The sequence below is a fragment of the Cervus elaphus genome, chromosome 29, assembly GCF_910594005.1.
Source record: "Cervus elaphus chromosome 29, mCerEla1.1, whole genome shotgun sequence".
Lineage (NCBI taxonomy): Eukaryota > Metazoa > Chordata > Mammalia > Artiodactyla > Cervidae > Cervus > Cervus elaphus.
Genome location: NC_057843.1, coordinates 62,932,210 through 63,508,925, shown reverse-complemented (window position 1 = coordinate 63,508,925; position 576,716 = coordinate 62,932,210). Strand labels below are relative to the sequence as shown.

The window sequence follows — 576,716 nt, the reverse complement described above, 5'->3', positions numbered from 1 at the left end:
TGGCAAGATAAAGTTGACAGAATAAAGTCAGCAAAATAAGCAGACTTTATGTTTTTGTAAGCCAATATATTATAAAATATGTTTTAGAAGAAAAATTTCAGAATGCAGAAGTAGCTGAGATCACCCAGCGTCATCTACAGGGACTGTAGATGCTGGCCAGTGGTGGGGTCCTCACAGGAACAGACACATCTTCACCATGGTCCAGCATCTCCAATCACTGAGGAAGCAAGCACTCTTAGGTGTAAATCACTCCAGAGCCTGACAACTGGTATCCCAGAGACTGACTCCATTTCATGTTTTGTTTTGTTGTTGTTTATTACAATAAATTTTCTGCCTGCACTTAAAAATAAAGAAAATATCAACCAAAAAAAAAAGAAAATATTCATAAAAATTTAGATTGTTAACGTATAAAAAAAGATTTGCCAAGCTTGGTGACAGTGGGTTAAGAGTGAGGAGTAGCCACCTCTGTAAGATGAAGCATGATATTTTCTGCCATGCAACATCATAACCCCCATTCCCATTGTGCTCCCAGCATACACAATGTGTGAGTTTGAGCGTCTTTTGTTTGTTGTATTTATCATTTATGTTCTATCACTGATGAGGATATTCCATTTTCTAAAATTGAGATGTACTGAGAGATCACCAATTACACTGAAGTCTATGTTTTTTGGAACTCCTAAACTGAAACGAGTTCCTTAGAACTCCTATATTGAAGACTTGAGGTTCTTAGACTTTAATGACTCCTCTAGAAGTAAATAGCTTCTTTTATCCAAAAATGATTTATTATTAACCAAAGTATATGAATTAGATATCCTCTAAGGCTCAAAACAAGACCGCTTATGTTCCCAATTCCTAAAATCTAGTTAACATATATTTTAACAAGTTTACAAGAAAAAACATTCATATTCATGGGTCACTAGAGCATTATTGATCACATTATAATGTCTCATGGATAAAAGTGCGATGAATTTTGAATCTTGATTTAGGACCTTATGTATGTAAATCACGTCACTTTAACAGTCAGTGAGGGCTTCCCTGGTGGCACATTGGTAGTAAAGAATCTGCCCGCCAATGCAGGAGACATGTATTCAATCCCTGGCCCAGGAAGATCCCAAGTGCTGCAAAGCGACTAAGCCTGCGCGCCACAACTGAGCCTGCGCCCTGGAGCCCGGGAGCTGCAGCGCTGAGCCCACATGCCCTGGAGCCCACGTTCCACAGCAAGAAAAGCCACTGAGATGAGAAGCCAGAGCACCTGCTCACCACGGCTAGAGAAAAGCCCGCAGAGCAACGAAGACCTAGCACAGCGAGATGTACATGAATATGACTACAAAACACTGAGTGACAAAAGAAAGTGAGTGTTTACTATGGAAGAGGCAATACATTGTCAGAATAGCTCAATTCTACTTGTAAAACCCAATGCAATAGATTCAAAATGACTAGATTGATTATTTACATTATTCTTTATTCTTAACTTGGTTAAAAATATGTCTTCTTCATATTAAAATGTTCTTTAGCAATTCCATAATTTAGGACTTCACTGGTGGCCCAGTGGTTAAGACTTTGCCTTTTAATGCAGAGGGCACAGGTTTGATCCCTGGTCAGGGAACTAAGACCCCACATTTCATGTGGCATGGCCAAAAATTTATAAGAATATTAATAATAAAAGAAGTATTATTCCCCCTATGGAAAAAAAAAAAAACCTCCGTGACAGTGACTTGCGTCATCAGTGACAGAAAAGAATTAGAGCATCAGCATCAAGAAGGGACTTGAACTTTTAAATGTGATTCATGAATGTTCTGTAATACCATAAAGCAATCAGAAATAACACAGTAGCATGAATAAGATGAAAAACCATGATGTCAATGAAAAAGTATGAAATAATAAAATTAGTAGCAAAATGCAATATCTTGCACACTAAAGCATACATACAGCTTTAAGTACTAAAGAAGTATGTATGTGTGTGGAAGGTGAGTTGGAAGAATCTACATTTTAAAAGATAGTTAAAATTGAAGTGACTAACCTGGAAGTTGGGGATATTAAGGAAAAACAATAAAACAGAAGGAGAGGGATTTCCCTGGAGGTCCAGTGGTTAAGACTTTGCCTTCTAGTACAGGGGTGAGGTTTCGATTCCTATTCGGGAAGCTAAGATCTTACATGCCTTGCAGCCTAAAAACCAAAACATAAAACAGATGCAATACTGTAACAAATTAAACAAAAGACTTTAAAAATTATGCACATCAAAAGCAATCTTAAAAACAAATGAACTAACTAAAACAAAAGGGGATTCCTGCACAGTCCTATGGCAGTCCATAGGGGATAGACCTTATGTATCCAGTTGGGGATGGGAGAGGCAGTGTGGTCATCTCCACTCTATCACTTAAGCCACTTTGAAAACCTTGCAGTTTCATATTATGTAAATGGGATTTGGGGAGGGTCTGTTGGATTCTTGTACTGTTCCCTTCCTATCACGAATTCCCCAGAAATGCCTCAGTCTCAGATATTCTAAACATTTATTTCTGTAACTCGGAGAATTTGTCTCAGGATTTGGTTTCCCAGCCTCAGCTATGAGCCTTCTTGCTTGCTTGTGATTTGCTTTATTTCTTTCCCCTTGCTCCTTGCATTGCGGGCATGTGTGCATCCTCAGTCACTTCAGTCATGTCCAACTCTTTGCAACTCCACTGACTGAAGCCCACCAAGCTCCTCTGTCCATGGGATTCTCCAGGCAAGAATACTGGAGTGAGTTGATATGCCCTCCTCCAGGAGATCTTTCCAACCCATGTCTCCCGTGTTTCCATCACTGCAGGCAGATTCTTTACTGCTAAGCCACCTGGGAAGCCCTTCCATTGCCCCTTATTTCACCCTAACCTCTTTTATGGGATGTCTCAGGAGGACAGTCCGACTGAATTTTGATCTGCAGCACCTGCCTCTGACACTGCCTCTGTCGTCTTCCATCTCCATGACTCAGACAGCAGCTGGTGTAGCAACTCCACTTGGGCTGGGCTCCTGGAAATCACTAGGACATCTCAGCCCAACCTCTCCATCCTGACAGCAAGGGAACCTGGGCACCTGCTGGAACCTGCTCTTCAAATCTGATAAGGAGGCACTTGGTAAGAGTAGTCTGTTAAACGTGTACAAGGCACCATGCAGTGCTTGTCAGTGTGGTGTGTTACCAGACGCCTGTGCACTTGTGCCAGGCTTAAGGGCAGAAAACAGTTAACAGGTGTGTGTTCTGGTTTCATGTAGTGCAGCTCTTCTGAGAGTGGAGCTGGTGCCAGGCTGCTTGTCAATGGGCCAGGCAAATATGCCAGGTGGGAAAGCGGGTTGAGCCTGTGAGTTCTGAGAGAGCCAAGTAAACAAAAGAGGGTACAAGCCAAAGAGAATGTACTTTAGAGAGAGAAAAACAGCACCATTTAGAGAATGAGGCTACCATCAAGTTCTGGGATGTCCTCAGAAACCAAGGAAATGGACAAGATGCCAGGTCAGAGTAGGTGAACTGAAGTCATCTCGCTGGAATGAACAATTTTTGAGACAAAAGGCCCAATAAAGTAGGAAAGAAAGTAGACTTAGTGACTTATAAACTCTGAAGAAGAGCAGAAAGGGAGATGGTGCAGGCAGGAAGTGAAGACTGTATTTAGAAGATGAAGTATGTATAAGCATCAAGGGTCTATCTAAGTAATGTGAAGCTGGAGGTCAAGGTCAGAGGAACGGACTCTGGACAACTGCCAAGATGGCATGTAGGGAGCAGGGGGTCTCCTTCAGCCTGGTGCAACCCCACAAGGTCATAGGAAGGTCAAGTGGGTAAAGGGCAGTTGGGGGTGAGGATGGGGGGGGGGTAGCTGGATCAAGTGACTGATTGACATTTACAATCATTCTCAGATTTATGAATCAAGTACATAACCAAGAATCAAGACGTAACCAGGAACCAAGTCTGATTCTTTTAACCGGATGCTAGATTTCAGTTTGGGAAAATTAGAAAAGAAAATTAAAAAAAAAAAAAAAAGTTCTCTCTTCCTCCACATTCACATCTAATTGATTAGCAAGTTCTAGGGCTCTGAACCCTCAGTGTCTCCCAAATCAAAGTTATATTGGCCCAAAAGTTCATTTGGATTTTCCCATAAAATAGTGTAGAAAAACCAAATAAACATGTTGGCCAACTCCTTTCAAACCCACATAATCTCTTTTATTAAAATTATTTATCTTGGGCATTCATGAGTTTTACAATCTTTTTTAAAAATAATTACTAAATTTAGAGTCTAAAAATAATATAACACTGGCAACTTGTTTATTCAGAGGAAAAAATATTGCAAACGTCTAACACTTTTTCTGATGGACCCATCCAGAAATCATATTGGATAAAAGAGAGAACCTTTGGAAGCCATAAAACACAGAGCAATTTCACTTGTTCACTTACTTGTTTCTAAAGGTTGTTCATTGAAATAAGTCTGGAAGTGACATTTCAGTTCATCAGCTATCAACACATATTTTAGGAAGTGCTCTTTTTCAGAAATTGAGAAGGTTAAAGCTAAAGCATGCCATCAATCTGTTATGTGTCTGCCAGAAAGCCAAATGCAATAAAGTTCATGTGATCAAAGAAGAACAGCAGAGTGATAACTCTGGCCCTTGCAGGCCAGAGTTGCTTAAACATTGAATGAAAGTTTTTCAAATGGAACAAATATGTGCAATTTTTCAAGTCTAGTAAATTAAAGATAAAAAATAGGATTTTATATGTGAATGTGATATTCTTGTCTTATCATCACTGGTATATATATTTTATATTTTTTTTTTTTTTTTTTTTTAGGGGATGGAGTCTTGGTTTGTCTTGTGGCCTTTCCTTCAGAAACAATTCTCAGAGCTTAAGAAATGCCTCCTCATGTCACTGGGTCTTTGCGTGGGCTGTTTTCTTTCTGAAACGCCCCTTCCCTCCCCCTTTTCATTGTTCAGCTCTTCTCACCCTTGCAGAAGCAGTTCTACAGTTTTTTCATCCTCGCCCTGGCAAGTGCCCCTATTGGACATTTTCTGAGCTGTAGGCCTTCATTGTAATGTTCACAAAGTGTCATCAGAGATTTTATTTCTTGATAATCTGCTGTCTACCTCACTAGAACCTAAGCTCCATTAGGAAAATGAGCACTTTTTGCTTGTTAGTGTATTTGTCATATTTGCACATGTACTCCATTGCCTCAGTCATGTCTGATTCTTTGTGACCACATGGATGACCACAAGGATACTCTATCCATTGGATTCTCCAGGCAGGAATACTGGAATGGGTTACCATTCCCTTGTCCAGGGGATCTTCACGACCCAGGGATCAAACCTGCATCTCTTATGTCTCCTGCATTGGCAGATGAGTTCTTTACCACTAACACACCTGGGAAGACCCCATCATACCTGGTTCAGTAACAATTTGCTGAAAGAATGAATGTGTGTGACGTGTGTCGGCATGTGTGTGATCTGCATGTCTAAGTGTATCTGTGTAATATGCATGTCTAGGTGTATATAAGGTTATAAGGTATATGTTTGTACATGTGCAGTGTGCATGGCTGTGTGTGTGTGTGTGTGTGTGTATGTGTGCATGTTCTTTCCAGAGTGATCCCCAGGAGACTAGAATGCTATGGGAAGAATGAAAGGGCACATCCATTGTAATAAAGAACTTGAGGGGGGCCTGGCACAGAGTGTCAGAGCCCTCCTGGACTTCCCTGTTACACTTAGGATGTTCTGGGCAAGGACAGCTCTGTGATAGTTTTAGAGCACAAAGTTCAGACTGCAGAAGCACACAGCTAGAGAATTAATGTGTTCAGTAAACTATCATGGTAGGAGGAAAGAGGCATATTCCAGGTCAAGACCAACATCTGTATAAGGCATTTGAGATTTCCTAAAGATGAATGAAGAGGTGGACTGTGACAGTTTGACTTTTAGAGGCAGGAAGTCAGCAACTTTCAGCTGACGAGCAAAGCTGGCAATAGGGTACACCATGGAAAGCTCTTGATCATTCTTCCCTGTGTGAAATATTGAATTTTTCATGTTTATATCCAGTTTCAAGCTTGTTTGTTGCACCATAATTTCTCCTGTATACCCAGCCCCACGCCATCAATGACATACGTTACCATCATTCATCTTTATGTTGGTGGTGCTTCTGGAGAGGAATTGAAGAGTGGGGTTGAAAAGTGCTATAGCCACCCTGGTCTGAGGAAGCAACAATCCTGGATTTCCTGGTTGCAAAACAAAATGAAAAGATACCCAAGGGAGTGCTGAGAGTGAGCAATAAAAACACCCAAAATACAAGTAAATAGAGAGTCTGATGGGAAAGAAGCTTCCATTTACCCAAGACCACAGGAGAAATTTGATCTTGGAAGAGGAAGGTAGAAAGTAGACTCTTGGTAACAGGCAGAATATCAGGGAATTGAGGGATGAGGAAGACGCGAGGAGTTAAGACTAGACGTTATGAGACATCATTGATAAGTAAGGCCAGACCTTGGCCAGGAAGGGAATGAACTAGGGAGGTGTCTGAGCATCAGATCTGTGGTTCACGACGAAAGTTCTGGGATCCATGTGAAACATGAAAGGGAGTAGAATATGACGTGAGGATGAGACCAGCTGAAACATCAGAACATCAGTGTACAAAAATAAATGCTGATTTTTCAAAAGAAAATCTACTTTTTCTATACCTGTTTTAAAATTTAACCATATATCTTTTTGAGGGGAAATCGTGGGAAATGTTAACTTTATAGACATACCAGGAAGGGTGATTCATACTAAGAAATTATGTGACTGGGGTAGATGGGGCAGCCACACTGGCTGCACTGAACAGAACTTGATCATCAGGAAATGTGAAAATGATTTTTGTTGTGTGCTCAATGAATGTCTTTAGACTATTAGAAAAGGAAAAATAAAGAAAATATTATGCATTGTTCAGAATCTATTTTTTCTACCGTCCTTATCCTCATACTTGGTAGGCATAGAGTTTATAAACTTATAAAACCAGTTTTATGATCTGAGAGATCTTCCTAATAATAGCTCTGCCAGAATTAAATATTAGATCAGCAACCTTCAAGGTCACTTACTGGATTCAGTTGTATGACAGTTATATAAAATTTGTATTACATAAGATCCATATATTTAAGAAACAGGTTAATTTTGTCCTATAGATTAATTGCTTTAATATTTCCAAGCTTCACTACATTCTTGGGTATATAACATCATTGATTTCATCTCATCTTTTTACTGATTTAAATATAAAGAAGACCAAGTAATCACAAAATGTCAATTCCTTTGGTAGATTTTTAAATTTATGGTGTCAAATCTCTTCATACTTACAGATTTTTATTATTTTTGTTTGGTCTTTATTTTCTAGTTATATTCTAACCTGAAAATGTGATCTCTAATTGGCAAACTTAAGGAAAATACTATGCCATGTTGCTCTTAAGTCCCAAAACCATTTGTCCAGAGGAAATACAGAGAATCAGTATGAAGTGTCAGAAGGGCTTTCTAAGGAAGGACCTGTAACTATTCTCCTTATGGAGATTAAATACATGTAACATCTTTAAATGACTCACATAGAAATTGGCACAACCAGACTTGAATTCAAGTCCACCTAACCATAAAGCCCATGTTTTTAACCACTGTGCTGTATTGTCTTTTTACAAAAACAAAGCAATGAATATCCAGGCATTTTGTCCTTCCTTTATTTATTCATTTAGCACCTACAATATGAATTTTATTGAACACCAGAAATGCAAAGATAAAAAAACAAAAGTCTTTGTTCTAATGGATTTCATGTATATATATTATGATATTAAAATAAAGATGAAACTACACTTGAATATTTCTTTGAAGTGTCTTTTTTTGAGCATTTAGTTGACAGCCAATGGTACAACATAAAATATTTTTTTTTAAAGGGGGGTGGGGAATCAGTTTTAGAATGAGAAAAGGAAGCAGACACTTCTTCACACACATTAGTTACTGTTTCGAAGTCTACATATAAAATTTTGAAATGGCTGGTTACTCAAAATTCTTAAATTAATGGTTTCTAAACTAATAATCATTTTTTGCTATTAAGAACAATATTCTAAAAATCGGTTGATATTTCAGTTTAGCTGTCAAAAACTTATCAAATTCATAATGTACAAAAGTGGTTAAAAAATAGAGAGGGCAGATCTACAGTCAAGGGCCTCCTCAGATTTCAGGCATGAGCCTCCCCTGCTCCGTCTCCCGGCGCTCTCTTGTCTTCTGTCCTGAGTGTTGTTGGTTCTTCCTCCAGATGCCTCTCCTGGCAGTGAAGGGTCACAGCAGGTGCCCCCAGCCACACACTGGCCAAACAAGGAGAAAAGAGCATGGTTTCACTCAAACAGTAAGCCAACTCCAGTCCTTACTCTGATTACACCTGTTTAGGCTACACACCTACTCACGACTGAGTCACTGTGCAGTAGTGGTGACAAGCAGCTTAAACTTGAGATTCGGATCAATTTCACAAAACCTTCTCAGGTGCTGTGAACACAAGGAACAGTGCCTACCAGTACACCCTGACAGATAATAGAAAACAGGGTGATAGCTTTAGAGAGTCTCTAAACAAACTCTACAGATATTGATTTTGCATCATTTTTCTATTTAATTCAGTGATTGATTTGGAAGACTTTGAATGCAACTATAATGATCCTAAATGCTTACAATGAATTAGCATCTACTGCTACTACTAAGTCACTTCAGTCGTGTCCGGCTCTGCGACCCCATCCCTGGGATTCTCCAGGCAAAAACACTGGAGTGGGTTGCCATTTCCTTCTCCAATGCATAAAAATGAAAAGTGAAAGCGAAGTCGCTCAGTCATGTCCAACTCTTCGTGACCCCATGGACTGCAGCTTACCAGGCTCCTCTATCCATGGGATTTTCCAGGCAAGAGTACTGGAGTGGGGTGCCATTGCCTTCTCTGAGCATCTACTACTAAACAGTTTTCAAATGTTTAATTATTATAAAGTGCTTACATATTTTAATATTGTATCCTTGAAAATTGTCTCTTTGAAAGGATCTTCAATTTAAAAATCTAAGCAAAGGTGAATTGTAATATACTTCAATTCAACTTAATTTTGTGTGGAAAGCATATTTAAAATTTTTAAAAAGTGTAATCACTATAGTCTGAATGTGTGTATCTTCTCAGTTGATTATTTCTAGGTAACTGATAATAGTTCTCATTCATTCTGTGAATTCAAGCACAGCCCTACACGTCTTATCTTGGAGGAGATGCAAAGTCTTCAAAACTGAATACACAGTAAGAATAAAACGATGGCCCATTCTTCCACCAGAAAATTAACTAATTTCTATTAAAGCTAATTGCAAATGGATGGCAGGGGAAGAGAAGATCCAAATTTTCTGGATTACTTTATAAATCATCCTTTGAGAACATAAAATCCAAGAATTTCTGACTAAAATACTTGTTATCATCTTTTCTTAAAACTTTCACTAACTAATATACTTCATTAGAGCTTTGATGTCAAAGGAGGATCCACATCTAAGAAGTCAAGAGATTCAGTGAAGAGCAGGGGAGCTTTGCAGAGCCAAGTAAGGGAGGGACTGACAGCATTTCAAACTCAGAGAAGAATAGAGTTTAGAGATTTGCAGTCCATGCATATTCTGAGTGAGACCCCTGAATAAAAGAGGGAATTGTGACTTGCCCAAGGTGATGCATTTCAAGGTGAACAATGGTCCTCAATCCCAATTCTCTATTGTGGCATCAGATAAGGGCTAAATTTCAAGCCCCTACACATCTCTGTCTCTTACTGGAGTCCCTTCTTAAAATATAGTAAGCATTTTATTCACACTTCTATTCTCTGGCAGCTACATTAAATACAAAACATCTTTTTATGGTGATATTTGATGAGAAATGCAGGATATGACCTTACTCCTTAATAATAGGTATTCCACAAATACTTACTGAATCTATTAGACTTCAATGCATTTTATTCTGAAATTATATGACTGGAGCCATTCCAGTCATATATTTTTCCAGCACAAAGTATGTCTGAAAGAGAAAGATATTACATCAGGAAATTTTGCTGTCTTCTAATTCAACAGATTTAGTGAACAGTATTAGCGTAAGAAGTGTTTTTATAGAGAGATGAGAGCTTTCTCTTTTTTCTTTTTATTGTGCTTCTTTTCAGTAGCTGTACTTTCATATTGTTGAATATGTGGCAACAAACATAAGCATATTACATCTGAAGAAGTTTACTTTAAGAAAGCTATCTCAAGTCACAATCTAAATATTGAAGTCATGGGATTTCTTGGTGGTTAAGAATCTGCCTTCCAATGCAGGGGACGAAGATTCGATCCCTGATGGTGGGGAGGACTAAGATTCCACATGCAGTGATGAAGAGCCTGCACACTGCAGTGAAGATCCTATGCGCTGCAACTAACACCTGACTCTGCCCAAAAATAAACATTTAAGAAAGAGACATGTATGGGAGTCGTAATAGCATTTCCTGCAATGTGGTCCATGTATTTGGTTATTGTAATCATCTCACCACTTCACGTATTTGAAAGGACACTCAGGACTGCATTGAACATATTCACATCCATTTCTCATCTGAAGCAAAAGAATACACAGCAGTGAGAGAAAGATAGTGAAGGAAGCGCTGCGGGTGAAACGTGCCCGAGCACATGCTCCTCAGGTTTCCTATGTGCACGAGACATGTTTGTCTCCGGATTAAACCACCGCATCTGTGCAGTGAATCTTGGGCTTGAGAAAGTTCAAACGAAAATTCCAGTGCGGTTCTTTATGCCCAGCTTTCACATAGTCAAATGGGCTGTGTACACAGTTATGCCAGATGAAAACTATATTTACTTACCATAATGCAATTCACAGCATTAGAAACATTGAGAATTAAAGTGTTTCCTTTCTTTGTCCGTCTAGTCAAAGCTATGGTTTTTCTAGAAGTCATGTATGGATGTAAGAGTTGGACCATAAAGAAGGCTACGCACCAAAGAATTGATCCTTTTGAACTGTGGTGCTGGAGAAAACTCTTGAGAGTCCCTTAGATAGCAAGGAGTTCAAAACAGACAATCCTAAAGGAAATCAACCCTGAATATTCACTGGAAGGACTGGTTCTGAAGCTGAAGGTCCAAAACTTTGGCCACCTGATGCAAAGAGATGACTCACTGGAAAAGACCCTGATGCTAGGAAAGAGTGAAGGCAAGAGAAGAAGGTGTGTCAGAGGATGAGATGGTTGGATGGCATCACTGACTCAATGGACATGAGTTGGAGCAAATTCAGGGAGATAGTGAAGGACAGGGAAGCCTGGTATGCTGCAGTTCATGAGGCTGCAAAGAGTTGACACAACCTAGTGACTAAGCAACAACAACCACAAAAACTTAGCAAAAGCAAAAGGTGGGAATAGTTCCCACCTTCTTCCCAGTTCAGGATGACCATCCAGCTCCTAGCATTCAGCAACAGCTAGAGGAACTGGAAGTGATACTGATGAGAATACAGCATCTGGGTATGTTCCTCTATTGAAAAACACACATTGAAAAAAAAAAAAAAGAAGAAAAACACACATTGCAGCACCAACTACAATAGCCAAGACATAGAAGCAACCTAAGTGTCCATCAGCAGGTGAATGAATAAAGAAGATATGGTACATATAAACAATGGGATATTAATCAGCCATAAGAAAGAGTGAAACAATGCCACTTGCAGAAACACGGATGGACCTAGGGATGATAAGCAAAGTAAGTCAGAGAAAGAGAAATAGTATATGACTTATATGTGTAATCTAAAATAAAAATGGTATAAGTGACCTTATATAAAAAATAGAAAGAGGCCCATAGACACAGGAAATAAACTGACAGTCGCCAAAGGAGAAAGTGGATCACGCCTCTTTAGGGAGAGTCACTTTTGGGGATAACAACTTTCTTGGATGTTATACATTTACTACATATTTAATAAGCACATAATTAAATATCTTGCTCTGATCTGATTAACCATGTTAAAAATGTGCAGTCAGAGCTCCTATCAGAAAAGATAATTGAAAAAATGATTGTTACAGACATTACAACATTACTCCTCCTCTCCTCAAATTATAAATGAAAGAGATCATGAAATTCCTGTGTTCTGGTTCACAGGTCTAAGAGAGCACAGATTCACACGTTGTCATCTGCCCCTTTGCTTACTCTGAATGGACCAGTACTCGGTGAAAAAAGAAAAAAAAAAATTACAAATAGAATTTTCATTCCTCCCAAACAATATAATGAGAAGAGTTGCTGATTATAAAATTATTTTCACTCTCATTTAGTCACTCCCCCTATTAGACTGTGGCCTTTGCCCACACTGCCTTTCCCCATGTACCTCCTGAGCTGAACATGCCTGCGGCAGACTGAGAACCTGTAAGTATTTGTGTAATAAATGAATGAGTGAAGTGTACTCTACCAGGATGCGTTTTTGATCACCCAGACTGAAAGTCATCCTTCCCGATTTGCATTTCTAGAGTCAATGGTATGCACATGACCAGTGGTACTTGAAGAAGAAACAATGGTTGTTTCTCTCAATTTTGAGCTTGTCTAGGGGCTTCCCCAGTGGTTCAGAGGTAAAGAATCTGCTTGCAGTGCAGGAGATGCAGGTTCAGTCCCTGTGTTGGGAAGATCCCCTGGAGAAGGAAATGGCAACCAACTACAGTATTTTTGCCTGGGAAATGCCACGCACAGAGGAGCCTGGCGGGCTGCAGTCCAGGATCACAAAGGTCAGACCTGACTTAGCACTCAAACACAGGGAATAGTTCTATTTTCATGTCTCCTGCATCCATCACTGGCAAAGAGCCACTGGAGAAAATTTTGTTAAGAAGTTAATGCTACTCAAGTTAAGGATACATAACCCACCAGAAAAAACTCAGAAAATCACCCTGCTTATTGTTCAAATAGGAGTCATAGAAATTTAGGAATTCATAAAATAGAGAGAGTACTGCAGGCTGAGATAGTCATGATGTAGGTCTGAGATGGGCTGTAAAGAAAGCCCATGGTATCGACAGGTTGAAGAGGTAAGGAGGATGTTTCCTGGAAGCAGATATAAGACGAATGAAATCATGAATAACAAAAACACAGGAAACAGTGGGATGATCTTGGAGACTGTAGTGGAATAGTCTATTAAGGAGAACTACAAGATGATGAAAAGAAGAAATGCAGCCAAAGTTATAAATTGCAGGGGTCAAGGTGTTCATGTTTGTGTCACCATGTTTTTGTGAAAATATTTGAGAGAATTTCTTGGAAAGCTACACCAGCATTTCATTTCGAGCCCTTCTTGGAAGCATCACTGTATATTGTTAGTAGGTTTGCAGTTGAACTTGAGGAACATAACCTTACAAATGTGACCTGAACCCGGTTTGCCATCAGATTCTTGTCTAGATAGCTTTCTTTGTTAACTTTTTCTCATCACAGCCATTTTCATTTTATTGAAGTAAATCTCTCTAGTAGATGAATGCTAATACTATTTCTTTCTAAAGGAGAGTAAAATAGTTGTTGTCCCCTACATCAAAAGTAGTTTACTGAATGAATTATTTATATTGTTGTTGGTGTTCAGTCAGTCACAAAGTTGTGTCCAACTCTTTGCGACCCCATGGACTGCAGCACGCTAGGCCTCCCTGTCCATCACCTTCTCCAGGAGTTTGCCCAAGTTCATGTCCATTGAATCGGTGATGCTATCCAACTAAATTACTTATAAACTCTGCCTTTTCCTGGAGCAATAATGTTAAACAAAAGTGGTTAAGTTTAACATGAGTTAAGATATTTATTTTTACTGCTGAAAATATTAGTATTCTTGAATAGTGAAAAATACATTTATAAGCCTCATCAAAGCATGCATTTATTTCTAGGGTTGCTAAAACGAGTTACCACAAACTTGGATGAATTGAAAGAACAGAAATTTATTCTCGTATAGTTCTGGAGGCAGCACTCTAAAATCAAGGTGTTGGCAGGCATGCTTTCTCTGAAGTCTTTGCAGGGGGCGGGGCAGGGGGGCATACTTCTTGCTGTTTCCTCCTAGCTTTTCTGATTGCCAGCAATCTTGGGCATTCCTCAGCTTGTAGAGGCTTCACTCCAGCCATTGCCTCTGTTTTTGTGTGGTCATCTCTGTGTAACTCTGCCTGTGTGTCTTCTCTTCCTATTTTAAAGACATAAAGACTTCCCTGGAAATCCAGTGGTTAACATTCTTGGTTTCCACTGCAAGGGGCACGGGATCAAACTTTGGTTGAGGAAGTAAGATATTGCATGTCACTGAAAAAAAAAAGACACAAGTCATATAGGATTAAGGGTACATTGTATTCTGCTATGACCTCGTCTTAACTAATTGCATTTGCAATAACCCTATTTCTAAGTAAGGCCACATTCTGAGATTTCTGGGGTTAGGACTTCAATATATATTTTGGGAGGGACACAATTCAACCTATAATATCATATTTATATGTTTCTTATATATTTTTCCCTTTCCAAACACATATCACTGGATCTAAAAATATTGTTTTAGGACATAGAAGGTCATTGCCTTAAGTGAGCATTCTGTCTTGTAGTTGTATTATGTTTTCACTATAGACACCAAAATGAGATCCTTCTCCTTCATCACAGATTTAAATTGTAATGGAGCCACCTGCTTTTTTGCATTAATCTCCTTCCCCCAGGAGAATAGAGTTTCATTGCAGGAGACCTAGTTTTTTTTTTTTACTTTTATAATAAGAACACATTAAAAACTCATTCTCCATCTTTACATGTTTCCCCGATGCTCTCCTTATTCTATTTTTGTAAATAACTTTAGTATTTGTTTGTCTGGGTTCATCCACTATCCATGTTAATGGTGATTGTTATTAAAGGTCCACATCCATTAACTGTAATTCTGAATTACAAAACATTCTAAAACAAACAAGAACTGTCAAGACATCAAAATCTGGCTAAACCTGAACTCAACAAACAACAAAGCCTACATTGTTTGATGGTATTTATAAAGTTTTTATCCTGTTTAATGTAAATACTCATAAGTTTTTGCAGAAATCATAATCAGTACAGTATATGCATATACATGAGGTAACCTTTCTCACACATGAGAAACCCTGAATTATGAATCACATTTGGCACCAAGGACTTCAGATCAGGGGTTGTGGACCTAACCTACCAATCACTAAAAGTCAGTTGTCCATGTGGATTATATTTTAGCCTCCATTCCTTACTAATAAATGTTTTACATCAACTTCCATTAAAACAATTAATCTAAGGCATGTATGAAATCTCCACTTACCAATGCTATGTTCAAAAAAGAGACTCTTGTTAAACAAAAGTGTGCAACTCTTTCTTAATTACTCAAGAAGCATTTCAGACAATAGCATTACCTCTGACACATACTGTTACGAAGTCCATGGTAAATAACCTCCATTAAGCATCATTCATGCCATTGTTCAAACAGGATAGAACTACTGTTTCACTAAGGGAAATGGCAGATGTGTGGGAGGTGTGGGCAATTGTGATTCTGCTTGTTGTTTGTTCATCTAAAGAACTACTTGTTCAATAAGGCCAAATGTTCAGAAGCAGCAATAGGATAAAAGATTACTCAGAAATCCAGCCTAGCCATGCTGGATAAAACTCCTGAAGTCATAATCTAAGGAATTATGTGATGACAGCTTTACTGACCAAAGGAGGAGATTGATGATTCCTGACAAGTCACTTTCTTGGATGTCTCGTTTCCTCTTACTTCTGTGAGAATTAAGAATCAGCATCTCAAAAGAGATATATGACTCTTTGATTTATTGTGAAAATTTCTTGAGGCTGTCCTGTAAAAGCAGCAGGCTTATAGCAAAGCTCATTACTCCATTTCAAAAGAGACTGTTGTGAGCTAGACTTTGAGCTCCTCCAGCAAAGCCTTGGAACTGTCATCTGACAGTATATCTGCTCCTGATAAGGCAACTGTTAGCTGCCAGAACAAGTTGGCAGAAAGCTTCAGCTTTCAGCAGCTACAGGGGGTACCTATTGGAACAGGCTTCGAGAGTGTTCTAAAGTGGGCAGTCTCCAACTCCTCAGCACCTCCTTCTGTCCTCTTAGGGCTGTTGCTCTTTTTCTCATGGTGCTGCCCTGGTGCTTACTAGTTAGGGCCCACGTACTCTGAATTGCCTTCTTTCTCCCAAGAATCAGTGAGCTGATACTCCAAAGGCCAGTCTGCAGGAGGACTATGATTGATGGTGTCTACTGCCCTGAGGCTGCATCAGCAAGACCCATCTGGCCCAGGGAAACTTTAGTGCCCACTCTACCATGGGGACTGTTCTTGGCTATCTTTTCTTCCCTCTCTCTTTAAAAAAAAAAAAAGTTATCGAGGTATAGTTAATTTACAATATTGTGTTAATTTCTGCTGCACAGTAAAGTGACTCAGTTATTTTATATATATTCTTTTTCATATTCTTTTCCATTATGGTTTAAAACAGGATATTGAGCACAGTTCCCTGTGTTGTATAGTAGGGCCTTGTTCCTCTCTTTTAACTTATACTTGTTCTCTTCTTCAATGTTTTTTTTTTCTCTTTTTCTTACTTTCTGTTGGACATATATTGCTGCATAACAATAGTATGTGCCTACTCAGTTGTGTCTGACTCTTTGTAACTCCATGGAGTATGGCCCACCAGGTTCCTCTGTCCATTGGATTTTCCAGCAAGAATACTGGAGTGGGTAGCCGTTTCCTTCTCCAGGGAGTCTTTCCAACCCAGGGATCAAACCTGCATCTCCTGCCTCAATATTAGCCCACATTTAACAGCATAAATTAACACACATTTATATCTCATTGTTTCTGTGAGTCAGGAGTACAGACGAGGCTTAGTTGGATTCTGTGTGAGGCCACATTCAAGACATCAGTTCTCATATGGAGATTGAACTGGGGAAGGGTCCACTTCTAGGCTGGTTCATTCTGTTGGCTGAATTCATTTTCTTGCAGCTATAATGCTGAGGGCTTCAGCTTTTTACTGTTTGTCAGCCAGAGGCTGCCCTTAGCAACTAGAGGTTGTCTACAGTTCTTCACCATGTAAGCCTTTCCAAAATAATTGCATGCTTCATTGCAGTCTGCAAGAGAGAGTCTCCAGCAAGACAGGTCACCATTCATTCAACTTAATCCTGTGTGCATGATTACATATGTCTATCACAATTGCTGTATTCTATAGGTTAGGAGTGAGTCACATATCCTGTCCTCACTCAAGGGAAGGGAGCTGTTCAAGGACACCAGCTGCGATAGGACATGGGGACCACCCCCACAAGCCTGTCTGCCACAGTCTCCCCTATGGCTTCTGATGATTGACGCCCCTCCCAAGTGTAAAACACTTTCATCCCATCCTGAGGTCTCCAAGAGCCTCATCCCATGAGAGCATCAGCATCTGATTCTGAGTTAAGAATCTCATCATATAAATCAATTCCAGGTGTGGATGAGACTCTCTATGGGAAGCTCTTCTTCATCAGTTAATCTGTAAATCTACAGAGTCAGCAGCCAGTTTAAACTCAAGTTACCTGTCCCCTCCTCATGTACCCAGCATTCAGTGGTAGGACATGGGGACCACCCCCACAAGCCTGTCTGCCACAGTCTCCCCTATGGCTTCTGATGATTGACGCCCCTCCCAAGTGTAAAACACTTTCATCCCATCCTGAGGTCTCCAAGAGCCTCATCCCATGAGAGCATCAGCATCTGATTCTGAGTTAAGAATCTCATCATATAAATCAATTCCAGGTGTGGATGAGACTCTCTATGGGAAGCTCTTCTTCATCAGTTAATCTGTAAATCTACAGAGTCAGCAGCCAGTTTAAACTCAAGTTACCTGTCCCCTCCTCATGTACCCAGCATTCAGTGGTGAGATAGTCATTGATAATAGCTATAAACATTCTTGGGCTTCCCAGGTGGCTCAGGGGCATAGTATCTGCCTGCCAAGGCAGGAGATGTGGGTTTAATCCCCGGGTTTGAAGATCCTGTGGAGAAGGAAATGGCAACCCACTCCAGCATTTTTGCCTGGGAAATCCCATGGACAGAGGAGACTGGCAGACTATAGTCCATGGATTTGCAGAAGAGTTTGACATGACTTAGTGACTAAACGACAACAATGACAACGATAATAGATATTTTATGAAGGAGAAAAAGCAAAGTACAGAATAGTCACTGGTCTCTAACAATGAAACAGTCAGTAAAATGTTAGGAGTTTCCTGATTAGATTTCAAAGAATGGAAATAATTTTCCATGGCTATTGGCTCTACCCTCTGAATTCGTGGTTCAGCCATGCGAGTCATCTTGTCTTTTCCATGAGGGTTTTATGTATTTGCAGTTGAATGATTTTAGCAACTTGCTTCCTGCCAGTAGAATTTTATGATTTTGATAAACTCTTTTTAAATTAAAAAAAAATTTTAAACTGGCAAGATTTTTACTGATATAATTCTATCAATAATTTGTGGGTCTCATTTCTCCAAAGTAGACATACGGATGATCAGCAGTCACATGAAAAAATGCTTAATATTTCTAAATACTAGAGAAATGCAAGTCAAAACTATAAAGAGTGACCATCAGTAAAACATCTACAAATAACAAATCCTGGAGAGAGTGTGGACAAAGGGGAACACTTCTACACTAGGTAGGAATGTAAGTTGGTGCAGTCACGATGGAAAAGAGTATTGAGGTTCCTCAAAAAACTAAAAATAGAGTACTATTACCATATTATGGCAACCCCACTCCTAGGCATATATCCAGGCAAAACTGTAAATTTAAAAGATATATGCACATCTTTGTTCATACCAGCACTATTTATGATAACCAAGACATGGAAACAACCTGATATCCATCTACAGATGAATGGATAAAGAAGATGTGCTGTATCTATACAATCAACTATTACTCAGTCATTAAAAAGAATGTGTGTGGGTCACAACAAACTGTGGAAAATTCTTAAAAGAGGTGGGAATACCAGAACACCTTACCTGCCTCCTGAGAAATCTATGCAGGTAAAGAAGCAACAGTTACAACCTGACGTGAAACAACAGACTGGTTCCAAATTGGGAAAGGAGTATGTCACGGCTGTATATTGTCACCTGCTTATTTAACTTATATGCAGAGTACATCATGTGGGATGCCAGGTTGGATGAAACACAAGCTGGAATCAAGATTGCCATGAGAAATATCAATAACTTCAGATAGCAGATGATACCACCCTTGTGGCAGAAAGTAAAGAGGAACTGAGGAGCCTCTTGATGAAAGTGAAAGAGGAGAGTGAAAAAGCTGGCTTAAATCTCAACATTCAAAAAACAAATCATGGCATCCGGTCCCATCACTTCATGGCAAATAGATGGGGAAACAATGGAAACAGTGTCAGACTTTATTTTCTTGGGCTCCCAAATCACTGCAGATGGTGACTGCAACCATGAAATTAAAAAATGCTTGCTGCTTGGAGGAAAAGCTATGACAAACATAGACATCATATGAAAAAGCAGAGACATTGCTTTGCCAACAAAGGTCCATCTAGTCAAAGCTATGGTTTTTCCAGTGGTCATGTATGGATGTGAGAGTTGGACTATAAAGAAAGCTGAGTCCCAGATAAATGATACTTTCAAACAGTGGTGTTGGAGAAGACTCTTGAGAGTCCCTTGGACTGCAAGATCAAACAAGTCAATCCTAAAGGAAATAAGTCCTGACTATTCATTGGAAGGACTGATGCTGAAGCTGAAGCTCCAGTACTTTGGCTACCTGAGGCAAAGAACTGACTCATTTGAAAAGACCCTGATGCTGGAAAAGATTGAAGGCGGGAGGGCAGAGTGTGAGAAGGTTGGATGGAATCACCAACTTGATGGGTATGAATTTGAGCAGGCTCTGGGAGTTGGTGATGTACGGGGAAGCCTGGAGAGCTGCAGTCCATGGGGGTTGCAAAGAGTCAGACACTACTGAGTGACTGAACTGATTGAACTGAAAAAGAATGAAATGATGCCATTTGCAGCTACATGAATGGACCTAGAAATTATCACGCTAAGTGAAGTAAGACAGAGAAAGATAAATAGGGTATGATATCACTCATATGTGATCTAAAATGTGACACAAATTAACTTACCTGTGAAACAGAAGCAGACTCACAGCATAGGAAACAAACCCATGGTTGCCAAGGGTGGGGGGGGAGGGGCAGAGCGGGAGTCAGGGGTCAGCAGACCCAGAGCATTGTACGGAGAGTGGATTAACAATACGTTCCTACTGCATAGCGCAGGGGAATCTGTTCCATGTCCTGTGATAAATCATAATGGGAAAGAATGTTTAAAAAAAATGTGTATAACTGAATCACTTTGCTGTACACAGAAATTAACACAATGATAACTTAGTAAATATATACATTTACTACAGTAAATCAGCTATACTTCAATTAAAAAAACTAAAAAAATATTGATCAACAAGGAAAAAAAAAGAATCTGTGAGTCTCTCATGGATTTCCTTGAGGTTTACATCAGTAGACAAAAGCCCCCGTGTGCTTTTTAGATAAGCCCTTCTCTACCTGTGTTTCTGCCGTGAAGCTTGAGGGACAATGTTCTCTAGCATTTTAGGGACCTCTGGTGTGACTGAAATGATATCCTTGATCACCTGAAAGGCCTTTTGAATACTCTGACCGTTTGGTCACTCTGACCATTTGATCTTTCTGAGGTTTAACAAAATTCTTTTAGTCACACCCTTGTTTTTTTTTTTTTTTTCTGTGATGTCTGGAGAATTTTAAAGTCATCAAAAACTGGCTCCTTTTTGTTTAAAAGTTCTCCGAATTAATTTCTCTCTCTCCTCTCACACTGTATTGTAAGTAGCAAGAACAAACCAGAAGATACCTACATCTTTCCTCCTTAGCTATGGACCCAAGTTCATCATTTATAAGTTCCTTTTCTGAAATAACTGCAAGAGACAATTTCTGCAAGCTCTTGAAACTATATAAAAATGACCACACTTCTTTCAGTTCTAATAACATGCTCTTCACTTCCTTCTGAGCCCTCACCAATACCATCCTCAATTCTCAAATTTCTACTAACAGTCTATTCCAGGAAATTTAGTTGATCTCTCATGCTCCTTAAAATTCTTTTATCCTCCTTCTGCCTTCATCCACAGTCATGATCACATTTTCATGTAGTTGTTATAGCAAGATAACATGTTCAGGTACCAAATTTGTATTATCTATTGCTGCTTAATAATATATGTGTGCATGTATGCTAAGTCACTTCTGTCCTGTCTGACTCTTTGTGACCCATAGACTGTAGCCCGCCAGGCTCCATGGATTCTCTAGGCAAGAATGCTGGAGTGCGTTGCCATGCCTTCTTCCAGGGGATTTTCCTGACCCAGGGATCGAACCCATGTCTCTTACATCTCCTGCATTGGCAGGAGGGTTCTTTACCACTAGCACCACCTGGAAAGCCTCTTAATTATATATATATATATATATATATATATATATATATATATATATGTATATATATAAGCTTGTCTTTGTCCTATGCATGGTTTCAATGGACGTGTCAGGCAGATCTGGTTTCTCATCTGTGTGTGTGCTCAGCTGCTCAGTCATGTCTGATTCTTTGCAACCCCATGGATAGAGGAGCCTGGCAGGCTTTAACTGTCCATGGGATTCTCCAGGCAGGAGTACTGGAGTGGGTTGCCATTTCCTCCTCCAGGGGATCTTCCTGACCCAGGATCAAACCTGACTCTCTTGAGCCTCCTGAATTGGCAGATGGATTCTTTAACAGAAGCACCTCCTGGGAAGCCAAGGGTCTCATCTGGAAGACCAAATAGGGAAGGATCTGTTGCTAAATTCAATCAGGCTACTGGTAGAGTTTATTTCCTTGTGCTTGTGAGGTTGAGGGCCCCAGCTTCTTCGTGGCTGTTAGATGCAGGCTGCTCTCAACTCCTTGCCATGGGATCTCCCCAAAATGATCACATGTTTCATGAAAACAACTTGTAGTGGATGTCTTTTTTTTTTTATTCCATTCCTTTATTATATGTTTTGTCCTAATCTCTCTTTCTCTTTCATTTTTACTTTCATGCTGTTGCATTTATGATTCCCAAAATTAAACCAACTCGAGTTAGTATAGGAAAATGGGAAATCCTGTTGTGAATGGGAAGACCCAGCCGAGCTTCAGGAGCAGCAGGAACCAAGGAGACAAACCACACCACACAGTCTTTCAGTCCCTCCCGCATATTAGTCTCTGCCCTGCGGTGGGAGCCTTGCCTCTTGTGAGCTTTGAGTTTAACATCTTCCAGCTTCCACAACCAGAAAGACATCTTGCTCTACTCTGATTTAGAAATATCTTGGAAGAGCAGTCTGATATATTCAACCTTTGTGGAAAGCACACCTCTAGGCAAGGGGTAATTAGACTGATGCGCTCTGATATGACCCCACCTTGGTTTAGGCACATGTGGCTATTGGGAATCCATCTAGGAATGTGGTAGCCCTATGCATAGGGGCAGGGGTAGCAGTTTTAACCATAAAGGCTGATTAATGTCAGCCTTTAACCGTATGCTGAGGAGTAACATCATCACATGTTCTTTTCTTTCTCTCTCTTCTTGCCCTTTCTGCTCTGGACTTTTATGTTTTCTTTTTCAAATAGATTATTTTTCTTTTCTTCCCTGTTCCTTTTTCTTGTGCGATAAAGAAGATCTAAGACTACCAAGGACATCTACACTAATTCTGTTCCTATAATTTCCCATTTAGCAGCCTGGAATAATAATAATTGTTATGCCTACTCTAGGAAGTAGTTTCCTTCTGTCCACAGGTCAGCCCAGGCAGATGACTCTTGCTGTAGCTGACCTAAAGAAACTTCCTACTCCTATGATGGGGTGTTGGCAGCCTGAAGCCTGCTGTGTCCTCCTTGTGTGCCCTCCTGGTAGGTATCCGCCTGAAACACAGGGCATAAGAAATCAATAAACAACAGTCAGATGTTGAAAAGTTTATAAAACCATCATTTAGTCTTTTATCTGTACTTGCTACAGTAATTATGATTTTGTTGTTTTCATTAAAAACTCATCAGAACTCTAATTTAAAAGGTTATTATTGCAGTTATGAATTTGAGATGGGAGTTATTATTCTGAATACATTGACCCCTTAAAATTTAAGTGGAATCTCTTATCATGTACTTTCTATGTGTAGGAAAAAGGTTTCTTTTCTAAGAACAGGTTAGAAAAATACATTTGAGGAAAGTAATTACTTTAAATCTATGTGTTTTAATTTAAAAAGTGTTTCATTTGAAATTTTGTTTCATTATTTTTATTTAACCTTGAAGAAATATAAACTAATAAGTTTATGGAGCAAAATTAATAGTATTAGTAAATCATTTGCAACATTTCTGGTAAATGACTTAGAAACCAGAAATTAATAGAAACATCCTACTGTATAGCACAGGGAAGAATACATTAAATATCCTATAGTAAACGTGATGGAAAAGAATATATGTGTGTGTGTGTGTGTGTGTGTGTGTGTGTGTGTGTGTATTATATATATATGAGTCCTGGGTAATGCTACTGGTAAAGAAACTGCCTGCCAGTGCACGAGGCATAAGAGATGTGGGTTTGATTCCTGAGTCAGGAAGAGCCCCTGGAGAATGCCACAGCAACCGACTCCAGTATTCTTGTCTGGAGAATCCCATGGACAGAGGAGTCTGGCAGGCTACAGTCCATAAGGTCACAAAGAGTTAGACACTACTGAAGTGACTTAACACACATGCACACATATATGTACCCACAACACACACACACACACACAGATACATATATATGTGTCGGGGTCACTTTTCTATTCACCAGAAACCACAACATTGTAGATCAGTTCTATGTCAATTAAAAATGAAAATAATAGAAAGTGAAGATTATTACTAGAATGAATCTAGCTATTACATTGAAAGAGACACAGAAAGTTTCAGTGTCTGAGAAGGCTATAAAAGCGGTTATAAAGATTTGGATTACCACCTGATCCAAGAAAAACTAAAGACAGGTGATGGGAAGCAGTTTTTAGCTGTATCTGCAATGCTTTGTTTTTTTTTTTAAAGATACAAAATTTTAAAACATGCTAGCACTCTATTTGGGGGTGGGTTTAAAATCTCTCATAGTTTTGAAAAAAATTTTTTAGGTCATGCAGCACGTGGGATCTTAGTTCCCCAACCAGGGATCAAACCTACATCCCCTGCAGTGGAAGCTTGGAGTCTTAACCACTGGTGCATGCGTGCTAAGTCACATCTGACTTTTTGCAATCCTATGGTCTGTAGCCCACCAAGTAACTCTGTCCCTGGGATTCTCCAGGAAAGAATACTGGAGTGGGTTACCATGCCCTCCTCCAGGGGGTCTTCTCAACCCAGGGATTAATATTGCTTCTCTTATGTCTTCTGCATTGGCAGGCAGGTTCTTTACCACTAGTGCCACTTGGGAAGACCCTTAACCACTGGACCACCAGGGAAATCAATTTAAAATAATAAGAGATACATTGAATACAAATTTAAAGGAACTAAGTCATGTGAATAGGCAGCTCACATTTGATTCTGTGTATCATAACTGTGAAAAGCTCTTAAAGAGAATGGAATACCAGACCATCTTACCTATCGCCTGAGAAACCTGTATGCAGGTCAAAAAGCAACAGTTAGAATTATATATAAGACAACTGACTGGTTCAAGATTGGGAAAGGAGTACCACAGGACTTTCTGTGGTCACCCTGTTTGTTTAACTTATACGCTGAATACATAATGAGAAATGTTGGGCTGGATGAGTTATAAGCTAGAATCAAGATAGGTGGGAGAGACATCAGGAACCTCAGATATGCAGATGATACCACTCTATTGGCAGAAATTAAAGAGGAACTAAACAATCTTTTGATGAGGATAAAGGGGCGAGAGTGAAAAAGCTGGCTTAAAACTAAATATTAAAAAAACAAACAAACAAAGAAACTAAGATCATGGCATCTGGCCCCATTACTTCAGGGCAAATAGAAGGGGAAAAGGTGGAACCAGTGACAAATTTCCTCTTCTTGGGTTTACAGTCACTGCAAAGAGTCAGACACGGCTGAACTAATTCAGCATGTATGCACATTTCAAGTCAAGGATTTTAAATTACTCTAACAGAGTTCTTGTCCATTTCTGCCTACTGGAGTTTTTTAGTGACATTGCTTTTGTGGATAATGAGTTGATGACTCAGAAACAGAACAAAGAGCTTCACATCTCACGTCCTAGGAGGAAGTTCAGAAATGGGAGGTTCTCAGAAGCTCCCCAAACCAGTTTGTCTTCAAGGTCTGGCTTGGATGTCACAGCCGAAACCACCAGCTCCAGGCTCTATTTTTCAGACTTGGTGGTTGACCACTTTAAGGTGCCCTCACAGAGCACTGCTAAAGCATTATGAGGCCACAAAGACTTAGAGGTGTACTCACCACAAAGAGCTGATGGTTGCCTTCTTTGCAGGACTGCTGTACTTTGAGAACAAACACACATACACAATTGTGCTTAGAGTGAACTGCAGCCACTTTTCCATGTGCAGTCAGGAACTGACATCCCTAAACCTCAGGCTCATAATAGTTCTGCAATAAAGGCATGTTGAAATAAATGCAGAAAAAGTTATTACAGTCAAATGGCTCTCAACTCAAAACAGAAATGAAAGGATACAGGATGCTTAGCCAACAGAACATGTTGCATGTGTGTTGGAGCGTTAACTCCTGGTACAAGAGAGAAAAAAAAAACAGATGATGTAAAAGGGTGAGGTCATGGAAACATGACAGAGGAGAAGCCACAGTTAGCTACCAGCAGCAGGTCATAGGGCCATTGGCATAATTTCTGGCCATGACTTGATAGAAACCCCTAGGCAGCAGCTTGTGGGAGAATCACTTAACTGTTGGGGAAGAGAGACAGAAAGACAGCTGAAAGTAAAATCATCACAGATCTGTATCAGGTAGCTACTGTCCTCCTGCCCCTCCCTGCGTGATTTTTTTATATAATGTCCCTCCATCTCTGTTACAATTCTACCCAACTTTGACGGCCCCATTCTTCCAGATAACTGTCTTACACATTCTTCTTTCCTTTTTTTTTTTTTTTTTAAGTATTTTGTTTTTATTTATTTGACTGTGCCCAGTCTTAGTTGTGGCACGTGGGACCTTCGATTTTCACTGTGGCATACAGGATCTTTAGTTGCACCATGCAGGATCTAGTTCCATAACCAGGGATCAAACCCAGGCCCTCTGCATTGGGAGCATGAAATTGTAGTCATTGGACCACTAGGGAAGTCCCTGTCTTACACATTCTTTTCTTTTCCTACACTTTGGTATTTTGTTTTTACTTCTCACTTTTTTTTTCTCTTTTACCACACTTAGCTATCTCTTAAATGGATCATGTAAATTCTCTCATTTAAACTTTAAGCTCTGTTGAAGCAAGGAACATACTTATTTATTTCTCCAGTTCTAGTTCCTAATCACTTGCTTTGCAAGGTTAACAAAAGCCAAGTAAATTGAATTGTTACATATATTCATGGGGGTGGGATAAACAAAGCAGGAGGTAGATATTTAAATATGTAATAGAAGAAATATAGCAATCTCAAGTCATGTTATTAATTAACATTTTAAATTACTATAACAGAGTTCTTGTCCATTTCTGCCTGCTTGAGTTTTTTTAGTAACTTTAATTTTTTACCTAATGAGTTATCACTGAAGTGGTATAACTAGAGACCCTGAATGATCAAGATCTGCTTTATGAAAAAGATGTCTCTGGCAAAACTGGAACACAATATGGCAGGGTCCAGCAAGACACAGCTTTAAAAGACAGAAAGATAAATTAGGGAAACAATAACATTTACCATCATATCAAAAAGAATAAAATATCTAGGAATAAACCTAACTAAGGAGGCAAAAACCTGTACTCTGAAAACTGATGAAAAAATTGAAGATGCAAAGAGATGGAAAGATATACTGTGTTCCTGGATTAAAAGAATCAATACTGTTAAAATGACTCTACTACCCAAGGTGATCTACAGATTCAACCCAACCTCTATCAAATCACCAATGGCATTTTTCACAGAACTAGAACAAAAAGTTATGAAAAAAGAAAGATAGCATATTATTCACTTATGGAGGATAGTAGTTCAGTTCTTTTGATATAAGTAACAGAAACTAAGGTTGTCAATAATTCTTTTTTAAAGGACACTAAAATAGTTCATCATCCAGAGGATGCTATGAACACTGAGTTTAGGGAGTTGGGAAGCAAGGTGCTTGCCTCTCTGCACCTGGAGAAGTTTCATTGACATTCAATCCACTGAGCTGCTGCTTCTCTGCAGTCAGGAGTCAAATTCTGGGAAAGAGGGTGGGAGCTGACCAGCTTGGATTTGATATTCTCCTTTTCTGAGGCAGTAAAGAATCTACCTGCAATGTAGGAGGTGGTGGTTTAATTGCTAAGTCATGTCCAACTCTTGCAACCCCATGGACTGTAGCCTGCCAGACTCCTCTGTCCATGGGATTCTCCAGGCAAGAATACTGGAGTGGGTTGCTGTTTCCTTCTCCAGGGTATGTTCCCGGCCCAGGAATTGAACCCAGGTCTCCTGAACTGCAGGCAAATTCCTTACCAACTGAGCTACAAGGGAAGCCCACAATGTGGGAGACTTTGGTTCAATCCCTGGGTTGGAAAGATCCCCTGGAGAAGGAAACAGCTATCCACTCCAGGATTCTTGCCTGGAGAACTCCATGGACAGTGGAGCCTGGTGGGCTACAGACCATGGGGTTGCAAAGAGTTGGACACAACTAACTGACTTTCACTTCACTTCACTTTTCTCAGATAACAGCAGGATAAGAAGGTATCACTAAGGGAATTGTGAGCTGTGCTGCCTCCCCCGTCTACCACAAGTAACTCTGGACCTACTTTTCCAAGATAAGAGAAGAGGAATAAACTAGACGTTTTTCATGAGTTTCCTTAAAATTTCATCTACCCATTTCATTGAAACTCCTCTCTTCCCTACTTTTCTGAAGTAAATAGAAGTAGGGGGCAAGCAAGGATTAACCCACTTCCATCAAGGAAGCTCCTTATACATCACCCAGCCTTGCTGCCACCATACCCCTCACTGTGGTCCTGAGGGCAAAATGGACCTACTCCTTTTATTCTTGACAATTTTCTTTAGATTAGCCATGGAAATTCTTTTTACAAGGCTTAGACTCTTTGTAGTCAAAATCCTCCTTGACAGCTCTGAGAAAAAAAAAAAAAAAAAAAAAAAAGATATTTAGTAGCTTTAAGATGAGATGAATCAAATCTATATTTCTCTTATAAACTTAGAATATTGTCTTTTGAACTGTCACTATCCCTACCTTAAAAAGTGGTGACTCTGTTCCATCATGGTTTCCATAATGGAAAAGAATATATTTAAAAATGTAAAATTAACAGTGGTTACTTTGTAGAAATTTTTTATACTTTTTTCATCAATAATTCATTTTTAGATACACCTATGTGAAATAGTTTAAGGTAAGTTGATTAAATCTTGTTTTAAACATACATTATTTGACATTAGGAAGTCCCCTGAGCACTCCTTATCATTTACTGACAATAATAGATAAGTAAATGAAATCAGAGTTTAATTGCATTTAAACACTTCTGGCCATTATTTTGCATTTTAAAAAGCTAATTATATAACTGTGATGGTTAATTTTATGTGTCAACTTGACTGGGCCCCGATTAAATCTTATTCTGGGTAAGTTTGTGAGAGTGTTTTCAGATGACATTAGCATTTAAATCAGTGTGCTCAGCAAAGCAGACAGCCCTCCCCAGCATAAGTGGGCATCATCTAATCCACTGAGGTCTTGAACAGAACAGAAAGATAGAAGAAGGTTGAATTCTCTCTCTGCCTGCCTGCTGAATTGGGGCATTGATCTCCCATTTTCAGATTGAAACATACCATTGGTTCCCCAGGTTCACAGGCGTTTGGACTCAGAATAGAATTGCAGCACTAGCTCTCCTGGATCTCCAGCTTGCAGACTGCAGACTGTGGGAATTCTCAGAATCCGTAATCGCGTGAGCCAGTTCCTCCTATTAAATATCCATGTGTGTGCTGTGTGCCTAGACACTGGGTGTGACTCTGCCACCCTGTGGACAGTAGCCCACCACGCTCCTCTGTTCACGGCAGTTTTCAGACAATTCCTTTACCTTTTCCAGGGGATCTTCCTGACCCAGGGATCAAACCTGTGTCTCCTGATTGGCAGGCAGCTTCTTTACCACTGAGCCACCTGGGAAGCCCCATATACATGTATATCTGGATATTTATTGAGCTTCTGGATGGCTCAGCAGGTAAAGAATCCACCTGCAGTGCAGGAGATGAAAGTTTAATCCCTGGGTCAGGAAGATTCCCTGGAGGAGGAAATGGCAACCCACTCCAGTATTCCTGCCTGGGAAATCCCATGGACAGACGAGCCTGGCGAGCTACAGTCCATGTGGTCACAAGAGTTGGACACGACTGAGTGACTAAACAACAACATAAATGCATATATATGTGTGTATATATACGTGTGTGTGTGTGTGTGTGTGTATAAATATACTGTTTCTCTGGAGAACTCTGACTAGTACAATGTATAAAACTATGCATGACCTGGCTTCTTAGTCTAACTAGATGGTGAAAGGAATGGGCAATGTTGATTGAAGAGCAAAGAAGTTCTCCATCACGTTCAGTGTGTTACTGCCGATTGTTCCTGTTCTGAGCAACCGCATGGGCACTGTGGAGTTGCATGTGACCTCCTAGGCGAGTCTCACTTTAAACGGCAGTGATTCAGAGCCTTCCGGACCATATCAGTCACCTGGCAATGTCTCCCTCACCTCTCTCCCTGCCGCCTCTTAAAAAAATGTCCCTTTTCTCTCCAGTGGAGAGAAATCTTTTCAACAGTGACTATTTCTCCTGTAGATACCTGAGCCTTCCCATTTATCTTTCAGATTCATACCTGTCTGAGTTTTTATAGGGCCCAGGAGATGTACAGCCAGTTCTGGAGTCCATTAACAATGTCATTTTGACCTTTCACAAGGCCCCCGGCACAGACAGACTTCAGGAAGGACCTGGCCTTAGGAAGAAACCAGCTGCCAGAAGCCGGCCATGTGCACTGCCTTCAGGCAAAGAGCTCACAGATTTTGAATGTCAGCTTTTATCGAAAACATTTCATTAGTGAACATTCTATGTGAAAGGCAGTAGATGCCCAGGCTTCTCAGAGCAGGCTCCCGGATGCGTAGTTTTCTTTTTCAGATAGAAACACTATGTGTATATTGGTAGAAAATGCCCCCTTGGGCACACAACATGTAATTTGATTTGACTATGTTATTTTAAAATCGTTACTAGGTATTTTATTTAAGTTAATCTTTTAGAAGTTTGCTTTTATTGATGTATTTAAAAATTACTTTGGTTTGGGACCAATATTTATGACTTCTTAAGTATCACAAAAAACTAAAAGCAGTTTTCAAACTACATTAATGCCTGAGTTGGGATTTTAGAGTCATACAGAACAGGCTTTGAAAATAAAAACTGGTTATAAACCATGGATTTAAGTAATTCAACTTCTGAAAACTCTGATTTCCTTATCAGTAAAATGGACATAATTTTGTGGGGATTAAAAAAAGAAAACCAATTAAATAGCTGTGTTCAGTGTTTGGCATATAGCAAGTCTTCAATGCTGTTGTCATGCTTCTTTTTAGCATTATATTGTTATTATTATTAGTATTACGATACTATTGAAAAATGAGCAGCTTTTCTTTTTTAATATCTTTTTAAAAATGGAAGTGTAGTTAATTTACAATGTTATGCAGTTTCAAGTATATAGCAAAGTGATTCAGATATATATATATGTTATATTTTTCAGATTCTTTTCCATTATAGGTCATTACAAGTTGTTGAGTATAGTTCTCTATGCTATACGGTAGGTCTTTGCTGTTTAGGGCAGTGGTCCCAAACCTTTTTGGCATTGGGGACCAATTTTGTGGAAGACAAATTTTTTTCTACAGACTGAGGGTGGAAGGGATGGTTTCAGGATGATTCACAATTACATTTATTGAGCACTTTATTTCTAACCTGATGTTGCCAGTGATCTAACAGGAGGTATGGATCTGTCGTCCAAAAGTTGGAGACCCTGGGTCTAGGGCAGCTTTTCTTATCAAGCAGTTGGTTTAAATTACTTCTATCCAGTTTTTCTCATATTAATATATACAAAATCACTGCAGACAGTGACCACAGCCATGAAATTAAAAGATGCTTGCTCCTTGGAAGAAAAGCTATGACAAACCTATACAGCATATTAAAATGCAGAAACACCCCTTACTGACAAAGGTCCACATGGTCAAAGCTATGGTCTTTCCAGTAGTCATATATAAATGTGAGAGTTGTACCACAAAGAAGGCTAGGTGCCAAAGAATTGATGTTTTCAAACTGTGGTGTTGGAGAAGACTCTTAAGAATCCCTTGGACAGCAAGGAGATCAAACCAGTCAATTCTAAAGGATATCCATCCTGAATATTCACTGGAAGGACTGATGCTGAAGGTCCAATACTTTGGTCACCTGATGTAAAGAACTGATTCACTGGAAAAGACCCTGATGCTGGAAAAGATAGCAGGAGGAAAAGGGCACAACAGAGGATGAGATGGTTGGATGGCATCCCTGACTCAGTGGGCATGAGTTTGAGCAAACTCTGAGAGATAGTGAAGGACAGGGAAGCCTGGCTTGCTGCAGTTCATGGGATCTCAGAGAGTCAGACACGACTTGGTGACTGAAAAGCAACAATATATACAAAATGTCATAGCATAAATACGTATACCATGTGATGATACTAATTGTTAGGTAGTTAGAATAGGAAAAGGGAGTCCAAAATGGTGGTGGCTAAAAGACAAAGAAGGGAAAAGCCCACAAAAATAGAACAAAGGAAGGTCTGAGGACCAGAGTGAGGACCTCAGGTAAAACGAACGGCACTCCTGGCTAGCCCAATTTACATAGGGCAGGTCCAGGAGGAGGAGAAAAAACATATAAAAAGAGGAGCCAAAATTGGACCTGGAGGCCTCTCTTCAAGTCTTTTGGGTCGGCATGCCCTCATGCCTCGAGGATGTATTTTCCTTTACTTTCTAAATAAAACTGAGCTGTAACACGGAGCTGTAACACTGGTCCATCAGAGAGCTGTATCACTGCTCAGTTGCTTCAAATTTTTGTTGTGATGAGACAGAACCAGGGAATTGCAAACTCCCCCAATCCTAGTGTAATGAAAATGGTTGACCTTGCCTTATGTTCTTCAAATCTTTTAGTCTTGAGAAAGAAAATTAAAAAGAATTTGCAGACAAAAAAGTCAAAGCAAACATAAGATTGTGTTTGGTACAATCTGATCAATAAACACACATCAAAAGACTTGATGAAGTTCATTATTTGGAGATGACATAATGTCCTAAAACTTAAGTGTTATATAATATAGTAATATACTGCTCTGTGGGCACATGTCCACATTCCTCTTAAACATTTCTCTAACATCCCTGGTGTCCATCCTGGACCTATGGGAATGATGGGGCCCACAGGGAACTTACATGAGCCAACATAAAGCTTTGGCTACTGTTTCTTCAGGAGTAAGAAAGTTCTTTGTCTCTGACTAAAAGTCTCATGTCTTCTAACAGCATCTATAAATAGTAATAGGGTAGTTAGCTAATTTGTAAATAGGACAAAACTTTGGATCCTTCAGATACCCTGCACCGCTTCTGATCAGATGCAGGCCAGTTGGTAAACTCAACAGTAATGTACATGGACCACCCTTTGAGGTAAGGAGAGTATGGTCTTCAAGAGCAAGGGAGAGAGTAAGGGGTAGTGGGTGAGACATCAGTGAATTTCTGTTGAAGAAGAGAATTTCATGTGGTTTCAAACAGAGTGGGAAAATTTGGGAAGGGGGAAGAGGGTAGGGTAGCTTGCTAGAGCTGAATGGATGGGGCATGATCTAGTCATTCAATTTTTATCCTAAGTAGATAACAGGCATCTCCTGCAGGTTATAGGTTATTTTAAGTTTTTAATAGCTATTAGGGGTATAAGCCAAGTTTTATAAATATCAATAGGATATATCAAATAATATTTTCAGTATTCAGTATGGTGCTAATTTAAGAGTGAATAACTGTTTCTTCTACTTGTTCAATCATTCCTGATATTTGTCCTTATCTCTGACCATCTTGTGGTGTGGTGGACGAGCCACTGGCTAAACTGGACCTTGTTCCCAGGTTGATGTCCAGTAAGTCATGTGATCACAAGCAAGTTACTCCTTTTCTTTGATTACAAATGGAAGTGTGGAAATGGAATTCAAGGTTGTCTGTAGGCTGAACCACATGAAATCACTGATAGCCAACCAACTTGACTTGCACAATGACAATTTAAAATCATTCAACTTAGTAAATGATGCCCAATTCCCTAATGCATCTTAAATTTCATTATCAGTAAATGTCTATAAATTTTCATGTTTAAAAATATAGCACATTAAGACTGTTGCCTCATGCTAATATTCCATGAAAAGACAAAATAAGCAAAAAAAAAAAAAAAAAAAAAAAACCATCATGTTACTTACAATATCCTTTGACTGCGTGGATCACAATAAACTGTGGAAAATTCTGAAAGAGATGGGAATACCAGACTACCTGCCCTGCCTCTTGAGAAACCTGTATGCAGATCAGGGAGCAACAGTTAGAACTGGACATGGAACAACAAACTGGTTTCAAATAGGGAAAGGAGTACATCAAGGCTGTATATTGTCACCCTGCTTATTTAACTTACATGCAGGGTACATCATGAGAAATGCTGGGCTGGATGAAGCACAAGCTGGAATCAAGACTGCCAGGAGAAATATCAATAACCTCAGATATGCAGATGACACCACCCTTATGGCAGAAAGAGAAGAGGAACTAAAGAACCTCTTGATGAAAGTGAAAGAGGAGAGTGAAAAAGTTGGCTTAAAGCTCAACATTCAGAAAAATAAGATCATGGCATCTGGTCCCATCACTTCATGGCAAATAGATGGGGAAACAGTGTAAGCAGTGGCTGACTTTATTTTTCTGGGCTCCAAAATCACTGCAGATGGTGATTGCAGCCATGAAATTAAAAGATGCTTACTCCTTGGAAGGAAAGTTATGACCAACCTAGACAGCATATTAAAAAGCAGAGACATTACTTTGTCAACAAAGGTCCGTTTAGTCAGGGCTATGGTTTTTCCAGTGGTCATGTATGGATGTGAGAGTTGGACTGTGAAGAAAGCTGAGCGCCAAAGAATTGATGCTTTTGAACTGTGGTGTTGGAGAAGACTCTTGAGAGTCCCTTGGACTGCAAGGAGATCCAACCAGTCCATCCTAAAGGAGATCAGTCCTGGGTGTTCATTGGAAGGACTGATGTTGAAGCTGAAGCTCCAATACTTTGGCCACCTGATGCAAAGAGCTGACTCATTTGAAAAGACCCTGATGCTGGGAAAGATTGAGGGCAGGAGGAGAAGGGGATGATAGAGGATGAGATGGTTGGATGGCATCACTGACTCAATGGACTTGAGTTTGGGTAAACTCGGAAGTTGGTGATGGACAGGGAGGCCTGGCGTGCTGCAGTTCATGGGGCCGCAAAGATTCAGACACGACTGAGCGACTGAGCTGAACTTGAACTAAACTGAAGGAGGGAAACACAAAAGGAGCTGCAGAGTGGGTTAAGGCCTCTTTAATGAATCCTTGGAACATTAATACACAGATACAAGGTAAACTTTGGATACTATGGAAGAGATAAATTTGGACAAAAATTTAAGGGTCAGGGCAGTTGCCCAGAAGTAGCTGTTTTTTTGGCTTGAAAGGAGAAAAACTGACTGAAAATGCCAGAACAAAACCCCAGTGCTGAGTCTGTAAAATAGAAAGAGAAGTTTAGAGGAAACTCATTTGATCTGCATTGTGCAAATAAAATTTTTGTTTGTATTTTAACTTCTGTCTTCTATCTTCTGTTCTTTAATATCCTTATTAATCATCTGAACTGCACAGCTTATCTTCCTTTCAGTACTTCAAACTCAATATCATTTTTCTTTAAATAGTGAGAAAAATAAATTGCTTGAGCAGTGGGAAGGGAGCCTCAGGCTTTCATGATTGCTCTCCAGCAATAGTTGTGTTACTAAAATTCCTAGGAAGGGAATATTCACATACAAGAAAAGACTTATGCTTATTATAAGGAAGTACCCCCCAAATAGCCTCCAAACTCAAAGCAAAATTCCTATGGTGATCTTTTTTCTATTCTTACATCCCATAAAAATAACAAGCAAAATGGTCAGTGAATTACATTGTCAATATTCATTTGATCCTTAAATTTAAAAAAAATATACTTACTAATAGATAAGGAAGCTCATATCTTCTGTATATTACAGAAGATAATATAATATCTGTAATATACAGTCACCCTACTTATTTAACTTCTATGCAGAATACATCATATGAAATGACTGGCTGGATGAATCACAAGCTGGAGTCAAGATCGCCAGGTGAAATATCAACAACCTCAGATATTTAGATGATACCATTTTAATGGCAGAGAGTGAAGAGGAACTAAAGAGCCTCTTGATGAGTGTGAAAGAAGAAAGTGAAAAAGCTGGCTTGAAACTGAACATGAAAAAAAAACTGTAATAATGGCATCCAGTCCCATCATTTCATGGCAAATAGATGGGAAAAAAATGGACAGTGACAGATTTTATTTTCTCGGGACGCAAAATCACTGTGGATGGTGAAATTAAAAGATGTCTGCTCCTTGGAAGGAAAGCTATGACAAACCTAGACAGCATATTAAAAAGCAGAGGCATCATTTTGCCAACAAAGGTCCATATAGTCAAATCTATGGTTTTTCCAATAGCCATGTTTGGATGTGAGAGATGGACTATAACAAAGGCTGAGCACCAAAGCCTTGATGCTTTCAACTTGTGCTGGAGAAAACTCTTGAGAGTCCCTTGGACTGCAAGGAAGTCAAACCAGTCAATCTTAAAGGAAATCAACCATGAATATTCATTGAAATGACTCATGCTAAAGCTAAAGCTGCAATACCTTGGCCACCTGATGTAAAGAGCCAACTCATTGGAAAAGACCCTGATGCTGGGAAAGACTGAGGGCAAAAGGGAAAAGGAGTGGCAGAGGATGAGATGGTTGGATGGCATCACTGACTCAATAGACATGAGTTTGAGCAAAAATAGTGAAGGACAGGAAATCCTGGTGTGCTACAGTCCAAGGGATCACAAAGAGTTGGACATGACTTAGTGACTGAACAACAACAAAAACAAAAATTGTCAACCCCCTATCCCGGTGCCACCCTCACTGTCTGAGCTGGCCCACACTCTGTCTACAGAGTGTTTCTCTCCAAATAAATCCACTACTTACTCAGTGCTTTGTCTCTCACTGAATTCTTTCTGCAATGAGACAAGAATCTGAACTTCATTAAATCCTGAGACCAGGTGTGTGATGTCAATTAGAGGACCATGAGTTCAGCTCCAAAACTGGGTTTTGGCTGGGTTTGGATCATGACTTGTGGATTCAGGGCCCAATCTGAGTCGCATCGTTTCAAAATCAGGGCAAGGTATCATTTTAATAGGGCAGATCAGAATGTGGCCTCAGCGTCAGATTGAGTGAATTTGCACTTGGGGTCCACTGTTCACTTGCTGTAGTGTCCGGGAAGTCTGCGCCCGTGACCGGGGTGGGTGACATTCCCTATTACACGGGGTGGGTATGCAGGAAACACTCTGCTTCTCCCTGTATCACAAATCAGTGTGCACCTTAACAGCAACTTTCACATTAATGAAAATTTCCTTCATTTCAAAAAATCATTTTTAAAGTCAGTTTTGGAAAATAAACTCATTTCAAAATGTGCCAATGGGTGTCTTTTAGTACTCTGCAGTTGTCCTGTCTTTTGTATATTTTTAAAAATCAAAACACAAAAGTGTGAATAGATTTCAGTCACTGCTGGAAGAATAGGGTCTTTTCTCTACCAGCCTGTCATGTATGATGGATAAAAGAGCCTTTAGAATGCACACGGACACTCACTTTTTCCAGAGAACCAGCTGGTCCTGTGTAACTGGAGATGTTTCCACTCAAACACAGCTCTGCTCCCTCTGCTGAGGGTGGTGTCCATCTCTCCAGGTGCTGTTGGAGATGGAACGCTGCGTGCCTGGACATGCCACCAAAACAGAGGACACTGATGGTGCTCCCAGGCCAGTATTTATTTAGGAAATGACAGAAGTACTGTAAATATAAAAACATGCTGGTTTCTACAGCATGCTTCAGTCGGCACAAGAAGTATGAGGCCAGGAAGGGTTCAGATCCAGCACTGACCCCATGCTTCTTTTATGACCCCATCTAATGTCACCCCATTGACTCTTAAGGCCTCGTCAAATCCTGGGTCTGGTTGCCATTGACTCCGCAATTTCCCTAAACCCTTCCTTGCTCCAGTACCTGCTCCTTCCAGGTGACCTACACTTACCAATTTCTATCATATGCTTCCTAAGGGGCATCTGGATGTGATGCTAACAACCTGGGCTGAGTGATGCCACTTTGCAGATTCACTAAGTGAGACATTTCTGTGGGTCACGTCCCACCAGCCGAGCAGCCCTAAGAAACCCCAGCGTGGCGGCTCGGGGCAACACTGGCAGGGGCCCTCAGTGTCACCAGGAGCTGCCCGGGGAGCCTTTCAGGGGCCCACGCCCAGGGCGCTTTTCAGGAGAGGCTCCCGAGGAGGAGAAGCAGGGCCGAGGAAGGAGGGACAGCTCACCTCTCTGACCTCAGGCTGGAGAATGTGAAGGGCTCAGGACTGCGGAAGACTGTAGGGTGTTCTCTCCCTTCCCTGAGAGCCTTGGTGAGCTGCTTCCAGGCAAGGATGTAAGACTACTCACTGCCTCTCCCTTGGGAGTGGGGTCACTGAGCAAATGACCAGGAATCAGATCCTGTGGCAACTTTTTTTGTTTGTTTTGTTTTAAATTTATTTTTAATTGGAGGATAATTGCTTTACAATGTTGTGTTTTTTTCTGCCATACAAAGTGAATCAGCCATAAATATACATATGTCCCCTCCCTCTTGAGCCTCCAACCCACCCCCTACTCCATCCCTCCCTTCTATTATTAATGCATATATATGGAATCTAGAAAAACAGGTACTAATGACCCTATCTGCAGGGCAGGAATAGAAACGCAGATGTAGAGAACAGACTTGCAGACACGGGGAAGAAGAGGGTGGGGCGGATTGGGAGGGCAGTAGCATTGAAACACATACTTTACCGTCTGTGAAAGACACAGCCAGCGGGAGGATGCTGTGTATCACAGGGAGCCCAGCTCAGGGCTCTGCAGTGACTTTTGAGGACTGAGAGAAATTGCCTGGGAAGAAACACTAAGGAAACATCGTGTTTTCTTAAATTGGTTGTATTTGGAACCAAAATTCATCAATTTTCTGCCAATATCACTACATCCTTATTTCCCTTCTTCAGGGTGAGAAAAATAAGATTTCATTTTGATCATACCCAATATAATTTTGTAATACTGTACATAGCCTTTTAGTTATGGAAAGTTAAAGACAGAAAAATAGTGTGTTCTGTTCTTGGTATTAATGCTTACAGAACATTTTTTAAATGGGGCATTTTGCTGAGGTTTCCATGGTCCCATATAAAGGACCCATATGAGGATCCAATATGAGGTTTCCTATATGTCCACAGACATGTGGGAGGTTTGTCCACAAAGCATCCAGTGGCTTTCACCTTTCACACTCCCAGGTACATTTGTTGCTGTTCTTTAACTGCTAAGTCGTGTCTGACTCCGCAACCCCGTGGACTGATGCCTGCTAGGCTCCTCTGTCCATGGGATTTTCCAGGCAAGAATACTGGAATGGGTTGCCATTTTCTTCTCCAGGGGATATTACCAATCCAGGGATCGAATCCACATCTCCTACATTAACAGGAGGATTCTTCTACCACTGAGCCACCAGGAAAGTGCCCAGATGCATTTATCAGAGTGAAAACAATAGGTGCATTCTAAGTCACTTCAGTCATGTCTGACTCTGTGCAGCCACATGATCTGTAGCCCTTCAGGCTCCTCTGTCCATGGGATTCTCCAGACAAGAATGCTGGAATGGGTTGCCATTTTCTTCTCCAGGGGATATTACCAATCCAGGGATCGAATTCACATCTCCTACATTAGCAGGAGGATTCTTCTACCACTGAGCTACCAGGAAAGTGCCCAGATGCATTTATCAGACTGAAAACAATAGGTGCATTCTTGGTCGCTTCAGTCATGTCTGACTCTGTGCAGCCACATGATCTGTAGCCCTTCAGGCTCCTCTGTCCACGGGATTCTCCAGACAAGAATGCTGGAGTGTGTTGCCATGCCTTTCTCCAACAATAGTGCCCTTCTGCAAACAATAGTAGTGAAAGGTATTTTTTTTCCTTCCTTTCTTTCTTCTTTCTTTCCACCTTGCCTCATTCTAAATAGATTTGAGGAGGGAATCACTTGTGGTCTTATGATGTGGTGTTTACAGAATGAAAGTGAAAGTGAAAGCTGCTGAGTCGTGTTTGACTCTTTTCGATCCCATGGACTATACAGTCCATGGAATTCTCCAGACCAGAATACCGAGTGGGTAGCCTTTCCCTTCTCCAGGAGAATCTTCCCAACTCAGGGATTGAACCCAGGTCTCCCACACTGCAGGTAGACTCTTCACCAGCTGAGCCACAAGGGAAGCCCGTGTTTACAGCATACTTAGGTATAGTCTCTTAGATTAAGGATCTGGAACAATCCTCAGTTTTACATTATCAATGAAATAGAAGTTCAAAAAGATTAAGTGACTTAAACCTGGAGTTGGAAAGAGAGGACAGAAATTCTGATCTAGATCGTCTAATCATTTTCTTTTCATTAAAAACGTTATTTACTTTATTTGTTTGGCTGTGTTGGGTCTTAGTTGCAGCATGTGGGCTCTCTAGTTGTATCACTCGAGTTCCAGAGCACACAGGCTTCAAAGGTTGCAGTGTGGGCTTAGTTGACTGTGGCATGTGGGATCTTAGTTCCTGGCCAGGGATCATCAAACCTACATCTTCCTGCATTCAAAGACAGATTCTTAACCACTGGATCATCAGGGAGTCCTTACACTGTCTAATCTTAAACTCTACTAATTTTTATCCCCTGCTGAATCTAGTGCTACTTCCTGATTTTGAGTAGATCAAAATGAGGCAGAAGGGACCTAAAAACTCACCATCTCTGAAGATCCCGTCACTCCAGAATCAGCCCTGGCCAAGCCACACCTGAGTTAACAGAAAGAACCCAGAGAGCAGGCGTGGAAAGGGAGCACAGGGCAGTGAGCTGGATGGGAGGTAAAAGGGACTCAGAATCCTCATCACCCTTGACTTTCCATTTGACTCTGCAGGGAGTGATAAATCCCCTAAGGGAACACCCACAGCTGCCAGGGCTCCCCTAGTGGGGCCAACTTAGAGGCCAGCCAGGGCCTCCCTGGAGGCTCAGATGTAAAGAATCTGCCTGCAATGCAGGAGACAGGGGTTCAATGCCTGGGTCAGGAAGATCCCTTGGAGAAGGGAATGGCAACCCATTCCAGTATTCTTGCCTGGGAAATTCCATGCACAGAAGAGCCTGACAGGAATTGCAAGAGTCAGACACAAATGAGTGACTAACACTTTCACTTTCATTGCGAAAAACCAGTTCACTAGCATCCTGTAACCTAACACCACGCTAACACTGTGAGGCGGGGTTCTGCAGGAGACCAGACCCTGCACCTAAGCAGCTGAGGGTGTTGGCTACCATTCTGTGTTTAATGAAACATTTGAGGTACAGTGTGGAGCTGGAACCCCCCCAGTGTTCTTGCCTGGAGAATCCCAAGGACGGGGGAGCCTGGTGGCTGCCGTCTATGGGGTCGCACAGAGTCGGACACGACTGAAGCTACTTAGCAGCAGCAGCAGTAGAACTGGATATGTCCTCCTAGTTTTAGGACAATTCAGGTTGTGCATAAGAGACCTCTACTTAAATATAATTAAGACTTTTAAATGCAAAAATAAAAATCTGCAAAAGAAAAGGCTTCTTCAGTGGCAAGGGAAAAACAGAGGAATTATTTGTGCATATTTCTTAGAATATTTAATGTTAAAAAGTAGTGAAAGCTATTTCAGTGTTTTCATTGAAAAGTGCAGCTTACACAGTTATACAATTTTTTAAGAAAAATTTAAGTCTTATGTAGAAACACTGAGAAGAGAAATTATACACCTGTTTGAATCAATCTGACTCCCAACGGGCTCAACATGAAAAGTGTGAAATGGCTGAAACCTCAGGAGTGTAATTATAGATCTTACAGATCTATAGAATGATAAGATCTTATAGATCAGAATGCCCTTCTGATCACGTGGCTTGTTCAAGATTTGTCTCTGAAATGTACTGGAAGCAGACACTTTTACAATAAAATTGATAGAGTGAGCTGTAATACTCTCTTAGAAATGCTCACTCTATGAGCCATTTACTTTGGCAGTCTTTACACATATTTTATGTTCTACAGGGCCAATTGGAGACAAAATAGTGATGTGGGTAAAATTAGTCTTTTGCAATTTCTCTCTCACCTTCTTCCCCCTTTTCCCCACATTAAAAAAAAATGATTTATATCTATTATTTTCAATTAGGAGCAAATGAGGCTAAAATGTAGCCTTCCCAAGGACAGGAACTGTATCTTTTCTTCTTCATTTTCTACTTTCCAGGGCTTAACATAGTGCTGGAGAAGAATCACCATAAAAGGGGTTTTGCATTTTTAATAAGAAACTCCATGATCCTGAACAATGTTTGAACAAATCATAAGTACTTAGATATAGCACTTGGTCATCTACAGTGGGGAGAATGCAGGTTATATTGGCCTCTTTTTTCCTCCTTCAAGAAGGGTAGGTGTACCATGATTCCTCCCACCCATCTCCCTCCATTACACCACTTAGAATCCCAGTGAGTGGTTTCATGTGACAAGCAGAATATACTTGAGAAATTAATTTGAAAAACATCACTTGTAATTGAAGAGTCTTAATTAGCAGTTACAATTTAACACATCTTAATTTAATCAACGATCTCCCCAGCACCCACTACATAGGAGCTATTGTGCTGGGTTTGGTATCCAGTGGTCAACTTGGCAAACAGAACTGGGAAGAGATGGTCAGTAAACATGATGATAAATCTACTAATATGACCGTTCTTGAGAGTGAAAGACACAACTACCACAAGGGGAGTGATGATGCAACATGACTGTTGGAAACGGTGGGGGAGGTGGGGAGGGGAGAGTGTTAGGGGATCAGACATGCCATACAGAGGAGGTGCTGTTTGATTTAAAACCTGAATAGTTAAAGGAGCCAGGCAGGGTACCAAGAGGGAATAATTTTGAGAATTCATTCTAGAATGAAAAGTAAGTCTAAATGCCAGGAGTTAAGAACAAGCACAATGTTATTAAGGTGAAGAAGAAAGGTTATCTCAGGTGGAGATGAGTAAATGAGTGAGGTCATGGAAACAGAACTGGCAAGAGAGTGGTCCAGCCAGGTAAGTCTCATTGTCATGGTGATGGAGGGTGATGCCTGAGGACTGATGAGCTAGGCAGTTACCAGATGCAGGTGGAACAACCCTGATAGAATTGCCCAGGAACCCATACTGCTTCGTGGGAAGCCTCCTTGCTCTTCATGCATCTCAGAAATCAGACATTTTCTGTTCATCAAGGAAACTGAAGCTGTGGATTAGACCTAGACAGTCCATATGTATGCATAGTGAAATGTATCTTTTAAAAAATCAGAACCTTATCCTACATGAAAGTTCAAAATATGGTAGACCACAAGTTTTGAGGCTATTACTTGACTGATAAAAATTCTGATACTAGTGAAAACAATACTACTGCAAAGTAAAATATTCTAGAAGGAATAAGAATTTTGGAATTTGTTTAGAATTTATTAAGAGTTCCACAGAATTCACAGTTTAAAAGAAAGTATACTTAAGCCAAAATTAGCCTCCTTGAAATCCATGCTTGCAGTGAAAATGTAGAGATGTGAATAAAAAAGCAAGACCTTAGTTTTCTGGTATTCAATAAGTGTCTGGTCAGTGAAAGACAGTTAATATTACCTCTAAGCATAAATAAATTAATTCAAACCTCATAATATATATTACTTATTTTTTTAAATTATATGTTTACTTGGTTTTGGCTGCACTGGGTCTTTGTTGCTGCGCCTGGGCTTTCTCTAGTTGAGGCCAGCGGGGCTTGCTCTCCAGCTGCAGTGCGAGGGCTTCTCACGGTGGCTGCTGCTCTTGTTGCAGAGCACGGGCTCTAGGCACGGGGTTCAGTAGTCGTGGTGCTCGGGGCTTAGTTGTCCTGTGGCATGTGGAAGCTTCCCAGAACAGGGATCGAACCTGTGTCTCCTGCATTGGCAGGCAGATTCTTAACTACTGGACCACCAGGGAAGTCCCTAATAATTAAGTGTAGGTGAATAAGACATTATTTTAAAATTGTCTTCACTAAAACAAACTGGAAAATTCAGTTTTGTTTTTTTTTTTTTTTAATTAACAGTAGAACTGGGCTTTTCCTTATGGGAAAATTGGTTCTTTTCTATCCCCTAATTTTGTTGTTTCTGTCTTCCTTAAAAATAAAAACAAAAGAAAAATTCCCAAATACTCTTCACTCAACAAAGCATCTAATATTGTAGCTATGGGTCATAACTATGTTACTAAACTCAGGTCTGGTTGCTCGTTGCTTAAAAATCAATACCTGAAATAGAGGCCAATGTTGGTAGAAAGTAAAGTTGCTTTTTGAAAATCTGGGGTGATGGTGGACTCAGTGTCCCCCAAAATCCATCTCTGAAGATTCTGCTTGGCCATGAAAGTTTTTAATGGGAAAAAGGGAAATACTCTGAGTTGATCATTGAGACAGGAGGGTCAGAGTCATTGCCATTCCCCACCGTGTGCAGGCTTGTCGACTCCTTGTGATCTTCCTCCAGATGCTATATTGTTCATACAGTTTGATAACATGGTTTGTTCACTGAAGTTACTGAAGGGGAGGCTAGTGAAGAGATCTGGGCATCTGTTAATTACCTATCTTCATTTCTACCTATTTGATCAATGGAAAAACCCACAAGTTAGGCAAAGTATCATGATCAAAAGATATGAAACATGTGCTTGGGCTGGAGATAAGTAGAACTTGGGGTGCTGGGTTTAAGGTTGTTGTTTATTCGCTAAGTCAAGTCTGACTCTTTTGCAACCCCCTGGATTGTAACCTGACAGGCTTCTCGGTCCATGGGATTTCCCAGGCAAGAATACTGAAGTAGGTTGTCATTTCCTTCTCCAGGAGATCTTCCCAACCCAGGGATCAAACCCACATCTCTTAAGTCCCCTGCTTTGGCAGGCGAATTCTTAACCACTTAGTCACCAAGGAAGCCCTAAAGTGCCAAGGCAAAATGAATCTCCTGCAGAGAGCTCTTTCCTGCCCAAAACTGCTTACAACTGGATGAAGTTAAAAGTTCAGTTCTTCAGTCACATCAGGCACATTTCAGTTCCCCCCTGAACCACATATGGCTGGGGGCTGCTGTGTTGGACACAGGGGAGAGAGCACTTTTCTACCACCACAGAAAGTTCTATTGGACAGCACTTTTCTGGACATTTCTTACATGTGCATTTATTTCTGAGGTCCTCTCTTGTCTTATGTTGATGATTAGCAATTATGAACACATAACTTCAAAATAAACAGTTGCAGAAGCTTGAGTTCTTTGTGTGAGTCATCCAGATGTAGACAAAAAATTCTTTCCTAAACAAACTTGATTTTCTACTTGTAGAACTTATTTTCTCTACTAATTCACATCGATGCTTTATATTGTCTAATAGTTACATGACTGAAACCTTTTGTTTTTAAAGAGCAGTACTTCTTGTGCCCCAACCTCTATCACAGTGTGATATTATTCTCTTTCTGAAGACAGACCTGAATGAAGTCATTTATCTTTTGAAGTGTCAAGGCTGGGAATGGGTTTCAAGGTAAGACCAGTAAAAAGCAAAGCTTAGTTTATGAATGAATACCTTATGTTTTGGGGAAATAATTAAACACATAGGATTTTTTTTAACAATTGAATAGCAGAAAGAAACCTATGGTATGAGAATGAACTCAGTTATCTGTGATCAGATAAAAGGAGCTATGCACAAACAATGGAGGTGCAGAAAGACCTGCTGCTGCCTAGCTCTGGGATATGTCTCAGAGTCACTGTCAGCTTTGATTGCACTGCTTTGCATAAATATTAGAGGAAAGATCTCTACTAGTGAAGTTGGGGATATACACACAATATAGGCCCCTGTTTTGCTTTCAGGAAGTGAATGTAACTAAGCCTGAAAAGGAGGAGAAAGGGAAGGCCCTTAGGTAAGGAATGGAAGAAGTGACAGGTAGAACAAGGACACTTATGCCCCAGGTCCTGGTCAGGGTTATGCACATTTATTACATGTATGTGTGTGTGTCTGTTTAGTCAATCAGTCGTGCCTGACTCTTTGTGACCCCATGGACTGTAGCTCATCAGTATCCTCTGTCCACGGGATTCTCCAGGCAAGTGGAGTGGGTCACCATTTCCTTTTCCAGGGTAATCTTCCCAACCCAGGGATCAAAGCCATGTCTCTTGTGAGTCCTGCATTGGCAGGAGAGTTCTTTACCACTAGTACCACATGGGAAGACCCTTTATCACATATAATGCTCTAAGGCAGCAATCCCCAAGCCTTCTGGCACCAGGGGCCGGTTTCTTGGAAGACAATTTTTCCATGGACCCAAGGTGGAGGTATGATCTCAGGATGCTCCAAGCAGGTTATATTTATCATGCATTTTTCTACTATTATTACATTGTGACACATAAATGAAATAATTATGCAACTTACCGTAATGCAGAATCAAATCATCAGGCATTAGATTCTCATAAGGAGCATGCAACCTAGACCCATAATGTGCGTGGTTCACAGCAAATTTTGTGCTCTTATGAGAATCTAGGAAAAGCTCAGACCATAATGCCAGTGCTGGGGAGTGGCTGCAAACACAGATGAAGCTTTGCCTGCTCGCCTGCTGCTCGCCTCCTGCTGTGCGGAGGTATCTGTACCAATACTGACACCTGTCTGTGGCCAGGGGTTTGGGGATCCCTGCTCTAAGGGACCAATAAGATTATCCTGATCAGTAGATGTGGAAAACAGGGGCTCAGCCAAGTCCTCTCATATTATGCCTGGCTATTGAATGGAATGGAGAAGACGGAATTGCACCCAGAAGGTATCAGCCTATGCCTTGCTTGCTATCCTACAATCTGAGTTTTGCTCTGTGCATAATGCCCTATACTTTCTGGATTTCATGGAGCCATCACAGTTTTCACCCCTCAGCACCTCCCTGTCTCCCTCACTCTTCCTCAGGTGGAAGGCAGAAATGTGGTGATGGCTGGTTGTGCTCAGCAGGGCTGATGCGGATAGCAGTGGGCCTGTGAGGACGACCCATGTGACAGGTGAGGATTTGAGACACCCGACACTCATACTCTGTACGTGTTAGATGGGGGCCTGGTGTCTACTTAAGCTCTGTCCACACACATTCTAGTGAGAGTGGATGTGAGGTGAGAGGCTGAGGAAAATTTCTGTTTGCAAAGCAAAATAATATTTTAGTGTAAATTACAAGACCATTTCAGTCATAAGTCCCAAATATTATGTTAGCCGAAATCCTCCTTGCCCAAACTAATTTTATTTAATTTCTATATCATTGAGGAACAAATGAACATTTGTTTAGGCTGAGGTACATGGACATTCAAGTGTTTGAACATATTCAAAGCCAAATGGGATAAATGTTTTATTTCCTTCACAGATCTCAGAAGTTTCTACCTGTTGAGAAATGTTAACTTTTAATATTTATGGAAAAATTATCATGTCTAACTCAATTAATTATAGTTTGTGATAGATGTATTTAAAAAAAAAACATGATTTCCACCAAGAAGAACATTTATTTGTATAAACTTTATTTGTTTAGCAGAGAGTAATTTTCTCACATGAGCACAGTATTTTGATTTGTATTAAAATATTAATAGAAAAAGGAGAGATGTGTAAAGTGATAATTCACCCATTAACCCTCCTTCTTGACTTCCTGGCATAAACCCAGTCCACATCCGCTAGTCATCTCCGCATCAACTGCAGAACCGCAAACCTCCTTCAGTGATGGGGAAGCCATTAGAAAGGCTCCCAGAAGCTTCCGGGAAACTTGCTCAGGGTCAAGGGCAGCCCCACTCGGCTGTTCAGGGACCAGGAGGAGGCGTCTGGTCTACCCACGCAATGAGTAAGGAGAACTGCTACGCAGCTGCAATCCAATTGTAAATTTACTTGCTTGTACTGTATTACTTTGATTTTGTCTTTATTTGTTGTCAATTCACTCATAAAATATGATTTATTCACAATATTTTTTATCAATCTAAACTATAAATTGTACTTTTTACATAAGAAATCCATATTGGCTGCTTTGTTCATATAGCTTTTATAGTAAGAAAAAAGATTAGAAGTTAAAAAAAATAGAAATATGGAAGTAACAAGTCTAAAATGAATTTTTGTAGATATTTGCAAATTTAAAGATAGACCTGGGTATTAGGTTATTATGGTATTTTCTGAAAAAAAAAATTCAGTTAATGGAAAAGAGGTATGAGTCCTTTAGATGGCAGATAGATTGGGGAAAAAAAAATGACTTACATACCTGAATTGGTTTAACTTCTGGAATCACCTCTTACCTTATTTTATTACTCTTTTTTTTTTTTTTTAATTTTTTTATTAGTTGGAGGCTAATTACTTCACAACATTTCAGTGGGTTTTGTCACACATTGATATGAATCAGCCATAGATTTACACTTATTCCCCATCCCGATCCCCCCTCCCATCTCCCTCTCCACCCGATTCCTCTGGGTCTTCCCAGTGCACCAGGCCGGAGCACTTGTCTCATGCATCCCACCTGGGCTGGTGATCTGTTTCACCATAGATAGTATACATGCTGTTCTTTTGAAACATCCCACCCTCACCTTCTCCCACAGAGTTCAAAAGTCTGTTCTGTATTTCTGTGTCTCTTTTTCTGTTTTGCATATAGGGTTATCGTTACCATCTTTCTAAATTCCATATATATGTGTTAGTATGCTGTAATGTTCTTTATCTTTCTGGCTTACTTCACTCTGTATAAGGGGCTCCAGTTTCATCCATCTCATTAGGACTGGTTCAAATGAATTCTTTTTGACGGCTGAGTAAAATTCCATGGTGTATATGTACCACAGCTTCCTTATCCATTCATCTGCTGATGGGCATCTAGGTTGCTTCCATGTCCTGGCTATTATAAACAGTGCTGCGATGAACATTGGGGTGCATGTGTCTCTTTCAGATCTGGTTTCCTCAGTGTGTATGCCCAGAAGTGGGATTGCTGGGTCATATGGCAGTTCTATTTCCAGTTTTCTAAGGAATCTCCACACTGTTTTCCATAGTGGCTGTACTAGTTTGCATTCCCACCAACAGTGTAAGAGGGTTCCCTTTTCTCCACACCCTCTCCAGCATTTATTGCTTGTAGACTTTTGGATAGCAGCCATCCTGACTGGTGTGTAATGGTACCTCATTGTGGTTTTGATTTGCATTTCTCTAATAATGAGTGATGTTGAGCACCTTTTCATGTGTTTGTTAGCCATCTGTATGTCTTCTTTGGAGAAATGTCTGTTTAGTTCTCTGGCCCATTTTTTGATTGGGTCATTTATTTTTCTGGAATTGAGCTGCAGGAGTTGCTTGTATATTTTTGAGATTAATCCTTTGTCTGTTGCTTCATTTGCTATTATTTTCTCCCAATCTGACGGCTGTCTTTTCACCTTACTTATAGTTTCTTTTGTAGTGCAAAAGCTTTTAAGTTTCATTAGATCCCATTTGTTTAGTTTTGCTTTTATTTCCAATATTCTGGGAGGTGGGTCATAGAGGATCTTGCTGTGATTTATGTCGGAGAGTGTTTTGCCTATGTTCTCCTCTAGGAGTTTTATAGTTTCTGGTCTTACATTTAGATCTTTAATCCATTTTGAGTTTATTTTTGTGTATGGTGTTAGAAAGTGTTCTAGTTTCATTCTTTTGCAAGTGGTTGACCAGTTTTCCCAGCACCACTTGTTAAAGAGGTTGTCTTTTTTCCATTGTATATCCTTGCCTCCTTTGTCAAAGATAAGGTGTCCATAGGTTCGTGGATTTATCTCTGGGCTTTCTATTCTGTTCCATTGACCTGTATTTCTGTCTTTGTGCCAGTACCATACTGTCTTGATGACTGTGGCTTTGTAGTAGAGTCTGAAGTCAGGCAGGTTGATTCCTCCAGTTCCATTCTTCTTTTTCAAGATTACTTTGGCTATTCGAGGTTTTTTGTATTTCCATACAAATTGTGAAATTCTTTGGTCTAGTTCTGTGAAAAATACCGTTGGTAGCTTGATAGGGATTGCATTGAATCTATAGACTGCTTTGGGTAGAATAGCCATTTTGACAATATTGATTCTTCCAATCCATGAACACGGTATGTTTCTCCATCTGTTTGTGTCCTCTTTGATTTCTTTCATCAGTGTTTTATAGTTTTCTATGTATAGGTCTTTTGTTTCTTTAGGTAGATATACTCCTAAGTATTTTATTCTTTTTGTTGCAATGGTGAATGGTATTGTTTCCTTAATTTCTCTTTCTGTTTTTTCATTGTTAGTATATAGGAATGCAAGGGATTTCTGTGTGTTAATTTTATATCCTGCAACTTTACTATATTCATTGATTAGTTCTAGTAATTTTCTGGTAGAGTCTTTAGGGTTTTCTATGTAGAGGATCATGTCATCTGCAAACAGTGAGAGTTTCACTTCTTCTTTTCCTATCTGGATTCCTTTTACTTCTTTTTCTGCTCTGATTGCTGTGGCCAAAACTTCCAACACTATGTTGAATAGTAGTGGTGAGAGTGGGCACCCTTGTCTTGTTCCTGATTTCAGGGGAAATGCCTTCAATTTTTCACCATTGAGGGTGATGCTTGCTGTGGGTTTGTTATATATAGCTTTTATTATGTTGAGGTATGTTCCTTCTATTCCTGCTTTCTGGAGAGTTTTAATCATAAATGAGTGTTGAATTTTGTCAAAGGCTTTCTCTGCATCTATTGAGATAATCATATGGTTTTTATCTTTCAATTTGTTAATGTGGTGTATTACATTGATTGATTTGCGGATATTGAAGAATCCTTGCATTCCTGGGATAAAGCCCACTTGGTCGTGGTGTATGATTTTTTTAATATGTTGTTGGATTCTGTTTGCTAGAATTTTGTTAAGGATTTTTGCATCTATGTTCATCAGTGATATTGGCTTGTAGTTTTCTTTTTTTGTGGCATCTTTGTCAGGTTTTGGAATTAGGGTGATGGTGGCCTCATAGAATGAGTTTGGAAGTTTACCTTCTTCTGCAATTTTCTGGAAGAGTTTGAGTAAGGTAGGTGTTAGCTCTTCTCTAAATTTTTGGTAGAATTCAGCTGTGAAGCCATCTGGTCCTGGGCTTTTGTTTGCTGGAAGATTTTTGATGACAGTTTCGATTTCCTTGCCTGTGATGGGTCTGTTAAGATCTTCTATTTCTTCCTGGTTCAGTTTTGGAAAGTTATACTTTTGTAAGAATTTGTCCATTTCATCCAAGTTGTCCATTTTATTGGCATAGAGCTGCTGGTAGTAGTCTCTTATGATCCTTTGTATTTCAGTGTTGTCTGTTGTGATCTCTCCATTTTCATTTCTAATTTTGTTAATTTGGTTCTTCTCTCTTTGTTTCTTAATGAGTCTTGCTAATGGTTTGTCAATTTTGTTTATTTTTTCAAAAAAACCAGCTTTTAGCTTTGTTGATTTTTGCTATGGTCTCTTTAGTTTCTATTGCATTTATTTCTGCCTTAATTTTTAAGATTTCTTTCCTTCTGCTAACCTTGGGGTTCTTCATTTCTTCCTTCTCTAATTGCTTTAGGTGTAGAGTTAGGTTATTTATTTGGCTTTTTTCTTGTTTCTTGATGTAAGCCTGTAATGCTATGAACCTTCCCCTTAGCACTGCTTTTACAGTGTCCCATAGGTTTTGGGTTGTTGTGTTTTCATTTTCATTCATTTCTATACATATTTTGATTTCTTTTTTGATTTCTTCTATGATTTGTTGGTTATTCAGAAGCGTGTTATTTAGCCTCCAGGTGTTTGAATTTTTAACAATTTTTTTCCTGTAATTGAGATCTAATCTTACTGCACTGTGGTCAGAAAAGATGACTGGAATGATTTCAATTTTTTTGAATTTTCCAAGACTAGATTTATGGCCCAGGATGTGATCTATTCTGGAGAAGGTTCCGTGTGCACTTGAGAAAAAGGTGAAGTTGCTTGTTTTGGGGTTAAATGTCCTATAGATATCAATTAGGTCTAGCTGGTCCATTGTGTCATTTAAAGTTTGTGTTTCCTTGTTAATTTTCTGTTTAGTTGATCTATCCATAGTTGTGAGTGGGGTATTAAAGTCTCCCACTATTATTGTGTTACTATTAATTTCCTCTTTCATACTCGTTAGTGTTTGCCGTACATATTGCGGTGCTCCTATGTTGGGTGCATATATATTTATAATTGTTATATCTTCTTCTTGGATTGATCCTTTGATCATTATGTAGTGTCCTTCTTTGTCTCTTTTCACATCCTTTATTTGAAAGTCTATTTTATCTGATATGAGTATTGCGACTCCTGCTTTCTTTTGGTCTCCATTTGCATGAAATATTTTTTTCCAGCCCTTCACTTTTAGTCTGTATGTGTCTCTTGTTTTGAGGTGGGTCTCTTGTAGACAGCATATATAGGGGTCTTGTTTTTGTATCCATTCAGCCAATCTTTGTCTTTTGGTTGGGGCATTCAACCCATTTACATTTAAGGTAATTATTGATAGGTGTGGTCCCGTTGCCATTTACTTTGTTGTTTTGGGTTCACGTTTATACAACCTTTCTGCATTTCCTGTCTAGAGAAGATCCTTTAGCATTTGTTGAAGAGCTGGTTTGGTGGTGCTGAATTCTCTCAGCTTTTGCTTATCTGTAAAGCTTTTGAGTTCTCCTTCATATCTGAATGAGATCCTTGCTGGATACAGTAATCTAGGTTGTAGGTTATTCTCTTTCATTACTTTCAGGACGTCCTGCCATTCCCTTCTGGCCTGGAGGGTTTCTATTGATAGGTCAGCTGTTATCCTTATGGGAATCCCTTTGTGTGTTATTTGTTGTTTTTCCCTTGCTGCTTTTAATATTTGTTCTTTGTGTTTGATCTTTGTTAATTTGATTAATATGTGTCTTGGGGTGTTTCGCCTTGGGTTTATCCTGTTTGGGACTCTCTGGGTTTCTTGGATTTGGGTGGCTATTTCCTTCCCCATTTTAGGGAAGTTTTCAGCTATTATCTCCTCGAGTATTTTCTCATGGCCTTTCTTTTTGTCTTCTTCTTCTGGAACTCCTATGATTCGAATGTTGGGGCGTTTCACAGTGTCCCAGAGGTCCCTGAGGTTGTCCTCATTTCTTTTGATCCTTTTTTCTTTTTTCCTCTCTGCTTCATTTATTTCCACCATTTTATCTTCTACCTCACTTATCCTATCTTCTGCCTCCGTTATTCTACTCTTGGTTCCCTCCAAAGTGTTTTTGATCTCATTCATTGCATTGTTCATTTTTAATTGACTCTTTTTTATTTCTTCTAGGTCTTTATTAAACAATTCTTGTATCTTTTCAATCTTTGTCTCCAGGCTATTTATCTGTAACTCCATTTTGTTTTCAAGATTTTGGATCATTTTTATTATCATTATTCTAAATTCTTTTTCAGGTAGATTCCCTATCTCCTCCTCTTTTGTTTGACTTGGTGGGCATTTTTCATGTTCCTTTACCTGTTGGGTATTTCTTTGCCTTTTCATCTTGTTTAGATTGCTGTGTCTGGAGTGGACTTTCTGTATTCTGGAGGTCTGTGGTTCCTTTTTATTGTGGAGGATTTACCCAGTGGGTGGGGTTAGACGATTGGCTTGTCAAGGTTTCCCGGTTAGGGAAGCTTGCATCAGTGTACTGGTGCGTGGAACTTGATTTCTTCTTTTTGGAGAGCAATGGAGTGCCCAGTAATGAGTTTTGAGATGGGTCTATGTGTTAGGTGTCACCTTGGGCAGCCTGTATGTTGACATTCGGGGCTATGTTCCTGTGTTGCTGGAGAATTTGCGTGGTATGTCTTGCTCTAAAACTTACTGGCTCTTGGGTGGTGGTTGGTTTCAGTGTAGGTATGGAGGCTTTTGGACGGTCACTTATTGCTTAAAGTTCCATGTAGTCAGGCGTTTTCTGGTGTTCTCAGGTTTTGGGCTTAAGTTTCCTGCCTCTGGATTTCAGTTTTATTCTTCCTGTAGTCTCAGGACTTCTCCAACTATACAGCACTGATAATAAAACTTCTAGGTTAATGGCGAAAAGATTCTCCCCTGTTAGGGACACCCAGAGAGGTTCACAGAGTTACATGAACAGGAGAAAAGGGAGGAGGGAGATAGAGATGAACAGGAGGAGAAAAAGGGGGACTCAAGAGGAGAGAGACAGATCTACGCAGCTGTCTGTTCCCAGAGTGTTCTCCGTATCTCAGACACCTACAAGGATTCACAGAATTGGATTGGGAAGAGAAGGGGAAAGGAGGAAATAGAGGTGTTCTGAGGTAGAAAACAGAGAGTCAAGATTGGGAGAGAATAATCTTCGGTTTAAAGGTAGGGCTTCTCTTTTTTTTTTTTTTTTTGGTAAGGTTATAGTGTAGTGAAAATGAAAATGAAGAGTAGTAGAGGAGTACTAGAGGACTTTAAAAGAAATAAGAGAAAAAGAAAAATAGAAAATAAAAGAGAAAACGGAAAGGAAAAAAAAGAAGAAAAAAGAAAAAAAAGAAAGAAAAAAAGAAAAAAAAACAAAAAAAAAAAAAAAGAAAGAAAAAAAAAATTTTTTTTTCCCCTAATTAAAAAAATCGTAAAAATCTATGTAAATGAAAGTTAAGGAGTAATGGGGGAGTAATAGGGAATTTTAAAGGAAAATAAAAGAGAAAAAATAAAAAAGAAAAAATATAAAAAGAAAAAAAAATTTCTTTTTTTTTTTCCTTACTTAGAAAAAAAAAAAGTAAAAATATATCTAGGAGTTTCTCTGGAACTGTTGAGGTCAGTGTGGGTTCGGCTCAGTTTCAGATAGCTCCTCGTTCCAGCTTACACTTCTCGATATCTACAGGGCCCTTCCAGTGAAGTCGGTGTTTTCTACAGGGATTTTAATCTGTTGCACCAGTCCCTTCTGAAGCGGTTCCCTTTGTTTATTTGGCTTCTGTTTGCCGGTCTCTTCAGAGCCTCATTTCCGCCCTGACACAGGCGGGCGGAGGTGGGCTCTTATTCAGTTAGCTAGTTCCGTTGCGCTGCTGGGAGGGGCCGACGCTGCGGGGAGGGGCTGGCCCTGCGGGGGCGGGCTGGCGCTGCCGGGAGGGGCTGACGCTGCTTTCTCCGTCTGCGCTGCTCAGGCTCCCGGCTGTTCTATATGGAGCGCGCCCCGCGCTGCGCTAGGTTCCAGCCCTCGGGTGTTACTCAAAAGCGCAGAAGGAAAAGCTGCGCCTGCTCTCTGTGCCTTCCCCGTCAGAGCGGTCCAGGCAGCGAGGGGCTTGATGGGCGCACTATCCCCAGGTGTGGCACACTCACTCCCTTCCGCGGACCCAGTCTCAGTTTCCGCTGACGCCAGTCGGGTGCGCGCGCCTTCCGCCCTCTGCGTCCCCAGCCCCAGTCCCCGCCCGCGCCGGTCGGGTGCCTGCGCCCTGTGTCTCGCGGCGACCTTCCCCTCCCCCCTGCCTCCTGCCTCCGGCGGGGCTGGGTGGGTCCGCAGCCTGCGACCTCTTCTTGGGACTTTCTCCGTCCCTTTGTTCTGCGAACGGCCGGCAGTGTGTTCCGGCCGGTTAATTTTCTCTCTTTTGGTCTCCCACAGTTCAAGTTGGCACCTCACAGAAGCTCCCTCCGATTGTCCTCAGGGCACTCAGGCCCGGACCCTAGCCCAAGCAAGGCCGCCTAAGACTCCCTTCCCGGGACGGGTCTCCGTCCTTAGCTCTTTTGTCTCACTTTTTATCTTTTATATTTTGTCCTACCTCCTTTCGAAGACAATGGTCTGCTTTTCTGGGCGCCTGATGACCTCAGCTAGCGATCAGAAGTTGTTTTGTGAGGTTTGCTCTGCATTCAGTTATTCTTTTGATGAATTTGTAGGAGAGAAAGTGGTCTCCCCGTCCTACTCCTCCGCCATCTTGGCTCCTTCTCCTATTTTATTACTCTTGAGAGAGAATTTTTCTTTGCCTTTTATGCCATACCTACAGACATGACTTCCAATGTACCATTAAATGGAATTGCTTTAGGAAGGAAGAAAAAGAGAGGGAAACCGCTATTTCAGTTAATCCTCACTAAGCTCTGAGATACATCTTCCAAGAGCAGCATTTGGGGAACTTCCCTGGCAGTCCAGTAGTTAAGACTCTATGATTCCAATGCAGGGATGCAAGTTCGATGCCTGGTCAAGGAACCAAGATCCCACATGCCACAAAGTGTGGTCCAAAAATTAAAATGCAAAAAAAAAAAAAAATCAAGTATTTAAATAAAAATAAAACAACACATTTAAAAAATGAGAAGCATATGAAGCATTAGGGTAAAACTCTCATTGCTAAAAAAAAAAAGAAGAAGAAAGAAAGCTAAAAGCAGAATTTAGAAATTCACATCTTCTAAAAGCAGAGACACAACACAGTAAGATCCAGCAAATTACCCGGGATCTCCACACTAAGGGAGCTTCCCTGTGGCTCAGCTAGTAATGAATCCACCTGCAATGTGGGAGACCTGGTTTGATCCCTGGGTGGGGGAGATCCCTGGAGAAGGGAAAGGCTGCCCTCTCTAGTATTCTGGCCTGGAGAGTTCCATGGAAATGTATAGCCCATGGGGTTGCAAAGAGTCAGACACCACTGAGCAAATTTCACTTCACTTCACTTCACTTCTGCATTAAGGAGAGGCAGAAGTGTGTTAGTCGCTCAGTCATGTCTGACTCTTTGTGATCTCATGGACTTGTAGCCCCTCAGGCTCCTCTGTCCATGGACTTCTCCAGGCAAGAATCCTGGGGTGGATTGCCATTCCCTTCTCCAGGGCATCTTCCAGATCCAGGGATCAAACCTGGGTCTGCCATGTTGCAGGCAAATTCTTTACCATCAGAGCCATCAGGGAAGCCCAAGGAAAGGAAGAGGGAGGCCTCAGAGTCAGGCCCTGCTTCCAGAGCCCCTGTTCTAACCCCCGAGGTTGCTGCCCCCTCTGCAGGTCTCCTAGTAGCAAGGCGAACAGTGCTGATAAGGGAAACATCTATGATTGAAATGTGAGTGGTTTATATCTATCTATCTATCTATCTATCATCTATCTATCTATCATCTATCTATCTATCATCTATCTATCTATCTATCATCTATCTATCTATCTATCTATCATCTATCTATCATCTATCTATCATCTATCTATCTATCTATCTATCTATCTATCTATCATCTATCTATCTATCTATCTATCATCTATCTATCTATCTATCTATCTATCATCTATCTATCTGTCTATCTATCATCTATCTATCTATCTATCTATCATCTATCTATCTATCTATCATCTACCTATCTATCATCTATCTATCTATCTATCTATCATCTATCTATCTATCTATCATCTATCTATCTATCATCTATCTATCTTTCTATCTATCTATCTATATATATATATATAAATACTCTGTAGAGAAGTTATATATAAAATATGATATTTTTAATGGTTTAAATTATACTATAAATAGTTTTGTAAAGTGCACAGCAATTTTAGAAATAAGTTTGAAATTGTAACTATAACAAGAATCACAAATCTCAACCACACTAATTTATCTGAAAAATCTGCCACTTTTCCAGCAGCTACAATAGATGCTTTATCAGGAAACAGCTGTCTCCTTTGGGATGAAGTTTTGAAGAGGACAACAGAAAATCTACTGTGTTTCAGACTCTAGGTTTTAAATTTTAAATAACTGAAATTTATCTGAGGTTTACATGAGCTCTTGGACAAACAAGAACACCGTCTGGAGAATCCCTGAGCAAGAAGGGAATGCTTGGGCCATACTCACACATGGGCCATGCTGAGTGGCCACATTCCTCCCATTCACATCTCTCACTCCCTTTCCTGGTTCTGATCTCCAATGACCCTGAAAACATCTTGCACTATATTTAAGATTTTTTTAAAAAAATACTTGATAGTATATCTACATGATAATGATTAATCATAAACTCTCCATAAGTTCCTGAAAATACTCTCCCAAAACACTTTTAGGTTCACATATATAAGATATATAAGACATATAGGGTTTCTGCAAAAACAAATCAGATAGTTGATCCCAAAGATTTCTGCTAATAAGAGAAAAAACAAATATCTCAAGTTAATGAATTTAGTGTGTTTCTATGTAGAGAAAGATGTAAGAGTTTGGGCTCACTGAAATCATTTCTGAAGTTGAACAGTTTATGAAGACCTACAAGACCTTTTAGAACTAACACCCAAAAAAGATGTCCTTTTCATTATAGGGGACTGGAATGCAAAAGTAGGAAGCCAAGAAACACCTGGAGTAACAGGCAAATTTGGCCTTGGAGTACAGAATTAAGCAGGTCAAATGCTAACAGAGTTTTGCCAAGAGAACGCATTGGTCATAGCAAACACCCTCTTCCAACAACACAAGAGAAGACTACACATGGACATCACCAGATGGTCAACACTGAAATCAGATTGATTATATTCTTTGCAGCCAAAGATGGAGAAGCTCTATACAGTCAGCAAAAACAAGACTGGGAGCTGACTGTGGCTCAGATCATGAACTCCTTATTGCCAAATTCAGACTTAAATTGAAGAAAGTGGGGAAAACCACCATACCGTTCAGGTATGACCTAAATCAAATCCCTTATGATTATACAGTGGAAGTGAAAAATAGATTGAAGGGACTAGATCTGATAGACAGAGTGCCTGATGAACTATGGACAGAAGTTCATGACAGGAGACAGGCATCAAGACCATCCCCAAGGAAAAGAAATGCAAAAAGGCAAAATGGTTGTCTGAGGAGGCCTTACACACAGCTGTGAAAAGAAGAGAAGTAAAAGGCAAAGGGGAAAAGGAAAGATATTCCCATTTGAATGCAGAGTTCCAAAGAACAGCAAGGAGAGATAAGAAAGCCTTCCTCAGTGATCAATGAAAAGAAATAGACAAAAGCAATAGAATGGGAAAGACTAGAGATCTCTTCAAGAAAATTAGAGATACCAAGGGAACATTTCATGCAAATGGGCTCAATAAAGGACAGAAATGGTATACACTTAACAGAAGCAAAAGACATTAAGAAGAGGTGGCAAGAATACACAGAAGAACTGTGCAAAAAAGATCTTCATGACCTAGATAACCACGATGGTGTGATCACTCACCTAGAGCCAAACATCCTGGAATGTGAAGTCAAGTGGACCTTAGGAAGCATCACTGCAAAGCTAGTGGATGTGATGGAATTCCAATTGAGCTATTTCAAATCCTAAAAGATGATGTTGTGAAAGGGCTGCACTCAATATGCCAGCAAATATGGAAAACTCAGCAGTGGCCACAGGACTGGAAAAGGTCAGTTTTCATTCCAATCCCAAAGAAGTGAAGTGAAGTGAAGTGAAGTGAAGTCGCTCAGTCGTGTCCAACTCTTTGCGACCCCATGGACTGTAGCTTACCAGGATCCTCAGTCCATTGGATTTTCCAGGCAAGAATACTGGAGTGGGTTGCCATTTCCTTCTCCAAATCCCAAAGAAAGGCAGTGCCAAAGAATGCTCAAACTACTGCACAACTGCACTCATCTCACACGCTAGTAAAGTAATGCTCCAAATTTTCCAAGCCAGGCTTTAGCAATACGTGAACCATGAACTTCCAGATGTTCAAGCTGGATTTAGAAAAGGCAGAGGAACCAGAGATCAAATTGCCAACATCTGCTGGATCATTAAAAAAAGCAAGAAAGTTCCAGATAAACATCTGTTTCTGCTTTATTGACTATGCCAAAGTCTTTGACTGTGTGGATCACAATACACTGTGGAAACTTCTGAAAGAGATGGGAATACCAGACCACCTGACCTGCCTCTTGAGAAACCTATATGCAGGTCAGGAAGCAGCAGTTAGAACTGGACATGGGACAACAGACTGGTTCCAAATAGGAAAAGGAGTACATCAAGGCTGTATATTGTCACCCTGCTTATTTAACTTATATGCAGAGTACATCATGAGAAACGCTGGGCTGGAAGAAGCACAAGTGGAATCAAGATTGCCAGGAGAAATATCAATAACCTCACATATGCAGATGACACGACCCTTATGGCAGAAAGTGAAGAAGAACTCAAGAGCCTCTTGATGAAAGTGAAAGAGGAGAGTGAAAAAGTTGGCTTAAAGCTCAACATTCAGAAAACTAAGATCATGGCATCCAGTCCCATCACTTCATTTCAAATAGATGGGGAAACAATGGAAAGAGTGGCTGACTTTATTTTGGGGGGTTCCAAAATCACTGCATATGGGAATTTCAACCATGTAATAAAAGACGTTTACTCCTTGAAAAGAAAGTTATGACCAACCTAGATAGCATATTAAAAAGCAGAGACATTACTTGGCCAACAAAGGTCTGTCTAGTCAAGGCTATGATTTTTCCAGTGGTCATGTATGGATGTGAGAGTTGGAATGTGAAGAAAGCTGAGCGCCGAAGAATTGATGCTTTTGAACTGTGGTGTTGGAGAAGACTCTTGAGAGTCCCTTGGACTGCAAGGAGATCCAACCAGTCCATCCTAAAGGAGATCAGTCCTGGGTGTTCATTGGAAGGACTGATACTGAAGCTGAAACTCCAGTACTTTGGCCACCTCATGTGAAGAGTTGACTCATTGGAAAAGACCCTGATGCTGGGAGGGATTGGGGGCAGGAAGAGTAGGGATTGACAGAGGATGAGATGGTTGGATGGCATCACCGACTCAATGGACATGAGTTTGGGTAAACTTGGGAGTTGGTGATGGACAGGGAGGCCTGGCGTGCTGCAATTCATGGAGCCGCAAAGATTCAGACACGACTGAGCGACTGAACTGAACTGAACTGAGTCAAGGCTGTGGTTTTTCCAGTGGTCATGTATGGATGTGAGAATTGGAATGTGAAGAAAGCTGAGCACAAAAGAATTGATGCTTTTGAACTGTGGTGTTGGAGAAGACTCTTGAGAGTCCCTTGGTCTGCAAGGAGATCCAACCAGTCTATCCTAAAGGACATCAGTCCTGAGTGTTCATTGGAAGGACTGATGCTGAAGCTGAAACTCCAAAACTTTGGCCACCTGATGCGAAGAGCTAACTCATTTGAAAAGACCCTGATGCTGAGAAAGATTGCTGGCAGGAGGAGAAGGGGACAACAGGGGATGAGATGGTTGGATGGCATCACTGACTCAACAGACATCAGTTTGGGTGTTGATGATGGACAGGGGAGGCCTGGCAAGCTGCAGTTCATGGGGTCGCAAAGAATCGGACACGACTGAGCAACTGAACTGAACTGAATATGTACGTTAACCATCTAGGGCCAGTATCCTGTTTTTTACCATCCTCAATCCCCTTGGGGCACACAGTGGAGTGGCATATATATATGTATATATACATACATATATATAGATAAGAATTAATCATAAATACTCTATAATTTACTAAAAATACTCTCCCAAACCATTTTTAGGTTAATATATACAATTATATATACATCCCCCTTGTTATCATATAACCATGATACTCATATCTTTTAAAAATATGTGGGATCAAGAATGATATTAAAATTTTCAATTATGTAAAAAGAACTGTTGCTTTTGTCAAAAAAAAAAAAAAAAGACTAGCAGCTGGAACCTCCCTGTGGCCTTGCCTACAGCATCTGCCTGCTTGTTGTCTTAACACTTATACTGACTTATTTTTAAAATATTTATTTATTTCACCTTTAATCATTTGGATAAAAAGAATATTACACTGCTTATGTTTTAGACAGAATTTTAAGATGAGGTTAAAGATACGTAAGAAATTGGCCTTGGGGTCCCTCTACCCATAAGCCAGACCACGCACATCTTACCGCACCTCTTTCTTTCAGGTGTTCAAACAGTTGTAATGTTGGGTGCCTGCTACTTCCCTTCCTGTTGATTCAAATACGCGCAACACCTCTACTGCTGTCCTATCACTCAATCCCTTTGATTAAAATTTTCCTTAAATGCAGAAGCATCTCTTGAATTGTTTGCATGAGACCACAGCTCTTGACAAGGAGGCTGTGCTCTCTGAGTGTGGACCAAGCTCATATCACCTTTATGTATGGATGCAAGACTTTTAGCTGTGGTTCACTCAGAGCTTGATGACAGGAGGGTGTCAGGGTCTGGGCAGGCCAGGGAATGCTATGGACTCTCAACTCCCCTCAAGGGAGCCCTATGTGGGTAAGAACAGTTCTTAAGGCTTTCCATCAGCCTCCATCTCACCAGCTCCTTCCTAGGCACTGATCTCAGACCTCCTAGTTTCTCTCCTACACCTGCCCCACAGTCTCTTCTTTCCAGCCCTGGCTTCTCAGAGTGACCATTTGAGCCTTCTTTTCCTTCTACCTCCCCCACCACATTCCCCTCGGTGGGTGGAAATAAGGGTAAGACAGAGGCAGAGGTCCTGACCCCACTTGATGAGGTGAGGGCAGGGGTGTTAGTGCCAGACTTGAGGGCAGTCACCACTCTTCCGGGGTGGAGCACCCCCTGCCCCCACCGCTGTGCACACGCCCGTGTTCACAGCAGGCCCCTTCCCATGTCCTCCCAGTCGTCCTGGGAAGCAGGCCAGTGACCGTGGTCACTTCAAGTGTATGGAGGGACAGTAGAATCCTGGAGATAGCACTTTTCTTTTGTGGATGAAGAATGTTTCCTGCCATATTGGTAAAAAAAAAAAAAAAAAAAAAAGAATGTTGTGGCCGCCAGCCACTGCAGCCTCCCCGCCATGCACCCCATGGGGATTGAGGATGCAGAAAAGCAGGGTACTGGCTCTAGCTATTTAAGGTACATATTAAGGGAATGATCACTCTCAGTATTCTTTGTTCTACTTTTTCCGTTTAGAATTCAGCCCCCATGGAGTGGATGATACGAATAAGGGAGGAGATGCTTGTGTTTTTCTTCTTCATGAGTCCACGGCGGCAGCTTTCCCTTGAGTGAGGCCCCACTGCCATCTGCGTTCTCCAGGAAGCTCCTCACACACTATTAACGGCAAGGAGTTCTCAGTCTGGGGCTCAGTTTCAGGCTGCCCTGATGGCTCAGTAGTGAAGAATCCACCTGTAATGCAGGAGACAAAGGAAATGTGGGTTTGATCCCTGGGTTGGGAAGATACCATGGAGAAGGAAATGGCAACCCACTCCAGTTGCCTGGGAAACCCACGTCTTCCTGGAAAATCCTATGGACAGAGGAGCCGGGCGGGCTACAGTCCAGGGGCTGCAGAGTCAGACACGACTGAGCACACATGTAGGTTACCTTTGTGTCTTTTTCTTTACAGTTCACATCCACTTTTCTTTACTTCTTGAGCATGTTTTTACAAGAAAATAATTCAAATGTCTGGCCTTACATGATTCATTATTTTTCTCATATTTAAGAATAGTGATATGATAAATTTTGGTTTATTTCCAATTTTTAGTGGAGCTTTATACAGTATTACATGAAAGTCTTTGAAGGATAAATTGAGAAATAAAGAGAGTAAACGTGAGCAATAATCTTATGAAGTCCCTTCAGTTTTGTGGATAAGAGTCTAACTGTTTGCACAAGTTCACCTGTAATGAAATTAATACAGGCTGTGCTTTGGGAGCTAGAGAGGGAATGATGAAGATAAGTCGACTCTGCAGGATATGACTTGTGCAAAGAAGAGAATAACAGTATACATATTTAGAAAGTTTCATATATTCTTTTTTTTAAAAACAACAATATGGATTGAAAATGCAACTTTTATAATTATATGCTTATGAAATGGTTATATTTTACTGAATTTGTTAATCTATATTTTAGTCCCAAGATTAGGAAACTTTGAGGACAACTGCAATATCTCTCATAAAGTTGAATTTTCCTATTCACATTGCAGTTGCCACCTGTATTTCACATTTAATCTGGTTTTGGTCAGTTAGAATGGGTCAGACTGTTGTAAACATGAGGTGACTGCTCCTGATTATAAACAACTCTCCTGCTAGGACCAGCCCCATAATGCACAGGGCCCAGCACAAAACACAAACATAGCACCTTGTTCAAAAAGCAGGAAAAAGTAGTCATTAAAGGTCAAGCTCTTCCAGCAGGATCGCGGCAGAGTGTGACTCGGATGCTGAGTCAGGCACTGCGGCACCTCATGTCTGCCGCAGTGGGATGAAGCTCCTGTTGGCATCGCGCTGCCCACCTATGCGACCTCTATTTGGGGCATTTAAAGAGAAGGTAAAGGCTTTTGTTCCTTCTGTAGGTTCTCTCTTGCCTTCTCATGGTGTTTATTGTTTGCTATGCAATATTGTTCTAAACACTGTACATATTTAAAGTATGCAACTTTGATGAGTTTGAAAATAAGTATACAGCTGTGAAACCATCACTACATTCTATGCCATGAACATATCCACTCTGTCTACAAGCTTCGTCCTGCTCCCTTTATTTTTATTGCTATTTTGGTGACAAGAACACTTAACATGAGAGCTAACTATTCAGCAAGTTTTAAATATGCAGTAGGGTATTGTTAATCACAGGCGCTATGTTACAAACAGACCTCTGCTTACTCGTCTTGTATAAATGAAACTTTGCACCCTTTGACTAACACTCCCCCATTTCACTCTCTTCTCAGCTCCTGGCAACTACTATCCTAGTCTCTGCTTGTGAGAGTTAGACTATCTTAGTTACCATGTAAGTGGTAACTAACCTGTTGTGTGTATCCTGTGCCTGAATTGTTTCACTTAGCATCCTGTCTTCCACTTTCCTTCGTGTTGTCACAAATGGCAGAAGTTCCTTCCTAATACGGCTAAACAGTATTCCATCATATAAAATGGAATATTGCTTTATATCACACGTGAATATGTGCTGTGCTGTGCTTAGTCGCTCAGTCATGTCCGACCCTTTGCGACCCCGTGGACTATTGCCCGCCAGGCTCCTCTGTCCATGGAGATTCTCCAGGCAAGAATACAGGAGTGGGTTGCCATGCTCTCCTTCAGAAGGTCTTCCCAACCGAGGGATCAAACCCAGGTCTTGCACATTGCAGGCAGATTCTTTACCTACTGAGTCACCAGGGGAGTAACATTTTCTTTATCCATTCGTTTGTTAATAGATACTTAGATTGTTCCATATCTTGGTTCTTGTGAATAATGCTGCAAGTAATGTGAGAGTGCAAATATCTCTTTAAGATTCTGATCTTAATTCCTTTAAATACACACCCAAAAGTGGGAATGCTGGATAATATAGTAGTTCTATTTTTAATAGAAATTTCTCCAAATAAAATATGCAGATTGCCAATAGGTACTTGAAAAGATGCTCAGCATCACTAATTATCAGAAAAATGTAAATCAAAGCCACAATGAGATATTACCTCACATCTGTTAGAATGACTATTATTAAAAAAAAAAAAAAAAAAAAGATAAATAGTATTGGAGAGGATGTGGAGAAAAGGAACATTTGTGCCCTGTTGGTAGGAATATAAATTGATGCAGCCACTATGGAAAACAGTAAAGTGGTTCCTCTAAGATTCAAAATTTTAGTATTAATTTTATTGTCTATCTTAATGTTGTGTAACACCACTATTGAAAGCAAATATAAAAGCATTTAATATTTATGCTGAATCACCGAAGTCACACAGTTTGCATTTTGTGACTTACCTCAGAAGGTGCCTTGAGCTGGCCAGAATGAAAAGGTTGGAGGGCGGAAGAGCGGTGTGGGGCGGGGCTGAAGGGGGCCCCCTTAGACTCAGGCAGCCTAGCAGCAAGTGCAGGCCCCCCCGGCTCCTGTGTGCCAGGGCCTCACCGCGGCTCAGTGCCAGCACTTGGGTGTGATGGCCGCCTGGTGTCCTTCCTGCATTTCCAAACTCACCCAGGGTGGGAAAGCCGAACCGGGCATCTCCCCTTCCCGTCACCAGCTGCCTAAACCAAATCTAACAGGCAACTTCCAAGGCCATCGCATTTTTGCCCTGAGAGGGGCTGGGTAACAGGTCAGGGGGGTCATCTCAGGTGGAATGCACACGTGCCCCGCCCTAAACTGCTACCGCATGGGGTGCTCCCAATCCTGGCCCCCCCTGTGCCTGGGGCAGGGCCCCAGGGGTCATTGGGTGGGGATGGTGAGGGGGAGGCAGTCTAAGAGGCCGAGAGGCAAGTGGCAAAGAACCTGCATCCAGGAGACAGGGGAAGTGGGGTGTCCTGTGAGGGAGCTGAGGCCCCAGGCCTTTAAAGGCTTCATGTTCCCTTTTCCCATCAGCTGTCACATATACAACACAAATTCAAAGACAAAATTATCAAGCATTTCAAGACAGTGACCACAGAGAATTAACTTGGAAGTCCACAATCTTTTCAGCAACAGGGTTTCAGTTTCACAGAAGACAGTTTTGCCACAGACTTGGAGGAGGGGGGATGGTTTGGGGCTGATTCAAATGCATTACATTTACTGTGTGCTTTATTTTTATTATTATTACATTGTGATATATAGTTAAATAATTATACAATTCATCATAATGCAGAATCAGATCATCAGGCATTCGATTCTCAAGAGGAGTATATAACCTAGATTCCCTCACATGTGCAGTTCACAGGAGGGCTTGTGATTCTGTGAGAAACTAACGCTGCTGCTGGGCTGACAGGAGGTAAGGCTCAGGTGACGATGCCAGTGATGGGGGCACCTGTAAAAACAGATGAAGCTTTGGTTGCTCGCTGCTCACCCCCGCTGTGTGGCCTGGTTCCTCACGAGCCATGCACTGGCCCTGGTCTGTGGCCCGGGGGCTGGGGGTCCCTGTATTAACCCCCAACTGTAGGCCTTCTCAGCACAGGGGCCCTGCACAGCTGCATGGGTCACCAGCCTTTGAAAACAGCCCCTGCGCATCAGGTCCCTGCCCGCACTAGTCACAAGCAGCGCCCTGCTCTTCTGGTAAGTGTAACACACTGCAGTTCTTCCTATTAATATTCTGATTGCTTCCTTGTTCCAGTTTTAGCGAGTTTAGTTGAATATTTTAAGCCATGTGTGCATACTCAGACTCAGTCATGTCCAGCTCTGTGACCCCCATGGACTGTAACTCATAAGGCTTCCCTGTCCATGGAATTTTCCAGACAAGAATACTGGAGGGGGTTGCCATTTACTACTCCAGGGGATCTTCCTCACCCAGATTGAACCCTGTCTCTTATGTCTCCTGCAGTGGCAGGTGGATTCTTTACTACTGCCCACCTTGTATTTACACATCTGTATCTCGGTAACCATGTGAGAAAACGTTAAGTATAGCCGATTCTTGTTTTTCTGACGTATGTTCTATAAAACCTCTTCCAACGGTGAGTTCATAAAAAACTGAACCATTGCTCCTGGGGGATATATACACACATATCTTACATAGATTATCATTTCGAATTCTAAAAACTAGTTCATCCTAGTGGATTCTACTTTCTTTATTTTGCAACAGAGAAAGCTGGTTCAGAGACGTTAAGTGACGTCACTCTGAGGTCACTCCACTGGCAAGTGACGGAGCTGGCTACTGAGCCAAAGCTTCTGCTCTGACTGTACTGTCCACTTCTGTCTCCATCCTCTGGTTGTCTCTGAGTGAGAGCCGAGACCAGACAGAGCCTTGTCTTGTTCAATTGCAGCTGGAAATGGGTGCATCAGAGGACTCAATGTCTTCACTGCTCAAGCACATCTGCAAATGACCACAAAAATGATGCAAGCATTACAAATAAACTTTTGCATGTAGGGTGACTCACAAATACTAATATGAAATCTGTAAATAATGAGTATTGCAGTAGACTGTATTGTAGTAGACAGATAATCTTTATGTACTTTTAATCACCTTATTTCTTAAGAGGGTTGAAGTAGCTCACAGAGTCAAATGCATAGTGTCAAAGAAGATTCAACATGAAGCTAGCAGGCAAAGCCTCCCCAGGAGATTCTGATGCAGGCCACAAACATACCTCTTCAGCATCACCTATCACATAGCTTTTCTAAGGAGTAATTCTTATCTTTTAAAGTGCTTGATGTTTCCCTGGTGGCTCAGACAGTAAAGAATCTGCCATCAATGCAGGACATTGGCTTTGATTCCTGGGTCAGGAAGATCCCCTGGAGAAAGAAATGGCAACCCACTCCAGTATTCTTGCCTGGAGAATTCCGTGGACAGAGGAATCTGGTAGGCTATATAGTCCATGGGGTCTCAGAGTCAGACACGACTGAGCGACTAACACAATCCACTAACTATTAGGAGAACATGGCAGAACCTCTGAGACCTGCATGGTTTTTCTGATTGCTTTTTGTTTACATAATGGTCTACACTTTTTTCATGTTACCACAGATGCTTTTGAATGACCTCTCTCCATAGCTTTCTCCCAGGACCTTGGGTCCTTAGGGAAAATGTTCTTTAAAGTCAGCAGACCCATCGCCATCACCCCTCATGTGGTGCTACACTTAGTACTTTTCAGAAGTCATCCATGTGAATTGCTTTGTTAGATTTTCACAGAAGCGATGGAAAGAAGGCAGGGTGCAGATTGCTATAACCCTGCTTTACATGTGTGTTGGCTAGATCTCAGGGAGCCCGTGAAACCCACTGGCTGGGCAGAGGGAAAGAGTCAGGACCCCAAACCCACTCCACCAGAGTGATGGCGTGGAACCTGCCTAAACTCCTGAAATGCCAGTAGATTCTGTGCAGAAAGGTTTCTATTTCTATGGCTTTTTCAGGAACCTTGTAGCCTCTGAAACCAGAGTCCTGGTGACTTGCACCACTCAGAGGTGGTCTGGAGACAGCAGCTCTTCATCTTTTGTTTTCTTCATTAGCCCAGCTTAGTGTATTAAGCATCATCACTGATAAATTATTCATGCCAACACATGATCACTAGCTGTCATTAAAATAAAATGGTAACTCTGAAAAAAATGAGAAGATTAAAAAAAGTGATTTCAAAAAAAAAAAGTGATTTCAACTGTGGGCCACAAATAAAACAGATGTGTTGCTTTGCCAAGCAAGAGTAACTAATCATGAAGCAGAGAAGGCTGGCAGACCTAGGGACAATAGGCTGTTGTTTTAGACATTTATCCAAATGATATGTTTGTCCATTGTTATGTAAAAATGAAAACAATACATGAAAGCAAAACCTAATCTTCAATCCTTATTCCTACTCAATCCCAGGCCCCATCCTAAATGCAATGGCTATTACCAATACCCAGACATTTTCTATGTTTTGATGAGCTTGATATGTACGTATAGCCTGCCAAGCTCCTCTGTCCATGGGATTTCCCAGGCAAGAATACTGGAGTGGGGTGCCATTTCCTTCTTCAGAGGATCTTCACCACCCAGGCATCAAACCCACCTCCATTGGCAGGTGAATTCTTTACCACTGAGCCACGTAGGAAGCAGAAATATATACATGAATGGTGTTAAAACTCATTAGAGAACCAATCCACATTGTGCAGATGTCGTCCTATCAACTCAATAATAGCAACATACTCCATGTGGGCAATTTACTGTGAAACAACTCCCTGTCGACATTTGGCCATATTTACCAAGTAGTTCCTTTCTTTCATAATTTCCTTGTGCAAAGAAACATTCCTTTAAATTACCCAGTATGTGAAAGAAGGTTAAAAAAAAAAATCAAAAAACTTACTTACTAATCCCTGGTTTTGCTTTAAGTATTTGAAAAACTTAATGAATATTTTAAAAAATAAACTAATATAGATGACTAAGTCAGCATAAAAATAGAATTTGTGTAATATTATAAATACATTTCTCCCTTCCTCCCTACCAAGATGTGGGCTTTGATTCTCCTGAATATGCTCATCTCTCTGTGACTGGTATTCTAGCTTTACTTGAGTCTTGTTTGCGTGCATTCTAGAATAAAGTGAGATGGGTAGCTCTGGCCATTTGGGCTCTTTCATACAAATATGCATTTTCTTTTCTTTTTTTTTTGATGTATAATTCCATTAAATTGAACTCTCATTTGTAAAACACTTATCGAAAACAACTTTAAAACCAACTTAATTTTTTTAATGAGGGGGAGCTTCTGGGTTTCAAAATCATCTCTTTAAAAAAAACTTATTTGAAACATGATTTTCAGCAAGCAAAGGGTATAATTATTGCATAATTTAAAAATTGATTGCAACACTACTATTTGGATAGTAACAGAACATTTAGGGAGATTGAACTAATGTACTTCAGATTTTCAGTTACCATGAGGCATTGCTAGAGTCAGAGTTTTATATTTAATTACTGAGCTTAAATTCTGAACTCCAGACACCATGACTTTGAAAAAAATCTTAGTATTTCTATAGCATATCAGATTCAAACCTACAGGTTTCCCAGAGGTCTCTGGAGATTTACTCTACCCGTTAGAACCTTTGCAGTCTGTTTAAAGAAAGAAAGAAGGGCTACCTGGACAAGATAGAAGGACGGTCACTAAGCCGAGTGGTTACAGTGTGTTTGTTACATGACTTTCTTCACATTTAAACACGGAACTCTGTTTCCTTCTTCCTTATATTATGAACATATACCAAATTTGCATTTTGGATGAGCCATGTCATATTACTCTGGTAATAAAATAAATTTCTCAATAAAAATACTTTTTTCTCCTCTTATTCAGATCAAATCTAGTTTCATGCATATTAATGGAAAATTATGTTTCATATTTATCATAGAGTAGTGATTCAAAACCAAGAATCATTTGAGGTCCTCATTAAAAATATTAAAGGATTGATTCTGCTCCATTCTATTTATAATAAACTGTGTTCTTTCACAGATCTCTACGAGACTCTAAGAAACCCACAGGACAGAAGAGACCTCTTGGGCTTTCTTCTTCCAGGCAGATGGAAGTGGTCTCCTGGGGTCACTGCCTGTGCCTTGCAACATTACAGGCAGGATAACAAGCATTCACTCACATTCATTTACCTCTCTTTTATATGCAGCATCATAGTAAACCAGGTGGAAGAGTTAGCTATTTGCCCCTTTGTTTGATGTGCATTTTTGTAGCTATGTTTAATTCTTAAGCAGAAGTGTTATATGCTATCTTCAAAACACAGTCCAAAGGTAATAATCCAAAATCAAATCATTACTACTGTGCTCTTGTCATCTTTGTGGAGCATTTAATAAAATGCCCTTAATAATCTGAAACAATATATGGAATTGTGAGACAGCAAAAGAGACACAGATGTATAGAACAGTCTTTTGGACTCTGTGGGAGAAGATGAGGGTGGGATGATTTGAGAGAATAGCACTGAAACATGTATATTACCATATATGAAATAGATCGCCAGTCCAGGTTCGATGCATGAGACAGGGTGCTCAGGGCTGGTGCACTGGGATGACCCAGAGGGATGGGATGGGGAGGGAAGTGGGAGGCGGGTCCAGGATGGGGAACACATGTGCACCTATGACTGATTCATGTCAGTGCATGGCAAAAACCACTACCATGTTGTAAAGTAATTAGCCTCCAATTAAAATATTTTTTTTTAAAAAGGGTAAACAAGGAAAAAAATAATCTGAAACAAAAAAATCACTGCGTTTTCTTGATCAAATCCATAACTACAGAATCTTAGAATAATTATAGGCTCACCCAAAATAAACAGCAGTCCTTTAGAAGAACTGTCTCTGTGTTTTATGGGTGGTTTGGAACAATAATTTTCTTCAGCAGTGGCAGTGGTGAGATAGTGTACAGATATTTAATTTTTCTTTTATTTTGCTAAATCCTGAGGACAAGTTGAGAAGAAAATGTCCCCAGGAGGTGTTAGGGTAGTTGGAGTCATTATATCAGCTCTACTTTGGGTGCCCAAATAGAAAAGCAGTTTCCCCAAGGAAAGAAGCTTCCATGGGAAGATTTAAGGTCAAAGTTTGTGAATGGCTTAAAAATCATCAGGAAGAGTACTTACTTATAATCTTCTCCTTAGGCAATGGACAGTCTGAGCATTTCTGAGGTGGTCAAGAAATTTTATTAGAAGTGATCCAGTGAAAGTGACACAGCGAAATCCAAGATTTCAGGATATTGTCACTGTACATGGATACTCTTCCCTGGGATTTTGGCAAGCATGAAGTCACTAATATGGAGAAAAATTTTGCAGTGTGAATGACATAGATTTTCTTTTAGATTGCATATTAGAAAGTTAAAGATTGAAACAACAAGCTTTCTATAGGATCTTTCCATTGAAGAAAATCAACAATTAGAAAACTGTTTTTAAAAAAAAGCCATTAGAGAGTTGCCATATGATCCAGCAATCCCATTCCTGGGTACATACCCAGACAAAACTAAAATTCAAAAAGATATACACCCATATGTTCATAGCAGCACTATGTACAGTAGCCAAGACATGGAAACAATCTGAACGTCCATGGACAGATGAATGAATAAAGACATGTTATGTGTATATATATATGTGTTTGTGTGTGTATGTGTGTATGGAATGGAGTACACATGTATGGAATATTACTCAGCCTTAAAAAGAACAAAAATATTGCCATCTGCAGCAACATTATGGGCCTAGAGATTTTTGTTCTGTAGTCTCTAAGTTGTGTCTGATTCTTTGCAACTCCATGGACTGCAGCATGCCAGGCTTCTCTGTCCTTCACTATCTCCTGGAATTTTCTCAGACACTCATGTCCATTGACTTGGTGATGCCATCCAACCATCTCATCCTCTGTCACCCCCTTCTCCTCCTACCCTCAACCTTTCCCAGCATCAGGGTCTTTTCCAATGAGTGTGCTCTTTACCTCACATGGCCAAAGTATTGGAGCTTCAGCTTCAGCATCAGTCCTTCCAATGAATATTCAGGGTTGTTTTCTTTTAGGATTGACTGGTTTGTTCTCCTTGCTGTCCAAGGGACTCCCAAGAGTCTTCTCTAGCACCACAGTTTGCAAGCATTAATTCTTTGGTGCTCAGCCTTATTTTTGGTTCAACTCTCACATCTGTACATGACTACTAGAAGAATCTTACCTTTGACTACATGGACATTTGTCAGCAAAGTGATGTCTCTGCTTTTTAATACACTGTCTAATTTGTCATAGCTTTCCTTCCAAGGGGCAAGCATCTTTTAATTTTATGGCTGCAGTCACCATCCACAGTGATTTTGGGATACAAGAAAATAAAGTCTCAGTTTTTCTATTTTTCCCCATCTACTTGCCATGAAGTGATGGGACTGGATGCCATGATCTTTGTTTTTGAATGCTGAGTCTTAAGCCAGCTTTTCCACTCTCCTCTTTCACCTTCATCAAGAGGTTCTTTAGTTCCTCTTTGCTTTCTGCCATTAGGGTGGTATCATCTGCATAATCACACTAAGTGAAATAAATCACAGAAAGAAATACATCATATGATATCACTTATATGTAGAAGCCAAAATATGACACAGATGAATATATTTTTGAAACATAAACAGATTCATAGACATAGAGAACTGACTTGTGATTGCCAAGGAGTGTGGGGAGGCGAAGAGGGAGGGAGGATTGGGAGTTTGGGATTAGTAGATGCAAGCTATTATAGATATGATGAATAAGCAACAATCTAATAAAGGGAACTATATTCAATATCCTGCAATACACCATAATAGAAAAGAATGTGAAAAAGAATATATATATCTATATATCTGTGTGTGTGTGTGTGTGTGTGTAATAGAGTCAGTTTGCTATATAGCAGAAATTACCACATATTGTAACACATATACTACAATAAAATTAATAAAAGTCTTCCCTAATGGCTCAGGGCTTCCCAGGAGGCACGTGTGGTAAAGAACCCACCTGCCAGTGCAGGAGACATAAGAGACGCGGGCTTGATCCCTGGGTGGGGAAGACCCCCCTGGAGGAGGGCATGGCAGCCCACTCCAGTACTCTTGCCTGGAGAGTCCCATGGACAGTGGGGCCTGGTGGACTACAGTCCTTAGGGTCACAAAGAGTTGGAATATGACTGAAGCCACTTAGTGCAACCCCAATGGCTCAGAAGGTACAGAATCCTCCTGTCACTGCAGGAGATGTAAGAGACATGGGTTCAACCCCTGGGTCAGGAAGATACCCTGGAGAAAGAAATGGCAACTCACTCTAGTATTCTTTCCTGGGGAATCCCGTGGACAGGGGAGCCCGGTGGGATAAAGTCCATGGGGTCATAAAGAGCCTGGCGTGCCTGAGCACCTAAGCACACGTGCACCTGAGAGGCATCTGAAGGGACCGTCATCCCCCCTTCAGTAAAACACAAGCACCGCCACTACGACATTCACGGCTCGGCCTGATGAAACACAGGCAGAGCCCGTGCCTCTGAGACCTACAGCAGAGGCTGGCAAGGCTTTGGTAAAATGCTGAAAATGCTATCTTTAAAAAAAAGACTTCCCAGAGAAATTCTCAGATGGGGCATCAGGCCCCACCAGCTCTTGGTTATGTATGTTTGCTCCCTTAGTTTAGTTTTGTTCCCACTAGTATTTTTCATGTGAAATATGCGAGAGGAATTGGACATCTTGTACAACTTAGTTGCTGGGCCTCCAACAGCCTTACAACAAGATTTCTCAAGAATCTTTTGGGAATCTTCAGTCATTCATGTGACAAAGTTAACTACCTCTGTAAATTTGGGTAAGGTTCAGTTTTTAAACACTCAGTTTACTTATATGTATGCCAGAGGGCTCATGTAGATAAAACATAGATTCTAATTAATGTGCACATCTCTTTCAGGAGAGTAAATAGTGGAAGACAACCTGATATGGGGCTATAGTTCTCAGATCCACAGTTTTGTGCTTCCACAAATAGCTTCTGTGTTTTCTTCAGTCCTTCTTTATTCATCACTTGGCATGTGCTTCCTTGATACACTAGATAGCTAGACATAAAATATGACAAGATAAATGATCAATGTGTATCTTCTTTTCCATTTCATCATGACATGTATTTCCTATTACCATCAGAATCAATTTTCCAGATTTCTTAAAGGAGAATCTTTTGACAAAAATGTGAATTATTTATCAGCTGAGAGACAGGGGATTTTTGCCCTCACTTTGTTGGAGATAAATTTCTAAATCATGAATGACAGATCTTATAGTGGCATCAGTTTTCTTGACATGGTCTTTATTTTCATTTTCCTCTTGGGCCCATGGGAATGAGTGCAACAAATGTGCTTCTGATTTTTGTTTTGTTTTACAGTATGTGAAAAATCAAGGTTGGTTTACTTTTCCATTAAAACATCTTTTTCTCTTTTTTTGTCTTTCATATTAGAGATGGGTTGTAAAAGACTCTCTTATGGACTGAAGAAACAATTTCTTTAAATGTCAGAGAATGTTGCAAAATTGCAAGGGATATACAATTTCACAGAATGAAACAAAACTGGAAGGATTTTTAGAATATTAAGAGTAAATTTTATTAATATTATTTGCATTCTCTAAAGTCAACCAAATCATAGCTAAATTATCTTAGTTTACTAAATTTTACATTTATTTGACTGAGTTTTAGAGAGAAGATGGGGGTCAGCTATGGAGAAGAAAATGTCAACCCACTCCAGTGTTCTTGCCTGGAAAATCCCATGGATAGAGGAGCCTGGCAGGCTACAGTTCATGGGGTTGCAAGAGTCTGGCACAACTTAGCCACTAAACCACCATCAACCAAAGGTCAACTAATAGTTACCCTCTTAATGAGCTGATCAGATAGGTTCCAGTGAGTCAGAATAAATTAATTCTGAAGTGGTCTGACTCAACTGCATCATAGAAATCTTTTCCAAACTTAACCATTGTTGTAATTTATCTCCCTGCACGTAATTGATGATTTTAAACCACGTGAACATCAAATATGATCTTTTTTATTGTGCAGGTCACTTTAGGATAGAGCTCTTTACCAATACAATAATAATATATCTGTTTGTATTAATGATCTCTAAAGTGCATTCCAGGGTCTTGGCAATATTCTCACAGACTTTGAGAAGAGCCTGTTGTGAACTCTCAGGGAACTGCAGCATGGTTCTGTCCTTACTTGACTCTTTGCAATAATGATGTGATAAGAGACAATGATTTCAATGGAAGGAAAATGCCTCATAGTCAATTTTCTAGTCTACTTTTCAGAAAGGCAGTTTTATAGATATGGTTTCATTCAGCCGTTCCCTCCTTTCTCCTTGAGGGAGATTTCTGTTATTACTTTTTAACTATGGGTGACAGAAAATCTACCACAGTGACTGACCCCCCAGCCAAGAAGAAATATATGGTATATCAATTTTCTCCCACTGCTGTAACCCATGACCAAAATGACCAAAATGTGCCAGATTGATTAACTTCAAACCCCAATTTAGTATTCTTGAAAGTCTCCTTTTACTTAAATCATTTGATGGAAGAGACTCATAGTGAGAATATAGAGTAGATAATGTGTAAGAAATGATAGGGCCATTGTTAGCAATTTCCCATGAAAATTTTAAAGTACAAAATGCCTAAAAAGAATGTGATTAAAGAGGGGAAAAAATCTATGGAACTCAAATTATTCTAGCAATACTCACATAGTCCTTTAGTGAATTCAGTAAATTAAGACATACTGAAGACAAGACATTTTTTCCTTACCAAATTTTTAATTGTATTAATTACTTTGACTTATATTCAAAGACAGTGTGAGTCAAGTCAGAATTATTTCGGCAACTTTAATAACATTTGGGTCTTTCTTATGTTTTTTCTTCCTGGATCTCTGCTTTTGTTTTTGTTGTTATTTTTATTTGTTTTGTTTTGGTAAGTTGAAAGTGAAAGTGAAAGTCACTCTGCTGCTGCTGCTGCTGCTAAGTCGCTCAGTCGTGTCCGACTCTGTGCAACCCCGTAGACGGCAGCCCACCAGGCTCCCCCGTCCCTGGGATTCTCCAGGCAAGAACACTGGAGTGGGTTGCCATTTCCTTCTCCAGTGCATGAAAGTGAAAAGTGAACGTGAAGTCGCTCAGTCATGTCCAACTCTTTGTGGCCCCATGGACTGTACAATCCATCGAATTCTCCAGGCCAGAAACTGGAGTGGGTAGCCTTCCTTTCTCCAGCCTTTCCCTTCTCCTCTCCCTAACTCCAGGGGAATTAGGAGTATGTGAAAGTCAATAAGGCTGTTATATTTGCCTATGACCATTTGGGAGCCAAGCCATTCAAAACTACCCAGAATGTGAAGGAAGGAGAATAGATTTGTATTTATACATCGGTTTGTTTTTTAATGTTCAATTGACTCCTAATGAGTGTGAGGTTTTATCTCATCAGGAGTTTGATTTGCACTCCCCTGGTGGCTCAGACAGTAAAGAATCTGCCTGCAATGCAGGAGATCCGAGTTCAATCCCTGGGTCAGGAAGATCCCCTGGAGAAGGGAGTGGCTCCCCACTCCAGTATTCTTGCCTGGGAAATCCCATGGACAGAGGAGCCTGGCAGGCTACAGTCTGTGGGGTAACACAGAGTCAGACATGACTGAGCCACCGACACTTCCACTTTAAGTGATTAAATCATGTTGATCATCTTTTCATGTGATTATTGACAATTTGTATATCTCCTTTGGAGATATGTTTATTTCAAATTCTTTGCCCATTTTTGCCTGGTTGTTGCTTTTGAGTTTTAGGAGTTTTATATATTCTAGATACTAATTCTTTTTCAGGCATATGATTTGCAAATATTTTCTCCAATTTTGTGGGTTGTATTTTTACTCTACTGATAGTGCCTCTGTTTCACAAATTGTCTTAACGTTCACAAAATCTAATTTTTCTATTTTTATTTTGTTGCCTGTGTCTGTGGTGTCATATCCAAGAAATCTGTGCCAAATCCAATATCATGATTTTTGCCCTAGGTTTTCTTCCAAGAGTGTGTATAAATTTATGCCTTATATTTAGATAATGGATATATTTTGAATGAATTTTCATGTATGGTATTAAGGAAGGACTCAAGTTCATTTTTGCATGTGCATCTCGTTTGTCCAGAAGCGTTTATTGAAAAGACTATCTTTTCCCCATTAAACACTCATGGCATCTTTGTTTAAAATCATCTGATAAATTTATTTCTGAGCTTTCTATTCAGGTCCATTGGTCTAAATGTCTGTCTTTAGACCAGGCCCACACTAGTCCTGTCGCTAGTTTTGCAGTACACTTTGAAGTCAAGAAACATTAGTATAATTTCTTTAACTTTGTTCTTTTTTTCAAGATTATTTTAGCTATTCAGAGTTTCTTGAAATGTCTTATAAATTTTAGGATGGGCTTTTCTAATTTTCCAATATCAGGGCTTCCCTGATAGCTCCTCACTTGGTAAAGAATCCTCCTTCAATGCAGGAGACCATATTGTCCATATACTCTTTTATAATCTTTTTTTTTTTGTTTCTGTAGAATTAGTAGTAATGTTCCACTTTCATTTCTGATTTTAGTAATTTGAAGCTTCTCTCTTTTTTTCTTAGTCAATATAGCTAAAAGTTTGTTAATTTTTTTTAAAAGCAACTTCTGTTTTCATTGATTTTCTTTATTCATTTTCTATTCTCTACTTTTAAAAAATCCTTGCTGCAATCTTTATTACTTGTTTCTTCATGGTAGTTTTGGGTTAACTTTGTTCTTATTTTTCTAGTTCTTAAGTTGTAAAATTGAGTTGCTAATTTGAGAAGTTCCTTTTTTACTTAATGTAAGCATTTATAGCTATAGATTTCCACCATAGCATAGTTCTTGATGTTTCCCATGAGATTTGGTATGCTGTGTTTTCATTCTTATCCATTTTCACATATTTTTTAATAACAATATGGAATTCAATTCAAGATAAAAGTCATGAGCAACATCAAAAATATACTTAGAAGTCATAGTCTTAAATGCTTTCATTACCGCTCAAAAAAGACTAAAAAAAAGTTATTCCACAATTTTAGAGATAATAAAATAAATTTAATGAAAGTGAAGGCAAATAGAAAATAATATTTAAGCACAATTTAATGGGGGAGGAGAAAGCAGAATTTGTTGATATGAAAAATCAGACCAAAGTGTCAAACAAGCACTTGCGTACAGAACAAAGCCTTAAGCAGAAAGAACAAAACCTTAAAACAGACCCCAAATAAGGTCTGCTACTGCTGCTAACTAAATAGTAAGTCGTGTTTACTGACTAAACAGTCAGTAAGTCATGTCCAACTCTTTGCAACTCCACAGACTGTAGCCTGCCAGGCTCCTGGGATTTTTTGGCAAGAATACTGGAGTGGGTTGCCATTTCCTTCTATCTCCAAGTATTTTTAAATTTCCCTTGTGATTTCCTTTTTGATACACTGGTTGTTTAAGAGTGTGTTGTTTAATTTCCACAAATTCATGAACTTTTCAATTTTCTTTTTGCCATTGATTTCGGATTTCATCATGTTATACTCAAAAAAGATACTTTGTATGTTATCTGTCTTTTAAAATCTGCTGAGATGTGATTTGTGGCCTAACATATGAACTATTTCTGGAAAATGTCTCTGCATTTGATAAGAATGCATAGTCTGCTGCTGGATACAGTGTTCTATGTGCGTTTATTAGATGTAGTAGGTGCATTGTGTTAAGCGCTCTGTTTCTTTACTTACCTCTGTCTAGTGTTTCTATCTATTTTCAAGAGTTGGGTATTGAAGTCTCCAGCTATTATTGCAGAACTTTCTTTTTTAAATTCTGTCCATTTTTGTCTCATATGTTTTGGGGATTCATTATTTGATGTGCAAAGTTTATGATCATTATAACATTGCTGAATTGAATCTTTAATATATAACATACTTCTTTGTTTCTTGTCATCTTTAAAGTCTGCCTTGTCTGATTTTAATATAGCCTCCTCTGTTCCCTTTTGGTTACAGTTTGCATAGCATATCTTTTTTTTTTTTTTTTTCCGTCCTTCAGTTTCAACCTATATGTGTTTAGATCTAAAGTGAGTCTCTTGTAGACAGTATATAGTTGGATCATCTATATGTTTTTAATCCTTCTGCCAATCCTGACTTTTGATTGAGAAGTTTGATTAACTTACATTTAAAGTATTTACTAATTGGGAGGAATTTACTTCTGTCATTTTGCTGTTTATTTACCATATACCTTTTTTTTTTTTTTTTTTTTTTGCAGTTTTCCATATTATTGTTTTCTTCTGTGTTTAGTTGATTTTCTGCATTGAAATGTAAGTTATTTTCTCATTTACTTTGTATATATTCTTTAGATATTTTCTTCATGTTTTCCACAGGGATTATATTTAATCTGAAGTTTTAACACACTAATTTGAATTTATACCAGTTCAACTTCAACAACAAAAACTCTGTTCCTTTAATGGTTTTTGTCCCCGTTCCTTTTAATTGTTGATGTTAAGTTATATCTAGGTAGATTGTATGCCCAAAAGGTAGAAAAATATTTTTTAACTGCATTAGTCAAATTATGTAGAAAACAGAATTTGGAGTTACAAACCCGAGTTAGAATTACACTTTCTTTTAGACTAATAGTTTGTTTAAAATATACTAGTCTCTTAAATCATGTGGAAAACAGGAAGTGGAGTTTCACACCTTCGCCACAATGATGCTAGCTTCTATATTGCTCATTTATTTACCTTTACTGAGAAATTTGAAATGTATTTATTTATATACATTTTTGACTGTGCCTTTGTTGCTTTGTGGGCTTTTCTTGAGTTGTGGCTAGCTGGGGCTGCTCCTTGTTGCTGTGGGTGGGCTTCTCGTTGTGGCGGCTTCCCTTGCTTGGAGCACAGGCTCCAGGGCGCGGGGCGTCAGCAGCTGCTGCACGTGCGCTCCGCAGCGGGTGTCCGAGGCTCGGAGCACAGGCTTGGCCACTGTGACTCGTGGGCTTCAGTGATCCGCAGCCGGTGTCCGAGGCTCAGCCACTGTGACTCGTGGGCTTCACTGATCCGCAGCCGGTGTCCGAGGCTCAGCGCACAGGCTCGGCCACTGTGACTCGTGGGCTTCAGTGATCCCCAGCCGGTGTCCGAGGCTCGGCCACTGTGACTCGTGGGCTTCAGTGATCCCCAGCCGGTGTCCGAGGCTCGGCCACTGTGACTCGTGGGCTCAGCTGCTCCACAGCACGTGGGAACTTCCCAGACCAGGGATCGAACCTATGTCTCTGGCATTGGCAGGCTGATTCTTGACCACTGAGCCACCAGGGAAGCCCTGCCGAACTCTGTTTTTTCACACAGTTTTAAGTTGTTCTTTCATTTCAAACTACAGGACTCCCAGCAGTGTTTCTTGCAGGACAAATCTAGTGGTAATGAGCTCCCTACGATTTTGCTTATTTGGAAAAGTCTTAACTTCTTTCTTATTTTTGAAGAACAGTTTTGCCTATTCTTCAAAAATAAGAATATAAGTACAAAATATAAAGTATTCTTGGTTGACAGTTTTCTTTCTTTCTTTTTTTTTTTTTAAGCACTTTGATTACTTCGGCTCACTTCCTTCTGTCCTCTGAAGTTTCCAATGAGAAATTCGCTATATCTCATGAAGGGCTCCTTGTATGCCCTGAGTCCCTTCTCTCAATGCTTTCAAAATACTTAATTTTGTCTTTGCCTTTTGACAGTTTGAGCATGATGTGTTTCAGTGTGTATCTCTTTGAGTTCATTCTACATGGAATTAATTGTTTTTCAGATGTCTGCAATTACTTCTATCATCAAATTTTGGAAGTGTTCAGCTATTACTTCTTCAAATATCCTTTGCTCCTTCCTTTCTTCTTCGGGGACTCCCGTGAGGGGTATGTTGGTCTGTCTAATGACACTGCACAGGTTCCTTAGGCTCTCTTCACTTCTTCTTAATCTGTTCTTTTTATTTCGTTCTCTTCCTCAGACTAGATAATTCCCATGTTCTTGTCTTTCAGTTCACTGATTCTTTTATCTCAAATTTGCTTTTGAAGCCTTCTAGTGAATTTTATATTTCAGTTACATTTTTCAGTTCTATAATTTTATTTTTCTTTCTTTTTAGTTTTTTTCTCTCTTTATTTATATTTACATTGTAGTAGTACATTATTTCCTTGACTTTCTCTGTATCTTCTTTTAGTTCTTTAAGCATCTTTAAAATAGCTGTTTCCAAGACTTTGCCTAATAGACCCTGTCATTGTCTTTTTCAGGGACAACGTCTCTTGTTTATTTATTTATTTATTTTATTTTGAATGGGTCATACTTTTCTATTTGTTTGTATGCCTTGTGTTTTTCTTGTTGAAAAGAGGACATTTAAATCAAATGTGAGACTTGCATGGCGGTCCAGTGGTAAAGACCCTGCACTTCCAATGCAGGGGCTGCAGGTTCATTCCCTGGTTGGGGAACTAAGATTTCTCATGCTGCACAATGTGGCAAAAAAGAAAAAGAAAAAAAAGTGCAGTCTCTGGCTCTAGTTGAGCCTGATGATGACTACAACTCTGCTTCCAGGCCATTGGCCACCTGAGACCCTGAGCCAGAACCCAACTGAGCTGCTGTCTGGTTCTTGACCCTCAGAAGTTGTGCGAGGTAATAAATGTTTTAAAAAATCAAATAATGTGCTAACTCTGGAAATTAGATTCTCCCCCTTCCCCAGAGTTTGCTGGTATGTGTGTGTGTGTCTGTGTGTGTGTTTAGATCATTGCAGTCTATATCTGTGCTGAGGATCAGCTTGAGGTATAAATTTAGTCTCATCAAATCTTTTCTGACCATACCTTCTCCTGTGCTGTGTTCTTGAAGGCAGAATCAGCCAGACCAAGAACTATGACCTTAATTGGCTCAGGTGGCCATGCCTCAAATTGCTAAGAGGTCAGTCACACCCTAGGGCTTCCCAGGTGGCTCAGAGTTAAAGAACCTGCCTGCCAATGCAGGAAACACAAGAGATGCAGGTTGATCACTGGGTCAAGAAGATTCCCTGGAGGACAAAACGGCAATCCACTCCAGTATCCTTGCCTGGAACATTCCATGGATAGAGGAGTCTGACGGGCTACAATCTATGGTGTTGCAGAGTCAGACATGACTGAGCACATGCAGACACACACGCAATCACACCCTGACAAGCTTGAGTCTACTTGGTTCTGCCAAAGCTGTATTAATGTATGTCCCCCTTAGAATGAAGAGTAGAATGAAGAACGCTACTTTTACAATAAAATTTTAATCAACATGAATATTCTGGTAGTGTTAGTATTTTCTAAATTAAGAAGAGGAGATTTAAATGAACATCTGTGTCACTCACCTTAAATTTATGATCAGAGCTGTGGAAGCTTGTTTGTAAAACATGGTTTTTTTTAGCATATTTTTTGTTTAACCATAGATTTGACATTCATTCTTTATTAACATGATCTCTTGAATAAATTCTTTTTTTATGGTGTTGCTTGAGCACTCTCAACCTGCTACAAATTGAATTACTTAATTATATAAAATGTAACTATTAGCATAAGATGGGTAAAAGTCACATAGGATTTGTCTGTATTATCTTTGCAACTTCCTATGCATCCACAATTATTTCAAAATAAAAGGTACAAAAAATTACTTATACAAAGAAATAGGGACTAGTTATGCAAATATTACCATTGAGAGGATCTGGGTGATGGGCAGATGAGAAATTTGTAGTACTTTTTCAGGTGCATAGAAATCTATAATTATTTTAAAAGATAATGTTTAAATAAAAATTATAATTACTTAAGAGCTTAAAATGCGCATTGGTAGGCCTCCTGTCTGTAGATTCTGCTTTACTGGAATAACATAGAGCCAGGGTGAGAACTATAAGTAGAACTAGAGCTAATGGGATCAAAATGTCAGAACACTAACACTGGAAATTTCAAGTGGTCTGCAATATTTTGGTGATAGGTATTGATAGTTTTCATATCACATATACATAGTTTAAGTGTATCAGCATAAACATTTTTACAGGGAAGATATTCAAGTGTGTATTCTTTTAGTTTCATTATCAACAGCACTTGATCACTCTCTGATGGGCCTTAAATAATCCTTTTAACATAAGTTGTCTGCTTTCTTATTAACTTGAAATGTGAACATAGTCTTAGAGACATGTTGCATTTCATTCTGAAAATATGAGATGAATTCCAATCACAATATGTTTTTATTGTATTAAAGTTATGATTTAAGCACATTTTTTTCTTCTTTTTGCTTATACATTTGTATTAGAATGCATTTTACAACTGTCTTTCCTTTTACTTTTAATATAATAATCCCTTAAACAAATGTATCTTCTTAGGAGAAATATAAAATATAAAACTGCTGTAATTTAATACGAAAGGAAATCAGAAGCAAATTGCTTTATAATACCACTTGCTTTCAGAATCCCTGAGGTTTTGATGTTTCCAATTTATGATATAGTAGATGCTTGATTTATATGTCTATAGAAAATAATTTTTACCTGACTTATTAAGTGATGATGTCTTTGTAGTTTCTTACCGGGTCAAAATTTATCATTTATATTCTGACTTTGTAGCTTTCTTTTCTCTTAATTTACTAGGTGTGACAGAATTTGTATACCTGCTCTATATCAGTTCCATAGCCACAAGCATTTATCAGTACATAAATTTGTACCCCAAAATTTTCAAAAATCTAAAAAATGAAGATAGCACCAAGACCGATATTAAGAGTGAGCTTAACATTCAAAATAGAGTGAATAAAAGTCAGAAAAAACAGATGGCCAACGGACACATGAGAAAATGCTCAACAGTAATCATTATTAGAGAAATACAGATCAAAACTACAATGAGATGTCACCTCATACCAGTAGGCATGGCCATCATCTAAAAGTCTGCAAATGATAAATGCTGGGGAGGATGTGGAGAAAAGGGAACTTTCCTACACTGTTGATGGGAATGTAAATTGGTATAGCCACTACGGAAAACAGTAAGGAGGTTCCTCAAAAAGCTAAAAATGGAAGTATCACGTGATCCTGCAATTCCACTTCTGGGCATCTATCTGGAGAAAATAATAGTCTGAAGACACTTGCACCCTAATGTGCACTGCAGCACTGTTCCCAAAGCCAAGATGTGGAAGCGACTGAAATGTGCCTGTCAGATCAGCAGGTAAAGGTGCGGTGTATGTATACAACGGAATATCACTCAGCCATAAAAATAGGAAATAATGCTGTTTGCAGCAAGATGAATGGACCTAAAAATTATTATACTAAGTGAAGTAAGTCAGACAAAGACAAATATCATATGATATCACATGTGGAATCAAAAATTATATAAAGGAACTTACTTACAAAACAGAAATAGACTCAGAGATATAGGGGGGAAAAAAAACTTATGGTTACCAAAGTGGAAAGGAAGGGGAGGTATAAATTGTGAGTTTGATATTAGCAAATGTAAACTACCACAGATAGAATGGACAAACAACAAGGTCCTACTGTATAGCAAACTATACTCAATATTTTATAATAACCTATATGAGCAGAATCTGAAAAAGAATATATGTGTATCTGAATCACTGTGCTATACACCTGAAACTAGCACAACACTGTATATCAAGTATACTCACCCTAGGGCTACAAGGAGACCAAACCAGTCAACCCTAAAGGAAATCAACCCTGAATATCCATTGGAAGGACTGATGCTGAAGCTGAAGCTCCAGTACTTGGCCACCTGATGTGAAGAGCTGACTCATTGGAAAACACTCTGACGCAGGGAAAGACTGAGGGCAAAAGAAGGAGGTGGCAGAGGATGAGATGGTTAGATAGCATCACTGACTCAATGGGCATGAATCTGAGCAAACTCTGGGAGATAGTGGAGAACAGAGGAGACTGGTGTGCTACAGTCCATGGGGCCACAAATAATCGGACAGGACTCAGTGACTGAACAATAAAGACTTCAATTTAAAAAAAAAAGGGAAAAAAAGAACGAAAAAGTCAGGAAGAGTATTTCTTCTAATTGGCAGCCATGGTTTGCTGATTTTACTTTGACAACATGACTTTCTTGCTATGCAAGGGGCTCTAGGATGGAACCCTTGCCCTGTTCTCCTAATAAACGCAGTAAGTCTATTGAGCCACCAGCTTGCTTACACCCAGCCTCAGAGACAGGGCTGCTGCAGGCTCTGCTCAGTGCTATTGCAAGATCTGTTTGTTTAACATGATATAGGTGTGGTCATTAATCACTGTTTGGCAGTTACTGACTGTTCTGACCTGGTTTTCTAAAACTGCCGTTTAATTTGCATAATGACTGTGGGTTTTAAGTATAAACAAGGTTTTGAGCTGTGGACCTACTCTCTTAAAAATGAGACACCAGGTTTCTTTTAGAGGACCCTAGAGCTTTGCTTTTTGTGGCAACCAGTGTTGTGTTTTCTAAACTGACTGTTGGCATTTGCAAAATGAGATAAGGACGTATTTAAATGAGGGGCAGCTATGGAGAAAGGAGAGGTGTGGGAACAAGAAGGGACAATAGGGAAATAAAGTAAAATTGTTGTTCAAGTATATATATATATATATATATATACATATATTTTTTTTTCTCAAAAAGACAGTAATGACATCAGCCTGTCCTTGACCTGGATGTGATTTGGTCTTGAATTGATAGGAAAGCAAGTGATTTCAATGTTCATTTAGGACAATGGGATGGACTTGAAATGTGTTTAAAGAATGTAGCATTGGCCCAGTCCAAGTCACCCACTAGATGAAAAGTTGAGAAATGGATATCTTAATTAACTTACCCACTTTGACTGTATTTGGTTTTGGTTTGTGATTTGAACAGACCCACAGCTGAAAAGATGTTTATAGTATTTACCCACCATGTCCTTACTCATCAGTCACATTCTGTCTCCATGTTTCTAGTTACATTTCCCTCAAGGGAAAATTAAAGATCATACAGCAGTTAGCTTTCACTTCAAATTTAAAAGAAATGTATCTGAAATTTGTGCATGTACCTTTAGTTTACAGTGAGAGAAGCACTCAGTACAAGTTGAATGCATGATGAGATGGAATATTTGCTGGGTTGCTCTTATTCTCAGGAAATTAAACTTAGGGAATATTAATATAAATCTAAAAAAATTCACAATGCAAAATATAATATATAATTTTACTTTAAACAAAAAGCTAAATTGTAAGTTCCAAGGGCATTTTCCAATTTCAATATTATATATTTTTACTGATATTGCTTTTAATTTTTATCCAAGTAAATTATTCAACACCAGTCTACACTATGATTTTTAAATGGTGGTGATTTAATCACTAAGTTGTGTCCGATTCTTGCAACCCCATGGGCAGTAGCCCCCCAGGCTCCTCTGTCCATGGGATTCTCCAGGCAAGAATACTGGAGTGAGGTGCCATTTCCTTCTCCAGGGTATCTTCCCTACCCAAGAACTGAACCGGGGTCTCCTGCATTGCAGGCATATTCTTTACCAACTGAGCTATGAGGGAAAACTGATGTTACTATAGTTTAGAACTGAAGAGAGATATAATATAAATACACATGCATAGGATTTAAAATGTAGTTTAAAATGATGTAAGATGATAGTTACTATAAAAAGAAATGGTTGATTTTGACAGAGGTGCTAAGTGAGGAAGGGATGGCTTTTTCAATAAGTCATGCTGGGAAAATTGTATATCAACATGCAAAAATTAACTTTGACTCTTACTACACAAGTTACTTGAAAATTAACTCAAAATGGAAAATAGACCTAAATGTAAGAACTACAAATATATAACTTCTGTAAGAAAACATAGGAGAAAACCTTCTTGACCTTGGGTTGGGAAAGAAGTAAAAAGATATGTAAGGAAAAGCATAATTCATAAAATATTGAAAAATAGGAATTAATCAAATTTAAAATGTTTGTATTTTCACTGAAAAAGAGTTTCCATATGATCCAGCAATCCCAGTCCTGGGCATATATCCAGACAAAATTATGATTCAAAATGAAACATGCACCCCTATGTTCATCTTAACACCATTCACAATAGCCAAGACACAAAAACAGCCTAGATGTCCATCAGCAAGTGAAAAGATGAAGGAGATGTGCTATACATATGCATGTATATAAAATAGAATACTACTCAGACATAAAGAAGAATAACACCATCTGCAACAACATGGATGGACCTAGAGATTATCATATTAACTGAAGTAAATGAGAGAAAGACAAATACCATATGATAACACTTACATGTGAAATCTAAAATGCTATACAAATGAACTTATCTATAAAGCAGGAACAGAGTCATGGACATGAGAAAAGACTTCTGATTGCCAAGGGAGAGAGGGCATATGTGGGGGATGGATTGGGAGCTTGGGATGAGCAGATGCAAACTGGTATATATAGAATAAATAAACAACAAGGTCCTACTGCATAGCACAGGAAATTATAATCAATATCATGTGATAAACCATAATGGAAAAGAGTATGAAAAAGAATGTGTGTATATATATATATATATATGTATATATATACATATATATATGTATAACTGAATCATTTTGCTGCACAGCAGAAATTAGTACAAAGTAAACCATCTGTACTTCAATACAACTTTTAGAACAATTACATTACAAAAGACACAATCAAGAAAATTAAAGACAAACCACAGAATGAGAGAAAGAATCTGTAAATCATATAAAGGACTTGAACCCAGAATATATTGAAAATTTTTACAGTTCAATAATATGAAACTAAATAACTCAAAATGTAAACAAAAAATGGAAATTTCATTAAAGAAAATGGCTTCTTAGCACATGAAATGATGCTCGATTTCCTCAGTCACTAGGAAAATGCAAATTAAAATCACAGTGAGATATTATTTCACAGTCACTAAAGGTGTAAGAAAAGATAGACAAAAAACAAATGTTGTTGATGAAGTACAAAAACTGGAATCCTTATTATTCATGTTGAGAATGTAAAATGTTTCCACTTTGTAAGACAGTTTCTAAGTTGGGAAGATCCTCTGGAGAAGGTATAGGCTACTCACTCCAGTGTTCTTGGGCTTCCCTTGTGGCTCAGCTGGTAAAGAATCTGCCTGCAAAGCGGGAGACTTGGGTTCGATAGCTGGTTTGGGAAAATCCCCTGTAGAAGGGAAAAGCTACCCAGTCCAGTCTTCTGGCCTGGAGAATTCCATGGACTGTATAGTTGCAAAGAGTCAGAAGTGACTTTCACTTTCACTTTTTGTTTCTTAAAAAGTTAAATATAAACATGCCATATGACAAAGCAAAATTCATAGCAGCATTATTCATAATAATTCCAAACTGGAAGTAATCCAAATATCTGTCAACTGGTGAATGCATAAACAAAATGGCTTATATAAATGTAATGGGACACTATTTAGCAATAAAAAGAAAGAAAAAGCTACTGATAAGTGCAATAACACAAATGAACCTAAATAAATATTATACTAAATGAAAGAATCTGACCTAAATTATTGCCTGTGGTATGACTCCATTTATATGACATCTCCATTAAATTATAGGTACTGAAAGAGGTCTGTGGTTGTCAAGATCTGGCAGTGGGAGCAGGGATCAACTCAAACAGGCACGAGGATTTGGGGTTGGGTGGCTATAAAAATATTCTAAAATTAGGTTGTGATTCTATAAACTTTTAAAATAATTATTAAATTATACAGTTATAGTGGGTAAATTTAATGGTTTGCAAATTCTACCTTAGTAAAACTGTGAAATAAATAGGAATGAACAAATACACAAAAAGCAGGCCAAAAATTTGAACAGATACTTTACCAATAAAGAAATTTAAATAGCAAACAAGCACATGGAAAGTTGCCCAACACCTGTATTTGTTTGTATGGTGCAATAAACTATCACAAATTTAGCAGCTTGAAACAGCACAAATGTATTATAGTACCACAGATTCTCAGGACACCATGGATGCCATTGGGCTAAAGTCAAGATGTTAGCAGGGCTGTATTTCTCTCTGGTGGTCTGAATGAAGACTCTTTTCTCTTGTCTTTTCTAGTTTTCACCAGGAGTCCAAAGAGTCGGACAAGACTTAGAGACTAAACGACAAACAATAATCAAGAGTCCACGTGACTTGGTTTCTGGGACTTTCTGTGGTCAAAGTCAGCAGTGCAGGTTGAACCCTCCTCACATCAAATTACAGCTGACTCTGGAACAATGTGAGTCTGAATCACATGGGTCCACTAACGTGCATCTTTTTTTTTTTCTTCATTAGTAGATACTACAGCCATGTAGTATTTACAACCCCAGGGCTGGTTGAATCCTAGGATGGGACCTGTGGACACAGAGGAAACAGATTGTGTGTGTGGAGGGCCAACTATAGATTATATGTGGATTTTTTTATTTCGAGGACAGTCGGTGCCCCTAAGCCCAAGTTGTTCAAGGGTCAACTGTACTCTGACTGAAAACTTCTGCCTCCCTCTTTCACCTTTAAGGACCTTTCCTTTTGATAACATTGGACCCACCTGTACAATCAAGGATTCTTTTCCAACTTTGAGGTCAGCTAATTTGCAACCTTAATCCCCCTGTGTAGTGCAGGATAACATATTCACAGTTTCCAAAGATTAGGACATGGGCATCTTCAGGTACTTTTAACACAAAGTAAAACCATATGGCAATATTCCAGTAAGTACACACATATTATAATGACTAAAATTAAAAAGACTGTCAAGGATGTGGAGGGACTGGAATTCTCATATACTGCTGTCAGAAGAAAAAATTTGGTACTTTTTTTTTTCAACTTGGTACTTTCTTAAAAAACTTAGATGTACATCTAGCTATTCCACTTTCGGCTCCTTGCCCAAAATAAAATCATTATCATTGTTGTTCAGTTGCCCAATCATGTCTGACTTCCTGTGAACCCCATGCAGGACGCCAGGGCTCCCTGTCCCTCACTACCTCCCAAAGTTTGTTCAAGTTCATGTCCATTGCACCAGTGATTCCAGCCAGCCAGCCATACATCCATGCAAAAATCTGCATACAGATATTCATAGCAGCATTACTGATGATAGCCAAACACTGAAAAAAAAAAAAAAAAAAAAAACCTGATGGCCATCAACAGTTGAATGATAAACCAAATATAATATACCTATACAATAGAATACTGTTCTACCATACCAAGGAATGGAATACTTATATGAGGGTTTCTCAACCTCAGTTCAGTTCAGCTCAGTTCAGTTGCTCAGTCTAAACATAGGTCACTTTGTGACCCTATGAACTGCAGCACGCCAGGCCTCCCTGTCCATTACCAACTCCTGGAGCCCACCCAAATCCATGTCCATTGAGTCGGTGATGCCATCCAACCATCTCATCCTCTATCGTCCCCTTCTCCTCCTGCCCTGAATCTTTCCCAGCATCAGGGTCTTTTCAAATGAGTCAGCTCTTTGCATCAGGTGGCCAAAGTATTGGAGTTTCAGCTTCAGCATCAGTCCTTCCAATGAACACCCAGGACTGATTTCCTTTAGGATGGACTGGTTGGATCTCCTTGCAGCCCAAGGGACTCTCAAGAGTCTTCTCCAACACCACAGTTCAAAAGCATCAATTCTTCGGTGCTCAGCTTTCTTTATAGTCCAACTCTCACATCCATACATGACCACTGGAAAAACCATAGCCTTAACTAGATGGACCTTTGTTGATAAAGTGATATCTCTGCTTTTTTAATAGGCTGTCTAGGTTGGTCACAATTTTCCTTCCAAGGAGCAAGCATCTTCTAATTTCATGGCTGCAGTCACCATCTGCAGTGATTTTGGAGCCCAGAAAAATAAAGTCAGCCACTGCTTCCACTGTTTCCCCATCTATTTGAAATGAAGTGATGGGACTGGATGCCATGATCTTAGTTTTCTGAATGTTGAGCTTTAAGCCAACTTTTTCACTCTGCTCTTTCACTTTCATCAAGAGGCCCTTTAGTTCTTCTTCACTTTCTGCCATAAGGGTGGTGTCATCTGCATATCTGAGGTTATTTATATTTCTCCTGGCAATCTTGATTCCAGTTTGTGCTTTCTCCAGCCCAGCGTTTCTCATACTATTGGTATTTTGAGTCAAATAATGCTTTATCATGGGGAATGTTCTATACATCATAGGGTATTTGTTAGCATGCCTGGCCTTTATGCTCTAGATTCCAGCAACAACTTCCTGCTTCTGCCCCAAACCGTGGCAACCAAAAATGCTCCCACACATTGTCAAACGTATGCTGTGGGGCAAAATCACCCCTGTTTGTCAGTCATTGATATAAACTTTGTCCCAGTAGTCTTGCTCAAGTGTGTATTTGTCCTTAATTCAATTATTCTTTGTAGTATGCAGACAGTGCTCAGATATATAAATAAAACTAAGATCTTATTAATCAATTTATAATAAATTTATTATAAATTAATTTATTAATTTATTAATCTACTCTCTTGAGTAGATTATAAATACAAGCACATGTATTCAGAACTGATGAATACAACTTATAAGATATTTTTTTAAAAAGATTTTTGTTTTACTTTTAAGATTTTATTCAATTTTTGTTGAAGTCTAGTCAATAATTTTTTTTTAAATGTACCTTCTTTAATTAAGTTTTGGAATGTCCTTTATAGGTTTCCAAAAGATTCAATTTTATGACTTCAATTAAGGAAAGGTATTGTTTATCTATTTTTAGAAACAATGTATGTTTTTGCGCTAGGTCTGTGAGTATTTGCTTTGTAAGTGTGAAGCTACTTAATCTTTTTAGAATTTTGTCATAACTCTAAACCTATCCATACAGTGTTTTATGGCTGTGCATTCATTAGTTACACAGTGTTGCTTAGGCTTGCAATTCCTTGCGATGTTCTGTACCTGAAGTTATTACAAGCTGCCCACAGAAATCAATGTTATTGTTTCCTATGAAAGTGATTAAATCAGAACAAGACCTAGGGGCGGAATGTGATATAGGATTTCTCTATATATTCGATTTCAAAACTCTGTTGAAGAGACACGGCTCTTTTAATCGATTTTGCCCTTTGTGAAGGACACGCCATAAATATTTTCTAGAAGGCATTCCAAATAGGGTTCATAGACTGGCAAGGCCACTGTGAGGATCTTCTCGGCACTACAGTCTCTAGCTAGAGAGAAAAACACCTTTTTTAAATACGGAAAAGTAATGGAAACTTACAAGATAACAAACTATTCCAGAATTAGCCACAGCCACCTATAAAAGGAAAGCAAATAGCTTTGTTATTGAAATATTTATAAGGCCTTTTAAATTCTCATTTTCTGAAGACATCTTGATCTACAAGATTTATGTGTGTGTGTGTGTGTGTGTGTATATATATATATATATATATATATATATTCATATACATATATGAAGGAAATGGCAAGCCACTCCAGTATTCTTGCCTGGAGAATCCTGTGGACAGAGGAGTCTGGTGTTCTGCTGTCTATGGGGTCGCACAGAGTCGGACTCAACTGAAGCGACTTAACAGCATATATATATATATATATGTAAATAATTTACATGACAAATTATGACTTTCAGTCATAGTATTAGGACGAAAACACCAAAACACTACAGTGTTTGGAGACAGACCCTCTAGGAGCCAGACAGGAAGACAAGTTATGTGCAGAGTGCAGAGAAAATTAACATGTAAGGGAAAAATACCCTTTTTCTCACTGATATGTCAGCAAGAAATAAATAATCCATCCCCTTCAAGGCGAAGCCAAATAGTGTGGATGATCATCATCTCTCATCACCTGTTAGGAAATTAAAAAATATTACCAGAGGGCAATAAACCACAGTTAATATTTGAAAAATTGATTTAAAAATTCTTAAATCTACTCCTCAGTTTCATTTTATTCTTTAATCTTAGCTACATGTTTATGTAAACTGTGCATAAACAGACCTGCCCTTTAGGTTCTCAGAGCTATATTAAATAACAGTGTGACAACCTAAATTCTCCTTAGGGTTTGTGGGAGATGGAGATGTGAATTTTGGAAACCAATTTCTACCTTAGTTATAAAAGCCTGCCAAAATATTTTCTATATGTTCCGTGTATAACACTAAATTTTGGCTAAAAGTGTTCCTCTATTATCAATGTCACATTATTCCTTTGTGAAAAATAAAGATTTGAAATACAATAGAGGGCTCACCCTATTCAAGAAAAGTATGTCTTCAAAATCTGTCTACATAGAAAAGTATGTGAGTGGTATACAGGATAGAGAGACATGTTGGTAGGTCAAAGAAAAATACATATAACTTATTCTTTAAAGATGGGGAAATGATTATAAGAGTAACTTATGGGCAGAGGAATTCATGTGTCTGTTAACCAAAATTTCAGAAACAGAGACTTGACTGAAATAAGGAGTGCTTATTTGGGGTTTATTAGGACTGCAACCTGGGAGACACAGATTCAAGAAGCACTCAAATTGTGTTCCACTGATTACAAAACAGGGGAGGCTTATGAAGGTAAAAACTGCAAGGCCACAGTTAGTTACTCGAGTTTTATGCTAAGAATTATAATTGGAGCTGGAAAGAAATAAAGTGTTCATTAAGCAAGAATTGATTGGGGTCCAAAATGGTTGCATAGCTAAAAGGGGGGACAACCTTGAAATATAAGGCTGTGGCTAGCAAATGCAGTTTTAAAAACCAGAAACCAGCTGGTGTCCATATAGTTCACAGAAAGTTCAAGTTCTCAGCGGTGTGGGAATGTTTCTGAGACCAGATTCCCAGTAGGCACCCAATTCCATTTTGCATGCTTAAACTCTACTTACTCCATTGAAATTTCGATCTGTCATCATATATAATTTGCATTGATTGTTGGGAGCCCAAAAGTTAAATTTTGCTGTTCCCCTCATAGCTCAGTTAAAGAATTCACCTGCAATGCAGGAGACCCCAGTTCGATTCCCAGGTCAGGAAGATCCACTGGAGAAGAAATAGGCTACCCACTCCAGTATTCTTGGGCTTCCCTTGTGGTTCAGCTGGTAAATAATCTGCCTGCAATGTGGGAGACCTGGGTTTGATCCCTGGGTTGGGAAGATCCCCAGGTTGGGAAGATCCCCTGGAGAAGGGAAAGGCTACTTACTCCAGTATTCTGGCCTGGAGATTTCCATGGACTGTATAGTCCACGCAGTCACAGAGTTGGATACAACTGAGCAGCTTTCACTTTTAGTAGATCTGTGAAGGGTTTTATGCTGTGCAGTTCTGTGCTGGACATCTATCTCTGGCTTCACCTTCCTGTGACATCCAGCAGAGGAGCAGCATGTGGATGTGGTGCTGGTGTGTAAAGTAGCGGTCTGCTCTTTGATGGTTTCAGTTTTCTCAATGGTGTAAGCAGCAGGGTTATTGATAGGGATGGAGTTATTGGAGGCTGAAAAATGAGGAGAAGATGCTTGTTTGTGTAGGTTGTGCATGCATGATAAGTCTCTTCAGTCATGTCCAACTCTGGGACTCTATGGACTCTAGCCCACCAGGCTCCTCTGTCCATGGGATTCTCCAGACAAGAATACTGGAGTGGGTTGACAGGCCATTGGAGAAAAGGAGTACCAGGACCCGAAAGGCTGGGGGTTGGGAGAGCCTGTATGTATATTGAAATTGCCAAAATTAGGATGTGAGCAGCTGCTGGAGCCTGGAGAAGGAAATGGTAACCCACTCCGATACTCTTGCCTGGAAAATCCCATGGATGGAAAAGCCTGTAGGCTACACTCTATGGTAGGCCACAGTCTATGGGGTCGCAAAGAGTTGGACATGACTGAGCGACTTCACTTTCACTTTCAGTTGCTGGAGAGAGTTTCAGTGAGTGCAGAGCTCAAGTTCAGAATGCAGGGGCAGTGGCCAGAGGTGGGCGCTGCAGCAATGAGGATCAGCAGGTGGTTTAGTCTGATGATGTGAGATTCAAAGCTGGGGGCTTTAGGAAAGTGAGAGGGAGCATGGTTTCAAAACAGTGTCAAGAAACATGGGGGCATCATCCCCCTGCCAGGCTCAGGGGGCCAGGGTTCTGGCAAAAAATGTCTCTCATGAGAGTGTAAGTTGAATGCAGAGAAAAAGAGAGTGAGTCAGGAATTCAGGCAAAGAAAGATTTATTATAGGAAGAGAGAAAGTGACTGACTTTAGAGAGAAATCAGTGCTCTCTCTTTACAGCCAACCCTTCTTATACCCTATTGATGGGAAATTGTGCCCTGAAGGGAGGGGGGCTCAGTTTATCTTTAGCCCACAGGTGGGGTCTTGTGATCACCTAGTTGAAGGGGTCTCATGGTTGGGTGGTCATGTAGTCTTGGAAAACTGGCACCAGCAGGGAAAAACAGGCTATTGCCTTAAGGAAAAAACAGGATGTCCACCAGGGCAATGTGGCGACTGCGACTTCATCCCTCATTTGTCAGGTCACCACAATGGCCCATTTTTTAACTATATGCTATGAGCCCCTTGCGAACCCCAACAGAGAGCTCTTGGGGGAGTTATCACAACAAGAAGGTGACGGGAGAAGAGAATGAGGTTTTGCTGCAGATTAGAGAGGATATAGCTGGAGGGTTTAGGGTTTCTAGAGGGATGAGAAAAGGGAATAGATTCCCTGGGAAGAGAACAGAATGTGATGGGGATGACCTGGGGGGTCGGGAGCTTCTTGAGGTGACTGGCAGAGAAAGGCAGGAGAGGAGTTTTGCTGGTTTCAGCAGAGGGAGGTGGTCTGAGTGGGAGGAGAAAGAGAAAGAGGGGTGGAGGGGCCTGGAGGGTGGCGTGAGGGCCAGTGTGGGGCTGAGAAGGGCTCAGACACAGGCCCAGAGCAGGGACTCTGTAGAACGCCTGCTGCCTTGATTCCTCCTCTGTTGTTTTTTTCTAATTATTTCATCCTACTTCCTTAAAATGTTTCTTGGTAAAGTTCAAGCTATTGGGTTAGTGAAAAAGTTCATTCAGGTTTTTCCATAACATCTTACAGAAAAACCTGAATGAACTTTCTGGCCAACTCAGGATTTGAGAACCAAGTCATGGGTGTGAATAACTAGAATTAGTAGAATTAAATTAATCTAATTCCTTTTAACAAGGTACACTCTTGGGTACTGTGAGGACCCCACTGTTGTGACTGAACTTATTAGGCACAGGTCAAGGGTGTAGGTCACTACCTCTCAGCTGCCTTATAGCTTGGGCTAAAATAGATAGAGCTTTTATCTGAAGTTGTGAATTTCAAAGTCAAATTCAAGAAACCATAACATTTTAAAATCACTTTGATGTAATGCACTTTGTGTAAAATTTCTGAACATAATTGGCCCAAAGATCACCACATCATTTTAAATTAGACCATAGTCATTTGCTAGGATGCACTAGATAACTGCCTTCATAGCGGCCTCACTGAAGCGGAAGCTGGGCTGGGGCTCGATTAGAAAAGCAAGATTGCTGACAAGGCAAGGTCCAGAAATAGTGGCGCTGGCTGTGCCCCTTGGAGAGCAGTCACGTTTCTAGCTGGGCTTCAGCAAAGCTCTGCTCAGTGCAGATGCAGTCAGGGCTCAGGCTTTGTGAAAACAACCGGAGGAGCATTGTGAAAAAACAGAATAATGGCCGGCACTAGCTCAGTGCTTTCACAGAATCCCCAGATAGATTTCTGCACACTTGGGTAAGAATGAGAGTGTGCTCCAATAATGCCCACCAGGAACATACCTGTATGAATGAGCTGAGTTTATTATTTGGAGAGAGAGAGGGTCACCTTTAGGAATCGTGGGGCCTCTCAGTAAGAGGGTTAGAAAGAAACTATTACAGGATTTGGGTTTTTGGTTGGGTTGTTTGGTAAAGAGTTAAAGAAGTAGGTGTTCACTCTAGAAAAGATGCTCTCAGAAAGAGGAATGACTCTGTGACTGAATCTCTCAATAAATCTGGTCTGTAGAGAGAGCAGACTAGAGCCAGGATAAAGGGCTAACTGGTCAAGAAGAACATCCAGGGCCTTCCCTGCTGGGCCAGTGGCTGTGAGTGCGTGCTCCCAATGCGGGAGGTCTGGGTTTGAACCCTGGTCATGGAACTAGATCTCACATGTTGCAGCTAAGGAGACTGCATACCACAATTAAGACCCAGTGAAGCCACATAAATAAGTAAATAAACACTATTTTTTTTTTTTAAGAAGCACATCCATTAGCCAGGAGAGGGAATATCTGGTGTTTCATGGGTTGTCCAATGACTTTGTTTCTATGTCTGCTTAGACAAATTATGAAGTTACTTTGTTTTATTCCTATTTTATTGTCGTCTTAGCCACTGAATAAAGATGAAGTCTTAGCACTTGTGACAATGTGAATGGACCTTCAGGATATCATGCTAAGTGAAATAAGAGAACAATAAACACAGTATGAGCTCACTCTTATGTGGAATAAAAACAAGACACAAAATAAATGAACAAACAAAATTAAGCAAAAGCAAATCTGTGGATAAAGAGAGCAGAGCAGCGGTTACAGAAGGGAAGGGACAGTGGGGAGGGAGAAGTAGGTAAAGTGAATCAAATATATGGTGATGGAAGAAAACTGGAGTTTTGGTCATGAACTTGCTATAGTGTATACAGAAATAGAAATATCATGTACATTTGAAATTTACGTAATATTACAAACCAATGTTACCTTAATAGAAAGTAAATTAAAATTTAAAAAAATAAAATGTTGAGAAACCATAGGCCTGAAAAAATAGGAGGAAAAATAAGCATACATGTTCAAGATTCAAACAACTTAAGTCATATTTAATGATGTTATAATATATAATATCCTCTAAGAAAGAATATACATTCTTTATGTCCATAGATGATTTATAAAAATTCATCATTCATCTTGATACAAAGAAAATTCTCATTAAAGGCCAAAGCCAAAATTCAAATTAAGAAATTGGAAAATAAAATAAATAAATTGTAGTAAAATAGGAGTAAGATATAAATATATATAAATGCTGAAAATAGAACAAAATATATACAATCATCATTAAAATTTGGATCTTTGGAAATAGATAAAACTCTGATTTGCTTAGTGAAAAAAAGTGATAAAATTTTTTTTTAATGATTAAGAGTAAGAAACGAGACCAAGGTGAATTAAAGATATTTTATGGCAATACAATATGATCTTTGGAGAAATATATATATAATGCTTGGTAATATATGAAGATAAGTAATAAACATTCACAGAAGAGGAAATTTGAATGTGTCAATACTGTCACTACATGCTATAACGCTGGTTAGAGACCTGCTAGGCTTAATTTTCAGTTCAGAAGCGTAAGAATGGCTAGTAAGGCTCAACGGATGCTCGTGATTCTGAGTTCGCCAGATTCTTGACCCCTTCTAAATTTGATAGTCCTTCACTATCTTGGCCAGAAGTTGTTTGGTATTTTTCTTTCCTCCACTTTATGATTCTTATGAAACCCAGCAAAATAGTACCAAATGGAGGAATTAGAGGGATTTAGAATCTGTTTGTATGAGATGAGATAGAAGACGTTCCTCTTTATGCTCCTGATCTAAAGTTTTGGAAACATTGAATATCAAAAAGAAAAAAGTCACCAGTGCTGTCTGAGGGGCAAGTTCCAGATCATGCTGATATTACCCTTCTCAGTTTCCTAATCTCATCAGAAAACCATGGATGAGCTGGGCATCCCAGTAAATTATCCCAAAGGCTGGCAAAAATGATTCTGTATAGAGTTTAGAATGTTATATAACAGTATCAATTGAAATATTGGGAGAAGATATGTGTCGAATTTTCCCTACACTTACCTCTATCAGCAATGCCAGTTTCAGTAATCCTGATATATAAATTTTGGAGATGGATTTTTCTATTTACTTTGGCACATCTATCCATCTGGTTAAAGGCCCTGTAGGACACAATTCCTGTGCTACTTTTTGTGACTTAGGTTACTAGATATATATTTTTCTGCCAGGAAAAGTTAACTGTGACCTTGAGAACATGCTCTCCCAACCTCACTTATAAAAGGGAGATGAGAATACTTAGTTTGCAGCACAGAGATAAAGGAGGGTAAAGCATATTAACACACGGGGCGAATCAATAAGCGGCAGATACGTTTCACACCCACTGTGATCCTTAGAGTGAACCTTCAGAACTGAACTCTCGGATGCCAGCCTTCCTCTCAACCATTCTTAAGTTAACCTTTTTAATGTTATTTTAATGATATAGCATTTCATCATATTATTAGCATAAAACAAAATTCTATACTTTGATATTTTAATATCAGTTATCATTTCTCATAAAATGCTAAATAGATTAAAACATTGAAGTTAAATATGTTTCCTTTTAACAAGGAGCAAAAAGTGTTACCAAAATATGAGTCGTTTTTCCATATATTTTTATACCCTTCAAGTATTAAAAATTTTTACTTAATTTTTATCAACATACATGTATTTGGCACATTTGAGGTTTTGATTTCTTATTTAATCTTTATTGACATGCAACTGACAAATTGTAACATATTTAATACATACAACATGTGAATTTGATACACATATATATTAAGTATATCAAGTTAATTTATATAAGTTCATTAATACATCTATCAACTCACATATTTACCTTCTTTTTTTTTTAAGAACACAAGCTCTATTCCCTTAGCAAATTTCAGTTATATAATGAGATATTTTCAAGTATAGTCACCATGGTATAATTGTCTACAGACTTTATTCATCTTATAACTGAAAGTTTATATACTTTGACCAGTCTCTTCCTATTTCCCCCACCCTCCAGCTCCTATAAACCATTATTCTATTCTCTGTTTCTGAGTTTGCCTTAAAAAAAAAATTAAATAAACATGATACCATGCAGTATTTGTCTTTCTCTGTTTGACTTATTTCATAATTTAATACCTTCCAATTTCATTCATGTTGTAGCACATGGCAGAATTTTCTTCTTTCCTAAGGCTGAATGTATTCTGCTGTGTATATGTATAGTATAGCGCATTTTCTCTCTCCATTCATCATCTGCAGTCACTTAGATTGTTTCCATGTCTTGGCTATTGTGTATGCAATGAACATGGACATACAGATATCTCTCTGAGATATTAAATTCATTTCCTTTGAATATATTTCCAGAGTTGGATTACTGGATTATATGGCAATTGTATTTTTATTTTCTTGAGGAAACTTCATCCTATTTTGCAAAGTGGCCATACCAATTTACATTCACACCGACAATGTCAAGGGTTTCCTTTTTTCCACATCCTTGCTAACACATGTTTTCTCCTGTGTTTTTAATGATAGCCATTCTGACAGGGGTGAAGTGATATTTCATTGTGATTTAGATTTTGATTTCCCTGACAATTAGTGATGTTGAGCTTCTTTTCATGTGATGTTGGCCATTTGTATGTTCTGGAAAAAATATCTTTTTAGGTCTTTGGCCCATGTTTTAATCAAGTTGGTTGGTTTTCATTTGTTATTGAATTTTATGACTTCCTGGTTATTTTGAATAATGACCCCTTATTGAATACATGGCTTGCAAGTGTTTTCCTCCATTCCATATGTTTTTTTTTTTTTGTTTTTTTTTTTATTTTGTTGATGGTTTCCTTTACTGTGGAGAAGCTTTTTAGTTTGATGGCATCTCACCTGTTTATTTTTGCTTTTGTTGCCTTAGTTCTTGGTGTTAAATCCAAAAATATCATTGTCAAGAACAAGAAGCTTATCCCCTCTGTTTTCTTCTAGGAGTTTTGTGGTTTTAGTTCTTAAATCTAAGTCTTTAATGAATTTTAAGTTAAGTTTTGTGAGAGGATCCACTTTTGTTCTTTTGCAGTTAGGTATTCAATTTCCCCAACAGCATTTATTGAAGAGATTATCTTTTGGGATATTTCTCAGACTTTTTTTTTTTTTAAATACTTTTAGTGGCTTGATCTACTATCAAATATATTCATTCATTCAATGTCAAAGCTTACTATGAATATAACCTCAACAACCACAAAAAGAAGCTTTGGTCAAGAGAAAGACAAAGCACCACCCTCAAACCCTCCTTTAATGGCGGGCAGCTAACGCTACTTTACCCTGAGTAGGAGTGCCTACTCTGGGCCAGCCGTGGGCTTTGCAAGACGACTCACCCCAGGAGTAGGGCCAGTGCAGGGAGAACCTGGATTCCAGTAAGTTAAGTCTTCAGTTTTTCTGTGTTTGCAGTTGAATATCCATAGTGGTTATGACTAAATTAGCAAATCTTGACCAGCCATTTCTTCCTTCTCTAGCAAATTTTCTGTAGTGTATTACTTGGAATGATTAATCTTTTCTTTACTCTCCTCAATGAAAATGCTAACATGTTTATGTTTGCTTCTATAGAATTTCAGAACAAAAGCAGCCTTAACTCCTCTAAAATTTTCATCTTTTATTTTACCATCAAAATCTAATTCAATTTGAATTGAGAATCCCCGTAACACTTCAAAAACCTGAACCAAATTTCAATAAGTAAAGTGCCATAGTAAACAGTTGAAATTTGATATCCTATTTCTGATAAAGCTTGTGAGTCATGATCTAAATGTGCTATTAATTATTCATGGAAAGAACCCCTATAACAACTTCTGATATAATTTCTGATTATATATAGTTTCATTGCATGACAAAATAAAAATAATAGCAATTGGGAAAGTAAAGTAAAAAAATGCCAGAACTTTTATAATAATACATTTTTCTTTTTTATCAGTCTACTTGACTCTGCCCACACTTATTTTAGCTTACACCTATGGAGGCTTGTCATAGTGAAGTATTGAAATGCATTCACAAGAGTAGCTTTTAAAATTATTACATTGTAAACCAATCATAACTCTTTTAAACCACTTCTTATTGTAGCGCCTGGTTAAGAACAGCTCCACAAGTAAAACAGATAAACTGACAAATATCATATATTTTATCTCTCTCTCTATATATAGATAAAAAATATATAGTTGCTATGTCAAAAAATATTGGTACTTTTCTCCAGTGACTAGATCAACAATTTGTAATAGAAATCATTCAGTAAAAGGTTTCACTTCCACATATATTTTTAATGACCTTCATTTTTCAGTTAAAAAGGAAAGAAAAAGATGAACAGACTTGTTTAACTTTAATTTTTAATTATTAGGAACATTCTTAGACTTTATTTCCTTTGTTAAGTAAATACAACCAGTGAAGAAACAAAAATTGGCAGTTTTTTAAAAAGCATGCTGACTAGACAGTTTTTGTTTTTGCATTTTACATGAAATAGACATGTCCTGAAAATGTGACATGCCAAGACTATTTTATTCAGTTTTTCTGAATGGTCTCATCAAACAAAGTCAAATATTTTATTTTAGAAAACTCTGCTTGTTCTTTAAATGTCATTTTCTTATCTATTTTGTATTTCCTTTTATCAATATATCTGGGAAAACTTTTTAGGTTTGGTTATTCCATTCTATGATTCAGTTAAACTAGTATTATCACAGAGCTAAGCAAGGGTCACTCGCAGAATCAATAAAAATGGTTTTAAAATACCTGGGTTTGCTGGTCCTGATGGTGTGATGTGACCTGAGAGCAGATGTGGATAGCATTTTATGAAGATTAGTTAAACATTACAGCCCCCATCAGTATGATTAGCAGCAAGAATTATTGTGCCATAATTGCAGACTGAAAAAAAGGTGATGAAGCACTCTTGTCTGGTGGAGCTTTTATAATCAACTGACAAGATTATGTAATGTTCATGGATTGAGTATGACCTAAAGATAATTAAATTGTGTTTGCTTGGGTCATTATTTGAACTAGAAAATGAGATACAGGATTCAGAGTCCACCATTTACCTTGTGCATAAAAATTCCCTAAATCTCAGTTCTATACGTGTCATTTGTTTTGGAAGATGAAATTTCACACCTACCTGGATAGGCCTGGGCTGCTTGACTATTTAAAAAATATACATTACCTGGTGTAACAATGTACAAGTTAAGCTACCCATGAAATTGTATAAGGGTTGATCATAAGTAACTTTACACAAAGAAATGTTTAGGCAACATGACTATCAAGATACAATTGATGAAATTATATTTTTACCTTTTAGTGTTTGACTTTCCAACTTGTTCTAGATCAACTGTGGTCTTCTCCTCATATTGGATATATTTCCACAACCACTTAATATAAATGCTTTATCAAATAACCCACATTTTGCATAATGTATTTTAAAAACTTTTCTCTGAAAATGATTGCTACATTTTAAAAATGTATACATGTGGTTCTTTTGAAGACCTTTAGCAAGTTTATCATTTAAAGTTTTATTGTAGCTTAAAAATGTTTTAAATACCTTGAAAAAAGTAAATAGAGCATGAATACATAAGTAATTCAAAATCTATTTTAATTAGAGACCATTTTAAAATTTGAAAAAAGAAATGTGCGTTCTACTGATTTGTGAAAGGGAAAAAAAAAGAACTCTTTCCCAATGTCAAATTATAGACAATTCCATACCAACAAATGGCAATTAAATTGAACAGCTTCCAATGCAGTTTGAGTCACTAAAGGCAGTAATCACAGCATGCTCTTCAAAATGTAGTTCTATATGGTTCACTTAATGACAGCATAAATCATGATATAGATTAGTCACAGGTTTAGATGCCTTATGTTGGTAAAAAGTCATGGCTTAAATGACGTAGAAGCAGAGGGCATTGGCGCTTTTATTTTTAAGGTTACTTAATGAGAAAAGAGTTACCTCAGAAATACAATACAACTTTGTTTTTATAAATAAGTTTATAATCTAGCTACACATAGATATATACACACAGACATATATATATATGTGTCATAATTAATAAATTTAACTTTACATGTAGAATGGTAAATAATTGCTATACCAAAATATTATTAGTGACTAAGGAAAGCAGCCACCATAGATATTAGTATTTAATTTAAATTTCCACTCAGCAGCCAATGATTTACCAAATAATTTAGTAACCTGAGGCTAATGTATTGTTTTCTCATGCCAAATTTTAGCTTTAATTTTATTTCATCTATTATATTTAACAAACTAAAATGGGATTCCTTTTAAACTTTATTTTTCTATTGAAGTGTAGTTGATTTAAGATGTTTTACTATGTGTTAGTTTCTGATGTACAGCAAAGTGGTTCAGTTATACATACATGTATATAAAATATATTATTTTTCATATTTTTACATTATGATTTATTACATAACATTAAACATAGTTCTCCATGCTATACAATAGAACCTAGTTGTTTATCCATTCTATATATAATAGCTTTCATCTTCTAATTTCAAATTTCTAATCCATTCCTCCCCCCACATTCCCTTCCTCTTAGCAAGCACATATTTGTTCTCCATGTCCATGATTCTGTTTCTGTTTCATAGATAAGTTCACTTGTGTCCTGTTTTAGATTCAGCATTTAAGTGATATCATATGGTATCTGTCTTTGACTCACTTCACTTATGTGTAGGTACATCCATATTGCTGCAAATGGCATTAGTTCCTTCTTTCCTATGACTGAATATTATTCCACTTTATAGTATACATATACATACAGATGGACATGAGTTTGAGTAAACTCTGGGAGTTGGTGATGGACAGGGAGGCCTGGCGTGCTGCGATTCATGGGGTTGCAAAGAGTCGGACATGACTGAGCGACTGAACTGAACTGAACTGATATATATATACCACTTCTTTCTCCATTCATCTGCTGATGTACATTTAGGTTATTTTCATTTCTTGGCTACTGTAAACAATGCTGCTATGAACATATGGATGCATGTTTACCTTTTTGAATTATAATTTTGTCCAGAAATTGCCCAGGAGTGGGATTGCTGGCTCATGTGGCAACTATGTTTTTAGTTTTTTAAGGGACCTCTACACTATTCTCCATAGTGGCTACACCAGTTTACATGCCCACCAACAGTGTAGGCGGCTTGAGACCTTTTTTAGATGATTACTTTGTTTACCATAAGAAAGAAACCATGCTACCAATTAAGTTATAACTTGCCATGGATTTAAAAACAACTGATTTCATCGACGATAAAATGTTATAAAAATGTGCTTCTGTGAATCAATGAAATACTCTGTTACCCCTTTGGTTTTGGGGAAAGCATATGCTGCCTGAGATGGAGATTATTAAACAGTGTGCATTCATGGCACCAAAGGCAGAAGTGAAGGAAGCAGGATGGGAAAGTGGGAGATCAGAAAGGTGATGCATTCACAGCAAAGGCCTCCACTGGTTTACAAGGGAGCTTGGGAGCTGGAAGGTGGAAACAGGCTCTCAGAGCTTTCCTAAATTAGAAAAGCAGGTGGCACTAGCGGTAGGTAAAGAGCCCAATGCAGAAAACACAAGGAGCGTGGGTATCCCTGGATTGGGAAGATCCCCTGGAGGAGGGCACGGCAATCCACTCCAGTATTCTTGCCTGGCAAATCCCATAGACAGAGGAGCCTGGCAGGCTACAGTCCAGAGGGTCACAAAAAGTTGGACATGACTGAAGACTTAGCACATACACATACGACCTCGAGCGAGGCTGTTTGTTCTCTTCAGCCTCAGACTAATGGCAGTAGTGGAGGTGGACATTTGACAAAAGTCTGGAGGTATTTTCAGTTTTCACAACCTTTGGAGGTGGGGGTGGAGAATGTTAGGGAGGTGTTGGGGGGGTTGCTGCTACTGTATTTGATGGGTAAAATCTTGGGGTGCTACTAACCCCCCTACACTGCACAGGACAACCCCCAACACAAAGAATTATTCAGCCTGAAATAGCAATAGTGTCAAGGGTGAAAAGCCTTGCCTGGGAAGTTGCAGGGATGGAAGGAGTGGGGGCCAGCTTTCTGCATGACATTGTCCAATCTTCAAAGCCTTAGACTTCTACAAAATCAGATATAGGCAGTAAATTAGGAAAAAAAAAAAAAGATGGCTTTTAACTTTGAAAGCACTTCTAATATAGGAAGAGTGTAATGTATATTACAACAGAAGCCTGCTAGGGATAATGTAAAAAGAACACCTTTCTCTTTCGAATTACTTGCTGCTCCCTGAGAAATTGAAGGCAGGATCGCCAGTATGAATAGAAACCCACAGAGTGATTTTATTGCAGTTAGCCAACAAGCAGTGTGCAATATATTTTGCCATGAAACTGTTCATAATTTTTAATTAATAAAGAACTTAAGACTAGAATTCCATTACCCTGATCTAGATTTTACTTAGTGTAACAATTAGCAGCTTTTTCCTTCTGTGTTCAACTTTTGTCAAATTGCATTCCAAATATCCCTCATACTTCCTTGTATATGTGAGCTTCCGGTTGCTCTAGATCAGCTGGTGAACAATTGTAATTGAAAGTGGGGTCCAGCTGCTTGCTGCTCAAAAGCCAATAAAAAGGCCAGGTTGGTGGGAAGGAAAGTTTGCTTTACTTTGGTTGCTGGCAGCTGGTGGGGTAGAGAGGACACCTGTCCAAAGGCTCACCTTCTACACACACAAAACCAGTGGGCAAGAGCTTTTATAGGCTGAGGGAGGGGGTGACATGCAGAAACAGCACAGTCAGCTCTGGCAGACGTCTTGAAATTGGTCATGTGATGGTCTGAGCATCCTCATCTTGATTCTTTTAGGTACGGGAATCTTCAGGTCCAGGGTCTGTTTGTTCCTGTTTCCTTGAGGCTGGTTCTTGGAGTTGTGGCAGCTTACATCGTGACTGTAGCCCGTGGGGTCGCAAAAGAGTTGGACACGACTTAGAGACTAAACAACCATACTACAAAATGTAATGGCTACAGTAAAGTCGTCATATAGTTAAATTCTTTCACCTCATGAGGGCTTCAGTATCTACAAGACAGCTCACAGGATATGGCTCAGAGTATTATCTATAGCTCTTGAGAAGGAACTAAAGGTCCTTTGTTGTTCAGTCTGACTGTGACCCCATGGACTGCAGCAGGCCAGACCTCCCTGTCCCTCACAACTTCTTGGAGTTTGCCCAAGTTCATGTCCATTGAATCAGTGATGCCATCCAACCATCTCATCCTCTGTCGCCCTTAACTATGATTAATAACTGTACTATTATTACTTAGTTTTGTTGGACACTTTTCCTTTGTTTCTGAATTTCCTCACTTCTCTGATTAAACTTTTTCTTTGGCTAAAGTTTTTCCACAGACAAAAGGCAGGCAGAGGACATGGGGTTAAGTACCATAGGTTCCTGCTCCATTTTACAATGACTTGTCTTCCAAGCAAGGGATTAATTCAGTAGTGCCCAAATCCTTGAATTATCATTTCAAAAATTGCATACACTCCTGTCTAGTGAGAGATCATAGTGTTGTAGCCACACATTCTGGGAAACAAACTCACTCAGAAGGACAATGCAGATAGTGGAGTGCAGTTTATTACGCCAGCAGGCCCAAGGCAGACTCTCCTCTTAGCCAAGGACCCTGATCAGTTTTTCTGAAAACCTTATATATCCTAAGTGTACATGCCCAAACCCACCTCCCCAAATTCCCTGAAACTAGTCTGAACAAAGGAAAAGAAAGATACAAGTTAACCCATGATTCATAAGCCTTAAGCCTAGGTTGTTAACAGTGGACAGTTATCAATAGGCCTGTGGTCATACCCCAAAAAGCATAATAGAATGTATGATTCTATTCGGTTACACAGATAATTAGGGTATTCTTTTAGGCAACAGAGAGTCTAGGTACGAGTCCTGGGGCTTTTCCATCCGGGGGGCCTGGCTTTCCAGTTGGTATGTCGTTTCCATAGATACTGGGCATAGAGCTCAAAGTCCACAGTCCGGCCCAAGATGGAGTCCCGCTTTCAAGGTGGAGCCTGTTCTGTCTGTTTCCTCCTTCAATAGCTTATTATTACTTTACAAAAAGTATGTGAGATGTGCACATTGAAGGTGTCTATACTTTTAGGTAGAGGGAGAGGTTTCACAAACTTAATTAAGATAAAAAAAATCATTAGTTATGCTACAAAGGACAAATCCTTAGCCTCATTCTGAAACTAAACCTAAAGCCAGTAACCCATGGGCTTAATTATAAATAAAAGAAGAACAAAATAACAACAAACTTTAAAAATTTGAAAGAGAGGTGAAAGTGTTAGTCATTCAGTTGTGTCCTTTGCTACCCTAAGAACTGTAACCTGCCAGGCTGCTCTGTCCACGAGATTCTCCAGGCAAGAATACTGGAGTGGGTTGCCATTCACTTCTCTAGGGGATTTTTCAGACCCAAGAATTGAGCCCAGGTCTCCTGCACTGCAGGTAGATTCTTTACCATCTGAGCCACCAGGGAAGTTTGTTTGTTTGTTTAATCACAGTGAAGAAGGAATTCATAGGGCCTGGACTCCGTCTCAGGCCTGTCCATGCTGATCATGCTCGCCCACCTCGCCAGTGGACTCTGCACTCTGTGTTTAGTGTCTATGGAAACGACAACAGAAGGATAAGACCTCCTCCGGACAGGGGAATCTTGAAAATCGTATCCAGGTTACTCCTCACCTAAGAGAACACACACACTAATCACCCCTAACTCCAGACAGGCCATACATTTTTCTGTACCTATTGGAGTGGAACCTCAAGGTTATTGATTATTGGCTAATTGTTTAACCATTTGAGCACATGGCACATGAGTGATGGGGTTATTGGGATCGTATTTACCCTTCCGTAGTTTATGTAAGTCTCAAGGAATTTGGGGTGGTGGGTTCGGACACGTACACATGGGGCATAAAAGATTTTTACAAATGCTGGTCGGGGTGCTTGGCTAAGAGGAGACTCTGCCTTGGGCCCGCCAGTGTAATAAACTGCACTCGACTATCTGCAGTGTCCTTCTGAGTGAGTTTGTTTCCCAGAACGCTTGGCTACAACAACAGTACAAATGTATTTTTGAGGAAAATGTCTAAGCGTTCAGATTTATTTTGGAATTGTCAGGCAAGTGTATGCTCCTTGGTTTTTGTCTCGTCACAACAAAGATTTGGAGTGACGGACATTAAAGCCCCCCTCGGCATGTCACAGCTCTCGGGTCTTGGACAGACCATGTTATAGCTCTTAGATAAATCAGTGTTACAGCTCTATTTTATTTAGATAATAGCAGGATGGGATGGGGAGGGAGGTGGAAGTGGGGATCAGGATGGGGAACACTTGTAAATCCATGGCTGATTCATGTCAGTGTATGGCAAAAACCACTACAATATTGTAAAGTAATTAGCCTCCAACTAATAAAAATAAATGAAAAAATATATATATAATAGCAGGAAAATCCATCTTCGAGGCATGAGGGCATGTCGACCCAAAGACACGAAGAGAAGAGTGCCCCAGCGCGGGGGAGAGAGAGAGAGAGCCAGCTTTGGCTCCTCTTTTTATATGTTTTTCTCTCCCTGGGCCTGTCCTATGTAAATTGGGCCAGCCAGGAGTGCTGTTTGTTTTACCTGAGGTTCTCACTCCAGTCCTCTGCCCTTCCTTTGTTCTATTTTCACAGGCTTTTCCCTTTCAGGTCTTTCAGCCACCGCCATTCTGGACTACTTTTCCCTATTCTAGCTGCCTAACAGAATTCAATAATATTTTAATTTGCCAAGACTAAAAATCCCCTTAAAACATAAGCAACAAACCAAGCTGGCTGCCCGGGTAACCGTTCTGACTTGGAGCAGGGATTGTCCATGAAATGAATTTCTGCATATGCTGTACAGAGGGGCAGCAATGAGAGAGCACAGAGAACCCTCTGTAGGACGGGGGAGAGGAGCTGTGCTCCGGAGGCTGGGTCACTCTCAGGCCAAGCACCAGCCCCTACGGGCATCAAAGGCCAGTCCTGGGTTCCTTCAGGAAGGACCTCATCAGATGCCATCCAGGACAGACTCACACCTTCAGCAGTTTATGATGATTGATTGCCTTGAGCTTTGACTGGTTTTTAAGGAACGGGTTTCAGTATTTTGAAGGAGGCCAACCCCTCCCTCTGAAGGAGGAAACAGAACACGCTCTATCTTGCAAGCAGGACTCCATCTTGGGCCAGACTGTGGACTATGAGCTCTATGCCCAGTATCTATGGAAACGACGTACCAACTGGAAAACCACGCCCCTGGAAGGAAGAGTCCCAGGGCTCTCCATCATCTAAAAGAATACCCTAATTGTCTGTGTAACCGAATAGAATTATATATTCTATTATGCTTATTGGGGTATGACCACAAGCCTATTGATAATTGTCCACTGTTAACAACCTAGGCCTAAGGCTTATGAATCACGGGTTAACTTTAATTGTATCTTTCTTTTTCCTTTGTTCAGGCTAATTTCAGAGGATTTGGGGGAAATGGGTTGGACATGTACGCTTAGGTTTTCACAAAAACTGATCAGGGTCCTTGGCTAAGAGGAGACTCTGCCTTGGGCCCGCCGGCGGTGTAATAAACTGCACTCCACTATCTACACTGTCCTTCTGAGTGAGTTTGTTTCCCAGAACGCGTGGCTATAACACCTCCAGGCCGTATCCAATGGGCCAACTTCACACAGGCTTTCTTTTTACATATTCAAGTTTGATTATCAAAATAAAGGCTGCCCATGCAGAGACTATTACCACATGTGTTTTACAGTAGCTCAGTCGTGTCTGACTCTTTGCGACCTCATGGACTGTAGCCCGTCAGGCTCCCCTGTGCATGGAATTTTCCAGGCAAGAATACTAGAGTGGGTTGTCATTTCCTTCTCCAGTTGATCTTCCTGACCCAGGGATCAAACCCATGTCTCCTGTACTGGCAAACAGATTCTTTACCATTGCACCACCCGGGAAGTCACAGATACTATTAGAGAACTTGAAAATTGTTCCTCTTCAAAATAATGTAAATTCATTATTTACTTGAGAAACATCACAGTACCTAAGGAATTGCAGGGAATCACACATATGTTCATTACAGAAGGCATTTTATAGTGGCTGCCAGGGTTTATAACATATATAAATTATATATATTATAAATATATAAATATATAAAAAATTATATTTATTAAGTGCTTTTGTATCTTTGCAGTGTTGTGGTTTATTCCATTTCATAAATAATAGCTAGTTTTTTTAGCTCTTCTTCTAAATTGCAATACTTGTGCACACACTAAGCTCAGTAGGTGAATTTTTTGGGGAGAGTGGTTCAGGACCTTTCATCCCTTTGTCAATTTAAAAAATATTCACAACCTAAAAGTTGAGAGTTATGTTTTATTTGGTGGGAATTTTTAGGGCTTAAGCCTGGGAGACAGCATCTCAAGTGCCCTTGAGAGCACTGCTCTGAGGAGGTGAGGGGATAAGCCAGGTATTATAGGAGTTTTGCAGCAAAGGGCAAGTAGTCAGAACCTGGGAGAGGCTATAGTTGTCGGCTGCTAAATAGCAGGCATTCTTCTCCTTCCTGAGTTCCCTTAGGGCTTATAGGCTCACATTGGAAGGCTGATGACTGCTACATCCTTGTTTACTGATGTGGCAGGAAGCACTGTATTTCTCAACTACAGAGCAAGTAGGGAGATTTGATAACACAGGTCCACAACTGTCTCACCTCATTAGTGGGATTGTAAAACACAGGAGATGTTTCTGAACAGCAAGCCCCATTTTTATCATGTTTCAATCTGTTCCATGTTCTTTCTCACATATGTGACTTTTCCTGGGCAGACTCATCTTTTGAGCATAATAAAGCTATGTCCATAAGATTTTCCAAACTGGAAAAAGAAAGTACACAGAACTGTAGAGAAAAAAAGAAATTAATGAGGAACTGCGATCTGTACAGCACTGAGAATTTTAACCTGGAATTCAGTGTTTATTCCCTATTTATTGTAAGCCCATTTTACTTATTTCTATCCCTTTTAAGAAACCAAAAATAAGTCATTTATGTTATTTAATTCAATTGATAATTTTTTAAAAACACATGACGTAAAACTGTTTCTGTATCAGCAGAGTGAGCTGCAGTAGTATAATGTGTAGTGCATGAGTGCTCAGTCCTGTCGCAAACTCATGGACTTTAGCCACCAGGCTCCTCTGTGCATGGGATTCTCCAGACAAGAATAGCGGACTGGGTTGCCATGCCCTCCAAAGGGCATCTTCTCCACCCAGGGATCAGACCTATATCTCTTGTGTCTCCTGTGTCCCTCTTCCAAGGGATCTTCCAGACCCAGGGATGGAACCTGCCTCTCCTATGTCTCCTGCATTGGCAGGCGAGTCCTTTGCCAGCACGCCGGCTGGAAAGCCCGGCAGCATGCATATACCCTGGTTTTGATCCTGACACCCTGCTTTTGTCCCAGCTCTTCGGAAGTGGACTTGGGGCTTTCATGGTCTTTTAGTATCTTGTCTATATTTACCCCATACACACGCACACAGTTACGTTTAGTCCCTGTAGTATCTTTGTATTTTGTTGCTCAAAGAGACACTTGTCCAGGTCCAAGCACTGCAGCAAAGGGTCTCAGGTCCCAGGTTGCAGACTGTCTCATGCCCAGAAGATCAGGGCCACATGCCTTTATTAAGGTCCAAAGGTGGAGTACTTTGTTGAAGTTCCCAGGGCTAAGACTGAATTGATCAATTCAAACCAAAAAGATCAGGGTTGTGGTAAGCTTTGCAGTTGGAAGAGTCTTATCTAAGACACATGGGGACAGAGCTTGAAGGCAAGGGAAACTATTGATCACCTAGGGCTTTGGAGAAATCATATTAGGAACTTACACTTACTTGTGACCCTAAAGGTCATGTACTAGGCTTGAAGCAGGGCTGGTGTTCCAAACCCCTGCTGGGGGGTGGGGGTGGGCACACGAAATGGTGCTGAGACAGCAGCATTATGGAGTGCTGTGCTTAGTCACTCAGTCGTGTCTGACTCTTTGTGACCCCATGGACGGCAGCCCGCCAGGCTCCTCTGTCTATGAGCATTCCCCAGGCAAGAATACTGGAGTGGGTTGCCATGCCCTCCTCCAGGGGACCTTCCCAACCCAGGGATTGAACCCAGGTCTCCTTGCAGGCAGATTCCTTATCATCTGAGCCACCACGGAAAGTGCTAAATTTTCAACATTCACATTACACCCTTCGAAATGAGTCGTAAGACAACAGCCCTAAACCTTGGATTAACAGGCACATAGCTTCCTCTTGATCCTCACAGGAAGAAGAATATCAATCTTAAACAAAACAGTGCTAAGGTAAGTGTTAGGACCATTAATGCTCTACTTTCAGTGAAGAGCGAAAATAGTATGGAAGTTCTTTGAAAATTAAAAGTAGAGTTGCCATATGATTCTGCAATCTCACTTCTGGGCATATATCTGGAGAAAACCATAATCTGAAAAGATACAAGCACCCCAGCACTCTTTACATAGCTAAGGTTTTAGAAAAGGCAGAGGAACCAGAGATCAAACTGCCAACACCCGCTGGATCATTGAATAAGCAAGAAAGTTCCAGAAAAACATCTATTTCTGCTTTCTTGACTATGCCAAAGCCTTTGACTATGTGGATCACAATAAACTGTGGAAAATTCTGAAAGAAATGGGAATACCAGACCACCTGACCCACCTCTTGAGAAACCTGTATGCAGGTCAGGAAGCAACAGTTAGAACTGGACATGGAACAACAGACTGGTTCCAAATAGGAAAAGGAGTACATCAAGGCTGTATATTGTCACCCTGCTTATTTAACTTATATGCAGAGTACATGATGAGAAATGCTGGGCTGGAAGAAGCACAAGCTGGAATCAAGATTGCCGGGAGAAATATCAATAACCTCAGATATGCAGAGGACACCACCCTTATGGCAGAAAGTGAAGAGGACCTAAAAAGCCTCTTGATGAAAGTGAAAGAGGAGAGTGAAAAAGTTGGCTTAAAGCTCAACATTCAGAAAACTAAGATCATGGCATCCAGTCCCATCACTTCATGGCAAATAGATGGGGAAACAGTGGAAACAGTGTCACACTTTATTTTGGGGGCCTCCAAAATCGCTGCAGATGGTGACTGCAGCCATGAGATGAAAAGATGCTTACTCCTTGGAAGGAAAGTTATGACCAACCTAGATAGCATATTAAAAAGCAGAGACATTACTTTGCCAACAAAGGTCTGTCTGGTCAAGGCTATGGTTTTTCCGGTGGTCATGTATGGATGTGAGAGTTGGACTGTGAAGAAAGCTGAGCGCTGAAAAATTGATACTTTTGAACTGTGGTGTTGGAGAAGACTCTTGAGAGTCCCTTGGACTGCAAGAAGATCCAACCAGTCCATCCTAAAGGAGATCAGTCCTGGGTGTTCATTGGAAGGACTGATACTGAAGCTGAAACTCCAATACTTTGGCCACCTCATGCGAAGAGCTGAGTCATTGGAAAAGACCCTGATGCTGGGAGGGACTGGGGGCAGGAGGAGAAGGGGACGACAGAGGATGAGATGGCTGCATGGCATCACTGACTCGATGGATATGAGTTTGAGTAAACTCCGGGAGTTGGTGATGGACAGGGAGGCCTGGCGTACTGCAATTTATGGGATCTCAAAGAGTCGGACACAACTGAGTGACTGAACTGAACTGAACTGAAGGCATAGAAGCAACCTAACTGTCCGTTGACACATGAATCGATAAAGAAGATGTGGTACAAGGGAGTATTACTCAGCCACTAAAACAAATGAAATAATGCCATTTGCAGCAACATGGGTGGATGTATAGATTATTATATTAAATGAAGTAATTCAGAAAGAGACAAATATATGATACCACATATATGGGTATAAGTGATAAAACCTTAAAAATGATACATATTAACTTATTTACAAAACAGAAAGAGACTTACAGACTTAGAAAACATGTTTATGATTACCAAAGGGGAAAGAGAGGGAGGAAGGATAAATTAGGAGTTTGGGATTAAAATATATACACTACCATATATAAAGGGCTTCCCTGTTGGCTTCTACCTGCAATGAAGGAGACCTGAGTTAGATCCTTGGGTTAGGAAGATCCCCTGGAGAAAGAAATGGCAACCCACTCCAGTATTCTTGGCTGGAGAATTCTATGGACAGAGGAGCCTGGTGGGTTACAGTCCGTGGGATGGTAAAGGGTTCCATGACTATCACTCACACACGCACACACAATATACAAAATAGGTAAACAACAAGGTCCTACTGTGTAGCATAGGGAGCTATACTCAGTCTTTTGTAATGGCCTATAATGGAAGAGAGTATAAAAAAAAGAATGTATATATTTATATGTGTATATATGTATAACTGAATCACTGCTATACATTTGAAACTAATACATTGTAAATCAATGATAATAGTTACAAAAACATTTTCATATAGAAATGTAACTAGTGGCAGCTGCTAAATGAGATGAATCTGAATTATTTGTTGATTGACTCCTTTAGGTAAATGATGGGAATATTTTTGGAATTTTGTCTCACTCCACAGAAACTCTGGCTCATTTTAGAAATTGTTAAAAAGATAATGCAAAATTTATTGTGATTGACATAAAAAGGAAAATGATTGAAAACTTAAATATTTGTCAAAAGATGGAAAGTGATGATACAGCACTGAGGTATTATAATGTTGTTGAGAAATATTTGCAATTTGCATAATGTACAGAGTTCTCTACAAGTTGCCTGAGGAGTTTGACAATAAATAGCATTTCTGTGTAAATCATTGTTTTAAAAAGGCAGAAGGAGAGGAAAGAACTGGGCTATGTGGATATATGTAATAAACAGAATTGACAACCAAGTTTATTAGTCACAAAACTCATGGAAGTTGATGCAGTAAAAGAGGTCAGGACATTCAGTTCAGATTGGCTACACAAAGGGAATTGTTTGCAAGCATTATTTTAAAACTAGGAAAAATATAAATTGGTGAAGTTCTAGAAAAGTATTCCAGGAATGTGGGGAGAAATGCAGTTGGAGGAGCACACGTAAGAGCAGGCCATAGATCCTGACCATTGCAGAGGCCAGGTGGTGGTGAGAGATGGCTGATAGCTGAGCATGAGGTTTAAGTGGTCAGGATAGAATAATTATCATCTAACTAGAGGAAAGAATCAGAAAATAACTGTTGCAAATTACACCTGGGTTTTAGAAGCTTGTTTGTAATGTGACACAATAGCATTTTCCTACTCAAAAGCATTCTAAGAAATGCAACTTTTAGAATTTTCTTTTCACCAAAGCAGCAAACCCTTGCAACATTACCTAGGAAATGTCACCAGGGATCACTTAAGCATTTAGAGAGGCTACAGCCATTGGTTCTTTCCATGAAACTTTCTCTTTGGGAAATCTCATTCACTTTCCAATCCTCCCATAATTGCTTGATGGTCCATAAGCTCAGAATTAAATGTTTTGCTTTGATTTAAGAGGTCTTTGGGACACATGACAGAACTGAGAACGATAGCTTTTGCCATTGACATCACAACTAAGGGACAATAGTTCAGTAACTATTTTTAGAATAAATTGGAGAAGATACAAAAGTGGATAGGACTTTGGGGCACTACTAGCATTAATCACAAGGTTATTACTCGGAGGTACATGGACACCGAGATATGAGAAGGAGAAGGAGGTGGTAGAGCATACACTCTATTGGGAGAAATGCACCATTTTGTATTCTCTTCAGTGTCCCGGTAGATGAGATGTTATAATCCAGAGTCGTTAAAGAGCAATCTTCTCTGAGATAAAAAAGAAAAATAAGTTGGTAGTGAACTTGATGATGACCTTGATAGGAAAACCTTCTGTGATTAACCCATCATTTTCACTGTGTAAGGAGTAGCTACACTTGTTTAAAGGGCTTTTGAACTGTGGTGCTGGAGAAGACTCTTGAGAGTCCCTTGAACTGCAAGGAGAGCCAACCAGTTCATCCTAAAGGAAATCAATCCTAAATATTCAGTGGAAGGATTGATGCTGAAGTTGAAGCTCCAATACTTTGGCCACCTGATATGAAGTAAAGAAAAGAAGGAAAAAACCCTGATGCTGGGAAAGATTGAGGGCAGGAGTAGAAAGGAGCGACAGAGGATGAGATGGTTGGATGGCATCGCATTCTCGATGGACATGAGTTTAAGCATTCTCCAGGAGATGGCGAAGGGCAGGGAAGCCGCCGTGCTACAGTTCATGGAGTCGCAAAGAGCTAGACACACCTGAGTGACTGAACAGCAGCAACAACGAAAGGGACAGAAGTCCACTGGAAGCCAATACACAGGGTTTTGTCTGCACCCAAAGAGATTCTCTGTACATTGCTGCCCATAGCCCAGAAGATTGGAAGAAGCAGTAGCTGAGGTCTTCTGTGTATCCTCTCTTGCTGTGGATAATAGTAATCTAACCTTCGTTACTTTGCTCTGCTGAAATATTCTTATGGTTTACTAACGTTACAGTAATTGACAGATTGTTCATAAGATTGATAAAGAAAACAGAGAAAACAGATTGATAGAGAAAAAATTTCCTTTTCTTTGAGGAGGCTTATATTTTCTCCTCTAGAATACAGATTAACGTCTTTTTTTCTTTCTTTCTTTCTTTTGTTTTTACCCATTTGAGCAGAAACACACTTCAGAGATAATAAACAAGAGTGAGAGAAAGAACAAATCAGACCACTACTCTGGTTTTATTTGAACTGTTATTAGCATCATGCTGGGATTAGAGCAAGGTTCTTGTGAGTAATTCCCATGGCATCTGCTTGGCTAAAAGAAAAAAGAAAGAATGTTTGGGAAGTAGCCACTCTGTGTTAACAAACCATGAGAAGAGAAACATGTGTGACAATTTCTCTGTTTAATTAGATGTTTGGCACAAAGTCGATTGACGTATTTATGCCCTAATTTGTCCTTATTAGAGCCCCAGAAGAACTATTTTAGTGACATTATCTTTTAGGGTATTTCTGATATTTGGGGACCAGACTTGGAAACTGAGATAGCAAAGATTGAGTTAGGGAATTGGGAGTGGAAGAAGAAGGAAGGGGGACAAAGTGATTCTCCCCACAGTCTTGGCACAAGGCTGGATGTGAGCTCCTGGAGTGCAGGGATGGTGCCTTTTATACTGGCTCTTCACACCAGCCTCAAGCCCAGGCACAGATCAAGCACTTAATGAATGCTCAGTGAGAGAGCGAGCGTGTGAGTGTATGACTGTGTGAATAAAAGGTGCCCTGCGAGCAGAAATCACAGGGCACGTAGATTCAGTGAGAGTGGCGTTAGGAGGACTTGGTGGTACAGCCGGAAGAAAACAGGGTAATGAGAAGAATCTCTACATGTGTATATCAGTCTGGTTTTAAACTAAGACTACTCTCACTTCAGGCGGGCAACCAGCTTTACTGATGTGAATGTTAATCTCACTCAGAAACACCCTCACAGACATGCCCAGAGTAATGTTTAACTAAATATCTGGGCAGCTGTGGCTCAGTCAAGTTGAGACATAAAATTAGCAATCTCAAATTCTGGTTCTGGTATTATCAGAACCAAGGGACCTGACAAGGTCATGTGTACATTGCTTTATCTCCATTGAGAGACTGTATAAACAAATAACATTTTGGTTTAAATTTAGTGACTACATTCACTGATTTAAAAAAGAGAAAGAGGAGTTGGACTGGGAGATGAGTCTATTCACTGAAATTCAGTAAGTAGATTTCTATAGACAATTTGATTGCCATGTTTGAAATGTGTGTGTATGTTTATGTGTGCATATGTGTAAAATTTATGTGAATTAAAAAAGAAAAGTGTTGAACAGTTGGGTCTTTGGATGATTTCCTTAGGCAAGATTTAAAGCAGTGTCTTGATTCGAAAAGAAATCTTTTTTTCTTCTTGTTGGAAAAATAGCTTGAAACAAGTTCAATGCATTTCCCAAGGTCAATATTGACAATCAAGTGTTTTCTATCAGTGTGGGGGTGAATTGTCTTATTTTTTCCTTAATATTACAGATAACATCTTTTCCCACTTTGGTATTTCAGGAAACAATTACACTCATACTGTTGACATACACCTTCAACATTGTGTCTTATACCACTTTTGAGAATAATTTTGAGTTGGCTAACAAAGTTTTCTATCCTTAGGGTTTCATTCCAAGGATATGGCACTTTTTAAAGCTGTATATGACATTGTCAGTGAAAATTTAATCTTGGAGAAGATGTATGGATTCAGCTAACATTTAATAATTTTTTTCAACTGGTCCTGTGGGTATGTATACCCCAGTTTCTAGAACATACCCATTTTATCTGCTGCATTGCTTAAAAAAAAAAAAAGAAAAAGCTTTTTCTTATGAAGAACACACTGAGAGAAGCAAAAATAAGTAGCTCAGTTCCTCATCACGGAGTTTTCTCTGATAAAGACTCACATCTCAGGTCAGATGAGGGAATATGACCAGTTTTCTCCACCCCACTAGGAATAACCAGGCTTTTATTCTCACCAAGATATCCAGTACCCTGAGTCCTAACACAGTGGTTTTGCCACCTTTTGTACTTTAAACAAATAAAATCATTCATAATATACCTTTGAGTCTGTCCTCTTTTACTTGTATTATATTGAGAGGTCTTTCCATGTTGTTGTAGACAACTATGATTTTTCAAATTCACTGCTGCATAATATTCTATCTATAATATGAACATGTAACAGTATTCTATCCTTCAGCTGACACACACTTGCACTGTTCTCAGATTATTATGAATAAATTCTATTTTGAACATTTTGGGGCATGCTCCTTGGTGCACCCTTGCATCTATTTTTGTTTAGTCTGTGAATAGGAGAGAAATTGTTGGCTCCTGGGTACAAGCATTTCCAACTTTAATAGATAATATCAAACAGTTTTCAAAGTCACTTTATAATTTACATATCCTCCATATGTGTGTGAACATTATGTGATGCCACAGACTAATTGTTATTATTTTCCTGCCTTTTTTTGTTTTTTTATTTCTCTTTTGTTTGTTTCAGAAATTTAGCCCTTTCTGTGATGAGAAATGATATCTCCTTCTGGCTTCATTTGCATTTCCTGGTGCTTAATGAGTTTAATCATCATTTCATGAGTTTAATGATCATTCTGAAAGGTATCCGTGCAGCATGCTGGTTAGTAAAGGAGGGAAGAGGGAGAGACTGCATGGAGAAGTCCAGCTTTCCTTTATCTACATGGTCAGCCTGCAGCAATCTTAATAGGAAGGATCTATGGCAATAGATTACCCGATCTTTGTCACCTTCCTCCTATCCTTACCAGTGTTACACCCACTCCTAAACGCAAAACATTTTTTACTTCTTCAATCAGTCTCAAGGACTTAGGTGTCTGAAATGACCAACAGTAACTGTTTTGACATATAAAACAAAAATCTTAGTTCCTTATTTATGTGGGGAAACCTGCATTTTACAGAGCAGATCTTGTCAGTTCGTTGTCAGGAATATCCTTGTTGTGCTTCCAAGTGAACTACTAATCAGATAGGTATTTATTCTGCCAAAGAAAGAGTTGAGTCATTTCTGTGAGGTGATTTATCAGAGTCATGTTGGAATATTATGGATAGTCCATGACATACATTAAAATACATATTCTAGATAAATTCTTGAATATCTCTTTTTATCTCCACCCTCTAAAATATCTTGGACAAAAAAATGTTATAGTTTGGTTTTAGAGAATGTTCACCACCCTCTCTCTACTAATACATGTTTACTTCAAATATGTTGCAAGGTAGTTAATTAGGTTTCAGCTTTTTTGTTCAGGATTTTCTAGGATGATCCTTAGTTAAGTTGATTGGATTCAAACTTTGATGTGTATTATCTCAATAGTACGTATAGAGATCACAAATGTGGGGTGCCACTGTCCAGCTGTGTGCATCATGCAGACTTTATAAACCCACTTACATTTTTCAAATTTATAATTTTAAAAATGGGGATAAGAACATTAACCATTTGAGTGTCTCAAGAGTTTAAATTAATTCAAGTGTGACACATAACTATACTACCTGGCTTACAGCTGACATTCAATAAGTGGGAAGTATTATTCTTTAAACTGCTGCAACTAACATCATTAGTGATCTCATTCATCCACAGTGTACTCTTTCTCATCTGGCTCTCTGGGTAACTTGACTTACAAATGTCTAAGAAAATTGAACTCACATTGTCCATAGGAGATTTTTAGACAAAGCAGCAAGTGGTATCAGTGAAGGAGGATGGAGTTAAGAAAGGAACTGGACCAGCAAAAACAAGGCAGACAACAAGGGACAGGAAGAGAGGAATCAGAGGTGGGAGAGAGAGCTGATGAGAACATAGATTCTAAGGAACTGAAAATGGACAAAGAAAGGCATTTGACAATTACAATTCATTTATTTAGGCAATGTTGATCTTGGAAAAGAAGTGTCTAGGACTAAAATAAATTCAGAACTTGATGCTAATTGAATCTACTTGTTTGGCAAATGCCAGAGTTCAATGCTCATACATTGAGCGTAAGAGTTATATCATCATCACATAATTTATTTAATCTCTACAACAACAGTTAAAGTAGGAACAGAAGCTTTCCTTGAATTTGAAAAGAATCTGTCCTCTTCAATAACCCCCCCCCCCCCCGCTTTTTTTTTTTCTTTTGGTGCCAGTTACTGTGGTAAATCTTTATACACATTCACTTACTCAATCATCATAGCAGTCTTGCCCAGGAAGCAACTGAGGCTCAACAATGGTTATTTCTCTGCCCCAGCCATGTATGGCCGTGAGAGGCCATGGATCCCGTGCTCCCGTGCTCCTTCGGGAAAGACCACTGTTGTTCTGTCTGAGGGTCACAGGAACCAAGATCTGAGCATGGCTGTTCCATGGGAACGTCATCCTCCATGGGCGTTCCCCTCTTCACATGTGAAATGTGAAACTTAGGTCTAGTGGCTTTTCAAGTGCTAAGCTCACCAAACTCTGTGAGGTTGTTAGCATCTGTGTATGGTTTTTAGAAATATGAATGATGAGAGGAAGAAGAAGGGAGGAAGACATTAGGGAGAGGTTCTAATGAGACTTTAGGAATGCTTAACATCTGTCATAAATTTTACACTTGTTCAAAAAGAAAGAAAGAGACTTGTCCCATTATCACTCCTAAGAATATATCTCAACAAGAATGATATTGTTTATAATTATTTTAAAATGTGTGGTGGGGGGGCTTTTAATGTGTCAATAATAAATTCTGATTTTCGCTTGTGAAAAAGATGAAGAATGATGAGAGAAAACCAGGCAATAGAGGGATGCCTACTTGAGTTGAAGTTTGTTCTAATTTTGTTAGAATAAAGAAAACACAAGACACAGACAGTAGATTTTTAGAGAGTAGATTTTTAAATAATTAACAATAATTTATTGCTTACAATATTATTAACTGTATTCCATTAACAATAATAAATGAAATTTCCTATTGGTTTAGCAGAACTGAGCTTTTCAAGATGGAAAATAACATATTTTTCAAATGACTCTCTTGATCTTAATATTAGTCTTCACTACATATACACAATTGATAGCTTTTAATATTTTAAAATTGCCTATTAAGCATGTTTCAAAAACTCAAATGAACATAAATAACCCTACAAGTAAATTAATTGGTAATTTACAGTCTCTGTTTTTATTTCATCTAGACCTTTGGGCTTGATTGAGATTTTAAAACCATCATTTCTTTTAGATGTTAATATTATTATTTTAATCTTGCAGATTCAAAGCCAATTTATTTTCATGTAAAGTTAATTTAAACTTAATTAAAAGCAGACTGTGCTCTATTCTGTAACTATTACAGATTCCATTCACTGGTACATATCCTTTGGCATAGATTTTTTAATGTTTTTATGCTTTAAATTTATAATTTGTTCCTAAACTCTACAATATTCTTCCTATTTGCAAATAACTTGTGGAAAACTAAAATGGCAAGAAGTCGTTGTTTTTCTTGTATTCCAAGTACTTTATCACTACTAAAACAGGAATTCATATCTTTGATAGTATCATTAATTTTATGTTTCTTTCTCCTTAATGTGAATTTCATGGGCAGAAGAATTGTTTCGAGCACTAAGGAAATATTTGTCTAATGGTAAATTCACAATAATAGATTTTAAATGAGTTGGTATTTTTACCTAGAAGTCCAGGAATGTCTAAATTTTTTCCCTACCCCTCTGTTTCTTTTCTCCCCCCTCTTTCCTCCATATATTCATGAAGGAAGCGTTTTGCCCCCACTCTGTCCTGAGCCCTGCTGGAGGGAAGCTCTAACAAGGCAAAGAAAGATGTGTTCCACCTGATACTCTCTCAGTGCAGTGGGGAGACTTGAGGTCACCGTATTTCTAGACTTGGTGTAAGTGAGGTCTTTTCCTTCGCCACCCACTCCTCACTCCTGGGTTTGGAATTGGACTGAGTATTTATTAAATGCTTCTATAATCTGGAGTTTTGCTTCACAGATTTTGTCTCTAAATAAAGGACTTTTTCATTAAGTATATGGTTAATACCCCATTAACATAAAAATGATAAATTTACTCTGTCACATATAATTTTGTTAAACTTTTGGTACTTCTTTGTAATACAGCAATTGATTTGGCAAAATGTATGAAACAACAATGGACTTCCCTGGTAGCTCAGCGGCAAAGAATCTGCCTGCAATTCAGGAGCCTCAGGAGACAACAGGTTTGATCAATCCCTGGGTTGGGAAGATACCCTGGAGGAGGGCATGGCAATCCACCCCAATATTCTTGCCTGGAGAACATGCTGTCTAGGTTGGTCATAACTATTCTTCCAAGGAGCAAGTGTCTCTTAATTTCATGGCTGCAGTCACCATCTACAGTGACTTTGGAGCCCCCAAAAATAGTCTCTCACTGTTTCCATTGTTTCCCAATCTATTTGCCATGAAGTGATGGAGTCGGATGCCATGATCTCAGTTTTCTGAATGTTGAGTTTAAAGCCAACTTTTTCACTCTCCTCCTCACTTTCATCAAGAGACTCTTTAGTTCTTCTTCACTTTCTGCCATAAGGGCCGTGTCATTTGCCTATCTGAAGTTATTGGTATTTCTCCCGGCAATCTTGATTCCAGCTTGCGCTTCATCCAGCCCGGCATTTCGCATGATGTGCTCTGCTTGTAAGTTAAATAATCAGGGTGACAATATACAGCCTTGACATACTTCTTTCCTGATTTGAAACCAGTCTGTTATTCCAAAATCAGTTCCAATTGTTGCTTCTTGACCTGCATGCAGATAGGTGGGTTGGCGAAGCCTGTGAATTAACATTTCTATATTTATCCTAGAGTTGTTGTTTAATCGCTAAGTGGTGTCTGACTCTTTGAGACCTCACAGACTGCAGCACACCAGGCTTCTCTGTTCTTCACCATCTCCCAGAGTTTGCTCAAATTCACATCCACTAGTCAGTGTTGCTATCTAACCATCTCGTCCTCTGCTGTGCCCTTTTCCTTTTGCCCTCAATCTTTCCCAGCATCAGGGTCTTTTCCAATGAGTCAGCTCTTCACATCAGGTGGCCAGAGTATTGGAGCTTCAGTTTCAGCATCAGTCCTTCCAATGAATATTCAGGGTTGATTTCCTTTAGGATTGACTGGTTTCATCTCCTTTCAGTCCAAGGGACTCTTCAAGGGTTTTCTCCAGCACCACATCTTGAAAGCATTAATTCTGGTGTTCAGCCTTCTTTATGATCCAACTCTCACATCCTTACATAGCTACTGGAAAAACCATAGTTTGACCATACAGACCTTTGTCAGCAAAGGGATATATTTGCTTTTTAATACGCTGTCTAGGTTTGCCATAGCTTTCCTTCCAAGGAGCAAGCATCTTTTAATTTCATGGCTGCAGTCACTGTCAGCAATGATTTTGGAGCCCAAGAAAATAAAATCTGATACTGCTTCCATTTTTCCCCTTTCATTTGTCAAGAAGTGATGGGACTGGATGCCATGATCTTAGTTTTTTGAATGTTGAGTTTTAAACTAGCTTTTTCATACTCCTCTTTCACCCTCATCAAGAGGCTCTTCAGTTTCTCTTCACTTTCTACCATTACGGTGGTAACATCTGGATATCCGAGGTTGTCAGTATTTCTCCAGGCAATCTTGACTCCAGCTTGAGCTTCATCTAGCCCAGTATTTTGCATAATGGACTCTGCTTATAAATTAAACAAACACGGTGACAATATGCGGCTTTGTCATGTTCCTTTCCAAATTTTGAACCAGTCAGTTGTTCCATGTCCTCTTCTAACTGATGCTTCTTGACGTACTTACAGGTTTCTCAGGAGACAGGTAAGGTGGTCTGGTATTCCCATCTCTTCAAATTTTCTGCAGTTTTTTGTGATCCTACAGTTAAAGGCTTTAGCATAGTCAATGAAGCAGAAATAGATGTTTTTCTGGAATTCCCTTTCTTTCTCTATGATCCAGGGGATGTTGGCAATTTGATCTCTGGTTCCTCTGCCTTTTCTAAACCCAGCATATACCACTGGAAATTCTCAGTTCAGGTATTGCTGAAGCTTAGCTTGTAGGATTGTGAGCATAAGCTAACTAGCATGCAAAATGAGTACATGGTATGGTAGTTTGAACATTTTTTGGCACTGCCCTTCTTTGGGATTGGAATGAAAACTGACCTTTTCCAGTTCTGTAGCCACTGCTGAGTTTTACAAATTTGCTGATATATTGAGTGGACCACTTCAACAGCATCATCTTTTAGGGTTTGAAATAGCTCAGCAGAATTCCATCACCTCCACTAACTTTGTTTGTAGTAGTAATTCCTAAGGCCCACTTCACTTCACATTCCAAGATGTCTGGCTTTAGGTGAGTGACCACACCATCATGATTATTTGAGTCATGAAGACATTTTTGTATAGTTCTTCTGTATATTCTTGCCACCTCTTCTTAATATCTTGTGCTTCTGTTAGATCTTTGCCAATTCTGTTCTTTATTATGCCCATCCTTGCATGAAATGTTACCTTCAATCTTTCTTTGGTGTCTTACAGTTTTTCAAGTCCAGGTCTTTTACCTATTAATTGGATTTATCCCTAGGTATTTTATTCTTTTCAATGTGATGGTAAGTGGGATAGTTTTCTTAATTTCTCTTTCTGATAGTTTGCTATTAGTGTTTAGAAACACAGCATATTTTGTGTATTGATTTTTTACCCTGGAAACTTACTGAATTTGTTTAGTAGGTGGAAAAATTTTTTGTTGGCACTTTTAGGATTTCCTGCATATAATATCATGTCATCTGCAAAAGTGAGAGTTTTACTTCTTCCTTTCCAATTTGGATGTCTTTTATCTATTATTCTTGACTAATTGCTCTGGTTAGAACTTCCAATAATATGTTAAATAAAAGTGGCCAAAAAATAAATAAATAAATAAAAGTGGCCATAGTGGACATACCTGTTCTGTTCTTGATTTTAGAGAAAGAGCTTTCAGCTTTTCAACATTAAGTATGGTGTTAGCTCTGGTATTGTCATATATAGCTTTTATTATATTGAGATACATTTCTTTTATACTGGCTTTGTTGAGAAGTTGTGTCATACATAGGTACCAACTTTGTCAAATGATTTTTCTACATCCATTGAGATGATTACATACCTTTTATGCTTGATTTTTTAAAAAATGGTATGTCATATTGACTTTGCTTTGTGATGTTGAACTATTGTTGCATCCCAGAATAAAATTCCACTTGATTATGGTGTAAGATCATCTTAATGCATTACTGAATTTGACTTGCTTATATTTTGTTGAGGATTTTTGTATTATGTTCATTGGAGGTATTGGTCTGTAATTTTCTTTCTTCGTAGTGTCTTTGTCTGTTTTTGGCATTAGGATAATCTCAGCTTTGTAAAATGAATTTGGAAGACTTCCCTGCTCTTCATGTTTTTTAAAGAGTTTGAGAAGGATACGTGTTCTTTCAGTGTTTGGTAGAATTCACCAATGAAGCTGTCTGGTCCGAGAATTTGCTATGTTGAGAGGTTTTGATTACTGATTCTAATAGTGTCTGTTCATATTTTCTATTTCATCATGATTCAATCTTATTTGGCTGTATGTTTCTAGGAATTTATACATTTCTTCTAGGATGTCCAACTTGTTGGCATATAATTGTTAGTAGTACTATCTTATGATTTTCTGTATTTCTGTGGTATTAGTTATGATATCACTTTCATTTATGATTTATTTGACTTCATCATTTTTTTTTTTTTTTTGGTGAATCTAGCTAAAATTTTCCCAACTTAAAAAAATCCTTACAAAAATAATCTCTTACTTTTATTTAACTTTTCTATTATCATTTTAGCATCTATTTCATTAATTTCTTAGTTTCATTAGTTTCATTAATAGCTATTATTAGTTATTGCCTTCCTTCTACTAACTTTTTTTTTTTCTTCTTTTCCTAGTTCCTTTAGGTGTGAAGTTAGGTTGTTTATTAGAGACTCTTTTTATATTTTCAGGTAGGCATTTACTGCCATTAATTTCTTTCTAAGAATGGCTTTTGTTGCATGCTATAAATTTTTTTGGCTGTTCTAAGGTAAACAATATTGCATAGGAACTGGAATGTTAGGTCCATGAATCAAGGCAAATTGGAAGTGATCAAACAGGAGATGGCAAGAGTGAATGTTGACATTCCAGGAATCAGCGAACTAAAATGGACTGGAATGGGTGAATTTAACTCAGATGACCATCATATCTACTACTGTGGGCAGGAATCCCTTAGAAGAAGTGGAGTAGCCATCATAGTCAACAAAAGAGTCCGAAATGCAGTACTTGGATGTAATCTCAAAAACGACAGAATGATCTCTGTTCGTTTCCAAGGCCAACCATTCAATATCACCATAATCCAAGCCTATGCCCCAACCAGTAACACTGAAGAAGCCGAAGTTGAACGGTTCTATGAAGACCTACAAGACCTTTTAGAACTAACACCCAAAAAAGATATCCTTTTCATTATAGGGGACTGGAATGCAAAAGTAGGAAGTCAAGAAACACCTGGAGTAACAGGCAAATTTGGCCTTGGAGTACGGAATGAAGCAGGGCAAAGGCTAATAGAGTTTTGCCAAGAGAACACACTGGTCATAGCAAACACCCTCTTCCAAGAACACAAGAGAAGACGCTACACATGGACATCACCAGACGGTCGACACTGAAATCAGATTCACTATATTCTTTGCAGCCAAAGATGGAGAAGCTCTATACAGTCAGCTAAAACAAGACTGGGAGCTGACTATGGCTCAGATCATGAACTCCTTATTGCCAAATTCAGACTTAAACTGAAAGTAGGGATAACCACTAGACCATTCAGGTATGACCTAAATCAAATCCCTTATGATTATACAGTGGAAGTGAGAAATAGATTTAAGGGACTAGATCTGACAGACAGAGAGCCTGATGAACTATGGACAGAGGTTCATGACATTGTACAGGAGACAAGGATCAAGACCATCCCCATGGAAAAGAAATGCAAAAAGGCAAAATGGTTGTCTGAGGAGGCCTTACAAATAGCTGTGAAACGAAGAGAGGTGAAAAGCAAAGGAGAAAAGGAAAGATATTCCCATTTGAATGCAGAGTTCCAAAGAATAGCCAGTAGAGATAAGAAAGCTGTCCTCAGCAATCAATGCAAAGAAGTAGAGGAAAACAACAGAATGGGAGAGATTAGAGATCTCTTCAAGAAAATTAGAGATACCAAGGGAACATTTCATGCAAAGATGGGTTTGATAAAGGACAGAAATGATAAGGACCTAACAGAAGCGGAAGATATTAAGAAGAGGTGGCAAGAATACACAGAACTGTACAAAAAAGATCTTCATGACCCAGAGAATCATGATGGTGTGATCACTCACCTAGAGCCAGACATCCTGGAATGTGAAGTCAAGTGGGCCTTAGAAAGCATCAATACGAGCAAAGCTAGTGGAGGTGATGGAATTCCAGTTAATCTCTTTCAAATCCTGAAAGATGATGCTGTGAAAGTGCTGCACTCAATATGTCAGCAAATTTGGAAAACTCAGCAGTGACCGCAGGACTGGAAATGGTCAGTTTTCATTCTAATCCCTAAGAAAGTCAATCCCAAAGAATGCTCAAACTACTGCACAATTGCGCTCATCTCACACGCTAGTAAAGTAATGCTCAAAATTCTCCAGGCCAGGCTTCAGCAATATGAGAACTAAGAAATTCCAGATGTTCAAGCTGGTTTTAGAAAAGGCAGCGGAACCAGAGATCAAATTGCCAACATCTGCTGGATCATCGAAAAAGCAAGAGAGTTCCAGAAAAATATCTATTTCTGCTTTATTGACTACACCAAAGCCTTCAACTGTGTGGTTCACAATAAACTGTGGAAAATTCTGAAGGAGATGGGAATACCAGACCACCTGACCTGCTTCTTGAGAAACCTGTATGCAGGTCAGGAAGCAACAGTTAGAACTGGACATGGAACAACAGACTGGTTCCAAATAGGAAAAGGAGTACGTCAAGGCTATATATTGTCACCCTGCTTATTTAACTTCTATGCAGAGTACATCATGAGAAACGCTGGGCTGGAAGAAGCACAAGCTGAAATCAAGATTGCCAGGAGAAATATCAATAACCTCAGATATGCAGATGACACCACCCTTATGGCAGAAAGTGAAGAGGACCTAAAAAGCCTCTTGATGAAAGTTGAAAGAGGAGAGTGAAAAAGTTGGCTTAAAGCTCAACATTCAGAAAACTAAGATCATGGCATCTGGTCCCATCACCTCATGGGAAATAGATGGAGAGACAGTGGAAACAGTGTCAGACTTTATTTTTCTGGGCTCCAAAATCACTGCAGATGGTGACTGCAGCCATGAAATGAAAAGATGCTTACTCCTTGGAAGGAAAGTTATGACCAACCTAGATAGTATGCTAAAAAGCAGAGATGTTACTTTGCCAACAAAGGTCCGTCTAGTTAAGGCTATGGTTTTTCCAGTAGTCATGTATGGATGTGAGAGTTGGACTGTGAAGAAAACTGAGCACCGGACAACTGATGCTTTTGAACTGTGGTGTTGGAGAAGACTCTTGAGAGTCCCTTGGACTGCAAGGAGATCCAACCTGTCCACCCTAAAGGAGATCAGTCCTGGGTGTTCATTGGAAGGCCTGATGCTGAAGCTGAAACTCCAGTAGGTCAAATCTGGGTCTCCTGAATTGCAGGCACATACTTCACTGTCTGAGCCACCAGGGATGGTCTGAACAGATCTACATACATGTGTAAATTCTAACTGTCTTTCAAAACTTCAGAAAGCACTTCATTTGCTATATTAAATAGCTTTATCTCATTTCATAGATGTGTTATTCAGCTCAGATTGATACCTGAGTATGCGTCAAGGTTTTGCAATACTTTTAGAGATTAAAATTCTGAAAGAAAAAATATTTTTCAGTACCAACTATACACTACTTCATTTCACATTGTTCTGGGCTCTTAACCCTTCCAACAAGGAAATAAAATAAAATTTCAAAGACAATAAAGAAATAAAAGTTAGTAAAATTATCATTGAACTTCCCAGGTGGCTCAGTGGTAAAGAATCTGCCTGTAATGCAGGAGACATGGGTTTGGAAGATCCCTTAGAGAAGGGAATGGCAACCCACTCCAGTATTATTGCCTAGAAAATCCTGTGGACAGATGCATGGTGGGCTACAGTTCATGGGGTTGCCAAAAAGTAGGACATGACTTAGCAATTAAGCAGCAACAACAAAATTGTCACTATTCACAACTGATATGATAGAGTACATAGACAAAGCCTAAGAAATTCACAAAATTTTAGAGCCAAGTAATTAACAAAATGTCAAGTTGCAATGTCAATATACAGAGTCAAGTTGTATTTTTGAATACTAACAATAAATAACTGAAGTAGAAAAATGGAAAAGAATCCAATATCCTTACAAACCAAATAATAGCACACAAGAAACCCTAGGGAATAAAATGTAGATGGGCAAAACTCAGACAGTGAGAACTGGAATATATTGCAGAGAGGCATTAAAGAAGACATAAAAAAGCATATTATGATCATAGGTTGGATAACTTGAAATTGTTAGGAAGCAAATTCCCAAAAAGCGTATCTACTGAACCAGTGCAATCTCTATCTAAATCCCAGATGACTATTAATCCTTTGTACAAATTAAACAAGCTGATTATAAAATATATGGGAAAATTCAAAGCCCCAAAATAACTAAAAAAATTTTGGAAAATAGCAAATGAACTATCTGAGTTTGTGACATCCTGTAGGGCTATAATAATCAAAATAATGTAATACTGACATGAGGATAAAGAAATAGAAGAGATATGGACACATGTCGGTGTCCAGATAGACCCACATGTATATGGTCAATTGATTTTAAAGGCACTAAGGTCATTTTAATGGGAAAATACAGTCTTTTTAATAACTAAAGCTGATGTATCTGGTTAATCACTTAGAGAAAAAAATGAAGGTGACTTCTAACACACATACATTAAACTTGTTGAAAGATACATTATAGGCATAAAGGTGAAAGGCAAATTTGCTAGAGCAAATTATGAGATTTTTTTAAAATTTGGATGTAGGCAAGGATTTCTTGAGCTTCCCTGGGGGCTCTGTAGGCAAGGATTTCTTGAGCTTCCCTGGGGGCTCTGTGTTAAAGAAACTTCCTGCCAATGCAAGAGACATAAGTTTGACCCTGGGTGGGGAAGATCCCCTGGAGAAGGAAATGACAACCCACTCCATATTCTTGCCTAGGAAATCCTATCAAGAGAGGAGCCTGGTGGGCTACAGTCCATGGGGTCACAAAATCGTCAAACACAACTTAGTGACTAAACAACAGCAACAAGGATTTCTTAGACCCCAAGAGCACCAATACTTTTTTAAAATTTGTAAGTTCAACTTTGTAAAAGTTAAAAAACTTGCTGTTTCAAAGAGAATTTTTTTTAAAAAAAGCACAAACTTGTAGAAAATATTTGTAAGAAATGTATACAGTATACGCAAAGCACTCAATAATAAAAGCCCAATTTAAAAAGCCAAATAAAAAGAGGAAAAGATTTCACCAGACAGAGATATGATATTCAAATGACCAAAAATAAGATGAAAGAATGTTGAACATCATTTGTCATGAGGAAATTACAAATTAAAATCACAGTAACATATCATTCCACATCTAATACAGTGGCTAAAAAAAAAGACTGACAATACCAAAAGTTGATTAAGATTGGGAGTCAGTGGAATGCCTGTAAATTCCTGTCAAGAATGTAAAATGGTGCAGTAATTTTGAACAGGTTACCAGTGTTTTATAAAGTTAATCATAAACTTACCAGACAACACAGCAAGTTTATTCCCCGTTTTTAACCCAAAGAAAAATAAAAAATATCTGCTCAAAGAGTTGTACAAAAATATTTACAGTAGCTTTATAACAATTTTTTTAAATAGAAAGACTCAAATGCCTACTACTAGAAGAATGGGCAAACACACTGGGGTCTATTGACACACGACAGACCACTGAAGCGGCAACAAGCATGAGCGTCAAAAGCGTGGTTTTGAGGAAAGACTCCGGCCGCAGAAGAGCATGTGCTACGTCACTTCATTCACCTGAAACTTTAGGATAATCAGAACCAAGCTGATAGTGAAAGTCAGATCACTGGCTCCTGGCATTGAGGATGCAAGGACATAGACTGGAAAGAGGCTTGGGGAATTCTGAGGGTGGGGAGAATGTTTCACATCTTGATCAGGGTGATAGCTACGTGCGTATACATGTACATTTAGCAGAATGCATTAATCTTTATTTAGTAAAAATCTGTTGATTTTTATTCTATGTGAATTTTATACATCAATTAAGTTAATAAACATATATGCTATGTAGAAAATAGAAAAAGAGAGAATGCCCCACCATTGTGAGGTTATGGTAGATGATTAATTTTGACATTTTTCTGTATAAATCTATGTAATAAATATATATTACTTTTTTTTCTATTACTTACTGAACTTTGAAAAAAGTGTTCAAAATTATAAAATTTTTAATGGTTAACAGATGTATTTATGAATGTTCCCCAATTATACAACCAAGTTTTTCAACCACTGAGTACTGAGCATTTCATAGCTTTTTCCTCTCATCAGATATGTGGATAGTCATGAATAGTTTCATCCATTATTTGAGGGGAAAGTGAAATAAGTGGCCAGAAGCCAGGAATTATTATTTCCTCTGCTTGTGTTCTTCCTTATGTTTCTAAAGCCAATAAACAATAACAACACTCAAATCTTAAGATATTTTTATCAACCATTTTGCAAAAATATAAGAAATATGTTTATTTATTGTTGCTGAAATATGTTTATTTATTGTTGCTGAAATTTCAGTCTTTCTGTTACAGGATTACACTAGCATTTTAATGTTCATTCAAAATTCTCCCTGTCTTTCTCAGGTCTGTAGTTTTATTTACATTGGGAAAAGGAATTCTTCTAGGGAAAAAATGATTGTGTCTATGATTGTTTAAGATGTTATCTTTACACATAGGAGGAAAAATAGTTTAGATATGTTTCTGGCTCACTGACTGAAGTTCCATGCGAATTGTTTCTTCATTAACTTTGGGGAAATGACAATAGTAGCAACAAAAGATTGTGAGTTCTGAATCGATTTACTCTAAAGATAAATTAATGGCTTATCATTGATTTTTTTTTCTGAGTAAGGTTATATAAAACTTAGATTGATGAAAATTAAAATATGTAACTTCAAAATTACCAAATAACAGCTCTTCAAAACATGAGTGCCTGGCGTTTTTAGTTAAAGTCAACCCTGTTGACATATAAGCATCAGTGAGACCTTGTAAGACTTGGGAAAGGATTTGAAACCAAATATTATTTAAACTGCCTAATTTAATTAGTATCCAAGAATTGTTCCTAGAAGCACCTGTGGTTTGAAGTTTTCAGTCTATATAGATAGACTTCTTTTGTATTTAATTGTAGATAAGCATCTTTTATTGCCCAAGAGAATATATTCATTCCAAGGCTATTTCTTTCTGCTTTGGATTCTGTATTTCTAGCTGGTTAGCTTTGCCTAGAGGAATTGCATTAACATGGCCATGTCTGGTGATGTAAGAGCAAAGATTTAGACTTGATTGAAAAATGGACTCTGCATGACAGATTTTCTGGTTTGATAAGCAAAGCAGCAGGGATATACCACTGTAATAACAAACTTAATGCTTCGCAATGAGACACACACCATGCCTAGTTTACCAGTGCTGTGACAAAAAATGCATTCTACTTAATCAGATTTTGCAGTATTTTCAACTTACAACTACTTTTAGTATTTGAAACATATAGTACATACAATTTCTTCCTTCCTTTCCTCCCTTTTTTTCTTTTGCTTTCCTTTCCTTTCTTTCTTTTATTTATTTTCCCTTTCTCTTTTTTTAGTTCCTTTTTTTCTTTTTTTCCAGTTAGCAAAGCTTTCTTTTTTGAAAGATACATTTGCTTTTTCATAATTGCTGATAAATAAATGTACTGCTAAATTTTACTATACAAAGCTATGCATTCTCTATACAAACTTTGGGAGACAGTGGAGGACAGAGGAGTGTGGCATCCTGCAGTCCATGGGGTCACAAAGAGTCAGACAGGAACAGCAATGATAACAACAGTGCATTCTCTAACTCAGAGCTAATTAGCTCTTCCTAGCTAATGAAGCCACAGGAAATTTACTAGGAGTGCATTCCCCAGTTGTGTTCCTCTGTGTTTCACTTGATGCTTTCCGATTGGCATTCCAGTCTCCTAGATTATTCTTCTGGTTCTTCAGTCAAATCATTTATACACATTCTAATTTTTGTCTTATCTCATGGAGCAGTGCGATATTTTAAAGTCAAAAAACTTTGAGAAATAATTACATAAACCACACATTTTAAATTATCTATTTAACTTTAATTATAATATTTATGAAAGTTTTAGCACCTATCTAAATGCCTTTGTGTTGTTTACTTGTCTTTTCTGAATGTAAATTACAATCTTATGCAACATAATTGAATTGAATTATAAAATGAGATATAGTTAATAAACAATGTGTTCCATAATAGTGACAAAATAATTAGAGCCTCTAAATTAATAAATGACAAGTCACAGTAATTCATAAATGCTATCAAAAATGTAATAATCTGGTTAAAACATATAGTGCCATTGCTCACAGGGGCATTTTCTTAGGCAGAAAAAGTGCAGTACAAATTTTGAATATGACAAGAAAATTTGAAGGCTATCAGTGTGGTTAATAGAATAATGGTTTTTGAAGATAACTACATCCCAGTTCTCAGAATTTATGACTAAGTTGCATAGAAAAGGAGAATCAAGTTAGCAGATGGAATTAAGCTTGCTAATTTGCTGATTTTAAGAGAGAAGGATGCCCCTGGGTTTCTGAGTGGGCTCAGTGTGATCACAGGGGCCTTTGATGAGAGTGTGGGGAGCTGAAGGAGAGGCAGGAGTAAGGAGTCGAGGGTTTGACCCTGCAGCCGGCTTTGCAGAGAGAGGGAGGGAATGAGGAGGATGCAGGCGGCCTCTAAGAACTGAGCAAGTTAAGGAAACGGATTCTTCCCTTGAGCCTCCAAAAGGGAGTACAGCCCTGCTGCCGCCTCGGTTTGATCCCTGGGCTGGGAAGATCCCCTGAAGAAGGGAACAGCTACCCACTCCAGCATTCTATAAAGAACTGTAAAATAATAAATTTATGTTGATTTAAGCCAATAAATTTGTGGTAATGTGTTGCAGTAGCAACAGAAAATGCAAGCAAATTAAAAACATAAATATTAAGTGGACTATTATGAAATAGTGAAGGACAGGGAAGCCTGGCATGCTGAAGTCCATGGGATGGAAAAGGGTTGGATTGGACACAACTTTAGCGACTGAACAACAAAGAATGAAACAGAATTTATCCAATAGCTAAAAGTTGTATTATGCAAGCTTTCGTAAAATTTGTTAGTATTCTGCAGTTAATCTGAATGTAATTTAAAATTTAAATTTGATAAGTTACTTTGCATATAAAAAAGTTGTATCAAGGTTTGAAGATAATCGTGAGTAGCTGTGCTGCGCTTAGTTGCTCAGTCATGACCGACTCTGTGGCCCCACAGACTGCAGCCCACCAGGCTCCTCCGTCCATGGAATTCTCCAGGCAAGAATACTTGAGTGAGTAGCCGTTGCCTTCTCCAGGGATCTTCCCAATCCAGAGACTGACCCAGGTTGCCCATATTGCAGGCAGATTCTTTACCAGCTGAGCCACCAGGGAAAGCCAGACAAGTAGCTAACTTGCTCTAAAACAAGTTATTTTTAAAATGGCTTTCTTTTGTGGCCTTCAATTGTCAAAACATTTCAATATCATTCTTTACGATGGCAGTATCATTCTTTATGTCAGATACTGAAAATCTGACATTAACCATTGGCGAAGTTTGGCAAGTTGTGGGCAAAAGTGACCTCGTTAGTCACACTGTAGTCACTGTGAAAAATTAATGAAATTATTCAGACCAAATTCCTCATAACTAATCACGTGACAACTAAAGCAAAGAAGATTAAATTTTAGAAGTGGTTTTAACATTCTAGTCTAGATGGTTTCAGGAAATCTATCTAATCATGCAATTTCATTTCATCAAATTCTAGCTGCTCCCTGAAAATTATCTTTGGTAGGAAAAAAATTTTATATTATATATCTGAACTCTTGTTTTACTCCAATGCGCTGCTGGTAAGACGGCTGTGGAGGATCTATGTCACAATGTATGCTGTGACATCTAGAATTATCGATAATATGTAAAGAAAATAGATTGCCCCCAGACTGTAACATAACTCTGCTGCATAATAACTAAGCCACTTTAAAAATATAATCACATATATATGCATTATATATATAATTTAAGATGGCGACTTGGGTTATCAACTGACTCATTGTGGTGGGTTATATAATATATATGATCTTGAATCCTTCCAGTAATAACTTTACTCTCAACACCACTAACCTTTGTATGATTCTGCACCTGTTCTTTTTCCGTCTCCCATTCTCAATGTGTAACAAGACCCATTTCCAATTTCAGACCACTAATCTACCAGGTGATCTTTGGCTACTTTGAAAAGCAAATTAATGGATTGATTCAGTTTTGTTTTTAATAAGCCTCATCTATTTCTCTGCCTTCTCCTAACTCTACACAGATAAACCCAAAGCTGCTGGAACACTTGAAATCTTCCCTTGGAGGCAAAAGAGGGCAGAAAGCTCCAGGACACGGCAGAGGAACACTTAAAATTTGAAACGTTTCCATTTTTACCAGTTGTGTACATATGTCTACTTACACTGTGTTTGCTTGAAGTCATAAAACGCAAAAATAAAAAACGCTTAAAAAGACTTTGTTACAATTTCATCGGAAAATGGTAAAAAAAAATACATTTTGTAATACAAACTGAAGCAGAAAGCAAAGTTGAACAAGCATATTTTATTTGTCCATCCTGGAAAAAAAATAACTGAAATACTGTGAACTGTTTGTGTTGTTTGGTTATTGTTAGGGGAAAGTGGAGATGTTTGCTTGCTTATTTGCTTGTGACAAAGTGCAACTGGATAACATCAGAACTTAACCAATCTTGTGTTTGTCAGAAATAATAGTCATCTAATCTTCTGGCCACTGGGAGAAAGTTTTTGATTGGAACATCTTTGATAAAGTTATTTACTTGGAAAATGGTATCTCAGGCTTAAAATTGTAGCAGAGGAACAGAATTACTGCTGTGCCTCTGTCAGTTATATTCCACGTTTCCAAGCCACATGTTTCCTGTAACAGTTTGAAGAAAGTTTTTAAGAATTGGCAGTTAAGCCATCTCTGTTCCATGTGCAAATGGATTTAACTCTGTTGCCCATGACTACAGTTGGAGTTACGTTCACCACATGAGATTTCCTAATGTTAGAGCCAGTTCTGATAATAATGAAAATGTGGAGAGCTTCCACCATGGTCTAAAACTGATTTCCTAATAAAAGTGGTGCTCTGGTCACTTGTGGATAATCTGAGATGCTTAATAACAAGAGCATCTGCAATTTTTCCTGTTCCAGTAAATGAGGTTAAGTCCTATTCTTATGGGAGGCAACTGTTGTCCTTCACCTCTGCCTCAATGTTACCCTGAATTCTGCAAGCTGGCTGGAAAGTGTGTCTGTGTCCCCATGGTGGATGAGGAAACTTTCCTGGAATCACTGCCGTCCCCTAAGTTTATATTTTCTTAAAAATGAGAAGCCATCGATGTTTCAGTAAAATGGCATTATTTACAAAGCAGAAACAGACTTACAGATAATCAAAAATAAACTTATGGTTTCCAAAGTGGGTAAGGATAAGTCAGGAGCTTGGGAGGAACACACACACACAGACACACACAACTATATATAAGATAACCAACGAGGACCTATTGTTCAGTACAGGGAACCCTACTCAATATTTTGTGATAATCTACATGAGAAAAGAATTTGAAAAAGGATGAAGATATCTATATGTGTAACTGAATCACTTTACTCCTGAATCTAACAAAACATGGTCCATCAACTACAATCCAATAAAATTAACAACAAAAAAAAAAGAAATGGGAGTCCATCCTTAATTTTTTCCTACATAGGAAGCCAGATCAAATGCCAGATATAAAAATTTTAAAGGCTTGACTGAACTCCAGGTAAAAAGCAAGAAACAATTTTAAGAAGCTAGGGCAACATTCAGAACAATTTTACGGGAGTAATTCTCACGCTAAGCTTACTGGTGGGTGATTTTAGGCCTAGGGATTAGATCTTTGAGTTAAAGACAGAAAGGGATAGTGACACCAGACTGACACATTAAGGGGTTTTATGCGTGAGCCTTTGGAAGTAAAAAGCAATCACAATTTATTTTTAAAATATTTATTGCATATCTATATGATCCATGCACTTTTCTAGACAAGGAATATATCAATGAAGTCTCTGTCATCAATGACTTACTCTTTAGAGACTGGGAAACAAAATAAATAAAATATTATCCATAGGACCAAATGGTGTGAGACAAAATAGAAAATGCAGCTAGTTGTAAACATCCTATGGAGTAGTATGGGTGCTCTTTTTGATGGAGATGTAAAGGAAACCCTGGCTGATGAGGGATTCTTGGAGGAGACATCGTGGGTATGGTGCCTGGGGAGCACATCACAGAGGAAGAGCAGAGAGCTCTGAGCAAGAGGACAGCTCCCCACGTCAGAGACCGTTTCACAATCCCACTCCACACTGAAGTCAAAGAGCAGCGCATGTCAGAGCGACGTTTGCCTGTGGATAACAAAAGCCATCACCATAGGTGCGCCATATCCCCTCTCACACCTGCTCACGTTAGCATTTTGCAGAAACCAACACTATATTATACAGCAATTATCATTCAACCAAAAATAAATTAAAAAATAAAAACCCCATTGCATATTATCATTTGAACTAGATGTATTTAATATTTCTTGCTTCCTTTCTTTCAGCCATTAGCCATTTGTTATGATTGTTTTTTAAAATATTAAACTAAATGAGAGTTCAATCATTTATCTTCGTGCCATAGGGATTTAACTACTGTTAGTATTTTGACATACTTTCATGTGTTTTTAAAATACACATATACTTTTAAAATCACATGAGTAACATACTGAAGTGTCATATTAAAAAATAAATATATTACAAATAAATCCATAGTTCATTTGTCCACTCTAATTCCAATTTCTTCACTCCCAGAGGAAAATCATCATTATGAAATTGGTGTCTAGGCATCCAGTCTTTTTCAAATATACCTGCGTGTACACACATTTACACACAGTTGAATCATTTCATGTGTGCTTTAACTTGGCATAGTGGTAATGTACTCTTTACCTCATTCTACAGCTTTCTTCTTATAAACAGTATCTCATCACACTGTATCAATGTTTAGACAAAATGTAATTCATCCCTTCATAGCCGCTGTGTAGTATTTTGTTTTCAAATGTTTGTGTATGTGTTAAAGTGTACACATGTGAGAATTCACCTGTGTACGCAAGTCCATGTACTTGTGTATACGTATAGTATTTTATGTCGTACATGCATATGTGCTCAGTCACTCAGACGTGCCCAACTCTTCATGACCTCTGCAGCCCACCAGGCTCCTCCGTCCATGCAATTTCCCAGGCAAGAACACTTGAGAGCGTCACCATTTCCTTCTGCAGGGGATCTCCCCAACCCAGGATCGACCTGGCATCAATCCCTGTGACTCTTGCATTGTCAAGTGGATTCTTTACTGCTGAGCCACCTGGCAAGCTCATTTTATGCAGTGGCTCTGTCTCAATAAATGAAGTATAACATGAAATCTTTTTAATTATGTTTTAAATTTTCCTACACTGTCTTCAGATACTTTAGTTGCAATTTCCCTTCCTTATCAGGTAAAATTTTCCATGCATCCTATAATTTGCTGGCCATTGTTACATATTAAAGTTTAGTTTGAAAGTTTAATATTATATTAAATTTAATCCTCACCCCTTTCCCATTCTCAACACAAGCTTGATCTGAGACCCTGACTTCCTGAAATGGGAAATGAGAAGCTATCCTCTCCTGCATCAGGCCCTGGCTTCTTCCTCTTTGATGGCCCCTCAGTTCCTGAGAGGAGTGGATCACCCCAGCACATCTCTTGTGGCTGTCATCTCTTCACATGTTATACAGAATTAGAATAAGAGAAATATTAAAGGTATTCAAATTTCATTTTTTAAAAGTGACATTTCACATTAGTATTTCTCTTGATAACAAAGAGAATTTTTTATTTTTATTTTTTTAATTGAAGGATAATTGCTTTACAGAACTTTGTTGTTTTCTGTCAAACCTCAACCTGAATCAGCCATAGGTACATATATATCCCCTCCCTTCTGACCCTCCCTCCCGTCTCCCTCCCCATCCCACCCTCTAGGTTGATACAGACCCCTGTTTGCGTTTCCTGAGCCACACAGCAAATTCCCGTCGGCTATCTGTTTTACATATGGTAATGTGAGTTTCCATGTTACTCTTCCATACATCTCACCCTCTCCTCCCCTCTCCCCATGTCCATAAGCCTATTCTCTATGTCTGTTTCTCCATTGCTGCCCTGTAAATAAATTCTTCAGTACCATTTTCCTAGATTCCATATATATGCGTTAGAATACGATATGTATCTTTCTCTTTCTGGCTCACTTTACTCTGTATAATAGGTTCTAGGTTCATCCACCTCATCAGAACTGACTTAAATGAGTTCCTTTTATGGCTGAGTAATATTCCATTGTGTATATGTACCACAACTTCTTTATCCATTCATCTGTCAATGGACCTTTAGGTTGCTTCCATGTTCTAGCTATTGTAAATAGTGCTGCAGTGAACAATGGGATACACTGGGAAACCAGTGTCTTTTTCAACTCTGGTTTCCTCAGGGTGTATGCCTACAAGTAGGATTGCTGGGTCATATGGTGGTTTTATTCTTAGCTTTTTAAGGAATCTCCATACCGTCTTCCATAGCAGCTGTATCAATTTACATTCCCACCAACAGTGCAAGAGCGTTCCCTTTTCTCCACACCCTCTCCAGCATTTATTGTTTGTAGACTTTTTGATGATGGCCATTCTGACGAATGTGAGGTAATAGCTCACTGTGGTTTTGATTTACATTTCTCCAATAATGAGTGATGTTGAGCATCTTTTCATGTGTTTGTTAGCCATCTGTGTGTCCTCATTGGAGAAATGTCTGTTTAGGTCTTCTTCCCACTTTTTGATTCAGTTGTTTGCTTTTCTGGTATTGAGTTGTATGAACTGCTTGTATATTTTGGAAATTAACCCTTTGTCAGTTGTTTCATTTGCTATTGGTTTCTCCCATTCTGAGGGTTGTTTTTCCACCTTGCTTATAGTTTCCTTTGCTGTGCAAAAGCTTTTAAGTTTTATCAGGTCCCACTTGTTTACTTTTGTTTTTATTTCCATTACTCTAGAAGGTGGGTCATAGATGATCTTGCTTTGATTTACATCATCGAGTGTTCTGACTATGTTCTCCTCTAAGAGTTTTATAGTTTCTGATCTTACATTTAGGCCTTTAATCCATTTTGAGTTTTTCTTTGTGTATGGTGTTAGGAAGTGTTCTAATTTCTTTCTTTTGTATGTAGCTGTCCAGTTTTCCCAGCACCATTTATTGAAGAGGCTGTCTTTGCCCCATAATGATCAAGGGATCAATCGAAGAGGAAGACATAACAGTTATAAATATCTATGCAACCAACAAAGAGCTTTTCAGAAATATATATAAATTACCTTTTAGTCATATTTCTCTTATTGCTTTAGCATCAACTATCAGGTTTTCCAAGATAAGTGAATTTCTGAGAGATAAATTTTTATTGTAAATATAAAAAAGACTGCATTACCATTTTGATCCTATCAGTCTCATTTGCTCTGGCTTCACTTCTGTTTATCTTGCTGAGTTCAGCTCACCATCATGCAAAGAATGGGTAAAATAGTTTAAATTTCCAGGGAGAATCTTGAAAAAAATGTTTTATCTTTCTGGAAATAATCTACCCTATTCCTGAGCATTGATAGAAGTAGCATAATTCAAGAAACACAGAAATTGCAATGATATTAACAAAGTCTTTTTAAACTACACCTGCAGTGTTATGCAAAATATCCACAAATGATTTTTTAAATTAAGTGCCTAAAAGTTATTATTTTTAAAAATCAGTTACTATCTGAGACGAGTAGCACTTTAAGCTGTTATCTGCCACTAACACCAGTTCAATGCTTGCCCTTATCTAGTCAGTTAACCTATAATGAACCACGAAGGGGAAGGAAGATTGAGGAAGGGTCTGTTGGCTGTGAAAAGACTGAATACATCAGTTCAGGATGCAATTGAACCCAAAGTATTGATAGGAAGGTGGCATGGGGAGAAAATAACACACACCATTTTACGTGGAGACATCCCTGAGGTTCACTCTGAATAGACACACACACAATCACACAGTGCATCAGGAAGCTGTGAATGTGTCTGCTTGCAGATTAGTTTACATGTGTCAACACACATGCACAATCAATAGATAAATACATATATGTGGGATGGGTCTAGTATTTGTGCTTAATTTGAAAATGTATCAATGGACAACATCAACATGTGTAAAGTGCATTAAAGCAAACAAGAATTTCATTAAAACACCATTATTAAAAGCCAGTTAGATGGGAGTTTGGGATTGACATGTACACAGTGCTATATTTAAAATAGATAGCCAACAGGGATTTACTGCATAGCACAGGGGACTCTGCTCAATATTCTGTTACTAAGTGGGAAAAAAATTTGAAAAAGAGATGCACATGTGTGTATACCTGGATCACTCTTCTGTACACTTGAAACTAATACAAAATTGTTAATCAACTATGCTCCAAAATAAAATTAAAAAAAAAAAAAAAACCAGCAAGGCACATCAAGCCACAATGAAAGAAAATGGAATTCTACTTTCTTTGGCCCTGGTCAAGGACACCTGACTGTGATGTTATGTGTGATAACTGCACTTTACACAGGATGTAAAATAATGCCTGTGAAAAGTGAGGAAAATGGCGAAAGTGTTAACTGTTCAGTCGAGTCGAACTCTTGGTCACCCCATGAGCTATAGCCCGCCAGGTTTCTCAGTCCATGGAATTCTCCAGGCAAGAACATTGGAGTTGAGCACCCATTCCTTTCTCCAGGCGATCTTCCCAATCTGGGGATTGAACCCAGGTCTCCTGCATTGCATGCAGATTCTTCACCACCTGAGCCACCAGGGAAGCAAGCCCCAGTGCCTGTGGAAAGGACACGCAGAACAGCGTCGAAGCAGACAACTTGATATCTACACCTTTCTCAACTACAGGGCCTGTCCAAGGGCAGAGCTTCCTCGAGCCTTGGCTCCTGTGAGGGAATCCTACAGCAGAGCGCGGTCAACATCTCAGGTAACACAGCAGATAGGACGCCCCAGTCTCCCCACACTCTGTCCAGCAAATCTGAAGTATATTAAAACATGGTACTTCAGAAGGTGCTAGAGACAGATGTCGGTGTTGGTTGTCCACAGTGGTAACTGCCTCACCGATGTACTTGCCATTAGCTTGTCTCCTGTCCTGTCTCTCTTTCCCAAGCTCTCACTTGGGTTTCCAGGAGTCACCACTCAATTTAACTACAGATATCCAATTCCTTGTCTTAAGGTCTCTTTGGTAAAATCTAAATTAAGATGCTTGTGAAGTGGATTATGGCTTTAAAAACTGAAAATGGAAATAGAAAAATTAACAACATGGCACAATTGGACCTACCTAAAAAACAGAAACAGACTCACATATAGAAAACAGATCTGTGGTTGACAAGGGAGAGGGAGATGGGCTGAGGGAGGGGTGGGTTGAGAGATTAGCAGATTAGTGGGTTAGAGATTAGTGGATTAGCAGATGCAAACCACTATATAGAGAATGAATAAACAAGAATGTCCTACTGTATAGCACAGAAAATTATATACAATATCCTGAAATAAACCTTAATGGAAAATAACTTTAAAAGACTGTATCATAAGAAAAGATCCTGATACTGGGAAAGATTGAAGGCAAAAAAAGGAGGCAGCAGAGGATAAGATGGTTAGATAGCATCATCGACTCAATGGACATAAACCTGAGCAAACTCCTGTAGACGGTGAAGGACAGGGGAGGCTCGCATGTCACAGTCCACGAGGTGGCAAAGAGTTGGACATGACTTAGCAGCTGAACAACAACAACATATAAATATATAGTGTGTGTGTGTGTGTGTAACTAAATCACTTTGCTATACAGCACAAATTAACACAACATTGGAAGCCTGTAGGCTACAGTCTATGGGGTTGCAAAGAGATGGACACAACTGAGCGACTTCACTTTCACTTTTGTAAATGAACTATACTTCAATTTTAAAAAAAAGAAAATTAGCAATAATGCCACCATCCAATGTTTTGAAGTTTCATGAGGGAAAAACGACGAGACTTTATTTCTATGATCCTTTCAAGGAAAGACAATAACAAAAATAACAAAGGGGTGTGTGTGTGTGTGTGTAGGTACCTCAGAATGGTGACTATTTGTTCAAGGAAGGAACAAATGCCAATAATCAAATGTATTACACTGTATTGCTAGAAAAAGTTGCACTCTGCAAGACTGTTTTATGACAACCTGGAGCAGAAATCCAAAAACAAAGCAATTACTAAAATAGAAAGATATTCTTAAAGAATTCATTAAAAGAAACTAATCAATTATTACCATTTTTACCTTCTTCAATAAAGCAAACTATGAACAACTAGATTAGTTGGTGCTGGTGTAGACTCTTAAAAAAATAAGAACATTTCTTACAGATAAAATTTTAGGGAACTATTCCTTTTTCAGTTTTTATCCCTTTTTATCAGAAACAAGTGAAAAGGAAACCATTATTCATAATATTTCCATCTAAAATAGAAAAGTTATTGAATTTGAATCATACTGCTGGCTTGTATGACTTCTAAGGGTAAATGTCAGGTAGGTGCCAATTTTTGATTAAAATAGTTATATCATATTTAAATAGAAAATAATATTTGATATATGTAGTATTTTATAGACTTATAGACCTATCTGTGATTTTAAGACAGGGCTTGTTACAGCAGCCCTAAGAAGCTGATGCACTTTGTACACTATAATTAAGCATGGTCTTGGCTGCTGTAAAATTTTTCTCTTTGTTTTTGACTTTCAGCAGGAAAAACATGAGGTGTCTCTATGTGGCTATCTTTGTGTTTTTCCTATTTGTAGTTTGTTTTCTTGGATGTGTAGGTTAATATTTTTCATCATCTTTGGGACATTTCAGTCATTATTTCTATGAATATTTTTTCCTGCTCCATTCTTTTTCCCTTCTTCTTGTACTTCCATTACATGTGTGTCAATGATATTTAATATTTCTATGAGACTCTGTTTATCCTTCATTCTTTTTTCTGTTTTTTCAGATTCCATAATCTCTTGATCTTTCTCCAAGTTTACTCACTTTTCTGCCAGTTCTAACCTACTTCTCAGCTCTACTCTAATAAAGTTTGTACTTTGCTTATTGAGTCCCTGGAATTTCCATTTTTTCTCTTCTGTAACTTCTAACTCTCTATTGATATTTATTAGGAGACATTGTCATTATACATGCATGGGCTTTAATTATTTCAACGCATTTATAATGACTACTCTGAAGGGTTTTTCTTATAAACTTGTATCTGGGCCCTCTTACAGTTTTTGTTGGCCACAGTGTTTCTTGCGTAGGAATCACACATTTCCATTTCTATGCATGTCTTTCCCAGCCTTGTCAAGCATGGAAGCTCAGCTATATAGGCATTCTGGGACAAAGGAAATCGGGACACTGCGTTCTCAGTCTACCGTGCTTCAGACAGAGCTTCTGCTCTATGTGTAGGGGCTGGCGAAGGAAGACAGTTCTCCATTTCTCAGTCACCCCTGTTAGAAATTTAGCCTCTGTAACTCAGCAGTGGAGCTAATGAAAAATTCTTATAGCTTACTTCTCCTAATTGGACTCCATATTCCTTGACTGGGAACTGGGGGGAGAGATAGACCTGACTTACTGGTCACACTCGTGAACCCATGCACATGGGGGGATGAGAAATGAAGGCAGTGCGCTGTGGCTCAAAAAACAGACTCTGATTGGTGTTACTGAGATTGAGTGAATTTTCTTCAATAAATGGTTCTTCATTTGCCGTATGTCTGTAGGACAATTTCTGAAAACTAAATGGTTGCACTTTAACAGCGCATGCTGAGTCACTGTAGTTGTGTCCGGCTCTTTGCAACCCTATGGACTATAGCCCGCCAGGCTCCTCTGTCCATAGGATTCTCCTGGCAAGAATACTGGAGAGGGTTGCCATGCTCTCCTCCAGGGGATCTTCTTGACCCAGGGCTCGAACCCGTGTCTCTTATGTCTCCTGAATAGGCAGGCGGGGTTCTTTACCACATGGGAAGCCCAAAGTGAGTGAGTTAATCCCTCAGTCATGTCCCACTCTTTGCGACCCTAAGGACTGTTAAACAGCAGTTATTTTTAGTTCACAGAAAACAGGTCTGTGGAGCCCCTCACACCAGCCATCTGGAAAAGGAATGCTCCTAATAGGAAAGTTTTGTGTTATTGAAGTGTGACCTACACTAAGACTTGTTCACAATGTAACCCAAGTACCTATAACAGCATGGCACGTAGAAGCCTTAAATAAACATGTGTGGAAGGAAAAAAAGAAAAAGAGGAGTCAGGGAGAAAGGAGAAACAGAAAAATGTTGGAAAAAATGTTGAAAATACTTGTATTTATGTTTGGGTAGTTCCTGGAAAGCAAATCATGAGAATCGAATTTTGTGTTTGAAGTCCTATCATATGAAGCAGATCCTGATTTTATTTTATTAACTAAATTAACTCATTAGCTAAATTAATTAAATATTGCAGTTAACAAATAGTGCAGTCCCAGTAGAGTTTTTATTCCATTTGTGTGTGTTTCAACTTAAAAGATGAATTTACACTAAATCACTCACATAGTATTAACATGTAATAAAAACATATAAATAAAAATAAATACAAGAGCATTTCTGTAACTATGATGACATGGACTAAGAACCATGAGTAATTGGATAAGAAGTTATCCTGCTTAGTTAGCTGATGTTTAATGACTACTGAGCTAACCTGACAATCACTGTCGACTTTTTTATATCACACCAGTCATGAAGACGAGAAAAGCTCAGTTTTGAAAATTCTATACTATTGTAATTAATTTTTTTTCTATACTTGGTGAATGATATTTTCCTTCTGTTACTTTTTTATATAATGAATTTTTATGTAATGAATATATGCAATCCCTCCCACACTTAAGCTGCTTTGTTAGATCCCTATAGTTGCATCCTTCTTGTGTCCTAGGAAAGTAGTTCAGATGGCAAATTCTCATATTTGACACTTTGTCTTTTAATAAAGCTAAACTGTCACCCTCCTCAAGCTGAAGTCTCAGAAAAGGACCCATCAATTGTATGCTCCACAACTGCTAAAACACCATATGTTTCTATGCTTATTGGCCTAAATTGATTTTAAAAGTCATCACACACAAAAAAAGGTTTAAAGGCAGTTGAGTATCCATAATAAAGCTTTGCTGAAATACAGGAAGTAGGAACTGATTCAAACATAGATACATAAACTTCTTGGGGTTAAATAAGTGCTAGACTAAACTTACACCTAAACTTTACATTTAATTTTAGGAGATTTCAGATATCCATTATTACTTGTTTACTCAAACAAGGGATTCCCTAGTGACTCAGATGGTAAAGAATCTGCCTGCAGTTCAGGGTTCGATCCATGAGTCAGGAAGATCCACTGAAGAAGGGAATGACTACCCACTCCAGTGTTCTTGCCTGAAGAATTCCATGGACAGAGAAGCTTGGTGGGCTACAGTCCATGAGGTTGCAAAGAATTGGATATGACGGAGCAACTGACACTTCTCACTTAGGAGCATTTTAAAATATATGAAAACAATCAGCTGAATCATGGAAGAAAAATAATCAAACTTTTGAGTTACTATAAAAAACTAGAAAATTGACTGAACTCATGGTTTTAAACTGAATTGTTAAAGCAGCTCAAGTGAGCCGTATGTTCTACATTCACACATGGCCCTGTCTTGTGCTGGCAAACTGTTAAATATCAAGCCCACCACAAGGTTGTCAGGATCTCCCCATCAAGTTGTCTCCATTGACTTCCAACGTATTTTATGATTTCATGGGATGGGAAATCAAGAGGCTTTCAACTTGAAGGGAGTGTCCCAGACCTTTTCTGAGCAACTTTAGGCGAATCAACACTTTCATCCTTTTAAATTTCATCCACCACCAGTTCACAGTCTCATTTCCTCCTCTTACGAAAAGCAAGATGATGGAGCAACCACCATGACGAAGTGACAGATCCATGAGCAACTTGAATCAAAATAATGAAGGATGCTTTTAAGAAAGCCATCTTTAAGAAAGCCTACAGCCATCTGTTGAATGTAGAGGAAGGTAAGGTGCGTTCAGTGTTCAAAGCTAAGAAATTGTTCCAGGATTAATTTGAAGAAGTAATGTACAGCCTGACATGGTGCAGTTTTTGAAAGTCAGGGGATGTAAGATTTCCTGAAAATGAAGGGCTTGTTGTCTGCTTGGAATCTTTCCTACTAAAGCAATTGTGTATTAAAATGAGGGCATTGTAGACTTAACCCAGGAATAGCTACTTGCTCACGGATTCCTGTAAGAAAAGGCATGGTTTATGATGAATGAAGACAAGCCACACATATGTATAAACATTTATATAAAATTCTACATTTCTTATAATAGAAAGCAAAAAGATGTTGGGAGTTAAAAAACTACTAGTAACACAAATCTTTCTACTAATACATATAATGCTAAAGGTAATTGTAAAGGTTCAACACCAAATCTTAAAGGAGAAATGTAAAATATAAATTTAATGTATTCTTTTAATTAACTTTAGTATAAAATTAATCTTTCCAGTTTTCTATACTTTATTGCAAACTTTCCTCACTTGTTAGATAAATATCTACTGACTATTGATGGTTTACTGATAAAATATTATATATTTTTCTACTTCACAATTTAACAACTTTGCACAATATAATTGGATATTCTAATAAAAGGGAAAAAAAATAGCACGGTCATCTTATTCTCCATTCCCATTTCCCAAACTCATTTATCGCTTTGTATTATTATGGACAATTTGTTTTATTAGCTATTTGTATTGTTATTCATAATTATTTTATAATAAAATTATTTTATAATAATAAAAATAAATAAAAATATATAATAATATATAATTATAAAATAAATTTATAATTTATTATTTGCCTTAACAATAAATAATATTTGAAATGTTTTTCTTGTTCCATCAACTTTTGGTTATTCCATTAAGTTCTAGATACTCTAAAATGAATATATTTATTTCCCTATCCTCCTGTCAACTTTTTCTCAACTTCCTTAAATCTTTCACTTCCTAAATTCTATTATAGCCTTAATATTAAATTATCATGGCTATTGTAAACAATTTAACTGTTAAGACTATTAAGAAAACTACACTATTTATGCTGTATTCCATATGACAAATAGTATTTGCCCATTTTGTCAACAGATTGATTCTATGAGTTAAAAACTCTAGAAATATCAATCAATGCACACCATTCATTGTTCTAAGACTACATTTCTTCCCCTATGGAAACAAAGATATAAACCATATGTCACTTGAAGGAGAAATTTCCTTAGGATCAAGATTAAATTTCCTTAAGCACCGTTAGTTCAGTTCAGTTCAGTCGCTCACTCATGTCCGACTCTTTGCAACCCCATGAATCACAGCACTCCAGGCCTCACTGTCCATCACCAACTCCCGGAGTTTACTCAAACTCATGTCCATCGAGTCGCTGATGCCGTCCAGCCATCTCATCCTCTGTCGTCCCCTTCTCCTCCTGCCCCCAATCCTTCCAATCATAAGGGTCTTTTCCAACGAGTCAACTATTCGCATGAGGTGGCCAAAGTATTGGAGTTTCAGCTTCAGCATCAGTCCTTCCAATGAACACCCAGGACTGATCTCCTTTAGGGTGGACAGGTTGGATCTCTTTGCAGTCCAAGGGACTCTCAAGAGTCTTCTCCAACACCATAGTTCAAAAGCATCAATTTTTCGGCGCTCAGCTTTCTTCACAGTCCAACTCTCACATCCATACATGACCACTGGAAAAACCATAACCTTGACCAGACAGACCTTTGTTGGCAAAGTAATGTCTCTGCTCTTTAATACGCTATCTAGGTTGGTATTAACTTTCCTTCCAAGGAGTAAGCATCTTTTCATCTCATGGCTGCAGTCACCATCTGCAGTGATTTTGGAGCCCTAAAAAATAAAGTCTGACACTGTTTCTAAGGCCTCTCCATCTATTTCCCATGAGGTGATGGGACTGGATGCCATGATCTTAGTTTTCTGAATGTTGAGCTTTAAGCCAACTTTTTCACTCTCCTCTTTCACTTTCATCAAGAGGCTTTTTAGTTCCTCTTCACTTTCTGCCATAAGGGTGGTGTCATCTGCATATCTGAGGTTATTGATATTTCTCCCGGAAATCTTGATTCCAGCTTGTGCTTCTTCCAGCCCAGCGTTTCTCATAATGTACTCTGCATATAAGTTAAATAAGCAGGGTGACAATATACAGCCTTGACATACTCCTTTTCCTATTTGGAACCAGTCTGTTGTTCCATGTCCAGTTCTAACTGTTGCTTCCTGACCTGCATACAGGTTTCTCAAGAGGCAGGTCAGGTGGTCTGGTATTCCCATCTCTTTCAGAATTTTCCACAGTTTATTGTAATCCACACAGTCGAATTGGTGTAGTCAAGAAAGCAGAAATAGATATTTTTCTGGAACTCTCTTGCTTTTTCGAAGATCCAGCGGTTGTTGGCAATTTGATCTCTGGTTCTGCTGCCTTTTCTAAAACCAGCTTGAACATCTGGAAGTTCTCAGTTCTCATATTGCTGAAGCCTGGCCTGGAGAATTTTGAGCATTACTTTACTAGCGTGTGAGATGAGCGCAATTGTGCAGTAGCTTGAGCATTCTTTGGGATTGACTTTCTTAGGGATTGGAATGAAAACTGACCATTTCCAGTCCTGTGGCTACTGCTGAGTTTTCCAAATTTGCTGGCATATTGAGTGCAGCACTTTCACAGCATCATCTTTCAGGATTTGAAATAGCTCCACTGGAATTCCATCACATCCACTAGCTTTGTTCATAGTGATGCTTTCTAAGGACCACCTGACTTCACATTCCAGGATGTCTGGCTCTAGGTGAGTGATCACACCATCATGATTCTCTGGGTCATGAAGATCTTTTTTGTACAGTTCTTCTGTGTATTCTTGCCACCTCTTCTTAATATCTTCCGCTTCTGTCAGGTCCATACCATTTCTGTTCTTTATTGAGCCTATTTTTGCATGAAATGTTCTCTTGGTATCTCTAATTTTCTTGAAGAGATCTCTAGTCTTTCCCATTCTGTTGTTTTCCTCTATTTCTTTGCATTGATCGCTGAGGACAGCTTTCTTATCTCTACTGGCTATTCTTTGGAACTCTGCATTCAAATGGGAATATCTTTCCTTTTCTCCTTTGCTTTTTGCTTCTCTTTTTTTCACAGCTATTTGTAAGGCCTCCTCAGACAACCATTTTGCCTTTTTGCATTTCTTTTCCATGGGGATGGTCTTGATCCGTGTCTCCTGTACAATGTCATGAACCTCTGTCCATAGTTCATCAGGCTCTCTGTCTGTCAGATCTAGTCCCTTAAATCTATTTCTCACTTCCACTGTGTAGTCATAAGGGATTTGATTTAGGTCATACCTGAATGGTCTAGTGGTTATCCCTATCAGTAGTTTAAAATTATGGTGCATTTAAGTTTACTTCACAAATGGTTCCAGGGTTTCTGGTATAGTTTTTATGTTCCCTGAACTTTCTAATCGCCTTTCTTTCATTTTCTTTTTGACTATGAATAAGTTTGTTTACTATATACAAAAACTTAACCTTAATCCCATGTATCTTAATAATATTGTCTATCACATGTGGTCCAGTTTCTGACTATAGCCTTTCCTTCCCTCTCTTGTATTTTCCTCACCAACTTGCCTTCGGTGCTGTCTCAGCTCACTGCACAACTATTACTGCAGATCAAATTTCTCTGCACTTCTAGATTAATCTCCCTGATTCCCAAGCTTCATGTCTTCCTCCTACTCATTTCCCTCCTCTTATAAATTGAGTATATTCTCAATTTGCCTCTTAAGAAAAGAAGAATGGGATACAAGTTTTTCTTGCAGACAAAGTTGTCATTGTTTTGCAGTCACATCTTTTGGACAATTAGTTTGGGTAAATCTTTTAAGTTCAAATCAATCCCCTTGAAAATTATAAAGGCCTTTTCCTTGCTCAGTTTGAATATAATTTCCGTATCTTTGAGCCATAGAAACTTATCACAATCTCAAAGATAGCTGAAAATGTTTTATTGGGAAGAAAAATAATAATAATTTAGATTATATAATTTGAGTTCTGACACTGTTAGGAATATTCTGGTAAATTATTTCATTCCCATGGAACAATAAATTATGTTTTCTTGAAACATCTCAAAGCAAAACTTGTATGGAGTGTTGGGCATCCCTGGAAGTAACAGCTGAGTTTGACCAATTGGCAAAAACATGGCCAAGTTTTATATAATGTTGTAAATTTATGAAATAAGTAGTCCATTTTGTTTTGTGGCATAACTCCGAATTTTCAGATAGCCAACAAACCTTTCCTATCTCTAGTGGTCTCACCATCTCAGTGCAATCTTTTATTTTCTTCTTTTCTGGAAGTGTAAGCTACTTAGTGGTAATGTCAAAAATTCTGCCTTTGTGCACCACTGCTGAATCAAATCTTGGAGACAGAGTTTTGGTTCAAGTAGAAAACAAAAGCTTTATTGTTTTTCCATGCAAAAGGAGACATGCCTTAAGGGCTTTTAAGGGCTAATGCCCTTAAAGCTCTTCTATTCCAACCTGGGGGAATTTGATGAGGAATTTTACAGCAATGGTTCAAGGGACAGGATTGCTGATAAAGGTTAGGGTAGGTGCAGGGCCCGCATTCCTTCAACCTGGCCTCAGGTCATCTCCTGATGAGTTTCGGTGGTTTTCAAGGTTATCAAGCTGTGCCCTTCTCTCTGGCATGAAGAATGCTTCATCAAGTAGTTTTATCTATTTATTGGGACTTACTGTCCTGCAAAAGGGCTCAAAGATATTGCTATGTGTATCCCTTGAAGAGAACCAGGACCCTGCCCCAAGGGTGCACTATTGTTTCTTGGCTGCCCCTCTGTTGTCTCTGCATCTCCTCCCTTCTCTGATTCCAACCTGCCCTTTGAAACTCAGAAAGGTAAGGGAGGCAGAAGTTCATTTCCTATGAAGAAGAAATGGGAGACATAAAGACCCATGCCCAGAAGCCCCACAGTGTCCTGCTCAGCTTCAGTAGCTTAATAGTTTTTTTCAATCTAAAGGAAAAAAATCTCTTTTTAGTCTGAGAAGTATTTTTCTTATTACTTTCTGGTTGTTTCTCAACCAATATCCACTTACCTCATCATCCATATCCTTGTTTTATCTTCCTCAATTTCTGAAATTCCTATCATGTAAGGGTGGAACATCTGGTCGATCCTTCAAGTAACTTGTAATTTCTACTTTTCCCTTCCCTTTAATTTTTTTTTCCTTTTTAGTAGGTATTTTATATCCTTATATGCAGAGTACATCATGTGAAATGCCGGATTGGATGAAGCACAAACTGGAATCAAGATGGCTGGGAGAAATATCAATAACCTCAGATATGCAGATGACACCACCCTTATGGCTGAAAGTGAAGAAGAACTGAAGAGCCTCTTGATGAAAGTGAAAGAAGAGAGTGAAAAAGCTGGCTTACAACTCAACATTCAAAAAACTAAGATAATGGCAACTGGTTCCATCACTTCACGGCAAATAGATGGGGAAACAATGGAAACAGTAAGAGACTTTATTTTGGGGGGCTCCAAAATCACTGCAGATGGTGACTGCAGCCATGAAATTAAAAGATGCTTGCTCCTTGGAAAAAAAGCTATGATAAACCTAGACAGCATATTAAAAAGCAGAGACATTACTTTGACGACAAAGGCCCATCTAGTTAAAGATACGGTTTTTCCAATAGGCATTTATGGATGTGAGAGTCGGACTATAAAGAAAGCTGAGTGCCAGAGAATTGATGCTTTTGAACTGTGGTGTTGGAGAAGACTCTTGAGAGTCCCTTGGACTGCAAGGAGATCCAACCAGTCCATCATAAAGGAAATCAGTCCTGAATATTTATTGGAAGGACTGATGCTGAAGCTGAAACTCCAAAAGTTTGGCCACCTGATGCAAAGAACTGACTCCTTGGGAAAGACCCTGATGCTGGGAAAGATTGAAGTTGGGAAGAGAAGCGGACAACAGAAAATGAGATGATTGGATGGAATCACCAACTTGATGGATGTGAGTTTGAGCAAGCTCCAGGAGTTGATGATGGACAAGGAAGCCTGGTGTGCTGCAGTCCATGGGGGTCCCAAAGAGTTGGACATGACTGAGTGACTGAACTGAACTGAACTTATATCCTTATCCTAGATTTATATTCTAGGTTTTGCATTATAACCTAGATTTTTATCTCATTTTCATTTGTCTTAACAGTTTGCTTTGTTTTCCAAATAGACTATTTTCTCTTATTATTAAATGTTTTCTGTAAAATAAAATGCCATAAATATTAAAATATTCTCTTAATATTTTCTCTTAAATATATTTACTCTCGTGTTAATTGCACTCACATTTTCAAGGTCTATTTTTCTATTCATTTTCATCTTTTTTCTATACTACTTATTTTCTGTCTATGTTTGATACTGTTCAGTGTTTTTGTCTTCTTTTATTTAAGAATGGAGAATTAAATTAACTTTTATTAATGTGACTTCCACATGAATAGATCTATCAGAATCAGAATGTTGACTTTTAGTTGGTGTGGACTATAGCTCCCACATGCCATAAAAAGGAAGACTTTACTTCAGCTGGCAATATTCACATCAGAATTTTTTTTTGGATAATTTTAGTTGCAATTCCTATGAGTGATTGCTGGTCTTTAAGAGACTCTCTGGATGGGGAGAGTCAGGGCTGTGGAGGGTACAGACTGACTTTATTTTGCGCAGACAGACTTTCCCTATGCCCTGCTCCTGCCCACCCCCACTCCCACTCCTTAGGCCACTTCTTGTTGCCTTTGTTCATGGGGCTTCATTGACAGTTCTCCAGGAGTTTTGGTTCCCTCAAACCTTTGGACCTCTCATATCGCTGCACCAAGAAGAAATTAGCATACTTCTTCTGATATTCCTGCTCCAGATGGATAATCAATGAAGCATCAGACAGACTGAACCCAAAGGATATTCTACAAATTAACTGGCCAATATTTATCAAATGTGAAAATATCTTGAAAGTCAAAAACTGAGGGACTCTTCCAGATTAAAAAGTACATTTTAGACACATGACAACAAAAAAGAAAGTCCCAGATGAAGGGAAAAGACATTATCAGGACAAATGATCGTTGAATGTGGATTTTGCATTAGATTACAGTTTTACATCCACATTAAATTTTTGGATTCCTAATTTTTGTTAACTGTATAATTGCTTTTGAAAAGAATTTTATTGTTCTTTGGAAATGCAAAAAAAGAAAAATTAGGGATAAAAGGACTTGCCATTTACAATGTATTCTCATAAAGTTCAGGAGAATAAAAAATCAAATGAAAAATCTGATAAATCTGGTGAAAGTTTTAGAGGAGTTTTTTTTTTCATGTTTCTTTGTTTGAAATAATGTCAAAATTTAAAAATTCCAAAAAATTTTAGATTTCAATGGGGTTTTTCATTCACTTTTATTGTGATTGAAATCTAGATATTGACAGTAAATTCAAACATTATGTCTGGTGGGAAAACAAAAAGAAAGAGCAACAACAACAAAACCACATCTATGGACCACATAGAGCCCATGTCGCTCTGTTAACAAAAGAAAATATTAGAAGGATTTTAGAGTTCTTCTTTCTGTATATTTTCAAATTATAATAACAAGCAAGGCTAATAAACTGAAACAATTTCCCTTGGGGCTCTTAGTCATTTTGGTTTACTTGTGTTAGCTCTGGCTGTAACCTGATTTATCTCACTATTATGTGTATACTTATGGAAGAAAGCATCTTGCTTACATGCTTATTATTTTGGATTTTGTGACCTATGTCAAGTTTAATGTCAAGTAAGGACAAAAAAACAAATTGAAATAAGCACAAAGTTATTTTGACCTGAAAGTGGTAATCTTACATTTTATTATAGATATAAAACAATTCCTAATAATAGTTACCTCTGTTATACAGAGATTAACTGGCTCTCATATACACAATGTTCTTCCCTCACCTTCTTCTATAGATAAGACTTTACATTCCAAAATTACTCCCTTCTAGATGCTGCCAGTTCTACTTTTTTCCATGCCTTCCTTAGATGAATGTGACTCCTTTCCATGCCTCAGCTTTTGAAATTCCAATGTCTTACACCAATGACAAGATATTGTAAATTATTCCTGAATTTCCTTCCTTTTCCTCCTGCCTTTTCGAATAGTTAAATTATCTAATATAAAGAAATTTAAACAAATCTAAGAGATCAGTTTATACAAATGCATATTATGAATAAATAATCCACACTACATAAAAGTAAATCAGCTGATTTCCCAGGTCCACTTTCCAAAAATTCCCACTTATTCTCATCACACTGGTGCCTCTAAATACATCATTCCTTTCTTTTACCAGTCTCATACATTAATAAAATATTTATTGTTTTTTATTTTCTTTTAAGGGCAAATTTAATTTAAACCAAAGCATGCTCAGTGCTATAAGGTCTGACACTTTCATTGAGATATAACTGACATACTATAAAATTCTCCCATTTAAGTATACAATTCAGTAGGTTTTAGTATATTCACACAGATGTGAAACCATTGCAACTTTTGTGTTATAGCTAGTTTTATAGTGACCTTTTGTGTTATAGTCATCCTAGTGGATGTGAGGTAACATCTCACTAAGGCTTTGAATTATATTTGTGATAACTAAAGATGCTGAATATCTTTTCATGTGTTTTGGTTTTTTTGCCATTTCTAATCTTTCTAACTTTCCATTAAGATCCTGTGCTTATTCTTAAAGTGAGTTATTTGTCTTTTTACTGTTTAGTTGTAAGAATTTTTTATATATTCTTGATATAAGTCCCTTATCAAATATACAATTTACACATATTTTCTCCTATTCAATAGTTTATTTTTTACTTTCTTGATAGTATAATATCCAGCACAAAAGTTTATAATTTTGAACTAACCTAATTTATCTATTTTTCTTTGTTTATTTTTTTTGTTTATGGTGATGTGGGGATGGATGTCTGACTCTATGCATTTATTAAAATTTATAGACTTTTACATTACAATGAACTTTAATGTGTGCAAATTAATAAGTAAATGTTATATATAATGACAGCCAGTTTTACCACTTTCAGGGAAAGAAGGGACAAATAAGTGAAGGAGAAAACAAGAATGAACCCTATATTACCAGATTACAGTTGGAAATATCAGTAGAATCTTGAGCTTGTTTTATTTACATAGATAGTCCTAGTGATGCGTGGTAAGTATGCACATGTGTGATTCAGCATACATACATGTATTTCCTAAATCTGTTCACTGAAATGACCTAGAAACCATGACACCCCAATAGTAACAGGCACATGTATTGCCTGGATAATGGTTTCTAATTACCATTGTTCAATAAAAGGAATCCTGTTGCTTGATGAAACACTGCTTTTAGAACAAAAGCAGGGAATATGCAGATGAATGGTGAGAATCTTATAGTGTCAGAAAGTAAAGAAAAATTCAAAAAAGAAAATGAGAAAAATGTGCACCTATCTATAGGACATAGAAGCCAACCCGAAAGAGCTCCCAATGGCTTAAAACTGTATACTTCTCTTCATCCTGGGTCTGTGGAATATGATGTTTCTCAATCACCTTCAAGTGACCAATGAGCTGTGGGAAGAAGTTACGCATGGACCAAGATAGCTACATTAGCTCTATATGAAGCACAGAACCTCCCCCTTCTCTTTTTTTGCTCATACTCCAGCAACTGGTGTTATTTGTAAAGATGAAATCTCTATTAACCTGAATCCCTGAGTTACCTACGATGTACATTTAAGATGAACAAGAAATGCATCTTTATTTAAGTCATTGGCATCTTAGGGCCATTTGTTACTGCAGCATAATTTACACCATTCTAATGCAAAGCCTAAGGATTAATGAACATACAATAGTGGATAAATTCAGGTAATGTTGGCCCCGAGACTTAAGTACAGAAATCACTTCTTCATTGGTAATAATTCCCAATGTAAAAATCTCTTTCTGTGATCCTATACTACAGTGAAATATCTAGTAGGGGTTAGAACAATAAGAGATGGAAGAAATGGAAAAGAACAAAACAGAACTATAAGAAGGGCGCTCCTTTTCTGAGAATCTCAAAAATAGAGACATTATGAAGTACATGTGGTTTAATACAGAAAAGTTCTACCATGAACAAAACAGAAGACAACCTACAGACTAGGAGGAAATATTTGTAAGCAATGAGAGCAACAAAGGACTAAATTCCAAGATATACAAAGAACTCATACAGCTTAATATCAAAAAAGCAAACAACCCAATAGAAGACGATCAACAGCAATATGAAGAGATACTCAGTGTTACTCATTATTAGAGAAATGTAAATCAAAACTACAATGAGGTATCACCACAAACAAGTCAGAAATGCAGTCATTAAAAGTCTTCAAATAATAAATGATGGAAAGGTTATGGAGAACAGAAGGGAGACTCCTTTAAAAACTAAAAATAAGTTACCATACGATCCTTCAATCCCACTCCTGGACATATACCTGGAGGGAGCTCTAATTTGAAAAGATACATGCATCCCAATATTTATAGCAGCATTATTTACAATAGTCAAAACACAGAATCAACCTAAATGCCCGTTGACAGATGAATGGAAAAGGAAGAAAGTGGTACATATATACAATGGAATATTAAAAGACAGACATCACTTCGCTGACAAAGGTCTGTTTAGTCAAAGCTATGGTTTTTCCAGAAGTCATGTGCAGATGTGAGAATTGAACAATAAAGGTTGAGTGCTGAAGAACTGATACTTTCAAATTGTGGTGCTGCAAAAGACTCGTGAGAGTTTCTTGGACTTCAAAGAAATCATCCAATCAATCCTAAAGGAAATCAACCTTGAATACATTGGAAGGACTGATACTAAAACAGAAGCTCCAATACTTTGGCCACCTGAGGTGAGGAGCTGACAATTTGGGAAAGACCCTGATAATGTGAAAGACTGAAGGTAGGAGGATAAGGAGGTGACAGAAGATAAGATGGTTGAATGGCATCACCTACTCAATGGACCTGAATTTGAGCAAACTCCAGAAGATACGGACAGGGAAGCCTGGTGTACTGCAGTCTATGGGGTCACAAAGAGTCGAGCACAGCTTAGCAACTGAACATTCATTCAGGTATGAAAAAAAGAACAAAATAATGCCATTTGCAGCAATATGGATGGACCTAGAAATTACCATATCAAGTGAGGTAAGTCAGAAAAAGACAAATGTCATATGCTATCACTTATATGTAGAATCTATAAAATGATACAGATGAAATTATTTACAAAACAGAAATAGACTCACAGACAGAAAATAAACTTATGGTTACCAGTGGAGAAATCAGTATGGTAGGGTAGGGGATAAATTAGGAGTTTGGGATTAGCATATGAACACAACTCTATACAAAATAAGCAACAAAGACTTAACTGTATAGCACAGGGAACTATATTCAATATCTTGTAATAACATATAATGGGAAAGAATCTGAAAAAGAATATATATTAAAATATATTAATATACATATAATTGAATCATTTTGCTATACTTCTGAAACTAACACAATGTTGTAAATTAATTATACTTCAATTAAAAAAAGAAAAAATCTGTTGTATTAGAAATTCCTATAATTTTCACACTTTCAGTATACGGTTTCAACTACCTGTGATTTTCCATATTCTCTCCAGCATGTTGCTTCATTATTTATAGCTCATGAATGAGATTAGGATCAGAGAATGCTTGGCTTTGACTGTTAGGCAAAGGCACTCAATTTTAATTCTTGAGCACAAGAGGGATATCTTTTAGAGTTTTGAGCAGTGGAGCAAAGTTATAAGCAGGATCAGAGAGACAGCCATTCAGTTAGGAACAGAACATATTGAAGACGGTGGGGATGGAAAGCAGAAATGTCAGGGCATTCAGAAATTCCTACTTGAGTCTTTTTACCTCCAGATTCTTACTCTTATTCTTACCCTTTTTTGTAGGGGTGTATTAAAACAATATACTCACTTTAGGTTTTATGGGTCTTTATTAGGCAAACATAAACTTTCTGATTCATAAGAGAAAATTTTAAATTACTGATAAGCTCATTGCTGGAAATTTTGACAGACTTTTTACCAAGTTTCTGTCAAATTCAGAAAAATAAAACATTAGGAAACATACCAGAAAGGCTGTAAGTTAAGTAATATTTTCTTGTGTGTTTCCTGTAGGGTTTTAAAAGTTTGGGGGATGCTCCTTCCAAAAAAATGTGTAAAAATAGTCATACATTTTTCTTTTTGATTAAAATATTAATTCTTAATAATGTAATATTCATGGACCTTGACAGTAACTAAAAATTTCTGTTTTCTAATTATTTCAGAGAAACAAGTAGAATTTTTTTTTTTCTCTTCTGGTCATGGTAGCCTGTTTTGTAAGACACAAATGGGAGAGGAAAGCACAAAAGTCATATGTCAAAAAGGGAAAGGGGAGAGAAAAATAAAGATAAGAAATTGAGCCAGTTTAGGAAGCTGTGCTACACATTCATACACATACGGAAACTCTGTTTTCCTATTGTTAATGGAGTGCTCCTTCTGTAACTGCAACAGAAGTAACCACCACTGAAGGGAACTAGGATTATGCTTGGCATTTGTACGATAATAGTAAGTGCCTGAGGCATGGCGGATCCACCTTCCTAAGAGAGAGTTCATGTGGGGAACTGACTACCCTAGATAGGAATGAACAGAAGTTAGCCTTAGATGTGACAACTTGAAATGCAGTACTCAGCAGTTTATCAGAAGTGGAGATGAGAATATAATGGAAAGATGCATTCATGCAATAAATGAAGATGTTAAGAAAACCTTACAGTATGTGAAGTTTTTATTCACCTGACTGGTTTCTTCCTCCTATATCAATGAATTGACTTTTGGGCTTCTGAATAGTTATTTTAAGTGCTGTAGAAAAATCTTAAAAAATGCTCAAGTTTTGCTCAGCTTATAAATTCCCCAGTCTTGTTTGTAGTTTTATTATTATATGTTGATTCTCTGTAGTGATAAATATTATCATACTGAAATTGATAAATTGATAAATAATCTCATTTCATGAAGGTGAGCAGATATTAATTTGGAGAGCAGGCCTTGTGTTTGTCAATTTTCACTGATATGAAAAAGGAAGCATATTTATAAAAAATATAATTAGCAAACTATGAGTCATCTGTTTTTGTAAATAAAATTTGCCATTTGCCAGGGGAAGGCAATGAGGCAGAATTATGCAAAGGCAAAGTGGAATCCTGCCTTTATCTGAAATTGTGATACTTTGTTGTAGATTTTGCAGTAGTTTTGTTTTTTTAAATACTGTATTGTGCTCTTAATTTAATAACTAAGTTTGTGGACCTTCTCCCTTAAGTTTGTATTTGAGACAAATATTTCACTGATCTTACATAGTTAGTGCATCTAGATGTGTACAAGTGTACTTGTGTGTGTGTGTGTGTGTATGCATGTGTTCATAGTGGTAAATGAAGACAGAAAAGTAAGAGAAGCATTAGAGAATCATACTGCTTAATGTGATGTTTTTCTTTTGAATGGTCAAGAGACTACATTATGGAACAATTCTCATTACATTGTTTGACAGTGTTTAGTATTGGTCATGAACTGAGGGTGGGACAAGTGGTCCATGCACAAACTGGTATTCTTCTCCTGGTCTGGGCGTCAATCTTCATCATTACACAAAGTGATTCTGAGATCAGCTAAGCAGTCTTCTAACCTGATAGCTCTGGAGCCTACCATCCAGATGGCTTTTGCTCAGCTCACGTCAGGGAAGGTTTTGAGGCTGAGGTGGATGTAGTGGTGATTTCTAGCAAAAACAATGAAGAAAGATTTCATGTCAATTCTCCCCAAATTCTTCTGCAATGTAGAAGAGGAGTGTGTGCTTCTCAGTTTATTCTATGAGCCTAGCATTTCCCTAATGTCAAAATTAAGATGAAGATAACAGAAGATAACAGTAGTACAGATATGCAAACTTTATAAAAGCAAAATTTCTCAACAAAATGGTGTGAAAATGAATCAGGAGATACATGAAAAAAATATATACAATACGACCAGGTAGGACTTATTCTAGTAATACAACAGTGGTTAAAATCTGAAAATCAATCAATGTAAAAAACAATATTAATAATGAAAAATCGGATACTACATGAATCTCTTGATAGACACAAAATGAGATTTTACAAAATCCAAGCTCTTTCAGAATATAAACACTTTACAAACTGAAAATAGAAGGATTTTCTTGAGTCTAATAAAGGACAAAAAAAAATCAAAGAAAATATTGTAACTAGTGGTGAAAGATAGAATACTTTCCTTTTAAGATGAGAAACAAGGCAAAAATATCAGATCTCACCATCTCTATTCAATTTTGTGGTAGAGGTTCTCTCCTGGGCAATTAGGCAAGTAAAAGAAACACAAACTATATAAAGTGGAAAGTGAAAAATAATATTTGCAGATTACATGACCTTATATACACAAAAATCTTAACTCCCATTAAAAAAAAACTATTAGAACTAATGAATGAATTCACCAAGGAATACAAAATCAATAAACCAAAATCTACTGTATTTCTACAGATTAGTAATGAACAATCCCCAAATGAGATAAAGATAACTATTCTTAATTTAACTCTTCCCTCACCCCCACCATGCCCTTTGGTAAATGTAAGTTTGTTTTCTATGTCTGTTTTCTGAGTCTATTTCTGTTTTGTAAATATGTCCATTTGTATCCTTTTTTTTTAAGATTCCACATATAGATGATATCATATGATATTTGTCTGACTTACTTCAATTAGTAAAATAATCTCTAGATAAATTGGGAGTTTGGGATTAACATATATACACTACTATATATAAAATAAGTGAACAAGGACCTACTGTATAGCAGAGGGAACTATACTCAGTATGTTGTAATAAACTATAATGGAAAAATCTGAAAAAGAATATATACATATAAAACTGGATTACTTTGCTGTACACTAGAACAAAACACAACATTCTAAATGAACTATACTTCAATTAAAAATTATAATGTAATATAAAAATGATATAATATTGGGTTGGCCAAAAAGTTTGTTCAGGTTTTTCCATAAGGTGTTACTTTTTGGCCAACCCACTGTAATATAAAAGAAAACAATTCCATTTACAGCACATCAAAAAAGTAAAATACTTATAAATAAATTTAACAAAAGAAGCACAAGACTTGTACACAAAAAAGTACAAAATATAATGGAAAGAAACAAAACCTAAATAAATGTAAAGATATCCCATACTCATCAACCAGAGGGTTATTATTGTTAAGATAATAATACTCCTTCAAATGACCTACAGATTCAATTAAATTTTTATCATCACAATTGTCTTTTCTGCAGGAATTGAAAAGCTTACCTTAAAACTATTTAGAGATTCAATGGATGCAGAACAGTCCAAAAAATATGAAAAATTTGAAGGATTCTAATTTCAAAAGTCACTAGAGAAATAGTCAAGAGAGTGTAATACTAGCTTAAGATTCAATTAAATTTTTATCATCACAATTGTCTTTTCTGCAGGAATTGAAAAGCTTACCTTAAAACTATTTAGAGATTCAATGGATGCAGAACAGTCCAAAAAATATGAAAAATTTGAAGGCTTCTAATTTCAAAAGTCACTAGAGAAATAGTCAAGAGAGTGTAATACTAGCTTAAGACTAGGTTTACAGATCAATGGGAAAGAATTGAGAGTCTAGAAATAAACACAGTTCTTGGTATACTGATTTTCAACAACAGGCCAAGACAATTCAGCAGAAACAATTGTCTTTTTAACAATTTCTGGGACAGCTGGATATTAAAAAGTGAATTTAGTCCCTATCTCACACTACATATAAAAATTAACTCAAATGATCAAAGAAGTAAATGCAAAAGCCCAAACTATAAAACTCATAGAAGGACACATAGCAGTAAATCTTTGTGACCTGTATTAAGAACTGATTTCTCTGACATGACACCAAAACACAAGTGACCAAGGAATAATAGAATACGTCAAAGCTAAAACCTTTTGTGCTGCAGAAAAATATCATCAAGAAAGTGAAAAAGTACTTCACAGGATGGGAGAAAATATTTGCAAATCATGTATCCCTGAAGATACTTATATCCAGAATATAAAAAGAACTATTACAACAAATGGTTTTTTAAAAAGATAAATAACCCACTTCAAAAACAAAATAGGATCTGGTGAGAATTACATTGCTGGTGAGAATGTAAACAGTATAGTCATTTTGGAAAAAGACTTTCTATTTCTTGAAATCTTAGTCATAGAATTCCCATATGACCAAGGCATTCCACATCTAGGTGTATGCTCCCTAATAAAAAAAAAAAAGAAAGAAAACTTAACAACCAGTACATAAACGTTCATAGCAGCATTATTTATTTTAGCCAAAACCTGAAAACAACAAAAAAATCTGTACAATGATGAATGGCTAAAAAATTGTTGTATACTCATAGAATTGAATTTATTTAACTATAAGTAGGGTTGGAGTTGGAGAAGGAAATGGCAATCCACTCCAGTATTCTTGCCTGGAGAATCCCAGGGACAGAGGAGCCTGTTGGGCTGCTGTCTATGCGGTCACACAGAGTCAGACACGACTGACGTGACTTAGCAGCAGTAGGGTTGGAGTATGGATACACGCTATAGCATAGATGGATGTTGAAACCTTGTGCTAAATAGAGGAATCCAGTCATAGAAGTTCATGTATCAATATTAGATTATTGTATTTATATATATGACATGCCCCAAGGGATTCCCATGTGCTGCTAGTAGTAAAGAATCCGTCTGACAATGCAGAAGACACAAGAGACGTGGATTCAATCCCTGGGTCAGGAAGAGCCCCTGGAGTAGGAAATGGCAACCCACTCCAGAATTCTTGCCTGGAAAATTCCATGGACAAAGGAGCTTGGTGGGCTATTTATACTACATGGGGCAGCAAAGAGTAGAACCTGATTGAGAGACTGAACACACACAAATAGGCAAATTCTTCAGTTCAGAAAGTAAATGGCAAGGGATAGGATAAGGAGCTTTTGATGCTTTTGAACTGTGGCGTTGGAGAAGACTCTTGAGAGTCCTTTGGTCTGCAAGCAGATCAAACCAGTCAATCATAAAAGAAATCAGTCCTGAATATTTATTGGAAGGACTGATGCTGAAGCTGAAACTCCAGTACTTTGGCCACCTGATGCAAAGAGCTGACTCATTTGAAAAGATCCTGATGCTGGGAATATTGAAGGCAGGAGGAGAAGGGGACGACAGAGGATGGGATGGTTGGATGGGATCACCAACTGGATGGACATGAGTTTGAGCAAGCTTCGGGAGTTGATGATGGACAGGGGAGCCTTGCATGCTGCAGTCCATGGGGTCACAAAGAGTTGGACACAACTGAGCGACTGAACTGAACTGAACTGAGGGTAGGGAGAGGTTGGTTAGTGACTGCTACTGGGTGTAGGTTTTCAGGGAGGCAATGAAAATATGTAATTAGATAGTGTTGATGGATGTACCACTTTGTGAAATACTAAATACCTCTCAATTGTGAATTTTATCATGATAAAACCCTTTTTTAAAAAAAAAGAAAAGAGACAAATGATTAGAAATGAATAGTAACAAAAGGTAATGAGTACCTATTTTTTAGTTTGATAAACATTTTATTGAGATAAAATTCACATACAATAGCAGTCACTCCACATTCACTGTCACCATAACCCCCAGATGCTGCAATCCACTGATGTACTTTCTTTTTCTATGGATGTGTCTATTCTTAGTTCAGTTCAGTTGCTCAGTCATGTCCGACTCTTTGTGACCCCACGGACTGCAGCACACCAGGCCTCCCTGTCCATCACCAACTCCTGGAGTTTACTCAAGCTCATGTCCATTGAGTCAGTGATGCCATCTAACCATCTCATCATCTGTTGTCACCTTCTCCTTCTGCCTTCAATCTTTCCCAGCATCAGGGTCTTTTCAAATGAGTCAGTTCTTCACATCAGGTGGCCAAGGTATTGCAGTTTCAGCCTCAGCATCAGTCCTTCCAATGAATATTCAGGGCTGATTTCCTCTAGGATGGACTGGTTGGCTCTCCTTGCAGTCCAAGGGACTCTCAAGAGTTTTTACAGCCTTTTATGTCTGGCTTCTTTCACTTGGCATAGTGTTTTTAAAGTAACTCTATTTCTAAAATAACTGTTGTAAGTAAAATGTTCTGATTTTGGTCAAAATAAAAGTAAATGTATGTCATTTTATGTAATTTGGAAAACATGGAAAACCTTACATTTGACTGTGAAAGGACACCTAGTATTTTAAAATCAGTGAAAATTCTTTGTTAGTAAATATGGAACTAAATTCTCACAAAATGTTACTTTTAAAACAAATGAAATACTATAACATATGTATTTCTGTTGTTTTCCTTTGAAGATTGCATCATGAGTATTTTCTCAAACATTCAATTATTTTATGTCTATCTCTACTTTTATATAATTGGCAGAGAATAAAAATGATTTTATGATCTAAAATGGTTAGTTTTAAAATGTGTACTGCATCATGCTATTTCTACTGAAAGTCATTGATGGGCCACTTCTGCAATGTCTTATCCTCAGAAGCCTAACACAATGTTTTATTCTCTTCTGAATGTGTAGGTATGTAATCATATACATAATCACAGAGTTATTTCCTGAAATTTCTTTAAGATAAATCTTTCTAGTTCAATCTTGATTCTAATAGCCTAAAATTTCAGTTGATAAGCTTACTACTGGGGCTTCCCTGGTGGCTTAGTAGTAAAGAATCCACCTGGAAATGCAGGAGACAGATGTTTGATCCCTGAGTTGCTAAGATCCCCTGGAGAAGGAAATGGCAACCCACTCCAGTATCCTTGCTGGGAAATCCCAGTGACAGAGAAGCCTGGCTGGCTGCAGTCCATGGGGTCGCAAAGAGTCGGATACAACTCAGTGACTAAACAACAACAAACCTATGACTAAATAGGTTCTAAAATGAGTTATATTAGTAAAAAAAGAGGTTGAAAGAAAATAATCCCCTGTCTTGTAATTTCTCTTTTTTTATGAAATTGTTCTTTCATCAATATAAAATGTAAGTCAGAACAAAATCTAAAATATTCAAAATACAAAATAGTCGTCTTCTAACTGCAAGTGATATTGTTACCAGAGAAGTCCTCAGAACTGTATCTTCCACTTAAAATCTTTCATTAGCTCTCTATTGCCTTTAGACAAAATAATTGCTTTTTAAAGGATTTTAAAACACAGCATCTTCCCTGTTGCTGTGTGTGTTGGGTTATGATGTATCTTGTATACTGTTACAGTACGGTATGTTCCAAATAACTTTGAAAACATCATTTCTTGTTAGAGTGTAAGAAAAAAAAATAGATCTCCTTGAGAATAGGGCTTTTTGAGGACACTATATGATACATAAGTTTCCATTGCATTCTCAAAATGTAATTAAAGAGCTCTGATTCTGACTATGCTCAAACCATGAGATACTTGTGAAGTGATTTAAAGGACTTTGGGTTCCCCTGGTGGCTTAGATGGTAAAGAATCTGCCTGCAATGCAGGAGACCAGGGTTCAATCCCTGGATTAGGAGGATCTCCCAGAGAAGGGAATGGCTACCCACTCCAGTATTCTTGTTTGGAGAATCCCATGGTCAGAGAAGCCTGGCTACAGCCCATGGGGTCACAGTCGGACATGAGTGAGCGACTAACACTTTCACTTAAAGGACTTTAACAAGTAAATTTAGATTGAATGTCTCACAAACAACTCTAGAGTTTGAAAAGTATATAAAACCACCATTTTAGGTACTTTTCATTTTTCTTTTTTAATGTAATTTTTAAAAGCAGAAGGCATGAAAGTGATCCATCCAGTTTTCTACTGGGTGGGCACCTGGAGGTGGAGCTCAAGGGAGGAATGGCTATCTCATTAACACAGTGAAGGAGTGAAAAAGCTCTCTGAGCAAGAGACTGCCAAGGCAATGGCTTTCAGGAGCGAGGTGTCAACGTGATTGGCGGTGTTGAGAAGGGCACCTCAGAAGTATGTGTGTAAATTCTGCCCGAGTCCATGGTCAACACCTGGGCTGCCTCAGCTTGTAGAGAAACTCATTAAAGACTGGTAGATACTAGCTTGGTAAACTGAGAGCTAAGATAAATGATATGTCAACAAACACTGGAGTAATACTAATGTCATGGCTAGGATTTACCCTAAATGTAGAGAACTTGGTAAAAACTTGCAGCATCAAGGGTGTCAGCTGAAACCCTAAGAAGCCTTCATTCTAGGAGTGATGTCTATACCCTTAGGCTACAGGGGAAACTAAAATAAGCCTATCATTGGAAAGCACAAGCCAGGCTTAGATGTGATCACAGTGATCTGATGATAAATTTTTCACCTTCCAGAATTAAACTCAACACTCTTTTGAGAAAAATAGCACAATCTAGGACCTCTCCAATGTATCATTTACAAGGTCCTATATATAGTAAAAATATATATATAGACATGCTTAGAGAAAAAATAATCTCTATCAATAATTTCAAGTATTATAAGATAAAAGCATTGAATGCTTACCTTAAATCAAACATCTAAGTTCCTACCTTAAGAAACTAGAAAAGGAAGGTAAAAATCAAGCAGAAGGAAGAAAAATATATTTGCTACCCAAGAATCTGTTTTTAAATACAAGAAAAGTCACAGTTATAGATTAGCTTCCTTCACATAGTCTCTCCTCCTTGTTTAGTGTGCAAACAGCAAATAGGTACATTAATATTTTTAAGGTGTGGATAACGACTCTTAGAGGACAAGGGAATAGGCTTTGTCAGATGATCTGTAGAATTAATTTTATAAGAACTTCAAAAGCTAATTGCTAATTTGGTGGCCATTTCAGCCTCAAAAGCCAATTAAACTGCACAGTCTGAGCACTATCAGGGCTGCATAATTACCTTCATAATTGATACTTCTGATACTGAATCACAGCACCAGTGCAGAGGACTTGGTAGGGATCATGGGCCCACGTAGTCCTTTGATAGTCAAATCCATGCTTCAGTAATTCTTTGAAATGACCATTTACCCTCTATGTAGGTATTAGATATTTCAGTAGAGTACAGGGAAGAAAAAGTTTCTAACTCTGGTTTCTAATCAGAATCTGTTTCAGAGCTGGCTCTCAGGTACATATTCCAAAAGAGAAGATATTTAACTGAACTAATACTTTTCTATTAGTGTCATAAATTGAGTAATTATTTTTTAAATTGGTAGTATTATTTAACTTTAAGTTACTATCATGTACTCTTACTAGAGAGTGTTTCATACAGTTTGGACTTGGAAGAGAAAGTTAAATTTAGGGCTCAATCTTTGTGTAGTATTTTAAAATTCACTGTGCATTTTCAGAGATATTAGTCTATTCAATATCAGGTTATTCAAGAAATCAAAAAAAGTGAGGTTGACAAAAGTAAAGGGACTTCTTTTAATAAGTTGAAACTTAAATAGAGTTTTCAGAAAAAAAATACTGTACTATTCTGGTACACCATCCTTCTGGTTCTCAGGAGATAAAATCTTCGATATTTATGGTCATCTTTTAAAAAACTTTTGTTATTTATTTAAGAATAAAAACAATTTTTAAAATTAACAACCAGGGGAATAGAAGACCCATACAACCCAGCAATCCCACCACTGGGCATACACCCCAAGGAAACCAGAATTGAAAGAAACACATGTATCCCAGTGTTCACTGAGGCACTATTTATAATAGCTAAGACATGGAAGCAACTTAGATGTCCATCAGCAGATGAATGGATAAGGAAGTTGTGGTATATATACACAATGGAATATTACTCAGCTATAAAAAGGAACTCATCTGAGTCAGTTCTAATGAGGTGAATGAAACTGGAGCCTGTTATACAGAATGAAGTAAGTCAGAAAGAGGAAGACAAATACTGCATATTAATGCATATATATGTAATTTAGAAAGATAGTACCAAAGATCCCACATGCAGGGCAACAAAGGAAACACAGATGTAAAGAACAGACTTTTGGACTCAGTGGCAGAAGGTGAGGGTGGGATGATTTGAGAGAATAGCATTGAAACATGTATATTACCATTTGGAAAATAGATGGCCAGTGCAAGTTCGATGCATGAAGCAGGGTGCCCAAGGCCGGTGCTCTGGGACGACCCGGGGGGATAAGGTGGGAAGGGAGGTGGTAGGGGGGTGCTTCAGGATGAGGGGGGCACATGTGTACTTGTGGCCAATTCATGCTGTGTGGCAAAAACCATAAAAAAAAAATAAAATTTACAACCAGTAATTTTTTTTTTTGTTTTGTGTCTCTGAACTGGGCTATAAATGATATTCTCTGGTTATGTGTCTATCAATGTTGCTAGTTGAAATATTCAGCCCATAAATGGGATCATTGATTGTACATATGTAATAACCATCATTGCTCATAATGTGCTCTGAGGCCAGCTAGTGTGGGACCAGTAAAACGACTGTGTGACTCAGGCTGGAGAGTATCCCGCCAAGCAATTTACTTCCACTGGGAATTCATTTCAGTCGGCTGAGTGACATTTTCCTTTGTTTGCTGCACTTCTTTCTGTGGATTGTAAAGAAAAAGCAATTACTTATATACGCTAGTTCTTTGTAGACACAGCTGAGTGAAAAGTTAGGGATAGAGGACAGTAAGTCTACTCAGCTAGACTGATAATCTAATAGCAGGGTCAGTTTCATGTAAATTTAAATAAATCAAATAGCACTGGAGTGTCCTAAAGAATATATGGGATTTTACCAGGACTTTTAATGCTTCTTTATCATATTATGAGGCTAATTACATTACACCTTTATTAAATACTGTTATTACAATAGGGATAATGTTAAATGTATAGACAATGTTAAGAAAACTTGCCCAATACATGAAATAGGGCTAAAGGAGTTGGCATGTCCATTCAGTGTTCTAGTAGAGCATTGTGTAACAGGTATTGTTAACATACAAGAATTACTTAATTTTCAAAGAATGTTTTTGACTTTGCTGCCCCAGACTTTGCGAAGGTATGTGTTAACTTACCTTCTCTCCCCTGGTGGCTCAGACAGTAAAGATTCTTCCTGCAATGCTGCAGACCTGGGTTCAACCCCAGGATTGGGAAGATCTCCTAGAGGAAGGCATGGCAACCCACTCCAGTATACTTGCCTGGAGAATCCTCAGGGACAGAAGAGCCTGGTAGGCTACAACCCATGGGGTTGCAAAGGATGAGACACAACGGAGCAACTAAGCATGGTACAGATGTCAATTTACAGACTTGTATCTTCTAGAAGAGCAAGTGATTTCTATCTAGGCTAAAAAATATTACGATTCTTTATTTTATTGGCCTATAGGACATTAGTTTGCTTTAGATCTAGTCTAGAAATATTATTATAACCTTCTTTTAAAAAAATTATTAAAAATACCCATTTCCTCAAACGATCTTAGTCTGTTTTACCATACGTAGTTGTTTCCCACCAATGAGTAGGAAAAATCTTCGGAATTCTATGTATCAGCAGAGTTTTATATTTCATTTTTGAATTTTACACTGACAACATAAATATATGCTTAGTTTAACTGGTACACTCAAATAATTTAGGGAATAGAACAGACTCCAAGGCTGTTTTCCATGGATCTTTCAGATTTAAAATGAAACTGCTTTCTCCCTCTTTCTCCCTAGTATATGTGTATTTAATCTCCAAAATATTTAGTGATCTTTTTATGAACACAAAACTATGAAGTGACATATTCATCACTTACATTTCTTGGTGGAATCCCATAGTTTATTTCTTGAGAATATTATATGCAGTAAAAGGATACTCATGTAGAAGGAAACAATGGTAGCAGTCAGCTAAATGACACATATCCCTTTCTTCCGAGAAGGAACAGAGACATTTGTCACCCTTGGTTCAGACACTTCCAGAGGGAGCTTCAGAATATTTATCATTAGGAATAATCTACACCCAGAACAGTGCATTGCTCTGGCAATGACAGATGACTCAAGAAATTTGGAGCACTTGCCGGCTGCCACTTGAGCTTTTTATTTATGAACTTTTTGCTCTTTAGAAGTGAGAACAAAGCAACTCATTGCAATTTCTCACCTTCCTGAAGATAAAGAATGCTGCCTGCTGCTGATTGCAACTTTAAAGGTATATTTCTTTATTAACTTTACAGTTTCACTGAGTGGTACTTTTCCTGATGGTTAAAAGAAAGTTAACTTTTTTTTTTTTTTAAGTGAAAGTAAAAAGCATATCTTTTCCATTCATTGATAGAGGGGAATGAATGCCACTTATGTTCTGAAGAGTTATTTTCGTGGGCTACATTATAGAAATAACTGTGAAGTCTTTTGTTACTGCTGTTAATAATGCAATACAAACTGGTGGGCCAAGCAGTTCCCATGGAACCTGCCCATGACTGTGACAATGGTTGTGTTGGTTGCTGTGGGTAAAAAGCTGGGAGTATTTACTGTGTGCAGGCACTGTCCTCAGAGCTCACAGGAACATGCCTGAGCAACTCTTTCCTCACTGGAAGACCGCTGTGTGCAGCCACCTCGGCCATTGTGGCCGCCCTGACTTTCAGCTCCCCCTCATGAGCTCTTCTTGGCCTCTCTCCTGCCCCACAGCCTGAAACCTCTCTGCAGGCAGTAAGCAAGCTTACCATTTTCATCTCCTTTTTCTCCCCACATGGCGCAGTGGTAAACATTCGCCTGCCAATGCAGGAGACACAGGGGACACCCGTTGGATCTCTGGGTCGAGAAGATGCCCTGAAGAAGGAAATAACCCACTCCAGTATTCCCTGATAGCTCGGTTGGTAAAGAGTCTGCCTGCAATGCAGGAGACCGTGGTTCGATTCCTGGGTCAGGAAGATCCGACTTGGACTTCCCTTGTGGCTCAGCTGGTAAAGAATCCACCTTCATTGCGGGAGACCTGGGTTTGATCCCTGGGTTGGGAAGATCACCTGGAGAAGGGAAAGGCTACCCACTCCAGTATTCTGGCCTGGAGAATTCCATGGACTGTATAGTCCATGGGGTCACAAAGAGTCAGATACAACTGAGCGACTTTCACTTCACTTCCAGTATTCTTGCTTGGGAAATCTCATGGACAGAGGAGCCTGGCAGGCTACAGTCCATGGGGTTGCAGAGTTGGACATGACGGAACTCATATGCACCTTCTTCCTTCCTTCCTGGTATTATTGCCTTTTGTTGCCCGATAGCCAGCACTTTGAATACCATTGTTTCACATATTTTGCCCTTTTTGTTTTCAGCTGAGAGGATAAATCAGTTTCTGTTGCTTTGTCTTGGTCCTAATATTATATTTGTATATTGTATCGGTTTCCTGTTGCTGCTGTAACAAATGACTACAACTTAGTTACTTATAACAATACAATTTTATCCCCTTACAATTCTGGAGAATGTGTTGGTAGGGCTATGTTCCTTCTGGAGCTTTGATGGAGAATCTATTTTGTGGATGCTTCCAGCTTCTGGAGGCCACCTGCCTTCTCTTGACTTGTGGCCCCTTCCTTCATTTCACAGAGCTTCACTACAGCCTTGGCTTCCCTCTTCACATACCTTTTTTTTTTTTTTTTTACTTTGACATTCTTTCCTTTCTCTAATAAGGACACTAATGATTGTGTTGAGCCGACCTGAATAATTCCAGAAAATCTTTGCATTGTAAGATCCTTAATTGTGTCTACAAATCCCTTTGCCATGGAAAGTAACACTCATAGACTCTAAGGATTAGTGTATGGACAGCATAGAGGGACTTTTATTCTGTTTGCTATATATGTGTGTGCATGCTTAGTTGCTCAGTCATGTCTGAGTCTTTGTGACCCCATGGACTGTAGCTCACCAGGCTCCTCTGTCCAAGGAATTTTCCAGACAAGAATACTGGAGTGGGTTGCCATTTCCTCCTCCGCTGGATCTTCTCAACCCAGGGATTGAACCTGCATCTCTAGCGTCTCCTGCACTGTCAGGGGGATTCTTTACAACTAGTGCCACTTGGGAAGCCTGTTACACATACATCTCCTCATATAATCCCACCACCACTCTGTGAGTTTGCAGAGGGAGGGTGGTTGTATATGTGTATGTGTGCATTTGTAGTTGCTCTTATTTATTTATTCATGTTGATTAGAGTCTTACTGCATCATGTGGGACTTTTGATGCTGCACAGACTCTCGAGTTGTGGCACACAGGCTCCATGATGCACAGGCTTCAGTCATCGTGACGTGTGGGCTCAGTTGCTCTGCAGCACATGGGATCTCAGTTCACCAGCGGGGATGGAACATGCGTCCCCTGCACTGCAGGACGGATTCTTCACCACTGGGCCACCAGGGAGATCCCTGCTTCACTGCTTTGGAGTGCTGTTATACCAGGATTATGGTATTTCCTGTTGGAAGACTGACAACAGCATATCAGTTGATCAAATGTGTCCAGGAGTGCTAAATTAATAGCCCATTTGCCTTGTTTTTTCTTGAATTTAGATTACTCAATGCCATACAATAGATCATGGAAAAATGTTTTATTTTGATATACTCCCTGTCAAGTTCACCCAGTATAAGTACACATGTAATAATCTGACTGTGTCTTTAGAGTTAAAAATATTAGCTTTTCTTCAGGGGCCTAGTGCTTTAGACTAAGGAAAGATTTTTTTTTTTAATTAAGCTTTTTATGAGATAATTTTAGATTTCCTGCTGTTAAAAAAAATAATACAGAGATCCTGTGTACTTTTTAAGGCTTTTGTGTCTATGTTAATGAAGAATATTGGTCTGTAGTGTTTTTTATTTTTACCATATTATTTTTATTTTCTGGTTTCAATAACAGGGTAATACTGACTTAATGGGCTTCCTTGGTGACTCAGACTGTAAATAATCTGACCACAATGCGGTAGACCTGGGTGTGATCCCTGGGTTGGAAAGATCCCCTGGAGAAGGAAATGGCAACCCACTCCACTACTCTTGCCTGGAGAATTCCCTGGACAGAGGAGCCTGGTGAACTACAGTCCATGGGGTCACAAGGAGTTGGACATGACTGAGCTACTGACACATACACTGACTTAATAAAATTAATTAGAAAGTGTTTCTTCCATTTTCTATTTTCTCAAAAAGATTGTGTAGACTTCACTTCTTAATATTTGGTAGAATTCTCCAGTGAAGCCATCTGGGTATGGGGGTTTTTATGTCACAAATTCAATTTACTTAATAGTTTTAGGTTATTCAGATTGTCTTTCCTATGTTGGATGAATTGTGTTAGAGTGTGTTTTTTCTAGGAATTTCTTCATTTTATCTGTCAAATTTATGCAACATTGTTCACAGTGGCCCGTTTTTATCTCCCTTTAATGTCTGTAGAGACTCCAGTGTTCTTGGTCCGTTTCTGTATTGGAAGCTGGTCTGTGTTCTTGGTGAGTGCAATTGTGTGGTAGTTTGAGCATGCTTTGGGATTGCCTTTCTTTGGGATTGGATTGAAAACTGACCTTTTCCAGTCCTGTGGCCACTGCTGAGTTTTCCAAATTTGCTGACATATTGAGTGCAGCACTTTCATGGCATCATCTTTTAGGATTTGAAATAGCTCAATTGGAATTCCATCACCTCCACTAGCTTTGTTTGTAGTGATGCTTCCTAAGGCCCACTTGACTTCACTTTCCAGGATGCCTGGCTCTAGGGGAGTGATCACACCATCGTGATTCTCTGGGTCATGAAGATCTTTTTTGTACAGTTCTTCTGTGTATTCTTGCCACCTCTTCTTAATATCTTCTGCTTCTGTTAGGTCCATACCATTTCTGTCCTTTATTGAGCCCATCTTTGCATGAAATGTACCCTTGGCATTGCTTTAACTGTCTCAAATTTTGATATGGCATATTTTCATTTGCTTTCTGCTAAATGTATTTTTGTTTAATTCCTTCATAATTTCCTGTTAATTATTGATATCTATTTTGATTTTACCGTGAAAAGAGAAAATGTCTTAAATAATGCTGTTTTAACTGCTAATTATTTTTAAATTATTGTGATTTCTTTTATATCATAAGATGGAGGTTGTCCTAGCACTATGTCTTGTGGTCTATTGAAAAAAAAAGTTAATCTGTTTCTAGGTGAAGTGTTTTGTAAGTGTTAGATCCTATTTTTTTATGTTCTTGTTGAACACCTTTCTTCTACATCTTTGATGATTCTCTCTCAAATTTCTATAAATTGCTGACAGTGTTTTGTTGAAATGCTCAGTTGTAATTATGCATTTGCCAATCTCCTTTTAGTCCTACCAGTTTGAGCTTCACAAATTTTGACACTTTGTTTTTCAGTGAACACACAATTAGGATTTCTGTCTTCTTAGTGGATTCTTTTTATCAGTATCTTATGTCCTTCTTTGTTTTTAAAAATTATTTTTCCTCTTGCATCTGCTTCATCTGTTATTAATATAGCCACTCCCCTCTCCCTTCTTATTGATTGTAAAATGCAGCATGAAAGGTCTTAGTTCCCTAATATGGGATTGAACCTGTGCTCCCTGCCATGGAAGCGCAGAGTCTTAACCACTGGTCCACCAAGGAAATCCCACTACTCCCTTCCTTTGATTAATGTTTGCATAATATACCTTTTTGGGGTTCCCTGGTGGCTGAGTGGTAAAGAATCCTCCTGCTAATGCAGGAGATGCAGGCTTGATCAATGAATCAGGAAAATCCCATGGAGAAGGAAATGGCAATCCACTCCATTTTCTTGCCTGGAAAACCCCATGGACAGAGAAGCCTGGCAGGCTACCATCCATGGGGTCACAAAAGAGTCAGACACAACTGAGCAAGTAAACAACAAAAACAGCAATATGCCTTTCACTTTTCAATGTGCTTATATTATTACATTTAAAGTGAGTTTACTGTAGACAGCATGTATAGGGTCATTTTTTTGATCCATTCTATCAATCTTTTTCTTTTAATTGATGGGCTCATAGCTATTTACATTTAACATCATTATTGACATGTAAAGGCTTAAATCTACCATTTTATTTTTTGTTTACTTTCTTCTGTTTTCTTTTCCCTGACTTCCTGTGGTTTAAACAATGTGAATACTTTTAAGAATCTATTTATTTGTCTCTGATGTATCTGAGTATACCTCTTTGCAGAACTTTTCAGTGCTTGCTCTTAGTGTTACTTCACATATACACGGGCTTCCCTGGTGGCTCAGACGGTAAGGAGTCAGCCTGCAGTGAAGGAGACCCAGGTTTGATCCCTGGGTCAGGAAGATCCCCAGGAGAAGGGAGTGACTACTCATTCCAGCATTCTTGCCTAGAGAATTCCATGGGCAGAGGAGTCTGGCAGGCTACAGTCTATGGGGTCACAAAGAGTTAGCCATGACTGAGCAACTAACGGCATATATATGTCTCCTCACAGCCAACTGGTGATATTGTTTTACTAGTTCAAATGGAATGTAGAAACTGTATCTATTCCAACACCTTCTTTTCCTCTTCTGTTTACTATACAGTTGTCAAATACTTCTTCTATATGTATTGAGAATTGCAGTGTTATAATTTTTCTGTCAACAATCATAATATAGAGAACAAGAGGCAAAGGAAAGCCTTTTGTATTTACTCACACTTTTGTTCCTGTCTTCCTTCCTGATGTTCCCAAGTTCCATCTTTTATAATTTGTTTTCTATTTAGAGAACTCTCTTTGACACTGTTTTAGGGTAGGGCTAGTAGTACATTTTCTTAGTTTTCCTTCAACTGAAAATGTCTTGATACCCCTTCATTCCTGAAGAATATTTTCACTGTGTATGTGTTTCCAATAGGGTCAGAATTAGAGAAGCCCAAGTGCCTAAAAAGGGTTCAAACAACAGTGTCAACTAAGGTCAAGAATTCTTATACCTATAGTGTTGAGATTGGTGAAATTCAATAAAAAACTTAGAACCCTAGGGTCAAAAATGGTATTTTCTACTATAGTCTAGTCCAGTTTTCCCCCCAGATATAATATATATAGTGAATGAAAAACGTTGCGTGCCATATCAGTAAACAATGCATGTTGGGGCGGTCAAGACATCAGTCACTGCAGCCACCCTGTATTGTGTATCCAGAATGGAGAAAAGGAGGATACTTGTCCTAAATAGGTAAGGTGCATATCAAAGGAATGATTTCAGTGAGCCCAGACTCTTCCCATACATAGAAAAGCTCTAAATTCATTAATTTGAAATGTCTGATTTTTTCTTTAATTAGTAGTAATCTTTTGATATTTTGACTATTAGCTTTTTGTTGCAAAAAATCATATGTATCTGGCTCTACCCTTGCCTCTTCAGAAGATCCCTTAGAAATGAGAAGCCGTCTTCCAGACATAAGTCCTCAGCAAGTTACAGAATAAAACATAATTATCAACTTTCAGATTGTGCATTTTTCCCAGTTGACAACATGTTGCACTGGGAAGGGCAGAAGGAAGACTGTGAGTAAAATAAGCTCAGATGCTGACCAGAGGAAGTCTGTTGTTCAGTAGGTGAGGACTGTGAGCCTGCCTGAAGCGGGAGTGGAAGTTTTCCAATAAAGCAGAAAGTTATCATATTATGAAGGATTTTCAATGTATGCAGACAGAAGCCATGCTTATAGCACAAATTGAGGGACAGTATAACCTGTGAACCTCACAGCACAGCTTCTCATAGACATGGTGCTATTATGCAGTTCTTTATGTCAATAAGTACAAGAGACAGGGAGCAAGACCATCACCAAAAAAAAGAAATGCAAAAACGCAAAATGCCTGTCTGAGGAGGCCTTACAAATAGCTGAGTAAAGAACAGGAGCTAAAGGCAAAAGACAAAAGGAAAGACATATCCACCTAAATGCAGAGTTCCAAAGAATAGCAAGGAGAGATAAGAAAGTCTTCCTCAGTGGTCAGTGCAAAGAAATAGAGGAAAACAATAGAATGGGAAAGACTAGAGATCTCTTCAAGAAAATTAGAGATACCAAGGGAACATTTCATGCAAAGATGGGCTCAATAAAGGACAGAAATGGTATGGACCTAACAGAAGCAGAAGATATTAAGAAGAGGTGGCAAGAATACACAGAAGAACTGTACAAAAAAGATCTTCATGACCCAGAGAATCACGATGGTGTGGTCAATCCCCTAGAGCCAGGCATCCTGGAAAGTGAAGTCAAGTGGGCCTTAGGAAGCATCACTACAAACAAAGCTAGTGGAGGTGATGGAATTCCAATTGAGCTATTTCAAATCCTAAAAGATGATGCCATGAAAGTGCTGCACTCAATATGTCAGCAAATTTGGAAAACTCAGCAGTGGCCACAGGACTGGAAAAGGTCAGTTTTCAATCCAATCCCAAAGAAAGGCAATCCCAAAGCATGCTCAAATTACCTCACAATTGCACTCATCTCACACACTAATAAAGTAATGCTCAAAATTATCCAAGCCAGGCTTCAACAATACATGAACTGAGAATTTCCAGATATTCAAGCTGGTTTTAGAAAAGGCAGAGGAACCAGAGATCAAATTGCCAACATCCAACGGATCATTGAAAAAGCAAGAGAGTTCCAGAAAAACATCTATTTCTGCTTTATTGACTATGCCAAAGCCTTTGACTGGGTGGATCACAATAAGCTGTGGAAAATTCTGAAAGAGATGGGAATACCAGACCACCTGACCTGCCTTTTGAGAAACCTGTATGCAGGTCAGGAAGCAACAGTTAGAACTGGACATGGAACAATAGACTGGTTCCAAATAGGAAAAGGAGTATGTCAAGGCTATATATTGTCACCCTGCTTATTTAACTTATATGCAGAGTACATCATGAGAAATGCTGGGCTGGAAGAAGCACAAGCTGGAATCAAGGTTGCCGGGGGAAATATCAATAACCTCAGATATGCAGAGGACACCACCCTTATGGCAGAAAGTGAAGAGGAACTAAAAAGCCTCTTGATGAAAGTGAAAGAGGAGAGTGAAAAAGTTGGCTTGAAGCTCAACATTCAGAAAACTAAGATCATGGCATCTGGTCCCATCACTTCATGGGAGATAGATGGGGAAACAGGGGAAACAGTGTCAGACTTTATTTTTCTGGGCTCCAAAATCACTGCAGATGGTGATTGCAGCCATGAAATTGAAAGACACTTACTCCTTGGAAGAAAAGTTATGACCAACCTAGACAGCATTTAAAAAGCAGAGACATTACTTTGCCAACAAAGGTCTGTCTAGTCAAGGCTATGGTTTTTTCCAGTGGTCTTGTATGGATGTGAGAGTTGGAATGTGAAGAAAGCTGAGTGCCGAAGAATTGATGCTTTTGAATTGTGGTTTTGGAGAAGACTCTTGAGGGTCCCTCGGACTGCAAGAAGATCCAACCAGTCCATCCTAAAGGAGATCAGTCCTGGGTGTTCATTGGAAGGACTTATGCTGAAGCTGAAACTCCAATACTTTGGCCACCTGATGCGGAGAGCTCACTCATTGGAAAAGACCCTGATGCTGGGAAAGATTGAAGGCAGGAGGAGAAGGGGACGACAGAGCATGAGATGGTTGGATAGCATCACCGACTCAATGGACATGAGTTTGAGTAAACTCCAGGAGTTTGTGATGGACAGGGAGGCCTGGAGTGCTGCAGTCTATGAGTTCACAAAGAGTCAGACACAAATGAGCAACTGAACTGAACTGATGTCATTATGTGTCTTAGACCTCAGAATTAGGGAAAGCTGTGTTTCCTTTGATCAATTCTTGTCTTCATCTTGGAAAGAGTTGGGAACTTGTTGCTGATTCTTTTTCTTTACTACTGTTTTCTCAGTGAATCTGTGAACTGAACTGGCAGCCCACAGCCAGCAGTTGTATGTACACTGGGGTTTATTTTTCTCTGTCTTTACTCTAAATTTTTTTTAAAGCAGTTAAGCTTCAATTGGTTTTTGTTTAAATTTTATTTAATATTCTTATCATGTATATGGTATTTTCAGTTTGAAATGATAATTATTGCATTTTTCTCATGCTCAGTCATTCAGTCATACCCAAATCTTTGCAACCCCATGGATAATGAGATTCGTATTAAATGCATAGTTATTTTCAGCTTACAGAGTAAAAATTGATTTCTATGTGTTATTGTGCGGCAGCCAGAGAAATAAAATTATGTCATTGCAGGGCTGTCACTCATCTTCAAATGTTACAAAATGGAAAGGAGACGTCTCCAGGATCAGCTGGGATGGTCAACCCAAAGATATCTGCTGCAGTTTTTGTTCTTGTAGAATGGTAAGGAGATTGTTGCCCTCCTTGAAATAGTCACCCTTGACCCTTCCTCCATATTCTCTTACCACTAGGGAGAGTGGATTTCCACAGCAGATTTAACAAAATAACAGTTGGCCTTCTCCACCCCTGATGTCTACAAAAGGACATTGATTTTTGTCCCCCTGATGTATGGAATGCCAGGAGTAGACCTTCATAAAGCCTCTGCCAAGTGCCAGAACCAGCTCTGGTAATCCACACCCCCAGCGATTCTGTAGACATGGCCCTAGCCTCTGTTTTATCCTGGACCCAGACCAGTAAGTAATTTCTGCACTTTGGATGACTTAAACTTTCTGGGCCTCAGATTCTTTTTCTTCATAATTGGAACAATTTCTCAGAGCCCTTTAAACTCAAAGTATATAAAGATGGGAGTTTTGCTTGATTTCTCCTGAGAATTGCTAGTCAGGCTCACAACCAAAACATTTTCTAACTTTCCATATTTTCTGTATTTCTATTATTTTAATTTATTGATTTTATTTCATTCTTTAAATCTTGTATGTCCTAAAATGTATTGAACATGTTTCCCTCTGCATCCAATGTCATTAGGCATCAGTGTACATGACCTGGAATGAACTTCAGTTGTGTTGTAACTATGAAGCCCAGAGACATTTTGGAAAGTCCTTACTATTCCATTCATTTAACCATAATTACTTCAATTCAGCAGATATGCTTATTATAAAAGTTATTAAAGATGGTATCTATGTACATATGGGCTTCCCTAGTGGCTCAGATGATAAAGAATCTGCTGGCAATGCAGGAGACCCAGGTTCAATCCCTGGGTTGGGAAGATTCCCTGGAGAAGGGAATGGCTACCCATTCCATTATTCTTGCCTGGAGAATTCCATGGGCAGAGGAGCCTAGTGGGCTACAGTCCATGGGGTTGCAGAGTTGGATACAATTGAGCAACTGATACTTTCACTTTCATGGACAAATAGATTTCTTACTTTGTCTTCTTGCTTATTTTCTCTTCCTAGTTTGTGTCATGTCAGTGACCCTGTTCTTCAGAGGATAAATGCAGTCCTGCATTATTAGTTCATTAGGCTTATGCCTCTCAAGTCTACAGCATCCATTAGCTGGTGAGATCAATTGTTTTCATGTCTGCTGCATTCTGCCATCTTTTCATAACATTGTAAATTTTTCTGCCTGTAATTTTATGTTCAGGACTCATCTTTGGTCTTCAATTTTATATTGAATCAATATTAATATGATTGAGTATTTTAACATTTTACTTAAATTGTATTTAAAATTTAATTTTAAAAGTACCATTTGCTAAAAATATCTTACTTGCAGCTATAAAAGGATTTATATTATTTGACTTTTGCTATTTCTTTATAATATCTGGTTTCATATTCTTTAGAATGAGGATGAAGAAAGGCTTATTACTTAAATCAAAAGGAGTTAGAATCCTTTTTTTTTTTTTGTAATGTAGAACATTATAGATTATGTTGTCCCAAACTCCAATTTTGAGATATAAAAATCAAAGCCCCAAGTTTGATTCCCATGTCAAGGAGAATATTTGGCTTAGCTAAGATTATAAAATTTAAAACAGATTAAATATTGTTCACAGTTTTATTTTTAAAGTTCAAACAACATATAAAACTATGGGAAAGAAATTTAAAAAGAAGTCATTCCAATCAATTTCTAAGAATTCCATTTGGTACATTGCTTCCCAGGTGTTTTTTATTGGAGATTCATGAAAAAAATAGTTAAAACATAATTTTATTTATAAAGTTACTAATTTTGTTGAGTTGTAAAAATAACCTTATATGAACAGAATATTAGTAATTTTATTTACTATAAAGGAGTCGCTTAAGTTAAATATTTCTTCAACATAATACATGTTACTGCCCCCAAATATTTCTACAGATTATGATTTAAAAGTTTTGAAAAATAGTAATAAGATGGAGTATTTCTCTTGTTTAGACTTTCAAATCTTTTTAAAAATTTTTTTTCATTGTGGAAAAATACACATGACTAAAAATTTACCATCTTAACCTTTTTTTGAAATTTATTTTTTATCAAAGGATAATTGCTTTACATAATTTTACTGTTTTCTGTCAAACCTCAACCTGAATCAACCATAGGTATACATATATCCCTTTCCTTTTGAACTTCCCTTCCATCTCCCTCCCCATCCCACCTCTCTAGGTTGATGCAAAGAAGCTGTTTGAGTTTCCTTAGCCATAGAGCAAATCCCCATTGGCTATCTATTTTGCATATGGTAATGTAAGTTTCCATGTTACTCCTTCCATACATCTCACACTCTCCTCCCCTCACCCCATGTCCATAAGTCTGTTTTCTATGTCTGTTTATCCATTACTGCCCTGTAAGTAAATTCTTCAGTACCATTTTTCTAGACTCTGTATATATGCGTTAGAATACTGTGTTTATCTTTCTCTTTCTAACTTACTTCACTCTGTGTAATAGGTTCTAGGTTCATCCATCTCATTAGAACTGACTCAAAGGTGTTCCTTTTTATGGTTGAGTAATATTCCATTGTGTTCATGCACCACAACTTCTTTATCCATTCATCTGTCGATGGGCGTCTAAGTTGCTTCCATGTTTTAGCTATTATAAATAGCGTTGCAGTGAACAAGGAGATACATGTGTATTTTTCAATTTTGGTTTCCTCAGGGTATATGCCTAGGAGCAGGATTGCTAGGTCATATGGTGGTTTTATTCCTAGTTTTTTAAGGAATCTCTATACTGTCTTCAATAGTGGCTGTATCAATTTACATTCCCACCAACAGTACAAGAGCCTTCCCTTTTCTCCACACCCTCTCCAGCATTTATTGTTTGTAGACATTTTGATGAGGGTCATTCTGACTGGTGTGAGGTGATATCTCATTGTGGTTTTGATTGGCATTTCTCTAGTAATGAGTGATGTTGAGCATTTTTTCATGTGTTTGTTAGCCATCTGTATGTCTTCTTTGGAGAAATGTCTGTTTAGGTCTTCTTCCCACTTTTTGATTCACTTGTTTGCTTTTCTGGCATTGAGTTGTATGAGCTGCTTGTAAATTTTGGAAATTATTTTGTCACTTGTTTCATTTGCTATTGTTTTCTCCCATTCTGAGGGTTGTCTTTTCACCTTGCTTATAGTTTCCTTTGCTGTTCAAAAGTTTTTAAGTTTAATCAGGTCCCACTTGTTTACTTTTGTTTTTATTTTCATTACTCCAGGAGGTGGGTCATAGAGGATCTTGCTTTGATTTACATCATTGAGTGTTCTGCCTATGTTTTCTCTAAGAGTTTCATAGTTTCTGATCTTACATTTAGGCCTTTAATCCATTTTGAGTTTCTCTGTGTATGGTGTTAGGTGCCGAGGCTGGACCCAAGCACACAAAGGCCAGTCCTTTTTGCAGAAGTTATCAGTTAAATTTATCTAAAAGGTTTACCACACAAAGACTCTGCAGCTCCAGTGAGGCAGCCCCTGTTTAGCATTCCTGGTTAAAAGTAACAATTTTAAACTCTTATTTTTCTAACTCTTTAACTATAACCACTTTTAGAATAATATTTTTATGTTCTCTAATAGGGCTTCCTCACCCCCGAAGGACTCTGTGCCTATTAGGGCCTTTATGTGACCAGGTTCTTTATGCTGTTTTATGATTAGGGTATTATAAGCAATCATGCATATTAGTACCAAGGGCATAAACGCATTTGCCAAACAAAATAAATACCAGCAAAGGAGTTTAAATTAAAACACTCCTTTCACCCTGGATAATCTCATAAAATACCACCACCTGGGAAACTTATTAATTAAAGTTCTAAACTGATTCTTATTTGGAAAGAGATCAGGGAAGGCCTTCTGCCTGTGTCACAGAAATTAGGGAGTAGTCTATTGAAGCAAGCATCAGAAAGACAGATATCATCTTTAAGGTGAGTGCTGGGGGCAACTTTTCAGAATCCCTGAAAACCTGATCCGCCTTGCCCGTCAGGTCTTCTCCTCATGACCTTGTCATGGGTGGGATCTCATGTGCTGGCTCCCGGCAGTTAGGAAGTGTTCTAATTTCTTTCTTTTATATGTAGCTGTCCAGTTTTCCCAGCACCACTTATTGAAGAGGCTGTCTTTGCTCCATTGTATATTCTCGCCTCCTTTGTCAAATATAAGGTTCCCATAGGTGAATGAGTTTATTTCTGGGCTTTCTATCTTGTTCCATTGGTCTATATTTCTGTATTTGTGCCAGTACCATACTGTCTTGATGACTGTAGCTTTGTAGTATCATCTGAAGTCAGGAAGGCTGATTCCTCCAGCTCCATTCTTCTTTCTCAAAACTGCTTTGGCTATTCTGGGCCTTTTGTGTTTCCATAGGAATTGTGAAATTTTCTGTTCTAGTTCTGTGAAAAATGCCATTGGTAATTTGATAGGTATTACACTGAATATGGAGATTGCATTTGGTGGTATAGTCTTTTTCACAATATTGATTCTTCCTACCTAAGAACACAGAATATCATCTCTCCATCTGTGTATGTCATCTTTGATTTCTTTCATTAGTGTCTTATAATTTTCTGCATATGGTTCTTTTGTCTCCATAGGTAACTTTATTCCTCAATATTTAATTCTTTTTGTTGCAATGGTGAATGGGATTGATTCCTTAATTTCTCTTTCTGATTTTTTCATTGTTAGTATATAGAAATGCGAGTGTTTTCTGTGTATCGATTTTGTATCCTGCAACTTTGTTGAATTCACTGATTAGCTCTAATAATTTTCTGATACTATCTTTAGGGTTTTCTAGGTAAGGCATCATGTCATCAGTGACAGCTTTACTTCTTTTCCAATCTGGATTCCTTTTATTTCTTTTTCTTCTCTGATTGCTGTAGTTAGGACTTCCAGAACTATCTTGAATAATAGTGGGGAAAGTGGGGACCCTTGTCTTTTTCCTGATCTTAGGGGGAATGATTTCAGTTTTTCACCATTGAGAATAATATTTGTTGTAGGCTTATCATATATGATCTTTACTATGTTGAGGTAGGTTCCTTCTATGCCCATTTTTTGAAGAGTTTTAATCATAAATGGGTGCTGAATTTTGTCAAAGGCTTTTTCTGCATCTATTGAGATGATCATATGGTTTTTATCTTTCAGTTTGTTAATATGGTGTATCATATTGATTTATTTGTGTATATTGAAGAGTCCTTGCATCTCTGGAATAAACCCAACTTGATCATGGTGTATGAGTTTTTCGATGTGTTGCTGAATTCTGTTTGCTAAAATTTTGTTGAGGATTTTTGCATCTATGTTCATCAGTGATATTGGCCTGCAGTTTTTTGTTTTTTTTTTTTTTTTTGGTGTTGTCTTTGTCTGGTTTTGGTATTAGGGTGATGGTGGCCTCACAGAGCGAGTTTGGAAGTGTTACTTCCTCTGCAATTTTTTGAAAGAGTTTTAGAAGGATAGGCATTAGCTCTTCTCTAAATGTTTGATAGAATTCTGCTGTGAAGCTTTTGTCTCCTGGGCTTTTGTTTTTTGGAAGATTTTTGATCACAGCTTCAATTTCAGTGCTTGTAATTGGGTTGTTCATAATTTCTCTTTCTTCCTGGTTCAGTCTTGGAAGATTCAACTTTTGTAAGAATCTGTCCATTTCTTCCAGGTTATCCATTTTATTTCCATATAGTTGTTCATAATAGCTTCTTATTATCCTTTGTATTTCTGCAATGTCTGTTGTAAACTCTCCTTTTTCATTTCTAATTTTATTCATTTGATTCTTCTCTCTTTTTTTCTTAATGAGTCTGGCCAAAGGTTTGTCAATTTTGCTTATCTTCTCAAAGAACCAGCTTTTAGTTTTATTAATCTTTACTACTGTTTCTTTCATTTATTTTTCATTTATTTCTGCTTGGATCTTTATGATTTCTTTCCTTCTGTTGATTTTGGGCCATCTTAACCATTTTTTTTTTGTTTTTGTTTATTTATTTATTTTTTTTTTTTTTTTCCAGTGGGTTTTGTCATACATTGATATGAATCAGCCATGGATTTACATGTATTCCCAATCCCGATCCCCCCTCCCACCTCCCTCTCCACCCGATTCCTCTGGGTCTTCCCAGTGCACCAGGCCGGAGCACTTGTCTCATGCATCCCACCTGGGCTGGTGATCTGTTTCACCATAGATAGTATACATGCTGTTCTTTTGAAATATCCCACCCTCACATTCTCCCACAAAGTTCAAAAGTCTGTTCTGTATTTCTGTGTCTCTTTTTCTGTTTTGCATATAGGGTTATCGTTATCACCTTTCTAAATTCCATATATATGTGTTAGTATGCTGTAATGTTCTTTATCTTTCTGGCTTACTTCACTCTGTATAATGGGCTCCAGCTTCATCCATCTCATTAGGACTGGTTCAAATGAATTCTTTTTAATGGCTGAGTAATATTCCATGGTGTATATGTACCACAGCTTCCTTATCCATTCATCTGCTGATGGGCATCTAGGTTGCTTCCATGTCCTGGCTATTATAAACAGTGCTGCGATGAACATTGGGGTGCACGTGTCTCTTTCAGATCTGGTTTCCTCAGTGTGTATGCCCAGAAGTGGGATTGCTGGGTCATATGGCAGTTCTATTTCCAGTTTTTTAAGAAATCTCCACACTGTTTTCCATAGCGGCTGTACTAGTTTGCATTCCCACCAACAGTGTAAGAGGGTTCCCTTTTCTCCACACCCTCTCCAGCATTTATTGCTTGTAGACTTTTGGATAGCAGCCATCCTGACTGGTGTGTAATGGTACCTCATTGTGGTTTTGATTTGCATTTCTCTAATAATGAGTGATGTTGAGCACCTTTTCATGTGTTTGTTAGCCATCTGTATGTCTTCTTTGGAGAAATGTCTGTTTAGTTCTTTGGCCCATTTTTTGATTGGGTCATTTATTTTTCTGGAATTGAGCTGCAGGAGTTGCTTGTATATTTTTGAGATTAATCCTTTGTCTGTTTCTTCATTTGCTATTATTTTCTCCCAATCTGAGGGCTGTCTTTTCACCTTGCTTATAGTTTCCTTTGTAGTGCAAAAGCTTTTAAGTTTCATTAGGTCCCATTTGTTTAGTTTTGCTTTTATTTCCAATATTCTGAGAGGTGGGTCATAGAGGATCTTGCTGTGATTTATGTCGGAGAGTGTTTTGCCTATGTTCTCCTCTAGGAGTTTTATAGTTTCTGGTCTTACATTTGGATCTTTAATCCATTTTGAGTTTATTTTTGTGTATGGTGTTAGAAAGTGTTCTAGTTTCATTCTTTTACAAGTGGTTGACCAGTTTCCCCAGCACCACTTGTTAAAGAGGTTGTCTTTTTTCCATTGTATATCCTTGCCTCCTTTGTCAAAGATAAGGTGTCCATAGGTTCGTGGATTTATCTCTGGGCTTTCTATTCTGTTCCATTGATCTATATTTCTGTCTTTGTGCCAGTACCATACTGTCTTGATGACTGTGGCTTTGTAGTAGAGTCTGAAGTCAGGCAGGTTGATTCCTCCAGTTCCATTCTTCTTTCTCAAGATTATTTTGGCTATTCGAGGTTTTTTGTATTTCCATACAAATTGTGAAATTCTTTGGTCTAGTTCTGTGAAAAATACCGTTGGTAGCTTGATAGGGATTGCATTGAATCTATAGACTGCTTTGGGTAGAATAGCCATTTTGACAATATTGATTCTTCCAATCCATGAACACGGTATGTTTCTCCATCTGTTTGTGTCCTCTTTGACTTCTTTCATCAGTGTTTTATAGTTTTCTATGTATAGGTCCTTTGTTTCTTTAGGTAGATATACTCCTAAGTATTTTATTCTTTTTGTTGCAATGGTGAATGGTATTGTTTCCTTAATTTCTCTTTCTGTTTTTTCATTGTTAGTATATAGGAATGCAAGGGATTTCTGTGTGTTAATTTTATATCCTGCAACTTTACTATATTCATTGATTAGCTCTAGTAATTTTCTGGTAGAGTCTTTAGGGTTTTCTATATAGAGGATCATGTCATCTGCAAACAGTGAGAGTTTTACTTCTTCTTTTCCTATCTGGATTTGTTTTACTTCTTTTTCTGCTCTGATTGCTGTGGCCAGAACTTCCAACACTATGTTGAATAGTAGTGGTGAGAGTGGGCACCCTTGTCTTGTTCCTGATTTCAGGGGAAATGCCTTCAATTTTTCACCATTGAGGGTGATGCTTGCTGTGGGTTTGTCATATATAGCTTTTATTATGTTGAGGTATGTTCCTTCTATTCCTGCTTTTTGGAGAGTTTTAATCATAAATGAGTGTTGAATTTTGTCAAAGGCTTTCTCTGCATCTATTGAGATAATCATATGGTTTTTATCTTTCAATTTGTTAATGTGGTGTATTACATTGATTGATTTGCGGATATTAAAGAATCCTTGCATTCCTGGGATAAAGCCCACTTGGTCACGGTGTATGATTTTTTTAATATGTTGTTGGATTCTGTTTGCTAGAATTTTGTTAAGGATTTTTGCATCTATGTTCATCAGTGATATTGGCCTGTAGTTTTCTTTTTTTGTGGCATCTTTGTCTGGTTTTGGAATTAGGGTGATGGTGGCCTCATAGAATGAGTTTGGAAGCTTACCTTCATCTGCAATTTTCTGGAAGAGTTTGAGTAAGATAGGTGTTAGCTCCTCTCTAAATTTTTGGTAGAATTCAGCTGTGAAGCCATCTGGTCCTGGGCTTTTGTTTGCTGGAAGATTTTTTATGACAGTTTCGATTTCCTTGCTTGTGATGGGTCTGTTAAGATCTTCTATTTCTTCCTGGTTCAGTTTTGGAAAGTTATACTTTTCTAAGAATTTGTCCATTTCATCCAAGTTGTCTATTTTATTGGCATAGAGCTGCTGGTAGTAGTCTCTTATGATCCTTTGTATTTCAGTGTTGTCTGTTGTGATCTCTCCATTTTCATTTCTAATTTTGTTAATTTGGTTTTTCTCTCTTTGTTTCTTAATGAGTCTTGCTAATGGTTTGTCAATTTTGTTTATTTTTTCAAAAAACCAGCTTTTAGCTTTGTTGATTTTTGCTATGGTCTCTTTAGTTTCTTTTGCATTTATTTCTGCCCTGATTTTTAAGATTTCTTTCCTTCTGCTAACCCTGGGGTTCTTCATTTCTTCCTTCTCTAATTGCTTTAGGTGTAGAGTTAGGTTATTTATTTGGCTTTTTTCTTGTTTCTTGATGTAAGCCTGTAATGCTATGAACCTTCCCCTTAGCACTGCTTTTACAGTGTCCCATAGGTTTTGGGCTGTTGTGTTTTCATTTTCATTCGTTTCTATGCATATTTTTATTTCTTTTTTGATTTCTTCTATGATTTGTTGGTTATTCAGAAGCGTGTTATTTAGCCTCCATATGTTTGAAGTTTTAACAATTTTTTTCCTGTAATTGAGATCTAATCTTACTGCACTGTGGTCAGAAAAGATGACTGGAATGATTTCAATTTTTTTGAATTTTCCAAGACCAGATTTATGGCCCAGGATGTGATCTATTCTGGAGAATGTTCCGTGTGCACTTGAGAAAAAGGTGAAGTTAATTGTTTTGGGGTGAAATCTCCTATAGATATCAATTAGGTCTAGCTGGTCCATTGTGTCATTTAAAGTTTGTGTTTCCTTGTTAATTTTCTGTTTAGTTGATCTATCCATAGTTGTGAGTGGGGTATTAAAGTCTCCCACTATTATTGTGTTACTATTAATTTCCTCTTTCATACTCGTTAGCGTTTGCCGTACATATTGCGGTGCTCCTATGTTGGGTGCATATATATTTATAATTGTTATATCTTCTTCTTGGATTGATCCTTTGATCATTATGTAGTGTCCTTCTTTGTCTCTTTTCACATCCTTTATTTGAAAGTCTATTTTATCTGATATGAGTATTGCGACTCCTGCTTTCTTTTGGTCTCCGTTTGCATGAAATATTTTTTTCCAGCCCTTCACTTTTAGTCTGTATGTGTCTCTTGTTTTGAGGTGGGTCTCTTGTAGACAGCATATATAGGGGTCTTGCTTTTGTATCCATTCAGCCAATCTTTGTCTTTTGGTTGGGGCATTCAACCCATTTACATTTAGGGTAATTATTGATAGGTGTGGTCCCGTTGCCATTTACTTTGTTGTTTTGGGTTCACATTTATACAACCTTTCTGTATTCCCTGTCTAGAGAAGATCCTTTAGCATTTGTTGAAGAGCTGGTTTGGCGGTGCTGAATTCTCTCAGCTTTTGCTTATCTGTAAAGCTTTTGAATTCTCCTTCATATCTGAATGAGATCCTTGCTGGATACAGTAATCTAGGTTGTAGGTTATTCTCTTTCATTACTTTCAGTACGTCCTGCCATTCCCTTCTGGCCTGGAGGGTTTCTATTGATAGATCAGCTGTTATCCTTATGGGAATCCCTTTGTGCGTTATTTGTTGTTTTTCCCTTGCTGCTTTTAATATTTGTTCTTTGTGTTTGATCTTTGTTAATTTGATTAATATGTGTCTTGGGGTGTTTCGCCTTGGGTTTATCCTGTTTGGGACTCTCTGGGTTTCTTGGATTTGGGTGGCTATTTCCTTCCCCATTTTAGGGAAGTTTTCAGCTATTATCTCCTCGAGTATTTTCTCATGGCCTTTCTTTTTGTCTTCTTCTTCTGGAACTCCTATGATTCGAATGTTGGGGCGTTTCACAGTGTCCCAGAGGTCCCTGAGGTTGTCCTCATTTCTTTTGATCCTTTTTTCTTTTTTCCTCTCTGCTTCATTTATTTCCACCATTTTATCTTCTACCTCACTTATCCTATCTTCTGCCTCCGTTATTCTACTCTTGGTTCCCTCCAAAGTGTTTTTGATCTCATTCATTGCATTATTCATTTTTAATTGACTCTTTTTTATTTCTTCTAGGTCTTTATTAAACAGTTCTTGAATCTTTTCAATCTTTGTTTCCAGGCTACTTATCTGTAACTCCATTTTGTTTTCAAGATTTTGGATCATTTTTATTATCATTATTCTAAATTCTTTTTCAGGTAGATTCCCTATCTCCTCCTCTTTTGTTTGACTTGGTGGGCATTTTTCATGTTCCTTTACCTGTTGGGTATTTCTTTGCCTTTTCATCTTGTTTAGATTGCTGTGGCTGGAGTGGGCTTTCTGTATTCTGGAGGTCTGTGGTTCCTTTTTATTGTGGAGGATTAACCCAGTGGGTGGGGTTAGACGATTGGCTTGTCAAGATTTCCTGGTTAGGGGAGCTTGCATCAGTGTTCTGGTGCGTGGAACTTGATTTCTTCTCTTTGGAGAGCAATGGAGTGCCCAGTAATGAGTTTTGAGATGGGTCTATGTGTTAGGTGTGTCCTTGGGCAGCCTGTATGTTGATGTTCAGGGCTATGTTCCTGCGTTGCTGGAGAATTTGCGTGGTATGTCTTGCTCTAAAACTTATTGGCTCTTGGGTGGTGGTTGGTTTCAGTGTAGGTATGGAGGCTTTTGGACGGTCACTTATTACTTAAAGTTCCATGTAGTCAGGAGTTTTCTGGTGTTCTCAGGTTTTGGGCTTAAGTCTCCTGCCTCTGGATTTCAGTTTTATTCTTCCTGTAGTCTCAGGACTTCTCCAACTATACAGCCCTGATAAGAAAACTTATAGGTTAATGGCTAAAAGATTCTCCCCCGTTAGGGACACCCAGAGAGGTTCACAGAGTTACATGAAGAAGAGGAGAGGGAGGAGGGAGATAGAGATGAACAGGAGGAGAAAAAGGGGGACTCAAGAGGAGAGAGACAGATCTACGCAGCTGTCTGTTCCCAGAGTGTTCTCCGTAGCCCAGTCACCTACAAGGATTCACAGAATTGGATTGGGAAGAGAAGGGGAAAGGAGGAAATAGAGGTGTTCTGAGGTAGAAAACAGAGAGTCAAGATTGGGAGAGAATAATCTTCGGTTTAAAAATAGGCCTTCTCTTCTTTTTTTTTTTTGTAAGGTTATAGTGTATTGAAAATGAAAATTAAGGAGTAGTAGAGGAGTACTAGAGGACTTTAAAAGAAATAAGAGAAAAAGAAAAATAGAAAATAGAAGAGAAAAAGGAAAGAAAAAAAAGAAAAAAAAAAAGAAAGAAAAAGAAAAAAAAAATTTTTTTTTCCCCCTAATTAAAAAAATCGTAAAAGTCTGTGGAAATGAAAGTTAAGGAGTAATGGGGGAGTAATAGGGGATTTTAAAGGAAAATAAAAGAGAAGAAAGAAAAAAGAAAAAAAAGAAAAAAAAATGAAAAAAAATTAAAAAAAAAAGAAAAAAGTAAAATTATATCTAGGAGTTTCTCTGGAGCTGTTGCGGTCAGTGTGGGTTCGGCTCAGTTTCAGATAGCTCCTCGTTCCAGCTTACGCTTCTCGATATCTACAGGCCCCTCCGGTGTAGTCAGCGTTTCCTAGAGGGATTTTAATCTGTTGCACCAGTCCCTTCTGAAGCGGTTCCCTTTGTTTATTTGGCTTCTGTTTGCCGGTCTCTTCAGAGCCTCATTTCCGCCCTGACACAGGCGGGCGGAGGTGGACTCTTACTCAGGTAGCTAGTTCCGTCGCTCTGCGGGGCAGGGAGGGGCTTGCGCTGTGGGGACAGGCTTGCGCCGCGGGGATGGGCTGGGGCTGCCGGGAGGGGCTGACGCTGCTTTCTCCGTCTGTGCTGCTCAGGCTCCTGGCTGTTCTATATGGAGCGCGCCCCGCGCTGCGCGAGGTTCTAGCCCTCGGGTGTTCCACAAAAGCGCGGAAGGAAAAGCTGCGCCTGCTCTCTGTGCCTTCCCCGTCAGAGCGGTGCAGGCAGCCAGGGGCTTGGTGGGCGCACTCTACCCAGGTGTGGCGCGCCCCCTCCCTTCCGCGGACCCAGACTCAGTTCCGCTGGCGCCAGTCGGGCGCGCGCGCCTTCCGCCCTCTGCGTCCCCAGCCCCAGTCCCCGCCTGCGCCGGTCGGGTGCCTGTGCCCTGTGTCTCGCGGCGACCTTCCCCTCCCCACTGCCTCCTGCCTCCGGCGGGGCTGGGCCGGTCCGCAGCCTGCGAGCTCCTCTCTGGACCCTCTCGGTCTCTTTGTTCTGCGAACGGCCGGCAGTGTGTTCGGGCCGGTTAATTTACTCTCTCTCTTTTGGTCTCCCACAGTTCAAGTTGGCAACTCACAGAAGTTCCCTCCGATTGTCCTCAGGGCACTCGGGCCTGGACCCTACCCCAAGCAATGCCGCCTAAGAGCTCCCGGGACGGATCTCCGTCCTTAGCTCTTTTGTCTCACTTTTTATCTTTTATATTTTGTCCTACCTCCTTTCGAAGACAATGGGCTGCTTTTCTGGGCGCCTGATGACCTCAGCTAGCGATCCGAAGTTGTTTTGTGAAGTTTGCTCTGCGTTCAGTTATTCTTTTGATGAATTTGTAGGAGAGAAAGTGGTCTCCCCGTCCTACTCCTCCGCCATCTTGGCTCCTCCCCCCATCTTAACCATTTTTAAGTGTACAATTCTGTAGTGTTAAGCACATTATCATTGTTACACAATCAGTTTTCAGAACTGTTTATGTTGCAGAAATGAAATTATATACTCATTAGACAGCAACTTCCCATTGTCATTTCCCCAGTCCCTGGCAACCAGTATTCTACTTTCTGTCTCCATGAATTGCCTTTTCCAGTTACCTCATAAAAGTGGAATCATGCAGTATTTGTCTTTTTGAGATTGGTTTGTTATATTTAGCATAATGACCTCAAAGATCATCCATGTAGCATATGATGGAATTTCCTTCTTTTTAAAAAAATAATTGGGGTGTAGTTGCTCTACAATGTTGGGTTGTTTTCTTTTGTACGACAAAGTGGATCAGCTATGTGTATACACAGATCTCCTCCCGTTGATCTCCTTCCACCCCACTCTATCCCACCCATCTAGTTACACATGGTAGCATATGCATGTCAGTCCCAAAGTCCCAATTCATCTCACTCCCCTTCCATCTGCCCCATATCCACATGTCCATTCTCTATGTGTATGTCTGTATTCTTGCCCTGTAAATAGTTTATCATTTTTCTAGATTCTACATATAAGTGTTAATATATGATACCTTTTTTCTCTTTCTGACTTACTTCATATCACAGACTCTAGGTCCATCAGAGTCTCTACAAAAGACCCAATTTCATTCCTTTCTATAGCTGAGTAATATTCCATCGTATGTATATATCACAATTTGCTTAACCATTCATCTGTCAATGGATATTTGTGTTGCTTTCAATTCTTGGCTACTGTGAATAATGCTGCTTTGAATATGAGTGTACAATACCTCTTCACAACCCTGCTTTCAGCTATTTGGGGTATATACTTGGGAGTGGAATTGATGGACTAAGTGGTAACTCCTTTTTTAACTATTTGATAAATCAACATACTGTTTCACATAGTAGCTACACCATTTTCACCCCCAAGAACAATGAAAGAATTCCAATTTCTCCACATCCTTGCCAACACTGCTCATTTTCTGTCATGTTTTTGAAGGTGACTCTTCTAATGGGTGTGAAATAGTATCTCTTTGTAGTTTTGGTTTACAGATTTCCTAATTATTGGTGATGTTTAATAGTTTTTTGTGCTTATTGACCATTTGTGTATCTTCTTTGGAGAAACATCTATTCAAATTCTTTGTCCATGTTTGTGTGTGGGAGTGGTCCATGGGCAAATTCTAAACACTATTTTATTGAAACACAATTTAAGAAGAGTGTGAAAGTATGAAAGAGTAATGAGTAAATAATGAATGGAGGGGATTAAGGAGTGGGAAGTCATAAATGGAAGGCACACAGGGAACCATAGACTGAGGGTTCCTAGGTAGCCTATGCAATAAAGAGTATTAGAGAAAAAAAATTCACTGTGCTCAGAAGAGACTGACATTTCTGAAGCCAAGGGGATAAGCAACCACTAAGGCTAGTTTTAAACCCATTTAATCACTATCATGAGAGAACCTAGTTATACTGCTACTGATAATTTTTTCCCCATAGCCAAGCTCAATCAGTCCTAGCATGTGCACCTCTGGGACTCCATTGACCGCTGAAATACACACTTGCCATGGCCTCTGAGTCAGTTGTTCAGTCTCTAAGTTGTGTCTGACTTTTTGTGACCCCATAGGCTGTAGCACACGAGGCTGACCTAACCTTCACTATATACTGGGGTTTACTCAGATTCATGTCCATTGAGTCGGTGAGTCTATCTAAACATCTCATCCTCTGTCACCCCCTTCTGCTCCTGCCTTCAATCTTTCCCAGCATCAGAGTCTTTTCTAATGAGTCAGCTCTTCACATCAGATGGTCAGAGTAGTGGAGCTTCAGTTTCAGCATCAGTCCTTCCAGTAAGTCAGAGTGATTGTCTTCTCCAGTGAGTGAGGCCATGAGCTATAAGTGTGACACCCAGCTAACTTTATTAAGTATAATTTCACCCTTTGGGTTCAGGTGCATGGTTATGATTGCCTTTGCATCAGCTTAAGTCATAGTTCTCTTTCAAAGATAAAGTGTCATTTATAGAATCACCAATGTCATTCTTTAATACTTTGGATTTTCTTTGAATTCTTTGTATGAGTACTTATCAGTTCCATGTAATTAGAGGTTAGCTTTCAGGATCTGAGATAGCTCAACTGGAATTCCATCACCTCCACTAGCTTTGTTCGTATTGATGCTTTCTAAGGCCCACTTGACTTCACATTCCAGGATGTCTGGCTCTAGGTGAGTGATCACACCAATGTGATTATGTGGTTCATGAAGATCTTTTTTGTACAGTTCTTCTGTATATTCTTGCCACCTCTTCTTAATATCTTCTGCTTCTGTTAGGTCCATACCATTTCTGTCCTTCATTGAGCCCATTTTTGCATGAAATGTCCACTTGGTATCTCTAATTTTCTTGAAGAGATCTCTAGTCTCTCCCATTCTGTTGTTTTCCTCTACTTCTTTGCATTGATTGCTGAAGAAGGCTTTCTTATCTCTCCTGGTTATTCTTTGGAACTCTGCATTCAAATGGGAATATCTTTCCTTTTCTCCTTTGCTTTTAGCTTCTCTTCGTTTCACAGCTATTTGTAAGGCCGCCTCAGACAACCATTTTGTCTTTTTGCATTTCTTTTCCACGGGGATGGTCTTGATCTCTGTCTCCTGTACAATGTCACGAACCTCTGTCCATAGTTTATCAGGCTCTCTGTCTGTCAGATCTAGTCCCTTAAATCTATTTCTCACTTCAACTGTATATTCATAAGGGATTTGATTTAGGTAACACCTGAATGGTCTAGTGGTTATCCCTACCTTCTTCAGTTTAAGTCTGAATTTGGCAATAAGGAGTTCATGATCTGAGCCACAGTCAGCTCCCAGTCTTGTTTTTGCTGACTGTATAGAGCTTCTCCATTTTTGGCTACAAAGAATGTAATCAATAAGATTTTGGTGTTGACCATCTGGTGATGTCCATGTGTAGAGTTTTGTTTTTGGAAGAGGGTGTTTCCTCTGACAAGTGTGTTCTCTTGGCAAAACTCTATTAGCCTTTGCTCTGCTTCATTCCGTACTCCAAGGCCAAATTTGCCTGTTACTCCAGGTATTTCTTGACTTCCTACCTTTGCATTCCAGTCCCCTATAATGAAAAGGACATCTTTTTTGGGTGTTAGTTCTAAAAGGTCTTGTAGGTCTTCATAGAACCGTTCAACTTCGACTTCTTCAGCATTACTGGTTGGGGCATAGGCTTGGATTACCGTGATATTGAATGGTTTGCCTTGGAAATGAACAGAGAACATTCTGTCATTTTTGAGATTGCATCCAAGTACTGCATTTCAGACTCTTTTGTTGACTATGATGGCTACTCCATTTCTTCTAAGGGATTCCTGCCCACAGTAGTAGATATGATGGTCATCTGAGTTAAATTCACCCATTCCAGTCCATTTTAGTTCACTGATTCCTAGACTGTCGACATTCACTCTTGCCATCTCCTGTTTGACCACTTCCAATTTACCTTGATTCATGGACCTAACATTCCAGGTTCCTATGCAATATTGCTCTTTACAGCATCAGACCTTGCTTCTATCACCAGTCCCAGCCACAGCTGGGTATTGTTTTTGCCTTGGCTCCATCCCTTCATTCTTTCTGGAGTTATTTCTCCACTGATCTCCTGGAAAAGGTCTGTTTTCATTCCAATCCCTAAGAAAGGCAATTCCAAAGCATGCTCAAACTACTGCACAATTGCACTCATCTCACACGCTAGTAAAGTAATGCTCAAAATTCTCCAAGCCAGGCTTCAGCAATACGTGAGCCGAGAACTTCCAGATGTTCAAGCTGGTTTTAGAAAAGACAGAGGAATCAGAGATCAAATTGCCAATATCCACTGGATCATTGAAAAAGCAAGAGAGTTCCAGAAAAACATCTATTTCTGCTTTATTGACTATGCCAAAGCCTTTGACTGGGTGGATCACAATAAGCTGTGGAAAATTCTGAAAGAGATGGGAATACCAGACCACCTGACCTGCCTTTTGAGAAACCTGTATGCAGGTCAGGAAGCAACAGTTAGAACTGGACATGGAACAATAGACTGGTTCCAAATAGGAAAAGGAGTACGTCAAGGCTGTATATTGTCACCCTGCTTATTTAACTTCTATGCAGAGTACATCATGAGAAATGCTGGGCTGGAAGAAGCACAAGCTGGAATCAAGATTTCCGGGAGAAATATCAATAACCTCAGATATGCAGAGGACACCACTCTTATGGCAGAAAGTGAAGAGGAACTAAAAAGCCTCTTGATGAAAGTGAAAGAGGAGAGTGAAAAAGTTGGCTTAAAGCTCAACATTCAGAAAACTAAGATCATGGCCTCTGGCCCCATCACCTCATGGGAAATAGATGGAGAGGCCTTGGAAACAGTGTCAGACTTTATTTTTCTGGGCTCCAAAATCACTGCAGATGGTGACTACAGCCATGAAATTAAAAGACGCTTACTCCTTGGAAGAAATGTTATGACCAATCTAGACAGCATATTAAAAGCAGAGACATTACTTTGCCAACAAAGTTCTGTCTAGTCAAGGCTATAGTTTTTCCAGTGGTCATGTATGGTTGTGAGAGTTGGACTGTGAAGAAAGCTGAGCACCAAAAAATTGATGCTTTTGAATTGTGGTGTTGGAGAAGACTCTTGAGAGTCCCTTGGACTGCAAGGAGATCCTATCGGCCCATCTTGAAGGAGATAAGTCCTGGGTGTTCATTGGAAGGACTGATGCTGAAGCAGAAACTCCAATATTTTCGGCACCTCATGCAAAGAATTGACTCTTTGGAAAGGACCCTGATGCTGGGAGGGGCTGGGGGCAGGAAGAGAAGGGGATGACAGAGGATGAGATGGCTGGATGGCATCACCGACTCGATGGACATGAGTTTGAATAAACTCCGGGAGTTTGTCATGGACAGGGAGGCCTGGCGTGCTGAGATTCGTGGGGTCGCAAAGAGTCGGACAGGACTGAGTTATTGAACTGAACTGAACTGAAAGGCTAACTTAGGAAGTGTCGGGAGGATCCCCTGGAGTAGGAAATGGCAACTCACTCCAATATTCTTGCCTAGAGAATTCCATGTACAGAGGAGCCTGATAGGCTACAGTCCATGTGGTCACAAAGAATCAGACACGACTGAACATGAATGCACATACACACATTAGAACCTGTAGCTACTGTGATTAATTTGAGAGTTGCCTTTTGGAAAAAAAAGTCAAATAATGCTGCAGTGAAAGTTTTCCTCAAATAAGCAAGCTTGGTAATGTTTATAAGGTTAAACACATTCAAACTTAAATAGTGAATAAAAATTGGCAGCTTGGAGACCATTGGTCTTATATCCTCCCCAGATCACAGCAGGGTCAGTTCTCTCTATTTTCTACTTGGTGAAAGGCAATGTCCATGCAATTTTACTACACAGCAATTTACATGCAAACTTGCAATTAATGTCTTTGTGATATTCCCTGATCAGCCTGCATGTAATTTTTAGTCAGATTAAAAACTGATAGAAAATGTCCACAAACCAGGATCATCTTAACTATCGAGTTTGTCTCTGTTTCACACATGTTACAGAAATAAACCCTTCCTTTGTATTTATTGGGCTTCCCTGGTGGCTCAGATGATAAGGAATCTTAGGAGACCCAGCTTCAATCCCTAAATAGGGAAGATCCCCTGGAGAATGGAATGAATACCCACTCCAGTATTCTTGCCTTGAGAATTCCACGGACAGAGGGGCCTGGCAGGCTGTAGTCCATGGGGTTGCAAAGAGTTGGAACTGAGTAGCTAGCACACACACACACACACACACACACATTTGTTTTTATTGATCTGGAATAGTCCTTGTCTTTTTTTTTTTGATGTGGACCATTAAAGTCTTTCTTGAATTTGTAACAATATCGTTTCTGTTGTTTACATTCTGGCTTTTTGGCCATGGCTTCCCTGGCTCACATGGTCTGCCTGCAATGTCGGAGACCTGGTTCAGTCCTGGGTTGGGAAGATCTGAAAAAGGGAAAGGCTACTCACTCCAATATTCTTGACTGAAGAATTCTATGGACAGAGGAGGCTGGTATAGTCCATGGGGTTGCAAAGAGTCAGACTTGACTGAGCAACTAACACTTGCAGGTTTTTGGCCATGCCTGAGACATATGGGACCTTAGGTCCCCAACCAGGGATTGAACCTGTGCTTTTTGCATTGTAAGTGTGGAGTCTTAACCACTGGACAGACAGAGAAGTCCTAAACTGTTCAATTTTTAATGTTAATATGAAAATATATCCCAGTTTTTGTAAAAATGCAAAAATCTTGTTTTATATTTCTTTAAGTTTTTAAACATATTCTAGCCCTTAAAAAGTGGAGTTGATCTGACTTACATGAGCTTCAATAATACATTCATCTCCTCAGTTCATCTCCCTCTGCCTACCCAGTTGTGTGCTGCAAGTCAGCTCTTCTCCTGCATTTTGAGGGGTTCCTAGAATGAGACTAGATTTAAAGGAGCCTGTGGGGGAGCCCCGCTGGGGAGAAACTAGTGCTAATGGCTCATCATCCTGCTGAGTGATCCCATGCTGTGCTGGCTGAGACACAAAGGTAGAGAATGGCTTTGGGGAATACAGCAACTGAGGTGAATCCTGAGGGGACCAAGAGGAGACTGGCAGGCAGAGAAGGACACTCTGGAATTAAAAATATGCATCTAGATGGCTAAAAAAATTCTGGATATTTGCAGACCAAAAATACCCTGTGGATTTCAGGTGACTCTAATCCAAAGACCAAGCCCATGAAGGATATTGAAGCCTCTTTCTTGGCCTGTCATAGGCCAACTTCCAACCCAGAGTAGGACGGCATCCTCCCTTTCTCCACTGACTGCTTTGCCTGGCCTCCACAGTCCTCTTGTCTTACCACGCAGATGAGTCGGGAGCCTGTGCACTTGACAGGGGGTTCCATGAACCTGAGGGCCCCACAAACAGGACAATAGCCCCTGGCCCCCAGTCAGGATCCAGAAAGCAACACTATCTCTTTGGAAGCCAAAGGTCCGGTGTTGTGGGGCCCACACCTGCAGCCTCTCCTGGGATCAGGGGTGTACGCCGAGGATCCATTATTTTATAAGCGAGCCAGGTAACACAGGTAACCCAGGGCCAGCATGTACCTGTTTGGTAGCCACATCGTGGTCTGGGCAGAGCTGTCAGGGCCAGTCAAAGCATAGGGGATGCTAGGACCCGTATTCAGCTTGTCTGCTTCTGTGATGTCAGGAGGGGCTGGGACAGAGGAGGCACACAATTTTAAGTTCTCCTCAATAAGACTGTGAACATGACACCCTTGGGGGGATCCTGCAGCCAGCACGGTTCCCGTCACAACTTGCTCTTGTACCTGGGGCCAGTTTCGAGCAGTTGGTCAGCTCCAGAAAGCCTGCCTTTCTCCACACTTGAGTGTGTCTGGGGCAGGAACCTGAGCTCATGGGGAGAGTAAGTATGAAGAGTTCCTGCATGCCAGACTGCCTCTCTCATTCCAAAAAAAAATTGCTCTTAAATCCCACACTGACCTGGACAGGTCAGGCTAACTGTCTTCTTTTTACCCCAGAAAATCTAAACTGAGAAAAGTTATGAGACTTCCCAAAGTTGTGCAAACAAAAATGGCAAAGCCAGGGTTTGTCTGTTCATCCATTCATTTATTTGTTCACGCATTCATTCATTTCACAAAACTTACTGAGTGCCTATTAAGTTCTTGACAATGTTTTGGGCACTGAAAATACAGCAGGGAGTGAACAGTGAACAGTAATAAGTATAAGTCTAGAGTTTAGGCTGGTTGTCCACACTATATATGTAAATTTGGAATTTATCAGTATTCAGATGGTACCGAGGGCTATTAAACTGGATGAAGTTAACTGAGAGAATGAGTGTTGAGAAGGAGAAGAAGAAGGAAGAGGAAGAGGAGGAGCTGAAGGGTAAGGGTAGGAGAGGAGGGGAGGGGAAGAAAAAGGAGGAGAAGACAGGGAAGAAGAAGATGAGGATTAAGAAGACGAGGAGGAGGAAGCAGAGGGGAAGACGGGAAAATGTCCAAAGCTTGCACCCTGGTCCGCCCAAGTTTAGAGATCACAGAGATGAGGAGAAAGCAGCACAGAGTATAAAAGCAGTGGTCAGGGTGTCAGAAGGAAAGCTGGGAGACGCGCTCTGGATCCCAAGTTAGGAAACGGCATCCGGGAAGACAGTGTGCTCAGCAGCCCGTGTGGTGTTGGTGACTCTAGGAAGACGAGACCTGAGAAGCAATCTTTTCATTTAATAATGCAGAGGTCATCGTAACCTTGACAAGAACAGCTTCAAAAGATGCTATGGGGTTGAGTTCGAGGGAGAATGAAAGAATGATTAAAAATAATCACATTTCTTTCTTGTGTAAGTTTTGCTGTAAAGGAGGAGAAAAGTGGGGAGATAGGGCTGGAGCTATAGACAGAAATGAGGAGAAGAGCCTAGAAGGGGATGCATGGTTGATTTCCTGTTTGTATTCTCTCCAGATCGGTGGAAGGGGAAAATGATGCAGAGGGAAGGAGGCTTCCTGGTGAGTGAGAGAGGAGCCCCAGGTGATGGTGGGGCTATTCCCAGACAGTCAAAGACAGCTCACCCACCATAACAGGGCAGGGGATAAGTGGGGGCACGTGCCATGGTGCGGGGGGCGGACTTTGGCAATTTTTCATCCAATTAATGTCTATGTTCTTAGAAATCAAGCAATTTGATTCTGGTCTTTCGGTGCCAGTAGATGGATTATTCTAATTCTTTTCCTTTAGAAAAGCTTATTTTAAGGTTCTCAATGATTTGACCATAAATTAAAATCTTCCAAGGCATCAAGTCCATTAGTGATTCTAATTAGACAATGGAGTTATTTTGTGACATGTGAACATTTATGGTAAGCAACTGTATAACATTTTGCTATTTTTATAAGGGAAAAAGAGCACGGCTGGTTGTATGATTAAATCAACCCAAGAAAATGGGATTTCCAAATATCTGATATTTGCTTTCTGTTCATACTCAAATGTGACAGCCCCATTTTTCACTCAAATAATGAATTATTATGTACTAGTCTGGATTCTTCAGAGAAATAGAAGCAATCTGATATGTACAGAGAGATTTATGATTAGAAATTGGCACATGTGGTTATGAAGACTGAGAAGTCCTAAGATTTGCAGTCAGCCTAGCTAGCTGACAGCTTAGGAGAGCTGATGATAAGGCTCTGGCTCAGGCCCAAAGGCCTGAGAAGCAGAATTGCTGATGGTGTGAGTTATAGCCTCGGCCCAAATCCAAATGCAGGAGAAGGCCAATGTTCCAGCTTGAAGACAGACAGAGAAGGCAAATCGTCTCTTGTTGCATCTTCTTGGTTTCCTATTCAGGTCTTCAGTGTATTAGTTGATGCCCACTTAGATTGGAGAGGGCAATCAGCTCTATTCAGCCTACCAACCAAATCTAATCTTATTCAGAAACACCCTTACAGATGCATCCAGAATGATATTTAGCCAAATATCTGGGCACCAGTGGCTCAGTCAAATTGACACATAAACATGAACATCATAAATTGATACACATGAAAATAAGTATAAAATGCATATTTAAGAGAAACTGATGGCCTTTGTTAAACACCGAGGCCTTTCAAAGTATGGACAATCATCAGAATATCATTGGTAAATAATCAGAACAGGGAAATGTTGTGGATCTTAATTCCTTGTGTACTCACATAATCTATAACAATATGTGTGTGCATGCTCTTTCTTTAAGTCATGCCTAACTCTTTCCCACCTCAAGGACTGTAGCCTGTCAGGCTTCTCTGTCCATGGGATTTCCTAGGTCAAGATACTGGAGTGGGTTGCCATTTCCTTCTCTAGGGGATCTTTCCAACCCAGAGATTGAATCCGCATCTCCTGCATTGGCAGGCGGATTCTTTACCACTGAGCCACCAGGGAAGCCCATATACAAAGAGGGAGAAAACATCTTTGGAAATTAAGACAAAAAGACCTCTCCTTTTCTGTTTGTTTTCTTTTTCTTTTTGTTGGTGGCTGTACCTCAGTGCAGGTGGGATCTTAGTTACCCAACCAGGGATCAAACCTGTGCCCCCTGCAGTGGACACAGAGTCTAACCACTGGACTGCCGGTGGAGTGCCAGGAAAAAAAAGATCTTATGTTAGGGAGCGCATTATTTTGTTAGGGTTGCCATAGCACAATTGCCACAGACCAGATGATTTAAATAACAGAAACCTATTTTCTCACAGTTCTGGAAGCTGGGAGTCCAAGATCAAACTGTCAGCAGGTGTGGTTTCTTCTGAGGGCCGTCAGGGAAAGATCTGCTCCAGGTCTCTCTCTGGCTTACATCCGACTCCCTTGTCCCTGCATGTCCTCTCTGTGCCCGCAAGTCCCCGTGTCTCTGTGTGTCTGAATTTCTCTCCTTACTAAGAAACTAATCATACTGGATTAGGGTTCACCCTAACAGCCTCATTTTAATTTAATTAACTCTTTAGAGGCCCTTTCTCCAACTATAGTGACATTCTGAAGTACTCGGAGTTAGAACTTCAACATATGAACTTGGAAAGAGGCAGTATGCAATTCAGGCAACCACAGAAAGTTTTGGAGAAGGAAATGGCAGCCCACTTCAGTATTCTTGCCTGGGAAATCCTATGGGCAGAGGAGTCTGGCGGGCTACAGTCCATAGGGTCCCAGAGTTGGACATGACTGAGTGACTAACACTTTTACAGAAAGTTTACTGACTCTCTGATTTGGGGTTATTAATTTCTGATGGTCAATGACTTTGATGGTATTACCAAACAATCTCCACTTCACAATTATAAAATATTTAAATTACAATTTGCCATATCATAACTTTCAAAATTGTTCTTCCTACATTTCTCCGTTAGTTCTTGAGTTCACCAGGAGAATGATGCAAATGATGGTTTCAGCCCAGATTTATAACTCAGGCTTCCCTGGTGGCTCAGATGGCAAAGAATCTGCTCACAATGCAAGAGACCTGGATTTGATCCCTGGGTCAGGAAGATCCCCTGGAGGAGGGCATGGCAACCCACTCCAGTATTCTTGTCTGGAAAATTCCATGGACAGAGGAGCCTGGTGGGCTACAGTCCATGGGGTCACAAAGAGTCAGACACAACTGAGCAACTAACACTTTCACTTTAGTGACTCAAGTTTCACTGAGCTCATCACTGTGTCATCACATGCACAGTTTTTGATTATTCCCCCCAAATTTTCATACTCCAAAAGGCAGAGCCAAGTTCCCCTCCCCTTAAATGTGTGATGGACTTAGTGACTCACAAGAAACAAGCAGAGAATGGCAGAATTGGTAATGTTTGATTAAGTCCAAAGGACAGTGCTGCTTCCTTTTTTTATTTCTTGGATTGTCCACTTTACCATTTTGAGCTCTCAAACAACCCTATGGGTGCTGTTTTGGAAGATACATGAAGAACGTGCATCAAGGCAAAGGAATCATGAGCTGTGTCAAATGTATAATATGAAAACTGAGAATTGACTATTGGCTTCGCACATGTGACTTGATAATTGGTGATTTGTCAAGAGTAGTTTTGGTGGAATGTCAAAAGTCTGATTGGAGTGGATTTAAGAAAATATGGACAGAGAAGATTCAGAAAGAATGAGTACAGAAAATCCTTTCAGGAAATTTTGGTGCAGAGAGGAGCAAAGTAGGCCAGTAGCTGACTGAGGAAGTGGGCCAAAAGAAGGTTTTATTTATTTATTGTAAGATGGGACATATGATAATAAACTTGGATGATATTAGAAATAATTCAAGGAAAAGTGAAAAATTGTAAGAGAGAGGAGATCCTTGATGAATCTTTGTCCTTGATTAGGTGCATGGATAGATAGATCATCTTGTTATAAGGTGAGAAAGCCCAGTGTACAGAGGCAGATATTGGTGGACAGTTAGATGCCAAGGGGGCAGCTTATGGAAATTCTCTACTGGCTTCTTCATGTTTCTAGTGAAGTGAAAGGCAAGGAAAAGAATAAACTGAGAGTGAGGTTCATAAAGAGATCCAAAGGTTAGAAGAGTGAAAATGAAAGTGAAAGTGTTAGTCTTTCAGTTGTATCCGACTCTTTGGGACCCCATGAACTGTAGCCCATGAGGCTTCTCTGTCTATGGAATTCCCCAGGCAAGAATATTGGAGTGGGTTGTGATTCCTTCCTTCAGAGGATCTTCCGGACCCAAGGTTCGAACCTGGGTCTCCCCCACTGCAGGAAGATTCTTTACCAGGGAAAGAATCTGAGCCACCAGGGAAACTCTAGAAGAGTAAGGGAAGGTTTAAAATGTGGTTGGACCTAGACTGTCACATAAAGTAGTCAGATAGAGAAAAAACAAATATCATATGTTAACATATATATGTGGAATCTAGAAAAATGATACAGATGAACCTATTTGCAAAGTAGAAATCAGTTCAGTTCAGTTCGATCGCTCAGTCATGTCCGACTCTTTGCGACCCCATGTACTGCAGCACGCCAGGCCTCCCTGTCCATCACAAACTCCTGGAGTTTACTCAAACTCATGTACACTGAGTTGGTAATGCCACCCAACTATCTCATCCTCTGTTGTTCCCTTCTCCTCCTGCTTTCAATCTTTCCCAGCATCAGGGTCTTTTCAAATGAGTCAGCTCTTCACATTAGATGGCCAAAGTATTGGAGTTTCAGCTTCAACATCAGTCCTTCCAGTTAACATTCAGGACTGATCTCCTTTAGGATGGACTAGTTGGATCTCCTTGCAGACCAAGGGACTCTCAAGAGTCCTCCAACACTACAGTTCAAAAGCATCAATTCTTTGGTGCTCAGCTTTCTTTATAGTCCAACTCTCATTTCCATACATGACTACTGGAAAAACCATAGCCTTGACTAGATGGGTTGGAAATATCCCCTGGAGGAGGGCATGGCTACCTATTCCAATATTTTTGCCTGGAGAATCCCATGAACTGAGGAGTCTGGCAGACTACAGTCCATAGGATCACAAAGAGTCGGACACAACTGAAGCGACTTAGCTTGCATGTAAACAGTACTATCAGGTGAGTCCTGAAAATGCAAGAGGAACAAGGCGGCATGTAGTGGACAGGGTCACAGAATGTGGGGTTTAGGAGGGGGGCGATGAAGAGGACAGCAACAAGGCAGCCACAGAAGCTAAAGAGAATTGGGGAACTGATCACTAATGAAAATGCAGTGGTAGATATACTTGCCTAGTAATTTAGCTAAAGATGCTTAATTCTATTATTTGGGTAAATATTTCGGGGTGAATGTGTTTAATTTCTCCTGTGAAATGTTTACAGAAATAATAAAGAACAAAAAACTGACTTCTAAACTTCTGAATCTAGAATTCAAAGAAGGAAACTGTTTTGAATGCTCATAAAATGGCCATTCTTACCCCGAGTATTCAGGGAGGCAGGGTGAATCTTTAAGGTCATTGGAGTTGTGAGCATCATGACATAATCAGGGCGAACCCTTAAGGCTCAGAGTCAAGAGTTGCTATTAAGAACTATTGAGCATTTTTTACTTGAGCATCTATCAAGTTTATCCTTTCTAATGCTCCACTTTTTAAAGAAGGATGCAAGGTGACTCAACTCTTCTGAGCCAAGTTCCTACTTGAACGCACATCTATTGATGGCTGGGTTTTCTGCTCATTGGCTACTTCCTAATTCACCAGATATTTTTGTGTTTAACAAATCCATAAGTAGATCAGGCTCCTTGCAATCTGCCCCAAACATGGGTATCACCTTACAGACTGCAGAGGCCAATAGATTTTTATGAGATATGCAACCTCCCTCTACTCACCCCCAGTACAGATCCTTCCACTAACAGCCTCTATGATGCTTTAGCATCCAAAAGGGATTTTCCAAAAGGGAACTTATTTAACCATTGCTGACTATGAGGACTAAAGACAAGTTCCTAAAAGAAATCAAAGCCAAGACATGGAAGCTACTTAAATGTCCCTCAACAGAGGAATGGATAAAGATGAGGTACATATGTATAAAGAAATATTACTCAGCCATTAAAAAGAATGAAATAATGTCATTTGCACCAACATGGATGGATCCAGAGTTTGTCCTACTGAGTGAAGTAAGTCAGACAGACAAGGAGAAATATTATATGGTATCGCTTATATGCAGAAGCTAAAGAAATGGTACAAGTGAACTTATTTAAAAAGCAGAAGCAGACTCATAGACTCAGAGGATGAACCTCTGGTTACCGGGGGGAAAGAATTGGGGAGGGATATTGGGGAGTTCAGGATCGACATGGACACACTGCTATATTTGGAATGGGTGGCCAACAGGGACCTACTGTGTAGCACAGGAAACTCTGCTCAGTATTCTGCGGCAGCCCAGGTAGGAGGGGGTTTGAGAAGGAATGGACGCATGTATGTGTGTGGCTGAAACACTTTGCTCTACACCTGATGTTAGCATAGCCTTGTCAATCAACTATATTCCAATACAAAATAAAAAGGTAAAGAAAAGTCAAATGTCTGTTGTCAGATAAGGAGACTGTGGGTGAGAATGAGCTGCAGCCCAAGACAAAAGACAGCAGAAGGAGTGTGTAACCAACCCAGCTGCACTCCTCTAGTTATCCACAGCAGGTACCTGGGTTGGTGTTCCTTTAGTTTGCAGTCCTGACAGTCAATCTCACCTGTATTTGCATATGGGTTCCCTGAAGAGTATTAATTAGCTCTCTCTAAATAATACAACAAAGTAACTTATAGTCTTTTATCTAAGCTCCAGACTGTGTTCAAAAGACTATGTTTTAATATCACAAATGCCCAGAGTTCCTAAATAAAACCTGGTTAGCACTGTGTATATTAGGCATCAGTGCCAATTGCTTTTCTTATTAACAAAACAAAAGATAAACTAAACTAAAAGCCACAAGTTACCAGCAGCTGCGCTGTAAGAAACTAAGATGGAAAAGTATTCTCCTCCCCGGGGGTCAGCTTTACCTCATTTTTTTTTTACCAGATTTGTCTTGTTCTGCATGGATCTCATGATTTTCCCTACCTCTGCTTTCCAAAACTTGATCTGACTCATATTCACAGGTCCCTTGCTTCACCTAAAATACAGGTGAAGTGAGTTACCGTAATTCAGTGCTATTTGAATTTGGAGCTGGCTTGATTCCTCAGTTCCCCAAAAGCTAGTCTATCTTTGGGAAACAGTTTGTGGTTCTCCAAGAAAGTAAACATAGATGTACTATATGATCCACCAGTTCCACTCCTAAGTTATACCCAAAAGAATTGAAAACACAATTCCACAAAAAATCTTGTTCACAAATGATCATAGAAACATTATTCATAATAACCAAAAAGTGGAAATATCTCAAATGTTCATAAACTAATGAATAAGAAAAATGTAGTATTAATATATCTGTACATTGGAATTAAATCATAGCAAGAAATGATGAAGTACTGGTATATGTTACAGCATGGTTGAATCTTGAAAAAATTATTAGTGAAAAAATCCCAATCCCAAAAGACTATTTTTTGAATGATCCCATTTATATGAATTATCTTGGATAGACAAATATAGAGACAGGAAATAGAATAACGTTATGTAAGGGCCTAGAGGGAAGATAGAAATGGGAGTAACTACTAATGGGTATGGGCTTCCCTGGTAGCTCAGTGGTAAAGAATCTTTGACAATGCAGGAGATGCAGGTTCAACCCCTGGATCGGGAGAAGATGCAAATTTTAACCGTGGAGAAGGCAATGGCAATGCACTTCAGTAATCTTGCCTGGGAAATACCATGGACAGAGGGGCCTGGTAGGTGACAGTCCATGGAGTTGCAAAAGATTGAGACATGACTTATTGACTAAACAGGAACTAAAGAGTGCAGGACTTCTTCTTGAGGGAACTAAACTCTTAAAATTAAACTGTAGTGATAATTGCACAACCTTATGAATATACTAAAGAATATTGAACTGCGCACTTCAACGGGTAAATCGCATGACATGAGAATTGTACCTTAAAATATACACACTCAGAACTTTGATATGCAGCATACTATTTAAAGATCTAAGAAGGATGTAGATCTAAGATTTGCCTATAATGAATTGAAAGTAGTGGTTTGTGACTGTTTTTCCCATGTCTATTTGTATATAAAGGTATTGTTTTGTGTCACTCCCAGCGTGATAATGAGGCCACTTGAAAGGAAGGCCTGAAGCGCTCCCCTAGGCCTCACTATTGCTTGCAGCCGGCCCCGCCCCCACCCCCAGACGTTTCCCAACCAGAGCCATGTGTTATGGCTGGATTGGCCCTTGTGGTCCTTATTATGACTGAAGGATGATCCTTAGGATCAACAATAATCATCAGGGAACTTTGAAAAAACAAGGTTTACTGCTTACAGGTCCTAGAGGGTACAGAGCATATCGGGGCCACCCAGTCAGACCTTGAGTGTAGAGAAGGAGCAAGGACCCGGGTCTTTGCCTTTATTGGAGTTGAGGGTGTGGTGCATAGGGTTTCACAGCTTTACTCTTTTTTTTTTTCTTTAGTTTGAATGAGGTTTTATTTATTTTTAAAATGTTTATTGAAGTAGAGTTGCTTTCCAGTACTGTGTACAGTGAAGTGACAGGTCCACTCTTTATGGGTGAATTTAACTCATAAGAGCAGGAATTAGAAGTGAAGAAGGAGGAGAAAAGCAGGGTCACCCACGTGGTCGCTTACCCAGGTCACCAGGGCTTTCTACAAAAGGAACTTCATGGCGGGGGGCGGGGGGGCCAGCCTGGCGCTCTGTGTAGTTGTGTAGCTGGCAATGTGTTTATTTAAGATTGGTGTCTGTGAAAGGGATGCCTCAGTGTTAATGTCTTGAAAATGTGTGTCCACGCAAGTAAAATGAGATGAATTGATTAGTAGTTTTCCGTACCGAGTCTTGTTATTGGGATGTTTTCCTCTCCCAGCAACAATTGATGGGCACATCATAACTCTGAAGTCTCTGGTCACTTGACACTGAGCTTCTAGAGCCTGGTCTCAGCGTGCTGGTGGAGCAGAAGTCCGCCTGGGGCTCACAGACCACTATGAAGTATGGATCCCAAACCTATCCCACTAATTTCATCTTGCATTTTTCCCCATTCCTCCTCATGTAAAACATCTATTCTCTTTCTTTTTCCTTTCTTGCTTTCTTAAATCTCTCCACGCTCCCCACTCCACCCCAACTTTTTCTGTTGGTCTCTTATATAGACCTTTAGCAGTATTGATCCCCATTGATGGAATCGTAAGAGTTAAGAATATTGAGACTCTTGATTTCTATCTCCTTTTTGATAAGTGGGAAAAGTAATATTGACATTCTAAAGCCACACACAAGGTGTTATGAAAGCCTGCAGATGGAGCAAATGTGCTGAATTTGAAAATCCTGGAAATTTGGATGGACACAGCAAGGAAGTTTCCCTTTTTCTTTTATATATATATATATATATATATATATATATATATATATATATATAAGTATAGTTGATCTGCAATGTCTTGGCAATTTCTGCTGCACAGCATAGTGATTCAGTTATAGGTATATATATATATTCTTTCTCATATTCTTTTCCATAATGGTTTATCACAGGATATTGACTATAGCTCTGTGCTATACAGTAGAACCTTATTGTTTATCCATTCTATATATAACATTTTTAGTTGATGCATCTTTCCAGGTAAAATCCTTGAATGACTTTCCATTTTCTTATCTTTGCTTTCAAAGCCATCTTAAATTTAGCTTCAGTGCCTCTCTTCAGGCTTAATTTCTTTTAGTCCTCTTCAGACAGACAGACCAACTCATCATTTCTTTTATAGGCACTTTGCTCTATTTCTCTGCCCCTTGTATCAGGCAGACTTGAGCCTCCTCACATCTATGTGTGCAGATCCATGCTGCCTCCTTCAGAAACACTTCACCCAACCCAGAAGGCAACTTCCAGTTTGTATACCTCAACTTAATGATTCATGAACAAGAACTCTTCCCCTGAAAAATATCTTCTATGATAACTATTATTCATTTTATCTTCAATAAACCTTTAAGGAATTCTTACTACCCTTAAGGTAAAATAGAATCAGATAAAACACTTGCTTTCAAGGAAATGGTAGATTAGGAGTTCTGTGAATGCACAGTGCAATTACAAAATCAGGTAAAAATAAAGCATCTTTATCTGGAAAGAAGCATCAGTTAAAAATGTTATTTATAGAATGGATGGGCAAGGTCCTCCTGTATAGGTAGAAATTATAGTAGAATCCCCCAGAATGGGCCCCTCTGCTTCTCTGAAACTTTCTCAGGGTCCTCTTTGCTTTCTGCTTGGTTTCCTAATGGAGTGCATTCACAAGACTCCTAGTCTACCATCTACTTGAAATCAACTGTTTTATCTTATTCTGTTTTATGTAAAGGATAGTAAGAATTTCTTAAAGGGTTATTGACAATTAAATGAACAACAGTAACCTTAAAATATATTTTTCAGGGAAAGACCTCTTGTTCATGAATCATTAAGTTGAGGTATACAAATTGGAAGCTATCTTTGTGAGATAAACCTTTTGAGGCTTTCCCTGTTAGCCCAGCTGGTAAAGAATCCACCTACAATGCAGGAGACCCTGGTTCAATTCCTGGATCAGGAAGATCCCCTGGGGAAGGGATAGGTTACCCACTCCAGTATTCTGGCCTGGAGAATTCCATGGACTGTATAGTCCATGGGGTTGCAAAGAATCGGACACGACTGAATGACTTCACTTTCACTTGGTGAGATAATTTGTAGCTTTGATCAAGAGAGATCATTCCATTTTTGTTCAACTTCTTGTTTAAAAATTCCCTGGACACTAGGATCAAGTTAATTCCCTGCCCAAACAGATATGACCTAAGCTATTTACTACTTTTAGCCTTGGACTGCACTTTTTTTTTTTTTTTAATGAAACATTTAGTGACTCTAAGGAAAGAAAAAACTGGGTGAGAAAGAAAAAGGAGATGTAATTAAAGAACACAACTTTGCTCAGCTGTGGACATTATACATATAGCAGTAATCATGTTTATTCTGAATATTGATTTGACCAAAATAGCATGGAAGAGCCTGCACCACTGCAGAAATTTGGTGGATGATATCTAAAGCTGATTGACCAAAAAATGGCAGAGAAGTATATTTTAGGCAACAGGAAGGAACATACCTGAAGGAGAACGCTGGCAAGTTGAAAGTCCTTGGGGTGATGGGAGGTATGAACCACTGCTCTTCAATATAAGCTTTGTAGTACTTGATGCTCATAAGGACTGTGTTTATATAAAATAAATAATACATCAAAAATCAGATAAACTAATTTTAAAATGTCAGCATGATAGAATCATTTACTGTTCAAATAGCCACATGCATACAGTAGCCCCTGGAAAGCACTGTGGAATGAATCTTGCTGCACATTTCTAAATTGAGGTAAATGATATTTTTGACCTTGGCTTCCCTGCCTGAAGAGTAGAATTTGACCGTGTCTCTTTTGTGGACTGTGTAACTCTCTAGGCAAAGTGTTTACCAGGATGCAGAGCACGCATCACTACAAACACTTTGTCTTCTCCTTTAGCGATTATCCATAAACATACAGAGCTTTGCCAATTAAATACATGCTAGATACTGTCTTAAACTAATGGTGGTAAAGGATTCACAAAGACTGGCTAGAACTACGTATAACCTGATTATCCATTCCTGCTCAAATCAGGAACCTAAACTAAAGTTTATTAGGAATTTGAAATCTGCACAATTTACATCTACTCCCAAGTAACTCATAATGGAAGTGTTTATATACATATACATATATATTTTGCCACATTTGTTAGAAAACGAATGCTTTGGCAACCTAGCCAGAGGAGAAAATAATTGCCAGTGTTTAAATTGTTTATCATAGGGTCTTTTTATATACATAACAGAAAAGTAAGGTCCATTTCTCCAAGTCTTTCTGAATTTTCTAACTACACTTAATCATCATTAAGCCTTAAATGATAAGCAAGATCAATGGGATTGTTGTGAAAACATGATAAATTACTTCTTGCCACCAACTACATTTTAAAATATTAAAAGACTGGAGGCTTATTTAAAATTCTTGATTATATTTAATGTTTTATCTCTAAGACAAATATAAGCATATATATAGAAAAGGTAAGAAAGTGATTTTGTATTTAAACTAAATGCATATTAATTGAGGTACATTACTTTTGCCACATTTAAACTTGAAAGTAAACTGGCAGTGAAAATTGAGCAAGGTTATGCTTTGTGATTGTAGTGTAAAAACACTCCAGAGTTGTGAAGCACTCTTTAATCTTTGTTTAGAACTCCTAAATAGAATATGTTTAGGGCAGCAATGAAATGTTGGCTCTCTACTCACGTAAGAGGCACACCATGTGCCAGAGCAGTTCGTGCAGAACCATCCAAGGATGCGCTCCTGCCCTAACAGTCTGAGGACAACTGCAGGGCTGGATTTCGGGTCAGCCCTGAAAGCCATCTTCTCACTTTGGAGAACATCACAGTGGAAGACACGGAAGCTCCCTTGTATCTGGCAGATGGCCATGTACCTGCCTCTGAGGTTGCTTCCATCTACGAGGAGGACTTCCGGTTTCTAGATCGTGGTTACCCTTGCCCCCAAAACTGTTTCCCTATGTTACTTTAAGGGAAAGTGTTAGTTGCTCAGTCATATCTGACTCTGCAACCCCATGGACTGTAGCCCTCCAGGAGTCCTCTGTCCATGGATTTCTCCAGGCAAGAATACTGAGTGGGTAGCCATCCAGTATTCTTCTCCAGGGCATCTTCCCAATGCAGGGACTGAACCTGGCTCTCCTGTATTGTCTCTGTTTTCTTCAGTTTTTATTTATTAGAGGGATTTTCTTTGGGTTTTTATTTGGTTTTTCAATAGTTATATATTTACAAATGCAGAATTATTATAGGGGAGCCCCAAGGAATGGAAACTTAGGAACTGTGGACAATGGTAAAGCAGAATATGATCTATAAATCACATAGCAAAATCATTTCTGTAGGCTTTTAGGATGTTATCCTGCCCCTTTCCCAGCAAAGCCAAACCACTGTGATGGAGATGGGTCTATGTGTCCATATAGCTAAGGGTCAACTTCACTTGGACATCAAAGAGGAGAAGATTATGGGGAATGAGGGTGATGAATGAGATGATGAATAGCTTTCCGTGATTGTTTGAAAATAATTGCTAACGTCATTCAGCCAAAGACCACCATAAACATCTGGAGTTGAGTAAATTGGGTCCACTACTTGTTGCAGTGGGGGAAAGCACACATCGTGGGGACCTGCAGGCTTTCTCAGAAAGAGGGCGCTAGTCCTCAACATGTGCTTGCATTTTGGTTAATTGGGGAGATGGCCCAAGGAAGCAGGGGCTACTCTGGACTGGATGTTGTCTATGACTGAGTATCTCAATAAATTTTATCTAAAGGGAGGATAGACTGTAATGCAGTTAAAGGTGTTATAGGTTAAAAGTAACAGTTATTCATTTAGCAAAATAGGGAATGTTTGATGTTTTGTGAGTTGCAAAATATCTTGTCTCAAGTAGATATTCTGTGTGTATGTGTGTGTGTGTTTGCATGGTGTACCACAGAAAAATAACATGGTTCAGTCATAAGTATGAGGTCAGTTTGTAGTAACCTTGCAGTCTAACCATGAGGCTAGATCAGTTTCTGGAGGTCAGAGGCTACTTTTTCTCTTTCTTAGAAAGAAATCAAAGTTCATTTAATGCAGCTCATGTATTTTACAGATGAGGCATTTCATGCTCACAAAGATCATTCAAGTGCTTAAGGTCATAGATCTGGACTTGTCTCGATAATGCATGCAACAATTATAGTATCTATGTTACCATAGATCTATCTACTGCCATGTTTTAGACATGGTGTATAGCATTTTATGTGTATTATGTCATTTAGCCCTCACAGCCACCCTAAAAGTCAAACACTATGAGAAAATGAGGATGAAAAAGATTGATACTTTATCCACATTACACAGCCAATACCTGGCAGAGCTGGAATTCTATATCTGAATCTGGGTGTTAGCTCCAAACTACAGTCTGCAGTGCTTCTGCTGGTGGGGAAGAGCTGCCACTTAAGAAGGATGTCCACAAATGATTGTGTTGTATTGTCAGATAACTGGTAGACTTCTCATCCATAGTATTAATTACTTTCAGACATCTCATACTTAAGGCAACCATTTGTAAGCCCTGTTTATCAAAACTAAATCAAAGAACATTTGACTAGGTCAGATATCATAGAGAAAGAGCCACTTTAAACTTGGTGTTCAACCAAAATGTTGAAACATACACAGCACACACAGCAAACAAGCAAATTATCAGTAAAATGAGTGTACTACACAGAATGCAATAATAAACTCAGTAAACATCATTTTTACATGATTGCTATATGGATGCTCACTATTCATCAAGAGGAAATATTCTTTAATTTTCTTATGTACATATTTTCTTTATTCCATGTTACTAGTTTATAGAACATTGATTTTTCTGTTTTCATGATGAGACAGAATTAAACAGTGAAATTTAATGCTGTCTTTAATGGTTAGACCATTAATTTAATGTAATCAATGTTACTGCTAAGAGTTCTTTGAAAATCCATACTTTTGCTTTTATGATATTGAAGCATAATTAATTATAAAAGATATAATAAATGTTTCCAGAATGGATATAGAATTAGATTTTAATAAGCTAGCTTCTTGTGTATTATATAGTACATAAGGTAATCAGCATTTTCTCAGCAAGCTTTGGGATATGCACTTAGTAGTGGTGGGTCTTGATAAATAAAAATACAGTGAGGTTAGATACTCATATAAAGTCTGCCCTTTCTGTTCCCCTTTTTGGCTGTTTATGAGTTTCGTCTATTTCATGATCATGTAAGCAAGTTCTTCATTAGCACAGGAGGTAATGTGTCAGTCTCACAAGAGTGTAAATGAGAGAAGGAAGACGTGTGTACTTTGCTGCTTTAATGCCCATGAGCCCATGTAGCTTTGGGCAGAGCATGTTTCATTATGATGAATATACAATTGCTACATGAGAGCTTGGTCTGAGCATACTATAAGATGATTAAATAATACATTCAAAATCTAAATGTGAATCATTTTAAATGTAGGACTACAAAATTACATTATTCTTGGAAGTGTTTTATTTGTTCCAAAGTCACGTCTGTCAAATCTTGCAGAGTTGTTGCAGTTATAATGAAGGGTCTAAATAGAGCCAATAACTGTGTCCCTATACTATAAAAGCTGGGTGTACTTTCATGCTAGAACAATGTATGCAATGATAATTACATCTGAAAGTGAAGGGTAGCTTCATTTGGATATCTGTGATTCTCCTTTCTAAAAATTATTTTATAATTTATTGGTTCTTACATATGAGGTAGTTATTAAAAGTAGACTTTTAAAAATCTACTTGTCAAAAATCAGGGAACATCCAGTACCTGAGATATGCATAGAGAGTCAGTAGTGAAGCTGGTGAGAGTTCCCAAAAGTTCAGATTTGGGACAATTTTTGTTTTGGAAGGTTGTTTCATAGCCCTCTGGGACACCCAACATGGAGGAAGCTGAGAAATCTAACCCAAAATTAGAGCATGATTCTCAGATGCATGCTAATGAGTCAACTTAAGAAACTCTTTGTAGTGTTTAGAGCAACTTTAAGAAAATAAATATATAGTAAAACATTCAAGAATGAAATTAAAATAGTAAACTAAAATATTTATTTACAATAAAGAAAGTAATCAAAGAGGAATGAAGGAAGAAAAAAGATAGGAGACATAAAGAAAATAGCAAATGAAATCTTTAAAGTCAACCATGCCATTAAGAATTTCTCAAGAGTACCATAGCAGTTAAAGATAATGAACTGATAATTAAAAATCTTCCCACAAAGAGAAGTCTAAGCCATCAGAGTTTTGCTAAGAAATTCTACAAATACTTAGAAAAGAAATAATTTCAATTCTTTACAAACTCTAAAAACACACAAGAAGAAATGCTCCCAAATCATTTTATGAAGCCAAAATTACTCCATTAGCAAAGACAGGCAAAGTTATCACAGGAAAGCAGCAACAAAAGCTACAGACCAATATTTATCACAAATACAAGAATTCTCAATGAATTATTAATAAATGTTTTGTTCATTTTTAAAAATGACTGTGTACCGTGATTTAGTGTAATTTATCCACTTGCGTTCAGAGGTAGTTTAAACCTGAAAATCCATTAGTGTAATATACCATGATGATAGAAGAAAAGAAAACATTAGATTATTACAATATAAGTAGGAAAAAACTTGACAATGCCCAGAACCCAATTAAGATTAAAAAATAAATAAACAACTTGCAGAAAATTAGGAATGAGAAGGGAAAAAAGTCAACTTGATTTAAATAATCTACAAAAACCTATACTAAAATTATACTTAGTTGTGAAATAATGAATGATTTTCCTTAAGAGTGGGCACAAAGGAAGAATGACTCTTTTTGTTATTTCTATTTAATATTGTACTAGAGATTCTAACTAATACACTAAAGGGACATAAAAGTAAGAATGGATTTAAAGCACATAAAGTGGAAAGGAAAAAATAAAATCGCCTTTAATTTGGATTGCATATCTCTGTAAATAGAAAATCCCAGGGAATTCACAAAAAACAATCTAAAACTAATACACAAAAGTACCAAGGTCACAAAACATAAAATCAGTATACAAAAATCAATTGTATTCTTAAGTACTAGCTACAAACAATTCAAGTATAAAATCTTAAAAGTAATTTGACTCACAATAGCTTCAAATAGAATGAAATAATTAGCAATACAAATAACAAAATAAATAAAATATGAATATTTAAAACTGAAAAATGCTGTTTATTAATATTAAAGAAGATGTAAATAAATGAATAGATATCTCATTCTCACTAATTGGAAGATTCAATACTGTCAGCATGACAATACCCTCTAAATAAATCTATAAATTCAATGTAATCTCTGTCAAAACCTCAACAGGTCTATCGTAAAAATTTACACAGTTGTCTTAAAATTTATCTACAAATGCAAAGAACCTAGAATAGCAAACCCATTTTTAAAAAGAGCAAATTTGGAGAATGTATATTATGTGAATTTAAAACTTACTCAAAGGGCACAGTTATTAAGATACTGATGAATCAGAATCACAGATCAAGAAATAAATCGTTCCATTCACAGAAATTGATTTTTGACAATGATGCAAAAAATGATTCAGTGGGAGAAAGAATAGTGTTATCAAAAGATGATACTGGAACAACTGGATATTCACACATTAAAAAATAGAAACTTAGGCTCTTATCTTAGACCATATATAAACATTAACTGGGAATACCTTGTAGACTTAAATATAAGTGCCAAACTATACAACTTCTAGGAAAAAAAAAAGGGAGAGAGTTTTTGTGATCTTGAGTTAGGCAAAGATTTCTTATATACAACAACAACAAAAAAATGATCCCATGTAAGATAACCTTGATAAACTGAACTTCAAAATTAAAAACTGTGTAATTCACAAGAGTCATTAAGAACATGGAAAGATAAGTTGAAGATAGAGAGAGGATATTGCATATACAATTTATTCGAAAGAATTGTTGCTGTTATTCAGTTGCTAAATCGTGTAAGACTCTGAGACCCCAAGGACAGCAGCACGCCAGGCTGTCCTTCACTATCTCCCGGAGTTTGCTTAAATTCATGTCCATCCTCTGCCCCTCACTGCTATTTTTACCTTCAATCTTTCCAAGCATCGAGGTCTTTTCCAATGACCTCAGTTTTTTAATTTTTTTTTTTTATGTTGAGTTTCAACCTGGCTTTTTCACTCTCCTCTTTCACCCCCATCAAGAGGGTCTTTAGTTCCTCTTCACTTCCTGCCATTAGAGTGGTGTCATCTGCATATCTGAGGTTGTTGATATTTCTCCCAGCAGTCTTGATTCCAGCTTCTGATTCATCCAGTCTGACATTTCACATGATGTACTCTGCATATAAGTTAAATGAGTAGGATGACAGTATACAGCCTTGACATATTCCTTTCCAAATTTGGAACCAGTCCATTGTTTTGTGTCCAGTTCTAACTGTTGCTTCTTGATCCACATACAGGTTTCTCGGAAGACAGGTAAGGTGGTCTGGTATTCCCATTTCTTTAAGAATTTTCCGTAGTTTATTGTGATCCACACAGTCAAAGGCTTTAGCATAGTCAGTGAAGCAGAAGTAGATGTTTTTCTGGAATTCCCTTGCTTTCTCTATGATCCAACAAATGTTGGCAATTTGATCTCTGGCTTCTCTGCCTTTTCTAAACCTAGCTTGCATAACTGAAAGTTCTCAGTTCCCTGAGAACTGCTGAAGCCCACCTAGAAGGATTTCAAGCAAAAGTTTGTTAACAGCATGTGAAATGAGCACAGTTGTATGATAGTCTGAACATTCTTTGGTGTTGCTTTTCTTTGGGAGTGGAATGAAAACTGACATTTTCCAGTCCTGTGGCCACTGCTGAGTTTTCCAAATACATTAAGTGCAGCGTTTTCACAGCATCATCTTTTAGGATTTGAAATAGCTCAGCTGGAATTCCATCACTGCCACTAGCTTTGTTTATAGTATGGCTTCCTAAGGCCCACTTGACTTCACACTTCAGGATGTCTGGCTGTAGGTGAGTGATCACACCATAGAGGTTATGCTGGTCATTAAGACTTTTTCAATATAGTTCTTCTATGTATTCTTGCCACTGCTTCTTTATCTCTTCTGCCTCAGTTAAGTCCTTACAGTTTCTTTTCTTTTTAGTGCCCATTCTTGCATGAACTATTCCCTTGATATCTCTAATTTTCTTGAAGAGATCTCTAGTCGCTCCCATTCTATTGTTTTCTTCTATTTCTTTGCATTGTTCACTCCAGAAGGCCTCATCTCTCCTTGTTATTCTCTGAACATCTACATTCTGTTGGGTGTATCTTTCCCTTTCACTTCTTTCCCCTTGCCTTATGCTTCTCTTTTCTCAGTTATTTGTAAAGCCTCCTCAGACATCCACTTTGCCTTCTTGCATTTCTTTTTGATGGTTTTGGTCACTGCCTCCAGCACAATGCTATGAATGAAAAATAATTTGTACGCTGAATGTGGCATTACCATTTCAATGGACATGAACTTGGACAAACTCCAAGAGACGGTGAGGGACAGGGAAACCTGGCCTGCTGCCATCCATGGGGTCGCCAGGAGTCGGACAAAACTTGGCCACTGAACAACAATAGCAACAACAGCCGTGGATATATAAAGCACACTTAAAAGTCAGCAATAAAAAAAACCAAATAATACAATTAAGTAACGAGTCAAATAGTTCAAAAATATTTCACCAAAGAAGATACATATAACTAATAAGTACATGGAATGATGCTGAACATTATTTCTTGTTGTTTAGTCGTTAAGTTGTGTCTGACTCTTTTGGGACTGCATGGACTGTAGCCCTCTAGATTCCTCTGTCCATGGGATTTCCCAGGCAAGTATACTGGAGCAGGTTGCCATTTCCTTCTGCAGGGGATCTTCCTGACCCAGAGACCGAACCTGCATCTCCTGCACTGGCAGGCGGGTCCTCTTCACCGATCCACCTGGGAAGTTGTTATTCCTCATTGCTGATGCTGCTTGGTCACTTCCGTCACGTCTGACTTTGTGTGATCCTATGGACTGAAACTGCCAGGCTCCTCTGTCCATGGTATTCTCCAGGCAAGAGTGCTAGAGTGGGTGCCATGCCCTTCTCCAGGGGATCTTCTTAAACCAGGGGTCAGACCCGGGTCTCCTGCATTGCAGGCATATTCTTTATTGCTGAGCCATCTGTGAAGTCCTTATTACTCATTAGGGAAATGCAAATTAAAACCACAATGCATTAAAGATAATAAAGTTTAAAAAATGATTTAAAAAACCATAGTGAGATACCACTTAACATTCAAAGCAAAATGACCAAGAATATCAAGGGTTCACAGTGATGTGGAACCTTTACTCATTACTGATGAAAATTTTAAATAGTAGAGTCATTCTGTAAACAGTTTCTTAGAGGTAAACAAGCCTTGATTATTCAGTGTCCCGCTAATGGTTATTTATCCCCCAGGAAATACAGGCATGTATTTACATAAGGACATGTATATGAGTATTCACAGCAACAGTATGCATAATATCTAAAATTTAGAAACAGTGTGAAAACCTGTCAGCTACTGAATAGATTAAAAAATATGGTATATACATAAAATTAAATGCTATTCTGTCATTAAAAGGACTATTGAAACCTTAAACTTGGATAAACCTTAAAAACATGCAGAGTGAAAGATGTTAGAAACAAAAGGTGATATATGATTTTATTTATATAAAATGTCTATAAAAGGCAAGCTTTAGATGCAAAAAGATCGTTTGCAGTCTAGGACTGAGGGTAAGACAAAGAGATAACTGTCAACAAGCACCAAGGAATTTTTTGAAGTGGAGGAAGTGTCCTATTACTGAATTGCTATGGTTGTGTGTGCGTGCTAAGTCACTTCAGTTGTGTCCAACTCTGTGCGACTCTATGGATGGTAGCCTGCCAGGCTCCTCCATCCATGGGATTCTCCAGGCAAGAATTACGGAGTGGGTTGACATGCTCTCCTCCAAAGTATCATCCCAACCCAGGGACTGAACCTGTGTCTCTTATATCTCCTGCATTTTCAGGCAGTTTCTTTACTAGCACCACCTGGGAAGTCCTGTTATGGTTGTATATCTCTGTAAATTCACTAAAATTTATTAATAATTGTGCACTTGTAAGTGGAATTGTGTGAAATGCCAATTATTTCTCATTAAAGTTGTAAAAAATATTAATGAAAAACTCAGATAAAGCTTGATTGTGCTTTTCTATTTCACTTTATAGACAGCTATGTGTTTTTAAATTTTTATTTTATTTTGCATATTTAGCAAACTTGGCAAAATTATTTCTAGTTTGTAGAGGAAAAGTGAATCAAGCTTTCCTTGGGTTCTGCAAATCTGTGATATCCTTCCTGGAGCTCATGACTCACAATTGCTTCACTTTTTAGACTGGCCAAGCCACAGAAAATACTGTACTTCAAGCCTTCAACCTATTGCTTGTGGTTCCTGGTAATGCCTCAACTTCAATTTGTCTTTCTGGGAAGAGCCTTTTTGTTACAAACCCTCACTTTTATCCAGGCACCATCTCATCTCCCATATGGAAACTTCTCTGACTATATTCTCAGCATACTGTAGAAATCTCCTGCTTTTCCATAGTATTATGTTCCAAGCTCATAAGAGCCCTCTCAAACATGTAGACTTGGTGTCCTCGGCTCGGCATAGGTTATGACAACCTTGAGTTTAAAGACTACCTTGCTAACCTTTGTGCTGTTTGTTTATGGCATGCAGAAAACCATCACACAATTTTTATTGTCTGATTATTTGCACGGATGGTTTTGGAGAATAAGAAGTTAAGGGAATATCTGAAGACGTAAAATGCATTCTGCTGTTTAAAAATCTAATATTTATTTTTGTAGGTTTAATGAAACTGTGTATCACCTTAAGATTATTTTGCTTTTATCAGAAGGTGCTAAAATATACATCATTTGACTTACACTTGCAATCAATTGCTCAGATCATTATGTTTGCTTTTTTTTTTTAACCAGGTTCTAGGAATTCTTTTGCTCCTGAAAAGGTTGACTGATACACTGAAGTCAAGTAATGTGTCTTTAGTCCTCCTCCAATGGACAGTTGGGTTTGGACAATTATTCAGAAGAGAAAACCTTGAATCATAATTCTTGATAATAGGGTATTTTTTAAGTTTTATGTATTCCCAGTATAAAGCCTCTGCAAAACTTTTCTTACCAAAACAGTCTACTACAAAAAAGAAATTAACACACAGGATTTATTGTCTTTATAACTCATTTGGTACATCAGTAACACAGTACTCTTAGCTGTTTTTTAGTATATTCATAGATTACAAAGTTTACCAGAGAGCCCTTCAGGACTCTTATGTATATTTCTTATTCCCCCACTGTTCCCCCAGAGTACTATATACAAGTCAGTACTAGATAAACACTTTTTATTGATTGATTGATTCTCAAGACTTCTGTGATTATTTGAAAATGGTAAATGTGATCATCCTTGAAATTGGAGCTGCTCCCTAAGAACTGGGCTTCCCTGATGGCTCAGATGATAAAAAATCTGCATGAAATGCAGGAGGCCCTGGTTTGATCCCTGTCTGGAAGATCCCATAGAGATGGGAATGGCTACCCATTCCAGTATTCTTGCTTGGAAAATCCCAAGGACAGAGGAGCCTGGAGAGCTACCAACCTTTGGGTCACAAAGAGTTGGACATGACTGAGTGACTAACACTTTCACTTCGTTTTCCCTAAGAATTAATCTTTTATCTTCATTTTCTGACAGGTGATTGATTACAGGATCAAATGTCCCTGTCATGTCAACTCAGATTTTAGAGTGAAGTAGGTGTGACTCTTGACATGATTCAGATTCTGCAGATCTGCATCTCAAGATAAAGGGAACAGCATGCAACTATCAGAGCCATATATTTAGCCGACATTTAAGTTTACATATGAAACTTGATAACTTAAAGGTAGGTTGACAGATGAAAGTTGGTCACTTCAACAGAGTCTGGAATCTTTATTCGTTTATGAGCTCAGTGATTTGGGAATTTTCTGAACTCAGAAGCACTATGGGGAAAAGAGGGATGGAGAGGGACTTGATATCTCTTGAATCTCCATTAGAACTAAAAAATCATCTGGCATTTGTATTACTAGTTTTAAAATGTGCCTAGTGAAATTTATCATATCTAAATCTGCAGGGCTAATATCAATCTTTTTTCTGATTTGGGGTAGGAAAAAAAAGAAAACAGTTTAAAAAATCCAAATGCTGAACATTAGAATTGTATGGAAAGGCACTTCTAGCTATTTACATCAGAGTTTCTGAGGGTGACAATCAAATATCACTATTCCTTTTAAGCTTTCCAGATTATTGCAACATGTAGCCAAGTTTAAGAACAAATTGCTTAATAATAGACCTTTTGTTGGCATTCTTCATTGTCTTTACATATCTCAGTTAAAATAGTGATGCAGTAAGAACATTAGCATATTTTGTAACTGCTGTGACTCAGCAGTTCCACTTCTGGGTATATATCCCCCAAACCCCAAATTTTTAATTCAAAAAGATGCACCACAGTGTTCACTGCAGCATTATTTGCAACTGCCGAAGTATAGAAGCAACTTAAGTATTGGATAAAGACGCAGTGTATACATACAATGGAACACCACTCAGCCACAGGAAGAATAAAATGTTGCCATTTGCAGCAACATGGATGAACTTGGAAGGCACTATGCTAAGTGAACTAAGTCAGAGAAAGGCAAACACTGTATGACGTCACTTACATGTGGAATCTATAAAATGCACCAAACTAGTGAACAAAATCAAAAGAAGCAGACTCACAGTTTAGAGAACAAACTAGTGGTTAGCAGTGGGGCGAGGGACTGAGCAACGTAGAGAGGGCGGGGCAGCGTAGAGGCGGGGGGCGAGGGGCAGGGGGCGGGGGGCTGATATTACGGGGCAATATGAAATAGTGTGTGAAACTGTTAAAAACTGTAAAGCGCCATAGAATTTAAAGAATTTTTCATTCAATAAAAAAAGAAAGAGACTGTAGCAGTATGGAGATCTACTCATCTTGAGGCTGCCCAAGACAAGCCTTGTATGTAAATTTCCTTGCCCAATAAACATTTATATTAAAATGTAAGGAGATACTGACAGAAGCAGCATTGTTGTAAAAATGTTTAACCTATTTTGCACAGTTTTTTATACATTTCTACCCCCATATTCTACATGACAAACATATGAATATCATATGAACTGAATATATCTATTGTCTTTTGCTAATTCATGAACCAATATGAGAACTTCTTTTCTATTTTTTGAAAACAGCAGAAAGTTTTCAACCATATAGGGACTATATAATGTTTTAGAGGTCATTGTCTTTCCTGAGATGTCTATAAAAATAATTTACACAGGGCCTCATTGGCTTTTCAGTCTTCTTAAATCTTTATTAATACTACATAAGATAAATAATCATTTATATTAAAAAAATATTTTTTTAGTTTCCAGTTCTACATTTAAGGATCTCAGAAGTCACCACTTCATCCTAACAACAAGTAAAAAGTTGAACGGACTGCAAAATCAACAGCTTATCTTGGATCCACTGGAGAAGGTATTGCCAGAGCTGCTCCAGATCTTTGCTCAAAACCCAACAACCGCTTCACTTTTTGCAGGAGTGTCCTTGCTCACAAACCTCCATCCCTCACCTTTATCAGGAGTTAACAAAAATCTTTAAATTAAAAGGTCCACATATAAGAAAGAAAGCTATAAACAAGCAAACAAAAAAACTCAGATGGAATCTATTGGGACCAGATGACAATGAGTCTCACCTCAAACAGACTCTGAGTCTCATTATACACTGATTTATACTACATTCGCATACTAAATCACACACTTACTGGTGCTGGTGACTAGCACCAGACATTAAGGACCAGAAATGTGTAAAAAGGAGGTGGCAATCCATCCCTCAGAAAAAGCCCTGCCCTACTGTGAGATTTACCTCTAGCTGTTCTACCAGGTTCCCACAGCAAGTAAATAAAATAAAACCTAAGGAAAAAAAATTTAATGTTGAAATAAAAAAATACTGTACCAGAAATGAAGAATGACTTTGATTGTGAATAGTAGCCAAATACACCACCCCAAAATATGCCACTTTGGCATAAGGATCACTTTGAGTTACAGCTACTTGAAAAATAGCAAATGCAAGAAAGACACTCTAACCATTCTTCTTTTTCTTAAAGATGAAATTCTCATGGGACAGATGACCTCCATATACCATAGTTCAGTTCAGTTCAGTCGCTGAGTCGTGTCCGACTCTTTTTGACCCCATGAATTGCAGCATGCCAGGCCTCCCTGTCCATCACCAGCTCCCGGAGTTGACTCAAACCCATGTCCATCGAGTCGGTGATGCCATCCAGCCATCTCATCCTCTGTCATACCCTTCTCCTCCTGCCCCCAATCCTTCCCTGCATTAGGGTCTTTTCCAATGAGTCAGTTCTTCACATCAGGTGGCTAAAGTATTGGGGTTTCAGCTTCAGCATCAGTCCTTCCAATGAACACTAAGGACTGATCTCCTTTAGGATGGACTGGCTGGATTTCCTTGCAGTCCAAAGGACTCTCAAGAGTCTTCTCCAACACCATAGTTCAAAAGCATCAATTCTTCAGTGCTCAGCTTTCTTCACTGTCCAACTCTCACATCCATACATGACTACTGGAAAAACCATAGCTTTGACTAGATGGACCTTTGTTGGCAAAGTAATGTCGCTGCTTTTTAATATGCTGTCCAGGTTGGTCATAACTTTCCTTCCAAGGAATAAGTGTCTTTTCATCTCATGGCTGCAATCACCATTTGCAGTGATTTTGGGGCCCAAAAAAATAAAGTCTGATACTATTTCCACTGTTTCCCCATCTATTTGCCATGAAGTGATGGGACCAGATGCCATGATCTTAGTTTTCTGAATGTTGAGCTTTAAGCCAACTTTTTCACTCTCCTCTTTCACTTTCATCAAGAAGCTGTTTAGTTCCTCTTCACTTTCTGCCATAAGGGTGGTGTCTTCTGCATATCTGAGGTTATTGATATTTCTCCTGGCAATCTTGATTCCAGCTTGTGCTTCTTCCAGCCCAGCATTTCTCATGATGTACTCTGCATATAAGTTAAATAAGCAGGGTGACAATATACAGCCTTGACGTACTCTTTTTCCTATTTGGAACCAGTCTGTTGTTACATGTCCAGTAAGGAACAAACCATCAAAAATAACAAGTTGAGACCTAGAGAATTTTATGTAAACAGACCTTGAAAAAAAAATTATTGTATTCCTTTAGCTTCCCTGCATAATGCATTATTTTTTCACACTTACCTCTCTTTGTTCAACCTAATATAAAAGCATGAGGTTCTGCCATTTTTTGGGTCTTCCTTTTCTTATGAGAGCTCTTGTGTCATGTAAAATGTATAAATTTGTGTTTTTTTCCTCCTGTTAATCTGTTTTTTGTAAGCTTAATTCTCAGGCCCAGCTGAAAACTCTAAGAGGGTAGAAGTAAAAACGTATCTTCCCTGCCATGAGTTTCTTAGCAGACTGAATATGGCTGATGAAAGAATGTCTGAGTTAAAAGATATCTCAACAAAAGCCACAAAAAATGAAAAGCAAAGAGAACAAAGATGGAAAAAATAGAACAAAATATCCAAGGGCTTTGGGACAATTGCAAAAGGTATAACATACATGTAATGAGAAAACCAAAATGAGAAGAAAGAAAAGAACAAAAGAAGCATTTGAAACAGTAGTGACTAAGAATTTTTCCAAATTAATGTCAGATACCAAACCAAAGATCTAAGAAGCTCAGAGAACAGTAACCATGATAAATGTCAAAAAGTCCTACACCTACACATATCATTTTCCATTAGAGAAAATCAGAAACAAACAAGATATATCCTGTGAGAAGCTAGAGAAATAAAACACCTTACCTCTAAAGGAACAGTTATAACCAGCTTCTCAGAAAGTGTGGAAGCAACAAGAGAGGAAGTGAAATATTTAAAGTGTTGAGAGAAAACAAAAACAAAACACCAAGCTAGAATTCTGTGCCCTGGGAAGTTATTCTTCAAAAGTGAAAGAGAAATATTTCCTCAAGCAAACAAAAATTGAGGAAATTTGTTGCCCAAAGACTTGCCTTATAAGAGATGTTAAAAGAAGTTCTTTAGAAAGAAGGAAATAATAGCAAGCACAAGTGTGAATCTACATGAAGAAAGAGAACATTGATAAAGGAATGAGTGAAATTAAAAATTTTTTAAATGTAGAGACACAGACATAGAGAATGGACGTGTGGACTCAGGGGTGGTGGGATGGGATAAACTGGGAGATTGGGATTGATATAAATACACTACCAAGTTTAAAATAGATAGTGGGAACCTGCTGTATATAGCATAGGGAGCTCAGCTCAGTTCTCTGTGGTGGCCTAGATGGGTGGGATAGGGTGGGTGGGAGAGAGATGTAAGAAGGAGGGGATATATATATATATATTCCCTGGTGGCTCAGAGGTTAAAGCGTCTGCCTGCAATGCGGGAGACCTGAGTTCGATCCCTGGGTCGGGAAGATTCCCTGGAGAAGGAAGTGGCAACCCACTCTAGTATTCTTGCCTGGAGAATCACATAGATGGAGGAGCCTGGTGGGCTACAGTCCACGGGGTCACAAAGAGTCGGACACGACTGAGCAACTTCACTCACTTTCACTTTCATATATATATATATATATATATATATATATATATATGTATAGCTGATTCACTTTGTTGTACAGAAGAAGCTAACAGAACATTGTGAAGGAACTACATCCCAATAAAAAATAAATATGACTATAAAACAGACAAATAAGAAACAAAAAAAACTAAAATAAAGTTGCTTTAATGTCATCCACCCTCCCAGTTTGGTTCCAGTTCAGCAATATCCTCATTATAAATAGTTTTTCTTGAAACAAAAATTTTTTTCAATGCCAGTCATCCTCTTATAGGGCAGCTTAAAATGCACTTCAATCAGTCTCACTCAAGGAAGCTATAGACCATCAAGGGGTTGAGAGAAGCATTAATATCCTCTGCATAATGTTTGCACTTGGTATGATAATTTCAATAAAGCCATTTACATAGCTGAAAAAGAAACAGTAGATCTTTACAGAAATTCTGCTCTGTTACTAGAAAACAATTCAGAAACAAGCCCCCCAATGCTCAAATTCACTTTAAGACAAAAACAAATGCTCTACACTTCCTTGGATAGCAGGGTGTGATAATTTTCTCATTGACTATGATAAGCTCTACTTTTTCCAGTGTCTTTTCCATTACAGTTTCCTGAAGGTAAATATATCTTGAATAACCAGCAAAAATTAAGTCAAATGAAATGTCCAAGAGTCCACAGACTACAAAAAAGCTACAGGGCAGTGAAGTCCGTGAGTTTAGAGACAGATCCGTAAGAGGAAGGGTTGGGCCGTATGTAACAGAGACGTCATTGCCTTGTGTTGAACAGAGCCTGTCTGTCATATGCAGAACTGCAACCATTAGGGCTTATGCCTGTAAGAAATTCCTCATCTGCTTTTTTTTCCCCCTAAAGAGCCCAGGTGAAAAGTTTTTGGTAGGTATGAAGGGAAGATGTGTGTTGCAGGAGGGAGGCTCCAATTTTGCATCTGGAAGCTCCTAGCGTTAAACAGCTTCCATGAAACCCTATCAGTGTAGGAAGTGAATAAATGCTCCAGTCTACCACTGGTAGGCCTCCCCTGGTAGCTCTGCTGGTAAAGAAATGTGGGAGACCTGGTTTCGATCTCTGCTTTGGGAAGATCCTCTAGAGAAGGGATGGCTACCCACTCCAGCATTCTTGGGTTTCCCTGGTGTCTCAGCTGGTGAAGAGTCTGCCTGCAATGCAGGAGACCTGGGTCCAATCTCTGTTGAGAAGATCCCCTGGATCTACTACCCACTCCAGTGTTCTGGTCTGGAGATTTCCATGGGCTGTATAGTCCATGGGGCCACAAAGAGTTGAACACGACAGAGTGATTTTCACTCACTACTGTGGGTGCCTTGCTGGAAAGAAAGGAAGGTCCAAGAGTGCTCTGAGGAGCATCCATCTCAGCTCTCTCTCAGATCTTAAGGGTAGTAAAATGTAGAACTCAGTTCTGCCAAGTGTCCTTCACGTGACATAAGCTGGTGCTGTTCCTGTGGGCAAGTGGTCGTTCATTCCAGGAATCCAAGGCATTAACTGTGCTGGACAGAAAGAAAAATGGTGTCATAAAATTCTCGCTTCCTTATGCGTTGGAGAAGTAGAACCCAGATTGTGACATTAAAATGGGCAGGGCCAGCTCTTCTCACACACTGTGCTGGGCTGCTTTGTACCTACATCTGTTGTCATTTGGCAGAGATCTTTAAATTTTGTAAACCCGTCAGTGCAGGATCAAGGGAAGGTGTTTTTCTTAACTATTTTTGTATCACTGAAAGTCATATCTTCAGTGGAAAAATGTGTTTTAGACGTCATCCTAGAAGGGGGAATGGGATGGGACATGGGAGGGAGGTTCCAGAGGGAGAGGACATATGTATACCTATGGCTGATTCATATTGATATATTGCAGAAGCCATCACAATATTGTAAAGCAATTATCCTCCAGTTTAAAACAAAACAAAACAGTGTTGATGTCTCCACTGAGATGAATAGACAGAATCTTCGGGGTATAGCACAGGTAAGGATCATCCTTAAAACTCCACATGTGGGCTTCCCTTGTGGCTGAGTGGTGAAGGATCTGCCTGCCAATGCAGGAGATGCACGTTCGATCCCTGATCTGGGAAGATCCCACATGCCACAGAGCAGCTAAGCCTGTGCACCACGACTGAGCCTGTGCTCTAGAGCCTGGGAACCACAACTGCTGAGCCCAGCTGCTGCAACTAAGCGCTCGGAAAGCAGAGAAGCCGCCACAGTGAGAAGCCAGAGCGCCGCAACAGAGAGTGGGCCCCACTCACCACAGTCAGGCAGAAGCCCACTCAGCAACTAAGACCCAGCACTGCCACAAAAAGATAAATGAGTAAAGCTACTTAAAAATGACCTCAGTGATTAGATATAAAAATGATATAGATGACTATATCCCACATGCATATAGCTGATTTGCTCTTTCATTTTTGGGCCTTTCTTATTTTCTAGGGCCATTGGCAGAAGCTCAAGTGGCCGTATCTATAATAGCAGCCTGGATCTCCACAGACAGACAAATGTTCGTCCGCACACTTCACTGCATAGTTCTCCATACTTCATTTCAGCTGACCCATGAGTTTTAAAGATAAAGCAGCTTTGATTCAACTTGGCTTTTTGTTTAGTGATTTGGGAAGAAAAAAGATGGGTAGACTGAAAAGTCTCCCCAAAACATATGTATTTCAAGAAACTCCCACGTTTATGCCATCTGTCTTTCCGGCTTTTTCTTCAAGTCCATTAATATTAATTGATGCTTAGTTATGCACTTACTCCACAGTGATGGAAAGGGACCCATCGATGCTGAACTGGGGAATTGTTTTAACAAGCACATTTACAAGTTTAGAACAGAGGCCACTCAGAATCTGAGACATACTGAGTACAGCAAGAACTGGACGAATAACACAGGAAAAATACCAAATTCAAACGGTTGCCACAAACCAGCCCTGGGCGATTTTATTGTTACAAATAACTCAACCAAGTCTACCTTAAAATGTGTTCCTCTTCAACCTTGCTCACACCATAGCTTGTATCTCAAGGGGATGGCTTTTTTATTATCTAAATTTTACTTATTCTTCAGGTTCTACCTAGATCCCACCTTTCTGTGAAGGTGTCTCCCAGCACTCTTCAATAGCAGTATCACCTTCTGCTTCTAGATTCCTGGCCAGGAGAGGAGCAGAGCAGATGGAATGAGGCATTCTATGTTCACAAGGGCTGACTAGTTTTTCACTTGCAGAAACTGAACTAGTGCCTCTATTTTGAACTGGCCCAGGGACTTCCCAGGAGGTGCTAGGGGATAAAGAACATGCCTCGCAATGCAGGTAGATATAAGAGATGTGGGTTCTATCCCTGGGTCAGGAAGATCCCCTGGAGGAGGACACAGCAACCCACCCCAGCATTCTTGCCTGGGAGAATCCCATGGACAGAGGAGCCCGGTGGGCTACAGTCCATAGAGTTGCACAGAGTCGGACACGACTGAAGTGATTTAGCATGCCACAGAGTATTCGCTCATTATTGATCGATTATTCCACTTTCTCTTCCATACGCTGAGTCCACCCTTTCTCACCTTTCCGAAAGAGCAACACCTACATGGTTTTTAGTAATATTTCTGTGTTTTTAATCTCACCACTAATGCGGCTTGATTCTTGCGCTTTTGAATACGCTTTGTTCTTTTCTGAATAGGTCAGTGCTAGGAAACCAATGTATCTTCCATAAATACCTATTTCCTCTATTTTGATTTTAAGTTTCTCCCAAATTTCCTTTTACTGGCTTCCCTGGTGGCTTAGTGGTAAAGAATCTGCCTGCCAATGCACGAGACGTTGGTTCAATCCCTGAGTCAGGAAGATCCCCCGGAGAAGGAAATGGCAACCCACTGGCAACCCACTCCAGTGTTCTTGTCTGGAGAATCCCATGCACCGAGGAGCTGGGGAGCGACAGTCCATGGGGTCACAAAGGGTCAAACATGACAGCAACTAAATATTAGCAAAATCTCCTTCTATACTTTGTTCATAACATGTGAAGCAAAATATATACTATACTCTTTTGGGCTAGATGTAAGCAGCTAAAACTTTCCTTACACAGACTGTGGCACAGCCCCGTTGCTGGGCAGAGTGCACTGCATGACTGACGTTCACGCGCGGCCGATCCGCGGCACCGACCTGTCCAGAGGGCAGTGTCTGCAGCAGGGACCCACAGTTGGTCAGAGCAACTGAAGTTCTCCCGTCAGCACAGAACCCTGGAAAGACGATGTCAGCGACAGAAGGAAAGGAAAGGCAGAGAATACACAGACACGCACTTGACACCACACAGTGAAGTGTTGGGCCCTCGCAGCTAACAGCCCACGGACACCTAGCCACTCTCTCTGAACTCAACTTTCTGCTCAACTTCATGCAGGTAAGTTTACTTTCCTGAAGTTTTTTCCTTCTACTTAAAAAAACAAAAGTAATGTCTCCATGTGGAAAAATGATCTCATTGATAAAATAAATGCAAACATATTTGCCCAATTATGTATTGTGACATCACACATGTAGCTTAAATTTATGGACAAAATTAAAACACTACTTGATTAATATCCCAGGATGCCCTTGACATTCCTGCATAAAAAGTAAAGCTGAAGAAAGATTCACATTCCTCTGCCCTAAGGAAAATCAAGAAAAAGCTCAGCTATGAATATGATATCTTCATGCCATTGAGAAAACCTTAGATGCTTGCTTTTCTGGTTTTATGATTTTCAAATGTTGAGCATATTTTAGTGAGATAAAGATTTAAATTCAATTTAGATAATTTCTATTTAGCACCTGTTTCACACTCTCCTGGGAATGCCAAGAAGACATGGCTCCTGCCATGGAGAGAAAATTGCATTACTAAAATCAGTAACTTGGTGATTTGTCAGTTTGAAGTACTGAAACAGAGAAGGTCCCTATGGTCCTTGCCCCCCATGTCCTCTGCCTGCCTTTTGCCTGTGGGAAAACTTTAGCCAAAGAATAAGTTTAATCAGAGAAGTGAGAAAATGCAGAAAAAGGAAAACAGAGGAGACCAAATAACAATAATGCAGTCATTAAGCATAGTCAAGGACATTCAGTTCCTTCTCAAAGGTTGCAGACAGTATTCAGAGCCACACCCTGCATGCTGCCTGGCAGACACTGAAGCCCCCACCAGGCAGAAGAGATGCAACTGCACGATGGCCAGACTGCAGCCATGACGTCAGCTGCCACGTTCTGAGAACTGACCTTACAGAAATGGAAACAACCGACCATGGAACTGAAGACTAACTGTACCTGAAACAATCAGTATGACGTGGTCAGACCACAGACGATCCACTTCAAGATGACCGTGCGCTGACTGTGCTGTCTCTGCGTGTCTCCCCCCGCCCCGCTTCGTCTATAAAAGTCCTTGACCACTGGTTGTCAGTAGTAGAGTTGGCCTTTGGACGGCATCGCCCTCCCTCACACACCAGTGGTCAGCATACAAAATAAAGCACACTTTCCTTTCCACCAACCTAGTTTCTTTTTTGGCTTTGGAGGGGTGAGTAGCTAGATCCCACTTTTGGTTACATTGTGCTCAGTCCACTGGTTGTGTCCGACTTTTTATGACCCACGGACTGGGGCCCTCTACCTTCCTCTCTCTATGCAAGTTTCCAGACAAGAATAGTGAAGCGGATTAATATTTCCATGTCAATGTGAAGTTTGAGTATTTTAAATTCAAGAGACATAACTGCTATTTTTCTTTTGGAACTGCAGAGATAGCCATCAAATTTCCATTGCTACTTTCCCTTGTTCTGAGCTGAGTCTTAGAACATCTATAAAGTTCTAAAATGTTACAACTGATTCTGGGACTAAGAGGTGTCATTATCCCGAGGCTTCCCCAGGTCATGGGTGCGATTCTACTCAATAACTACTGAGTATAGAAGGAAGAGCTTTGTTCCAGAGGTAACTGGGCATTTTAAAGAAAGATTGAGGGAGTGGGAGGGGGAGTAAGCAGGGACTAAGGTATAGTCAGAGAGGTAAGAAAAAAAATCACAAAATGTAGGTAAGAAGGTCAGGTTGGTCAGTAAAATGATAAAGCCAGTTGTGTCTGCTAGCTACCAGTTACTAAAGTTAGGAGTCTGTCTTCCCTCAGAGACTAGGAGGCAAAGGCCTTATCTATTCTGATGATTACTTTTTGATTGAATGACCTTCAAGCTCTTGAGAAAGACTCCTGGTTTACAGGAGCTGGAGATGGTTGTTGTGTAGTTGCTAAGGTGTATCCAACTCTTGTGTGACCCCGTGGACTGTAGCCCACCAGTCTCCTCTGTCTGTCAGATTTCCCAGGCTAAAATACTGGAGAGGGTTGCCATTTCCTTCTCTGGGGGATCTTCCAGACCTAGGGACCTAACTCGTGTCTCCTGCATTGGCAGACCGAGTCTTTACCACTGAGCCATCAGGGAAACCCAGGAGATGCAGATACCTAAGAATATATCTCAAAGGAACAGAGGAAGATTTATAATCGTTTAATTTTCTTAGTAAGTGCTCTAAAAAAAGAGACTCTGGAGTCTATCATCAGTTGTTGGCTAAAAAAAGAAGTAAATTCTTTTGAAAGCCTTGAGCTTTATCAGACAGGTGCTAAGAAGGATTGTCCCTTGGGCTCCCAGCATCATGCTAGGCTTGGTGACATCTCTTAGTGCAGCGTTTACAAGGAGTTGTTGAGAGTTCTTTTTTGGTTCTCTGGCATCACATGCTGGGGCTCTTGGCTGACCTTAGGATTTACCTCATCCATGGAGACTGGGACGGCATGGTAACCTGCTTCTGTCTGCCACCTTTCTTCAGGAATTTCCCTGGGAGAAGCAGTCACAGTAACCCATGAGGGCTGGCTTTGTACATCAACACAAGTCCAGCTCTTCCTAAGCAAACTTTTTCCAAGAGCATTTCCTCAGTTCTATTTGACTCTTCCCATAGGAATTATACACTCAGAGCACAGTACATTACCAACAGCAAATAGAATAAACCTAAGGGGGAAAATCCCATTGGGGTCATTGCAGACTATTGGGAAAATGCTATCTCTAGACCATTATGGCTGCAGGAAAGTGGTACTAAATCAGAGCCTTGGCTGGTTTCTCGTATCAACTTTTATCCCTTATTTGTGCAATGACCCCTGCTTAGACTAAGCAGTCTGTTCCCAGCATATGGCAAATTTTCTAGCGAATGTGCAGCTCCTATTACCAAATTCCTTTATTTTGCTGATGTCCTTTAAGGTTCTGTTGCCTGTGCGTGAGTGCTGTGTGTGAGCTCAGTTTCTCAGTCCTGTCTATTTGCGACCCCATGAACTGTAGCCCACCAGGATCCTAAGTCCACGGGGTTATCTAGGCAAGAAGACTGGAGCAGGTTGCCATTTCCTTCTCCAGGGGATCTCACCAACCCAGGGATCGAACCCCCATCTCCTGCTTTGGCAGGTGGGTTCTTTGCCACTGAGACATCTGGGTTCTGTTAGATACTGTAAGTAACAAGTCTTTTAATGGGTGAAGATTTTTTCCAGAAAAATTCTAATCAACCATGAGAGAAGGAGATGAAAAGTGTTAGATTATAAAACTGCAAGCACTAATTTAGGAAAGCTGCTGTGATTCTGGAAGCGTTAACATTTGCTCAAAGCATAGGTGAAAGTGTTAGTCTCTCGGTGTGTCCGACTCTTTGTGACCTCACAGACCATAGCCTGCCAGGCTCCTCGGTCCATGGAAATCTCCAGGCAAGAATACTGGGGTGGGTGGCCACTCCCTTCTCCAGGAGGCTTCCTGACCCAGGTCTCCTACACTGCAGGCAGATTATTTATGCCTGAGCCACCAGGAAATACACTTACGTGTAAATCTACATCATCCAATTTTTCTTCACTATGTGCATCTTTTTATTCTCCCTATGTTTCTAGCCACTTAAGTCAATTTGAATGTACTTATCCAATTACAATATAAGTTTTCTCTGTTCAAACAAGGAAATTAAAGATCAGGAGAGAAAAAAGAGAATTCAGCCATCCATGCATTCTATGAAAAAATAAAAATTAAAGATAGAATCAACCAGAAGAAAAGCTTGGAAGTCTCCTCTTAGGGAAACTTAAGAAGTTAAATGTTTGAGCAGATCAAGTAGCAGAGTTGGTTACTTATAGAATTCTCTCTTTTATCCTCCTTACCCATGATGGTAAATACAATGTAAAATAGGACATACTTCATGTACTTAAACAAAATGGAAACATTTCTAGCTGAGCAAAGTGGCTTGGCCTCGAGTCAGTAAGAAACAGGTTCTCTTTCTAAGCAGAATCTGTGCTAAGAGATAGTCCACCTTCCAAGATAACCCAATTAGCACTGAGTATTAAAAAAAAAAAAGAAAAGTCACTAAGATCAAACTCATCCATTGCTTACATTGAGAGACTTGCATTCAGACCTTGTCTTCTGGGTTATTGATGGAATTGTACAAATTCTCCTTTCTAGAGCGACAGTCCATGTGTGCTTTTCTGTGTACACTATGTCAGTAATTGAATTTTGCCTTAATTGAAAAGCATTATAGTTTTAAAGGGTGAGGTGTAACTTGTTAGGTTCAAAATCCTCTCTTCAGATGAGATCATATGTGGGAGCATTTTACAGAAAACAGATGAAAGCAGTTCCATTCTGCCTTGTACAGCCTCACCTCCTTCCATAATCTCCCTGCAGGGTCCAGGGCACGTGGGTAGAAAAGACACATTACCAGGAGCCATGGCACCCACATTCTAATTCAGGTCTGGTCACTGCCCAGCTCAGTAACCTGCACCAGTCAAGATCCCTGGGTGTTTCAACTGCTCACTGTGCAGAGAGAGGTCACAGAGTTCCTTTGAATCTCTGAAGTTCAGCTTCCTATTTCTTCAAGTAGCTGGATAGTTTTTTTTTTTTTTTTCCCATTCTCCTTAAAGTGTAAGAAGCACAAAACTTTGTGTGTGTGTTTCTAATCAAATGCTAATATTTTTAAGTGGCCAGCATCTATTATAGAAAAATGCAAATTTTTTTAAATAAGAGATTTTTATTTAAATTTGTTTTTTTTAAAAAAGAAAGTACAGTTTAATCCTAAAACACAGATTTTAAAGCACTAAACCAGAAGATATAATATTCAAACTATCTAGAATCTTTCTCAAGGCTCTGAATATTACCTGTAGGGTAAACAAAAGCATTAATAGATTTTTTGAACTACCTCAGGAAAAATGGAAAATGTTTCCATTCTTCCTCACGGCAATTCTAATGATCTTAGGTAGGATCTTGGGGCAGCTCATGGAAGCTCCAGATTTTATTTATACTATGGTTCATAAGAAAGTGACAGATATAGAAATGAATGGAGCCAATATCAAGATTCTGGAGTTTCAAAGGGTCATTTCAGATGTCACTTATCCGTTATCCATTTAGGAAACATTAAGTCATTGAGGGTATTTTGTGCTCTCGGCACAGTTCTAGGTATAAAGACAGATCCACGTAAGATGTGGCCTATGTACGTAATGTTATTTAGACTAACGGCAGGCCTTGAAATTTAGCACATGTGTTCTGAATAATGCTGCAGTGCTGTGCTTAGTCAGTCATGTCTGACTCTCTGTGACCCCAAGGACTGTAGCCAAGCTCCTCTGTCCATGGAGATTCTCCAGGCAAGAATCCTGGAGCGGGTTGCCATGCCCTCCTCCAGGGGACCTTCCCAACCCAGGATCAAACCCAGGTCTCCCTTTTGCAGGCAGATTCTTTACCATCTGAGCCACCACCAGGGAAGCCCACTGTGCATAATACTACATGGTAAATACAAAGTATAGTACACTGGAATGTATAAAGTACTATGAAAACAAAGTCATACTCTAGAAGGGTAAGGAAGAAGTTAGTTAAGGGCAAAAGACTATGCATTTAGAATTGTAAATTACTCTTTTTTTTTTCCCCATTGGGAGGACAGTGTTTTTAGTTTTTATTTTTTTAATTTATTTTTAATCAAAGAATAATTGGTTTCTGCCGTACAACAGAATCAGCTATACATATACCTAGATGCCCATCTACAGATGAATGGATAAAGAGGTTGTAGTACATATACACAATGAAATATTACTCAGCCATAAAAAGGAATGAATTTGAGTCAGTTGTAGTGAGGTGGATGAGTAAAGGTGGATGGATAGTAAAGGATGAGGTGGATGGTTATACAGAGCAAAGTAAGTCAGAAAGAAAAAGCAAATATTGCATATTAACTGTAGATTACTCTTTTTGAAAGCTTGAAAGTTCGCAGCTAAAAGCTCTGGTGACTATTGATGAAATCTAACTGAGTCAAAAAGAGTGATCAAATCATGATACAGGTCTAACTACTGTTATGGAAGAGGAAGGAAAGAGAATTGGATAGGAAGAAGCCAGGACCAAAACTCAGTTAGAAGAAAGTTTCTTAAAGGGAAGCCTTGCACCAAAGCTGTTAGAAGCATCCTGTATCTCGTGGGAGTGGATGTGCGCCAGCAGCCTGCTGAGCTCAGACAATGGCTGGATGCAGTCTGCAACCTCAGCTTTGTGTTCTGAGGACAGTAGCGAGGCTGTTGGTCAATGGTCCTTCCTAACAGAAGACTTGAGTGGTGCATTTTTATAGCTGACAAACAGGTCAAGTATGTGGGCTATGTTGAAAATGAGATAATATGATGGGGAAGGCATTGCTGAACTGTGCATAAATATTTGGATCACTTTTCATATTATGTTGCATGTCCTTGTATCATTTTCAGGAAAACCCTTTAGCAAACTCCAGGTAATGAAGAATCTCACCAATGCAAACAAGCTTTCTATGGAGTTTTCCAGCTTAATTCAAGGGTCTTCCAGCAGACACAACCTCCTGCACTGGTGTAGACACTTGACAAACAGACACACACACATAAAAAGGTTATCTTCAGGCAAGCCTCTAAAATTTTACAGTGCAGCTGTTTAAAGATTTAAACACTTATTCCACATTCAGAATTAGGAGGGTGGCATTTCTTTTAGCAATAAACATAATGAACATCACATGTAATGTAGTGATCACCAATCTAAACTGCAACATTGAACATCAGTATTATCATATTTTTTCCCCCAACATTAATTCTTCAATTCTGGTAAAGATGTCAACTCTAATTCAGTTTATAGAGTCTCTTATGAAATAGAAAGAGTGAAATACAGCTAAACTGAATGTACTTCAGTTGTATTGAAAATGGAATCATCTTTCTGAAGCATAGTGGGCTCAGTGGCCAGAATAGGAGTAACATTGAAGCAAAACTGGCTGAGTAGCCCAGGGGTCACAGACCTGAGGCCTATGCACTGATGATGTGGGCGCACAGAGTAGGAAGAAGCGTGAAATGCTACTTCTGTCTCTAAAGCAGGCCCTTGACTGGGGCCGTGAGCATGCGGTGTAGGAGGCAGGGCAGCAGGGCAGCGCCTCCCTCTGCCGCCTGCCTGGTGTGTGACTGGGAGAGCCACTGGCCATCTCTGGTCCTAGCTGGCTGTCTTTCAGGTCTTTAGGAAAGAGAAGTATAGAGTTTTAGATTGATTTCTGGTTCAGAGATTAATATTATTGAGGGTGTGTGTGTGATTCTAGAGCAGGGCTTAATTATGAGCAGCTCTGGAACAAGATGGTGTCGGCTGGCACACCAACTCTGCCTCTTTCTGTCTGAGGAATTTGGGCACATTTCCTAACTTCTCACTTGTGGAACAAGTATGATATTGTTAGTCTGACTCTTTGCAACCTCATGGACGTTAGCCCACCAGGCTCCTCTGTCTATGGGGTTCTCCAGGCAAGAATACTGGAGTGGGTTGCCATTCCCTTTTCCAGGGGATCTTCCTCACCCAGAGATCAAACCCAGGTCTCCTGCATTGCAGGCAGATTCTTTACTGTTTGAGCTATCAGGAAAGTCCAAATAAGATATTATTTCTTACCTACTTTTGTGTTGATTAAAAGAGTTACTCTTCAGAAAATATTAAATACTTTTCAAAATACTTTTAAAAAATACTTAAAGTAGTCCTGGGCACGTGCTACTTAAGCATTACACGAATAAGCAAGAACCTGCAATCATTTCTTCCCTGACCCCAAACCCAACTGCAGCTGATGAAGTCTGGAGTGAGAGGAGGAGAAAGGTGAGTATTATCTGTCAGTCCTAGAAGCAAGGTGTGCCAGGCTCTGTGCTTGATCTGGGCTGAGGTAGGGAGGGAGACAGCTTCCCTGCTGGCTCAGCAGTAACGAATCTGCCCACAATGCAGGAGATGTAGTTTTGATCCCTGAGTTGGGAAGATCCACTGGAAGAGGGCATGGCAACCCATTCCGGTATTCTTGGCTGGAGAATCCCATGGACAGAGGAGCCTGGCGGTCCATAGGGTCACAAAGAGTCAGACAGGACTGAAGTGACTGAGCACACGCCCACATGGGAACACAAGGAGATGCCAACATGTTCACGTTTCTTCAGCTGGTTAACAAACGTAGGTACAGTGATAACATGTGCCAGGCAGTGTGCACGCGCTCAGAAGTATTAGCATGTTTAAATCCCTACAACTGCCCCAAAGGGCTGAGAAACATGGAGTGATATCTCACAACACAGACTTTGGGTTAGCAATGAAAGAAATGTATTTGTTTTTTATTGCTGACATGACAAATTAGCACAAATTTAATGCAGTTTGGAACAACACTACTCGTTTTCTCACGGTTTCTCCTGTAGGCCAGAGGTCCACGCACAGTGCGGTTTCACAGTCCTCTGCTTAGGGAGTCACAAGTTCAAAGCAAAGTATTGGCAAGGTTGTTCCTTTCTGGAGTGGAGAATCTACTGCCCAGCTGATTTAGGATGTTGTCAGAATTGGAGTCACAAAGAGTTGGACACAACTTAGCACACACAAACAGAATTCAGTTACTTCTCTTTCCACATGTACTTGACATGCTTCCAATCTCCTTGACTTCTTCTGTCTTTTCTCTCTGCTTTTAAAAGCTCATGTGATTATACTGGGACAACCTCAATAATTCAGGGCCCCCTGTCTAACAACAGGTTAGTACTCTTCACCAAAAAGTCTTCTTGGTTTTTATCTGCTTCAGTTTGAGGCTTAAATTTATATTTTCTAAAGGTGAGAGTTTATTTTGTATTGCACATTTCTTTTCTGACTATATGAGTGATATACAAGAAGAACTATATCGTTTTGGTCTTTTCTTTTTCAGTACTGTTTTCTTCTCTACATTTTTGTTTTATTTTTAAATATTTACTTAGATATACCAGGTCTTAGTTGTGGCATGTGGGATCTAGTTCTCTTACCAGGGATTGAGCCTGGGCCTCTGCATTGGGAGCTCAAAGACTTAGCCACTGGACTAAGGTAGGAGATAGATGGGCTCCAGGGTGGACATTTACAACTAGTTTGCATTTCCTAAGACAGATCTAAGTGCACTCCAATTGAAAAATTTACAACCAGCCTCCTGTCAGTCATCCAAAATGGAAGTAACAACAGAAACAAGGCAATGACCAGTCATTGTCTCTTGTAAACATCTTAAGGTGATAATCATGTCAAGGACAAAGAGAGACAAAACCCTGTTTAAGTGAAGGATTAAGGGAGTTCCACTCCCCGCTTCTTTTTAGGGCAAAGGAGACAGTATACATTTGCACAAAGGCTCTTTGGGGTCAAAAGCCAGGTGATGATGCCAGGCCATAATGAGTCTTATTCCTCACAAGGGCCTTCAAGATCCATCTTGGTTGAGGGGCGTGTGTGCACCCCAGCGGAGAGCCCTGAGACAAATGAGCCAGGTGAGGGGACAAAGCAGGACGACTGGCCTGAGAGAAGAGAGAAACCTGGAAACTGTGTCCTTAGAAAGAATGTAAACTCCCCGAAGGCGTGGTTCTCTCTCTGAGTTTACCCGTGCGCCGTTCTGTGTGTTCTTTCCAGTGAATTTTTGCTTTACTCTTTACCTTCTGCCTCCTCACCTGAGTTTGTTCTTGACTAGGCAGGCAAAGACTACGGCCTCTGGCCTTAATTGCTGGCCCCTGTGGTCCAGTGGTTAGGACTCCCAGTCCAAGAACCTAAGACCTTGATTCCAGCTGCCGCTCACTTTACTGTTGGGTGCATCCAAAATCAGGACTACCAGGGAAGTCCCTCTCTACGCTTTTATGCATAAGTACTACATGCCAAGGCCCTGTAGATCTAGCCCTCTCTCATGCCTCCTGGGGAGATGGACATGAAATTAAGTAAATGCAAGGCTATTTTTAAAACTAGGTCAGGGAGACCTACAGCATGTGGAAGGAGCACAGAGGAGGATGTTCGCTGGGCAGATGGATACACAGCATTTGGCAAGTGCTGTCAGAGAAGTGAAGGAAAAGACATCCCAAATGTCATGGAAAGCACAGAGGCATAACGTCCTCAAGATTCTTCCAGGTTGTTGCAATTGGCAGGATTTCCTTCTTTTTAACTTTGAGTAATATTCCATTGTATGTGTATACCACCCTTTATCCATTCATCTGTTGATAAACATTTAGACTGTTTTTATATCTTAACATTTGTGAATAGTGCTGCAATAAACATGGTGTGCAGATATTTTTCAATATCCCGATTTCAATTTTTTGGGTATATACCCAGACATAGGATTGCTGGATCATATAGTAGTTCTATTTTTAATTTTTTTTAAAGGAGCTTCTGTATTTTCTCCACATAGTGGCTGCAACATTCTGCATTTCCCCCAACAGTGCATAAAGCCTTTGACTAAGATCAGAATGAACTAATTAATAGTGGTTAAAAATATTAAGACAGTGACTTAGATGTATGTTATAGGAAGTATATAGGAAATAAATCTTTCATCAAAATTTTGTTCCAAAGAAATTAGAAGCTGGAATATAGGGGTTTTGCTTTATTTTTTAAACTAAACACACAGTAAAAAAAAAAAACAAAAACAAAAACAAAACATTTTTGATGTACACTTTTGGAACTCTCTTGACTCCAAAAATTTTCCTCTTCTTCCCTCCTCCACTCATGCCTTTGGGGAGCCAGATTAACCTAGAACATCTTATAGATGAAATCTATAAGAGCACATCTTGTAGATGAAATCAAGTAATATATAACCTTTTGAAATTCACTTCTTTCAAGCAGCATAACACCTTTGAGATTCCTTCAAGTTCTTGTATTCATCAATAACTTCCTCCTTTTTATTGTTGAATAATTATGCATTATATAGACAAACCGCAATTTACTTATTCATTCACCCACTGAAAGACATTTGATTGTTTTTAGCTTAGCTTTCACTGGTTATGAATAGAGCTTCTTTCATATTCATGTACAAGTTTTTGTGTGAACAAAAGTTTTTACTTTTCTGAGAAAATTCCCGTGAGTGGGATTACTGGGTTATAAGGTAAGTGTACACTAAACTTTATAAGAAATGCCAAGCTTTTTTCAAGAATGACTCTACCACTTTGCGACCCCACAGACTGTAGCCCGCCAGGCTTCTCTGTCCACGGAATTCTCCAGGCAAGAATACTGGAGTGGATTGCCATTCCCTTCTCCAGAGGAACTTCCCAACCCAGGGATTGAACCCTGGTCTCATGCCTCCCAGGCAGATTCTTTGCCCTTTGACCTACAGGGAAGTCTGAGTGTACACTAAACTTTATAAGAAATGCCAAGCTTTTTTCAAGAATGACTCTACCATTTTGCATTCCTGCCAGCCATGAGAGATTCAATTGCTTTGTACCCTTGCCCACATTTGGTGTTTTCATTGTAACTATTCCTTTTTTATAATTTTAGCTCTTCTAATTTATAGGTGTGGAATGGTATCTCAAAATGGTTTTAATTTGCATTTCCCTAATGCTTAATGATGTTGAGTATATTTTATGTAATTATTTGCCATCTGTATATCCTCTTTAGTGAAGTGTTTTTTGAAGCTCTTCCCCCATATTTTTAATTAGATTGCTTTCTTACTGTTGCGTTCAAGAGTTCTTTTTGTATATACTAAATATAAGTCCTTTGTCAGATATGTGAACTGCAAATAGTTTCTTCCAATCTGTAGCTTGTCTTTTCATTTCTTTTACAAAGAAAACTTGAAAAAATTTTTAATGTAGTCTAATTTACCATTTTTAAAAGTTATGTACCATGTTTTTGTTGTCTTATCTAAGAACTCTTTGCTGACCTCAGATTACAATGGCTTTCTATTTTTTCTTCTGGAAATTTTATAGTCTTACATTTTACATTTATGTCTATCTTCCATAGTTACTTAATTCTTGTATAAAGTGTGATGTTTAGGCAGAGGTCCATTGTTTTGCATATATATGTCCAGTTGTTCCAATATTATTTGGCAAAATAGTATACATTTTCCATTAGTTCTTCAATCTTTGTTAAAAATCAGTTTTCTGGATCTGTTTGTAGATTCTATTCTGTTGATCTAAGTGTTTATCCTTTTGTCAATATCATATTTTCTTGATTAAATTCACAGTAATTCTTAAAATGGGACAGTGTAAGTCCTTCGATTTTGCTCTTCTTTTTCAAAATTGTTTAAAGCATTTTACTCCTTTTACTTTGTGTTTAAATCATAGAATTAGTTTTTTTTTTTTCTGTATCTACAATGATTCTGGTATATTTATTGGAATTGTGTTACAATTGTAGAGAAATTTAGAGAGAACTGACATTTTAACTGTACTGAGTCTTCCTTTCATGAAAATACTATGATGTCTCTCCATTTATTTATGCCTTCTTCATAGAGGCATTTTTTTTTTGGTTTGGTTGGTTGACTTCGGTTTTTCAGCATGTAGATACCATACACATTTTGTTAGCTTTATATCTATACATCTCCTATTTTTGGAGTTATAGTAAACATACTTTAAAAAATATGTTAGTTTCTGTTTGTTTATTGCTTATACATAAAAATGCAATTCAATTCATTTTCTGAAATGACTGAATTTGTATCCTGAAATCTTGCTAAATTCACATTAGTTCAATGAGCTTTGTTGTAGATTCCATGAGATTCTGTACACAAGCAATTGTTATAGTAATCTCACAGAATTTCAGTGGATTGCCCCACCCCAAATTTGGTTCTGTTGTCAAGACTGATGATGCCACACATGCATCAAGGCAGCATGAAAACATTCACTACTCACATACCTGAAGCTCTCTGGGGGAAAGCAGAGTTAGCTTCCAGACCTGGCCCCAAAATGCCTTGAGCAATGGAAGGAGACTACCTTGGCTTTCATTGTGGCTGTGAGGGGGATGTGGATCAAGGCTTTACCTGAAGGTCATTCCCTGGACTTTATGTCTTTACCAAATGTGGGGCAAAGGTTAAGGGTGGTGCTTAAAAACTGTTATCAATCAAACATCAAACATGCAGTAATATTCTTTATTACATCCTTGCCTTGCTCCCAATTCTAGGTGGTAAGAATTTAGCTTTTAACCAGTTACCATGATGTTAACTGGTGATGTTTTAATATACCATTTACAAGGTTAAAGAAGTTTTACTCTATCCCTAGTTTACTGTTGTTTTCATGAATGAGTGTTGAATATATTTCAGTTTTTGTCTACATGCATTGATAGGATTGTATTGTATTGTATTTTTTTTTTCTTTAGTCCATTAGTATGATGGATTACATTGTTTGATTTTGCAAACTACATATATGATTATGACAACATAATCTTGCCTTTTAATTTGTGCATTTAGACCATTTACATCTAATGAAATTATCATTATGTTTGGATATAGGTGTACCATTTTATTATTCATTTTTTTGTTTGATTTCCTTAGTTGTATTGTTCCTTTGTTACTCCTTTCATTCCTTTTTTGGATTCTGTGATTCTTTTTAGTATTCTATTTTTACTTATCCATTCATTTTTGACTATATATACATTTAACTTTTTAGTCTATTTTTATAACTCGAGTTTAATGAAGAAAACTTACTCTTATTTGGGTATCTTTATTCTTAGTTGTTCATATTGTAGTTATAGTATCTACATACATTGAAAACCTCATCAGACAATGTCACAATCATGTGTCAGCTGTCAAGCATATTTCAAAGTCTTCAAGAGTAAAAATAGATTATTATATTTATGTATAAAACAGAACATTTATATTATTCTTTCTTTATTCCTGGTATTCCAAATTTCTTCCTAGTGTCATTTTATTTCCATCTGAAGAACTTAGGTTGGCATTTCTTTTAGATCTTGTCTTATAACAACAAATTCTCTTAGTTGTCATTATTTGAGAACATTTATTTCATTCTCATTCATGAAGGTTATTTTTTCTGTTTATAAAATCCCATTTTGATAATCTTTTCTTTTCTGAGTCTTACAAAAGCTCTTCTATGTCATTTGGCCTCCATATTTTTGATGGGAAATGTGCAGTTATTCAAATAATTATTGTCATATATGAAATATGTCATTTTTCTATGGAAGATTTCCAGATTATATATCTTTTTAATTTTATCAGCTCATTTGTTTTTATCACCAAAGCAGCACTGTTCAGCTGCTAAGTCAAGTCCGACTCTGCGACCCCATGACTGCAGCACTTTAGGCTTCCACTATCTCCCAGAGTTTTCTCAAGCTCCTGTCCATTGAGTCGGTGATTCCATCCAACCATCTCATCCTCTGTCATCCATTCTCCTCCTGCCCTCAGTCTTTCCCAGCATCAGGGTCTTTTTCAATGAATCAGTCCTTCATATCAGGTGACCAAAGTATTGGAGATTCAGCTTCAGCATCAGTCCTTCCAATGAGTATCCAGGGATGATTCCCTTTAGGATTGACTGGTTTGATCTACTTGCTGTCCAAGGGACTATCAAGAGTCTTCTCCAGCACCGCAATTCAAAAGGATCAATTCTTCTGTGCTCAGACTTCTTTATGGTCCAACTCTCACATCCATATATGACTACTGGAAAAACCATAGCTTTGACTATATGGACATTTGTTGGCAAAGTGACGTCTATGCTTTTTAATTTGCTGTCTAGGTTTGTCATAGCTTTTCTTCCAAGGAGCAAGCATCTTTTAATTTCATGGCTGCAGTCATGGTCTACAGCGATTTTGGAGCCCAAGAAAATAAAATGTCACTGTTTCCACTTTTTTCCTGGCAACCATTCACCTGCCATCTCTCTGGGTTTATTTTTTCCACAGTTCATGTAAAGAATTAGGCAGTATGTAGTATTTCACACTGGCTTCTTTCACTTAGCAGTACAAGTTTGGTATTCATTTATGTCTGCATGGACTGATACCTTATTTGTTCTTATCACCAAAGGGCATTCCACTGTATGACTGTGTAACAGTTTAGCAATCTGCACATATTAAAGGACTTCTTGGCTCCTTCTAGTTTCTAGACATTATAAATAAAGTGACCAAATATTAGTGTTCAGGCTTTTGTGTGGATATAATTTTTCAATTCATTTGCTTAACTACTTAGATCATGTTTCTAGATCACTTGTTAAGAGAATATTTGTCTTGCTAAGAAACCACCAATATGTTTTGCAAACTGTACCATTTTGCACCAGCAATTAATGAGAGTTCTTGTTATCTCATGTTTTTGCTAGTGATTGGTATTCTCACTTAGAAAAGTCTTTTGTAGCCATCCTAATAGGTAGATCATGGGATTCCCTAGTGGCTCAGACGGTAAAGCGTCTGTCTGCAATGCGGGAGACCCAGGTTCAATCCCTGGGTCGGGAAGATCCCTGGAGAAGGAAATGGCAACCCACTCCAGTATCCTTGCCTGGAGAATCCCATGGGTGGAGGAGCCTGGTAGGCTACAGTCCACAGGGTCGCAAAGAGTCAGACACGACTGAGCGACTTCGCTTTCACTGTTCACTTTAATAGGTAGATCATGGTATCTCATTGTTACTTTATATTCCTTGAGATAAATGATGTTGAACATTTTTTCTTAGCTTATTAGTAACATCTTTAGTGTTATGTATCCTGCTCATTTTAAAATTTTTTTCCTTATAGCTGAGATTTAAGAGCTCTTTGTGTATTTTGGACACATCTCTTCTATCAGGCAGACATTTTCTGAATGGTTTCTCTCAGTCTATGACTTGTCTTTTCATTCTCTTAACAGTGCTTTTAACAGAACAGAGGTCTTTAAAAAAAATTATTAAAGCTCAATTCATCAACTTTTTCTTATATGGATAGTGTTTTTGGTGTTATAGCTAAAAATCCAGCCCTAACACCAAGGTTACTTAGATTTTCTGTAATTTTTTTCTTTTTTCTTGCTTGTTTGCTTGTTTTACATTTAGGTCTACTATTCATTTTTATTTAATTTTTGTAAAAGACCATTTAGTTTTCAGAGTCCTCAGATAGCTGCTTCATGCCTTTTGTCTAGGATTTATAGTTGCGTTTGGTGGTAGAGATAGGATAGAATTTGTTTCTCCATATTTCTCAGAACCATTTATGAGCATTTAATATTTTGTTTTAGAAGTTTCTTCTTTTCTTTTTGCTTTATTTAAAGTTTTAATTTGTTTTCTTTTTTCTTAGCAAGTTTCTGTGTTAGAATAATAAAGTATATGATCTGTATATCAAGGAAACAGTGACACTCATTACTGTAAGTTCCTGAATTTTACAGAGTTTATCACAGACCAAGTTCCAGCTATCTCTTTGGATCCAAATTACTACTTTTTTGAAGATCAGTAAGGAAACTGCACACTCACAAGAATAAGAAGATTGTATTTCTTATACTGTAAGGATTAAAATTCCCCTGCTTCCATGTAGGGCAAAGCTCCTAGCAGTTGTCAGTTCTAGACATGCATACTTTTAGATTCTGATTCTAGTCCTGCTCTCTCCCTGACTCCCTAATACTAAAGAGACACCAAGGAATTTGAAAATGTCTGCTATTTTAAGACATTTTTAATGAATTGAAACTAGTCATTCAAAGGGAAATTTAAAAATACATTTTACCACTCATACTAAGGCAAGACTGGCTTTTCCTGGCCTGTCTCTGTTCTTCTTAAGATGCTCTAATATATACAAGGAGAAACATTATGACCCAGAAACTAACCTGTCCAGAAAAAATCTAAACCATAAGACTATATAAAAGACCCACCTCTGGGAAACTTTTGCTCTTGTTCTAGAGTATATAAAATGTCATTTTTAGAAAGACTGAATTCTACTTCTTTGTGAAAAATTCATATTTATTGTGTAGCTTCAATACTGAAGAATTTTCTGTCAGTTGTTCATCCCTTAAGTAACCATAGCCTTTTCCAGTTACCTGCAATGAACTAAGTCTTCCACTGTACAGCTGCTGCCCCCTAATCTAAGGAAGTCAAGGTTTAAAAGGATAAGAAAGAATTCTAACCAATAGTAATTCAGGTTTTTAGCCACGTGTTCCTAGGGGTCATTGGCCTGCATCAAATAAATCCTCTAACGTCTATGTCCTATTTGCCATATTGGTTTCCTCCTGATGCTACAGATCCTATAAATGCTTTTTACTTTTAACTTGAGATATAATTGATATATAACATTATATTACTAATAGTTTAAAGTGTACAATATGATTTGATATGTGTATGTATTACAAAATGATTATCACAATAATTTAATTAATATATATCACACATAGCTACATTTTTTTTCTTGCAGTGAGAACCAAATTTAAAAAAAAATTTTTATTTTATATTTGACTATGAATTATTAACAATATTCTGCTAATTTCAGGTAGACAGCAAAATGATTCAATTATTTACATGTATCTATTCGTTTTCAAATTCTTTTCCCATTTAGGTTATTACAGAATCTAAATGCCTTTTTAAAGCATGCATTCCCTTATCCTTCACTTTTTTCCCCTGAATTGTTGATTTTATGCTGAGGGGCAGACACGATTTGTCTAACTTGAAATTGGCCCCTTCTCCTTTACACCAAACGTTTGCATAGAGGCACTTCCCCAAATTTAACATTCTTATGTTCAAATAAGGCAACAACTAAGCTTACTTAAATCTTGCACAACTGATCTGAGGAAGGTGAGGAGGCTATCTCTAATTGTGCTAAAGTCACTAAAAGAGACTAACAAACCCTAAGATAAAACAGGGCAAGATGTCCCTGGATGTTAATAACTACAGACAAGGGAATACATGAATTTGAAGAGCAGTACTAATCATCATAGATAAGTTGTGCTCTCAAAGTCAACTCTTTGCGACTCTGACTCTGTGGACAGTAGCCCACCAGGCTCCTCTGTCCATGGAATTTTTCAGGTAAGAATACTAGAGTGGGTTGCCATTTCCTATTCCAGGCAATCTTCCTGTGTCTCTTGCACTTCCTGCGTTGGCAGGAGAATTATTTACCGCTGTGCCACCTGGGAAGCCCCCATACTACACTTGCTGTTAACCAAAAGGCCAAGAAGGCTTCTCACAGGTAAGTTAGGAGGACAGGAATGTAGATCCTCAGATGCATGCATGGTGTGTTCTAAGCTGCTTCAGTCATGTCCAGGAAGAAAATTGAAGTGGGTTGCCATGCCTTCCTCCAGGGCTTTTTTCCCAACCTAGGGACTGAACCAGTGTCTCTTATGTCTCCTACACTGGCAGGTGAGTTTTTTTTGTTTTTTTTGTTTTTTACCACTAGCACCAGCTGGTAAGCCCAGAGATCCTCAGATATTATTGAGAAAATCTATTGACTGCACTTCTCAGCCTTTAGGTGGCTCTCCTTTCATTTATGTGTTCATTCATTCATTCATTCATTCATGTCCTTACCAGATACTATTTAAGCTCCTACCATCTTCTAAGAACAGTGCTGGGCAAAAGAATTAAGTCATGGGCACAATAGACATACTTTGTGTTCCCACAGGTTACATTGGAAGAATTTCAAGTTGTATGTGTTTAGTGTTATAACATGGTATATACAGAATGTCATAGAAGAAAAAACATGGGCATCAGATCAAACCTGGTGGGTTCTGAAGCAGTCAGGATGGAAGACTGGGAAGGCCCATGGGGAACACCAGGATGTCTCACTGCCCATGGGATGCTTAGGCTGTGATCAGAGTAAGTAGGTAGGAATAATCAGAGTAAACCTTTACTCCAGTTTGCTTTGAATGAATATCACACATCTCCAGAAAGTGGTATGGGGATCTACCACCAAAGGGAAAAAAAAAAAAGGAGAAAAATACACAGCACAAATGGTCATTTTCTACTCAATCCCTTCCATTTGCCTTGAATTATTATTTACTTGCTTTTTCTGTGAATTTGTTTCCTCCAGAATTAATTGCAATCTCTTTGAGAGCAGTCCTCTTGCATTTCTGAGCACTTAGCACTAATGAATGTCAGTACAACCTGGTCTTGTGACTGAATTTTGTTTCAGTGGAAAATAAAAACGTCCTCCAATATCTCATAAATATCTCATAAATTCAGATAACTGAGTCTGAGAGATTCTTTTAAATCACTAAACACTAAACAACTAATCACTAATTAGTAATCACTAATCACTAAACAACACTCTTAGAGTGTTTAGAATACATCTTCATAGAAACAACTCAGGCTTATCCCTATTGCTTGAAATTATTTGATTTCTCAGGTATAATGTTAAACACATGCTCCTATTTTATCACCTAGGCCTATTGGAAACATTTCTTTTTTTGTACTGGAAATGTTTAGGATTTCATATATGTACAATGTTAAGCTCCAACTGTATCTATCAAAGATTCCATGATTAAATGATAAAATCCATAGCGCTGGTACATCACCCATACCAGAAAGGGCCGTCACCCTGTCCCTCATTAACAGCGTGCTACAGGAGACCTGGGTTTGATCCCTGGGTCAGGAAGATCCTGGGTCAGGAAGATCCCCTGGGTCAGGAGAAGGGCATGGCAACCTACTCCAAAATCCTTGCCTGAAGTCCATGGACAGAGTAGCCTTGCAGGCTACAGTCAGTGGGACACAGCTGAGCGACTCACACACACACACTCTCACACACACTCTCACACTCACACACACACGCACACTCACACACACATGCACACACACACTCCCACACACACTCCCAAACACACGCACACTCACACACTCCCACACACACTCCCAAACACACACACACTTCACACACACATGCTCACACATGCACACTCACACACACATGCACACACACACTCCCACACACACTCCCAAACACACACACACTCTCACACACACTCCCAAACACACGCACACTCACACACACATGCACACTCACACACATGCTCACACACACACACACTCACACTCCCACACACACGCACACTCTCACACACACACTCACACACACATGCTCACACACACACACACTCACACTCCCACACACTCCCACACACACGCACACTCTCACACACACACTCCCAAACACACACACACTCACACACACACACTCACACACACATGCTCACACTCTCACACACACATGCACTCACACACGCACGCACACTCACACACTCACAGACACACACACGCACATTCACACACACTCACTCACACACACACACACTCACACACACTTCTCAAGTGTTTTCCCCAAGTTTTTGGGTAGCTTTGATAAATAGAAGATGTTAGTTATTAGCGTAGATTAAAATGCTGAGGCCTTTCCTTTTTTATTTATTGAAGTTGTTTTAAGTTAGGGAATAACAACAAAAAATGATTATACAAGTAACCTATTGCTACTTACAAAGTACATTTCATAGCAGAAAAATTGCTCCTGCGCAGTCAGCTTTTAGGCTAGATTTTAACTCTATGGTGATTTTTTTAAACAATCATAAACCCCTGCTGACAAAAGTCTTAACTCTATTGGTGACAGCAGATGCTACTAAAATACTGTGTTGTCTTAGAGTTTCATGGTGTATCATAAACCAAATGATTATGATTGTTTAAAAGCCTGTTCCCAGAGTGAGCTCCACACCCGCACCAGGAAGCATATTGTCTAAAAAGAATACACAGTAATTGGAATTTTATCTGACAAACACAGCAGTGAATATATTCATGGAAAGTGTGCATGAGTGCTATGCAACTAGTCTCATGACCTGACATGAAGAGCAAATAAAAATCTAGGCAAAATGTTAAATGGGGAAAAGACAGTGATTTGAGTGCTTGGAAGACTCTCAGGGGTGTTGTGCTGAGGCTTCCTTCAAGCTTCGGTTGTGCTGAGTCCACCTTACGTGGTGTGGCAGGAAGGCACCAGACTGACCCCAAGCTCGGACCCAGCGCAACAGTGGTGGGACCTTACACAACCTTATACCAATATATTTTATTCTTTCCTCCTCAGTAACACTGATTATTGCCCTCATGATTGATTTGCTATTGATCACTGAAAACTGTGAGTATAGAAGGTGGAGGAGGAGAAAGAGGAAGAAGATAAAGTAAAGAGAGTGTGTACATGAAAAAAAAAAAAGGAGTAGAATTCCATGTGTTCTACAGTGAATCTTTATTGGTTATCTATTTTATATATAGTAGTGTCTGTGTGTTGGTCCCAGGACCTAGTTTACACCCCCTTTCCCCTTTGGTAACCACAGATTTGTTTTCGAAGTCTGTTCTATAATAACCTATATGAGAAAAGAATCTGAAACAGAATGGATATACGTACAACTGAATCACTTTGTTATACACCTGAAAATAACACAACCTTATAAATCAACTATATCCCAATATAAAATAAAAATCAAATTTTTTAAAAAAGAAATGTTTTTAGCCTCCAACTAATAAAAAAAAAAAAAAAGAACAACTCAGAATGAAGTCTGAAAAAAAAAAAAGTGCTCGCACCATTTTACATTTCTACCAGCAGTGTATGAGAGTTCCAATTTCTCCAAAAAAAAAAAAAAAAAGAAATGTTTGCATTTAAGTAATAGCTAATTAATTTTCTATACTCCAAAGTGAGTTATGTGTGGAATAGAATACTGGCTAAGGAAAAATTTCCATAGGCAAAAAAAAGTGTGCCCCTAAAGTCACAACAAAATGTTGAAATGAAACAAAATAGAATTTTGGAAAAACCCATAATGACTTTCTGAGATGCTTAGAATAAAACCAGACATTGTTAACCATGGCTGGCAAGGTGGTACCCACGATCTTGCCCTGGTTCCCTCTCCACTTGATCTCCTGACAGTCTCCCCCTGATCACCTGTGCAAAGCACCTAGGTCTCCTTGCTATTTCCCTAAAATGATAGCACCAGGAAGTTTTCACTTTCTGTTCCCTTGACTGGGAACCCTCTTTCTCCAGCTATGCCTTTCTGTCACGGTCAGCCCACATCTGACATAAAATTATATAGCTTTTAATAAGTCATCTTTCAAGTTTGTAATAAATGCACAAGCCCACTAATAAAAAATATGGAGGGAAGATAAGAATAAATAACTTAGACAAAGATAAAAAGTATTAAACAAGCAAATGAAATAATGTGTATACTCACTAAATAGATCAACTGATGAAACAACATTTTATAGCTAAAATTAACTCCTAAATCAATGACTTCAGTGTTGTAGTGAAACTGGAATATTCATGTCCTGCTATGCTAATAGCATTTTAAATTATAAATGCTTTTGGGGGGAAATCAGTTGGCAATATGTATGTTAAGAACTAAAAATGCTTAAAATCTTTCACACAGAAAATTCACTTTTAGAAACAATTCCTAAAGAATGTCAATGTCTATGCATTGCCTATAGTATTGAAAATTTAGCAATCCAAATGTAGTAAGATGATTTAAATATGTGGTAGTTGAACAACAAAATTATACTATAGGTAGTTTTTAAATGTTAATTACTAGGAATATGTAGAAACTAGAAAGTACTTATGCTATGTTGCTTAGAAAGAAGAAAAAACTTATTTGAACATGGACAAACACCAAAAGGTGATCTATAGAAGTTAAATTAGGCTTGTCACTGTTCTTTTTCAATTTTGTATTTAGTGTTTGATTCTAACATCTTTGTAATTTTAAATGAGGAAGCAGTGATCTTATATCCATTGTTCAGTTCTCTTGCTGATTTCTGACTTTGCCAAAGGTATCAGCTCCATCTTAAATATTAGTAAATAATCTGTGTCATGCTCTGCAGACTCTGACACATAGCACAGTGGCTGGACTCTACTAACAGCTGGAAGACTGTCTTTCTAATTGAACAGTGATTGTCGTGACAAATGGGCTGAGAAAATTGAGATCCTCCCATCTACTCCTCACCTCTAACTGTGTTAAACTGCAATCAAGTTGACTAAAAAGAAACCATATTGAACCTGACAGCATGTGAGGAAATACAAGAATACAGAGTTTCTGAGGCTTTGACCAGTGAAATAGTTGCTAATTTTCTAGTGATGTTTGCCTCAAGAAGTGTTAATTTAATTTGGGTCTTTATCATAGTTCTAGGTGATGGTTCCCCTTTTTGATGCTATGTCTAAATTCTAGGTTGGATAATTAAAATGATGATGAAAAGGGGGAGATAAATTGGAACATATTTGAACAACGTAAAAAAAAAATGGATGAGCATTTTATTGAAGAAAGGCTGAGATAACCAAATGTATTTTATCCTGATGATACATGAAAGGGAAGGTGGTGCTCCTGCAAGTCAGTGAGATGTTGAAGAACAAGGCATTTGGGGACCCTTCCTGGGAAGGCAACAGAGAGGTATTCAAGAGGTAGTGGAGACAGCAAGAGAAGTGTTTCCTTGGCTGTGCTAAGAAACAAAATTTTTAGCCTAAAAAGATAAGAAGACTTTGAAAGACTTCTAAACAGAAAATATTATTATTTTTTGTTTGTTTGTTTTTCCCAAAAGAAAAAGAAAAAAATACTATGGCTACATCCACAAAGCTTCTTCTACAGATATACAGGAGGTATAGGAGTTGTAAAATATGGCATAAAACTTCAAGAACTACATGAAGCAGAAAGGGCAATAAAATTTTTAAGTAAAATATTGGCTTTGGTAGATTTTGATGTTATTATTGCCTTCTTATTTCTTGGTGCCCTAAAGCTACACTGTGCAGTGAATATTTGCACCCTCAAATTCATAGGTAGTTTTCATGCTGCTTATGTAAAGAAATTTATTTAATGATTTTTTCCTTCGAATAGCATCATTTGTTTCACAAGAATTATAGCAATTGAAACTTGTTTTGAGACTCTTCTTACACTAATGTTGGAGATGTCCTCCAAGTTCCTTGAGTATATTCTGAGTTCCCTTAAGTGCAGTTCAAAATAGGACTGATAAAATAGCACAGACAGGGAGACAGGAGTCCACCTTGAGAATCTGCCTCTAACTAGCTGTTCATCCTAAATGTTTGCCAGACCAAAATCAGGACAAGTCATCTAACAGTGGGCCATGGTTTTCTAATTAGGTTGTCAGACAATTGGGGTCATATGGCCACTGTCCATTATATTTGCAGATGCTGAAGAGGTAGACCAGATGTCTTCTGAGTAGGATGCCAATTAGTAAATAAAAATGCAGATCATTTAGTTAAGTACATTTTCTGATACATCTCAAATATTATGTGGGAAATACTTGTATGAAAACAAAATTTGTTGTTTGTCTGAACCTCAAATTTAACTGGACACCCTTCCTTTGATCTATTAGCTTTGCAAGCTCTGAGGACTCTAAGAAATTCATGAGATGATAAGCCAATGGACAAAGCACTCCCAGGGCTGATTAGTGACCCAACCTCAAGTGAAGTCAAATTTCAAGGCAAAGGGAAGCAACTGCCTCCTTGATGATAAGTTATTACTTAGACATTATCCCCTGACCCCACTCCACCAGAATATAATTAGAGGCCAAGCCCTATCCTGAGTCTTTGGTGCTGGGCTCTCCACGGTCTTCAGGTGAGGAGACCTGGACTATCTGCAGGAATCCCAAAACTCTGGGCACCTGTCCTGCTCAGAACATAAGCACAGTCACCATGACACTTTTAATCCTGACCACTGAGGCCATCTAGACAATCTTTAAATCATCGAGCTTCACCTACAGCTTCATGGTTTTGTGACTTGGCTTCCAGGTTCTAATCTAACATCTCTCCTTCCCCTCTCTCTATTCTCCCTCTCCTTCTTTTTCTCCCTGCCCTTTTCTCAGTCTTGACCCAGGACTGTCCATCTCTGACCTCTCCTGAGATGTGATCTAATTCATCAGATTTTCCAGTCCTGTCTAGAATCCAGGTAGGCATCACAGGCTGAAATGTGGGTGGGGGGCAGCTTTCTAAACCCCCTGCCAGGCCAATGGCCCTGCCTGTGCTCTGGAGCTATTACTTTCTGGGCAATCTCCTTATTTCCCTTCCTAAACCCCAGAGATGAGCATAGCTCTTCTATGTGCTAACAATCAAGGAGAAAGACAAGAGGGTCAAATATCCAAAACATGGAATCAGGAAAGATGCAGAGAAGTGAGAGTGGGAATCTAATTCTGAATACAACTTTGAATGAAATTTTAAACCATTAAAAAGAAATCAGCAAGCCAAGCTTAGGCATTCTGATAGCTGCAAATTGCATTTACCTTCAGAGCTTTAGGTGAAAATTTGAAAGCCTAAGTCCTTCCTTTGTATTTATGCATATAAAACCTTCACAATCCCACTAGAAAACAAAACAATTTCACAAAGTAATTTGGACACTTAAAGAAAGAATTATAAACACCAGGGTTTAAAAAGTTGAAAACTACATGTCCACTGAAACAAAAAGAATTGCTAATTTGTATGAGGGACCCTGGGGGCTGAACAGAAGCAACTGGCAAGGACTCAGGGAAGTTGAATTTTCAGTCCTTTAAACTGTACGTCACTGTCTAGAACAATGTCAAGGGGATTTTAGTTCATAGGACATCAGGCATGTCATGGCCATGGCTCTCTGTTTGTGAGGCAGTTGGTGTCCTGTTTCAATTTTATAATTTATAAGGTTTTATTTGGGGGCAGCCAGACACCATTTTCAAATACAAGTGAAGTCGCTCAGTCATGTCTGACTCTTTGCTGCCCCATGGAGCCTATAAGGCTCCTCCATCTATGGGATTTTCCAGGCAAGAATACTGGAGTGGGTTGCCAGGAGACCTTCCCAACCAGGATTGAACTGGGGTCTCCTGCATTGTAGGCAAAAGCTTTACCATCTGAGCCGCCAGGGAAGTCTATCCTCTATTTATAGGATATCAGCTACCTCTGGTTAGGAGATAAAACTTTTAAAGTTAAAATATGATTTAATGGGAAAGTAAGAGTTAAGTGCTATACAGATTCTCAGGAATGAGTTTTATGGCAGATACGGTCTCCTGACCCCTCTTTCAGCCTTTGGCTTTTTCCCCATATTGCAATGTTCCTCTTCATCTTTTTAACTAGCCTCATTCCTATTCAACCTTTGGAGAAACCACAAGTCCCTATTCATGGTGACTGTGGCTTAGTGCATTAAAAAAAAAAATCCTCTCTAAACTTTTATTATATCTGAATTCCAGGAAAAGGGGTTTTTTAATAATAATGAGCACTATTCTACTATTCTTTCTGCATGTACTGAATTTTTCCAATAGTCATGTATGGATGTGACAGTTGGTCCATACAAGAAGGCTGAGTGCCAAAGAACTGATGCTTTTGAATTGTGGGACTAGTGAAGACTCTCAAGAATACCTTGGACTGCAAAGAGATTAAATCAATGAATCCTAAAGGAAATCAACCATGGATATTCATTGGAAGAACTGATGCTGAAGCTCCAATACTTTGGCCATCTGATATGAAGAGCTGACTCACTGGAAAAGACCCTGATGCTGAGAAAGATTGAAGGCCAAAGAAGTGGGTCACAGTGGATGAGATGGTTAGATAGTATTTCTGATTAAATGAACATGAGTTTGAGCAAACTCTGGGAGACAGTGGAGGACAGAGGAGCCTAGTGGGCTACAGTCCATGGGGTCACAACAAGTTGAACACAACTTAACAACTGAAAAACAACAACAAAAGTATTATTATGTCCCACCCACCATAAAGATGCCTTTGTAAGCCCTCAGAGCTTTCGTTAGCAGAGAACCATCCATACAAGAATGAGTTCAATGGTCCTCTGCTTGTCATTCATTACATGGCACTTCACCAGCTCTCATAAGTAATACAAAGATAAATAAACCCAGTTTCTAAACTAGTAGGCATTTTTATTTAAAAAATACTTAAAGAAGTGAAATAAAAATAAAAGGATAAAAGGGATACAAGAACAATCATTGTTTCCTAGCTAAAGAGACAATGGCATTCCAAGCATGAGGTCTGGGAAGAGCAAAGACAAGGTATTAAATGCAGCTGGAAGGCCAACCACAGGGAACTGTCAAAAGAGAAGAACACCTTCTGTCAGCCTAACAGCCAAACACCTCTACAAGAGCATCTTTTCTGTTCTGCTTCTAGGACCGGGGACAGCGCCTGTCCACAGCTCACACCTAGCAAGGATGACTTGAATTAAATGCTCTGTAATAAAGTGGTTTCACACAGATTACATCACTGAGAGGAGCCAGTGCAGGTATAATTGTGCCCATTCAATAGCTGAAGAAGCTGAAACTTAGAAGAGGTTCAGCAGTGTGGCTTGGAAATAGTGGAGGCAAGGCTGGAGGCCAGGACTCATGTCCTCTGATGAATGGACAGCAGAATGAGTCCCAGACTTGAGTGAACCACAGAATTATGTGCAATTCTTCCTTACAAAAAATAAAAGCCAGCATCTATGATCTTACCCAGGACTCACTGAGACAGCGTCCCTGAGAGGAAGCCTTGAGATCTGATATCTTAAGCTCCACAGATAATTTAGATGTGCACCAAGGCTGAAGACCAAGAACTAGTTGGAAAGACAGCCAGATGGCAGAGGCCTCAATCTCTGATGGTTCCTCTTCTTTTTTTTTTTTTTGGTAAATTTTGACTGTACTGGGTCTTCATTGCCATATGCAGGTTCTCTGGTTATACTGGGTGGGTTTAGTTACCCCATGGAATGCGGGATCTTAGGTTCCCCACGTAGGGACTGAACCTGTGTCCCCTGCATTGGAAGGTGGATTCTTAACCACTGGACCACCTTGAAAGTCCCTCTGATGGTGCTTCTGATCAGTACCTGAGAATCAACTGTATTCAGTGACTTTGGGAAGTCTTTTGTTTTAAATCTTTGTCATTTTTCATTTAGTTATCCTGCCAAATACACTTTGATCAACATGGCTCTAAGCTCTGATGAGTTTTATTCTTTCTGCATTAAGAGATATGGAAAAAATTGAGAAAGCAAAAATATTTCATGTACAATATCCTCATTATGCACTTTCTTAAATGTTGTCCAAACACCTCACAATCCCAAACTGCATTTTATTCCTTGGTTCTCAATCTCTAAGGGATTGTACCATAAACCAGGTGTGGACACTTTCCATTTCAAGCTCAATCTAATAAAAATGTGAAAAGGAAACTCTTCCAACACTCTCCAAAAATAATGTTTACTTCCTCCTGGTAAATACTAAACATTTTATGATGTATTTCAATATTTTAACTGTGTGCTTTAATAATCTTAGTAAAGTGGAATGGCAGAAAACAACTTAGATGAAAACATGCACATCTTAAATTTTTCCCTTTTTATAAGAATCTGTCATTTTCCATAAAGTAATGTATTTGCATTATTTTTTTTCTTTAAGAGCACACACACACACACACACACACACACAAACATGTAACATAATAGAAACTTTTTGTGTGCCATTGTCTTAATGTTTCAAGTGTGTTTTTCAAGATCCCCGGGGTAATCAGTGGAAAAACTTCAGAACAGCCTTTGCAGGCCCAGGTGTGAACAGACCCCACCCGCTACCCCCAACTCCTCCAGCAAAGCCCACTCCCTCTTCTTGGTGAATTGCTGGGAGTACCATGCACATTCGGGTGACATAAAGTATATTCACTGGGTGTGTGATTAGTCTGATACAAGTCTGCAGGCTTGCCAATCCACAGACAGAGCAGGAATGACAACATTCAGAAATTAAAGCTATCGGACTAACGAGGCTGTCTTCAAGTAGCTCTGGCTCTACGCTGGACGGTGAGGAGTTGTTTTGCTATTTTCATTTCATGCAGTATGAGGAGCTGATGGAGGCTGTTCATCACCAAACAACAATTTTCAGCACCAACTAAAGTTCCTGCCAGCGGTAGCAACACAGCTAGTAAATCCAAACCAGCCTCTCCTCTGTCAGTGCTGCCCTCGGAGCCCTTGGTAAATGGGGTGGAGGGGGAAGAACTTTCACAGTGGCAGTGACTGGAAATCTGTTCTCTACCTCATTCTTAAGGAGGTGGGTCATTGAAGAGACAAGGAAAAAACTGAAATTATTTTGAAAAGAATGCTGCTTTTCCGGCTGAATTAAAGTTGCCATGATACTCAGTTCTCTGGCACTTCCCCAAAGGATGCCCCTTACCACAGATTTGTTTTCTCAAGTAGGATTTTACTCTAGATTAGAAATCCCAGATTTATTCATTTATGGTTTAAAATACATCTTCTCAATGTGAGAGCAGGCTTCCCAAAGAGAGAACAGTTGATTGATTGAACCCTTTCTAGAAAATCTAATCTCAGAATGACTTTAAATCTCTGAATATGGCTAAATCCCATTCCTGAGAATCAAGTTTAACTTAATTCCTCTTTTAAATTTTATGTGAACCACTTTTGAAGTCTATTGAATTTGTTACAATATTGCTTCTGTTTTATGTTTTGTTTTTTTGGCCATGAGGCCTATGGGATCTTAGTTCCCCAACCAGGGATTGAACCCATACCACCTGCATTGGAGTCTTAACCACTGGACCACCAGTGGTTCAAACAAAACTGAAAGAAAATGTTTTTTAGACTGGCACATAACATATGGTCCCCATGAGGATTCTGAAGCTTCTCAGTAAGAGGAATTGTTAGAAAAGGAACTAAGAGGCACGTTTGGAAGGATGGAAGGACAGCCACTTACTCTCTAAGACGTGGTTTAGCACAGGCTGTGGATTATCACAGTTGATAACAGAATTGCATGTGGGAGGAAGGGGATATAACAGATTGAAACCCTACCTCCCCAACCCCGACTGGGGGCTTCTTGATTCAGATTCTGTAACTTTCTGGCTTCTTCCTTGATGAAACCCCAAATGTTTCCTCTGGCCCCAGAAGCACAAAGCCTATTTTATCCCTCTGTTCATACATTACAAGGAGAAAATCAAGGAGACCTTGTTCTGCAAATCATTTCTGGCACCTTATTTTGTTCTATTCTAAAGTAATAAGTTCACAACAGCCATGGAACAAGACCTCATCTTAGCTGGGCAGGAAATAGAAAAGAATGGAGATGAGATTCACCCAAGTTAATGAAAGTCACCCCAAGTGACTGTGCCGAAGGAGCACAGGCTTTAGGATCAGATGAACCAGAATGTTAAGCTGAACGGACTCCTTGCTTGTTGGATAACATGGCCAAATGTATCCTCTGAGTCTCCACTTCTTCAGCTGTAAGATAATAATAATACTATCTGCTGCTTGATGTCATCACTATAATTACTGTGCATGCAGCCCCCAGCAGATACTGGGTTTTGCAAGGTGTTCTGTAAGCATGCTTGTCCTCTTCCCCCAGTTCAGATGACTGTGTTTCTATGAAGAAGAAAGTATGTGTGTAACTTCCACATATAACACATGAGTGTGGAATACAAAGCTGTTTCAGGCAAATGTTTTCTAGGATTCTACATGTGCTTAAACTGTCAATGGCAGCTGGTAGCTACCTCACATAGCTGAAAAAACAGCCTTAGGATGTAATTTATTTGCTTCATACTATCAACATGTTTCTTTCTCTTTTTAAACAGATTTTATTTTTTAGAGTAGTTTTAGGTTCACAGCAAATTGAGAAAGTATAGAGGTTTCCCACACATAGGCGCAGACTCCCCCATTATGAATACCCCCCACTAGAGTGGTACATTTATTACAGTTGATAGACTTACACTGAAATGTAATAATTACCCACAGTCTACAGTTTACATTAAGGTTCACTCTTGAACATTCTGTGAGTTTGGACAGATGTATAATGACACATACCTAGCATTATGGTATCCTACAGAGCAGTTTCACTCCCTAAAAATCCTCTGAGATCCTCCTCTTCATCCTTCCCTCCTGCATTCCCCTGAAAATCACTGATCTTGCTGTTGTCTCCGTAGTTTTGCCTTTTCCAGAATGTCATAGAGTTCAAATCATATAGTATGTAGCCTTTTCAGATGGGTTTCTTCAAGCAGTAGCGGGCATTTAAGTTTCCTTTCTTTTTACAGCTTGACAAGTCACTTGTTTTTAGTGAATAATATTCCATTATTGGGATGTACCACAGTTTATCCATTCACTACTGAAAAGCAGCTCGGTTGCTTTCCAGCGTGGGTGGATGTGAGCAAACCTGCTACAGACGTCTGTGAGCAGCTTTTAGTGTGGATGTGCTTTCAGCTCCTTTTGGTAAATAGCAAGAAGCGTAACTGTTGGATTGTATAGTAAGAGCATTCTTAGTTTGGTGGAAAACAAAGTGTCTTTCAAAGTGGCTGTAACATTTTGCATTTCCACCAACAAATTAGGAGAGCCCCTGTCACTCCACATTCTTTCCAGCCTTTGGTGTTGTCAGAGTTCTGGACTTGGGCCATCCTAAAGGATATGATATGCAGTAGTATCTCATTATTTTAATTTGCATTTTCTTGATGATGCATGATGTGGAACATCTTTTCATATGCTTGTTTTCCATCCTTAGTAAGGTATCTGTTAAGGTCTTGGTCCATTATTAATCAAGTTGTTCGTTTTCTTTTTAGTGACTTTTCCGACTCCTTTGTGTATTTTGGATAGCAGTCCTTTACCAGATGTGTCTTCTGCAAATATTTTCTCCTGTTCTGCGGCTTGTATTTTTATTTCCTTGACTTTTATTTCTTTTTATATAGTATCATTGCAGTTTTATTATGTAAATTTGACATAATTTCACAATATGCTGTAAGTAATCAAGATAACAAAGTTAACTTGTATGCTAACTGACCCGACACAACCTTGGTCTGTGAGTCTAGTATACGTGCGTGTGCCTCTGCACGTGTATGTCTGTGTGCTCAGGCAACACGCTGACACTGGGAAAGCAGTTTTAGAGCAGATAAGCCCCTAGCCCTGGAGGCACTGACAGTTACTTCTGAAGAAGTGGGGAGGCTGCCTCAGCTTTGAGCTATGCGATTAGCTTTCTTATGTTTCCGGTACACCTCACTGAAGCAAGCATGTTAAATAGTACTGATATTTTAATGATTTAGGGGCATTAAATTAAGTTCTGATTTCAAGGTTTGTGTGGGGGGCGAGCAGCTTATCATACCTACAACAAGCAATGTTCTGACACTAGCTGGGTGTCCCGCAATTCAACTCAGTTCTGACTCTATTGACTTATAGCATCAAATTCCACAAGGACTCATTCCTACAAAACTGCCTTCCATTGCAAGCCCAAGATGTTATCCTTTTTAAATTTTTTTTTTAAACTCCTCTTACTAGATCACAAGTGGATTCCTCAGGGACAAAATAAGGCCCATCAAGGAGACCTCCACTCCCTCCAGTGCCAGCTGAACCCTAAGAATTCACACCGGGAGGGACATTCCTGCTGACTCAGCCACCCGGCTCCTCAACCCTTGCTCCTGCAGAGGAAAAGGACAAGGGACAGTGTGTTCCAACTCACCTATCTCCACCTGAGCCCTTGGGGGCCAAAGCCCCTCCGAAAGCCCACTGCCGAGAAGCAGCAGCCCTGGGTTGTTATCTCTGCTTCTCACCAGCTGGTGCCAGACTGACGGCTCCAAGGACCCTTTCCTCGGACTTACACTCAAGTCACAAGTCCAGGTGGTTATTGACTGGCTATAAATCAGAGGTTTCCACAATCCCTTCTCTGGGTTCAATTAACTTTAGCTAGAGTAGCCCACAGAACTCAGAGAAACATTGTATTTACTTGATTACCAGTTTATTTTTATTTGGAGAAGACTCTTGAGAGTCTCTTGGACAGCAACGAGATCCAACCAGTCCATCCAAAAGGGAATCAATCCTGAATATTCATTGGAAACACTGATACTGAAGCTGAAATTCCAATACTTTGGGCACCTGATGTGAAGAACTGACTCATCTGAAAAGACCCTGATGCTGGGAAAGATTGAAGGCGGGAGGAGAAGGGGACGATAGAGGATGAGATGGTTGGATGGCATCACCGACTCAATGGACACGGATCTGAGTAAGCTCTGGGAGTTAGTGATGGACTGGGAAGCCTGGCGTGCTGCTGTCCATGGGGTCTCAAAAAGTCGGACACGACTGAGCGACTGAACTGAACTGAACTGAGCTGATAACTCAGGGACAGCCGCTTCAAAGCCATGTATAGGGCAAAGTGTGAGGAAACAGGGAACAGAGCTTTCATGCTTTCTATGAGCAAGCCACCCTCCCCAGTTCTTCATATGTTCGCCAGACTGGAAGCGCTCAGAACCCTGTCTTTCGGTGTTTTACGGAGGTTTCATTATAGAGGCAGGGTTGGTTAGACCACTGGCCTCTGGCAACTGATCCAGTCTCTAGCCCCTCTCCTCCCTCCAGAGGTCAGCAGAGAAGACGGTGTAACGAAAGCTCCAAAACTTTTAACCACGTGGTTGGCTGCTCTGGCAATCAACCCCCATCCTTAGGTATTTTCCAAAAATCAACTCGTAATATAAGACACCTTTATATTGTCATCACCTATGAAATTCTGAGTTTTAGGAGTTCTGTGACCAACTATTCAGAGACCAAATATTTTAATATATTTTGTATTATGAATCATAAGATTATAGGCATCTGACTAAGATGTAAGTGATCCAATCAGCTGCTGAATGTTTGGCCCAGGGAATTACATGCAGTTGTTAGAGGTTTAAAGATGCACTATTGTTCAGCATACTATTGACAATAATAACCTGAGGAGTCTTTTTATTTCTACAAACTAGTACTATTATCATTGTGTTTTACTTCTTTTCTGTAAAAGTACTTTAGAATATAAAGTACATCAATCCTTTGAATAAAGACAATGATGAATTTTTTAAAATAAAGACTTTAAGAATGAAACAGGAATAAACAGCTGACTTACTTTGCTTTGAAAATAAAAATCAGAAACTATTGAAGACATGAACTTTGCTCTATAAATGGGCATAATGCTTGTACAAATTTACATCTTCTGCTAGGGTTATGTCAAATCATATAAGTTATTTTGTATAGTGACTCAGTCTGCATTACTTTTCATCACAATTTCAGAAGCACCTGAATATTTCCATTTTTAGTACTTAACAAAATTCATTCTTCAAATCCTATGTTCACTTCACATAGCATGGAATGTATTCATAATTATTCAGTAAGTGAATAATTACTGACTATGTAACTGTTAAATTTTAGCCAAAGAAAATAGACATTCATGATATTTTATACTCACTTTCAATAATCTCTTTAGGACTTCATACAGGATAGCACAGTGTGGACATTTAGTAGAAAATGTTGCTTGGAGAGAGGAATTGGTCTGACCATGTTATAACAACTAACACTTAACAAACAGGCCACTCTTCTAATCAAAAACCCTCTAACCAGGTATCTTCATTAAGTATTCAATAACCAACAGATTCTGCTCTGCTTTGAATTCTAAGTTGCTAATTTATTCAGAAAGTCTTTAAAATGTGTTTTTGCTGCTGAAGACAAACACTTTTTCTGCATAGATATTACAAAGAAGGCAGTGCTGACAGGGACTCTGTAACTTTCTTACCAAAGGCCATAGGATGATTTCAGGTATATGCTGTCCAAGTTCTCTATTGCCATTATAATCAGTTACCACAGACTTGTGACTTTAAAGAACACAAATGTATTCTCTCATACTTCTGAAGGTCAGAAATCTAAAATGGTTCTCAATGAGTTAAAATCAAAGTGCCTTCAGGATTGTGTTTTCTTCTGAAGGATCTGGGGAAAAATCTATTTTCTTGTCTTTTTCTGCTTCTGTAGCTGCCTGCCCTCCTGAAACTGAGTAGAATTCTGCCATTTCCCATGAAGTACAAAGGCCCTCCTTGTTCTCAGCCTCTTGTTTGTAGAAAAGCTGAAGTCTCTTAGGCCTCCCTGAGTCACAAAGAGGAGGCTCATGCAGCTAATGATTGGGACAAGAGACTCACGGAATCTTTCAGTGTCTGATGCACATTCGTGAGTTGTTTGGCAGATACTGTAACGACCACCTGAGGGAAAAAGCTAACACCATGATGAACAGACTGCAGCCATGATGTTAGCTGCTCCATCTTGAGCATTACCAAATCCATGCCTAGCACAGTTCTAAGAATTGGCCTTAAGATAAGAGAATTAATACTACTGGTTTTAGTAATCTGTATTTTTGTGAGCATTGAAATAATTGTGATTTGCTCTGGCCAGATACATAATCAGAAAACTAAAATTGTCCACAAAGAGAGTCTATAGATCCATGTCAACATCTTCCACTGTGAGAATATGGTGCCCTGAGTCAACATGAAGAAGTTACAGAGGACAGATACTCACCCATAATCCCGTAGAAATAGAATGATGTCTGACAGTGGGAACTTTTTTTTTTTTTTTTTTTTTTTTTAAGCAGCTTTTTGCAGGAAAGAACTCTCTGCAAGAAGCCCCTTTTGTCTTGCCACTTTAGCAAAGCCATATTTTAACTAATCTTTGGCCCAAGCACACTTTGCAAATCTTTTGATCACACAATACTTTGCCTAACCTGTTGGCAAAGATCCTGTTCGTTCTTTCCATAGATCAAAGAAATAGAAATGAAGAATAAATAGTTACCAGAAGACTAGGGCTTTTCCCTTGCTTGCCCTTCAGTAACCTTGCGCACAAACCGTATGAACAAGAGAAAATCTAAAGACAGGCTCCAGGGAGTCAAGAAGCCTGTGTGCAGTGGAATATGGCTACAGATCTGACTCCCTGCTTCAGTGTTTGACTGAGATTGCCTCTTCTTTGTCCCTTTGAAAACTTTCATGGCTGAACAGAATGTTTGGAGTTGCTTCTGGGACATGAGTTTACCTTCTCCCCAGGTTGCTGGTCTTCTGATTAAAGAAATCTTTCTGTTCCTACCAGCACTTCCCTCACTTTTAAGCAGCAAGCACCTAAACCTGAATTCAGTAACATTCCTAGGCCCAAAGCCTTCCTCCATCCTCAAAGTCAGCAGTGTAGTATCTTTAAATATCTCTCTGACTCTGTTCTTCCTGCTTCCCTCTTATATGGACTCTATTATTACACTGAGCCCATCCAGATAATTGAGGATAACCTCTCAATGTCAAGATCTTTAATTTAATCACATCTGCAAATTCCCCTTTGCCATGTAGGAAACAGTCACAAGTTCTGGGGATTGGGATATAGATATCTTTATAGAACCAATATTCTGCCTACAATGCATGCTATGAAGAAAATAACAGTATATTACTGTTCAAACTTTATTAATTTAAAAAGCTTTGCTAAACAGACACAAAAAAAGACTAATTTATTGTACTTTGTGTGTGTGTGTTACTTGCTCAGTTGTGTCTGACTCTTTGTAACCCCATGGACCGTAGCCTGCCAGGCTTCTCTGTCCATGGAATTCTCTAGGCAAGAATACTGGAGTGGGTAGCCATTCTCTTCTCCAGGTGATCTTCCAACCCACGGATCAGACCCAGGTCTCCTGCTTTGCAGGCAGATTCTTTACAATCTGAGCCACCAGGGAAGCCCTTATTGTACTTTAATCGGTATCAATAAGTGTTCTTTTCACTCAAGGAAAGCTTTCTGTTCTTTACCTACCTATTGTTATAGGTTACTAAATATCTCCTCTCCTAGGAACCACTTCACTTAATCTGGTCAACATTTGAAAAGTTGAAAATAAGATTCAAAAAATGGTATTGATTAACCTATTTGCAGGACAGAAATAGAGATGCAGAAGTAGAGAGTGGACTTGAGGACACAGTGGGGGAAGCAGGCAGGGGGGATGCAGAGAGTAACATCAGCATATGTATACCACCATGTGTAAAAAAGGCAGCTGGTGGGAAGGAACAGGGGCTCAGCTCAGTGCTCTGTGATGATCCAGAGGGGTGGGTGGGGTGTGGGAGGGAGGTTCAGGAAGGGTGGGATAATAGCTGATTCACACTGTACTGTAGCAGAAACTAACACAATATTGTAAAACAACTATCCTCCAATTAAAAAAATCCTATGATAAACCACAATGGAAAGGAATATATATATATAAAACACTGAATTACCTTGCTGTTTAACAGGAATTAACAACATTGTAAACCAACTATGCTTCAAGAAAAACAAAACTAAAACAGCAACAAAAAAAGGAAATGAGATTCAAATATTTTTGAAACTCAAGAACCCAAAAGGAATCCCTTCAAGAAATGACATTTAAAAAAGACAGCTCTTTGTATAGTTCTCATCTGGTTATTGCGCTTTTTTTTTCCTTAAAGATTTGAGTTGGGGTTCACATAAAATCTTTTTGCCTGTAATCATTCAGATAGCCAGAAAAAGCAGTCCAATTTATGTTTCTGATTAGAATAAATTTCATGTCACGGTTTTTATTTTTGGTAAATTTGCCATCATGAAAGGATCAAAGGAGTCATTTTGATAAAAGAACAACTCCCACCCCAGGGGAACAAAGGATTTTAGATGTTTCTTCCTTCTTTAAGACAAGTAATTCCAGATGAGATTTGATTGATGAGATGAAGTTTATGCATCTGGGCCTCATTCTTGATAGCATTTAAAATTAAAACTCTCATTAGTGCTGTCAAGCTTGAAATTCTTTGGTTTCTCAAATGAAACAATATTTGCATGATTTTGTAAAACACCCTGATTACCATATACAATTGAATTCAACTCAATTTTAAACCATACAAAAAGAAGAAGATCAAATAACCTGTATTTAAATATTTGTATTCTGTTTTGTCACAAAAGAGGAAATCACCTTAACACCAGAGGTCCTGCCCACAACTAGGAACTCAGTGTGTGAAGACCTGGATGTTTGCACACAGTTTATGTTGGTCTTCATTTTCTTAGGAGAATTTGAAAGAACAGACCTGGTTGTGGAACCAGTGGGTACCCCCTGCACATCCTCAAGCTACTTCTTGGGTTCCTGGTTTTTATGGCCGGTTTCAGAATAGACACTGATCAGCAGCAGATCTAGTTTCACAGCAGACGAGCACTCACTGTCTTAAAACACACTATTTCATTGGGAAAAAGCTGCAAATACTGGAGCATGTGAGCACTGGACCTTGTGGCTCCTGATGAAAGGAAAGCTTCCCAGGACATGGGCAGCTGGAGCTGACCATCTCCCCCTGGAGCTTGAGGGTAGGAACCTGGACGTGTGGGCGTGGGGACTGAAGCAGTCGGGTGCTGATGGAAAATGGGGCAGCATGTGGCTGAAGGGCTTTGGGGTTCTGAAATACTTCATCCAGTTTTCATCCTTGGCTTGGAGTGAGAAAAGTCTGGTAAAGTCCCCCTACCGAGAAAAGATGCTTATTTTCAATGTTCAGAGAACCGATTAGACAAATTCAATAATGATGGAGCACCCTGTCATTGGTACTTCCAAAGTGGGCTACAATTTTCAGAAATGAATGAATGAATTACTGTTCCATCAGACAGAGTTTACAAATCCGAGAAACCATATGCAGCATCCTGATCATACATTCCTCTTAGGCAAATCACAAAACTGGACATTGTGGCTTCTGATGAAAGAGAAGGGTCCCAGGATATGGGCAGCTGGAGCTGGCATGCTGTCCCATTTCTCCTCAGCACCCTATTGCTGCAGTCCCCATTCCCCCCCCCATCCAGGTTCCCACCCTTAAACTCACAGATGCTCCAAGGAGAGATGGCCAGCTCCAGCTGCCCGTGTCCCGGGACCCTTCTCTTTCATCAGGAGCCACAAGCTTCAGTGCTACATGCCCCAGTATTTTTCCAGCTCTTCAGCATATTAATAAAACAAAACCATTTTACTACAGACTGTCCATCCTAGATTGATAAAACAGAAGACTGAATGTATAAGAACCATTCTTTTTACATGAGGTTTTTAAAAATCGTGGAGATACCACTATGTGTCAATTATTATGTGAATACATTCAAATATGTTACCTCATTTCCAAAGAAGTGTGAGTTAGACAGACACCATGAAACTTAAGGTTGTAAACTCAGGAATCTGCATTATCATGTCTCCAACAAAAATCACAATGCAATTAGGAGGTTATTATGAAAACACTGTGCTAAAGACTTTTATGTCCAGCATCTCTGTCCTATTGCTATTTCCTGGAGTCTCCATAGGCTCACAGGCAGAGTTGGCCCCTCTTCCATGGCTTGTCCCTGGTTCTCACAGTTTCCGCCTCCTCATGGTGTAGCACCTTAGGTACTCTCACTTTCTGCAAAGCCCACAAAGCCAGGCTCCTCTCTCATTACCTAGACCAGTGCCTGGCACCTAGGAAGTCTTTATCAGATATTCCTGAATAAATAAATTACAAGATTCTCCCCAGCGTGCTTGGAATATTTGCCTGAGTCCTCCTGGGAAAAAGAGTGCTATGAAGGCCAGCATTATATTACATTTACTCAACAAAACAATTCTCCCTGAATCTGCATGGTGGATTTGCACACAGTAAGCACTGGATGAACATGTTGGGTTTAACGAATAAAGGGATTGCTGTGTGGGTGTAAAGATGATTTTAAAGTGAAAGTATTTGGACAGAAAGAAATCTTATCTGAACTTCCTTTATCTGACTAAAGCAGAGCCTCCTGAAAATACAGCTGCCATTAATGCCCCCCACCCCCTACACACACCCCTCAGGGAGTTTCCTGAGAATTCAGCTGTTATAGAGACAGATTGCCTATTGCCATTAGTATAAAAAAGCTCACAGAATCTTCCATGCTATCCCACAGAAGCCTTAAAATTCTCCTTTCTTGTTAAATCTGTGTATAAATCTTTGCTTCTGGCTATTTAAGGAGTTACTCATTACTGAGAAACTCCTGGTTGTCCCTTTGAATGATTTTTGTTGTTATTTTGTTTATCATCCATTAATTCAAAACTCCTCAATGACTAGACCATAAGATAAAAAAGGAAAAAATTAAAAAAAAAAAAAGGAAAAAATTTCCTCCCAAAACCATTACAACCATGATGATCTGTTCTTTGATGCCAGACATCTTGCTTTCAATGGCTGGTTTCTAGACCACACTATTAGTTCAACTGTTTCCTTGCAAACTGATTCTGATATTTTCCACAAGGATACTAAATGTTATAGATCATCTGCAAGATAGTATAGCAGAAAATTAAATTCATTGTAGGGATTTCCCTGGTGGTCCAGTGTTTAAGATTCAGCCTGCCAATGTAGGGGACACGAGTTCCATCCCTGGTTTGGGAAGATCTCACATGCCTCGGGGCAACTAAGCCTGCTCGTGGCAACTACCGAGCCCAGGAACCCAGCGTCCTTGTCACACAACAAGAGAAGCCAATGCAATGAGAAGCCTCACACCACAGCTAGAGAGTATTCTGTTACTGTGACTAGACAAAGCCTGTGTGCAGCAAGGAAGACCAGTGAGGCCAGAAACAAGTAAACATTTTTTTTTAATTCATTGTATGAAGCAGAATCGGTCATCAATATATTTTCTCAACTGGACAATCATAGTACTCAACCATTTTCTATCCTCAGCATACTCTGAAAACCAAAATTTCAGGTTGCATCCGGGATTATTACAATCTTTCCTTGGGCATCTTCTGAACAGGGCTCCTGAGTGCTCTATCTCATCTGTAGTTTTGGCCCAGGCAGGGCACACCCCCTTTTCGGACGGCACTGTGGGATGGAGCACCACGTGGTATCTTTCTGATCTCTGAAGTCCATTCAGCTATTCTCTCAGTCAGCATGTCAGGTCACATCCACTGGGCCCCAGCTAGGCAGCAAGGCTAAGGCAGGAAGCATGGGAAAGAGGAAAGGGGCTGGATGCCAGCAAATGCTTTCCTCTACAACACTGAATTTCAGAAACAGATGAGGCTGGATAAAGACTAATAAAAATTCTTTGCTTGATCAAACTTTGATCAAGCTTCAGAATGTTCTCCTTGGCCTACCTGTATACTTTTTTTGTAGAGTCCAGTTTTAGCAAGAACTCTGCTAAATTAGTTTAGTTCCCAATCCTCCTTAGTTAGTCATCCTTGATATCTGATCAGGAGGATTTGAGGTGACCCATCCAAATAAGATTCCTGATGGTCTCTCTAATTATCTTCATCAGGAATCTTATTTGATGGGTCACCCCAGACCTCCTTACCCTGATGTTTCCTATTAGTGATTTTCCATCTACTGACCTGCCCCCCAGCTTGGATGCCGAGCTGTAAATTCACACTTGCTCACACTGTATTCAGAATAGAGACCAGTGCTACACAGAGGTCTCTTTTCTTCATTGCAATATCCTGAATAAAATCTGTTTTTTGTTTTGTTTTATTTTGTTTTTTTACTGTCCAGCTCTGGATTTTCCTCAATAAGGTTCATAATTTTTTTTTATTTTATTTTATAAAATAGTATCACTAATGATTCTAAAAAGCCACTAGCTAAAAGCCACTTCTTAAATTATGTGTTTGAATGTGTAACTGATTGTAGCAACTTAAATACCCCAATTATTGGTTTTGTCAAATTTATTTGCACTTTTCAGAAGTATCACATGAACTACTTTAGCACTGTCATAACATACGGAGTTTACACTGTTTTTGTGTAAAAGTAGCTATGGTGTTATAGTGGTAAAAAGCTCGCCTGACAGTGCGGGAGACATAAGAGACACTGGTTCATCCCGGCCAGGAAGGTCCCCTGGAGGAGGGCATGGCAACCCACTCCAGCACTCCTGTCTGGAGAATCCTGTGGACAGAGGAGCCTGGCGGGCTGCAGTCCACGGCCCTGCAGATGGGGCACAACTGAAGCAGCTCAGCATTCTGTATCCAGGTATGGTGTTAGGCTTTTCTATTTTTTAATTTTTTTCTTTAGATCATACGTATACTATAAAATAGTGTTTTCTACTTATTAAGTGATAACTGAATGTGAATTGTGTTGTTAAATCAACTTCATTCCTACATTTTTTTCTCTAAATTGCACAAAGCTCACGAAAACGAAACTAGCAGCAAATACTGAGAATCTGAGTAACTTAGATATTCCAGAGAGGTTCCAGTTCACCCTCCCAGGGTGTGTGGTCAGAAGACACACGCCTCCTCTCCCAAAGTGAGCTGCCATACCCTTGGACCTACTCATCACTCTCATTTTTGTTTCCAATGATTATTATTATTTTGTTGTTGTTGTTGTTTTTTATTTATTTATTTTTTCAGTGGGTTTTGTCATACATTGACATGAATCAGCCATAGATTTACACGTATTCCCCATCCCGATCCTCCCTCCCCCCTCCCTCTCTACCCGATTCCTCTGGGTCTTCCCAGTGCACCAGGCGCAAGCACTTGTCTCATGCATCCCACCTGGGCTGGTGATCTGTTTCACCATAGATGGTATACATGCTGTTCTTTCGCAACATCCCACCCTCACCTTCTCCCACAGAGTTCAAAAGTCTGTTCTGTACTTCTGTGTCTCTTTTTCTGTTTTGCATATAGGGTTGTCGTTACCATCTTTCTAAATTCCATATATATGTGTTAGTATGCTGTAATGTTCTTTATCTTTCTGGCTTACTTCACTCTGTATAATGGGCTCCAGTTTCAAAAGCACTTTCTTAAGATTTTCTTTGATAGAAACAATTTTTTTAAGTCTTTATTGAATTTACAATAAATTTACAATAATTTGCAATATTTTGAATTTTGAATTCAAATTGAATTCAAATTTGAATATTGAATTTACAAAAATTTACAATATTACTTTTGCTTCATGTTTTGTTTCCTTGACTGGGAAGCATGTGGGATCTTAGCTCCCTGTCAGGTCTGTGTGTTCAGTCACTCTGTCGTGTCCAACTCTCCACAGCCCCATGGACTGTAGCCTACCAGGCTCCTGTGTTCATAGAATTTTCCAATCAAGGATGCTGGAGCAGGTTTCCATTTCCTTCTCCAGGGGATCTTCCCCACCCAAGGATCGAACCTGCATCGCTTGCCTCTCCTGCATTGACAGGCTGATTTTTTACAACTAGTGCTACCTGTTGTTACTGTTTAGTTGCTCAGTCATGCCTGACTCTTTGCGACCCTATGGACTGCAGCATGCCAGACATCCCCTTTCTTAACTATCTCCCAGAGTTTGTTCAAACTCATGTCCATTGAGTCAGTGATGCCATCCAACCATCTCGTCCTCTGGGGTCCCCTTCTCCTCCTGCCTTCAATCTTTGTCAGCAACAGGGTCTTTTCCAATGAGTCAGCTCTTTGCATCAGGTGGCCAAAGTATTGGAGCTACAGCCTCAGCTTCAGTCCATCCAATGACTATTCAGTGTTGATTTCCTTTAAGATTGACTGGTTTGATGTCCTTGCATTCCAAGGGACTCTCAAGAGTCTTCAGCACCACAGTTTGAAAGCATCTATTCTTCTGCATTCAGACTTCTTTATGGTCCAGCTCTCACATCCATACATGACTACTGAAAAAACCACAGTTTTGACTATACAGACCTTTATTGACAAAGTGACATCTCTACTTCTTAATACACTGTCTAGGTTTGTCATGACTTTTCTTCTAAGGAGCAAGTGTCTTTTAATTTCATGGCTGCAGTCACTGTCTGCAGGGATTTTGGAGTCCAAGAAAATAAAGTCTCTCACTGTTTCTATTGTTTCACCATCTATTTGCCATGAAGTGATGGGAGCAGATGCCAAAAATCTTAGTTTTTTGAATCAAGGGCACCACCTGGGAAGCCCAAATTTACAGATAATGCCCCATATGGGGACTGAAACTACAACCTTGGTGTTATTAGCATCGAGCTCTAACCAACATAGCTAACCAGCCACGCTTGAGCTAACCAGCCACGCTTGGGCTAACCAGCCACTTTGGCTGGTTAGCTTCCTGATCAGGCATCAAAACTATACCCCCTGCATTGGAAGACTATGTTTCAACCACTGGGCCACTCAGGAAGTTTCTCCACTGATTAATTTTTAAAGCTATAATTGCAAATATACATCTGTGACCTCTGCATGCATTTCTAAAATCTTATTCAAGTCAATATTTTTTTGAAGCTTACTAAATTCCAGACATTCTGTTAAGTGTTTAAGGAATAAAACAATGAAAAACAAAGGGAAAGAAATAATTCCTACTACAAAGAGTTTAGAGTAAGTAGAATGAGGCTGGTACTGACAGAGAGCTGGCTTCCAGAGACATTACGACAGTACCAAGCAGAAAAGAAGCTCGTAGAGCAAGCAGCTATACCACAAAAGAATTGGAGCTGGGGAGCTGGGAACTGATCGGAGGTGTGTAAAAAAAATCCTCATTTCTCAGGTTTAGAGATTGTTCAGTTTTGGGGTCAACAAAGACACAGAGAAAAAAGCCCTCCCAGATAGGGGGTCAGTGAGCCCATAGATAAAAAGGTGTGGGGCCTCCAGCATCCTGAAGACCTTAGCCTGGTTGAGGACTTAAACCTTATTCCTTAGGTCCAAGAAACCCAAAGTGTTTTGGAAATGGGTATATTATGGCCACTTTGAATTCTCCTAGGATTCCTGCTTCAGTCACTGTACTTTAAGCGCCACTCTAAGCTTAATGTTGGTTAGAATTTGAGTAAATAAACATTATTATTTATTCAGTATTGTATCTCCTGTGTGCCAGTACAAAAAACACTCCAAGTTATTGCTTTGAGTGTGTTTAGTAGCCTGTGTTAATTTGTTCTGAAATGCTCTAGTGCTCAGAGCAGAGTGAACAGCAATTTGATGAACTTGCTTTACAAATAATAGTCCATGGGCGTATTTCATCATCACACTGCAAGATTAAGATGATTACTCTGAAGATTGGGAGATAAAACAACTTTCATTTGAAGCAAATGCTTCTCTTCAATTTGGAGCAAATGATTATTCATTTTCAATCTTCAGTACTGAGCTGTGATGAAAACTTGGAGCCTTTAAGGAGAGTCTTATTTCATTTTTTTAAAAAAGAAACCAAAGATGGACAGCAAAAGCATATTCTGTCTGTGTCTTCATGGTGGCCCTAAGTGTATTATCCCTTTTAAATACCACTGTTGCAAAACAGATAATCAATTTTCATTAAAATAAACATTTCATTTGGAATATAAAGCATAATAGATAATATCAGCAATTAGTTTTATTAATAGAAATTATACAACCCAGGCAAGAAAATTCAGTAGCACAGTCTACACTGGTGCAAAAAAAAAAAAAAATATCTGTACCTAAATTGCAAGAGTGAAAGAGATAATTGAGATATGCATGAACAATTAAAACGATTCCCTCCACACAAATTTCCAGCGTTTTAATTCAAAGAATGTTTTTAGTTTTAAAACGACGTAGATATAAATATTTTATGCGGAATACTGACCTATTTCAACTGAGCCAAATGCAGGGAAGTGACTTCATCTAAGAAACTTTTTTATGGTTAACTTAGCTATAGCATGCATATAGATGAAGAGAGAAATGGCCACATTTACATTTATTCATGCTGATTTGTAACTTTCCTATTTACTCTTATAACATCTTCCCTTCAAACTAATAGAAGAGAGTGAAAACAGCAAGAAAATACACATACAATTAAATCAAAGCAAGATGTCCAGTCCAATGCACAGCAGTAAAACAAATCAGCTTTTGGCTGTATATTCATCAGGTCCATGGGAATTCAGTTTATATAATTTTCTATTTATAAGGAACCTAAGTCTTCTATGGAGAAAAATAGCATCCAACTCCAGCATTCTTGCCTTGGAAATCCCATGGACAGAGGCGCCTGGTGGGCTATGGTCCATACAGCTGCAGGGAGTCAGTCATGAGTGACATGCATGCAAGCCAGGTCCTCTGCAAGATGAAGACAGTTTGGCTCCGCAAGTCTTTACAGTACAGACCAAAAATAGAATTTGAAGACTAGGTTACAGCAAACTTTATTCCCATAACCATTAGATGAAGGAAAATAGAAGTCTAACTTGGATTTTCACCTTTGTTAATAGGTTAACTCTCCCATCATTCTATGGTTCATAAGAAAGTAATAATTTTTAGTGCTTTGCTGTTAATATATGCCAATGTCAGCACACACCAAAAAAATAATATAGAGAAGGAGGGAGTCAAAAAGTGTATTTGGTCACAAATGAACCATTTGAGGGAGGCCACAATCAGCAACTATCAAAGTAGCATAATAATTCCCTATGGTATTCCACATTCTTTGCCTGTAAAGACACTCTCTACTTTACACAAGCGCAGAACTATGCAAAAATAGTGAAGGATGAAATTGGTTAATAGCAGAGAAAATTCAGATGGTGCCCTGCAGAATCATTTCCTCCTTTGTAATTTTATGCCCAGTGGCTGGGTCATGGTTAGCCCAAATGCATAATAATTCCCTTCTTTCTTTATGTGTCTTCCACCATTTTCTTATTTGAAAATAGATCACATGGCTTAACTCACGTCTGCAGGTAAGTGTCATGCTACTATCTGTAACAGCCCGCCCTGTGTGCATGCATCTAAGTGCTTCAGCCATGTCCGACTCTTTGTGACCCTGTGGACTGTAGCCCGCCAGGCTCTTCTGTCCATGGGATTCTCCAGGAAAGAATACTGGATTGGACTGCCATGCCCTCCTTCAGGGAATCTTCCTGAGCCAGGGATCAACCACATCTCCTGTGGTTCCAGCATTGCAGGCAGATTCTTTACCACTGTACCATCAGGAAGCCCCAGTGAGCTGCCCTCATGTACTTTAAAACTCTAACCACTGGGAACGGGGTCACTCCATACACCTTCGCTTCACTCCAAGCACACCAAGGCTGTTCTCACATCAAAAACTGGAACTCCAAAGGAGTAACATCAGAAACAAGGCTGAATAAGCTGTCCCTTCTGGTATCTCCTATTCAACAATAGCAGTTTAGCATCCACTCACCAACAAAAGTGCTTTTTTGGGCGCTGTAGTACCCAACAGCATACAACAAGAGACCACGGAAGAATCTTGCCCATACATTCACCAGGTAATAGGCACACAGATCTTAGCCCTGGCTGTGGATCCTTCAGTGGTCCAAGGACAGACTCTAGTCCCTCTCAGTCACAGTCCAGGAGCCCTGCAGAACACTGTCTTAGACAATTATCTTGGATGAGCAACATTTTATAGGAGTCCAGGTTTCCAATGGAGAAGTTCCAGCACTCTATTAGAGCAATATGTGAGTACTGATGCACTGGAGAGGGTACGACAGTTTTAACTTTACTGACATCAGCCCCCACACAGAGGCATGATTCTGTGACAAGTGAGAATTTCTTGGCATGTGATTTTGTTCTGTGGAGGAAGTGAGAATGTTTCAGTGACTGCCCAGCTCCCCAACTATGTGAGACGATGCCAAAGAAGCAAAAAGTCTCATTTCTCTCTTCTTCTATCCAGAGTACTGAGTTGCAAGGTGCATGACTCCAAATTAGGACAATGTTGAGACAGTGGGGAGTAGGACCCGTGGAGGGCATCACAGGGATGTGGACCCAACTAACTGCATCACAGATTCTATCAGGATGTTCACAGATTCTATCAGGAGGTTCACATATGAGTTGCTTGGGATCCTTTTTCCATAGATACTCCCATCACCACATGCTTCATCCATACACCCTTTCACTATGTGAATGGATCTCTGTGTGTTCCCCTGACAGTAGAAAGAATGAGATTTGGCAAATAGCTAGTGACCTTCCAGAGTAAGCTAGCCTGAATGAGCTTTAGTTCCATCATTCAAAAAGCAAAGGGGAGGCTGCCAGCTCTCACTCAGCCTGGTGCATTGCAGAATCGAGAGAAAGCATAGAAGTCTGATAATTCTGCCACAAGAGGGAGCAAAAGCATGAAGCAAGCATATTCATAGAAGTCCTGAGAAAGTCTCAGAATCACTGAGAGGGAAGATGGTAGGTATTTCTTTCCAGAAGTCAGTTACTAAAGACTGAGTGAAATGAGTGCAGGCAAAGACAGCAGTGCAAGACTTTGAGGAAAATTTTCAAACAAACAAAAAAAAAAACAACGAGGAAACATGACATCAACAAAAGACTGCAGTAATTGTCCAGTAACCAACCACAAAGACATGCAGGGATGTGAATTACCCAATTGTTGTTCAGTCGCTAAGTCAGGTCTGACTCTGTAACATCATCAGTCTCTGTCCTCTGCTGTCTCCCAGAGTTTGTTCAAATTCATGTCTATTGAATTAGTGATGCTATCTGACGGTCTCATCCTCTGTCACCTCCTTCTCCTTTTGCCTTCAATATTTCCCAGCATTAGGTCTTTTCCAATGAGTCAGCTCTTCACTTCAGGTGGCTAAAGTATTGGAACTTCAGCTTTAGGCATCAGTCTTTCCAATGAATATTCAGGGTTGGTTTCCTTTAGGATTGACTGCTTTGAACTCCTTGCCTTCCAAGGGACTTTTAAGAGTCTTTTGCAACACCACAAGACCATCAATTCTTCAGCGCTCAGCCTTCTTTATGGTCCAACTCTCACATCCATGCATGACTACTGGAAAAACCATACTGGACTATACGGACCTTTGTCACCGAAGTGATTTCTCTGCTTTTTAATATACTGTCTAGGTTTGTCATAGTTTTCCTTTTAAGAAGCAAGCGTCATTTAATTTCATAACTGCAGTTACTATCCTCAGTTCTTTTGGAGCCCAAGAAAATAAAATCTGTGTATTACCCAATAGAGAATTCAAAATATTAATAGCTGCTTTAAGGAAGCTCAATGAGCTATGAGAAAACAGAGAAAGACAATTCAATAAAATCAGGAAAAAGGTAAATGAGCAAAATGAAAAGTTTAACAGATAAGAGTATAACAGAGTCACAAACAGAAATTCTAGAGATAAGGAATGCTATATCTTCCCAGATGGCACAGTGGTAAAGAATCTGCCTGCCAATGCAGCAGACACAGGAGATGCAGGTTCAAACCCTGTGTCAGGAAGATACCCTGGAGAAGGAAATGGCAACCCACTCCTGTATTCCTGCCTGGAAAGTTCCATGGACAGAGGAGCCTGGCAGGCTACAGTCTATGGGGTTGCAAAGATTTGGACATGAAAAGTTATGACCAAACTAGATAGCATATTAAAAAACAGAAACATTACTTTGTCAACAAAGGTCCATCTAGTCAAGGCTATGGTATTTCCAGTGATCATGTATGGATGTGAGAGCTGGACTGTGAAGAAAGCTGAGCACCAAAAAATTGATGCTTTTGAACTATGGTGTTTGAGAAGACTCTTGAGAGTCCCTTGGACTGCGAGGAGATCCAACCAGTCCATCCTGAAGGAGATAAGTCCTGGGTGTTCATTGGAAGGACCGATGCTGAAGCTGAAACTCCAATACTTTGGCCACCTCATGAGAAGAGTTGACTCATTGGAAAAGACCCTGATGCTGGGAAAGATTGAGGGCAGGAGGAGAAAGGGACGACAGAAGATGAGATGGCTGGATGGCATCACCGACGTGATGGATGTGAGTTTGAGTAAACTCCAGGAGTTGGTGATGGACAGGGAGGCCTGGCGTGCTGCGATTCATGGGGTCGCAGAGAGTCGGACATGACTGAGCGACTGAACTGAACTGAACTGAAGCAGTTGAGAGCAAGGAATACTATAAATAAAATAAAACGCAAAAAAGAACCTCAAAATCTTAAATGGATCAAGAAAAAGAAAGGATTAGTATTGATTTAGAAGATAGGAACTCTGAAATTATCCAATGAGAAGAAAACCAAGGGAAAACAGTAAAAAAGAGTGAAGGAAGCTTACATGAACTAATGGGATATCATCAAAAGGAAAACAATCTGAAAATTATTGGTGAACCAAAGGAAAAGAGATGGAGCAGGAGACAGAAAACTTATTTAGATAAATAATGGCTGAAAGCTTCCCAACTATAGAAACAGATTTGTAAATCCTAGTTTATGAAGTCATAGGTCTCCAAACAAATTCAACATAAAAAAGATCTTCTCCAAGACACTTTATAACAAAACTCTCTTTTTCAAAGACAAAAACTAAAGCTTAAGAGCCACAATAGAAAACCTTTTAACTTGCAAGAAAACCTGATCAGACTATAAGCCAATTTACTAGCAGAAACCATACAAGCCATGAGACTGTGATGATATATTCAAAGTAAATGGAAATAAAAGAAATGCAAACCAAAAATACTCTATCTAACAAAGTTGCTCTTCAGAAATGAAGAAGAGATAAATACTTTTCCAGATAAACAGAAGCTGAGACAGTTCATCAGCAGAACACCTGCCTTACAAGAAATGCCAAAATGAGTTCTTCAGGCTGAAATAATAGGATGCCAATTAGTGACATGAACACATATGAAAATATAAAGCACAAGGGAAAAATAAGTTCATAGTCAAATTTAGATTACTCTAATACTGTAATATGATGGAGTGTTTACTACAAAGATTAAAGGACAAAAGTATTAAAAAAAAAAAACAAAAAACCATAGCTATGATTTGCTAAAGCACAACAGTATAAATGAGGCAAGCTGTTACATCAAAATGAAAAAAGGTGAGGGAGTACAAAGAGTTTTTTGTATGCAATCAAGGTCAGGTTGTTATCAGCATAAAATAAATTTTTCCATCTATAAAATATTTTATATAAGCCTCAGGATAACCACAAAGCAAAAACCTATAGTAGATACACAAAAGATAAAATCTTTTTATTTTTAAAAGACATCACTGGGCTTCCGAGGTAAAGAACCTATTTGCCAATGCAGGAGACACAAGAGACACGGATTCAATCCTTGGGTTGGGAAGATCCCCTAGAGGAGGGCAACCCACTCTAGTATTTGTGTGTGGAAAATTCTACGGACAGAGAAGCCTGATGGGCTATAGTCCAAAGGGTTGCAGAGTTGACTGAACTCTGAACATGACTAAAGTGATCTAGCATGCACACATGCAAAGACACCACCAAAAATTCACAGAACGTATCAGTGAATTCAGTGAAGTTGCAAGATAAAAAATCAGCATACAAAAGCCTGTTACATTTCTATACACTAACAATGAAATGTCCCAGGGAACTATGAAAAACAATTCCATTCACAATAGCATACAAAACAATATAATACTTATGAATAAATTTAACTAAGGAGATGAAAGATCTGACAGTAAAAGCTACAAGGTTCTGATGAAAAAAAATTGAAGGAAATACAAAGAAATGGAAAGATATTTCATGGTTACGGATCCAGAGAGTTAATATTCTAAAAATGTCCATATTACTCAAAGCCATCTATAGATTACATGCTATCCCTATCAAAATTCCAATGGTATTTTTCAAAGAATCCTACTATTTGTATGCAATCACAAAAGTTCCCAACTAACCAAAGCAGTCCTGACAAATAATAAAGCTGGAAAATCACATTTCTAATTTCAAACTACATTATAATGATACTAATCAAAACATAAAAATGTACATGTAAACCAATGGTACAGAATGCAGAGCACAGTAATAAGTTCTTGCCTATACCATCAACTAATATTTGACCAGGGAGCCAAGAATGTCCAATGGGGAATGCAGAGTTTCTTCAACAAATGGTGCTGGGAAAGCGAGATAATCACATCGGAAATAAAACTGAACCCCTATCTTACTCCTCCCTGGTAGTTCAGTTGGCAAAGGAGGCCCAGGTCTGATTCCTGGGTCGGGAAGACCCCCTGGAGAAGGGATAGGCTACCCACTCCAGTAGGGCTTCCCTGGTGGCTCAGACGGTAAAGAATCTGCCTGCGATGTGGGAGACCTGGGTTTGATTCCTGGGTTGGGAAGAGCCCCTGGAGGAGGGCATGGCAATCCACTCCAGTATTTTCGCCTGAAGAACTCCCACGGACAGAGGAGCCTGGCAGACTACAGTCCGTGGTCTCACAAAGAGCTGGACACGACTGAGTGACTAAGCACAGCACGTCTTACACCACTCACAAAAATTAATTCTAAATGGATTAAACATTTGAACATAAGACCTGAAACAATAAAACTCCTGGAGGAAAACTTTGGTTAAAAGCACCTTGACTTTCTTCTTGGCAACATAAGCTGCAACAGCATACATTTGTGCACACCAAATGCACAAAGTAGCAAGAGAAAAAATAAAAAAGTTTTCAAACTAAAACAACTTCTGAGTAGCAAAAGAAACAATAAAATGAAAAGGCAGCCTACTGAATGGGTGAAAATATTCGCAAACCATATATCTGATAAGGGATTAATGTCAACAGTATATAAGGAACTGATATAACACAACAGCTATTAATAAAACAATCCAATTAAAAAATGGGCAGAAAACCAGAATACATATTTTTCCAAAGAAGACATATAAGTGGCCAATAGGTACATGAAAATATGCTCAGCATCATTAATCAAAATGCAAATCAAAACCTAAATGAGATATTACTTCACACCTGTTTAGAATGCTGCTTCTGCTGCTAAGTCACTTCAGTCATGTCCGACTCTGTGGGACCCCATAGACAGCAGCCTACCAGGCTCCATCATCCCTGGGATTCTCCAGGTAAGAGTACTGGAGTGGGTTGCATTTCCTTCTCCAATGCATGAAAGTGAAAAGTGAAAGTGAAGTCGCTCAGTCATGTCGGACTCTTCACGACCCCATGGAAGGCAGCCTACCAGGTTCCTCCGTCCAGCTACCACCAAAAAGAGATATCAAGTGTTGGTGGCAATGTAGAAAAAAGGGAACCCTTATGCACTGTTGATTGGAATGTAAATAGGTACAGCCATTGTGATAAACAGAGTGGAGCTTTCTCAAAAAACATAAAAACAGAATGACCATATGATCCAATAATCTCACTTCTGAGAATATGTCCAAAGGAATACAATTCAGATCTTTACATCATATCTATACTTCCATGTTTATTGCAGCATTATTCACAGCAACTAAGATATGTTCATCATAGATGAATGGATAAGAATAGAATATTATTCAGGCATAGAAAGAAGGAAATCCTGCCAGTTGCAACAGCATAGATGGACTTGAGGGCATTATCCTAAGTGAAAGAGACAAAGACATTACTATACGATATCACTTACAGTGAAAGAGAAAGTGTTGGTCACTCAGTCATGTATGACTCTTTGCGATCCCATGGATTGTATCCTGCCAGGCTCCTCTGTGCATGGAATTCTCCAGACAAGAATACTGGAATGGGTAGCCATTCCTTTCTCTAGTTGATCTTCCTGATCCAGGTATTGAACCTGGGTCTCCTGCATTACAGGCAGATTCTTTACCATCTGAGCCACCAGGGAAATAAGATTAAAGAGCAGTGTGAAGAGGAGCATTTTGTTTCCCAAAATCTTCCCATGTCTTGAAGTAGCTTACAAAATGTTTAATGTTTTCCGTTACAGTCAACACAGTACTTTTTCTCAGCCTCTTTCCAACTCCTATTGCACCCCATCACATTTAGATCTAAAGACAACTTCATAAATGATTTGTTGCAGACTGCAGTTTCCAAGGATGATTGCAAAACTATGTCCCATTCCATATATTCTCCTGGAAACGTGCTACCTCTTCATCAAAAGTGGACTCCAATGCCCTTTCACTTCGAGCCTGAAACATTGCTGTGTGATTTCCAAAACTAAATCAGAAACAGAGGTATTACTTACATCATGGTTGGTAGGACACTCCAACAAGAGCCATGTAAATAATTCTGCCTAGAGGCCACTATGTCGCAAAGGTGCACAATGAGACTCAAAGCCAATGCCACCAGATCTAGTCCTTTCCAAATTTATGACCACAGAGATCATGCAAGACAACTACATCATTGTTATTGTTTAAAGCCACAACAGCTGTGAAGTTTTGGGGTAAGTTTTTTTTTTTTTTTTTTTAACATGGCAATAGATAACAACAACAAATTTTGGTGTCTGTAAGTGGGTAATTGCTGCAACAAAAAACTAAACCTTTGAGAAAGGAAGGCAGATAGATGCTAGAAGAGCCTTGAGAAGATGGATATTGCAACCTAATAAGCCTCCATGAAACTGTCAGTAAGGGCTTAAAGGAAAGAAAAGAAAATATTTCTGGAAGCTGGAAGAAAAGAGATTCTCATTCTGTACTAGCATAGAATTTGACAAAACTGTTAACTGAGGTAGCAAGGATGATATAGGAAATATATTTCACAAACTTAGTCATCAAGCTAAGCAAATTCCCAGAATAATTAAAGGGCAGTCTTTTTTATCCTTTCTACCAAGGATAAAATGAGACAGAGGAGATATAAACTAAAGAACAATTATTTAATCCTGAATGGAATTTAGAGGAAATTTAAAAGACTCAAAACACATTTTTCCCCCTCTCTCAGAAATCAAAGAAATTTCAAAATAAAAATAAGGTCTAGAGACAGAAGGAGATGGTGGAGGAGTAAGACGGGGAGATCGCCAACCTCCCCCCAAATACATCAAAAACTCTTCAAGATGTGTAACAAGTCCTACAAAGCAACCTCTAGGAGACAGCAGAAGACCTCAGGCCTCCAAGAGGACAGGCTAAGCTCCCTGAGGTAACAGAGAGAAGGGAGACGAAAAAAGCGAAACGATGGAAAACTTCTGGGCAGGAGCTTGTGCCCTCGAGGAGGGAGGGAGCCCTGAAACAGGAGTTCCCGTGCCCAGGGAAGCTCCTTCACAGGCGGGCCCATCGGGGAGCTGCGCAGACTTGGAGAACCAGGCAGAGCAGGGACTCGACTCGGAGGACAGTAAACAGAGAAAGCCGCACCTCTCAGTCAGTCAACAGCTCGTGGACTGTGGCCCCAGACAGACGGCGGGCTCCCAGACCGACGGCGCGGCAGACAACCCAGCCGGCGCACACAGCCCTCGCAGCACAGAGGGCAGGCCCAGGTAGCAGACAAACACAGCCGGCGCGAAGGGCGGGACAGGGGTGCCCGCAGAGGGGCGGCATGCGCACACAACCCTCCCGGCACAGCCCAAAGAAGAACAAATAACCCCTGCGACCGAGAGTGCAGGCCGTGAGCCGAAACAAGCCCACACTGGCCCCGCGACGCAGAGGGTGCGCCTCGGAACCGGGAGCCGAGTCAAACGCACACAAGCGCCGTGACGCGGAGAGTGAGCCTGGGGGCCGAGGGAAGCCCCCACACGTCTCCGCGATGCAGGAGGACCCACACAAGCGCCTGCCTAGCAAGTTTCAGCCAGCAGTGCAGGGCGCGACGGGGAAACAGAAGCACCGGCAATGACCCCAGGGACGAGCAGGCAGCTGGAGGCACTGCAGTTATGCTGCGAGGGCCACTTTGAAGCAGCTGCGGAAATAGACGCGCCTAAGCCTAACACCACGAAAGCTAGAACTACGCCCAAAGGCATACTGAACCCATGGGCACTCCAAAACCTACTACGGGATGCTGCACTGTCCTTCAGAGAGAGGAGATACAGCTCCATCAACCGGAACACAGCCACAAGCTCCACCAACCAGGAAAACATCATAGGACGCTAACCCAACCCCATCCACAGGGGCAGACTCCACAACCAAGAACCACAACCTTGAGGACCTTTTTGAATTTTTTTTTCTTTTTTTTTTTTTCCTCTTGTAAATCACATTCTTTATTCCCCTAATATATCTCCACCTACACGCTAGACTTTAGCGATGCTGTGGAGTTTTCTTCTTTGTTTTTCTTGTTATATAAAAAAAATTTAATATCATTTTAAGATTGTTTCTTCTTATAAATCACACTGCTTATTCCCCAACATATTTCCACCACCACATTAGCTTTTTGCGGTGCTGTGGAGTTTTCCTTGTTCAAAAAAAAAAAAAATTCATGTAAAGACTTTTTTTCCTTTTTTCCTTATAAATCACACAATTTATTCCCTCTACATATTTCCACTTCCATATTAGCCTTTTGCAGTGCTGTGGAGTTTTCCTCTTTGTGTGTCTTGTCAAAAAAAAAAAAAGAAAGAAAGAAAAAATTCATTAAAAATTTTTTTCTCTTTCTTACTTCTTTTTTCTTAATAAGTTTTTTGGATTTTGTTTTTGATATATTCAGTTGCCTCCCCTACAGTTCTTTACCGGCTGTAGCTATTCCCAAATATATATAAATCTTTTCCACATACATCTATTCATCTTTCCTTTTCTATTTTTTCTTTTCTCTCTTTTTAAATTTTTTAATTCTCTTCTCCACCCCTTCCTTTCCCTTTCTCCCTCCCTTTGCTCTTTCTTTTCTCTCTTTTTCATTCTCCCTTTCCCTTCTCTCTTCCTCCTTCACCCGGTGGGCAGCTTGCTGCGCTCTCTCTGCGCTGTCCCCAAGCCCCCCGCGCGCGCTCAGATCTCCGGGTGGGGCAGTTTCCTGAGGTCTCTGCACTGTCCTCCCGGGCCCTCTGCGTGCGCTCAGATCTCTGGGTGCGGCAGGTTGCTGAGGTCTCTGCGCTGTCCCCGCGGGCCCTCCGCACGCGCTCAGATCTCCGGGTGCGGCAGCTCGCTGAGGTCTCTGTGTGCTGTGCCCTCTGCGCACTCTCCCTGCGGGCCCTCCACGCGCGCTCAGATCTCCGGGTCGGGCCTTAGTAACTGAGCTTTCAGTTGGTTTATATCACCTCTGGTTTCCCTCGCTCACCAAGTCAACCTCCTGAACTCTTTTCTTTAGAACACTGGTTATAACTATATGTGTGGAAGTGTGTGTGTATATGGCCCAGTATTTCCGTAATTACCTGCTTGATTTCCTCCCACTAGACACAGGCACAAGCCACCCCCAACAAGAAATCAACACAGACCACCCAACCAACATTTCCCTCCAAGGGCAAAAATCAAAAGGAAGAAGTAATACAACCCTAAAGCCTGAGAAAAGGAGACCACAAGTGGAGCGAGTTACAGGAAAAAAAGATGAAAAAGACAGAGAATACAGCACAAATGAAAGAGCAAGGTAGAAACTCTTGGCCAAATAAATGAAGAGAAAATAAGTAATCTCCCTGAAAGAGAATTCAGGATAATGATAGAAAAGATCTTCCAAAGACTTGAAAATAGAATGGAGAAAATGCAAGAAGCATTTAACACAGTTAATACAATCACCAGGGACATAGAAGAAATAAAGAATAAGCAAACAGGGATGTATAACACAATTACTGAAATTAAAAATACTCTACAAGGACCCAATAGCAGAATAAGAGGCAGAGGGGCGGATAAGTGAGCTGGAGTATAGAACAGTGGAAGTAACTGCTGAAGAGCGGAATGAAAAGAATTGAGAAAGCCTCAGAGACCTTAAAGAACTGAAAGAGAAAAACCTACAACCATGATTGCTATACCAGCAAAGGTGTCATTCAAAACTGATGGAGAAATCAAAGCTTTACAGACAAGCAGAAGTTAAAAGAATTCAGCACCACCAAAGCAGTCTTGCAACAAATACTAAAGGGACTTAGATTACCAGTAAACACAAGAGAAAGGAAAGACCTACAAAAACAAACAGAAAACAATTAAGAAAATGTCAATAGGAACATATATATCAATAATTACCTTAAATGTAAATGGATTAAATGTATCAACCAAAAGTTACCGACTGAATGGATACAGAAACAAGACCCATATATATGCTGCCTACAGGAGACCCATTTCAGACCTAGAGACACATGCAGACTGAAAGTAAAAGGATGGAAAAAGATATTCCATGCAAATGGAAACCAAAAGAAAGTTGGAGTGACAATCCTTATTTCAGACAAAATTCAGACTTTAAAGAATATCATAAGAGACAAAGAGTAATATTACATAATGATCAAAGGATCAATCCAAGAAGAAGACATAACAATTGTAAATGTCTATGCACCCAACATAGGAGCACCTCAATACATAAGGCAAACATTAACAGGCATAAGAGGAGAAATTGGCAGCAACACAATGATAGTAGGGGACTTTAACACCCCACTTTCACCAATGGACAGATCACCAAAACAGACTCAATAAACAAACACAAACCTTAAATGAAACATTAGACCAAATGGACCTAATTGATATCTTCAGGACTTTCCACTCAAATGCAGGAGAATACACTTTCTTCTCAAGTGCACATGGAACATTCTCCAGGATAGACCACATCCTGGGCCACAAATCAAGCTTCAGTAAATTTAAGAAAACTGAAATTGTATCAAGTATCTTCTCAGACCACAACACTATGAGACTAGATATCAACTACAGGAAAAACAGCAACAACAACAAAAAGCACAAACTCATGGAGATTAAGCAATACATTACTAAACAGCAAAGAGGTTACTGAAAAAATAAGAAATCAAAAGATTCTTAGAAACAAATGACAATGAAAACATGACAACCCAAAACCTATGGGACTCAGCAAAAGCATATTTAAGAGGGAGGTTTATAGTGATACAATCACACCTCAAGAAGCAAGAAAAGCATTGAATAGACAGCCTACCTCTAAGTCTAAAGCAGCTGGGAAAAGAAAAACAGGAAATCCCCAAAGTCAGCAGAAGGAAGGAGAGCATAAAAATCAGAGCAGAAATAACTGAAAAAGAAATGAAGAAAACAATAGCAAAGATTAATAAAACTAAAAGCTGGTTCTTTGAGAAGATAAAACTAACAAGCCACTAGCCAGACTCATCAAGAAAAAAAAGAGAAAAATCAAATCAATAAAATTAGAAATGAAAAAGGAGAGGTTACAACAGACAACACAGAAATACAAAGGATCATAAGAAAATATTATGAGCAACTATATGCTAATAGAGTGGACAACCTAGAAGAAATGGAAAGATACTTAGAAAAGATCAGCCTCCCAAGACTGAACCAGGAAGAAACAGAAATTATGAACAGCCCAATTACAAACACTGAAACAGTGATCAAAAATCTTAAAAACAAAAGCCCAGGGCCAGATGGCTTCACAGGGAAATTCTATAAAACATTTAGAGAAGAGCTAATGCCTATTTTTCTGCAGAGGAAGGAACACTTCCAAACTCATTCTATGAAGCCACAATCAGCCCAATACCAAAACCAGGAAAAGACAACATGAGAAAAGAAAATTACAGGCCAATATCACTGATGACTATAGATGCAAAGTCCTCAACAAAATTCTAGCAAACAGAATCCAACAACACATTAAAAAGCTCATATACCATGATCAAGTTGGGTTTATCCCAGGGATACAAGGATTCTTCAATACATGCCCATTGATCAACATGATACACCATATCAACAAATTGAAAGATAAAAACCATATGATCATCTCAATAGATGCAGAAAAAGCTTTTGACAAAATCCAGCATTCATTTATGATAAAAATGCTTCAAACAATGGGCATAGAAGGAACCTACCTCAACATAGTAAAGACCATATATGAAAAGCCCACAGCAAACATTATTCTCAATGGTGAAAACTAAAAGCTTTCCCTCTAAAATCAGGAACAAGACAAGGATGTCCACTCTCACCACTATTATTCAACATAGTTTTGGAAGTCCTAGCTACAGCAATTAGAGAAGAAAAAGAAATAAAAGGGACCCAGATCAGAAAAGAAAAAGTAAAATTCTCACTGTTTGCAGATGACATGATACTATATATAGAAAAGCCAAAAGAAACTATCAGAAAATTACTAGAGCTAATTAGCGAATTTAGCAAAGTTGTGGGATACCAGGTCAATACACAGAAATCACTTGCAATCCTATATACTAACAATGAAAAATCAGAAAGAGAAATTAAGGAATCAATGCAATTTGTCATTGCAACAAAAAAAATATATAGGAATAAACCTACCTAAGGAAACAAAAGAACTTTATACAGAAAACTATAAGACACTTATGAAGGAAATCAAAGATGACATAAACAGTTGGAGAGATAGTCTATGTTCCTGGGTAGAAAGAATCAGTATTGTGAAAAAGACTATATTACCAAATGCAATCTGCAAATTCAGTGTGATCCCTATCAAATTACCAATAGCTTTTTTCAAAGAAGTAGAACAAAAAATTTCTCAATTCTTATGGAAATGCAAAAAACCAAGAATAGCCAAAGCAGTCTTGAAAACAAAGAAGGGAGCTGGAGGAATCAACCTTCCTGACTTCAGACTATACTACAAAGCTACAGTCATCAAGACAGTATGGCACTGGCACAAAAACAGAAATATAAACCAATGGAACAAGATAGAGAACCCAGAGATAAACCCACACACCTATGGGTACCTTATTTTTGACAAAGGAGGCAAGAATATACAATGGGGCAAAGACAGCCTCTTCAATAAGTGGTGCTGGGAAAACTGGACACCAATGTGCCAAAAAAATGAAATTAGATCACTACCTAATGCCATGCACAAAGATAAACTCAAAATGGATTAAAGACCTAAATGTGAGACCAGAAACTATTAAACTCTTAGAGGAGAACATAGGCAGAACACTTGATTACATAAATTAAAGCAAGATATTCTGTGACCCATCTCCAAGAGTAATGGAAATAAAAACAAAAATAAACAAGTGGGACCTAGTTAAACTTAAAAGCTTTTGCACAGCAAAGGAAACTGCAAGCAAAGTAAAAAGACAGCTCTCAGAATGGGAGAAAATAATAGCAAGGGAAACAACTGATAAAGAATTCACTTGCAAAATACACAAGCACCTTATACAACTCAATACCAGAAAAGCAAACAACCCAATCAAATGTGGGAAAGGGCCCTGAAGAGACACTTCTCCAAAAAAGACATACAGATGGCTAACAAGCTCATGAAAAGATGCTCAACATCACTCATTATCAGAGAAATGCAAATCAAAACAACGAGATACCACCTCACACCAGTCAGAATGGCCATCATCAAAAAGTCTACAAATAATAAATGCTGGAGAGGGTGTGGAGAACAGGGAACACTCTTGCATTGCTGGTGGGACTGTTAACTGATACAGCCACTGTGGAAAATGGTATGGAGACTCCTTAAAAAGCTAGGAATAAAACCCCCATATGACCCAGAAATCCCACTCCTAGGCATATATCCTGAGGAAATCAAAACTGAAAAAGACACATGTATCCCATTGTTCATATAATACCTAGAATGTGGAAGCAACCTAGATGTCCACTGACAGATGAATGGATAAGCTGTGGTACACAAACACAGTGTACTACTACTCAGCCGTAAATCAGACCACATTTGCCTCTGTTCTAATGAGGTTTATGAAACTAGAGCCCATTGTACAGAGTGAAATCAGTCAGAAATAAAAATATAAATGGAATCTGAAGAGATGGCACTGATGAATTTATTTTCAGGGCAGCAGTGGAGAAACAGACATAGAGAACAGACCTATGGTCCATGTGGGAGGAGAGGAGGGAGAAGGGGGGATGAGAACATAGAAATTTACAATACCATGTGTAAAATAGACAGCCAACGGGAATTTACTGTATGGCTCAGGGAACTCAAACAGGGGCTCCGTGATAGTCTGAAGGGTGGGGTGGGGATAGAGATGGGAGGGAGGTCTGGGAGGGCGGGGACATGGGTGTACCTGTGACTGATTCTTGTTGATGTATGACAGAAAACCACAAAATTCTATGAAGCAATCATCCTTCAATTAAAAACTTTGGGATAAAAGCCTTTAGCCAATGATCAAATCTATAGTGGAACAGTTAAATACTTCATTAAGACCTCACTGAAATCGAAGGCAGTGATTCATAGATGCTTTCAGACAGACAGTAGACCCCCCTAAGAACTTTAACGGTGAACAGCACAGATTCTGTTCATTAAACAGTGGAGCTTCTAAACTTGAAGAACATTGTCATTCAGTAAAAAGCTCAATCAGGGAAAGGCTTATCTCAGAGATATTTATGCTATGGCTCAAATATGATCTATGAACCCAAATATGATTCATAAACAATCCATAAAGTTTTTAAGAGAATTGTTTTGGAGGAAGCACTGCTAGCTTGGACTCCAGGGGACAGAGACAATGAAACAGGAAAAAAAGATTTCTGAACTCAAACTTTTATAACCAGGAAGCAGGCTGAGAAAACTTTTGGGTTGCAAATACAGTCCCCTTTCTATAGAAAAAGAAAGAGGACTCAGAGGGTGGTGTCCAGTGGCCAGAATGCAGGTCCAAGAGCCACAGGAAATTACTCCCAGAGAGTAGGATTGAGTCTTAATCAACAAACTTGAAAAATGTTCTTAGGTGGACTTTAGGAATGGCAACCCAATCCAGTATTCTTGCCTGGAGAATTCTATGGACAGAGGTGCTTGGCAGGCTACAGTCCATGGAGTCACAAGAGTCGGATACGACTTAGCGACTAAACCACCACCAATGATGGTTGTAAGTCTCCCATCCATTCCCTGTTTTGAACAGGAGTACCTATAGTGATTAGCCAACTCCTGTCTCAAGATTATCTATGGGATGTAGGGGAATGGCACATAACTTGCCTCATTGAGTCACAAATCAAGTTGCACCTGAAGAACCACACTTGAAAAGATTCAGTTGTACATGGATTTGTTATAGATCTGCAGCATCTTAAGAGTGATGTCATGAGGGGATAAAACTTTGGGGGAGCATCCTTAAGTGAAGGTGAGTGTGCTTTGTATGTGAGAAGTGTAAGAACTGTGGCCTGGAGACTGACTGTAGATTTTACTTGCCAGAAATGGCTGTAACAATATCCTTCATATCATGTACTCTTCCAGAACCCTACTATTTCCCCATCAAGGTAAAGCCTGATAACTCTACTCTGGAATCTGGATGAGTCTGTGTCTCTTCACTGAATCGTAGGAGGCTGCACTGCATGAATTCCAAGGCTGCCACTTCCAAGGCAACTTTCATCAGACTCACTGGAATACTCATGCTGAAAGCTGGGGCAACCATGTAAAGCAAGGAGTCAAACTGCCACATGGATACTGCGGAAGCCACACCTAGACAGTGTGGAGAGGGTACGAGGAGTTGCTCTGAGACTGCATGGAGAGACTGCGCTGGTGCCCAGCCAGCCCCAGCTAATCCAGCCCTGCAGGTTCCCTTCCCCAGGTTTCCTACTGCGAATACAGGAAAGACCCACGCCTGAAGTGCTCAACCAACCCCCCAGCAAGTTTCTGACCCAAAGAAACCAAGAGAGATGGCAAGATACCTGCTGTTGTTTCAAGTCTCGGAAAGATCTGTAATGCAGTGACAGATGAGTGAGCCATGACTGAGAGGGCTCCCAGCATCTCCTTACCCTGCCTCAGACTCTATCTGCAGCCTCACTCATCTTTTCTGCTCTGACCTCCAACACACAGCCCTCCCAAGTGAAGCTCAGAGGGTTTTTCCCTCCGAATCTTCCTTGACAGTTCCTTGATTTGACCATTCCAAAGACTTTTTCAAACTGATCTTGTAACAGTTATTAATATAATGATGTCTTGCAAGCATACCTTGCATACCTTAATTACATGCTCTGTAAGGGTGTGTGCTTTTGCTCCCCATCTGTGGTACTGCCCCAGGTCTGACTTAATCTGCAGAGTGAGAGTTTGTTCTCTTTAAGTGTTTTCCATTTTTAAAACTATAAGTAATTTTGCACCATGTCCCCACAAAGCTGGAGCTTCTAATTGCTGGCTCTACTCAATCAATTGATCACTTGGGAAGGAAATAATCTTTCTGAGTATAGATTAAATGTTTTTAACACATTTATTATATTTTGCATACCTTGATTAAGAATAAGTTAGAGTATAGAATTATAAAGCCAAAATTGTGTCAAGATTTTTAAAAATTGCTGATTTAGTATAAAATGGGAAAACAATGATGTTTGAAAAACTATAAACTGTATGAGAAAGAAACTATCAGAAAAATATTATGTTCATGAATGTCATCCTCAGAATACTTGGAATGGTCAGAAATTTGAGTTTTTCATCCTCAGAATCCCCAGTTTATGTAAGATATGCATACAATATAAATGGCAACATAATAGTAATCTACAAGAAAACAAAGCATCACTCATATTCCCAGTCAGCAGAACTGTTAATATGTATTTCAACATTTTATTATCATGATGCCAACTTATAACAATAAAAATAGATTATCAACTGACCTTGATTATCTTCATGTGCAACTGATTATACATGTAGCAACGCACTGGTTCTTTTACTTTTTGTTTATAGCAAGCAGACTTTAAAATTTTTTAATATCTCTGAGATAATAAATAATAAAGAAATACATTCACCTTAGTAAAAGAAATCATTCAAAAAATTAATAAAGCAAACCTTGATTTTACAAATATTGGAATTAATAACTAATTCTTTCATAACTACAAGCATCAAGATTAACTGAGGGAAAAATGTCTTTGACATAACAAGATACAGGAACTTAATGAGCTTAAGACATAAACTGTAAAAGAGAATTTTAACTACAATGAAAATATGATTTAAATGGAAACTGTGTAACTTTCTGTTAGAGCTCATCAATAATCAATGTTAAAGTTTGTAAGTGTCTATCTCATATATTGCATTTCTATTTTTTATTAGAGTTGATCATATAATTTTGGAAAGCCAATCACAGATTTGTCTCCTGCATCTGCAGGTGCTCACACCATCTGGGAAACCCTTTTCACACAAATGAAGCCCTTAATCTAAGGACTTTAGAGCTAAGCTGAGATCATTACTTTCAGAAGGGCAGAGACCAAGTGTTCACTTTGTATTTGAAGCTTAATCGTTAATTTGGGAAAACTCATCCCCTAGCCCCTACATTTTCTGCCTTTTGCATTAAAAACAGAATAGTTTGGGAAAAAATTAGGAGTGTAAACTATATATTTTAATTAACTAGGTGATGTTACATAACCTTATAGACCTTGGCTTTATGGAATAAAGTCTATGAAAATAACAACAACCCGACACTATGAATATTCCAGTCAGCAAAACAGCCAGGATTTCACATTCTCTTCTTGTGGGGTCTGCAACATTATGCTTACTTTCTTGTAATGATATCATGGAATATTTGCAACATTCAATTTGCAAAATTAATTTATCCATTAACTTATCCTCCAGGCAGGCATTTTACACTGGGAAATTATTGATGATTAATTAATCAAGTTTTTCAACCCCCTAGTCCTAGTTCTTTCATCTAATATACTCACATGCTCACTCTATCCATCAGAATTCACAAACATATGAAGAGAGAGAACTCAGCCACCAGTGAGAAACCATGACTAGGAGCTAAAACCTCATTAGGGATATTTATGATGTTTTGTAAAGTTTATGTCCATATTACTTGGGATACTGCATCTCAATTTTGCATTTTAAAATTAAAAGAACAGAGTATCCATCATTCACTGGTGTTGCAAGAAACCTTCCTGCCCTGGTGAGAGAGCTGGATTAATGTTCTGTTCTTAAAGATTCTCAGGGGAAAGAAAAATGATACTTCACAAATTTTAAATTCTAAGTGCTATTTACAGAAAATAAATGCATGTAAACTCCTACTTGTTTATAAGTATGGTAAACTAAACTCTAAACTTTTTGCACTTATGCTTGTTCCTTTGTTCTCCAAGAGTCCCTAACCCCCTTGGGTAACCTACACTTGATTGATAGATCTTTCACTAGATCTGATCTGTGTTCATTCTCTTCCTATAAACTCCAGGCTTTGTATTCTGTAGAAGCTATTCTTTACAACAACCTTTTACATACAGCTATCAATTCACTGCTCAGATTCTGGTAAAGTATTACACTGAACTTAATTGTATTCATAAATATTAATTTGCATTCAAGTATTACATCTCTTTCTTCCTCCACTTTTATTCTGCCCCTAGATGAAGGCTTGATTAACCATGTAAGTCAGTTAACAGCTTGGTAATATCATCAGGCTGCTCATCTCTCAATCTATCTGCCAGTCTTTCAGTCTGACTCTTGATGAAGGTGAAAGAAGAGAGTGAAAAAGCTGGCTTAAAACTCAGTATTCAAAAAGCTAAAATCATGACATCCAGTCCCATCACTTCATGGCAAATAGATGGGACAAAAAAAAAAAAGTGGAAGCAGGGACACTTTGTTTTCTTAGGCTCCAAAATCACTGCAGACAGTGATGGCAGCCATGAAATTAAGACTTACTTTTTGGAAGAAAAGTTATGACAAACCTAGACAGTGTATTAAAAAGCAGGGACATCAGTTTACTGACAAATGTCCATATAGTCAAAGCTACGGTTGTTGTACAGATGTGAGAGTTGTACCATAAAGAAGGCTGTGTGCCAACGAATTGATGCTTTGAACTGTGGTGCTGGGTAAGACTCTTGAGAGATCCTTGGACAGCAAGGAGATCAAACTGGCCACCCTCAAGGCACTTGATCTTGACTATTCATTGGAAGGACTGATGCTGAAGCTGAAACTCCAATACTTTGGCCACCTGATGTAAAGATTGGACTCATTGGAAAAGACCCGGATGCTAGGATATATTGAAGGCAGCAGGGGAAAGGGATGACAGAGGATGAGATGGTTAGATAGCATGATCGACTCAAAAGACATGAGCTTAAGCAAACTCTGAGAGATAGTGAAGGACAGGGAAGCCTGGCGTGCTACAGTCCATGAGGGTCACAAAGAGTTGGACACGACTTAGCAACTGACCAACAATAGTCTGACCAGTTATCTATCCTGTTCATTTTCTATCTCTGTTCTATTCCTCCCACCCAGAGCAACAAATTCATATTATAAATGTTCTCAAATATGAATGTATTTCTGTTAAGTAGGTTATTTTTGTGTATGATTATTAAATTTGCATAGATATTCACCGCATTTATTGTTTTCTTCTACTTTTACTTCTTCCTAGATAGCCTTTTTCAACACTGTACCTTTAAGCTTTATCCTATGGCTAAGGTTCTAGCTTTCTGTTTCCAGCTGCTACATGGCATTCCACCACATCCATCCATCACACTTTATTTACCTGACCCTCTCATGACAGGTACACAGATGATCCTAGATTCCCCACTACCGTATGCACCACCACTTACACATCATCTGTGGACTAATCCCCTTATAGATCTGTTTTTTAAAGTACCCTCCTCCCAGAAATAGGATTTGAGGGCCAATCGGCACACAGAACTTAACCTTAGCTTGTCTTCCAGAATGCTGCAGAGTTTCCATACCCACCAGCAATATGTTGAATTCACATCTCAGCCACCCTGCCGACATTCGCTTTTTTTCAACTTTTTTCATCTTTATAAATTTAGTAAGCCCTGAAATCACAGGGTCATAGTCCTGTCTGATTATACTTTTCTAAACAAAGTTGAAGGGATGCAGCTTGGGCTCCTTTGTGTGGGTAAAATAGAGTTCCATGTACCATAAACATTCCCTGGAGGAGGGCATGGCAACCCACTCCAGTATTTTTTGCCTGGAGCATCCCATGGACAGAGGAGCCTGGCGGGCTCGTCCGTAGGGTTGCAAAGAGTTGGACATGACTGAAGTGACTTAGAATGAATTGCAAGATGACTTATAATACACTGAAGACTTTAGAACCTGCACACCTATCCAAAAAAATGGACAAACCTGCCTATAAAAGGTTTGAATCACATTCAATCTGTAGCCCAATATGATCTCCACTGGATCCTAATCTGTTTTATGTAAATTTAGTTTAACCTGTGTAGGTCCCAGGCAAGTCACCCACCACTCTGAGGCTCAGTCTCATCATTCATAAAATGGAATCATATTCAAGATTAAGATTGAATTAATAAATGTAAAGCAAGTAGCCTGGCTCCTAACTGTGGCCTCTGGCTGGCCAATATTCTGATTTCCTGGCTGAGGGCATTTCCAGGACCCGGAGATTTTATTGCCAAATCCAGGACAGCCCTAGGAAGATAAGAGCAGTCAGTCATCTCCAGTGGCAGATATCCAGACACCCTGCTGATACCGTCTCAAGAAAGGTGGCTTATTGAGAGTCCACCTTAGTTTTGAGCTGAAGTTGCACTCTTCTTGCTTCAGAAAGGAATTAATAGTCAAGGTTGTGGTTTTCTTCAGCAAAGCAGGGATAGCAAGGCCTAGACATTTTCAACATACCGGGACTTCTCTAGCTGGGAAGCTGTGCTCCGGAGGCCATTGTTAGTCAGGGAGACAATTTATCAATGGTGAGTCATGGCCAAATGGCTCTACCTGCCCAGTTCTTTCTTTCTCTTCTAAGTTTTACCATCTGAACTTCTAACTCTGTCTCAGTATCAGCTTCCCAGATAACTAGCCTGCAATACTTTGTCATATGGCAGGCTCAGTCAGTGTAAGCTGTTATTTTCTAATTATTTTGTTGTTTTAAACATGAGAGGATGTAGAATTCATTGATCATCTATTATGCATAACACAGTCTCACTCATACACACACACACACACACACACACACACACACACACAAACTCCTTCTCCTAACCAGCCGTATGCTGGATCCTGAAACAGTTATGGTTGAGGCAGATATGAATCCTGTGTTGAGAAGTTTCAATAAATCCTTTTCAATGGCTTCTTTTTTTATCATTGTTGTGGCCACTGTTGGTGTTGCTATTTGTTTATTGTTTTCCCTTAGCAAATCCTACTGTAGATTTAATGTGCCCAAAATTAACAAGTGCCTGTCTCTAGTTAGTTCAGGACAAAATTGACCTGATGCTTTAAATTAAACACTGGTCCAAAGAGAGGCATGACATGGACACTAAAGAGTGTATAAGGTTGCAAAAGCAGAAAACCTAGACGAGTAAAGACGCTATTTATGGCTCCATCCTTTTATCCATGCCTCTTTAATAAGTTGCCATTTTCTGTGGTAGTGTACACCAAGAAAATCTCATAGGCTAAAGGAGTGTTTGAGGGTAAAAGGAGGTCAATAGGGTGCTGATGAGAGCCATCCTGAAAATGAGTACAAACCTCAGATACCAAGACAGAGGTCACATCCTCAAGGGAAAATGCATTCACCCTTCTTCAGTCTTAATGTTTCCTTTTGTCTTTATAGCAGTTATTTAAAGATCCTCCAATGCAACCATCCTTCTGGGGTCAGAATCCCTCCAACACCCTCCTACACTGGATGTCCATCTCTACTCAGATGGTGTCAAGGACTCTTTATTCATGTGGAAATCTCTAAATATTAGAATATATTACTTGAACCAAAATCCGTCTTCCTGTCAGGCCATCCATAGTCCTAAATCCACAACTGGAGCAATAATGAGGAGTCTGATCATTCCTTGCCTACTTTTGACCACCACAGAGAGCTGAAGTAATCAGTGGTGTTCTCCCATGTCTTATATAAGAGTGACACTGATTCCCCTAGGGTATCTCAGGGTGACATCGTTCTAGACCTCTCATATCCTCTTACGATATGAGAAGATATTAAAACATGGCACACAGACTGGAATGCAATGCTTGCAGTGGACCCATTAGTGCAACTTATCATTGTATAGATTGGTTTCATGTCATTAAAATTCCTGATTACACTGGTAACTGCCTTTGGGCTGAAGGCCAATAAACATCCCTCAGCTATCCCTTTACAGGAACTGTGCTGAAGAGGGTCCTTTCCAGCACCGTGACTAAGCGTGTGGGCCAGGGCAAGCAAATAATGAAATAGCCATACTACACTTCTCTGCTACAACAGTAACAACTTGGATTTCAAAATAATACAAGAGATCAGAAAAAAGAGCATGTACTATATATTTTCATTTATACAAAATTCTAGAAAATTCAAACTAATCTTAGAGGGATAGAAAATATTTGTGATTTCTGGGGGATGCAGGGTTGGGAGGCAGCCATCAGGAAGAGAAATGAGGAGACTTTGGGGATTGATGGATATGTTTATTATATTGACTCTGGTGATGGCTTCACAGGTGTATGCACGTGTCAAAATGCATCAAAGTGTATGCCTAAAATATGCCCTGCACTGTATGTCAATTATACTTTGATAAAGCTGTTTTGGAAAGGCATTAGAGTGCAAAGTAATACATGACTAAGGATGAAAATAAATGAGACAAACCACAGGTGCAATAGGAGTGTCATGGGGAAAACTAGCGTGATGTAGTTAGGGAGGCTGCTTAGAGGTGCTGCAGCTTGTGGTAGACCTTGAAGCAGGAAGGATGTGGCCAGGAAGAAGAGAGGAGTAAGGGTATTTTACTTTAAATAAGTTGAAGACGTGTTCAGTTTGGAGGGAAAATGATGACGCTGGCCTCTGGAAGTTGGGGAAGAGTGTGAAACTGGTTGGAGAAGGTGGTGGGTCCTCAGATGTCAGGCTGAGAATTCTATAACTTGGGATAAGAAGAGAAGAGTAGAGAGAGAACATTTGTGGGCCGCATCATGATGGAAAACGAAGCGGTTCAGGTGTCTCGGTGGGAAAATAGTGCTGAGTCATAGCAGTAAAGTTGAGGGGCACAGTATCTGGAAAATAAAATTCTAAGCAATGCTTTTGCATAATATGCTAATACAGAATTTAGAGAATACATATGTGTGCCTTTGTGAACAATCTATATTAAGTTAAATAAAGAAGAGTCACCTGAAATATGTAGGAATTTTAGAATTGAATATAAATTCATTTAATCAGACACTTCTCAGCACATGGCATGTATTCAGCCTGGAAGGGTGGTTCCAGTCATTGGTTCTTTATGAGAAATGGGCCTGAGTTGTAACTGACCCACCAAACACCACCACGCACCAGCTGCAGTCACCGCTGTTCATGTCCGTTTGTCTCCTTTTCCCTGTAGCATAACTGGAAAAATACGATGAAATATTTCTTAAATATGATACATAGAACCATAAACTATTGTGAAATTGTCTATAAATATCAGCATTTTTTTGTTATATGATTTAATATTTGGCTAAATGTAATCATCCGATGTGTACAAGCCAAAGCACAAAAACACAAAAATTTTATCTTCACCAAAAGAAAACTCACATATGCTAGAATTTTCCTCTCATTGAGTAAAAATTGCCTTGGATAGAAAATGGTTGAATGATCCTACTTATGTATAGCAAATAAAGGCTAGCACAAAAATCCAAAGAAGGTTTTGGAAGAAAAGAAATATTCAGGAAATCTGGAAATAATGACAACTGTGGAAAATTCTTAGAGAATTTGGAACCATATGAGTCCTGCTTACCATAACAGAACTTTGTATCTGTAACAAGAAACAGTTTTGAATCAATCAGAAATATTTGTCAACTGATTGTGAATGAACCATGCCTTCTCTTCTTCCTCAATAAGGAAATGGGAAAGTGACCTTTACATCTATCAATCATTTTTCTTCCCAAGCAATGCCACTGTGATTTCCTTGATTCTGTCCTACATAAAAATCCTAATAATTTCCTGCAGAAGTCCTCAATGAATTTATTTGTAGTCTCAAAAACATGCATTTTGATGGGCATCTGTTTCACAAATAAGAATAAAGAAAGAAAAAAGTCTAGTAACTGAAATATAATTGTCTCCAGATTTCAAATGGCCTCAGAGATCTTGGAAATACTGAGATTTCAGCTGAATTATAACTACCCAATTAATCTCTGTGAGCCTGTTATCCACTGTTCAATACCTTAACATTCACTTTTCTGATTACAAAAATGAAAAAAAGACTCTTTCTAATAAAATGTATTTTTGTTTATATCTCAATAAAGCCATTTTGCTGCTGGGTTTGAGTTTTACATGGAGCTAAACAGAGTCTTAAATGTTGACGCTTATTATTACTTTACATTTTGGGAGCACTTTATATGTGCCCAATCGACCCTGATTTCATAACACTTTAACAGCTATTTCTAATTGTGGCTCAGTTGAGATGTGAGAGTTTTTCAGTCACTCTATAAAGACTGTAAAGCTGATTTGCACGTAAGGTAATTTGTAAGTATTCTGATCAAAAAGGATATGTTTTTTCTAGCCAACTAAATAGAAATAAAAATTTCTAGACTTTTTGGCAACTACGTGAAACAACCCTGATAACAGGGGACGAGGCTGAACTGCCTTCTTTCTGGTGCAGAAGCTGGCACCGAGCAGCTCAGCGAATGTGGGTGCTTTCTATTCCTTAACTCAAATCATCTCTGATTTTTTTCCAGAGTGGATGTTTGGATTGTTTTTCTTTGCCAACCAAAGCAGTAATTAAGATATTTGAATTAGATACTGTACAGAGCCTCTATGATTTGCAGATTTTTATCCTATTGGGCTTCCCTGGTGGCTCAGAGGTTAAAGCGTCTGCCTGCAATGCAGGAGACTGGGGTTCCATCCCTGAGTCGGGAAGATCTCCTGGAGAAGGACATGGCAACCCACTCCAGTATTCTTGCCTGGAGAATCCCATGGACGGAGGAGCCTGGTAGGCTACAGTCCTACCAGGGATCGCAAAGAGTCAGACACGACTGAGCGACTTCACTAATAATTGTTAATTAGGTTCCAGAAGTGTTTAACATTCCCTACATTTTAACATTCAGATCTACACCAAAAAAACATTTATATATCTACTTTAAAAATATTTTTGACATTATTTCTCTTTATTTATTTTTAATTTGCTATTAAATTGTTATTTCTTTTTAATTTAATTTCACTGGCTTCAGAGCAAAGATAGCAGAGAACACTGTCAAGGGAATCTGTTACTCTAAATGTGCTAATGGCTAACTGAGGCCTCTAACATCTCGCTTTAAAAAAAATTTTTTTTTTAATTTATTTGGCTGAATCAGGTCTTAGTTGCAGTATGGTTTCTCTAGTTGTGGCCCACAGGCTTAGTTGCCTTGGTCATGGGAGATCTTCATGGACCAGGGATGGAATCCATGTCTCCTGAATTAAAAGGCAAATTCTTTTTTTTTTTTTTAAGGCAAATTCTTAACCACTGGACTACCACAGATGTCCTTCTAACATCTCTTATAAGACACAAATTACAAATTAAAATTTACACTGAAAATTATCATTAAAGAAAGGGAATAAGATAAAATAAAGGGAACAAATAAAAAAGGAACAAATAAAAATTGCAGATTTTATTCAATGAGAAGCCTAAAAGTGCCAGGTATTACAGAATTACAATGCATAAAACTCTGTCCTTTGAAGTAGCACATGACCTGGTCTTATGGGCCAGTGGCTGGATGCCTCTGCACAGAGGGCACCGGCCTCTGTGGGGTGTTTGTTTACCTTATTCCTGAATTTTATGCACTGCTGTTTTTAGATCTACTAAACTTCTCTAAAGGAATGCCAGGAAGTTTGGGATATAAAAGGCAAAGTATTTAAGGAAATTTAATTGAGTTAAAAAAACAACAAACCAAGAATAACATCAGCAACAGGGTAGACTAGAGTCTCATTCCAACCCCCCCCTCCAACCCCCCCCCCCCCCACCGCCGCCATGGAGACATGTCCTTAAAAGTGATACAGAGGACTATTTGCCTTTGAGATAACTGCACAAGCAGTTAAGAGACAGCCACACCCCAGGTTAAGACAAAGCCAAGAAGGAAAGGGTGAGTAAGAAAATTCTTTGTCTTTGACTTCTGTACTTCCTCCTCCTTACCACCGCAGCCTGGTCTAGTTCCCAACTCCTGGCTGCTCCTCCATGAGGGAGAGAGGAGGATGGGGCTGGGGACGCTGGGGCTGGGGACGCGGAGGGCAGAAGGCGCACGCACCCGACTGGCGCCAGCGGAAACGGAGACTGGGTCCGCGGAAGGGAGTGGGCGCGCCACACCTGGGGAGAGTGCGCCCACCGAGCCCCTGGCTGCCTGGACCGCTCTGACGGGGAAGGCACAGAGAGCAGGCGCAGCTTTTCGTTCCGCGCTTTTGTGGAACACCCGAGGGCTGGAACCTGGCGCAGCGCGGGCGCGCTCCATATAGAACAGCCGGGAGCCTGAGCAGCGCAGACGGAGAAAGCAGCGTCAGCCCCTCCCGGCAGCGCCAGCCCGTCCCCGCGGCGCAAGCCCGCCCCCGCAGCGCCAGACCCTCCCCGCAGCGCCGGCCCCTCCCCGCAGCGTCAGCCCCTCCCCGCAGCGTCAGCCCCTCCCCGCAGCGCCGGCCCCTCCCTGCAGCGCCAGCCTCTGCCGGCCCCTCCCGGCAGCGCCAGCCCCTCCCCACAGAGCGACGGAACTAGCTACCTGAATAAGAGTCCACCTCCGCCCGCCTGTGTCAGGGCAGAAATGAGTCTCTGAAGAGACCGGCAAACAGAAGCCAAATAAACAAAGGGAACCGCTTCAGAAGGGACTGGTGCAACAGATTAAAATCCCTGTAGAAAACACCGACTACACCGGAAGGGGCCTGTAGATATCGAGAAGTGTAAGCTGGAACGAGGAGCTATCTGAAACTGAGCCGAACCCACACTGACCACAACAGCTCTAGAGAAACTCCTAGATATAATTTTACTTTTTTCTCTTTTTTTTTTCTTTTCTTTTTTTATTTTTTCTTTTTTATTTTTTCTCTTTTATTTTCCTTTAAAATCCCCTATTACTCCCCCATTATGCCTTAACTTTCATTTCCATAGATTTTTACGATTTTTTTAATTAGGGGGGAAAAATTTTTTTTTTCCTTTCTTTCTTTTTTTTCTATTTCTTTCCTTTTTCTCTTCTATTTTCTATTTTTCTTTTCCTCTTATTTCTTTTAAAGTCCTCTAGTACTCCTCTACTACTCCTTAATTTTCATTTTCAACACACTATAACCTTACAAAAAAAAAAAAAAGAGAAGCCCTATTTTTAAACCAAAGATTATTCTCTCCCAATCTTGACTCTCTGTTTTCTACCTCAGAACACCTCTATTTCCTCCTTTCCCCTTCTCTTCCCAATCCAATTCTGTGAATCTTTGTAGGTGACTGGGCTACAGAGAACACTCTGGGAACAGACAGCTGCATAGATCTGTCTCTCTCCTCTTGAGTCCCCCTTTTTCTCCTCCTGCTCATCTCTATCTCCCTCCTCCCTCTCCTCTTCTTCATGTAACTCTGTGAACCTCTCTGGGTATGCCTAACGGGGGAGAATCTTTTCGCCATTAATCTAGAAGTTTTCTTATCAGGGCTGTATAGTTGGAGAAGTCCTGAGACTACAGGAAAAATAAAACTGAAATCCAGAGGCAGGAGACTTAAGCCCAAAACCTGAGAACACCAGAAAACTCCTGACTACATGGAACTTTAAGCAATAAGTGACCGTCCAAAAGCCTCCATACCTACCCTGAAACCAACCACCACCCAAGAGCCAATAAGTTATAGAGCAAGACATACCACACAAATTCTCCAGCAACGCAGGAGCATAGCCCTGAACATCAACATACAGGCTGCCCAAGGTCACACCTAACACATAGATCCATCTCAAAACTCATTACTGGGCACTCCATTGCTCTCCAAAGAGAAGAAATCAAGTTCCATGCACCAGAACACTGACGCAAGCTTCCCTAACCAGGAAACCTTGACAAGCCAATCGTCTAACCCCACCCACTGGGTAAATCTTCCACAATAAAAAGGAACCACAGACCTCCAGAATACAGAAAGCCCACTCCAGACACAGCAATCTAAACAAGATGAAAAGGCAAAGAAATACCCAACAGGTAAAGGAACATGAAAAATGCCCACCAAGTCAAACAAAAGAGGAGGAGATAGGGAATCTACCTGAAAAAGAATTTAGAATAATGATAATAAAAATGATCCAAAATCTTGAAAACAAAATGGAGTTACAGATAAATAGCCTGGAAACAAAGATTGAAAAGATTCAAGAACTGTTTAATAAAGACCTAGAAGAAATAAAAAAGAGTCAATTAAAAATGAATAATGCAATGAATGAGATCAAAAACACTTTGGAGGGAACCAAGAGTAGAATAACGGAGGCAGAAGGTCGGATAAGTGAGGTAGAAGATAAAATGGTGGAAATAAATGAAGCAGAGAGGAAAAAAGAAAAAAGAATCAAAAGAAATGAGGACAACCTCAGGGACCTCTGGGACAAAGTGAAACGCCCCAACATTCGAATCATAGGAGTTCCAGAAGAAGACAAAAAGAAAGGCCATGAGAAAATACTCGAGGAGATAATAGCTGAAAACTTCCCTAAAATGGGGAAGGAAATAGCCACCCAAGTCCAAGAAACCCAGAGAGTCCCAAACAGGATAAACCCAAGGCGAAACACCCCAAGACACATATTAATCAAATTAACAAAGATCAAACACAAAGAACAAATATTAAAAGCAGCAAGGGAGAAACAACAAATAACACACAAAGGGATTCCCATAAGGATAACAGCTGATCTATCAATAGAAACCCTCCAGGCCAGAAGGGAATGGCAGGACATACTGAAAGTAATGAAAGAGAATAACCTACAACCTAGATTACTGTATCCAGCAAGGATCTCATTCAGATATGAAGGAGAATTTAAAAGCTTTACAGATAAGCAAAAGCTGAGAGAATTCAGCACCACCAAACCAGCTCTTCAACAAATGCTAAAAGATCTTCTCTAGACAGGAAATGCAGAAAGGTTGTATAAATGTGAACCCAAAACAACAAAGTAAATGGCAACGGGACCACACCTATCAATAATTACCTTAAATGTAAATAGGTTGAATGCCCCAACCAAAAGACAAAGATTGGCTGAATGGATACAAAAGCAAGACCCCTATATATGCTGTCTACAAGAGACCCACCTCAAAACAAGAGACACATACAGACTAAAAGTGAAGGGCTGGAAAAAAATATTTCATGCAAACGGAGACCAAAAGAAAGCAGGAGTCGCAATACTCATATCAGATAAAATAGACTTTCACATAAAGGATGTGAAAAGAGACAAAGAAGGACACTACATAATGATCAAAGGATCAATCCAAGAAGAAGATATAACAATTATAAATATATATGCACCCAACATAGGAGCACCGCAATATGTACAGCAAACACTAACGAGTATGAAAGAGGAAATTAATAGTAACACAATAATAGTGGGAGACTTTAATATCCCACTCACAACTATGGATAGATCAACTACACAGAAAATTACCAAGGAAACACAAACCTTAAATGAACAATGGACCAGCTAGACCTAATTGATATCTATAGGACATTTCACCCCAAAACAATCAACTTCACCTTTTTCTCAAGTGCACACGGAACCTTCTCCAGAATAGATCACATCCTGGGCCATAAATCTGGTCTTGGAAAATTCAAAAACATTGAAATCATTCCAGTCATCTTTTCTGACCACAGTGCAGTAAGATTAGATCTCAATTACAGGAAAAAAATTGTTAAAACTTCAAACATATGGAGGCTAAATAACACGCTTCTGAATAACCAACAAATCATAGAAGAAATCAAAAAAGAAATCAAAATATGCATAGAAATGAATGAAAATGAAAACACAACAGCCCAAAACCTATGGGACTGTAAAAGCAGTGCTAAGGGGAAGGTTCATAGCATTACAGGCTTACATCAAGAAACAAGAAAAAAACCAAATAAATAACCTAACTCTACACCTAAAGCAATTAGAGAAGGAAGAAATGAAGAACCCCAGGGTTACAGAAGGAAAGAAATCTTAAAAATCAGGGCAGAAATAAATGCAAAAGAAACTAAAGAGACCATAGCAAAAATCAACAAAGCTAAAAGCTGGTTTTTTGAAAAAATAAACAAAATTGACAAACCATTAGCAAGACTCATTAAGAAACAAAGAGAGAATAACCAAATTAACAAAATTAGAAATGAAAATGGAGAGATCACAACAGACAACACTGAAATACAAAGGATCATAAGAGACTACTACCAGCAGCTCTATGCCAATAAAATGGACAACTTGGATGAAATGGACAAATTCTTAGAAAAGTATAACTTTCCAAAACTGAACCAGGAAGAAATAGAAGATCTTAACAGACCCATCACAAGCAAGGAAATCGAAACTGTCATAAAAAATCTTCCAGCAAACAAAAGCCCAGGACCAGATGGCTTCACAGCTGAATTCTACCAAAAATTTAGAGAAGAGCTAACACCTATCTTACTCAAACTCTTCCAGAAAATTGCAGATGAAGGTAAGCTTCCAAACTCATTCTATGAGGCCACCATCACCCTAATTCCAAAACCAGACAAAGATGCCACAAAAAAAGAAAACTACAGGCCAATATCACTGATGAACATAGATGCAAAAATCCTTAACAAAATTCTAGCAAACAGAATCCAACAACATATTAAAAAAATCATACACCATGACCAAGTGGGCTTTATCCCAGGAATGCAAGGATTCTTTAATATCTGCAAATCAATCAATGTAATACACCACATTAACAAATTGAAAGATAAAAACCATATGATTATCTCAATAGATGCAGAGAAAGCCTTTGACAAAATTCAACACTCATTTATGACTAAAACTCTCCAAAAAGCAGGAATAGAAGGAACATACCTCAACATAATAAAAGCTATATACGACAAAGCCACAGCAAGCATCACCCTCAATGGTGAAAAATTGAAAGCATTTCCCCTGAAATCAGGAACAAGACAAGGGTGCCCACTCTCACCACTACTATTCAACATAGTGTTGGAAGTTTTGGCCACAGCAATCAGAGCAGACAAAGAAGTAAAAGGAATCCAGATAGGAAAAGAAGAAGTGAAACTCTCACTGTTTGCAGATGACATGATCCTCTACATAGAAAACCCTAAAGACTCTACCAGAAAATTACTAGAGCTAATCAATGAATATAGTAAAGTTGCAGGATATAAAATTAACACACAAAAATCCCTTACATTCCTATATACTAACAATGAAAAAACAGAAAGAGAAATTAAGGAAACAATACCATTCACCATTGCAACAAAAAGAATAAAATACTTAGGAGTATATCTACCTAAAGAAACAAAAGACCTATACATAGAAAACTATAAAACACTGATGAAAGAAATCAAAGAGGACACAAACAGATGGAGAAACATACCGTGTTCATGGATTGGAAGAATCAATATTGTCAAAATGGCTATTCTACCCAAAGCAATCTATAGATTCAATGCAATCCCTGTCAAGCTACCAACGGGATTTTTCACAGAACTAGACCAAAGAATTTCACAATTTGTATGGAAATACAAAAACTTCGAATAGCCAAAGTAATCTTGAGAAAGAAGAATGGAACTGGAGGAATCAACCTGCCTGACTTTAGACTATACTACAAAGCCACAGTCATCAAGACAGTATGGTACTGGCACAAAGACAGAAATATAGATCAATGGAACAGAATAGAAAGCCCAGAGATAAATCCACGAACCTATGGACACCTTATCTTTGACAAAGGAGGCAAGGATATACAATGGAAAAAAGACAACCTCTTTAACAAGTGGTGCTGGGAAAACTGGTCAACCACTTGTAAAAGAATGAAACTAGAACACTTTCTAACACCATACACAAAAATAAACTCAAAATGGATTAAAGATCTAAATGTAAGACCAGAAACTATAAAACTCCTAGAGGAGAACATAGGCAAAACACTCTCCGACATAAATCACAGCAAGATCCTCTATGACCCACCTCCCAGAATATTGGAAATAAAAGCAAAACTAAACAAATGGGACCTAATGAAACTTAAAAGCTTTTGCACTACAAAGGAAACTATAAGTAAGGTGAAAAGACAGCCCTCAGATTGGGAGAAAATAATGGCAAATGAAGAAACAGACAAAGGATTAATCTCAAAAATATACAAGCAACTCCTGCAGCTCAATTCCAGAAAAATAAATGACCCAATCAAAAAATGGGCCAAAGAACTAAACAGACATTTCTCCAAAGAAGACATACAGATGGCTAACAAACACATGAAAAGATGCTCAACATCACTCATTATCAGAGAAATGCAAATCAAAACCACAATGAGGTACCATTACACACCAGTCAGGATGGCTGCTATCCAAAAGTCTACAAGCAATAAATGCTGGAGAGGCTGTGGAGAAAAGGGAACCCTCTTACACTGTTGGTGGGAATGCAAACTAGTACAGCCACTATGGAGAACAGTGTGGAGATTCCTTAAAAAACTGGAAATAGAACTGCCATATGACCCAGCAATCCCACTTCTGGGCATACACACTGAGGAAACCAGATCTGAAAGAGACACGTGCACCCCAATGTTCATCGCAGCACTGTTTATAATAGCCAGGACATGGAAGCAACCTAGATGCCCATCAGCAGATGAATGGATAAGGAAGCTGTGGTACATATACACCATGGAATATTACTCAGCTGTTAAAAAGAATTCATTTGAACCAGTCCTAATGAGATGGATGAAACTGGAGCCCCTTATACAGAGTGAAGTAAGCCAGAAAGATAAAGAACATTACAGCATACTAACACATATATATGGAATTTAGAAAGATGGTAACGATAACCCTATATGCAAAACAGAAAAAGAGACACAGAAATACAGAACAGACTTTTGAACTCTGTGGGAGAATGTGAGGGTGGGATATTTCAAAAGAACAGCATGTATACTATCTATGGTGAAACAGATCACCAGCCCAGGTGGGATGCAAGAGACAAGTGCTCCGGCCTGGTGCACTGGGAAGACCCAGAGGAATCGGGTGGAGAGGGAGGTGGGAGGGGGGATTGGGATGGGGAATACGTGTAACTCTATGGCTGATTCATATCAATGTATGACAAAACCCACTGAAATGTTGTGAAGTAATTAGCCTCCAACTAATAAAAAAAATAAATAAATAAAAGATAAAATAAATAAATAAATAAATAAAAAATAAAAATAAATAAAAATAAATAAAAAATTCAAGCCCCAGAATCACAACTATTGAAGCCCACAAGTCGAGGGAGCGCTTGCTCCCCAACAAGAGAAGGAAGCCACTGCAATGAGAAGCCGGAGCACCGCAGCAAAGAATAACCCCTGCTTGCTGCAGGTAGAGGAAACCCACCCTCAGCAGTGAAGACCCAGCACACCTCAAAATAAACAAATGCATGTTAAAAATGATCTACCCCAAAGAGATCTTTGACTCAAGGTGACACATTCTTTTATTGTATACTTGGTTCTCTAAGTTGGAACACTTTGATGTTGTGCATCCCATCTTCTATCATCAGCAAACTGTCCCAGTTATCAACAAATACACAGCCAGGGGCTGGGGGTGGGATGGAGAGGGAGAAGGGGGACTGAGTGTTTAATGCAGACAGAGATGCAATTTAAGAAAGTAAAAAATTCAGGAGACAGATGGTGAGTCCTGCACACCAATGTGAATGTACTTAGTCCAACTGAACTGTACAGTTGAATATGGTTAACATAGTATGTTTTAAATTATGTGACTTTTACCATGATAAAAAAAAAAGAAAAGAAATTAAAGCACTGCTAAGCTTCCCCAGTACAAGGAGGCTCTTCGCAGCTCTATTTCTACAAGTCTCAAGGACATCTATAATTCCTCAGTCTTTAGTCCTAGATTTGGAGGAAGGAATCAAATTCGAATTGAATTCTGTTGATTTAGTCCTAAATCTTTGAGGTTTTCCCAAAGAGTCACCCTCAAGGAAGACTAAGCTGATGCCTGTCTGTGTCTTACATTCCATCACACATATTCACATACACTTGGCTCAAAACCTTAAGAGCCATATTCTTGCCCATGAACTCCTGAGACTCTAGAATAGAAAATAGAGACTCATGAATAGAAAGATCTTGAATTGATCTGTGCACAGAAAGAAAAAGATGGCTTGTTTTAACAAACTGTCAGATGGGATTATCGATGTCCCTCAGGCAAGGTTACCTTCTGGAAAACCCAAGCTTCTAGTATGTGAACTGTTAGTTGCTCAGTCATGTCCAACTCTTTGTGACCCAATGGACTATAGCCCACAGGGCTCCTCTGTCCATGGAATTCTACAGGCAAGCATGCTGGAGTGGGTTATCCTTTCCTTCTCCAGGGATCATCCTGACCCAGGGATAGAACCTGGGCCTTCCACATTACAGGCAGATTCTTTACTGTCTGAGCCACAGCAGAGGCCAAACTTTTAAATAACCCATGGGGGTCTCAAAATCATTAGTGGGAGGCCGAAATCATGCTGTCTTCCCAAGGGGAGTCTCTCTAAGCTATTTCAGATGTCTGTTTGAAAAACTAGGATAAGCTTTGAAGTAAGTGTCAACCAAAAAAAAAAAAAAAAGCATAACCTAATAGCTGAGAATTTTAAATAGTTTTATTTGGTGGATTTTCTGAAGAATTCAAGCCATGGGTGCACCCTTTTGGGTAGCTCTGAGAGACTGCTGCAAAGACGTAGGAGAAGTGTCAGGATGTAGAGGGGTTTTTGCAATAAAGTCCAGGTAGTGGAAACATCAAAAAGTTAAAAAAATGAAAGAAAACCAGATATGGTGAGTTAATGATGAGTTAATGAATTGAGTACTTTTCCTTTCTGTGAGTGGGAAGATGCAAGAGCAAGAGCTGGGCTCATTGATATCACTTCTTTATATGCACCTTAGCTGTCTAGAGCCAGTATCCTGTTTTCTCCATCCTGAATACCCCCAGGGCTCATCGTGTAATGGCTCATTGGCTGCAACATCCTTTGTTTACTGACGTTGCGGGCAACATTTTTAACTCACATGAGTTATCCCATTTTAAAAGGTAAGTTAGAAAGTCATTCCTGAATATCCCTGATATGAAAAATAGGAAGACATTTATGCCAGATAAAACACCTAAATGTAAAGACCTCATTCTGTTCTTTCATTTATCATTTACACTTTGGACATTGATAAAGAGAAGTTATGATATTTAAGAAATTATTGGTTTGGGGTCTTCAGTGTTATATTTTCTGCCTACCTCATAGGCTTTGGGATAAGTGCTTTAAAATTCTTCAGTTCTATTTCTTGTCAAATATTTTCCTAGTTGAGTGGGTTGACGTGTGACTCATTCCTTGTCAATTGTGGAAAAAAGACGATCCTCCTCCTCATTATGGCCGCAGCAGGTGTAGCTGAGGAAACCCGTAGAGAAATGGAAAGACACGTATTCACATGGGCCATTGGAGACATGATGGATCCATGCAAATCAAATGGGGCATTTTGACATCTTAGAGAGAGTGTAAACTCGGGTTCTATCAAGATGCCTGTGCACTCCCTCCTGTTACTGATGTCTCAGGGTGCATTGCATTATAGAGTGGACACAAAATGCTGTCTCAGGGCCAAATCGAGCCCAAAGACAGAATCCTCTGGAGGTCTCACCAAGACTGGTGTTAACTTAAAAAAATGCACAACATGAGAGTTGCAAGTTAAATTTTATTTGGGGCAAAATGAGGACTGCAGCCCAGGAGACAGCACCTCAGATAGCTCTAAGAAATGGTTCCAAACGGAGGGGGGCGGGTCAGTATACACATGATTTTAGTGAAGAAGGAGTACATGAAATCAACCACTATTTTTTGCAGAAGGTTTTCTGCTAGTCACAGGGAGCAGCTGTCACTGTGAAGGATTTTAGTGCTTTTTTAGAAATGAGGAGATACAAGAAATGGTCTTATAAAATCACCTCCTGAAAATGAGAGAGTCATTTCCTAGGCAGGTTGGTAAGAAGTCTAGGGGTCCCCAAGGAGGAGAGGTCTGGAATATTCAAGGAGGAAGAAAGGACAAACTTTCTACTTTTCTCCTCTACATTCCTTAGGATTATATAAGGATAATGTATCCTGCCTGAGGACAGTCTTTGGATTAAGCCCTCTGGCTAATTCTGTTATATTAAAACATAAATTATGGGAGTAGGTCTGGTCTTTACAAGGATGTATTCTGCCTGAGGAAAGTCTTTGGATTAAACCTTCTGGCCAACTGTTATCTTCAGCTCAGATCAGTTCAGTCACTCAGTCGTGTCCCACTCTTTGCGACCCCATGAATTGCAGCGTGCCAGGCCTCCCGGTCCATCACCAACTGGAGTTTACTCAGACTCATGCCCATCGAGTCAGTGATGCCATCCAGCCATCTCATCCTCTGTCATCCCCTTCTCCTTCTGCCCCCAATCCCTCCCAGCATCAGGGTTTTTTCCAATGAGTCAACTCTTCACATGAGGTGGCCAAAGTACTGGAGTTTCAGCTTCAGCATCAGTCCTTCCAATGAACACCCAGGACTGATCTCCTTTAGGATGGACTGGTTGGACCTTCTTTCAGTCCAAGGGACTCTCAAGAGTCTTCTCCAACACCACAGTTCAAAAGCATCAATTTTCGGCGCTCAGCTTTCTTTATAGTCCAACTCTCACATCTATACATGACCACTGGAAAAACCATAGCCTTGACCAGACGGACCTTTGTTGGCAAAGTAATGTCTCTGCTTTTTAATATGCTGTCTAGTTTGGTCATAACTTTCCTTCCAAGGAGTAGCATCTTTTAATTTCATGGCTGCAATAACCATATGCAGTGATTTTGGAGCCCAAAAAAATAAAGTCTGACACTGTTTCTACTGTCTCCCCATCTGTTTCCCATGAGGTGATGGGACCAAATGCCATGATCTTAGTTTTCTGAATGTTAAGCTTTAAGCCAACTTTTTCACTCTCCTCTTTCACTTTCATCAAGAGGCTTTTTAGTTCCTCTTCACTCTCTGCCATAAGGGTGGTGTCATCTGCATATCTGAGCTTATTGATATTTGTCCCGGCAATCTTGATTCCAGCTTGTGCTTCTTCCAGCCCAGCGTTTCTCATGATGTACTCTGCATATAAGTTAAATAAGCAGGGTGAAAATATACAGCCTTGACGTTCTCCTTTTCCTACTTGGAACCAGTCTGTTGTTCCATGTCCAGTTCTAACTGTTGCTCCCTGACCTGCATACAGATTTCTCAAGAGGCAGGTCAGGTGGTCTGGTATTCCCATCTCTTTCAGAATTTTCCACAGCTTATTGTGATCCACACAGTCAAAGGCTTTGGCATAGTCAATAAAGCAGAAATAGATGTTTTTCTGGAACTCTCTTGCTTTTTTGATGATCCAGCGGATATTGGCAATTTGATCTCTGGTTCCTCTGCCTTTTCTAAAACCAGCTTGAACATCTGGAAGTTCTCAGTTCACGTATTGCTGAAGCCTAGCTTGGAGAATTTTGAGCATTACTTTACTAGTGTGTGAGATGAGTGCAGTTGTGCAGTAGTTTGAGCATTCTTTGGCATTGCCTTTCTTCAGGATTGGAATGAAAACTGACCTTTTCCAGTCCTGTGGCCACTGCTGAGTTTTCCAAATTTGCTGGCATATTGAGTGGGGCACTTTCACAGCATCATCTTTCAGGATTTGAAATAGCTCAACTGGAATACCATCACATCCACAAGCTCTGTTCATAGTGATGCTTTCTAAGGCCCACTTGACTTCACATTCCAGGATGTCTGTCTCTAGGTCAGTGATCACACCATTGTGATTATCTGGGTCATGAAGATCTTTTTTGTACAGTTCTGTGTATTCTTGCCACCTCTTCTTAATATCTTCTGCATTTCTGTCCTTTGTTGAACCCATCTTTGCCTGAAATTTTCCCTTGATATCTCTAATTTTCTTGAAGAGATCTCTACTCTTTCCCATTCTGTTGTTTTCCTCTATTTCTTTGCATTGATCGCTGAGGAAGGCTTTCTTATCTCTCCTGGCTATTCTTTGGAACTCTGCATTCAAATGGGTATATCTTTCCTTTTCTCCTTTGCTTTTTGCTTCTCTTCTCACAGCTATTTGTAAGGCCGCCTCAGACAACCATTTTGCCTGTTTGCATTTCTTTTCCATGGGGATGGTCTTGATCCCTGTCTCCTGTACGATGTCACGAATCTCCATCCTTAGTTCATCAGGCTCTCTATCAGATCTAGTCCCTTAAATCTGTTTCTCACTTCCACTGTATAGTCATAAGGGATTTGATTCAGGTAATACCTGAATGGTCTAGTGGTTTTCCTTACTTTCTTCAGTTTAAGTCTGAATGTGGCAGTAAGGAGTTCATGATCTGAGCCACAGTCAGCTCCTGGTCTTGTTTTTGCTGACTGTATAGAGCTTCTCCATCTTTGGCTGAAAAGAATATAATCAATCTGATTTCGGTGTTGACCATCTGGTGATGTCCATGTGTAGTTTTCTCTTGTGTTATTGGAAGAGGGTGTTTGCTATGACCAGTGCGTTCTCATGGCAAAACTCTATTAGCCTTTGCCCTGCTTCATTCCATACTCCAAGGCCATATTAGCCTGTTATTCCAAGTGTTTCTTGACTTCCTACTTTTGCATTCCAGTCCCCTATAATGAAAAAGACATCTTTTTTGGGTGTTAGTTCTAAAAGGTCTTGTAGGTCTTCATAGAACCATTCAACTTCAGCTTCTGCAGCATTACTCGTTGGGGCATAGGCTTGGATTACCGTGATATTGAATGGTTTGCCTAGGAAATGAACAGAGATCATTCTGCCATTTTTGAGATTGCATCCAAGTACTGCATTTCGGACTCTTTTGTTGACCATGATGGCTACTCCATTTCTTCTAAGGGATTCCTGCCCACAGTAGTAGATATAATGGTCATCTGAGTTAAATTCACCCATTCTGTTATCTTAAAATGTAAATTATGGGAGTAGGTCTGGTGAGGTCTTTACAACCTCCAGACATTCTTTGGATTCATTGGAGAGCATATAACTCCATTGCTAACACTAGCAAGCGGGTACTTTTTCTACCCCCTTCTGATGTCTATGTCAGAAGCTTTCTCTATCTCCTTTATACTTTAATAAAACTTTATTGCACAAAAGCTCTGAGAGATCTAGCCTCGTCTCTGGCCCCGAATTGAATTCTTCTCCTCCAGAGGCCAAGAACCCCAGCGTCTTTGTGTGATTCAGAAACAACCTTTCAAAAATATCTAACTATCTAAAGACCTGTTCTGCCCATTTTCTAGAGCACATGCATGCATGCTAAGTCAGTTCAGTTGTGTCCGACTCTTTGTGACCCCATGAGCTGTAGCCTACCATGGGATTCTCCAAGCAAGAATACAAGAGTGGGTTGTCATGCCCTCCTCCAGGGGATCTTCCTGACCCAGTGATCAAATACATCTCTCATGTCTCCTGCATTGACAGGTGGGTTCTTTACCACTAGCACCACCTGGGAAGCTGCTTTCCAGAGCACAAAATGCTTCATTTCTGCTCTCCACCCAGAACTCCATTCAGTGGTGTGTTGAAAATCAGCAGTTGCAGCAGCACATGATATAATCTTGTAGAGGTGCATGGCAAGTGCCAATTTGTAGTTGACATTGGATATAAATCATCAACACCACTCCTACAACAAACCCCACTGAGAAATCACTCCTGGGGCCCTGGTTTCCCAGCAGCACCATGCGTCAGTGTTCCTCCTGCCCTGACAGGGTGTGGACCTTGCAGATGCTTTAGCAAGGGCTCATGCCAAGTTCAGTTCTTCTGGACTGAGACCTCAAAGCAATATCCACTCGCTTTGTGATTTGCACAGTGCGTCTTCCAGCCTTCGTGATGACCTGCCACCTGAGCCTACCTGGGCTGCCTCATGGGTCTCCCTCCTCTAGTCTCACCCCTGCTCTCATCTCATTCTTACTGCTACCACATGTAGAGTTCTAAAGATGTCTGGTTCTCCTGGGAACTTTCCATAACGTCCCACTGCCTACAAAGTGAAGACCAAATTTCCCAGCAAGGCCTCAAGGCTCTGAGTTTCCACACAAGGCTACATTCAGGGGAGAAGGAAATGGCAACCCACTCCAGTGTTCTTGCCTGGAAAATCCCATGGACAGAGGAGCCTGGTGGGCTACAGTCCTTGGGGTCACAAAGAGTTGGATATGACACACACACCACATTCAGGACATCTGCTTCTCCCTGCTCCCTAAAAATGTCCTTGTCTTCCATCTCTCTGTACCTCCAAATTTGGTTTCATCAGGTGGAAGGGCTACAGCCAGAGCAGCTCCATGGTCCCCATATGCAAAAGAGCCCACATTTGGTTTAATGTTCTGTTGCTATTTTAAATCCTTGACACTTTTCAAAAAAGAGTCTTTCATTTTTGTCATGCATTAAAACAGCAGTCCTCCTAACTTAGCCCCTCATCCCATACAGGCCTAAGGTTTGGTTCAACAGCCTTTGTGAATTTCCTCTTCTCTACCCAGATGCTCATGAAACCTTTTCCATGTACAGACACACTTTGTAGTATGTGTCTTGCTCCTGCGTAGTATATCACTGGCCTTCAGAAAAAAAGTGTTGGACTTCCCTGGTAGTACAGTGGATGGGGATCCACCCACCAATGCAGGGGACACAGGTTCAATCCCAGGTCCAGGAAGATTCCACCTGCTGACTAGCAAGTAAGCCCGTGCCTCACAACTAGGGAACCAGAGCGCCTAGAACCCATGATCCACAGCAAGAGACATCATCGCAGTAAGTCCTTGCCCTGCAACAAAGAGCAGTCCCCACTTGCTGCAACTAGAGAAAGCCCGTGCACAGCAGCAAAGATGCAACACAATCAGCAATAAGTAAATAAATACATAAATGTTTTAAAAAGCAAAAAAACAACCAAAATATATATTAATTGAACAAATGAGTAATTTTTGCCCTGCTTAGCTGAAGAGGGAACAAGTATCTCTAAAAGTACTTAAAAGATTTTAAAATATTCAATCAGAGATAACTGAACAAATTCTGCCCATGGACTGCTTAGATAAATATAGAACATAAACATAAATATCAAACAGTCTTTATAAGTCATAGATTTTGACTAAATATTAAAGAAACATGGAAATTGAAAAAAATGATTAGGTCCATTACTCAGGAAACTAAGATTTTTTTTTTAATCAGTTATTTGAAACTTTGTTTTCCCTCTAGCTTAAATAAAGGTAATTCACACTGATTTCCCCAGGTTTCAAGTAAGCCCTCTTTAAACTAATTTATAGCCCAGAATCTTTAAGGATTTTTTTTTTCCTGACTATGCAACCTGGAAATCTTAGTTCCCTGCCCAGGGATCAAATCTGTGCCCCTTGCGGGGGGAGCATGGAGTCTTAACCACTGGACCACCACGGGGAGTCGCATGGGCATTTTGTCCCCAGAGTGATTCTGAGAGTCTAGCTTTTTTCAGCTGCTCCACTGTTCTCATGGTTCACTCTGGACCATTTGCTCTGCTTAGGTGAGGGTTAAGATAATGGGAGCAGGGCCTGGCTTTCCTGGGCAGTGACAGTAGAAGGGACGAGAATTGATGACATGATGGGTAACATGTCTAGGCAATGTGTTTTGTTTAGCTGGACAGTATTAAAAATCATGTGATTTTTGAAGAAAATCCAAGATGCTAAATTTCTTAAAAAGAGTGTCTGGTCTGGGAGCATACCTAGGTCTGGAGAAGTGTAGTCTTGGGAAGGGCATGTGTTTAATGGTTTGTGGAGCCTCATGAGGAGCTTCCTAGGTGGCTCAGCTGGTAAAGAATCCCCCTGCAATGCAGGAGACCCCGGTTTGATTCCTGGGACGAGAAGATCACCTAAGGGATAGGCTACCCACTCCAGTATTCTTGGGCTTCCCCAGTAGCTCAGATGGTAAAGAATCCACCTGCAATGTGGGAGACCTGGGTTTGACCCCTGGGTTGGGAAGATCCCCTGGAGGAGAGCACGGTAACCCACAGTATTCTTGCCTAGAGAATCTCCATGGACAGAGGAGGCTGGCGGGCTACAGTTAATGAGGTCGCAGAGAGTCGGTCATGACTGAGCGGCAAAGCACAGCGCAGCGCGGAGCCGCACGGACCCTCCGTGTCTCATGCCAGTTACCATGGATGGTCACCTTTGCACTCCCCGGAAACATTTCTCTAAGCCAATATCTTTAAAAGACAGGAATTACAGAGGTGACAGAGCTGTGACTCCAGTTTTAAATGCCAAGAATACTCTGCAGGTGAAACATGTGCCACTTCCAACTCTGAGACGCTGGTTTTCCTGCTCGCTAACAACTAGATCTGTTTGAGCAGCAACTTGTTTCAGTACAAATTCTTAAAGCAAAGCAAATGAAACAAATAACCTTTCTCCTTTCCCTTAGCATGTTAAGTTCCCTTAGAATCCCTTAGGATAAGAGAATCATAATCCCATGACATTTTGAAACAGTACAAAGTCATTCTCCTGAAATGGTCATTAAATTAGCTAGTGGTAGAGAATGTGGTGAACTTACTTTGTTCCTCCATTAGTGATTGTTATACAAGGACAATTTTAGAATGCAGAATAACTTAGCAAAAATACTGGAATTTTTTTTTTTGTGGGGTAGGGAGTCAAAAAAACAATTGACTAAAATATGCCAGTATAATTAATCCTATCTTCATCTATGGAATATTTTAGATATGGTATTAAATATAATGGAGCAGCTTCTTTTCTTTCTTCTTCACACTGAATTCTCAAATCATTGGGCTTTACTGAAAATACATAATTTCAGTGAAAGGTAGACTTGCGTTCTCCTTTTAAATTGTTAGTCATTAGAAAGGAAGTTGCAGTGGAATAATCAAAGATGAATAACCAAAAAAAAAAAAAAAGGGAATTTCATTGTTAAATGGACTGCATATGTCCAGCTGTGGTGTGGCATGAAGAAGAGCTCTGAGATTTGAGTGAAGATGGAAATTTTTTTTCCTAATTTGATCACCAGTCAGCAGAGTAGGCCTGGGAAAGTTGCTCCTCCATTTCTGGCACATGTTTTCCATCTAAAAATGAGACAATAGAATATAGCCTCCATGAGGTCACTGAGCAAATTAAATGAGACAATAAATGTGAAAATGCCTTGTAAAATGTAAAGTCTTACAGAAATGGAAGTATAGCAGAATATGTGTAGAATAATCTATCTGTAAAATGGAGTTTCTCAAAACTCATCACACCAGGACTTTGTGCAGATCCTGGTACCCACCTCAGCCGTCCTTGCCAAGCCTGTGTGATTGGAATGACCTTTATATGATGAAAAAGCCTGCCATCGCTGCCCTTACTGATAGTAAGAACTGTGAACTTTAAGAATGAATTAGTCTCAATTTGGTCCAGTATGATTGATTTAATTCTTAAATTAAGTAAACCCTCTGAGAGCTGGTATTGAGCCAAGCACAATGATAAGCACACAAAAGAAGTGTTCAAGTACCTACAATTGATTGATTGCTTATGGTTATAGGACCACATTAAAAAGGTTGCCTTCAACTGGCCTACTGAGGTAACCTTATTTCTTTCTTTTCATGATGGAAAAATCAACCTTCATCTACCATCAACTGCCTTTGTAGGGAAAGGTCATACGATTTGAAAGCATGAAGACTTGTAAAGACGGTGGTCAGAGCCTAGCTCTCCAGCAAGAATCTGGTGCTTTTGTTGGAGGAGAAATTCTGAGATGGAGCTTGTTCTTGGGAAGAGTGAACTGTCCTGTAGGCTAGAGTGGTTGATGTCTAGATGGACCAATGATGCAATGCCCTGCCAGGGGTGCTCACCTGAGATCATATGTAATGGGCACTGGTCAAAGTCTCTCTCCAATTACTGACATGTCATGCTTAACCCAATAAGATTTTCTTACCCTCTTCTGGCAATTCCAGACAATTCCCTGATTCGTCTGAGTAGGGATTCCCTGGTGGCTCAGACGGTAAAGCATCTGCCTGCGATGTAGGAGACCCAGGTTCAATCCCTGGGTTGGGAAGATCCCCTGGAAAAGGAAACAGCAACCCACTCCAGTACTCTTTGCTTAGAAAATTCCATGGATGGAGGAGCCTGGTGGGCTACAGTCCATGGGGTCACAAAGAGTCAGACATGACTGAGTGACTTCACTTTCTTTCTGGCAATTCCAAGGCTTCCTTAGAAATGGAGAACATCTTCTTGACACTTTCTTTGTCCCAGAGAATCCTTGGCAAAGGACAGTAGATGATCCCTTCCTTCTTGAAAATATTGGGGATTCTGTATCAGCCAAGATTCTGTCATTACCCGATCACTGACACCAGAATGATTAAAAGTACTAATATATGAATCATGTGCCCTTCCTTGCCACTCAGATGGGTTCAGAGGGAAGAGGCATTTTCCCTTAAAAAAAAAAAAAATATCAGGCAATGGTAGCCACAAAAATCAGGAGTGGTTGCTTTTTAACTGGATTAGTGATTATCCACAACAGTGCTATTAAGACTCTCCCACCAACATGTCAGTGACACTCTTGAATTTTTCCCACTGCTGGAGATTTAAATGTTTGAATGCCATATTCTACCTTAAAAAATCTCAAAGAGGTTGTTTGCAGGGGGTTTTTCTACTAGATGCTGAAGTTATTTCCAGCAATAAGAGTAAAGGAAAATGGAAGAAGGTAGATAAGCAGTTTCCATGGAAATTTTAATACGGACTCACAGATAGATAGAGTAATGAGGTAGATTACACATGCTGACCATCATTTATTTTAATAAACCCCACAGTAAACTCTTTTGACCTGTCTTGAAATTTCCTTCCAATGTGTGGCTTTTATTATTCCCTATTCATCTATCTAGAGTGGCTAGTGATTAAACTCCTTAAGATGAAAAACTTTGGTTGGCCTTTTTGGCGAACCAGATAGGAAAAAAGAAGACAGAAAGCCAGAACTCTAGTCTGACTTTAACTTTTTAGAGAAAAGATTATCAGGGCAATATGGAAAGTGACAGCTGGGAAGAGATGACAGGTCAAAAGAGGGATTCTCAGTAAGTCTTGAAAAAGAAGGCAAATGAACCGGGGGTGGAGGGTTGGCTGGGGCCCTACCTGTTACTTCTTCTGCTGCTGCTAAGTCACTTCAGTCCTGTCCAACTCTTAGCGACCCCATGGACTGCAGCCTACCAGGCTCCTCCGTCCATGGGATTTTCCAGGCAAGAGTACTGGAGTGGGGTGCCATTGTCTTCTGCACTGCCTGTTACTAGGAGTGAAATAATTTGCATAGTTATGCAAATTCTATGTCCTGTTAAAACAACAATAATAATATTCTGTCTTCAGATAGCTGATTGATGTATTGTTTCCATAATCTTATTTGAAGTGATAATTAAAACATCTTTAAAAACTGCTTTTTTGTTGCCATTTAACAGACATTCTAAGTAAAAACAGTGTTCTTTTTCCAAGCAAACACAATTTCAAGGAATATTGACCAACCAGGTTGCTATTCCACAGGGTCTCCATGTAGCATTTCTTAAACCATCAATTTTTTAAGAATTCAAGAGTTCTCATTATTTTATTAAAATAAAATGCTATTCCAAGGTTCAGTGGCTGACACAGATGATCTCTTCTATTCCTTTCAGCTCTAAATGTCTATAACTATTTATTTCATCCTAGAAAAATGGCAACCTTAGCATTTGAAGCCTGGATGTGTAAACCTGCTTCTTTTCAGACTTTTTATAATAAAATATACGCAATAAAATTTGGTATCTTAATTTTTAAATGTACAATTCAGTGGTATCAACTGCATTTATAGCATTTTACAACCACCACCTCTGTTCACTACCAGAATTTTTTCATCCTCCCAAACAGAAGCTCTGCAATCATTAATCAATAACTCCCTATTTTCCACTCCTCATCATCTCTTTTAATCTCTATTCTACTTTTTATCTCTATCAATGTACCTATTCTAGGTTTCTCACAGAGACAGAATCATACAATTTTTCCTTTTGTGTCTAGTTTATTCCACATAGCATATTGTTTCTAAGGCTCATTCATGTTGTAGCAAGTATCAGAATTTCATTTCTTTTTAAGACTGGATAACACTCTATTGTATTTGTATACCACATTTGCTTACTCATTCATCTGTTGTTGAACATTGAGTTGTTTCCACTCTTTGGCTATTGTGAATAATGTTGCTCAGAACATTGGTATACAGTATCTATTTGAGTCCTTGGTTTCAGTTACTCTGGATATATACCCAGAAAAGAAATTGTTGGGTTTGTAAAATGAAATATCTCCTGCCATATCAATAAACAAGAAATGTCATAGCCATCAACAATTTCAGGCCTCCAAATGTGAAGGAAGTCTCCCAAAATGGAACAAAATGCCTGTGATCCAGCAGATACCACCACCACCCTCCATGGTGATTGCTGAGGAGCTGGGGTTGAGATGCAAGAAGCAGCCATCTGCCCCATCTGGCATTCATTAAGGTGAACTAGGGAACAGGATTTGGTCCTAGAGAACTGAGGTGCATATGAAAGGAATGCATTCAGTTAGCCCAGAGTCTTGCATCTTCCCGTACATAAAATGCTAAATTCCTTAACTTGATATCTAGTTTCCCTTACCTCACAGTAATCTTTGATATTTAGACTGCCTGCTTCCTTTGTTACAAACTTATATGTAGCCTGAGTCCACCTCTCTCCTCTTTGAGGCAGTTTTCTCAGAGCTACTGAGATGCTGACTCCCAGACTCTGTGTCCTAAACATTCCTACCAAGTAAAACAACACTCTGTTTACAGGTTGTGACTAATTTTTTTTTTTTAGTTGTTAGGTTATATGGTAATCCTATGTTTAAACTTTCTGAGAAACCATCAAACTCTATTCCACAGGGTCTGTGTAGTTTTACATTCCTATCAGCAACGCATGAGTGTTCCAATTTTTGCACATTCTCAACAATACTTGCTAGTTTTGTTTGTTTGTTTGTTTGTTTGCCTGCTTGTTTTGGATAATAAGCACCTAATAGCCATCCTGAGTGTGAAGTGGCATTTCATTGTGGTTTTGATTTGCCTCCTAATGACTAGTGAATTTGAGCATCTTTTCCTGTACTATTGGCCTTTTGTTTATCTTCTTTGGAGGAGCATCTATTTTTAAAATAGGTTACTTGTTTTGGGGTTTTTTTTGTTGTTGTTATTGAGATGTAGGAGTTCTTTATATATTATGGGTATTAACTTATTAGATATATGATTTGCAAGTATTTTCTTAAACTCTGCATGATGTGTTTTACATTCTTAACAGTGTCCTCTAATTTACGCAAGTTTGTCTGCCAAGAGTTTTAGAGTTTAATCTCTTACATTTAGATGTAAATATAAGATTTGATCCATTTGAGTTAATTTTTACATACAGTGTAACGTAAAGGTCCAACTTTATTCATTTGCATATGAGTATCCAATTTTCACAGAACCAGAGAACAATCTTTTCCACCAAATTTTGGTGGAAAAAATTATTCTTTCCCCATTGAATTCATGTGGAATTCATCAGAGCAATCTTGGAAAGGAAGAACAAACTTGGAAAGGAAGAACAAAGTTTCCTGATTTCAAAACTTAATAAAAGCTACCATAATCAAAACAGTGTGGCCCTGACATAAAAACAGATATATAGTCCATTGAAATAGAATAGAAATAAATCCTCAAATTATTTCCATTAAGAATTCCAGTTGTTTTTATGTCAAGGTTCATTTATATAACCATTGTGATTCTGAAAGTTTCCTGAAAGCTTGAAAGTTTCCTGAAGACAATCTTGGGATAGTTGCAGCTCCATCTTTGCCGAAACCTACAACTTCCAAACAGGTACTCTACACTCATGCCCTTACAGTGGGCCAGGCTCCTCACCAGTATAAAAGACAGTAGCAACAGTCAAAAGACAGATGATAGGGGTACAAGTTTAGATCAGAGGTCAGAAAACTATGGCTCATGGGCCTGATGTGATCCACAGCTTATTTGTAAAGAAAGTGATATAGGAACACAGCCATTGTTACTTGTTTGTGCATTGTCTGTGGTTGCTTTTGTATTAAAAGGACAGAATGGAGTCATCCTGACAGACCCTGTAAGGTCCATAAAGCTTAAATTATTCACTATTTGATCTTTACACAAAAGATTTGCTGACCTCTGGTCTCTAGGCTGGGCTGCATGAAGCACAGGCTGGAATCAAGATTGCTGGGAGAAATATCAATAACCTCAGATATGCAGATGACACCACCCTTTTGGGAGAAAGCAAAGAAGAACTAAAGAGCCTCTTGATGAAAGTGAAAGAGGAGAGTGAAAAAGTTGGCTTGAAGCTCAACATTCAGAAAACTAAGACCATGGCATCTGGTCCCATCACTTCATGGCAAATAGATGGGGAAACAGTGGAAACAGTGACAGGCTTTATTTTTTGCAGCTCCAAAATCAGTGCAGATGGCAACTGCAGCCATGAAATTAAAAGACGCTTACTCCTTGGAAGAAAAGTTATGACCAACCTAGAGAGCATATTACAAAGCAGAGGTATTACTTTGCCAACAAAGTTTCGTCTAGTCAAAGCTATGGTTTTTTCCAGTAGTCATGATTGCATATGAGAGTTGGATAATAAAGAAAGCTGAGTACCGAAGAACTGATGCTTTTGAACTGTTGAACTGTGATGTTGAAGAAGACTCTTGAGAGTCCCTTGGACTGCAAGGAGATCAAACCTACAGGAAATCGGTCCATCCTAAAGGAAATCGGTCTTGAATATCCATTGGAAGGACTGATGCTGAAGCTGAAACTCCAATACTTTGGACACCTGATGTGAAGAACTGTGTCTTTTGAAAAGACCCTGATGCTGGGAAAGATTGAGGGTGGGAGGAGAAGGAGACAACAGAAGATGAGATGGTAGGATGGTGTCACTGACTCAGTGGTCATGAGTCTTGGTAAACTCCGGGAGTTGGTGATGGACAGGGAGGCCTGGTGTGCTGCAGTCCATGGCATCGCAAAGAGTTGAACACGACTGAGCGACTGAACTGAACTGACTAGTCTCTAGGTAGAGATAGGAAAATGGGAGCTCTTAGGAATGTTTTTTTCAAATATTAAGAATGTAAACATATTCATAAAAAGATTGCATACTTATTATCTTTTAAGATAATAAAAGCTTTTTTTCACTTTAATTCTCATGATATTAATATTTGAACATGGCTAAGATTAATCTGCAAAGCCAATATTCTGTTCATTAATATATACTCCAAATGATACTTGAGAGTACATTTGAAGTGGAATATAAAGCAATCTAATTTTGCTCAGAAATCCACTCTAAACATTTTTTGTTTAGCTACACTTTACTTTTCTTAAGTTCTCATATCAAATAGACATCTAAATTGTACCTTCACTTGTATGGTTCTGCTTCAAAGAGTATAATAAATAGATTCAAAGAATAAAATTGGAGATTTCATATGCACAAGGAACTCCTGAGCATTACATTAGTGGAATATGCTTATGACTGTTTTAATTTGTCTTTCATTATTCACTGGAGATTCCTATTCCTGGAAGATATGAGCCTGAAATTCAGTTGATCTTAAGAGTCTTGTACTCTCTAAGGGGGAGATTTTTTTAAAGCAAAAGGAAAAAAAGCACAGAAATACATCTCTTTTTTCAACCCAACAATTTTTCTTGAAGGAAAAACTTGTAACATTTCCAGGTGGCCTAAAATTCTTATTGGTAAAGACATCTGGAAAGGAATTCTGTTCAATCAATAATAAGCAGACAAAAACAGGTACCCCAGTAGCTTCAGCCCAGTTCAATGGCTTTTCCTAGAAAATGCTTGGCTGTACTTGGCAGAGATTTTTTATTCCAACATGTGTCATCCTGGAGCTACAAGCTCACTGTGCTTTAATTCCAGGCCATCTTAAATCAATGCAAGCTGCACATGTCCAAAACACTTCCTTCCCAAACTGGTTTGCACTTCCCAATACAGATGCTGTGGGCTCTGAAAGATGCCTAGAAGCAGGGAAGGATAAATATTATTTATAACTTATAAGTAATAGTTTATAGCTAAACTATCACTTTAAGTCATTTGTTATAAATGAAGAAAGAGAACTTAACTTTTTGCAGTTGACATATTTAATGACAGTGCCTTCTACAAAAGAATTTCCTGCCCCATTGTCAGAAACCACGTGTGGAGACACAGTCACCTCAGATCTAAGTCAGTGGGGGCTTCCTGCCTGCTCACCAAAAAGGCCATCCAGGATTTTTGTTTGTTTGTTTGTAATACACGTACTCCTTTTGTCTTTTTTTCCTTCACCTAACAATTGTTTTGGGATTTCACGTGCATCACCATCAGTTGATCTGCATTGCCGTGCAGTGTTCCACGGTGTGGCTACTCCATAGTTTGTCTATCTGTTCATGTGCTGGTGGGGACTTGGTTGCTTCCAGTTTCAGGCCATTACAAATAAACCTGTTATGAACATTTGTGTATAAATGCTTGTAGGAACTTAAGGTTTTTTTTCACTTGAGTACATATCTAAGAGGAAAGGGTGTCATCATATGATAGGGAAAAGTATGTTAACTATTAAGATACAATTTTCTAAAGTGATTATACCATTTAATATTTCTACCAGCAGCTTCTAAGAATTCTACTTGCTTCTCATCAATGCCAAAACTTGGTCTAGTCCATCTTTTTAACTTTAGGCATTCTTACGAGTATAGTGATATGGGCATTGTGGTTTCAACTTGTATATTTAATGATGAATAATGTGTGATGTTTTTCAATATGTTTATAAATTTTTAATCTGCTTTAGTACAATGTCTTCTTAAACTTTTGCCTGTTTTTAACTGAGTTGTTGTTTTTAGGGCATGAGACCTTTTCTAGATATATTAATATGATTGAAAATATACTAACAGTGTCTACTGAAGAGCAGAAGTTTTTAATTTTGATAAAGTTCAATGTATTGAATTTTTTATGTGGTTCACACTTTTTGATTCATTTCATAGCTAAGAAACTTTTGCCTAAATCAAAACCACAAAGACTTCTCTTTTAGGAGATGGATACTTTTAGGTTTCTCATTTTGGTCTATGATCATTTTGAGCTATTTTTTAATATTGCTCAAAGAGTAGATCAGAGTTTATTTTTGCTTGTGGTTATTTAATTGTTCCAGCACAATTTTTTGAAGAGACAGCTATTTTTCCACTGGATTGTTTTTGCACTTCTGTAAAAAATCATTTGTCTATATATGTGTGGGTCTATTATTGAACTCTATTCAGTTACACTGCTGTTTGTCATCTTGATGCCAATACCACACTCTCTTGATTACTAGAATTTTATAATTAATCTTGAAATCAGGAGTTTTTAGCCCTCTAACTTTGTCATTTTTCAGAATTTTTTTGTTGTTCTGGGTCCTATGTATTTCCATATGACTTTTAGAATCAGTTTTTCACACACACACACACACACACAACAAAAACAGTTCTACTGAAGTTTTGATGGGGAGTGTATTGAATCTGTAGATCAATTTAAGGAGATGACGACTTTACAATACTAAACCTTTCAGCTCATGAACAAGCTGTATTTCTCCATTTATCTGAGTGTTCCTTAATTTCTCTTAGCAATGATTTTTCAGTTTTTCATGCACAGAAGTGGTACATCTTATGCCAGATTTATCCCAAAATATTTCATATTTTTGATGTTACTATAAATAATTTTTAAAACTTCAATTTCTGAATGCTAGTTGCTTTTATACAGAAAGTGGTAGGTGTTGCTTTATTGATATTTTTCTTGGTAGGGGCAAGCTGTAAGTGTGCACCATGTGCAAATGTTCCATATTCTTTTATTTTTTTAAGAACTTTTAGAATGTAAAAATGGAATTCTCTGGTGGTCCAGTGGTTAGGACTTGGCACTTTCACTGTTGGGGCCAAGGTCTGAGCCCTCATCAGGGAACTAAGATTCTGTAAGCCCTGTGGCCTGGCCAATATATAAATAAAATGTAAAAACAAAGAAAATTATGAACATCTTTCATGGAAATAGACCTTAAAATTAGTAAATATGATGACTTTATTGAGAACAGAAATGTAAAAAATAATTCTTAGCTCACAACTGTACAAAAACAAGTTGTAGGTCAGATTTGGCACATGGGCTGTGGTTTACTTACAAAGTAGAGAATAATGGATTTTTGTGCACTGATCTAATATTCTACAAAGTTTCTAAACTTGCTTATTCTCATAGTTTTTTTCTTTTTGGTAGATGCTGACATGACTGTGTCGTTGACTAAACCAGTCAGGCTGCTCCAAGCCCTCTGGGATTTGATCTTGCCATCTGTTCTTGTCAGTCCTGCAGCATCCAATAGCATCAAGAACTTTACTAAATCAATTTATGGAAAATCTCTCAACCTTGCTATCTGATCATTCTAGACAGCTGATCAAATTCTTTATCCCTATGTGATATCTTCTTATCCTGGCCTGCATTCAGCCAGACTTCTGTGATATTAATTTAGTCAATAACCTCCTTACCGTGATGTTTCCTCAGTAAATTTCTACACACTGACCCTACCATGCTCCTCGGCTATAAATGCCCACTTGTCCATGCTGACTCAGAATTAAGTCCAGTTCTATCCTTAGGTCTCTTTCCCCCGAGTTCCTGAATAAACTCGTTCCTGAATAAAATCTTCTCTCATTGCTTTAACTTCTGTCCAGGGATGGTTTAACAGTACCATCAGATTTTCTACAGAGAAAATTATGTTGTCTGCAAACAAAGAAATCTTTGTTTTTATTTCCAAACTGGGTACCTTCTATTTCTTTCTCTTGACCGATTGCTCTGTATAGTGTTAAGTGGACATCCATATATTGTTCCTGGTCTTGAATCTTAGAGGAAGCACATTCATCCTTTTCCACTTAGTAAAATAATAATAATAATAATAATAACCTTATGTTTTTTATAGATGCTCTTATTCAGTTTGGGAAAGTACCTTCTAATTCCAAGTTTGCTAAAAATTTTCATCAGGAATGAGTGGTGATTTTTTTTTTCTAACATTTTTCTGTTATTTCTTTTTTTAGTACATTAACATTAGTGAATTACATTGATTTTTAAATATGCAAACAAATGTTCTTTCCTGGTATAAACTCCACTTTGCTGTGAAGCATTGTCATTGTTCTATGTTGTTGGATTTGATGTCCTAGAACTTTATTTATAATGTGTGAATATATATTCATTAGGGATATTGATATATACTTATGTTTATATTTTTCTTTTCTCATAATATTTAAAATTTTTCAATTTTATGAGTTTGTGTAGATTTAGTATTATGTCTTCCTTAAATATTTGGTACAAATTTACATGCCTTTTGGGCCTGGAGTTTTCTCTGTGGGAAGTTTCCAAATATAATAACTATAATATCTTTAGAGCTTCCCATTGGAGAAGGAAATGGCAGCCCACTCCAGTGTTCTTGCCTGGAGACTCCCAGGGACGGGGGAGCCTGGTGGGCTGCCGCCTATGGGGTCGCACAGAGTCGGACATGCCTGAAGCGACTCAGCAGCAGCAGCAGAAGCATGTGGCGCCAGATAAAGATACAAACCGCACAGTCGTGTCCAACTCTGTGCGACCCCGTGGACTGTAGCCCACCAGGCTCTTCCGTCCCTGGGATTCTCCAGGCAAGAATACTGGAGTGGGGTGCCATTTCCTTCTCCAGGGGAGTCTTCCCGACCCAGGGATCAGACCCAGGTCTCCCACGTTGCAGGCAGACGCTTTAACCTCTGAGCCACCAGGGAAGCCCTTTTGCTAGTGGTAACCAAATCCGCCTGCCAATGCAGGAGACAACAGGAGACACGGATTCCATTCCTGGGTCTGGGAGATCCCCTGGAGAAGGGACTGGCTACTCACTCCAGTATCCTTGCCTGGGAAATCCCATGGACAGAGGAGCTTGGGGGGCCACAGTCCATGGGGTTGCAAAGAGTTGGATACCACAACTGTAGCAACCTATACGCAAGATCAGTACATGCACAAGTGGTAACGTTACCTCTCTCATTTCTGATATTGTTAATTTTTTCTTTCTTCTTCCCTGAGGCTTTTCAATATTACTGATCTTTCCAACACATCAAATCTTGGTTTTAAAGATTTTCTATATTGTTTTCTGCTTTGTATTCCTTGCTTTGATTTCTACACTGACTTTAATTATTCTCTTTTTTTGGACTTGAGCATGTGCGCTAAGTCGTGTCTGACTCTTTGAGACCCAATAGACTGTAGCCCACCAGGCTCCTCTCTCCATGCAACTGTGGGTTGCCATTTCCTCCTCCAGGGGATATTCTAGGCCCAGGGATCAAACCCAGGTCTCCTGTGTCTCCTGCATTAGCAGGCAGATTCTTTACTGTGCCTCCTGGTTACTTTATGTTTAATTTTATTTTTTTGTTTCTTAAGGTTGAATCTGAAATCATTGATCAAGACCCTTCTTAGAATATAGGTGATTTACAATATAAATTCTCCTTAAATATAGCTTTAGCAGCATCCTACACATTTGATACTACATTTTATTTTTACTCAATTCAAAATAATTTCTTCTCTCTGTTTTGGTTTATTTTACAAAAGTTCCTGTTAGTAGGTGTTTTTCAATTATATGTCCTTTGGGGTTAATAATTTTAGCATGGTCATTTCTCCAACTGGCATGGGGGTGCCTGCTTTCATCTAAGTCTTTCATGTGAAGACATAAACTCCTTTCGTATCCTCCTAAAATTGCCTCTTGGACTTAGACCTGGCCATTTGTACCTTCCTTCCTCTGAGTCAGAGATGGCTATTGCAGAGGACTCTTTCATTCTCCCCAGTGTGACTGATCTGATATCCAAGAGTTTTACCGTGTAATGAGAAATGTTACTTGGCAAGCCATTGATTTCATTCAATTTAAAGCATCTATTACCCTCCAATTTCAAGATCACTGGACCCAGGGTAACTTGGGAATGGCAAAAGATGCAAAGATTTTTTTTTTTCTTCTGAAAACTTAAATGTCTCCTAAGCCACAAGAAACATGAATTATCAAATTTTGTACTTATTATTTTTGAAATCTACAGAATAATGATACAGAATAGCTGCATATTATGCATTCCTTTTTTATTCCTCATCAAAATTGTCTTCTAGAATCTCTTTGATACTCAAGATGCCTGAGGATCCTTTCTATTGGGTGGAGAGATAGTCAATTAATCTTGATACAAGAGACCCTTACTTTCCCAAAGATCAAAGATTCCTTGTCCCTGGGTCAGCATTCTCACTGTGATTAAGGTCTGAATTTGGACATATGAACTTTGAAGCAAAAAAAACCTGTCCTTCCACCTCTTGTGCTTTAGCCTTGCAGTTAGCATTGGAAAGATTCTTCCAACTTCTGCTTTGTGAGGGGGGATAGGACTTGTAGAGTATGACAGCAAGGGGACTCTGGGAAGCCAGCCTGATGGAGAGCTCCAGGGGTACTTACAGAATCTTTTTCTTGTCAACATTAGTCAGTTCAGTTCAGTCGCTCAGTCGTGTCCGACTCTTTGTGACCCCATGAACTGCAGCACGCCAGGCCCCCCTGTCCATCACCAACTCCAGGAGTTTACTCAAACTCACGCCCATCGAGTCGGTTATGCCATCCAGCCACCTCATCCTCTGTCATCCCCTTCTCCTCCTGCCCCCAATTCCTCCCAGCATCAGGGTCTTTTCCAATGAGTCAACTCTTCGCATCAGGTGGCCAAAGTACTGGAGTTTCAGCTTCAGCATCAGTCCTTCCAATGAACACCCAGGACTGATCTCCTTTAGGATGGACTGGTTGGATCTCCTTGTAGTCCAAGGGGCTCTCAAGAGTCTTCTCCAACACCACAGTTCAAAAGCATCAATTTTTTGGCGCTCGGCTTTCTTCACAGTCCAACTCTCACATCCATACATGACCACTGAAAAAACCATAGCCTTGACCAGATGGACCTTTGTTGGCAAAGTAATGTCTCTGCTTTTTAATATGCTGTCTAGGTTGGTCATAACTTTCCTTCCAAGGAGTAAGCGTTAAGCCACTAATAAAAGCTCATCAACTCCCTGAGAACTCTCCTGCTGCCCATCTGTTATGTTGGCCTCTTTGCTACTTCTTCACATTCCTACCTTCATGGGGGTCCAGACTCAGGCCATCCTGCTGAACTGCCTCCATGGTTTCCATTTCCAGAATCAGCTAGGCAGCATCTGGATTCTAGACAACAGACTCACCAAACAATAGCTAAACAGCCATCCCCTGGGTCTTTTCCCTCAGTTGTCACAAAATCTATCTGCAACCTAAAGATTATTCTTTGTTGGCACACTCTCAAGAACTGTTTTGTATTCATAAACCTTTATTGCTTATTTTGTTCTTTTTCAGTGTTGGTAAATATTTTACAAGTGGGACAGCAAACAAGTTTAAGTCAAGGGCTAGAATTTGTGCAGAGAGAATATACTTTGTTGTTCATTTTTGAAATATGTTTGTTAATATCACAGTAGGATTGTGGTTTGCCAATAGGAAGTGGGTTTTAATCACAGTATCTTTATTTGCCACCTTTGCATCATCCCCCCAATATTTTATCACATCTGTGGGGTGACTACTCAGACTTAGATACCAAGTATATTTTCTTCAATAGTTAAAAATACATAAATATAAACATTTTATGTTTGTGTGAATGTTTCATGTTCATGTAAATGCCTTGTGTTTATGTAAAAGAGGCTGGAGTGCATGGCAAAACCTTCTGTGTCAAAGAGACTCTTTGGAGATCACAGAATAACTGGCCAGAGATGGGATGCAACAACAGGTCTTCCAATGCTAATGCTGTTAGCATTCTTTCCAGTTCATTGTGCTATTCTTATCTTCAGAAGCATATAGGAATACTTTGCCATTTTCACATCTTTTTCTACAGAAATATTTTACTTGCCATATGATTAAGATGAAAAGAAAGATTCGGTGACCTCTTCTGCAGAGGCATGTTTCATGTAACATTTTATAGACGTATGTTATCACATATATACAACAGCAAGCATATTACAATGTTGGCATCAACAGTGATACCCAGAAGATTTGAGAGGCACTGACAGAGACATTACTTTGCCAAAAAAGGTCCGTCTAGTCAAGGCTGTGGTTTTTCCAGTGGTCACGTATGGATGTGAGAGTTGGACTATAAAGAAAGCTGAGTGCCGAAGAATTGATGCTTTTGAACTGTGGTGTTGGAGAAGACTCTTGAGAGCCCCTTGGACTACAAGGAGATCCAACCAGTCCATCCTAAAGGAGATCAATCCTGGGTGTTCATTGGAAGGACTGATGCTGAAGCTGAACTCCAATACTTTGGCCACCTGGTGCGAAGAGCTGACTCATTTGAAAAGACCCCGGTGCTGGGAAGGATTGAGAGCAGGAGGAGAAGGGGACAACAGAGGATGAGATGGTTGGATGGCATCACCAGCTCGATTGACATGGGTTTGAGTAAACTCCGGGAGTTGGTGATGAACAGGGAGGCCTGGCGTGCTGTGGTTCATGGGGTCGCAAAGAGTCAGACACAACTGAACGACTGAACTGAACTGAACTGACACCAAGTGAGGTCAGAGACATTTTAGCTGATTATCCCTGACTATTTTGGAGTCTTTGGAGGCATTTTCTTGGGAACATGCCAAAAGATGTGAGAGACAGATTAGCACATGGCGGGACTGGGAGGACGATGTCAACTGGGTGAATCCCAAGAGGAGTCCTGAATTCAGATAGGGTGTTAGAATTTAGGATTCTTCTATGGCAAAATGGCAACACCTGGCCTTACAGCCATGTTGCTCTGTCCTTGCACCCTACCCATTTATGTGGAACTGCTCTGCTGGCTCTCTGTCAGGCCCTCTCAGCTTCCTGGGAGAGTTGTTGCTCCAAGATTATATAGGGAAAAGAGGAAAGGCTATATGTTGGGGAAGAGGCAATCTTCTATTTTCAGAGATGATGGTGTTGGTCATGTGATCCCAAGTAGCCATCAAGTCGTGCTTGCAGCTGGAATGTTATGTAAGTCATAAATCTCTGGATAGCTAGTCCTGAAAAGCAAGAAAAAAGGAACGAACAACAAATTGCTGAGAATCCCTAGTTATAATCTCACTGCCTCAGTAACACTCCCCATTGCCAGATTTTCCTTTCAATTTTATAGAGATGGGATAAAAATCTGTTTTCTATAAATTTTTCAAGCTGAACATGGGTGATGAGGATTTTTAGAATGAAAGGATCTGACAGGTATAAGAAATTTTCTTTGGTTCTATTATGTGCTGCTTTGGATTCCAAAAGAGGTTTCTCATTACTCACATTTTTAGTTATTTTTGCAAAGAGTTGCCATGCTAATCATGACACCCTTTGGCTCAGTAGGAAAAAATCCACTTGCCAATGCAGGGGTGCAAGTTTGATCCCTGGGTTGGGAAAATGCCCTGGTGAAGGAAATGGTGACCCACTCCAGTATTCTTGCCTGGAAAAATCCCATGGGCAGAGGAGCCTGGTGAGCTACAGTGCCTGAGGTCACAAAGACTCAGACACGACTGAGAACACACACATGGCTAGAAGATAACACCCCACAGTAATTAGTAAAAGAGTTCATCCCAACTGAAGGATTCCTTTCAGCCTGATCCTGATCTCAGAGGGGATCTAAGAAAATAGGTCAGCAAGCCAATCCCATTCACCTTGAAATAGGGGAGAATGGTGATCTAAAGTCTGTTGATGTCAGGTGGTCTGCTGTCTAAGAGCAGCAGGTAAGGCCTATGTGCAGAACAGCAGTTAGCTCTGATGACCATCTTGAAACTGATCATGTAGGGCCTGATCGGTATCATCCTGATTATTTTAAGTGCAGTTGATCTTCAGCTCAGTGTTAGCTTGTTCCCTTGAGGCCAGTTCTTGAAATTATGCAAGTCATAGATTCAGTACTGCTTGAGATGAAGCAACTTATGTCAAGGTTATATGGCCATCATGCAGTTAGCATTTTCCCTCTGGTAGGGGTTATAACAACTCAGGAATATGTGTCAGACACTGTTATTGATGTCCTTCAGGCAAGAACTAAAGATTCTGTGACTCTATTGTCCTAATCAGTAACTGCCTAAGCCTGCTCTTTTGTGAGTGGGGGAGGTCTGGGATGCTAAAGCTTCGCAACAAACAGGAGACAAAGCCCATGGAGGGGCTTTTGTTCCTGGGAGGGTCTTTCTTGATTTCACCTTCTCTGGGAAGCCGGTCATATTATATACCTCTTGTCTCTCTTTCCCCAACTTTGTTAATCAAACTTTTAAATGTTAACTTTTCAGAACCAAGAGGGAAAGCTGAGGTCAGATGAAATGGGAGATTGGGTTTGGCGTATATGCACGTCCACGTAGAAACGGATGACTACGGGGGACTGTATAGTACTGGACAGCACGGGGACCCCACCCAGTGCTCTGTGCTGATCTAAATGGGAAGGGGATACAAGAAGGAGGGGATGTATGTGTACAAAGAGCCGATCCACTTTGCTGTACACCAGAAACATACCCCCCCAAAATTTAAAAATTAGGTTACTTCAACCACTTTGAGATTGTAGACATCTCTAATTACTAGTTGTTTGTAAAAGACACTTCCATTATAAGAGAGGAAGGTACTGTTGATGAGGGGCAAAATAAGATGATACTCTAAACAATAAAGTCATCAAATATAACTTTTGAAATCTGGACCATGAAAAATATTTGAGAATAAAATCATGTTCATTATTTTGTTGTTGTTATTCAGTCATTCAGTCAGGTCTGACTCTTTGCAACCCCATGGACTACAGCGCACCAGGCTTCCCTGTCCTTCACCATCTCCCAGAGCTGGCTCAAACTCGTGTCCATTGGGTCAGTGATGCCAACCAAACATCTCATCCTCTGCCATCCATCTCCTGACTTCAGTCTTTCCCAGCATCAGAGTCTTTTCCAAGGAGTCAGTTCTTCGTATCAGGTATCCAAAGTATTGAAGCTTCAGCTTCAGCATTAGTCCTTCCAATGAATATTCAGGACTGATTTCCTTTGGGATGGACTGGTTTGATCTCCTTACTGGCCAAGGGACTCTTAAGAGTCTTCTCCAACACTACAGGTCAAAAGCATCAATTCTTTGGCACTCAACTTTCTTCATAGTCCAACTCTCTCATCCATACATGACTACTGGAAAAATCATAGCTTTGACTATATGAACCTTTGTTGGCAAAATAATGTCTCTGCTTTTTAATATGCTGTCTAGTTTTGTCATAGCTTTCTTCCAAGGAGTAAGGGTCTTTTAATTTCAAGGCTGCAATGATTTTGGAGCCCCCAAAAATAAAGTCTGTCACTGTTTCCATTTTTTCCCCATCTATTTGCCATGAAGTGATGGGACCGGATGCTGTGATCTTAGTTTTCTGAATGTTGACTTTTAAGTCAGCTTTTTCACTCTCCTCTTTCACTTTCATCAGCAGGCTCTTCAGTTTTTTGCTTTCTGCCATAAGGGTGGTGTCATCTGTGTATCTGAGGTTATTGATATTTCTCCCAGCAGTCTTAATTCCAGCTTGTGCTTCATACAGCCCAGTATTTCGCATGATATACTCTGCATATAAGTAAATAAGCAGATGACAATATACAGCCTTGATGTACTCCTTTCCCAGTTTGGAACCAGTTTGTTGTTCCATGTCCAGTTCTAACTGTTGCTTCTCGACCTGCATACAGATTTCTCAGGAGGCAGGTCAGGTGGTCTGGTATTCCCATCTCTTTAAGAATTTGCCACAGTTTGTGGTGATCCACACAGTCAAAGGTTTTGGCATAGTTAATAAGACAGAAGTAGATGTTTTTCTGGAACTTGCTTGCTTTTTTGATGAATGACCCAACAGATGTTGGCAATTTGATCTCTGGTTCCTCTGCCTTTTCTAAATCCAGCTTGAAGATTTTGAATTTCACATTTCACATACTGTTGAAGTCTGGCTTGGAGAATTTTAAGCATTAATTTGCAATTGCAAACATGAATGAGTGCAGTAGTCTGAACGTTCCTTGGCATTGCTTTTCTTTGGGAATGGAATGAAAACTGACCTTTTCCAGTCCTGTGGCCACTGTTGAATTTTCCAAATTTCCTGGCATATTGCATGCAGCACTTTCACAGCATCATCTTTTAGGATTTGAAATAGCTCAGTTGGAATTCCATCACCTCCTCTAACTTTGTTTGTAGTGATGCTTCCTAAGGCCCACTTGACTTCACACTCCAAGATATCTGGCTCCAGGATATCTGGCTCTAGGTGAGTGATCACACCATCATGGTTATCTGGGTCTCGAAGATCTTTTTTGTATAGTTTTTCTGTGTATTCTTCCCACCTCTTCTTAATATCTTCTGCTTCTGTCAGGTCCATACAGTTTCTGTCCCATCTTTGCATGAAATGTTCTGCTGATATCTCTAATTTTCTTGAAGAGATCTCTAGTCTTTCCCATTCTATTGTTTTCCTCTATTTATTTGCATTGATCACATAGGAAGGCTTTCTCCTCTCTCCTTGCTATTCTTTGGAACTCTGCATTTAGGTGGATATGTCTTTCCTTTTCTCTTTTGCCTTTAGCTCCTCTTCTTTACTCAGCTGTTTGTAAGCCCTCCTCAGACAACCATTTTGCCTTTGTGCATTTCTTTTTTGGGGGAATGGTCTTGATCCCTGTCTCCTGTACAATGTCATGAACCTCCGTCCATAGTTCATCAGGCACTCTGTCTTTCAGATCTAATCCCTTAAATCTGTTTATCACTTCCACTGTATTATCGTAAGGGATTTGATTTAGGTCATACCTGAATGGTCTAGTGGTTTTCCCTACTTTCTTTAAGTGTGAATTTGGCAATAAGGAGTTCATGATCTGAGCCACAGTGAGCTCCCAGAATTGTTTTTGTTGACTGTGTAGAGCTCCTCCATCTTTAGCTGCAAAGAATATAATCAATCTGATTTTGGCTTTGACCATCTTGTGGTGTCCATGTGTAGAGTCTTCTCTTGTGCTGTTGGAAGAGGGTGTTCATTACTTAATAACCATAAAAAAAAATCACAGGTTTTCTGAAAAAATACCTAACACTTTATAAAAATTACAGTTTGTTCAAATAAGAATTCCAAAAAATTCCCCACATTGCAAAAAGCCACTTATTTATTTTCTTATGTAGCTCTGGACTATCTTACAGCAGCTGATCTGTTTGTGAATCTCTGTCTTCCATCACTCTATCAGGTGGGAATTCCTGAAATGCAGCAGCTGAGACTCTACAGTGACTACTGTTTGCAGCTTAGGGTCAGCGGGCAGAGCCTGGATCCACAATGAGAATAGCCATCCTCTGTGATGTTGGACTGAAGACTCTGGATCATGCCGTGCAGATGACAGAGAAAGCTATGGCAAGGCTCCCTACGGGCACTGACAAGGCCAGTTGCCAGGAGGCGGGAGTGGGAAGCACACAGTAGAGTCCACAGAACTGAAGCAACAGCAGTGGGACAGAAGGCCCAGGCAGGCAGCAGTGGTCCGGGGGTGACATGTGTTATCCCACAGGAAAGACTGTCAGGTTTGGAATATTTTGTTTCTAAACCCAACTGCACATCATGTGTATTTTTATCCCTGAGACCTAAATTAAAAAACACTTAATGAAAAAAAAAAAAAACACTTAATGAGCAATGAAGGCAGGAAAGAGCCACTGATTATGCCGCTCTCTAAAAAAGCGAATGAGTCATTAAGATTGAAAGCAATAGCTAAGATAAAAATTATGAATTCCCAGGTAGTGCAATGATGAAGAATCTGCCTGCCAATGCAGGAGACAAAGGAGACACAAGTTTGATCCCTGGCTCGGGAAGAGCCCCCGGAGGAGAAAATGACAATCCAGTCCAGTATGCTTGCCTGGTAAGTTCCATTGACAGAGGAGCCTGGAGGGCTACAGCCCATGGGGTCCCGATGGGTTGCACACAACTGAGTATACATGCATGATACGAAAACAAGTTCCAGAATGCGCTGCTCATAAGACTATTTGCTTGCTTTCTTTTGCAGACTTTGATCACAGCACCTGGAATGGGGGATGAAGAGACTGGGTCCTTCTGGGACCTCAGCCCCCACCTTCGTGGCCAATGTTTAGCCTGAATTAGAGAAGGCCCCTTGCAGTTGATCTCATTCTAATTAATTCCCAAACAAAAGAAAGCAGTTCAGAATAAATATCCTGTAGGATATATATATATGTGTGTGTGTGTGTATATATATATATATTTGCTTGTATGTCAATCTGTTGTTTGGGCTGCAGATTTCCTTGGAGAGAGTTCTTGGCCTAAATCTGGGGAAGGGATGAGCTGAAATGAGCTGGAGCTGGGCCGTGGATCAGCAAGCAGAGGAAGAGAGACTGAAACACACGGAAAGGACTTAAAGTCCTGAGAAGAAAACAGGTGGGACATTGGGAAGAGGCCAGGTCCTAAGGTTTGGTCAAGAGCAAGGACTGATTGAGTTTTACAAAAATTTCAGCCAACTAAAAATAATTCTCCCTCAACACTGTTTTTTTGTTTTTTTTAAACTGTAATTGCTTTTTAATGAAGCAATTTTAATCCTGTATTAAGTTTGTTCAAATGGGATTTTATCAGCTATCTAATAGATTCTGGCTCTCATGGTCATCTCAAGGGATCACCATGGACTTTGGATTTGCAAATTTGGGAGTGTAGGGGAGCAGAATATGCTACCTCCAGTTACACCCCTTTGGCATGGGGATTGTTTGGGGCTGATTATTTTTAAGAAACACCAGACAGAGGAAAAGCTCTGAAAAACTGAATAGTAGTGACCCTTTGTAAGAGACATTTGCAAGGGTGTCTCCTGTACTAGGAAGAGGAGGATGACTAAAACCCTAGAAACTCCCACCAATGGAGCAGACAAGGACTTGACTCTGTTTAACAAGTTTTACCTTGTTTACTGTGCTTTTACTGATTATCTCCCATAATGAGTCCCCTTCACATACATCATCTTCTTTGATCTGTATTTGGTGGCTCAGTGGTAAAATATATGCCTACCAATGCAAGAGATGAGGGAGGGAACCCCTGGGTTCAATCCCTGGGTCGAGGAGATCCCCTGGAGAAGGAAATGGCAACTCACTCCAGTATTCTTGCCTGGGAAATCCCCCGGACAGAGCATTCCGGTGGGGTATACAGTCCATGGGGTCACAAACAGTCTGACACAGCTTAGCGACTAAAGAACAATAGCAAAACTAACTTAAGCTGGTGGCTTGGGCCATTAAGGAGTTACTCACTTTTCCTGACTATTTCCCATGAAGGTGGGAGGCTTACATGTTACTAAACTTCCATTTTGTTTTCTCCTGTTAATCTGTCTTTTGTTACAAGAGGCTCTCAACCAAGGACTCTTACCGGTGGAGAGAGAATGATTTCTCCTCCTTACTGAGGTAACAAAGTGAAATAAGCATAAAGTTAGGAAACAGACAAACAGAAGAAAAGCATGTGCAAAGGGCAAGCAGTTGCGGGGCTTAAAGCCAACGACTCTGTCTTAGGGTCAGAGGACATGGGTTGGGAGCCAGCTCAGCCTCTCAGGGTGGCAGAGAAGCATGGAAACTAATCAGAGCTATTAATCCCCCAACAGGCTGCATGCATCAGCTCGGGGCAGCCCTCAAACAGTAAGCCCTGTAAAAAGTCAAATAAGTCACTTACTTGAGGATGGAGAGAAGTGCAATTAATTACTCATTCCCCATCTCCAGGACAGGACACTCTCACAGTCCAGCCTAATACTGTTGAAAGGGCTGTGATGATGATCCCAGCTTAGACAGGGACTTGAGTTTGGGTTCCTGTCAAAGTTGCAAGAGGAGAAGGGGTAGCCCACAAGACTTCAGCCCAGTAGGAGGGCCGTGCCATCTGCTGCAGCTCCCGCATCCCCAGTGATCTCCGTCCTCAGAGATGCTGCACCTTTCGCCCTGGACCCCTCCTCAGACATAAAGTCTTAAACACCACTCACACGGCGCTCCTCCTAAGACCCAGCCAGAGAAGGCAAGAGGGCAGGCAATGCGCCATCACTGGCCCAACTCTTCTCCCTGTTTGATGAGACTAAATGTGGGCAAGTCTCTGGAACCCATCTTTGCCAACACCTGCCTACTCAGGGCCACAGAGTGTGCTATGACTTACAAGTGTCACAGCCCAGAAACAAGAGAGGTACCTGAGGAAGCTCCAGACACAAACGTCCCTGGTTCCCTGATGGAGTTGCATAGCAGACCCTGGGCTGCAGGCTCCCCTGGTCTTCACGGTGGCAGCTATGCCAATGCTGACAGATCAGGGCGTCATTCCAGTGAGAAAGCAAAGTGCGTGATTCAGGTGTATCCCTAAAATGCTATGAGAAGCTTATGAATAGGAACAGAAAGAAACAAAAGACAGATGGGCTGTTCCAGGTAATGGGCACAGTTGCTTTGAGGGTTTAAAGCCACTGTAGTTATTTGCACAGTTCCCAGTCCCAGCCGGTCCACAAGCTTCCCTGATGGCTCAGCAGGTAAGGATCTGCCCGCAATGCAGGAGACACGGGAAACGTTGGTAGGATCCCTGGGTTGGGAGGATCCCCTGGAGGGGGAAAATGGCAACCCACTCCAGTATTCTTGCCTGAAAAATCCTATGGACAGAGGAGCCTGGCAGGCTACAGTCCATGGGGTCACAAGGAGTCAGACATGACTGAGCCCACAGCCCTTACACAGTAAACTCCCATGAGAATGCCTGCTAGGAATTCATTTCAGGGTTAACTATTATTAATATAAAACATACTTGATGATGTCCCATTTTTCAAAGTTAAGGGCTGGAACTGAGTTGGAAGAAGGATGAAGACCTGTGTTATTTGCACAGAGTGCCACTGGGTCACTGAACATCCCTAGGGCTGTAGAATTTCCCTACCTGGCTGAAAGGCTGCTTCAGTCAAAGCCTATGATGAAGAAAATCCCCTGGGACCAGTTGCAGTCCTGTTGGTCTTGGATCCTTTTTCATGTTTTATTTACTGTCTCAAAAGGGATGACGGTTGATTCTTTCCTTCTGAAGATTGTTTTATGACCCCTGGTTTGGGAGAAAGATTGATTTTGGCCCAGAGGAAAATGATCTGTCCTGTATGAAGTACAGCTCTGTGAAGTGGACAACCCAACAGAATGAGTGACTTCTGCTGGACAAAGACACACTGCAGCTCACCCTCTCTGCCCATCTCCACCTGCCCCTCCCCTGCATGGAGGAGTCACAGCAAACGACGGATCTTTGATTTTATCTTAATAGTAAGTATCACTGAATCTGACTTAATTTTCTTTTCTTTGAAGAGCTTGTGTTCCTTTGAGCATTCATCAGGTACCTGATGACCAGTGAGCACTTCATATCGACCAGCTCTCTGACCCTCCCGACTTGCCTATGCGATAGACATCATTATTGCCCTTTTGTACCTTTTCCAGGTCCCATGGCAGGAGGAGGTGGAAAGGTCCCATTTGGAGCAAGCCAACCACAGTCTCTGACTCCTGGCTGCCTAACTTTAGAAAAGTGTGTAAATGGAACTGCAGAGCAGGATCCAGAGCCCAGCTTCAGACTCACAGTCCACTGAGGCACCAGGCAGGTCTGCTGGTCCTGGGCTCTGGATGAGGAATAAGGATCTGAAAAGCAGGGGAAGAGCAAGGAGCCTCCATCTCTACTTTCTACGAGTCTAGGAATTTCCAGAGATCCCAGCCAAAGTGATGGGCTTAGCAGTGAGCCAGGTCTGAGGTCGCAGGTCACTCCTCTGGCTATGGAAGGACAGCCATTCTTCTCCTGAGTCTAGAGGCAGTGGCCTGGGAAAAGACTTCTTTGGGAAAAAGTTATGTAACTAAAGTGCTTTCAAGTGCTCCACCAGTCATGGCAGTACTCTGCCCCAGGACACTGTGAGCAGCCTCAGGACAGCTGTCCCAAGGGGGTCCACTCATGTTCACCCAGTTGAGCTGATGGATGAGACCCGCTCTTCCCAGGAGGCACCCTGGGATTGCATGTTGGGGGAAGGGAAGTCAGGCATTTTCTGAACTAAGAAGCAGAATAAAACAAAGAGGAAATAAGAAACTATTAATAGAAGTGTCCACTAAACAAATATTTTTTCTTTCAGTACTTGTGTCAGATTTTGGAAAGTTGACAGAAAAATAATGTGTCTATATTTCAAATATTCAAAAAAAACATAAAATCTTATTTTTAAAGTTCACAACTAAAAGCAAAACAGACGTTTGTAATATAGAGAGTAAGAATTCTTAATGGATGAGGTCTTTTTACAAACTTTCTAATACAATGCAGTAAGTTCTTCTTAATCTTGTTTATACAGCTTGGGGGGAAAAAATGCTCAAACTGTGTTAATCTGTGTGAGGATATACAGTTAAGTGTGCATAGTAACAGAATCTTTCAGTAAAGACACGACACCCCCTTGGGGTCAGATCATGGGCCAGGCACTATGCTTATAACTCTGGACAAGACTGGTGTGGTCAACCCCTCCTGGAAATCACCATCTAGAGACCCAGAGACACATAACTCAGGGACAGAAATGTATGAAATAAAACAGCTCCAACTGTGTTAAGTAACAGGAAGGAAATACACTGGGTAATAATAACAGGAATGGAAGTTTTCCTGCTGTTGTTTTTTATTTTTGTTTGCTTGTTTTGTTTGGGTTTTGGGCCATACTCAGTGGCCAGCGGGACCTTAATTCCCCAGGCTTGAACAAGGTGAGAGCCGCACGCAGACCGGCAAAGAGTTAACCGGCCTGAGAGGTAGGGAGCCCTAGAGGTGGGAGGAGCCAGGCATTGCCAGGAAATTATGGAGAACAGGCCACTGTGAGGGCTTCCCTGGTAGCTCAGTGGTAAAGAATCCACCTGCCAATGCAGGAGATGAAGGTTCTATCCTTGGGTTGGAAAGATACCTGGAAAAGGAAATGGCAAACCACTCCAGTGCTCTTGTCTGGGAAGTCCCGTGGACAGAGGATCCTGGTGGGCTGAAGTCCATGATGTACCAAAGGAGTTGGACATGACTTAGCAACTAAAATGACAAATTCTAGTCCGATGGTAAAGGGGAGCATGATGGGAGTGAGGTGAGAGAGATGGGCAGCAGGGAGGTGGGTCAGGTTAAGCTGGGGCCCACTGGGAATGCCAGATCTGATTTTATTCTAATTGTAGTAGAATCAAAGAAGAAATCTCACAGGGCAGCAAGACAATCTGCTTAACTTTTTAAGGAGACTCTCAGGAGTATGCAGATAACGGACCAGCGAGAAGAGGCATGAGCCCCGTGATTCGGTTATGAATCTGTTGGAAATCTGGACAAAGGAGAACCGAAGTGCTATCTAGGATCGTGATGCAGTGAGAAGAAGCTTATTAACACCAAAGTCAAGCTGCAGGGAGCGAATTTTCAAATTGGACGTCTTTGAAGGGAAACTCTGGCTTCACTGGACTGATAGAACTCCATGTGGAAGCATCCAGGAACAGTGTAATTACAGGTCAAGGCTGAGTTTTAGGAGAGACTTCTATAGCTGGGCTTCCCTGCTGGCTCATATGGTAAAGAATCTGCCTGCAATGAGGGAGACCTGGGTTTGATCCCTGGGTTGGGAAGGCCTCCTTGGAGAAGGGAGTGGACACCCACTCCAGTATTCTTGCCTGGAAAATTCCATGGACAGAGGAACCTGGCAGGCTACAGTCCCTAGGGTCCCAAAAAGTCAGATACAACTGAATGACTAACACTTTCTATGGCTCACCAATGCAGAATATATTAGAGATTATTCCATTCTTGACAAAGGTAGAAAACTACAATGGTCTGGATTTTCTCTCCTGCTTTGCAGCTCTGTGGTCAGGGCTCTGGTTTAGCTCAGACACCTGGAGCCCTGGCTGGAGCTGTCTGTACTCATCTGACTCCCTGGGTCGGGTGGGAAGGTGACTTGACAACACCCTGGCCCGTGGCATTTCCCTATAACTGTGGGTGATCTCTTTGCTCTCCCTCCCCCTCATGACCCCAGAAGTTTCCTTCTGTGGAAGTCACTTTTTGTTGCTGGGTTTTGTGATTTCTGCCCAAGTATCATAAACTTGTGTCACACTCCTGATGATGAGCAGAGAAACTAGAAACCAAATGTCACTAAAGAAAGATGGCTTTTCCTTGGCAAATTCAATTTAGACCCCATCTAGAACTTTGCACACCTGTGACTGTCCTTCCAAGGACATGTGGTAAGGTTTGGTTGGGACTGTGATGTCCATCACTTTATTTATATTAGGGATCTCCTGGAAGAATTCTGCTTCTCTTTCTGCTCTGGCTTTCATTTTCTTTCTGAGGTACAAGGAATAAGACAAAACAAAACAAACAAACAAGCAATTATGTTCTAAGAATTTACAAGAAAGTTGGCTAAAATTAACGTTCAATGAATAAGAAAGGAATTTGGGGGTTGGTAAAAATCTAGTCTCGATAAGAGACATGAGGAGATGGAAGATTTCAGTGACAAAGACATACAATTTTGTCTTTAATGACAAAGACCCTTAAATTCTTGAGAATCTTGTATTTGTACAAAAGTGGTTGATAGAGCAGAGAAAAAAATCTTTCCTGTTGGGTAATGAAGGCTGGTCTCCTAAGGACCTTTTCCTCCAGCAATTGATCACCTGCCCCTTCATTACTGCATTTTCTCACAAATAATAAGGCTGAACTTCTTTAGAAATAGTCTGTGGCTTTTTAATGTCTCCCAATTATTCTGAGTCTGTGATTTTATAGAGCAGAGAGCTGCACAAACGAGGATATTACTCTTTGGATCTCAGCAGGCAGAGGCCTGAAGCACTTTAAGACACAGCAGGTTCAACATCACAGCATTTGCCATGCCCCATACCTGCTTCTCTCTGCCTCCTAATTTGGCTCTGCAGGCCCCAGCGCTACACACATACACACACTTTAGATTCTCTGCTCATCCTCGAAGGACCATGGACTCTTACTGTAAAACTTCTTCCAACTTCAGTACCTCCTGGATAAGGGCTTTAGCTCATGTTTGCAGCCAAGAGAGACCCAGGCCCATATCCACTCGCCTTGCTCTGGCCTCTGGGGTAATGGTGGCTGTTCTAAATCTGATATACAGAAACTTGTGGGTAATGTGACACTGTCAGAATCCCTGGCAATGTTGCATAGACTCCTGGAAGATTTCATGTCCACCCACCATCCTTCTTTAGATACTCTGCTCTGCTTACAAGAGCCAAAGTTAATTGCACTCTAAACAGCATTTTATCTTGTAGGCAAGAGCTAGGCTAAAAAAAAATGTAATATAGTCAAAGCATCTTTAGTGGAAAAATGCAATGCTTCCCAACTTGGCAATGCATGGAGAAAATGTTAAACATGATTAATTAATAGACATAGGTATCTCTTCCCATTAATATAATGCTTCTAAACCAAACCTAATATAATTCAAAATTATGTCAAAACCTTTAATAAATGATTCTCCAATGGTATAGGTATTTGTAGTTTCCTGAGATTTTTTTAATTGTTTACATCACTTTTGTTAAGATGATCAAATTTTTAAAATGCGTATGCTGGCCTGATTCACATAGCAAGCTGGCACCAGGGAGAGACAATTCCCCTCAGATGAAAATTACTGTAAAATTACTCACAGACATCAAGAAACATTATTCCTAAGTAAAAGCAGTAAATAACTACATTAAGTGAAATAAGCTGCATGATGTACTGTAGTTAGCAGTCTACACATGACCTCAGGTGATGGAGATACACTGGGGACAGTTTTTCTGGATACATTTACTCTGGTTGGTTAGGTTTTCCCCATTGCTCAAATTCGGCAATCAATTGTTTGACATTTTGCTCTGCTTTTGTATGGAGATTTAGCCAATGCATGATTTCTTGGAGATATTAAACAATCTAAATTTCTTATTTCTTTTCCCTTTCTGGGAACAAACTTCTGATATCTTTTAAGTCTAAACCTAGACAGGCATTTGTGCATGAATACCCAATTGCTCAGTCATGTCTGATTCTTTGTGATCCCATGGACTGTAAGCCTACCAGGCTCCTCTGTCCATGGGATTTTGCAGGCAAGTATACTGGAATGGGTTGCCATTTCCTCCTCCAGGGGATCTTCCCAATCCAGGGATCAAACCCACATATCTTGTGTCTCCTGTGTTGCAGGTGGATTCTTCACCACTGCACCACCTGGGAAGCCCCAGACACTCATTTATATGGTCCTTACTATAAAACCAGAGCCATGAGACCTTTGCAGTCTAGTTATTTTTGAGCTGCAAATGACATAGTTAAGTGATATTTTCCAAGGAAGAGGAGCAGTAAGGGGATGTGAGACTGAGCAGAGAGCTAAATGAGTAGCAGTTAGAATGGAGCCCTTTCCAGGGTATTTTGCTGTTAGATGGCCAGGGAGGACCTATCACTCCTCTAACTAAACAGTCCTCCCAGGAAGTCAGTGTAAGGGGCCCAGTGTTCACACCTTACCACTCAACTTTATAGATCTAATACTTAGCTGGTAATTGGTCCTCACATGTCACAAGGATGTTGGGAGATTAATGAGACAATAAACAGAAAATGATTTCAGATCTTTTGAGACAGACACTTTATAAATTCCCATCCTTGGGAGGAGGCCTCTGTTCTCTCCTTGACGGTTAACCCATTGGTTCCATGATGGCTTTTATGGCTTAGATAGCTTTCATAAGCCATGCCTGGGGACTTTTATCTTGTTTGTGTCCCCAACAGTGATAGTTGAATGTCTGGTGTACAAGTGTAAAACCAATTAATTCAGGGACACTGGAAATAACTCCCATATGGCTAACTTCTTCATTCTCTTAGCTTTTCCCTTGGTGTTGATCCAAGTGGAAATAAAATATTGCTCATCCACTCTGGGAATGTTACACATCACTAAAATTTAATCAGATTTTCAGAAAGTAGCACAGCCTTCTGAATTTCAGAAAAGTCTGAATTATTTTAACTCTCATCCTAAATAGGATTGCAAGGAGAGAGACCCCAGGAAATCTCTTAGTGTCCCATAGCCATCTGTTTTCCCTGATCATGGGTTGCACTATTGAACAGTTATTGGGTCTTCCTACCACATTAAGTATAAGTGTGTTGCCAAACTGTTTAGACATCTTCACATTAAATTGCACCCTTTTGGAGAATTGCATAAATACTAACATGCAGTATCTATATTTTTATTGGATTGTAAATGACTTTATGGGGTTACTAAGAGACAAAATATGTTAAATCAGGTATTAAATAATAATGTTTTATTTTAAAGTGACTTTTGGGGGGTAAGGTTCAGTTGTATTTTAATTGTGAAAGGGAAAATGTATGTGTGTGTGTATAAATAGTGTGTTGATGATATGTTCATAGCTATAAGGTGTCCCTACGTTCTTAGTTTCTGATATCAAAACTGCACTATAAAATAAATAAGCTACAAAGATATACTGTACCATACAGGGAATATAGGCAATATTTTATAATAACTTTATTTCTTTAAGATTTTTTTGATGTAGATCATTTTAAAAGTCTTTATTGAATTTCTTACAATATTGCTTCTGGTTCATTTTTTTTTCTTTTTTTGGACATGAAACATATGGAATCTTAGCTCCCTGACCAGGGATTGAATCTACACCCCTTGCATTGGAAGATAAAGTCTTAACCACTGGATCGCCAAGGCAGTCCCCAATATAATACCTTTAAATGAAGTATAATCTATAAAAAATTTGAATCACTATGTTGTACACCTGAAACTAATATAATGCTGTTAATCAACCATGCCTCAATCTTTAAAAAATTAAATTTTAAAAGCTTCACTAAATTTTCACTGCTGCCAGTCCTTTACCTAATGCTAATATGGCATTCTATGTTGTTGTTCAGTCACAAAGTCATGTCTGGCTCTTTTGGGGCCCCCATGGATTGTAGCTTGCCATACTCCTCTATCCACAGAATTTTCCAGACAAGAATGTGGGAGTGGTTAGCCATTCCCTTCTCCAGGAGATCTTCTTGACCCACAGATTGAACCCATGTCTCCTTCATTGGCAAGTGGATTCTTTCACATTAAGCTACCAGGGTAGCGCTATAGCTATATGGTAAATTAAAAAAAAAAGTCAAAAGGTAAATGTAATTGTAGGATAATTAAGAAAAACTGCAAGCTCTTCTAAATATCTAAGTTTGTGAGAATAGCTAGAAGTATTCTTTTTAATTTAACAACATCAATTGTACTATTTTGGAAGATTATGCTCATTTAATGTGGTATCATAGACTTCAAAAGTTAGAAAGAACTTGCATCTCATTCAGTAAGGCTAAACTTTTTTGCTGGGCATATAAATCTGAATAAAATTCTTCCAGGGTGTAGACGAATAAAGCAGATAGTAGAGGGTTACCCTAGTTGAAGAACGTGAAGTCTTGACCTCATCTTACTTCCCCATCTCAAAATGGTGATGGGTGGAGATCAAGGATAAATGTCAGAGGTCTTTAGTGAGGGTTACTTTATCGCAGGAGCTTCCTCTCAATATTCCTCAAGAGTGTGGCCCATTGCACTGTCTTGTTCTGGCCGAGAGCTCATTTTGGTTGGATAATTATCCTTATAAAAAATAGAAAAAACATATTGAGTGACAATATATCTTCCTGTAGTTAACATAGTTAAATAACCAACCTTTTAATCATCTTTCATCCAACAAAAGTATTATGTGTTGTGGATGATTAAAAAGCTTGAAGATCAAAGCACCTGTGGTTTGGGCCATGTTTTACCCAAAGCATAGACTCCTTCATGAATAGATAAAATTATAGACAAACATCATGCTTTTCATGCATGAAATCTAAACTGCAGTATTGACAGAAAGTCACATCTCCACCCCTGCCTATGATCTAGGTCTTCATCAGATCACTGTTTATTCCAGATTCAGTAATAAGATGAGGCCAATGCTTGGTTTAACAGGGAAAAAGTAGGACACATTGATGGAGTTCTGGAAGTTTTATTGAGTTTTACTACAGTTTATACAAGCTTTTATTATGTTATTTTGTTGTTGTTAAGTCCTTCAGTCACCCTAGGATCATCCTGCAAGTTAGACCTTCTTCCAGGCCTTTTTTTTTTTTTTTTCCTAGAATAGAACCTGAATATGCATCATATCTGAGGTTCCAACTGAGATCACAGGCAGCCCTGGAGAGAGCAGGGAGTTATTCCTGCCATGAGAAAAGAGTCTTGAAAGATCCTTTTCCCCTCCCAGGATAGCATGGGATGGGGCAGCTTTTCTACAATGACTTTCATGATGGGATACTCTGCATATATTTGGTCAACGCTCCTAAGAGACATCTCCTCTCTAGAGAATCCCAAGAACCAGCTGTGATGTTATTTGGGATTGAGGCTGGAGACTGGGTCTCACATGAGCACTGGGAACGGTGTGGACACTGGGTCCAGCAATGACATTAAATCAAAGCATAAGAATGAACATTCTTTCTTGTTCTTGACTGTAGGGGAAGCATTCGATCCCTCACCATTAAGTATGATAACGCTGAAGGTTTTTTCACAGACACTTTTTATTAAAATAAAGTGTCCTTTATAAGACTGGGTTTGCTGAGAGTTTTGTTTTTTAAAAGTCATAAATGGATGTTGAAAATTGCTGAATAGTTTTCTGTATCTAGTGAACTGATCATATTTTCTTTTTCTTCTTTAATCCCTTTATATGATACGTTATATTGACTGTTTTTCAAATGTAGAACTATTCTTAAATTCTTGAGATGAATTCCACTTGATCATGATGTCCTTATCCTTTTTTATATTTTGCTGAATTTGCTTTTATTTTGTTGAGGATTTTTGCTTCTATGTTTATGAGTGATCTGTTGGTTTCTATTCTTATCTTTGGTACTAGGGTAATTCTGGTTTCATAAAAATTTTTTTAAAGTTTACTGCTTTTTTATTTTCTGGAAGAGATTTTATAGAATTAGTATTATTTGTACTTCAAATGTTTGGTGGAATCTGTTACTGAGTCATGTTACATGCTTCAAGTTAAACTCTGAAACTCAGAGGTTTGCAGCAGAGAAAGGATTTATTTACAGGGCAGCCAATGTTACTTGACTATATGGTTTAGGTCATCTATATCCTTACTGATTTTTGGCTCCTTGTTATATGAATTACTAACAGAGGAACATTGGAATCTCCAAATGTAACTATAGATTTATTTTTCCTTTTAGATTTGTCAGTGTAGGGTTCTTGTATTTTTAAGCTATTTTACAAGGAGTATATCCATTTAGAGATTTTATTTTCTTGGAGAATTGACTCCTTTAGGATTATACAATGTCCTTCTTTATCTCTGATAATTTTCCTTGTTCCAAAATACATTTTGTCTGAAATTAATGCAGCCATTCCAGTTTTCTTTGGTTTGTGTTTGCACTGTACATCCTTTGCCATCAATTTAGTTAACCTATGTTGTTATAGTCAAAATTACTCTTGAAGGTGGCCTTTGGTAGATCTTATACAATCTGATAATCTCAGCATTGTAAATCTAACCTTCAAATTCCCCATGAACAGAGTGGCAATTGATATACTGTGAATAAAACACTTAACCTTGCTAAACATTTTCTGTTTGTTCCATTTGTTCTTTTGTTGTTGTTGTTGTTGTTTTCCCCCTGTTCTTTTTCTATTCTCTCAGGGTTTAACTGAAGACTTTAAATAATTTCATTGTATATTTTATTAATCTATTATGTCTAATGTTTTAAAATAAATACTGCTTATGATTAAGCTATAGTGAATCAATAATTTTCTTACTCTGCTTCTGCCTCTTTTCTATAAGTTTTCCCTCAGTTTCCTTAGACAGAACGCTTCTAATCACTTCATTCAAAACATCTTTTCCTCAAATTCCTAAGATTTTAACATGCCTCAGTTTATCCTTTAACGGTTCTGGTGTCAGAAATGGGACTCAAAACAGGACTCCTATCAATAGCCTCCAGGAGCATTGAGTAACTATGCAAATGACCACACACTGTAACCATACACTGACCCTGCTGAGCTCACTACATTCTTGCTGCTTCTGGAAGTTGTTGTAAGTCCCTCTGCGATCTGAGCTCCACAGTTTTTGCATTTGAAACAGCTCCAAATTTATTTGAGCATTTCTTTCTCTAGTCTGAGTTAAGAGTCAGCTGACTTAAATGAGTAAAAATTGACTCAGTTCAGGTCAGATTGGGTCTGTGTTAGAAAATGGACTGTGTCTGACTTAAGTTGGACTGGGTCCATTGCAAGGTCTCAGGCAAGCAGGAAAAATGAAAAGAAAAGAAAAATAAGCTCTTCTGAGTCCACACAATCTGGGACTCTTTCATCCACAACCGTGGCTAATCATAAGGATAAACAACTTGCATTTTTCTGAACCAGTGGATTAACCTTACCAAAGATAATCTTGAACTACCCTGCTTATTCAACTCATATGCAGAGTACATCATGAGAAATGCTGGGCTGGATGAAGCACAAGCTGGAATCAAGATTGCTGGGAGAAATATCCAAAACCTCAGATATGCAAATGACACCACTCTTATGGCAGAAAGTGAAGAAGAACTAAAAAGCCTCTTGATGAAAGTGAAAGAAGAGCGTGAAAAAGTTGGCTTACAGCTCAATATTCAGAAAACTAAAATCATGGCATCCAGTCCCATCACTTTATGGCAAAGAGATGGGGAAACAGTGGAAGCAGTGGCTGACATTATTTTGGGGGGGCTCCAAAATCACTGCAGATGGTGACTACAGCTGTGAAATTAAAAGACACATACTCCTTGGAAGGAAAGTTATGACCAACCTAGATAGCATATTAAAAAGCAGAGACATTACTTTGCCAACAAAAGTCTTTCTAGTCAAAGCTATGGTTTTTCCAGTAGTCATGTATGGATGTGAGAGTTGGACTATAAAGAAAGGTGAGCACCGAAGAATTGATGCTTTTGAACTGTGGTGTTGGAGAAGACTCTTGAGAGTCCCTTGGACTGCAAGAAGATCCAACCAGTCCATCCTAAAGGAGATCAGTCCTGGGTGTTCATTGGAAGGACTGATGCTGAAGCTGAAACTCCAATACTTGGGCCGCCTGATGTGAAGAGCTGACTCATTGGGAAAGACCCTGATGCTGGGAAAGATTGAGGGCAGTCAGAGAAGGGGACGACAGAGGATGAGATGGTTGGATGGCATCACCAACGCGATGGACATGAGTTTGGGTAAACTCCGGGAGTTGGTAATGGACAGGGAGATCTGGCGTGCTGTGGTCCATGGGGTCGCAGAGAGTTGGACACGACTGAGTGACTAAACTGAATGGAACTGAACAGTGACCAAAGAGGGAAACTACCAACCTAGATAAGTTTAACCACTTATGATGTATTCTAGAGAATAAACGGTCCCAAATTTCCCCCAATGATGCTATGCATCTTTAATTAGAATGCAGAAGCCTGTACGAACCTAAATAAATGAAAATTTCCTCTTTAAAAGATTTTTTACAAAAGGTAAGTGAAAAGCTTAGGCAAGAAGTCGACTGTGAATCTGTAAGGAAACATGCTCTAACTTGACTCTTGACTGCTCCAACTGCTCCTTCCCTTTATCATCCTCTCCCTAAATACCCTGAACCTACTAATTCCCTTACTCAATTGCCCTTTCACTATGATGATGAGACAAAGGTTAAACAAATGCCGCCCCCTCACACACACACACTGATTTTTAATTGGGACACACTTGCTTTTCAATGTTGTGTTAGTCTCTGTGGTACAATGACGTGAGCCAGCTATGTGTATACACACATCCCCTCCTTCTTGAGCCTCCCTCCCACCAACTCCCCGCCCCCCACCCCACCTCTCCAGGTAATCACAGAGCAGGGAGCTGAGATTCTGTGCTTTGTAGCAGGTTCTCACTAGCCATCTCTTTCACACATGACAGTGTGTATGTCAGTCCTACCCTCTCAATTCATCCCACCCTCCCCTTCCCACTCTGTGTCCACGTGTCTATTCTTTACATCTGTGTCTCTGTTCTTTCCCCGGAAACAGGTTCACTGGGCCATTTTTCTAGATTCCACATATATGCATTAATTTACAATAAACAAATGCTTTTTAAAGGGAAGCCTGGAATATCAAATGCAACTCTCTTTTTTCCTGGTCAAAAGCCAAATGGAGGGCCACCATCAAAGATTTTGCAAACCCTAAAGAAACTCTCCTAAAATTTTATGAAGAATTTATAATTTCAATTGACACTTTTAATCGGGGGCTCCTAGATATTTCCCAATTAATTCATGTGATGTTAGGACCTGGAAACACCTGAAAATGGATGGTTGAAGCCAAATGGAAAGATCTCAAGGATGATATAAAAGAGTAAAATACTAATGAGTCTGCCAGGATGAGCCCAAAATGTGCACAAAAAATAGCCCAGGACCTACTTGGAAGTGTTGGTAAGGTGTTTCCTCAAAACATTGACTAGTCTATCATTCAACCTTGTGAACAAAAAAGGATAACCTGTCTCAGACTGTAAAACTGGAAGTTCTTTTTGTGAAACATTCTGGGTGTTCTTTAATAAATGCAGACACACTTATATCCCTATTTTCTTATTCATTAGTGGTTCCAGGATTAACTAAGTAGTCTAAAAAAGAGATACAAGCCAGTCTGGGAAGCTTCTCTTCTTTTTTTTTTCCCTATATTTATTTTTAAAATTTATTTTAAATTGAAAGATAATTGCTTTACAATATTCTGTTGGTTTCTGCCATACATCCACATGAGTCAGCCATAGGTATACATATGTCCCCTCCCTCTTGAGGAAATTACTCTTCTTAGTAAATTAACAGCCTTAACTGAGCTTGTAAAAACCTTGAAACAAAATAAAATTCAAAAAGCCAATACACTTATGGCCCTGAAGTTACAACAGCTCCAAGAGTTGAAAGGAACTTCACGTACACATTTCCAGCCAGGACCTAGAGCTCCTCCACTCAGGAACACAGTGCCCCAAGTGTGTGCCTTGATGATAAACAACCAAGGCCCTAGAAAAGGCAGCACCCTCTGCTGAGCCCACCCTTTGGTAAACCTTCACCTACTAATTCAGGCTTCCCTGGGGGCTCAGACGGTAAAGAATCCGCCTGCAACGCGGAAGACCTGGGTTCCATCCCTGGGTTGGGACGATCCCCTGGAGAAGGGAATGGCTACCCACTCCAGTATTCTTGCCTGGAGAATTCCATGGACAGAAGAGCCTGATGGGCTCCAGTCTATAGGGGTCGCAGAGTCATACACGACTGGGTGACTTTCACTTTCACCTGTTAATTCAGACTGTTTTTCCATCAGGGGAAATCTTAACAACTTTGATTATTGAAATACTAGTAAACCTAGATGGGGCTCTGAGCAGCCCTCAATAAACTGCTTACCACGATTCTTCTAAATGAGGAAGGGGAAAACTAAGATGAAATTAATGGAGAGTCCCCATACAGTGCTGGTGGATACCAGAGCCACTTTATCGCCTTAAACTCCACTTTCATAAAATAGCAAAGCTCAGTGATGACCTAGAGGGATGGGATGGGGAGAAGGAGGCTCAAGAGGGAGGAAGTACATATATATAAATTATGACTGATACACATTGATGTATAGCAGAAACCACCACAACATTGTAAAGCAATTATCTGTCAATAAAAAAATTAAGTGGATAATCAATAAGGACCTAGTGTATGGCACAGGGAACTCTGCTCAGTGTTTTGCGGCAGCCTGGATGGGGGGGAAGTTTGAGGGAGAATGGACACATGTATATGCATGGCTGAGTCCCTTCCCTGTTCATCAGAAACTATCACAGTATTGCTAATTGGCTATACTCCAATAGAAAATAATTTGTTTTTAATTAGAAAAGACCTGGAGTAAAGGGACTATTTTCACAGTGGGGGTTTATAACAAAATTCAAATGATTCCTGTGCCTAAACTAGTCCAGACGACACTGGGGAGTTTCTTATGCATGACACTGCCCCAGTAAATGGTTAGGATGAGATTTGCTTTCTTTTCTGTGAAAAAAATTTTTTAAATTTTATATTGGAGTACAGTCGATTTACAGTGTTGTATTAGTTTCAGGTGCACATCAAAGTGATTAAGTTACACATATGTATACGTTTTCAGATTTTTCACACATAAGTTACTATAAATTACTGAGTGTAGTTCCTGTTCTATACAGAAGGCCCTTGTTAATTACCTACTTTATATATCATAGTGTAATATGTTAATCCCAACCTCCTGATTTATCCCGACCCCCTACCTTTCCCTTTTGGTAACCACAAGTTTGTTTTCCAAGTATGAATCTGTTTTATCGATGTTTATTTTATCATTTTTTTAGATTCCACATATAAGTAATATCATATGATATTTGTTTTTCTCTGTCTGACTTACTCAAGATTTGCTTTCTAAATAAGGAGTCATATAAGATTTAACTCAGAAGAAGGAATGATCTCCAAATTTCCTGACTCTCCTGTTACTTTGCTCTCTGGAAGCAGAAACTGATGCCACTGAGGCTCTGAAATATGGTATCCTCAATCTCTCTGAAGTACCCAAATGCCTGTAAGCTTCTTTCTCAACCCACATAGGCAAAATTAAGAGTGTGGAACCCGTAAAAATCCAAACAGATCATTACAAGCTCTTGCCTAAATTTCCTCAACATCCACAAAAACCAGAGTTTATCCAAGGGCTCTCACCAATTGTAGAAGACTTAATTAAGCAAGGATTTATAATTCCACACACTAGTTCCTATAACACTCTGATCTTATTGTTAAAAAACCAAATTGATAAGACTGAACATTTGTCTACCATCTGCCTGCAATTAATAAAATCATGATACCAAGGTTCCAAACCCCAATACGTAGTTATCTAATGTAACTACAGACTCAGAATGGTTCACTCTGCTTTCTTTATTAAGATTTTCTTTCTTTAGCATCCCAGTTGACAAAGAGAATCAATAAAACCAACAATATACATGGGCTGTAATAATACAAGTGTTCATTGAAACCCCATCCTATTTTCTATAGGCTTTATATCAATACTTGGCAACTTTATAGCTCCCTAAGAACTATATGCTCATTCAATATGTAGATGACTTATTGCTATGTTCCCCTACAAGAGAGGACTCAAAAATAGATTCAGTTTATTTATTATAGCAATTAGCTTGTAAAGGCCATAAGGCCTCCAAGAAAATCTTCAATTCTCAAAAGATAAGGTCCACTACCTAAGACATAATTTGACTGTAAAAGGCATTCCCCTCTCACATGAAAGAATAAAGATTATCTAATACTTCCCTAGACCTATAACCAACTAAGAAATTTTCTAACTAAAAAGCCCAAGGATATTATAGATCTTAGGTTCCAAATTTTTATCTGATTTTCACCCCCCTGTCTGAGCTGATAAGAAACTCAGTTTCAGAGCCTTTACCCTGGGAACAAAATCATAAGCAAGTCATTAGTCTAGCTCTACAAAACACTTTGGCCCTAGGGTTCCCAAATAATACAACACCTTTTACCTTATTTATCCACAAGCATGAAAACTAGCCTCTAGGAATTATAACACAAGATTATGGAGGAAAACATAGACCGGTAGCTTACTTTCAGTAGATCCCGTAGCCCAGACACATTCAAGCTGTTTGAAAGCAGTAGCTACAGCAGCTAAATTAGTGGAAGCTTCGGCAGAATTTTTAGGATATGACTTATACTTACAAGTACCTTATATCATTGAGAGTCTACTAAACTTACAACAGACTCAACATTTTTCAGCAAGTTGAATTATACGAGCTCTCTCTCCTTTCATTTTTTAACCCCCATCTTGAGTCCTGCAACTTTCTCAGCCCTGCTGACCCGTCGACCCTTGTCGGGCACTACACCTCACAGTAACCCTATAGGTGCGGTGTCAAGGTTCTTGACCTCTGACATAGGCTAACAAGACCCACCTTTAGAAAACCAAGATTTGATGCTCTCTGCCCATGAATCTTAGGCTAAAATGAAGAAGGAAAATATCAAGCAGAATATGCTGTAACAACTCAATAAGAATGATTAGTAAAGGAAATCTTTCCCCAGTTTTAATATGCTTAACCAGTAGAATTACATGTCCACCCTTGGGCTTCTCATATATACAAAAGAAAATCAATAAACATTTACACCCATAGAAAATATGCCTTTAGGGTGTTCCGTGACTTTGGTATGTTATTGAAACAGACAGGGATCTTCACTTCTAGTAGGACCCCAAGTAAAGGAATTGCCTTCTGCCTTTCCATTGCCTAACCAAATTAAAATGATTGAAATTTTGAAGTACATACTGGAAAAACAGAACCTGAATATCAGGGAAACGCTCTAGCAGACGTCCATGCTAAATCAGCCGGCAGTAGAGCTGTTCCAATTCACAACTTAAATAAACTCTGTAAGATTGATTCTAACCAAATTACTTATGATAATTTATGTAAAAGACAAAACCAGACTTCTGAGCTAGAACAATGATGCTGGCACCAACAGGGTTGCAAATTTAATACTAAATGTGGTCTCACTGAGGGCCTGGATAGCAGCCTGGCTTTTCTTGAGTCCTTAAAAATGTCATTACTCAAAGCTTTACATTCTGGGACTAATCATGGCCCAGATAAAATGATCCAAATTATGAAAAAGTATTGGTGGCATGACTCTAAGTAATCTCACTGAAATCTCAATGCCACTGTATGCCTAAATTTTTCCACAGATCTCTTTCATAAATTAAAATACTACATCCATATATCCCTATTCCTTGCTTCAATTTAACTCCACCCTAGGAATAAAAACAAGATCTATTACATATATATATATATATGTATATATATATATACATACATACACATACATATAAAATATTTGTTGTTGTTTAGTTACCAAGTCATGTCCAACTCTTTTGCAACCCATGGATTGTAGCCCGCCAGACTCCTCTGTCCATGGAGTTCTCCAGGCAAGAATACTAGAGTAGGAATACATCTCCTGGCTGCATTTATACGTGGAAATTTTGACAATGGCCCCTAAGCTTGGGAAACTCATTGTCTTAAGAGTTGGAAGTTAAAAAAAACAATGTGTTCTTTCTGTATCCACTTTTCCCTTGTCCCTCCCTAATATTTCAGAAACTCAACATTGGTCACTTCTTTGAGTTTATACTGTCAACCAAAAAAAGTTTACCAACAGATGTTAACCCCCTAGATGAATGTCATTTGATAGGCCCTTTTCCCTTGATTTGGAGTTAGTACAAACAAATAGAAAGCTCTTCTTAACTCTGGCAACCACGGCTGAGTCTACTGATAAGGTAGTAGTTGCATGGCAAAAGGCCTAGACTCTCTTGCTATTGTGTTTTTGAAAGTGAAGTGTTAGTCATTCAGTCATGTCAGACTCTTTGTGACTCCATGGACTGTAGCCCACAAGGCTCCTTTGTCCATGGAATTCTCCAGGCAAGAATACTGGAGTTGCCATTTCCTTCTCCAGGGGATCATCCTGCTCCACGGACTGAACCCGATTCTTCAGCATTGCAGGCAGATTCTTTACCAAATGATCCACCAGAGAAGCAAACAAGCTATTTGGCTAAACAGGTCAATGCTCCGTCAGGCACCTTCTTTGATTTATGTGATAGGGACTGGTTTGGCTCATGAAGAGTCTGGCCAAGGAGTAAACACTTTGTCTCTTGATATTCTCCTCCTGACAGTCATCATTGTGGTCTCCCTGGTGTGCGGTGTTCTCAAAGACCTCAAGTGTGTGTTTGCAGCCATTAGCAACACACCAGATGGTTTCACTGTGCTTAGAGTGTCAGGGAATGTTTGACAGGAGGATTCCTACGTGCTGTCTCTCATGAGTCCTTTGTCCCTCTTCAAGCGGAACAGCACGCTGCTCCCAGGGACTGAGGTCATTGTGTGAGGCAGGCTTGGGTCTCCTTTAGTAAACATTCTCTTTAGGACAAAACTGCTTAGTCTCGTTCCCCTTTCTTGAGATATGGATTGTGTCCTGACCTTGTGACTACATTACCCCTTGTTCCCTTGGTAACGGTTGCTGTACGTTTGGTTTTCTGATCTCTATCATTCCCGAAAGAAGTTTCTTGTACCACAGCCTATATATACTCATAGGAAAATCATTAAAGCACCTTTGCTCCACCAGAGCTTAGGTCTCCGGGTCTTTTTTGTCTCTTTCTCTCTCTCTCTTTCTCTCTTTCACTTTCTTATCGTCGACTCCGTACCACAAGGTTCTGGTCCATTAAAGGACCCCAACATTAGAGAAACGAAAGCAAGATGAACAATGGGATAAAAAGCAAAAGCGATTCTTCCACAGATCTCACATCAAAACCTATGAGCTTCATGATGAGACAGGAACAATTTAAATCTGATGATCACTAAGAATGGTGTTAATATCAAACTTTGGTCAATCTCTCATGTATGAAAAAGGAGGAATTATTAAAATAATTTTTTTAGTAAGGCATTTGACAGACATGGCTCTAATATCTAGGGTGCTTGCATCAACAAACCAAAATTCAAGCTTGTAAATATCCTAAGGTTACAAAAGAAAAACCTAAGGACAAGCAACCTTTAACAATCAGTAATTTCTAAGACTGCCGGAAGAAATATCAACAACTTCAGATATTTCCCTGGTAGCTCAGCTGGTAAAGAATCCACCTGCAATGCAGAAGACTCTGGTTTGATTCCTGGGTCAGGAAGATCCACTGGAGAAGGGATAGGCTAGCCACTCCAGTATTCTTGGGATTCCCTGGTATCTCAGCTGGTAAAGAATCCACCTGCAATATGGGAGACATGGGTTCAATCCCTGGGTTGGGAAGATCCCCTGGAGAAGGGAACATATACCCACTCCAGTATTCTGGCCTGGAGAAATCCATGAACTGTGTAGTCCATGGGGTCGCCAAGAGTTGATCATGACTGAGTGACTTTCACTTTCAGATACGCAGATGATAACACTCTAATGGCAGAAAGCAAAGAGGAACTAAAGAGTCTCTTGATGAGGGTTAAAAAAGAGAGTAAAAAAGCTGGCTTAAAACTCAACTTCCAAATAAACTAAGATCATGTCTTCAGACCCATCACTTCATGGCAAATAAAAGGGGAAAAAGTGGAAACAGTGACAGATTTTATTTTCTCGGGCTCCAAAATCACTGCAGATGGTAACTGCAGCCACAAAATTAAAAGGCACTTGCTTCTTGGAAGGAAAGCTATGACAAGCCTAGACAGTGTATTAAAAACAAAGACATCACTTTGCCAACAAAGGTCCGTGTAGTCAAAGCTATAGTTTTTCCAGTAGTCATGTAGGGATATGAGAGTTGGACTATAACAAAGATTGAGCATGAAAGAATTGATGCTTTGAAATTATGGTGCTGAAGAAGACTCTTGAGAATCCCTTGGACTGCAAAGAGATCAAACCTGTCGATCCTAAGGGAAATCAACCCTGAACATTCATTGGAAGAACTGATGCCAAAGCTGAAGTTCCAGTACTTTGGCCACCTGATGCAAAGAAACCAACTCATTGGAAAAGATCTTGATGCTGGGAAAGATTGAAAGCAGGAGGAGAAGAAGGTGACAAAGGATGAAATGGTTGGATGGCATCACCAACTCAATGGACATGAGTTTGAGCAAACTCTGGAGACAGTGAAGGACAGGGAAGCCTGGCCTTGTGGCAGTCCATGGTGTTGTAGAGACTTAGCGAGTGAAGAAGAACAATTATTTCCTGATTTTGCTTCTGCCTTTTCTCTAAAGAGTTTTCCCACAGCTCCTGTCAACAGAGAAGTTCTAATCACTTTTGGTTGATGCTGCTCAATTCAAATCAATTTTAACTCAAGTAAATTTCTAAAATGTTAAGGCACTTCAATTTGCATTTTAACTCACTGTACCTGTGAATTTAACAATGCTTTTTGATAAGCAAAAACAGACTATGAAAAAGCTGTGAAAAATAAAGAAGTTAGCTGTCAATGAAAACTAAGTTTGATTTAAAACCACTGCCAAAAAGACTAAGTCCATTTTATGTACAGAAAATATTAAAAATGTATCTGTGTAGATCAACACATGGATTGCTGGGAAGAGACTTAAAAGCACACACTATTTGAAGAGACATTCTTTAAGCACAGAGACTCCTTTGGGGAAAAAAAGGCTAAAGGAAAGGAAGAAGTGTGACTTGACAATAAGGTGGAAGAAGGGGAAGTCAGCAAAAAGGAAACATTTAGAGTTTTGCAAAACAAAAGAATACCAAAGGAATTGAGGACATACAATATTGCTCCGGCCAAAAACAAAACATAATCCACTAAAGTGTCTGAACTTGGCTAAAATTACAGATAGGGGAGTCTTTAAACTAAGAATCTTGTAAAACTTCCCAAAGTCATAGAAGTAGCAAGGAAATGATTAACCAATCCATAGAATTACTGCAAAGTAATTATAAGATAAAATTCAGCACAAATCAACAGAGGAAAATCCCTCCCTCACAGAAACAAAATATAGCAGAATAAAATTTTAAGAGAGCACTACACGTGGAAATAGAAGAATATGTAAACAATCATTGGTGTGTATTACAAAAAGTGTGTATTAGAAATTTAAGAACAGAAAATAATAAAAAAATGAAGAAACAATGAAAAGAATGTTGATAAAAATCATAAAAAGAAATGAAGTAAAATACAAAGTTAACTACATTTGATAGAGAAAACAATAGAAATTGCAACAAAATTTTAAAAATTATAAAATATTATGACAAAGTTGAGATTTATATAAATATGTCAATAAATATGAATGAACTTAACCATTAGAAGGAAAAGTATTTTCAATTTGTATACCCATGGCTGATTAATGTCACTGTATGGCAAAAACCACTATAATATTGTAAAGTAATTAAAGCCTCCAATTAAAATAAATAAATTTTTTAAATAAATAAATAAAAAATTTTAAAAAAGAATGACTCAGTTATATGCTCTATGCAAGAGACACAAGTAAAAGAAGTAATTCAAAGAAACTACAAACAAAATAATGGAAAAAAATATGGAAAGCAAAAGAAAACTTAAGAGCAGTTAACTTGATGTCAGACAGTGTGGCATTTAAGCCAAAAATCACTGGACGTAGTAAAGAAGCACATAAATTCATACCAAAGCCACAATTTGCAAAATATAATACTAGTGAATATTATGTATCAAATAAGATAACAAACATCGTCATAAAGCAAGAACTTTAGGAATAGGAGGGAAATGTATAGAGACACTGCTAAGAGAAGACGTTATTACACCTCTCTCAGTACAAGACAGATCAAGTGAGCAAACAACAGGAGGGAATGGAGAGCCTGGACCACACCCTCAGTTCGATGGATCTTATTGAAACATGTAGAATTCTATACCCAGATAATAAAGCATACTCTTATTTTTCACAAGCCCTTGAAACATTAAAAAACATTTATTAGGTCATATGGAAAACATCAGCAAATTCTGATTTCAATAAAACAACTCAATAAAACTAGAAATTACAAATAGAGCACACAAACGTCCTTCCACTTGGAAATTAATATCCCTTATATCGAACAAACCTTAAACAAAAGGAAAAATGCAAACTGAAATTACAGAGTTTTCTAAAAATTAAAATGAAAACACCGCATACCAGAAAGCAATCATCAGGGGAAAATCAGTAACACTAAAATACTTTTAACATTAAATTTTAAATAATTAAAATAATAAATTTCCAGTTTAAAGAATTGAAGACAATAGAATAAATCAAAGAAAATATGAGGAAGGAAATAAAAATAAAACCAAAAATTAATGACATGGAGAATATAAACAGCAGCCTTAATTAAGAGACAAATTCTGTATTTTGAAAATATTTGAAAATATACAAGTTACTATCTAGCTTGATTAAGATAGAGAGAAAACTGAAATGTACAAAATATAAAATGATAAGTACATCACTATTGAAAAATATTTTTGAAAAATCACCAGAGAGTACTTTGCAGACCTTTACAAAAATGAATTTGAAAATCTAGTTGACATGGTTAAACTCCTTCCTCACATAATATGATTTGCTGGAAAAAAAATTTAAAAAGTTATTCTATTAAAGAACCCAAGTTCACCCAAGGAAAGCCTTAGTATTCAAACTACAGACAGACAGCAAAGCATTCCTCTGTGTTTAAGGGGCTTCCTTGGAGAAAAGGAGGATCTCTTTGAATATCTGGGATCATTAAAATGATACACTAATGCTATGTTCATCTGGTTTGTTAAACCTCTCATCTCTTGGATTTTGCTTGAAACCTCCTTAGGGAAAGGAAGCGAGGCATTGCAGAAGGGCGCTGCAGCACGACGCTGCATTTTTAAAAGGCTGCTTAAATTTTTATACGGACAGAACTAAACTGAGTGCCAACGATGCAGGGCTGGCGGGACTCCAGTTCTGTTCTTTGCAGTTTGGGATATCAATGAAAGATTGTGTCTTAAACTGTCTGATGGAACTGTTTTGTGCCTTTGGGCAGGGAGTGGGGCCAGAAACTGTTTAAGTGCGGTATTAATGGATAAGGAAGTGTAAGAACTATGACTACTAGTGAAGGACCCCTTTGTAATTAGCTGTCATTGACTTACCTCAGCTTTGAGGGGCACCCAGGAGCAGACACCTGAAATGACTAGGCTGCCATTGCTGGCACCTAATACCAGGAGCCATCCTAGTAATAAATACTCCGTATTAATATTTTTCTTTGTTGAAATGTGACTTGTCAAACTTTACCAACACGACAGAATGATCAGAATTCAAATAGCAATGTCACTTCCCAAAATAGCTTGCTCATACACTCTGCTCACAAATGTCAGCAGAGTGAGGTGTCAGAAGGATTCATATGAAAGATTGGTATCTGTTGTGGCAGGCAGTTACTCTTACGGATAATTCATAAATAGAATTGGTCTGGAGAAAAGCAAGAGGGCAGATATCATCAACAATTAGAGAACCTTTTAAAAATATGGCCTTTGCAGTCACAAACGGAGCCCCTATCACATTAATGCAGCTTGTACTGGAGAGGTTTGTGTCTTGCTCTGTGATCTCTGGATGCCAGCCAAGCCCCTGACACTCTTTGTCAATCTCTCCCCAGGAGAGAAAGCCCAACCCCCAAAGCCCAGCCTCAAGATTTATATTAGCAAGTGGGATGAAACCAGAACAGCACACTAGCTTTCACTCCACCAAGGGACATTATCACAGGATCATCTGTCTTCTATGAGCTTTGAAGCATATTAAATAAACAAGAAGATTAACAAAAAGTTTCAAAACCCAAGTCTAAGCCACAGAGCTAAGTCAAATCCCTTGGGGGAGTACTGTCAGTTAAAACAGCACCTTCCTTTTTACAATTCAATAGCCTCAATTTCCATTTAGGTTCAATCGGAGGCTGGATCACCCTAATCTCATCACCACTTGCAGAGGCTCCTATGGACTGAAACTTCCTGTTCCTCTTGGTGTTTTGCCACTAATCAGCCTCCAACCTCTTTGTACCCTGGCCCCTTGGAGGTCTCTCTGTTCTTCCAGGCTCTTAACTCACTGTGATCTTTGCCAGTTTGGACCACGGCAGCCAAGCCTTGTCTCAACTGAGAATCACTCATGTTGATGTCAAATCATTTCTGTTGTCACTGTCCCCAGTCCTGAGTGCACCTCGCTGCTCTCCTCTCCACGTGCTATGCTACGCTAAGTCGCTTTAGTCGTGTCTGACTCTTTGTGACCCCATGGACCGTAGCCCACCAGGCTCCTCTGTCCATGGGATTCTCCGTGTAAGAATACTGGAGTGGGTTGCCAGGCCTTACTCCAGGGGATCTTCCTGACCCAGGGAGCAAACTTGTGTCTCTTATGTCTCCTACACTGGCAGGTGGGTTCTTCATCACTAGCACCACCTGAGAAACCCTCTTTATGGTTCTGCTAAAAAACCAAACTAAAACAAACAAAAAAAGCCAACTATATGAACAAACTGTAGCAAATTAGGTCCTCTAATTTGTAACTTCTAATATCATTTGTCTCCCCCCATGCTGTTGCTCCGCATACATGTCAACCTCTTTCTTTGAATTCCCCATCACATTTTCCGTTTAATTCCAATCTCATTTTCCTTATATCCTTCAATTCACGGCCACTTTTCCTGGCTCTCAGGGGAATCCCAAGAGGAACACAGACCTAAACATAAGTGTGCTCACATACCGTTCTCCCAACTCCAGAACTATTACATAGTTATTTTTTACAGCTCCTTTTCTTGAGGATGATCCCCAGTAATGCTTACCATTTTCCACAGTTCCCTTCACCCTGTTTCCTTCTGTCAACTTTAAAAAATTTATTCCATCCATTTTCCTAAATAATATGCATGTTGCATCCCTCTTTCTCTGTTGACTGCTTGTACTCAGCCTTGAAACAAATCACTTGCTTGTACAACACAAATGCTGTTGTTGTTCAGTTGCTTAGTCATGGCCTACTCTTTGCAGCCCCATGGGCTGCAGCATACCAGGTTTCCCTGTCCTTCACTATCTTCTGGAGTTTGCTTAAACTCATGTCCATTGAGTCGATGATGCCATCCAATCATCCTCTGTTAACCCCTTCTCCCCCCGCAGATATCTACTACCAGAGAATGATACTTTACGTCCAAGTCAAAAAAGTAGAAGAGTTTTAGGTTTTATTGCCTTTAATAAGATTTGTAGACACAGTCTTAATATTATTATATGAAATTTAAAATTGATAATCCATGTATGATTAATATAACTCTCAGTTAATCATAAGGATAAAAGAAACATCCTTAGTTATTCTTGGAAAATATAAATTTGAAACTGATATTCAACTTTAATAAAAATTTATAAAGTTGATATCATTTGGGTTGTGAAGTTGATTATCATTGAATGATATATGACATTCATTTTCACTTGCCATTTCAAAAATATTGCTTGGTGTTTCAAAAGTACAAGCTAAATATTCTGTTAGTTAATTTAATAAAATTTTACTTAGTTTTATGTAGTAATGGTAATACATACAGTGGAAACGTGACAGACTTTATTTTGGGGGGGCTCCAAAATCACTACAGATGGTGACTGTAGCCATGAAATTAAAAGATGCATGCTTCTTGGAAGAAAAGCTATGATCAACTTAGACAGCATATTAAAAAGCAGAGGCATTACTTTGCCAACAAAGGTGCATCTAGTCAAAGCTATGGTTTTTCCAGTAGTCATGTATGGAAGTGAGAGTTGGACTATAAAGAAAGCTGAGTGCCGAAGAATTGATGCTTTTGAACTGTGGTGTTGGAGAAGACCCTTGAGAGTATCTTGGGCTACAAGGAGATCCAACCAGTTCATCCTAAAGGAAACCAACCCTGAATATTCATTGGAAGGACTGATGCTGAAGCTGAAATTCCAATACTTTGGCCACCTGATACAAAGAACTGACTCATTGGAAAAGACCCTGATGCTGGGAAAGATTGAAGGTGGGAGGAGAAGGGGATGACAGAGGATGAGATGGTTGGATGGCATCACCGACTCAATGGACATGAGTTTGAGTAAACTCTGAGAGTTGGTGATGGACAGGGAAGCCTGGCGTCCTGCAGTCCATGGGGTTGCAAAGAGTTGGACACGACTGAGCGACTGAATTGAACTGACTGAGTGCTGAACTTTTCTTGGATTTCCCTGGTAGCTTAGTTAGTAAACAATCTACCTGCAATGCGGGAGACCTGGGTTAAACCCTGGGTTGGGAAGACCCCCTGGAGGAGGATATGGCAACCCACTCCAGTATTTTTGCCTGGAGAATCCCCATGGACAGAGGAGCCTGGTGGGCTACAGTCCATGCAATCACAAAGAGTCGGACATGAGTGAGTGACTAAGAACAGCACAGAGCTTTTTTCATTGGGTAAAAATTCATTTCTTAGGTTACTTTCAGATCATCTAATATGAATTTATTGACTGAAATGCAGACAATGAGTGATATTACCTTAAAACATTTCTGTTTTTAACCAGCAATTCTGATTTTTCTCTTCACTTTCTTTTTCTCTTGCGATCCCATTATTCAGATTGCCTTAGTTAAGTGAAAAGGTGGGTTTTTTTTTTTAATATTCTTTCTTCATTTTATTATTAATTCAGGAAAACTACTCCATGTTCTCTTTATTTCAGTGATTGTACGTTTTTACCACAGATATTTTACTATAGAATAAAAAGCCAGTGAAGGAAGCATTTAAGATTAAAGTCAGTCCCCACCCTATGTTTTTGGTATAAACCTTTTCCTAAGGATTGAACAATTTTCTAGGTAGCTGTAACTACCAGTTCCCAAATCTGGGTAAGAATTGGGTGGCACGGGATCCATTAGATTTTTCTATATTTTTCCAATATAGAAAATCTAAGGATGAATTTGTCTTTCTTTCTTTTTTAGAGCACACTTGCTCTACAATGCGGTGCTGGTTTCTGCCGCACAGGAGTGCGAGTCGTCTGTAGTCATACGCACGTCCCTTCCCTCTTGAGCTTCCCTCGCTCCCCCAGCCTCCCCCTCCAGGTCGTCACAGCGCCCAGCAGAGGGCTGGCTCTCGTTTTACACAGTGGTTTCTCACCAGCGATCCATTTACACGTGACAGTGTGGATATGTTGATGCTACTTTCTCCGCTCATCTCACTTTCTTCCTCCCTCATTGTGTCCACAACTCCATGCTCTGCATCTGTGTTTCCATTCCTTCCCTGCAAATAGGTTCATCAATCCTGCTTTTCTAGATTCCACATATATGCGTTAATATACGATATTTGCTTTTCTCTTTCTGACTTACTTCACTCTGTGCAACAGGCTCTAGCTTCATTCACCTCACTAAAACTGACAGATATTCATTCTTTTCTTATGGCTGGATACATTCCATTGTACATATGTACTACATCTTCTTTATCCATCCATCTGTTGGTGGACATCTGGGTTGCATCTATGTTCTGGCTATTGCCAATAGTGCTGCAAGAACACTGGGGTACACACGTCTTTCAGAATTTTGGTCTTCTCAGGGTGTATGCCCAGTAGTAGGACTGCTGTGTCGTGCACTAGGTTTATTCCTATTTTGTGAAACATCCCCATGCCGTTCTCCCTAATACCATGTATCAGTTTACATTTCCACCAACAGTGTAGGAGGGTTCCCTTTTTTAAAAAAATGAAAAGCTGTTCAAATAATTCTAATTTTAAATTGATAAATTAAAATGAATCTCTACAACCTACAGAATTTGTGTTCAGATTACACTTGCAGTATTCAGTAAGACAGGTATACATAATCAACAAAGGCTTACTGGAGAGCAGAGGGAACTATACTCAGTATTTTAAATATATTAAAAAATGGATATATATATGTATGTATAATTGAATCACTTTGCTATACACGTGGAACTAACACAACATTGTAAATGAACTATACTTCAGTAAATAAATTTTAAAAAGGAATACGTGTGTGTGTGTGTGTGTGTGTGTGTGTGTGTGTGTGTGTGTGCATGCTTTACCACCAAACCTACCCCTAGATTTTCTGAGTGAGGGTGAAGCACAGAACCAAGACCCAGCTTAGAACATAGGAAGTGCCTGGCAGAGCCCAGCAACCTGGGTATCAGTACAGAAAGGACTCTGGAGAGACTTCTCGCCGGAGGCAGAGACAAAGCAACCTTCACTGGTTGGCTGATGGGTGCAACAACCACAATTTCTTGAATCACTTTGGGACCAAGTACCCGCCTCTGGATAATCTGTGAAACAAATTTCAATCTTGCTCTTTTATATAATTGCAAAAAAAGGAGGAGGAGGAGTTCCTCCAAAAGAAAAAAGTACTGGTTTATGAGAGAAGAGCCCAGGAGGAGTACTCTGGTCATTTGGGGCTGACTTCCCTCACATGACTTTAGTCACCATCTGCAAAGTCCATAAAACATGAAAGTCAGTCAGGTGAAGGCAATACTCAACCCCCGTGAATGTGGAGTGTGAAATGGTGAAGGATTTCTCGTTTCACCAACAGTGAGTAAAAAAGTGAGACGCCACTTACATGGTTTGGACTGCTGACGCCCCTCTTGGGTGTGGTGTCCAGGTCTCAGCTGGACTCTGACAAAGTGAGCTTCCCCTGGCAGACAGTGGCCAGGCCCCGCCCGGCCCACCCCCGGCTGTTCTTGCTAGCGGTGCGCTACTTCCTCTGCCCCTCTCAGAGCCCATCACTCTTTCTACCTGTTTCACACTATTTATGAAGCAGAGGCATGGTGATTTATTTTCTCCTTCCACATTCATTAATAATAATAAGTCCTTTACATATTTATTAAATCAGATACTTTTTTGAGTTAGAAAGGATTATGAATGGTCCAAATCTAACATACATTGGTACTGAGGCAGAAAGAATTCTGAATATTTCATAACAAGATTCTTTCAATAAGGAGGAAATAATTTTCTTCAAATATATTTATCCATTTAAGGAAATAGAAATGGCAAATGATAGATTTCTTCATTTTACTTTCATGCAGCCATTTTCAATAGATTTTATGAGCTTTACTGTAAAAATATGATAATTTTACACTATGAAAATATAATGGAATATGAAATACAATATTGAGAATATGGACTCACTGTGGAGAAGAAGCCACATCTGAAGTGTCTCTTCTAATATTTCCCTACACCCAACCTCACCATGGAGATAAGTCATCAATGTAGCATTTCTCACTGACATACCCCTATATAAACCACCACGTCCACTCACACATCAAGAGAATTATATTGACACATCCTTCACCTTAATTTATTTATGTATGTTTTACTTATTTATTTATTTAACTTAAACAATAGAAAGTAATTCTCTAACAGCCCCAGAGGCCAGAAATGTGAGATCAAGGTGTGGGCAGGGTTGGCTCCTTATGAGGCTGTGAGGAGAAGTTTTCCAGGCCTCTCTCCTAGCTTTTGGTGTGTGTTAGTCACTCAGTCATGTCCAGCTCTTTGGGACCCCATGGACTATAGCCCACCAGGCTCCACTGTCCGTAGAATTCTCCAGGCAAGAATACTGGAGCGGGTAACCATTCCCTTCTCCAGGGGATCTTCCTGACGCAGGGGTCAAACCCAGGTCTCCTGCATTGCAGGCTAATTCTTTACCCTGAACCACCAGGGGAGAGAGCTCTTGGTGACTTGATAGCAATTTTTGATATTCCTTGGCTTGTTGACACATCAGCCATATCTCTGCCTTCCTGGTCACATAGCATTCTCCCTCTGTGCATGTCTGTCTCTGTGTCCCAATTCTCCCTTTTTATTAAGAGACCAGTCATATTGATTCAGGCTTCCCTGGTGACTCAGTGTTAAAAAAGAAAAAATAAAAGAAAAAACCTGCCTGCCAAAGCAGAAGATGCAGGAGTTTCAGGTTTGATCCCTGAGAAATGGGGTCCCACTTCAGTATTCCATACTGGAGTTGCCGTAGTTGGCGACTCCAGTTGCCAAAAGGAAATGGCAACCCACTCCAGTACTCTTGCCTGGGAAATCCCATGGACATCGGGGTCTGGCAGGTTACGGTTCACGGGGTCGCAGAGAGCTGGACACGACTGAGCGCAGCACAGCAGCAGCAGATTGAGTCAGGGCCCCCATCCCGCTCCCCTGTGGCCTCATCTTAACTATGTCTGCAGTGTCCTGCTTATAAACGAGGCCACTTTCTGCAGTATCAGGGTTAGGACCTCAACATGTCTTATGTTGGTTGGGGGGATGTGATTCAACATACACTATTTACCATATGCTACTTTTATGACACAGTGCATCACTGAGCTTTGCCAATAACTTGATGTGTGCCTGTCCTGAGCACCCAGGAGACTGGGTACCAGTGGGCAGATTTTTTGCAGACGTAGCGGTGCTCCTTGGAAAATGGTCAGAGCGCATGTGGTAGCACATATGGTGACAATGATGTTTGGGATAAAAAGTCCCTTGAACAAGAAACCTGAATTAAAATCCCATCTGAACAATATTTTCTTTTTCCTGTTTTAGGTGGTGGTGAGTTTTCTTCGCTGGGCATGTGCTCTCTCTGGTCGTGGTACGCAGGCCTCAGTGGTTGCAGCTCTGGAGCTCTGGGCTCCTGGGTTCTGGAGCACAGGCTTAACAGCCTTGACGCCTGGACTTAGGTGATCCCCGGTTCCCTGCATTGGCAGGCGGACTTTTAACCACTGGACCATTAGGAAGGTCCCTACAATTCTTAATAAAGTGGACAAAAAATTTATACTTGAACTTGATCTCTTAAACTTTGCTTAAGAAAGTCATTAGCTGTGATCAACTTTAAGTATATATGTATATATGTATTGTTTATGTGTGTATGGGTATGTAGGGATATAAGTAGATATATAGAGATATGTAGATATGTATATATATGTCCATCCCTATATTTTTATGCATGATTTATTTATGTTTTTGAATGTTCACTGTTCTCTAATTGCTGTATTTTTATTCATAATTATATCCACTCATTTTTTAATTGACTGACAGAATTAACTGTCTTGCAGTCACAACATGAAAATGTTTGCTTACTGAAATATTTTTGGTTATTGACAAATTTTTGGTTATTTATAAATTTTTAAGGAAACTTTTAAAAAAATTTTTAAGAAAAATAAAGTTTATAAATTTTTAAGAAAAATTTATAAATCAGATTAAAACACCCTGAATTATAGAGAGTTGATGTGTGGTTTTACTAACAGCCTGAGGGAATTCAAGTCAATTTGGATTTGAAGGACACAAAGATAGACTCCGCATGATTAGAGTTTTTTGGTTTGTTTTCAAGTACTGCAAACTCTCCTTTCTGACTTGCAAAGTATGAAGGTTATTCATAAAGTAGCTTCATCTCTCCCAACTATCATAGTAGAGGAAGGCCTACTTTTTAGAGTAATTTTAGATTCATAGCAAAATTGAGCAGAAACTACAGAGATTTCTCATATACTCCCTGACCCCACACAAGCATAGCTTTCCCAACCATCAATATTGACCACTAGAGGGTTATATTTGTTACAATAGATGAACCTACATTAGCACATCATAATCACTCAAAGTTCATGGTTTCCATTACCATTTACTTTTGGTGTTGTATATTCTGTGCATTTGGACAAATGTATGATGTCTCATACACCATTGTAACATCATACAGAATCATTTCACTGCCCTAAAAATCGTCTATGCTCTGACTTTTGATCCCCTCCCTTTCCCCCCTTCCATATTTCCCTATATCCATCTCACTTTGAAGGTAAGTCAGCCATTTCCTATTCATGTTCCAGATACAAACCAATACACATATCAACAAGATCATATTGTATATGATGTTTCTTATCTTGTATTTTATATTCAATAATAAATAATGGAAATATTTCCAATATATATAATTAAAAAGAAATATTAGCTTTAACACAAATCCAGTAGACTTTCAGTAAACTTTCTTTTCAATGGCTTCAGAACACTGCTAGAAAAAATTCTTATTGGTAAATTTGGGGGAATTTTTACTGCTCTGTTCCAGCGGCATCCCATAATAGGATGTTGCACGGAATTTCTCTTTTGAACTCTCAAATGATCATTAGAATCCCTTGGCTAAAATAAGTAGGTTCTAAACAATCTATATTCTTGTCAACTAAAAAAAAGTCACAGCCTGAGGTTGAGAGTCATGTGCCGGGGAGGCAGCATCTCAAGTAGCCCAGAGAAACTGTTCTGAGGAGGCAGGGGAGAGGGGAAGAATCGGGTCATACAGAAGATTGCAACAAAGGGGACAGACAGTCTGAACATCAAAGATTATCGTTAATTAAAGAAAATCAGATATCTCAAGTTAAGGAATGTAGCTTTCTTTTATCTGTGAGAAGATGCAAGCATCTGGGCTCACTGGACTCACTCCTTTCATATCGGCCTCAGCTATCTGAGCACCAGCACGCTGCACTTCCTACTTCCCAGCCTTCCGTCCCCAGGGAGGGGCAGCACCTGTGCTGCAGCATTGTTCTCTCTGTGGGGGCCTCCAGGCTCAGCTGCTCACGTCTGGAAGGCCAGAATCATGGATGGCTCTAACAGTCTTATTTATAGTTATGGCAGGAGATATTCCATTTCACATCCTAAAGAGAGCCATCAGTGTGTGGAGGACCTTTCCCACACCTTGCAAATAGTCATAAGAATCCTCCTTGCCTCCTCTACGAGTCAAAAATTTCTCACCACACTCCTCTCTTCAGTCTATACTCTGAGATTATCGATTGGAGGGACATCAGAGAGCAGTTGCAGGAAGCAGGGGTGAGAGCTCTCAGAGGTTCAGGGTTATAGGGAATAGGCTTTGTCTCACTCTCCAAACTCCAGGAAGTCTGAGTGGGTGGAGCTCTGTGAGAATCATGTGAGAGGTAGGGATGCTTATAAGGAGAGTTGTGTATCTTAGTCTCTAGCTCAATGGCTGCTGAAATGTGAACTTTATGTGAAGACCCGGGGCTGCCCCTGGAGTGGGAAGAAATGTGGGCAAGATGCTCTTGGGAGAGCTTGGCCTGTGTCCCTGAGTGTCTGTAGGATGATGGTAGCATGCCTGCCTACTCAATTGCTTCAGTCATGTCCGACATTTTGTGGCAGCATGGACTGCAGCCCACCAAGCACCATGGATTCTCCATATAAGAATTTTGGAGTGGGTTGCCATGCTCCTCCAGGGGAATGATGATAAACTGGTGCCTATTTCTTACATGGAAATTTTACAAAGATTGAAGTTTACTGGATAATCCTGCTTAGTAGAGATGGTTCATACTGTGGTCTCATGTTCCTGGGAAGCAGAGAATGAAAGGATTATTTCATTTTACAGTGAAGAAGAGGATCTCAACAGTTTCTGATGTTCTACCCAAAGTTAGCTGAAGCTGAAACTCCAATACTTTGTCCATCTCATGCGAAGAGTTGACTCATTGGAAAAGACCCTGATGCTGGGAGGGATTGGGGGCAGGAGGAGAAGGGGACGACAGAGGATGAGATGGCTGGATGGCATCACCGACTCGATGGGCATGAGTTTGAGTAAACTCCAGGAGTTTGTGATGGACAGGGAGGCCTGGCGTGCTGCAATTCATGGGGTCGCAAAGAGTCGGACACGACTGAGCAACTGAACTGACTGACTGACCCAAAGTTAGGTGAAAGATAAAGCCATGTGGTGCTGAAGGGAGACTGCCTTTCTCTGAGAGCATTTGCAGTAACAGATGAAGCCAGGATAGAGCTGAGTATCACCCCAAGGAATGAATTATGGAGATCTCCATGATATTGTTGCAGAAGAAATAAAAATCTAGAACCCATCAGAGATATCTCCTGGTAATCAAGAGTTTGCTAATTCTCCAGGGAGATCTTCTGTCCTCTATTCCTCACCCCAAAAAAGTTAACCTTGGAAGAGGAGGGAGTGAGAGGTACAGCAGAAATGGATTAATTCATTCTCACACTCCAAAATGCTTGAGTAGAAGATGTGAGTGAGCAGATCACTCAGCTGTGTACTGAGTTGACTGCCTTGCCCTAGTCCAAATGAGTAGATAGGGTAAAATTTGAACATAATCCTGGAATTTTCAACTGGGTAATATTTTATTTTTCAGAACCTGAGTATAGTTCTGGATTCTGCTTAGGATATCTGTAGGAGGTGGAGAAGATGGTTTTGATGAAAGAAGATAAAGACGATAAGATGAAGTAAAGCTGGTTTATGGAAACATCCCATAACTGAGGCTGTTGCACAAACTGGATTAGTTTGTCTTTAGGCAAAGTCATATCTATATACCAGTTCAAATCAACTTCTTCCTCAGGGTATATCTCAAGAAAAAGTACTATTTTCTCCAGGATGAGTTACTTCTACCTTTCATTTCATGTGGTAATCTGAAGATCAGTGATGCCCTATAGGTGGAGAAGGCTGCATAGAAGAAAGTCAGAGGAAAATGTTGCTTCATATCAATCAAAAGTGACATTCCTTTTGATATGTTAGTCCACTGAAGACTCAATAAAAAAGTAAATAAAAGAAGGCAAATATGGTGGAGTGGGAGTACATAGAGTTCATTAAGTCCCACAAATACATCAAAAATGCATCTACATGTAAAACAATTGTAACAGAAAATGAACTAAAAACTGGCATAAGAATTCTTACACAACCAAAGATGCAAGAAAAGAGTCATGAAAACCAAGTAGGACCAGAAAAAAGACATTGGCTCAGGACCTGGACCCTGGACGGAATCTTAAGGAAGAGAAGGTCTATACAAGTGAACCTCTAACCTGGGTAGTGGGCAGATCGAGGTATAATCTGGACCTCGCAGCGCTTGGGTCTGAGCAGAAGCAATAGGTCACATGAGACAGAGAGAAGGTCTGAGACAGATAAGAGGTCTGAAGAAGCTTAGACTCTATTCATGAGGAATGCATGCATCCTGACATGCTAACAGGCAGGGTGGAGAAAACCTTGCACTTGTGACTGCCGCCTCACTGAACTTCCCAATCCAAAGGGGTGAGCATCCCATTTTACGGATCCAAAATGCAGTTTTCCAAGGAAGAATCAATTTACATTCTCATCAACAATTCATGAAGATTCTCTTTTATGCACATCCTTGTAAACACTTGCTATTTCTTGTCATTTTGGTAAAAGTCATTGTGACAGGCGTGAGGTGATATCTTACTGCTTTGATTTACATCTCTCTAATGATAAGTGAAGCTGAGCATCAGTTTTCAAGTCCCTGTTGGCCATCTGTATGTCTTCTTTGGAAAGAATGTCTATTCAGGCCCTGTCATTTCCTGATTAGACTGTCTGTTTGCTGTTGAGTTGTGTGTATTACTTGTGCATTTCGCAGACTAACCTCTCAGATGTGTTGTTTACAAGTATCTCCTCTAATTGAGTGGGCCGTCTTTTCATATTGTTGATAATTTTCTTTTCTTCTTAAAACCTTTTTAGTTTGATTTAGCCCCATTTGTTTAGTTTTTTCTTTTGCTTTCTTTGCCTAAGGAGACATATCCAAAGAAATATTGCAAAGACAGATGTAAGAAGGTGTACTTCCTATGCTTACTCTAGAATTTTTCTGGTTTCAGGTCTTATCCACTTTAGTTTACTTTTGTACAGGGTACAACGAAGTAGCCTGCAGCTTTCAAGTTTTCCCAGCACTATTTATTGAAGAAGTTGTCTTCCCACTCCTTGCCTATTCTTGCCTCCTTTGTCCTATATTGATTGAACGTGTAAGTATGTGTTTGTTTCTGGGCTTTCTATTCTGTTCCATCCATGTACCTGTCTGTTTTTGTGCCAGTACCATACTCTTTTGAGTATTATAACTTTGTAATGTAAGTTTGAAATCAGGAGCCATAATATCCCCAGTATTCATTCTTCTTTCTCAAGATTGTTTTTGGTTCTTTGAGGTCTTTTGTGTTTCCATACAAACTTTGGAAATTTTTATTTTAGTTCTTTAAAAAATACCATTGGTATTTTGATTGAGCTTGCATTAAATGTATACAGTGCCTTGTATCATATGGTTATTTTAACAATATTAACTCTTTCAGTCTATGAACACAATATATCTTTCCATTTGTTTGTGTTCTCTCCAATTTCTTTTAGTGAAGTAACGTGAAGTGAAAGTCACTCAGTTGTATCTCTTTGTGATCCCATGGACTGTATAGTCCCTGGAATTCTCCAGGCCAGAATACTGGAGTGGGCAGCGTTTCCCTTCGCCAGGGGATCTTCCTAACCTAGGAATTGAACCCAGGTCTCCCACATTGCAGGTAGATTCTTTAACAGCTGAGCCACAAAGGAAGTCCAAGAATACTGGAGTGGGTAGCCTATCCCTTCTCCAGTGGATCTTCCCAGCCCAGGAATTGAACCGGGGTCTCCTGCATTGCAGGTGGATTCTTTACCAACTGAGGGAAGCCCCCAATTTCTTTTATCAGTCTCTTATAGTTTTGTAAGTATAGGTCTTTCCCTTCCAAAGTTAATAGAAGAAAAAAATAATAAATATCAAAGCAGAAATAAAATAGAGCCTTGAAAAACAGAAAAGGTCAATGAAACTAAGAGTTGGTTCTTTAAAAAGATAAAATTAATAAACCTTTAGTCACACATCAAGATGAAGAGCTCTATTATTAGAAATAATAGAAATATTAACAAGGAGAAATTATAATTTGTTAGAACTGATTCCACAAAAGTACAAAGAACAATCATATATAGCAATAAAAGATAACCTAGAAAAAGTGGTCAAATTTCTAGAAATGTACACTCTCTCAAGAATGAATCAGAAAAAAAAATAAAAAACTATTAACAGACCGATTAGCAGTAATGAAATTGAATAAATACTAAAAAAAACAAAAACAAACACAATTCCTAACAGTTCCAGGGCTGGATGTATTCACAGGTGAATTCTACCAAAAATTTAACAACTATCCTTCTTAAACTATCCCAAAAAATTATTGCGGGAGAAACACTCTTGAACTCATTCTATAAGGCCAGAACCACTTTGATACAAAACCAGAAAAGATATCACAAAAAAGAAAATCACAGGTCAAGAACTGATGGATAAAAATGTAAAAAATTCTCAATAATATATTATCAAACTGATTTCAACAATACATTAAAAAGTTCTTACACCATGAACAAGTGGGATTTATCACAGTGATAAAATCATGATTCAATATTCACAAATCAATATACTACATTAGCAAACTGAAGAATAAAAAGATATAGTCATCTCAATAGATGCAGAAAAATCTTGTGAAAAAGTTCAACACCTTTTATGACAAAAATCTCCAGAAAGTGGATAGAAAGAACATACCTCAACATAATGAAGGCCATATGTGACAATCTGACAACTAACATACTCAGTAATGAAAAGTAGATCTGTAACAAAACAAGGATACCCACTCTTGCCACTTTTGTTCAAGATAGTGTTGGAAGTTCTAGGCACAGCAGTGTGACAAGAAAAAAAAGTAAATAAAAACAATCCATATTGGGAAAGAATAAACAAATCTGTCAATGATTATAGGTAGCATTATACTATATATCAAAAATCCAAATATACCACCAAAGGGAAAAAAAAAACCTATTAGAACTCATCAATGAATTCAATAAAGTTGCAAGATCAAAATAAATATACACAAATCCATTGTGTTTCTATACGTTAACAACAAACTCTCAGAGGAAAAAAAAATCTCATTTACAATTGCATCAAGAAGAATAAAATATCTTGGACTAAATATATTCTGTTCTTCATTAATTTTTTCCATCTTCTAATTTTGTGTTTAATTTACTTCTTTTACTCAGGTGGAAATTTAGATTACTGATATAAACTACTTTTTCTCTTTTTTAACATGAACATTTATAAATGTCAATTTCTCTCTGAGCACTGCTTTATCTGTATCCTATATGTTTGGATATGTTCTATTTTTATTTTCATACATCTCAAAGTATTTCCTAATTTTTTCAGGATTTTTAATTTGCTCCTTTTGGTATTCAAGACTATTTTGTTTAATGTGCACTCATTTGTGAATTTTCAATATTTCCTTTGTTACTGACTTTTAATTTAGTTCCATTGTTGTCAAAGAGCATACTTTGTATGGTTTCAGTCCTTTTAAATTTATTGAAACTTTTCTATGGTTTTATGTTCAACCATATGGTCTACCTTGGAAAATGCTTCATGTGCATGTCAGAAGAATATGTATCCTGCTGTTGTTTAATGCAGTGGTCTATAAATATCTGTTAGGTCTCACTGGTTTATAGTGCTGTTCAAAATTTTAATTTCCTTGTTGATTTTCTGTTAAGTTGTCATATCCAATACTTAAAGTGGGGCATTGATGCCCCCAACTAATATTACTGACTTGTCCATTTCTCCCTTACATTTTTTCAGGTTTTTTTTCTTTATGTATTTTGAGTTTCACATCTTAGGTGCATATAGCTTTAAACTGTTATATCTCCCTGAAATACTGACTTTTTAAATACAACGCATTCTTCCTTCTGCTCTACTTTCCCATATATGCCATTTCTTTTTGTTCTCTGGGCTCATTTACTAGCTTCTTTTGCATTGGGTGGATGTTAATGCTTTAAACTACTAATGATTAAAATAATTTTTGACTATATATTTGAAAGTTTCTCTTAGTCGTTATTCTAAGGGTTGCCATCTACACATAACTTATGATCAGTTCAGTTCAGTTCAGTCACTCAGTCATGTCCGACTCTTTGCGACCCCATGAACTGCAGCACGTCAGGCTTCCCTGTCCATCACAAACTCCCGGAGTTTACCCAAACCCATGTCCATTGAGTTGGTGATGCCATCCAGCCATCTCATCCTCTGTCATCACCTTCTCATTCTGCCCCCAATCCCTCCCAGCATCAGGGTCTTTTCCAATGAGTCAGCTCTTCGCATGAGTTGGCCAAAGTATTGGAGTTTCAGCTTCAGCATCAGTCCTTCCAATGAACACCCAGGACTGATCTCCTTTAGGATGGACTGGTTGGAAATCCTTGTAGTTAAAGGGACTCTCAAGAGTCTTCTCCAACACCACAGTTCAAAAGCATCAGTTCTTCTGCACTCAGCTTTCTTTATACTCCAACTCTCACATCCATACATGACCACTGACAAAACCATAGCCTTGACTAGACAGACCTTTGTTGGCAAAGTAATGTCTCTGCTTTTTAATATGCTGTCTAGGTTGGTCATAACTTTCCTTCCAAAGAGTAAGCGTCTTTTAATTTGATGGCTGCAATCACCATCTGCAGTGATTTTGGAACCCCCCAAAATAAAGTCTGACACTGTTTCCACTGTTTCCCCATCTATTTGCCAAGAAGTGATGGGACCAGATGCCATGGTCTTAGGTTTCTGAATGTTGAGCTTTACACCAACTTTTTCACTCTCCTCTTTCACTTTCATCAAGAGGCTCTTTAGTTCCACTTCATTTTCTGCCATAAGGGTGGTGTCATCTGCATATCTGAGGTTATTGATATTTCTCCTGGCAATCTTGATTCCAGCTGGTGCTTCTTCCAGCCCAGCGTTTCTCATGATGTACTCTGCATGTAAGTTAAATAAGCAGGGTGACAATATACAGCCTTGACGTACTCCTTTTCCTATTTGGAACCTGTCTGTTGTTCCATGTCCAGTTCTAACTGTTGCTTTTGACCTGCATATAGGTTTCTCAAGAGGCAGGTCAGGTGGTCTGATATGCCCATCTATTTCAGAATTTTCCACAGTTTATTGTAATCCACACAGTCAAAGACTTTGGCATAGTCAATAAAGCAGAAATAGATGTTTTTCTGCAACTCTCTTGCTTTTTCGATGATCCAGCAGATGTTGGCAACTTGATCTCTGGTTCCTCTGCCTTTCCTAAGACCAGCTTGAACATCTGGAAGTTCATGGTTCATGTATTGCTGAAGCCTGGCTTGGAGAATTTTGAGCATTACCTTACTAGCGTGTGAGATGAGTGCAATTGTGCAGTAGTTTGAGCATTCTTTGGCATTGCCTTTCTTTGGGATTGGAATGAAAACTGACCTTTCCCAATCCTGTGGCTACTGCTGAGTTTTCCAAATTTGCTGGCATATTAGGTGCAGCACTTTCACAGCATCATCTTTCAGGATTTGAAATAGCTCAACTGGAATTCCATCACCTCCACTAGCTTTGTTCATAGTGATGCTTCCTAAGGCCCACTTTACTTCACATTCCAGGATGTCTGGCTCTGACTGAGTAATCACACCATCATGATTATCTGGGTCATGAAGATCTTTTTTGTACAGTTCTTTTTATACAGTTCTTCTGTGTTTTTGCCACCTCTTCTTACAGTCTACTTCAAATTTATATTGAATTAATTTAGGTACAGATACTTTGGGCTTCCCAGGTGGCTCAGTGATAAAGAACCCACTTGCCAATGCAGGAGACATAAGAGACACGAGTTCAGTTCCTGGTCAGCATCTTGCCTGGAGAATGCCATGGACAGAGGAGCCTGGCTGGCTACAGTCTCACTTCAGTTCAGTCGCTCAGTCGTGTCCGACTCTGCGGGCCCATGAACTGCAGCATGCCAGGCTTCCCTGTCCATCACCAGCTCCTGGAGCTTGATCAAACTTATGTCCATTGAGTCGGTGATGCCATCTGACCATCTCATCTTCTGTTGTCCCTTCTTCTCCTGCCTTCAATCTTTCCTAGCATCAGGGTCTTTTCAAATGAGTCAGATCTTCGCATCAGGTGGCCAATGTATTAAAGTTTCAGCTTCAGCATCAGTCCCTCCAATGAATATTCAGGACTGATCTCCTTTAGGATGGACTGGTTTGATCTCCTTACTGTCCAAGGGACTCTCAAGAGTCTTCTCCAACACCACAGTTCAAAAGCATCAATTCTTCGGCACTCAGTTTTCTTTATAGTCCAACTCTTACATCCATACATGACTACAGGAAAAACCATAGCCTTGACTAGATGGACCACTGTTGGCAAAGCAGAGTCTCTGCTTTTTAATAAACTGTCTAGGTTGGTCATAGCTTTTCTTCCAAGGAGGAAGTATCTTTTAATTTCATGGCTACAGCCACCATCTGCAGTGATTTTGAAGCCACCCAAAATAGTCTGTCACTGTTTCCATTGTTTCCCCATCTATTTGCCATGAGATGATGGGACCAAATGCCATGATCTTCATTTTTTGAATGTTAAGTTTTAAGCCAGCTTTTTCACTCTCCTCTTTCACTTTCATCAAGAGGCTCTTTAGTTCCACTTCACTTTCTGCCATAAGGGTGGTGTCATTTGCATATCTGAGGTTATTGATATTTCTCTCAGCAATCTTGGTTCCAGCTTGTGCCTCATCCAGCCCAGCGTCTCTCATGATGTACTCTGCATGTAAGTTAAATAAGCAAGGAGACAACATACAGCCTTGACATACTCCTTTCCCAATTTGGAACCAGTCTGTTGTTCCATGTCTGGTTCTAACTGTTGCTTCTTGACCTGCATTCAGATTTCTCAGGTGGCAGGTCAGGTGGTCTGATATTCCCATCTCTTGAAGAATTTTCCAGTTTGTTGTGATCTTCACAGTCAAAGGCTTTGGTGTTATCAGTAAAGCAGAAGCTGATGTTTTTATGGTATTCTCTTGCTTTTCCTATGATGCAATGCATGTTGGCAATTTGTTCTCTGGTTCCTCTGCCTTTTTTAAATCTAGCTTGAACATCTGAAAGTTCACATCTGGGCTACAGCTTACAGGCTTGCAAAGAGTAGGATACAATTTAAGTGACTCAGCACATAATTTACTCTTGTATAGTTCTTGTTTCTGTGAGTATTATGTCTACATATGTTATGCTTCAAAAACATATTTTGATAATTATTACTTATAATTATATAATTTAATGTAACTGAGACAGAAAAGAGAGCAAGTATATATTTCTAGGTTTTCTTATATTAATCTTTTTATTTGCTATTTCTGGTTCTCTTTTTTTCTTCCAAAGGATCTGAGTTATCTAGTATTATTTTCTATGTATTTTCAATGTAGCTTTGTTCTCATCTTCTTTCTTTTTAATATTTTGTCAAATATATTACAGTATAAGTTTATATGTTATAAGATACATAAGCATTTAAAATCATCTAAGAAAAGAAAGAAAAAGAAATATGCAATTATATTGCCTTTCATAATTATGTACATAATTACCTTTACCAATGCTTTTTATGTTTTCTCCCCCTGTGGATTTAAATTACTGTCTGCTTTCTTCTGCTTTCAGCCTGAAGAATTTCCTTTGGTGTTTTGTATAAAATAGATTGGCTAATAATGAGTTCCTCTCACATGTAACTGGAAATGGCTTTATCTCCCTTTAATTTTTGAAAAATATTTTACATGAAATTCTTTCCCTTTCAGTTACTCAGACATGCCATTCTGTTGCCTTCTGCTCTTCACTGCTGTTGTTAAGAAGCTAACTCTTAGCCTTACTGCCTTTCCATTATATGTGATGAGTCATTTTTCTCTTGCTGATTTCAAGATATTCTCTTTGTGTCTGGTTTTCAACATTTGAGAATGATATGTCTGAACGTAGTCCCCGCAACTCAGAAAGACTGCTGTTTTGATCCATGACAACTATTCCAGGAAGGGCTTTTAGGTCCAATGAGCTGCACCTTTGCCCTCTTGATCTCATTTTTACTTAAAATTTGTTGGATTTTTTTTTAAACCTCATCAACCCTAATTCTAGGAACTACATTGATCATTATGAGCAAATCACTCAACATTTCTCACCTACAAAAATAAGAGCAATTGAAGTTTCTTCAATTTTTCTTTAAATCAGAGGATTAGTTGCCTGTACATGAAGCAATTTCAACATGCTTTCATGTGATCGTGAGTGGGAATTTGAAAATAGTTTACAAATGCATATTCTTTTCATATTTTGAACTTTGAAAGAATTTTATATGTGGTATAGAACTCTGTCATTTTGATCACTTGAGTCTATGGGTGCTATCCCAAATGGCACAATTAGAAAATCCAAGCTGCCTTTAGTAAATCACGTGAAAACACTTCCAGGTGAGGCAATTTGTATCCGAAGTTGTAATTCAAGATTTGGTATCTAAAAATGTAAAATGACCCCAGAGTTTTCCCCTGATATCTTAGCTGAAATAATTCTAGTTTGTTTAAGGAGCTAAGTGACATAGTTTTATGAAAAGATCATTGTTAGCCTCCCAACTAATCAATTTCTTTCTTGTGGGGAAACAGTACATCCTTGATAACAGCTCTCCAAGGTCACAGAGAACCCCATGACTATCTAAGTGAAAGTAGCTTCTTCTCTCCTTAAGACACCTATGTTAGAGTTTATGCATGGGTGACCCAAAGAAAATACTCAAAAAAAGTACCAATGGTACTTTTTTTAAATACTGCAATCAGCCTATGAAATATCACAACATCAAGTATAATATGAATGATTGCAACTCTAATGAAAAATTAATTATGCCATCTAGCAATAAATTTGGAGACAATTATTTTAAAGTGCTATTGGACTTTAACAAATTGCAATCATATTGAGACTATGAATAAAACAACAGTAAAGTTTGCTAAATAACATCATAGAATTCTGGATACATACTTCATTGGATATGGAATGCCTTATTCATATACGTGATAATAAATGAGGTAACACTATGCTCCAATTACTCTACATGAGACGGCACATAAAAATAATTGTGTCTAGTTGAATTGATGTAAGGTATCTTAAAAATTGCTTTCTATTGCCCCTTCATTTCATCTCAGATAATTTAAGATTTTATGCTAAATCATTAGTGGTTAATTTAATAGAGGCTAAATCAATGCATTGGAAGAATGTAAACTAAGTAATTTCATCCGAATAGCTATTTTTTCCCAAAAGCAAGTTCAAAAAAACTTTTTTCCAAAAGCTTTTACTTTTACAAAGATAAAATTGGCAACTGATGCTTAACTAAAAAAAATCGATCTCTCCGTCTTGCTTGTCTTTGTTTGGCCTCAGGATGATCCCTGGCAACACCAGACCCAGCCAGTTGGTGGTTAACATTTTGGTCTATCCCTATTTTATGTTACATAAATATTCGGTATTTTTGGAGAATTCCTATTAGAGTTATTTGTATTTTACATTCTTAGTAATTCCATTTTAAAAAGTTGTCAATATTTTTAATTTTAGAAGTAATTGCTTAGTCCAGTGTAAGCATACTTGCCTTATTTGTTCAGGAAAGTTTTCAAAATATCTAAGGAAAGTTTTGGGGTGTGAAAGATTTGGAATATGAAAAACTGGTCTTCATCTGGAATCTAATCCATTCAATAGAGAACTTCAACCACTGTAGAAACTCAATGCATCTGCATAAATGAAAATCAATTGAATTGATTTTGACAGACTTGCTCTACTGACTTCAATTCAAAACTCAATTACACATAGTGTTCCAGAATAAGATAATTACAGTGACCAACAGAAGCAGAGTTTTATTTAATTTTGAAACGGTCTTGCATTGTTTAAGTTTTCAGCAAAATGAAAATGTTTTAATTTAATCACTTATAGTATGAATCTATAATATGCTTATACTTGGCAAGTGCAAAGAAATCTATTCTCCCTCTGATGTGAGGAGAATATAGATGGACAATTACCAGCACTAATGGTTCAGCTCTTTTCCTCCAGACATTTGCAGCATGTACACTTTCTGTCCAAAGGATTCTGGTGGGTCATTTTGTGAATAATTTGACATCAACACTCCAACAATATGAAAGGAAAGGTCTGAGATATAGGTGCTTTTCCCATTTTGAGGAAAGCCTGGGGCAAGGAAAGAAGGCAGGTGATTCGATCTTACCATCTTATAAACTTGCTAATGACATACAGTAGATTCCTTTTCTATCAGTTGCTTTCAGTACAATATGTAATGTTGTTTAAAACTGCTCCTGATATAACAAACAAACAAACAACTAAAACCTCGGGACTTTTTGGGTACAGATGTCTGGAAAATGTGGTACAAGCTATGTACTTTTCGAAGTATAAAATGGGGATGATTTACGACCTAAGTGGCATTTTCTGTGTAAATGACATGACCACACACCTCTGCTGAGACCTAAGATGTTAATGTGAGCCAAAGCACGTCCAGTGTAGGGAGAAAGAACCTGGGAAGCCTCATTAAGGAGCCTTGATTATCTGGAAATGTCTTATTTTCCCTTCACTTTTTAAAGTTTTGCTAGGTACAGGTTTCTTGATCCACAGGTTTTTCTTTTAGCACTTAGAATATGTCACTGCACTTTGAATATGTCATTGCAAAGTCTTCCGATCTTCAATGCTTCTAATAAAAAGCCCATTGTTAATCTTATTGAGATTCTCTTGTACATTAAAAGTCATTTTTTTCTTTGTTCTTTCAAAATTTTCTCTGTCTTTGACTTTCTATAATTTGAGTATTATATGTCTAGATGAAGATTTTGTTGTGTTGGGGACAATTTTGTTGTGTTGGAGGAGTTGAAAATTAATATTTTCCATCAAATCTGGAAAGATTCCAGTCATAATTTCTTCAGATAAATTTTCTGCCCTTTCCTCTGTCTCCTCTTCTGGCTTTTTCATTGTTTATATGGGTATACCTTAATGGTACTCCACGCTTCTTTAAGACTTTGTTCATTTTCCTTTATTTTTTTTTCCATTCTATTGATTAGGTAATCTCTAATAATTGATCCTAATGCATGTTTTTTTGTTTTGTTTTTTTCTGGCAGCTCCACCCTTTTGTTGAGCCCTTATAGAGATGTTTTGTTTAAATTATTGTATTTTGCGAATTGGAGAAGGAAATGGCAACCCACTCCAGTAAACTTGCCTGGAAAATTCCGTGGACAGAGGAGCCTGGTGGGCCACAGTCCAAGGGTTGCAAAGAGGTGGATATGACTTAGCGACTAAACAACAACAATTTTCTAAACAGGCTGCTTCACACTGTTGGTCTGCAAAGAGGACTCAGACTTTACTGTCCCAGACTTTAATCTTCAGAATATCAGAGTTATGGAATATTCATAGTGTGAAAAGACCTGAGAGATTATTTAGGACAATATCCCCATTTTATATATAAGAGAAATAAGGAAATAAAGGTAGGAAATAAAAGACAATGATTTCTTTATCTAAGAATGATACAGCTGAGAAATTTCAGAGACTAAACTTATATTCATCAGTCATAAATAAAATGAGATGCCCATTCCAACATATAATACACTAGGGGCTATGGCACTTACACAAATTATTAGCATAAAAGTAGAAAGTCATTTATGAAATAAGACAACAATAATATTAAAATACACTTTGCATTACACTTACTTCATCTATTTATTCATTTAGCAAAAACTTTCTGAACACCTGTGTATTTGTAACTTACAAAAAATAACAGCTAATATTTGAGCTTTTACTAATCTTTTGAATACTTTTGAATACAGAGTTTTAAGCACTCTGTACCCTCTAACATATAACAGGCACTCTTATAATCTCAGTTTAGATGGAAGAACCAAACCACCTAGAGGTTAACAGTAACAGCATCAATGTAGCACTAATTTAGGCCAGGTACAAAATAAGTTGGCTTTCCTGGTGGCTCAGTGGTGAAGAGTCCACTTGCCACTGTAAGAGACTCAGGTTCAACCCCTGGGTCGGGAAGACCCCCTGGAGAAGGAAACGGCAACCCACTCCAGTATTCTTGCCTGGGAAACACCATAGACAGAGGAGCCTGGCAGACTGCAGTCCATGTGGTCACAAGAGTCAGAGTCAACTTAGCAACTAAACAGCAAGAGCTGTTGTAAGTATTCATTTAGTCTTCATAATAAGGTTCTGAGGTAAGTCTTGCTATTTTGTTATTATTCTTATTTGCATTTAACAGATGAGGAACTAAATCATAGATAAATTACATAATCTGTATAAGAGCAGCCATGAAATTAAAAGACACTTGCTCCTTGGAAGGAAAGATATGACAAATCTAGAGAGCATATTAAAAAGCAGAGACATCATTTTGCCAGCAAAGGTCCATATGAGTCAATGTTATGGTTTTTCCAGTAGTCATGTATGGATGTGAGAGTTGAACCAGAAAGATGGCTAGGCGCCAAAGAACTGATGCATTTGAATTGTGGTGCTGGAGAAGACTCTTCAGCGTCCTTTGGACTGCAAGGAGATCAAACCAGTCAATCCTAAAGCAAATCAACCCTGAATATTTGTTGGAAGGGCTGATGCTGAAGCTGAAGCCTTAATAGTTTGGCCACCTGATCCAAAGACCCAATTCATTGGAAAAGACACCGATGCTGGGAAAGATTGAATGCAATAGGAAAAGGGGGCAGTAGAGGATGAAGTGGTTAGATAGCATCACCGCCACAATGGACATGAATTTGAGCAAACTCTGGGTGATAGTGAAGGACAGGGAAGTCTGGTGTTCTGCAGTCCATAGGGTCACAAAGAGTCGGGCATGACTTAATGACCGAACAACAGAACAACAATAAGAGCAGACATGCCAGAAGTGGCAGAGTTGCCATTTGAACCCCAGAATCTGGCTTCCTAAGTTTACCATGGAGCAACCATGATACACCCATGCTTGTGCTCTTAACAGCTATGCTATGCCATGCCTGGGCAATGGCTGACTGTCTGGTAAGTGATACCACAGCCCTTAAGACTGCTAAATTATTTTCCCAAGCTGCTGTAAAAATGTACCCTGAAATCTGTTTAAAATAACAGATATTTATGGTCTCCCCATTCTGGAGGGCAGAATTCTGAAATTAAGGTCTCAGCAGGGCCAAGATGCCTCTGAAGCCTCGAGGAGAAGGTCCTGCCTATCCTCTTTGCTTCTGTTAGCCCCAAGCATTCTTTGTCTTGTGGTAGCATAGCTCCAATCTCTGTTTCCATTTTCATGTTGCTATTGCCCTTCTGTGTGTCTTTCTCCTTCTTTGTATAAAGACACCAAGCAAATCAATCAGATTGGGATAGGAGCCCACACTACTCCAGTATGGCCTCACCTTGAAAGTGAAAAGTCAAAGTCGCTCAGTCATGTCCAACTCTTTGCGACCCCATGGACTATACAGTCCATAGAATTCTCCAGGCCAGTATACTGGAGCAGGTAGCCTTTCCCTTCTCCAGGGCATCTTCCCAACCCAGGAATCAAACTGGTGTCTCCTGCATTGCGGGTGGATTCTTTACCAAATGAGCTATCCAAGAAGCCACAAGGTCTCACCTTAACTCAGCCAAATACATTTGCAACAACCCAATTTCCAAAGGAGACATTCTGAGGTATTGAGGGTTAGGACTTCAACATAGATTTGTGGGGACACAGCTCAAAGCATGTTTTTCAATCTCAACGACCCCATGGACTGCAGCACGCCAGGCTGCCCTGTCCTTTACTATCTCCTGGAGCTTGCTGAAACTCGTGTCCACTGAGTTGGTGATGCCATCTAACCGTCTCATCCTCTGTCACCTCATTTTCCTGTTCTCAATTTTTCCCAGCACCAGGGTCTTTTCCAATGATCTGGCTCTTTGCACCAGATGGCTAAACTATTCAACCCATGGCCACTACAGAATCAGAATCCCCCTCTGATGAAGTAAACAAAAATACACACACACATACACACGCACACACAAACACTCACATATGCAAACAATTACACTATTTGAAAAGTTTGATAGGGTTCCATTTGTCCTTTCCACCATTTTGTGTTTTTATTGTGGTAAGTGCACTTAGCATGCTGTCTGCCCTCTGAACAGGTTTCACAGTGCTCAATACCCTGCTGTTAATTCTAGGCGCTGTGTTTTACAGGAGGCCTCTGAAACTTACTCATCCTGCAGAACTGAAACTTCATACCCATAAAATCAAGAAATTAATTCGTTTAAAAGCTGAAAAAATAATTGATACATTCCCTATCCTAACAAAACCCCTGCCTTTAGTTTTGATTGGTCCACATGTACAAGTCTAAAGAAAACTGTAATTTATATGCGTTTCACATATTCATCATTTTTATGTTTCTAAAGAATCTTTATAGATACCAAATTTGTGGCTTTCTTAGTTTATTGCTGTATGTTTTGTGGGTCTTTTAATTTATATTATATTATTATTAGATATTTAGGAATTTTTCATTTATTTCAACTAAGATATTAAAGTATGATTAATATTTTCCAAAACATATTTTTAAAATTTATGCTTAGAATATATTTTTAGGAGTACAGTTTAATAAATAAGTACATTTTGTAAACTAATGAAATACTGTTGTATCCTAGTATACTATTGTACCATTTTGTACAGTCAGGAGCAAAAGACATCTTCATGTCTTCCAACTTGGATATAAACTTCTCAAAAGAAATGGAAACATATGTCCACACAAAAACTAGTGCAAAAAAGTTTAAAGCAGCATTATTCCTAATAGCCAAAAGTCAAAAGACTCCAAATGATGATAAACTGATGAACAGACAGAGAAGATGTGGCATATCCATGGACCAGAAAATATTTTGGCTATGAAAAGGAGTGAAGTGCTGATACAGGCTATACACGGGTAAATTTGAAAATATTATGCCAAGTGAAAGAAGCCACACACAAAGAGGCACAACTGTATGATTTATTTCATGTGAAATATCCAGAAGATGCAAATCCAAAGACACAAAGAAATTAGTGGTTGCTTAATTAAATTAACTACATCAAATTTCAATTACTTGAGTTTGACTGAAGGGATGGCCAAGAGGGTTTAAAATTAGATTGTGTCAAGGTTGAACAACTCTGTAAATATAAAAAAGCTATTGAATACCCTCAGTGCAAATGGTATCATATTCAATTATGTCCCCAAAAACCTGTTAAGAAAACAATATAGGGAAAATGATATGAGAGTACAGACAGTACCAATTCTGCCAGACACCAAATCAGTAGGCAGAAACTTAACCTAAGCCAAGAAAGGATTTTACTGTGTGCTTGTTCCCCTGTTTAGAAAGAAGATGAGAATAGGAATGCTTGTAATAAGAAATAGTGGTGTTTATTCCACACTAAGTGCTGAATCTTCTCAAAAAAGTCCTTGCGCGGTGTGCAAAGACACATGAAGACTGTAAACTCTTGGAGACGTCCTCCTCACCCCAGGATCCCAGCACCTTCATTAGGACCTTCTTCTACACAGTAGATGCCTAACTGATCTGAGATTGGTATTGCTTTTCCGGTTTTATACCTAGCACCCAGTACTCAAAAACAATGAAAAAATAAAGGTATAAATTGTTAGATACTAAAGAATCCACTTTTAGGTTAATTGAAAAGTATAGTTTTAGTTCTTTATTCCTATTATTGATAGGAAATCAGTAAAATGCTAGTCTCCCATAAGAAGTCAGTTCTTCCTACCAAAAAAGCTGATGGTACATAAAGGGAAATCCTCTTATAAGTGCCCAAAAAGACAAAAAAAAAAAAAAAAAGAAATTGCATCCCCATCTATCGCAGATGGATCTTCTCTGCAGGCTCAGTTTGTTCGGTCTCACTGAGAGAATGAGAACAGCGCCACATGAGGTAACTGGTCCCACTCAGTCTTGGAAACTGAGAAAGAAATTAAAGAAAAAACCAGTGTTGGAGTTCCAGCTGGGTTTAAAAATGAGGAAAAGTATTTAAATATGCTGCTCCAGTAGCACTGGCTGACCCTCGAGCACTGCCTTATCTTATTAATAGCAGTTCAATGAATCTTGTTTTTTAATGTAAGTTACAGAAATTCTCTACCACCTCTTAAATGGCTTCAAGAGGCTTCATTGTAACCTGAGAAGAATTTAAGAGAAGGGAGAGAGAGCTAGCAGAGAAAGAGTGTTGGATGAGATGGACATCTGGGAAAGTAAATGGACAGACTGTCAGAGGAGGTCACAAAGAGACCCAAATAGAAAGAAATACAAGCCCAAACACTAAGAAAGCAACAAAGAGACAGAACTACAAGCAAAGACAAAATAGTGATGGGGAGAGAAACAGATGATGAGTAGAAAAAAAATTTTTTTTTTTTAATCAGAGCACATTATTCTTTCTTCAGACATATTAGCTTTAGGTTTCTAAAGCGACTAATGTGACTTGCCTCATATGCTGAGGACTGAATGATCGTTATATCCTGAAGGGCCTCTGAGAAGTTTGGCCAGTAGATAACTCTGAAAGGGAGGGAGGGCTGATTTTCTATTTGGAAAAAGATTTCCAGGAAGCAGGCTGTTCTCCAGGATAAATATCTCACAAAACACACTTATTTAGAGTTGATCTCAAAGAGAAATGTTTGTGGGAAATGGTTTGAGGATAGTAGAGACAATAAAGGCCATTTTAAAAACCTACTAAAAAATGGTAGGAGTTGAACAGGTAAAAGGGATGGGGGAGAACAGTTAAGAGGTATTAACGCATGAAGGAAGAGGATAGAGTTGAAGTAAACAGTCACAGAGCAATGCTGAAACATGGCAAATGGAGTGAAGTGCACAAACTAGCGAATAAAATGCAACATTTGGCTCAGTTGCAGAGGCATCTTGAAGTCAATTTTTGCTATCAGTGCATGTGTCAATTTCAGATGTAAAAATATTAAATGAAATATCTTAGGAAAAATAAGACAGCGCCAGGTACATTTTACATATTCAAAATATGGTTGCAAAATTTTTCATATATTGGGATATTTTGAAACTTAGATAAGCCAAGACAAAATAATCAGGTAATATTGCATTTTAGCAAGTGAAATTATTATCAAAATTCACAAGAACATCTTTCAGTTAATGTACATACACATGGAGTGATTGTCCTCAAGATGTAGGACTTCCCTCACTCAGAATGAGTAAATCAATACAGCTATTATTAAATATGTATGTTGCTCAACACTTCCCAAATCTGATGCTATTTCCCTTGGTTGACATAAAACTTTTTTGAAGTAAATAGGACAAGAATCAGGATTTCCTTTGAACATTTAAAGAAAGAAATTTACAGAGAAGTTATTCTTATTTAAGGTGATAAATTTAATAAGTGACAAAAAATGATAAGACTGAGGTTGTTTCACAATTTTTGTTTGTTCAGATTTAGTGTTTTTGTCTTTTCTAGATTTAATGTAGAGTTCTCTTATTAAATCCTGGTACAACTTGTTTCTATAATAAAAAATGATGAAATATTTCTATATATATGACTGAAAAGTCTTAAAATTCAAGTATTCTGGGCTTCCCTGGTGGTTCAGAAGGTAAAGAATCTGCCTGTAATGCAGGAGACCCAGGTTCAATCTCTGGGTTGAGAAGATCCCCTGGAGAAGGGAGTGGCAATCCCCTCCAGAATTCTTGCCTGGAGAATGCCATGGACAGAGGAATCTGGGGGGCTACAGCCCATGGGGTCACAAAGAGTCGGACACGACTGAGTGACTAACACTTTCACGTTCTGTTCATAGGTCATGCCAGCTGGAGTAAAGGAATGTTACTTTTTCCGGTAAAATTTCCAGTCTGACTGTGATCACTTCGTTTATCTTGAAAACAATGATAGAGAATTAAGGAGAGGCCACTTCTTTATTTGGTTGTAAAACTGTCAAAATTAAACTGAAAACAAATAACTGGGATTTTATTTCACAAGCAAGGCCTTTCCAAAAAATAAGGCAAAATTTTTTTAAAATCTATGATTCTCCTAGGGCCCAATATGTGTGAATTCTCATTTTTAATTAATACTCTCACAAAGTAAATTATTGCTTGAAGTGTAAACAACAGAAAGAAATCAGCAGATTATCACAGTATACATTATCTTCACTTTATATCATGTGCAGTATGCGAGGATTATGGAATTACTTGATCATTTCTAAATCCTCATTCTCACATTCTTTGCACTGTCAAAAGTTGCTACAAACAAAATCTAATTGAAAGCAAACAAAAAGAGAAGGAAAAAAGGAAGACTTTTATTGCTATTTGTTGAAGCATTTAGAAATGACAAATATGTATATGGATTTTCTTTATATGTAATAGGTTTGGCCCATAAAAAATATAAGCTGTTTTTTCAGATCACCTGTCAATAAACTGTCAATGTCAGATAGGAGTACATTTCAGTGATGTGTTCACTGAATAGAAACCACATTTTTTCTACTGCCCATTAAAAAAAAAAAAAAAACAAAAAAAAACTTGTTTCTTTGGGAAGGAATTACACCATGAAAATTGGTTTAAATGATTTTTAGCTTAATAGCACTTGAACTGACATTTCTTAAAGATTGTAAAGATGAAAATGAACAGAGGATGAAAGTAGATTTTTTAGTGCTGTTAAGATATTAAAATATTAAAAAAGGGCAAATGACTTACCAGCCAAGCTGAACATTATCATAAATTGTGTATTATTGAGACCAACAATTATTTTGAGACCATTCAACAATCATGATGCCTCTTGTTGCCCATGTGCATATTAGCTATTGCTATTGCTGCATATAAATTGTCCCAAAACATGCACAGCAGCTTAAAAAACAAATGCGCGATGGCTCACGTAGTCTCTGAGTTTAGGAATCTAGGCTTCACCAGGTGCTTCTAGCTCAGGGTCTCTCATGAGACTGCAGTTGAGATGTTTGAAAGGGCTTCAGTAATCTAAAAACCTGATGGAAGCTGAAGTCAGTTCCAAGGTCTTTCCCTTACCCAGGGGCTGCAACCTTATTTTCCTCCTTTCTTCATATGGATTTTTGATATGGTAGCTAAGTTCTACTGCAAGGCTTGAATGTACTTTTTAATATCTTTGAGTAACTTATCAGTAACTGGTACTGATATTAAACTGAAATATTTAATGAGAAATCATTGGCTGTTTAGGTGATTTCTAAGAAACTTGACTATTAGCATAATTTTACATTCACATACTTTTCCTTTTTAGTTTATAGGCCCCAGAGAACCCTGAGTCTCACATGGGAGCTTCGATCTTCACTGAAATATGCAAGATCTTTAGCTGCAGCACGCAAACTCTTAGTTGGGGCTTGTGGGTTCTGGTTCCCCCACCAGGGGTCGAACCCAAGCTTCTTGCATTGGGAGCATGGACTCTTAGCTATGGACCACCAAGGAAGTCCCACATACTTGGAGTCCTGAGGTAATAAACACTCATTTACTATCTCACGGTTCTGTAAATCAGAAGTCCAGGTACAGCGTGGCTTATCCAGTTGTTGCCTTAGATTCTTACAGGCCAGTCAAGGTGTCAGCAGGGCTGCCTTCCGTTCCAGAGAACCTGAGAAAGAATCAGCTTTTAAGCTTATTGATGGGTTATTGGTTCAAATCAGTTCCTCACAGCTGTAGAACCAGTTCTGTTTCCTTTCTGGAAGTGAACTGAAAGTTTTTCTCAGTTCCCAGCGGTCACCTACATTCTTTAACTCAGGACCCCCTGGTCTAGCTTCAAAGCCAGCAATGGATGGTCAGCATCCCTTTTTGCTTCTCTCTGCCTCCACTTTTACCTCATTTCTTCTTTTCTTTCTTCCTCTCCTTTTCGGGGCTTGTGAGACTACACTGACATTCCCCAGATTACCCAGAAAAATCTCCTATTTTAGAATCAGCTGATTAGCAGCCTTAATTATATCTGAAAAGCCCCTTTACTGCAGTACCTAGATCAGTATTTGACTGAGTCACCAGCGAGAGAAACCTTGGGGGAACATCTTTAGAATTCCACCTACTACAAAGGACTGTTTTACTTTCCTATGTAAGCTCTCTGGAGAGCAAACACTCTGATATACTGAAATAATTTTTTTCTGCTTTATATTGTCATTATTATTCCTTTTTACTATTAAAGAAAGCAATGTTTCTTCATTTATGAAATACCTAAGGGTTTTTTTAAAACAATCATATTACCTTCTTTGTTTACTTATAGATATTTATTGTCACTTTGATTAAATATGTAACCAGATTTTCTTCCCTCAGGCACCCATGATTCTGATTTGGAAACTAAGTTTCCAAATTTCCTTTGATAACATCTTTTTTTTTTTTTAACTATCAGGTTCATAAAATCAGATCCTAAGTATAATAAAAAAAAAATGAAAAATTTTAGGGTATCTTTTGCACCTAAAACTCAGAGATTCTCCAGAAGATACCTGATAATTTACAGAGATTTGTTGCTTCATCTTATAGAGAAAGGAGTGCTGAGAGTAATTAGTTTTTGTGTTTTGACCTTGCAGCATGTGAGGGTTTAGTTGCCCCTGCAGTGGAAACGCGGAGTCTTAACCACTGGACGGCTAGGGAAGTCCCTAGTGATTGTCGTTGTTGTCGTTGTTTTAACTTGTCAATACTGATGCACATTGTGGGAAGAGTTGTCAAATCAGCAGAAATTCTCAGTCATATCCAAGTTAAATTTAAGTCAAATGTCTTTTAATGTAACCATTTTAGAAAGTATATACTTCATAAGAAGTGCCTAGGAGTTTGTCAATGCCCTCACTTTCCACATGTTATAATGCTAGGAGAAACACTAAAATGCTATGAAACAGCTCCATTGAGTTTTCCTTTCTTTTTGGAGCCCTGGTGGTGCTTTGCATTATAATAAGCAATGGCAGTGTAGGATTAATATCATTAGTCATAATTTAAATTATTCTATAAAATGCTTACTTGACCACACCTTTATTTTTCATTTTGATTCTAGCATAGTGGCTCTAAGATGGGTATATACATCAGATGTGCCTAGGGAATTTTATAACTATACAGATATCTAGGACTAACCCCAAATTCTCTGCATCTCTTTATTTGCTACTATTGGTTTATCTGTGGTGTAGTATGTATATAACGTCTCACAATTATTATATGTTACTTGTCAAGATTCTTCCCTTATAGATTATGTTCATTCATTTTTATATATGAGCTGTACCCTTCTATATCTTTTTTGAAAATATGCTTAATTAGTGTGCTTATAGGTATTTTGTCTAAAGCTTTTCCTTCCTCTAACTTCATTATACTTTGCATGCCCCATAAACAGCCAAATTTCATGTCAGTTGATTATTTTTGATATGAACTCTTAGAATCCTCACATTTGAAAATTATGGGTAATAAATTAATTATAATCATTTTAAGTCTCTGTCATCTACAGATTCATAACAATGCATAACAGTTTAGTAGAATCTGCTTTTGTAAATTGTGATGGAACACTTTAAATGATATCATATTATTCTGACTGATTCTTCCCCCAAAACATGGAAACCTCACAATTCAGAAATTTCTATTCAATCTTCTTATTTTGCATAGAGGTATAAGATTTATAGAAGTTCAATAAGAAGCTGTCCTCCTTTTTAGCAGAATATAATTGGAAAAATTGATTATGCAATCAAAACCTTGCCCAGAAAGTCATATTTGAGAATAATGCTGGCTTAATCTGGTATGACTAGCAACTTTTAAGGAACTAAAGTTGACTCTAGGGATCTAACGCTTTCAAAGATTTCTTGGGAAAGTTAATTTGATACTTGACTTACAGGGTTCAGCTTACAAGTTAGTAAGGAGGATCCCTACTTGACAGGTAAGGATTCTGTAAGGACAGGTAAGGGATGTTTGAGTATCCCAAGAAAAGAAAAGTTCACCCAAATTCATAGGTGCTACAGGTGAATCTTATTTTGATGGCTTATCTTTTTATGTTTACCTTAGGACATCAATAATGAGGCAAATATGTAGAAATCATATAGATGTTCTACAGATTAATTTCCTGCTTACCAAAATGTGGTACCATAGTGACAATATAAACAAAACCAAAATCAGCAACAGAAACAAGCCCCCTCAAATCTTTCAGTTTGTGGAAGGGTGAAGTCCATGAACTAATTGCTTAATTAGTAAACCAGGACTGTCCCAAGTGGGAAATATGTGACAAAAGTATAATACTAAAAACAATTTTTGATATAGGGTTTTTAATATGAGCAAGATTCCATCTTCTAGTAAGATTCTTGATTGGTGCATTAAACCTTCTCTAAGGCAAACTATTGTGATGAGAAAATGCTGCCTTAATTCATTTACATAGTCATGAAATGTAATGGTCTTGAGAATGGGCACTGAGAAGGGTCATGAGAACCCTCCCTTAAGTTTTAATTTCATCTTTATTAAACAAAGATGAGTAGGACTCTGTACAAAATGCTGAGAGAATTAATGAGAAAGGCAGGTCAAGAATTTAACACAGATTAACATAGAACAGGAAAGGCATTACACTTTATCCCACACACACATAGTCATTCATGCATGCATGATCATTGCTTCAGTAGTGCCCATCTCTTTGCTTTCCGACCCTGTGAACTGTAACCCACCAGGCTCCTCTGTCCGTGTCATTCTCCAGGCAACAACTGGAGTGGGTTGCCATACCCTCCTGCAGGGCATCTTCCTGAACCAGGGATCAAACGTGCATCTCCTGCAAAACCTGCAAGCAGATTTTTTACTGCTAAGCCACTGAGGAAGCACTCTCTCACACACACACATACACACAATCTATCGCATTATGGTGGTGGCTGTCCTATACATTTCCAGAAGTGATATAAGAAAGTTGCAATACTACATTATTACTAAAATGACTGAGAAGAGCAAATGATACTCATACAACACATGTATAATCAAAGCCGTGTTGGGGAATCCTATTTGGCCCATTCCAAGGCAAAAATCAGACTTAAATTGAAGAAAGTAGGAAAAACCACTAGACCATTCAGGTATGACCTAAATCAAATCTCTTCCAAATATATAGTGGAAGTGACAAACTGATTCAAGGGAGTAGATCTGACAGGCAGAGTGCCTGAATAACTATGGACGGAGGTTCATGACATTGTACAAGAGGCAGTGAACAAGACCATCCCCAGGAAAAAGAAATGCAAAATGGTTGTCTGAGGAGGCCTTACAAACAGCTGAGAAAAGAAGAGATGCGACAGGCAAAGGAGAAAAGGAAAGCTATACCCATCTGAATGCAGAGTTTCAAAGAATAACAAGGAGAGATAGCAATGCCTTCCTCAGTGATCAATGCAAAGAATAGAGGAAAACAATAGAATGGGAAAGACTAGAGATCTCTTCAAGAGAATTAGAGATACCAAGGGAATATTTCATGCAAAGATGGGCACAATAAAGGACAGAAATTGTATGGGCCTAACAGAAGCAGAAGGTATTAAGAAGGGGTGGCAAGAATACACAGAAGAACTGTACAAAAAAGATCTTTACCACTCAGATAATTACAATGGTGTGATTACTCACCTAGAGCCAGACATTCTGGAATGTGAAGTCAAGTGGACCTTAGAAAGCATCACTACGAACACAGCTAGTGGAGGTGATGGAAGTCCAGTTGAGCTATTTCAAATCTGAAAAGATGATGCTGTGAAAGTGCCCCACTCAATATGCCAGCAAATTTGGAAAACTCAGCAGTGGCCACAGGACTGGAAGAGGTCAGTTTTCATTCCAATCTCAAAGAAAGGCAATTGCAAAGAATGCTTAAATTACCTCACAATTGCACTCATCTCACACGCTAGCAAAGTAATGCTCAAAATTCTCCAAGCCACTCCAAGTTCAACAGTACATGAACTGTGAACTTCCAGATGTTCAAGCTGGATTTAGAAAAGGCAGAGGAACCAGAGATAAAACTGCCAACATCTGTTGAATCATCAAAAAAGCAAAAGAGTTCCAGAAAAACATCTACTTCTGCTTTATTGACTATGCCAAAGCCTTTGACTGTGTGGATCACAACAAACTGTGGAAAATTATTAGAAAGATGGGAATACCAGACCCCCTGACCTGCCTCCTGAGAAATCTGTATGCATGTCAGGAAGCAACAGTTAGAACTGGACATGGAACAACAGACTCGTTCCAAAGCAGGAAAGGAGTATGTCAAGGCTGTATGCTGTCACCCTGCTTACTCAACTTATATGCAGAGTACATCATGAGAAATGCTGGGTTGGATGAATCACAAGCTGTAATTAAGATTGCCAGGAGAAATATCAATAACCTCAGATATGCAGATGACACCATCCTTATGGCAGAAAGTGAAAAAGCGCTAAATAGCCTCCTAATGAAAGTGAAAGAGGAGAGTGAAAAACTTGGCTTAAAGCTCAGGAAACTAAGATCATGGCATCAGGTCCCAAAACTTCATGGCAAATAGATGGGGAAGCAGTGGAAATAGTGACAGACTTCATTTTGGGGGGCTTCAAAATCACTGCAGATGGTGACTGCAGCCATGAAATTAAAAGACACTTGCTCCTTGGAAGAAAAGCTATGACCAACCTAGACAGCATATTAAAAAGCAGAGGCATTATTTTGTCAACTAAGGTCCATCTAGTCAAAGCTATGATTTTTCCAGTAGTCATGTATTGATGTGACAGTTGGACAATAAAGAAAGCCAAGCACCAAAGAATTGATGCTTTTGAACTGTGGTGTTGGAGAAGACTCTTGAGAGTCCCTTGGACTGCAAGGAGATCCAACCAGTCCATCCTAAAGGAAATCAGTCCTGAATATTCATTGGAAGAACTGATGCTGAAGCTGAAACGCCAATACTTAGGCCACCTGATGCGAAAAACTGACTCCTTGGAAAAGACCCTGATGCTGGGAAAGATGGAAGGTGGGAGGAGAAGGGGATGACAGAGGATGAGATGGTTGGATGGCATCACTGACTCATTGGACATGAGTTTGAGTAAACTCTGGGAGTTGGTGATGGTCAGGGAGGCCTGGTGTGCTGCATTCTATGGGGTCGCAAAGTGTCGGACACGACTGAGCGACTGAACTGCACTGAACTGACTGAAAGGTGAACAACCCAGAAATGGAGTATATTAAGTTATTGGTTTGGGAACCACATTTATCTTTCTTTGCTCTCAAATTGGAAGCAGGAGCACAAAATAAAGAAGTTGACATTCACTGACCTAGCTCTGACTTCTCTGGCTGATGGTTGCAGAAGTTATGGGTAGAGTTCTATTGTCATATATGGTCTGTCCATGTCCGTTTGCAAGTCTACTCTTTCACTGGGCAGCTAATTATATTGTTTGTAGAGCCTACTGTGTTTTCAAATTGAAATTGCTACAGAAGCAGAGAAATGCTTTAAGAAACAAATGTTGGTTCCTAAGCAAAGACATTTGTGAGAAAACAAAAATTAGATAAATAATAGACCTGTCTCAAAATATTACATTAGCCCCCTTGGTAACATTATTGATCTAGATGGAAAGTTTTGCTTGCAAATGTTTATTGAAGTAATAAAGACCGACTGCTGTTTGTTTTCAAAAATTGATCACATTATAGAATTTGTTCTCCTTGAATTAAGGAGACATCTGTTAGAGCTCTGGCTTGATTCCTCATTGGTTTAAACCTTGGAATTTAAATTTGTTGGTGTTGATGTAAGATGGGAAAGCATATTCCACAAGGAGCTATCGTGTAGACTCAAAGGCATATCCAATTCTGCAGAGTCCTGAGAGACAACTGCCTTCAGATTGAGATACATTGTACCCCTAAATTGTATCTGCATCCCAGACATTCTTGATTGCCTTTCCTTCCAATACAGTTGAGGCCTCCTTTCAGAAAAGTCAAACCTGTCTATTCCTCTCGCCTCCTTTGAATTAGCCCACTTTCCTTTGGAAACTTTTTTCACTTTCTACCAGTTTCTCACCACCAACTTTGAAACATTTAATTATCACTCTTCTAAAAACAAGTAAATACTCTTTTGGCTATATTTTCTTATAAACATCTTTCTTCTGCACCATGAAAGAATAGTTACTGTTTGTCCCCACGTATTTCTCTTTCACTTACTCTTCATTCTTTTCCAATCTAATTTTCATTCAGCTAACTATGGTTTTTCCAGGAAGGCTGAGCACTGAAGAATGGATGCTTTCAAATTGTGATGCTGGAGAATACTCTTGAGAACCACTTGGATAACAAGGAGATCAAACCAGCCAATCCTAAAGGAAATCAACTCTGAATATTCATTGAAAGGACTGATGCTGAAGCTGAAACTCCAATACTTTGACCACCTGATTCAAAGAGCCAACTCATTGGAAAATACCCTGATGCTGGGAAAGATTGAAGGCAGGAGGAGAAGGGGATGACATAGGATGGGATGGGTGGATGGCATCACTGACTCAATGGACATGAGTTTGAGCAAATTCTGGGAGATAGTGAAGGACAGGGAAGCCTAGCATGATGCAATCTATGGGGTAAAGGAGCGTCAGACATGACTTGGCAGCTGAACAATAACAACATCCCTAATATTGCTTTTTTCTGCAGAAAAAAATTTAAAATATTTCCATCAGATTTTTTCTTTTTATTTTTTTCTGATTTGTTGTATCTTTCTGCTTCCTTTCCTTTTCTCCTTCATGGTCTATCTTCAAATGCATACACCTTAATTCAGAGATCTGGATCTTGGGCCTCTTCCCATTGTACAGTAGTTATTCCTGAAAAGTATGGTTTGCCCTTGGACTTCAACTATTGAAATGTTGTTGACCTCATTAACTACATCTCTAGCTTGGAACTCTCTCCAAAGTTATGTATCCTTTTTTAAAAAATTTATTTACTGAAGTATAGTTGATTTATAAGGTTGTGTTAGTTTCTACTGCATAACAGACTGATTCTGTTTTATATTGCATCTGCTAATCCCAAACTTCCAATCCATCTTTCCTCATTATCTCTTTCCCTTGGCAACCACCAGTCCATTCTTTATGTCTGTGAGTCTGTTTCTGTTTCATAGTTAAGTACACTTATGTCATATTTGAGACTTTACATATAGGTGATATTTTGTAGAAATCAGTAACTGAGAAACCAAGCTCCATACTCAGAAAGCTGGAGAACTCAGGTTTATTACACCAGCTGGCCCAGAGCAGCTAACACTCCAAGCTCTGAGCCCCGAACAAAGGGATTACAGAGATGTTATAGACAGACTATAGCGGGCAACAGTAGCTGCTAATAGGCTGGTTTAAACTAAGGGGTTTCACACGTGGGAACAGCAGTCAAGATGGGGCAGGGAATGCCTGACCTTTACATGGACAGGCATGATTAAGCAGGTTTGCAGGGCCTGGGCAATTGCAAACAGCCCGACAAGGGTGGTGAGATGAGCTCCAGTTCCTGTATTGTAAGTCCCCACTTTGTGAGACTACGCGACCTACATGATCCAGACTTTGCGAGGAGCAAGCTGAGTTGCAGAGGCAGGACGAGCTGGGGGTGATGTGAAATTTAAACTTTTCCTCTTCAATATCATATGGTTTTTCTCTTTCTCATTTTGATTTACTTCACTTAGTATGATAATCTCTCGGTCCATCCATGCATGCATGTTCAGTTGCTAAGTCATGTCCAGCTATTTGTGACCTCATGGACTGTAGCTTGCCAGACGTCTCTGTTCATGGGATTTCCCAGGCAAGAACACTGGAGTGGGTTGTCGTTTTCTCTTCCAGGCGATCTTCCCCACCCAGGGATCAAACCCGAGTCTCTTGCATTGGCAGGTGGATTCTTTACCACTGAGCCACCTGGAAAGCCCCATAGGTCCATCAACTAGCTACAAATGGTATTCTTTCATTCTTTTTTATGGATGAGTAGTATTCCATTGTCTATATTACCATATCTTCTTTATCTATCCATCCAAATGTCAGTGGACATCTGCATTCCTTCCATATCTTGGTTATTGTAAATAGTGCTGCAAGGAACATCAAGGTGCATGTATCTTTTCAAATTATAGTTTTGTCTGAACACATGCCCAGGGATGAGATTGCAAGATTATATGGCAACTCTACTTTTAGTTTTGTGAGGAACAGCCATATTATTTTCCATAGTGACTGCACCAATCTACATTTCCACTAACAGTGTAGGAGGATTCCTTTTTTTCCATACCTCTCCAGCATTTGTTGTTTGCAGACATTTTAATGACGGCCTTTCTGACTGATGTGAGGGGGGTACTTCATTGTAGTTTTGATTTGCATTTCTCTAATAATTAGTGATGTTGAGCATCTTTTCATGTGTCAGAGGCAATTTTATTCTTGTCAATTAATATTTTCATGTTCATGTTATACATTAGATAAACCATTTTATGTGTTCTTAAATCCATGAAACCAATTCCTGTGATTTCTTCAGAGTTAGTGTCTATAGGTTACTGATTCTGCAGATGCAGGTTATTGTGCTGGAGGCTAAACCATGGGCCACTGCCCTCTATGTGTGGATTCTGTGTAAGTCAGGGTCATGAAGGCCGTATCTGAGGGTGGTGAAAACCCAATACGTAAAATGAGGCAAAACCATGTGCTTTAACATCTTATTTTTTCAATGACTTGTTTCTATTTAAGCACCGCTTAATTCTTATTTATATAATCTTTTTATTTTAAAAAATAAGTATTCATGATTATAATCTGTTTATAATTCTGTTTTTTCTTGTTGCAAAGCTTTAAACTACTTTAATTATAATATATTATATTTCATGAATTACTATTTCTTATGTTTTCTTTTGTGATCATTCTTATGAAATGAAATAAAAATGTATGTTTTTTTTTAAATGGAATATTTTTAGAGCAGTTTCAAGTCACAGAAAATTGAGCAGAAAGTACAGAGAATTCTTATATATACCCTCATCCTCACAAATGCAAAGCCTCCACTACTGTCAACAGCCTACCTCTAAGTGGTACATTTTCTGCAACCAACGAACCTATATCAACCTAGCTGACTTTATTTATGTGGATCTATTATACTTCGAGCTCTTTACTGTTTTATCAATTGAACAATCCTTTGTTTTTTAGTCAATATCACACCATTATTACTGTAGCTTTATAGTAAGTTTTAAATCTAGTATTGTTTTCCTACTCTGTACCTTCAATTGTGTGTTATCTATTCTGGGTTTCTATATAAACTTTAGAATCAACATATCAACGTATACAAAACAAATTGCTGGAATTTTGACCAGAATTTTGCTGAGCCCAGAGATCAAGTTTGGAAGAACTGATATCTTGACAACATTGAGCTTTTCTATCCATGGAATATCTCTCCATTAACTTAGTCCTTTGTTTTCACTCATCTGTATTTTAAAGTTTCCCCAGCATAGATCTTGTACATATTTTGTTAGATACATATCTAAGTATCTCATTTTTATATTATAATATATATGTATTATGTGTTTAATTTCAAATTCCCCTTGTTCATTACTATTTCACAAAATAGGTGGCTTTTGCTTTTTTAGCTTTCCTGTTACACAGGTTCAAAATAGAAATATAATAACCGGTGACACTTACCCATTTTTTTCAGTAAGTATCTGCACTCAACAAAAGTGAAAGTGAAAGACAGTGAAGTCACTCAGTCGTGTCTGACTCTTTGTGACCCCATGGACTGTAGACTACCAGGTTCCTCTGTCCATGGGATTTTCCAGGCAAGAATACTGGAGTGGGTTGTCATTCTTTCTCCAGAGGATCTTCCCGAGCCAGGAATTGAACCTGGGTCTCCCTCATTGTAGGCAGACGCTTTACCATCTGAGCCACCAGGGAAGTCCATCTGTACTCAACAAAACTGAAACTTAAAACATGAGAAAATGAGCTTTAGTTTCCTCCTTTTCACTTTCTACAACTCAACTGAAATTCAATGGATATCATTATTCTTAAATAGATAATGAAGAAGCTCAAAAGATAAATCTGAAAATTTATATACTAAAAATTATTTTTCAAGGACAATTCCTGAAGAATTAAAGCCTATATTTCATTTGAAAAAAATAGAACACTTATTCACACTCAATATGGTCATTGCAGAGCTCTCACTTCACTGTGGGACTGTATCTGCCAGGGCATTATTCGCCAGTCAGGGAAGAAATAAGTCCTTTAATCCTTTCTATATGTGCCATTGACAATGGACCCTCAAAGGAATGCATTTCTCAACATAAATAAAAGTTATAATTTTAGTCAAAAGACTGACATACTTGTTGGTTTAGGAAGGTTTATTATTCAATTCAAGATAGGCTTGGCAATCCTTGACACCAAGCCATATGCTCAGACTCTATCATATTTGGAATCTGAGAGGTATATCTTGCAGGATATGTGGAATTAAAGCTCACCTGTGTGAATTTAAACCTCCTCGCTTTAAATGTGCAGCAGCTTAACAAGGCAGAGTCTTCAACTGTCTGACAAGAAATCAAATCATTATAGATGATTCACACATCCTTCACCTGCAGACCTCAGAGCCTCATGAAGAGCCTACCTGTAGCTCTTAGGTTGTTCAAAACTAATAGAATGACTTTCATTTTTAGGTCTAGCATAAGCTATTGTTCCTACAAGGCTGGCATTTCTGTGAATGCCACTGTTATCACACCCACATGAAAAGCAAAGCCTGGAATAATGAGCTAAATCATAATACAATGCAGCTATTATTTGGACCTTCTCTTTTCTCTTGAGAGTTTGATGAAATCTAATGAAATACTCAAATCCAAGTCCTGTGGAATTCCAACACCTTCCTCAAAAGTTGTGAAATTTCCCAGATGAATTAAGATCTCACGGTCTTTTTGACTAAGAACTTCTGCTTCGTTTCATAGATTAATTTATGTTGATAATCCAGATAGATTAACTCATTAATAAAACAATTTCCTTCATTAGCTTCAATAACCATATAAATACAGTTAGTCAGCAAATGAGGAAATAATGCTTGTATATAAATGTAGGGCTATAAAATATGAAAATAACCAACTGGACATCTTGGAAGTGCAAAATGACATTAAAATAAAAATATAAGTAAACAGACAAACCTCAAATTATGAGATGAACAGAAGATTAGTAAAAGAAATTTATAGTATAATTTCTAATTTTATAATTTGTTCTGAAATGAAATTTTACTTACTTTGGCTGAAATGAGAGCTACCCTCTGAACACAGTACATTGACATTATGAAACAAAAAAGTACATGAAAGAGACGTTAAGAGAGATTGAGAATGTCAGTTGAGATGAACCAAATAAAAATTAGTGAAGCTCTGGAAGTATAATAGTGAAGAGAGGGGAATTATTTAATTTTATTTTCCTGACTCAAAAATAGAATCTGCAAGTGAATTTTGAAATTACAACATGCCTCTGCCCTTACACAGGTCATCTTGTTCAGATGAGAGAATCAACAAAACTGTTCTTCCCTTCTCATTCTTTCACCTCTCCCTTTGAGTTTTCAATGAATATGTCAATTCTACATTGTCAAGACATATTTTTCTATGTCCAGGTTTGAGTGTCCATATTTGTTAGTATCAAAATTAATATATACAAATTTCATTGTCAGTGTTTTCACTTTATTTTGCTAGTAAGTCTTGATTAGAAGAAATTTATTCTCCAAGAGTTTCTTCAAGTAGTATTCACAGGAAAAATACCCTTTGATTTTTTGCATGTTTAAGACTATCAGTTAGACTGGTTGTATAATTCTAGGTTCATGCTAAGTATGAAAGTTATTTTAAAATATAGTATTTCACTAATAGTATATAACGTTATGTTAAGACATATCAATCCTTTTATTCATTCATTCAAAATATAGTTTGAAGACTCTGCCTCCCAGTGCACAGAGTGTGGGTTCGATCCTTGGTTGGGGAGCTAAGATCCCACATGTTTTGTGGCCAAAAAAATCAAAGCATAAAACAAATACAATACTGTAACAAATTCAATAAAGACACATAAATACACACACACACATATATATATTCCTGGTGGTTCAGATGGTAAAGAATCTGCCTGCGATGCAGGGGACCCAGGCTCGATCCCTGGGTCAGGAAGATCCCCTGGAGAAGGAATGGCAACCCACTCCAATATTCTTGCTGGGAAATCCCATGAACAGAAGAGCCTGGAGGGCTACAGTCCACGGGGTCGCAGAGTTGGATACAACTGAGCAACTGAGCGTGCATCCGTGCACACACGCACACACAGATATATATATATATATACAGTACCCACTCTATTGGCATCCCTGTAATAAAAATGGAAAACATAGAGAAGGGATATATCAGTCTATTTTTTCAATGAAGACAAAGTATACTAAAGAGGACATAATTAAATAAAGACAATTATGAGCAAGTTATCTTATTCTAAAGTAAATGATCTGAACGGAAGAAATTCAGTTCTCTGAGATTTTACAGAGGAACTCAAATCTAGCCAGCAAAGACTTCCCCAAACTTTTATTTCGTACTGGACTGTAGTTATTTTACAGTGTTGCATTAGTTTCAGATGTGCAGTAATGTGTTCCAGTTATACATACACATATACCTCTTCCTTTGCAAAGTCTTTTCTCATTTAGGTTATTACAAAGTGTTGAGCAGAGTTTCCTGTGCTCTCTCGTGGGTCCCTGATGGTCATCTATTTTAAATATTGTAGTGTATACATGTCAGTTCCAATCTATCCCTCTTCCCCATACCCTTCCCTCTGGTAACCATAAGTTTGTTCTCTTAATCTGTGATAAACTATGGAATGCTTCATGAATTTGTATGCCATTCTTGCACAGGGGCCATGCTAATCTCTGTATGGTTCCAAGCACCAAAGAGCTTGGACCGAAACGCCAAGACAAAAACAGCAGGATGGTCAGCAGGAATGAGCATTAACTGCGCAGGTGATGCGGTCTCCAGGTGAAACACCATCCCCAAAGCCTCATGGTGAAGAAAGTGTGAGCAACTGGAGAGAAGGCCCATTGGTTATGGGAGCAGGAGATGGAGGGGAAGCACTGGATGAGGCTGGAAAGCCAGGCATGGTCCTGGACATCCAGGGCCTTAGAGACTGTGAAAAGATGTTGGTGTTTATCCTCAGATCAATGAGAAGCAAGTAATAGGATTTAATAATGTGTGTGTATATGTAGGAGGACAAAAATTATTAGATTTGTGTCATGAAAAGAATCTGGCTTCAGTCTGAAGAAAATAAGAGAGAGAGTTCAATTGACATGAGGGATCCAGTTAGTAGCAATCTCAGGTGGCCCTGGCCTGCCATGGTTTGAAGCAGGATTTTGGTTCCTGGCCAGAGATTGAGGTTGAGTCTTGGTGCTGAAGGTATCAAATCCTAGCCACTAGACCAGTGTGGTGACAAGGCCCTGGCCCTTCAACTTTGCAGAAAAAAGAATTCCCACAAAGACAAAAAGTAGTGAAATAAATAAAGTGTCTATTAGGAGGAAAGAAGAGTACAGTATGTGTGGATAGACACACAGGCAGGCTCAGAGAGAGAGCGAGCTGAGCCCTCATGGTAATTTCAGTCACTTCGAGGGGGCGTTTCTCCTGGGCTTCCTTTGGCCAGTCATTATGATTTCCCCGGTTCAGAGTCTGTATTTGGTTTATCTCAGAGTCCTCCCATGTGCTTAAGCATCTCTCAGCCAAGATGGATTCTACCAAAGAGGCCTATGGGTATTTAGCATCACAGAGCATCCTTTCCCTTTGACTTCAAGGAGCCTTTTTGCTCATGTATAGTCAGGGACGTCTCTTGACTTTGAGAATGAGAAATATGTGATCTCTTATATCCTATCTGGGAAGGTCTCAGCCTTCTCCCTCGATTGTCCTGCTATTTTTGTCTTGGAGTTTCAGTCCACAGAGAACAACTCCAACTATTTGCCCCAGCAGTCCATCTATCTCCTGCTTCAGTAGGGTTAGAGATAAAGTAAAGACAGTTTTCTGACCTGGAAAATCCCTGGGTAGGGGAGCCTGGGAGGCTACAATCAATGGGGTTTGGAAAGATTTTGGCACAACGTAGCAACTAAATAACAACAATGGCTGTTCACTTTGCAATGGCAATGGGCCAATAGGATACCTTAACACGAGATCTGAGAAGTGAAGGAAAAGGGACTTAATGAGCAAATTAAGTACAATTTACATAAAATCCTATAACAGAGATAGGAAACTGATAACCACCAAGATACACACCACACCGAAGAGCTGGGTCAACTTAGCAGATGATACTTTGATACTTGAAGTGATGGTTAAAGAATTTGAACAATGCAAAGTTACCTTTGTGCTATCTGGGTCTCTACCAAAGTTTAATCATATTCTTTCTAGCTTTCTCTTGTCTATCTAGCTTTCTCATCTATTTTTCTCAGATGAGCTTTTAAAAATTCCTCTACTGGAAGCTGCTCGTCTAGAAGTGAACTGACTGCCGTTCGGTGAGTCATTTCTAACTGCGATATTGGCTGCAAATATTTAGATGATCACATGGCTTGAAAAGAGTTGCCTGTGACAGCTTGGCTTACTGTCGACTCTCACTGCAACTTTGGCTGCTCACACCTCCTCTGTGCATCTGCAGGGCTCTGAGACCTACCATGCGGAACGAGATTCAACATGGATTCAACGACAGAGTTTATTAAAGTTATGAGTTATTTTTATAACCATTGATTCTATGTCGTCCAGTGTTTTCCAAGCAGATGTTTTGGTCACTTTTTTAAACATATAAGAGAAGTACAAACACGTTTGCATGTTTGAATCAATAGCACTTAAGTTAAAAAATGAGCCAATAGTTTATTTCTGACACTAGGCAGTTGTCAAACAATATTAATGTCTATAAATCAACACACAGATGAATATGAGCGCAGAAGAATCGCATTAAGCCCTGTGACACAGATGGCAGTGTAATGGGGTCCATCTTTCATCAACTTAACTAAACACCTCCCGTTCCTAATGCCTCTTCCCTTAGAAAAGTGGGCTTTGGAATGACATGTGTACAAGTGAATCTCCTACTTAACAGCTGCTGCGGGGTGAGTGCTGACAGTAAACAGCCAGAGGGTTATTAGACAGATCTCTTGCGTGATTCAAGTAGAATGACAACTCTATGCAGAGGTGACAAGGCCTGGCCAAGCTTTGCATGTAAGTTTTAGAAAATCAGAATAAACCAAGAACTTATAAATAATATGGTTGGATGTCCCAAACTGGCTGAACTTAGTAAATGTTTCGCTAATAAATCAACTGGAAGTCCAAGCCAAAGTTCACTTAGAAGCGGTATGGACAGGAGCTAACAAAGCCAAGTGGTGGTCTTTGGGGAAGATTTTGGCAGCCCAGTTAGGTTACTGAGAGAAGGCTTAGGCTTAGGACCAGCTAGCATCTCTGGGGGCACCACAGGCTGTGACTTGAGCCTACCTCCAGGGCGTAAATCCAGAAGGGAGTTGGGGAGAGCAAGTTTGAAGTGGTCAGAGGAGGTTTTTTGCCCAAATTTCAACTCATCCTCAAAAGGATATAGTGTCTGCTTCCACATGTCATCTAACAGGGATGGGCAAGCCCATTCTGTAAGAGATGACAGACCTTCATGTGTCCCCAGAGTTCTCCTTCTGGGGAGTCTGCTTTACTGTAATTGTCAACTCAAGTGAAGACTCCCCAGCCTCAGGTCCAGCTTTCTGAATGAGAATTTCCAATGAAATAGATAAAGCCCAGGAGTCTATACAATTTTATGCCCACTGTTCAAAGAATCATAAGATTTATTTGGAATCTAGAAGATAAAGATAACTATTTGATTAAATTTCTTATCTTAAAAAGTGAAGGCTCAAAGAGTTACTTATTAAAACAAGGATAAATTGGGATATATTGACATATACAAACTACTATAGTTAAAATAGATATCCAACAGGGTTCTATGGTATAACACAGGGAACTCTGCTCAGTATTCTGTAATAATCTAAGTGGAATAAGAATTTGAAAAACAGTAGACATAGGTATACATATAAAAGAATCATTGTGCTCTACACTTGAAACTAACAAGACCTTGTAAATCAGCTACAGTATAATATAAAATACACAAAAAAGACAAGCACTGTGAACATTAAAAAACACATCACCTTTTAATATTGGAAAGGAATCTAACAGATATTCACAGCATACAAAGTTCCCAATGCTCAGAAGCTAAATCAAGATGTGAAGAAAAAAGATAGTATCAACATCAGCAATTGTATATTTTTGCAAAGAAGTAAAGCAAAGTTTAGGGAAATGAAAGGTAAAGAAAGAGATGCAAAAAGCAAAAAAGAAAACACAAACTTATGTTTGTGTGTGTGAGGCTGATAAATAAAGCTGACTGTCATTCAAAGAAAAGCGAGACGGTAAAGCATTTTAACCCAACAAACTGAAGGAGCCACAAACAAATCATTCGTTTAAGAATGACCCAACTAGGAAATTAGTGACATATGTTTTAAGGAAAACATCACAAGGGACTAATTTCTTTCTGGTTAAGTATTTAGTTATAGCTAAATCCAGTTTTTATGCATGATAAATTATCATGCTGTAAAATACAATGCTTTCTAAAATCATTTTTGCTCCATAAAATGTTTACAACCACAAAATTCATCTACAGACAGCATAAATGAAGAAACAACAGGATTATTTATAGGAAGTTAGACAACTATGAAATATATGAACACAATTCTATGGCACTGATTGAGCACCAAAATTTTAAGTGTTCTGAAATATTTTAAAGATATTTATAACTTTTTATCAAAGAGAGAGAGAGATAGTGTCACATAGAAATCTTTTTCCATTAGAAAAAATTCTCAACGTTTTATTCTTAAATATACTATTTATAACCTAATCTAAGTTTCTCATAAAATGATGCTCTCTCTTTTCCCTCCAAAAAAAAAAACCATCATTTATTAAAATAAACTGGAATGGAAATGTATAGTTCTTAAAATTTATAGCATTTTGATAAAGTTAATAGTGAAGACTCTGAATTTATAGACATAATCATTAACATCTTCTTTTTAGAACTTTGTATTACTTTTTTTTTAGTTTCGTTGTTCAGTTGCTAAATGAGGTCACTCAGTCGTGTCCAACTCTTTGTGACCCTGTGAACTGTAGCCTACCAGGTTCCTCCGTCCAAGGGATTTTCCAAGCAAGAGTACTGGAGTGGGTTGCCATTTCCTTCTCCAGGGGATCTTCCTGACCCAGGGATCAAACCCATGTCTCCCGCATTGTAGCAGACACTACCGTCTGAGCCACTAGGGAAGTCCTGTTCAGTTGCTAAGTTATGTCCAAAACTTTACAACTCCATAGACTGCGCATGCCAGGCTTCCCCATCCTTCATTATCTCCTGGAGTTTGCTCAAACTCATATCTATTGAGTTGGTGATGCCATCCAGCAATCTCATCCTCTGCTGCCCCTTTCTCTTTCTGCTCTCAATCTTTCCCAGCATCAGGTGTTTTCCAATGAGTTGACTCTTTGCATCAGGTGGCCAAGTATTGGAGCTTCAGCTTCACATCAGTTCTTCCAGTGAATATTCAGGGCCAATTTCCTTTAGGGTTGACTTGTTTGATCTCTTTGCAGTACAAGGGACTCTCAAGAGTCTTCTCCAGCATCACAGTTGAAAAGCATCAATTCTTCGGCACTCAGTCTTCTTTATGGTCCAATTCTCACATTAGACATGACTACAGGAAAAACCATACAGACCTTTGTTGGAAAAGCTATTTCTCTGCTTTTTAATATGCTATCTAGGTTGGTCATAGCTTTTCTTCCAAGGAGGAAGCATCTTTTAATTTCATGGCTGCAGTCACAATCTGCAGTGATTTTGGAGCCCCAAAAATTAAAGTCTGTCACTGTTTCCATTGCTTCCCATCTATTTGCCATGAAGTGATGGGACCGGAAGACATGATCTTAGTTTTTTGAATGTTGAGTTTTAAGCCAACTTTTTCACTCTCCTGTCTCACCTTCATCAAGAGGCTGTTTAGTTCCTCTTCACTTTCTGTCATTAGGGTGGTATCATCTGCATATCTGAGGTTGTTGATATTCCTCCTGGCAATCTTAACTCCAGCTTGTGATTCAGTTAGTCTTGCTAACAGCTTACAGATTGTATTTATTTTTTCAAAGAGCCAGTTTTTTGTTTTGCTGGTTTTTTCCTATTGATACCCAGTTTTCATTTTCACTGATTTATACTTTAATTTTCACTAATTTTTTTTCTCCTTCTGACTTTAAATTTAAGTTATTCTTCTTTTTCTGCTTTCCTAAGGTGGAAACTTAGTTATTGATTTTAGATCTTTCACGATATGTGTACTCATGCTATAAATCATATATGTACATTCAATGCTATTGGATATACATGGAATGCTTCAAGTTCCATTGAAGCACTGCTTTTGCTACATTCCACAAATTTCAATGTTTTCGTTTTGTTCAGAATAGCTCTTAATTTCTCTTGAGATCTCCTGTTTAATGTCTGTGTTATTTAGAAGTATGTTGTTTACCTTCCACAATTTGGGACTTTTCTGGCTCTATTTCTGTTATTGAGTTTTAGGTTAATTCCTTTGTGATCTGAGAGCAGACTTTGTATGGCTTCTACTTTTTAAGATATGCTAAAGCATGTCTTATGGCCCAGAATGCTGTCTATCTTGGTGAATGTTACCTACTAGTTTGAGAAGAACGTGTATTCTGCTGCCATTGAATGAAGAACTCTATAGAAGTCCATTTTATCTAGTTGCTTGATGGTGTTGTTAGTTCAACTATGTCTTTACTGATTTTCTGCCTGCTGAATTTGTCTGTTTATAATTTTACTGTTGTTCAGTCATTAAGTAGTGTCTGACCTTTTGCAACCCCATGAATTGTAACACGCCATGCTCCTCTGTTCTCTACTATTTCCCAGAGTTTGCTCAAAATCATGTCCACTGAGTTGGTGATGCTATCTGGCCATCTCATCCTCTGCCACTCTCTTCTCCTTTTGCCTTTAGTCTTTCCCAGCATCAGGATCTTTTCCAGTGAGTCAGCTCTTTGCATCAGGTGGCCAAAGTATTGGAGCTTCAGTTTCCATAACAAACCTTCCAATGAATATTCACAGTTGATTTCCTTTAGGATTGACCAGTTTGAACACCTTGCAGTCAGATAAGTGTTAAAATTTCCATATGTGATAGTGGGTTTATCTATTTTTCCTTGTAGTTCTATCAGATTTTGCTTCACATATATTGACACACTTTATCACTGTGTAATGACTTTCTATATCCCTGATAATTTTCTTTGTTCTGAAGCCACTCTCTGCAGCTTCTTATCCACTTATCCACTCTCAGCTTTCTTACCCATTGTCTGCTGACGGGCATCTAGGTTGCTTCCATGTCCTGGCTATTATATATAGCTACTCTCACTTTCTTTTGATTAGTGTTAATGTGGTATGCTCTTCTTTATCCCTTTGTTTCTAATTTACATGTGCCTTTGTATTTAAAGTGGGATTTTTGTAGACATTATAGAGCTGGATATTGGTTTTTGATCCACTCTGACAATCTGTGCCTTTCAGTTAGCATATTTAGACCACTTATGTTGAAAATGACTATTGATATAGTTGGGTTAATATCTACCATGCTTGTTACTATTTTCTATTTTTTGCTCTCGATCTTTGCTCCTGTTCTTGTCTTATACTCTTTTTCTACCTTTTGTGGCTTTACTCGAACATTTAACATAATTATATTTCTCTTCTTTCTAGGCATACCAACTGTACTTTTATCTTCTCTTTTTTGTTAATGAATTTCTATTATTTCAATCATTGTTTATTGGTTCAATTATATTTGTGTTTTATTGTAAAGTCATTTGAGAGCTCATTTGGAATTAAGTAGGTATAAACAATTAATAAACATATAGGAAAAATCAGGCTAATATATCTCTTGTATGTTTTCTTATGGAAATGAATACTCAGATCTTCAATCCAGAAAGAAATAAGATGCGGGGGAGGGGGAGGGGTGGGAAACATTAAAATAAACAGCACATTTTTTTCCCCAATTATTTTTATTAGTTAGAGGCTAATTACTTTACAATATTGTAGTGGTTTTTGCCATACATTGACATGAATCAGCCATGTATTTACATGTGTTCCCCATCCTGAACCCCCCTCCCACCTCCCTCCCCATCCCATCCCTCTGGGTCTTCCCAGTGCACCAGCCCCGAGCACTTGTCTCATGCATCCAACCTGGACTGGCCTTCTGTTTCACACTTGATAATATACTTGTTTCAATGCTGTTCTCTCAGATCATCCCACCCTCACCTTCTCCCATAGAGTCCAAAAGTCTGTTCTACACATCTGTGTCTCTTTTTCTGTCTTGCATATAGGGTTATCGTTACCATCTTTCTAAATTCCATATATATGCGTTAGTATACTGTATTGGTGTTTTTCTTTCTGGCTTACTTCACTCTGTATAATGGGCTCCAGTTTCATCCACCTCATTAGAACTGATTCAAATGTATTCTTTCTAATGGCTGAGTAATATTCCATTGTGTATATGTACCACAGCTTTCTTATCCATTTGTCTGCTGACGGGCATCTAGGTTGCTTCCATGTCCTGGCTATTATAAACAGTGCTGCGATGAACATTGGGGTGCACGTGTCTCTTGCAGATCTGGCTTCCTCGGTGTGTATGCCCAGGAGTGGGATTGCTGGGTCATATGGCAGTTCTACTTCCAGTTTTTTAAGGAATCTCCACACTACTCTCCATAGTGGCTGTACTAGTTTGCATTCCCACCAACAGTGTAAGAGGGTTCCCTTTTCTCCACACCCTCTCCAGCATTTATTGCTTGTAGACTTTTGGATAGCAGCCATTCTGACTGGTATAAACAGCACATTTAAAAAACACAAATGTTAAAAGTAATATTAAAATTTGATCTTGCTTTTATTTGATTTATGCCATCCTGGAGACTGAACAAGAGTTAAAGAAAGAGGGGAGCCAGGGAGAAGGGCTTCTAAAGACCAGGGATGAGAGAGAGTCTGAAAGTGTCAAAGTGTTCAGAGACAGCCGGAAAAATCAGTGCTGAAAATAGGCCTGGGCTGGGCTGTGGTGAGACACTCTTAGGGAAGAAGGAGGCCCTTTATAGGTCTGTATAGGAATTTGATGTTGTTCCCACAGGGATAAGATCTCTCATGTTGGAACCATTGCTGGGGTTTCATTCTCTTTGAAGAAGTACAAAGAATGCTTCACTGTTATTTTAATTACATGCACAGGGGAGTTCTATAGCAGCATCCCATGGACCTTGTGTCCACTGGCAAGGAGAGCTGCAAAGTGGCCACATGTCCTTATGTGTCCAGGGGTGCTGGCCAGCCAGTGGGTAGCCCAGAGTAATATGCCACATCATCGTCTCTAAAACTTCCCAGTGAGAGGGAAAAACCAGGTAAGAAAAAAGGAACTAATAAAAGAGATATTGCCAGAGAAATTCAGGGAAGTAAACATAGACTTCCCTAAAAATTTGCAATTTGCCTAGAGAATGATGTTTGATCCTAATGTGAAGACATATACCGTGATTACTGCTTACATGATAACTAAGAGATCACGTGCACTTATCTGCTCCACAGCTTTAAGTGATATATTCTATAGAATGGGAGGGAGTCAAACATTTGCAGGATATACAGGTGAATGCTCTTCTCCCTGTGACGTCTCAGTGTCACAGTCGTACCCACAGAGGACTAAAAATCACAGTATTTAGACTTTTCTTGCCCCTCATACATTTGGGCTATATTTACAAGACACTAGAATTAATGCCAAACCAAAACTTCTGCAAGCATTTTCAATGAATATCAATATGTACATTTTTGAGAGATTTTGAGCCTTAACGGACTTAAATAAGATAACCAAAGACTATTCTATTTAGTTGATTAATTATTTAATAAATTGATGGTTATAGAATTTCTTCTTTAAATTGAAATAGTATAGCAGAAATGAAAACTTTCTGAAATAGAAGTAAAGTTCATATTTTATCTGAGTTGCAAATTCAAGAGACTATCTCATCTTAAAAGAACTGAGTTGAATAAAGAATAATATGAGACTCTAAAAACATATGGATAAGGTCAGAAGTATCATGTTATAAATGCAGAACTTAGCAGATAATTTAGACGTAAGAAATGTGATAAAATTCTATGAGAAATATAGAAATATATTACTTTGACATTTTGCTTTCCTGATAGAATCCCAGTAAGGAGTGCCTGTATTTTGGATCTTGGGTTTCTACTAAGAGTAGGTCTGAGTTCCTTGATCTATACATCAGGTGGAAGAAAGGAAAAAAAGAAATATCAAGGGCTTCAAGTTGAGTTCAGTGGAATGTAATGTTTACTTCTAACTCCTCACCAAATCTTTCCAAAAGGCTGGTAAGTGAATTTTAAGACAAGAACTTCTGAAACTATAGTAAAATGGGAAAGAAAACAGTGACAGAAGCTAGAAAACAAACTCAAAGAAGCCAATGCTAGGCTGGCAGAGGGGACACTTAGAACACCTACATGTGTGCAGAACTCCCAGAGCCTCAGGAACGAGTAACAACCTATGCCTCAGGGAGTTTAGGTCGGTTCACCCTGCAGTGATGCCCACACCAGGGAATGTGCTTATTGGTTTGGGTTAATTAACTAGAAGTACCACCTCATCACTTTTGCCATTTTCTCTTCACCCAGCCCACAGTGAAGGGGAGGGTATTACACACGGCAGGTAGACCAGGAGGCGGAATCATCAGAGGCTGTTTGAGAAGCTGCTCACCTCCATCAGTATCACCTCCCTAAGAGAGAGTCCATGTAAGAAAAGACTGTCTTCAGTGAGAATTAAGTGAAGTCATCTTTGGAAATGAAAAACGTTAAATGTAGTTTTCAGACCTTTGTCAGAGATGGAGACTGAAGAAAATAATAGAAAAATGCATTCATGCAAAAAATGAAGATGTTATGAAAACCTTGCAGTAGAGGAAGCTGTTATCCACCTGACTGATTCCTTCCTCTCAGATCAATGGACTGACTTTCAGATTCCCAGACTCCTGAACAGCTGTTTTAAGAGTTACAGATAGAAGTCTGAGATTTTACAGATGCTGCCTGGCCTCAGATTCACTTGACGTGTTGACATCATTTAATTGTTTTCATTTGCCATGTCTCCTGTAACAGCAAATATCATTGTGCTGAGGTTGGTGAGCTGATTAATAGCCTTGATTTTTCATGTTTTGGTTAATTATGAGGGCTACAATATTATCACACACTATTCAAGAGAAAAAATCATTATGTTTCTAAGCATTATGTAAAATTTATCATTGATTGTGACTCTAGAAAAATGTCATAGTTTTAGGGAAAGATATGTAATTGAAGAAAATTATTTTATCTTCAACACAATCATGTCTGCTTTCATCAAGTAGAACTAAATTTTATTTTTATTTATTTACCCTGGTCAATTTATTCAGTGAGAATTTTATACAGTTTTGTTTTAAGAAAACAACTTTTATCATAAGAAAAAAAAAGTAAACTGCTTTAAAAGTCAGCTGTATCATACAATCTTTGTCAATTCTAACGGCATCTTAAAGGTCCTTATAAAATTCTGAATGCATGTACATGTTTTCAAATACTCCGTACCTCAACTGTAAGATTTTAATGTTAACTATTTTCTGAAGTAGTTGTGTTTCTTGTCTATATTTTAAGCAATATATCTGTATAATTATATATTTTACTGTTCCTGATGAAGATGCTTTGGTTAAATGAGTGGATAAGATTTAATTATTTTCTCTATATATTTCTACGTAATACTTGTAATCAATAGATCCTAATGGGTCTCTTCTCTGGTAAATAATAATGAGGTCAATTTTTTAAAAATATGGAAATGTCAGTTTGATTTTCAGAACTAGCACTCAAAAATAATTAGCAACAGACTTTTGTAGAAAGTGCTGTGTGTGTGCGTGTGTGTTTTTTGCTGGGCATCCATGAATCTACATTAGGGATGCGTTCTAGTTATGCTGCTTAGCAGTGTTCAGAGATGGAGCCTAAACTGGAGGAAGGACAACTGGTGTACCCACTCACACAGGCTGGGTCGCTGGCTCTTAGAGCATCTGACGCTGCTCTCAAATCAGCTAAGCTAATGGCCAATCCCAGAGCTCCAGAGCCCCTAGGCCATGGCTGGCTTAGTTTTGCCTCTCATCAGCTTGAGAAATGAAGATCAGCCCTTTCTTCATTGTGACTCTTAGCTTCTTCCCTGGAGAACCCACAGAACTAGAAGATGGTGCTAGGTGAATGACACGGGGTCCAAGTTATAATTAATGAGCACAAAAAAGAAATGATGCTCAGTTTTAAACAGCACCATGGAGTCTGCTACTGTCTCTGCTGGATCTTACTCATGAAAACCCATATATTGTGTTAGATGAAATTAGCTATTACCCTCCAATTAAAAATAAATACATTTTAAAAAGAAATCAGCTAATTTATTAAGTAGAATGGAGACCAGAGATGGAGTAGAATCATTGTTTTATCAGTACTAGGAGGTGTGTATATTCAGAAGCATTTTGAATGGAGTGACGATGACTGAATAACAAAGGAATGCTACCTTCTTCCTTGTAGTCAGTGAGCACTTAGTACTTTGCAAAAGAGAGAGAGAGAGAGAAATTAGGAAAGGAAGATAAGAGAATACTGAAAGAAAAATAGGGAGAGAATGGGGTGGGGGGAAGGAAGGAAAGTGATGGGAAGTGGTAGAATGGTGGGGGGAGGAGTCACGGTCAGCACCTACTCACAAGGCAGGGAGACCAAAAGTGTAGAGAGACCAAAGCACAGCTTCTACTGTTCCCGCGCCTGCCTGCCCATCTTAAGCACCTTTGGTGGAGGAGGCTTTGCAATTTAAATAGATAAAGTGAAACAGTGGTTTATACAACAGCCTTAGTATGTATACCCTGGGTGATCATGGCAAGCACAGGTGTGATCCAATAGTAAAGAACACAACATCAGAAGTTTCCACAGAAGTTGCTGGAACCAGAGGCAAGAAGGCCCATTTGTGTTTAAAAACATTAGCCTAATGCTCTGATCACTGAATTTTCTTCAGCACTTTTTTGAAAATGCACTAATTTTCTAATTGACTTAGAAATCAAAGGAAAAAAATTGCACTCACAGCTTTAGAAGTATTGATTGAGGGAAAACACACAGCCTAAAAGTTGTGAATTATGTTTTATCCAGTACCTTACTGAGGACATGACCTGAGAATCAACCTGTCAAATAACTCTGAGGAACTGCTCCCCCAAGGTATGGGGGGAGCCAGGATATATGGGAGTTTGGGGCACATGTGGTAAAGAACATACCTGTGTATGCAGGAGACATAAGAGACGTGCGTTTGATCCCTAGTTGGGAAGATCTGGAGGAGGAAATGGCAACCCACTCTAATATTCTTGCCTGGATAATCCCACAGACAGAGGAGCCCCTGGCGGGCTACAGTCCATAGAGTAGCAAAGAGTCAGATACAACTGAAGTGACTTACCACATCACTGAAATAATACCGTCAAACGTCAAAAGAGGAAAGCTAATCAGAAAAAAACAGAAAGCTCAAGTTGATGATTTTAGTGCTTTTCTATGTATGCAAGATGCAAGAGTCTGGGCTCATTGAAACTACTCCTTTGACATGCCTCTTAGCTCTCTAACCTGAGTTTCCCTCAGGGGCACTGACAGAGGGGAACTGCAGTGGCTGATGTTTTGATGGTGGGCAACATTCATGCTTTAAAAAAAAAAAATTAAATTTTTATTGTGGTTTAGGTGTTTTACAATGTTGTGTTATTTTCCTCTGTACAATAAAGTAAATCTGTATGTACGTACATTATGCCCACCCTCTTGGACCTCCCTCCTACCCACCTTCAGTCCAGCCCCTCTAGGTCACCACAGGGCATAGGGTTGAGCTCCCCGTGAGATACAGCAGGTTCCCACTCGCTATTTGACACGTAGCAGTGTATATATATGTATATATGTCAATTTCATTCTCGTAACTCATCCCCTGTCCCCTCTGTGTCCACATGCTTCTTTTCTACGTCTGTGTCTCTATTCCTGCCCTGGAAATAGGTTCTCTGTACCTTTTTTCTAGATTCCACCTATAGGCACTAATATATGATACTGGTTTTTCTCTTTCTGACTTATTTCACTCTGTATGACAGTCTCTGGGTCCATCCACATCTCTACAAATGACCCAGTTTTGTTCCTTTTTGTGGTATTCATTCTCAACTGATGAAATGACAGGCAACAGATTTTAGTCTGCAAAGGGGAAGAAGAAAACAGGCAAAGCTAGCCTTCAGGGCCAATCCTTCTCACTGTCTGTTCTGTCCTGCACATCTGCCCACAGCCAGAAGAATATTTAAAATGCCAATGATTCACTCTATAGCAGACCAGCTGAGTTGAAACTACAGTCCTGCATTGTCTGGGTATGTAGTAAACAGGGTGGAATGAGAAATTGTTCCTGCCTTCCAATGGCCACAATCCAGGGGACAGACAGGATGAAGAGGTGGAGAAGTTATATGAGAACTGGTTTGAAATATATCTGATACAGATTTTTGTCTAACTGATTTGTGGGTAAAAGAAAATACTGTATTTTCTACAAATTTATCACTTACTATTTCAGAAAATAGGATTCCTCTTTCAAATAATGCTTACTTTTCAAAGTGGTAATGTTGGGGAACCACTGACCTAAACTGTCTTCCATGGCCAGGCAAGATAATAACCGCTTGCATAAGTTGTCTCACAACAGGAGGTCCTGATAAGGAGCACAGAACTAATAAGCTACCACCAGTCAGAAGAATTCAGGAGGGGCCAAAAGGCAGGGGGAGACACCAGCCTGTAATACGTCCTGCCAACCGCCCAAGAGACCTTTGCACTGGAATCAGTCTTTGCTGAGAGAGGCACAGGCTGCCAGAAAGGACCCTGAATCAGACAGAATCTGGTACAAGCACAACGGGGAAACTAAGCCCACACTCCCGGAAAACCCAAACTGCGAGCCACGAGACAGAGCAATTCTCCTGGGCTCCCTTCTGCTCTTCTCCACCCAGGAGCCCCTTCCCATGAAGTCTTTTGCTTTGTCAGTACATGTGTCTCTTTGGGCAGTTCATTTCCAAGTGTCAAACAAGAGCCCACTCTCAGGCCCTGGAAGGAGGACCTCTTCGAGAAACAGTATATATATTTTTAAATTTTTACTAAACAGTTTTATATTCTATGCTGTATCTTCTATTTGATGGTATTATGGAATCTAGAAAATATGAAGATGTAAGACTTTTTTCTGGCCTCAAGAGCAAACATTTATTTTGGAGAATGAATGAATGGGGAAAATAAGAAAACAATATCTATGAATGCGATGTTTAATAATAAAAAGAATCATTGGGGGATGGGAATGGGGAAAGAAGTAAGCCTAGTGTTTTTAAATGAAGAAAGAGATGTGGGGATAAATGTGGGCAATGCTACAAAGCGGTGGCTGTCCCTGCTATGGAAGGCAGATTGCTTCAACTGAGAAATGACTGATAAAGTCAGGACATGCAGTTGCTTGATCACCTAGTTTTAAACTCTGTGATAGATGTTGACATAATTAAAAGAAGAGACTTCAGATCTTTTAGAACATGAAACCATCCAGACAGGGAAGGATCTTGAAAATATGAAGGCTAATGTTGGCATCTGGGAAGAGAGATAAATTCACGAAGAGAGGGAGGGAGGAGGAAACGTCCCTCCCCAGCTCCTACGCCACCCCCACGTCCAGAGGGAGTGATTGGCTAAGGGATTCCCTGGCTTGTTGGAAGAGAGTAGAGGAGATGTTCTGCATGGTTTTTTTTAATTTACTTATTTTTAATTGGAGGATAATTGCTTTACAATATTGTGTTGGTTTCTGCCATACATCAACATGAATCTGTCACAGGGATACATATGTCCCCACCCTCCAGAACCTCCCTCCCACCTCCTACCCCATCCCACCCCTCTAGGTAGTCTTAGAGAACTACACAGAGAACTACTCATAAGGTTTAAGCTCCCGGCAAATTCCCACTGGCTGCCTATTTTACATATGTTAATATATATGTATCGATGCATGTTTTTAACAACGATATCTGCCTAAGACTGGATGTGTGAGAATCACTTACAGGTCAGAAGGACAGCATGCTTGCAAGCTGTGTCTTCTCCTCAACTGGCCCATCTACAGTGACATCAGGCTTAGGGAACAGCTCAAAGACCCAAAACAAAAATACAAGTAAATAATGTCAAAGGCACAAGTGTACAGATCTCAGTGGGATACATCATTTTACAGCCAGTGCTACGAAAAGTAAGCAATCAAGTGATACAGATCGCTTGACTGATACAGACCACAATGGGGAGGCATTTGCTTTACTTTGGAAAATCCTGCTTGCTGCCATTATTGAAAATTGTACGGGGAGGAGGCACTGAGGGAGGAACATTAGAAATACAATCTTGTCATCCTAGAAACCTCAGCACAAAAGCAAAAGCAGAAGAAAACAGTCATATTATTGAATAAGCATTGAACCACACATCACAGGCAGTCTGCTAACAACATTGGACGTTGTGAAGAAACGAAAGAAAATCTAACCCATTCATACAACTGGGCAGCTAAGACCCATTGTGTACATGATCTCAAGATAGATGATAATTCGCCCTCAAGTTATTGGGCTGGACAGCACCATTTGTCACACATAGTTCATCCTAAATTCACTTGATAATTGGGGAGGCCATCCGCGTTAGCTAATTGCCTTTATCCAAAGGAAAAATAAACTTTTCACGTCTTTATGACAAGAAGCCAGTCAGTTAGGTTCTTGCCCTCCTGCTGAGACTGGGATCTAGGGGCATAATCTTCCTTTATAATTACATTTCAAAGAGCGGGCTTCTGGGTCATTGAGAAAAACTCTTGGAGTGTAAAAGCAGCAAAAGGCTTGATGAAGTTTTAAAAGGGTTTTACATACATCTCAGAAGGACAGAGAAAGAATTTACAATTAGAAATTTTCTAAAGTAAATGCTCTAAAATATTGGGGGTGGGGGGAATTGATTTTCCCTTTTTTGCACCAAGAACAACTAATTTTTTCAAAATTTGTTTTTGCCCTTGTAACAGGACATTTCCAGACCCTAAGAGCCCCCAAGCATGTTTTCTTTGCCCTATTATTAAAAACTTAATCATTTTTTAAGTTTGCTGCCCAAATTTAAATATCAGAAGATTGCCCATGAAATCCAGTCTTTCTGCATCTCAGAAAACTCAAACTATTTGGCGGGAGTCAGCTGGAGTGAAGATTAAAATATTGAAGTGTCGTCCTACTGTTGTTTCAAAGTGAACTTATTTACTGTTAATGAGCTAATTATTGGGACTAAAATCTACATTGTACAGCACCAGGGATGATGACATTTCTAGATACTAGTGTAATGATCGTTTATTGAGCACGTGTCACGTCCCATGCTGTTTCAGTCATCTCTTCACTCCTTTGGAGGGGAGGGTTTTCTGTCCCAGGGCTATGAGGGTGCAAAACCCAGGACAGTGGGCAGACACGATTGACAGCATTTTACTAGTCACAGATGCACAGCCTTTGGGAGGAGGACGCTGCACATGCCATGCCATTCAGGCCCATGTGGGGGACGCACTTGGGAACATGTCCAAGCTTGCTCTGCTTGCCACAGGACAGGACAGTAATTCTGAGAGACCAGGTATTGAGGCAAGAAATATGACTTTATGTGGAAATTCAGCTGACTAAGAAGGTGACAGACTAATATCTCAAGATAGCCATCTTATTGGGGTCTGGATACCAGGTTCTTTAATAGAATAGAGATGTGGGGAGCTGAGGAAGCAAAATAAATTGCCCATTAATCTTGCAAATATCTCCTAGAATGGTGGGCCTTGGGGAAGGGGTGTGTAAATTTCTTCCTTCCTGCCATCCACAGGTGGACAGGGTCTTGAGCAGAAGGACTTTGGTTTAATATTCAGGCAGAGGGACAGGGTTCCTAGAGGCAGACCATTCTGTATGAACAATATCCTTTCAGTGAAAAAAAGCAATGGAAAGCGAAGGTTAAAGTAAAAGAAACAGATATAGCAAGCAGTCAGCTCTTCCCCATAACAGAGTAGCCGACCAGGCTGTGGGTGGCAGGCTTTGTAGCGTCAAGAAGGTGGGCTGTCCCCAGCTCCTACAGGAGGACTATCCTGCGACCTAGCAAGGAGCTGAAGCCTGGGCCTCAGGGCCAAGCAGGCATCATACCTGGTCTGTTAGGTAAGGAAGGATTTTGACTAGGGAACTTTGTCCACAGGAGCAGAGTATGGAGGTGCACTGTGGTAAGATCATGCAAAATCCTCTTGGTTTTACATTCAGTTGATAATAATAATTTTAGACCTATTACCACACAAGCATATTGACTATTTCACACTCATAACACTTCTATGAAGTAGTCCTGTTCTTATACCCACTATACAGATGGGAAAACTGAGATTCTGAGAAGGGAAGTGATTTAACTACAATCACACAGATAGACATAGCCGAATGAGTCTGGTTACAGGGCCAGGGCCTGGGCCCTCACTGCTACCCAGTAATGAAAGTGAAGGAACATTTTTATAGCTTCTTTAGTGTTAAGTGGTAAAACAATCTTTTAAAATGTTATAAATACAAATAAATAAAGAAAAAATAGAAAAAACTGTCCTTGCCTGTTGAGTTGAAAAGATTTCCAGGGTAAGGTGTTTTGTTTCCAAAATTGTTTTGCCTCTTTTGAACAAAGATCTGCATTGGACAAAGCCAAGAACTGATCTATGAATGGTTCAAGGAATAAGTATTCCATGATGTAGTAGTGCCTTAAAGCAACTATCAGGAAAAACTGAGGAAGTCTTTGAAATAAAAAAGATTACTGGGTGTCCTGTCTAGCACATTTTGGGTTATCTTCATATTTCACTGTCAGATCTATTTTATAACTCTGCAAGTTGTAGAATTTTTATAGAAAAGCAAGTTTTCTTATCCTTAGAAAAACAAATTGGTCCCTAGAAATGTGATTGAGTATTATCATGTGGATATTGAGCAACTTTGTATCTATTTTGTACATCATTTTAGCATTCCTGATGGCCTACAAATATATGCATTTGAATTTTTCTTTTAACTACTTGAAACACTTTACTTGCCCCCTTGTGCTAAATAAAATCTTTAACACATGTTTATTTTGTATTTATATGAGAATCATGATCTGCCTCTTTCTTTTTGTAAGAGTGTCACTTTTTTACACAATTTTAATGTCTATCCTCCATTTACAGTTATACAGAATATACCTAATACGTTGCAATAACTTTTTAAAAAGGTACCTTTTAACACAGCTAACAATATTAAAGCAATGCCTTTGTAATTAAAATTGTATGATACAACTTTCTGATTTGAATTTAAATTATACATGTGTGAGAAAACAATAACCTGTGGTCTATCAGAAAGCTTGTTTCTATTTGGTGTTTTAAAAAGAGTTTTCAGTCAGTCAGTCAGTTCAGTCGCTCACTCATATCTGACTGTTGCGACCCCAAGGACTGAAGCATGCCAGGCTTCCCTGTCCATCACCATCTCTGGGAGCTTGCTCAAACTCATGTTCATCGAGTTGGTAATGCCAACAAACTATCTCATCCTCTGTCGACCCTTCTTCTCCTGCCTTTAATCTTCCTCATCATCAGGGTTTTTCCAAGGAGTCAATTCTTCACATCAGGTGCCCAAAGCATCAGAGTTTCAGCTTCAGCATTAGTCCTTTGAATGAATATTCAGGACTGATTTCCTTTAGGATGAACTGGTTGGATCTCCTTGCAGTCCAAGGGACTCTCAAGAGTCTTCTCCAACACCACAGTTCAAAATCATCAATTCTTCAGTGCTCAGCTTTCTTTACAGTCCAACTGTCACATCCATACATGGCTGCTGGAAAAATCACAGGTTTGACTATACAGACCTCTGTTAGCAAAGTGATATCTTTGCGTTTTAATATGCTGTCTAGGTTGGTCACAGCTTTTCTTCCAAGGAGTAAGCGTCTTTTAATTTCATGGCTACAGTCACCATCTGCAATGATTTTGGAGCCCAAGAATATGAAGTCTGTCACTGTTTCTATTGTTTCTCCATCTATTTGCCATGGAGTGATGGAACCGGATGCCATGATTTTCATTTTTTGAATGTTGAGTTTTAAGCCAGCTTTTTCACTCTCTTCTTTCACTTTTATCAAGAGGCTCTTTAGTTCCTCTTCACTGTCTGCTGTAAGGCTGGTGTCATCTGCGTATGTGAGGTCACTGATATTTCTCCCAGCAATCTTGATTCCAGCTTGTGCTTCATCCAGTCCAGTGTTTCTCATGATGTACTCTGCATATAAGTTAAATAAGCAGGGTGACAATATACAGCCTTAACAAACTCCTTTCCCAATTTGGAACAAGTTTTAGTTCTCAGAAATAAATGTCTAAGAATCAGTAAATGAGGTACAGGGGAAGAAGTTGGGTTTTGGGAAGCGACAACAACTGTCTTGTCAAACTACATTAGCCTGACATTTAAAATCTGAGTCATTCGTTCTTGGGCATCAGTGCATAAATTAGTTCAGAGGAAGACGCTAACTCAGATGTGCTGGCTCCCCATAAAGTTCTTTTCCTCTACAATAACTACGTGCACTGAGGAGCCTCTGGGCTCCTGGCTCAGAGCCGCTTTCCCAAGTCTCTTCCCAGGGCCGGGATCTCACTTATAGGGCCACGGTAGAATTGGCTAAAAGGTGTCCTTGGGCTTCCCAGGTGGTACAGTGGTGAAGAATCTGACTGCCAATGCAGGAGACACAGGCTCTATCCCTGAGTCAGGAAGATACCCCAGAGTGGGAAATGGTAACCCACTTCAGTCTTCTTGCTTAGAGAACCCCATGGACAGAGGGGCCTGGCGGGCATGACTGAGCCCGCACGTGCAAAAGCAATTCAAGTACAGGGTGTGGTTATTTTTCATTTTAACTTGGTTTTAAACTTACAGAGTAAAACAAGGAATGCCTCCTCTCTGTATTATTATCGCTATTCTTTGCTTGTTTCCTAAATTCTGAAATTGTTGGACCCTTTCCTCTGAAATACTTCACTCTGCATACTGAAGTACATGGACAATCTCTTACACAACGTTCAAAATCAGGATATTTAACATGGATACAGTACTGTCCTCTAATTCACAGTCCTTATTTAAACATTATCCGTTGTGCCATTCATACATGTTTATCTTCCTGTTTCAGGACCAAACTCAGGATATCAGATTGTCATTACTCTTTTTCGTTGTTTAGCCAATAAGTCATGTCCAACTCTTTGCGACCCCGTGGGCTGTAGCCCACCCAGCTCCTCTGTCCATTGGACTTCCCAGGCAAGAAGAATACTGGAACGGTTTCCATTTCCTTCTCCAGGGGATCTTCCTGGCTCAAGGACTGAACCCTCATCTCCTGTATTGGCAGGCAGATGCTTTACCGCTGAGCAACCAGGGAAGCCCCACGGCCCATTTACTATCCTTTCGCTGAGAACAGTTCCTCAGCCTTTGTTTTTCTTTCTTGATCTTACCATTAGTAATGATTACAGGCCAGTCATCCTGTAGAACGTCCCTCATCGCGTGATAGCTTGATGTTTCTTTATGACTAGATTCATGTTACACATTTCGAAGTAAAAACAGAAGTGATGCTGTGTCCTGCTGCAGCACTTCATTATCAGGAGGCACATGATTCCAGTTTGTTCTGTTATTGATTACTTGCTTAGGATAAAATAACTCTTATTTGTTTCATGTACAAAATAGAAAAAGTTAAAATTTCATGATTGATCATGTTCATCAGAAACAAAAAGTGGCCCCTTGACACCAAAATTGGCATTTAGTAAGTATATAAGATACAAAGGAAGTCAATTTATTACTTTTCTGGAGAATTCCATCAACAGAGGAGCCTCGCGGGCTACAGTCCATGGGGTTGCAGAGAGTCAAACATGACTGAGCGACTAACAGTTTCCCACCACCACTGTGGAGCATATGAAACATAGAGTAACATGGGAAAAGAATCTAAAGTAGAGTGGATATATGTGTATGTGTAACAGATCTATACTGCTCTACACCCGAAATAACACACTATAAATCGACTATACTCCAATAAAAATTTAAAAGAATAACCATAGAGTAAGTGAGATTATTTTTTACTATAATCAGAATTTTTTTCTTTTACAAAGCCGGAGTCTTTCTTGTATTTACATATATCCTTCCTTATTTCCTTCCTTTCTTCCTTCCTGTCTCTTTTTCTCTCTCAGTCTTTTTTGCTTTATAGCTATTTTTTCATAGTAAAATGTTCTTAAAATACAACTATAAATTAACAGTGCCACTTGTTGCCGATATATATACACATATCAATTGCAATATGAATGTATTGTAATGTATTGTTGATTGGTCTGAAGTTATGTTTTTAAAAACACCTCCTAAGTTCTGTTGATCTGCACTACATTTACTTTGCAAAGACAAATAGTGGTTGTATTAGCTTTGATTTAAGATGATCTATTTCATTGTGACTTGATCTGAGAAGCAATGAGTATTTAGGCAATATGTATAATGTAAGACAATGATTTCACTGTGAAAGTCCAATGTAGCAGATTTTTCTATTTTTATAAAATATTAATTAAAAATAGTCAAATATATTTTGCATCCAATAATGTGTAGAATAATAAAATTAGCTTTCCAACATACCATTTTGAGCATATTAAAGAACAAGGAAGTTGTAAAATTTTATGCAAATAATGATTAGGAGCCAACTCATAGGATATTATATATGACATACCTAAAAGTGAATATAAATTGCATTTAGCTTTCAGGTGGTATCTGGGAATAAATTTCTAATTTAATCAGATACATGACCTCTGTTTCAGAATTTATAACTAGTTAACATCACCCAACTGGTACAGAGAGTTTTTAACTGATAAGAGTTTTACTAAATTTAATTTCTAGCATTTTGAAAACAATTTTGAACTAGATTTTATATACCCACATATCAGTCATCTTTTTTTTATATCAGTCATCTTATCTGAAATTTTTTGCAAATAAGTTTTCAATAAATACAATAAATATTTTACTACAGTCACAAGAGAAAACATTTTCTTTATGCTATAAAGCATAATGAATTTCTCATTAATTGCATATAAATCATATTCACCAACATTTTAGAAATAATTATTTGGAGAAACATTATCTTATAAAGCAAGGAATATGAGGTTCAAAAGTTTTCCAATGCTTTATTTAGTATAGCATTATTCAGATAATACTAAAAAGACTAGAGTTGCAGTGAAATTTTAGTTTGCCAACCTAAAGGAGCATAAATACATACATATTTATTTCATACATATGTATTTTAATTAAAATCAGCCATGCCTCTTATCACTCTGCTGGTGCAAATACAGTATAACATATCCTGGGCAACGTTTCTTGTGGTTTTAAAGGTTGGATTTTTCTTCTTAGTAGACTGAATATATACTAGTCTAAAGAATATAATGACTTTTACAGAGAATGACAAATGTTATAACTAAGTGGGCTTTTTCAGTCATGTAGTGTCCATTGTCTTGTTTCAGGCCCATATTCTAGGTTAAGGAGCTGCCCCAAGTTACTCCAGCCATTCCTTTCCTTTGGTGCCCTTCCTCCTAATTCCTGTGGCCATCACAGTTCATAAGATTTTTACACTGGATGGATGCACCATTGCATCTGGTGTCTTAATATTTTCTCTGCCTTAGGAATAAAGTGGTACAGGAGGAGGTAGGAATTTAGGTTAGTTACACGGGCCGTCTGGCCTAACAGTATAGATTTTCTTGACAAGCTGCTCATCTGCTAAAACAATTACAGCAATATCGAGAGAGAGAAAGAGAGTCAGTCAATCCCTGGCCTTGATGAGATATATATATATATATATATATATATTTTTTTTTTTAATACTAGGAGAAGCTTAAAAATATTTTCTAGGCAAAAGCCATCTTTCTGGATCACCTTAGGAAAGACCCTGGCAACAGAGGAGCTGATGAAATAAGCTCACTGAAATTAGCCGTCTGTTCAGACCCTGAAATTCAATTTCCAGGAAAAGTGTCCCCTATGTCAAGGCTGAGTCTCACCCACAGAAAATGACTCCTGTAACCTTATTAGAGAAGCCAGTTGAAGAGGCAGCTATGGCTCCCCAAGAAGGCACACACATCATTTACTCAGTAATCTTCCGAGCAGACCCTTACAGATACCTCCAATGGGCCAGGAACTGTATGGGCTCCTGGGTATATGGAGGGCTAGACACATTTGCCCTGTTATCTCCACAAGCCCTCTTTCTCCTCAGGGGACAGACTGGCAGGATTCCTTTCAACCAAAGTAAACAGAAAACAATGCAAGTTATGGATCCTAGGGTCAGTTCAGAAAGGTCAAACCAATTCACTGTAAATATGTCTGAAACGTCAAGGAGGGAATAGAGGATGCGTGTGTATGGAATGTGTGTGTGTGTGTTTGTGTGTGTGTGTGTGGTGTGTGTAGTGACGGGATGGGGGAGAATGGGGCTGAAGATAGAACTAAAGAATATGCTTAAGTCTGAAAAAGTTAACATTTACTGATTTTGCTTGAAACTAAGCCCCAGTTTTTATTATCAGCTAATTTGTGAACTTTTTGGTAGACAGTTTGGAATAAACAAATAATTTCTTCTCTGCCATAGCTTTTCAAGTCCAAATATTCCAGCTCCTCTGGAGTTACTGCAGGCATTTCTAATTATTTTAAAATTTAGTGCTTGTATCCTGTTAAATTCAGGAGACCATATTAATTAACTCCACCCACAGAAATCCAACTTAGCCATTTTCAGTGAGAAGTAAGACGAAGGCCATTGGGCACTTCAGTTACTCCATCACTATAGTCCTTCACAGTGTACAAGTCTGATGTAGACACTGTGTTATCCTCTCAAGCTTGCCTGGAGGGCACGGACACAGATGGAGGGGATGGCTTGGGTAGTTTGTGCCAGTGGTCTCCAAGCACCTGCAAGGGCACCTTCAGACTCTTTTTTTTTTTTTTTGTACTGAGAAGATCTTTCCATTTATACATCTTTCAGGCAGATGAAGACTGTTACCTAAACTATGTTCTTTTAATAATTTATCTAGATTTAAAGTGTTGCTCCTGGGACTTCTCTAGTGCTCCAGTGGCTAAGACTTCACACTGCCAATGCAGGGGGCCAGGTTTGATCCCTGGTAAGGGAACTGGATCCCACATACTGCAACTAGACATGGCACAACTGGAAAAGTAAATATTGAAAGAAATAAGCATTGCTCGTTATTTTTCTCCTGGTTCATGGGGGAGAATTTTGTGTTTTCTTGCTGTGAGGTATCTGAGCTGCCCTCCTCTGCTCCTGACCCCAAAGCTGTGTGAACCCTGGAATCCCAAAAGGAGACCTGAGCTCTTCCTGACTCCTGAGCCCTGAGCTCTGTCAATTGGATGCTTCTGAAGCAAGAGGATCTCAGATCACTTAGGATTCATGCAGGTCACATAAAAAGATGCTCAACATTGCTAACCACTTTTAGAGAAATGCAAATCAAAACTACAATGAGATATCATCTCACACCAGTCAATATGGCCACCATCAAAAAACCCACAAACAGTAAACACTGGAGAGGGTATAGAGGAAAGGGCCCTCCTGCACCAGTGGGGGTGGAGCTGGCGCAGCCTCAGAGGACAGCGTGGAGCTTCCTTTAAAACAGAACAGAGCTACCGCACGGTCTGCAATCCTGCTGCTGGGCGTCCAGCCAGAGAGAGACACGGCTGGAAGGGACACATGGTCCTCGGTGTTCACTGTAGTGCTGTCTACAACAGCCAAGACCTGGAAGCAACCTAAACGTCCACTGAGAGAGGAATGGATAAAGAAGATGTGGAACATATATACAATGGAATATTATTCAGTCATTAAAAAGAATTAAACAATTCCATTTGCAGCAACATGGATGGCCAGGGAGATGGTCACACTCAGCTCAATAAGAAAGAAAGAGGAAAGCAAATATCATGATACCTCTTAATGCGGAATCTAAAAAAAATAATAAAAATGAACTTCTTTACAAAACAGAAACAGACTCATAGTCTTAGAGAATGAACTTATGGTTACTGGGGTGGGTATGCATACTACTATATTTAAAATAGATAACCAACAAGGACCTACTGTGTAACACAGGGGACTCTGCTCAATATTCTGAAATAACCTAGCAGGAAAAGAATTTGAAAAAGAGTGTATATGTATAACTGAATCACCTGGTTGTACACCTAAAGCTAACACAACATTGTTAATAAACTATGCTGCAAAGTGAAAGCAAAAAAATGTTTTTAAAGAATTCATGCAGGGGTCAGGGGCATGGGGGTAATGTGTCCAGCAGGCAGCAAGACTAGTGCAGTGCCCCCTATTGCACCCCAAGCCTAGGTTGCTATATAATTAGGTTGTCCATGGAAAGGATGACCTTGGCTGTGGTCCCAGAAACTCAGTGTTCCTGGTTCCTGCCTTTTTCCTACACCTCATCCCTAGCTTTCCCATTGATCCTGTGAGTTGTCTAACAGCACCACAGATAATTTCTTGTGTTGCTCTGGAGACAGTTTCTCTTGTTCATATTAAGAAGTCAGTTTTCTTTCAAAGATAGTCTGTAGTTAAGGTGATTTCATCCTTTGGGTCAGCCACAGTTGCTTCTCTAATTTTATACTTTGAGTTTTGGACATTTGCCACAATTGGCAAATGAACCCTGACTGAGTTAAAAATGTCTTGTTCAAAGACAGTTATGTAAGAAGTGTAAGAACCAAGGTTTAGACTTGGGTCTTCCAACTTCAAATCTCAAATTTTTCTCTAAATTTGGTAGCACAAAAATGATTGTTGTGGGGAAAACGTAATAAGATTTATCTTATTCTCTCTTTATAGTATAGTTTTAAATTTTTTCTGTCTGAGCCACCAGGGAATCCCAAATAAAAATAATCTATAGAAGCTCCATTTTCCACAGTGTCTTTTAGCCAAAACTGTATGTGCTTAACCATCCATAGAAAGAACAAAATATGTAATTTAAAGGTATGTGGATGGTTTTCTAGCTAATGTGAATGTAGAAGTAGTTAAGAAATAGAACCAATTTCCTTCTGGACAAAAAATAAGCAAAAACACAAAACAAAGCATAAAAAACAAACGGACAAGATGGACTGATGAACTTTTATTTTGCTCTTTCTTTTGTTTCTGTTGTTCAGACCCTCAATCATGTCCGACTGTTTGTGAACCCTTGGACTGCAGCGCACCAGGTTTCCTGTCCATCACCACCTCCCAGAGCCTGCTCAAGCTCACGTCCATCAAGTCAGTGATGCCATCCAACCATCTTGTCCTCTGTCATCCCCTTCTCCTGCTTTCAATCTTTCCCTGCATCAGGGCCTTTTCTAGTGAGTTAGTGCTTCACATCAGGTGGCCAAAGTATTGGAGCTTCAGCTTCAGCATTAGTCCTTCCAATGAATATTTAGGATTGATTTCCTTTAGGATGGACTGGTTTGATCTCTGCAATCCAAGGGACTCTCAAGAGTCTTCTCCAACACTACAGTTCAAAAGCATCAATTCTTCAGTATTCAGCCTTCTTTATGGTCCAACTCTCATATCCATACCTGACTACTGGAAAAACCATAGCTTTGACTATACAGACCTTTGTCAGCAAAGTAATGTCTCTGCTTTTTAATATGCTGTCTAGGTTTGTCATAGCTTTTCTTCCAAGGAGCAAGCATCTTTTAATTTCAGGCTGCAATCACCATGTGCAGTGATTATGGAGTCCACGAAAATAAAGTCTATCACTGTTTCTATTGTTTCAAAACAGGGCCAACATCTCGACTGAAGCACTTGTGTCCCTGAGCCTAAGGCATTCAGTTAAGATATGCCCAGATTCCTGACCCCCAGAACTGTGAGCTAATCAATGCTTGTTGCTTTAAGCCACTAAATTTGGGGGTAATTTATTATGCAGCAATAAAGAATGAACACGGAAATTAAAACACAGTTAGCAGCTCTACCTCAGACTTCCCCTCGCTTTGAGAAATATTGTGTCACTTCAGCATGGTGGAATCTACCTTTTGAGGATAAGAATCTTTATTGAAGATTAAAATTTTATACACAGGCCAGGGCAGAAAATTTAAACAAATGTATGTGCCTCAGAGAAAATTGAGTCATGCAGAGACAGCTATAAAACAGAAGCCATGGGGAAAATATATAGAGGTTCCAAGTCAAGATATAGCTAGAACATATGTGCCTAATATACACAGTTGAATTTCATTTTTGTTCTGGAAATTAAATAAACAGAACAAAACAAAATGAACATTCTGTTGTTGTCTGAGGTTATATGCATTAGGAAAAAGAATATAAAATCCATCACTTTTGAGGCACGCAAAAAAACTGTAGAACTTAAGTGGGCACGAAGCATTTGCATTGTGAAGGTCCAGCTTCTTTCTTTCGTTCATCTGCCAACTCAGGAGCATCTGCAATTTTATTAATGATTTCAAGAACTATTATAGATTGCTCTTAATTTAAATGTCAACATGTTCTCTCTATCCTCCAGGTTTTCTCCTCTGTCTCACAATCACATTTACTGCTTGCACAACCTCTATTTTTCACATTTGAAGAGACTTCCTGAATCCTATTTGTCCCTACACGTACCCCAGTGGCCATGGGGTACATGCTAGTTTCAATTTTCCTCCATGCTAGTTTCAATTCCAGGAAATGGTCTGCCATCATCACCCCTCATAGGAGTGTGAGGACATTTGTGCCCCACAGGTCACACAAATTCTCATCATAAATAAATAAGCCCTTTTATGAAGTTGAAACTGCTTGCCTTTGAATGCACAGTTCTCTTGACAACCTGCATACAAGAGTAGCATGGAGTCAACTCCTCAGGGACCCTTGCAAATGTCCTGGTTGTTCTCAGAGCATGTCCTATCAAAAAGTCTTATTTTCATATATTTGACAATTTAGAAATGATGCTTTGTAGCATTTATTTTCCTTTCTTTAGCTCTGACTTAGAATTATTTAATCAATTGCCTAATGTATAGCTTTATTAATTTATAGAAATAACAAGTTTATTCAAAGTCACACTATGACTTTAATCTACCACTGAGAAAAAGCAACTATTAATACTTAGAAAATACTTAGAAAAATACTTAGAAAATACTATTAATACTTAGAAAAACTAGTAATACTTAGAAAACTATTAATACTTAGAAAGCCAGAATTGATTTGAACAATAATACATATATGGGTGTCAATTTCATATTCTCTAAAAATGTATTTGAGCAATGTTTCACACCAATCTTTATTGTCATTTTGTTCAGATATTTGGGAATCTCTCGTTAGTATTTATGTTGTTCATTTCTAACCCTTAAAACAAACATATACAAACTGCATGTTTGTGTTCATTCCCTTCTCTACAGCTGTTATAATTCAATATAGAATATTATGCTCTCTTTAGGATGTCAGATAGTTGCAACAAAAAATATTGAAAAAAAAAACTGCCTGTTGAGTTAAATACAAACTATGGCTTAATTTTTAGTTTCTAAAAATAGATGTGAATAATGGATGTCTGAGACTTTCAAAAACTACACATTCATATGAGTCCTTAATATTAAACTTATCTGTACCCCATTTAAAAGCATAAACAGAAAATAAATAAATAAATAAATAAAAGCATAAACAGGTGCATCATCTTTAAAGATTGGGACTGACATTGCAAATTTTACCTCTAAAACAACTGCTATAATTTGACACACAAAATTAAGGTTTTGAGTCAACTATGGGAGGGGAATCTAGAATGAAAAGCATGAATCTAGTGCTTAGATTGTAAGCTTCTTAAAGCACTGGAGAAAAATTTGATAAAGTTTTGCTCAAGCATGAGAAAGAACATTCTGGTGACTCAAAAGCACTGAGTGGCTTTAAACATTAAAATGTGTAACAATTGGTCCTCTGGAAGAATCTTATGAAACTTATGTCAAGAATATTGACTTTAGTCCCGTATTCTAGATTTTTATGAAAAAAATATATAGTTTTGGAAATGTTTAAAAAAGAGTCAGACAACTAATGGAATCAAACAAATTTGGTGTTTCCTGTGTGTATTTTGAATTATACCTGTACTTGCAAATTCCAGGCCCCTCCCAGACACAACAGCTCTTCAATATCTCTTGAATCATCTTCCAAAACTCACCTGAAGCTCAATTCACACAGGTGAACCACTCCTTATGCACTCACCATCCTGAGTCTCCCAGATATCACTATACACTGTAACACAAGGACTGCTGTATCCCATTTCACAGGTGGCTAAGCGAAAGCCTGAGGGTTAAGGAATCCAGCAAGATCACTCACACAGCCAGTGAAGGGGCCAGGGACCGACCCGTGTTCACCTATTCCCAGTTCTTGACTCCTACTACGTCTCCACAGGAAGGCCCTGCAATAATCCATCCCCACCATGGGGAGCCACCACAGTTGTATTTGGTCAACAGTGATAGCACCGGCCATTTATTTATTGCTATTTCATGTTCTGTGAATTCAATACTTTGCCAAGAAATTCTCCAAACAAAAGTGGGCTGATCACAATCATTGTGAGCCTAAATGGGAAAAGAATCTGGAAAAGAATAGATATATGTATATATATATAACTGAATCGCTTTGTTGTATACCTGAAACTAACACAAGATTGTTAATCAACTACACTTTAATATAAAATATTTTTTTAAAAAAAGAAGTCATTGTGTTTCTGTACTCTTCAATTCATCAAACTGTTTAGTCCCATCATTTAGATATTATCACTCGATTTTATTCATTCATTCAACAAATATGTACAGAACCCCCTACTCTGTATCCAATCTTGTATTGATTCTGAAGATGTGATGATAAACCAGAAAGAAATGGCCCTACCCATGTGAAACTTTCATTTTAGCCATGAAGATAACCACAACTCAGTGAATGCCAGTCACTATTTAACTATCATTGTGAAAGGTCTTAGGAAGGAAAAGTGTTGGATGCTAATTAAACATTATTTGGAACATTCAAGCTGTGATAACTTGAGAGTCAAAGGCAATCAATATAAAATTGTGGGGAGTCCAAAAGTGGCCGCAATTTTGTTCATGAACAGGACACATTCCCCAAGTTTTCCCTTATGCTGCCTAGGCTGTTCCAGGCAAGCACTATATTTTGTTGTTCACTTGCTCAGTCATGTCTGACTCTTTGGGACCCCATGGACTGCAGCACGCCAGGATTCCCTGTCCTACATCATCTTCCAGAGCTTGTTCAGACTCAAGTCCATTGAGTCGATGATGCCGTTCAATCATCTCATCCTCTGTCGTCCCCTTCTCCTCATGCTTTCCCAGCATCATGGTCTTTGCCAGTGAGTTGGCTCTTCACAAGCCAAAGTATTGGGGCTTCAGCTTCAGCATCAGTCCTTCCAATGAATATTCAGGGTTGATTCTTTTAGGATTGACTGGTTTGATCTCCTTGCTGTCCAAGGGACTCTTAAGAGTCTTCTCCATATAGAAGAATGGGAAAGATTATGTATATCTATTACTGGGAAAATTCAAACTTAAAACATCATAAGCAACTTACTAGATGCATAGAGACCACATTTCTGCAGGCTGATCATGACCCATGACTCAGCAGTGAGGCACTAATGCACGCCCATTCCTGCCCCTCGCAGACCTCCTACAGTATGGCTTTGGCTTCATGACTCCCATTGGCCCAGCAAAAAATTTCCCAGAACTGAAGTGAACTCTGAAAGTCTTAAAATCACCCTTCCTTCCTTTCCCTTTCCTAGTGCCAGACTTCCACCAGGGTTTGCTGTCTCTCCTTGGCTCCTCTCGTCCTTCCTTCACAGACATTCCCCCAGTATCTCTCACACATTTTATTTCATCTTAGTATTTCTTCTCAGAGGACCAACACAGACACAGGGGTTAAAGGCAAAATATAGATTTTCTATTAAAAGAAAAATCATAAGCAAATACTGAAATCTGGTTGATTATACGTGGGTTGAAATCTTTAGAAGGACATGTAAATATGTTTGCAATTTACTTTTAAAGACATCAAAAATAAGATGCTGTGATGAATAGAAAAATGAATATTTGAATAGGATAATGTACATATAGTAAAATGTTAGCAGTAGGATCAAAGTGATAAGTGTATGGGTTTTTTCAAAATTACTGCATATTTGGAAATGTTCTGACGAGGCTACCAAGGATGATTGGGAGCAGGTGTGCTCAGGATGAGGGCACAGCATTGCTGCAGGAACATATTTGACAGACTTTGCCCAGGGTGTGTGGCGGGGGGCTTCACCATTGTAGGGCCATTGAGATAAAGAGCAAAATCAGAATGCACCAAACACTCCAAATACCAAAGACATTCCCACTGGATTTGGCATTTATTTACAGAGCTTCGGAAGCTGTAACCAAACTTAGTTGTGGGCTAAGTCCATTCCTACATGAAGTGTCCTCACTTCAGGAATCACAGAGGAGATGGCATGACCGGGGTCTGATCATCCGCTCCTGATCCTTGTCTTCCAGGTGTGACTCTCATCCAGCAAGAACAGTGAAAAGAGTGTCCTTTGATCCGCCCACTCTCCTCCTTCCTGGGTACTCTGACTGTCTGGGCTGTCTCACCTGGCTCACCAGGTTACTATGCTGGGTCATCTTTGCACCGGCTCCACCTATCTGATGAGTCTAGCTTGAGGGTAAGGGCTGAGTTTCCATTGTGTACCCAGGGTTTCCATGGGGATGCCTTAGGCTGTTACAGGGCTTAATTTCCACAGGGGCCTGCAGCTGCCAGACAGTGAGAATCTGTCCTCTGTCCACAAGCTTATGGGCTTCCTGACAGCCTCATCTGTGATAAACACAGTGCTGCTGGTGGCATATTGTTTTACACTGTGTCGGGTTGGCCAAAATGTTCGTTCAGATTTTTCCCTTATGGAAAACCCAAATGAACTTTTCGGCCAACCCAGTAACAAGGTTAAGAAGAAGCTAAATTAACCCTGCCTCCTTGCCACCTCCTCTTTGCCTGGGCTTATGAAGGACCTGGATGAGCAGGCTCAGACCATGCTCAGCAATGCTGAGATGCAATGTGGTGTGAGAGCCTCAACCTCCCTCTAACACTGGTCACCCTCGTAGGCAGCAGGTGGGTTTTGTCATCTTACATGTATTTTAAGGTACTTCCAAGGTGGCACAAAGTGTAAAGAATCTGCCTGCTAATGCAGGAGACACAGGAGATGCAAGTTCAATCCCTGGGTTGAGAAGATACCCTGGAGGAGGAAATGGCAACCACTGCAGTATTCTTGCCTGGAGAATCCCATGGACAGAGGGGCCTGGTGGGCTGCAGTCCATGGGGTCACAGAGTTGGACACAACTGAGCATGCATACACACACAAATATATTTTTTAAATTGCCACCAGCATCCTCCCAGCCATCAATCAGGGCTCAGAAAATAGTGTTGAAGGAAGATGTACCGGCAAAGCAAGGCAGGTCTTAAGGCAGGTCTTTGAGCAGCATGATTGCTGGAGAGCCCTCTGCAGAGTCCGCCCCCTTTCCACTGAAGGCAGTTCCGCTCATTGGAAAGTTTGTTCCTCATTCACACAAATGCTCCACCAAGTTATGCTGGAAGACAACTAAAGACAGGCATTTTCATGGCGCGATTACAAAATCCTCCCATGGTGATGTCTGAGTCAATGGCCCCATTCACACATTTGAAATCAATATCCTGAAGGTTGACAAGGACTCAAAAAACTATTGGGGATGGAGCACAGAGGAGTTTGGTAAAAGCAGACAAAGCTGTTAACTGGAAACTGTCTTACAGATTTTATGCCCTAACTGTGACTCTTTGGGAGGTTGAGAAATAAATAATAACCAAGCAAAGCCACCTCCTCCTAGCCAGGAGATTTGGAAATAATAGATAGTGGATTTCATGCTGCTGTGAAAATTACTGGAAAAGAAAACTAACATTGGTGGCACCGCCTTTATACACACACACACACACACGTAATACCAAGCCAGCCTGTGACCCCTGTAACTAGAGGGGCTGAGCTTTATTACCCAGCAACGAGGGAAAGAAGGTACCATGTAACAGAGGACTTTCTCATGACTGATAAATGTGAGCCCAAACCTCTCTAACACACAGGGCCGGATCTCAGCCTGATGCTACAGAAATCTCCTAAACCATACAGTTACAAGATATTTCCAGTCTGTAACACTATCCCTATACATTGATGTTTCACATACTTAAAGAAACTCATAATAGTATATTTTTGTAGTTGTGGTGGTAAGTCACTTCAGTCTTGCCTGACTCTTTCTGACTGCATGGACTGTAGCACACCAGGCTCCTCTGTCCTTGGGATTCTCCAGGTAAGAATACTAGAGTGTGTTGCCTTTTCCTTCTCTAGGGAATAGAGTATTCTGAGTATATTTTAAAGTTTTGCAGGCAAATTTTAGGCTCTAAAGTTAAAAACATCTTTTTAAATCATATATGAAATATGAAATGAAAGAAGTAGGAAAACATGGCATACATAAGAGGTTCAACTCTAAGTGATCATCGTGTTCTGACTAGACCTGAATGTAGATGATCACTCGTGCCAATCATGAAGATCCAGGTGAAATAAAGTCATGTAAAGAACACACGTGCATGCATGCTAAGTCGCTTCAGTCGTGTTCAACCCTTTGCGACCCTGTGGAACACAGCCTGCCAGGCTCCTCTCTCCATGGAACTCTCCAGGCAAGAATACTGGAGTGGGTTGCCATGCCCTCCTCCAGGGGATCTTCCTGACCAAGGGATCGGAACCCGAGACTCCCGTGGCTCCTGCATCTTAGGCAGATTCTTTACCAGTGAGCCACCAGGAAAGCCCAAAGAACACACTACTATATATAAAATGAATAATCAACTAGCCAACTGTAGAGAACTCTACCCAATATTCTGTAATTACCTATATGGGGAGAGTTAGTTGCTCAGTTGTGTCCAACTCTTTGCGATTCCGTGGACTGTAGCTCATCAGGCTCCTATGTCCACAGGATTCTCCAGGCAAGATACTGGAGTGGGTTGCCATTCCCTTCTCTAGGGGATCTTCCCAACCCAGGGATTGAACCCAGGTCTCCCACATTGCAGGCAGATCCTTTACCATCTGAGTCATCATATGGGGAAAGAATCTGAAAAAGAATGGTATTTACACGTGTATAATTGGATCACTGTCTTGTACGCCTGAAACTAAAACAACACAGTAAATCAGCCATGTGCTGTGCTGTAAGCTCAGCTGCTCAGCTGTGTCTGACTCTGCGCCCCCATGAACCGTAGCCTGCCAGACTCCTCTGTTCATGGAATTTTCCAGGCAAGAATACTGGAGTGGGTTACCATTTCTTTATAAAATAAAACTTAAGGTTTAAAAAAAGAACTCGTAGAAAGACTGTTGTATTTTCAGCCCTGCAGCATTCAGCCGTACACTAGCGTCCACGCTATATGTGTGGCCTCCTCCTATCTTCATGTGTGTCTCCCAGCTGTCTCATCTGAGCCCCAAGAGCACGGCTCTGGACTCACACCAGGTCAAACTGCATCCCAGTGACCTCCAGGGAACATGAGTCTGGGTACCTCTGCATTTCTGCATTGAGTGATCGCGCAGGCATCCTCCTTTTCTGGGCTCATTCAGGTTGTTTAATGCCAATCAAGTCAATTGTATAGAATCAGCCCTGAGAATCCTGCTGTCTATGAATCTCAAAATAAGACCTATCTCAAGCTTGATTCCAGTTCTTACAACTAAACTTTACCTGTCTTTAAAATCACATGGCAATATTGGTTAATTTAACACAAACACCATCAGCTAATTGAACTCCAGATGGTATTGTATCCTTCTGACATTTGGTATTTCTTTTCTTTTTTTCATTGTTTTCACAGTGTACACTAACGACCCTTGTTTAGACTTTCCTGTTGGCCGCATACAGTCACATCCCCGTTTATCTAAAAGTCAGCTGCATTCTTTCCTCTCGGCCAACGTGGTTTGTCATTTCTTCCCTGAATTTCCAAAGAAATTGATTATACCTCTTTATAATTAGCTCAGGTTTTATGTTTAAATAAATGGTACTTATATATTTTTATAACATATTAGATATAGCTTAACTTTACACTTTCCTCACAAATGTTATCTCTGTGATAATAACAGTCATAATATATGTAAATGTATTAATATTATTTGCAATCTGGATCTCAGTTTCTTGTCCAAACTTCCAAAGACACCACTAGGACTTGTGGTTACCAATCTGACTCTTCAAGATTCCCATTTCCATACTCTGTCTTTTAAACAACAAATTCTGCACTTGAGCTGGTTTTTGTGGCTTACATTTTCTTCATCTGTCAATCAAAGACATCTCTCAGGCACTGAGAACAGCTTTACTATCTCCATGACTCATCTCTTGCCCACAGTCCCACCCTCAGCACCTGCCTCTTCCTTCCAAAGCCCCGAATGTCAGAACACTGAGCACCACCTCAGAAGTCAGAGTGCTACACGCCTCTCTGCCAATCCCTAAACCTAACCCTCCAGAAGAATTTCCATGACTGCGTCATTCTTTCCAGGTAATTGTCCCCTGTGACATGTTCCTTAAAAAAAAGAGATCTCAGAGTTTAATATACACCATGCTGGGCAGCTTCTGGAGTTTAGTCTCTGAACTGACAGCCACTTCTCTTAAATGGAGAAATGGAGGGTTAAAGTTTGAATATATTCCTCTTAAGTATTTTACCAGATAACACTGGTTTCACAGGATAACTTAGTTCTCAACTTGAGCAGAAGAACCTGAAGAACTTGTGTTCCTTGCAGAAGGAAAACACTGTGAGGGCATGGAGGTGCTTTCTCTGACAGTCAATGACTATGAAGGAAAACCTCCATGAGAAAGAAATCCTCAACAGCACCAGCAATTAGTGGTGAGAAATAAACACTACTGCTGTTCTTTTCCCAAACAAGTATTGATCGATAATCCCATAAGTAATCTAACACATAAATCTTGAGTGAAAATCATGTACCTGGAAATATGAAGGGAAGGGTTAAGGAGACTGCTGATAGCTGCTTACCTGGGTGCGGGATAGTAGGCTGTGCACCTGCTCAGTCAGGTCTGACTCTTCACAGCCCCGCTGACGGTAGCTCACCAGGGCCCTCGGCCCAAGAAATTTTCCAGGCCAGAATACTGGAGTGGGGTGCCATTTCTTACTCCAGGGGATCTTCCTGACCCAGTGATTGAACCCGCATCCCTTGCATCTCCTACATTGGCAGGCAGATTCTTTATCACAGCACCACCTGGGAAGCCCTGGGATCGGGAAGGCTGGAGACATACCTCCTAGGGGGTTAGGGAGAGGAAACAGCAGCAAATCCACAGACTTCCTCTATTGTCTTCTTTTCAGTCCTGTTAGAAGCCAAGAGAGTAACTCAACTCTGTTCTTGTTCAGTCTCCTAGTCATGTCTGACTCTTTGCCACCCCATGGACTGCAGCAGGCCAGGATTCCCTGTCCTCCATTATCTCCCAGAGTTTGTTCAAACATGTCCATTGAGTCGGGGATGACATTCAACCATCTCATCCTCTGTCGTTCCCTTCTCTACCTGCTTTCAATCTTTCCAGCATCAGGGTCTTTTCCAAAGAGTCAACTCTTCGCATCGGATGGCCAAGGTATTGGAGCTTCAGCTTCAGCATCAGTCCTTCCAATGAATATTCAGGATTGTTATCCTTTAGGATTGACTGGTTTGATCTCTTTGCTGTCCAAAGGAATCTCAAGAGTCTTCTACAGCACCAAAGTTTAAAAGCATCATTTCTTCAGCACTCAGCCTTCTTTGAGTTCAAGTTAGTATAAGAAAAAGATGCTCTCCAACACTCTGGCTCAGAGATACCAAGGAATTACCAGGGTCTGCGTTGGAGAAGGAAATGGCAACCCACTCCATTGTTCTTGCCTGGAGAATCCCAGGGATGGTGGAGCCTGGTGGGCTGCCATCTATGGGGTCACATAGAGTCAGACACGACTGAAGTGACTTAGCAGCAGCAGCAGATCAGACTCAGGCAAAATCCTCTGTGAGATGCTGTTTTTCTCTGAGCACCTGTAATCTAATATCCATGACTACCTATCATGACTATCTATCTATCTAGGAGAGGAAAAACCTCTTCTAGGCATCTTGATGTTTTTACCTGCAAGTTCAGCTCAGCTCAGCTCAGCAATTGAAGTATTTTCTGAGGTCCCCCTAAGACAGTCATGAGAAGAGAAAGGACCTTAACTCAACCCACATGCCAATAAAACTGAATTTTGTAAGTCAATCTCTTGGAGGAGAAGAAAGGATTTAGGAAATACCTTCTAACTTCAAATAACCACAAGGACCCCATCTTCACATTAACCTACTCTCTGGGCTCAGGCTCAGATCCTTTCATGGTTCTAGCAATCTTTAAAAGGAGAGAGGATGTATTCACTCACACACGGTATTTGTATTTCTCTTGATCAAAAGCGAATATCAAGAAAAGATGTCAATATTGTACCTGTGAGAATTGCATGCCCACAAAGAAAGTGAGAAGTAATATGTCGACTTAGAAATTTGCTTTTGGAACACATGCTACCACAAAAGATGATTTTTAGAAGATACTAGCATTTGAGTCAGACAGGCATGGGTTTTAAAGCCACTTCAGCCCCTTTCAGCTCCACAACTTAAAATGGCTAAGCTCTCCTAGCTTTCACATTATCTACGAGGGACAGTCTGTTCTCCCTAGAGTGTCCTCAAGAAAAATAACTAAGCCCCCGTGTTTAGTATCATGGGCTTTAGCACAAGTGAGACCATTTTGGGCCTGTAGCTTTCTCTTTGGGGGCTTCCCAGGTGGCTCAGTGAGGAAGGGGCACCCCACTCCAGTATTCTTGCCTGGAAAATCCCATGGACAGAGGCGCCTGGCGGGCTACAGCCTGTGGGGTCACAAAGATTTGAATATGACTGAGAGGCTGAGCACACAGCTTTCTTTTTAGCAGTGCATGCAAACATAAACTGACGCTTGGTCTCAGTCTGTTATGATCACTGGGGTGCATTTTTTAAATAGTTGGAGAGTGATAAAGTCTGGACTGAACAAAGTTAAGTGGCCTCTCAAAGATAAAGTTTTACTCACAAACACACAATGACATTATGCCCCACCCACAAGAGATCTAGCTTAATTTGTTTGGGATGTGTACCCTGTCAATACTTTTTGAAAAGTTCCCCCCAGTGGTTTTAACAGGCAGAAAATGTCAAGAATCATTGTGCTAACTAGCAGAATAAATCAATCGAACTGAAACCAAAAAGCAGGCTAGGATGCAATACTACTAGGCTGGGAGAGCCCATCCCACTTGTAACTTATGAATATCCTGCAGTGAGTCTCCTCGGGGTCCAAATCCCCCAAAAGATGTCCTGGCCTAAATATAATCCCTTCTTTTCTTTTGCTAATTGCTCTCATACACCCACTCTTCTTCCTATAAAACCTTTCCATTTTGTGTAACCTCTTACAGGGCCCTTCTAGTTGCTAGATGGCCCTAGTCAAAAATTGATGAATAAAACCAATGAGATCTTAAAAAAAAAAAGTCCCTGTGTGATGAATACTTAGCAAAAGGACTGATTACAACATGTGAATTCACAACTGTCACCCTCCCCGTCTGGGAAGACAGGTGAATGTACTCGTGATTTCTGCTCTGGTCCTTGAGAATATAAGTGAAAGTGAAGTCGCTCAGTCGTGTCCGACTCTTTGCGACCCCATAGACTGTAGCCCACCAGGCTCCTCCATCCATGGGATTTTCCAGGCAATAGTACTGGAGTGGGTTCCCATTTCCTTCTCCAGGGGATCTTCTCAACTCAGGGATCAAACCCGGGTCTCCCGCTTTGTAGACAGATGCTTTACTATCTGAGCCACCAGGGAATTCAATTTCCCCTGAGTATTTGAAGTTTGATCTTATATTTCCTTCCATACAGGGCATCTCTCTGTTAAACACATGCATAGAAAGCTAAATGGTTATAATTAACCAAATAAAAATGCATTTCTGGAATAAGACCACCATTGGAAGCAGCTAATAGCAGTTAATATCCTAGAAAGAGAAATAGAGGACGAATTTGAGAATAGTTTCAAAATAAAAAATTAAAATGCTAAGCAAAGTCCCATCAATTCTCTGTTAGAAATTTATTTTTTATGTGTAATGCAATATGTTCATGCAAGAATACTAGAGTGGGCAGTCATTTCCTTCTCCAGGAAGTCTTCCTGACCCAGAGATCAAACCCAGGTCTCCTGTATCACAGGCAGGTTCTTTACCATCTGAGCCACCGGGGAAGCCCCAGTAGAATTTGTTCAAAGCATAATTGTTTTGCTAATTGTAAAACACTATTGATGTTCAGTAGAGCTATATTTTCACTAGGATAGCTGTCAACAATATTGCACATGATTTCAGCACATTGCTGAATAATGTAATTATTACCCATTTTAAACTGTATGAGTGTGTGTGTGTGTGTGTGTGTACACATGAAAATCATATTCTAAAACTGGGTAAAGTGTCCTGAATATCTCCAAGGAATTATTAACTCCATGAAGCGATGCTGCAATAGGCTTTGCGGTTCATTGTGAAGATGTCGTCTTGGCAACAGACTTGTTTATTGCTGCTGTTTAGTCGCTAAGTCATGTTCAACTCTTCTGTGACCCCATGGCCTGGAGCCCACCAGGCTTCTCTCTCTGGGGGATTTCCCAGGCAAGAATACTGAAGTAAGTTGCCATTTCCTTCTCCAGGAGATCCTTCCTGACCCAGGGATCGAACCTGCATCTCCTACTTGGCAGGAGAATTCTTTACTGCTGAGCCACCTGGGAAGCCCAGCCACAGACTTACAGAGATGTTAAATCTCGATACTTTTCCAAATGGATGTAAGAAGATATTACAAAGGCAGAAGCATGCAGGCGACACTCTGAATGCTACATAGGGATCTATTTTCTCCCATGCGTTTTTATTAATTGGAGGCTCTTTTTCTTTAATTCAGTCTATTCTCTCTATAGTTTTGCACACATATACAAAATCCATTAACAGAAGTCTTTGTATGAGAAACTAATTAAATTTCTAATGTGCTCAAGTAAGAAATGTGATGACTACATATACATAATTTAAAGTCCATTTTTGATAAAATTAATTTGAAAACAGAAATAACAGATGTGACCTAATAAAAACATTGCTTGAAAGCTTAGATACAAAAGTACTGATGGTCATGACTTTAAACTTATTGAATACCAGTGATTAATAATGAACTTATTTTTTGAAATTCAATCTAGGCTTTCTAATTTAAAATGGTGAATTAAAGATGTATGTAGACATGTTTGTTTCTTTTCTCATTTTCCTCCCAAAGTCCTATTGAAATTAGAGTAAAAATGGACAGAGGGATCAAACCTGTAATTGTTCTGTCAGCTGAAATATTGACGAATTCCTGGTACACACTAGAAGTTGTAGCCAGAAAGTGCAGATGACACAGCTGAACACAACCCCCACACCCTAACACACACCTCTTGCCTAAGCAGGTGGATTGTGCTAAACAGGGGTGGAAGAAACCGTGGAGGAATTAAAGGACTGTTTAAGAGTCTGCCACGACAGCACCACCTTCACTTCCTCCAACATGGAAATAACTGACCACAGAGGTATTTACAAGAGGCTAAACCAGAAAGCAAGTCAATTAGAGTGAGTCCCTCAGAAATTAGCCAAGCCCAGATTAGACCAGTTAATCCCCAGCCTCAAAGCTCAGGACACAATAAGGAGTACTGTTTTAAGCCATTGAGTTTTGAGGTGGTTTATTGTTGCAGCAATAGCTAAGCAACATAAAAATTGTAAATTTGTAGAGCCCACTTGATCTTATTGAAATCAGTGATCCCAGAGGCAGCATAGCCTGACCTCAGGGACATTTGCTACTCTTGACTTTCTAGAAATATGAGACGTGTGCAATTAAGCACCCTGCATTCTGTGGTTGGAATGGGCTGATGTTGGTGTTACAGCACCCAAGGGCGTACAAGGAAGACACAACCAGCAAACCGAATCCACTGAAATAAACAGATTCACATGAAAAATCCAACTCGGTTGCCTGAAAAGATGTATTGACAACAGGCCGATATCAGACTGTTAAAAATAAGACCAATGACTATTCAATCTCAAATGAACTTTCATTTCTAGCATTTATTTTATGCCAAAACTACAGACTTTACTTATAAAGTTTATGATTCAAGAGAACAAATAAAGCAATTCTTAATTTAAGGATCAAATCATTCAGTGTGACAACTGCTCTAAGCAAGCATTTTATTTACATTATATGTCCAAGAATGGTGTACAAACACATGTTCAAAACCTTGCCTCCTCTAACTCATGTTAATTAAGTTCCGGCTGTCTTGACATTTACATCTGGGGACTCATGTTTATGGCTCAAGCTAAGTTTTCATAAACTGTAATATTTCCCTTGGCTGTGAAATTTTTTAATCTTTCATGACTGACACTTTTATTAATATAAAGTCCAAGTATTTTATAAAGCTTTATTAAATTCATCCAAATTGCATATATTTATATCTGTATTTTATATTAAATATCTTATAGGAGCTAAAAATAAAGGATGGCCTTGTGCATCTAGCCATGGTAAAATAATTCAATTCATTTGAGTTTTATTTCCATGCTGTCAGTTTCAGTAAAGGCAAAATATAGACAATCTTATTTGAAACTAATTAAAGGCTCAAAAATATTTCTACTACATCACTATGGAAAATCAATGTACATGTACAGTATAAAACTTAAGAGTAGCTCTTAATTTCCTATGAAAAACATTCACAGCTATTATTGTTGCTAAGTCATGTCCAACTCCTTGCAGCCCCCATGGACTATAGCATGCTAGGCTTCCCTGTGCTTCACTATCCCCTGAGTTTGCTCAAACTCATGTCCATTGAGTTAGTTATGCCATCTAACCATCTCATCCTCTGTCGTCCCTTTCTCCTCCTGCCCTGGATCGTTCCCAGCATCAGGGTCTTTTCTAATGAATCAGCTCTCTGCATCAGGTGGCCAAAGTATTGGAGCTTCAGCTTCAGCATCAGTCCTTCCAATGAATATTCAGGGCTGATTTCCTTTAGGATTGACTTTGCTGTCCAAGGAATTCTGAAGAGTCTTTTCCAGTGCCACAGTTCAAAAGTATCAATTCTTTGGTGCTCAGCCAAAGAATTATGGTCCAGCTCTCACATCCATACATGACTATTGTAAAAACCATAGCTTAGACTATCTAGACCTTTGTCAGCAAAGTGATGTCTCTACTTTTTAATATGCTGTCTAGGTTTGTCATAGCTTTTCTTCCAAGGAGCGAGGGTCTTTTCATTTCATGGCTGCAGCTCTACTTTTAGGAAATCCTGGGTTGAAAGTGTCCAGTCCTGCAGCAGGGGGCAGCCCTCCTGCTCCCCAGACCAGTCCAGCTCATGGAACTGGTCACAGTCACAGGGTAGGAGGCATTTTTCAGAGCACTTTTTTCATAGACGATAGTTCTCCATGGTAGTACTTCTTCAAGACAATATGAATTCAAAGCCCTTTTTTCCCTGAAAGAATAAGTTAGTTCTCAGGAGTCCTGTATCCCAGTCAAGTGAAGGATATGTGACCTTCCTGGTCTCTCTTTCCAATCCAGGAGTCATTTGTCCTGAGGGTCCAAGGAACTGGAGTCGTACAGTAACTTGCTTCCATGACACTGCTGGCCCCCAGACTTTGCCACTCTACAGCCTCTGATAATGAAGTAGAAGGTCTGGGGGAGGAGTCAGGACGAGGTTTTAAAAGTTACAATATTGTAAAGTAATTAGCCTCCAACTAATATAAATAAATGAAAAAGAAAAAGAAAAAAAAAGTTACTTGCCTGAAGAGAAGGATCCAGTAAGTACATCTCTAAAAACACTCCAATAACATCTTTCAATAAAATTTCTGCTCACTAGGTAAATTATAGGAACAGAAGCATAAAAGATATTTTAGTAAAATTCTTATATTTCATCTCTCTAACACCATTATGCTTTACAAAAATTTATCATGTCCTGTATAGAAATTATTTGATTTTTATGTATTCAACTCCTTACAAATCTGTCTGTACTTAACCAAGACTCTGAGCCATTTTCCTTCTTGTCTCAGCATTTATATTCCCTGCTCTTTTATAAGGTTCTATGTGCCTGAGTCACAGACAGGCATCTTTTAAATGTTTTCTGATTCGGCCTTAAATTTAAACAACAGTGACAGCAAACCCCACCTAAGTGGTGAAAATCTGACAAAGGTAAAGCAGGTGTATAAACCTGGTCTATGACAGCTACAGAAGTAGCCAATTTGTCTTTCAGTTTTCTAGGATTCAGTGCAAAGAGGAATGAGTCCTAGCCACAAGGCTGACCTGTGATGTGACCAGATCCCCAGATGTGGTACCAGGCTCTTGGCCTGTTCTCAGATAAATGCACCCCATGAGGACCTCACAAAGTGAACCCTGAGTATGACACTAAGCAACATTTTAAACAGAAGGGTATATTCATGGAGTTGCTCCTTTAAAAATCTTTCAAAGCTAGATGATGGTAATAATGCAGACATGTGTTTCAGAAAAAGCTGCTCTCTGCTGGGGCCCAAGCATGGTTCACATATTATTTATTTCATCCTGATGAAAGTGGCATTAAGCTCACACTTTATCCTGCTTCATTGAAAATTAAATTAGGGGATCAAGAGAAATCTAGGAATTAACATTCCTATAGAGCATCCTTAACGATTATTGTTTCCATCAAATTTAATTTTATTCAAAAACAACAGAAGTAAACTCATATCAAGTGTCCTGAACAGAACCTGATGTGATGGTACTCTGTCCTGCAGTGGGCAAGGGGACCCCTATGACTCATCAGGTGGCTGAGCTCAGGAAAAGACTGGAGCTCTTTTAAGAGGAGAGATACCAGACAAGGATTCAGGTCTGGGCATGGAGACTGCTGAGGACCCGTGGGCAGAATCCAGATTTTCTGCAAAACAGTAATCACAGAGCTGCTTCAGAGCAGGGTCACATGATGGAGACAAGCAGGTTATGTACCATAGGACGTAGCTGCTAGTATCAGCCCAGTGAGATGTGTGTGAGGGCAAGCAAACAAATGTATGATTAGACATGAGAATTTTCCATAAAACTTTATAGGATCAGGGAAACTTCCTGGTTTATTCAGAATTAAAAAGATAGAATCATTACCAACATCAGACTTTAAAAATTTCAGAGATCATAAAACACACGGTCACACACGGAGAACTAAAGTACACACACACTGGAGAAATGTAGTGTTGTCAAATTCTCTGGCCAAATGAGGCCACGGAAGACCTTTAACACAAGCACACGTCTCTTTATTTTTAAAGTTCAATTTTATTAACTTATAATTGATGTGCAATATTTGTTTTGGTATACAACATAGTGATGTGATATCTTTATACATGATGGAATGATCACCGCAGTAAGTCTAGTTACCATACAAGGTTATTACACTATTATTGACTGTATTCCCTGTGCCAGACATTACGCCCCACCCTCCGCTGCTCTGACAACCTCTCCTTTGTTCACTGTATCTACTAGTCTGTTTCTATTTTGTTAAGCTTCCATGTTTTGTTTTTCAGATTCCCCATATAAGTGAAATCACATGGTATTTTTGTTTGCCTAACTTCTTTCACTTAGCATAATACCCTCAAGATTCATCCACATTGACTCTGTGGATTACAAAGTCACAATTGACAATCACATTGTCAATGTGGATGAATCTTGAGGGTACTATGCTAAGTGAAGAAGTTAGGCAAACAAAATTACCATGATTTCACTTATTTCACTTAACGATTTCACCATATCTTGACTATTGTAAATAAGACTGCAGTGAACATTGGGGAGCATAAATCTTTTTTAAAATAGTGTTTTTATTTTCTTAAGAGAAATATCCAGATGTAGAGTTGCTGGATTATATGATAATTCTTTAATTTTTTGAGGAACCTCCATATTGTTTTCCACACTGGCTGTACCAACTTATATTCCCACCAACAGTACACAGGATTTTCTTTTCTTCACACCTTAACATTTGTTATTTCTTGTCCGTTTGACAACAGTCAATCTAGCAAGTATCTGGTCATATTTCATTATGGTTTTGATTTGCATTTCTATGATGATCAGTAATGTTGAACATCTTTTCTTGTGCCTATTGCCCACCTGTAACTTCTTTGGAAAAAATGTCTATCCATTTTAAAACTCTGATTGTCAGATTGTTGCTGTTGCTGGTAAGTTTATTGCATGTTTGGAGTGTTCATCTCACTGAATTTGTAAACACCTTCTCTCATTCACTAGGCTGTCTTTCTGTTTTGGTGATGACTTTCTTTGCTTTGTGAAAGCTTTCATATAGTTTGATATAGTGCCATTTATTTATTTTTGCCTTTGTTGCCCTTATCTGAGGAAATAAATCCAGAAAGAATATTGCTAAGACTGCTGCCATTGAGCATAATGCTTATGCTTTCTTTTAGGAATTTTACAGTTTCATGTCTTACATGTTTAAGTTTTCTAATCCATCTAGACTTTCTTTTTTCATAGGATATAATAAATTGTCAACTTTCCTTCTTTTATATGTGGCTGTCCAGTTTTCACTACAAGATTTATTGAAGAGACTATCTTTGCATACTCTTGCCTTCTTTTTCCGGAGAAGGCAATGGCACCCCACTCCAGTACTCTTGCCTGGAAAATCCCATGGACGGAGGAGCCTGGTAGGCTGCAGTCCATGGGGTTGCTACGAGTTGGACAGGACTGAGCGACTTCACTTTCCCTTTTCACTTTCAAGCATTGGAGAAGGAAATGGCAGCCCACTCCAGTGTTCTTGCCTGGAGAATCCCAGGGACGGGGGAGCCTGGTGGGCTGCCGTCTATGGGGTCACTGAAGTGACCAGCAGCAGCAGCAGCAGCGGCGGCCTTCTTTATCATAGATTAATTGACCGTATAAGTGTGGGGTTATCCATTGGCTCTCTATTCTGTTCCACTGATCTATATGTCTGTTTTTGTGTCAATATGATACGTTTTTGATTACTATAGCTTTGTAGTACAGTGTGAAATCAGAGAGTATGCTGGAATCACCCTGACAGGCTGGCTAGAGCCCCAGGTGCTTGTAAGACTGCTGCCCCTTCGCTGGGGCTCAGAGCGAGTGAGTTTGTTCTCAAGATCTTTAAGAGCAAAGTCTAGTTTTCTAAATCCCTCAAGATGTCCCATATTTAAGCCCTGCTGATTTTTGAAGCCAGATGTTATGACTACTCATCTTCCCAGTGCATGTCTCCAGGACTGGGGTGCCCAGTGTAGGACCCAGACACCTCACTCCTTAGGACAGAACCCCATATGTGTGACATCCCCTCCCACATGTGGGTTGCTTCACCAGGGATGTGGGTCCTGATTAGATTGTGTCTCTCTCCCTCCTACCAATCTCAGTGTATGTGTGGGGGTGTGCACGTGTCTTTCTTTACATTCTTAGTTGTTCAGTTCAGTTCAGTTCAGTTGCTCAGTCATGTCCAACTCTTTGTGACCCCATGAGCCGTAGCACACCAGGCCTCCCTGTCCATCACCAACTCCCGGAGTCCATCCAAATGCATGTCTATTGAGTCGGTGATGCCATCCAGCCATCTCATCCTCTGTCATCCCCTTCTCCTTCTGCCCCCAATCCTTCCCTGCATTAGGGTTTTTTCCAATGAGTCAACCCTTCACATGAGGTGGCCAAAGTACTGGAGTTTCAGCTTCAGCATCAGTCCTTCCAATGAACACCCAGGACTGATCTCCCTTAGAATGGACTGGTTGGACCTCCTTGCAGTCCAAGGGACTCTCAAGAGTCTTCTCCAACACCACAGTTCAAAAGCATCAATTCTTTGGCTCTTAGCTTTCTTTATAGTCCACTCTCACATCCATACATGACCACTGGGAAAACCATAGCCTTGATTAGACGGACCTTTGTTGACAAAGTGATATCTCTGCTTTTTAACATGCTGTCTAGGTTGGTCATAACTTTCCTTCCAAGGAGCAAGCATCTTTTAATTTCATGGCTGCAATCACCATCCGCAGTGATTTGGAGCCCAGAAAAATAAAGTCAGCCACTGTTTCCCTGTTTCCCCATCTATTTCCCATGAAGTTATGGGACCAGATGCCATGATCTTAGTTTTCAGAATGTTGAGCTTTAAGCCAACTTTTTCACTCTCCCCTTTCACTTTCTTCAAGAAGCTCTTTAGTTCTTCTTCACTTTCTGCCATAAGGGCGGTGTCATCTGCATATCTGAGGTTATTGATATTTCTCCTGATAATCTTGATTCCAGCTTGTGCTTCCTCCAGCCCAGCGTTTCTCATGATTTACTCTGCATATAAGTTAAATAAGGAGGATGACAATATACAGCCTTGACATACTCTTTTTCCTATTTGGAACCAGTCTGTTGTTCCCTGTCCAGTTCTAACTGTTGTTTGCTGACCTGCATACAGATTTCTCAAGAGGCAGGTCAGGTGGTCTGGTATTCCCATCTCTTTCAGAATTTTCCACAGTTTATTGTGACCCACACAGTCAAAGGCTTTGACATAGTCAATAAAGCAGAAATGTTTTTCTGGAACTCTCTTGCTTTTTCGACGAGCCAGCGGATGTTGGCAATTTGATCTCTGGTTCCTCTGCCTTTTCTAAAACCAGCTTGAACATCTGGTAGTTCACGGTTCATGTGTTGCTGAAGCCTGGCTTGGAGAATTTTAAGCATTATTTTACTACAGTGTGAGATGAGTGCAATTGTGCAATAGTTTGAGCATTCTTTAGCATTGCCTTTTTTCGAGATTGAAATGAAAACTGACCTTTTCCAGTCCTGTGGCCACTGCTGAGTTTTCCAAACTTGCTGACATATTGAGTGCAGCACTTTCACAGCATCATCTTTCAGGATTTGAAATAGCTCCACTGGAATTCCATCACCTCCACTAGCTTTGCTCGTAGTGATGCTTTCTAAGGCCCACTTGACTTCACATTCCAGGATGTCTGGCTCTAGGTGAGTGATCACGTCATTGTGATTATCTGGGTCATGAAGATCTTTTTTGTACAGTTCTTCTGTGTATTCTTGCCACCTCTTCTTAATATTTTCTGCTTCTGTTAGGTCCCCATTTCTGTCCTTTATTGAGCCCATCTTTGCATGAAATATTCCCTTGGTATCTCTAACTTTCTTGAAGAGATCTCTAGTCTTTCCTACTCTATTGTTTTCCTCTATTTCTTTGCATTGATTGCTGAGGAAGGCTTTCTTATCTCTCCTTGCTATTCTTTGGAACTCTGCATTCAAATGGGAATATCTTTCCTTCTACCCTTTGCTTTTCACTTCCCTTCTTTTCACAGCTGTTTGTAAGGCCTCCTCAGACAGCCATTTTGCTTTTTTGCATTTCTATTTCTTGAGGATGCTCTTGATTCCTGTCTCCTGTACAATGTCATGAACCTCTGTCCATAGTTCATCAGGCACTCTGTCTATCAGATTTAGTCCCTTAAATCTATTTCTCACTTCCACTGTATAATCATAAGGGATTTGATTTAGGTCTTCCCTGAATGGTCTAGTGGTTTTCTCCACTTTCTTCAATTTCTGTCTGAATTTGGCAATAAGGAGTTCATGATCTGAGCCGCAGTCAGCTACCCGTCTTGTTTTTGCTGACTGTATAGAGCTTCTCCATCTTGCCTGGAGAATCCCACTGACAGAGGAGCTTGGTGGTCTACAATCTGTAGGGTTGCAAACAGTCAGACGCAACTGAAGTGACTTAGCACGCATGTGTGTGATGACAGATTTTAGTGTTTTATTTCAATTAAAACCATTTTAAAAGGATATTTTATTTCTGATAAAATAAAGCCTGAAATTTTTCTATTGCCTACCATGTTTGGGTAAAATAAGCCATTCTTTAAGTTCAGAAGCTAATGGAATCCAAAAAGTTGAGGAATTATTTTAATTTTCATAGAATCTCAAATTGGGAAGTTGAATTTAAGTGACAGGTCTATAATTTGAAAATTTTGAAAACAAAATTGGATCTTTTGCTGGCATTCGCAGGTGAGCAACATTAATTTGTCATTCCTCACAGTTTTAGAAGCAGCAAGCACCTGTTCTAAGGGGGTCCCTCCAAGCACTTTCCCCACTGCTTTCTCTCCATCCCCACTGCTTTACCTATTTCCACAACAGTCTTTAGGTTCATTTGTGGCTCAAGTAAAATGAGACCTTGACATATTTATGGCTCATGAATAAGATCTTGGCTTCCTCCAAATTGCTATTTCTCCCATAGATAATCAACTCCATCAGGAAATCTATCGTGTCTGTGAAAGTCATCATTTCATGCCAGGAGCTACAACAAACTGATCAAAGCTTCATGGAGGGATCAAATAAAATTTATCTTTCTGTTCATAGACACAAACATAAGGTACTAAATGTAATTATCTCTCTCAAAAAAGTCTGATAACTAGTAAATGCGTACTTGCTAGTCAAGAGACATTATTGTCTATTTGGGCCATGAAGTTCTCTTAATTTTATGAGTACAGGTGACTCTAAGTTGCAAATATACTTTCAAACATGAATTAACTGGCCAAACACAGGAAGAAACAGGCTCTCTAATACAAATAAACCCAAATCATGTATATAAAGGCTATCCCATGACCATGACCTCTATTAACATGCTAAGTCTAGCATCATGCCAATTAATCTGACTTTATGGGAGAAACTGGAATCTCCATTGTTCAAAATAATTTTGCAGCTTTTACACAAACTGTTTTAAATGTGACTTTCAGGACTTTCAGTTCTGTGAAGTTTCTCTTCATTCACTTTCAGAAATGTGACTTTCAATTTACATAATTTTCAACATTTTTGATAAAAATAAATAATGTCTGATAAATTTTAAATTTAAATATTAAATTAATACTAATTTAAATCAACATAAAACTTAAATAAATTTCCAATAAGTATTAGATTCGCATGTCCAAAAACAAAGTATAGAAAAAGAAAATGGCATACATCATTTTGTCTTTCAATCATCCCAGATTAAAGGGTATCCTGACTCCCACCCAGAAGACCATGGCACACTCTCGATCACTGCCCCCCACATGTAGCTTTTCTCCTAGGGTGCCCTGATCCTTCCCATGGATGGACTTGAACTGTGCACAATGACAGGTAAATAATGGCATTAGGGTTCAGTGTTCGGCCCACTGTTCTGCTTGCAGGGTGCTGAAAGGTAATGCTTATTTTATCATCATTGTACTTATAATGACCCTGTTTCTGGCCCTAACTCTAGAGATGAAAGACCCTGGGGCATTGTGGTGGAGGTCAGGCTGGTAGTAGCCGCAGCCTGGAATCCATCTCTTTCCCTCTAAACATCTCTGAGGTCAGTATGCGCTTTGGTTTAAAATATGAGGCTTAATCATATCAATACTTCTTTTCATATTTTTGACATCTTAGGAAGTATATTCTTTTCATTAGCTCTTAATATTGTTTTCACTAATTATGAGTGCTTCCTTGCATTAGGTGTAAGCATTTACAGAAAATATATTTTCATATACTAATAGTTAAATGTCCTAAGAGACAATTTTTACAAGCCAATATGTGAAAATTTTAGTTCTTCAATAGAAGAATATTTGATATTTACCAAGGAAAATTATCTTTCACTATCTTAAAAGTGTGTAAGTTAAAAGGCCAGAGGTCCTATAACTGAGAGCCTAAAACTTTAATCTCCTACATCAAACTGCTTGAATATGAAACTTGTTTCACTCCAGTGCTTGTTAGACATGTGGCCTTGACAAGTCACTTAATCTCTACCCCTTGGTGATTTTATATTATTGCCTCACAGAGGAGTTGTGAAAATAAAGTTAGATGAAGAAATTCACATCAAGTGATCCAGACAAAGCTGGGTCCAAGAGATGAGTCAATCACTACTAGTAGTTATTGGTGGTAAATTTGCATGATAACACATAAAACGTCACCAGAAGTCTAATGAAAAAGTATAAAAGAAAAATTTTGCTGTATTTTAAGAGATTTGGATACTAGAAAGACTCATCAACCCATTCATGCTTTTCTCAAACAATTAATTATTAGGTACCTGCTCTGTACTGAATATTACCTTTAGTGTTGGAACCACCTAAAAAGATAAAAATTTTAAAAGAATAACAAAAACTCATATTTGTGTTAAAAAAAAAAGTTAACATCTCCGTGGTCAGTGAAACTATCTCCCAAATCGTGAAGAAAACTATGGCCTGTGTCTCTCTGGACTCCAGTTCTTAAAGTGGGTGACCACAGGTGAGCGCCCGAAGGATACCGGGAGCCTTCCTGGGAGAGGTTTGACCAGAGTCACCTGGGTGCAGGGCTGTGGTTAAGACCCTTCCACAGACAAATTCCAGGGGCTGAGTGGAAGCTGACACTGCCTCCAGAGGTTGTGCTATGCTGTCATTCCAGGTGATCACCAGCCCATGATCTAATGAGCAACCACGGGTAAGCAACATGCAGAGTGCTCTGGGGACTGCCCTGTGCCCCCCGTACATGCATTTATATACAGCTGAGGAAGGAACAGTGATGGGTACCTGTGCCCTTGGAGAGCAGAGACCATGTCTGCCCACTTTAAAGCTGACGGGGCACCAAAGGAAAATTCCCTGCCTCCTTAAAAGGGAAATTGGTCTACACACTGCAACACAATAAAGAATTGTAACTTTACTAGAACCTAGGATAAATTGGACTAAAAAGAAAGCCATATTACCAATCAAGACCTATCTTGCTCAGGGTTGTGATTTCAGGATGATACATATGTCAAAACTGATCAAGTTGTACATTTTAAATATGCGCAGTGTATTATATGCCAACTAAACCCCAATAAAACTGTCAGAAACTAATCTTTGCCTTATTAAATTACCTGTATAATTGGGGTTCATGAAAAGGTCATAACATTTCTGAATAGATAATGTTAGAAAAACTGTAACACATTGTGACTTGATTAAAACTTTATGTATTTCAAATTATGGTTACCAGAATTATTTCTAAACATAAGACAATTCTTTTATCCTCAAAATTCAATGAGGAAGAATTTTAAACTTTTTGTGCTGGAGTCAGTAAATATCACCATATCATCAAAGTGCTTTGGTAGCATTTAAACATTTTATGTTTAAAATTTTAGGTATTTAAACTAGTTAATATTTCAAAATCAATAATAAGTTATACAAAAAGAAACATTCTCCAAATTCTTAGCAGAATGAGATAGTTTCATTCTTTGGAACTTTCCTGTAGTTCCAATATCTCTCCAATATCACTAATAACGTGACCAATATCTCTCATAAACATAGATCCACCACCAAGGCTCATGGTGACTTTCACTAGTTGACCAGAATAACTGGTTAGCAGTTGGTTACTCATCTAACAAATATTTAACAAACAGCAGTTAAAGACAAGAGGCTACAGATACAGGACTGAAAAGAGATACCCTCCCTGTTCTCCTACATAATTCAGATACTAAAACATAATCACACTGGTCCACATCTAAAATGTTTAGAAATCACAACTCCATCTTAACAACTAGTGAAAAAGGATAGACTAAAAAAACCAACAACTCTTCAGGGAACTGGAAGAGAGAGTAGGACATAGGGCAAATTGCTGGCCCCAAGATTTGAGTGACATTCAGCAGGATATATGCCCTCAAGCTCCCCATACACCTAGATGTATTATCTTCAAACTACTACAGAAAATAAAAGATAAAGCAGAAATCCTGAAAGAAGCCAGAACAAAACCATGTAACCTATAGAGGAATGAAGGTAAGAAATATACCCAACATTTCAGAAACCATGAAAATGACAAGAGAATGGATTGAAATATTTACAGTTTTGAGGGAATAAAATCACTAACCTAGAACTCCTTATCCTGTGAAATTATCCTTTAAAATGAAGGAAATATAAAGAATTTTTCCAGGCAAGCAAGAATTGAGGGAATCAGTTGTGAGAAGACCTGCCTTAATTAAAAAAAAAAAAAATTACAAGAGGTTCTTTAGAAAAAATAAAAAATGATATGTATCAGAAATATGGATTTGCATTTTAAAATCTATAAAAAATCCAAACAAATATGGATTTACATGAGAAGAGAAGATCATCGAAAAATAGGAATAGTGAAGGTTAAAAGATATTTTTCTCTTTTTTAATTGATTGAACAGGTAAGAATTCGAAAAATGACACCAACCATGTATTAAAATATGCATGTTTATGGTTTTATATACGTGTGTGAAATAAAATAAAGGAAGAATACAAGGGATAGGAGGCAGGAATTAGAATTACTTTGTTGTTATAAGGTACTCAAACTGTGCATGATATGTAAGTGTTATTTGAAAATCAATCTGGATTAACTACAAATGCATATTGTAAATTCTTGTATACTCACTTAAAAAAGTAAACAGAAACTCATATGCTAAGGGGAGAAAATGGAATCATAAAATGTACAATTAAAACCTTAAAAGGAAGAATAAGAGTAAAAGACAAAAATAACAAAGAAGGGCAACAAAGAAAAAACAGCATTAAACGTGGTGAATACAAACCCAACTATGTCAGTAATCACTTTGACTGTCAGTATTCTAACTGCATCAGTTAAGAGTGGCTCACAAAGCAGAACCCAATTATATTTTGCCAATAGAAAAACTCTCACTTTATATATAAAGACACATATAGAATAAATCTAAATATATAGAGAAAAATGTACCATGCAAACACTAATTCAAAAAAAAGAGTAGCTACATAATTCCAATAAAGCAGGTGTTAAAGCAAGCCTGGAAATTTATCCAAGATAAAGAAAGGCATTACATATTGATAAATGGGTCAGTTCTCCAAGAAGACGTAACAATTCTTATCTTGTGTGTGCTTAACAAGAGAACAAATTGCAGGAGGCAAAAACTGATAGAACTTCAAAGAGATGAATTCACCATCATAGTTGGAGACTTCTACATCCCTTCCTCAGAAATAACAGATTCATCCACCAAAAAAGTGACCAATATCTCTCATAAACATAGATCCTCAACAACAACAAAAAACTCCCCCACAAAATATTGGCAAATGAAATTCAACAATAGATAAAAAGAATTATACAACATAAATAGGACTTACCCCAGATATGCAAGGATGACTCAACATTTGGTAACTAATTAATGTAATCTGTCACATCAACATAATAAAAGAAAAATCATATGATGATATGAGTAGTTGCAGAAAAAGATGTTTGACAAAGTCCAACACTCACTCATTATAAAAGTCCTCAGTAAACTAGGAGCAGAGGTGACCTTCTCCAACCTGCTAAAGTATATTTGCAAAAACCCTCCAGGTAAGATCATACTTGACTTCCCTGATGGCTCAGACGGTAAAGAATCTGCCTGCAATGCAGGAGTATTTAGGTTAATGATGAAAAACTCGAAGCTTTCCCACTAAGATCAAGTACAGAGCAAGGAGTTCCTTCCCACCACTCCTTTACAGCATTGGACAGAAAATCCTGGCTCATGTAAAAGACGACGTAAGAAGTATAAGGATAAAGAAGGGAGAAACAAACTGTCTTTGTTCACAGATAACATATTATTTATGTGAAAAATCTAAAAGAACTGACCAAAATCTCCTGGAACTAAAGTGATTACAGCAAGTTTGTAGAATACAAAGTTAGTATAACAAAGTCAGTCACTTTCCTATGTGCTATTAATGAACAAAAGTAATTTGATATTAAAACAATAACATTGTATTCAGTTCAGTTCAGTCACTCAGTCGTGTCCGACTCTTTGTGACCCCATGGACGGCAGCACACCAGGCCTCCCTGTCCATAGCCAACTCCCAGAGTTTACTCAAACCCATGTCCATTGAGTCGATGATGCCATCCAGTCATCTCATCCTCTGTCGTCCCCTTCTCCTCCTGCCCTCAATCTTTCCCAGCACCAGGGTCTTTTCAAATGAGTCAGCTCTTCACATCACGTGGCCAAAATATTGGAGTTTCAGCTTCAGTATCAGTCCTTCCAATGAACACCCAGGACTGATCTCCTTTAGGATGGACTGGTTGGATCTTCTTGCAGTCCAACGGACTCTCAAGAGTCTTCTCCAACACCACAGTTCAAAAGCATCAATTCTTCAGCGCTCAGCTTTCTTTACAGTCCAACTCTCACATCCACACATGAATACTGGAAAAACCATCAGTTCAGTTCAGTCGCTCAGTCGTGTCCGACTCTTTGCGACCCCATGAATCGCAGCACGTCAGGCCTCCCTGTCCATCACCAATTCCCGGTGTTTACTCAAACTCATACCCATCGAGTCGGTGATGCCATCCAGCCATCTCATCCTCTATCATCCCCTTCTGCTTCCGCCTTCAATCTTTCCCTGCATAAGGGTCTTTTCCAATGAGTCAATTCTTCACATGACGTGGCCAAAGTACTAGAGTTTCAGCTTCAGCATCAGTCCTTCCAATGAACACCCAGGACTGAAAAACCATAGCTTTGACTAAATGGACCTTTGTTGGCAAAATAATGTCTCTGTGTTTTAAAATGCTGTCTAGATTGGTCATAACTTTTCTTCCAAGGAGGAAGCGTCTTTTAATTTCATGGCTGCAGTCACCACCTGCAGTGATTTTGGAGCCCAAAAAAGGTAAAGTCTGTCACTGTTTCTACTGTTTCTTCATTTGCCATGAAGTGATGGGACTGGATGCCATGATCTTCGTTTTCGGAATGTTGAGCTTTAAGCCAATTTTTTCACTCTCCTCTTTCACTTTCACCAAAAGGCTCTTTATTTCTTCCTCACTTTCTGCCATAAGGGTGGTATCATCTGCATACCTGAGGTTATTGATATTTCTCACGGCAATCTTAATTCCAGCTTGTGCTTCATCCAGCCCAGTGTTTCTCATGATGTACTCCGCATATAAGTTAAATAAGCAGGGTGACAATATACAGCCTTGATGTACTCCTTTTCTATTTGGAACCAGTCTGTTGTTCCATGTCCAGTTCTAACTGTTGCTTCCTGACCTGCATACAGGTTTCTCAAGAGGCAGGTCAGGTGGTCTGGTATTCCCATGTCTTTCAGAATTTTCCAGTTTATTGTGATCCACACAGTGAAAGGCTTTGGCATAGTCAATAAAGCAGAAATAGATGCTTTTCTGGAACTCTCTTGCTTTTTCGATGATCCAGCGGATGTTGGCCATTTGATCTCTTGTTCCTCTGCCTTTTCTAAAACCAGCCTGAACATGTGGGAGTTCACGGTTCACGTATTGCTGAAGCCTGGCTTGTGTTACCCATTGTGTTAGCACCCCAAAATATGAAATACTTTGGTTTATATCTAACAAAATATGTACAAGATTCTATATAAAGAGAACTAAAAAGTCTAATGAATTAAATCAAAGAAGAACAAAATAGAGAAATATTCCATGTTCATAGATTAAAAAAAAAACTGTTTTTCAAGATTTCAGTTATTTCCAAGCTAATCTATGAATTCAATATAATTCCAATTAAAATCATGGCAAGTTATACCAAGGATATCAACAAACTTATTCTAATGTTTATATGGAGAGGCAGAAGATTCAGAATGAACGATACAGTATTGAAGGACAAAGTTGGAGGACTACTGCTAACCAACTTCAAGACTTACCATTAATATAAATCTTCTGAAATCAAGAGAGTGTCATACTGGCAAAAGAATCGACAACTGTATCAACGGAAAAGAGTAAAGAGCCCAGAAACAGACCCTTATACATACAGTCAAGCGACCTTTGACAGAGAAGCAAAGGCAGTGCTACGGTAGAGTACAGAAGTCTCTTCAACAAATACTGTTAGAGCAACTGGGTATCCACTCTAGACACAGAACTCACAGAATTAACTCAAAATGCATCACAGACATAAATGTAAAATGCAAAACTGTGAAAGATGACATAAGATCACATAGAAAGTCCAGATGGCCTTTGGTTTGGGGATGCATTTGTAGATAACACATCAAGATGTGATCCATGGAAGAAATCATTTATAAGCTGGACTTCATTAAGCTAAAAACTTCTGCAGTGCAAAATATGTCAAGAAACTAAGAGGACACAAATAGGAGAAAATATTTGCAGAAGACACATTCAATAAAGAAATGCTATCAAAAATATACAAAGAAGTCTTAAAACTCAACAATAAGAAAATAATCCAATTTGAAACTGATACCAAAGAAGATACAGGTGGCAAACAAGAAATGAAAAGATGCTCCATATCCATATGTCATTCAAGAAGTGCAAATTAAAACAACATGAAATATCATTACACACTTATTAAAATGACTCAGATCTGGAATACTGACAAGAGGGTGTTACAGAAGTAAGAATTCTCACTTATGGTTGGTGAGAATGCAAAATAGCATGGCCACTTTGGGCGGCAGTTCAGTGTTCGTTTGTTTTTTAATAAACATATTCTTTCCATATGATTCAGCCATCACACCTCTTGGTATTTACCCAAAGGATTTGAAAGTTTATGTCCACACAAAAAGCCTGCACACAGTTATTTATAGCAACTTTATTCATAATTTTCCAAGTCTGAAGGCAACCAAAATATTTTTCAATAGGTAAATGGATTAGTAAACTATGACATTTTCAGACAATGGAATATTATTCAGCTCTAAAAATAAATGAGCTATCAGACCATGAAACGACATTGAAGAATCTTAAATGTATATTGCCTAGTGAAAGAAGCCAATCTGAAAAGGTTACATACTGTATAATTCAACTATAAGACAATTTGGAAAAGGAAAAAATGTGCAGATAGTAACATGATCAGTGGTTGGCAGGGATTTTAGAAGAATAGGTGGAGCACAGATGATTTTTAGCTTCAGTGAAACCACTCTGTGTGATACCATAATGATGATGTTGTCATTACACATTTGTCTAAATCGATAAAACATACAACACTAATAGTGAACTGCCATATAAATTATGGACTTTGGGTGATTATGATGTGTCAATGTAGGTTCATTGATTGCTATAAATGTACCACTCTGGTGGGGGATGTTGATAATTGCATAGACTATGCATGTGTGGGGCAGATGAGTTATGGGAAATCTCTGGACCTACCTCTCGATTTTGCTGTGAATACAAAATTGCTCTAAAAAGTAAAATTTTAATTTAAAATGTGATTATATAATCACAATAGTGTGCAAATTGTGACAAACACTATCAAGGAAAAAAGTCTCAATACTCAAAGAATTTTTTCTGAAGGTGAATCAGGCTAAATTATTAAGGCAGCCAGAGAAGAACATGTCTGGAAAAGAAAGCTCTTTGGCGAAAGTTTGATGTAAAGGGTCTTGGGGAATTTCAGGAGATAGGAGAGCAGATCCTGATCCAGAAGGATGGTGATTCTTGGTGAAAAATGGTTACTCAGTCGTCTCTCAAATCCTGTCATTCTTTTCTTCTCAATTTAAGAAGCATGTGCATTGTGTGAACAAGTGGGTGTAGTCTCATCTGTTTTAAACTGCTACTTGTTTGTACTTATTAAGTAGTGAGCTAGTGGATATTACACAGCCATCATTTCAAGACATGTTTTTAATTAACTGAAGTTACCAACAATTAATAATAATTGAAAGTAACAAAGTGCTTCATACCCAGGTAGCTGAGCTTCTGAGCCTTAATGAATGAATTTCTAACACTGCTCTGTATAGAATTTTGAAACTACATTGCTCCTTCATAATAATCTTTGAATAACCCCTGGTGGCTCAGCGGTAAAGAATTTGCCTGCACTGTAGAAGGCATAGGAGACGTGGGTTAGACTCCTGGGTTGGAAGGTGCCCTGGAGGAGAGCATGGCAACCCACTCCAGCATTCTTGCCTGAATAATCACATCGACAGAGGAGTCTAGCAGGCTACAGTCCATGGGGCCACAAAGAGTCAGACACGACTGAGGGACTATCACTTTCACTGAACTCTGCTTTGATAGTTCAGTTTAAAAACTGAGTTGTTTAAAACCTGAATTATTGACTGAAATTTAGTGACAAGAACACAAATAATGAACATGAATGATTTTTTAAAAGATTGAATGGATTTTATTTATAAATTTCAAAAAAAATCTATTTGATTAAATAAGGAATAGGAATCTTTGAAACCTCTTTCATGTTAATATGAAATTTTTTCCCAATAGTCTGGCTTATCACTTTTTAAACCACAATTGGTTTGGATAGTGCTTGCAAGAAAACATCCTCACTCTTTTTATTTCAGTTATGGTTCTGTTAAAAAGGCTCAGCGAACTTGAAATCTTTTCGAGTGGGTTTTGAAGTTGCTTCAAACTAACAGGCACAGAGGACACAGTATGCCAACAGCAGTGAGGAGGTGTGACTGGAGTGTCCCTTTATCAGCTCAGCTGAGCCACGGCTGGCAGTTACTCTGTCAGAAGCTGCAACATCAGAATTCGAGTTAGCAGACTCACCTTTTTCCAAGTGCACAGGTGAAAAATACAAAGGCCTGACAGAACTCACAGACTTACAGAAAACACCTCTGTTAGTAATCCATCATGTGTGTTAACACAAGCCATAGCAATAATCATTACAAGATTTATCACACTGAAGATTTGTCACCTAAATTTGTGTATTGAAGGACATTTGTATTAGTTGCCTATTGCTGAGAAACAAATTATCACAAAGTTACAGGCTTCAAACAACCACACATTTATTATCTCACAGTTTCTGTAAGTCAGGAGTCAGCACAGCCAAGCCAGCCCTCTGCAAGACTGCAAAAATGTGCATTTACTGTTGTTGTTGTTGTTTGGTCACTAAGTTATTTCTGACTCCCCTCCTCCAGAGCCAGGCTCCTCTGTCTCCCTTTCTCCTTCCCCTACTTCTTTTTTCTTTGCCTTCCCTCCACACCTACAAAATATGTATTCAAGGTCTTCTATCACCAGATTCTATAGTAGGTGTTCAGGACACACCAGCACGTAATAGGTACATTCTAGTAATGACTAAATACACTTGAAAATCAACTTTTTTGATAAAAGAATATGATGCAAGTTAACAAAATGTAACAAAATACAATTCCTTTTTTCTGTGGTCTTTTCAGTTTGCTCAACATACCTCTCCAGCACATGGGATGATATTCTCCAAGGTGCCTTCAAAGGGTTGCTGCAACTTGCCCAAATGGAGCAGTTAAACCTCATTTTCAATGTTGATCTTATTATAAATGAGAAGACCCGAAATAAAATGAAAATAAGCCAAGAAATAAACAAAAACAAAGTTAACAGCTGAAGACAGCCAAGTTTTTCAAAGCTTGAACATCTAATGAATTCAATGCATGCCAGTCTTCAAATTTATCCATAATGTCACTACCTTCAAATTCATATTTCTACTGGGAAACTTACAAAGCATATTATCAGCTTAATTGCTCATATTTATGTAATTACCAGGACTATTCCAAAGGATATTGTCAACTTAATTATTTTTAAATGTTTTTTGACAGATTTTTTTTTATGAACTGAGATATAATTTTGAGGTATTCTGAAAACCATTCCAGAATACAGATGCAAGTATGCATAAATGATAGATCAGAAATGCCCTGGTGGCTCAGTGATAAAGAATCTGCTTGCCAATGTAGGAGACATGGATTTGATCCCTGGCCTGGGAAGATTCCAGATGCCACAGAGCAACTAAGCCCCATGTGCCTCAACACTGAGTCCAACATCCTAAGACCCGTGCTCCACAGCAAGAGAAACAACCACAGTAAAAAGCCTTCCCATTGCAACTAGAGCATAGCCCTTGCTTTCTTCATTTAGAGAAAAGTCCACGCTGCAGTTAGGATCCAGTACAGCCATAAATAAATAAATAAATCAGAAATGTCTTGACCGTGAAGAATTTTGTAGCTACTTATTGTTTTATCCATCAGCTGATGTGATGACAAGTTAATGCACTAAAGTCAAAATGATTTTGCCTATTGTAACATTGATCAGGTCATAAGTAAAAAAGAAAACAAACTAAAAGCTAATGGAATGCTCATTCTGTATGACATATATAGCAAAATAACAAATATATTGAACAAGAGATATTAATGAATATGAACCTGCTGATTTTCATAGCTTTAGTTATCACATTATTCTGGGTGAGAAAGTTCATCTAGAATAGGTCTTTGAGAACAGTCATTTTCTCCCCTATGCCACAAAATCTTCATTTCCACAGAAACTTTCATACTCAGTGAAGTTGCTGTTGTTGTTTAGTTGCTAAGCAGTGTCCAACTCTTTGCAACCTCATGGACTGTAGCCCTCCAGGCTCTTCTGTTTATGGGATTTCACAGGCAAAAATACTGGAGTGAGTTGCCATTTCTTTCTCCAGGGTATCTTCCTGACCCAGGGATCGAACCCTCGTCTTCTGCATTGGCAGGCGGATTCTTTACCACTGAACCACCAAGGAAGTCCTTCATACTCAATATCCAGGTATTAATTGTCTTAATCCATTATTTTGCAATTAGAAATACAGTCAATCTATTAGATTTTGATGGGCTTCAATTACAGATGTGTACCCTCCAATTAGGTAGCTGTTTCTACCTATTAAATATGCATATTCTTCCACTAGATCATCATCACCTCCTGTTAGAAGTACATCTCTTCATTTAGATATATCTGCTTTCTAATTGTAAATATTAGCACTTCTATTAGATTTGTGTGCCTTGCAATATGATATATCTGTACTCCAATTAGATATGTCCTTCCTCCTGTTAGATGTGCATTCCCTATGAAGTCAAATTTAAAACAAAAAGAAATAGGAGTGGGGCACATATATATGTTTAAACAACCCCAGTAAAGATGCAAAGAAATCAACAGCTTAAGTTTGTTACTTGGGCTTTTTTTTTTTTTTTTTTTTTGAGCCCTTGATCTGTCCAGTAAGGGGATGAGAGAAAACATAAAGACAGAGCTCAGATTCTTTCAAGGATAAAAGACTTTTGGTACTGGCATTGCATTTTATGGAAAAAGTAAATAGCTTGCTGCTGTCTACTTGAAACAAGCTCAGTTCCAGAGGCAAAAAATGACAGGAGGAGGGAGAAAAAACAAATAGCTTTAAGGACACTTGTGGTATTTAGTAGAAACGTCTATATATTTCTGGTTTGTAGGAGATTTTTATCCTTATTATGTATGGGGCCTTTTTATGACTTGTAAGGACCCCTTTGAGCTTTTGCTTTTGTGGGACCTTTACTCCACAAAGAACTACAAAATATATAGTTTATAGCTGTATATAAGAACTAAAATAATACAGGCTGCATTATTTTTATTTTTCTTGAATATCTACTTATTGTCAATTAGCCATAGAAATTATCTATATCAGTTTTCTAGGGCTGCTATGACAACCACAAAACATGATTTAAAACAACAGAAATGTATTATCGTATTTTTAGAGGCCAGAAGTTCAAAATCAAGTTGCTGGCAAGATGAGGCTTTCTCCAAAGGCTTTAGGAAAAGATCTTTTGTTGTGTCTTCCCGCGTCTGTTGTTCGTTTACAGTATTGTGGTAGGTTTTGCCGTACACCGACATGAGTCAGCCACGGGTGTACATGTGTCCCCATCCCGAAGCCCCCTCCCACATCCCTCCCCATCCCATCCCTCTGGCTGTCCCAGTGCTCCAGCTTGGAGTGCCCTGTTTCATGCATCGAACTTGGACTGGTCATCTATTTCACATATGGTAATACACGTGTTTCAATGCTATTCTCTCAAATCATCCCACCCTCACCTTCTCCCACAGAGTCCAAAAGCCTGTTCTTTACATCTATGTCTCTTCTGCTATCTCACATATAGGGTCGTCATCACCATCTTTTTAAATTCTATATATATGCATTAGTATACTATATTGGTGTTTTTCTTTCTGACTTACTTCTGTCTGTATAATAGGCTCCACTTTCATCCACCTCATTAGAACTGATTCAAATATGTTCCTTTTAATAGCTGAGTAGTACTCCGTTGTGTTTATATACCACATCTTTCTTATCCATTCATCTGCTGATGGACATCTAGCTTGCTTCAGTGTATATTGTAGTGGTTTTTGCCATACACTGACATGAATCAGTCATGGGTGTTCATGTGTCCCCATCCTGAACCTCCCGCCCACCTCCCTCCCCATCCCATCCCTCAGGGTTGTCCCAGTGCACTGGCTTTGAGTTTTTTAAGGAATCTCCACACTGTTCTCTATAGTGGCTGTATTAGTTTGCATTCCCACCCACAGTGTAAGAGCATTCCCTTTTCTCCACACCCTCTCCAGCATTTATTGTTTGTAGACTTTTTGATAGCAGCCATTCTTTTAAATTATTTATTTTTGGCTGTGCTGTATCTTTGTTGCTTCACAGGCTTCTATCCAGTTGCAGGGAGCAGAGGCTACCCTTCATTGCATTGTGCAGGCTTCTTATTTCAGTGACTTCTCTTGTGAAGCACAGGCTCTAGGGCTCCGAGCTCCTGGGCTCAATAGCTTCAGATCCCAGGCTCTAGAACACAGGCTCAATAGTTGTGCCCAGTGGACTGAGTTGCTCTGTGGCATGTGGGATCTTCCTGAATCAGGGATCAAACTTGACTCTCCTGCATTGGGAGGCAGATTTTTTACCACTGAGCCACCAGGGAAGCCCCCAACATTTTACATTTTTAATCATAAAGTAACTTGCATTGTTAATATATTACTTGCAACTAATGTAAATGAGTGCAGTTCATCTTTTTACCTTTGGACCTGGTGATCATTGGCTCCACTCATTTGTCCCTCCTGCTTGCTTGGCAACCACCTTCATCTGACTCAGTTCTGAGGCCTCCTTCATCTTGACCACTCATCTCCACTCTTCTAGGGGCTTAACATGTACTGATCCCCCAGTGGGGTTAGTACTGGTGCTGAGTAGACAGGATTCCATCCCCTAATCCTGAAAGTTCTACTTACTTCACATGCAGCAGTAGGACGTGCGTACATTGGAGAGGTGTAGTCATATCATTGACTCCTCTGAGTTTACTGTGGAGGAATTTTCCAGGTCAGTTATATAATCTAATTGTGTCACATACTTAACACTTGCTGTTTCAGACTCAAGTGAAGAATGAGGATGTGTGTTAACACAATTTCTCCTATCAAACAAACACTTTCCTAACTGTCCAGTATGATGTGTGATTGTCCATATTTATGTATTAGATACACTAAGGGTCTTTCCAAATATAAACGTGAGGATCATTGGAGCCTCTCTCTTACTCTTCCTCTCACTCTCTCTACTCTTCAATACACTGGGATTCAACCTCTCACACCATAGGCCAGCTTCCACCGTGGTTCCCTGACCCTTGGGCCCCGAGTGGAGGGCTCTGCCTGGATCTACTTCCAGTCACAGGAGCCGTTCCTTCCGCTTGTCTCAAAATCCCTGTGTCCTGTTTTCTTGGACCATTAGAAGATAATGAAAATGCTAATGACACAAAATAAAACTGAATTAATAAGTCTGTGGTAACTAATAGCTTAAATGCATACTCTTCTCAGAGAGCATCTGCGCTGTAACGGCGGTCAGTTGCTTCACTTCCAAATGTATTGTGTAGAATTTTAGGCAGTATTGCAACTCTAGCGCATGAAATAATACTAACTGTGCAAGTATACAGCAGAACCACCACACAGACTCAGCTAAACATATTGTCGAGGTTTCCCTTAAATAAACTATTTCCCATAACTAGAGTGAAGTTTGTTATGGGTTATACACACAAGATAAAAAGGTTATAGTTCGATTAATGCCAGTGTAAAGGGTGAGAATCATGATGCAGTCATTAAAAAAAGTCCACAATGAATATTTACCTCTCAAATATTCACTTGCTTTGACATACCTCATAAAGGACTGTAAAGAAAAGTACAACAGGAAAATTGCTTGAAAGATAATTTAAGAAAAATGTTGGCAAAGGAGCTCTGCTATCAGGGAAAAGGCTAATGTGTTGTGTCACTTTTTTTAACAGCTGGTTTTGAAGAATCACATACATTAAATGAGCTCCTTATTCTACCACATATAAAACATCTAGAAAAAAGTGTATCAGAGAAACCCAACAATTGCCCATGGTTTGTGCTTTTAGCCTTAGAAGCTACTGTGATACAATGTGTACCTTGTGTTTGGCTAAAAATAGAATATATATATAAGACTATGCATTTTCCAGAACAAATGCTCATTGGGTTAAATCAGCTATGAAAATCACTAGAGTTGACTATAGGCTAAATATTAAGTGATACAATGGCAACATGTTTCATCTGATTCAGATTAACCATTAGGTTATGTGGTGACAGATCTATTGTTGAAAAATATCTCTCTATTGGTGGGTGCAGTTAGCAAACATAATTCAATTGAGGTATTGTATGGAAACTAACTTACATTGATAAGCTGATACTAGAATAATCAAAGTTGAAAGGATGATAGTTTGATTTTACTGTATGTTTTATAATATATATTTTCTGTATTATATATTCTAATAAATATACACACAGAATATATGTATATACTGCTAATACCATTTTATTCAAAATAATTGCCCCAAATTTTGGAACACTTAGTGTTCCATAATCATTTGTTCAATATTGAATAAATGAATATGTTTCAACTAGATTTATATGTACCTTTCTCCCTTTATTTGATACCAATACTAGAAAACATGTTAGAAAAAAATTAAGAACTGGACTTCCCTTATGGCTCAGTGGTGAAGAACCCACCTGCCAATGCAAGGGACATAGGTTCAGTCTCTGGTCCAGGACGATTCCACGTGCCTTGGGGCAGCTAAGCCCATGTGCCGCAATTACCGAACCCATTCTCCAGAGTCTGCGAGCCACAGCTACTGAACCTAAGTGCCGCAACTACTGAAGCCTGAGCGCCTAGAGCCCATGCTCTGCAACAAGAGAAACCACCACCACAAGAAGCATGCCCCTCAACGAAGCCCTGCTCACTGCAGCTTGAGAAGCCTGCATGCAGAGACAAAGCACCAATGCAGCAAAAAATAAGTAAATTAATTAACAATTTTAAGAAGCTCTTTTTTAAAAAATAAGAACTTTCCATATTTTAAAGATAGAGATAAAAATGCTAAATAAAATATTGGCAAATCTGATCTGAAAATATATTAAAAGAATAATAATTGTCCTTAAACAGGTTTTAGCCAAGAAGATCAGGATTTTTTTACATTAGAAAGCCTAACAATATTAACAAGTTAAAGCAAAAAAAAAAAAATATGATATACAAAGTTATACAGGAAAAGCATTTTATATAATTTATATTAATTCATAATAGAAAACATGAGCAGCAGTAATGACAATGAAATACACTTAGCCAGTACTAAGTATAATGTACACTGATAAAAGGTATATGTCAAATTGCACTGTGAACCTCAAACTTGGAAAAAGATAGTTTCTCAGCTGCATTTTCCCTCAGAACTGTACAAGAAGTTGAAGTGAAAGTTGTTCAGCCGAGTCCAATTCTTTGTGACCCCATGGACTGTAGCCTACCAGGCTCCTCTGTCCATAGAATTCTCCAGGCAAGAATACTGGAGTGGGTAGCTGTTCCCTTCTCCAGGATACCTTCCCAACTCAGGGATCAAACCCAGGTCCACATTGCAGGCAGATTCTTTACCAGTTGAGACACCAGGGAAGCCCAAGAAAACTTGAGTGGGTAGCCTATCTGTTCTCCAGCAGATCTTCCTGACCGGGGTCTCCTGCTTTGCAGGCGGATTCTTTACCAGCTGAGCTACCCGGGACAAGAAGTTACAGCGTAAGAAAAACAAAAGGATGATAAAAGTTTCAGAAGAATTATCAAAAATTTTTAACTCTATTATTTGTCTACACATAAATCCAAAGAATTAAGACATTAGAATATAAGAATTCTCAAAATTTGTTAGCTGTAAGTTCATTGCATAGATATCAACAGCATTACTGTAACTAGTTATGTTATCAAGTCCAAGCTTGCTCAGCTTGCTGCAAGATAAATCAATGATTCTGACACAAGGTGTTGGAACTGTTAGGGGAAGCACACTGACTGAAACCGCCCACCCTGGCCAGGCCCTTTAGTAACCATACGCATGAGTTGTTTTATGACAGGAGATCCTGGTAAGGAATATGGAACTAATAAGCCACCACCAACCGGAAGAGTTCGGGAAATGTCAAAAGGAGACACTGCGCATCCGTCCACTTCCCAGAATCCCTCTCACTAGCATCCATCTTGGCTGAGCGATGCATGCACCACCAGGAAAGACTCTGAATTAGAATGATTGGCCAAAGACCACCTGGAAACTAATCCTATCACCATAAAACCCAAGACTGCGAGCCACGCGGCAGAGCTGTTCTCCTGGGTTCCCTTACCCTCCTGCTCTCCGCCTGGGTGCCCTTCCCAATAAAATCTCTTGATTGTCAGCACATGTGTCTCCTCAGACAATTCATTTCTGAGTGTTAGACAAGAGCCTACTCTTGGGGCCCTGAAAAGGGGCCTCCCCCTTCCTACAACAGAACTAGGAAGGGACTTTATTCGGCAGCTGGCTGACCAAGGAGACGGCAGCCTAGCCCCTCAAATTAGCCATCTTGTTGAGGATGGGATATCAGATTATTTTATGGATCAGAGATGGGGAGAGGTGAGGAAACAGAGTAAAAAGACCATTTAATTCCTGAAAATATCTCCTAGAATGGCAAGCCTCAGGTAGGGGCATGTGTTAGTTTCACTTCCTTACAGTCATTTCATGGGTGGTGTTAAATGGAGTATCTCCTGTCATATCAACAAACATGTCATATCTATCTGTGATTCCAGCCTCCCCAGATGTGAATTTCTGGGCCTCATAGGTAAGAAGCAGAAGGGCACTGGGCGCTGTGCCATTTGTAACACAAAACATCAAGAATGTCACAGTCCTTCACAGGTAGGCTGGGTCAGGTTAGTCTCTCTGAGGCAGGTCATTATGTATGCTTACAATAACAAAAGCTGCAAAATAAGGGTTAAAGTCACAGAAGCAGATCCAGTGTAAATTCAGAATTAATCCTTCCCAGTTACAGTCACGGAGAAGGCAATGGCAACCCACTGCAGTACTCTTGCCTGAAAAATCCCGTGGACGGAGGAGCCTGGTGGGCTGCAGTCCATGGGGTCACTAAGAGTCGGACACGACTGAGCAACTTCACTTTCCCTTTTCACTTTCACACATTGGAGAAGGAGATGGCAACCCACTCCAATGTTCTTGCCTGGAGAATCCCAGGGATGGGGAAGCCTGGTGGGCTGCATTCTATGGGGTCGCACAGAGTCGGACACAACTGAAGCAACTTAGCAGCAGCAGTTACAGTCATAGCAACTATAGAAACTATATAGAAACTATAAAACTATACAAACTATAGAACAATATAGAAACTGGAGAAGCTATATAGAAACTATAGAAAACTATGAAAGAATCTTTTCAAAACAGACATTATATATTTGTGGCCAGGAATTAATATAAGAAAATCATAATGAAAAAAATTAAATAAGCAGAGTGAAATATCATAAGATACTATGAAATGAAAGATTCAAAGACATAATAATAACTCCATATCAATCTATAGATCTAATGTAATTCTAATCAAAATTTCAAGATAATATTTAACAAGGTTATTTGCAAAATTCAGAAAAGTCTGAATATATATATATACACTTATCTCACATACATATTTATTATTATTAAAAAGAATTAAAAGAATTTGATCTTATTACAGCAATTAAAGGGCTTCCCTGGTAGCTCAGCCAGTAAAGAATCTGCCTGCAGTGCAGGAAACCCAGGTTCAATCCCTGGGTCAAGAAGATCCCCTGATGAAGAAAATAGCAACTCACTCCAGTATTCTTGCCTAGAAAATCCCATGGACGGAGGAACCTGGCAGGCTACAGTTCATGGGGTCACAAAGAATTGACACGACTGAGCAACTTCACTTTCACTTTCTATAAAGATTAGAAAAATATGCCAGTGGAACAAACTATAGAGTCCAGAAGCAGCTACATTTCTATATGATAACTGATATATGATACGGATTACATAGAAAGTCAGAGAAGAAAAGATGCATGGACTTTATAGTATACGATGCTAGAGCAACTCATTTTCCCTATGGAAAGAAATTGTAGCTAAACTACAAGCCGTCTTAAACAGTAAGTGTCAGGTGGCCAACAGAAATAAACATTAACCATAAAACTTCAAAGTGATAAAGAAAAAAGAATACTCTCTTGGCTTTGATTAGAAAGACATTTTTTTTCCTTTTAACAAGGCTCAAAAAAATCACATATTATAAAGGAAATTTGACTATATCAAAATAAAAATTTCTGTACAACATAAAAATGAGTAAGATAAAAATCAATTAATTACAAAATTTCATAGACCTATGTTCACAGATACACCAATGAGTGCAGAGAACACTGATAAAATCCAAACTTGTCTGGATTGCAACAATGTCAATTTCCTGGTTGTGGTATTGCACTAGAATTATGCAAGATGTTACCAGTGGGATTATCTGGGTGAAGTGTACCTAGAATCTGTCCTATGATTTTGCTTTTTGACACCTGTGGCTCTATAGTTATTGCAAAATAAATAACATTCTTAAAACTTGGTGGGAAATGATGTTTGCGGCATAAAGGAAAAGATAGTGACATCCAAAATAAAGATTTTCTAAACGTCAATAAGGATTTTTTTTTTTTTCTTTTAAATAAAGAGACAGAGAAAGAAGGGACCTGAAGGGGGAAAGGCTGGTGGAATGAAACGTAGGAAAGGAAAAGACAAGAAGAGCAAAAGGGCAAAAGTATCGGTTTAACAAGCAGAAAAATTAAGAATATATTTAAAGATTCTCAGACTCATTAGTAATTAGAGAAATGCACATAATAGCAGTAATGAGATTGCAATTTTCTTTATCTGCACTTGCAAAAATGAAAGAGCTGCAGAGAATTAAGCATGGCTGAAGTGCAGATAGAAGAGCTCTCCTTGGTCAGAGAATAAACAGAAGCAGCTACTGGGCAGGTGAGTCAACAGCCAGCTTTACAAGTGACTCTGACCCCGAATCCTCTCAGCTCCAGCCGCTGGCATCGTCCCCGACCCAGGCACACGGTGCTGGGGCTTTGCTTGGCGGCCGTACCGCTCGCCCCAGTCCTCACCGGCGACGCTGCTCTGGGCGTCCTGGTTGGCTGGTGTGCTTCTGACACCGCACACTGACCCCATGGCAACCTCACTTCTGTCTGGGGCAAAATGATATAATGTGTATCTGCTTGAAGACAGTTTTGCAAAAAGCAGAAAAAATACATATAAGAGAGAAATTTATGTCTGGTCTCAAAGTCAAACATGACTTAGCAGCTAAGCAGCAGCGGCGGCAGCACAGTGATCTCAGGTTCAGAAAATCTCATCCAAAATTCAGCCAGCGAGCTGTCTTTTCTCCAGTTACCCAGCTGCAAATGAGTACAAAGCATTTTGTTATATTTTCCTTGGCACCAACCTGGAAAACTAAGTCATGGTCATCCCGACTTTGTTACACTTTTGCCAACACTATCTCCTGGGGAATTTTCATAACATATTACAAATTAGTAATGAAATAACTTGGCATTTGAATCTACTTGGCCTCAGCTTTGGAGACATCATAAGGTTCATAGGGACGGTGGCAAACACGCTGCTCTCTTTTCTGGAGAGAGGGGAACCACTGCCTAGCAGCAGCGCATGCTTGCCTCGGGAAATGTTCGCTTATTCTCCAAACAAATGTGAGCATGTTTAATGACAAATATAAAATAACAAAAAGCCATATTTATTCACCAAATAAATTTGGTATTCACCTCGTGAATACCATAAGTTAGTCACTTTCTAGATGTTGGGTAAATAAAATTCTTTCTGCCTTGGAGTGGAAGTTCCAGTGAAGGAAGACAGGTGGTAAGCAAACCCACAGAGCTGTCAGATGTCCAGGCTCCAGGTACACAAGGGAGGCCCTGGGACTCGACGGTCACGGGGGGTGAGCTTGCTGTTGTTCCAGGAGACAGCTGGGGAAGTCCTATAGAGTAGGACAACCTCTGAGCAAAGAGATGAACCAAGTGGGGGACACTATTCTTAGTATTTAGAGATCAAAGTATACTTAAAAATGCAGACAGCTCCAGTTTTTAGGCTAAGCCTGAAAATATTTAATTGGGAAAAAAATGTAAAACTTGTTGTTGGTCAGAATTTGACCCTCACACCACCATTTTCTAATGCCTGTCATAGTGGAAAAAAAAAAGATCCCACACTGAGACCAGAAGCTGTGGGCTATGAGCCCCGTCCATCAACAACTCAGGGTTCTGAGTCCCCAGGGCTCTTTGATTCTAGGTTTTTACCAAAGTCGCCATCGCCTCTGAATCACAGTCTCTCCATCTCAAAACTAAGAGGATTAAAGCCTATAATCGGGCTATTAAAATTAGAACCACCATTTGATCCAGCAATTTTACTTTGGGTATTTATCTGATGAAAGCTCAAAAGATATCTGCACCCCCATGTTAATAGCAGCAGCATTTACAATAGCTGAGCTATGAAAACAACCTGTCTGTCCATGGATGAAGTGATAAAGACGTGGAAGACATAGTGTGTGTGTGTGTGTGTGTGTGTGTGTGTGTGTGTGTGTGTGTATTATTTTTTAGTCCCTGAGTCGTGTCCAACTCTTTGCGACCCCATGGTCTGTAGCCCACCAGGCTACTCTGCCCATGGGATTCTCAGGCAAGAATACCGGAATACGTTTCCATTTCCTTCTCCAGGGGATCGTCCCAACCCAGGGATCAAACCTCCATTTTCTGCATTGACAAGCAGATTATTTACCACTGAGCCACCTATATATATACATATACATATATATGCTTGTATATGTAATATATATTTATAATTAAATACTATTCAACTGTAGTATGAATACTATTTACTATATTATAATAAAAATAAAATTTTGCCATTTGCAACAGTGTGGGTGGACCCTGAGGTCACTATGCTAAGTTAAATAACCAGACAGAGAAAGACAAATACCTTATTATCTCAGTTACTTGTGGAGTCTAAAAATAAACAAAACAACAACTACAACAATGAACTCATCAACACAGAGAACAGATTGGTGGTAGCCAGAAGCAGGGGTTAGAGTGGTAGGAAAAATGCATGAAGGCAGTCAAAAACAAAAAACAAATTTCCAGTTATAGGATACATATGTCATGGGGTGTGATATGCAACATGGTAACTATAGCTTAAAATACTGTAAAAAGAAGGCATTATCTTCTTAGCAGAGATATTTACTTTGCAACTGGACAAAAAAGGGGTTAAATCTGAATGCAGTGTCCACATTTCTTCCAGCTCATATCATGATAGACAGTTTCCTCCTCCCACCAAGTGCTGTAAACCCTTTGAAGTGAAAAACACAGAGAGAAGCTGGAATTAAAAGAACAAGCCAGTTAGAAAATGGAGGGTGGAGGTGAGAACAGAAAGATAGAAACATGAAATTCCCTGTGTTCTTATTCTTTTAAAGCTCACGGCTAGTTCCCTCCCAAAGCATCTGCTCTTGGCAGCTGTCCAACATATACGAGTCCATCCTAAGGGCCTATCCTTACCACTCCTGACAGGGTTAGACGGAAGAGCAGGAACCAGTCAGTTTCCATGGATAAGCCAACTGTTGCCCCGTTTTACTATCTATTCCCACAATTTATTCTGAGCCAAAAGATCAAAGACAGCAAACACCCATGTTACCAGTCATGGTTTTTTTAATAATAACAAATAAAATACTTCTCCAGTGAAAAGTTTGATCATCCCTAAAAAGATTCAGCACCTATTTAAACTGACTGACCTTGGACAATGCATTTAACCTTACTCTGCCTCAGGGTCCTCATGTATAAAATAGAAAATAATAATAGCCCACGTCATAGAATCATTATATAAGGTAAGCAAATTGAAATACCTAATGTGTTTAGAACAACATCTGGGATATTTTAAGGAACATATCAGGATTCATTATTATATTTGCAATTATATCTGCCCCCAAAATAGAAGCTGACCATGTTGGCCTTCGGGCTTCCCTGGTAGATCAGATGGTAAAGAACCTGCCTCAATACTGAAGACCTGGGTCAAGAAGATCCCCTGGAGAAGGGAATGGCTACCCACTCCTGTCCTTTTTTTTTTTTTTTTTTTTTGGATTGGAGGCTAATTGCTCTACAATAATGTGGTGGTTTTTCCCATACTTCGACGTGAATCAGCCACGGGTGTACATGTGTCCCCCCATTCTGAGCACCCCTTCCACCCACCTCACCACTCCATCCCTCTGGGTTGTCCCAAAGCAGCAGCTTTGAGTGCCCTGCTTAACACATCTGCATTGAACCGGCACTGCCTGGAGAATTCCATGGACAGAGGAGCCTGGTTATCTACAGTCCATGGGGTCGCAGAGAATCACATACAATTGAGCAACTAACACTTTCACTTCACTTTCCTATTGGCCTTCATGTCTCATATTGGCCTTCATGTTTCATATTGGCTCTTCATGTTTCTGCATGCTGGCAGAAATCTAGAGAATCTATTTGTTCATTGGTTCATGCATTTGCATTTATACAGACTGATGTAAGACACGGTTATAGGCAACCGAAACTCTCATTCTGATGGAAAAGAGCAAGTTTCTGTGAGACGGTCTTATAAAGCCCAGGACTGAAGGATAAGGGAAAGCCACTCTGAGACTTGACTACTAAGCCAAGATCTGAGGGATAATGAGGTTTGTTTTTTTTGTGTGTGTGTGTGTGCTTGTGATCTCCTTTTTATTTTTATTTATTTTTTTTGGGGGGGTTTTGTCATACATTGATATGAATCAGCCATAGATTTACACTTATTCCCCATCCCGATCCCCCCTCCCACCTCCCTCTCCACCCGATTCCTCTAGGTCTTCCCAGTGTACCAGGCCCGAGCACTTGTCTCATGCATCCCACCTGGGCTGGTGATCTGTTTCACCATAGATAGTATACATGCTGTTCTTTTGATACATCCCACCCTCACCTTCTCCCACAGAGTTCAAAAGTCTGTTCTGTATTTCTGTGTCTCTTTTTCTGTTTTGCATATAGGGTTATCGTTACCATCTTTCTAAATTCCATATATATGTGTTAGTATGCTGTAATGTTCTTTGTCTTTCTGGCTTACTTCACTCTGTATAAGGGGCTCCAGTTTCATCCATCTCATTAGGACTGGTTCAAATGAATTCTTTTTGACGGCTGAGTAATATTCCATGGTGTATATGTACCATAGCTTCCTTATCCATTCATCTGCTGATGGGCATCTAGGTTGCTTCCATGTCCTGGCTATTATAAACAGTGCTGCGATGAACATTGGGGTGCACGTGTCTCTTTCAGATCTGGTTTCCTCAGTGTGTATGCCCAGAAGTGGGATTGCTGGGTCATATGGCAGTTCTATTTCCAGTTTTTTAAGGAATCTCCACACTGTTTTCCATAGTGGCTGTACTAGTTTGCATTCCCACCAACAGTGTAAGAGGGTTCCCTTTTCTCCACACCCTCTCCAGCATTTATTGCTTGTAGACTTTTGGATAGCAGCCATCCTGACTGGTGTGTAATGGTACCTCATTGTGGTTTTGATTTGCATTTCTCTAATAATGAGTGATGTTGAGCACCTTTTCATGTGTTTGTTAGCCATCTGTATGTCTTCTTTGGAGAAATGTCTGTTTAGTTCTCTGGCCCACTTTTTGATTGGGTCATTTGTTTTTCTGGAATTGAGCTGCAGGAGTTGCTTGTATATTTTTGAGATTAATCCTTTGTCTGTTTCTTCATTTGCTATTATTTTCTCCCAATCTGAGGGCTGTCTTTTCACCTTACTTATAGTTTCCTTTGTAGTGCAAAAGCTTTTAAGTTTCATTAGATCCCATTTGTTTAGTATTGCTTTTATTTCCAATATTCTGGGAGGTGGGTCATAGAGGATCTTGCTGTGATTCATGTCGGAGAGTGTTTTGCCTATGTTCTCCTCTAGGAGTTTTATAGTTTCTGGTCTTACGTTTAGATCTTTAATCCATTTTGAGTTTATTTTTGTGTATGGTGTTAGAAAGTGTTCTAGTTTCATTCTTTTACAAGTGGTTGACCAATTTTCCCAGCACCACTTGTTAAAGAGGTTGTCTTTTTTCCATTGTATATCCTTGCCTGCTTTGTCAAAGATAAGGTGTCCATATGTTCGTGGATTTATCTCTGGGCTTTCTATTCTGTTCCATTGGTCTATATTTCTGTCTTTGTGCCAGTACCACACTGTCTTGATGACTGTGGCTTTGTAGTAGAGTCTGAAGTCAGGCAGGTTGATTCCTCCAGTTCCATTCTTCTTTCTCAAGATTACTTCAGCTATTCGAGGGTTTTTGTATTTCCATACAAATTGTGAAATTCTTTGGTCTAGTTCTGTGAAAAATACCGTTGGTAGCTTGATAGGGATTGCATTGAATCTATAGATTGCTTTGGGTAGAATAGCCATTTTGACAATATTGATTCTTCCAATCCATGAACACGGTATGTTTCTCCATCTGTTTGTGTCCTCTTTGATTTCTTTCATCAGTGTTTTATAGTTTTCTATGTATAGGTCTTTTGTTTCTTTAGGTAGATATACTCCTAAGTATTTTATTCTTTTTGTTGCAATGGTGAATGGTATTGTTTCCTTAATTTCTCTTTCTGTTTTTTCATTGTTAGTATATAGGAATGCAAGGGATTTTTGTGTGTTAATTTTATATCCTGCAACTTTACTATATTCATTGATTAGTTCTAGTAATTTTCTGGTAGAGTCTTTAGGGTTCTCTATGTAGAGGATCATGTCATCTGCAAACAGCGAGAGTTTCACTTCTTCTTTTCCTATCTGGATTCCTTTTACTTCTTTTTCTGCTCTGGTTGCTGTGGCCAAAACTTCCAACACTATGTTGAATAGTAGTGGTGAGAGTGGGCACCCTTGTCTTGTTCCTGATTTCAGGGGAAATGCTTTCAATTTTTCACCATTGAGGGTGATGCTTGCTGTGGGTTTGTCATATATAGCTTTTATTATGTTGAGGTATGTTCCTTCTATTCCTGCTTTTTGGAGAGTTTTAATCATAAATGAGTGTTGAATTTTGTCAAAGGCTTTCTCTGCATCTATTGAGATAATCATATGGTTTTTAGCTTTCAATTTGTTAATGTGGTGTATTACATTGATTGATTTGCGGATATTGAAGAATCCTTGCATTCCTGGGATAAAGCCCACTTGGTCGTGGTGTATGATTTTTTTAATATGTTGTTGGATTCTGTTTGCTAGAATTTTGTTAAGGATTTTTGCATCTATGTTCATCAGTGATATTGGCCTGTAGTTTTCTTTTTTTGTGGCATCTTTGTCTGGTTTTGGAATTAGGGTGATGGTGGCCTCATAGAATGAGTTTGGAAGTTTACCTTCTTCTGCAATTTTCTGGAAGAGTTTGAGTAAGATAGGTGTTAACTCTTCTCTAAATTTTTGGTAGAATTCAGCTGTGAAGCCATCTGGTCCTGGGCTTTTGTTTGCTGGAAGATTTTTGATTACAGTTTCGATTTCCTTGCCTGTGATGGGTCTGATAAGATCTTCTATTTCTTTCTGGTTCAGTTTTGGAAAGTTATACTTTCCTAAGAATTTGTCCATTTCATCCAAGTTGTCCATTTTATTGGCATAGAGCTGCTGGTAGTAGTCTCTTATGATCCTTTGTATTTCAGTGTTGTCTGTTGTGATCTCTCCATTTTCATTTCTAATTTTGTTAATTTGGTTCTTCTCTCTTTGTTTCTTAATGAGTCTTGCTAATGGTTTGTCAATTTTGTTTATTTTTTCAAAAAACCAGCTTTTAGCTTTGTTGATTTTTGCTATGGTCTCTTTAGTTTCTATTGCATTTATTTCTGCCTTAATTTTTAAGATTTCTTTCCTTCTGCTAACCCTGGGGTTCTTCATTTCTTCCTTCTCTAATTGCTTTAGGTGTAGAGTTAGGTTATTTATTTGGCTTTTTTCTTGTTTCTTGATGTAAGCCTGTAATGCTATGAACCTTCCCCTTAGCACTGCTTTTACCGTGTCCCATAGGTTTTGGGTTGTTGTGTTTTCATTTTCATTCATTTCTATACATATTTTGATTTCTTTTTTAATTTCTTCTATGATTTGTTGGTTATTCAGAAGCGTGTTATTTAGCCTCCATGTGTTTGAATTTTTAACAATTTTTTTCCTGTAATTGAGATCTAATCTTACTGCACTGTGGTCAGAAAAGATGACTGGAATGATTTCAATTTTTTTGAATTTTCCAAGACTAGATTTATGGCCCAGGATGTGATCTATTCTGGAGAAGGTTCCGTGTGCACTTGAGAAAAAGGTGAAGTTGATTGTTTTGGGGTGAAATGTCCTATAGATATCAATTAGGTCTAGCTGGTCCACTGTGTCATTTAAAGTTTGTGTTTCCTTGTTAATTTTCTGTTTACTTGATCTATCCATAGTTGTGAGTGGGGTATTAAAGTCTCCCACTATTATCGTGTTACTATTAATTTCCTCTTTCATACTCGTTAGTGTTTGCCGTACATATTGCGGTGCTCCTATGTTGGGTGCATATATATTTATAATTGTTATATCTTCTTCTTGGATTGATCCTTTGATCATTATGTAGTGTCCTTTTTTGTCTCTTTTCACAGCTTTTATTTGAAAGTCTATTTTATCTGATATGAGTATTGCGACTCCTGCTTTCTTTTGGTCTCCATTTGCATGAAATATTTTTTTCCAGCCCTTCACTTTTAGTCTGTATGTGTCTCTTGTTTTGAGGTGGGTCTCTTGTAGACAGCATATATGGGGGTCTTGTTTTTGTATCCATTCAGCCAATCTTTGTCTTTTGGTTGGGGCATTCAACCCATTTACATTTAAGGTAATTATTGATAGGTGTGGTCCCGTTGCCATTTACTTTGTTGTTTTGGGTTCACGTTTATACAACCTTTCTGCATTTCCTGTCTAGAGAAGATCCTTTAGCATTTGTTGAAGAGCTGGTTTGGTGGTGCTGAATTCTCTCAGCTTTTGCTTATCTGTAAAGCTTTTGAGTTCTCCTTCATATCTGAATGAGATCCTTGCTGGATACAGTAATCTAGGTTGTAGGTTATTCTCTTTCATTACTTTCAGGACGTCCTGCCATTCCCTTCTGGCCTGGAGGGTTTCTATTGATAGATCAGCTGTTATCCTTTTGGGAATCCCTTTGTGTGTTATTTGTTGTTTTTCCCTTGCTGCTTTTTATATTTGTTCTTTGTGTTTGATCTTTGTTAGTTTGATTAATATGTGTCTTGGGGTGTTTCGCCTTGGGTTTATCCTGTTTGGGACTCTCTGGGTTTCTTGGAGTTGGGTGGCTATTTCCTTCCCCATTTTAGGGAAGTTTTCAGCTATTATCTCCTCGAGTATTTTCTCATGGCCTTTCTTTTTGTCTTCTTCTTCTGGGACTCCTATGATTCGAATGTTGGGGCGTTTCACATTGTCCCAGAGGTTCCTGAGGTTGTCCTCATTTCTTTTGATCCTTTTTTCTTTTTTCCTCTCTGCTTCATTTATTTCCACCATTTTATCTTCTACCTCACTTATCCTATCTTCTGCCTCCGTTATTCTACTCTTGGTTCCCTCCAAAGTGTTTTTGATCTCATTCATTGCATTATTCATTTTTACTTGACTCTTTTTTATTTCTTCTAGGTCTTTATTAAACAATTCTTGTATCTTTTCAATCTTTGTCTCCAGGCTATTTATCTGTAACTCCATTTTGTTTTCAAGATTTTGGATCATTTTTATTATCATTATTCTAAATTCTTTTTCAGGTAGATTCCCTATCTCCTCCTCTTTTGTTTGACTTGGTGGGCATTTTTCATGTTCCTTTACCTGTTGGGTATTTCTTTGCCTTTTCATCTTGTTTAGATTGCTGTGTCTGTGGTGGACTTTCTGTATTCTGGAGGTCTGTGGTTCCTTTTTATTGTGGAGGATTTACCCAGTGGGTGGGGTTAGACGATTGGCTTGTCAAGGTTTCCTGGTTAGGGAAGCTTGCGTCCGTGTACTGGTGCGTGGAACTTGATTTCTTCTCTTTGGAGAGCAATGGAGTGCCCAGTAATGAGTTTTGAGATGGATCTATGTGTTAGGTGTCACCTTGGGCAGCCTGTATGTTGACATTCGGGGCTATGTTCCTGTGTTGCTGGAGAATTTGCGTGGTATGTCTTGCTCTAAAACTTATTGGCTCTTGGGTGGTGGTTGGTTTCGGTGTAGGTATGGAGGCTTTTGGACGGTCTCTTATTACTTAAAGTTCCATGTAGTCAGGAGTTTTCTGGTGTTCTCAGGTTTTGGGCTTAAGTTTCCTGCCTCTGGATTTCAGTTTTATTCTTCCTGTAGTCTCAGGACTTCTCCAACTATACAGCACTGATAATAAAACTTCTAGGTTAATGGTGAAAAGATTCTCCCCCGTTAGGGACACCCAGAGAGGTTCACAGAGTTACATGAAGAAGAGGAGAGGGAGGAGGGAGATAGAGATGAGCAGGAGGAGAAAAAGGGGGACTCAAGAGGAGAGAGACAGATCTACGCAGCTGTCTGTTCCCAGAGTGTTCTCCGTATCTCAGACACCTACAAGGATTCACAGAATTGGATTGGGAAGAGAAGGGGAAAGGAGGAAATAGAGGTGTTCTGAGGTAGAAAACAGAGAGTCAAGATTGGGAGAGAATAATCTTCGGTTTAAAGATAGGGCTTCTCTTCTTTTTTTTTTTTTGTAAGGTTATAGTGTAGTGAAAATGAAAATGAAGAGTAGTAGAGGAGTACTAGAGGACTTTAAAAGAAATAAGAGAAAAAGAAAAATAGAAAATAAAAGAGAAAATGGAAAGAAAAAAAAGAAGAAAAAAAGAAAAAAAAAGAAAAAAAAAAAAGAAAGAAAAATTTTTTTCCCCCTAATTAAAAAAATCATAAAAATCTATGAAAATGAAAGTTAAGGAGTAATGGGGGAGTAATAGGGAATTTTAAAGGAAAATAAAAGAGAAAAAATAAAGAAAAAATATAAAAAGAAAAAAAAATTTTTTTTTTTTTCCTTACTTAGAAAAAAAAAAGTAAAAATATATCTAGGAATTTCTCTGGAGCTTTTGCGGTCAGTGTGGGTTCGGCTCAATTTCAGATAGCTCCTCGTTCCAGCTTACACTTCTCAATATCTACAGGGCCCTTCCGGTGAAGTCGGTGTTTTCTACAGGGATTTTAATCTGTTGTACCAGTCCCTTCTGAAGCGGTTCCCTTTGTTTATTTGGCTTCTGTTTGCCGGTCTCTTCAGAGCCTCATTTCCGCCCTGACACAGGCGGGCGGAGGTGGTCTCTTATTCAGGTAGCTAGTTCCGTTGCGCTGCTGGGAGGGGCTGACGCTGCGGGGATGGGCTGGCGCTGCGGGGCGGGGCTGGCGCTGCCGGGAGGGGCCGGCCCTGCGGGGAGGGGCTGACGCTGCGGGGATGGGCTGGCGCTGCGGGGCGGGGCTGGCGCTGCGGGGAGGGGCTGGCGCTGCGGGGAGGGGCTGGCGCTGCGGGGAGGGGCTGACGCTGCGGGGGCGGGCTGGCGCTGCCGGGAGGGGCTGACGCTGCTTTCTCCGTCTGCGCTGCTCAGGCTCCCGGCTATTCTATGTGGAGCGCGCCCCGCGCTGCGCGAGGTTCCAGCCCTCGGGTGTTACACAAAAGCGCGGAAGGAAAAGCTGCGCCTGCTCTCTGTGCCTTCCCCGTCAGAGCGGTCCAGGCAGCGAGGGCCTTGATGGGCGCACTATCCCCAGGTGTGGCGCACTCACTCCCTTCCGCGGACCCAGTCTCAGTTTCCGCTGGCGCCAGTCGGGCGCGCGCGCCTTCCGCCCTCTGCGTCCCCAGCCCCAGTCCCCGCCCGCGCCGGTCGGGTGCCTGCGCCCTGTGTCTCGCCGCGACCTTCCCCTCCCCCCTGCCTCCTGCCTCCTGCGGGGCTGGGCCGGTCCGCAGCCTGCGAGCTCTTCTCGGGACTTTCTCCGTCCCTTTGTTCTGCGAACGGCCGGCAGTGTGTTCCGGCAGGTTAATTTTCTCTCTCTCTTTTGGTCTCCCACAGTTTAAGTTGGCACCTCACAGAAGCTCCCTCCGATTGTCCTCAGGGCACTCAGGCCTGGACCCTAGCCCAAGCAAGGCCGCCTAAGACTCCCTTCCCGGGACGGGTCTCCGTCCTTAGCTCTTTTGTCTCACTTTTTATCTTTTATATTTTGTCCTACCTCTTTTCGAAGACAATGGTCTGCTTTTCTGGGCGCCTGATGACCTCAGCTAGCGATCAGAAGTTGTTTTGTGAAGTTTGCTCTGCATTCAGTTATTCTTTTGATGAATTTGTAGGAGAGAAAGTGGTCTCCCCGTCCTACTCCTCCGCCATCTTGGCTCCTCCTGTGATAATGAGGTTTTAATCAGCACAGAGGAATGGCTGGAAGGCAGTCAGCAGAGAATTTGAAACAGAAGAGTTAGCCGAGCACAGTCCTCACAGAGGAAGGGGCAGGAGATGACTGAAGACTGGACAGTAGCCCGTGAGGCTGATACCACTGAGGGGTCTGGAGAGCCACAAAAAGTGGCCCCAGAGCAGAAAGAAACTGGTGACCCACTGGCCGCAAACGATTTGCAGAGGTGCCTCAGAGTTAGGGCCTGTGTCCTAACAGGTGAGAGTTAGCTGAACTGAGTGTTATCCGCAAGACCTGATGAAACAGGAAATCTGAGAGAGCAAGAGCTTCACTAGGAAGAAGAAAGCAGTTGTGTATCTATTGCAAATCCTGCCCATCAGGCACCAGGCGGGAAGCCAGGGCTCTGGTATCTGTTTATACAATGTATGAGTTATCATTACACTGGTAAATTAAGTGATATGTTTGCTTTATTTCAAATCACTAAGTTTTATATTACAGTGATAAACTCTTACAGCTTTGCTTATCAAACCAGAAAATTCAGCTCACAAAGTCCATTTTTCACAGCACATCTAAATCCTTTTCCCTAGGCAACCCGCCTGGTCCATGTTAATGCAATTCCTTGAGACATCACCGCCAAGCTAGAAAATCAGAGCGTGCCTTCAGGGGACACTGAGCGCATCGTGGTAATGGCTAAGATTATTTATTTCCCACAAAGTTGAAAAACTTGATACAAAATGTGTGTTATAGGACACTAAAGATATTTATCTCAAATTGAACACAACAGTTGTCTATTTATCCTATATGAGAGCCCAGGTTCTTTCCTTAAACAACTCTTGAATAAAAAGAAACTGAAGATTTAACTTTAATATCAAGCCCTGATAGTAAATGTACTGTAAGTGTTGACACGGCATTGACTCTATTCCACGGCTGTCTCTAGGTACAGGAATATAAATTTAAGGCAACATGTGTTGGTGAGCTGGTATTTGACATTTCTGAATTTTCCATATTTCCATTTTTCTTGAACTCAGTTTCTAATATATCAAGTTATTATTTTAACTAAAATATATAACCTAGATTAAAAATAATTGCTTCTGAGTTATTATATCTTCAGAATAAGTCAATCCAGGTCTCAATAGAAAAAAATGCTTTTATCCATAACAATTCTTTATTTTTGCTTATTCAACAAAAAGATTAATTAGGTATTAATTCTCATGGAACTATTATTAGAAAGTAAGACACATACCTAAAATGTTACTATAAAAAGAACATCTGAAACATTAGTAAGCAGACATTTTCCCCAGCATATTTCTTTCATTAGTATAAATGAGATAAGAGTCCTAGGTAGGAAAGCAAAGAGAATGTTTTGTGTAAATGTCACTACAGAAATACTTCAAAAAGGCACAAATGTCTTAAAAAGCACATGAAAAACTAAATGGCAGGGTAATAAAAGACATGTAAATTTCATCATATGCCTTATATTTATACCAATGAGTTGATAGAAATATATTTATATTTGGGGTTTTGACTGGATTTTGAGAGATTAGAAAATAATACAAAATAATGAAGAAATATTAATTTTTTTCTGTGATTCTCGTGAAGTTGCTTAATAAGGAACCATTGAAATTTCTGCAGTTTCTATTAGATAGATAAGGGGATGATAGGTAGATATATAGATTGATAGCAGGTGATGGACACATAGGGATTCCTTTCAGATATGTATAGTCATCTCCTTTCAAGGTAAAAATGAAAATCCCTGGGCCAGTGCCACCTTGAGCCAAGGTCAACATCCTGGTGGCCTATGTCATTCTCCTATCAACAGAGTGACCAATACAAGGCAACAAGGAGGTTACCTCTCGGTAACCTTGCCCCTCGGGAGCCGTTCATAGCAAAACCTCTGCTTAGCCTGACTCACGCTGAAAGAAGCTTTCACCGAGCCTCCAAGTTTTCTCACTGGTGTGTTGCTATAGTTTTGTCTTTCTTTGGGGTGATCGAACTCCTTTTTTTCTTGGCCAGTGCTCCCCACGTTTTAAAGGGATTGCAGTAAGGACAGGTGTCCTCCATTTTCCTCTGTGGCCCCATTTTCCTCTGGATCCTCTGTGGGCCCCAGTCCAGTGGTCCAGCTGGCAGAGAGGTGGCATCATTCCTAGTCCACAGGTGCCTCCGTGGATGCCAGCAGTCATGAACCTCAGCATCACCGTTCTCCGTGTATATCATGACTCGGCCTCCCAAGAGGCAGGGTTGCCTGGCAACCACTGCCAGTGACTGCTCACGTCATGACGTTGTTGACCTGGACTGGGTTGCCATTTCCTACTCCAGGGGGTCTTCCCAATCCAGGGACTGAACCATGTCTCTTGTGTATCCTGCATTTAGGTGAATTCTTTACCCCTGGTACCACCTAGGAAGGTCAGAGTCTTATAGGCCCTTCATCAAATGAGCACTGCCCCAGCTTTACTAAGTTCTTTTCACTTTAGTTTTAGTTTGGCCAGTTTTCATTTTTCCTCTTCAGCAGCATTTTAAGGAACATCTGATTTATCACTGTCTCCTTGATTCTGGAGACTTTGGAATAGAAAAAGAGCTAAAGAACAGAAATATATTCGTAGGATTGTTGAATAGGATGAATGGTGAAGAATGTCTTTTTATTACTATATTCTTTTTCATCAGTTTGCATTGATAAAATATTCTTTCTATTCAAGAACATACTCAAGGATACATATGTATGTAAAAAAGTATATTCTTTAGGAATACATTTCTAGTGTATATATTTAAGAATAGACTTATAATAAGCATTCAGCAGTGAGAAAAATATATTCATGGAAAAACTTTATTGAGCAGAAATAATCTCATTCACTAGCACATTCATACAGACAGATTTTTCTTATGTCCCACCAGCTTGCCTCTTACTTTTTTAGCTTTCAGCTACAGCTATAGGGAACTGTTGCAGATAAATTGGACATTCCTTAACATATATGTAGAAGTATATCATTCTATACGTGAATATGAAGAAGTATAACATTCTTCATACTCATATGAAGAAAACATGAAAATGAGTCAACTTCAAACAGTGGAAAGAAACACATTCAGCAAATGAGTTTTGAACAGATTGACCACTCAATAAACTGGCCTTGCCTTGTAGCCCAGATATGAGCGTGTAGGAACTGCTTCTTCAGGACCTGCCATGGCAGAGAGAAATGACTTCAAAGCAAAAACTAGGGCTAGTTGGCCAGATGGCGACATGGCAGAGTCTGAAGTGTATGAAGCCCACTAGAAGGTGAGGCAAGCTGAGTCAGGACTGAGCTACGGCTGCCACCACCCAGCTGTGGCTGTTGTTCTTTCACTAAGTGCTGTCTGAGTCTCTGAGACCCCATGGACCCCTTACTGCCTACCAGGCTCCCCTGTTTTACTAACTCCTGGAGTTTGCTCAAATTCATTTCCATTAAGTCAGGGATGTTATCTAACCACCTCATCTTCTGCTGCCCTCGTCTCTTTTTGCCTTCAATCTTTCCTAGCATCAGGGTCTTTTCCAATGAGTTGACTCTTTGCATCAGGTGGCCAAAAGTATTACAGCTTCAGCTTAAACATCAGTCTTTCCGATGTCTATTCAGGGTTGATTTCCTTTGGGATTGACTGGTTTGAGGTCCTTGCATGTCCAAGGGACTCTCAAAAGTCTTCTCTAGCACCACAATTCAAAAGCATCATTTCTTCAGTACACAACCCAAGACCAAGCAACAAAGCATGGTGAAGTCTTGGATGCTGGAAGCTACCAGGGCACCGAGTGACACGGATATGTCCCAGGAAACATCCCAGGACACAGTGAAACTGGAGGCTCCTCCTCATGCCCACAGCCCCAATAACCCATGGAAGATCTATATTCCTGCTTCAAACATGCACGTAAGTGTTGGGAAAGAACACTGCCTTGAGTCTGAACATTGCCTCACTGCCTAAAGCACTTTGTAATCAGAGCAGGCTAGAGATGGATTGTATAGGCATTTAGTTAGTAACTTTGGACTGTCCCAAGTTATTAATTTTGGATTTTCTCCCTACCGAATTCATGGAGACTAAGGTGACAAATCAATATTAGACAAATAAAGTAATATGAATTCTATTAGTTAACCCACTGCACAAGTTCACCTGTATATCTTTCTGATGCCCCTAAGATGCCACATGATGCCCCTAAGATGCCACAGAGGCCCTAAGATGCCTCTAAACATGAAAAAACCTTCTTAAAGTAAAACCTGTATTAGTGTTTTCAATGGAGGTTCATTGTTTAATTTTAAATTTCCCCATTTCCTTCCAAGTCCAGGCTATGATTGTTTAAATTTAAATTAAATTACTGCCCAGTTCCACCCATCTCACATGCTAGCAAAGTAATGCTAAAAATTCTCCAAGCCAGTCTTCAATGTACGTGAATCATGAACTTCCAGTTGTTAAAGCTGGATTTAGAAAAGGCATAGGAACAGAGATCAAATTGCCAACATGCATTGGATCATCAAAAAGCAAAAGAGTTCCAGAAAAACAGCTACTTCTGATTTATTGACTACGCCAAAGCCTTTGACTGTGTGGATCACAACAAACTGTGAAAAATTCTTAAAGAGATGGGAATAACAGAGCACCTTACCTGCCTCCTGAGAAATCTGTATGCAGGTCAAGAAGCAACAGTTAGAACTGGACATGGAATGGCAGACTGGTTCCAAATTGGGAAAGGAGTACGTCAAGGCTGTATATTGTCACTCTGCTTATTTAATTTATATGCAGAGTCCATTGTGTGAAATGCCAGGCTGGATGAGGCACGAGCTGAAATCAAGACTGCCGGGAGAAAGATCAATAACCTCAGATATGCAGATGACACCTCCCTTATGGCAGAAAGTGAAGAAAAACTAAAGAGCCTCTTGATGAAAGTGAAAGAGGAGAGTGAAAAAAATTGGCTTAAAACTCAATATTCCGAAAACTAAGATCATGGCATCTGGTCCCATCACTTCATGGCAAATAGATGGGGAAGCAATGGAAACAGTGACAGACTTTATTTTGGGGGGCTTCAAAATTACTGCAGATGGTGACTGCAGTCATGAAATTAAAAGACACTTGCACCTTGGAAGAAAAGTTATGACCAACCTAGATAGCATATTAAAAAGCAGAGGCATTGCTTTGTCAACAAAGGTCCATCTAGTCAAAGCTATGGTTTTTCCAGTGGTCGTGTATGGATGTGAGAGTTGGACTAGAAAGAAAGCTGAGTGCCAAATAATTGATGCTTTTGAACTGTGGTGTTGGAGAAGAGTCTTGAGAGTCCCTTGGACAGTAAGGAGATCCAACCAGTCCATCCTAAAGGAAATCAGTCCTGAATATTCATTGGAAGGACTGATGCTGAAGCTAAAACTCCAATACTTTGGACACCTGATGCAAAGAACTGACTCATTGGAAAAGACCCTGATGTTGGGGAAAAATGAAGGCAGGAGTAGAAGGTGACAACAGAGGATGAGATTGTTGGATGGCATCACCGATTCATTGGACATGAGTTTGAGCAGGCTCCAGAAGTTGGTGATGGACAGAGAAGCCTGGTATGATGCAATCCACAGGGTCACAAAGAGTCAGACACGACCAAGTGGCTGAACGGACTGAGATGATTTACTTATATTAAATATTAAATAATTTTCATTCATACTATCTGCTGAGCTGGAAGCATATAACTCTTTTCCATCTCACAGGTGGTCATAAAAAAGGAGAAGCATTTTTAAAAAATTGACTGATGTTGATATTTTCTCTTTTGCTTGTTTTCTTTGCCTGGATTCTTCTTGGAATTTGAAAACAATGTTTTCAAGAAGTATTATTTATCTTTATTGCAATACAATTAAGCTATGAAGATGTTTTGGAAAAGCAAAGAGAAACATATAAAAATAATTAAGGGGATATCATGTACTCTATGCTGCACCTTTCTACAACTATCATCATGTTAGCACTTTGAGGAAATGTGCACATTACCACACAATTGTTAAGCAATTAGTGGCCCAACCTAAACATTTTTCAAAGCTTTATTGAAAAATACAATTGAACATCAACATTATCATTTTCACTGCTAACTGGTTCCATGCTGATAAAGTATGGTTGATATGACAGTAATAAAAGTGGTCAGTAGAACATGGTGACAAGACTGATTCTGTGTGTATCTGTGCTTTGTCAGATCAACCAATAGTAACTCTTCAAAACTTTATTTGCACCACCTATTCTTCTTTGTTCAAGGATATAATCAACTAACTCTTATTTAAATCTGAATTCTTAAATATATTCAATGTAACTTACATTTAGTTAGGTTCATTTGAAATATATTCCTACATACATTCACATTCAACAATTGCTATGTTATTTTTAAGAGTTATAAAATATCAGACATATTATGCCACAAGAAATACTCTACATAGAAAAACATCTTAACATCTGGAATATTTACTTTTACATCATTCATAGAAAAATGGTTATTAGTAAGTTTCTGATAAAAAATTTAAAACTGTTGTCTTCTTCATTATTTCATAATTTAGAATATGTATCAGTATTTATACCAACTGCATAAAGCAATGTATAGTCACACACACTTAGTATCTGTTTAAAACAATGTCATTTCAATTTAAAATAAAAAATTAAGCTTTATGGGTGGCACTAAAAAAGAACAAAATTTATTTTTCTTGTCTTGAACTCCTAAAGACTGTTAAAAGCTTGAAGTGTATCCTGAGGTTTAATCTGAACCACGTTAAATGAAACAGCTGTGCTAAAAACAGAAAGTATATAGTGTTGTTCAGCTCTCAAAAGGCATCTGTGTGTAGATTTTCTCTTGGTCATTTCAGTATTTATACACCACATAGGCTGCATTGATGTGAAAATCATGCTGTTCATCTTCTTGACTTCTTGATGTCTGGTGGCGGGGAGGGGGGGTGCGGGGGGGCTTCACAAGTATATTTTTACTCATTGATTGATGAATATAGCCATTTTCATTTACCTATAATTGTCAAAATTCACAACCAGTGTTCATATCAAGAGAATGCAGCTACTTAGAAAGTAATTCTATTTAAAAGGAAGTACTTTATCTTCTTATCTATGATATTCCCTTTCTTATAGGATTTTTTTTAAGGTAAAATTATTGTTCTCAGAGGGCTTCCCAGGTGGCTCAGATAGTAAAGAATCTTCCTGCAATGCAGAAGACCCAGGTTTGATCCTGGGTCGGGAAGATCCCCTGGAGAAGGACATGGCAACCCACGGAGAATTCCATGGACAGAGGAACCTGGCAGGGTACAATCCATGGGATCACAAAGACACCATTGAGAGACTAACACTTTCACTTTCTCGTTGTTCTCAGAGGAATACAAAAGGAACACGTTGCAGAGATTTATTTAGTTCATTAATTAGGGAGTCAGCAGAATGTAATAAGCAACTTGAAAAAGAATCCCAAAAGTGGACAGTACAAAAAATATTAAGAATGCTGAGAGGAATATACTTAATAGATGTAAAACTGGCTTTCTCCACAGGAAAGAAAGGGAAATCAATTGCATTTCACCAGACAATTCATGTGTGTGTCTATGAACAAGAATCATTTGCATTGTTAAAGATATCTATAACTCACGGAATGTGTAATAGCTCAGAAGAATGAAGGAAGGAGGTAACTGCAAAGGAGGTGGCTGTCAGGACACCCAATTCAAAGACATTTACAATTTTCCTGACACTGCTCTTGTAACTATTTATCATCATGTTAGCATAAACGAATCACATTGTTTGGCTGCTTAAAGAGGTGATTTAATTTCTAAGAAAAATATCACTCAAATAAATGTGTTTTTTAAAAAGCCCTGTCAGAAATTCAAATATAAATTTCTTTTTAAGAAATGCACACTCACTCATACAACTCAATAGAAAAATACCCAAACATTCTGATTAAAAAATGGGCAGATGAATGGGAAGAATGAATAGCATTGTTCCATGAACGACAAATAAATGGTCAACAGGTCCATGAAAAGTTGTTCACCATCATGGGTCATCAGGGAAATGCAAATCACAACCACAGTTAGATGGAATTTCACACTTGTTAGAATGGCCATTATCCAAAGACAAGAGACAGTAAGTGTTGGTGAGGATGTAGAGAAAAGAGAACTTTTGTGTATGGTTGGTGGGAATGTAAATTTGAATCAGCCACTGTGGAAAGGAGTTTGGAAGTTTCTCAAAGATTAAAAGTAGAAGTACAATATGATCTAGCAATTTTACTTCTAGATATTTAGTTTTTAAAAATTAAAACACTATTTCAAAATGATATTGATGCTCTTATATTAATTGCAGGTTTATCTCCAATAGCCAAGATATGTAAATAGCCTATGTGTTCATCAATGATGAATGGACAAAGAAAATGTGATACATGTATCATATAAATATATTAATTGGAATATTATTCAGGCATAAAAAAGAAGGGAATTTTGCTATGTGTGACAAGATGAGTAGCCCTTGGAAAAAAGAAAGGAGGGAACTCAAAGATATAGAGGACAGATTGGCAGTTGCCACAGGTTTTCTGATTTCAATGGCTTTTGTGTCCATTAAAGTCACTAAGAAACTTTCCTCAGTGTAGCCTCCTAAGTTGGAGGGAAAGTGCACAGGTTGGAAACCTCCTGGGGCTACATCAAAGTAACAAGGGTGGGAGAGAAAACTCTCAGGTACTTAATTTCTAAAGTCCATTTGTTATCAAGATTATAGACATTGTGTGTATGTGTGAAAGTTGCTCAATCATGTCCAATTCTTTGCGACCCCATGGACTGTATAGTCCATGTACAGTCCATGGACTGTATAGTCCATGGAATTCTCCAGGCAAGAATACTGGAGTGGGTAGCCTTTCCCTTCTCCAGGTGATCTTCCCAACCCAGGGATCGAACCCAGGTCTCCTGCATTGTGGGCGGATTCTTTACCAGCTGAGCCAGAAGGGAAGCCCAAGAATACTGGAGTGGGTAGCCTATCCCTTCTCCAGTAGATCTTCGCTACCCAGGAATCAAACTGGGGTCTCCTGCATTGCAGGCGGATTCTTTACTAACTGAGCTATTAGGGAAGACATAAACATTCGAGATCATCTACAGCTTCATGTCATCATCAATGATTTCCCAGACTAACTTCCAACAGACCTGATTTAGATATTTTGGGAAATCTGTCTCACCAGATGTCATCTGCTTCACATGATACTATACATAGAAAATCCTAAAGGTGCTACCAGGAAACTACTAAAACTCATCAATGAATTTGGGAGCTATTGCATTCCTATATACTAACAATGAAAGCTTAGAAAGAGAAATTAAGGAAACAATTCCATTTACCATCACAAAAACAACAAAAACCCCTAGGAATAAACCTACTAAATGAGGCAAAAGACCTGGACTCATAAAAATATAAGACATTGATGAAAGAAATCAAAGATAACCCAAACAGGTGGAGAGATAAACTGTGTTTTTGGATTGGAAGAATCAATATTGTGAAAATGACTACACTACCCAAAGCAATCTACAGAATCAGTGCAATCCTGATCAAATAACCAATAGCATTCTTCACAGAGTTTGAGCAAAAAAATTGTACAATTTGTATAGAAACACAAAAGATTCCAAATAGCGAAAATAATAATGAAAAAGAAAAATGGAACTGTAGGAATCAGACTCCCTAACTTCAAATGTCATCTTCAAATGTCACGCTTCAATTCTGGGAAATCTTTGCTTCCTAGTCACCAGATGATGAACCGTCAGAGTTTGGTGCTTTTTTTTTTAAAGTGTGGTATGTGAATCCAAGAGTCTGTTCCCCAGAGATTGGCAGCAAAAGGATTGGTTAGCTGTACCTGATAGGGGTCTTTCCAACAAGAGAGTCCTTCTTGGGATCACTCTTCCAATGGACAAAATCTCCAGGTTGCAAGGTGTGATGCTTAAGTACTTCATCTTCAGAAAGCACACTGTGAAAACATTGCTATACCAAAGCAAGATTATTTTTAGTAGAAGAAATTAGACCTTTGCAATATTGGAGTATATCTTCTATTATCAGTTGTGGGTCAAAAGAAGCAGGAGCCAAGTTTATTGGGTGTCCTGGGACTATGTCAGAGGGTAAGAGTTCATGAGTTTGGAAACAGGTAGATCTGAGATTTAGAAGACCCAGAAACACTGCTTTTGGCCAAGGTAATTGATAAATTTTGTCAATTGAGTCTTAATAATGCTGCTAGTGTGTTCGACTAAGCCAGAAGATTGAGGATGGTAAGCACGGTGAAAATGTAAAAGAAGCCAAACAGCACAAACTTGTTGAAACACCTGGCCAATAAAATGAGTTCCTTGATTACTATGAAGTTTGAGAGGAATTCCCCAGGCAGGGATATTCTTTTCTGAAAAGACTTTAGCCCCAGAAGTTGCAGTTCAGTTCAGATCAGTTCAGTCACTCAGTTGTGTCTGACTCTTTACTACCCCAAGCACACCAGGCTTCCCTGTCGATCACCAACTCCCAGAGTTTACTCAAACTCATGTCCATTGAGTCAGTAATGCCATCCAACCATCTCATCCTTGTCATCTCCTTCTCCTCCCGCCTTCAGTCTGTCCCAGCATCAGGGTCTTTTCCAATAAGCCAGTTCTTCACATCAGGTAGCCAAAGTATTGGAGCTTCAGCTTCAGCATCAGTCCTTCCAATGAATATTCAGGACTGATTTCCTTTAGGATGGACTGGTTGGATCTCCTTACTATCCAAGGGACTCTCAAGACTCTTCTCCAATATCACAGTTCAAAAGCATCAATTCTTTGGCACTCAGCTTTCTTTCTAGTCCAAATCTCACATCCATACATGACCACTGGAAAAATCACAGCTTTGGCTAGATGGACTTTTGTTGGCAAAGTAATGTCTCTGCTTTTTAATATGCTGTCTAGGTTGGTAATAACTTTTCTTCCAAGGAGCAAGTGTCTTTTAATTTCATGGCTGCAGTCACCATCTGCAGTGATTCTGGAGTCCCCCAAAAATAAAGTCTGTCACTGTTTCCATTGCTTCCCCATCTATTTGCCATGAAGTGATGGGACCAGGTGCCATGATCTTAGTTTTCTGAATGTTGAGTTTTAAGCCAATTTTTTCATCTCCTCTTTCATTTTCATCAAGAGGCTCTTTAGTATTTCTTCACTTTCTGCCATAAGGATGGTATCATCTGCATATCTGAAGTTATTGATCTTTCTCCTGGCAATCTTGATTCCAGCTTGTGCTTTATCCAGTCCAGCAGTTTTCATGATGTATTCTGCATATAAGTTAAATAAGCAGGGTGACAATATACAGCCTTGATACACTCCTTTCCCAATTTGGAACCAGTCTGTTGTTCCATGTCTAGTTCTAACTGTTGCTTCTTTACCTACATACAGATTTCTCAGGAGGCAGGTGAGGTGCTCTGTTATTCCCATCTCTTTAAGAATGTTCCACAGTTTGTTGTTATTTACACAGTCTCAATTTAATGTGAAAACATATAGACCTGGATACTTATATCCATGAAAGAGAAGTGGTAAAAAATTCATTAGCCAGATTCCTAGTGGTCTAAATGGTATATTGGGGCTTCCCTGGTGACTCAGATGGTAAAGAATCCACCTGCAATGCAGGAAACCTGGGTTTGATCCCTGGGTCAGGAAGATCCCCTGGAGAAGGGAACAGCTACCCACTCCAATATTCTTGCTTGAAGAATTCCAAGGACAGAGTAGCCTAGCAGGCTACACACAGTTCATGGGATCACAAAGAGTCAGACACAACTGAGCCACTAACACTTATTTACTAATTGCCATTAGGATTTAAGCATTTTAGGATATTTTGGGATGACTGAGAGGAATGGAATGGGAGGGAGGCTTAGAAGGGAGTCTCAAGAGGGAGGGGATGTATGTACACCTAGAGCTGATTCATATTGTTGTACAACAGAAACTACTAACACAGCATTGTAAAGCAATTATCCTCCACTTAAAAGAAAAATATCTGGGACTAATACAAACAGGTTTTACTAGGTTGTATTTCAGACAAATGGGACAAGTAAGATAGAAATTTTTTTGTAAATTAATTTATTTATTTTAATTGGAGGCTAATTACTTTACAATATTGTAGTGGCTTTTGCCATACACTGACATGAATCAGCCATGGGTGTACATGTGTCCCCATCCTGAAAACCCCCTCCCACTCCCTCCCCATCCTATCCCTCAGGGTTGTCCCAATGCACATTGAACCTGGACAGGCGATCTATTTCATATACATGTTCCAATTCTAAGCTCTCAAATCATCCCACCCTCACCTTCTCCCACAGAGTCCAAAAGTCTGTTCTTTATATCTGTGTCCCTTATGCTGTCTCACATATAGGGTCATCGTTACCATCTTTCTAAATTACATATATATGCATTAATATACTGTATTGGCATTTTTCTTTATGACTTACTTCACTCTGCATAATAGGCTCCAGTTTCATCCACCTCATTAGAACTGATTCAAATGCATTTTTAAAAATAGCTGAGTAATATTCCATTGTGTATATGTACCACAGCTTTCTTATTCATTCATCTGCCAGTGGACATCTAGGTTGCTTCTGTGTCCTAACTATTGTAAACAGTGCTGTGATGAACACTGGAGTACATGTGTCTCTTTCAATTCTGGTTTCCTCAGTGTGTATGACCAGCAATGGGATTGCTGGGTCGTATGGCAGTTCTATTCCCAGTTTTTAAAGAAATCTCCACACTGTTCTCCATAGTGGCTGTACTAGTTTGCATTCCCACCAACAGTGTAAGAGGGTTCCTTTTTCTCCTCACCTTCTCCAGCATTTATTGTTTGTAGACTTTTTGATGACAGCCATTCTGACCGGAGTGAGATGGTACCTCATTGTGGTTTTGATTTGAATTTCTCTGATAATGAGTGATGTTGAGCATCTTGTCATGTATTTGTTAGCCATCTGTATGTCTTCTTTGGAGAAATGTCTGTTTAGTTCTTTGGCCCATTTTTTCACTGGGTCATTTATTTTTCTGGAATTGAGCCACATGAGCTGCTTGTATATTATTGAGATTAATTCTTTGCCAGTTGCTTTGTTTTCTATTATTTTCTCCTATTCTGAAGTCTATCTTTTCACCTTGCTTATAGTTTCCTTCATTGTGCAAAAGCATTTAAGTCTAATTAGGTCCCATTTGTTTGTTTTTGCTTTTATTTCCATTACTCTGGGAGGTGGGTCATAGAGGATCCTGCTCTGATTTATGTCAAAGTGTTTTGCCTATGTTTTCCTCTAGGAGTTTTATAATTTCTGTTCTTACATTTAGATCTTTAATCCATTTTGAGTTTATTTTTGTGTGTGGTGTTAGAAAATGTTCTCGTTTCATTCTTTTACAAGTGGTTGACCAGTTTTCCCAGCACCACTTGTTAAAGAGATTGTCTTTTCTCCATTGTGTATTCTTGCCTCCTTTGTCAAAGATAAGGTGTCCGTAGGTGTGTGGGTTTGTCTCTAGGCTTTCTATTTTGTTCCATTGATCTATATTTCTGTCTTTGTGCCAGTACCATACTGTCTTGATGACTGTAGCTTTGTAGTACAGTCTGAAGTCAGGCAAGTTGATTCCTCCAGTTTATTCTTCTTTCTCAAGATTGCTTTGGCTATTTGTTTTTGGGTTTTTTTGTTTTGTTTTGTTTTGTATTTCCATACAAATTGTGAAATTATTTGTTCTAGTTCTCTGAAAAATACCATTGGTAACTTGATAGGGATTGCACTGAATCTAAAGATTACTTTGGGTAGTATAGTCATTTTCAGTATATTGATTCTTCTGATCCATGAACATGGTATATATCTCCATCTATTTGTGTCCTCTTTGATTTCTTTCATCAGTGTTTTATAGCTTTCTATGTATAGGTCTTTTGTTTCTTCAGGTAGAGGAGTTGGTGATGGACAGGGAGGCCTGGCATGCTGCAATTCATGGGGTCGCAAAGAGTCGGACACGACTGAGCGACTGAACTGAACTGACCTGAACTGATTCCTAAGTATTTTATTCTTTTTGTTGTAGTGGTGAATGGGATTGTTTCCTTAATTTCTCTTTCTGTTTTCTCACTGTTAATGTATAGGCATGCAAGGAATTTCTGTGTGCTAATTTTATATCCTGCAACTTTACTATATTCATTGATTAGCTCTAGTAATTTTCTGGTGGAGTCTTTAGGGATTTTTATGTAGAGGATCATGTCATCTGCAAACAGTGAGAGTTTTACTTCTTTTCCAACCTGGATTCCTTTTATTCTTTTTTCTTCTCTGATTGCTGTGGTTAAAACTTCCAAAACTATGTTGAATAGCAGTGGTGAGTGGACACCCTTGCCTTGTTCCTGACTTTAGGGGAAATGCTTTCAATTTTTCACCATTGAGGATAATGTTTGCTGTGGGTTTATCATATATGGCTTTTATTATGTTGAGGTATGTTTCATCTATGCCTGCTTTCTGGAGGGTTTTTATCATAAATGAATGCTGAATTTTGTCAAAGGCTTTCTCTGCATCTGTTGAAATAATCATATAGTTTTATCTTTCAATTTGTTAATGTGGTGTATCACATTGATTGATTTGCAAATATTGAAGAATCCTTGCATCCCTGGGATAAAGCCCACTTGGTCATGATGTATGATCTTTTAAATATGTTGTTGGATTCTGTTTGCTAGACTTTTGTTGAAGATCTTTCCGTCTATGTTTATCAGTGATACTGGCCTGTAGTTTTCTTGTTTTGTGACACCTTTGTCTGGTTTTTGGTATTAGGGTAGTGGTGGCCTCATAGAATGAGTTTGGAAGTTTACCTTCCTCTGCAATTTTCTGGAAGATTTTAAGTAGGATAGGTGTTAGCTCTTCCCTAAAATTTTGGTAGAATTTAGCTGTGAAACCATCTGGTCCTGGGCTTTTGTTTGTTGGAAGATTTTTTATTACAGTCTTGATTTCTGTACATGTGATGGGTCTGTTAAGATTTTCTATTTCTTCCTGGGTCAGTTTTTGAAGGTTATACTTTCCTAAGAATTTGTCCATTTCTTCCAAGTTGTCCATTTTTTTGGCATATAGTTGCTGATAGTAGTCTCTTATGATCCTTTCTATTTCTGTGTTGTCTGTTGTGATTTCTCCATTTTCATTTCTAATTTTGCTGATTTCATTCTTCTCCCTTTTTTTTCTTGATGTGTCTGGCTAATGGTTTGTCTATTTATCTTCTCAAAGAACCAGCTTTTAGTTTTGTTGATTTTTGCTATAGTCTCCATTGTTTCTTTTTCATTTATTTCTGACCTAATTTTTATTTCTTTCCTTCTACTAATCCTGGGATTCTTCATTTCTTCATTTTCTAGTTGCTTTAGGTGTAAAGTTAGGTTATTTACTTGACTTTTCTCTTGTTTCTTGAGGTAAGCTTGTATTGCTATGAACCTTCTCCTTAGCACTGCTTTTACTGAATCCCATAGGTTTGGGGTTGTTGTATTTTCATTTTCATTGGTTTCTATGCATATTTTGATTTCTTTTTTTATTTCTTCTGTGATTTGTTGGTTCTGCAGAAGCGTGTTGTTTAGTCTCCATACGTTTGTATTTTTAATAGTGTTTTCCTGTAGTTGATCTCTAATATTACTGCATTGTGATCAGAAAAGATGCTTGAAGTGATTTCAATTTTGTTGAATTTACCAAGGCTAGATTTATGGCCCAGGATGTGACCTATCCTGGAGAATGTTCCGTGTGCACTTGAGAAAAAGGTGAAATTCATTGTTTTGGGGTGAAATGTCCTATAGATATCAATTAGGTCTAACTGGTCCATTGCATCATTTCAAGTTTGTGTTTCCTTGCTAAATTTCTGTTTGGTTGATCTATCCATAGGTGTCATGGGGTGTTAAAGTCTCCCACTATTATTGTGTTACTGTTAATTTCCCCTTTCATACTTGTTAGCCTTTGACTTACATATTGCAGTGCTCCTATGTTGGGTGCATATATATTTATAAGTGTTACATCTTCTTCTTGGATTGATCATTTGATCATTATGTAGTGTCCTTCTTTGTCTCTTTTCATGGTCTTTATTTCAAAGTCTATTTTATCTGATATAAGTGTTGCTACTTCTGCTTTCTTTTGGTCTCCATTTGCATTAAGTAATCTTTTTCCAGCCCTTCACTTCCAGTCTGTATGTGTCCCTTGTTTTGAGGTCGGTCTCTTGTAGACAGCATATATAGGGGTCTTGTTTTTGTATCCATTCAGTCAGTCCTTGTCTTTTGGTTGGGGCATTCAACCCATTTACAATTAAGGTAATTATTGATAACTATGATCCCATTGCCATTTACTGTGTTGTTTTGGGTTCGAATTTATTCACCCTTTCTGCATTTCCTGTCTAGAGAAGATCCTTTAGCATTTGCTGGAGAGCTGGTTTGGTGGTGCTGAATTCTCTCAGCTTTTGCTTGTCCTTAAAGCTTTTGATTTCTCCTTCATATTTGAATGAGATCCTTGCTGGGTATAGTAATCTGGGTTGTAGGTTTTTCTTTCATCACTTTAAATATGTCCTGCCATTCCCTTCTGACCTGAAGAGTTTCTACTGAAAGATCAGCTGTTATCCTTATGGGAATCCCCTTGTGTGTTATTTGTTGCTTTTACCTTACTGCTTTTAATATTTGCTCTTTGTGTTTGATCTTCATTAATTTGATTAATATGTGTCTTGGGGTGTTTTGCCTTGGGTTTATCCTGTTTGGGACTCTCTGGGTTTCTTGGACTTAGATGGCTATTTTCTTCCCCATTTTAGGGAAGTTTTCAACTATTATCTCCTCAAGTATTTTCACATGGCCTTTCTTTTTGTCTTCTGCAACTCCTATGATTGAATGTTGGACTTTAATGCTCAGGGCTGTGTTCCTGTGTTGCTGGAGAATCAGTGTGGTATGTCTTGCTCTGGAGCTTTTTGGCTCTTGGGTGGAGCTTGATTTCAGTGTAGCAGTGGAGGCTTTTGGATGAGCTCTTGTCGATTAATGTCCCCTGGAGTCAGGAGTTTTCTGGTGCTCTCAAGTTTTGGATCTAAGCCTCCTGCCTCTGGTTTTCAGTCTTAATCTTACAGTAGCCTCAAGACTTCTCCATTCATACAGCACCAATGATAAAACATCTAGGTTAATGGTGAAAGATTCTCCACGGTGAGGGAAACCCAGAGAGGTTCACAGAGTTACCTGGAGAAGAGAAGAGAGAGGAGGGAGGTAGAAGTGACCAGGAGGAGAAGAGGGGGAATCAAAAGGGGAGAGCACAAGCTAGCTAGTAATCAATTCCCTATGTGCTTTCCACAGTGTGGAACACCCAGAGAGGTTTACGGAGTTATATAGAGAAGAGAAGAGGGAGGAGGGAGATAGAGGTGACCAGGACAAGAAGAGGGGGAGTCAAAAGGGGAAAGACCAATCTAGCCAGTAATCAGTTCCCTAAGTGTTCTCCACAGCCTGGAACACCCAGAGAGATTCACAGAGTTAAGTAGAGAAGAGAAGGGGGAGGGAGGAGATAGAGGTAAATTGGGGGAGAAAACGGAGAGTCAAAGGGGGAGAGAGCAATCAAGCCAGTAATCACACCCCTAAGCAAAAATGGGTACTGAAGATTCTTAAAGGTACAAAACTGATAACAAATACCAAAAAGCAAAGATTAAAAATCTAGAGTAGAGGTTAGACTCTGAAAAATACAATATTAAAACCACAAAACAAAGTCAATCACAAAAATTATAAATATATATATATGAAATTTGCCTTAAGAATAGGGTCTTTTTTTTGCAAGATAATAGTAGGTTATAAAAATGAAGATTAAAGGAGCAATGAAGAACTTAAAAATTAAAAAATGATAATAGTTAAATAGGCACTTTTTAATGTTTCCCTGTCAATATTGATTCATGAGTGCTTTTATTTTGTCAGAAAACCAATGGTTTAATGCATGTACAGTGGTGAGGAGTAGAAAGATTAGGTTCCCTGGTAGGACTATGCTATTACTAGGTCAAAACCAGACCTTTTTTTTTTTAATTAAGCAATTGTTGAATCTCCAATCTTGCTCTTCCTTTTCTGAGACCAACTGGGCTTTCACAGTCAATTTTACGGTTATCGTTTGTGTAAATACCCCTCCAGAACACGGCAGAGGTTTGGCTGCTGTCAGCTCCTTTAAAGGCAGAATTCCTTGCAGAAATATCAGCAAGGTGATTTTCCTTAGCTTCCAGAGAGTCTAACACAATATGCTCCAGAATCCTAATAGTAGATAAAATGACAATGTAAAAATATTGCATCCAATAATTTCTGAACATAAGGGGCCATTTTAAATTTAATTCCTACTGTATGTGAGGAAGCCACATTGCTTCCAGAACATTGTAAATCCTTGAGGTTCTCCAAAAACATCTACACTAAACTATCTGTATGCTGCGCTGTGCTCAGCTGATTCAGTCGTGTCCAAACCTTTCTGACCCCATGGACTGTAGCCCACCAGGCTCCTCTCTCACAGTGTTTCCCAGGCAAGAATATTGGAGTGGGTTGCCATTTCCTCCTCCAGGGCATCTTTCCAACCCAGGGGTCTTTACCACTGAGCCACCTAGGAAGCCCCATTAGAGGGCTGACGGCACCTCAAGCACCAATGTCCTGACTGCATGCAACAAAAGCAGAAACTAGGAGAGTTTTGTTTAGGAACTTTCATTCACTGGAGTAGAAGATTAAGAATCTTAGCAGTCTTTTTTAGGTGACTCATCTAGGGTTGAGAACTAATTTGCCAAATTAACTAAATCTGGACTGGACATGGTTTCCCATTGTGTCCTGGTCCTTTTTACTAGAAGGGAAAGGTCCCAGTTCAACCCATTAACAGAGTTAAAAGCTACCTGACTGGAATCAATGTCTGAAGGAAGAACATAATTTTCTTTAGAAACAATTGGGAAGTCTACAGCAGAAAAAAAAAAAAAAAAAACCAACTCAAGTCAATATAATAGTCATGAACAGGTTCACCAGATTTTTGTGTGAAAGACTGAACTTTGTTCCAGTTGTCAGGCTCTGGAAAAGCCCTGGGATTTGCCTGGTGAAGTTGGCTGGCACTGCCCAAGCCTAATCATATAATCATGCTGGTCTCCAAGTTGTAACTCTAGAGACCTTTCAAAATTTTCCAATGATCAATTTTCATTGAACGCTGGACCTGAACTCCACTGACAAACTTATGAACCAGCTGATGTAAGTCAGGAAACTAGGCTAATAAGTGTGAATGACTATATTAAATCCCCAGCAAATCTGTGAGGATCTTCAGTTACTCTGAGAAAATCTTTGACTATAGCTGTCAGTTCGGCTTTAGTTTAGGAAATAAAAGAAATAAGGGTTTAGCCTCTTGGTCCTCAGAAGGTTTAATGTTAAAGAGACATGTTATGATACGTTCAGAAGAAAAGGGAGTGGAGAGAGTTTCAGAGCAAAAGGAAAGTTTGATGAGAGAATTAGTATGCGGGAACGGAGGGTATAGATGAGGTGGAGCAGCACAGAAGAGAAGGAGGAAGACGATGTTGGTGAACTTTAGACAAAGAAGCCAAGGAAAGGGAGCATGAGCCTTTAGAAGCCATTTCATCTTTCTTTAATTGTTTGTTTGCCTCAGTTAATCTTAGAATCTTATTTTGCAGAGAGACAATTTTAGGCTCAGTAGCATTTATAAGCTGGTTTTTAAAGCTATGGTTATTCAATTTATTTTAAAAAACAAACTTAAGGATTTCAAAAGTTCTTCATAATGGTCATTGATATTCTAAATTGTCTTTGGTGAGGTCAGTCCATTTAGTTTGAAATGAACATGAGGAAGGACTATAGCTTTCAAACATAAAAATTGGTCATGGTCCCTGGGAGGAGAGGGGTCACCCTCAAATATGTATATAACTAGAATCCAACTTCTCATAAGTTTTTCTCTAGAGTAAAAGAATAATTTTCAAACTGTCTAAACAACTCAAATAGCTAAAAAATAGCCTCCAGGCCTGATACCAGTCAGTGTTCAAGGAACAGTCTGATTTCAGAGGAACCAGGCTGAAACTGCTGAGCACAGTTCCAATAAAACAGCCCCTATTCCAAAAGGAACTTGGCCTAAGGCCAAACTGGCACAGTTCAATGAAATAGCCCCTGTTCCCAAAGGAATCAGCCAAAGATTAGCCAGGTCCAGTTGGAGCAATCTGATTTCAAAATCAGGTCAAAGTGCCAAATGAGTACTCACATACAGAGCAAGATCAAAGAGGAAAAAACCTTAAAATAGATCTCAAATAAAACCTGAAACGCTTCAAAATGCAATGAGGGCAGAAGCTTGGATGTAGGAAAAAGATTTATCCTCAAACCCCAGGGTTGACAAGAAAAGCAATGAGCAACAATGCTCAGTGTGAATGCCGTACGGGTCTGCTCACCAGCCTTGGAGTGTTTGGGAGGCTTCTCTGGGTTCTAGCATGGGCCGTCAGAATGTTGAACTACAAGACTGCAAGTTATTTTTCCAGAAAAAAAAAAAGAAAGTTTATTTGGGATCACTAAGAACTGCAATTTAGGATTACAACCACAGCAAACCGTGGGCGAGTCCCCCAGAAAAAAAAGGGAGGAAACTCATATCGAGGGGAAAAGGAAGTCGGGAGGCTGTAGGGAGAGAGTGATTGGCGAGGTGGAGGTGGTTAGGCTCTCTTGCCCCACGCCACTCTAGTCCCACAGCTGGGGTCACTTGTGGCATTGTGCGTGCGCACTGTAGCATGGTCTTATGTAAAGCATCACCTCAACAGCCCTAGGAGCATCAAGCCCAGTCGTGTTGAGCTGCCTAGTCATTGGTGCCGTATCGACCGTTAGAGAGTAAAGCATGTCTGCCCTGCCACAGTGAACAATGTCTGCGTTTCCTAAGGCTCCCCACATCTTCTCACCTTGCCTACCCTGGGTTCAGTGAAAATTAGATACAGCAAGGCAACTGGCATAGTTGGTAGGATACAGCAAGACAGAGGGCTATAGTCAATAGAGTGCCTTGGAGGAACTGGGAGTTGGAGTACACTGGCTTTTCATGGGCTGAGGTGTGACAGTCTCTCATTGGTAAAAAGAAGCATTTCTTACTGGTGGGCTCTGCTATCCTTGCAGAGTGTGAGAACTCTCCCTTCTGATCTCCAATTTTGAGTCTTTGCCAAACTCAAGTAGTGGTGGTCGACCTCCTTGCTCTAGCAAGCGCTGAGTAAATAGCCTTTTGTTGTTCTCATTGGGTTGATGAATCTTAGAGGAGTTCAGGAGATGTGTTTGTGTGTCTGTTTCTCTTGATCAGAGGGCTTGATCCTTTGCTCCCTAGGGCCATGTCTAGCTTACCTGGGTATTGTTAAGGCTTAGCACATGCCAGTTCCGTTCAGTTACTCAGTCATGTCTGACTTTTTGCGACCCCATGGACTGTAGCACTCCAGGCTTCCCTGTCCATCACCAACTCCCGGAGCTTGCTCAACCCCATGTCCTTTGAGTTGGTGATGTCATCCAACCATCTTATCCTCTGTCATCCCCTTTTCCTCCTGCCTTCAATCTTTCCCAGCATCAGGGTCTTTTCCAATGAGTCAGTTCTTTGCATCAGGTGACCAAAGTACACACCAAGGCAGTGCTAAATAAATTTTGTTGAGTGATTGAATACACACATAATTGAGAATATAGAACTCCACATTCTTAAATATTTTGGTTCCTGAACTAAGAGTAAGGAAACAATTTTCATTGGCCTGTTTTACCTAAATGAGATAAAAGAAGATTAAAAAGAAGTAAAACATTTTTTCTGGAGATGAATTTGGCCTCTCTGCCATGACACGAAGTTAATTCTTGGAGACAGAGTTTTGGGTAAAGTAGAAAAGAATAGTTTTATTTGCCAGACAAATGGAGAAGGCAATGGCAGCCCACTCCAGTACTCTTGCCTGGAAAATCCCATGGATGGAGGAGCCTGGTGGGCTGCAGTCCATGGGGTCACTAAGAGTCAGACATGACTGAAGCGACTTGGCAGGAGCAGCCAGGCAAAGGGGGCAGAGGGCTAATGCCCTGAAAACCTGGAGGGAGCCGTGAGAGAAGTTTCATAGTAATGGTTCAAAAAGTGAAATCATCTCATAGACATTCTCCTGATAGATTGGGGGTGAGGTAAATGGGAGTCAGCATCATCAACCTTCTGGTTCCAACTGGTCTGGGGTCTATGTGCTTGTGGTCAGCATATCATCATTAATGTTAACTTCTCCCACTTTGTGGGGGTTTCAGTATCATCAAAACAGCCTGAAGATACTAGTTTTATATTCCTTGGTGGGGAAACCAGGCCCTGCCCAAGGCTGCGCTATGGTTTCTCTTGACTGCTCCTCCCTTTTCTCAGCATCCCCTCCCTTCTCTAATTAGCAACTGCTTGAACCTGTTTGTTACACCTCAGGGAAGGTCATGGAAGCTGAACAAAGCCTATTCCCTGTAATCAAAGAAATGAGGGACACAGGAAATCTTTTGTACCCAGGAGCCCACAGGGCTCTGCTTGGAATCATAATAGATAGGATGGGAAAATTAACGTGACTTTTTCTATTATGTATACTGCAGGTACAGGTTTGATAAAGTGGTTTGGGGTCCTCTGTGAGGCAAACAATGGAGATCTAGGCACATGCCTTGGAACAGGCTGGCACATGGGACAGTCTCAAGCTTAAGCTTCCTTAGGATCCAGGTGAATCTGTCTTTGGATCTGTTGATGGCAAAGGTGAGCTGTAAACTGTGGCATGGCCTTCACAGCTGACAATGTCGGTGTTAGGAACTGCTAAAACTTTTAACTTGAGTTAAGCTTTAGCTTAGTGGAAGCATATTAAAATTATTAAGACTTTGAGTAAAAATCGATTTGACTTGGGCAGTGTTTAGTCTAGCAGATAGAAAGGAGCTCCTAGGAGCTATACAAAATGAAAGACTTTTTTAGGCAGAAGGAAGTAGAAACAAGGAAGTCATAGAAAGAAAAAAAAAAGGCAGATTGGTTATTGCAAGGTGATAGGGCATGGCAGAGGGTTATCAGGCAGATTACTCCTAGTGCTGACTAGGCAGTTCCTGATTGACCAGTTTAATTTTCCACTTCTGGGAGTGTTGAAACTGTAATTAAGTCTTGGTTAAATGAGATGGGGCTTAGCGCAGCAACACCATTTTGAGTCTGTTGTGTTTTTTTTTTTTTTTTTTTTATTAGTTGGAGGCTAATTACTTCACAACATGTCAGTGGGTTTTGTCATACATTGATATGAATCAGCCATAGAGTTACACGTATTCCCCATCCCGATCCCCCCTCCCACCTCCCTCTCCACCCGATTCCTCTGGGTCTTCCCAGTGCACCAGGCCCGAGCACTTGTCTCATGCATCCCACCTGGGCTGGTGATCTGTTTCACCATAGATAGTATACATGCTGTTCTTTCAAAACATCCCACCCTCACCTTCTCCCATAGAGTTCAAAAGTCTGTTCTGTACTTCTGTGTCTCTTTTTCTGTTTTGCATATTGGGTTATCTTTACCATCTTTTTAAATTCCATATATATGTGTTAGTATCCTGTATTGGTCTTTATCTTTCTGGCTTACTTCACTCTGTATAATGGGCTCCAGTTTCATCCATCTCATTAGAACTGATTCAAATGAATTCTTTTTAATGGCTGAGTAATATTCCATAGTGTATATGTACCATAGCTTCCTTATCCATTCGTCTGCTGATGGGCATCTAGGTTGCTTCCATGACCTGGCTATTATAAACAGTGCTGCGATGAACATTGGGGTGCACGTGTCTCTTTCAATTCTGGTTTCCTCGGTGTGTATGCCCAGGAGTGGGATTGCTGGGTCATATGGCAGTTCTATTTCCAGTTTTTTAAGGAATCTCCACACTGCTCTCCATAGTGGCTGTACTAGTTTGCATTCCCACCAACAGTGTAAGAGGGTTCCCTTTTCTCCACACCCTCTCCAGCATTTATTGCTTGTAGACTTTTGGATAGCAGCCATCCTGACTGGCGTGTAATGGTACTTCATTATGGTTTTGATTTGCATTTCTCTAATAATGAGTGATGTTGAGCATCTTTTCATGTGTTTGTTAGCCATCTGTATGTCTTCTTTGGAGAAATGTCTGTTTAGTTCTTTTGCCCATTTTTTGATTGGGTCATTTATTTTTCTGGAATTGAGCTGCAGGAGTTGCTTGTATATTTTTGAGATTAATCCTTTGTCTATTGCTTCATTTGCTATTATTTTCTCCCAATCTGAGGGCTGTCTTTTCACCTTACTTATAGTTTCCTTTGTAGTGCAAAAGCTTTTAAGTTTCATTAGGTCCCATTTGTTTAGTTTTGCTTTTATTTCCAATATTCTGGGAGGTGGGTCATAGAGGATCCTGCTGTGATTTATGTCAGAGAGTGTTTTGCCTATGTTCTCCTCTAGGAGTTTTATAGTTTCTGGTCTTACATTTAGATCTTTAATCCATTTTGAGTTTATTTTTGTGTATGGTGTTAGAAAGTGTTCTAGTTTCATTCTTTTACAAGTGGTTGACCAGTTTTCCCAGCACCACTTGTCTGTTGTGTTTTTAACCGAACACTGGGTTGCAATCTGGGATCCTGCTAAAAAATCTCTTAGGGGACAAAAGGAACAGTCGTACCCTGAGCAGACGGCAATAAATAATTTGTTGAGCTCACTGGACTCCAATTCCAGTGTTATATTTAGAGTTAAGGTCCCAGAGCTCTTCGTATTTTTCATTTTTATTTTTTATCATCTGGAAACTGCTCATTATACTTTACAAAATGTCTTGCCAGGCAATATTCAAAACTGTCCTTGTGTTATCTCAAATACAGAATATTCATCTGTGGTCTAAAGAGGAGCATTAGAATAGAAAAATGCATTGGGAAATTGAATTAAGCTCCTGTAAATCCCAATTCCTAACTTGTAATTTTTCTAGCCATTCTTTTCATTGCTTCTTCACTGTGACAGTTCCAGAGCTCAGCTGCAAGGTTGCCACTGCTTAGGGGGAGATTTGTTTTCTTCTTTGTATCAACTGAGTTGTCTAATTACTTAAGTAAATCTCACAAACACAAATTTTTGGTATGATAAAGAGATGTAATAAAAAAATTTAAAAAAAAAGTATTTTAAAGCTAAAAAAAAAAGAGATGTACATGAGGCAAGGGCATGCAAGAAAGAGACATTTTTAAACGCATTGTTTTGTTTAGGATTTTACCTCTACTCATAATTGCTCAAGGAACAGTTATGAAAAATACAGTCTAGGGGGCTTGTAGAAATTAAGTTCACCTGATTCTGCACTGAACATTTAGCTGCAAAGTCTGAGATGTTTCCTTTATTTCATATATTTTGCATTTAGGCTTTTCATGCCAATTTTTTTTCACAATGACATGTAAAAAAAAAATAATAAATTAGAACAGCTATGCTTATAATGAAGAGAAATTCCCCAAGCTCATAAATTTCTTCTCTGAATTCCTCCAGCCAGATGTTGATACTAAGTGGGGCCCTGTGGGGTTCCTAGCACAAATTCTGTGTCCCCCGTTTCTTTGATTACCAGAAATAGCCTTCATTCAGCCTCCATGACCTTCTGTGAATTCCAATGAGCAGATGTAAGCAATTGGTAATTAGGGAATGGAGGAGATGCAAGACCAGGGAGAAACAGTAGTAAAACCTTGGGGCAAGGTACTTTTTTCCCCTTGAAGGGATACACACACTCTATCTTTGAGCTGTTTTGCAAATTCTGAAGGGTTTCCCTGGTGGTGAAATGACAAAGTAATGACCTGCCAATGCAGGAGATGCAGGAGACGTGGGTTTGATCTCTAGGTCAGGAGGATCCCCTGGAGAAGGGAATGGCAACGCACCCCAGTATTCTTGCATGGAAAAGCCCATGGTCAGAGAAGCCTGGCAGGATCACATAGGGTTGAAAAGAGACATAACTGAGCACACACGCACACAGTCATGCAGACACTGAAACCTCCTCCAAGTAGAAGTTAATGATTAATGATGGTGTTCTGCCCACGAGCATGTAGATCCTGAGAAGTTGAAACCTGAAGGTTGATCATGCTGACTCCTACTTGCTTCATCACCAATCAGAAGAATGAGCTGATCACACTCTCTTTGAACAATTACTATAATGCTTCTCACTATCTCCTCCAAGTTGGGACACATAGGTTTTCAAGGCAGGAGTCCACTGTCTCCCCCTTTGCCTGGAATAGTAATAAAGCTGGTCTTTTCTACTTCACCCAAAGCTCTGTCTCTGAGATTTGATTTGTCACTGGTGTACAGAGAAGTTGAGGTTTTGGCATCGGTTTTGGCCCCCAGCATGGGACCAACACAGGGATGGACCCCGGAGGGGTGTCCCTTGGCTTGTTTAGATCCTCTGACGACTTCTCCAGTACAGCCTCTTTTGAGAGAGCAAAGGACTGGAGAATTCCTTTAGAGATCAGATCACCCGGGATCCTTGCTGGAAAGGCTGAGCCCCAGTTATAATCTGCCCACCATTCCAGCAGCTGGAACTCTGATGTGGAGTAAACTGCAGAAGACAGACTGCCCTAACAGTTGCCAAGGCTGTCTTTGTCTTGAGGACATTCCTCTCTTTCTCCTGCTTGGACCACTCTGGACATCCTACACTGAGGGATTATTTTGGAGAAGCAGGAAAGTGGTGTTCTGGATATCACGATACCTCTGCCAGTATTTTGATAAGTCCCATGCTCGTTGAGATCACTCTACTTGGTCTATTTGGATAACCTCTGGATTTTCTGTTAGGAAGGTTAGAAGTGTCCAAGTGCAGAGCTTCCCAGAATGTCCTGACTCCATAATTCCCCATGGAGTTATGGATGACAGCACTCCCTCCCATTCACAGTGGTAACAACGCACACAAACTATTGCCAACCAGGGAAGCCCTCCTAAGCTTTGAGCCCAGAGTTTCTATCGAGGCTTCATTATGCTCGCATAACTGATTTATTCATTTCCCATGTGACTGAATTAAATCTTCATTCTTCTCCGGAGGTCATGCTTATCACAGGGCCCAAAGAACCCACCCTAAATCACCTTGTTAGTAAAAACCATCAAATATGGCTCCAGGAGGCCACCATGAATGAAAAACTTGCTCTCATCACTCAGTAAATTATTAGAAGTTATTTTTAGAAGGGCATAAAGGCCATGCCTCTCTTTAAGAAAAGCCAAATTCCTTACCACACATTTATGCTGTTTATTTTTATAACTTTAAGTAATAAACATATCTGTTTTTCTCATCTTTAATCCCCTGGAATCCCAGACGGTGAGATGAGAAAGAACACAAGTGCCCTTATTATTCCTTTAACCTTTTTTTCTCTCTCCACGCATTCCAACTTCTTTCAGCTATAGCTTAGGTTTTACCTAGTCAAAGTCTTTAAAATGTATTTTATAAGCATATGGTAATTATTTTTTTCTCATCCAAACCAACTTATTAGTATTACAACTACATGTGAGCATTCTTTGCTCTATAGTCTCATCAAATATTCCTATGTCAATCCAAGGTCATGATTCCTGGGCTACTCAGAGAAAAATGCTTCTAGCACCAAGGTAAATTAGATTTTCTCATTTCCTACTACTTACTCAAAATTATGCTTCATTTTAATTTGCATCACACTTGAAGTACTGTTTTCTTTCTCAGATATTTTTCCTTCTGGAGTTTCTAATTGTTACTCCTTTTCTCTTATTGACAGAAATTACTATGATTTCAACACATCACAAAATCACTTTGCCTCTCAATCTGTTTTTGTTATATATTAACCACTTGATTTCTAAAGATGGTCTTTCCAGGGTGGGCCCATCTTATCCTCATGTAACTCTGTTGTCTCAAAATTTTATGAGAATGTTGAGATTTTGAAACAACGGTAATATCCGAGTTTTTTCATTCATTCTTGGAGAAGATAGAGAAGGTTCGGATATTATTTGTGACTTGCTAGTCTTTCCTCAGTACACAAACAGAGTGGGGATTCCGTAACTATAACTGGTATCTAGAGTACAAGACTTGTTGTTTTTCAGTCACTAAATCATGTCCAACTTTTTGTGACCCCATAGACTGCAGCACCCCAGGCTTCCCTGGCTTAGAGAGGTTCCACATCGTCACTTCTGTTGACTGAAATAAAAGCACAGAGCATGAGAGCTGTGACTTTCAGCTTTGCTTGGCACTTACTGGGTGTTACAGCCCAGGGACAGCCTCCCAGCTAGCTCTGAGGAGCTGCTCCAAAGAGGCCGGGGGAGAGATCAACATGCATTTGACTTTTGAGAAGGTGTATGTGCAATCACACACAAATCTCTGTAGCAGGTTGCTGCTAGGTACAAGGCACAGGCAACTTAGTTAATGATTTTAGTGTTTTCTAAACTATGAAAGTGAAAGTGTTAGTCGCTCAGTCTTATCCAACTCTGTGCGACCCTGTGGACTGTAGCCCTCCAGGCTCCTCAGTCCATAGAATTCTCCATGCAAGAATTCTGAAGTGGATGGCCATTCCCTTCTCCAGGGAATCTTCCTCACCCAGGGATTGAATGCAGGTCTCCCACACGGCAGGCAGATTCTTCACCATCTGAGCCACGAGGGAAGCCCTAAGTATAGGAAGGTGAAAGAAACTGGATTCATAAAACTTTCCCCTGAAAGTATCTATCTGAAGACCTGTTCTGCCTGCTTTCCCGGAGCACAGAGTGCCTTTTTCCTGATCTTCACCTTGAACTCCTTTCAAGGTGTGAAAGTCAGCAACTGCAGTAGCTAATGACTCAATCCTCGTCGAGCTTGATGGCAAGTATCACTCTTTAGTTGGCACCTCTTGAATCAATCTCGTATTCTCGAGGTTTGGCCTTCTATTGTTTTTGTTCACAAAGAGAGAAACTGGGCAAGTGACTCAACTTTATCTTCCAGCTCAACTAGTAAAGTCATGTTTAAATATATTTTTCCAGTGCAATTTTAGTTTCTAATCATTTTCATTTTCTTAATATATTGTTTGGGAAAGTATTTTTATATATGAAATATTTCCTTGAATCACTTCGAGGATACCAATTAGAATTTTTAATAGCACAGTTCTTTCTGTTGCCTGAATAATTGATCTTTCCTTAGGGGATTGGTTTTTTTATTTTCCATACCTTTATATTTCTCTTCATCTTTTCTGCATATATCTAATCTCTGGTTGTACATTTACTTATTTTTGGTCAAGGATTGGAAATCAAATTCAGAAGAGAGGGATTGGAGTTATACTTGCCCAGCTCCTCACAAGATTGAAATGCAGAAGAGGGCTGATGCAGATAATGGGGAGATATGATCCCCAAGCCCCTACCAGACTTGCCACTGAGTAATTATTAGTGGTGTGGCCTGGGTTTCCTTTGCTGTGCTAAAGGGAGAATTTTCCTCCAGAATCCTTTCTCAAAGTTATAAGTCTTCTTGGAAACCCTGTTGATAGAGGCTGGACATAACAATAATAAGGCTTGCCTTAATTTCTCTGGTTGAGGTATCACCTCTTCGGAAATACTGCTTCTGAAAACCAAGACTATTTACCTAGCCTATCTTAGTGTCCACATTAATGTGACTTCACTATTCCAGGGTCTTCATTAACATAGTTCCAAGAAACCTTTGATCAGAGTGATAAAATTTGTTGTGAATGACCCACTGATTCATTACAGTCATCCTGCAAATTCTGGATGGAGGTATCCCACTAGATTGCATCCCTCATCATGTTGATGTTTATGTTACAGAAACTCAACTGCTGAGCCCCAATTACATGATCACCACTGTAAAAAGTAGATTCTTCTTTGAATACCTTTTCATGGACATGTGCTCATGGCAGAACGAGAAGACACACATAGGTGTTCATTCTGCCATTTTCCATCACACTATAAGTGATGGCTCCAGAATTCATGAGTTTGCCATAAGCTAAATTTTACTTGTATTTTAAAAAGATAAACTTCTGTTTAAAGATGCCCTTTATCTACACATAAATTCCCAAGTTTGCAATTTCCAGAGCCTATATGTTAAAATGTGATCCTATAACTTCTATGCAGCTCCATCTCACGGACTCATCCTGGAGTCTCTTGGACCTGTGTGTCTTCTCTACTGTGCACCCTGCCGTCTGCTAGAGAGGAACCAGAGAGGGTGACAGCAAATGAGGCCTGTGCCTTCTGGCCAGTGAGGAGCTGTCCGGACAGCAGAGAGAGCAGGAGGGAGGTCTCCGTGTCACTTTCCTGGTTCTCTCTCTGTGGGTGTCTCGAGCTTCGTCTCAAGACAAAAGGTCACTGTTGTTCTCAAGGTCACCTGTTCCATGGGCTCTTCCTCATTTCTGGTTCTGGCAATCTCTCCCTACGTGCCCTCTCACTAGGGGTCCTGGCAGTTTTACTGCCAGTCTTGGGTCCCTGCACTATCCTTTGTGGCTTCCCTGAAGCCTGCCCACACTTTGCAATTAGGTTCTTTGTGGGTTTTTTTTTTTTCCTTGTTAAACAGTTTTTTAAAACCTTTTATTTTGTGTTGGGCATGTAACTGATTAACAATGCTGTGAGAATTTCAGGTAAACACTCGAAAAATCTTCCATGGTGTGTGTCATCTGTTTCCTGTTGCTTATCTGACTAATACAGGGGCTTAGTCTGAAATAAAAAATACTATTTACCCACAGGGACTAGCTGTGTAATGTTTATAATTTATTTGTTAAATAATTATGATGTTTTTGCTCTACACATCGGTAAATAATACCATATTTTTATATTTATTCAACTTTGATGTACATATCAATGCTAGACTAATGCATTTGTTATTACATGATAAAATAATAATTCCCTAATTATGTTAATATTGAAACAAAGGTCTTATCACTTGTACTGTCTGCTGAATCACAGAATGAATTGTTGCCATTTTGCAATTTTATTCACCTCACTGTCATAAAATTTCCATACTCAGGATCTGGGATTCTGAACTGTCTAACAAAGGCAAGAGCAGTTAGAATTCTCAAGGTGCTCCTTACCATCATATGATACTCTACAGGGATCAGGTCTCTGCTGACCACCCCAAATTGACCCACAAGCCTCACTTTCCATCCCAGGATACTCTGTCAGCCCTCACCATATACTGCTTAATGTTTCCTCTAAGAATTTATAGCTATATGACATATTATATGTGTGTTTATTTCAATTTTATTATTCCCCTTACTGAAATGTAAGCCTCATAAGATGAGAGGTTTTCTTTTGTTCCTAGTTCTATCTACAATTCTACAGTTCATATTGGCTCAAAAGTACCTGTTCAATAAAAGAATAATGGATGTGACGTTGGAGTTAGGAATGAGATCTTAGATAGACAGATAGATGATAGATAGATTTATTGTTATCAGCAAAGAAACGGTAATTGAAAGTTCAGCTATAAATCTGGTGTCTCAGGGTATCTGTGCAAAAGCTGAAGATAGAAAACGGAGGACAAAGAAGGCTGCAGGGCTCCTGAAAAGTAGAGGCCAGAAAAGAAGAGGAAATTTGGAGAGTGATGTCAGAAAATAATGTCGTAAATGAAAATTTTGAGAATGAAATAGCTGCCTAATTATTAAATGCAGCAGAAAGACCAAGCAAGATCAAAGAAATGTCCATTCGATATGATACTGCCTTATTGAATATTGACTTGGCACAGTTCCCGAGGAGTTGCAAGATTTTTATGCACTATCTCAAAATCCCCTCCCTTAACCCTGCATATGGTAGAGTTGTTGTGAATGGGGAAGGTCTGGTCTAGGGCTGCCTCCTGTTTCATGTGTGGGAAACAGGGCTTGAAAAAGGATTTTCCGAGTCTATGCACAGGTGAACAGACAACAAGTAGGGTCACTTTGATATCTTCCCATGCTATGGATGGTGGTTTTGAGGACCAGTGAGACCTAGAGGCAAGAGAATGAGTGAGTCAGAGGAAAAATACATGTGAAGAGCAGACCCACAGTCACTGCCAGATAGGCAGCAAGAAATGCATGCTTATTCTTATAATACCTGAGGTTTCTGAGTGGTTTATTGCCACGGCAATGCTGATTAGTACACATTAATATGACATATTCTCTTACTCTAATAACTATTCAAAAGCAGAAATGCAAGCATCTAGACAACTAAAGTGTTCATTGCTAAGGCTCTGATGATCAGCATGTACCTAATATGATCCCTTATCAATTATTATTGATAATTCTAAGACCTATATGTTAATATGATAGTCTATAATAGGCATTTATGGAAGACACAGCACTCTGCAGAGGAAAATAAAAACTTGTGATGTATGATTTAAATTAATCAAAATATAGACTTCTACTCAGTTACAGTAAGACTGACTGGTCAACAGTAAAATCAGCAAACAGCAGGTTTGCTCCCCACTTCTCATTCTTCCTTCAAACTCATTCTCCAAGTTTCTATCCAAAGGAACTTAACCAGCTACCTCATGCCAGCTCTAAGTAGCTGAGTTTTACTGGATAAAATTAGAAGAGCTGAGTGACATCACTGTAGTTAATTCAGAGCCACCTGAAATGAGCACTCACAAGTGCCCAGCAATCCTATATGTTGCTCTAGTAAACTCTATCTCCTATTAGTAGAGAAGACACTTTGATATATTGTCTAATTTTTTCAACTATCCCAACCCAATGTCACTTTTACCTACATGAGCTGTCCTTGGTCCATACTTTATGAGAGAAGACATTAGCAACTTGGTCATCTTTCCATCGATGTGTGCTCTTGCTGAGGTAGGAAATAGTGGGCTGGATACATGGTGTTTGTCAAAGTGAAACTGTTAGTCACTCAGTTGTGTCTAATTGCAGTCCCAGGCTGCAACCCCTGGCAGCCTGTAGCCTGCCAGGCTCCTCTCTCCATGCGATTTTCCAGGCAAGAATACTGGAGTGGCTAGCCATTCCCTTCTCTAGGGGACCTCCCTGAGCTAGGATCAAACCCACACTCTCCTGCACTGCAAACAGATTCTTTACCATCTGAGCCACTTTGTTAAGTGGCACAAAATTCATAAGCGTTGTTCTCACCCAAACACTGCAAGAACAATGCTAGTGTCAAAAGCTAAGCTCTGCTAAAGCAAAGAGATGAGGTGCACACTCCTGAGGCAAAGGAAGACTCCTCGTCTACACATGTGCAGGAAGGCTTCTTGGGAGTCAAAAAGGGAGGGGCCCCCATAATGATTGTGGGGTGCACCCACAGGCCTTTGGGGTAGGACCCATCTTAGCAAAAAGTTGTTGGCACATCTTGGGGAGGGTCCACGGACCAATCAGGTGTGAAGAAAGAAACAAGATAAATGGCCAAAGGTAAACAAAGACCCTGAAGGACTGTCCTATATAAGTGACTTAAAAGTGAAAGTGAAGTCGCTCAGTCGTGTCTGACTCTTTGTGACCCTGTGGACTGCAGCCCACCAGGTTCCTCCGTCCATGGGGTTTTCCAGGCAAGAATACTGGAGTGGGTTGCCATTTCCTTCTCTAGGAGATCTGCCCGACGCAGGGATTGAACCCGGGTCTCCCGCATTGCAGGCAGAGGCTTTACCGTCTGAGCCACCAGGGAAGTCATGTGATTTAGATCACCTCCTTACTCTGCTCTCATTCAGGACGCCTGCGCTCGTCTGCAGGGGTGTATCTCTGCCTAGCTTCTGACTGACTGCAGTCCTCCTCATTAGAGAAGATGCTTGTACCCTTTCTCTCTGGGTGTGTATCTCTGCCCTACTTCTGAGCTAGATAAACAAACTCTTTTCCTGTGTGCGCTCCCATACTTTGTGCTGTGTCTCTAATAACAAACTTCGTACCTCTTTTTACAGTTTTTGCCTCCTTGAATCATTCTTGCTTTCAGACAGGGGCAAGAGCCGGGGCCACTTTGCTTCTAGCCCCTAGCCCCTGGTGGTCTGGTCACTAGGGATTCCTAGTGTTCATCCAGGTTACCCAAGTTTAATCCCTCGGCAGGGAACTAAGTAAGATCTCTTTTCAGGACTTCTCAACTACAGAGATCATTACCTTCCTCTCTCTTTTTCAAACTTTCATTAATATTTTAAAAATTAATCTCAAGTCAAAGCACAGTCCTATTAAATTCCCCCACCGAGTGCATGCCGCTCATCTCTCCTGACTTTTCAGGGAGCATGGCCTATTCAGTGCTCAGGGACAGAGCGTTGAGCATCTCCCGTGTGCCAGGAACTTTCAGGACCTGAGAGAAATAGTGAACCGGACACTTGAGGCAAAAGAAGAATGGTGTAAGTCTTGTATTGCAGTAACTCTATAGATAGCACTGGTATTCACTGATGTAGAAAATATTGAGGAAGTCAGGACAGGGGGAGGGAAAGCTAAGAGTTCCATTTGGGTGCTTTTGTATTTTAAGTTATCTATTTGACATACAAATGAACACATTTGTCTGGAGAAGTTCAAACTGAATTTATTGAGAGGCACTGGAATTACATGCAGAGAGAGTGTAGCTACATGAAAAGATTCACAAGTGGCATTGAGGGCCTCTGACATTTCACAGTTATGTGAAGGGGACTCAGCTAAGAAAACTTAGAAGGAGCAGCAAGAATCTAAGATGAAAACCAGAATCTGGTGAGCAAATTGTTCTGGACTTGCTGAGTCCAGATGATTTGAGAATTATCACTTAGAGTTTAGCATCTCTGTGGGCCTAACCCAGATTTCAGATGACGGGTAATAACATTATTCAAGTGTTTCAAGATTTTTCCTAAAATCTCATTCATCCAGATTGCATCCAACAGGCATACTATAAATAATTTATAAGAATGGCTAATATTTGAGAGCTTAATTAGAAATTATAGTCCTTTACAATACACACTCCAGGAGCAGAGAAAGAATTTAAGACGTTGGAATACAACTCATTCATTAAGAAATAAAGTAGGCCAAGTTGTAATTAAAACAGCCAATTGAATACATTCCATAACTAATGACCTAGTCCGATAGCTAACCAGGGCAGTTATGCTATTTAGAAATGTATATGTAATCTTTACTTTTAAATCTGATTTTATTGTTTAGATACTGCTCTACCTGACCGAATAATGCAAATTTTATAGTGCCTTGTAGGTAGAGAATAGCACTAAATAAATACTGTAATCTGCTTATTTTAATTGATAAATTCCCAAAATTTCTGAAGCCTGACTAAAATGGAAATACGTTAAATTTTGTTATATTTACATAAAGAATGAGTGTATCGACAGCAAAAAATACATTTTATTTCTGCCATCAAACAAAGTATTGCAGAAGGAAAGCAGAGGCCAAGATGACCTAGCAGGAAGGCCATGAGCTTATCTCCTCCCAGGAACACACCAAAGTGACAACTATTTACAGAGAACCTCTCACTGAGAACAACCTGAAGACTAGCAGAAATAAATGATGTAAAGAAAAGCTACAATGAAACAGGTAAGAGGAGAAATCACTCTTCAAGTGAAGTGAAAAAGAATTTAAAAAAAATTATGACTGGTTAAGAGAACTCTGAGACAATACTGAGTCTACTAATATTCATATTAGGAATCCCAGAAGGAGAAAACAGAGAAAAAGAAACAAGGAATATTTTTGAAGGCACACTAGCTAAAAACATTGAGTAAGCTGACACCTGAATCCAGGAAACACAGAAAGCTGGGAACATGATCAACCCAAAGAGGGTTACGCCAAGATACATTTTAATTAAAATGGCAAAAATTAAAGATAAAGACAAAATATTAAAAGTAATAAGGGAACATGATGTTATAAATCAATTATCATCAATAAAAATTTCTTTAGTTAAAAAAAAAGCAGTAAGGGAAGTCATGAACTACATACAAGGGAACTCCCATTAGATTATCAACTGACTCTTAAGCAAAAACTCTGCAAGCCAGTCCGTATCCCCCAAGTTCCCTGATGGAACACGGACCCTGGCTTTGGTCTGCCCATTATCAACTCTGCCTGCATGTCTCTGGGCTTAAGTGTTACTGGCTTATGCAACTTTCAGGTGTTCTCACCTGCCCTTCTGATCAGAAGGGTCCAGAAGATACTCTCCACAGCAAGTGGGGTTGTATTTCAGTTTCCTTCCCTGGGCCAGATGGAGAAGGGCCACCCACACCTCTACTATTTGGGAAGGGCCAAGAGCTCCTCTCAGCCTTGGCTGTGAATTAATCTCCCTTTCTGATTACAGCCACAGAACCCTCCATGTCTAGTACTAGCTTTGCTCTGGGGTTGATCAACACTGTGTACTCATTTCTTGGCTTTTGCATTGCTGGTTACACAGTTTCCAGAGGCTTTTACCAGTCCTTCTGGCCAGATGTGGCCAGAGACAGTCTCCTCAGTAGGTGGGGCTATGACTCAGTCCCATGCCAGTGTATGGGCAAACTAGGTTCCACGCTTGGCAAAATTCCTCCTTTGAGGATTTGAAGCAGGCAGATCTGCATCCTAATGAGCTCTCTGCTCAGAGCCTACCACCAAGTTGGTTCTGCACATGAACAAACCCACTTCTTGGGATTACCATTTGGGCACCGCAGGTATAGACTCAGTCTGCCAAGATCCATGTGCTGGTTGTTGCAAGCCCCCACTTCTCTTTTCTGTCACAGTCAGATTCCCAGTGGTTGAGCTCTGTAGATCCCTATAATCCCCATGGGGCAAGACCAGAGTAGAAAGAAAATGAAAGACAACCAAAGTAGTCGCTCAGTTGTGTCTGACTCTTTGTGACTCCATGGGCTGTAGCCAACCAGTCTCCTCTATCCATGGAATTCTCCAGGCAAGAACACTGGAGTGGGTTGTCGTTCCCTTATCCAGGGGATCTTCCCTACCCGGGGATTGAACCTGCATCTGTTGCCTCTCCTGCATTGGCAGGCAGGCTCTTTACCAATTGAGCCACCAGGGAAACTCAGGGTAGGGTCTCCCACAAAGCAGCCCACAGTGCTGTGGGTGCCAGCTGTCCCCCGGGCTCTTTTCCCACTAGAGGAGCCGTCGGTTCAGGGCAGACCTCCGTGTGTGGTGCTGCCCGGTTCTGTGAGAAGCAATGCCGCCAGTGTTCCTCTTAACTTTCTAACGCTATCTGTCTTGGTCTCTGGTGCAGGGGGTGCTTCAGCCTGTTTCTCATGTTCTAGGATTCTCTCAGTCTTATCTTGTTCATAAATAGTTGTTAATTGCTCTTCTTGCAAGGGGAGAGGAGTCAGGAGCAACCTATCTCCATCTTGGTGATGTCATTCCTGGAAGTTATTAAAGATAATTTTCCAAAAAAGAGAAAATCATGGCTTTCATAAACATCTGAAATAAATGCTTAAAGGTTGTTTAACTCATTAATTAAATGAAGGAATTAAGTAGAATACACAAATAGAGACAGAAGTTTTTTTTTAAATAAGGGGGCTGTCCCTTCAGACATTCCATTTGCATGTCTAGAGGCAATGTTATAGGCACGCTTTCCGGGAAAAAGACTCACTCAGAAGGACAATGCAGATAGTGGAGTGCAGTTTATTACGCCGGCGGGCCCAAGGCAGAGTCTCCTCTTAGCCAAGGACCCCGTCCAGCATTTGTGAAAATCTTTTATACCCCATGCGTACGTGTCCAGACCCACCACCTACCCCATGTGTACGTGTCCAGACCCACCACCTACCCCGTGTGTACGTGTCTAAACCCACCACCTACCCCATGTGTACGTGTCTTAAACAGTCAATAGTCAATAAGCCCGCAGTTACATTCCAACCAGTTAATAATCGATAAGCCTGTGATTACATCTTGACAGATACGAAAAAAGTTTATGACCTGTCCGGAGACAGGTGTGATTACGGTATGCTTCCTCTTAGGCAATGAGTAGCCTGGATGTGATCTTCAGGATTCCTCTGTCTGGAGGGGGTCTTATCCTTCCATTGTCGTCCTCACAGGCACTAAGCAGAGAGTTCAGAGTCCACTGGAGAGGCAGCCGAGCACGGCCAGCACGGACAGGCCTGAGATGGAGTTCAGGCCCTATGAATTCCTTCTTCATTCCCCCCTCTTGATGCTCTTAGTTTCCATAACGAGCATCACTCATTGAGATATATTGTACCTTAGCCCTCCTGTCACCCACATGAGAGAATGCTATCAACCTCTGGGTTACAAAATTCACAAGACATTGTAGGAAGCAGGGCCCACAGAGCAGTATGATTAAGATTACTATAACAACAGTTACAATGGTTTTCCACCAGTCTCCCTTTACCCAGGAGAGAACTGAAGTCCAATAGGGAATATTTTCATTAGACATGGCTTTCACTTGATTTTGCATATCCTTCAAGGCAGTAGATACATTTCCAGACAGGTCAGGGATGTACACACAACATTCGACTTTAATTATGGCACAAGTCCCTCCTTGGGCTGCTGTGAGTATGTCTAATGCCATCCTATTTTGAATTACTGCCTTCCTCATCTGAATTTGTTCTTTGTTCAAAGCTTGAATGGCTTTTGTACTGTCTAAGAGGGCCTGTTTAGTGAAATTAGTTAAGGCCTGTACCTTAACCATGATATCTGTTGTTCCTACAGAGGGTACAAACAAGGCAGCAAGATAGTCATACCATTGGAACACAGATCATGTCCATCTTGCATGCAGATAAGGCAGATTTACTGGAGGCTGGTGTAGGCCAGGCTTAATACTGCCATGGGCGAAAGCAAATCCTAATGTGCAACGCCCCACCCAGCCAACTGGTAACCATGGCCATAAGTTAAGCCCGCAGAGCCACTGGGTCCCATTGGGGGCTACCCAGCGGATTCCAGGATTATATTTCCAGTCGGAACCGGGCCACTGAACAGACTGATTGGGGTGATAGGTAACTTCCAAGATTTGTTTACATTGTTCAGGGGGCAAATAACCCATATATTTTAATTCTTTTGGGTCTAGGGGGTGGTCTCCAAATCCAACTTTCTGTTCTTTTTGTTCCCAGCAAATAGTAGCAGGGGTAATCAACTGTCCTTTCTCAGGAGTCATCCAGAAATATTCATCCGAGACCTGGTAGTATTGCTCAAGGTACTGGGAGGCCTGTCCCCCTTTTGTTAAGGGAGCCCTTTTCCTCTTTAATTTTCACATATGAGGTATAAGCCTTCGTTATCTCCATAAGGCTGGTGTTCATGTTAAATGTAACCCTATGTCCCTGGCCCATTGATGGCTTCTTCTTACACCAGGAGAGCAAAGAAAGGTTATGGTTGGTGAGAGAGAGAAAAGTTCCTTTCTGTTGCTCTAAGAAGGAACACAGTGGTATAAAGTCCCCATAACGGAGTGGCGATACCCACAAGGGGAGTCCGTCCATTACTGACAGGGGCATGGCCCCACATACCCAACAGTTGGAGGAGTTGTGGAAGTTCGCGTAAGAATGTGCCCATGAGATGAAGACGTTGTCCTGTGCAGGAACACTGGTCAGGTTCAGAATTGCATTGATGAGGTCGAGCAGCAGGAGTCATTTACCCAGCTCCATCCTGTAGAGGGCTCGTCCGGGATCTTGTTCTCTTCTTCCTCTTCAGAATGATCTTGGTTCCCCGTGGGTCGGTGGGGTCCTTCTGGGTGGTCCACTCAGCGTCTTACGGGTCAGTGTTGTATGCCTTCTTCGCTCTGGTGTGATGGATCCAAGGGGCAATGCCTGCAACTTTAACTGCAGTAGGGGTAGTTAGAATAACATAAGGGCCCTTTCACCAAAGGGCTAGCAAATCATGTTCCCAATCTCTGACCCATACTTGGTCACCAAGTGTAAACTCATGAATCTGTTCCCCAAGGGGGAACAGCACCCTTTCTTGTACAAACTTAGTTACCCGATTTATTACCTTACCCAGTTCCATCTGCTGTGAAATCCTATCCCCCCTTACCTGAGGCAAATTTGTTGACACCTGTTTTATTATGGGAGGAGGCCTCCCATACACAATTTCGTATGGAGAATAGCCTTGGGACTGTGGGGTCATCCTGAGTCTGAGCAGAGCCATCGGAAGCAAGTCCACTCAGGAGCAGTCAGTCTCTCTGATCCACTTGGAGAGTCTCTTTAAGTGTCCAGTTGGTTTATTCCACCATCTCAGAACTCTGGGCCTATATGCAGTGTGCAGTTTAAAGTTTTGCTTACTTGTTATACTAAATCAGCTACAAAAGCTGGGCCATTGCCTGATCCAATGCTGGTATGAAATCTAAATCTAGGAACTATTTCCCTAATCAGGCACCGGGATGCTTCTGATTCTCTTTCAGTCCAGGTAGGAAAAGCTTTTACCCATCTCAAGAATGCACATACCATGACCAGCAGGTAACGGTAGTGTCGGTGAGGTTTCATTTCAGTCAAGTCCACTCCCAGGTGTTCAAGGGGCAGTGTGCCTTTCATTTGAATACCCGGAGGTTTTTGCCTGAATACCCAAGAGGCAGCATTAACCTGTGAGCAGGCAGCATGGCCTAGGTGGGTCGCTTGGTGTGTCTGGCTTACCAGAGTGTGTGCCAGCTCCTCCGGTACCAATAATTTGCCACTTGGCAATTCCCACCCTCTCTTTTCAGTCTTGATGGCCCCTTCTACTTTGGAATATCCGAGAGCTGTTGTCCCTGTTTTATCAGGCGAGTGCCATCAGTATATAGGACCCAATTAGGGTCTGGAACCCTGAGTCCTTCTTTAAAACAAACCCCAGATACCTTACCTCCTCTTTGTAAATCTGTGCCTTCTTCTTTGACACCCGGTAACCTGCTTCCATCAACAGCTGGAGCAGTGCATTTGTCCCTTTGCAGCATTTTTCCTTGGTCTCAGGCAGCCAGCAGCAGGTCATCCCGGTATTGTAGGAGCCGACATCCATACTCTTCTGGATGGAATGAGTCCAGATCAGAAGCCAGGGCTTCCCCAAAGATGGCTTGGAAGTTTTTAAACCCTTGTGGGGGAGTCCAGATGAGCTGTTGTTTGGTGCTCCCCACTGGATCTTCCCATTCAAAGGCAAAGATGGGCTGTGACGCTGGGGCAAGGCGTATGCAGAAGAAGGCATCCTTGAGATCTAGGCAAGTGTAAACTTTAGTCCTCGGCAGGAGGAGGCTAAGCAAGGTATAGGGGTTTGGAACAGTGGGGTGTAAAGTCACAGTAACCTGGTTGACTAGCCTGAGATCTTGTACAGGCCTACAGTCCTGTCCTCCTTCCCTGTTGACTGGCAGGATCGGCGTATTCCAAGCCGACTGGCACTCTACTGGAATGCCTGCTTGTTTCAATCTATTGATGTGGGGCAGTATGCCGGCTCAGGCCTCCATCCATAGCGGGTACCGGCACCCTCTAACCGGGATGGTGCCTGGTTTGAGTTCCATTATCACTGGGGCGTGATGTTTAGCCAGCCTCGGGGGAGGGGGTGTTGTCTTCCACCCAGACCTCAGGGAATAATTGAGTTAACTCCCTCATGCTCTTCTGGCCCACCCGGTTCTGCCTTCAGAGGCTCATGCAACCTCCACTCATCTTGGGTTGGCACTGAGAGAGAGGGCAAATAAGTCATAGAGTCCGTCCAGAAGGTGGGCCTCTCCTCAGGGGAGAAAGTCACTTGTGCTCCTAGTTTGGAGAGCAAGTCTCTTCCCAACAGGGGTACTGGGCACTCAGGAATGTAGAGGAATTCATGAATCACTTGGTGCCCGCCCCCCCCCCCCCCATCTGACATTTTCTGGGCTGGCAAAACGGTTTAATCATCTCTTCTCCCGATACCCCAGTAACAGCGGTAGTCTTTTTGGACAGTGGGGCCACAGGTTTTGTTACTACCGACAGTTCTGCTCCTGTATCCACCATGAAGTCAATGTTTTGGTCCCCCACTTTTACGGTTACCATGGGCTCTCAGGGACCTGATATCTCTGAGCCCTGGCAGCCCTAGTTAATTTCCAGGTCAGCAAGCCCCACAACTGCGGGAGCTTCTTCTTCTTTCCTTGCCTTAGGGCATTCATTCTTCCAGTGGCCAAAAGCTCGGCGCCGGGCACACTGGTTTGGCTGTAATGGGCCCAGGGCCTCCCTTGGGACCGGCTGAAGGACTGTCCTGTCCCTGGGGCAGATGAGGTTTTCTGGAGGGCCCGAGTTAGACTTTCCCAGAGCAGCAGCTTGCACTGTAAGTCTCTTGTCTGTTCTCTCATTCCCTCCAGCTCTCTGGCAGGGCGCGGTCTCTGCTTAATTCCAACGTCTCCCTCCCCCTCTTGTCAGTACTCACCGGGAGAGGAGGGTATAGCTTGGGCGGTTCGGTTGGAGCAGGATCCTGGAAGTGTTGGCCAGAGGCTTCTGTCACCGGGATCGGAGCCTGCCCAAACGGCAGCTCTACGAACTCCGGGAAAGCTGGCGGAGGAGTAGCGGCTGTTGCAGAAACTTCACCTGGCCCTGGATCGGGCATTAAGGAGGCCTCCGGTCCTGGTGAAGCACTGGGAGGCAGGCGTGTCATTATCCAGCATGGGGGAGGGGTCAGGTCATCCCCGTCCAAATCCTGTAGAATTTCCTTTTTTATCATCAGTCAATTTTTGTGCCCTTAATATTTTTCCCTTTCCCTTCTGGATACAGAACCTTGTCCAAGTAGGAGGGTCTCAAGCTAACCCTAGCCACGAGTCAATAGATGGATATTGATCCAGGTGTCCTGGCTCTCCTGTGACTACTGCGTAGATTGCTTCCACTATTTTTAAGTTCACGGTGTTCTCTGGTGGCCATCCTGCTCCCATAGGGGGCCATTCGACCTCACAGAGTATGTGGAGGCAGTTAGGCTTCATCTTCACCCCATAGTCTCCTCCTGATCCCTTCTTAAAATTTTTAATCATGCACTCCGATACAGTTGCCTTAGATTCACTTTCCCCCATCTTGCTTACCTTCTCAGACCTTCTTCTACTTTTTCTTTTCGTTCTGTCTACGAAGTTCTCAGTACCCTATATACTTCTGATATTTCCACTCAGTGACACTTAAAATGCCATTCTGCCTCCTTCCTAATTGGGGTGAGAAGAGCCTTACCTGCCATATCCCAGAGGGAGAAGGGGGATCAGCGTGTCTTCACCTGCTGGTCAGCACAGCTGAACCAGAACATCACATGGTCCGAGACTGTTTCTCCCTTAAAGTCCATTCTGCCTTGGTGGGCTTGATCAGGTGCGGATGAAAACACAGATGGGTTAAATATCTCATGTCCCAGGCCATCTCCGGAAAAGCCAATTCATACTCACTTCTGTTTCCCCCTCCTTCTAGCCTAACAATTCCGGGGGGGTGGGGGTCAAGAATTTCACAGCAGACGGGACACCTCCTGGGGGAGGGCAGAATACGAGCATCCAAGGACCAGTTTCCTATCCTAAAAATCTCCTGGCGATCACTTGGTAATAATTTTCCCAGAGACGGCGTGGACACACCTCCTAAAGGTCCTTCACAAATTTCCTTCCTAAACCCCAGCACGCTCGTTGACCTGTGTACCAAGCAATCGCCGCCTGCCTATTCCAGGCTCCTGTGGGTCCCCGCTCCTTCTAGTCCCTCCCAGGGGAGTGATCAGGCCCCCTCTTCCACCCTGCTGGGTGGGCTCCTCCTCACCTGAGCGCTCAGTTCCCTGCTGCCAGTTCACTACCTGCCAAAGCGAAGAAACCGGGCTTTGAAAGGCTGAATTCTTCCAGAGGGGCGAGGCGCCTTCCCCCCTCTAGGAGATTTAAGCCATAAAGCCTTGGGGTGGCCTCAAATGAGACCTGTCTCCTCAAAGTGAAGAGTTTCCCGGCCCATGCACCAAATGTTATAGCCACGCTTTCCGGGAAACAGACTCACTCAGAAGGACAATGCAGATAGTGGAGTGCAGTTTATTATGCCGGCGGGCCCAAGGCAGAGTCTCCTCTTAGCCAAGGACCCCGTCCAGCATTTGTGAAAATCTTTTATACCCCATGCGTACGTGTCCAGACCCACCACCTACCCCATGTGTACTTGTCTAAACCCACCACCTACCCCATGTGTACGTGTCTTAAACAGTCAATAGTCAATAAGCCCGCAGTTACATTCCAACCAGTTAATAATCGATAAGCCTGTGATTACATCTTGACAGATACGAAAAAAGTTTATGACCTGTCCAGAGACAGGTGTGATTACGGTATGCTTCCTCTTAGGCAATGAGTAGCCTGGATGTGATCTTCAAGATTCCTCTGTCTGGAGGGGGTCTTATCCTTCCATTGTCGTCCTCACAGGCACTAAGCAGAGAGTTCAGAGTCCACTGGAGAGGCAGCCGAGCACGGCCAGCACGGACAGGCCTGAGATGGAGTTCAGGCCCTATGAATTCCTTCTTCAACAAAATACAATGAGACATAGTTTGAATTCAAGGCATCACAGCAGGATAGTTTTTAAAATTATTAATAATTCTATGCATTCATAAATGTATGGCCCAGGTCATTGACTGTAAAGACTCCAGGAAGCTGAGTGATTCCTGAAATGTCCAATGTAGGAATGCCAGGGCATGATTTGGAAGGATCCTTTTCTCAAGTTCTCAAGCTACTGAGAATCCACATGATAATAACATGACTAAAGAGACATGGAAACCACCTGAAATGATGGTAAATGTAGCATAGCGGGATGGACAGAAATGTGGGGGAAGAAGCAGAAGGCGGACCAAAATGGCTGAGAAACTCTGATAATTATTTCCATTTTTTTCATCTACTTCTTTCAAAATACCTGGCATCGTTTTCTTAACAGTCATATGTTCTGCAAAGTCTTCAGAACGTTGTGTTGCTGTTGATTTTGAAGGTTCATGTCTCCTCTGAAAGAGAGAAAGTTATCTCCCTTCTGGACTACCTGCATCTTTTTTGATAGATCAATGATTGTGTAAGCCAGAGAATTAGAGGCAGGGCACAGCAGGTGCTTGGAAATGCTAAGCTGCCCATCCACAAAATACTGTAAAGTATTTCCTGCCCTTTGTTTCCTGACTTATGCCAACTCATTCTTTTTTTTCTCTCTCATAAACAGGTGAAAGCTGCTTTGTTTCCTTTCCCTCTGACTCAGTCTCACAATTACCGGTAGGGAATTTACATTTTAAATTTGGTCTGTAAAATAGGGTTCATAATAACCATTTTCTCTCACAAACAGAATTGTGTCCATGTGGCTGTGACTCTGACCACCATCAAGGGAATGGTCACGTTACATTTCTAGACCTCATATTATTGACTTAGGGTTATTTACATAATTGAGTTGAAAATCATTTAAACATAGGTTTGTGCAATCAATTTCCTTGTCACAAGGCACTGCTTATTTAGAACAAAGCCTTTCTGTTGGAATGCTTTCTGATATTTTCCTAGCCATCAGCAAAACATAATTTTATTTTCTTCCAGAAAAACTATAGGTATCCAGATAAAGGCATTCTCTCATGAATCCCCTTTATTTCTTGGTTTTATTATTATTAACAGAATGATTAGCAACTCAGTACTGAAGAGGGTAAAGAAAGCACAATTTTAACACTGATGCCCCTGTCACCCCGAGAACATATGTGTTAATAATTCTGATTTTTTTAAAAATCTAATGTCTTCTGAACACATGACCTAGACATTGGTGATAAAACCTTGGGGAATGAAGGACTCCTCATTCTGAGGCCATTGTGTGATCTGCATGCATATGAATATTTTATCCATCATCATTTGCAGTTTATAGCTGTATCATGCATTTGCATTGGTATATTGCTGCTAATATTCTCTGCACACTGAAGTCCAATCTGTAGTTTTCTTTACTCAGCATTAGGATGTTATGCTGGAGAAACTGCATGGTGCCTTCTTTTGAGAGACTGATATCTGAAAGAATTAGAATTTTCTTCCATAGCAGTGACCAGACCTACAAGCAGAAACTCTTCTGATGTGCCATCTGGAATTGTTCAAACATCTGCCATGTGAAGGGACCCTAGGAGCTTCCCACAGATTTTGGAGGGTCTCTGTGGGAGGATTCACACCCTGCAGGCTTCAGCCTGTCTTCTTTAAAGCATGGTGGGCAGGCAGACAAGCCCTACTCAACATCACACCTGCTCGCTGCTGCACTGGCCACCTGCTGATGCCTCAGCCAGGGGATACAGGAGGAGGGGCAGGGCAGCGGATTCCACACGGCATCCTAACTAGGTTCACGCCTGAGCATTTCTGAGGTGTGGGCTGTGTAGGGAAAATGTGTGCCTCAGTGAAAGTGTGCATTGTCTGCATAGGACAACTTTCTGGGTAACCTAAAGCTGACTCTATAGGAGCTATTTTACAACTCCGCAAGTTGTAGGTAAATGTCACCAATGCAGAATAATTCTTGCTGAAGAAGGAATTCATAGGGCCTGAACTCCATCTCAGGCCTGTCCGTGCTGGCCGTGCTCGACTGCCTCTCCAGTGGACTCTGAACTCTCTGCTTAGTGCCTATGAGGACGACAATGGAAGGATAAGACCCCCTCCAGACAGAGGAATCTTGAAGATCACATCCAGGCTACTCATTGCCTAAGAGGAAGCACACCGTAATCACACCTGTCTCCGGACAGGTCATAAACTTTTTTCGTATCTGTCAAGATGTAATCACAGGCTTATCGATTATTAACTGGTTGGAATGTAACTGCGGGCTTATTGACTATTGACTGTTTAAGACACGTACACATGGGGTAGGTGGTGGGTCTGGACACGTACGCATGGGGTATAAAAGATTTTCACAAATGCTGGACGGGGTCCTTGGCTAAGAGGAGACTCTGCCTTGGGCCCGCCGGTGTAATAAACTGCACTCCACTATCTGCATTGTCCTTCTGAGTGAGTCTGTTTCCCGGAAAGCATGGCTATAACATTGTCTGCATACTTAGCTCAGTTGGAAAGCATCTATTGATTCTACCTACTACAATGAATTATAATTGCCTCTTTCTGTGTCTATGTACAGTTCTTTACAAACTAAACTTCCACTAAATACGATTATTAAGATATGTGCTTGAGGGTATAAAATAATGAATTCTATTGCATATGCCCTCCTCATCCACCTTTAAACATATTCTTCAAAGAGCACATGAATTGATAGAATAAACCAGGAATAACTCTAATACATAATTTGTGCTAGATCAGATGCCAGCTGATATTAAATAACAGGTGATGTTAAAAACCATAAATATAACAAAATTAAACTTAAGAGAGGAAATGTATTTTCGTAATTCATAGAAAAATACCATTCTTCAATGTTAGTAGCAGAGCACTTTTGTCAATCTCACAAACTGTCAGAAACCAGGGGAAGAAGAGCAGCTTGTTTGCAGGAGGACCACTGGCCTAGTCCAACCACAAAATACACTAGAATGCATGCTTCCTAAATGGTAGTGTGAGGACTCTGATGAACTGCTCTTCTTGGGGGAAAAAAAAAGCAAAATACCAACCAGACATATGAATTGAACTATTTTTGAGCTCTGAAAATTAATCAAGCCACAGAACAATCACCTATGCAACAGAAACTACTAAACCTTTGTACCACGCCTGCATTTGGAGTGTTTGGTGGTTCAGTGGTAAAGAATCTGCCGTCAATGCAGGTGATGCAGGTTCAGTCCCTGGGTCGGGAAGATCCCCTAGAGAAGGAACCCACTCCAGCATTCTTGCCTGGGAAATCCCATGGACAGAGGAGCCTGGTGGACTATATAGCCCACGGGCTTGCAAAAGAGTCAAAATGACTCAGAGATTAAAACAAGAACAACCCCCCTCCTCGCCCACCCAGCCCCAGCTCAGTGGCATCATCGTCATTGACAGTCACACAGCCAGTGGTGAGGACAGACTTATTTTGGAGCTTCATTTAAAACTACACTTCATCTTCAACTACATCTTCAACTGAATTTTCTCTAAATGTCCAGCTTCATAGAACATTTCTTTTTCCAGGCTTTTTCGGCTATTTTCCTAAACACAGAACTCAGATCAAAAGGGAGAGGGAAGCAGAGGCTATGTCTTATCCCTAGTGTATTTCCAAAAGCATAGACATTTTTTAGGGACATTGCAGCTGACTAAGTCTATAATTTCAGTTGAGACAAACAAAAACCTAGCAGGGATTTTTAAAGGGAGATCTGGAAAAGAAAATAATCATAAGGACTATAAAGTCTTCACATATTTCTGAGTATCTAAAAAGCTGAGTACATGTATAATACTCTTTTCATGCCCAGCAGAGACCTGGGAAAGGAGAGGAAACCAGTCACTTAACCTTGAGACCCTGTACAAGCAGGAAGTGAATGCTAAGGCTGCCTTGTAAACCACTTGAAGTTTGAAGGTAATCCTTCTCAAGCAGATACCCTTGGCAAAGAATGGAAGACGTACAAATACAGAATTTAAGGAAGTCTTATAGATCTTTGGCTAACCAATACATTACACTAACCATCAGTGGCCCCTAGGAATTCAGGCTTCATATAAAAACAAAACTTCTTTAAAAAAAAGTGAGAAGAGAACTCAGTGGCCACATACTCCTGGGAATATAGAATCAGTATAATTAGTTCAGAAAAGTACCTAGATAAATAAGCAACAATGAGAGAAACAACAACAACAGAAATCTTTTGACAGTAAGAAATTCATGGAAGAATAAAGGATTTGATTCCAGACTTATTACAATATATTATCTGTAAGGTTCAGTTTCAACAAAAAATTACAAGACATGCAAAGAAAGTGGAAAAGTACAAGAGAAAAATCTTCTGATATGACCTAGTTGTTGGAGTTAGCAGGCAAAAATATACAATCGGCTATTACAAATACATCCAAAAACTGTAAACCAAGCAAACTGCATCTAAATAATTTAAAGTATGACAATAATATCTCACCAAATTGAGAAATCAGTAGGGACATAGAAATTATAAATAAGAACTAATAGAAATTCTCTGTACAGTTACAAATTCACCAGAAAACATTGATAATCAATTTGAACTGGAAGAAGAAAGAATAATTAAACATGAAGATAGATTAAGTGAGATTATTCAATCTAAGGAGCTGAGAAGAAGCAAGAATGAATAAAAATGAAACGAGCCTCAGAGAGATGTGGGCATAACTCTTAAGTATACCAACACATGCATAGTAAGAATTCCAGCAAGAGAAAAGAAAGAAAAAGGTATAGAAAAAAATTATTGAAGAAATAATGGCTAAAAAAACCCATCAAATATGATCTAAAATATCTGCACATGCAGGAAACTAAACAAGCTCCAAACAGAATAAATTCGAAAAGTTTTACACATCGACCTAGACTAGTCAAATTTATTTGTCCATAATTGCTTATTGAAGCTTTTTAATGATAGCTGACAATGTCTTTGTCAGATAATTCTAACATCTCTGCCACCTTGGTCTTGGGATTTACTGATTGCTTTTTCTCATTCAGTTTGGGATCTTCCCTCATTCTTGATATGATGAATGACTTTCTACTGAAATGGAACATTTGGCGTATTATATATAAGAATCTGCATCTTTAAGCCTCCTGTTTTAGCTCACTTATTTTGACACTGGTCCTGTAGAGGCAGTGGAGAATACCAGAATTCTGCCAGATGGAGCAGGAGTGCTTCCACTCTGCCTGCTTGGCCCCCATGAGGGATCCTTGTTGCTCCTGGGCTTTGACTCTCCAGCTGGGTCTCTAAGATGCCTCCCTTGCTTGGACAGGTGGAAGTATCTTGTGACTTCTCTCGCTATGGCCTCAATGACACTGCTGGGAGCAGACAGCATCCTTGTTGACAAAGGCAGGCAGGGAAGGTACTGACTATCCACCAGGCCTCTTGGGCCACACCCCTGCAGGGGCACCTTAGGACTGCAGGGAGGAGGCGAGAATTCAGTCTCCTTTGTGTTCTCCCTCATGCCGTCTGTTTGGGAAAGGAAGTGCTGACTGTGTAGTCAGACTTTTCTGATGCTAAGCTGGTGGGGAGCATGAACTGGGGTAGTTCATTATGGCTTTGCGAGGGTAGAAGTCTAGGATCTCCGCTTGACTTTTAGTATTCTGAAAATGAGACTACAAGTTTTTCAGTGGTGTTGCCTGAAGTAGAGAAGCTCCTATCTAAACTTTTTCTGTCTTATAGGCTGCCCCTTCCTGTGTCCTGTGGCCAGAGAGAGGACATTTGGGTGTGGGTATGTTTTAATTGTGGTAATAAAAAGCACAATATAAAGTGTCCTGTGATTCAGATTCAGCAGTTTTAAGTACATCCACCTTATAAAACAGATCTCAGATCATTTATAACTTTTAAAACTGGAACTCTATACCCATGAAACAATTCCCTATTCCCCTCTCCCTCAGTCCATGGTAACCACCATTATAATTTCTGTTTCCATCAACTTAAATACTTTTGTTATCTCATATACATGAAACATACAGCAGCTATTCTTTTGTGACTGGCTTATATGACTTAGCATCATGTCCTCAAGATTTATCCATCTTGTAATATATGACAACATTTTTCAATGATACTAAATTTTTGAAAAGATCAAGTTTTAACTAGACTATGTAAGAAAGAACAGAGAATGCTTAAACAAATATAATTGAAAATGAAAAAGGGAACATTACAACCAATGCTAAAGAAATAAAAAGGGATGGATACTATGAAATACTATGGAATACTATGAAAAGTTGTATGCTAATAAATTGGATAACCTAGAAAAAATGGAAATTTCTAGAAGCTCACAATTTACCAAGACTGAGTCATGAAAAACTAGAAATTTTACACAGACCAATAACTAGTAAGGAGATTAAATCATTAATCAAAAACCACTCAACAGCGAAAAGCTCAAGACCAGATGGCTTCACTGGAGAATTCCACCAAACAATTAAAGAAGAATTACCACTAATCTGAAATTCTTTCAAAAAAATTGAGCAGGAGGGAGCACTTCCAAGCTCAATCCATGAGGGCAGAGTTACCATGATACCAAAGCCAGATAAAGAAAACTAAAAGAGAAGAAAACTATAAACCAATGACCCTGGTGAATGTCAATGCAAAAACCCTTAACAAACTGCTAGTCACCTGAATTCAACAGCAAGTTCAAAGGATCACACACCTTGACCAAGGAAGGTTTATTCTTGGAATACAAGAATGATTTAACATATGAAAATCAATCAGTATAATACACAACACTGTCAAAATGAAGGACAAAAACCACATAATCAGGTCAGTTGTTACAGAGAAAGCATTGACCAGATTCAACATCCTTTCCTTGGATACAGCCTTCAATAAACCACCATTTAAAGGTGTCATTTATATTATCTCTGTCTGGCTTTACCATCACAAATGTGCTTCTTTAACCTGAAATATTCTTTCAAAGCTACATTAGAACTACAAGTACATTGGAAGTACTTGTTCTTTGAATAAGTGTAGAACTTGAGTCCACCAGGACTTAGAATTTTTGTGAAAAGATTTTGACTGCTGAAGTCCGGGATTCTCTTCATGCCTGGGACACATTAAGAGGACAGGGACACACAACCCAAACACTTTGTAACACCACACAGCTCAGGTGGGAAGAAAGAATTGAATACAAAGAATAATTTTCGTATAGATGCCTCATGTGACTCTGTTCCCTGAACCCTCTAATCCCTTAAATAAGTGCTACTGAATAGAGTTGCCCATGTCCAGCTGTGTGCACCTAAATACAAAGGGCTGAACCCAGAACACTGAGATAGTTCTCTCCCAGCTGTGCCTTTGTGGTTCACTACCAGCCTTTTAAAGCAGTCTATCTTTTCAGTCATACCCTTATCCTCTTCCCTAACAATGCAAGAACCTAGAATGAATTAAGTTGAACTGTATGTAATTATCATGTTAATAATACTAACAGTTCATCTGAATATTAACAGACTCACCATCTCATTGACATATGTAATTCATTCTTTTTAAAAATCCTACAAGAACTTCATCATCATCGTTACTTCATATATTCAACTCTTATCCTGGTTTAGTCACACAATTAAGTCTTTATGCACTTCCTTCCCTCTTGAATCTCACACATTACAGTTCCTTGGAATGCCTTCTTCATGCTTGTTTTACACCCTCTGTTGCCATTCAGTATGGTGGCCAATGGCCAGGAGGCAGGAGATGGACGGGCCCCAGGCTAAACAGTTTCTCCCCTGTGGACAAACACTCCATGATAGCAGAAACTCCACAAAAGCAGAATGATGGAGGAGGCTGAGTCCTCCACAGATAGAAGACCATATATTCGTTATTTTCAAATTCAAGGACATCTCCCTGACTATACATGGACAGAAAGGCTGCTTGGAGGTCAAAAAGGGAAGGGGCATCACCTCTTAGTAAATGATGTCAACTACTCATAAGCCTCCTCCCTAGAATCCATCTTGGCTAAGAGATGAGCACAGACAAGAGGTTCCTGCAATAAACCAAATATGGCCTCAAGAACACACAAATCAAAATGATTGGCTAAAGGAAACTCAGAAGAAATGCCCCATGAAAGTGATTTAAACCGCTTTTAGGGCTCAACTCTCTCTGTCTCTCTGAGTCTGCCTTTATGTTTATCCACATGTACTACACTCTTTTTTCCTCCTAATAAACACTTTACTTGTTTCACTGCTTTCTTTGTAGGAATTCTTTTTCTGCAAAGTCCAAGGGCCAGGGCCTTGTCACTGACCATTAGTCTAGTGGCTAGGATTTGGGGCTCTCACCTCCATGGCCCAGCCTCAACCTCTGCTTGAGAACCAAAGCCATGCTTCAAGCCACTGGAGGCTGAGGCCACCAGACAACAGCCCCATGTGGTTATTTAAATTAACAATATTTAGCATTAAACAAAATTAAAATTTAGTTCCTAAGTCATAGTGTTTTTAGATGAGTCAGGTCCTGCTGCTTACCTCTTACAAAGTCAAACTCATAAATGTTTTTGGTAGAAAAAAAAGTTGTCTTTAATCAGAATGCCAGCAATCTGGGGGAGATGATGGATTCTATGTACTCAGTAATCCACCTCTGAAAAGTCTGCTTAGCCATCAACATTTTGAAGCAAAGGTGGGAAGTAATCTCAGTTAATCATTGAGATAGGGGGCCAGAGTCATTGCCATGCTCCGCTGTGTGCAGGCTTGTAGAATTCTTATGATCTTCCTCTAAATGTCTTGGTCACAGAGTTTGGGCACACAGCTTGTTTTGAAGATTACTGAAGGGGAAGCTAAGGAAGAAACCCAGTCATCTGTAAATTACTCATTCTTCATTCCTAGTTCTTCTGATCTACAGAAAGAACAAGGCAAGGTATTGTGTGATTAAAAGATTTGAAAGATGTGCTCAGGCCAGAGATAGGTAGGGCATAGAGGTGCCTAGTTAAAAGTTAGCTACTATATAGCTTTGCTAAAGAGGCAAGGAAAAGAGCTTCCTGCTGAGGGTGGTTTCCTGGGAAGAGCTGCCTTCAAGAGTAACCATGTTCCGTGTGTTCAATAACCACACATGGCTGGTAACTACTTTTCTATTCTCATAGAAATTTCTACTGGTCAGTTCAATCAATTAAAATTTCATTAATGAGACTCTAAATGAGACAGACTTGCTCATCTTTTTGTTTATCCAAAATATCTTTACTTTGCCCCTCCTTTTTCAAAATCTTCTGAGTATAGAAGTCTAGGTTGAATGCCTACATTTGCGTACAAGAGAATGGCTGGTGCTTGAGTAATCATGCAGCTTAGAAATCTGGTCCTCATGTCGGCCCCCAAGTGGTGGGGGTGGAGGGGGGCAGATGAGGGCCCTGTCCTCATGCGTCCTTGCTCCCGTCGCTGTGAGTTTCTCCTGATGTGGAGGGCCATGCTTTGTACTTCTGATACTTCTCTAGACTCAGTAGGTTTTTGTGTGCATGCGATGTCACTTCAGTCGTGTCCGACTCTTTGCGACACTATGGGCTGTAGCTCACCAGGCTCCTCTGTCCATGGGATTTTCCAGACAGGAATACCAGAGTGGGCTGCTGTGCCCTCCTCCAGGAGATTTTCCTGACCCAGGGATCAAACCCTGGGTCTCTTACATCTTCTGCATTGGCAGGCAGGTTCTTTACCACTGGTGCCATCTGGGAAGCTCAGACTTAGTAGGTACAATGGCCCAAATGGTTCCCGCATGGAAAATGGCAAATAACTAGTTACTTTCAGTTGATGCAGTTTTCCCACAGGGTCTAAAATCTTTGAATCAACAGCTCATATTGAAAAAATAGCCAAATAATGATTTAAATTTTCATTTCAGCCTCCATTTCACTCAAACTAACAATCAAATCAGCCAAAGCAATAAATTAGAAGAGCACCTACAGTGTGTAATGGGCTGCGCTAAGCCTTTCACATGGGTTAGTTAGCTTTTTGTTAGCCCATAATTAGCCTGAAACTGTTAGGTAGGAAGTTAGACAAGAGCAACTAGTGGTGGCCTAGCTGAAAAGCGTGCAAGCTGATCTCTAAAATCTCAACCCAGATACACCCCAATGGGGCCCAGGAGAGTTCATAGACATGCTACAAAATAACCACAGAGACTTTTACAACTCCAGAGCAAGCACCCTAGGCACACACTGGATACTAACTAACCACAGGGGCTTCTCCAACTCAGGCACATGCATTCTTGATGCAAAACTGTGTCCTCAAGTGAATTTAGGGAGCCCAGAGTCCATTAAGGGTTCATAAATATGCTATGCACACATACATCTGATTATTATAATAGACTGGATTATGGGAAAGACATGCACAGTAGAATCTTGTTATGTAACTGACAGCTGTCAGTCAGAACTGTCAGTCCACGCCTGGCAAGATGAACATGTAAAAACTCTGCCTTGAAAGGCCTCTCGCCTCACCACTCCAGTGCCAGTGCCTCGCGTGGCTTGGCCCACCTCTCCCTGGAGGTGTTCCTTCTGTTCCTGCCTCAATAAACTTGTTTTTGCAAGTAAGACCTCAGATTCTTCTTTGTATCCTTACCAAGGTCCACAAGGGAGGAACCCTTCAAATTTCACTCTCCCCAAATCCACTAATAAAACTGGGATAATGACTTTAAATTGATTACCTTAAAATAGTCTTTCCAACCTTGTCTCCAAGGTGCTCCGACAATCCTACCTTCCCACAGTATACATGAGAAACATTTTCATATGTACCTTATGGTTTTTATTCGGGTTTCCAATAATTTACTAAATGGAAAGAGAACTCCTTGAGGGTAGCTAATTTCATGTCTTAGAGAAAAGCAAGACATGATGGAACATCATGTTGCTGACAGAAAGCAAGGATTGTTTTTAAAAAAATGTCTGCAATAATTCTGGAAGAACGATGGAGTCAGGGGCTCCATACAATTGAATCATCCAAGAGAGAATACCAATTATCATAGTAATTACAGGTCTTTGAAACAAGTTGAGACTGTAAGATTCATTAAATGAAAGTTTGATATTACGGAGATAAAATATAGCTGTTTTTCTAAAACTATTGTACAAATCATTCTAATTAGAATGAAAATCAATAATTTTTCTCCTTAATTTAGTTTATCTCTGTATTTAAGATATTTTTATGGGCTTATGTGTAACAGTAGGAAAGGCTGAATAAATGGAATTATGACAAGTTTTCTTAAAAAGTAATTTCTGGCCCCAAAATAGAGGTTCTGAAATTCACATAAATTAACTAAATAGATATCAGGTCAAACAGCATGACAAGATAATTAATTCACAGTCTCTTCACAGATCCTGAAAGATGCAGCCAGTGCGCATCCTGGCCAAGGATCCTTGGCTGGCAGCTGAAAGCTTCCACCCTGGCTTGTTTTGAGAGAACATATTTTTATTTTAGATGAAGCAAATTGTTAAATCCTCTAGAAGGTATGAGCATACATATTGCTGTAAACTTTAGCAAAGCAGATACATTGAAAACAATACAAATGAATATAAACCCCATTATCAATGGGTTTGTAATGGATTGGGCGTAAATGTTACCAAAATTTTCAAATCACTTCTTAATTTGAGTATTCTTTTTTTTCTGGTTTTAAGATTAATTTAAAAATTTAGGAGAAACTGACAGATTAAACATTCTAACTAAGAAAATACTTAAGGTAATTTGATGATGGCTTTAGTCAGCCTGATTTTATTTATAAAGCAATTTTTAAAGTAATTTTATTTATAAAGCTAATATTTACAAACTAATTTGTGTATTGTGTACTTGTGTATATGATATTCAGAAAAATTATACTTGATGGGTTCATATGTGGTTAAAATATTGAGAGTTAAAGAAAACACCAGTATTTCTCTATACACATAAAACATTCTAGGAAACATTAAATGCACAAATCTGACATCAGTAAGTTGTGTGTGTGTGTGTGTGTGTGTGTGTGTGGTGTGACTATGCAAGTGTGTTCTTAGGCAGAATAGTTTGAATTTCACACTTTTAGACATATAAATCATATCTTCAAACAAAAGAGAAATCTAGCCATGGATTATATTTACTTGCTGCAGAAAATGAGAGCAAGTCAACTGTTGGAAGTGTCAAAACCTGCATTCTGCTGTCCGTCAGTGATTTATTATCTGTGTGACACTTATCTAAGCAATGAAAGCCCTTGTGCTGCTGGTTTTTTGATCTGTAAAGAAGAAGACAATTATAAATATTGTTCGCCATTGATTGGTTTTAAGAATTAAAGTCAAAGAGTAGTGATACAAAGTACTACATTCAGTTATAGATGTTCCATGTTAAGAAATTTCTTAAGTCTTAGTAGATTACAAGATTTCATTTTTCAAATCTAAAGGCGGGTTTAGATCTGAGCATTTATGTTTACAAAGTCAATGATAAACTCTGAAGCCAGCATCTCATCCTCTTGCAATAGAGAAAAACAAATCCGCTCCTTATTAGATCTGTTCCTTTGTGCTCTGTTGGCTGTGCTTAGTCACTCTGGCTCTGCATCTTTTGTAAAAATATGCTACCTATAGCCTGAAATACACAGGATAGCACATATTCTCATGGCTCTGACCTTAAAGAAAAAAACACTTATCCATTTATATGGAGATAAAAAGTTGCAGAATAGAGAATAACATTTGTATTGCTAGAGGTTTAAAGGAACATCATGACCTGACCTACAAGGGGAGTTTCAAGAACAAAGGATTCTGACACCAAGAAGTTTGCAAAAACTTGCCATGCCCCTCCTTCAACTTGCCTTTAAAAATGCTTTCCTAAAATCCTTCAGGGATCTGGGTGTTTTTGGGGGGATGAGGGGGTGTGGTGGGGTGTGGGAATGAGCCACCCATCTCCTTGCATGACCTTGCAATAAACCTCACTCTGCTCCAGAACTTTGGTTTGTTTGGTCTTACTGGGCATTGGACACACAAACTTCTATTTGGTAATACTTAACACTGGGTCGGGAAAGACCCCTGGAAGAGGGTGCGGCAACCCACTCCAATGCTCTTGCTTGGAGAATCTCACGGACAGAGGAGCCTGGCGGGCTAGAGTCCACTGGGTCACAGAGAGTCAGGCACGACTGAGCGACTAAGCCCAGCACAGCACACAACACAAATAATGATAAAATAAATGGAATAGGCATCATTTTCCAGTCATAATCAAAGGCTGGCAAATGTATTACATTCCTAGTAATTTTGAAACAGAAGTTTCATAGTAAGTAGCAATTCAGCTTATTTTCCCAGCAATGTGATCTATATATGATAAATCCTGCCATACACCTCAGTCACACAAACCTATCTTCTAAAACAAAATCCATATTTGTACTTGAATTATACCACATACTAAAGGCTGATGCTCTGATGAAATCTGCAGCAGAAACTAGCAGAAGCTGCACCCATGAAAACTTGTATAGCAAAGCAAGGCTCAGGTAACCAGACTTAACTACAAATCAATGATGTTACTTTGGAAGAAGCAACTTAGACTAGCATAGAAAGCCTGCAAAGGGAGAGGTAAGGATCAGATGGAAGGATATTTGATGATTCTCCTGTCGATAGACAATCTCTATGATTCTGAGAATAAGAATTTTTTTCCCTTATAAAAGCTCAATTCTTTCTCTGAATTTAAATTTGCTAAACCAGTGTTTATGAATACTTTCATGCTCTCGAAAAGTGGTAGTTGCATGTATGTTTAGGTAGTCCATAGATCTATCCCATTAATAATATTTTTGTTCAACTGAAGTAGCAAGTTATTTTCAATGTGCATGAAATCTATCATCTCCCTCAGCCTGTTAGCATGCCCATGGGCTCCAGTCTGGCTGCTGGTACACAGAAACACCAGTCCCTGTCCCCTCCACTTCGTGTGCAGGCATTTCACGTTTACCACTTTCTTTTTCATTCTTTCCTCCATGTTGCCATGTACCATAAGCCACACTTAAAAAAGGAAAAGACAGCCAGGATCTATTCAAGGCATGGAGGGACTCAAACACTGTTGTACTGGATTGCAAAACACCCACTAAATATGTTTTTATTTAACATATGTCCATTTCATCCTCTTTGTTTAAAGCATGGTTTGACAATCCAACTGCATAGTTGGATTTAATATATATTAGATGGAAAGTGCTTCTATTACATTTGTCTTCTTTCAAGGTAAGGACCATGATTATCATTTTTTACTTTTCAAAAATCCATTGAAAGTTATCATCTATCAAATGTTTTATATGAAAGCAAGTGAAAAAATTGTCTAGTGTTTACTTAGACAAATAGAATATAAATGCCCCAATATGTTTGCCTAAGTTACTAAATAATACTGGGGAGGTAATAGCGGGAGGGAGGGGTTCACGTCATAATGAGGTAAACAAGAATTCCTAAGTTCTAGTCCTAATAATGAGTGTTAGTTATATGCTATTTTCCTTTTCTATTTGAAAATAAAACTTGAGGACTTATTATCTTCGAACTGTTTGCAACTGACATCTGTATATATAATTAGTGCTCTAGAAACCAACTGTCTAGGGTAAATCACATTTAACCAGTTTTGAGTACAAATATTCAACAAATAACTTACTGACTGTTAAATTGTGATTCTCTGGCAAAGTTTTAAATATCTACATTTATAGGTATTTTAATTTGTGCGTGAGTACTAAGTGGACCCACTCGTGTCCCACTCTTTGTGACACTAGGGACTGTAGCCCACCAGGCTCCTCTGTCCATGGCCCTGGGCAAGAACACTAGAACGGACTGCGCTGCCCGCACACAGGGCATCTTCCCTGCCCGGGAATCGAGCCTGCACCTCTTGGGTCTCCTGCATTGTCGGTGGGCCCTTCACCACCACTGCCACCTGGGAAAGCCCCCACTTGTAGCAGTCAGTAAGTATCAACTATGTTCTGTCTCACTTTCATGTGACAAGCTAAATACCATCATAAATAATATTCACAGATCACAGGATTCCCTATATAGAGAATAAGTAGAGATAAAGGAATATACACACCAGTACAGAATGCATACATTCACACATTTTTTAATATCTTAGGGGAGAAACAATATAATTTCATAATTCAAACTTCAACTCTTAAAAATATTTTTCTAATTTAATTCAAATTTTTTTTTTTTTACACAAATAAGCAGGAAAAGTTTACAAATCAGTCAGGGAATATGGATGGTGCATCACCGAAATTCAGTAAAAATATTTTAAAGTTTTCCCTTTAGAAAAGAGATCAGAGTGCAGTGGATTTCACTATCTAGAAATCTGTAAAATTTCAGGTACCAAAGTGATGCATTATTTTGGAACATGAAGTGATCACTTGTAAAGTTGCTGTAACTTAATGATGTTTACACTCAGCTATGTGTTTAATGGAGCCTATAATTTTTATGTTGAATCCTTCCCCAAACTACACAGACCTTTGGGAAAAGCCTACACACACCATTTACCAAAGTAGTCCTTTATATATTGCTATATTGAGATCCTAAACTTCTTTCATCATTTAAATAGACATCAGTATGGATACAGTATTGTGGCAGATAGACTTTAAAGTTGTCTCCATGATCTCAGCTGTTGTCTTGATATAATCCCTCCCCTTAGTATGTGTGGGACCTGGGACTCGTTCCAACCAATGTGTGTGCTTAGTCGCTCAGTCGTGTCCGACTCTTTGTGACCTCTTGGACTGTAGCCCACCAGACTGTAGCTCCTCTGTCCTTGGGGATTTTCTAGGCAAGAATACTGGAGTGGGTTGCCATGCCCTCCTCCAGGAGGTCTTCCCAACTCAGGTATTGAACCCAGGTCTCTGTATTGCAGGCAGATTCTTTACCATCTAAGTCACCAGGGAAGTCCATGAATATTGGAGTGGGCAGCCTATCTCTTCTCCAGGTTATCTTCCCGACCCAGGAATCAAACCTGGGTCTCCTGCATTGCAGGCAGATTCTTTACCATCTAAGTCACCAGGGAAGCCCATGAATATTGGAGTGGGCAGCCTATCCCTCCTCCAGGTTATCTTCCCGACCCAGGAATCAAACCTGGGTCTCCTGCACTGCAGGCGGATTCTTTACCAGTGAGCTACCAGCGAAGCCCTTCTAACCAAAAGAACATGGCAAGTTGGGGGATGTCCTTCCTATGATCACATTCACCTTAAATAAGACTCTCTGTTGCTAGCATACTTGCTCTGGAGTCTCTCCTCAACTAGCCTTGAAGAAGCAAGCTTTCATAAGTCTTCCAGCAGTAAGGAATGAAATGCTGTCAATAATCATGGGAGTAAGGAGGCACATCCCTTCCTGACTGACTCTCCATATGAGAACACAGCCCTGGCAGACACTTGACTGCAACCTTGCAAAAGTCTCAGTAAACCCCTGCCTAGCTCCTGACACAGAAACTGTGAGATAATAAATGTGTATTGTGTTAAATTTGTGGTAGCTTTTTATACCTTATAGAAAATTAATATAAGAAAATATAAGAAAAAATGTTTGAGAAAAAACAATATAGAAGATATCTTTTCCCATTCATTAAAAAGAACACAGAAAAGTAGGTATACACACAAAAGGTAATAGCACAGCAAAATACATCTAATTCCAAGTGATCTTTTTGTGTCAAAGTTAGTACCTGGCAGGCACGTGGCAGTGGGAGATGGAGAGGGCAGTGCATTTTTATTATAACTGGCTTTTCAGTGTAAATGGTGACGTCATGTGAGTATCTAATGACCACTGCTACAAAAGTAGTTACTGGATAAACTCTCATAGTTAATATGATTTTTTTGCTCTCTTAATATTCAAATATGCCCTACTTAAAACGAACTAGCTGATTTGGGGTGCTCTATTGGAAACAGATCTCAAGATCCTAGAATTTGCCTGAAATAACAGATTTAGTTCATATCATATAGCTTGCATTTTCCCTTGGCATAAGCATTCTTCCACTAATATTCCAAATAGTAGCTAGGTGAGAAGGTAACTCAAGGAATGTTTTGCCTAGATAAGCTCACAGTTTAGAAAGGGAAATGGAGAGATTTAGTTTAAAATGTAACTTATTCCCTAACACATGAACATACAGTCACAGGAAAGCAAAGAGTTGTTACAACCTCCAGAAACAAACAAAAAAAAAATCACAGGACTTCAAAGAACAGTGACCTAACCATCCCATGTATAAAGGAAACAAATTTAGGATTATATTTCATTCAGATGTGGATGGATACATTTCCAGTGTTAAATATGTAATTTATACATGGGCACAAATTTAGTTAGAAAATAAACATTTCTGTGAGATTACTATGTGATCCTTAGGGACTTCCCTGTGGCTCAGCTGATAGAGATTACTATGTGATCCTTATTACTATTTACAAAGAATATAATGACAAATCACAAAGAAAAATAAGCAAATTATCACAGATTAAAATCCTTTACACATTTTTCTACCCATGAATTCTCTGTTCCACATCTGAAGTTAATAGTAGAATTTCATAGCTGACATTCAACACTCATTTCATTATTAAAGTGTATCAAAACTGATTTAAAAGACACAAAAGGAAAAACAATCAGCCAAAAACATGTTTTCTCCAGTGTTTGGCCAATGGGCTCTGGTTCACAGGAATACGGAAATGCAGCTGAAGGCCATCTGAGAAGCACTTCCTGGTTTATAAATGTCAGCAAGTGATGGATAAAGGAAGCTTCCTGTAGGTTTCCATGTAACACAAAACATTAGAGTCCAACGTTGATAAACTTCCATGTTGTATTTTTAAGAGAGTATGGTCACAGCTTGAATCCTTCTTCTCACTTAAAGCCCGAAGTAATTATGTAAAATACATTTGCCTTCTAGAAGATCAAGTCAGAACAGTCAGAAACTGCCAACCAGTGATGAATGAGCACGCTGAGTCACTGTTACATCGATGGATCAAGAAGGGGCCTGAGCAGAGCCTCCAGGGGCTGTTTGTGAGCAAGCTGATGGCGCTGGACCCCCACTGCCTGTCCCAGAAGGACAACAGGTGGGTTTCATCCACTGGGAGCCCCTGGCTTAGCAAGAAAGTCACATCGTCATAGTTAGTGATCAGTAAATCACAACAGCAAATCAGAAGAAATACTCTTTCTGGCTTTCATTGACTGTACTTTGCATGTTGAGCTCACTTTTCAGAGCAGTTTCAGCATTGTCTCCAGTTTTTGGAATATTTGTTTCATTTTTTTGGTATAGCCATCTCTGTTGATAAATGCGTATAGCAATGGCAGTGATGCAGAGCAAAATAAATATCACAACCGCTATCACACCTAGAGAAAAGGGAAAATACAAAGTCAGATTATAAACTGTAAATGTCAGCCTAACAGAATCTACCTTAGCACCATTTATCATCAGAAAATTTGAAACCAAGTAATATTATAACATTAAGGTTACTCCTAAGTCCATGCAAACACAGAGGTTTTGCGCCTTAATTCCAAAGACATATCTGATTGGATTCCAGTTAATGCCTTCACACTGAAGTGCAGAAGCACCATGGGCCTCTTAGGGCATACCTGCATGGCTAACCGAGTAGGCAGGTTTTTATTTTCAAAAAGCATAGACTGTGCAGCCCCATCATAGAGTGATTAAATGCTCTGCCGCTGTTGTGCAGTTGCTAAGTTGTGACCAGTTCTTCGTGACAGCTCCTCCACCCTCCTAGTGGGCTGGTCTGTCTCCCAGTGCGCTCAGGTTCTCAGTCGTGTCCGACTCTTTGTGACCTATGGACTGGAGAGCCCGCCAGGCTCCTCTGTTCGTGGAGATTCCCCAGGCAAGAATACTGGAGTGGGTTGCCATACCCTCCTCCAGGGGATCTTCCCAGCTCAGGGATCGAGCCCATGTCTCCTGCATCGCAGGTGGATTCTTTATCATCTGAGTCACCACGGAGCTCAGATTCATGTCCATCGAGTTGATGACGCTATCATCGAACATTCTCATCCTCTGCTGCCCCATTTTTCCTTTCACCTCAATCTTTCCGAGCATCAGAGTCTCTTCCAGTGAGTCAGCTTTTTGCATCAAGTGGCCAAATTTTTATCTGTTTTAATGAAAATTTGATTAAACTGTTATGCTGATATACAGTTGAACTACAATAATGTGGTGTATATTTCATCTGTGTCTATGAGACCAAGAGAGTCTTAAGTGATTGTTGCCTCTGGGGGTCTACACTCTTGTGTGATCCCCTCTGTGACTTGCTTCTAACCAATACAATATGACAAAGCTGATGATCTGCACCTGATTATTTGTACGTGATTACATAATGATGTTACATAAGACTGTAGCACCTGTCCTGTTGGAGTGTCCTTCTTCCTGCTGGCTATGAGGTGGCAAGAGCCATGCTGGGAAGCCACCACGTGCCAAGGAGCTCTGTCTGTGAACCAGTGAAAGTCCAGAAGCGCTCAGCGCTACAGCTGCAAGGCAGTGAGTGCCGCCAACGATCTGTGCAAGTGAAACAGGCTCCATCCCCAGCGGGAACTTCAAATGTGACCGCAGCCCATGATCCCAGATGACACACATTCATTTCAGGATTGTGAGACCCTAAGCAGAGGACCTAACTGAGATGTGTCCGAACTCCTGACCTATATAAACTGAGGAATAATACACATGGATTGTGTTATGTTGCTAAATAGGTGATAATTTGTCATGCAGCAATTGATAACTAATATACTATATTATAAAAATTTGTAGAAATATTAGTGACATTTCAGTTATATGGAAAGTAAAGCATTTCTCATGTTGGGAATGTTTTAAGTATTGAAGACGTTAACTTTGCCAGTGGTTCTCAACCTTGGCTACGTAGTAGATGATAACAGAATTTTTGGTGGGAGGCTGTGGTATCAGTATTATTTCAAAAGTTTCATAGATTATTTTAATGCACCATCAAGCTAAGCCATCAGGATGCTAAGTCAAGCTATATCACATTACAGAAGAATAAATATCCAATCCATTCTGAAACAGGCAAAAAAGAACACTCACTAGTCAATATAATTTTAAGATGATTGGCACAGACATTAATTAGTATTTCCAATTAACAAATGTAAGCAAACACACGTTAGTGTTTAGTTACGTAAATAAAAATTTGTGTTGCAAAATGAAGTTTCTTTATTATACTCTGGGACAGACTTAAGCAAGTGTGATGGAGCCCAACAAACTTGAAGCTTGGTTGAGTGCAATTGGTCACAAAGATTCCTGAGCACATGCTATCAGGAACTCAGACTCCTTAGCTGAGAAGAATATGAAGACTCTATGAATACTCTATGAATATTCTTAAATATTTATTCATAAGTAGAATATTCATTACTTTCAATATATTTTCCATCTCATGTGAGAGCCAATAACAGAGTTAATTATTTTTATGTTTAGTCATAGAGCTTTGTTTTAAGAGCTATATCATATCCAATTTTAGTGTCAGGGACCACTAACTCAGTAACAGTGATCAAACCAGTGACTGTATGAGGACTGTCACCATTACACTGACCACCTGTACATCCGGGATTTTCTGTGTGTGATAGATCACCTCTAACTCTACCTTGTTCCTGCTCTGTGAGGTTTGGTGGGATCCTAGAATAACCTCCATCTCCACCCTCTATCTGAAGAAGCTGAGATAACTTGAAGAACGCATCCGATGGCTTCCATAACCTTCCTATCAGCAACTCCAGTGTAAATGTGTTTTTGACAAGTGCTCACGCCTGTCTGTGTCTCTGTCTACATGTCTGTATCTTTCTCTATCCATCCATCTGCCCATCCACAGCATAGATCGCTTGGCAAGAAATACTCTGTGATCTCTGGTTTATCAGGTTTGAATATTGATTAGGTTAATACTCCTTTCCTAGTGCTCCTTTTGTTTACAGGGGAGAAAATAAAAATGCAAAATGCAGAATATGGAGAAATTCACCTATTGGGATAATCCTTTAAACAGATCAATATTTCACAAAGGTGAAGTCTGTGATCAATTTTTTAAAAGCCTGATAGTTCTTTTAGGAACAATACATGGGAGGTTTAGGTGCTCAGTAACTGACAAACCACACAGATGGAGGTTGGTCCAGGTACATCGTAGAGTCCAGGAAACTGCACTCTCTGTCCCTAAGGCCTTCTGTGCTTGGCTCCCGTGTATCAGGGGCCAAAAGGGAATTCCCAGGGGAGTGACACTAGCGTAACTTACTTTGTACATCTTGCCAGTGATCTTTAGCAAAAGCAATACAACTCTGTTTAGTGGTAAAGAATCTGCCTGCCAATGCTGGAGATGCAGGAGACTTGGGTTCAATTCCTGGGAATGGCGACCCACTCCAGTACTCCTGCCAGGAAAATCCCATGGACTGAAGAGCCTGGCCAGCTACAGTTCATGGGGTCCCAACAAGTTGGACACGACTGAACGACTGAGCACACACACAGGCAGGCAATAAAACTAAGGGCCACATCTTTGTTCTTTCATCAATTTGACTTTTACCTTTGTTCTCTCTAATAAAAGGGCACAAACTACGGTAATTTGCAAAATTTTGAACTTTGGTTCCTACTTTGTAAATATTAATTACATTTAAGTTGATTTATTTTCACTTAACTGTGACATTATAGTGAAGTTTTCTCATTAAAAATAAATCAGAATGACTTAGGATTAAGAATTTAAATGTTAACAAGAAAGTTGTTCCTTTTGGATATGCATTATAAATAATATTTATGGTTTTTATTTGTTTTTGGAGTTATAAGATGGAGGTCATATTCCCCACTCATTACAAAAATAAAAGTAATTGATACAGAAATGGAAATAATGACATTCTTACATAGATTTGATCAGCACTTTAAAATGTCTGAATACTTTACTAGTTGTCTGGAGAAACCTGGTGTCTTAATAAATGCATGCAGGTCTGATCTGAGCAGGTGTGTAGCTGGCCCAAACAGTGGACCCCAGTCCAATCACCCACCTCTGGGAACAATCACCTCACTTTGAGGTGGCAGAGAATGGACAGTAGTTTACTTCCACTCACCAGGCAAAGTTGGCACCTGACTCACATTTCCATAACCTAGTTAAGCAAATTAAAATGTTCTTTGAATGGTAAGGAGGGAGAATTGAATATTAATTTTTGAGTCCTACCTGGGTAAATTTTGTTTCAGGGTATATAATAGCAGGGTATATAATAGAAGATATTTAAAATGCAATTACTTTTACTTCTTCATATATATATATATATATATATATATATATATACACACATATATATGAATGGATTTACTTAATGGATATCTATATCTATCAGTCTAGATAGATAGATAGCTACCTATTTCTCTGCCGAAAGATAAGCTTGATGCTAGATACAGTTTTATATCTTTATGTTTAGGTAAATGACAATTTGTATAATTTAGGTGCTTCTCCCAATAAATGTTGCATTTTTTATTTAAAATAAAATTTATTTTCTTTTCAAATTTAGAGAATAATTGCTTTGCAATGTTGTGTTAGTTTCTATTATATGACAAAGGTGAATCAGCAGCTTTCCACTAGCTATTTTACACACAGTAGTGTATATATGTCAACGCTACTTTATGTTTTATTTTTAATCTTATTTTTAAGTGTTCTGGGCTAAGGGGCTGACCAATGGCTATTTTACATCAAAGAAGTAAAAGTAAATGTGTCTTAAATATGCATCCATTCTGAGAGAAACTAATGACTATTTTCAAGTGAAAAACCTCTTATTATTATAGTTTGTCAACCATCCTTTAAAAAAGAGGAGCCATCAGTTCCTTCTACAAAGCTTTTTCAAAGGAGCTGAGTTCGGTTCAGTTACAGCAAAAACATTAGCAAATGTACGTGGTCTGCCATTGACCTCACAATCATCACAGATTCTCAATATTTTTTGGACTCTGCTAACGGTGACAACAGAACCAGGACGAGGTCATTCGCGGCCCCGTTACCTCCGATGACCGCGGAGTCACTTCTGTCCGCATTAACTAAGGGCTGTCCCTCATCTGTTGGTCCAGAACGACCTACAGTAGAAAAAGGGAGAATGACAGAGAGTGGAAAGGAGTTTTGAGAAATCCACAAACATCTGAAAGAGGAGCAGATAATGCAGTGACAGAAACGAATTTGAAGCGAAGAACCAAGAATGGAAGGACCAGAGAAGTGAGAAGATGAATTGAGGACTTTGGGAAACCTCTGGCATGGAGACTCAGCATAATCCTGCTGGCATGTGAAGCGAGTGCAGGTGTAGGGGATGGAGATGGAGCGAGTCACACACCTGCACCGCCGGCGAGAGGGCGGGTGGCCTCCCGCGCCGGGGCTCCGGGCCCCGCCCCATCCGCGCAGCCGGGCGCGGGGGCCACGTGTCCGCGGACGGTGACCTGGGCGCGGCCGCCAGCGCGCAGCGCCGCCTTCAGAGGGACCGCGGGCCCGAAGCGCACCGCGGAAAGGCAGCCGGTGAAGCCGCGCGCGCCCGCCCGCAGCGTGTCCGGGTCCGCGCCGAGGGGCTCTGCGGGCAGAGAAGCGGACACACCGTTAGGGCTCAGGGGCATCTGGCGCGGACTCCGGACCAGCCTGCCCCTGCGCAGCCGTGACGAACCGAGGCCCCTGCAAGCCCCTCCTCCTCCTTCCTTAGGAAAAGGTCCACGGCCTACCAGAGAGGCCTTGGCTGATGCCCTGCGGTTGTTCACTCCCCGTGGGGAAAATTAAAGCTTCCTTGGATGCAGTCACTGTTACGGACGAATGAAATCCTCCTCCACCAATGCAGTTTTCAAAATATTTTGAACAGGACTTGTGACCAGTATTCTAGATGGTTGGTGACCTAGATCTCATGAGTTGGGGGATGGCAGAGTTCTGGTAACTCCTGAAGTTACCTCCTAATTAATATTTTAGTCTTGCTGACTGTTCTGAGCCTCACAGTGAGGGCATATCCTTACCCACAACTGCTGTCCCGGGAACTCCACACCCCACTTTCTTTTCCCCTCTCCATAAGGGTGATCTCTGTCCCTATTCTATAAATAAAGGCTTGCCCTCACCAACCCCATCCTGATCCCCATTCTCACCCCAAACTGACAGAGGTTGGTTATTAAGACCTAAAGAAGAGCCGCGGTTGACACAGGCGAGCGGAGCATCAATTCCCTCATTTCGGTGATGCCTGCATCCCGCAGTGCACTTGCTCAGTGGGCATGAAATCTGACCCAAGACCCCTTAGTTGTAGACTTCAAGTTTAAATGTGTCAGTCAGGGAAGGAAGAGTCTGCGTCCCCCTCTATGTGAGGCAACTTTGGCATCTGCTGTCAGACTCCCTCCTGCTTCATCACGTGTAGAAAGGCTCATAGTCTCTTCTTTTTCAAGCAATCATAAACAGTTACCAAGAATTTACCAAATGACTCCCATCGTCTGGGCATTGTGTTAAGCGATTTATAGAGGTTATTTTTTAATGTTCAAACCACCCTGAATACTTTTATTCCTATTTGAAGTTAAATTAAGGGACAAGTAAGTGGGGGTCATTATATTATTCTTTCTTCTTTAATGAATGCATGTACCTGCCATAGAATATGTGTATATATTCTGTAAGTATTTTGGCTGGCATAATGCATGCATGCTAAGTCACTTCAGTCGTAACTTAGGTCCTACTCTTTGTGACAGAGGTCCTACTCTTGTGACCCCTGGACTGTAGCTCACCAGGCTCCTCTGTCCATGGGATTCTCCAGGCAAGATCACTGGAGCTGGGTGCTGTGCCCTCCTCCAGGGGGCTGGCATAATAGTCAGCCTTTAAGTTTACCCTGAAAATCTGAGCTCTGAATCTATCATGATGTTGTGGATAAACTCTCAGAGGACAGCCTTTATTTCTCTTGCGTTTGAGTTTTTGAGGAGCACTGCTCTTTTGTCTCCATTTCCTGATGAAAATAAATAATAATAAATAGCTTTTATGGGACATGTGTCATCCAGTACATACATGCTGCTGCTGCTAAGTCGCTCAGTCGTGTCTGACTCTGTGCGACCCCATACACGGCAGCCCACCAGGCTCCCCCGTCCCTGGGATTCTCCAGGCAAGAACACTGGAGTGGGTTGCCATTTCTTTCTCCAATGCATGAAAGTGAAAAGTGAAAGTGAAGTCACTCAGTCGTGTCCAACTCCCAGCGACCCCATGGACTACAGCCCACCCAGCTGCTCCATCCGTGGGATTCTCCAGGCAAGAGCACTGGAGTGGGCTAGACACTGTGAAAAATAAAGGGCTATTGTTATCATAAAACTAAAGTGAGCATTTAGAGCAGGATTTAGTGACTTGCCTCATGCTATACCACTAGTAAGCCATTGGAGAGAACTTTTGAATAGGACCGTTTGAACTCTGAAGCCAAGAGTGTAACCTCGCTGGCAGTGAGCTTTGTCAGCCAGCTTTATCCGGAGCATCAGTAACAGAAGGTCACTGTCCTTGGCTCATCCATCTCCCTCATGCAACATGGGGAAGCTCCTGGTGGACAGTGTGTTTTATTCTTGTCTTCCCCTGCACTTAGCTTAGTGTCTGTAACATAGGACACATGCACTATATAGTTTATAATCAAAGAATACATTTAGTCCTATCACCACCCTTCTGTGGACAGTCTGGCTGTTGAAATTTTAAAAATATGGCCCTGTCAAGGTGTGTTCTGAGAAATTCAGAGGTCCCTCCTTGTGATTCTGGGAAAGACTGAAGGCAGGAGAAGGGGACAACAGAGGATGAGATGGTTGGATGGCATCACCGACTCAATGGACCTGAGTTTGAGCAAACTCCGGGAGATGGTGAAGGACAGAGAATCCTGGCGTGCTGCGGTCCACGGGGTCACAAAGAGTCAGACGCGACTGAGCAACTGAACAACAACAACACCTGTGATAAAAGATGACTTGCACTGGCTTCGGCTAAGGATGCATGTCCATAGTTGGCTGACATCTCACGCCACTGAGTTTTACCAAATGTCATGGTAACTAAACACGTCCTTATTGTCATTAAAGGTAACCAACATACTCTGAAGCTTCTTTTGAAGGGTGAAAAAATATGCCACTCCCAAATATGCCACTTTGGCATAAGAATTAGTTACTTGAAAACAGCAGGGAAAAGGACACTGATGTCCATTTTTCTTCTTGAAAGCAGCAGATAAAACTCCCATGGAAAAGCTGCCTTCTCTGTACCAGGAGGGAAAATGCACTCTTATGACCAGAGATAAGCAGTCCAGCCCAGAGAAATCTGTACCTACAAACATTGTTAACAGACACTCTCCTCATTCATTTTATTACTTTTTCACAATCACCACTCTTTGTTCAAATTAGTATATAAATACTTGGTCCTACCTGCTTTTTGGGTCTTCAGTTTCCTATGGGGGCCACATATACATTTACAAATCTCTATGTTTTTCTCCTGTTAATATGTCTTAAGCAAATTTAATCTCCAGGCCTAGTCATAGATCTTAAGAGAAAAGAGGTCAAGCATTGTCTCCCCTATAAACTCATGGGGTGGATTTCTTGAATCTTATTATAGGTTGTTACTTTTCCTCCTATTAAACTTCATTTCATAATGAGATAAATTTTGTATCTTTATTTCTCCTGGCTTGACGAAAAGCTACTGGGAGCTATTTGAGCTTACAAATTTTTTTTCATGAGTTTAAAATTGCAAAAATAAGGTTTGCTATGGAAAAGACCTCTAAAAAGACCTAAACTCAAGAGACATGCATTTGCATTATTATAATCATCATAAACATCTCTCTGACACACATAGCTATATTGGCCAAGTTGATTATACGAAATATCAAATAGCTTTATGCATGTGGAATTTTAGGTAGATTCCTAAGTACACTGAAGTAAAATAAGCTTGGCACAACCCCACTAAAGGATTATCAATTAAAAGGTTACGTGAAAGATGACTTTATTTTTTAAATTTTGCATTCAGACATTATCTATTTCTTAAAGGAAGATACCCTTGCTTGTGTAACCCAGGACTTTTGCAAGGCTAAAATACTGGAGAAAAAAATCACAGGTAAAATAAAAGTTTTAGCTGTTGGACAAAAAGAGCAACTAGACACTACTAGTTTTTCTTGTCAAAGTTTTGACCTGAGTACCACCAGGCAAGGGTAACAGAAGGAACCCAAGGCAGACATATCATAATGAGTTAGATCAATTTTGTGGAATTTATTTTTTTAAAGATAACCTGGCTTCATGTCTGTAGATAGTGTTATTACTAAAGAAAGAAACATCAGTAGTATATTATATTACATTATACTTTCCCATATTTCAAGGTACTTTATTTATATATATGTGTGTGTGTGGATTTGCGAATGTGAATGTGTATGGGAGGATTTATATGTATCTGAATAGCCTGTCATTAATCACATAGCTTTAACTATGCTATGCATGTATGTATGGGTATAAATATACATTGAAAGGTTTGGTGTTCATAACTTTCTGTCATTTTCCCAACCTGAGGTCATGGTTTTTATTCTTTTTTTTTTTTTTTTGATTGGAGTAATTCTCTAGTATATTCTTCAGATGGGATGCTTGATTAATAATTAATCTCAATCTTTCCTTGTTATCCAAAATATCTTTTACAACCTTGTCAGATAAATTATACAGTAGATGCTTGAGCTTCAATCATTCTTCTTAACAGTATAGCTATATCATTATATCATTTTTATTCTGTTGTTGCAAATGAAAAATTGGATGCTGGTACCCATACTATTATTTTTATTGTAGCAGCTTCTGCCTGAAAAGTTTGGAAGACTTTTCTCTATGGTTTTGTAATTCAGGGATTTTCCCAGAATTTCTGCAGATCTGTGTCTATTCTCACTAGGATCAATAAGTCCTTTCAATCTGCAACTCAGGTTTTCCTTTAGTTAAGAGAAATTTTTTAATACATAATTTTTGTCTTTGCTTTTAGTTCTCTTTTTGGACCTCCAATTATTCACATGGAATGTTCTAGATCTAACTTCCAAGTCCCTTTTATTTTCCCTCCTAATTTCCGCTGCTTAATCTTTTTGCTTATGGCATGATACTCCATGTCACTTTTAAGGAAAATCATTGATGTGTCATCCAGCGACATTTTTAAAAGTCATATTAACTCCCAGAGTTTATGTTTGTATCTGTATGTGTGATTTTATTAAAATCTCCTTGAGTGTCAAGTTTTATCCTAGTTTTCTGTCTTCTTCAATAGCTCTAAATTGATGTGGAAATTTTATGTGTTGTTTTTTCTTATTGCCCCATCCCCACTATTACTTTTAGATTCTTTTAGTGGGGGTATCATTATTTACTCAGAGAAGGCAGTGGCACCCCGCTCCAGTACTCTTGCCTGGAAAATCCCATGGAGGGAGTGGCCTGGTGGGCTGCAGTCCATGGGGTCGCTAAGAGTCAGACACGACTGGACGACTTCACTTTCACTTTTTATTTTCATGCATTGGAGAAGGAAATGGCAACCCACTTCAGTGTTCTTACCTGGAGTATCCCAGGGACGGGGGAGCCTGGTGGGCTGCCGTCTATGGGGTCGCACAGAGTCGGACACGACTGAAGCAACTTAGCAGCAGCAGCAGGATTATTTACTTATACATTTATTGGGACAGCTTGTTGGAACTCCATGGTTGGAGATGTTATACGACACACACGTCCTGACACTGGGCAGTGCCGCTTCTCTGCCCCTGTAGTCAGCAGCAGACCTGCAGGCAGACTGTCCGACTTCCCATGAAGCATAGGAAGAGGTCTCTCGCCCTTGCCTTCACCACGGTAGGAAGGGTATGACCCAATGATCCAGCCCTTTATCAGCTTCAGAAGGAGCAGAGAGAATGGGGATCATCATGTGGAGCAATGCTGACCTTCTCTATGGAAGTCTTGAGTTCTCTGAGAGGCAAGCTTTCCCCAGATCTACAGGCTTCACACACCACCCAAGACCCTGCTATGTCCTCCTCCAGCTGCTGCTGCTGCTAAGTCACTTCAGTCCTATCTGACTCTGTGTGACCCCATGGACAGTAGCCCACCAGGCTCCTCTGTCCCTGGGATTCTCCAAGCAAGAACACTGGAGTGGGTTGCCATTTCCTTCTCCAATGCATGCATGTATGCTAAGTCGCTTCAGTTGTGTCCGACCCTGTGTGACCCCATGGACAGCAGCCCATCAGGCTCCTCTGTCCCTGGGATTCTCCAGGCAAGAACACTGGAGTGGGTTGCCATTTCCTTCTCCAGCGTCCTCCTCCAGTCCAGTGGGCAAATCCTCACCTCTGCTCTCTTATTCACACTTCCCTGCCTTCTTCTGCCTACTGGGCTGGCCCTACAGTTCCTGGGTTTAGGGGTACTAGTAAGTTGAATTGGCAGTAGAAACAAGTCTTATGGTCCAAGCTGCCATTTCCCAGACCTAGGTCCACACAAAGTCAGCATTCAAATTAACAGAACTGTGCTTAGAAACACAGTGTGAATCTGTCTTCCCTATTAGCTGACTCCTGAAATCCCATCCTTAAGGATCCTTCCTTTGGCTCAAAAATCTTCCCTTTAAAGTGCAAAGGAAAAAAAAAAAAAGGTGGGGGAAACCTTAGGCAAAACTTAATGCATATTAGAAACTTACATATTAGGATGAAAATGTTTGATCAACCCTTAGCTTGAGAACATGGGCAACAACAAGAAGTAAGGGCAAATCAGGGGCACTTTCAAGATAGGGTAAGGAGGGGGCAGGAAAGTGGTTTGAGTGTGAATGTGAAGCAAAGTCACCTTTAGGAAAGAGTGTGCTGAGGGCTGAGAATAAAGTTCATTTCCCCTGTAATTTTGAGTAAATCCCCTTAAATCACTTTGGATGAAAACAGATTTAATCTATTTTTTCTCTTAAAAATTGTCTGTGGTACAAAATCTTGAGAGCAGCATCAGACTTCCAGCAATTCAGGGCATAAACCTTCTCAGCTGTCTCAGGTGTTGGTAGGGTTGCCTTTAAAATATGTTGCCAAGGCCATGCATTCTAACACGAGATGGTTTCTGGTTTTGTGAGGAACAAGCGTGTTAGTGAAAGGTCCACAAGGAAAGGGAGGAACAAAGTGAGGAGCTTTCTGCCACCCACGAGCAGCGCTTCTGCAAGGCACCGGCGGTAAACGGTGGGAGCCAGAAGAGTATTTCCAAGATTCCCTAAGGCTCTCATCTGCAAGCAAGTATCAGGAAAAGTGAGTTGTCCATGGAATTGCAGAAAGCAGTGAAGAGCATCAGAAAGTGTCAATACGTAGCTAAGTGAATACTGACTGTTGAAACAACAGCAGTAATAATATCTTGTGGAAAAAATAATACCCATAAGTGAAGTGCGTGACAACAATGGCAAAAAGGGAGGAAGAGGAAGTAAAATGGGAGTAAAAATAAGGTTTTTATGTAGTTTGGGAAGTGTACATGCAAAGTAAAATGTAATAAGTCAAGTATGAGTAATCTTTGGAGTAACAGCTAAAAAAATAAAGAGGTACAGCTATAAAGCTGATACCAAAGATTAATAGTCTCAAATGGGAAGTAATTCAGCTGCAAGTTAACATGAGAATAAACAAACTGGTATATTCATGCAATAAAAGACTATCAAGCAAAGAAAGCTAGTGAACCATGACTACATGCAACAAATGTTAAAAAACATTTTGGCAAACAGAATTGGCTAGAATGAATATAAATATCAACCTGCTATTTATTTTAGACTTGATGAAACAACAGTGAACATCCCTTAATCTAAATAAATGACATGATTAGAAAATGATGCTAAGTAGAATTTTCAGCCTGTCTTTTGAACAATTCATCATTGGAGGGACCTGATTTTCAGAGTCAGCAAGAAGTGACTTATTCTCCCTTCCTTGCACCCCACTTCCACCACACCAAACAATCGCTGGCACTTGCAACCAATACCTGGGAAGCAATCAGGGGTAATCTGGAACTCCAAGCACTTTAACAAGCACTCTCAGAAGGTATTTCCTGGAATAATCGTTGTTTAGTCACTAACTCGTGTCTGACTCTTTGCGACGCCATGGACTGCAGCCCACTAGGCTCCTCTGTCCATGGAATTTTCCCAGCAAGAATACTGGAGTGGGTTATCATTTTCTCCTCCAGGGGATCTTCCCAACGCAAGGTTAGAACCCTCATCTCCTGTTTGGCAGATGGATTGTTTACCACTGAGCCACCTGGGAAGCCCAATTGGAAAAATAGTCTTTAGTAAACTAAAAAGACTCTTCCTATAATAACATTTGAGTAGTCTTTCACATAACAAAGAAATATTGTCAGAATTCTACATGTTTGCTGCTTTCAACTTATCAGTCCTTCTCTAAATTGTGATTAGGCTCATGTAGACTCTCCTTGATATACCCTCACTCCAACTCAGATGTCCAAGTTCTTCCCTCTCTATTTTTCATCAAATCCTATTCTTGAATAAACTCACTCATACAATAGAAGAAATGTCCAGTTACGACTCTGTGTTCCAACTCTCCCAGGGACATGTGCAGAAAATGCATTATTAGCAAAAGAAATAAATCTCTAATTGAATTTTTATTATTCAGACATAATTCACATCTCATAAAATTCACCCTTTTAAAATGTACAGTTCAGTGGGTTTTTTACAGTTGTAAAACTATTCCCAGTATGTAACTGCAGAATCTATCATCCTCAAAGAAATCCTGTACATATTAGTGGTCACTCCTCACTCCTACCTGCTCCCAGTCCCTGGTAAATCTAAACTGCTTTCTGTTTCTATGGATTTAACTATTCTGGGCATTTCATATAGAAGAAGTCATACAGTATGTAATATTTTGTGTTTATCTTCTTTCATTTAGCATAATGTTTTCAAGGTTCATCCATATGGTCCCATGTATGAGTACTTCATTACTTTTTATGGGCCAGCATTCCATTGTACACAACTTTTGTTTGTTCCTTAGTTGATAGATACAGGAGTTGTTTCCAATTTTTGGTTCTTATGAATAACACTTCTCTGAAGACTTGTGCACACTTTTTGTATGTGGATATATATTTTCAATTTCTTTGGGTATTTACCTGTGAGTGGAATTTCTGGGTCGCTTGGTAACTGTGTTTAACGTTTTAGGGAACTGCCAAACTGTTTTTCCCCAGCAGCTGCACAATTTTACATTCTCATCAGCAAGGCACAAGAGTTCCAATTACCCCATATCCTCTATGACACTTGTTACTGTCTGTCTTTATGACCACAGCCGTCTTATTGGGTATGAAATGGTGTGTGCATGCTTAGTTGTTTCAGCCGTGTCCGATTCTTTGTGACCCATGGACTGCAGCCCACCAGGCTCCTCTGTCCATGGGATCCTCCAGGCAAGAGTACTGGAGTCGGTTACCAGCCCTCCTCCAGGGGATCTTCCCAACCCAGGGACCGAACCCGTGTCTCCTGTGTCTGCTGCTTTGCAGGTGGATTCTTCACTGCTGGGCCACCAGGGAAGGCCGTGAAATGGTACCTTGTGGTTTTGACTTGCATTTTGTTGATGACTAGTTATTCTGAACATCATTTTTTTGTTCATCTTTTGTGTATCTTCTTTTAAAAAATGTCTACCCAGACCCTTTGGTCATTTTTAAGTTAGTTTACCTATCTTTTTATTGTTTAGTTGTAGGAGTTCTTTATATATTCTCATATATTCTCTATAAAAGCCTCTTATCAGATTCATGACTGGCAAATATTTTTCTTCACTTTATGGGTTTTTACTTTCTTGATAGTGTCCTTCGAATTACAGAAGTGTTAATTTTAATGAGGTCCAATTTATATATTTTTCTTTGCTGCTTATGCTTTTGAGAAACTTTGATATAACCCAAGGTTTCTGAAAAACCTTCTCTAAGAAATCATTGCCTAATCCAAGGTTACAAAGACTTACAGTTATGTTTTGCTCTAAGAATTTTATAATTTTAGGTACAAAGTTAGGTCTATCACCCATTTTGAGTTAATTTTTGTGTCTGGTGGTAAGTAGGAGTCCTACCTCACTTTTTAAACTTGTGGATATCCAACTGGGCCAGCACCATTTGTTGAAGAGACTATTTTTTTTTCCCTCTACTGAATGGCCTTGGCCCCAATGTTAAAAGTCAGTGGACCATAAATACATAGCTTTACTTCTTGACTGTTGATCTACTCCACTAATCAATATATATCTCTTATGCCAATACCACATAGTTTTGATTACTGTGGCCTTGTTCTAAGTTTTGAAATCATGAAGAATGAGACCTCCATCTTCATTCTTCCTCTCAAGATTGTCTTGGCTATTTGGAACCCCTGCATTTCTACATGAATTCTGGAATCAACTTTTCAATTTCTGTAGAAAAGACCATTTAGATTTGGATATGAGCCTGTAGATAAACTTGGGGAGCACTGCCATCTTAGCAACACTGAGTCTTTTAATCCACGAACACATATATTTCTATTTATGTAACTCATGCATAATTCCTTCCAACAATATTTTATGGTTTTCAGTGTACATATCTTGTACTTCTTCTGTTAAAGTTATTTCAAAGTATTTGCTTCTTTTTAATGCTATTGTGAATAGAATTTATATTTCATTCTTCATGATAGCCTTGTATTATTCATTGCTAATATATAGAAATACAATAAATTATTGTGTGTTGATCTTGCATCTTTGCCAAAACTATTTATTAGTTCTAACAGCTTTTTCCATGGAGATCATGTCCTTTACAAATACAGATAATTTTACTTCCTTTTTTATTGGATATTTTTGCTCTTTTCCTTGCTTAGTAGCCCTCATTCAAATCTGTACTACTGTCTTGAACAAAAATGGTAAGAGTGGACATCCTTATCTCATTATTGATCTTAGGGGAAGACTTCCATTATTTCACCATAGCTGTGTGGTTTTTGCAGATGCCTTTTTTACACATGAGGAAGTCCCTTTCATTTCTAATTTGTTCAGTGTTTTTACTATGAAAGCATGCTGGATTTTTTTCAAATGCTTTTTCTCTGTCTATTGAGGCAATCGTGTGCCTTTTGTCCTTAACTCTATAAACATAGTGCATTACATTGATTTTTATCTGTTGAGCCAACCTTAAATTCCTGGAAGAAATCTTACTTGGTCATGGCATATAATAATTTTTATATATTATTGCATTAGACTTGCTAATACTTTGCTGAGCATTTTTGCATTTACATTCATATTCCTGAAATTTTATAAACTCTTCGTGTCTTTCTATGTAAATTTCTTCTAAATGAGTTAAATTCTTAGGGAGAGTATAGGAAAGACTAATACATGTCACGTAAGTCAAGGGAGTTTTACTATCTAAGCTCTAGTCTCTCCATGCAGATCTCAGTAGGTACTTTCCATGAATTATTTATTACCCAATTATCATATATGAGTTCCATTTCCACATACAGTCTTTCAGTTGATTTCTTTTCCCACTCAGATAATTGGCTTACTAAAGTTTATTCACATGACTATATTGATTTGAACTGTATTCTCCCCTAGGAAAAGACAGGAAGATGTATCTTTAGTTTGCACACTTCAAGAACAGATTTTTGTTTTGTTTTGATATTTGAGGTTTGTTATTTTGATTGGCTTTTTTTTAATGCTCAAAACCCAAAATAAACAGAATACCAATTATACAAAAGTCTTTAGAGAAATAAAACGTAGCAAAAATGCTGCGCTATCTTCAGTCAGTTCAGTTGCTCAGTTGTGTCCGACTCTTTGCGACCCCATGAACCGGAGCACGCCAGGCCTCCCTGTCCATCACCAATTCCCAGAGTCCACCCAAACCTATGTCTATTGTGTCCGTGATGACATCCATCTCATCCTCTGTCATCCCCTTCTCCTCTGCCCTCAATCTTTCCCGGCATCAGAGTCTTTTCAAATGAGTCAGCTCTCTGCATCAGGTGGCCAAAGCATTGGAGTTTCAGCTTCAGCATCAGTCCCTCCAATGAACAACCAGGACTGATCCCCTTTAGGATGGACTGGTTGGATCTCCTTGCCGTCCAAGGGACTCTCAAGAGTCTTCTACAACACCACAGTTCAAAAGCATCAATTCTTTAGCACTCAGCTTTTTTTATAGTCCAACTCTCACATCCATACATGATTACTGAAAAACCATAGCTTTGACAATACTGGCCTTTGTCAACAAAGTAATGTCTCTGCTTTTTAGCATGCTATATAGGTTGGTCATAACTTTCCTTCCAAGGAGCAAGCGTCTTTTAATTTCATGACTGCAATCACCATCCACAGTGATTTTGGAGCCAAAAAAAAAAAAAAAAAAAAGCAAGCCACTGTTTCCCCATCTATTTACCATGAAGTGATGGGACCGGATTCCATGATCTTAGTTTTCTGAATGTTGAGCTTTAAGCCAACTTTTTCACTCTCCTCTTTCACTTTCATCAAGAGGCTCTTTAGTGCTTTTTTGCTTTCTGCCATAAGGGTGGTGTCATCTGCATATCTGAGGTTATTGATATTTCTCCCGGCAATCTTGATTCCAGCTTGTGCTTCCTACAGCCCAGCGTTTCTCATGATGTACTCTGAATATAAGTTAAATAATCAGGGTGACAATATACAGCCTTGACGTATTCTTTTTCCTATTTGGAACCAGTCTGCTGTTCCATGTCCAGTTCTAACTGTTGCTTCCTGACCTGCATACAGGTTTCTCAAAAGGCAGGTCAGGTGGTCTGCCATGTCCATCTCTTTCAGAATTTTCCACAGTTTATTGTGATCCACATAGTCAAAGGTTTTGGCATAATCAATAATGCAGAAATAGACTTTTTTTTTAACTCTCTTGCTTTTTCGATGATCCAGCGGATGTTGGCAATTTGATCTCTGGTTCCTCTGTCTTTTCTAAAACCAGCTTGAACATCTGGAAGTTCATGGTTCATGTATTGTTGAAGCCTGTTTTGGAGAATTTTGAGCATTACTTTACTAGCATGTGAGATGATTGCAATTGTGTGGTAGTTTGAGCATGCTTTGGGATTGCCTTTCTTTGGGATTGGAATGGAAACTGACCTTTTCCAGTCCTGTGGCCACTGCTGAGTTTTCCAAACTTGCTGGCATATTGAGTGCAGCACTTTCACAGCATCATCTTTCTGATTTGAAATAGCTCAACTGGAATTCCATCACTTTCACTAGCTTTGTTCGTAGTGATGCTTTCTAAGGCCCACTTGACTTCACATTCCAAGATGTCCGCCTCTAGTTGAGTGTGAGTGATCACACCTTCATGATTATCTGGGTCGTGAAGATCTTTTTTGTACAGTTCTTCTGTGTATTCTTGCCACCTCTTCTTAATATCTTCTGCTTCTGTTAGGTCCATACCATTTCTGTCCTTTATTGAGCCCATCTTTGCATGAAATGTTCCCTTGGTATCTCTAACTTTCTTGAAGAGATCTCTAGTCTTTCCCATTCTGTTGTTTTCCTCTATTTCTTTGCATTGATCGCTGAGGAACGCTTTCCATATCTTTCCTTTTCCCCTTTGCTTTTGCTTCCCTTCTTTTCACAACAATTTGTAAGGCCTACTCAGACAGCCATTTTGCTTTTTTGCATTTCTTTTTCTTGGGGATGGTCTTGCTCCCTGTCTCTTGTACAATGTCACAAACCTCCATCCATAGTTCATCAGGCACTCTGTCTATCAGATCTAGTCCCTTAAATCTATTTCTCACTTCCCCTGTATAGTCATAAGCAGTTTGATTTAGGTCACACCTGAATGGTCTAGTGCTTTTCCCTACTTTCTTCAATTTAAGTCTGAATGTGGCAATAAGGAGTTCACGATCTGAGCCACAGTCAGCTCCCGGTCTTGTTTTTGCTGACTGACTAGAGCTTCTCCATCTTTGGCTGCAAAGGATATAATCAATCTGATTTCAGTGTCGACCATCTGGTGATGTCCATGTGTAGAGTCTTCTCTTGTGTTGTTGGAAGATGGTGTTTGCTATGACCCATGCGTGCTCTTGGCAGAACTCTATTTGCCTTTGCCCTGCTTCATTCTGTACTCCAAGGCCAAATCTGCCTGTTACTCCAGGTGTTTCTTGACTTCCTACTTTTTCTTTCCAGTCCCCTATAATGAAAAGGACGTCATTTTGGGATGTTAGTTCTAGAAGGTCTTGTAGGTCTTCATAGAACCATTCAACTTCAGCTTCTTCAGCGTTACTGGTCAGTGCACAGACTTGGATTACAGTGACAGTGAATGGTTTGCCTTGGAAATGAACAGAGATCATTCTGTCGTTTTTGAGATTGCATCCAATCTCAAAGTAGCGTACCTTACTTGGTATTTTAAAGTTCTCATACTTTGGGATTATAAGTCCTATCAGAGTCAAAACTACACAGAACACTAGAAATCTAAAGATTTACATTTAAAGTAGGATTATACTGAAATTATTTTATAGTAACTGGGAAAACTTAACCTTGATTGGTCATCACTAATATGATCATTGAAGAATGGAAAGAACAAAGGGGTTGTTAATCAGAAGTCTATTTCAAAGCATTTTCCAAA

General features: G+C 39.4%; 1 protein-coding gene and 2 non-coding genes across 3 annotated transcripts in view; 1 reads left to right on the top strand and 2 right to left on the bottom strand.

Moving 5' to 3' along the window:
* Positions 1–325,367: 325,367 nt before the first annotated feature.
* On the top strand, positions 325,368–325,439 carry TRNAR-GCG. The gene has a single exon. It is a non-coding gene; the product is annotated as a tRNA-Arg (tRNA).
* Positions 325,440–413,841: 88,402 nt separating this feature from the next.
* On the bottom strand, positions 413,842–413,945 carry LOC122686344. Its single transcript, XR_006338715.1, has one exon. It is a non-coding gene; the product is annotated as a U6 spliceosomal RNA (small nuclear RNA).
* Positions 413,946–556,691: 142,746 nt separating this feature from the next.
* LOC122686232 (contactin-associated protein-like 3) overlaps positions 556,692–576,716 on the bottom strand; it is a 226,773-nt gene continuing 206,748 nt past the window's right edge. The window contains exons 22-24 of the mRNA XM_043891408.1: positions 562,574–562,804; positions 562,251–562,322; positions 556,692–557,623 (exon numbers count right to left, since the gene is read on the bottom strand). Coding sequence (XP_043747343.1) covers positions 557,430–557,623; positions 562,251–562,322; positions 562,574–562,804 — 497 coding nt within the window. The 3' untranslated portion in view covers positions 556,692–557,429. The remainder of the gene's footprint in view (positions 557,624–562,250; positions 562,323–562,573; positions 562,805–576,716) is intronic.